The following is a 544,064-nucleotide window of genomic DNA, read 5'->3' as shown; positions in this document are numbered from 1 at the left end:
TTACTAATTAGTGCAACCAAACAAGATGAAGAGTAATATGATGGAAACATAATGTCCCAGTAAGTAGTTTAGCATTTTTTAGTCAGTTGGTCAGTATGTTTCTCAAACATTAGGTGTCGATCTAGAGTAACTCCCAAGATTTTGATGTGACTTGCTATCTCAAAATTTTGACCATTGAGTTGAATGGAGGTTTCCCTGAGTTTGTCGTTGGGGCTAGCAAGAAAGATCTTAGTTTTCTCAGGGTTGAGTTTCAATTTGGATGTTGCAGTCAAAATTGAAACTCAACCCTGAGAAAACTAAGATCTTTCTTGCTAGCCCCAATGACAAACTCAGGGAAACCTCCATTCAACTCAATGGTCAAAATTTCGAGAGAGAAAGTCACATCAAAATCTTGGGAATTACTCTAGACCAGACATGTCAAACTCTGGCCCGCGGGCCAAATCTGGCCTATGGTATATTAAAAATTGGCCCGCCAGACATTGTAAATTTTATAGTAAATCTGGCCCGCCGGCACAAACCGCTGCCGTCGCTGCTGCTCTTCACTCGCATCTGCCTTTACCTTGTCTCCTCTTCAAAGCAGCCTGCTGTGGATCGCCGGCCGACTGTAGCGAACCTCACAGGCCGCTGTCTACCTCGGTAGCACGTTCCCTCTGACGCGATCCCACCCCTCATCTGACGTACGGGATCACGTCAGAGGGAACGTGCTACCGAGGTGGACAGCGGCCTGCAAGGTTCGCTTCAGCTGGCCAGCGATCCTCAGCAGGCTGCTTTGAAGATGAGACCAAGTGAAGGCAGATGCGAGTTAAGAGCAGCAACGGGTCATGCCGGTGGGGCACAGGAGATCAGGAAGCTGGGATGGAGGGAGGGTAGGAACGGCGGGCCAAATCTGAAGGTGAGACCAAGAAGAAGAAGGGGGGAAAGCATACAGGCCTTCGGGACAGGGATGGGCCCTGGTGTAGAAGTACCCAGAGGAAGAAAAGAAGGAGTCCAGATGTGCATATGCCGGAGTGAGTGGAGGGTGAGGTGGGGAAGAAATAAAACAGGAGAGGGAGAGAGGGAAGGAACAGAAAGAGAGAGAAGTTAGACACAAGGGATGGTGGGTAGGGGGGGATAGAGATATTGGATAGGAGGGTAGTTGGGAAGAGAAACGGAGAGATGGTGGACCCTGGGGTAGTGGGAAGGAGGGAGAGATGCTGGATGAAAGGGTAGTTGAGAAAAGGACAGATGGTGGATTTGGGGATGGTGGGGTCCATTGCTGCAGCTGTGGATATGAACATGAAAAAAAGGAAAGATGCCAGACCTCCGGGGGAGGGAAGGTAAACACCAACAAAAGGTAGAAAAAATAATTTTATTTTCTGATTTGTGATTATAATATTTATTTTGTTTACACCATAGAGCTGGTGTGGGATTGGAGACATTGTAACCCTATACTTCTACTAAGACTAAGCCTTAGTCACTTAGGGGTCCTTTTATTAAGGTACGCATTTAGCGCATGCTAAATCGGTTAGTGTACCTTAATTAAAGGATCCCCTAATTATCTTAATTAAAAATTCAGCCCATGGCTTAGCCTTTTTTTTTTAGATTTCAACCCCTTATGTGATTGAGTTTGACACCCCTGTTCTAGACTGACACCTAATGTTTGAGAAACACACTGACCAACTGACTAAAAAATACCTTGCTATTTTATGGAAACTAAGAACCATAAAAAAATATTTTGACATGGAGTCCTTTAGGATACTAGTTCAATCCACCATCCTATCTACCTTAGACTATTGTAGTATCACATACCTAGGGTCAACCAAGAAAATATTGTTAAGACTTAGCCTAGTTCAAAATGCGGCTGTTTGTCTGATCTTTGGATTAAAAATGTTTGACCATGTAAGCCCTTTTTACGTGCAACTTCATTGGCTCCCTTTCAAAACTAGAGTTATTTTTAAATTCAGCTGCATTTGTTATAAAGCACTCTTCGGACTACTACCATCATACTTATCCACCCAACTAAAATTATTCTCATCAAATAAGAACACAAGAAACTCAGGTATGTTTATGTACCCTACTCTGAAAGTCTGTCATTTTAAAAGTTTCTTAGACAAAACTCTAGCTTTTCAAGCGGGGAAAATGAACTCTTGGCTGTGTCCTCTAATTGCCAATCTCGATCTTACCTTGAATTCAGAAAATCGATAATAACCTATTTGTTTGGTAAATTTATGCAATGATTTCACATTATATTACATTGTACTGCATCATATTGTATTTCACTGTATTGTATTCCACTGAATTCTACTGTATTTTGTGTCTTCGCTGATATGTCTCAGTTCTCTTGCCCAGAACTTCTGGTTGGGCGATATATAAGAAAATTAATTATTATTATTATTAATGCCTTAATAAAAGATTGTGAAAGGCCCAAATAGAAAGAATTACAGTGATCCAATTTAGTCAAAAATTAAACTTTGAAGCACCGATCTGAAGACAGCTTAGGTGTAGACTTCTTAAAAGATGAACCCTAAAAAAGGCAGAATGAATTACATCATTAGTGTGAAGCTTCCTGGAAAGCATAGAGTCCGCAATAATCTCCAGGCTTCAGACCTGTGAAGAAGAAGAGCAATCTGGACACTATGAAAAGAAATGCTTGGAGGAATGCCAAAGAAAAAGAACAGCTGAGAACTCATAATCTGTCTTTTTGATGTTCAAATGTGAGTCGATTGGATGCCATCCAGGAGGCAGTAGTAGCAGACAAAACTGAAGTTGATCGCCTCTGACATAGAACAATTAAACAACAACAAAAAATTGAATGTTGTCAGCATGTATGCGTTTATTGGACATTCAAATCCTGAAATTTTCTGGCAGATGGGAACAAATACAGATTAAGTAAGAGTGCTGACAATGGTTTGATTGTTGAGCAAGTTTTACCCAATCATATTTGCTGTATGTAGCTGCATAAATTAGAGAGCCATAGTAAAAACACGTTGGTGATATCATATGTTTGCAATCTTTTTTTTAAATCAAAATTTGATGATTGATAATGCGAAAGGCAAAAATAATCTAATAAAACACACAGCAAGGGTTAGAATATTAACATCCATTCTGGAGATCAAAAGAATCTTTGCTTAATAAGGGCAGTTCTGTACCAGTGTACTTTTTATATTTAAGTGGCTACATGATGCCTATTCTGTAAAGGAAAGTAGGAATCTATATTCCTTTATAACAGTGTCTCGCAAACTTTCTGGCCGGTGGCACACTAAATCCAGTGCCCCAGCCAGAATAATAATAATAATAATTTATTTCTTATATACCACCAAAGCCATAGTAGTTCGAGGCGGTTTACAATGAAGGACTGGACAATCAGCGAAATGTTACAATGGTACAATCAGAGAAACTAGGTGCCAGAGAAAATGGTACAATCAGAGAAAATTGGAGCAATCAGTGAAAATGGTACAATCGGCGAAAGATGGAGCAATCAGAGAAATAGGTACAATCAGAGCAAAAAAAGTACAGTAAAAAAGGTCAAGACAATCTGCATAAAGGTTAAATCTAAGAATGTAGGCACCTGGAAGTGCGCAGAGGCCCATCTGGCCGCGACCTGCTTCGGTGGAAGGATCTGGAAGGTGCGAGGAGAGATAACTGGCCAGGAGGAGAGTCATCTGTGCTGGTTGACTTCCTATGGGACGTGCCTTTCACTCTGAAAGGAACGTCCTGTAGGCCGACTTGGACAACTCTCCTCCTTGACAGTGTGTCACAGCACACCTGCAATCTCAGGAGGCACAGTGGTGTCCCACGGCACACAATTTGCGATACACTGCTTTATAGTTTATTATGGAGCAATAACAAGTATATATGCAAGTGTAAATGTTCATGTTGGAATACCAGAGATATGCACATAATTTATAGTATTCTTTTAAGTTACTTGTATAACTGTGAGTCCCATAAAGAAGAAAAGCAAAGAAGGATAAGCTCTGCACAAAGTCAATAGGCCAAAAACGAGCAGAGACGACCAAGATATCCAAGCTGGCAAAAACTTTAATAGGTTGCTCGCAAGGAACACACTTCAGGAGGTCACAATCTACAATACCATACAAACATCAATAAAATATATGAAATAATTTACAGTATAACATGAATTTCAATAAGTATGCAACATAATGCAAAATGAAATGTAAGATAAAAACCAAAAGATGATAATGCATGCACATATTGAACAATTAAATAAATTAAATATTATATAGAAATGACATAGAAAGCATTAAAAAGATATGTGTGTATGTACAGACTAGTCGTTTAGGTGGCTGTTCAGCATTTACACATGTAACTGAGGTACAAATGTTAGTACACACTTCATGTAACTATAGAGAGTTTTGTTGTTCTGCATCAAATTTTACAGAGTTAAACAAAGAGCCAGATAGGCTGCTGGGGGGTGGGGGGGTTATTTTCTGGGAGTGTTTTGGCGTAACTGCCTACATTAGGAGCCTGCAGCAATCTGAGAACTCATGCAAAAATGAATATAAAAATGCATCTCTAGACGTAATATAGAGCTGTGGATAAATTTTATATATAAAAGGCAACTATACACATTGCTATTTTCCAGTTAATTCTTAAGGCTCACCACAGTGTGTAGTTGCCTCTTTGATGTGATTTGTGCACAGCTCTATATTATGATTAGAGACTCTTTTTTAATATTGATTTTCACATGAGTTGTCAATTTGTTGTAGACTCCTGAAGCAGGCAGGCTTGCCAAAACATGGCTTGTGTCAAGTTAACTCCTGGTTTTAGAATTTATGTGAGCTGTCTGATTAATTAAAGAGTTATTTATTAATGCACCTAGTCCATTTATTTTATTTGGTCATGTCTGCTGTTGTTTTTTGTTTGCCTTGTGGCATAGGGTTCCCCCCTTCCCTCTTGTACTTCTGTGTGTTATTCCAGGGGGAAAGTCTGAGGGGTTAATGTAAGGAGACTGGGGGTGGCGGGAGGAAATGTGTGCAATTTCAAAGATGTCCATGGGGTTGGGGTAACTTGATGCACCCCCACTGGCCCCTTTAACAGACAGAAGCAGTCCCATGTAAGGCCTGCTATCTTTTGCTACAGCCAGGAACTCGCAGAGCTGTGGATACTCTTTTTGTGGTTTGTTTTTTAAATTTTAAATTTTCTGCTGTGAACATACCAGCAAATACCAGCTTATTTTCTTGGTGATGTTCTAGGTATTTTATAAAAGGCTCCACATCTGGCGGAGGTTTTTGTAAAATACAAGAGGAATTATGAACATCACAACCTGGATATCTTAAGCCCCTCCTCTATGGCCTGCATAAAGTGGGCCTTTTAGGGTTTGATTCTGGAAATGACGTCCCGATTGTAAGTGGAAGGCGCCCTTCTGCCATCTAACAGACCAATCTGGATGCACATTTATTTTTAAAAATCAGCGCAGTGAATGATGCCTACAATGTAGGCATCTGACTCATGTCTACAAGACATTTAGGCATGCCTATGGATGCCTAAGGCCATAGGTGTGGCTTACACCGGAAGTAGCATTAGGCATGAATAGGTGCAACTCAGATGCCTTAAACGTAGGCCTATAAAATGCTGGCCTACAATTAAGGCATCTGTCCGAAAAATAGATGCAATTCTGGACACAGTGCCTACCGGTGATTGACATGTGGTAGGCACCCGTTTTGCAGGTGCCATTTTCAGAATCAGGCCCTTAATGTCTTAATTAGTACATATTTATTATCCCAGTGAAAGAGAGAGAACCACTCTTGATTTATATTTCTTTTCTAGGCTTCAGAGAAGGAGTTATCCTGCTCAATAACACGGACCCATTTTTGTGCTTCTCTTTACTCGGATCTGTGGATTGTTCTTCTCTTTGGTTTTAAGGTAGAAAACCATTTGTCTTTCCTGTGCCTCTCTTAAATACTTTTTCAAGTTTCAAGTTTTATTAGGATTTGATATACCGCTTATCAAGGTTATCTAAGCGGTTTTTATAATCAGGTACTCAAGCATTTTCCCTATCTGTCCCGGTGGGCTCACAATCTATCTAACGTACCTGGGGCTATAGAGGACTGAGTGACTTGCCCAGAGTCACAAGGAGCAGCGCGGGGTTTGAACCCACAACCCCAGGGTGCTGAGGCTGTAGATCCAACCACCGCGTCTCTCTCAGTTAGAGAGAGACATGCAATAGATTTTCCTATGGAAACCTTATGCATTCTGTGAAGTGAAATAAAAGCAAGATTGAATGAGCGTGCCCCTTATGAAATGGAATTGCTGGCAACTCTAGAAGTGTGGGAAAGTGAGGTCAGAAGGAAGAGAGATGAGTGTGCAGCGATAATTTGAACGGTAAAATGGAAGACCCTGTTGCTCCCTAAATGTTGGATATTGCGTAACTGCGTGTGTGCAGAGTGCCAGATTCAACTCCTGCCACCTTGTTGTGCAGACCGGATGGACCAGGCAGATCTTTATCTGCCAACATTTGTATGTCATTTTTAAGTCCCAGGTTGATATTAGCATTAGGTGTAGGCAGTTCTCTTGCTAGTGAGAAAGCAAGTAAACTCTAAAATAGGACTTTAGGAAAGTAATAACAGTAAACTACGGCAGCAATTCAGCTGTAGAAGCTGAGTTTGGATGTTCTGGGAAAGATGTCCAGAAATCCAGTAGTGAAAATGTCCATTCTCAAAACAGCAAGACGTCTGTCTTTTTTTTTTAATGACCTATATAGGTATTTTGGTCCTTAGTACATCTATCTTTTTTGGCCATTCTCGACTATAAATACATCCACATGAAAGACGCACAAAAGAAAGATTTTCAGACCTCAAAGCAGCCAGCATTCTTACCAAACTGTTCACAGAGAGCTGAGCACAGCAGAGGGGCATTCTAGGGGGTACTGCAGTGACTGTCACATTTCAGGTCCTAGGCACACATGTCACTATGAAGTGCTTACATTGTATGGTGCGCCCTCCAAAACCCATCCAAAACTTTCTTGTACCCACCCATATACCACAATAATAGCCTTTATGCCTGCAAGTATCATCTTAATGTAGGTACGGTAGATTTTGGAGGGCTCACCATACAATATAAGCAAGATATGGTGACATCTGTACTTTTAATGTGAAATTCACTGCAGAGTGCCTATCTGCTTTCTGGGCTCAAATGTCTGTGTTAACATCTGAAGCTGCTTGGGCTGAGTACCCCTCCTAATACAGACTAGAATATACTGTTTTTTTCAACATCTTTGGGTGGTGGGAGGGGGTCAGTGAGTAAGGGGGTCATGCCTTAATCCCCCCCCCCCCAGTGGTCATCTGGTCAGTATTTAGCATTTAGACACTTTTAAAACAAGTCTAGCTCCAAATGTCTAAGAAAAAAAAAAAAGCCCAGGACCTTTTGTTAAAGGTTGATTATTCCTGGCAAGAGTCCAAGTCCTAAGCCTGCCCAAAACACACTTTCTTAAGATTTGGATACACTGGAAACAAAACAACCAAAAAGATGTCTAGAAACTCTGTTTTGAGAATGCCCATTTGGACATTTTGACTAGTAAGAAGTCCAAGTGCTGGTTTATGCAGTCTTTTGGACATCTATTTTTTTTTTTTAAATGAGCCCCTTAGTGTCTTAAGTTGCATGTTCACTATTGGAGCAATTTTCAAAATTGTGCATTTTGGTGCAAAGTTTTGCACCAGTTTGCAAAGAGAAAACAACAACATAAGAGTAATTCATTGGTTTGCAAATCAGAGAAACCAGATTCAGATTCTGCTTCTTCCACTGATGCTTGAGCACAACTTAGATTGTAAGCCAATTTTGACAGGAAAATAACTGGCTAACCTGTTTGTAACTCAGTAATAGATCTGAAACCCAAATTCTTTTCAGAACTGTCCTGGGACAAAGGACCCGCAAGACATTTGCATCTACTTTCTCTGTACACATCTTTTCTGTATTTAAATAATTTGCAGAGCTTTGAAAATTCAGAACTTACATGCATTGTTGACTCCTCCACCAAACACCCTGCCCTGGAACCCCTCTGTACAATGTGGATAAAAAGTGTGTGTCATTCCATCACACGTGTCCTCTTTGCTTCATGCATGGCTGATCATTTTCAAAAACCCTCTTATCCAGAGAAATACTGTAACTTCCAGAAATGTTAAGTTGAAATAATTAGTTTCCCTTAATTTCAAGTCTTAATGTATAAATGGAGCAGGGGTTTCCAAGTGATCTCTTTTCAGAAGGGAAAGACTTGGGCAAAATGGCATAGCATAGCATGTATCTACTTTTTTCTCATTCCATTAAGAAAAGTGAGGCAAGTCTATACGGCTAATGGGAGCAAAACTCAGAAATGGTTCAATCTCTTCCTCCGGACCTCAGTCAGCTAGCAGCTGTAAATGCTGAAACATAGTGTAGTAGTTAGGGAAAGGGGAAAAGGGATTGGGATTTGTATACTACCTTTTTGTAGTTATACAACCACACAGGTACTTCAAGCATTTTCCTTCTCTGTCCCGATGGGCACACAATCTATCTAACGTACCTGGGGCAGTGGAGGATTAAGTGACTTTTCCAGGGTCACAAGGAGCAGCGTGGGGTTTGAACCTACAACCTCTGGGTGCTGAGGCTGTAGCTCTAAGCACTACACCACGCTCCACATGGCAGCAGGATTGTAAGTGGTGCAAAATAATGCTTATTGCGCTATAATACCCATATCCAGGGCAGAATTGGTGTCAACCAATTTATTTTGGACCTCCTAACATACTATAATTATTTAAAACTCCAACAAATTTTATTTATTTATTTTAATTTATTTGGAGATTGCCATAACGCTAAAACTGACAATGCAGAACTAAGTGGTTCACAGACTACACAAAAGAGAGAAAGCAATGCCAATTAATCTGAAAGTTGCACATCCAAATTTAAGCAATCTTCTACAAATGGTTCCCATTTCATTTTTGACTGCAGAGGAAAATCAGCACATGAGCAACAGGCAGGTGAAAAAGTGTGGTGTGCTCACTGCTCACATCTCCTGCCAGCCTGAAGACAATGTACTGGGGTGGGGGGGGGGGAAGAGGGAGAATAGACAGATCTCTGTGGGCAGTGGTGGATTTAATTCCCCCCTCCCTGTATTTCTGTCAGCAGCTGACTTATTAAGGTAAAATTGGGTGCCATTGAAGTTGCGCATCTGAGAGGGCTGCTCCTAAACATTTGGGCCTTAGATAAATGCCTAGTTTGCTTATGCCTTAATCCTGCCCTGCCATATTCATCATAAAAGTTCCTCTAGATGTAATTATTTGGTATGTCCTTTGACTCTCATCAACCCCCCCCCCTCTCCATTTGAGGGCTCCTCCAATTGTCAAAGTGTATAGGGAAAAGGCTGTTGACATAGTCTTATTGATCTGAACCATATCTGCTCTTCTCAGGGTATCCTGTTGATCTATGGCACGTATCTGGCAGGGCTGACTGACAACATGAGTTCCCCACCTGTAAACCAATCTTCGACTATCATGGTTGGCGTTAACTTGGTCATTCTTTCTACTGGTGGTGTCTTTTTGGTGACCCGATTCTTCCACACCTGGCCAAGTGTGGTCTATGGTCTTACTTCAGGAGGCATCTTTATCTGCACCACCACCATCAACTGTTTCATCTTTATTCCACAGGTAAAAATAATAGTACTGTATTTACAGTGAGTGCAGAGATATGACATAACACACATAGGATGAAGGTGAAACAGAGGCTCAGGAGTAACTCAAGGAAATATGTATTTATGGAGAGGGTAGTACATGTGTTGAACGACTTCCCAGTAGAGGTGATATAGACAAAGTATATCTGAATTCAAGAAAGCATGGGACAACCACATAGGATCTCTAAGGGAGAGGAAGGGATAGCAGACAGTATGAATGGGCAGATTTGATCGACCATATGGTCTTTATCTGCTGTCATTTTCTATGTTTCTATTTACATTCACTGCTCAGCTTAGACTATGCACCTGTTTCATTGATATTTCAGTAGAAAATATTGATATTAACTCTACAAAATGCCATGTAAACTATGGGGAGGGAAATCCCCCTTCCCCCATCATTCCATCTTCTGTTGAAGACAGATTGGAATGAAAGTACTTTGGCTTACTTGTTTTTGCTCAGCATTATGTAGGACCATGTTACAAATGTTCCTGCTTTGACAAGCAGCTCCTGATTGGTGAGGCCTGATTTTAGTACAGGAAGAGGCAGTCGGAGCATACCGCGAGTGATTTCCTTCACTCGCTGGCACTCTGGCTGCCCTCTCCTGCCTCTCCGGCTGCCCTCTCCTGTCTCCCCTGCTAAAAAACGTATTCGCAGTTTTTCAACATTCACGGGGGTTCCTAGAACAGAACCCCCGTGAATATTGGGGGAGTACTGTGTGTGTGTATATATATATATATATATATTTCTTTTAAGTTTCTTTTTTTTTGGTTACCGTCTTTTAAATTTTTTTTGTATTCTAAACCGTCTAGGTGCAAGTTGATAGTATATCAAATTTGGAATAAACTTGGAACTTGAATGGGGAAGAGAAAGATGAGAGGGAGAAATGTTAGATATGGTGGTGGAGAGGGAACAATGGGACAGATTGAAAGAGATACAAGAGGGAGGAATGTTGGACATGGTGATGGAGGGAATGGAGGGAGAGATCTGGCATGGTGCTGTAAAGGGGTGACAGAAAGAGAACTATTGGGCATGGGGCTGGTGGACAGAGATGAAAGATGCTGCACATGGTTCAGGGAATGAGAGAGGGAGAAATATTGGATGTGATAGTAAAGGGGATGGGAGAGATGCACCCTGGATTCCTTTCTCTCTTTCCCACTCCCTTTGCAGCATGAGGACTAGTGTTGGACATCCCTGTGCTAAACATTAGCACAATGTGGTACCCTTAACCAAGGTTAATGTACTTACTGTTTGTGCTGAATGATGTCACTTTGTGGTCTGAGAGTCATCTATAACATTTGCCACTTCTCCTTTGACTTTCAAGTTTCAAGTTTTTATTAAAATTTGATTAAATCGCTTATCTGTTTCCTAAGCAATGTACAAAAAATAAAATAGGGTGAAAAATTACAAACTAACTAGCAAACAGCAAAATCACAGAAATTACAAAATAAACAAACGACAAGAACCGTATGGAAATGGGGGAGAAATACATTTCTTAATAGGATAGGAGAGCAATTAAGGTAAAAACAAAATGGTAGAGGTTAAGAGAATAGATGGTAGAGGAATAAAAGAGGAGCATCTCCTTTTAGTTATTCTAGATCAGGGGTGTCAAAGTTGGTCCTCGAGGACCGTAATCCGGTCGGGTTTTCAGGATTTCCGCAATGAATATGCAAGAGATCTATTAGCATACAATGAAAGCAGTGCATGCAAATAGATCTCATGCATATTAATTGGGAAAATCCTGAAAACCCGACTGGATTGCAGCCCTCAAGGACCGACTTTGACACCCCTGTTCTAGATTAAAGGCATCCTTAAATAGATAGCATTTCAATTTGCATTTAAATCGTTCCTGCATTTTTTCTTCTCTTATAAAAATTGGTAGGGCATTCCACAGCTGGGGTTCTGTGACGGAAAATATATCAGGGCGTTTTGTACTGATTATCTTAAGGGAAGGGATTGATAGTAAATGTTGATCATTAGATCTAAGTGGAATTAAGAGTTTGTCAATAAATATCGGTGTTTTTGATGTTAATGTTTTAAAATGTGAAGAAACGGAAGCTCTGTATTAATAATAATAATAATAATAATTTTATTTCTTATATACCGCTGTACCGTGAAGTTCTAAGCGGTTTACAGTAGAAACAGAAGAAATGCAATAAGTAAGATTAATTAAGATGAAGAGAGAGTACTTAGAGTTCCCTGACTGTCCCAAAGGCTCACATTCTTGCTAAAGTACTTGAGAAAAATAAATTAGTTAGGTTATAAACATAGAGTAGAAGAAGGTAGGAAAACAGTTCATAGGAAAATTAATTTTGAATACATTATACATTATATATTGTTCAAGGCGGAATACTAATTATAGGAGATTTGGACATTACCAAAAGAATTGCGTAATAAAGATTATCTAGATAAATTACATAACAGTGATTCATGTACATTACATGGTGTGGTAGAGGATTCAATTATGAAAATTACATATCAGGGAATCAAGTGATAAGAGAATATAGTGGAGAATATCAGTATATACGGTTTACAGATTGGAAGTTACCTAATAATGTCATAAGAAGTTTATTGGATAGTGTGGAAAATGTTTATATAGGAATCAGAGTATGTATGATAGGAAAGGTTTTAAGAATTGATTAATGTGTTATTCTATAGAGGGAGAGCTTGTGCATAAAGGGAGGATATTAGTTGGTAATGACGTGTTTTCTGAATAGAAATGTTTTGATTTCTTTTCGAAATACTTTGATGTCTGTTGTATTGATTATTAGTTTGGTGATTGTGGGGTCAATTTTTGCTGCCTGTGTCGCTAGAAGGCTGTCGTATAGTTTCTTAAGACGGGTTCCATTATTAGGTGGGAAGGTGAATAGGTTTTGAGTTCTTCTTGATCTGGATGAGAGGTAGCGGTTTAGGCGGTTGTTTAGGTAACAGGGGGCAGTTCCATGGGTTATCTTAAACAGCAGACAATAGAACTTTAATTGAGTTCTTGCTTTTATCGGAAGCCAGTGAGAGTCTATATAGGCGGGAGTGATTGTGGTCAAATTTGCTGAGACAGTAGATGAGTCTGATGGCAGTGTTCTGAATTGTCTGTAGTTGTTTTATCATATTGTTAGGACATGTTAGGTAGAGGCTGTTGCAGTAATCCAAATTACTAAGTGTGAGGGATTGAACAATGATCTTGTAGTGTTCTTTGGTAAAGAAATTTCTTATTTTTCTTAGGTTTCGCATGGTGAAGAATGCCTTCTGTATGACTTTGTGTATCTGTGTCTGCATAGTGCAGCGTCTATCTAATTGTATTCCTAGAATTTTTAGAGTGCTCTGTATGGGATATTTGATTGTATTTACTTCCAGTTCTGTTAAAGATTGCTTTTGTTCCTTCTCTAGTAGTAGGAATTTGTTTTTCTCTGCATTCAGTTTCAGTTTATGGTTCTTCATCCATTTTTCTACAGTTTCCAGTGTTGTTATCAGGCGTTCATTGGAGCTGGGGTCTTGTATGTCAAATGGGAGAATGATGGTTATGTCATCTGCGTAACTGAAAGAAGTTATATTTAGGGCGTCTAGGGCAGTGCCTAAGGAAGCTATGAAGAGGTTGAATAGTATGGGCGATAGTGGGGATCCTTGTGGTACTCCGCAGGGGTTTGTCCAGGGGTCAGATAAAATATCTTTTGACTTAACTCTATATGATCTTGTTTGAAGGAAGCCTTGGAACCAGTTGTGAACTTTACCAGTTATTCCTATGGCATCTAGTGTCTGAAGAAGTATTAGATGATCTACTAAGTCAAATGCTGCTGAAAGGTCGAGTTGGATAATTAGTAACTTGTTTCCTTTGCTGAGGTGCTGTTGGGCTATATTAAGTAAAGATACCAGTAATGTTTCTGTGCTGTGATTGGCTCTGAAACCAGATTGAGATGGATGTAGAATGTTGTGGTCTTCAAGGTAATAGGATAGATATTGTGCAACTAGACCCTCGATGATTTTGATGTATAGTGGGATAGAAGCAATTGGTCTATAATTTGTTGGGTTGTCTATTGGGCCTTTGGGATCTTTTAGTATGGGGGTGATTATTATTTCTCCAAGTTCCGGAGGGAATTGGCCTTCCTTGAGAGTGGTTTGCAACCATAGCGTGAGACAAGTAATGAATTTGGTAGATGCTGTTGCTAATAGGTAAGGAGGACAGTTGTTCAAATCACAGGAGGATTTGCTGTATTTTTTGTACAGCAGGTCCAGGTCTGACCATTGTGTCGTTGGGAAGTTGGTCCAGGTCCTATCTGCTGAGATGGCTTCATCATTTGTGGGTTTTATTGGTATCTCTTCAATGATATTTTGGGAATTGTTGAATGTAGATCTGATTGTGGTGATTTTATTTTTGAAGTAGTCTGATAATTGTGAAGCTGTTGGAGTCTGGGTTCCTTGGGTGGCGAGGAAGGGTTTGGTATCTGTGAGGTTTTTTACAATGCTGAAAAGTTTTTTGGTGTCTAGTTTTTCAGTGCCAATGAGTTTGGAGTAATAGTCTTTACGTTTTTCCTTCAGTTTGATTTTATATTGTTTGATTTGGAATCTCCATTCTGTTTTAATGTGGTCTTGTTTCTGTTTTTTCCATGATCTTTCTAGTTGTCTGCATTGCCTCTTTAGTTGTATGAGTTCAGTGTCATACCATTTGTCTGAAGGTCTGCTTATTTTGTTTTTTGTTTTTAGTGGTGCTAGTTTGTTCAAAGTGGTTTCACTAATGTAACGCCATGTGTTTATGAATTCCTTGTGGTTGTTTAAGTCTAGTAATGGGTCTACTGTGTCCCAGAAAGTAATGGGTTCGATTTTCTGTCTGGATTTGAAGCTGGTTGTGATTGGAATAGGTTTGATTTTATTATACATCCAATTGAAGGTGTACTTGTAGTGGTCGGACCATAAGGTTGGATTCCAAGAGCCGTTGGTGATGTGGATGTTTTGTGTGTAAGCGGCAATGTCAAGTTGATGACCCTTTTCATGTGTGGGTTCAGGATTGAGTAATTGGTAAGATAGGGTGTTGAGGAATGAAAGAATGTCTGCTACTTGATTGGAGGTGTGGTCTTCTAAGTGGAGGTTGATGTCTCCTAGGATCAGGTTGTGTGTGGAAGATAAGGAATTCTGGAAGATAAATTCTTCTAGTTCTTGTTTAGAAGTGTTCCATTTTCCTGGAGTGACATAGCATAGAAGGCAGTTCAGAGTTCCTGTGAGAGACTTGTCCGAGAGTTGGCAAGCAAGAAGGTCTAGGTGAGGGGTGGAGTGCTTGGTAAGGACTTTAATATTGAGGTTATTTTTTACAATGATTGCTAGACCTCCACCTCCTCTGTTTACTCTGCAAACTAGCTCTAGTTTGTAACCGTTTGGGCAAAATTCAGTAATGCGAGGATCTGAGTCTGAAGTGAGCCAGGTTTCGGTTAGGAAGAGGCAACCTAAATTATCTTTGATCAGCCAGTCTTTAATTAGTTCTGTCTTTGGGCTGATTGATCGTATATTCAGATATGCGCAAGCAATTGATTTGAATTTAGTGGGAGATTGTGTGGTGTGAGTATTGGTAATAGTTCTGGATGTAGATTGAGGTTTTTGAGAGTTGGCCTTGGTTTTTGATGGTGGTCTTTTTCTCCAGGTTGCGTGAATGTTTTCAAGATTGGATGATGAACATGTTATCAGTGTTCTGGGAGTTTGCAGTTTTCTAGTGGATTGAAGCATTCTGTGTGTTGTTGTGAGGATGGGTATGGAGTGAGTGTGATATCCGACAGTTTTCCATTTGTCTAAGAGAATGGAGAGCAGTAGTAGGACTAAGTAGAGTTTGGTTGTGAGTGTTGCCATTTTTATTTTTTTTTTGTGTGTGGATAGGGGTGTTAGTTCTGGTGTTTTTTGTTCTATTGGTGTTACCTGTCTTTTTGGAGTGCCTATGTCTGTAAGTATTACCCATACCTTTCCAAAATGTATCCTTCAGAGTTATGGTTAAATATATTTTATTGAACTCAACAAAGAGGAACCCCCCCCCCCCCCCAGAATCTCAGCAGAATACAGAAAACAAGCTCACATTTTGGTAATTTTATACACAACACAACCTCACCACTCCCACCTTTGCAACCCCCAATCCTCCCCAGTATTCACTAAAGTTAGATACAATTCAATGAGCAGACCAATAACAAGGAACAAGAAAGTCAGCCAAGCAAACAGGACAAGCTCAAGATAGGCTCAGATAATACCCCCCCCCACAACCACCTCCCACCCCCCAGTCCTCCTTCAAGTCCAACCCAAATGATACCAATAAGAAAAGAGATGCACAAAGACCCAGAAAAAGCAACATGTGAAGCAAGTAGTCCAAAGCAACAAATCGACAATCCTTCAGAGTTATGCACCAGGGGCGGACTGAGAGGGATCTGAGCCTCCAGGTCCCAGCCCTCCCCCCCCTTCCCCATTTGATAGTTTTGCCAGAGATGAAATTATCTCCTGCCCTGTTGTATTCCTGCAATGATTTTAATTCTTTTTCAAACAGAGAACGATCCTTCCACTGTAGCTGTAGTGCTCAGGATTTTAAGAATCAGAATGACAAGCTTATAAATTTCACTGAAACCAACTGAATCTAGTGCAGTATCTCCTGGTACTTTATGGATTTTATGTGGATATTTCCCGTGGAACTCTTTAGATGTATACATCACTATCAGCTCATTTTGAAGCCTGATGGTCAAAATGCTGAGTATATGTATCCTGCAAAGAGGAGAATGCATCCCCTGGGAAAGCTTTAGCATGTGTTATAAACTTTAGATCTAGAAGTGCTACAAATTTCAGCTTAACCATGTCAGAAAATCTCTCTCTGATTTGGAGCAACAAGCAATCAATTATTTCAAAGAACAGCTGTTTGTATTGGGCATTAAGCTTCAAAATTATCTCTAACACGTCATTTCTTTGCAGGGCCCATGTCCTCATCTGAGCTTTCATATATTTCCTGAAACTCTTCTTTCTAACCAATTAAAAATTCTTCTACTTCTTTAATCTTTTATTGGCAGTATGAAATATCAAATCATTTGGCTTGTAAGGTAGAAAAAAAAATATTTGCAAGCAAAAACTGCAGCAAAAATCGTCAACAGGAAGGAAAACTCAAAATCATTGAGTCCGTGATGAAAACCAGAATCAGTAGATACTGTACACCTATCCTACTCTTGAGCATTATTAATTATATCTGTAAATAGTTCATGTAATCCTATTTTATTCTCTTTCATAATGTTGACAATACGTGAACTATAATTCCATCTTGTAGCAGCCACTGTAGGAATTCATACTTTGACAATGTCATCTAGTAACTAAGTTCTCTTACTTGATTTTGAGTAGAAAAGACAATTTTGCACTAGGTACTAAATTTAAGATATGTGCATTAGAGAATGACAAGGGGAAAAATTTATCACCGTTCTTGCCCCATTCCCGTGAGCTCGTCCCTGCCCCGTCCCCACCCTGCAAACTGTCAAATCCCATTCGCATAAGCCTCAAATAGTTATGGTTTTATACTGAACTTATTTTATTAAAGTATAAAAAGAGACAATATTCTGTACAATTTCATTTTATAAACACAAATAATACAGAGCAAGGATCAACAAACCCATCTCCCCTCCCTTTCACAAATATCTCCTTCACTATTGTGAAAACTGAACAAACCAAATTACTACAGAATGCTACATAGAAAAATCAAGCTAACAGAATACTTTAGCAAGAATAATGTTAGGGGAGTGCAACTAGAGCAACTGCCCCCTGGTCAGAGAGAGAACCCTAAGCCAGCTGGAAGCTAAAGAAGCACAGTCTGGACTTTGCGGTCCCCAGTTATGTCTAATACCAGCTCTATCAGGCCACATATGTTACCATGTTACATATTTCAAATCTGAAATATTCTAATCACAAAATATAAAATAAATTTATTTTTTTTCTTTTTGTTGTCTGGTAATTTTATTCTTCAAATCACATTGGTCTCAGGCTTTGGTTTTAGGTTCCTTCTGTCTTCATCGTGGCATGGCTGGCTCCTGAAGGTAAAATAGGCGTAAGAGGAGCTGGGGAGAAGATGCTGAGTCTGACACGGGCACAATGGTTTTTTTTACCACAGGAGTAAGACTTTTCACCGTTACCACGGGACGATAAAAGGTCTTGTCCCCATTCCCGCGAGGCGGTGAAAGGTCTTGTCTCCATTCCTGTGGTAAACCAGTTGCAAATGTCTCCATTCCTGCAGATTTACTGCGGTGACCCGTTGTTTACCGCGGTAAACAGTCCCCGTATCATTCTCTAATGTGCATAACAGTGAACAAATATTGCATCAGGTGCTTCTTTTTGAATCATAGACTGCGATCCAAGCAAATTTGAAGCCAATACAAGAGTACCATCAAAGGCTTTGCTACAGGCTTTTCCAGGCACTTGAATTCCTTAAATGTTTGGGGGATAAGTGTTGAAATTCTATGTACGCTTCTATCTGTCACTTTGATGAACCCCTATGGTCCGCTGTCAGCTGTGGTATATCTCGCAGATATAGAAAGTTGCAAAAGATTAGCTGCATCAGAAGATTCATCTGCCATGACAGCAACAAATGTTGATTCCTGTCATTCTTTTTTCAACTGAAGAAATTATGTCATTTTGAATATGGTGTGATGTTCCTGAGAAAATTGTAACTGTCTCCAAGTGCTGACACAAAACTGAGTCATAACTTGTCAAAAACTGTAGCAGTTGCACATAATTCCCTCTGTTGAATGACTGTATACTGACTTGTTGACCAAGAAAGCAAACCACATCAATTAATCTCTTCAAAACATTTGGGGAGGTTTTCTGATCATCTCACTGTGTTGCAGAATTCCATGTCTGCACTGTTGAAAAGTGGACAAGGCCAGCAGAAGAGTTTATTCAGAGTAACACTTCCTGTTAACCACTCTGGGCTAGTTGCACAAAACTCTCCGTTCGTGACCAATGGTCACTAAGCCAATTTGACTGGTTTAGCAACTAACCGGAATTTGCTGACCCAATTCTCAAAAAGGCTCACCGTGTTGTTTTCCATACGTTTATACATTCTCCGATTCTGGCATGCAAATAACCTCATTACTGTTAAAATGAGGTCATTAATATTAAAATAAGCCATACGATCGATGGCCTAACATTGCATGCCAGAATTGGATTGGTAATTCCGACCCAAATAAAAAGATGCAACACACACATAATATCTGACCCATAAAAAAAAGTCAAGCCACCCCCCCCCATGATGACAACCCCCCCCCCGACCTCTGGATCCCAAATAGAGGTAGGGGTGACACCCCATTCCCTCCTGCCACTATGAACCCTCCTCCCTGCAATTCAATAAAAATTGGCATGAGGGATGCCCACTCCCTCCTTCCACTGTGAACTCTCCATGCTGAATTGACCTCCCCAGGATAGAGAATGACACGGTGACGGTTTACCCGCGGCCACCGCATTTAAGCCGCGGGTCACCGCCGAAAACGGGGAAGAAAAATAGCAGTCGCTGCGGTGACGGGGACAAGGCCATTCACCGACCGCGGAAACGGTGAACAGGTTTGTCCCCGCGGGCCAATGTACCCCCTTCTAGGAACCGCTATTTCACCGTGCTCCTCATTTGTCATTTCAACCCTTCCTGCCAATCGCAGCAGAAGGGTACCCAACCCCTCCTGCCGGTCCTCCCAATGGCCTCCCCTAAGATCGCCGGCAGGAGGGTACCCAACCCCTCCTGCTGGACCCCCCCCCAACGAACCCTCCCACCCCGGAACCCCCTTAGTCTTACTTTTCAAGTTGGACCGGACAGCTCCTCGCTCGTCTGGCCAGCAGGCCTGCCTCCGTCCAAATGAGGCGGGCCCGCCCCTCCCCTCCCCTCCCCTCCCCTCCCCTGCCTCCCAATGGCCCCCCTGGCAGGAGGGTACCCAACCCCTCCTGCTGGACCCCACCCCCCAACGAACCCTCCCACCCCGGAACCCCCTTAGTCTTACTTTTCAAGTTGGACCGGACAGCTCCTCGCTCGTCTGGCCAGCAGGCCTGCCTCCGTCCAAATGAGGCGGGCCCGCCCCTCCCCTCCCCTCCCCTCCCCTGCCTCCCAATGGCCTCCCCTAAGATCGCCGGCAGGAGGGTACCCAACCCCTCCTGCTGGACCCCCCCCCCAACGAACCCTCCCACCCCGGAACCCCCTTAGTCTTACTTTTCAAGTTGGACCGGACAGCTCCTCGCTCGTCTGGCCAGCAGGCCTGCCTCCGTCCAAATGAGGCGGGCCCGCCCCTCCCCTCCCCTCCCCTGCCTCCCAATGGCCTCCCCTAAGATCGCCGGCAGGAGGGTACCCAACCCCTCCTGCTGGACCCCCCCCCCAACGAACCCTCCCACCCCGGAACCCCCTTAGTCTTACTTTTCAAGTTGGACCGGACAGCTCCTCGCTCGTCTGGCCAGCAGGCCTGCCTCCGTCCAAATGAGGCGGGCCCGCCCCTCCCCTCCCCTGCCTAACCCACAGGATCCTAGGGCCTGATTGGCCCAAGCACCTAAGGCCCCTCCTATAGCGGGAGTGGCTTTAGGTGCCTAGACCAATCAGGCCCTAGGATCCTGTGGGTTGGGCAGGGTAGGGGCGGGCCCGCCTCATTTGGACGGAGGCAGGCCTGCTGGCCAGACGAGCGAGGAGCTTTCCGGTCCAACTTGAAAAGTAAGACTAAGGGGGTTCCGGGGTGGGAGGGTTCGTTGGGGGGGGGGTCCAGCAAGGCGATCTTAGGGGAGGCCATTGGGAGGCAGGGGAGGGGAGGGGCGGGCCCGCCTCATTTGGACGGAGGCAGGCCTGCTGGCCAGACGAGCGAGGAGCTGTCCGGTCCAACTTGAAAAGTAAGACTAAGGGGGTTCCGGGGTGGGAGGGTTCGTTGGGGGGGGGGTCCAGCAGGAGGGGTTGGGTACCCTCCTGCCGGCGATCTTAGGGGAGGCCATTGGGAGGACCGGCAGGAGGGGTTGGGTACCCTTCTGCTGCGATTGTCGGGAGGGCCGTTGGGGGGGTCTACAGGAGGGGTTGGGTGCCCTCCTGCCGTGATCGCTGGGGGGAGGGGAGACTTGCAGCCGTAGCCGCGGTCACTATGCTAATCACGGCAGCATTTAAAGTACATGTCGTGTTTGTTTTTGCATTGCTAGCCCCAGGGGTGGTGGAAGATTAGTGATTGAAAAACTGTATGAAAAATAACTATTTTAAATTTAGTGATCAAAATGTGTCAGTTTTGAGAATTTTTATTAATTAATTTTTTCTCTGCGTGTTTTGTTTTTGTATAGTTATTAACTAATATTTAACTAAGTTTTAAAGTTTTAAAGAATGTTTCCTTTATACGTAAATAAAGAAAAGTGAATGGGATTGCAGTGGCGGTGACGGGGCGGTGAATGGGGTGGCAGTGGCGGTGACGGGGCGGTGAAGAGGATGGTGAGACGGGGACGGGGCGGTGACGGGGTTGGTGAGACGGGGACGGGGCGGTGACGGGGATGGTGAGACGGGGACGGGGCGGTGACGGGGACCAATTTTTTCACCGTGTCATTCTCTACCCCAGGACTCCCCAAACCAACCCCTCCCCTCTCCTTCCCCACTTTATCAAAAATTAGCAGGAGGAATGCCTCCTTTCTGCCACTGGATGCCCCCTCGGACCACCTCCCCCATATCTCTAAATTAGGATGACAACAGGAGGGATGCCCAGTCCCTCCTGCTTGCAAGCCCGCCACTCTAAAATGATGGGCCTTCCTCATTCCAGTGAATCCTAGGATGCACAGGGAGGTGCCTAAGGCTCTGATTAGCTCAAACACCTAAGGCTAGGGGAAGGGTCACTGCCACGTCTCCTACAGACAGAACAGCATGGTGCCCCCTAGTCTTGAGAGCTTTGGTTCCCGCATATTTTGTGTATTTGAAAAAAAATAAACTGGCAGATGGCAGCAGATAAGGAGAGTTACTTGCTGACTCCCCTCCCCAACCCCAGGATTTCAGAGCTAGAGGAGTAAGGGAAGAGATGGCATGGCAAGCTTGGACTGTGTTTGGACCTGAGTAACCTGGTTCCTATAAATATAATTCTACACAAGAGGGTAATTCTGTGCAAATTCTGTATTGCACAATTGTGCAGAATTCCATCAAGTGTAGTAATCTGCAACTATATAAACTGGAAATTGCATTATTTATATATATATCTTCATTTTAAAGCCAAAATAAGTGCAACATATTTTAGACATTTTACACTTTAACAACACTTAACTTCTGTCAAATTATATTTATGACAAATACATATATCATCCCCCCCTTTATACATATCCAACAATTGCACTCTAATTAAAAGTATCTCCCCACCCTGGATGTGTATGATCAAAGGGCAAAATCAACAATCACTCCTTACAGAATTCTGTCAATAGCTCCCAAACATCCATAAATTTCTTATAATGTCCCTGTTGTATATACAGCCATCATACGCTCCATTTTAAAAATGTGGCATAGAGATTGCCACCAGAAAGTATAATTTAACCGAGCCCAGTTTTTCCAATTCCTCAAAATAAGTTGTATGACAACCCCTGTCATAATACAGAGAAGTTTATTATTATGGGAAGATATTTGGCTTTTGGACCTCATTAATGTGCCAAATTGCATTCTTAAAAGTGAGTCAGCTTTGTGTTGACAGTATTGAAAAATGAATGATTTGGCTGAAAGTGAACTTAAATAAATGAAAATGAACTAGAAACTTGCAGGATATTATTAGATTTCTTATTTGTTTATTGTTAGATTAAGGGACTGACTTCCTAATTCATGTACAGTATATGGAAAAAGCTTCTAGTTAATCAGATCCCATATTATTTTCTAGTTGCATTCTATCCTCTTTCCCGTTCAGTGATTCTTTCTAAACTTGTCTCCTCTATCGTTTTCTTACACAGAGAGCTACTACATTAACCAATTTCATGAGGGAGATTTTAAGGCAATCCTGTGTTTCTGGTAACACAGAAACTGATTCATTATGGGAACTGCAGTGGGTAGAATCAAGGGCTATAAATCTCACACTGCTTTGGGATGCAAGTTCAAAACCAGGACTTACCAAAAGGTCTCCACTCTGGAACTGGGTTGAGTAATTTGGCAGCTCTGCCTATATGAGACCCCTTTTTGTTTTTCTTTCCTGCCTGCTCACTGTCAGTAGATTACACCATTTCACTTGGCTGAAGAATTTCAGAACCTGATTTGATAATTTTGCCCAAAAAAGAGGAACTGTGTTAAATAAGAATTTTGAAAAGCATACAGAGATGTTGGCTCTACAACAGCAAGTGTGGCTGCTTAAGGATATTTGAACAGTATGATGGATCAGTGTAAGCAAATCAGTCTTGTACAACACAAGATGCTCCCTTTCAGTGAATACTGTAGGAAAGACAGAGCATTTATCTATACATTCTGTCTCAACCATGATGACTATAGAAATCTTTTAGGCAAATACCACCACACCTCGTGCTATGTTAGCAATATGTCACCACTGCTACAAGGATGCACGGGTTTCCTATTGTATACCAGGTAAGATTTATTTCTTGTACACAAATGCCTAAATTAATTGAAAAACGCCGTTAGAAATGGCAAAAAAACCAAACCCCTGATATTCAAGCGCCTACCAGCACCTAAATAAAAGATGCTGGGATTGGGCCTACATAGTAGCTTTCTAGCTCCTAATGTCACTACAGGCATGGCTAACACTGGTAGAGGTGTTAGGCACCAGAAAGTGCCTAAGTAGGTGCGATTTATGCATAGATAGCGCTGGAAATGTAGGCCCAGAAAACCCTGGCCTACATTTCTGGTGCCTATCTTGCCCAGAGGCACGATTCTGTATATGGTGCCATTGCATGACTGACATGCGATCGGCGGCTGCTTTTTAGACAGCTGCTGATAGTGGTGCCATAAACAGAATCCACAGCGGGCCACCACACACTCAAATCATTTCATTGTGTGGGGCTTTATGCTCCCATTCGTCATTGGACCCGTATATATAACATCAGTTTTTATGGAAAAAATTTTTTGTAGAAATACTAAAAGTACTTAGCTTATGGATTTGACGCTAGCCAGGAGGGTAGAAACATCAGCCACCAACATGTTTCGCCCATACAACTCTAGGGCTTTATCAAGGCACCCTCGTTCATAACCGGTTTACTCCCACCATGGTCTACGACGCGATGGTGGGAGTAAACCGGTTATGAACGAGGGTGCCTTGATAAAGCCCTAGAGTTGTATGGGCGAAACACGTTGGTGGCTGATGTTTCTACCCTCCCGGCTAGCATCAAATCCATAAGCTAAGTACTTTTAGTATTTCTACAAAAAAATTTTTTCCATAAAAACTGATGTTATATATACGGGTCCAATGACGAATGGGAGCATAAAGCCCCACACAATGAAATGATTTGAGTGTGTGGTGGCCCGCTGAGGACCTTAAATAGAACAATGAAGTTATTCTGAAAGAAGTTTTGTAAGCAGTGGGATTACCTCTTACTGTTGTTGGTTGCTATATGTGAATGTTCTTCTTTCAAAAGTAATTATTAGTGTGCCCAGAGTTTCATTCTATAAACAGAATCCAGCCATAAGCGCTCAATGAAGTCCTGATGTTATAGTAATTCTATATAATAAAACTCTAGAGCGCGCATGCGCTCTTGAAAAATCATGATCCCTGGCACCGTGTTTTCTGATCCGTGGCCGCGTTCCATTTTAGAACGCGGCCAGGGATCACTCTGGCCACTCCCCTCCTCACTCACCAATCTGAAGCAAGCTCCTCACCAACCGGAAGCAAGCACCTCACCTCCCGCCCTCGCTCACCGCTGCTGCTGCCACTGCCGCTGATTCTTCTCTTCAGGGCAGCCTGCGATCGTGGCCGGCTTTGGCGGGCCTCACGGGCCGCTTTCCGGCCTCGGTGGCATGTTCCCTCTGACGCACGGGATCGCGTCGGAAGGGAGCGTGCTTCCGGGTTGGGGAGCAGCCTGTAAGGTTCGCTGGGGCCGGCCACCACAATCGCGGCCTGGAGCAGGCCAGAAGATGCCGGGATGCAGGGAGGGTAAGCAGGGGAATCAATACAAGGGGCCAGAGGGAGAGGGAAAGGGGGCTGCTTTGAGGGGAGGGGTGTGCTGGGGGGAGACAGAAGGGGCCATGGAGAGATAGGGAGAGGGAAAAGGGAGCTGCTTTGGGGGAGGGGTGTGCTGGTGGGAGACAGAAGGGGCCATGGAGAGATAGGGAGAGGGAAAAGGGGGCTACTTTGGGGGAGGGGTGTGCTGGGGACAGACAGTTTTGCTCTGGGTGGAACACAGAAGGGACTATGGAGAGACAGGGAGAGGGAAAGGGGGCTACTTTGGGGGAAGGGTGTGCTAGGGACAGACAGTTTTGCACTGGGGGGAAGACAGAAGGGGCCATGGAGAGACAGTTAGGGAGAAGGAAAGGGGACTGCTTTTGGGGGTAGGGGTGTGCTTAGTGCAAACAGCTTTGCTCTGGGGGGGAAGACAGAAGAGGGCCATGGAGAGACAGTTAGGGAGAGGGAAAGGGGGCTGCTTTGGGGGGGAGGGGTGTGCTGGAGGCAGACAGCTTTGCTCGGGGGGGGAGACAGAAGGACACAGACAGCGGCCAAGGAGAGAGAGATAAAGAAACACAGACAGACAGAACACATATATTCTAGCACCCGTTAATGTAACTTAACGATTAGTATCATATAAAAACATATAGGGTTACCATATTTGTAAACTAAAAAAGAGGGCGTGTTACCCTGCTCCCCCCCCCCCCTCATGCGCATGCTCAAGGTCTCAGCATGTGCACATGCTCAAAACCTTCAGCATACACAGATCCTCAAGGCCCTGCACCGGCCCAGCACATAACCTTAAGATCAGATAAGAAACTGGTTATCGGGGGGGGGGAGGGGAGGAATGGAGGGTGGAGGAGAGAAATGCCAAGGGGTGGGTGATTATTGGGTGAATTTTGGTTTGGTTTTAAAACCAAATGTTATGGTGTTTTGGGGTCCTTGAAGCAGGGGGTTGGTGATTATTGGAGGTGGGTGATTATCAGCGAGAACATGGTATTTGGTTAACGATAACCAGATAATTTATCCAGTTATCTTTAATCGGATAGCATTAGACTAAATGTTGGCCCCTGAAATTATAATCCGCTTGCAGGTTTTTTGACGTACTGTATTACTATTCAGTAGTTCATGCTTTTTTTTTTTAACCATATTTGATAGCTCTTCATATCTTCACACAAAAGAACCTTGGAGGGTCAATTTATGAAAGTATGTTAACCAGCAGCACACATGTGCATTGTTTCCACCAATTTCATCTATATATATAAAATCGGAGGTATGTATGTGTGTATGTATGTGTGTGTGTATGTGCCGCGATCACGCAAAAACGGCTTGACCGATTTGAACGAAACTTGGTATGCAGATCCCTCACTACCTGGGATGATATGTTCTGGGGGTCTCGCGGCCCACCTGCACACGTGGGCGGAGCTACAAACAGAAAATCAGATTTCACCCATTCATGTCAATGGAAAAAATGTAAAAAGCTGCCATTCTCACAGTAATTCAAAAACGGCTTGACCGATTTGAACGAAACTTGGTATGCAGATCCCTCACTACCTGGGGTGATATGTTCTGGGGGTCTTGTGGCCCACAACTCTATGTTGCTTGCTCAAGGGTGGGTTCACCCAAGAATTTATATGTTCTTGCTCCAGGAGGTGAAACTAAAAATGTTGTTTATAATCACATTTTGCGTTAGTTGTATTGTATTCATTTTGTCAAATACTTCACATTATAATTTGAATATTGTACTTTTTATTAAGCTGTAAAAAAATAATTTCATTCACCACTATAAAGTATCTTTATTTGAATCCATTTACAGTGTTATTGCTATAATTAAATACCCGTGCAACGCCGGGGCATCAGCTAGTTATCTATAATATAGGCAATTCACTAATAATGGGACCACAGAGGCAGTCTCTCATTAGCAAAACTTTCAGGAGGTAATTTTCAGAAGGGTTTCTATACATAAATGGCTGTTTTACTTTCAATAAAACCCCCTCTGAAAATTGCTTCTGCTTCTTCCTCTGTCACCCTTTCTGTAGAGAAAAGTACACATATGGACCAGACTATGTGCATATGTCCCCACAGGATAAAGGCAATGTTAGGGAAGCCTACCTTTAATATGGAGTACAGTCTCCCAGAAGAGGTGGTGGAGACAGAGACTGTGTCTGAATTCAAGAATGCATGGAATAGGCACGTAGGATCTCTCGGAGAGAGACAGAGATAATGGTTACTGCGGTTGGGCAGACTAGATGGGCCACTTGGCCTTTATCTGCCATCATGTTTCAATGTTAATACAGTGAGCTAAGATCCTGGGGAACTGGGTGCAGTGGGAATTGAACTTCCCTTTGACTCTGAACAACTCACGTAATCCTCCGTGAGCCCATTAGGGACAGAGAACATGTACAGCATTGTGTTCATCTGACAGTGCTACAGAAAAGATACCTAGTAGTAATATATTTTGACCTTTAGTAATTATTTCATTGTGAGAACATATACAACAGGAAACTCAAACCAAATCTTATCCTCTACAGCTGATACAATGGAAACAGTTTAAGGAGGACCAAAACCCTAGCATGAATCAGATGGCAAAATATTTCAATAGCCCCAGCAAAAGTTATCGCTCCATGTACAGTGAAGAGCAGATCTACCATCTGCTGGGGGAGAATAACTCCATGAAACGGCTCCTGACTGAGGTAACTCCAGCACAGTAAACAAATTATCTAATTATGAATCTGTGGGTATCAGTCTGTCTTGGCATCCATTTGTATGTACTCCTTTCTTCCTTCCTCTATTTCTATCATCTTTTTAAAGGATTTGTGGATTCAAATCCATGTTTGGATAGAATAGATTCTAGTGTGAATAAAGAAATCACTCTCCTAAATACGCTGGTGGGAATTTATCCAAAGGTGAAATTTGTTCTTTTTAAAATTTTGTTTGTATTTTTATTAGAAATGCAACAGTTGGAATTGGAGAATGAGATGTACAGCGTCAGCATCTATGAGACAAACCTGTTTTTTCTTGTTACATAGATCTTTTTGGACCCCTAGTTAGATTACAAAAGTTAGACAGTTCTAAATCTAATAGATGCTGGCACTGTCATCTCAATGGAGGGACACTGGATCTTTTGATATACTATTGTCCCTTGATACTTAAATTCTGGAAATCCATTTGGGGGTCAAATTATTATGATATTGGAAGTTCCATGATCATTGTCATATTATGTAATATTGTTCGGAACGATATTATTACCCAAAAGACCAATCAATGCAAACCAGAATAAATTGCTCCTCATCATGACAGGAGTAGCCATGCAGCTTATAATGAAAAATTCTAAATGTTGGGATAGCTTAAATTATAGTTTCTGGTGGGAATCCTTATGCCAGATTTATAAGTTTGAAAATATTAATTCTTTGCAGAGGGGACACCATAGCAAATTCAATGAAATTTGGGGCCCGTTAACAAAGTATTGTAAGATATGAATCTGAATTATTAATATTATTTCCCTTTGATTCATGAAAGATTGTTATACACAACCAGGAGGGGCGGCGGGGAGGGGGGGTTAAACTGCTCTATATTATTTGTTGGAATAGAGTGCATTATGTTATATTACTTGATGGTTCAACTGTTTGCACTATGTATTTGATTTCAAAAACGAATAAAGAATTTATAAAAAAATAAATAAATGCAACAATTACAAAACAGCAGATTGCATTGGTTCTACAAAGTAGAAATGATGCAACAAAGAAAATACAATGAGAATATGCAAGGAAACAATTCGCAATCTTTACTTGAACTAATACAGGCAGCTAGTCTATCCCAGCTCAACAGCAAGAATAAGAATGAGAACAAGAATATGCTCCCTTCCAAAGTTACATAGGGAAAAAATATATAATAATATGGAGGGAAGGGAAAGTAAGTATGGAAAAATGGGAGCATGTCAAGCTGAGAGAGAATTCTGATGTCAATGCTGCATTAATTTTGAATCTAATATATCGCCCCCAAACACTCATTCATACCAAATGGCATTCAGTACCATATATTCCCAGGTAACTTCAGTCAATTATACACCACATATATTCCCCAATTGCTCTCCAGACATACTCAAACGTACCTGCCATGCTGTAGTGCATGACCATAAAATCTGGTAGGTAGAGTATGAGATAGAGTCCTCCTTGGATAGGGTCTGTACTTCTTACCAGAGGGACACATATATCAGTTTCTCCAATCTATTGGCGGGAGCCATATAGGAAGTCGCTTAGCACAGACCAGCAGCGCCAAAGTGCAACCCTGCTCAGTACAACTCAGCGATTGGAGGCCGGAACTCGTGGCAGGCAGCGACTGACCAGATTAGCAGCGGGCAGGAGCGCGGAAAGCTCGCTCCTGCCCACTACATCTCTTGACCACCAGGGATTCCAGCAGCAGAGGAGGTACAATGGGCAGGGAGGGGGGACACAGGGTGCAGAGCCTCTCGGTCCAGTGGAGGCCCACAAAAAGTTTGGGAGAGGCGGGGGGGGGGGGCACGCTGGATGCTGGCCCAAATATAAACCGGGACCTCTATTTTTGGCCCAATTTTTTGGCCCAAGAATCCCAGTTTATATTAGAGTATATACGGTAATCCCCTCTCTCAACTCATTTCAGCTGTTAAAGCATAGATGGGGTTTGGAGGGATGTAGAGCAAGGGTAGACAAATTAGCATTAATGCTCTGGACCTCGATATAGCCCTACCTCCTGCAGCAGCATACTTCCCTACCTCTCCCCCCTGCCACCCCCCACCTCCTAGCTACAGCCACAGAGCAATCTTTCCCCTTCCCTACATCTCACGTAGAGAATGATATGGTGACAAAATTCATCACCGTTCTCATAAGAACATAAGAACTGCCATCTCCGGATCAGACCTTTGGTCCATCAAGTCCGGCGATCCGCACACGCGGAGGCCCCGCCAGGTGTACACCTGGTGTAATTTATAGTCCACCATATCTTTATATGCCTCTCTTAAGGAGATATGCATCTAGTTTGCTCTTGAAGCCTAGGACGGTCGATTCCGCAATAATCTCCTCTGGGAGGGCATTCCAGGTGTCAACCACTCTCTGAGTGAAGCAGAACTTCCTGACATTAGTCCTGAACCTGTCCCCCCTTAGCTTCATTACATGTCCTCTAGTCCGTGTCAAATTGGACAGTGTAAATAATCTTCTCTGCTCTATTTTGTCGATTCCTTTCAGTATTTTGAAGGTCTCGATCATATCCCCACGCATTCTCCTTTTCTCAAGGGAGAACAATCCTAGTGTTATAAGTCTATCCTCATATTCCAGTCTCTCCATACCCTTCACCAGTTTTGTTGCTCGTCTCTGCACCCTCTCCAGCAGTTTTATATCCTTCTTTAGGTAGGGAGACCAATGTTGGACGCAGTATTCCAAGTGTGGTCTGACCATTGCCCTATAAAGCGGCATTATAACTTTCTCCGATCTACTCGAGATTCCTTTCTTTATCATGCCCAACATTCTATTTGCCTTCTTTGCCGCTGCCGCGCATTGTGCCGACGGCTTCAGGGTCCTATCTATCAGTACACCCAGGTCCCTTTCTTGTTCACTCTTCCCCAGAGTTGCACCTGACATTGTATACTCGTATTCCTTATTTTTATTGCCTAAATGCATTACCTTGCATTTCTCCACATTGAACTTCATCTGCCATTTCTCCGCCCATGTTTCTAACCGACACAAGTCGCTCTGGAGTTTCTCTCTATCCTCCTGCGATCTGATTGCCCGGCATAGTTTTGTATCGTCTGCAAACTTGATGATCTCACTGGATGTTCCTTCCTCCAGGTCATTGATATAAATATTAAAAAGGATCGGCCCAAGTACCGAGCCCTGGGGTACACCACTAGTCACTTTCTCCCAGTCGGAGAACTTCCCATTTATGCCCACTCTCTGCTTTCGGTTTTCCAGCCATTTGCCTATCCATCTTTGTATATCTCCCTCTATGCCATGGCTTTGTAGTTTCCTGAGAAGTCTTTCGTGTGGAACTTTGTCGAACGCTTTCTGGAAGTCCAAGTATATTATGTCCACAGGCTTCCCACTATCAATTTGCTCGTTTACGGTCTCAAAAAATTGGAGTAAATTCGTCAAACATGATTTTCCTTTCCTGAATCCATGTTGACTGGGTTTCATCAAGTCGTGTGCGTCCAAGTGCCGGACTATGCTATCCTTGATCAGTGCTTCAACCATCTTGCCGGGGACCGACGTAAGACTCACAGGCCTATAGTTGCCCGGTTCCCCTCTCGATCCTTTTTTGAAAATTGGCGTGACGTTCGCTATCCTCCAGTCGTCCGGTATCTGTCCAGTTCTGATTGTCAGGTTTGCAAGTTTGTGCAATAACTCTCCGATTTCAACCTTCAATTCCTTTAAGACTCTCGGGTGAATTCCATCCGGTCCAGGGGATTTGTCACTTTTAAGTTTGTCGATCTGATAGTATATCTGGTCTAAGTCCACTTCAACTGTGGTGAGGCTGTTCTCTATTTCATCCCCGCGGATAACTTTGGGAAACAATTACATTACATTAGTGATTTCTATTCCGCTGTTACCTTGCAGTTCTAGGCGGATTACAGTTGAATTGTCAGGACATTTAGAAGTACATAAGAAGTGGTCTGGATATTTTCTAATTTGCTAAGGAATGGAGCATATTGCAGGTGATGTTTGAAGTAGATCTAGGTGTGTTAGTTTGGTTTTATGTATTTTTTGAATAGTAGGGTTTTTGTTTCTGTTTTGAAGGTTTTGTAGTCTGAAGTCGAAGTCAGTAAATTGGAGAGTTGGTGGTCCAGCTTTGCTGCTCAAGTGGCTAGGAGGTTTTCGTACAGCTTTTTTCGTTTCACGTATTTGATTGGAGGGTGCGTGAATGGTGCATGGGTTCTCCTGTGTCTGGTTGAGGTGGATTGATTTAGTCTGTTGTTCCAGTAGGCTGTGCTGTCTCTATTTATGGCTTTGAATAGTAGACAGTAGAATTTGTCATTCTTTAGTGCCTATCTCAGCCTCAGTCTTTCTACACCAGCTTTCTTCAATGCAAGGCTTGAGGGTCAGTGGCTGAGCCCATTCATACTCTGATTCTTCTCTCTCGCTTTAAAGAATTATATGGAGATGGTTTCCCTCAGTTATCTACAGGAACGGTGACGGATTTTGTCACCATGTCATTCTCTAATCTCACCTGCTAGAGGTATAGGATCAGCACATTCAGACATCAGATCAGGAGGTTACGTAACAGTAGGGAAAAAGTGCTGGCTGCTCTTCTATCACCCATGAATAGAAAGGGGGAAAGACTATATTTGGAGAAGAAGAGAAAAATAAAAGCACCAGTTGGAGATGAACGATAGAGAAATGCACTAGTGAAAGGCAAGAGATATAAAAGCACTAAAGAAGAGGGTAAAAATTAAGAAAAGGTAGGGTTACCAGATTTTGTAACGCTAAAATCCAGACACATGGCTTTAACCCAACCCCACCCAGTTATGCCCCATTCCGCCCTAACCACAACTCCATGCATATTCATTATGGTTATCCTGAATACTTGATTGGTTGGGTGTATCCTGAGTATTGGGTTGAGAATTCTTGATCTAATATCTTGTTTTAAATGGTTGGGAGATAACTTTTATTGTTTGTTTTTATTCTATTACAGAAAGATGCTGTGATAGAAAGTCTACAAGAGCAGGTGAATAATGCCAAGGATAAACTGATCAGACTGATGTCTTCTGAATGCAACTATGATCCTAGTGGGCTTATTTCTGTTTCCAAGACTGGCTCATCTGTGACTTACAGCATCAACGGTTCTCCCAAGGCTGTGGACAAGGTCATCACAACTGAATTGACACAGACAGGGCAATCTTTTGTAGATCTGGAGGAAAACCAAATGCAAAATCCTAGCAATCAGAATACACAATCCAGTATTGACAGGAAGATTAGGCAAAATATCATTGGAAAAGAACAAAAAATAAAAGAACATAATAACAACCTGCACACTCGTGCAGGTAGCTCAAGTAATAAAGTACAGCTTTATAATCTTCTAGACATGAATGGAAGCTCAGCATTTAAAGACAGTCAAGATCAATGGATTTCAACAAACAACCTGCATGTTGGCTATTTGGACAATATACCAAAAACCGAAATTCAAACTGTAGCAAGTGGTGTGGCTGATTCTTCTGTGGAGCCGAGCCTACTCGAGAGCTCAGGAGAAGACAGGCAGCCATTAGCAAAGCTGAATTATGTGAGTAGTGAAAAGCTGCAGGAAATTTTGCAAGAACTAAGCATAAACACCACTGTTGCTTCAAGTTGCAGATCATCAGGGAAGCCAAGAAAAGTCAGCCACAGTGTCCAGTCTGAAGACAAGTTGAGGTCTCCAGAAGATTTCAAAGCTACCCATATTAACCTTTCCCCTTGTTTAATTAGGACAAGTGGTCTTGCTTATTCCTCAAGAGCCATTTCTCTTTCCTCTCACTTTCCCGGGACTTTGCCTCATCACATTTTGTGCATCATGAACAAGACAGCCAACAGGACATATAATGGACTAAAGACTCAGACTCATGAGAAACTAAGGCAAACACCATATATGAAAGCCAATGATATCAACTTCCATTACCAGTCATCATCTTCAGTCTTCAATAAAGACATCAGTTTGCAGATGTATAAGAAAAAGTCACCTGGAGATCCAGGAGATGGAGAAATAGGGAGAGCTTCAACAAAATATTATAGTAATGATCAGTCACTGAATATCGCAGCTGAGCCACTTTATGTTAATCATGAGACTCAGGCAAAATACAAAATAAGTTCCAGAGAATGTCTGGAAGGGCCCGAGAGACGTATCCCAAGTAGTTGCATGGACTCAGACTCCAGCAGCTCAGAGGAGATAGTATGTTGTTGCCGCAGACCCTACTGTGAAATATGTTTTCAAAATGCTTATGAGTCTAGTGATAGTTGTACGTCTGAAACAGAATCTGAGACCTGTGGACACTCTGTCCGCTGGACAAAGTTTTATGCTAACTCTTCCCCTATTGTTAATTTCAAAGAAGACTTGACACCAACATTTGTTTGAATGTAACACTGCAGGTAAACAGCCTTTAAAATAGAAGTTTATCAAGACACTCTGCACTTTATTAAGGGGAGAAAAGTATGTGCTCATTTGTCCGGTTCTGTTGCCTGTTGCCTGTGAACTAGTAGTGTCTCATTAGTAGTACAGGGGCAAGAATTAGTGTGAAAACATTGGGGTAATATTCAGTGGCAGTGGCTGGTGTTTAACTTAATTCATATATTAAGCACCGCTGTACATATATGTGGTAAACGGTGATCACTGCTGCCATAAAGGCATGCCTGTTTACCCCTATGTACCAAAACTTAGGTGCACCCATGTTGAATTGGTGCACATATGCCATTATAGAATTAATGCCCAGCGATTGGCATTGGCATACCTAAATGGAAGTACCAATTTCTAAAATTGCTTGTGGAGAAGGCAGACTGCATATGTTTTACAGTTCTTATCTGTCAATGTATCCTATGTTTCTGTATAAAGCACTATTGCTAGTTGATATAATAAAATATAGGCATTTATCCAATTAGTTGAGTAAATTGGCTTCAGTAATTGTGATGATCTTGTTAAAAGAGTGAGCTTGTTCTGATTTACTCAAAACAGGATGCAGCGGGAATCTGTAGAGACTTTATTTAGTAAATAGGGCTTTTCAACATTTTACAGCTTAAGATGGGGAATAAAGATCAGAAGATTAGTAACTAAATTGAAAGCAGCTAACTCACAATACAGAAATCAGGCAATAAGAGAAAAACATTTCTCCACTTTACCTCCAAAAAACAGCACAGTGCCATCTGAGGTCATTAGGAAATGGGGACTTGTATACTGCCTTTTTGTGGCTTTGGCATTTCAAAGCTGACATTTGCAGCGGTAGGCACTACAGGATTAACTAATTTGCCCAGGGTCACAAGGTTCAGCACTGGGATTTGATCTTACAACCTCTGGGTGCAGAGGCAGCAACTCTACCAGTGAGCCACACCTTCCCCTTCTAATGGCCTTTAAGTAGTTTATAGTTTATACGAGGGCAAATCAAAAATTAAAGGCAATTGTTAAATTATGCATTAACCTGAACAGAGCTAGCAAAATGCAAAATATGTACTCGTATATTGTCTGTCGGATAGTTCATTCATGCAGAGTGCAGCACTCGACCTTTAGTCATGTGGCAGCCACAAGGTCAGAAACATAGATGCTCCATTGCAAGATTGCACCATTGAAGAACAACATGCAGTAGTGCACTTTCTTTGGGCAGAGTGAGTGAAACCTGTAGAAATTCACTGTCAGATGTTGACTCAGTATGGACATAGCACCATGAATCAACAAAAGGTTTATGAGTGGATAAAAAGGTTTAAAGCAGAAAGAACATGTAAACAGGTAAAAAGGTTTAAAGCAGAAAGTAACCAACTAAGGTTCTGGTCGTCCATCAACATCGTGCTCACAAGAGCACATTAACAGGGCAGATGCCTTGATTAGAGAAGACCGATGGATAATGGTGTCTCAGGCCTAGATACAATAAACAGGGTTAGTAAGACCGCGTGGGTTCGCTGCGGTCCAATTTTTGGCTGATTCCCAAAGAGCGATTAATGCTCAAACAAGTTTACATGCAAATGATTTGAGCTGTGGTTTGTTGTAATCCCCGTCTGATCCTGCCTTTAAATCGCTGGGAGAATGACTCTCACACATGCACAAAACCGGCAGGGGAAGCCCAAACAACTGAAAGGCAGGGGAAGCCCCAAAACAGCCTACTGCCATTCAGCTGTTTGGGGCAGGAAACCTTTTTTTTTTAAACTGACACAGATATTATGTTTATTTAAGATTTGATATACCACTCCTGCATTTTACTGACCTAAACAGTTTACAATGTATCAAACTAAAATTAAATTAGGCTCTTGAGAAAAACTACCCTATCTGTCTCGAAGGTTTACAATCTAGCTAAAGTACCTGATAAACTAATAATATGTAATAACATATAATACATTTCCAAGATCAAAAATCAAATGTTATACATGTTACCCACATAGACTATCTGTCCCCATTTAAAAAAAAAAAAGTCATGCTGGCTCCCCTCCTGACCACAGCCATCGCACCCCTTCCCCCAATACCAATAACAACTGCAGGTCCCCAAACCCCGTGACAGCGACGCACCCAGAGAGACAGGAGGGATGCCCAATTCCTTCTGTCTCAGCAACCTAGTTATGTATCCGGGCCACCTGGACCCCTGACATTCCCTCTAACGCTCCCCTTGATACCCCCCACCCTACCAACAAGACCCCAAAAGACAGCCTTAGTGGGCTGGGAGGTGTCAGCGGAAACCCTCCCAGCTCAAGCAACCCCTTCCCCAGACCATCCCCCGTACTTCATTGTAGAAGCCAGCAAGAGAGATGTCCATTCCTTCTTGCCTGCAGGCTCGTCTCTTCGAAATGGGCCTTCCTCTTTCTGGTGCATCCTGGGATGTACCAGGGAGGGTCTTAAGACCCTGATTGGCCTGGATACCTTAATCCCCTCATATGAGAGGGGCCTTAGGTATCTGGGCCTATCAGGGCCGTAGGCCACCTTCCCGGTGCACTCCAGGATGCCCCAGGAAGGGGAAGGCCCACCATTTCAAAGAGGTGGGCCTGCTGGCAAGAGGGAGTGGGCATCCCTTTTGCCAGCTTCTACGAGGTACAGGTATTGCTTGAGCTGGGGGTTTCTGAGCTGACTCCTCCAGCCCACCACACCTGTCTTTTGGGGTCTTCGTAGTGGGGTGGTGGGAGGGGGGATCTTCATATAGGGTAGAGGATGTCGAGGAGCATGGGGGAGGGCTGGGGGAGTGTTGAGGGGGTCCAGGTGGCCTGGATGCATAACCAGATTGTTGAGGCAGGAGAAAGTGGGCTTCCCTCCAGTCTCTCTGGGTGCTTTGCTGTTGCGGGGGCAGCTTTCATCAGGGGGATTCGAGAACCTGCGGTTGTCATCAGGGGGCTGCAGCAGCTCATCATCGTAGGGGGGGTGGTTTGGCTCACAATTTTTTTTAATGGGGCAGATATGCGTGTGTAACACATGCACAGCATCTGTACTCATGAAAAAAAGAAGGTATGGTATTTTATAAATATATTGATTTCAGGGCTGAACTATGGGTAGGACAGGTAAGCGACTGTTCTTGACCAATCACTTTTTTCGGATTGCTAAAAGCAATCACTTTTTTTTTGGGGGGGGGCACTGGGAATCCATGTTTGAGCATCATCGCTCTACTTGTTCACATGGCATTTCAATATAACATAGTAACATAGTAGATGACGGCAGATAAAGATCCGAATGGTCCATCCAGTCTGCCCAACCTGATTCAATTTAATTTAATTTTTTTTTTTTTTTCTTCTTAGCTATTTCTGGGCAAGAATCCAAAGCTTTACCCAGTACTGTTCTTGGGTTCCAACTGCCGAAATCTCTGTTAAGACTTACTCCAACCCATCTACACCCTCCCAGCCATTGAAGCCCTTCCCAGCCCATCCTCCACCAAATGGCCATACACAGACACAGACCGTGCAAGTCTGCCCAGTACTGGCCTAGTTCAATATTTAATATTATTTTCTGATTCTAAATCTTCTGTGTTCATCCCACGCTTCTTTGAACTCAGTCACAGTTTTACTCTCCACCACCTCTCTCGGGAGCGCATTCCAGACATCCATTACCCTCTCCGTAAAGTAGAATTTCCTAACATTGCCCCTGAATCTACCACCCCTCAACCTCAAATTATGTCCTCTGGTTTTACCATTTTCCTTTCTCTGGAAAAGATTTTGTTCTACGTTAATACCCTTCAAGTATTTGAACGTCTAAAACATATCTCCCCTGTCTCTCCTTTCCGCTAGGGTATACATATTCAGGGCTTCCAGTCTCTCCTCATACGTCTTCTGGCGCAAGCATCCTATCATTCTCGTCGCCCTCCTCTGGACCGCCTCAAGTCTTCTTACGACTTTCACCAGATACGGTCTCCAAAACTGAACACAATACTCCAAGTGGGGCCTTACCAATGACCTGTACAGGGGCATCAACACCTTCTTCCTTCTACTGACTACGCCTCTCTTTATACAGCCCAGCATCCTTCTGGCAGCAGCCACTGCCTTGTCACACTGTTTTTTCGCCTTTAGATCTTCGGACACTATAACCCCAAGGTCCCTCTCCCCGTCCATGCATATCAGCTTCTCTCCTCCCAGCATATACGGTTCCTTCCTATTATTAATCCCCAAATGCATTACTCTGCATTTCTTTGCATTGAATTTTAGTTGCCAGGCATTAGACCATTCCTCTAACTTTTGCTGATCCTTTTTCATATTTTCCACTCCCTCTTTGGTGTCTACTCTGTTACAAATCTTGGTATCATCTGCAAAAAGGCACACTTTTCCTTCTAACCCTTCAGCAATGTCACTCACAAACATATTGAACAGGATTGGCCCCAGCACCGAACCCTGAAGGACTCCACTAGTCACCTTTCCTTCCTTCGAGCGACTTCAATTAACCACCACTCTCTGGCGTCTGTCCGATAGCCAGTTTCTGACCCAGTTCAACGCTTTGGGTCCTAACTTCAGCCCTTTAAGTTTGTTCAGCAGCCTCCTATGAGGAACTGTATCAAAGGCTTTGCTGAAATCCAAGTAAATTACATCTAGCATATGTCCTCGATCCAGCTCTCTGGTCACCCAATCAAAAAATTAAATCAGGTTCGTTTGGCACGATTTACCTTTTGTAAAGCCATGTTGCCTCGGATCCTGTAATCCATTAGATTCAAGGAAGTACACTATCCTTTCTTTCAGCAACACTTCCATTATATTTCCAACAACTGAAGTGAGGCTCACCGGCCTGTAGTTTCCTGCTTCATCCCTGTGACCACTTTTATGAATAGGGACCACATTCGCTCTCCTCCAATCCCCAGGAATCACTCCCGTCTCCAGAGATTTGTTGAACAAGTCTTTAATAGGACTCGCCAGAACCTCTCTGAGCTCCCTTAGTGTCCTGGGATGGATTCCGTCTAGTCCCATCGCTTTGTCCACCTTCAGTTTTTCAAGTTGCTCATAAACACTCTCCTCCGTGAATGGCGCAGAATCTACTCCATTTTCTCGTGTAACTTTGCCAGACAATCTCGGTCCTTCTCCAGGATTTTCTTCTGTGAACACAGAACAGAAGAATTTGTTTAGCACATTTGCTTTCTCCTCATCACTCTCCACATATTGGTTCCCAACATCTTTTAGCCTAGCAATTCCATTTTTTATCTTCCTCCTTTCACTAATATATCTGAAAAAATTTTTATCTCCCTTTTTCACATTTTTAGACATTTGTTCTTCTGCCTTTGCCTTTGCCAAACGTATCTCTCTCTTGGCTTCTTTCAGTTTCACCCTGTAGTACTTTCTGCTCTCCTCTTCTTGGGTTTTTTTATATTTCATGAACACCAACTCTTTTGCCTTTATTTTCTCAGCCACTAGGTTGGAGAACCATATCGGCTTCCTTTTTCTCTTGTTTTTATGACCTTATTTGTCTGGCCGGATTGTGCACAAAACCATGCATCGGGTTGGCAAATCTGAGTGTCGCTAAACCAATCAAAACTGGTTTAGTGACAATCGTTAGACTATCACTGACTTTAGTGTATCTGGGCCTCAGTTGGCTGCAAATTTGGATATCGGCTATGGATCTGCATTTGTCATAATGCATGAGAACTTGGGATAGAGGAAAGTCTGCACACGATGGATTCCCAAATAGATTACTGATCTACATAAGCAACAGTGTGTGGAGGTTGTGATCCAGGTCCTGAGATAGTATGAAGAAGATCCGAGTATTCTGAAAAGAACTGTTACTTGCAGCCCAGAGAGCAAAAGACAGCAGGATGAAGTAAAAGAAGTGATGCTCACCTGGCTTCTGGAGCAGCCGTAAAAACTTCTCTGCAGAAATGTAGAAGCTAGTTGAACGAGACAACAAATGCATCATCTTGCATGGGGATTGTGTGAAAAAGTGATATGTTCAATTGCTCCCAGTTACTTCTATTTACTTTTTGATTTACCCTTGTAGTAGGGTTGTACTGAATATTCGTATTTAAATCAACCTTGAATACAGGTTTTGTATTCGGCGAAATAGTGTTTTAAATTAAAATATGAATAATCCGGGATTCTACTGTGCTAAATCCTACTGAAATATAAACTTGATCGATTTCACATTGCTTTTTTATTAATTGTTATGTTAAACCTCAATGTCCATTATTTGTATTTTGCATTCATATTCGGTTGAATAGTAAAATATGCTATTTGGTACAGCTTTAGTCTGTAGTGGAGGAAAAATATTCTAATGGTTGGAATGCCAAGCTTAAAACCAAGAAAGCCAAAGTTCAAATCCTGCTTCTCCTACCCACTCCTTATGATGGTGGGCATGTCATTTCACCTGCCATTGTCTCAGGTGCAATACAATTCAGATTTTAGGTCCATTTGGACAAGGAAATATCTTGTTTACCTGATTATAACTTACCTTGAATTTGCCCCCCTCCAACCTGGAATACTGCGTCCAACACTGGTCGCCGTACATGAAAAAGGACATAGTACTACTCGAAAGGGTCCAGAGAAGAGCGACAAAAATGGTTAAGGGACTGGAGGAGTTGCCATTCAGTGAGAGGCTAGAGAAACTGGGCCTCTTCTCCCTTGAAAAGAGGAGACTGAGAAGGGGACATGATCGAAACATTCAAGATAATGAAGGGAATAGACTTAGTAGAGAAAGAGAGATTGTTCACCCTCTTCAAGGTGGAGAGAACGAGAGGGCACTCTCTAAAGTTGAAAGGGGATAGATTCTGTACAAATGTAAGGAAGTTTTTCTTCACCCGAAGAGTGGTAGAAATCTGGAATGCTCTTCCAGAGGCTGTTATAGGGGAAAACACCCTCCAGGGATTCAAAACAAAGTTAGACAAGTTCCTGCTGAACCAGAACGTACGCAGGGCACTGGTCTTTGACCTAAGGGCCGCCATGTGAGTGGACTGCTGGGCATGATGGACCACTGGTCTGACCCAGCATTGGCAGTTTTATGTTCTTGACAGATCTATGGGTTAGATTCACGAAGGACACCGATCGTGTCCCGACCAATTTTGCGACCCGATTTTCCTCCGACCCTATTCACTAACCTCTGTGTCGATCCTGTCCTCACCTGATCCGATCCACGCATTCAAATGAGGGAAATGGCATGCAAATGTAGGAAGGACGTGATTCACTAAACTAAAGAAGGCACACCGACTGGGCTGTCCGATTCAAAAACAAGCGACTGGTGAGGACCAGTCGCTTGAGCAAAAACCCTGCTCTCTGCCCCGATTAATATTGGAAACCAGAGGATAGATTGCTTAAAATTGGTAGTATAACCCTATCGTGCTACTATTCAAAAAGTTATGAGTTTCAAAGTAGTGAGGAGTTTCTTCTACCTTCCCCCATCCATCAGATTTTATTTTATTTATTTTCTCCTGCCTGCCGCCCCGCTCTGCTCTCTTCTCTGCCCCCAAAAATAATGCTGGCCACCACACTCGACTCTCCTGCTTGCCGTCCCGCTCCACTCAGTTCTCTGCCCTGAAAAATAATGTTGGCCGCCCCACAGCACGAGCCCATGGTTTAAACCCGCTTTAAAATCATGGGCTCGCGAGTAAAAAATGTAAAAAAAATTAATCAGTTCATGGACAAAAAAACCCACATGTGCAGACCATCTACAGCAGCGGTCTCAAACACGCGGCCCGCGGGCCACATGTGGCTCTCCAAGTTTTATTTGCGGCCCGCGGTCTGGACTGGATAATTCCTTCCTTTTGGAGCAGCAGCGGATCTGGCCGGTTCGTTCCGTTCAAAGCCGCGGGTTGGCGGCTCCTTGCGCTATTCGCTCCTGCATCAGAAGCCTCTCTGACATCACAACATCAGAGAGGCTTCAGACGCAGGCGCGGATCTCGCAAGAAGCCGCCACCCGCGGCTTTGAATGGAATGAGCCGGCCAGACACGCTGCTGCTCCAGTGGCGTACCAAGGGGAGGGCGGTCCGCACAACTGGTCACTCTCCACTGTTCTTCATAGAGTGCGGCTCGCAGCTCGTCTAGAGCAGGGGTGCCCAACTGCTTCCCTTCCCTTCTCACCGCTGCCATCGGGGAACAGGCGGCACCATGCTCTTTGATCTTCCTGCTTCTCTCGCCGCCCAACCTCAATTCTGATGCCGAGAGGACGTTCTGGCTAGCCAATCGCTGCCTGGCTGCCTGGAACGTCCTTTCCGACGTTAAAATTGACGTCGGGCGGTGAGAGTTGGTCGGCCCCGTGGAGATCTCGGCCTGTTCCCGATGGCGCCAGCAGCAGCAGCAGCCTATTCCCCGGCGGCGGTGGCATGGGGGAGGGCAGGAAGGAAGAAAGAAAGAAGGGGGGGGGCAGGGAGCCAGAAGGAAAAAAGAAAGAAGGGGGGGACAGGGAGCCAGAAGGAAAAAAGAAAGAAGGGGGGGACAAGGAGCCAGAAACAAAGCAAAAAATGGGACAAGGAATCAGAGAAAGACACATAGAAAAAGAAAGAAAAAGTTGGGGGAGGGAATGAGGTCTGGAGGAGAGGAAGTATACAGGAGGCTGAAAGAAGAGAAGAAATATTGGATGCACAGTCAGAAGAATAAAGTGCAACCAGAGACTGATGAAATTACCAAACAAAGGTAGGAAAATGATTTTATTTTCAATTTAGTAATAGAAATGTGCCAGTTTTGAGAAAGAAAAGATATTAAACTTTAAATGTGAGTGCTGCAGAAAAAATAGAGGACTTGGAGGGCCGCAGAAAAAATAGTTAATGTCTTATTAAAGAAATGACAATTTTGCATAAGGTAAAACTGTTAAAGGAAAGTTTTATAAACTATAAAGAGTTTAACCTCATGCAAAATTGTCATTTCTTTAATAAGACATTAACTATTTTTTTCTGCGGCCCTCCAAGTACCTACAAATCCAAAATGTGGCCCCGCAAAGGGTTTGAGTTTGAGACCACTGATCTACAGACATCTGGATCGCTCACTAGCAATCCGTGTGGTCAGTGGGGGGCATTCCTCTGATCGCCCCCATTAGCATGCTGACCCGTTGTGGATCAGTCGGCCTGCCGCGAATCAGCCCCAGATTGGGCACGATCGGGCAGGTTAGTGAATCGGCCCCAAAGTTCTTAGATGTAATTGTTCATGCTGGCTGTGAAACATAAAGGCATGTAGGCATGACAGACTAATTGGTCCTTTTAATGGCCTTGCTGTCTGCAGGTGTGGTGGGGGAATTCATCAAGATTCACCTATAATAAACAGATTTATTCTAATTGTCAGCACTAGGATAATTCAGCAATGAAAGTGCAAAAGAGTTTTTAAAATGGGGTTAAACTGAAATTCTCTTATTTCTGGGGGGAGGTTTGAGGAGGGCTCTATCTTATCAATTAATGGAGTTCTTTTCTTGATATACCGACCATCACATGTATCTAGGCGGTTTACAATATTACGAATTAAAAAGATCTAATATAAGTAGGTAAAATAAAATAGGGTAAACCTAAAGCTATGACAATTAAGACTGATTAGAAACGAGAGGGTTTTTAGGGGATAAGGAAGTTTTAATTACAATGATAAATAAAAATAAAAGGGAGGGTAGAGGGTAGGGGAATAACGAGAGGGAGATGGGGGATATCGCTTCTTGAAAGGGTTTTTTTTTTTCTCACTTGTTTCCTACTTATTGGTAGGCATATTTAAAAAGAAAGCTTTTGAGATTTGTTTTAAATTTAGTTAGGGAATTTTCATTGCGAAGGTGAAATGGCATTGCGTTCCAGAGCAAAGGTGCGACTACTGAAAAAATTGAATTTCTAGGGCTCCTTTTATGAAGCCGCGTTAGCGGTTTTATCGCATGCACATTTTTAGCGCGCGCTAACCCCCGCGCTAGCCAAAAAACTACCGCCTGCTTAAGAGGAGGCGGTAGCGGCTAGCAAAGCCGGCAAATTAGCATGCAGTATTACACGTGTTAAACTGCTAACGCGGCTTCGTAAAAGGAGCCTCTAGTGTAGTATAGATCCTTTATTGATGGTAAATTCTGAACTGCTGTCCTAAAGTTAGTTGAATTAGATAAACTCTCAAAGATCATAGAAACATAGAAATAGATGGCAGATAAGGGCCACGGCCCATCAAGTCTGCCCACCCTATTGTCCCTCCCCTACCTTTGCCCTGTGAATAGATCCCATGTGTCGATCCCATTTGGCTTTAAAATCAGGCATGCTACTGGCCTCAATCACCTGCAGTGGAAGACTATTCCAGCGATCAACCACTCTTTCAGTGAAAAAGAATTTCCTGGTGTCACCTCGTAGTTTCCCGCCTCTGATTTTCCACAGATGCCCTCTTGTTGTTGCGGGACCCCTGAAAAAGAAGATATCTTCCTCAGCCTCGATGCGGCCCGTGAGATACTTGAACGTCTCGATCATGTCCCCCCTCTCTCTGCACTCCTCGAGTGAGTACAGCCGCAATTTGTCTAGCCGTTCCTCATACGGGAGATTCTTGAGTCCCGAGACCATCCGGGTGGCCATTCTCTGAACCGACTCCAGTCTCAGCACATCCTTGCGATAATGTGGCCTCCAAAATTGCACACAGTATTGCAGGTGGGATCTCACCATGGATCTATACAATGGCATAATGACTTCCGGCTTATGGCTGCCGAAACCCCTGCATATGCAACCTATGATTTGTCTTGCCTTGGATGAAGCTTGCTCCACTTGATTGGCAGCCTTCATGTCCTCACCGACGATCACCCCCAAGTCTCGTTCTGCTACCGTTCTTGCTAGGATCTCGCCATTAAGGGTATAGATCTTGCATGGATTTTGGCTGCCCGGGTGCATAACTTTGCATTTTTTGGCATTGAAGCTGAGTTGCCAGGTCCTAGACCAGCGCTCCAGTAGGAGTAGGTCGTGTATCATGTTGTCGGGCGTTGAATCTTCGTCCGTTGTGTATTTGCCCACTACATTACTTAGTTTGGCGTCATCGGCGAATAAAGTTATTTTCCCTCGAAGCCCTTCTGCCAAGTCCCTTATAAAGATGTTGAATAGGATCGGGCCCAAGACCGAGCCCTGTGGCACTCCACTGATCACCTCCGTCATTTCAGAGAGGGTGTCATTCACCACCACCCTTTGAAGCCTACCTCCAAGCCAGTTCCCAACCCATTTCGTCAATGTGTCTCCTAATCCTATAGAACTCATCTTGCTCAGCAACCTGCGATGTGGTACGCTATTGAATGCTTTGCTAAAGTCCAGGTACACTATGTCCAGGGACTCCCCAATATCTTCCCCGTCACCCAGTCAAAGAAGCTGATAAGGTTGGATTGGCATGATCTTCCCCTAGTAAATCCATGTTGACGGGGATCCCGTAGATTCTCCTAATCCAGGATCTTATCCAACTGGTGTTTGATTAGAGTTTCCATTAGTTTACTCACTATCGATGTTAGACTCACTGGTCTGTAGTTTGCTGTCTCCATCTTTGAGCCTTTTTTGTGGAGTGGAATGATGTTGGCTGTCCTCCAGTCCAACGGGACGCTGCCTGTACTAAGGGAGAGGTTGAAGAGCGCTGACAGTGGCTCTGCCAAGACATCACTCAACTCCCTAAGCACCCTGGGGTATAGGTTGTCAGGCCCCATTGCCTTGTTAACCTTGAGCTTTGACAGCTCACCGTAGACACTGCTGGGCATAAAGTCGAAGTTACTAAACGGGTCAACTGAGTCAGCCCTTGTCTGTAGCTGAGGGCCAAGCCCCGGCGCTTCTCGGGTGAAGACTGAGCAGAAGTATTCATTTAATAGTTGGGCTTTTTCCGAATCCTTTTCCACATAGTATCCGTCTGGTTTCCTAAGACGTACAATCCCGCCTGAGTTCCTACTTCTGTCACTGATATACCTGAAGAAGAATTTATCTCCCTTCCGGATGTTCTTTGCCAGAGACTCCTCCATGTGGAATTTAGCCTCCCTAACTGCTGTTTTGACGGCTTTTGATTTGGTCAAGTAGTCTGCTCTAGAGTCCTGTTTGCCTGATTGTTTGTAAGAGATGAATGCTTTTTTCTTCTCCTTGATGAGGTCTGAGATCTCCGCAGTAAACCACTGCAGCTTGTTGTTCCTTCGCCGTTTGCTTACTAATTTAACATAGCGGTTTGTCGCTTCCTGTATGATGGCTTTCAAAGTCGACCACATTTCTTCCACGCTATCGGTTTCTGTTTGCCTTTGTAGCGCCTGGTGAACAAAGGAGCCCATGTCTAGGAAGTTAGTGTCTTTGAATTTGAGGACCTTGGTTAGTGTGGTAGATTTAGTGAAACCTTTCCTAAGATTGAACCATACCATCATCAGTTTCTGAAATTCCACATTAATCATTTTCTGTACTTGAGATTTCATAGCCAAAGAATCGAGTAACACAAGTTACTTGTAGGGATACCACAAGAATGTGAAAAAGAAGGATAAACTGACCTCACATAGAGAAACAGTGGAAACACAAAACAAGGCAGTGTGGCCATGGAATTATTGCAAGAGAATTTATTGAATCCAGCAACAGGTGGCATATGCAATGAGACCTGACACCGATGTGTTATGGCATACAAATGCCTGCATCAGGGATCACAACACAACTGATAAGTACAGTAGTCTATGCACATATGTAGATGGAATGCACCTGAGGGTCAACAAAGAGTTTCTCTTTGTGGAATGCAAAAACACTATTAATGACAGACTACTGTACTTATCAGTTGTGTAACCCCTGATGCAGTTCAGTTTGAAATAGTTCATCTTTATCCATTAAGTTACAGACTTTAAGCATAATCTTAAGCAATCAGGACCCAATTCAAATAGGTTGCCTAAAAACTCTGTGCTAATTAGCACGGTGTTGAGCGAGATTATACAGAAGTTAAGCGCACTTAGCATTCTATAGAAGTTAATGTGACTTAGCATCCAAACCCCGCCGACCGCGAGCCATACATACCTCACTCCAGAGAAGCGTCAGGCCAGCATCACTCTAACCAGGCTTTGCGGCCTTCTCTCGTCGGGGCCTTCCATGTGTCGCGTTACTGATGACATCAGTGATGTGGCAGAGGGAATTCCCAGACGGAGGAGGCCGCAAAGCCTGGTTGGAGTGATGCCTGCCCAATTCTGCTCTGGAGGGAGGTATGGCTCGCGGTTGGCGGGGTTCAGAGGGAGGGTCAGTGGGGGTTTGGCTGCGCAGCGCGGGGGGGGCGGTGGTGCTCAAGAGTTCTGCTGCACAGGGGGATGGGAGAGAGGGATAGAAAGATGCTGCAGAAGGAAGGCACAAGGGGATGAGTGAGAGGGGAGGAATGATACTGCATATGTCGGGGAGAGAAAGGAAAGAGGAAGGGAGAGATGATCATGTACATGAAAAAACTAAGCCCTACCTCGAAAATAAGACCTAGTGCATTTTTGGGGCCCCAAATTAATATAAGACACTGTCTTATTTTCGGGAAAACATGGTATTCACACTTTTCTTGACACTTTTTGTTTCAATATTATAAAATGAAACAAAAAGTGTCAAGAAATGTGTGGAATATTTTGTAAATTTCAAGGCTTCACATCATTTTCTTCTTGGTTGGGCTGAGAACTTTTCAATGGCCCCTCGTTCATGCAACTAGTAGTGCAGGTTTATTACTTTATATGCCTCCTACTTACAGGTAGCAAATGTAGTGGTTAACAATATTAAAAACATAAAACTGAGGGTGAGAAGAACTCCATTAATTGATAGGATAGAGCCCTCCTCAAACTCCCCCCAGAAATAAGAGAATTTCAGTTTAACCCCATTTCAAAAACTCTTTTGCACTTTCATTGCTGAATTATCCTAGTGCTTACAATTAGAATAAACCTGTTTATTATTGGTCCGAATGCCTAAAGCCCCTCCAATGGGGTGTCCGGGCCAATCAGAGCCTTAGGACTCTTCCTGGTGCATAAGGGAGGGGCCTGAGGCTGTGATTGGCCCAGGTTGTATAAGGACACTGCAGGGAGGGGTGTTTGTGGCAGGAGAGAGTGGGCATCTCTCCCGCTTAAGGGGGGGGTGAAGTTGTTTGTGCTGGGAGAGAATTGGCATCTCTCCCGCTGCAGGGGGGGTTGTGTGGCAGAAGGAGAGAATGGGCATCTCTCCCGCTGCTGGGGGGAGTGTTTGGTTGGCAGTGGGAGAAATTGAATATCTCTCCTGCTATTGTGGGGCGTTTTTTCCATGTTTTTTTCTGTACATGTGCCCATCGCTATCACCAGTGATGGGCACATGCAAATTTAGCAAGTCTTCGCTACTCTCCATCAACCTCATTTACATGAGCATTTTTTGAAGAATGACTCACTTTTTTACATTTGCTATCAGAATGGCTGCGATAGCAGACCATCACCTTGTAAGACAGTTTTTTTAAGAATCTAGGCCTGAGTCAGACCAATGGTCCATCAAGCCCAGTAGCCCATTCTCACAATGGCCAATCCAGATCCCTAGTTTCTGGCCAAAACCCAAGGAGTAGCAACATTCCATGCTATTGATCCAGAGCAATTAGTGAAAGTGCCCAACTAGAGGATTATATATGTGTGTATATATATATATATATATATATATATATACAGTATATATATATATATATAAATTCTACACCGCCTAAATCTAAGCAGTTTCCATATTTATTAGAGGATTTGGGGGAAGGAGCAGTGCTGCTAGTAACTTAGAGCCTGACGTGGAAACCATTATACTTGTGATAGCTCCTATAAGCTGTTTGTGTCTTGGTGCTTATGCACCGGGGAGGGGGGGAACTGTTTGGATAATAGAATATTGAGGCATTATTTAGTCTAGCACTAAATATATTATTTATACATACATACATTTATACATTGCTGTTGGAGGTTAGGCTGAATTGTTACTGTTATTGTAAATAATTTAGATTTAATGATACCTTTTTCCCTGGAAGGAACTCTCAATTTTGGGGGGGTTTATTGATAGTCACTGAAATCTTAGCTTGATATGGCATTCCATCTTCAAAGTGTGTGTGGGGGCAGGGGGAGTGGTGGGCAGGACAGGGTGAAGGGCAATACTATCCTCCTGTTCAAGTAGCTCAAAAAATTTTCACTTGAAATTATTTGGGAATCTCCCTTCCTGCACACAGTTATCACAGCAACAACCCTAAGCTGGAGTCCATCCACTAGGGTTCTTTCAAAGGCCTGCAATCATGGGCCCTAAATCTAAGGGCCTCTTCTATCAAACTGCACTAGCAGTTTTTAGCGCAGAGAGCTGCGCTGAATGGCCCACATTGCTCCCAACGCTCATAGGAACTCTATGAGTGTCGGGAGCAGCGTGGGCCATTCAGTGCGGCTCTATGCGCTAAAAACTGCTAGCGCAGTTTGATAGAAGAGGCCCTAAGTGTCATAATTAAAAACAGTGACCCCCATATATAGGGTTACCATATGGCTCAAGAAAAAGGAGGATGGATTGAGACAGCCAGGTTTTACTTCCATGCTTTCAAAGGAAGTAAAACCTAGATGTCTCAATCCGTCCTCCTTTTTCTGGAGCCATATGATAACTCTACCCCTATACCCTCTATTTTCCACCTCCAGGGGTTGTGAGAGACGGGGGAGATATGATTCAGACGTTCAAATACTTGAAGGGTATTAACGTAGAACAAAATCTTTTTCAGAGAAAGGAAAATGGTAAAACCAGAGGACATAATTTGAGGTTGAGGGGTGGTAGATTCAAGAACAATGTTAGGAAATTCTACTTTACGGAGAGGGTGGTGGATGCCTGGAATGCGCTCCCGAGAGAGGTGGTGGAGAGTAAAACTGTGACTGAGTTCAAAGAAGCGTGGGATGAACACAAAGAGTCTAGAATCAAAAAATAAGATTAAATATTGAACTAAGGCCAGTACTGGGCAGACTTGAACGGTTTGTGTCTGTATATGGCCGTTTGGTGGAGGATGGGCTGGGGAGGACTTCAATGGCTGGGAGGGTATAGATGGGCTGGAGTAAGTCTTAACAGAGATTTCGGCAGTTGGAACCCAAGCACAGTACCGGGTAAAGCTTTGGATTCTTGCCCAGAAATAGCTAAGAAGAAAAAATTAAAAAAATTTAAATTGAATCAGGTTGGGCAGACTGGATGGACCATTCAGGTCTTTATCTGCCATCATCTACTATGTTACTATGTTACTGCATTCCCAGACGACTAGTCCAGGTGATTGAAATCTGATCTGAGAATAAAATGTAGATCCTTTTGTTTAGTAGTGCACGGTACTACAACTGAGCCACCAGAATGGCTTCAGGGCTTCCCCTGCCAGCTCGCCCGGCCCGCCACTCCAAAACGGCAGGCCTTCCCCGTCAGGGACTTAGGCCCCTCCCAGTGCATCCTTGTAATAATACTATGCTTGCCATGCTGTGTCTCACCATACCATATTTGTCAAATTATGTTTTAACTTGCTTTGTTAACTATGTTTTGCCACTTTTGTCAGACAATGTTCTGCCATGCCATGTTTGCCATCACTGTGTATAAATACACTTTATTATGTATGTAAACTTGTAATCTGTTCTGAGCTCTTTTGGGAGGACAGGATATAAAACCAAATAAATAAATAAAATAAATTTATAAATGTTGTCAGGGTTTTTAATGTGCCAGTACATGCTGATACAGAGTACCAGCCCTTTTTTTTACGTGCTTCCTGTCAGTCTCTGACCTGTCAATTACCAAGGAGCTGGTTAGGCATTCAGCCACATGCAAACATCCAGCAGCAGCTGCTCTCTCTACCCCCTACCCCCACCCCCACCCCCACCCCCATCCTATCTACCTTTCAATGCAATTTTCCCCTTTGGAGTACTAACAGCAGCAGCGTTTCACATTAAGCTGCCTGTGTCAGTCCATCTTTCTGCTGTACCCTTGCGGAAACAAAAAGTTACATCAAAGGGGGCAGGGCGCGGCCGAGAGAAGGACTCCAGGGCTGATGCAGGCAGCCTAATGTGCTGCTGTTTGAACTCTTATAGGGAAAATCAAGGTATAAGGGGGAAGTGCCAGATCATGGGAGGGTGGCAGCAGAGGGACAGGCTGGTCAATCAAGGAAGGGGAAGCAAAGAATTGGGAGAGATATTGAACCCAGAGCACAGGTGGAGGGGAAAGATGAGATATTGGAAAATGGGAGGGTAGGATGGTGAAATGTTGGAGCATAGGGTGAAAGGGAAGGAGGAAGGAGAGAGGAAAACATGCTGGATCATGGGGTGAAGGGGAGGGAAGACACAAACCAGACTAGCAAAATTCAGACACTGAACCTGAACCAACTCATGGTATTACTCAGATTTGGAGCTTCTTGTGAAACATGGACAGAGGTACATATATTCAAAATTACTCTGGATTTATAGTTATATATTTATTTAATTTTATTTTTACATCCCATTCTCTGCAATGAGCTCAGAATGGGTTACAGGTGAACATACATAATGTGCAGTCAAGACAGGTTACAATTTCACATACTTACGTACCATTTGACGTCCTTACAATACAAAGTGTGAACCATAACCCAACATATACAGTATATATGTACAGAGTATCTAGTTCCGATATCCATATCTCATTTTCTTTAAGATGGTTTACAGTTTGACAGATAAGTAGACCTTTCAGTTCCAAGCCTTCCCTTTCATTTCTACAGTATGTATCCATAATGGCAACAGCAGCATAAAGTAATTTGTGGTCACTTATTTTGTATATGGTGAGGCTCTATCCATGTTCTGTGTATTTATGACAGAGATGCAGTATTCTGCTGATATGTAGTTTCTGTGTAGAAAATCCTATTTGTTATCTTTTCTCAGTAAGAGTTGTGTTGGTATTCTAGGGACTGGTGTCATATTTTCAGTAATGTCTTTTTAATGCTCCGTGGCTGGTAAAGGGTGTGGCTACTGTAAGGGTGGAGTCATAGAGAATGACTCTGCTCCTAATGTTGGCCTGTTTGAGTACCGATAGCTTTATTCCTACTGAAAAAAGCACTGAGTGTTGTGCTTACAGTATTTTTAAATGTAAAATATTTTAGAGGAAAATAAACATCTCCTGTAGTGCTAAGGAACAAGAACACACCATAAACAGAATAAACCGCTATATTTAATATAATTTAGAATGTAAACCACTGAGGTCTGTATTTGATTTAATTTAGAATATAAACTGCTGAGGTCTGTAATATGGTGATGCGGTATAACAAATTATAATAAACATAACATAATAAAAATGCATGGAATGTTCTGCCACTCCATTGATCTCATTGGGTGAATTTACTGGAGGTGCTTTATAAATGATTTCTAAAATAATTACTCTCTGGTACAGTGGTTTTCATTGCAAGGCCAGCGAGCCAATGGCGTCCCTCCGAAACCTCTGTGGCTGCTCGTGGAGCTTCTGAAGAATATCATCCCCCTGTTGGGATCTGGCACTTTTTGTTTCCAGCGCTGCAGTCCTGCACTCTTCAGGCCACGGGCAGCGTGAATAAAGTAAACATGCTACCTTCGGTGGCCCCCATCAGTTTTCCCTCTGCTACAGCTTCCTGTCCCCGCAGTAAGAAGATGCCAGACTTCTGTGGGAAGAAAACTGGGGAGAAAAAGGAAAGGGAAGATAGAGGGAGGATATGATGCCCATGGATGGAGAGGAGGGGAAAACATAGAAAATGGACAGATTGAGAAGAAAGTAGAAAAAAGGCAGAAAGTTGCATGTTAAATGTTAATGCCAAAGATGGATGCAGGGCAAAAAGTGAAGAAGAGAAAAACAGCAAATGGATAAGAAGGTCCTGGAAACAGTAAGAGCACAGACAGAAGAAAGTGCAGCCACAGCCTGGGAAAATATGATTAGAAAAATAAAATCATCAGACAACAAAGGTAGAAAAAATGATTTATTTTCAATTCGATGATTGAAATACAGTATGTCAGTTTTGAGAATTTACATCTACTGTCTATATTTTGAACTGTTCAGGAAGAAATTCATTTCTCTATATCTCTGGTGGTATACTGGCATCATGGGTTTCAGCTGTGCATATTAGGACTTTTAGTTTGTGGTCCTGTATTTGCATAGGGTTCATTGTGTGACCAAGGCCAAGTGTTCTGGTAGGAATGAATGTCGAGAAGCATTATAGGCATCATGGCCCCAAGTAGGAAAATATTTATTGGCTCTCCTTCAGCCCTTTTGGACCTAAAATGACCTTTGCTTAAAAATTAGCAAAGACCATTGCTCTAGTGTAAACTGGAATCTTAGGAAAGGGACAGTAAGGTTCATAGACAACCCCGTGAAAGACAAAGGCGCGCGCCGACAACTGAGCGCAAGACATAGGCGTGCACCGAAGAAAATTACAGTTTTTAGGGGCTCTGACGGGGGGTTTTGTTGGGGAGCCCCCCCAGTTTACTTAATAGAGATCGCGCCGGCGTTGTGGGGGGTTTGGGGGGGTTGTAACCATCCACATTTTACTGTAAACTTAACTTTTTCCCTAAAAACAGGGAAAAAGTGAAGTTTTCAGTAAAATGTGGGGGGTTACAACCCCCCACAACGCCCCCACAACGCGGCGCGATCTCTATTAAGTAAAGTGGGGGGGTTCCCCCCCACGCCCCCCCTATCGGAGCCCTAAAAACAGTAATTTTCTGCGGCACGCACCTCCACGCTGCGCTCAATTGTCTGCGTGCGCCTTTGTCCCGGCACGCTTTTGACCTGACACCGACAGTAAGGTGAGGGGGGGGGGAGACAGTAAACATCATACCTCCACATGTTCCAGTCTCCCATATCAATTTTGGGATGAAGGGGTAGACAGAGAAAGGCAAACTTGATAAAAGAATTGAAAGGAGGAGAAAAGATAAGTAACATAATGGAAAGTGAAGGATTAGCCTAGTGCTTAAAGCAGTGGTTTGTGAAGCAGGAAAGCCAGTGCACAAATCCCTTTGAAGCTCCTTGTGACCTTGGACAAATCACTTAATCCTCTATTGCCTCAGGCAAAAACTTGGATTGTAAACTCTCCAAGGACAAGGAAAAAGCTACTGTACTTGAAAGTAAGTTGCTTGAACTGTTGCTGAAAAGTCATAAAGTTAACTCCAGATCTAAAAAATAAACATAAGAGGAACTCTGTCTTGCCCATCCTTTCCCTCCCCCTTGTCCTTATCTTCTTTCTCTGTTCTTTTTCTGGACTCCTTTTCTCCTCCCACTCTTCTGGCTTTTTCTTGCCAAAAAAAAAAAGTTTTACGAAGCTTAGCTCATTGCACACAGCTTGTGACTGACCCTGCGCTTGAGCTTGGTTCTTGCAGAAAAGGCAATTGTGCAAATCCAGCTAAAAGCAGAGTCTGAAACTGCAAGCAACATCTGATTACATTAGTGTGTCTGGAGTCCATATAATGCTTTGAAGTTCTTTAAAATTAAATTAAGTGCTCCAAAACATTGTACATACTTCCGGGAACAGACACAGGAACTAAGCAATTCATTGTTTTTCTTTCAAACATAACACTGCCACAGATTTTACTATTGGTGGCTGAATCAAAGCCCAGATAATTTTGTATTTTCCATTTGTGTTAAAGAATATTTTTCCAATGGGTCTGATATGCTGCAGCCATGAAAAGACTGTGCTGTGGATGGGCAGACTGGATGAGCCATTTGACCTTTATCTGCCATCATATTTCTATGTTTCTGCATACAATTGGATAGCCAGAACTACATTTGTAACAGCACTCACATATGTTTTAGTACCAGAGTGCATTACAATGGCATAGTCAAATGGCCAGAGTCCAAAGTGGATGGGCATGAAATTTTCTCTCCGTCTGCAGCCTGGCATATAATTTATTATTTGTAGTCTGCCTTTATACAAGGCAGATCACAACATCGCATACATAATTTAAAACAAAAGTAAAAAACACTCATTCATACAAACTGTCAGTGTAACATACATCAATGAGAACTTCATCACATTAGTCTTTCAAAAGGGAATCAATTCAACAAAAGTTTGCATCATTAAAAGGCATATTTCATCTGGCAGAAAAGATGTCGCTCCAAGTGGGGTCTCACCAATGACCTGTACAGGGGCATCAACACCTTCTTCCTACTACTGGCTACGCCTCTCTTTATACATCCCAGCATCTTTCTGGCAGCAGCCACTGCCTTGTCACACTGTTTTTTCGCCTTTAGATCTTCGGACAATATCACCCCAAGGTCCCTCTCCCCATCCGTGCATATCAGCTTCTCACCTCCCAGCATATACGGTTCCTTCCAATTATTAATCCCCAAATGCATTACTCTGCATTTCTTTGCATTGAATTTTAGTTGCCAGGCATTAGACCATTCCTCTAACTTTTGCAGATCCTTTTTCATATTTTCCACTCCCTCTTTGGTGTCTACTCTGTTACAAATCTTGGCATCATTTGCAAAAAGGAACACTTTTCCTTCTAACCCTTCAGCAATATCACTCACAAACATATTGAACAGGATCGGCCCCAGCACCAAACCCTGAGGGACTCCACTACTCACCTTTCCTTCCTCCGAGCGACTTCCATTAACCACCACCCTCTGGTGTCTGTCCGACAGCCAGTTTCTAACCCAGTTCACCACTTTGGGTCCTAACTTCAGCCCTTCAAGTTTGTTCAACAGTCTCCTATGAGGAACTGTATCAAAGGCTTTGCTGAAATCTAAGTAAATTACATCTAGCATATGACCTTGATCCAGCTCTCTGATCACCCAATCAAAAAATTCAATCAGGTTCATTTGGCACAATTTACCTTTTGTAAAGCCATGTTGCCTCGGATCCTGTAACCCATTAGATTCAAGGAAGTACACTATCCTTTCTTTCAGCAACACTTCCATTATTTTTCCAACAACTGATGTGAGGCTCACCGGCTTGTAGTTTCCTGCTTCGTCCCTGTGACCACTTTTGTGAATAGGGACCACATCCGCTCTCCTCCAGTCCCCAGGAACCACTCCCGTCTCCAGAGATTTGTTGAACAAGTCTTTTTAATAGGACTCGCCAGAACCTCTCTGAGCTCCCTTAGTATCCTGGGATGGATCCCGTCTGGTCCCATTGCTTTGTCCACCTTCAGTTTTTCAAGTTGCTCATAAACACTCTCCTCCGTGAACGGTGCAGAATCCACTCTATTTTCTTGTGTAACTTTGCTAGACAATCTCGGTCTTTCTCCAGGATTTTCTTCTGTGAACACAGAACAGAAGTATTTATTTAGCACATTTGCTTTTTCCTCATCACTCTCCACATATCAGTTCCCAGCATCTTTTAGTTTAGCAATTCCATTTTTCATCTTCCTCCTTTCACTAATATATCTGAAAAAATTTTTGTCTCCCTTGTTTACATTTTTAGCCATTTGTTTTTCTGCCTGTGCTTTCGCCAGACGTATCTCGCTCTTGGCTTCTTTCAGTTTCACTTCTTTCAGTCCTTTATGCACTCTTCTTTTTGGGTTTTTTTATATTTCACGAACGCCAACTCTTTTGCCTTTATTTTCTCCGCCACTAGTTTGGAGAACCATATCGGCTTCCTTTTTCTCTTGTTTTTATTGATTTTCTTCACATAAAGGTTCGTAGCCATTTTTATCGCTCCTTTCAGCTTAGACCACTGTCTTTCCACTTCTCTTATGTCCTTCCATCCTAACAGCTCTTTCTTCAGGTATTCTCCCATTGCATTAAAATCTGTATGTTTGAAATCCAGGACTTTAAGTATCTTGTGGCCGCGCTCCACCTTAGCCGTTATATCAAACCAAACCGTTTGATCGCTACTTCCCAGGTGAGCACCCACTCGAACATTAGAGATACTCTCTCCATTTGTGAGGACCAGATCCAATATCAGTTTTTCCCTCGTGGGTTCCGTCACCATTTGTCTGAGCAGAGCCTCTTGAAAGGCATCCACAATCTCCCTACTTCTTTCCCATTCCGCAGACGGAACATTCTAGCCCGCATCCAGCAGGTTGAAATCTCCCAACAGCAGAACCTCTTCTTTCCTTCCAAACTTTTGGATATCCACAATCAGATCCTTATCAATTTTCTGTGATTGAGTCGGAGGTCTGTAGACTACACCAGTGGTTCCCAAACCTGTCCTGGGAGACCCCCAGCCAGTCAGGTTTTCAAGTTATCCCTAATGAATATGCATATGAGAGATTTGCATATAATGGAAGTGACAGGTATGCAAATCTCTCTCATGCATATTGTGATAAGCGGACTATGCCTGCTAGGAGTGTCCCTAGCTCAGATTCCAGTGCAAATCCAGACACTGTCCATAATCTGCCTTATTCCCCATTTTCTGCCTCTCAGACTGAATTTCCTTCTAGGGTCTGTAGAGGGAGTAAGAGAGCGGCAGTGCTGGGTTCCCATCCCCCTCTGGATCACAAGGAATCCTTTTCACCTGAGGGTTGGGGGCGGGGCTGCAAGCTGTTTTCTCTGAAGGCTAGGCTCCTAGAGAAACAGAACAGAGAGGAACAGCAGCAGGGAAGGTCGCAAGGCTCAGGACTGAGAGCTCCTGATGGCAGTCCAGCTCCAGAGGACATGGAGTTTACTGAGGCTAGAGGAGAATCACCTGCCAGTCTGACTGAGGAACCATTGGCCATGGAGTTAGAAACAAGCCCTAAGCCAGTGTTGAGCTGACTCCTGATTATGCTCCTATGGAAGTTTGCATCACAAAAGCAAGTATTATCTGAATATTGCTGGAGTTTATTGCGAGTTTATTTTGGACTCTTTTGGTTTTGCAGACTGAATTAATCTAACTCAAGTTAAAGAGTGGATTTGTAATATGCTAAATTAAGCAAGGACTTTTTTATTTTGAAATTTTGGTTTTTTCCATTCTTGAAAGCTAAATGGTGTTTTTCTTTTTGAAATGAAGCATGCTTGATGTGCTAAGACAGCGGGGTTAGCCCCGTGTTACGTGGTGGGATAGTGGGCCTAATTTCAGGCAAAATAAGACCACACGGAGCACACTGTCTTTCCAGCCTTGAGGTGCTGAAGAAGCCAGTACTTTTATACTGTCTTGTAACTTTGATTTTGGTGGAAAAGTTTTTCCTTTCCTTTTGGTTATGAACTCCACCTGGGACTATGCTTTACATGAGTTTTGTTTAAGTTGGACTCTTTTTGGGTTTCTCAACCAGAGACTGTTTTGAACTTTGTGCTTGACTGGTATGAGAGTTTTTGTAATCCTGACAAGCAAGTTATTGTGTTTTTTTTTGTTTTGAACAATTAAAAACAACTCTTTATTCAACATTGAACTATTGTTTGGATGTTGTCCCTTTTTCTGAACGTGGAAATAAGTTATCCTTGTGAGACATGCAGCAACTCACAAGAGTTTGATTGTGGCCAGTATTCCCAGGCCCTCTGCCTGGAGCGTGCCGGCTACATACGTGGTATCAGTTTTGGGATTTATTTTTACTGCCTTCATGAGAGACTGTGATAAGGGACAGTATTTGTTGTTTCCATTTTGGAGCCCTTTGATGGACTGTGCTGTGAAGAGTGAAGCAGCAAGTTAAAGACCTCTGAGGAGATCGTGACAGCTGAAATCGGTGGAAGTGGAACCGGGACCGGAACCGAGAGAGCCCAGCTGTGTATCTGAGGCTGTGCCTGTTATCAACCCAAATGCTCAGACTCGTCAGTCTGTCCGGTAAGGGTACCTTGGGGACAGCTGATTGAGGATTCTGGGTTGGTAGCATGGGCGGGAGCTGGGACTAGCTCTCTCTTGAGTGTGGGGAAAAAAAAAAAAAATCCGCACTTGGGTTTCCTTGTCTGTGTTTGCTTCACAGGTTGCACCATGGATTTACAGCAGCTGTTTACCTTGTTGGCGTCGGAGCATCAGAAACAGACTGAGGACTTGAAGGTCGTGCTCCAGGCGAACCAGGATCTCTGGCGGGCGAGCCAAGCAGAGTCTGGTCGAAGACACGAGGAACTGGTGAACGCCATGGGCGAGCAAACCAGGACATTCGCTCAAGTCCTGCAAGGAACTATGACTGGTGGTGCAGGTACAGACGGATTGCCAACAACCGGGGCTATGGTAGGACCAAACTTTCTAAACTCCATGCAGCTGTGTAAGATGGGACCTACCATTGCACCCGATGATTTCCTAATGGCCTTTGAAAGGATGGCAGTCGCGACCAGCTGGCCGGAACAACAATGGGCCATGAGGCTGATTCCATGTCTTGCTGGAGCAGCACTGGCAGTGTATCAGTCTCTCAGCCCTGAGCTTGCTAACAATTATAGGGCCATTAAAAACTACATCCTGGACTATCTGGGTTACACGAGGGAACATTATAGACAGGAGTTCAGGAGTGCCCAGTTAGGGGATAAAGAAAGGCCCAAAGCTTTGTTACACAGACTGAGGAAGTTAGTGGAGCGATGGCTACAACCCTGTCTTTCAGATCCTCAAGCCATACTTACCGAAATTTTGTTGGAGCAATTTTTAGAGGCTCTGCCAAAAAGCCTCAAGGCATGGATCCAGAGCAGGGAAGTCGCCCATTAGGGCAAGTGATTGAGTTGGCTGAGGCATACATTGACTCTGACACTTCCTCAGGGTCTGATGGGGGCCCATCACTCGGGCGGGAGAAGGATATCCTAAGCCCCAGGGAAATAGTCAGGGAACCTCAAAGAAAGCCCAGGAGGTAGGAGGCCCCAGTAAAAACCCTATGACCTGTTTCAGGTGTGGCAAGACCGGACATCTTCAAAAACAGTGTAGGGTGAAACTGGTACTGACTACTTCTCGGGGGGGAGACAAGACTTTTCCTAAGCCTTATCAGGTATTTGTTCATATAAAGGGCTATAAAGTAAAGGCCTTGTTAGATACGGGAGCAGAACAGTCAGTGATGTCCCGACTGTGTTGGGATAGAATTAAGCAAGCTGGCTCCTTTATTAGACACCCCACGAAGGTCTCTATTGTTTGTGTCCATGGAGGCAAGAACTCTTATCCCCAATATAAGATTCCAGTGAGGTTCAAGGGAGATGTAAGGTCCCTGAATGTGGCAGTGATTCCCAATGCCCCGGCTTTCCTGGTCTTGGGATGGGATTGGGCAGGCCTCAAGGAGGGCATTCAGGGGGAAGAATCCCTTAGACCTCAGGTTAAGGAAGGAAGAGTAGGGCGGGTGCTTATGGCAAAGGAAGGACCGCAGCGGCAGCCCTGGAGAAATAGGCCTATCAGTTACTTTCCTCAGCGAGGAGGAAGGACCTATTCTCGTTGGAGGCCTACGATCCGGTGGGCTCCTCTGTCTGAACATGCTTGTGTACCTACTCAGGCTTATGATAAGGCAGCAGGTTGCGACATCTATGCGGCTAAGGAGGTAGTGGTGCCGGGTGGGGGAAGAATCTTAGTTCCCACCGACATACAGGTATCTCCTCCTCCAGGGTCTTACCTTAGGGTGGCTCCGCGCTCAGGTCTAGCTTCAAAGCATTCGCTAGACGTAGGTGCTGGGGTGATTGACCCGGATTACAGGGGCAATATTTCTGTTCTACTAATAAATGGTGCCGATACAGAATTCCACGTTAAAGAAGGGGATTGCATAGCACAGTTGATCTGTGAACGTATTTGGCATCCTAAATTGGAAAAATGGAAACATTTGCAACCGACACGTAGAGGAGGAAAAGGTTTTGGTTCCTCTGATGAGCCTGGTGTCAGAGACATGGGTTTGGTAGATCCTGAGAGCTCTCAATCTAATCTAGATTCCTGAATGAGTATGGAAAGAGCAGTCTAACAACAATTTGGGAAACTGCAGCGGGAATTAGATCAGGGTCAGGAGGAGCAGAAGCGGCTCTGGCAGCAAGTGTTTCAGGAGGTTGAAGGGAGTCTGAGTGACAAGTTACGAAAGTCTCTTTTATACCAAGACCGGTTATTAAGGTCTACCCTGGAAGAGAACTTCCAGCGTTGCCAAGAGGATCTGCAATCTCTAAAAGAAAACACTCAGGGATTGAAAGAGCAGATTTGGCATATGGAAGGCCAGGTAGCAGGACATCAGGATTCTACACCAGTTGTACATGACATTGCCTGTGCTGTAGGCCAGGTATGTGAGGAGGTTAGAAAGGTACAATTACAGGTTAAGCAGATAGGCAATGAAGAGATTAAAAAAATGTGTGATCTTATTTCAGGCTTTGGATCTAGGATGGATTCCTTAGAAGAAGGTTTCCTACTTCTTATGGATCCAGAAGCGGTGGCTCAGGCCCACGAGTTACAACAGCGGGGTTTCGATCCCTCAGTGCCCAGTTCTTACTCAGGAAAGAAGGGCAACAGTAATAGAAATTAGTAAAACAATGCAGATGCTTTATCTGGGGTTGGGGAAAAAGATTTGGGCAGAACCAGGTCCACCCCTAGCAGACAGTTAAGGGGGGAGGTATGTGATAAGCGGACTATGCCTGCTAGGAGTGTCCCTAGCTCAGATTCCAGTGCAAATCCAGACACTGTCCATAATCTGCCTTATTCCCCATTTTCTGCCTCTCAGACTGAATTTCCTTCTAGGGCCTGTAGAGGGAGTAAGAGAGCGGCAGTGCTGGGTTCCCATCCCCCTCTGGATCACAAGGTGAATCACAAGAAATCCTTTTCACCTGAGGGTTGGGGGCGGGTCTGCAAGCTGTTTTCTCTGAAGGCTAGGCTCCTAGAGAAACAGAACAGAGAGGAACAGCAGCAGGGAAGGTCGCAAGGCTCAGGGCTGAGAGCTCCTGATGGCAGTCCAGCTCCAGAGGACATGGAGTTTACTGAGGCTGGAGGAGAATCACCTGCCAGTCTGACTGAGGAACCGTTGGCCATGGAGTTAGAAACAAGCCCTGAAGCCAGTGTTGAGCTGACTCCTGATTATGCTCCTATGGAAGTTTTCATCACAAAAGCAAGTATTATCTGAATATTGCTGGAGTTTATTGCGAGTTTATTTTGGACTCTTTTGGTTTTGCAGACTGAATTAATCTAACTCAAGTTAAAGAGTGGATTTGTAATATGCTAAATTAAGCAAGGACTTTTATTTTGAAATTTTGGTTTTTTCCATTCTTGAAAGCTAAATGGTGTTTTTCTTTTTGAAATGAAGCATGCTTGATGTGCTAAGACAGTGGGGTTAGCCCCGTGTTACGTGGTGGGATAGTGGGCCTAATTTCGGGCAAAATAAGACTACACGGAGCACACTGTCTTTCCAGCCTTGAGGTGCTGAAGAAGCCAGTACTTTTATACTGTCTTGTAACTTTGATTTTGGTGGAAAAGTTTTTCCTTTCCTTTTGGTTATGAACTCCACCTGGGACTATGCTTTACATGAGTTTTGTTTAAGTTGGACTCTTTTTGGGTTTCTCAACCAGAGACTGTTTTGAACTTTGTGCTTGACTGGTATGAGAGTTTTTGTAATCCTGACAAGCAAGTTATTGTGTTTTTTTTTGTTTTGAACAATTAAAAACAACTCTTTATTCAACATTGAACTATTGTTTGGATGTTGTCCCTTTTTCTGAACGTGGAAATAAGTTATCCTTGTGAGACATGCAGCAACTCACAAGAGTTTGATTGTGGCCAGTATTCCCAGGCCCTCTGCCTGGAGCGTGCCGGCTACAATATTCATTAGAGATATCTTGAAAACCTGACTGGCTGGGGGTTCCCCAGGACAAGTTTGGGAACCACTGGACTACACCCACGTAGATAGAAGTTCCATCTTCTCTTTTCAGAGCGATCAATATCGCTTCTTCTTCTCCCCAGGTCCCTTGCATTTCGGTCGCTTGGATATTGATCTTTACATAGAGAGCTACTCCTCTACCTTTTTGACCATGTCTGTCCTTCCTAAAAAGATTATATCCCGGTATGTTTGCATCCCATCCATGTGATTCACTGAACCATGTCTCTGTGATAGCGACAATATCTAGATCTGCCTCTAACATCAGGGCTTGCAGATCATGAACTTTGTTACTTAGACTGTGAGCATTTGTGGTCATAGCTTTCCAGCTATTTTTCAGCGGTAATCTCCTTTTTCTTATAGATTTTTGTTTCGTTTCACTTTCCGTTGCAATACTAAGAAATGACTTGCTGATATTGTTTATGTTGCAATCTTTACTACTATCACATCTTTTCTTTTGCCGGGGGTGGTCACTATAATTGTCCTTCATATATACACCACCCCCACCTTCTAGTTTAAATACCTTGAAACATATTGTCTAAATTTCTCTGCAAGGTTTCTTTTTTCTGCTTTAGTAATATGTAGCCCATCAGTGCAATATAGCTTCTTGTCCTTCCATGTATTTCCCCATCCTCCTATGTACTTGAAGCCTTCTTGATAACACCATCTATTAAAGTCCTCTGTGTTTTTCACTCTTTGCTCTCCCTTTCCATATGCAGGCAGTATTTCAGAAATCTTAATTCATTCATTAGTAATCTCCAAAATTTATTATTGTAACGCATTGTTTAAAGGTCTACCACAAAAAGAAATCAGACGTCTTCAAATTATCCAGAACGCCTCTATTAAAATTATCTATAAAGCCAAAAAATTTGATCACGTCTCCCCATTACTTAAAAAGGCACATTGGCTCCCAGTTGCTGAGCAAGGGACATCGACGCCTTTGTGAAAGCTTCAGGTTTTAAAATAATAACACAAGCAAAATGACACCAGCGCAAGGTTTTTAAAATTATAACCAAGATTTATTGAATTATTGTTTCTATTTTTCCATTATGAGATCAAAAGCATCAGCATAATTGCTTACCAGTTGCGCTAATGGGAGATCTTCATAGTGGCCAAATGCTGGCATTCTCATAACGGTCTCGATCTCGATCTTACTAGCTCCGGATTTTCTATTATATACTGTTGGCTTTTCATGACATCATCATCATAACAACCAATAACAATTCTATGGATGGTCTTAAAAGTTGGACAAAGAAACATTCCTCCATGTTTCCAAGTTAGGTAGTTTTAGAAACTTATTTTTGATTTCTAAAGTAACATTATGCAAGAGAATCTACGATTATTAACATGGTGCTGAAAAGTCCTCAACCTCTCCCTAAATTGACAGGAGGAAAGCTGACAGCTTCATGTTACACCGACACAGTGCTAAGCATGGGCTTCCAATGCCCCCCTTCCTATGCTTGAGACTGACTCTAATTACTTCCAGATGCTGCCTCAGGATTTCTCTAGGCAAATATATTTTGTTTTTCAAACCCTATGCTTTTGTTCAACACAATCATACATAAATCACTCCAGTCATATTCATTTATACTTTGCTTGGCCAAGCCTCCCATATATCCATTCATTCAAAACTATATTTAATTCAGTTTATCTTTCTTTACCAGTCTAAAGCAAGCACATGTGGTATTAATTAACACCACGAGGCTGGGAGCGGGAAAACTCAGAGAGGACAAAGAAGACATAACAATATGGTGTCCAAAGACAGAGCAGCTATAGTAAACACAGAGAACCCAAAATGTAATCATGATTTCCACCATGATTTGGCTCAACAGCAAAGTACATAAACAGATATTATTATGCTTTCCCTTATATTAATCCTTAGTGTATTTTTCTCTCTTGCCTTAGCTACATATTATTTAGATTTTTATTATTCACCCGTTTTTCCGTACGCTTCTATTTGGGCATGGTCCTTAACTGACACAGATGTATCTAACTAGAATTACCCAGAATCATACGAAAAAAAGGCACTTTTGTAGAAAAAACTCCACAAAAAATATTGCACTCATGTCCTGACATCCATTCCCATTACCATCCCATAAACAGCACCCCCTGCTGGCCACGAGCCACTACTCCTCATTGCACACCGTATTTTATTCAAACTATGCTTGCTTACTTTCAAATCATTATTAGTTAAAATCCCTGCTTTTATTTTTAGAGTCCTAATTCCTTATTTTACCTCAAGACAGTTGAGATCACAAGACCAACACTTGTTGGCCATTCCTTCGTTAAAAGTTATCAATACGAGGCGTCACACTATTTTCTCAATAACCGCTCCCCAGTCTTGGAATGACCTCCCATTATTTATTAGAGAGGAAAAGAATTTGGATAAATTCAAGACCAAACTTAAGAGTTTTCTTTTTATAGATGCTTTTAGTGAATAAACTTAAAGATCCTGTCTCTTTTTATCTTATATTTTATTACAAACTATATTTGTTTCCCCTCCTACTGTTTTTTCCCTAAACATATTTAAACTAAATATTGATTGTAATCCATTAATAATTTTCCCTTTGTTTTATATTATATGTATAGGTTAAACTATGTATAGGAATGTTTATATTAGTGATTTTAATTTGACATGACTTTTGTTTGTTTGATTTGTTACCTGTACTTGATTATTTAAAAACTGTACATCGCCTAGAAATTGTAATAGGTGATTAATCAAATTATATAATAAACTTGGAAAAAGCTAAAGTCTTTACAAAAGGTTTTACGCCCTCACCAAGCTTCCGAAAAGCTTTCTGTGCTGCAAGTGTGGAGTTCTTGGCCAGCTCATTTGTTCCCAGAGGCATAACAACATCAGTGTTAAAATCCTTAGTTTCTTCCTTAATTATAGTCTGTATTTGCCTGGAACTCCTGGTAGCTGAGGATCCTGGAAGACATTTCACTATTTTGGTCTCCTCGCCTTGTGTTCCAAGGTTAATGCCTCTTATGATGGAATCCCCCAACAGTAATAGCTTTCTGCTTTTGGCTTTTTTATTTGTGCTTAGGGTGCGCTTGTTCTCTTGAGTTACCTTAATTGTTCCAGTCCCACCTCCCTTCTTTTTCTTGAGTATCGCAGTGCACTAGTGGAGCGAAGGAATTCTGTTGAGGTAATATTAGTGAAGGTGGATGTTTCTGTGTTACATGTCAGTCTTCTTGAGCCTACTGTGACCCATTTATTTCTGGGCTGTTTAATTCTTTGAGGTAGAGGTGGTAAGTTGGTATGATTTTGTGGAGCAATGGAAGCTGTTTTAATTGTATTCAATTCCTGTTTAAGTTTGCAGAGCTCTTCCTTAAAACTAGCAAGTTGGAGACAGATGAGGCAAGCCTTAAGCCTCCAAATAGTGTGTCTTGGAATTAAACCACCACAGTGATTGCATAGAATAAAGGTCATCTTGATTGGTTGTGAAGTGACCTGATTTGAGTAGTCCTGATTATTTGGGTTTCTATATATGAAAAGTGGTCCCTGGGGTGGGTGGGACTATAAGTCTTACCCTTATTCCTATGAAGGGAAAGAGGAAATAAGATTTAACAAAAGAAAGAGAAGGGTTTATTTTTTTGTGGTTTTTTTAAGTAAGAAACAGGGAGGAGGAGAAGAGAAATTTAAAAGATATAACACTGAAAAACAGTGAAAAGAGCAGAATATGAAATGCTGAGCAACGTAGCTTTTTAGTTAAGGATAACTTAGCTGTAGTTAAGGATATTGCTTGTGTGGTTAGCCAAGTTCAAGAAGAAGTAAATAAAGTGCAGTTACAAGTAGAACAAATAGGGAAAAAGGATCTTAAAGAAATGTGTGAGTTAATCTCAGGTTTTGAATCTAGGGTGAGTTCCTTTAGAGGAAGAGTACCTCCTGGGTATAGCAACACAAACCGAGGTATCAGAACCTCAGGACTTGCATTGGTCGGGGGACTTTTATACCCCTGATCCAGGTCCTCCCGTAGGGAAAATGGCTATAAGAACCGAAAACACTAATCTTTGCGGATGCCTTATCCTAGGTTGGAGAAAAAGATCTGAAGAGAGACATAGGTCCACCCATAGCAATCATTTAAGGAGGGGGGTATGTTGTATTCAGCCTATGCCTGCTAGGTCTGTCCCCAGAGCAGTGCACAGTTCAAGAGCAGACATTCCACAAACAGTTCAATTTAAACCCCAAACTGAGCATTTTGATGACTTTCCTTCTTTGACCCTAGAGGGAGCGGGAGAGCAGAATTGCAGGTTTCCCAACCCCCACACAGCTCTAGGTTAGTTCCCAGCAGTCACCTACAGGCTGGAAGTAGAAATAGCAGGAAAACCTTTCCACCTGAGGGTTTGGGGCTTGGCTGCAGGCTATTACACCAGAGAACTGAACAGTTAGAGGGACAGAAGGAGAAGCAGCAGCAAGAGGAAAGGCAGAGAGACTCAGGGTTGAGAGCTCTGAATGGCAGTGAGCAGCTGGAAAGTATGGAGCTGACTGAGGCTGGTTTGGAGCCACCTCACTTCATGCCTGAAGATTTCCAGGACATGGAGCTGGAGCCATATGCTGAGCCACGGAATGGAGTCCTGCCAATGGAGGTTTGCTGGACTGGAGGCAAATAGTTTAAACTGCCTAAATGTTAAACTGAAACACTGCTTAACTAAGTTGACTGAAGGTTGTTTTTTTTGTGGTAACCCTGAAGAAGGTGTGGTGCTTGGAGACACCTCTAAGAACTGAAAAAGAACTGTTTTGAATTTTTTTTTTGGGGGGGAGGGGGTTTTCTCCTGGGTGAGAGAAGGGCTGTTACTAGTCCCAAGCAGTGGGGAATGCTCTGCGTTTTCTGTGGTGGGATTGAGGGCCTATGATTGGTGAATTGCAACCACACAGAGCACACTCCCTGGCCAGCAAGTCAACTGCTGGGGCCTAGTGCCGTAGCACTAGCACAGGCTGAGGATATAGGCCCAAAAGACTGTTTTTTGTGTTTTGGTTTTTTTTTTTTAAGCCTTTGAAAGTTTGGACTACTAATCAGCTGGAGAGCCAGCAGCAGCTTTGGGAAAGCTTGAATTATGTGTTTTTGAACTTTATTTGACCGACATTAACCCAGAGACTGTTTAGTAGTGTATTGTTTGTTTTGGACTATATTTTATATTTGGAACATCCTGACAAGATTGTGTTTTTATTCAATATGAAACTGATTGAACTTGAAACAAGCAAGCTGTTTTGAATATTTTGTTTTGAAGAATAAACCCAGTTATTGCTTGATACAATAACTACCTGGTGTGGTGGTGTTCACTTCTGCTAACCCTTTTTTTCTTCCTTGTGCTGCCTGCAGCGGCTCACAAGAGTTTTCTCTTGCCATTGGTGCCCTAGGACCCATTACCCTGAAGCTGCCGGTGACAACCAATACATTGAAATAAAATATGCAGCTACATGTTCAATTCAGAGAATCTCATACAGTAAATGAATTATTGAGTTCTGGGACTCCTGCAAAGCTTGCATGTTGGATGATGAAATACCCCCCAAAATTGATGTTTCAATAATTCAAGCCTGCAAGACCAATAGATTGAACAACCTGTTTGAATTCATACTTTGATAAATACAATGTAAGTTATTTAGCATTCGCAGTTTAAAATAAACCTTTCTGATAACGTTTTGCACACGACACCAAAAGGACAATTATCACCCCAATATCACCCCAAAATATTGAACTTCAGTGGAAAAATACATCAATGTATTTTAAACGGTCATGCTATCAGGACTTTCAAACTCTGTATTAAAGGATGTATCATGAGTTTAATTTTGGCAACATTTAACATCAACTTATTTGCTGTGAACCAATTCCTAATTACCTCCATAACATTCAAAGGAAACTTCAATCGGAAAGAAAAATTGTAAAGCCAATATGGAATGCCTTGCTGTTTCTTCACTTTGCAGAAAGGAAGTAGATATACTGTAGATTAAATAATACTGCAGAAAGTGCAGCACCTTGTGGGACACCAGTATTCATCTTTCTACATCTAGAGAGGCACCCCCCGACCACACACTTACTTCCTGCATCCTATCTTTCAAGAACGATTCAAACCACTACAACATTATTCCTTGAAGCCTACAGTCAAAAAGCCTACTTAACAAAATATCATGGTTTAATGTATCAAACGTTACAGTGATATCAGAGGGGAGATATGATAGAGATATTTAAATATCTATGTAATATAAATGTGCATGAGTCAAGTCTCTTTCATTTGAAAGGAAACTCTGCAATGAGAGGGCATTGGATGAAGTTAAGAGGTGATAGGCTCTGGAGTAATCTGAGGAAATACTTTTTTATGGAAAGGGTGGTAGATGCGTGGAACAATCTCCCGGAAGCGGTGGTGGAAACAGAAATTATGTCTGAATTCAAGAGGGCCTGGGATAGGTATATGAGATCTCTCGGAGAGAGAAAGAGATAATGGTTACTGTGGATGGGCAGACTAGAAGGGCCATTTGGCCTTTATCTGCCATCATATTTCTCTGTTTCTATCAAGAAAAACCATTAAATATTTACAGCCTTGATCAAATTCAATATGGATTTCATCTAAAGTGGTTGCCAATAATGTCTCTGTATTATGAGTCGTACGAAAAGCATATTGATGTGTATCCAATACAAAACATTGCAGTAAGCGTTCATCTAATTGATAGTGCACAACTTTTTCAACTACTATGGCTAAGGTAGGCAACACTGAAATCGACCTAAAATTATCTGTTTGATCATAACCCAGCTTCGAATCTTTAATAACTGGCAAAACAGTGGCAACTTTCAACAGTTTTGGGAAAAACCCCTGTTTTAACATTAGATTAATTATGTTTGACAATACTGATAAAAATTTTGGCCCCATATCCTTCAAAATCATTGGAAAATATGTGTCCTGAGGATATGGATGGATGACAAGATTGTAATATCTGACTAATTTGCATCTGATCCACAACTGCAAATTCATCCCATATTTGTATATTTTCTAGTTGGAAATCCCCATGAAAACCCACAGACGGAATAGCAACAAGGACATTCCTCACCTTCACCTCAAAAAATGCACTAAACTCTTCTGTTGAATACAGAAAGGGACATCATTTTACTTGTTTCCTCTGTTAATTTTTTTACAATAGAAAACAATTCTCTTGGCTTATTCATAGATTTATTCAATTTTCTCTAATTTCTCTCTCTTACAACCATTAGCTTATACTCATTGGGCCTGATTCTTGAAATGCGCATCCCGATTGCAGGTGGTGATAGGCGTCCTAACCATTGTCTGGCAGCCAATCGGGATGCATGTTTTTAAAAAAAATTGAGCAAGGATGGATGCCTACATTGTAGGTGTCTGTAGAGATGTATAAGAATGCTTATGCAAAATGCTGGCCTACATTTAAGGCATTTGTACTGCTATGTTGATGCAATTCTCTTCTCTTTAGGATGCCAATGTGCGATTGACACATGATCAGCGTTTGTCTCTTGGGCATCTGCCAAGATTGGCGTCCTATAGAGAATTGGGCTCATTATGTTTTATCAAAAAAGATTCCTTACATTCAACATCTCTTAACTTTCACCATAATCACTCAGATATTCTAAATTCACGCCATAGTGAATTAAAACAGTATCAAACCATGGCCTATTTCCACTATCAGTATGCACATACACTCGCATCTCTTTTTTGGGGGCTACTCTATCCATTGCCTGTGTTAATGATGTTAACCAATGCGTAACTGCTTTCTCAGCACGAGTCATCCATTCCCCTAAATAAAGGTTCCCAAACTTGCCACAAATCATCGGCTCAAACAAATGGTTTTATTTTTCTATAAGCTTTCTTATGTTCTCAATGTAATCTAGGGGAACTTACAGCAATATCAAGAAATAACAGGGAATGATCCATCCAAACTAGTGGAAGAGCCTGAATCATTCACTCCTCAGCCCATCCGTGGTATCTCTCCCTCCTCTCCCCCATAGGCAATCCAGGATCTCTCTCCATCTCTCAAACTCTCCCCCTCAAGCACCGTACTAATGCCCAGAAAATATTATCTGGTACTGGATCGCCTTCAGCTGTTTAGAATGCACCTTAATGTGCTGTGCACGATCTACCTTGCAGCATGCAGCACCTCACTGTGCCCTGAAGCTTAGTGCAAAGGTCAAATGCAGTACTTGCTGCAAGGCCAAAAGTGATGGAAATGCCATAATAAATCAAGCTGGTTGGCACAGATAAAAAATCCCAGCCCAATCGTACCAGAACCAGCAACCCTTCTAGAAGAAACCAAATGGAATTTCAACAGAAAGATAACAGAATACATATACTAATGGGCCAATATTTAGTCCATGGCAGCCATTGTTTTAAATGCCAGTCACCATAGACTTTTTATATCTGGATATTGAGTGCCAGACCTTACCCAGATTCCAGTGCTGAATAGCTAGGTACGACTGGCCCCCCTAAGACTTTGTCGACTGCTGGACAATATTATTTAATTATTAATTTCTAACTGAAATTTCTAGACCGCCTAAAACATTCACAGTGGTTCAGAGACAATACAATTACAACATACTTTCAATTACAGTACAATCATTAATAGCATAAACGATAACGTCAAAAACTGGAGGGAATTATATGTTGTCAATCTTCACTAAGGGCTCCTTTTATCAAGCCGCACTAGCGGTTTAATGCGCGTAATAGCGTGCGCTAACCCCATTAGCGCGTCTTGATAAAAGGAGCCCTAAGTGTAATACAATGATCACAATTCAGATTTCTTATTAAATATATCCACTAACAAAGTTTCAAAGAAATGCCTCCACATACAGTTGTGTCTTTAACAGTTTTCTAAACTGTAAACGGTCAGAACAGGTCCTCAGAATGCCAGGGAGAGAATTCCATAATTTTACTCCTGCCACGAACACCATTGCCGTTCTAGATTTACCATACCAAACAGTTTTCTTCTTCGTACCTGGGTAATATGCAGACTGGTACCTGTGTAAGTGCCTGCATATATATAATATTTATATTGTAAACCACTGTGATCTTTTGTAAGCTTCAGTAATATATCAAATTTTAATAAACATTTATCTATTTAGCACTGAAAAAATGAATTTATTCTAAAACTAAGCAAAGTAAAATCTAACGTATACTAAACATATTAAATTTTTAAGAGTTTAAATCATTCTCTTGTGTATATCATGCTGTTTGCATGATGTAGATAGCCATTGATATTCCTAGAACATTCTTGGACTAATATTTAGCCAGTGGCGATCAGCAAGTCTGTGAGGCTTCTACGAGAGCACATGGCAGCCATTTTGGAAAGGCATCCACTAGCGGTAAGAATGAGTGGGCTCCACTTCTGTTCCTCCATCAGGGATTGCAAATAGGCTTAGTGGGGGAGGCCTATCTTGCATGTCAGAGAGGTGGGGGAAATCAGAAACCCAGAACCGGTTGGGAGGGGGGGGGAATTAGAAGGCCTCTGGCAGATGAATTTTAACATAAACAAATGCAAGGTGATGCATCTAGGGAAAAAAAACAAAGAACACGAGTATAAGATGTTGGGGGAGACATTAGCAAATTGCGAACAAGAAAGGGATTTGGGGGTACTGATTGACAGAACCCTAAAGCCTTCGGCTCAATGCGCGGCAGCGGCGAAGAAAGCTAATAGGATGTTGGGTATGATTAAGAAGGGGATCACGAGTAGATCGGAAGAAGTAATAATGCCACTTTATAGAGCAATGGTCAGGCCGCAATTGGAATACCTGTGTACAACACTGGTCTCCATACCTCAAGAAAGACATAATTCTGCTGGAGAGGGTACAGAGGCGAGCCACAAAACTTGTCAAGGGAGTGGAGAATTTGAGCTACAAAGAACGCCTTAGGAAATTGGGACTATTTACCCTCGAGCAGAGAAGACTGAGAGGGGATTTAATAGAGACTTTTAAAATAATAAAAGGATTTGATATAATAGACCAAGAAGCAGCATTACTAACTTTTTCAGATGTGACACGGACAAGAGGTCATAGACTGAAACTGAGTGGCAGCAGGTTCAGGACGGATATCAGGAAGTACTTTTTTACACAGCGCGTGGTGGGAATTTGGAATGCTCTCCTGGAGGATGTTGTGACAGAGATTACTGTTCTGGGATTCAAGCGCAAGTTGGATGCACACCTTCTTGCAAATCATATTGAGGGCTATGGTATATCTGGGTCTCCATTCGGCAGTACCTAAAGGGGCCGCCGCGTGTGCGGGTCACTGGACTGGATGGACCTCGGTCTGATCCGGTGAAGGCTTTTCTTATGTTCTTATTTATTTTAATATGCAGGTCATGGTAAATATTCAGCTGGGGCCTGCATAGCTAAGTGTCTGGATTTAGGACTGCTTTTGAGCTGCCCTAAATTCACCAGCTTAGCTATATGGCTGCTGGCATTGAATATTGCTGGCACCTGCATAACTGCTGGTAACTCACCAATGTACTGCCCCCCTGTACTGTCCCTGACCCACCCACTTTTTTGTTGGCTGGTCAGAGCCAATATTCAGCTGCACGACCCTGTTAAATGCCACTGAATATCGGCAACTGGGCAGTCTTGAGCGACATTGGGCCATCTAGTGTTAATTAATCTATTTATTTATACATGAATCTTACAATCATTGTAGATCCATTTCATCAGTTTCTGAATGGGAACAAGTTAGGAATTTAATCTGAAAGCATAGCTATACACCACTTATCTTTTTGATAATTTGCTGTGTATCATAATTCTTGTATTTCTTATGTTAAATCAGTTCCAGCTTAATAAAGGTGTTTTTGTTTGTTTGAAAGGAGAGGAAGTTCCTGGGGGTTTACATCTTGGTCTCCCAGGAGATGGGTGCTCAGATCAGTTTTGTGAATTATCACTTGACACTCCTGACTAAGTTTTGCATAAGGTCCTTACTTATACGATGACCTATACAAACAGCAGAATCCCTGGTGAATTGCACTGTGCATGATAAACCCCATCACAAGCACTTTGCCTAAATTAATAATTCATGTTTCATGGAGGTGAAGCGCTCAGCACAGAAGCATGCTCTCTTCTTTTGAGGTTAGAGGTCCTTTCTAGTAAATTAAGCTGTTGGCATGTTTTCTCTGCCCTGTCTGCTGAAGTCAACCTATATTTTTGCAAAGATAAAGCTGTAGAATCTGTATAATGTGAAGGGAGGAAGCTCCGGTCTTTCTCTTCTTCATTCCTTCAGGCAGAAAGGGAAACATTTCATATTGTGAAATGTAATGAAAGAGCTACACTGTGAGTTACTTAGCTCCATAATAATCTTGACTAACAAAAGCACACACATAATACTTGTTGGCACAATAGAGAGAAAAACTGCTTTCAGCCAGCTGGACAGTTAAAAAATGAACTTTATTCTTCACTGTTAAACTTACAGTTGGAACAAATGTTATGCATCATGGAGATGACAGTCCTGGGTTTATAGTTAGAATGAGAAAAATATTCATTGTTGTGCAAGATTAATTTCAAAGCACTAACAAACCAACCTTTTGTATTTTGGCTACTGGACTGTATTCCCAAGTTTCTTTTATGCTCCTGTCATCCTGCTCTAAAACATTGCTAATACGTCTACAACTACAGTAAAACCTTGGATTGCAAGTAACTTGGTTTGCAAGCATTTTGCAAGACAAACAAAACCATTTGATTAAATTTTTTAATTTGATATACAAGCAATGTCTTGCAATACAAGTACATACAGTATACACACATCACAACATCACAACTGAACCGATGGATCTTCTCTCTCATGCTGCGGGAGTGTAGTGACTGTTCTAAATGAGCGAGGTCTTGCAATACGAGTACGTATAGTACGTATTTTGTGTTAAAGCTTTTGGGTTGTGGAACGAATCATCTGAGTTTCCATTACCGTATTTTTCGCTCCATAAGATGCACCTCACCATAAGACGCATCCAAGATTTAGAGAAGGAAAACAAGAAAAACCATTCTGAACCAAATTGTATACTAATATATACCCGACATCTTTAAATTCCATCCCAGCCCCTCCTCCCCCAATCAGTCAATCATCACTTTTACATAGCCCCAGCACCTTTACATAAGAACATAATTGCCGCTGCTGGGTCAGACCAGTGGTCTATCATGCCCAGCAATCCGCTCACGCGGCGGCCCTCTGGTCACAGAACAGTGCCCTAACTGAGACTAGCCCTACCTGTGTACGTTCTGGTTCAGCAGGAACTTGTCTACCTTTTGTCTTGAATCCCTGGATAGACTCCAGAAGAGAATTCCAGTTTTCTACCACTCTCTGGGTAAAGAGGAACTTCCTTACGTTCATACGGAATCTATCCCCTTTTCAACTTTAGAGAGTGCCCTCTCATTCTCCCTACCTTAGAGAGGGTGAACAACCTTCCCTTATCTACTAAGTCTATTCCCTTCAGTACCTTGAATATTTTTATCATGTCCCTTCTCAATCTCCTCTGTTCGAGGGAGAAGAGGCCCAGTTTCTCTAATCTTTCGCTGTATGGCAGCTCCTTCAACCTCTTAACCATCTTAGTTGCTCTTCTCTGGACCCTTCTTCATGTATGGCAACCAGTGCTGGATGCAGTATTCCAGGTGGGGGGTGCACCATGGCCTGGTACAGTGATCTCCTTTATCATTCCTAGCATTCTGTTTGCCCTTTTCGCCACTGCCGCACATTGCATGAACGGCTTCATCAACTTGTCGATCAGAACTCCCAAGTTCCTTTCCTGGGAGGTCTCTCCAAGTACCGCCCCGGATATCCTGTATTCGTGCAAGAGATTTTTGCTATCGACATGCATCAATTTATACTTATCCACGTTGAACCTCATCTGCCATGTCGATGCCCATTCCTCAAGCCTGATTATGTCATGTTGCAGATCTTCGCAATCCCCCTGCTTCTTCACTAATCTGAATAACTTTGTATCGTCCGCAAATTTAATCACCTCGCCCGTCATACCTATGTCCAGATCATTTATAAAGATGTTGAAGAGCATGGGTTCAAGCACCGAGCCCGGCGCCACCCCACCGAGAACTGAGGCAGCCATTCAGAAGTGGTGCAAACCCACGCAACAGCGCGCTTGTACGCTGCAGGCCTCGACATGCCAGTAATCAGCAGGCAGCCACCCTGCGAAGCACCAGCGACCGGCACAATTAGAAGTATTGTGGGCCCAGGCATTAGCACGCTTGTGCACCGCGGGCCCCAACAAGCAGCAGGCAGCTGTCCACCGACCTCCAAAATTGAAAGGTACCGCCGGAGGTGGGGGGGGGGGGGGGGTATATTCGCTTCATAAGACGCACCCTTATTTCCACCCACTTTTTTTGGGGAAAAAAGTGCATCTTATGAAGTGAAAAATACGGTATTTCTTATGGGGAAATTTGCTTTGATATACGAGTGCTTTGGATTACAAGCATGCTTCTGGAATGAATTATGCTCGCTAACCAAGGTTTTACTGTAGTTCAAAATGCAGCAGCAAGACTCGTATATGGACTATGGAAATTGGAACATCTACAGTCCTGCTATATGAAACTACAGTTGATGGCCATAACCGCAAGGATCAAGTATAAATTAAGCATCGCTGCCTTTAAGATCCTGAGAGGGATTGCCCCCGACTACCTAAGAGTTGACCGTCCTACTCCAGGGTGCCTCCAACAGATATTCCACCAGAAGTTACATCAGTGAGGGACTAGGAAAGGAAAGGCCTTGGTGCCGGCCTTTGAAGATTGTTCTCCATGGCAGCTGAGGCTAAAGATAAAATAGATGGGGGCTGAGAGGGGGGTTGAAGATGAATGTTTAGGTGTGCCAACTCGCATGGGGGGCTGCTGGCTTGTGGAGATGCCAACCTGGGTGAAAAGACGTCTATGTGGGCTCTCTTTGCCTTTATTCAATTTTTCACAATCATTAATGCAATATCACATTGTGTATCCAGACTTCGAGATAATAGAGACCTATCTAATAAGATCTAGACTTTTGTTAAGACTCCTGATGCAGGCCGTTCAGGCTGAAACTTCTTGCACTATACATAATTATGGGATCCAATGTTGAGAGATGGCGAAGGAGAGAAATTTTTGGAGGAGCAGCCTATCACTCCCACAACATCTGATGCCATTAGAGGTGCCACTCCAATCCCCATAAACTATTGCTGCTGCTGTTGAGAGATAGCGGAGGAGAGGAACTGTGAGAGACCTGTACAGAGTGGAAAATACTAGGAAGTGTTGTCTACCAAGCACCTGTATGGAGGAGCAGATGATTGCTCCTGCAACATCTGGTGTCATCAGAGGGCACCACCCCAATCCCCATAAAGTTCTGCCACTGCTGAGAGATAATGGAGAGGAACTGTGAGAGACCTGTACAGAGTGGAAACTAATGGGAAGTGCTTTGTCCACATAGCACCTGTTGGAGAAGTAGCTGATCATTGCATTTGACTCAAAGGATGCTGCCCTGATTCTTATAAGTTACTGCTGTGGCCACAGGGTGTGGCCAAAGGGGCATGGTAGGCTGTTGGAGCACCGAGAAGGACCCAGTAATTTTGACCTCTCCTGTTTGGTGAGCTAATATTTACTTTGTTCTGTTAGTGTATTTATTGTTAATAATGGAGGAAAACAGGAAAATAGTGGGGTACTTCTACTCCAGTAGTGAAAGGTCCAATGGACAAACATATGACTTTGATTGAGAAGCTAGATTCTGACCTGGAAGATTCCTCTCTTGAGGGAGCTTCTTTGAGTACACTGGAAAGAACACCATTACAACAACCATCAGCAGTAATATCCCCATCTATGCTAGTCAGACCAAAGGTGTTATAGGACCCACAATACATGGGTGGATTGTTGATATTGGCCAAAGGATGGTTTTGGGAACTCTGGGTGTCAGTGGGATCCTTGGGTACTTTCTTGCCCCTTAGTTGAGGTAATCCTGGTGGTGGCAGGTACTAAACCTGGAAGAGGATATGTGAGGGAGGGAGTGGTTAAAGTTAGTTTCCTTAAGGACACTCCCTCACTGAAGTTGGAACTGAGCTACCTTAAAGCATGGAATAAGCTGTTAACATGTCTGGCCAGGAGGGTGGTGCTCAGAGAGCAGGGACTTAAACCTTCTGGCAAAACAGATCAGGGAGGTCCTAAGCAAGGATACTCCAGGGTATTCTGCAGTGGCGTACTAAGGGGGATGGGGGGGCAGTCCGTCCCAGGTGCACACCCCAAGGGGGTGCACAGCCGGCCACCCTCCCTATTCTGCTGCTTTCATTAACCAGCAGCAGCAGTAAATGGGGGTGTCCGCGGGTGCTTACTCCGGCAGCTCTTCAGCTTCTGGCCGGTTCCCCTGCTCTAAGCTGTGGGTGTCGGCTCGTTGCGTGATCCGCGGCTGCGTCAGAAGCATTCCCTCTGACGTCACGACATTACTTAGAGTCAAGTAGCATTGTAACTGTATTGATAAGTTTATAAATAGGAAATGGAAATAAGGCAATATTTTAGACTAAACCCATTTCCTCAGGTCAGGATAGGATTCCATAACAGCAGTACTGTACTGTTCTGAAGAAAGATTTGGCCTCTGAAAGCTAATTGAAAAATGGATTAGTCCAATAAAATGGTATTTTCTTATTTCTCATTATTTGTTTTATTTTTATTTGTTAATTTGTAAAGTGGTGATTGTTATGTATCAAGTTTTTTCAAATTTACATCTACTGTCTTTATATTTTGCATAGTATTAGGGGACATGTGTCACTGTTTTTGTGGTGTTGCATTGTATGCAGAGTCTGGTTTCTTGGCGGTTCAGTTTTAACTTTTGTCTACATATTTCTATTTTTAGTTAGTTATTATTCCATATTGGGCAAAGGTGTATCTCTGTTCTGTGTGTATGAAATGGACAGTTTTCAGTTGGCATTGACTGCAGGATCAATTGACTGTGCGGGATCTGGCTTGTTCAGTTTTACAATGTATGTGTTGGTGTTCTAGTGCTCACTGCAGTGTTTAAGATGCTGCCTTTTCCTAGGTACACTCTTGTGCGATATGTGGATTATTACTAAAAATAATATTTTTCATATAGTTGGGGGGGGGTGTCACATATGCTAGGTACGCCACTGGTATTCTGGCTATGCTGCAGTGTCTGAGGGGAATTCCATGAAAAGGAGTGGCCCTAACTCAGATACTTGCACCCTGTGTTGCACGAAGCCTCAGGTCTATACCTTCAGGGATTGTGCAAGAAAACTGTCCAAGTAGGCCAAAAATGACCCCTTGGCTCTTGGAACTGTGATTACAATATGTTAGAAAAGATTATTGCTTATTGAAATATGTAGCCATGTCAGGGACAGGTCAAACCAATGGTTTATCTAGCCCAGCATCCTGTTTCCAACAGTGGCCAATCCAGGTCACAAGTACCTGATAGAATCCTAAATAATAGCAAGCTTCCATGCTACCAATCTTAGGGCAAGCAGTGACTTCTCCCATGTCTGTCTCAATAGTAGACTATGGACTTTTCCTCCAGGAACTTGTCCAAATCTTTTTAAACCCACCTATGCTAACCAGTTATCACATCCTTTGGCAACAAGTTCCCTTCTGTGTTCCGACGCGAACTTGCCTCTCCCTTCCTGTGACAACGCGCCCCTTCTTCCTCCCTTCAGTATCCCAACATGCACCTCGTCATCTTTCCCTCCGTTCAGCTTACCAAATTTGTGCCTCTCACAGGTGTTTACCTCCTCTGGCCAGCTCTCTCCTCCCAGTCGCACCTTGCAATGCCGCAGCCGCTAGTTTCTGCACGCAGCTTGTGGCTGACCCAGAAGCGTACCCTCACTTCCTCTGAGAAGCTGTATATGTCTTTATTGGCCTATATCTGAGCCATGTTGTTGCCTTCAAATATCTGAGCAATTCAATTTGAAGATCCAGAAAGGCACAGCAGTTTGTGATATTAAATATCAGAGGCCCATATATATGATTATTATTTCACGTGATTATATAGGCATTTAGTTAGTATTAAATTGGTTAAGCCTTTGTGAATAGTGATTGAATTGTTCAGATATTTAAAGGCAACAAGTACACCTCCTCCATCATGGGAGCTTCAGGGGTAGTCTGTAGAACTCTGTAAAATTCATTTTTTTTGAGTTTCTGAGGGTAGGGTTCAGGTCTCCCACCTCCCCAAATTGCTATTTTTTATTTTCAGATTTTCTTTTTTTGCCACTTTTGGTGCGAATTCGCTGGCGGTGGCCATCTTGGATTTTAATCAATCTTTTTTTTTCCAAAGCTTGATTTTTGCCTCAAAACCTCTTGATTTTGTTGCAAATCGATTGAGATGGACTCCTCAGCCCCTAATATGTCAACTACATGTATGGATTGCGTTGAATTGGCACTGGAACAGTGTTCATATAATGCGTGCCGCAGGACACTGAGGGGAGAGGTGGGAGCTTCAGGCTTTGCCTCCTCTGGGTCCTCCTGGGCTGAGGAGCCAGCTTGGGTCCGTGTTTTGGGCAGTTTCACCCACAGACTGTTCTGGACACTGCTGCCAAACACCTGTATTCCAAGTCTGGGGACTCTTTTGGCATGGCACAGGTGCCTCAGCTGGGCTCAGCAGTGACCACAACAGTTTTCCTTCACCTCCTTTGGAGAGAGTGTTCTTCAGAACTGGTTCATTTGACGCAGCCAGCAGGTACATTGTATTTTTCCAGGCTGGTCACTCTTGTGCCAGAGTTCCCTGTGCGGGAGCCCTCTCATCCGGCTGTGACAGATCTTGATTGCATTTGTTTTCACATGGATATTATGCCTATCCTGTCTCCTGACACTGTGTCTCTTTTGGATGCTGCTGATACCCTTGCCAGGACTAGTCAGTGCGATTCCTCAGTGTCCAGATTTGGGTGATGACACCTCCATCTGCAGACTTTTTCAGTCTGTCTGTGTCCACCATTTCCTTGCTGATGCCCTGAAATAGCTTAACTTGGATTTTCAGCTTTCTATGTCTCAGTGTTCAGTTATGGAACATTCTAATGTGCTGTCCTCCTTTTTTTCCATCCCACCAGCAGCTTATCAGTCTGGTGATGAAGCAGTGGGATAGCTCTTTCTGACTCTTTAAAGCTACGGCTAAGCTTTAGCCTCTGGCTCCTGATGTTCAGCAGTTTTTAGCAGCCCAAAGTAGATTCTGCATGGTGCAGTTTACTCACTGTACGGCCTTCCCAAACGATGGGGGTGTAATGCTTAAAGACTCACCGGATCACAGTGGGCACATTATTGTGAAAAAGCTTTTTGAGGTGGCTTCTTCAGGTATCAAGGTCGGCAGCCTCCTTTGCGGCGCATGCTTGCCACTCGAGATTGCACTGTGTACCCTCTGTGGAGGATGCTTGTCCCCACCTGGTGATGAAAGGTGTGGATTCTGTGACGGACGCCCTTTATTATCTCATTAGAGTTCTCTGTAAGGTCTCGGACTAATTGGATCTGTCACTGAGCTTGGGACTCTGCCTCCTGGCCAATGTTGTTGATTACCATTCTAGGTCTCTCCCTGTGAACAAGTTTTGCTGGACTTTGGGAGGGGACCATAGTACTCTTTGTCCCTCTTGCAGGTTTCACTCCCAATTCAAGATGTCCTTAGGAATCCAGATCCTGTGCAGCTGCTGCCTTTAAAAAGCTCCAATGATGCCAGAGGTCAGGCGGAGCCTTCCTCATATCGGGGGATGGCTTTCTCAGTTTTACCAGGACTGGACTTGCATATCTTCAGATCAATGGGTGCTGGACATCATTCGGGAAGGGCACAAAATACACTTCATTTGCCTGCCTCCAGAATTGTTTCTGGACTCTGGCAGATCAACCAGAAAATGGATCAAAGGTCCGCACTACCCTGCAACATCTCTTGGACATCCGAGTGGTAGAACCCATTCCAGAAAATGAATCAGGCTTAAGCAGATGCTCCTTATACTTCATTGTACTCATGGATGGCTCAGGAGAATGAAGACCTATTCTGGACCTCAAGTCAGTCAATCACTTGTTGTGGATTCCTCATTTCTGAATAGAAACCATGCGCATGGTCTTAGAAACATAGAAACATAGAAATTGACGGCAGAAAAGGGCCACAGCCCATCGAGTCTGCCCATACCAATGACCCACTCCCTGACTTCTACTCCCCTATAGATCCCACGTGAATATCCCATTTTCTCTTAAAATCTAACACGCTGCTGGCCTCAATCACCTGCTGAGGCAGCTCGTTCCAATGATCGACCACCCTTTCGGTGAAGAAATACTTCCTAGCATCACCTTGAAACTTCCCTCCCCTGATTTTCAGCGAGTGTCCTCTGGTTACCGAGGGCCCTGTAAGACTGAAGATATCATCTTTCACCTCTATATGCCCTGTGATATACTTAAAGGTCTCAATCATGTCCCCCTCTCTCTTCGCTCCTCCAGTGAGTACATCCGCAATTTTTTTAGCCTTTCCTCATACGTGAGATCCCTGAGCCCCAAGACCATCCTGGTAGCCATACGCTGAACCGACTCAACTCTCAACACATCTTTCCGGTAGTGTGGTCTCCAGAATTGAACACAATACTCGAGATGGGGTCTCACCATGGATCTGTACAGTGGCATTATGACTTCAGGTTTTCTGCTGACAAAACCCGTCCAGATGCAGCCCATCATTTGTCTTGCCCTGGACGACGCTTTCTCCACCTGATTGGCAGCCTTCATATCATCGCTAATGATCACTCCTAAATCACGTTCCACCGTGGTCCTGGACAAGGTTTCACCATTTAGTGAGTAAGTTCTGTGTGGATTTTTTTTGCCTAGGTGCATTACTTTACATTTTTTAGCATTGAAGCCTAGCTGCCAAGTTGATGACCACTGTTCCAGTTTCCGTAGGTCTTGCATCATAAAGTCAGGAACACTGCTTTTGCCTACTATGTTGCATAGTTTGGCGTCGTCGGCAAACAGTGATACTTTTCCTCTAAGCCCTTGGGTCAAATCTCCTATGAATAAATTGAATAGAATCGGCCCTAAGACGGAGCCCTGAAGTACTCCACTCGTTACTGCTGACGTTTTGGAGGAGGTACCATTTACCATCACCCTTTGAAGCCTACCATCTAGCCAATCCTTTACCCATGTAGTGAATGTATCCCTAATCCCATCGATTTTAGTTTGTTCAACAGCCTGCGGTGTGGGACGCTATCAAAAGCTTTGCTGAAGTCCAAATATATCACATCCAGGGACTCCCCGGCATCCAGATGACTGGTCACCCAGTCAAAGAAGTCAATCAGATTAGATTGGCAGGACCTTCCCCTGGTAAATCCGTGTTGGTGTGGATCTCGTAAATTTTCTTCGTCTAGAATTTCGTCGAGTTTCTGCTTGATCAGTGTTTCCATGAGTTTGCACACTATGGATGTAAGACTCACCGGTCTGTAATTTTCCACCTCTGTTCTGCAGCCCTTTTTGTGGAGTGGAATTACGTTAGCTGTTTTCCAGTCTAGGGGTACTTTTCCCGTGCGCATGGAAAGATTGAAGAGCACGGATAGTGGTTCAGCCAGAACTTTACTCAGCTCTCTGAGTACCCTGGGGTGTAGATTGTCAGGTCCCATGGCTTTGTTTACTTTGAGTCTTGAAAGTTTGTGGTAGACGCTACTGGGTGTAAACTCGTAATCATGAAACAGGTCATTTTGGCTGTCTCTTATCTGTAGTTGCGGACCAGCTCCCGGCGCTTCACAGGTGAATACTGAGCAGAAGTATTCGTTTAGCAGTTCTGCCTTGGTATAATCAGATTCTGCGTAGTTTCCGTCTGATTGCCTAAGGCATACTATCCCATCTTTGTTTCTCTTCCTGTCGCTAATGTACCTGAAAAAGGATTTGTCCCCTTTTTTAATATTCCGTGCTAGATCTTCCTCTGTTTGAAGTTTGGCTTCCCTGACTGCCTTTTTGACAGCCTTAGATCTGGCCAGATAGTCTTCTTTTGCCTCTCTTTTCTCAAGATGTTTGTAGGTGATAAATGCTTCTTTTTTCTTTTTAATGAGGTCCGAAATTTCCTTGCTGAACCATTGTGGTTTTTTGTTTCTCTGGTGTTTGCTTACTGTATTTATGTAGCGGCTAGATGCTTCGTTCAGGATGGATATTAGATTTGACCACATAGTTTCCGGATTGTCAGTTTCTGCATGGTTTTGCAGCTCCTGATGGACAAAGTCTCTCATGTGGTCGAAATCTGCACCCCTAAAGTTGAGGACCCTCGTTGCTGTGTTTGATTTAGAGAAGCCTTTCCTGAGGTTAAGCCCATACCATGTTGTGGTCACTGGAGGCCAGCGTGTCTCCCACTGATACTTCCGAGACACTGTCTCCATTTGTGAGTACCAGGTCTAGTATTGCTTTTTCCCTGGTGGGCTCTAATACCATTTGTTTGAGTTGTGCACCCTTTATGGAGGTTAATATTCTTCTGCTGCCACTCGTAGTCGCGGAGAGGGTGTTCCAGTCTGCGTCTGGCATGTTGAAGTCCCCTAACAGTACTGTGTCACCACGCAGAGTGATGTTCTCAATGTCCTCAATCAATTCCTTGTCTTTGTCTTCCTGTTGTCTCGGAGGCCTGTATACCACACCGAGGTAAAGGCATTTTTCTTTCCCTCTGGCCAGGTTTACCCAAAGTGATTCCCCTGTGTATCTAACCTCTGTGATCCTGGTAGTTTTGATATTATCCTTAGTGTATAGTGCTACCCCCCCCTCCTAATTTGCCCTCTCTGTCCCGACGAAGTAGATTGTAGCCTGGTATAACCATACCCACCCATGCGAGTCTGTGAACCAGGTCTCGGATATTGCTACTATGTCAAGGTCAGCATTCCTTATCTCTGTTTCTAGTTCCAGGATTTTGTTGCCCAAGCTGTGTGCATTAACATACATTGCTCTCCAAATTTGTGATGAGATGCCTATCCCCATTCGTGTGTCTTCTGTTTTTATGTGTATACTATGGGCACTTACCTTAGGCTCAAAAGTGTGTGTTTTACTTGCTTCCCCAGGGTGGATCCTTGCTGCCCTTGTATGTATGTATGAACCCTCCCCCAACTTACCTAGTTTAAAGCCTTCCGAAGTAGGCGTGCTAGTCGATGTCCAAAAACTTTCTTGTCTCTCTTTGTTAGGTGTAGTCCGTCTTGTCCCTGTAGTCCTTGTAGCGCCTCTCGGTGGTCTAGGAATCCAAAGTTCATCTCTAAACACCATTCGCGAAGCCACTCGTTGGTCCGATGGATACGCTCTTCCCTTTCTCTGCCTTTGTCTCTTACCGGGAGAATTGATGAGAAGACCACCTGTGCTCCTGTCTGCTTCAGCTTTCTTCCCAGGGCCTCGAAGTCTTCAGGGATGCTGTCTGACGTGCTTCTGGCAGTATCGTTGGTACCTACATGAATGAGAAACATAGGGAAATGGTCAGTAGGTTTCAGAAGTTTGTCTATACTGGTGGTGATGTCCCGGATCCTGGCTCCAGGGAGATAGCAGACCTCCCTCGACTGCAAATCTGGTCTGCAAATTGGTCCTTCGGTGCCTCTTAGCATGGAGTCTCTGATGACCACCACTTTACGCTCCTTCCGAGGGGAGGGGGGTCGAGCAGCGAGAACTGTAGCCGATGTTCTTTGATCGGAATCCTCCTGAGCCCCCTCTGTTTCATCCTCGACGGTTCCTTCTTGAAGGACGTGAAATCTGTTCTTCAGGGAAAGTTGTGGGGTTGGTGTAGAACTGCCCTGTTTGAGAGAAAAAGAAGAAGACAGTGAGAATGGGGGGGGGGTTTCTTTGCTTGCCAGTAGAAGAGGTTACCAGCTGCCAGGGACCGGCATCTCCAATCATTTCCTGTATTCCGATCGTTGAATTTAGAGCTGTAGGTTTGGGAGTGCCAAGGATGGTCTTGTCGAGGCTTCGTTCTGTGATATGAGACAGTTCTTGGATGGCATCGTCGATGAAGGCCTCATCCTCCCTGATGCACCTCAGGCATTCTTAGTTACTGTCTCTCCTGGGGTGTTTATGGCATCCTTAGATCTCACAGAGGCTTGCCTCCATATTATTCCAATCTACCTGGCGCATCACAGGTTTCTGTGTTTCCATGTTCTGCAACAGCATTTCCAGTTTGCAGCTCTGCCCTTTGGGCCTTCAACAGCACCCTACACTTTCACCAAGGTAATGGTTGTTGTAGCGACAGTTCTCTGCAGACAGGGTGTTCAGGTTCATCCTTACTTGGACGGCGGGTTGATTCAGGCTCTGTCTCAGCAAAAGTGTGAGCAAACAGTGGAGATGGTGGTGTCTTGACTACAACACTTTGGGTTGGATTGTCAACCCCAAGAGGAGCCAGTTGACACCATCACAGACCGTGGAGTATCTGGGTCTTCCCGAGATACACAGACAGAAACCCCAGATCTCCTGGATCTTCCGGTTCTTTCTGCCTGGCATTATTTACAGGTGCTGAGGTCCATGACAACCTCCCTGGAGGTGGTCCCCTGGGCCAGAGCACACATGCATCCTCTACAGGAGTCTTTCCACTTTTGGTGGTCTCTGCAGTGTCATCCTCTTCAAATGCTGCCCCCTGGTTGGAACCAGTTTGCTGGTGTCTGTGCTAGTGGCTTCAGGGGGAGGTTCTCCACCAAGGCACACCTCTTAAGATCACAGAGTGATTCACTCTCATGATGGATGCCATCTTATCGGACTGGGGTGCTCATTGTGGGGACTGCTCCATTCAGGGGCAGTGGACTCCATGTCTGAAGCATTGGTTGATTGATCATCTGGAGCTTCAGGTTATTTGAATGGTATTTCTTGCTCTCCTGCCCAATGGCAAGGACAGCGGTGTGAGCGTTCAACAACAACAGCGGTGGTGTATATAAATCGTCAAGGGGGCACTAGCAGCACTCCCTTGAGTCAGGAAGCTTGTATACTATTTCGCTGGGTGGAATTACATTTTCTGTCTCTCACTGCAGTGCATGTGGCCAAAGTCAACACTGTATAGCCGGGCTTACTCAGTCAACAAATCCTGGACCCGGGAGAATTGTTCCTTTCATGAACGTTCCATATTATTGTGCAGCACTGGGGCTCACCACAGATATACTTGATGGCTTCAGCCAAAACACTGAAAGTCCTTTGTGTTACCTCTGGTTGGTCGGGTCATCCACCGGATAGCATCTCATCCCGGCACAGTGATCCTAGTGGCTCCAGATTGGCCTCATCTTCCATGGTATGTGGATCTCATATGTCTTCAGTGGGACCGGAAGCTCAAGCTCCCTCTTCATCATGACATTCTCATTCAGGGTCCGGTGCCCATAGAGAACCCATGGAACGTTGGTCTTCCAGCATTGCTCTTTGAGCAGTCAGTCTTGATGGAGCGCGGTTCTTCTGATGTGGTCGTTTCAACTCTTTTGAAGTCTAAGAAACCCTCTACTTTGGCTTCTTATGCCAAAGCCTGAAAGGGTTTCCAACAATGGACCAGGTAGAGCCTCAGTGGGCTTCCATTCCGGTGGTTCTGTTTTTTCTTCTGGCAGGCTGGATATGGGTTTACCTGTGGCCTCCCTTAAGATTCAGGTAGCCGGCTTTTTGTGCTTCCGAGCACATAGGGGTTCCAGTTCACTTATTGCTCATCCCGCTGTGACCAGGTTTCTGAGAGGGACACTTCACTTGTGACCTCCCTTGCATCTTTCTTTCCCTATGTGGAATCTTAACCTTGTTCTGCGGGGCTATGTGGAAGCCCTATTCAAGCCACTGAAGGGTTGCTTCTCTTCTGGATCTGACAATAGTCTGTCTTTCTGGTCACCTTTCTCTTGGCACGGCGTATTTTGGAGCTTGAGGCTCTTGTGAGTGCCTTTCTACGGCACACAGAAGCAGGGGAGGTTCTCCGTACAGTATCTTCTTTTCTATTAAAGGTGGTTTCCAATTTCCATGTCAATCAAGAAGGTTCGTTTGCCTGTGTTTCACTCCATGGGATCGGAGCAAAAGGATCAGATCTTAAGCTATTAGAACACCAGGAGAGTCTTGCTGCACTATTTGGAGAAGACAAATGACTTTCAACTGTCTGATCTTCTCTTTGACCTGACTAATCCATCTCGGCAAGGTAGGCCAGCTTCTAAGTCCTCAATCACCTGTTGGATTTGTATCACCATTTCAGTGACTACATTGCCCATGATAAAGCAGCCGCCGGTTTCTCTTACGGCTCACTCGGCTAGATGTATTGCTGCCTCATAGGCAGAGTCTTGAGTGATTCCTCCAGATGACATTTGTAGAGTGGCTACTTGATCCTCTTATTATACCTTTCCCTGGTTTTCTGAGTGGATGTGGTGGTTCGCTCTGATGCTGCTTTTGGGACCTTGGTGTTATGGGCAGACTCTTCTGTCCCTCTCTAGATGCTGCTATTGCTTTGGCACATCAAGTAGAGTATGGAATCCAGAAGGGACATAACAGAATGGAAGATTAGGTTTTTTTCCTTTGATAATATTCTTTCCGTTAGTCCCTGTAGGATTCCATACGACCCACCCTTTATGTAAGTTCAGTTGTTTTGGGATTGCCTGCTTTCTTTCTGCCTCAGTTATTCTCCTTCCAGGTTTCGGAATCTGTCAGCCAGTCAACAGTTCCTGTAGCAGTTTGCTTTTTTATGAGTATGCATCTTACTGATGGCTGTTTCTTGTGGATGCTCATTGCACACAGCAGGTTAGTTCTACATTGTTCCTCAATGACTTTCCTGTATTGCCTTTTGCCTGTTTATTACTTGGTTTTATATTTTGCAGAGCTGATTCTAACAGAAATTGTTTATGTTGCTCGGGAGGTTCCCCCATACCCCCTGATTTGTCATGGATTTGTTCAGGGATGGTTGCTTGGCTTTGGGACTGAACTGCAGGAGGTTCTAACTCTCTCTCTAAGGTTGGAGGAGTACATGCTCAGAAAAGTGTTTGGATTTCTGCAACTCCCAGATTGCAGGAAGGGATTGAACACCTAGAGTATGGAATCTTACAGGGACTAATGGAAAGAAGATTATCGAAGGTAAAAACCTAATCTTCCAAAAGAGGTAAGTAGATACATAAAACAAACCCAGAATATCTTATTTCCACTTAGTTATTAATACCACTTGAGATCGTGAGGTCAAGAAAAGCTCTTAATTGAGTTGTACAAAAAAGGTGTATTTTTATGTGTTTTATTTTAGGGGTTGGTTAACGTTGTAGGTTTGTGATATGTTTTAATGACGTGTTTTAGATTTGCTGTATTTTTTTTGTATGTATTAGTTGCTATTTTGTATGTTACTTTTGTTCCTCACCCAGATTTGTGGAGGGGCGGGTTAAAAATACTTTTAAATAAATAAAAGGAAAGATGCTTACAAACCCCCTGTTTTACTAAGGTGCGCTATGCGTTTTAGTGCGTTAATCGCTAATGCATCCATAGACTAACATGCATGCATTAGCGTTTAGCACACGCTAATATTTAGCACACGCTAAAGCATAGCGCACCATAGTTAAGGGAGCCCAAAGTCTTTACTTCATTACACATAGTCAAAAACTCTTTTCTACAGTCTTAGGTAGTACAGTATTTGTAACATCTGGATAAATCAGATATGTTGGCCACAAAAAAAGTTGACTTTGAATATTTGATGTACATTTTCATTACTGTGTTTTAAGTCTTGTTCAAAAACAAATGATACCAATACTGTTGCTCTTTCCTTTATATCAGAAAAGGATTCTTCCAAAACAGCTGATAAGTCTTTTAAATCGGGCTCCTCTTTTTAGTGTGTGAAATTCTCTTCCATTAGCCCTGTTGCTTTCTTAGAGGCAATATGAATGTAGTAAATTTTATTAAATAGTGGAATAGATTGTGAGGGATATTATAGAATCTCAATCAAATCTTTCTTAAAGAAATCAACAGGATTTAAACTAATGGACTTGGGAAAATTCAATACATGTAAATTGAATCTCCTATGAAAATTTTCAAATTGCTCCAATTTACAATTATCCCAATATTATCTTTAACTAACATCGTATCTTGAATCTCAATTTGTGCTTCTTCTGAGCAGTCTTATTTGGTCTTCTCTGTTATTTGAAAGCAAATCCACTTTACTGGCAAGATTACATAAGTACCTCTTGTGTCCAGCTTTTGCAAGGTCTGCCAAATAATCTCTAGGGTCACCACCTTGGGAGCTGTTTTAAACGACAACTTCCTTACTGATCCTGAACTCATTTCATCAACACCAAAAATATCAGGAGCAACTCCCTCCAAGCAGGAAACCGGAGTGGCGACTTCCGCCCCTGAGTCTTCTGCAAGTTTACCCTGTGCTAGTGCCGGATAAGGTGTAATATGAAATATCAGAGGGGACAATGATACATCATGCCCCAGAAGGCCAGGTGCTCCACCATCTGTACTTTCAGCAGGGCTCACTTCTCTTGGTTGCTAGGTAGGTTTGATAGAATAGTGTTCCAGTATCTGCTGAATTGGGGAGGATGTTCTGGCTTGAGAGAGAATAGCTTTCAGAACACCCTTTTCTCTTGGTATGAGACATTATTTAATTAGAAAAATCCAAAAATCTTCACCAGCAAAAGCAAAGGTAAGACCTTCCAAACTATCATGCTGAGATTAGTGTTTGTTTTTTTTAACATATCATAAAAAAAGAGTGAGTGAGGTAATTAAATTTGTAGATGACACAAATTTTTTTTTTTTTTTAAATTCTAAATCATAAGCAGATTGTGAAGTATTGAGTAAGACTTTGCAAGACTGTGGGCCTATTTTATTAAACTGCGCTAGCTGCGTTGAATGGCCTGTGTTGCTCCTGACGCTCATAGAGTTCCTATGAGCGTCAGGAGCAGCGCGGGCCATTCAGCGCGGCTCTCTGCGCTAAAAACTGCTAGTGCGGTTTAATAGAAGAGGGTGAATGTGTGTGTGTGTGTGGGGGGGGGGGACACCAGACATCAAAATAGCTGATAAAATTGAATATGGCTAAGTGCAAGGTAATGCATGCACAAAGGTAAAAATAATCTTAACTATATTATACTGTGGGTATAGCAGTCACTGTAAACCAGTGTTTCTCAGCTTCAAATCAAGTACCGCCTAAGCCTGACAAATACCAACCGAGTACCCCCGCTCAAGCTCCAACCCTGACCCCACCCCCATAATAATAGTACTAGTTGTAACACAATTTCTTCCATCTATTTTTCATATACACACAATATAATCTTATTAATACATAATGGTAACCACAAAATTAAAAAAAACACAAAGCACACTGTATGCAGAGAAAATGTTAATTATAATTTTGTTTGTTTTTCAAAGAGGTCAAGACAGATGACTTTAAAATATACAATCAGTAACGACTAGAGAAAAATAGACAAATATAGAACAAAATATAGACAGCAGTTATAAATTCACAAAACTGACACATTTTGATCACTAAATGGAAAATAAAATATTTTTCCTACCTTTGTTGTCTGATTTCATGAGTCTTTGGTTGCATTTCCTTCTGATTGTGCATCCAATATTTATTTCTTTCTGCTTTTTGTACGCTTCATCTCCTCCGGACCCCATTCCCTTTCCCAACCAACATCTCTCTCTCTCTCTCTCTGCCCTCCATGAGTCCAACTTTTCTTCCTCTCTCCTCCACCCATATTGGCAATATGTTTCCCTCTCTCTGTTTCACTGTCCATCTGTCTTGCGGGATCCAGGCATCTCTCCCACCCCCTCTACTGCCACATCTAACATTTCCCCCTCTCATCCCCCAGATCATGTGCAGCATTTTTCACAACTGCCCAGTGGTGGTGGCGGATAGGCTGTGTACCTCCAAAAAGCAGCTTGCGTACCCCCAAGGGTACGCCTACCGCATATTGAGAAACACTGCTGTAAACAATACATTGAAATCCTCAGTTCACTGTGTTGTGGTGGTCAAAAAAGCAGATAGTTGAATTAGAAAAGATACAAAGATCAACCAAAATGATAAAAGGGATGGAATGCTCCCCCTGGGATGGAATGCTCCCCCTAAAGAAAGGCTAAACATATTGGGATATTTTTTGGCTTGGGAAAGTGATGAGGAGAGATAGCAGAGAGGTATTCTGTATAAAACCTGAATGGGGTACAATGGATAGAATTGAAATAAAGTAGACTCTCTGTTAACCAGAACTCAATTAAGCAGAACTCTCGAGCAACCAGAAAAAAAATCTAAGAAATATTGAGGTCCCTTTATTAAGGTGCGCTAACCGATTTAGCACACACTAAAGATTAGTGCACGCTATATGCTAAGGCGCCAATAAAATATAATGAATGTCTTTGCATTTAGTGTGCCTTAAATGTAATGCTTTAAATAAAAATGAATAAAAAAATCAATCTCTGGTGGAAATTTAAGGGGTCCTTTTATCAACCTGCGTAATACCGCGCATTAAACCGCCTGCCGCACTAGCCGCTAATGCTTGCATTGAGCAGGCATTAGTTTTTTAGCTGGCCTTGGGGTTAGTGTGTGATGAAATGTCCAACGCGCTAACCCTATTACGCGGCTTGATAAAAGGACCCTTAAGTGTAGACTTGGCAAGCCACACCTGAGTAGGCCCACGCTTTGCCTACCACATGTCTGGTAGTTTGTCTGAAACAGTTTATGGTTTGGCATTATATGGGGTATAGTATTAGTTAGGCCTATTTTTAATAGTAACTCTCAAGCAACCAGAAACTACATTTATCTGGCATCTATGAATCCCCATGGGTGCCAGTTAACTGAGAGTCTACTGTAGTTGTTTACCTTTTCAAACCATGAAACTAATAGAGAATCAGATTTATTTATTTAAAAATGTATACTGTCTAAAAATTAAATAGTTTACGGCAATAAAATATACATAAAATAAGTTACAAAATAAAATCTTCAAATCTTCAAAGTTGAATAATTTCTTCTTTTCAAATATCAGCTAATATGTCACAGTAATGTAATAACAAACAACTGAGTTTTCAACAGTTTCTTAAATTGGATCCGATTTACGCAGTCTTAATTGTCTCACCAAATCATTCCACATCTTAATACCAGCAATACCAAAAGGTCATAGCCCTAGTCTCTGCATAATTTCCCTGCACTAAAGGGTTTAATAACTTTTGATTTTCAACTCAAGCCTTTATCAGTTGTAGCTGAAAGCGAGTTACATTGAGATTCAGTAGATATTCTTGCGGAGGGTTAAGGAGCCAGAGTGAGATTTGAACCAGGCTTCCCTGTGTCTCAGCTCACTGCTCTTAACTCCTCCATTCCAGTATGCATTACTGTTCTAGGAACTAGTGTAATATTTGCCATGTTAACTTTTCACAGTGGGGCTATGTGGGGGCAGTTTTGCAGTGAGGACTGTGTTCCCCAGGCCCTACACCCTGCATGTTAAAAAAAAATCTCCTTTTTCCCTATAAATAAAGCATTTGGAGTACCTACTTGAACCTGCAGACATATCTCCTTCAGATAGGCACATCAGTTAGAGTACATGAAATACTAGACAGAATATTTAGGCACATTCAGAGTACATTTTTCACTCAAAGTACAGTTAAGTTGTGGAGAATTGGTTAAAGTGGTAGCATAGCAAGGTTTAAAAGAAGATTTAGATAAGACCCCTGGACTAAAAATCCATAAGCCATTATTAGCCACCAGTTATCTCTCGGTATTAGCACAAACAATAGATTTGTTCCTTAGGGTCCAGCAGATACTTGTATACTGGATTTGCCCTTTCAGGAATCATGTGACATCTGGTTGTACAGCCAGGGAAAGACTGCCAGTCTTCCCTCTGAAACAAGTGAGTACAGCCACCTGGACCTTCAGAGAGCTGAGAGCAAATCCCTGCTAAAACCCCTCCTGCTGGAAGTCTAGCAAGGCCAGAATCTCTACCTGCTATGGTGAAAGGGAACACTCAGCATTCCAGCAATTGAAAGCCTTCCAGATAATTCTAAAAGCCAACAAGAGATGGGTAAAAATCACTGAGGTCAAAAGCCCTCACTTTGTGAGGTGCCATCTCTCAAGGGCCAACCTGTAAGCCAAAATGGATCTGAATCCTCCATCTCCACCAGATCCTGGTGAAGTAGGCTCTGCCCCTGGAAAGGACTAGATGGGGGCTTACTAGTAGGCACACCAAGGCCAGTCTTGAGTGACCAGTAGGACCAGAGAGGGATTCTGAGCAACTCTGCATAGCATTCTGTTGATCAAGGGCCCTGGAGGAAATTAGCTCCAAAGGAGAATATTCAAGAGCCAGAATGTTGATGCCTTCAGAACTGGTCTATCTTTTGTGACTGAAGTACCGAGCCGCATCAGGTCAAACACCAGCTGGCCCTATCAATCTACTATCATATGAAAGACTTCCACACTCATCTGGATCCAAAAGGAAATTCACTTGAACACTATCCTGACTCACAATATGGACTTCCAGTACGTCTCCCTGTTCAGCAGTACAGAGCTGCTGCCTCTTGGGCTACAGTCTGTGTTTTGTTGACATATGTCTTCTCTTGTCAGCTTCTCCAGATTTTCCCCAAAGAGCAAGTGCCTTCTCAAGGATAGCATGTTCAGGTATACTTTGGAGGAGGCATTTGCCAACCAGTGGTACAACCATGACCCCTGAGATGACTGAATAAGAAGAAACATGAACCAAGTTGTATAAAACATCTGCCAGGAAGGCTACCTAGACTCCAAATGTGCCACTTCTGGGGAATCTGGGAGTTGATGCAGCAGAGCTTGGTCTATGCAGCCACCACATAGGGCTGCCTGAACCCTCAAGGTCTTCAAAGAGAAAGCTGCTTGAAGAAGTGCTATACTTTCCTTTTGTGTGGGCATTTTGTCCAGGTTTTGAAAAGCTTCTGACAGCATCAGCAGATGCAATGCAGTGATGTCACTTGCACACACGCGACATCGTTGTGTCGCATCTGCACATGCTGTCCCAACACACGAACAGGTTAAGGGGTGGGGCTGGGGGTGGTGGTATGCAGACAACATGGGGCAGGCCTGGGGGTGTGACCATGGGTCTGGATTAGAGAATGACACGGTGGCTGTTACCCACTGAAACGGTGGCAAAAAAATGGTCACTGAAGGTACATGAAGGCCATTCACCGCCCCATGGATCAGTGAATGACCTTGTCTCCACAGTTAAGGGAGGGAGCGCGAGTGGTCACTGATCATGCAGTCCAGCAGCCTCTCCCTCCTTACTATCAATTGCCGCCACCTATCCGATCACTGCCATCTGGCTGGCTGTCCAGGTATCTCCCTCCCTCCCTTCCCCTTACCTTCGTGGCAATTTCAAATTTGTTTCTACAATCAGATGGAGCCTTGAAGTTGCATGTGGCTGCCAGAAAGGTCTCCTCTGATGCAAATTCCTCTTTCCGGTTGCGTTAGAGGATACTCTTCTGGCAGCCACACGCGACTTCAAGGCTCTGTCTGCTTGTAGAAACAAAATTGAAATCACCACGAAGATAAGGGGAAGGCAGGGAGATGCGTGGCTGGACCGTGCAAAGTGTGCTGAAAGGGAGTGGAGAGAAGATGCTGAAGGGAAATGGGGAAGAGAGAGGGGGGAAAAGATGCTGAAGGGAAATGGGGAAGAGAGAGATGCCAGACTATTGGGGGAGCAGAGGGAAGAAGATGGATGCCAGACCAATGGGGAGGGAGAGAGAAGGCAGACAGTGGATGGAAGGAATTGAATGAGATGAGGAAAGCAGAAACCATACAACAAAGGTAGAAAAAAAATTATATTTATTTTATTTTTTTGCTTTAGGATAAAGTAGTATATTAGTTGTGTTGCTAAACATTTATAAACAAAGTCCTGCCAGCTGAACATCTCTTTCTCTAGTTCAGCAACCAGAACTTTAATTTATAAAATGACAATTGTACATAATATTGTTTCTTTTTATACTTTAATAAAATAAGTTCAGTATGAAACTATTCGAGGCTTGTATGGATGGGATCAGATGGTTTGCAGGGATGGAAGGGTGACGGGGACGAGCTCACGGGGATACATTTTTTCCCTGTGTCATTCTCTAGTCTGGATTTTCCTTTGGGAAAATCTGGTAACCCTAACTTGGTGGGAGATAAACCAAAAGCCAAGCATCTGCTCTCTTATTCCCTTTTATAACCTCCTCCTACTTGGGAAGAGGGTCCTCCTACTCCTCTCACTAGTTTTAACCACATACCATACTCTCAGTGACCTCCTGAAAAATACCATACCACTAGCTCTATGGCAGGGATCTCAAAGTCCCTCCTTGAGGGCCGCAATCCAGTCGGGTTTTCAGGATTTCCCCAATGAATATGCATGAGATCTATGTGCATGTACTGCTTTCAATGCATATTCATTGGGGAAATCCTGAAAACCTGACTGGATTGCGGCCCTCAAGGAGGGACTTTGAGATCCCTGCTCAATGGCATAGGAAATTTTTCGGGGGGGGGGGGAGGGGAGGCCCACATACACAGTATTACCTTACATCAGGGGTAGGGAACTCCGGTCTTTGAGAGCTGTACTCCAGTCTGGTTTTCAGGATTTCCCTAATGAATATGCATTGAAAGCAGTGCATGCAAATAAATCTCATGCATATTCATTGGGGAAATCCTGAAAACCCGACTGGAATACGGCTCTCGAGGACCAGAGTTCTCTACCCCTGCCTTACCTAAACAATTATTAAGTTTGTTGTTACCTAACCGTAAGGAGTTAGGCACACATTTCTACATCGTTGAGTACTATAGTCCTCCTAGCACCAGAGGTCTCACTCTCTGTGTCTGTATTATAAGAAAAGCATTCCAGTTACCATCCCACTTTGGGATCTCTGCATTTAGCCAATCACAGTGTACGTTCTGCTTTGGTACGTGCTGTACAGCTACCTAACTTATTTGCTCGTTAGCCGGCAGAAGATTGTCCTATTGTATGAATCTAAACCTGTTGGTTTATTTGCACCCTTTGCCGCACCAACGTAGCAAATTGATCCGTACATTATACGCCCAAAATCGCGAGACTGAAATCACTAAACTAGTAGCTGGTTAGCCGGCCGAGAACCAATAGAAGACGGACACTGCTCCAACCAACGCGTCTCGCGCATGCTTCCCGTTTGATAGGAAATAGCTCGGCAACGTCCGTAGAAACCCGTGTTGATTCGTGGGAGGACCTGGTGCTGCTGCCCTATTGGCTTGCTCGCCTTCGGTTATTTCCGTTAGTTCTCGGCGGCTGGGGTTGACGACGCGCTCTCATTGGCAGCCGAAGTTGGGATGTGCCAGAGATGTAAAGAGACGACGTAGGATGAGGGAGCGTTTCGGATGAATCTGCCCCCGTCGGCATTCTGGAACGTCTTCTGCTCCGGTTGCGCAACGTGGGGTCACGTTGAGGAATAGGGCGCTGCGTCACTGTAGGGTTGTGCAAGCCGACGAGCCGAATGCGGTCAGTCGGACGGAGTGACAAAGAGAGAGGGAGGAAGAGAGCGAGCTGAGGAGGGGAGACGGAATTAAAAAAAAAGAATTAGAAGGCTGATAAACAAATCTGTATTTTAGTCTGAGGGGTGAGCGGAAAAGAAAGGATTCCAGCCCAGACACACTCTCCGCTGAAGAAAGACTAATAGAAACCAGCAGATTTACGGGTTTCGCCTGGAGACCGGCTCATAGACCCTCAACCCACGGAAACTGAAAATTTTGGGCGCTGCTTCCACGTCACCGATTTACTGGAGTAAAAGAGCGAGAGGGAGGCTGGTTTTCATTGAAATACATAGCTCTGTTTTTTTTTTTCGCTGCTTTCTGCTTTTTTGAGGTCTTGGATACCGGGGTTGAGGGGTGTTGGAAAGGAGCCGCCATGGCCGCCACTACTGCTTCTCCCGCCGCCGCGTCTCCTCCCGTCTGCTGCCTCTGCTTCGCCAAACGGGCTTGCTAGACCGCTGCTTATTTTGCTTCTTTCCCTTCGTTCCTCATTCACTCCCATGTTCATTCGACGAAGTGCTGAAAAGAGGAGAAAAAGAAACTTAATTCAGAGCCCTTGGTTATATATGCATTGAAAATCATTTTTCCTCTGTATTCGCTAGGGATGATCTTTAACAATTGAACCAAGGAAAGAGAAAATCTTTTTCTTAAAGAAACACTTGCTCAATTTTGCTTCTTTATGGGATATTTATGGTTTTTAAGGGATATTTTTGCCCCTTTTTTCCGATCATTTTTTTTAAACGAGAGAGATCTTGAATAGGGATGGTTTTTAAGGAGTGACCCGAAGTAAAGAAAGAGGTTTTATTTTTCTTTAAGACCTTGATGTTCCTCAATTATTTTTTAGTACATATATTAATTAAAAGAAGGCGCTACGGGGGAAGAAAGGATCATGTCGGGGCGGCCCAGAACCACCTCCTTTGCAGAGAGCTGTAAACCAGTGCAGCAGCCTTCAGCTTTTGGCAGTATGAAAGTTAGCAGTGAGTATTGATCTTCTTTAACATTAAAAGCTGTGCAAACATCCATTTTGTAAATATGCTTTGTGTTTTATATTTAATTTGTTCTAGTTTATAAAGCGTGAAAGATTCCTTGATAGGGGGGTGGGGGCTCTTGCTTTTTTGATTGAAGCCATCTCCTTCCTCCAGCCTGCTCTTTAACCTTGAGTAGGGTTTTCTTTAGTTTTAAAAAGATTTGCCTTTCTGATTAAATAGCTATATTCTGGGAAATCCAATGGATTTGAAACGAACAAGGCTGTTTGCTTTCTGATTATAAAGGTGGAATGCATAATTTTTTTGAGCTGTCTATAACTGGCTGTGTCTGTGCAGTTCTTTAAATATATTTTTTACATATTTGGACATAGTGTTATTAATGTAGGCACTAGTTTTTTCCATAGTAAATATCTGTTTTTGGTGTGTGCATTGGAGAATTGTATGAGAGGTCTGATTTTATTTTCATTAAACTATGTGTATGCATATATAATACATCGATCGGATTCAGTATACAGTATATAACTGGAAATCATTTGTAAAGCCAGCAGCTTCCTAGCAAACAGCTGTATGGATTGTTGACTAGAGGGACCATTCAGGTCTTTATCTGCCATCATTTACTATGTTGCTATGTTGCCTAGAGGTTGAAGGTATAAGTTAGATGTAAATTTTTTGTTTTGTAGTATTACTTATCAGTATGTTTAGACTGGCATCTTAAAAGGCAGTTATCCTTTTGAATTTTTGAGTTATATAGGGAGTTTTGACAGTATTTAAAGTTTATTTTGTAGTTAAATCTGTAGTGAGCCCAAGCAGCAAGTGTTGACTTGGTAATGGTATTTTAATGATCTATTGAGATTGTTGAGTAAATCGGTGTGTTTTTCAGAATAGCACATTGGTTCTCAACTTTTTTTTTCCTGTTGTGACTTACTGACAGACAAGGCTCATGTATGTGACACACTGCAGGAGGACCATCATAGGGTAGGAAGGGGTTTTCCTCTGATGTGCACACACTCAGGTTTATCCCTCCTCTCAACACCAGCCAGTCACTGTGGTCTTTTTTCTCCCATCTTTTCCTCCTTTTTTAAAATGCACCATCTCCCTAGAGAATGATATGGACAGAATTTGTCCCTGTCCCTGTCCTTAGGAAACCATCCCCTGTCATTCTTTAGTGTGTATCTCAACCTCAGTCCTTCTATTCCAGCATTCTTCAATGCAAGGCTTGAGGGTCAGTGACTGTGCCCATTCATACGCTTTTTCTCCCCTCTCTCCTTAAAGAATGACAAAGGGATGGTTTCCTCAGTGTTGACCACAACTGGCAGGAGGGGGAGGAGATTAAGCAGAATAACACATTTTAGGCAAGGGTTGGAGGGAAGCAGTGACAGGAAGAGGTGACAGGTATTTCATATACTATTTGTTGCAATTTTTAAGCAATAGGCACTTATAGCCATTATGGAAAGTGTAGGCTTATCTGTGTCAAATTTCTGGTAACACACAAACAAGCCTAAGCTTGTCCAACCTATGTCCTGTGGGCCGTAACCCTCCAAGAGCTTTTACCTGGTCCTCTGAATCTCAGCAGAATTCCTGCTTTCTTCTCCCCAACTCAGTTATCTGCAAGCTTGAGATGCTTGATTCAGAAATTTGGGTTGGTCTTGTGGTTTCAACTCCAAATTGTAAGACCAACCCAAATTTCCAGCACTATACTGCTGGAAGAGTCAAAGGAAGAAGCGGGAATCCCACTGGGCTTTTGCTGCTGGAGCAGATGAGGGGAAAGAGATTGAGTAAAGGGTTGGGGGGGGCGTCATGAGAGAGACAAGACTGGATGTTCTCAGTATGTGTAATTCTCAAAAGGAGAGAATGAGTTTGTGCATGCATTTGTGTTTTTGGTTCTCTGAATGTTACAAAATATAAAATGTAGCCATTGATAGAAGAAGATTGGACAAGCTTGCCCTAGCTCTTCATGACATTAGCCGACAACTATCAGAATAGTTGTACAAAATTTGGAGTAGAATTGAATTTGAAATGAGCAACCTGTATGTTGGCTTTTACATATCTATAGAAAAATCTTTCACAACTTCAATGTATTGAGATGCCTCTGCACAACTCACTAACCTTAGCTGGATAGTTTATATGGGTAACTTAAAACCAGGGCTGTGGAGTCGGATTCGGAGGAAATTTCGGGTACCTGGAGTCAGAGTCAGAAGTACAAAAAACTGAGGAGTCGGAGTCGGAACATTTATCTACCGACTCTATTTTTGAACTTGGCATACCAATCACGAGCGATTCTTTCAGCTATAGCACCCACTATATACACAGCACAAATGTTGCGAGCAGCTTCTGCGGCCTTAGAACCTCGATTAAAAGCAAAAAGAAGGTGGTGTCGAAAATACTCATTTCTCTCAACTTGACATTCCATTTTAATGATCTAAAAATTAACCAGTGCTGTGGAGTTGGAGTCGGAGGAAATTTTGGGTACTGGAGTTGGAGTCGGAGTCTGAAGTACAAAAAACTGAGGAGTCTGAGTCGGAACATTTATCTACCGACTCCACAGCCCTGCTTAAAATTAATCTTAAAAAGGTTTGATTGTGGGACCAGTCATAAAACTAAATAAAATTCCAATAAAATAACTGCCTTCATGAAGAAATTCACTCTAGACAATGTATAGCGGACACAGTTTTTAACATAAAACTTAAAATTTGTTAGCATAATAATAAAACATAAGCTAATTACAATCAATGAGGGTAAACTTGGATTCTAGAGCTGAAATTACTGATACAAACATAGGGCTCCTTTTACAAAGGTGCGCTAGTGGTTTTAGCGCTTGCACCGGATTAGCGCGCACTATAGCGTGTGCTAGCCGAAAATCTGCTACCACCTGCTCAAAAGGAGGTGGTAGTGGCTAGCGCTCAGCAATTTAGCACACGCTATTCCGCGCATTAAGGCCCTAGAGCGGCTTTGTTAAAGGAGCCCATAATTTATTCACCTAAGGGTTTTCTTTTGGGTTAAGTAAGGATTTTTGAAAGCTTGACTATTTTCACCATTTCTGAGATGGAAATTATTAATGTACTAGTGTTTAAGCCCGTTAGATTAACGGGTGCTAGATGTCTCCTGCTTTTGAACCTGGGCAGGGGCAGAGGCAGAGCCGGGGCGGGAGGGAGTGACGGTGGGAGAGCAATTTCAAAGCTTCAGCAGCGGCGGCTCCTTGACCAATCCGCGCTTACAACGTCCCCACACTTGTGGTCTGGCTGGCTCCCCCACCAAAGCCCTTCGCAGCGGCAGCCCCTCCCGCATCCGTCCCCGCGTCCCAAGCCTCTCCGAAGGCCGGCTCCCACGAAAATGGTACCCCTCTGTCCAAAGCCGCGGCGGAAGCCTCCCTCAAGACACATTTCAAATCTGACATATTGTAATCACAAAACAGAAAATAAAATTATTTTTCTTACCTTTTGTTGTCTGGTCATTATTCATATCATGTAGGGGTCCCAGGCTATGGTTGGCTTTTGATAACTCGCTTGCCAGGGCCCCTTCTTTCTTCTTCCCTCCCTCCATCCCTGCAGCTGAAGACAGGCACCTCCCCCCAGTGGTCTGAGACAGGAGGGAGCAGTTAGGAGAGGGTCTAAGGCTAAAGAGGGGCTCAACAGCGCCCAACCACCTTTCCTTCCCTCCCTCCATCAGGTGCAGTGAATCCACCAATGTTAAAAGGAGCCGCGTCAAAATCGGAGGCCTGCCACTGCTGTAGCACGTTCCCCTCTGCCTTGGTCCCGCCCCTTCTCTTGACATATGGGACCGCGGCAGAGGGAATGTGTTACGGTGGCGGCAGGGCTCCAATTTCAAAGCAGCTCCTTTTAACATAGGCGGAGGTGAACTGTACCTGATGGAGGAAGGGAAGGAACGGTGGGCCAAATTTCGGCAACGGCAGGAATTGTTTTGTGGGCCAAGCACCGTGAAACTTTGTTTCTTTAGGCAGCCCCGGTTGTTTACTTGGATTCAATGTGAGCCGGGTGAGGAAGGCCGCCGCAGCCTCACGGCTAGGTAGGGGGACAACAATGGCACTTATGCTCAAGCCCCCGCCGCAGCTCCTCTCTCGATCCTGGTGCGGTTCGAGAGGGGAGTCGTGGCGGTGGCTTGAACATAAGCGCGATTGTTGTCCCCCTACCTAGCTGCGAGGCTGCGGCGGGGTTTCCATGGCAACCCGATCGCGGATCTCAGTGTAGGGCCGGGTCTGGCGGCGCCATGTAGTGCGGAAGCGGGAGGCGGGACCTCAGCACAGCGCCGCCGGCCCCCAGGAGCTCGAGGCCGGCTGCGGACATGACTGGCGTGGCATGGTGCAGGAGGAACAGTGATCGATGGAGAGCAGGTGATGACAGTGATAGGTGGCGCGAGGTGGAGAGTAGGTGATGACGTAAAACGTGCGCATGCACACTCGTGTTTTCGCGACGGATCAGGGAACACGTTTTTTTTAGTGCGCATGCGCGGCCTAGCATTTTATTATATTAGATAATCTTGAGTGATTATAGTTGACTGACTTTTTTCTTTGTATGCTACAGTAGATTCTGTTAACCGTAACTCAAGCAACCAGCAAAAAAAGTATAAATCTAATAAATAGTGTAATTCTTTAAACAAAAATGAAAATAAAATCAATCTCTGGTGGAAATTTAAGTGTAAACTTGGCATGCTACACCTGAGTACGCCCATGCTTTGCCTACCACATGTCCGGAAGTTTATCTGGAACAGTTTATGGTATGACATATATGGAGTATGGTATTAGTTAGGCCTATTTTAATAGTATTTTATTTATTTTAAAAATTTCTTATTCGCTACATCCTGCAATTCTGAGCAAGTTACAAAATACACTCATAATTTAAAACATACAAGGACAATAAACGTGGTTTAAAACAGTGGTCTCAAACTTGCAGCCCGCCAGGTACTATTTTGAGGCCCTCGGTATGTTTATCATCACAAAAGTAAACTAAAACAGTTTCTTGATCATATGTCTCTTTAGCTATAAATGACAATATTATTAGTAAGACTTAGCCAAAAGGAAAGATTTATAAACTATAAAGAGTTTTACCTCATGCAAAATTGTCATTTCTTTAATAAGATAACTATTTATTTTTTTCTGAGACCCTCCAAGTACTGTACCTACAAATCCAAAATGTGGCCCTGCAGAGTTTGAGATCACTGGTTTAAAACATGCTGTGGCAATAAACATACTAAGAACAAGCCACTACCAAAATAACTGCATTACTTAGAATCAAGTGTAAATGACACAACAATCTTTTTCAACAGTATATCAGCTAGCCTTTCCTAATTGCATGTATAATAGCGCTCAACTCTCAAGCAACCAGAAACTACATTTATCCGGTGTCTAGCAATCCCCATGGGTGCCGGTTAACTGAAAGTCTACTGTATATAGATTTCAATTGGTCATATTGAAAACTGAAGTACAATAACATTTTTGGGCTTCTAGGTAAGCTGAATATTTCTAGGCTTATCTATGTATAGTTAAGCACTTGTTCGGTGCAGGAAAAATATTTTATAGGTTTTATGGAGGGGGATGTCGAGCCTTAGCGAAGGATGTAAATAACTATAGACATACTTGCTCATTTCTCTAAAATATATCAATCTTCAGAATGGATTCATGACTTGTGAAGAAACTAAAACTTTCATTCCTGCGAGAAATTGGTTGAGTTTTATTGTGATATCTTGCCTCTTGCTGCCTTGCTTTGCCTGAGTGAAGGGAAAAAAGGCAACTTGAGGACTAAAATGTTCAACAGATTTACATAACAAATCAAAATAAAACTTAGTAAATTAACTACTAACACAAGACTGGCTTTCTATTTTCTTCCAGCTGCTAAAGGACCTTCTCTCTCTTGACATCCCATACTACCTATCCTTCCTTGACTAGTAGCGGGGTATTAGTTGGTCTCTGGTTAGTCCGAAAGGTAAACTTGGCAACATTTTTATGAGATGAGAATTACAAATCGTACTACAAAGTTCTTTCATCCATGAACATGTTTAAAACCTCTTTTAGACCTAACTATGCTAGATGTCTTGACTACATTCTATCTACGAATTTCACAGCTTTATTTTAGATCAGGGGTCTCAAAGTCCCTCCTTGAGGGCCGCAATCCAGTCGAGTTTTCAGGATTTCTATGTGCATGCACTGCTTTCAATGCATATTCGTTGGGGAAATCCTGAAAACCTGACTGGATTGCGGCCCTCAAGGAGGGACTTTGAGATCCCTGTTGTAGGTGGAGCAACCCCCCCCACTTTAAATATTCTACATGGTAGTTTCATATCAATACATGTCGTTTTTCACAGAGCAGGAGATGAGATGAAAAAAAGGTTTAAAGGATTCCGCTATTGGTTGCATTATATAAAGGCAGAACCTGGTTGATGAATACAAGTTGGGGGAGGCCTCTTCAATGGGCAGTCCTTGTTTGTTTGGCAAACATGGAACTTTATTTGTCCCCATACAACAGCTCAATTTTTCTATCTCTTTTTGTGATATATTGCTGCAAATAATATGGCTGGTAAAACAAAATTTTGCTCACATGGCATTACCACCAAGCAGAGGAATAGTGGTTTCTAGAGTGGAAGGAGCATTTATGGCCCTAGGTAGGAAGTAAGAAGATGGGTCTGGAAAGAGTTGCAGCTAGTAGTGGAACAAAAAAAGCATTGACGCCTGAGTCTAGAAAGCAGCATCTGCAGAGGTATGGATATGCCTTGTCATTGGCAGCAGATAAATCCAGAGATGAGTGGGTTAAGTCCTTCCAGGCAGAGAGAGCACCAAGTTGAGCTCTGTCATATATACAGTAATATGGTATGCTCATTGGTAATCCAGTATTCTCTATCTCCACAGGCAGATGAATGGGCTCTCTCCTGCTCCTGGTTTCATCTGTTGCTCAGCATAGTCTGCAAGTGGTGGTTCGTCTGGCTCCATGCCCAGCTAAGATCCTGTTTTGGCTATGCTAACTCAGTCGAGCAAGGGGATTAGGTTTCCTGGGTGCCTATTTTAGGGTATAGTTGGTGGTGTTAGTTCCCTACCCATCCCCTGTACCCCCATATGGTATTTACTCTGCACTTCTACCTCCTCATGTAAAAAAAAAAAAAAAAAAAAAGAGAAACCTGGAAGGATTGCAGAGGTCTGGGGGCATCTTCTAGGAAAAAAGCTGTCTTTCTAATAGCAGTGAGTATGTTGCTTTCCTGTACTCTTCTATACACTTCCTACCTGCACTATCTCCCGTGTTTTAGCCTTGGTATGTGTTTATGTGTGTGTAATTGTCCACTATCCTCTTGGCCTTAGGGGAACCTCAGTCCTTCTCAGATCTGTTTCTGGGCCTTACCTGTTGTCTTTAAAAAAAAAAACAAAAAAAGGTGGGCTTTAGTGATTCTCGGTTCTTGGGGAGTGCCTCAGCTCCCCCCTCCCCCCGTAATGAATCCAGCGGTTACCGTTTGAATTACAGTGGTGGCTCAGGTTTTGGTGGGAAGAGTGGCCTTCTTGCTGTTGCGAGAAAGTCCCACTAAGGTCTCACCACAGAGAATTGGTACTATCTTTATCTTAGATGCCTTATTTGCCTGCCTCTAACAGTCGGACCTAGGGGTGGAAGAGTTGATCGTTAACATTTCTAGCCATCCGACTTGCATTATGATGGGGCTAATTTGATCTAATCTAAATATTAGTTCCCTAGCAACAGCAGCAGATGAATGCAGAGACCAATGGGATAGCCCATATCTACCAGCAGGCGGAGATAGAGAAACTGATTAACATGTGGTCCTATTGGCTGGCACTCCTCCTGTTTATCCTGTATGCTCTATCTCCCAGCAAGGACGGTCGCTATTCAACTAGCTCCTGGATTCTAGCTGTGACTGGCATTTTATTTTCTCCTGTTGAGGTTTTCTCTTCAGTGAGATTTTGGTTCTGTTTCTCCTATTGAGATGTTCTCTTCAGTGAGACAGGGGTGTCCGGCTGAACGGTGCCGGCTTTAGGGGTTACACCTAGGCCCTCCCAGGTCCCTGCCTCACCCTCCCTCCATTGATAGAGGGTCTGCCTTAGTTCCCCTTTTTTTCTTCTTTCCCTTGTTAAAAAAAAAAAAAAAGGGGACACTGCAGTTACTTTTCTGCCCTGCACATGCTCGGCAACGGCATTTGGGCTTCTGCTGACACTGATCACGAGGTTGTGAGTATGAGTTTACTTCTTCTGGTGTTTGAACTGCGGGACGCTTATTTTGTTAAGCGCTGAGTTTTTTATTTTTGGTGCAGTGGAATTTGATTTCTCTGGGTTGCTTCAGTGAAGGGCTACTCTCGATTGTGGGAGCCTGTGCTTTCCCGCGCATTTGGGGTGCGAGCTTCCTTTCCTGGCGATGGTGCTGCTGCGTTTGTCGGTTTCTGGGGCTCACTCTGCTCAGCAGTATAGCGGCCGGGGGGGGGGGGGGGGGGGGCTCGTACTTGGATGGCTCCCAGTGTTGCCTTGGGGCGCTGCATGTTTGCGCTGCTCTCGGGGTGGTGAGGAAGGCTCCCGATGTGTTCTGAGACTGTCCGGAAGCCGGGGCTTTGCGGAGCACATGTGGCCCGCGGGGGTTCTCCAACGCTGTTGAGACCCAACCGTCTTTCATACGTCTCCTCCCCCGGAGTGTATTTTATTCACGGTGAGCCTTGGCTGTGTGTTGCTATGTCAGCGCGGGCCTCTGGGACTGTTTTCTGCAGTGCTGTTTTCGGTGCCGGCCTATTTTGGCGCGAAACTGTCACGCGCTTGAGTCTCCTGCACCGCAGCGTTCAGAGGGTTGTGTTGTGTAGCTGGCTGTCTCGGAGCGTGCCGCGGCTTATCCCTTTACGGGGTCATCTGAGTCAGTGCAGTTGCCACAGCTTTGTTCGTTGTTGCAGTGGTCAAGTTTGGTGTGTATGTGTGTTCCCCCAGCTTCTCTTGCAGAGTGGCGGCCTTTTGTTCTTGGGCCTGCTTTCTTCTATCTCCAGGCACTTTCACATGTGATTCTGCCCTGGGTTGGCCGCCTGTACTCAGTTCTTCTCCGGAATGGGTTGGCAGGCGGCACAGCGAAGTGGGGGGGGGGGGGCAGGGAGTGCCCGCGTTTCATTCGGGTGGTTTTTTCTCTCTCTAGGGGTCCCTGACTAGTGGGACTGTGTGTGTGTGGCGGTTTCCCTGATCTTTTTGCCTATGGGCAGTGCTGCATGTGTCTGGTAGTGCTGCGGAACTGCTTTATGTCCCTATGGTGCGGTTCTAGGGGCATGAGCCGCCTTGGTTACTGTGAAAAAACCCCCAAAAAAACACCCAAACAAGGTTGCCCTTTGGGGGCGGTTGTTTTTTGGAGCACCTTGCATACAGTTTAAGTTACTGCAGGCTGCCGCAGTTTCCTATTGTTTTTCAGTCTTCCGTCTTGGTCATTGCTACATTGCGAGTATAGTTGGTTTTCAGGAGTGTTCCTTTCTTCTTTCCTGAAATTGTGATTGTCCTCCAGCACGTTTTATGACCGCTGCTGCACTTTGTGGGGGTCATTTCTGCTGACAACCTGGGAGTATATTTACATTTTCTCTATGGACTCCGAATCGGCACTAGGTTTGCATGCCTCTCTTGGAGCAGCGCTTTCGGTTTTGGCACATGCCATTTCGCCTACCCAAGGATTCACGAATGTTTTAGATGATGTGGGCGGTGGTACCGTTTTGGTACTACCAGGCGATTCATCTAATTTCTTCTTGACTGCCTGCTTGATTCGGACGACTTCCATTCGGGCCATTTGACTGATACGAAAAGGGTAGTTTCCTTTCTTTCCTCAGTTCTTTACACGTGAATCTTCGAATTTGCAGCGCTCTTTTCTCCTATACTATTTATAGGTATATCGGGATGATGTTTTTATTCATATAGGAGAGACATGTGCTTCTTTCCGGAGACTTGGGCGTGGGGTCTCGGTCTCAGATTGGCATTCTTCTTTGCTTCCCATGACCAAGAGTATGGGATTCTGTACAGGTTCTAGGATCCATATTGCTGACTCCACTGGGAACTTCGGCTTGCTTTCCCCTTCTAACGCTACTGCAGTCGCTTTGGTTCCGGTGGTTCCCGGTATCTCAGGGCTCCAATTATTTGGTATGCTCCTCCTGCATCGCTCTGTATGTTTGGTGGCTCAGCGAGATTTCTCTTTTCAAGGCATGCCTCGGTCTTTGCTGGACTAGCTCATGACCACCGACCATTCCGAGCTGTCAGGTTGGGGGGATTGATGGCTTCCATCCTCAGCTCCAGGAGTCTGGTCTTCAGAGGCGACTCAGTACTTGTTCATTCTTCTACTCTTGAGCAGGGTCAGGCTACCTTTCTGGAGCTTCATAGAAACATAGAAAAATGACGGCAGAAAAGGGCCAAAGCTCATCAAGTCTGCCCACTCTAGTGACCCTTCTCCTTGATTTTGCTCACCACCCCCTGCCTTTACATCATTAGAGATCCCACATGAATATCCCATTTATTTTTGAAATCTGCCACGCTGTTGGCCTCAATCACCTGCCATGGGAGTTCATTCCAATGATCGACCACCCTCTCGGTGAAGAAATACTTTCTGGAGTCACCATGAAATTTCCTTCCCCTGATTTTCAGCGGATGCTGTCTGGTGGACGAAGGTCCCATAAGACGGAAGATATCCTCTTCCACCTCGATACGGCCCGTGATATATTTAAATGTCTCAATCATGTCCCCTCTCTCTCTTCGTTCTTCAAGTGACCCGGGAAACTACAGGCCTGTGAGCTTGACCTCGGTTCCGGGAAAGATGATGGAAGCAATGGTAAAGGACACAATCTGCGAACACATAGAAAACAATGGACAACTGAAGGCGAGCCAGCATGGCTTCTGCCAGGGAAGGTCATGCCTCATGAACTTGCTGTACTTCTTTGAGGGAATAAACAGCCAGATGGATAAGGGGGAATCCGTAGACATCATTTACCTTGACTTCCAAAAAGCCTTCGACAAGGTACCTCACGAACGGCTACTTAAAAAGCTGTGGAACCACGTGGTGCAAGGAGATATCTACCGATGGATCAAACACTGGTTGGCAGACAGGAAACAGAGGGTTGGAGTAAAGGGCCAATACTCAGACTGGCAACGGGTCACGAGTGGAGTTTCGCAGGGGTCGGTGCTGGGACCTCTACTGTTCAATATATTTATTAACGATCTGGAGACGGGGACAAAATGTGAGGTTATCGAATTTGCTGATGACACCAAACTCTGCAGCAGGGTTAGAAACACGGAAGACTGTGAAGACCTGCAAAGGGACCTAACGAGACTGGAAGACTGGGCAAAAAAGTGGCAAATGAGTTTTAACGTAGAGAAATGCAAGGTCATGCATGTAGGGACAATGAACCCGATGTTCAGCTACAAAATGGGGGGAACACTGCTAGGGGTGAGTAACCTTGAAAGGGACCTGGGGGTGATGGTCGACACATCATTGAAACCATCGGCGCAGTGTGCAACAACCTCAAAGAAAGCAAACAGAATGCTGGGCATCATCAAAAAAGGTATCACAACCAGGATGAAGGAAGTCATCATGCCGCTGTATCGCGCAATGGTGCGTCCGCACCTGGAGTACTGTGTTCAATACTGGTCGCCGTACCTCAAGAAGGACATGGCGGTACTAGAGGGAGTGCAGAGGAGGGCGACTAAACTGATAAAAGGTATGGAAAATTTTTCATACACGGACAGGTTAAAAATGCTGGGGCTGTTCTCCCTGGAGAAAAGGAGACTTAGAGGGGACATGATAGAAACCTTCAAAATCCTAAAGGGCATAGAGAAAGTGAATAAGGACAGATTCTTCAAACTGAGGGGAGCCACAAACACTAGGGGTCACTCGGAGAAATTGAAGGGGGACAGGTTTAGAACAAATGCTAGGAAGTTCTTTTTTACCCAGAGGGTGGTGGACACATGGAACGCGCTTCCGGAGAATGTGATAGGCCAGAAATCTGTACAGGGGTTCAAGGAGGGTTTGGATAGGTTCCTGGAGGAAAAGGGGCTAGAGGGGTACAGATAGAACTTGAGGTAGGTTTTAGAAGTGGTCAGAAACCACTTCACAGGTCGCGGACCGCTGGGCGAGATGGACTTCTGGTCTGACACAGTGGAGGCAACTTCTTATGTTCTTATGTACAGCTGCAATTTATTCAGCCTTACTTCATACGAAGATCCTTGAGCCCCGAGACCATCCTGGTGGCCATCCGCTGAACTGACTCAATTCTCAGCACATCTTTCTGGTAATGTGGTCTCCAGAATTGAACACAATATTCCAAATGAGGTCTCACCATGGACCTGTACAGTGGCATTATGACCTCTGGCATCCTGCTGATAAAACTCTGCAGATACAACCCATCATTTGCCTTGCCTTGGAGGAAGCCTTTTCCACTTGATTGGCAGTTTTCATGTCATCACTAATGATTACTCCTAAATCCTGTTCTTCCGTGGTCCTAGCTAAGGTCTCACCATTTAACATGTAAGTCCTGCACAGATTTCTTTTACCCAGGTGCATCACTTTACATTTTTTAGCATTGAAGTTGAGCTGCTAAGTCTATGACCATTGTTCCAATAGTAGTAGGTCCTGCGTCATACTGTCAGGCTTTTACCTACTATGTTGCACAGTTTGGTGTCGTCGGCAAACAATGATATTTTTCCTCTGAGCCCTTAGGTCATATCACTTATGAATATGTTGAATAGGTTTGGACCCAAGATCAAGCCTTGTGGCACTCCACTGGTCACATCAGATCATTCTTCCGGAATGCCGCTGAGGGTCCTTTTGGTCAGTATTAGGATGGGGGTATTTCTCTACAGCTTGGGCAGTAGGTGTTTACTCAGTTGGCAGGTGAAGTTGTTCTGCTTCAAAGGGTGTACTCTCATCTTCATCTTCTGTTGGCAGATCCTTTTATGGATCAGGATGTGAGTTTGGCTAGACTTTCTCTCCGGAATCTGAGCATGGTCCATTTCTTGTATGTTACAGTGTACAGCGCTGTGTGCATTCAGGAAAGTGTGCATGTTAGTAATAGTGTAATCTTCTGCATCCTGGATGTTGAGATTTGTGGCTCAGGCGTTCTAGCTCTTTTTATGGACGTGAGATCTCCTGGAACTAGACCTCATGGCCTCGTGTCTCAATTCTAAGCTTCCTAGCTTCTTCGGCGGGCCCAGGGAGTGGGAGTTAGAGGGGGTTGCTGCGTGGCTCCTTTTTCGCCTCTGCCTTCTCTTTTTCAGTGTTTTTCGCTGGCTGATGATGGCTTGGATTTGCCATCTCGAGTTCGCTTTCCGGGCACAGTATTTGTAGAATCTCTGGATTGGCGGTGCCATCCTTACTATGCGGATTTGATGAGTCTTTCAACAGCCGGACTAAGAAGTTTCCTGGTATCTCCGGCTTTGCTCGCCTAGGGTCCGATCTACATGGATATTTGTGCTACTTTAGTATTACGACCTAGCTTTTTGGAAAGGTCTTGGCTGACGTGTAAGGGTTATGCGAAGCAGGTTGTTTCTTCTTTTATCCAGGTGCTACGGACGTCTTCTTCTGTGGCTTCTGCTTCCTTTTGGAGGTTTTTCCTTTCTTGGGTGCTTCTTAGCGTTTGAACCACTACAGAGTTCCTTTTTGGGCACGAGTGTATTGCCGAGGGCTTAGCGTTCAATTTCCTTCAGCTTCTAGTGCCATTCTTGGCTTGTTACGAGGGCTAGGTATATTACTCTTCGCTTACTTCTCAGCTTCATGTGGTTCAGTTCCTACACAGAGTGCGGTATATTCATGCACCTCTTAGAATGCACGGTTTGGAGTACAATCTTCCCGTACTTCTTCTCAGTTTACCGAAGGCTTCATTTCTAAGCCAGCGGAGGCTAATTCTTATGTTCTTATGTCTGGGTTGGTATGGGAATAGGTAAGGTCTGAAACAAAAATAATAACCAGGGTAAAATATTAATTGGAAGTATAGCGATACGTCCCCCCCCAAGAGAGCCAGAGCCCCTGCCATCGTTGAAGATCCGACCGGATCTTTCAAATAATCGGTCTGTTATTAACCTCATACAGACGAGTCAAGTCGCTAGGCAGATAAATCCCCAGATATTTAAGGCTCTTAATTACCCACTTAAAGGGGAATTTGCATTGGAGTGCCAGAGCTCGGTCCTCCCCCAGAGTAAGATCCATCAGCTCAGTCTTATCTAAGTTGATCTTAAAGTCGGATGCTGTCCCATAATCCTCAAAAATATGTAGCAACTGAGGTATAGTGCGTTCCGGATCTATCAAATATAGGAGGATATCGTCAGCAAATAATGCTATTCGATGTTCCATGCCCCCTACCCAAATCCCACTCAAAAGGGGATGGTTCCGAATCAAAATCGCCAAGGGTTCTATAGAGTGTAAAAAGCAGGGGGACAACAGACATCCCTGTCGAGTGTCCCACGCGATGGAGAAAAATTCTGTGTAAGATTGATTAATTCTGAGACAAGCTCTAGGTGCATAGTACAAGGCTCTAACCCACTCACAAAACGGCCCCCCTATTCCCATTTTCCTCATCACTGCCCATAGAAAATCCCAGGAGACCCGATCAAAAGCTTTCTCAGCATCTACCGCCATTAACGCCGCTGGGTCCTGTTCCTGCTTCACCTTCCACAACAAATGCAGGATACGCCTAATATTATCCCCCACCTGCCGTCGTTGAATAAACCCAGATTGATCCATATGAATCAATTTAGGAAGCAACTTGCCCAGTAGTAGATCCAGGCCCTTTGTGATGATTTTTGCATCTACATTCAACAGGGAAATAGGTCTATAAGACCCGCAAATTGCCGGGTCTCTACCAGGTTTCAATAAAATCGTAACACCCGCCTCACCCATAGTGCCAGGCAAAAGACCCCCCCCCTTTCAGAACCCCATTTACTAGTGGTACCAACAAAGGTCCCACCTGATCCCCAAACTTCTTATAGAAATGACTCGTATAACCATCCAATCCAGATGATTTCCCCGGCTTGGCTCCCCGAATGACCTCCACAACCTCCCTCAATGTCACCGGTTCATTGAGCTGTGCTTGGTCTTCAGAAGGCAGAACGACATCATTACTCTATCCAAAAAGCCCTCCACCTCCCCCTCCCCTCCGTGACTATGTAAACGTCGATAGTAATTCAAAAAGGATTTACCAATATCCTTATCTGTGACATGTAGATTACCACTTCTGTCTCTAATATTAGCAATAGTAGCTCAAGCTTGTTTTATTTTAATATAACGAGCTAGTTGGGCACTGCATTTATTACTATGCTCGTAAAGACAGGACTGGAACCGCTCCCGTAAATGATTATAATCTTCCATCTGGAGCTGCGTCAGCTCACCCCATACCTGGCGTAATTGTGCCAATGTCTGAGGGTCTGGAGAGTTCTTATGAGCTAATTCTAAAGAAATCAATCGTTCACGTAAACCCAGCTATGCTCGAGCTCTACGCTATTAAAATCTGGCTTCCCATTTAATAAAGACTCCCCGCAACACTGTTTTCAGCGCATCCCATAAAATTCCATCAGACACCTCCCCCGTATCATTAAACTCCAAGTAGGTAGCTAAGGTTTGAAGAACCTCTGTCTCTACCTCAGAAGTATGAAGCAGCTCCCATTCAATCCACCGATACCGGGGCATTATCCGAGACTTGGATCCCTTCTATCTCAGACTCCTGTATCTTACTCCATTGATTCCTATGAACCCAGATCCCATCTATTCGGGTGTAAGTATTTTGAGCATGATTAGAATGGGTATAATTACGCTGAGTCCCATGGAGAGGGCACCAGCAGTCCACTAACCCCAAGGTGTGCATAAACGCCCGAAATGCCTATGAATTCCCCCTGTGAGAACCCCTCCCTCCCTTGGAATGATCCACCCTCCCATCTGTGTCACAATTGAAATCCCCCCCAAAAAACACCATACCCTGAATAAACAACAGCAAGTCATCCTTCAGTCTTCTATAAAACTCCACCTGATCTACATTGGGGCCATATATGTTCACTATGGTTACCCATTGCCCCTGTAATGACCCTTTCAAAGCTGGGAGTCCCTATAAACCTGATCAATGACCAATCCCAATCCCCTTCTCACTAAAATTGCAATTCCTCCCTTTTTTTGTTAGCATGTGGTCCTTGATGTGTCCAAACATGTTCATAGGCTGCATTCTGCAATAAAGCTTCGTCCCTGGGCCTCAAATGTATCTCTTGTAACATGCATATGTCCCAACCCATTCTCTTCATTTCCCTATAAACAATACTCCTCTTCCCTGGACTGTTCAACCCATTGATGTTCCATGACCCGATCCTGAGTAAGTCCCCATCCTTTCCGGTCCCCCTCCCCCCTCCCCCCACACATGCCAATCTAGTAGGTTCCAGACCAGCCAATGAGAAAAGATGAAGTCTCCCCCAAAAGGCATCTGACTCCTCATCCTTCCCAACATATCACATTCCACAATAACAAATCAATAACTCCCAAACCATAAATCACAACCATAAATCATCAGCCTCCCTGACAGCACTCAAACAGCCCATTGCACACATTCAGTCCCTTGAGAAAACCCTTTTTCAATATTCCTTCTCACACCATACATCCCCCCTAACCACTCATGCCCCCTGGCCACAGACATCATCCCACCGACCTCCCCCCCCTAATTACCATAAATCCATCTCTCACAATCCCTCTGTTCAGTCTACTCCCCACAGCAAAGTCCCCAAAATTAATAGTTCACAATTTGGGACTGAAACTTCTCATCAAGACACCAGGGGCAGCAACTGTAGGCCCCCCATGATATTGTCCATCTCTCAGGTCTCCATTAGGGTCAACATTTTAGTGGCGCGGGTGACCGTGCACTAGGCCTCCACTAATCTGCCTCCTTTCGTAGGGGTCACCGCTGCTGGTAAGACAAGTTGTTACAACCTAAGTCCTTCAAGGCCAGCCAAACATCTCGCATGGTATCCACCCTCTGTGACTTGTCATTCACTGTCATCCATACTCCAAATGGGAACAACCAGCGATATCAATGGCCCTCTGCTCTCAGCACTTGAGTCACTTCCTTGAAGATCCGACGTTCTTGCAAGGTGGATAAAGCCAAATCCTGAAAGACTCTAACCGTAATTCTGTGCCATTGAAATTGTGGTCGTCTCCTGGCGGCTTGTACTATTTTTTCTTTTACCAAATAATCTCAAAAGCAAGCAATGATATCTTTGGGCGCACCCGGTCGGCCCGCTCCCAGTCTTCGATGAGCCCTCGAGAACTATAGCTCCAGTATCCATCTCCTCAGGCCCCAATAGTTGACTACAAAAATCCTGCACCACCGTTTTACAGTCCTTATGCCGCTCATCTTCCAGTATGCCTTTGAAGCGTAAATTGCTCTACCGGGACTTATTTTCCAGATCTTCAATTTGAGCCTGTAGGTCAGCCAACTCTTTCACCTGCTGCGTCATCGCAGTCTTAGTTTCCTCCACCGTTGCCTCCAATCGGGAAACATGCTGTTCTGAGGTCTCAACCCGACCACCCAAGTACCCAACCTCAGCCCAAAGTTCCACCATTGCCGTTTTAACATCCTCTCTGACCCCTTTCATTTCAGCTTTGAGGTCTTAAAACCAGGTCTCCAGCGTCTGTTTCAATGCCGATGCACTATCAGCAAGCAAGGCCAAGGTCGGGGACTGCTGAGTCTGTCCCGGTGACTGTGCCTTCTTTGTTTTCCCTGCTGGCGATGCCGGATTTTTTAAAGCCCGTTCACCACTCGCAGGCTCGCTGAATCGAAACTTCTCCAGCCGCCTGCGACTCACCATGCACTCCCACCACCAAAGCTCCTTCAATCAGGAGTTAAACCGCTCTCAGGAAGCTGTATAATTGCTTTTGATTGCAAGCCTCAACGGAGCTCAAATTTTACCCTGCCATTCAGTAGAATGACGTCACTTCATCTCTCCTTTTCTCAACTACCCTTTCATCCAGCATCCCTCCCTCCTTCCCCACCACCCCAGGGTCCACCATCTCTCCTTTTCTCAACTACCCTTTCATCCAGCATATCTCCCTCCTTCCCCACAACCCCAGGGTCCACCATCTATCCCTTTTTCTTTCCAACTACCCTCCTATCCAGTATCTCTATCCCCCCTCCACACCATCCCTTGTGTCCAATTTCTCTCCCTTTCTGAAAACCACAAGAACGAGAGGTCACTCGGAAAAATTAAAAGGGGACAGATTCAGAACCAACACTAGGAAGTTCTTCTTCACCCAAAGGGTGGTGGACACTTGGAATGAGCTTCCAGAAGGTGTGATAGGGCAGAGCACGATATCGGGGAAAAAGGTTTGGAAGGGTATAGATAGAATACTATACAGGTCCTGGACCTGATGGGCTGCCGCGTGAGCGGACTGATGGGCATGATGGACCTCTGGTCTGACCCAGCAGAGGCAATGCTTATGTTCTTATGTTCCCTTCCTCCACCATCTCTCTCCCTCTCTTCTGTTTTTAGACCCATTATTTCTTCCCTCCATCCTCCCCTTCCTCTGTGTACTTCTATACCAGGGCCCACCACCACCTCCTTCCCTCTCTGTACTTCTACACCAGGACCCGCCTTGAAGGCCTGCATCTTCTTTCTAGCGCAGTCTAACCTTCAAACAGCCTGCAGAGGATTGCTGGTGCTGTAGTGATCCTAAGCAGGCTGCCATCGACCTTCCTAGCATGTTCCCTCTGCTGTGGTCCTGCCCCTCTTCTTACGTATGGGATCATGGCAGAGTGAACGTACATGACCTCGAAGTAGGAGGTCGACGGCAGCCTACTTAAGTTAGCTACAGTACCGGCGATCCTCTGCAGACTATTTGAAGGTGAGACCGGGAGGGAGGGAAGGACAGAGGGCCACATCGCGGACCAAATCTAATTACTCTGCGGGTCAAATTTGGGCTGCGGGCCTCAGTTTGACACCCTTGATCTAGGGCATGTATATTCGGCCGTGCCCATACTGCGTTTATGGTTGCTTCTGTCTCCTGAAGGGAATTGCTAGGCAGACTTGATTATTTGGCTTTTTTTATGCCGATGGCGGTTGGTGAGTCAGGCATGCAGAGCTTCTTGCACTTTTCCCCCTTATGTTATAGGAGCAATTTGCTGCATGAGCGGCAGTCAAAAAAAAAAAAAGAAGAAACACAAGAGAGAACCTTGGTGTTGGTGGGTCCTGCAGCTGCAGTTCTGTAGAGCGGTGGTCGGCATTTGAACGCAAGTTATTCACTTTTCTGGAGATCTTCTGTGACATCTTAGCTTTCTGTACCAATCAATGCTTCAGTGGTAAACTTTCTGGCTACCTGGCGCGTAGTAAGCTGAAGCTCATCCTCCTGTGGAAAGGTCCCAAGCCCTTTTCCTCCAATTCTCTTGTTAGCACAATGATGGAAGCAAAGGTTTCTCATTTAAACTCTCCAAGCTCTTGCTGCTCCGCAGCCCACATGCCTAATGCTCAAAACCAAAACAAACACATGACCAGTCACAGCATCTGTGGGGTGTCTTATGGCTGACATTCTTTCTGGGGGTCTGCCACTTCCTTTTGACGGGGGAGCCAACATAGGTGCAAGTCTCTGCCGCCATATTTGTTGGTGCTCCTTCCCCTTATAGGAGGGGGGGGGGGAGAGTCTCTGCTGTTTGGCCAGTGGTGCCTTGCCTTTGGCATCTCTACAGGTATTTAGGAAACACGTTTGGCTAGTAGGGTGGTCTGAATGGTCCCTGCTCTGTATGGCACTATCCTGCTTACTTGTTTGAGCTTAGTCTGGGCAGAGGGTCGTTTCTCCTGAAGACCCCTTTTCTGGGCCAGGTGGTTGTTCTCTGGGTTTCCTGTCTCAGTTCTCTGAAGCCTTTCATAGGGGCATTCTGGGCCCCTTCCTGATAGTCTGTCTGCTAGTTCTGTCCTGTGGGGTACTTTTGAGTCTTTGGTTTTCACAGGAGGCTGGTGGTCTATGATCTGGGGGGACACCTTTGTGGGCCCACTTGAACTGTTCTGTTTTGGAAGGGCTGTTCCTCCCTGCTCCATTGAGCTACATGGCCTTGGGATATGGTATAGCAGCACTGCTGTCGGGGAGTTATGCTGCCTGGAACCTTTAGACTGGCCAGTGGAATTTCAGTGAGCTTTCTGTTTGTATGATCTCTTCAGTCATCCCTTGATTTTATGGCTAGGGAGTAGGCAGTCAGCAGGTAGTTCTGTCGACTGGGCAAGGTCAGGCCTACCTATCCTTTTGTATTAAAAAAACAAAACAACCCCCCCCCCCCCCCCAAGAGGCTTGTCTGCATCCTTTGCTGCTTTTGTCAGTAGATGCTCGGGCACTTTTTGTGTGGACATCAGATACAGACTTCTGGTCCAATTATCACCTGAGTTATACCTCATGAGCATGAAGCTAGAAATGATTGAAAATGGCCAGCGAGCCAATAATTTAAGATTTCTAAATTTTCCCAGGGTTTTATCTATTACACCCAGGCAAATGTTAAAGAAATACTTTTTGGAAGTCTTCTTAGTCTCTGAGGAACTTATTCTACCTTTCTCCCAAGTATATTACCTGCCTGTTAGAAAAACAGAACAGCAATTGGGTAATCAAAAACAGCAGGAACCACAATTGGATATTTCCATTTTATTGGAATCTTCTACAAAGGATTTGGTCACACCAGCAACATTGATAGCTACTGTTGCTCTAGCACCAGATAAGAACAACATATTCTCTTACACTTAAGCAATCTATAGTCCCCAATTATTTGATCCAAGACTTTCAAAGAGTGACATTACCAATTAAAAGGAAAGAACAAAAAATAACCATTAATAAACAAGGCAAAGTGGCTGAAATCGGAGGGAGTATTCTAATCATGAGACAGTTACTATTCCAGTTGTTCCTTCTTTCTCAAGACGTTTCAAAGCCACAAAATTTGTTAGGTGCATTGGTTCAAAGAAAACATACTTATCTAAGCCATGAAGAACAATACATTTACAGGGAAATCTAAGAAAGAACTTTCCCCCCACTGAAATTACTCCTGGTTTTAATAACAAGAACTGCTTTCTCCATTTTTGAGTCTCTTTGGTGACATCTGGAAAGATCTGTACTTTTTGTCCCAGGAACTCTTTAGTTCTATTTTTAAAGAACATCTTCATAATCCAGTTATGTTTTCTTCTTATTATTTATGTTATGGATCACAATATTACTGTACAAGATATGTTTGATATTTTTTTTTTGTAAAATGATAAATTAAAAAAAACCAACAACAAAACATAAATTATAGCACTTTCGGAGTCGGTAGCCATCCAGTTTGGGATGACAGGTCCTTCTTTCCAGTGTCCTATTTCCATAGTGACTTTTTATAATCATAAATCTCTGACAAAACTCGAATGAAGGCAGTGTGTAACATGTCCTCATAGTGGGACTGCTTTCATTTGGGTCTGGTACTGTTCTGGGGATCAGTGGGCTGCTCTTTTGAGTGTTGTTCGACACACTTTTGTTTCTGGATAGCTTTAGCTAAGGCCCAACTTACCTTCTTGTGGCAGAGCATTTCATGTCTCTCTTGTCTGGAGTTCAACTCCCTCTTCGGGATGTTGCACAGGCTCCTCATGCCTGTTTGACATAGCTCTTATGGGATCCAGTTTCCCTTGTTCAGGTAATGCCTCCTACTGGTTTGGTATGATTCCGTGTTTTGGACCGAGTCACTGCAGTTCCATCTGTGGTTCAGCACAGCTGCTTCTACAGCTCTGCTCCGCATAGGGGGCATTCAACCTGTCTGACAAGGCCCCTTTGTTGTATGGGTAATATAGCTGCAGTCCCCTCACTCAAGATGCTATGGCCCCATCAGTGCAGCTCTGGTGGCAGATTTTCCTCGACTCTATTGCTGGATGGGTGCTGTGGCCCCTTCAATTTATCTGGAGGTCCCACAGTTCCATCTCTGGATCTGGAGCACGATTCCAATGGCATTTCTGGATGGACAGTTCAGCTCCAGCTGCATTTGAGCTACAGTTCAATCTCTGGATTGGGAGCACAGCGGTTCTGGTGGCCTTCGCGCCACATTCCATCTCCGGATGGAGAGCTCTGGTCATGTTGCATTTGAGCCCGTGCTTCATCTCCAGGTGTACAGCTTCGTCTGCCAGGATGCATAGACTCCCAGTCTTAGCACAGTTTCATTTTTGGCACAGCTTCATCGCTGGATGTACAGGACTGATTCACCTGCCTGTTGGGTGCTGCTCCATCTTTGGCACTGCTTTCATCTCTAGATGTATAGAGCGGCTCTGGCTGCTTGTCTGGCACTGCTCCACCTCTGGATGTTCAGCGTGGCTTTGGCTGCCTGTCTGGCACGGCTCCACCTCTGACCATACAGCGCAGCTTTGTTTCTACATAACAGCTTTGGCTGCTGGTTTGTCCTTGCTCTATATACAGAGGGCCTTCGGCACCTGGTCTGGCTCTGCCCCAGCTCTTTGTGTACAGGGGTTTGGGGACTTTGGCTCCCCATCTAGTAAGGATACATCTAGGGAGACTGGCTAACAGATTGCCATGGCTGTTTTGCTGGACAGAGAGCGCTAATTTGGTCTTACTCCCTCTTGGGTTGTACAGCTCCTTTTCCTTTAGCTTCAGTTCCTCTGCAGGGCTCCTTTGCTGAATGGCTTCCTGTTCACATCTGGTGAGAGGTTCAGCTGGATTAATCGGTATACCTCCCTCTCGGGATGCTGAATGCAACTTGTTGCGGAGCATGGAACCTATATCCATTTCACAGTGGCTCCCTGGCTGCTTATCCTGTGTTTCTTTGCCCTATGTAACACGCACCTGCAGGGCTTCTGGCTGAGTGCGTACAACTCAGCTGACTTTGTCCCTTCCTGTTACGTGCATTCTGAAGTTGGTTGCTTCGCTTACATTCTAGCTTTCTTTCTGGACAATTCAGTACCTAGCCTGGGCGCAGCTCCTTGGGTCCTGTGCTGTTTCAGCTTTCTATGGCTGATCTTGATGCTTATTGGAGGTCCAGTTGGTCCTGGTATATCTCGTTCTGTTCCAGGTCCCACTCAACTGAGGACTACTTTGATACATCCCACTTCTTCTCTCTGGATTCATCTGCTGCTGATGACAAGGAAGGAAAAATTGTTATTACCTGATAATTTTCGTTCCTTTAGTCACAGCAGATGAATTCAGAGTCCCGCCCTTTCTACTACTTTTCCTTTTGTTTATGTTCCATAGGGATTGACCAGCTCAACAACCTCGATTCAAATTTCACTGCTGTGAGGAGGGAGTTCTGTGCCGTTAGGCCTGCTCATGGCTCCTGCTGCTGTGAGGAGGGAGTTCTGTGCTGTTGGGACCGTTTGTTGATCCTATTGCTTTGTTATGAGAAATACTAAGTACAGTGAGCATACCATCCTATATATGACAAAGCTCAACTTGGTGTTCTCTATTTCCACCTTCTGGAGGATGGACTTAACCCACTCATAAGAACATAAAAATAGCCTTACTGGGTCAGACCTGTGGTCCATCAAGCCCAGTAGCCTGTTCTCACGGTAGCCAATCCAGGTCACTAGTACCTGGCCAAATCCAAGGAGTGGCAATATTTCATGGTACCAATCTAGTGCAAGCAGTGGCTTCCTCCATGTCTTTCTCAATAACAGACTATTGTCTTTTCCTCCAGGAACTTGTCCAAATCTTTCTTAAAACCAGCTATGCTATTCGCTCTTACCACAATCTCTGGCAATGCGTTTCATAGCTGAATTACTCTCTGAATGAAAAAAAATTTCCTCCTACTGGTTTTAAAAGTATTTCCCTGTAACTTCATCAAGTGTCCCCTAGTCTTTGTAATTTTTGAAAAATCTGTCCACTTGTACCCACTCAGGATTTTGTAGACTTAAATCATATCTCCCCTCAGCCGTCTCTTTTTTCCAAGCTGAAGAGCCGTAACTGTTTTATCCTTTCCTCATACAAGAGGAGTTCCATCCCCTTTTATCATCTTGGTTGCTCTTCTTTGAACCTTTTCTAGCACCACTATATCCTTCTTGAGATAAGGAGACCAGAATTGAACACAATACTCCAGATGAGGTTGCACCATGGAGCGATACAGGTGCATTATTACATTCTTAGTCTTGTTAACCATTCTTTTTTAAATAATTCTTAGCAACCGGTTTGCTTTTTTTGCTGCCGCCGCACATTGGGTGGAAGGTTTCATTGTATCTGGATTCATCTGCTGTGACTAAAGGAACAAAAAATTATCAGGTAAGAACTTAATTTTTCCTTCTTACTTGGTAATTTTTGTTTAGTCACAGCAGATGAATCCAGAGTCCTGTCATTTTCTGGTCATTTCTGGTTTTCCTTTTTGCTGAGCTGCTTGGATGTGGATTTGACAACTGTGAGGAGGGAGTTACGGCCAATTGGCTTTTCATTTGTTTCTTCTGCTTTATGAGGAATACTTGATTACCAGTGAGCATACTATCCTATATATGACAGAGCTTAACTCGGTGTTCTCTATTTCCATCTGCTTATGGATGGACTTAACCCACTCATCTCTGGATTCACCTGCTGTGACTAAAGCAGGGATCTCAAAGTCCCTCCTTGAGGGCTGCAATCCAGTCGGGTTTTCAGGATTTCCCCAATGAATATACATTGAAAGCAGTGCATGCACATAGATCTCATGCTTATTCATTGAGGAAATCCTGAAAACCCAACTGGATTGTGGCCTTCAAGGAGGGAGGGACTAAAGGAAAGAAAATTATTAAGTAAGAACATAATTTTTCTTTGAATGCCCTAGTCTGAAAATCCTCTAGACATTTAATTTTTAGAATTTTTCCACCTTTGTATAATGTTAGGGGGCAGTTTCTCCAAATGGGTTATTTTTGTGCATACTAAGAAAGGAGTGAACCTCACTTCCTAAGCCAGGACACATGAAGTTTAATATCAGTCTCGATTTCACTGCTAATACACGGAGTGGCATTTTTGATATCTATTAGTCCAAATTGGGACGTTGTACCAAGAACATCTTAAAAAAAAAAAAAAAAGTCTAGCTCATAGCAATAATGAAACCAGAAAAGTCTAATTTTCTGGTTTGATTATGGTTTTGAGCTAAATGTGTTTATGCTAAAAATATCTATCTGTAAGTACCATTTTTGAAAATAAAACATCCTAGGGATAAACTTATAATAATGCATCATAAGGATGTCTGTCTGGCAGCATTTCTAGTAAATTGGCCACATTTCATAAGTGCAGAGGGGCATCCTAGTGGTCAATGCAGTTGACTTCACATAAAGGGACCCAGTTACAAATCCCACTTAAACCCACTGTATCTAAAGGTCCATCACTACAATAACCTTCAGGCTTGCAGATAACACATATTTTGGTACATGAAGTACTTCTGTGTTCCAGGAAATCGCATATATTTGTACTGAAATTAAAGTGGAAAGAGTTCAATCTACTTGCTTGCTGCTTTCTTAAGAATGGCCATAATATCTGGAGCTTTTCATAGAGCGTGGTATCTACTGTCACTGTTGCATCTTTTTAAATTTTTTTTTTTTTGGGGGGGTCAGTGACAATTGAGGGGAGAGGGAACATGTCTTAATCCCTCAAATGATCAGCTAGTCAGATAAGTCACACTCTTGTGACTGTCATGACTGAAACAAATCTAGATAGGCACATACCGTATATAATCGAATATAAACTGACCCGAATATATACTGAGGTAACCTTTTTTCCCCCCAGAAAAGGAGGAAAAAAAGGTTGACTCAAGTATAAACCCAAGGAGTTTTAATATTCAAGTGCATTTTCCCTAGCAACAGCAGCAGATGAATCCAGAGACCAATGGGATAGCCCACATCTACCAGCAGGCGGAGATAGAGAAACTGATTAACAGGTGGTCCTATTGGCTGGCACTCCTCCTGTTTCATCAGTATGCTCTATCTCCCAGCAGGGGAAAGTCGCTGTTCCACTAGCTCCTGAATTCTGGCTATGGCTGGATAAATATTTTCTCCTGTTGAGGTTTGCTCTTCAGTGAGGCAGCAATTATATTTCTCCTGTTGAGGTTTGCTTTTCAGTGAGGCAGCATTTATATTTCTCCTGTTGAGGTTTGCTCTTCAGTGAGGCAGCATTTATATTTCTCCTGTTGAGGTTTGCTCTTCAGTGAGGCAGCATTTATATTTCTCCTGTTGAGGTTTCCCTCTTCAGTGAGACAGGGGTGTCCGGCTGGACGGTGCCGGCTTTAGAGGTTACACTTGGGCCCCCTCTTGTCCCTGCCTCACCCTCCCTCCAGTGATAGAGGGGTTAGCTGGGTCTCTAATTTTTCTTCTTTCCCTTGGAAAAAAAAAAAAGAAAGAGACCATTTGCTATTTGCAGTTATGCTCAACCGGTGTCTGCCGGTGTCTGTCAGTCCTGTAAACTAAACAAGCCAGACCAGCACAGATCAATCCTACACCGTCAATCCTAACAGAAAACCATGTCTTTCGAACACACAGAACACAGAAAACACCTTCGCCTAGTATGGAATATGTCATCACAAACTAACCCCTCACCCTTTTACAAAAATGTAGTGTGGATTTTAGCCACGGTGGTAACAGCCCTGACACTCATAGAATTCTGAGCATCAGAGCTGCTATCACCACGGCTGGCGCTAAAAAACGCTCCACAGTTTTGTAACCATCGTGGAAAACAGACCCCAAAGCCACCGCCGCGGCTGCCCGAAGCTCTCTCTGCTTCCCCCGATGTCAATTCTGCCGTCGGAGAGAAGTTCCGCCCAGCCAGGCAGCGATTGGCTGGCCCGAATTTCCTCTTCGACTGCAGCCTTAGGGGATGTGCACAGCCGGGGCGGACCGCCCCCCCCCTCCTTGGTAACCACTGAAGACGTGGCAGCAGCTCCTCTCACGAATCCCCACCTGCGTCGGGAGTCCGATGCAGTCGGGGATCTTGAGAGGAGCCGCCGCTGCATCTTTCAACTTTGAAAATACAGGCTGCTGCCGCCGCTTCCTCTCACCTCCCTCGAGTGAGCGACAGGGGAAAGCGTATGAGCGATGCCACTGAAAATAGTGAGCGATCGCTCATGCGCTCACCTTAGAGGGAACACTGGCCCGGCCTTCCCTTTGGTGTTTGTTGCTTGTGGCACTGTTAGGGGAATCCTATGTTTTTCCTCTTTTCTTTCAGTTGTGTAGTCCTTGGGGACTTTGGTGGAAGCCTTTGTCCACATTTATTTGGGGCACGCTGAGGTCCTGTTTCTGCAGTTGTGCCCGCTTAGATTCTGTTTTACGTTGTGTGAGTTCGCATTTCATATCTATGGCTCTTGGCGCCTTGCCATATACTCTCCCCTTTAGTCTTTTTCACATGATTGACAGTGTCTCTCATTTGCCTATGGGCTTCTTTTTTATGTTTCCAACCTATTTTCCTATGTCCCTGTGTGCTGGTTTCATGTTCTTTATTTTCAGCATTTCACCCTTTCTCTGGAGGCTCCTATATGGACTTTTGGGTTCTAGAGCCTTTTCAGGCTAGCCTATCAGCTTGGCAAAGCTATATCACGGCCTCCAGCTGTAGACATGCCAATATACCGAAGTCGCCTAACTGAATGGGCAGTTGATCTGGCCGCCTGGCACAGGAGGGGTGACTCCGTGACGAGACCAGACCCTGTCATCATGGGAGAGGGGACATTGAAGGTACCTGTTTCAGTGTAGCCTCGTACGACTCGTTTTCATGTTGCCCCAACGATTTCAACTTCCTTTGCTGTTCGCCGCTAGGCTTTGGGGTGTTCTGTCTCCCTCCTCTTCCTTACGATACAAAAAAAATATAAATAGATATAGATATAGATAAATATAAAAATAAATAAAATAAGATTTTCCCTCTTGTTCTTTGGCAGTTTTCTAGAGGTCATTGTTCCCCTATAGAGGACACCGAGATTGTTTCTCTTCTCTCGCATTGTCACAGGCCTCTGTCTTTATTTGATTCTGGCTAATGGCATGTTCATGCATGATAGTCCGGCATTTTTTCATCTCTTGGGGTTTGGTTTAGGTTTGGTTATTATCTCGGTATCTCTTTTCTCTCCTTCCCTTGGGGTTTGGTGCTTTGGTTGTGCCTAGCCTTCCCTTTTTCCTGCGCTTGCGGTTGTTTCTTTCTGGCTGACTTATTTCTTTGTTTGTGTGCCTGGGGCTCGAACGGCTGCAGTATATGGCTGGTTTGTCTCCTAGCCAGTTCTTCAGCAGCCATTGGTGTTTATCTACCCTGGTGCACGTGTGGTGCAACAGGGACTTAGTGGCGAGCAGTGCACTTTTTAGTCCACTGTCTGGAAACCACTTTCCCGTTCCTCCTTTTCCTATGGGTAGAGTCTCCTGTGCCACACTAGGTATGGTACCTCCTTTCTCCCTTTTCTGATGCGAAGGGGTTTCTCTTGCGGATAAGTCTCATGTGCCGCTCTTTTGGGGTAAGAAGGGGATTCTCTTTTTGTCTCCTGTATTCCGTTTTAAGGATTCCTGCTGTGCCGGCTGGAGCTGGGATGCCTGTTATGAGGGGTAAGAGTTGGCTTCTCCTGTCTTGGGATGCCTGATATGAGGGGTGCATGTAAGATTTGGCTTCTCCTGTCTTGTGGCTGGCTTACACGCCATAGACATGGTTGGTCGGGGAGGCGGTCACTCTGGATGTTGCTCCATTCAGTGGCTGTAGCTATTTGTTTCGATCTATCTTGGGGATCTTGTTACTGTCTTACCCTACTGGTCTGGTTTGCCATTATACTCTGTTTTTCAAATTTATTCCTCACATTAAATATGGGTTCATGCATTTTGCTCGAAGTTTCTTCATTATTACTTGAGGCTTGCCCTTGGTGGCCTGCCCTGGGGTGGACAGCATGCTCCTCTGAGTTTTGTGATGGCTCTTTGGTGTGGGCAATCTCAGGTGGTCTGGCGTATTGCTTGGGTCCAACTATGTTCTCTGTCTCTCTCCAGGGGCAATTGCTGCCATCACTGCCGCTTTGGGCATCATCTGTGGGGCTGTTGCACTCAACATGGGAATGGCCTGCATGGGTGCTGACAGCCACTGCAGGGGACAAGGTTGATCTTGTTCACTCTTCTACAGCGGGTGGCCTCCGTTTATTCTTTCCATGCCTTCCTGGTGGACTTATCTTTCTTTCTTCATTTTATGGATTTTTGGTCCGTGAGGCTAGCTAGATCTAGCTGACTCTCCCTTTTCTCTGGGATTTGGGTCAGTTGACCTTGGTACCGCTTACCTGTTTCTCTTACTTTGTTTTCTGTAGCCCATTCTGTGGTGAGGGCGATTCTTCTGGACTTTCTCTTTACCTCTAGTTTGTCTCACTTGTTGGTTACCTCTAATGAGCGAGGTTTCTCTGTCTGCATGTGATCCCTTCCTTGCTGGGCTGTTTTTTTGCAGCATAGCCCAGGTAGGTGGACTTTATTCTATACTCTCACGACGCATATGATCTAGTTAGTCTGTATGGCTCTCCTTGGATCTATGTTTGTTTTTCTCCAGTGGTTTCGACTATTCATGTTTCCGTTGATTTAGTTTCTTTGTGATTTCTGGAGTCTGACTTGGCACCCTTTGGTGGGCCTCAGCTGCTAGAGGGGGGAGCCTGGCTTCATCCATGCCTCTTCTGTAGCTTTCTCTGTGTGGATGTGTGAGTCCTTTCCTCTCTTTGGTGAGGATTTCTTCTTTCATGGTTCCGCAGTTTGACTCTTTTCATAGGACTTTTGGTTTACTACTTTGAGATGGCTCTACTTTGGGTTGTGACCCTTCTCTCTTTGTGTTTCCACACTCCATGCCCTACACCCTTGCAAGGGGACCGGGGGTCTGTTATAGTGAGCTTTTTCATGAATGTCATGGCTTTCCGGCTGACTCGGGGCCTTGCGGGCATAGCGGATTCATTCATCCGTAGTTGTTTGGGAGTCCTTAAGTGTCACCTCAGTTTGGTACTCTACACTCCTTCTGTTCATAGTGGGTCTCGGCAACTGTGGTTTCCTCAGCATTGCGCTATTAGCTACTGTTTGCGCCTGCTCACATGTATTCTGAGCTTAACCCCTGACTGCTTGTGGGATTTCTTCACTCTTTCCTTTCCTTGATCTTCTGCTGCAGATTGGGCATTGGAGGGGCGGTTTTCTCCATTTCTTGGTTGTTCTCTGTATATATACAGTGATGGTCTGGGTGTGGAGCTTCTTTTGCCATGAAGATTGGCAGTGTTAAAGTGATGTTTGTTTCCCTCCCTATGTTAGGACTGCTTTGCTACATCCACTAGTCTCTGAATTCATCTGCTGTTGATGACAAGGAAGGAAAAATTATGTTCTTACCTGTTAATTTTCTTTCCTTTAGTCACAGCAGATGAATCCAGAGCCCCACCCTGTTTTGGTATTCGTGGCTCTGCGCATGGTTTGGCACTGCTTTTTGTGCTGGAGTTGCCTTTTGGGTTCTTTGAGGATTGGATTTTTGTGTTTCATGTGTGTGGGAAAGGAGTTTCTTATGGTTGAGTTTTGTTTTTGGATGCTCTGAGATGATCTATACTGGTTGGCCAGGAGGCTGTGCATCCAAGGAGGCTGAGGAGAACTCAGTTCTCTCTTTCTCCACCTGCTGGTTGATGGACGTAATCCCACTAGTCTCTGGATTCATCTGCTGTGACTAAAGGAAAGAAAATTAACAGGTAAGAACATAATTTTTCCTTTTTGGGCCATTTTTTGGACCAAAAATCTGTTTATATTTGAGTATATACAGTACTTTTTCCTTGCATGTTTTATTCTGTTCCGTTCCATTTTTTGCTGAAAAAGTCCAGATTTTAAGCCCTCCCAAAACATGCTTTTGACAGATCCCATTGTGATTTAGACAAACGAGAGAAACGTCCCAATTCTGAGTTTTGAAACTTGCAACTTAGATGCTTTTACGAGACAAACATCCATCTGCTGCTTTGTGCGTGTCACTTTTGTGATGCTTTTCTCTGGTGAAAATGCTTAGGGCTCCTTTTATGAAGGTGCGCTAGCGTTTTTAGCGCAGGCACTGGATTAGCGCGTGCTAGCTGAAAAACTACCACCTGCTCAAGAGGAGGCGGTAGCGGCTAGCGCGCACTATTCCGCGTGTTAAGGCCCTAACACACCTTCGTAAAAGGAGCCCCTAGTGTATTAGCTCCAGGGCTATGGAGTTGGAGTCAGAGACAATTTTGGGTACCTGGAGTTGGAGTCGAAGGATTTATCTTTAGCACTACATTTATCTTGTTTTTCCTCTTCAAGAGCCCACCTAATTTTCATTAGTCTCTGTGCTTTAAGATGATGAAAACCTGTTATCTGCTGCTGCAGTGGGTCCATGAATAAGTTTTTAATATGGCTGCATCAAAAATGTTTCCTTCTGAAGGCTTTTCACTCACTACCACCATCATTAACCTTAGTGCATAAGCCTAGGTGACGTGTGGCCAGTATGTATTCTTTCCTTCCTTCCTACCATACTTATTTATCCCAAATCTCAATAAATCAACACTATTATATGTTAGCAGCGGGGCAGGAACGCAGAAAGCTCGCTCCTGCCCGCTGCACTTCTGGACCACCAGGGATTGGCAGAGGTGGTACCAGGACAGGGTGCAGAGCCTGGTGGCGGCCTGAAAGAATTCTGGGAGGGAGGTGCTGACCCGAATATAAACCAGGACCCCCATTTTGGGACCAATTTTTTGACCCAAAAATCCCAGTTTATATTCGAGTATATACGGTACAAATTAATTGTTTTGTTTTTGGGAAGGGGGCAGTTATTTGCATGTTCTGTTCAGTCTACACCATTCCCTAGCAACAGCAGCAGACGAATCCAGAGACCAATGGGATAGCACACATCTACCATTGGTCTCTGGATTCATCTGCTGCGTCTAAGAGAAAGAAAATTAACAGGTAAGAACATAATTTTTCCTTTCCTAGCAACAGCAGCAGATGAATCTAGAGACCAATGGTAGATGTGTGCTATCCCATTGGTCTCTGGATTCATCTGCTGCGTCTAAGGGAAAGAAAATTAACAGATAAGAACATAATTTTTACTTGGGTCTTTTGCTTGATGCTCGACATGGATGAGATTCAGAGGATGGAGGCTGTTTCTTATATGCAAAACTGGTATTGTGAAGAAGAAATTGATCCTATAATCCTGGATTTGGAAAGATATGTTCTCATACTAGTGTGACTAGGATATATTTCATGCCTTGTTGATAATGGAAATAAGAGGAGAGCAATATACCTAGCTGCAAGAAAATTTTCCTTATGATATTGGAGTTCTATCGTCTACAATCCATCCTGTGAAGATTAAGTAGTATGGTGGTCAGTACTTCCTAAAAGGAGGAATTGGAGTAAGAGTATAATTTCCTTCTCAGGTTAGGTTGGCAGCATCTAGCTGGAAAGGTGGGCCAACAGTAAGGGGTAGATGGGACCTATATCTTTGGTGGAAGCATGTGAAGTTAAGGTAAGACTTTATACTCAAATGATAAAATGCTCATATCATGTAGAGCAGAGGTTCTCAACCCTGTCCTAGGGGACCCCCAGCCAGTTGGGTTTGTAGGATATCCCTAATGAATATGTATACCAATCACAATAGTGGGAAAACCAAAATAAGATAAGCTTCAAGTATACAGTATATTACTATATCACAAAACAAATGAAGCCTTTTGTTCTTTTTTAAATATATTAAATATATCTTCTGATAATTTAATAAATAGTATATTATAAATTAATTTATTGTGAATAAAGTGCATTTCATAGACATCTGTTTGCATGAATAACTTTAGAAACCCCCTTCTAGCAAAAAATGTTACCTAAAATCATTGTATAAATGCCCGTTTACTTAGATGTTCCAATGTCACTCCACAGTTCTGCTTTTCTAACGTGATTAAATACTGTTTTCACTTAAATAATTTCATTAACGATATTTTCAGTGGCTTGCGTTCCTTTATCCACTTTCATATAGTTCCAAATTTACTTTTACAAATCACTTATACCAGTCTAGCTCAACACAAGACTGTGTGTAGCTGTTGTGCGTCATCAGGAGCTAAGCCTGAAGGAGGCTCTTAAAAAAGCAACAACTGTCTGTCAAATACCATTAAGTCACATACAGTAATACTAATCACAGTTGTCAGGAGTGGGTGTGAAACAGTTTTCATTCATTCCATTATCCATCCTGCTCCTTAGTTGGGAAATGAATCTGTTTCTTAAATATGGAGCAGGATGGATAATTCCGCAAACCTCATTTGCATGTGTATTTTTAAAAGAATGACTCGCCTTTTTGAAATCGTTAAGTAGTGTCGCGACAAAAAAAAAAAAGATGCATCTGGTTTCTCCATAACATCAGCGTTGGAAGGTTAGGATGTATCAGAGTAAAATACATTGTTAGCAATTAAACAAGACTTTCAAATCTTTTTTCATGGAGGATAGAGGTAGGGGATGTTTGGGGTGGAGGGGCGCCAGGCTCAGGAGTGGGCCTTCAGTGGGAGGAGTGAGTGGTTGTGTGGGGGTAGTCGCCATGTCAGGAGGAAATGGGCATCATTCCTGCCAATTTTCTTTTGTGGGGGAGGGAGGGGGTGTTCAGCATGGCAGGAGGAAGTAGGCATTCCTCTTGCTATTTTTGCTGACCTGGTGTGTGTTCGTGGTGCAACAGGTTTTTCAGGGAGGGCTGTTGGGAGGGGGTGCTTTTTTTTTTTTTCTAATGGGGCAAATAATTGTGCATGTGTAACATGCACAGCATCTGTGTCCATTAAAAAAAAAAAGGTCAGGCAAGGGATCACCACTTTTTTGTGTGTGTATCGGGAAGCCATGTTAGAGCCTCAGTTGCTCTACTAGTTTACATGCCCCGTTCCATCCCCATGAGTTTTGTCGCTCTCCCTGTCCCTGCTCATTTCCTGTAAGCTCTGGCTTAACCGCACAAGCCTCAAACACTTATGATTTTAAACTGTTTCAGACTTGTGCAGATGAAGACAGAGCTTGTAGGAATGGGGCAGAGACAGGAAAAGAACTTGCGGGGATGGGAAAATGAGTTCCTGCGGGGACGGGGAAAAATCTGTCCCCATGTCATTCTCAATTTTTAATATTTATTAGTTTATTTGCATGGTCTGATCGGGGAATGAGCAATCTTACGGAAAACCAGGTGGTGAGCCCGTTTTCTGCATCAGGTCGGCAAATGCGATTGCTGAAGCTATTAAAACAGCTTTAGTGACGATCGCTGACTCTAGTGTATCTGGGCCTTAGTCTCTTTCCTTTCAGTGAGCAATTTCCCTCCCACATTTAGCTCAAATACATACATTCCTCTTGCAGTTTTCCTGTCCAGGCAAATTAGTAGTTAGAATTAGAGAATGACACGGTGGCTGTTACCCGTGGCTAGCCCGCTAAAACGGTGAGGAAAAACCTGTGTCCACCGTGGCTATGGGGACAAGGCCATTTACCGCCCCGTGGAGCGGTGGATGGCCTTGTCCCCACAGTTAAGCGAGGGAACGCATGCGGTCACCTATTGCGCTCCCTCCCTCACTGCCGCCGCCGAGTTGAAACAGCTCTCTTTCTCCCTCCCTTCCCCTTACCTTCGTGGCCGTGAGTCTAAATTGCCTTCTTATAGCAGCCAGAGCGTTGAAGTTGCGTGTGGCTGCCGTAAAGGTCATCTTTGACGCAACCGGAAGTTGCATCAGAGACGACCTTTACGGCAGCCATATGCAACTACAACACTCCGGCTGCTGTAAGAAGGCAGTTTAGACATCACCGGCCACAGGTAAAGGGCAGGGAGGTTTGTTGCACCGGGCTTGTTGTCTGGGGGTGGGGGTGGGGGTGTGTGAAAGTGCCACGAAGGTAAGGGGCAGGGAGGAGGAAATGTGAGGTGGAGAGGAAAAGACGCTGAAGGGAAATGGGTAAGACAGAGTGGGGAGAAGGACGCTGAAAGGACATGGGGAAGACAGAATGGGGAGAAGGATGCTGAAGAGAAATGGGGAAGAGAGTGGGGAGAAGGACGCTGAAAGGACATGGGGAAGACAGTGAGGGAAGAAGGACGCTGAAGGGAGATGGGGAAGAGAGAGTGGGGAGAAGATGCTGGCAGGGAAGATGACAGAGATGCCAGACTATGGGGAGAGTGGAGGGAAGAAGGGTGCCAGACCAATCTGGAAGGGGAGAGAAAGGGAGAGGCACAGTAACGGAGCAAATGGAAGACACAGAGAGAAGAGAGACAGTGGATGGAAGGAATTGAATGAGAAGATGAGGAAAGCAGAAACCAGAAAACAAAGGTAGAAAAAAAAATTCTATTTCTTTTTTTGCTTCAGGATAAAGTAGTATATTAGTTGTGTTGATAAAAATTTATAAACAAAGCCCTGCTAGCTGAACATCTTTCTCCAGTTCAGCAGCCAAAACTGATTTATAAGGAAGGAATAAGCTAAATATTGCAGTACTGAGGCTTGTATGGATGCTGCAGGGACGGTGACAGGGCGGTGAATGGGATGGCGGTGATGGTGACGGGGCGGTGAATGGGATGGCGGTGATGGTGATAGGGCGGTGAAGGGGACGGTGGGCTGGGGACGGTGCGGTGACAGGGACAGATTTTTTTCCCCCGTGTCATTCTCTAGTTAGAATCCTCCTTTCTCTCTCAATTCACTCAGACAAGGAGAATAAATCTCTGGTCATGTGACAGGCTTTTTCATTCTTCCTACTTCAGGTCTTTCTGCAGGGGGGGTTCTGGTGGGTTCCCCAGATGATTAAGCAGGCCCTGTACAGGTTCTCTCTTGGGACCTTATCCTAACCCTCACCCTCTTTAGGGTGTGGGGGTAACATTTTGGGGTCTAAGCACTGTTGAACAAATCTGGTTGCTCTAGAGCAGTGGTCTCAAACTCGCGGCCAAAAGACTTAGCCAAAAGGAAAGATAAACTCTAAAGAGCTTTACCTCATGCAAAATTGTATTTTCTTTAATAAGAATTGCTGCTGCTGGGTCAGACCAGTGGTCCATCGTGCCCAGCAGTCCGCTCACACAGCGGCCCTTAGGTCAAAGACCATGCCCTAACTTAGACCAGCCTTACCTGCGGACGTTCTGGTTCAGCAGGAACTTGTCTAACTTTGTCTTGAATTCCTGGATGGTGTTTTCCCCTATAACAGCCTCCGGAACAGCGTTCCAGTTTTCTACCACTCTCTGGATGAAGAAGAACTTCCTTACGTTTGTACAGAATCTATCACCTTTTAATTTTAGAGAGTGCCCTCTCGTTCTCTCTACCTTGGAGAGAGTGAACAACCTGTCTTTATCTACTAAGTCTATTCCCTTCATTATCTTGAATATTTCGTGAGAACTGAGGGCAACCATTCACACAGCGACACAGGACAAGGCAGCAGCGCGAAAAGCTCGTGGCTGCCTTTTACCCGCTCTGACGCTGCTGAAGCTAGTTCGGGAGTCAGCCAGAGGGAAGGGTGGGACTGCCGAAGGAACTAAATAAGGTAAAGGGGTGGGTATTCGCTCCATAAGAAGCATCCTTATTTCCACCCCCTTTTTGGGGGTGGAAAAAGTGCATCTTATGGAGCGAAATATACAGTAGATTTTACATACTTATTTTCTTTCCTTTGGTCCCAGTACTAAATTAGTCTAGGTTCTGGCTACATTCGGAGTCTTTGTTTTATTGTGGTTCATAGTTCATCTTGTTTCCACACAGTGCAAGTTCTCAATGTGTGCGTTATAATCACCTGTGTGCACATTAGTTCATATCTGTTTACAAAATAAACCCGCCAGGACGTTTGATTTTTTTTTTTTTAAACCTGATTGGGTGGGAAAAGCAAATCTAACTAATTAATTAATACATAGATAAATAAATAATCAATTCAATAGGCCAAATCAAATCAAAATCACTAGTGCAGCTTCACCACTTCAGTACAGTGGTGCCTCACACAACGAACTTAATTCGTTCCAGGAGCAAGTTTGTTATGCGAAAAGTTCGTTATGTGAAACGCGTTAAGCGCAGTGACTAACGACTGCCTGCAGTGCCTGCGCGGAAGGATGCAATACATCGGCAGCGATCGTGGAAGCTCGGGCGACTTCGTTGTGTGAAACGAAGTTCGTTGTATGAATCATGACATGAAGTTCGTTATGTGCAGCGTTTGCTGTGCGAGGCATTCTTTATGCGAGGCACCACTGTATTTGCCTTACATAAGAACATAAGAAGTTGCCTCCACCGGGATCAGACCAGAGGCCCATCGCGCCCAGCGGTCCGCACCCGCGGCGGCCCATCAGGTCCATGACCTGTCAAGTGTTCCCTGCCTCATCTAAAAAAACCTATCATTACTTCTATCCGTATTCCTCAATCCCCTTATCCTTCAGGAATTTATCCAAACCTTCTTTGAATCCCTGTAGTGTCTTCTGCCCTATCACAACCTCCGGGAGTGCGTTCCATGTGTCCAGCACTCTGGGTGAAGAAGAACTTCCTGGCATTGGTTCTAAACCTATCCCCTTTCAGTTTCTCCGAGTGCCCCCTTGTACTTGTTGTTCCCCACAGTCTGAAGAATCTGTCCCTGTCTACCTTATCTATGCCTTTCAGGATCTTGAAAGTTTGTATCATGTCTCCTCTTTTCCAGGGAGAACAGCCCCAGCTGTTCTAGCCTGTCGGCATACGAAAGGTTTTCCATACCTCTTATCATTTTTGTCGCTCTTCTCTGGATCCCCTCAAGCATTGCCATGTCCTTCTTGAGGTACGGCGACCAATACTGGACACAGTACTCCAGATGCACCATTGCACGATACAGTGGCATGATGACTTCCTTTGTCCTGGTCGTGATACCCTTCTTGATGATACCCAGCATTCTGTTTGCTTTCTTTGAGGCTGTCGCGCATTGTGCCGATGCTTTCATTGTTGTATCCACCAGCACACCCAGGTCTCTTTCAAGGGTACTTACCCCTAGCAATGTTCCCCCCATTGTATAGCTGAACATCGGGTTCTTTTTCCAACATGCATGACCTTGCATTTCTCTATATTAAAACGCATCTGCCACTTTTTGGCCCACTCTTCCAGTTTCGTTAGGTCCCTTTGCAGGTCTTCACAGTCTTCCGTGGTTCTAACCCTGCTGCAGAGTTTGGTGTCATCTGCAAATTTGATAACCTCACATTTCGTCCCTGTCTCCAGATCGTTTATAAATATATTGAACAGGAGCGGTCCCAACACCGACCCCTGCGAAACTCCGCTCGTGACCCGTTGCCAGTCTGAGTATTTGCCCTTCACTCCAGCCCTCTGTTTTTTGCCCGCCAACCAGTGTTTAATCCATTAGTATACATCCCCCTCCACTCCGGTATACAATGGAAATCCTGTTAAGCTACATAAATATAACTTTCTAACACTTCTCAGTGCTCAGAGTCCGCTGGGTAAGTAAAACTTTTTTACCCCACTACTGATACGGCTCAATTCTCAATCATTGCACTGGTCCCTGTAGTATCTAAGTATAATACTCTCTCACTTTTTTGATCTTTTAAAAATACTTTTCTTTTTTTTAAATATAGTTTAATTCTTTATTTAATTTTCAATTACATTTCTAAGCATACACATCTTGAACAGAAAGAATGGCAGAAATAAAAACATACAAATAGTATGAGTTAAAGAGGAAACCTAAATAAAATAAGAAATAACAACAATTCCTATCATTCTCAAGTCCTCTGTTATAGAGATCCAAGATTCAATCGAGTGAAAATTACAATTAAGAAGTACTTAAATTTAAAAAAAATAAATAAATATATATATATATATATATTTATTTTTTATTTAAGTACTACTTAATTGTAATTTTCACTCGATTGAATCTTGGATCTCTATAATAGAGGACTTGAGAATGATAGGAATTGTTGTTATTTCTTATTTTATTTAGGTTTCCTCTTTAACTCATACTATTTGTATGTTTTTATTTCTGCCATTCTTTCTGTTCAAGATGTGTATGCTTGGAAATGTAATTGAAAAAAAAAATATATATATATAAAACAATAAAACAATAGCCTGTGATGGTGGGAGGTTATCTTCATTAGAATTGCTGTCACCTATTCTTTATCGAGGCATTTAAGAGACAGAAATCCAATCAGCTGGGATGAATCATAAAAAACATACTTGAAGGATTTATATCTGATTATGCACTTGCAGGGGTATCGTAAGAAGAAAACTCCTTCTATAGCTGTCACTGCAGGTCTCGTCAGCAGGAATCTCGCCTTCTTCTCTGGGTGTCTTTAGAGACATCAGGAAACATTAATATTTTGTGTCCCAAAAATTTTTTTTATTTATTTTTGAAAAAAACCCTCAATATCCATTCTTTATCAGGAGCTAAGGCAACTGTTACCAGAAGTGTTGATGATTTCACAATTTTCTCCTCAGAGGTTTCCAATAATTCGTAAACATTAAGGGGTTTGTCTTGACAATTTTGTTCTGGATCCGATTGTTCCTGACTTTTTTTTTTTTTCTGGAAGATAATATACCCTAACAAAGAGAGGTAATGATAGTTCTGGAACATTCAGAACATCCAGAAAATATCTCTTTAACATATCTCGAGGATTTATCAAAGGATCTTTAGGAAAATTTAATATCCTCAAACTGTTAAGACAATTATAGTTTTCAGGAGTTTCTAATTTTCTTCATATATAATTACTATCTTTAACTTGTGAATCTTGAAAGTTTTTTTTATTGTTTTCAATTCTATAGTCATTTTTTGAGTCTCACTTTTACTTTGATTAATTTCTTGTTTCATCTGTAGGATTTCTTCTTGCTGTACTTTTAATTTTCCTTCTATCTCTTCAAGCTTTGGGGAAAAAATTTTCCACAGGTTTACAACTAAGTCCCAAATATTCTCCAAGGTAACTTCTTGAGGTTTTACTAATAAAGAAAAGTCTTGTGGTGCTAATTCAGTCTTATCCATTGCCAGATTCATGTCTGTTATTCCTTGTACTGGCCCCTCGATTGATCTATCAGCCATAGGTAGCTCCAGGGACACAAGTTCCCCCGCTGACTGCAAGGAAAAGCTCTCTGGTAAACCCGCCTCTTTGGACGTGCTCACTTCCTGTGGAGAGCTTGCTTGCTGTGGCCGTGGAGGAGGAACTCTATGGTCTGGGCTCAGAGTAGCATCTAGCCCCAAGTCATCCGCAGCGGCATCACACATCGCTGGCGTCGACAGTGGGCGATTCCCAGCCAAATCCATACCTCCAGTGAGGCGCTGCAAAATCTCATCGATAGTGCTGCTTGAAGGGATCTCCGGTCTTCGGGAGGATCCACAGACTCTTTTACCCCTTCTTTTCGGCATTATTAAATGCTGAAGTTAATGGAGAAACAGGAACAGTTCACGGCGTCTCTCTCATACACAGGCTACCGCGGCCATCTTGGATCCTCCATACTATAAATTAAAATGCCACTTTTTGTCTTTTTAAATGCTCAACTTTAAAACAGACTTAGCTTTTAATGCAGGGAAGAAGAAAGCAACAGTGGATTTACAGATGGGAGACTGCTATCCCGTTGGGGTTGAATTAGAAACATAGAAACATAGAATATGACGGCAGAAAAGGGCCTTCGGCCCAACAAGTCTGCCCACTCAAATAACCCTCCCCCCTAAGTTCTTCTTTGAAGTGAACCCACATGTTGATCCCATTTGTTCTTAAAGTCAGTCACGTTATTGGCCTCAACTACCTGAAGTGGAAGATCATTCCAACGGTCAACTACCCTTTCGATGAAGAAGTACTTCCTAGCGTCACCATGAAATCTCCCGCCCCTGATTTTTAGCGGATGCCCTCTTGTCGCCGTAGGTCCTGTAAGGAAAAAGATGTCTTCTTCCACCTCAATACGGCCAGTAACGTATTTGAACGTCTCTATCATGTCACCCCTCTCTCTGCGTTCCTCGAGAGAGTATAGCTACAACTTACCTAGACATTCTTCTTATGGGACATCCTTGAGTCTGAGACCATTCTGGTGGCCAACCGTTGAACCGATTCTATTCTCAGCACATCCTTCTGAAAATGTGGCCTCCAAAATTGCACACAGTATTCCAGATGTGGTCTCACCATCGATCTGTACAGCGGCATTACCACTTCGGGCTTACGGCTGACAAAACTTCTCTGGATGCAACTCAGCATTTGTCTAGCCTTGGATGAGGCTTTCTCCACTTGATTGGCTGTCTTCATATCTTCACTATTGATTACTCCCAGGTCCCGTTCTGCAACAGTTCTAGTTAAGGTCTCACCATTCAAAGTTTAGGTCCTGCATGGGTTTCTGCTACCAAGGTGCCTAACTTTACATTTTTTGGCATTAAAATTCAGCTGCCAAATAGTAGACCAGTGCTCCAGTAAAAGTATGTCTTGTGTCATAGTGTCGGGCACGGTACCTCCACCCACTATGTTGCATAATTTAGCATCATCGGCAAATAATGCAATTTTACCCCGAAGTCCCTGAGACAGATCTCGTATGAAGATATTAAATAGGATTGGACCCAGGACCGAGCCCTGCGGTACTCCACTGTGTACTTCCGACTTTTCAGAGGGAGTACCGTTTACCACCACTCTTTTTGATGTCTGCCACTGAGCCAGTCTTTAACCCATGCAGTTAATATTTCTCCTAGCCCCAACAAACTCATCTTGTTCAAAAGTCTATGGTGTGGGACACTTATCAAAAGCCTTACTGAAGTCTAGATACACTACATCTAGGGACTCTCCCTTGTCTAGTTGTTTTGTTACCCAATTCAAAGAAGCTGATCACGTTGGATTGGCAGGATCTCCCCCTTGTAAATCCATGCTGGTGGGGATCCCTCAGTCTCTCATCATCCAGAATCGTATCTAATTTGTGTTTAATCAATGTTTTCATAAGTTTACATACTATTGACGTGAGACTTACTGGTCTGTAATTTGCAGTCTCTAACCTGCATCTCTTTTTGTGGAGTGGAATGACTTTAGCTGTTTTCCAATCTAATGGAACTTTTCCCGTCCTCAGAGAAAGATTGAAGTGTGCAGCTAATGGCTCTGCCAGGATATCTCTCAATTCCCTAAGCACTCGGGGGTGCAATTTATCCGGTCACATGGCTTTATTCACTTTGAGCCTTGACAATTCTTGGTAGATGCTGCTGGTGGAAAATTCAAAATTCCTGAACGGGTCCTTTGAGCTCTCCCTTGTTTGCAGCTGCGGACCGGATCCCGGTGCCTCACAGGTAAAGACTGAGCAGAAGTATTTGTTTAGTAGTTCAGCTTTATCGGAGTCTGATTCTGCAAAGTTGCCATCAGGTTTCCTCAGGCGCACTATCCCGTCTGTATTCCTCTTTCTATCACTAACATACCTGAATAAGGATTTATCCCCTTTTTTAATATTCCTAGCTAAATTTTCTTCCATCCGGAGTTTGGCGTTTCTGCTTCTTTGGCTTCTGGTCGTTGTGATTGTTTGTAGGATACAAATGCTCTTTTTTTCTGTTTTACGAGTTCTGAGATCTTCGCAGAGAACCATTGGGGTTTGTTATTTTTCTGCCGTTTACTCACGGTTCTTATAAAGAGGTTGGTTGCTTCCTGTAGGGTAGATGTCAGAGCTTACCACATTACCTCCACATCATCTGTTGTGTCTTGGTTTTGCAGCGCCTCGGAGACAAAATCTCCCATGCTCTCTAAGTCAGTGCCCTTAAAGTTAAGGACCTTCATTGATGTGTTCGACCTCGTGGATCCCTTCCTGAGGTGAAACAACACCATGTTGTGGTCGCTGGAGGCCAATGCCTCACCTACCGAAACCTCTGTGACGCTATCTCCATTGGTGAGTATCAGGTCCAGAATCGCCTGATCCCTGGTGGGCTCCAGTACCATTTGTTTGAGTCGTGCTCTCCTTATAGAGGTTAGTAGCCTTTTGCTGCATGTTCCGGTTTATATCTGGCATGTTGAAGTCCCCTAACAGTACAGTGTCTCCACGCAGAGTGATGGTTTCGATGTCTTCGATGTCTTCAATTAATTCTTTGTCTATGTCGTCTTGTTGTTTTGGAGGTCTGTATACAATGCCTAGATACAGGCATTTGCCACTTCCCCCGGCAAGGTTCACCCAGAGGGACTCCCTTGTATACTTGATACCAGTGATTCTGGTAACTTTGATTTCTTTCTTGATATATAGTGCTACTCCTCCTCCGTTTTTGCCTTCTCTGTCTCGGCGGAGTAAGTTATAACCTGGTATAGCCATATCCCATCCAAGGGAATCTGTGAACCAAGTTTCAGATATTGCCACCACATCTAGGTTGGCACTCCTCATTTCCATCTCTAATTCCAGTATTTTATTGCCTAAACTGCAGGCATTAATGTACATAGCCTTCCATACTTCGTGTTTGCCCAGTCTGCGTGGAGATTTTCCCACTTGACAGTTTGCCCTTTATTTCCCCGTTTGAGTTAGTTTGTCCCTCTTGAGTTGATCTGTTCCCTGCAGTACTGACTGCAGTGTAAGTACTTACCTCAGACTTGGTAATGGAGTAGTTACTTACCATACCGGGATGGATACTTACCACACCAGGATGAGAATGGGTTCCCTCCCCCAACTCATCTAGTTTAAAGCCCTTTGGAGCAGGTGAGCCAGTCATCTACCGAATTAGGAAGTGGAATGGTGGGCGTTCCTATCTTGCTCGTGAAAAGTGATTCTGCTCTTGTGTTCTGGTGATTGACAGCATTGAAACTCCCGTGCTGCAGAAAGTAATGTTACTTCAGTTTTGGGTCTTTAAAACCAGTTATTGAATGTTACATGTTGTCTGCAAATTTGGAAAAGGAGAGTATGATGGACAGGTACCTCTTACAGCGTTCATAATTACTTATTAGAATGTTTTTGTCTTTGTCTGAGCAGTACTTTTTTTTTTTTTAACTGCTTATAGCTTCATTCTATGTTCTTTACAGACCATGCTCCTTTTAAAAGCAAGTGGAATTTTATTCATTTACTAGTCTTTAAGCCCGCTACATTAACGGGTGCTAGAATAGATGTGTGTGTGTGTCTGTCTTTCTCGCTCTTTCCTTGGCCGCTTTGTCTCTGTTTCTCTGTCTCTGTCTGCCTCTGTCTCTCTCTGCCTCTGTCTCTGTCTCTCTCTGTCTCTCTCTGCCTCTGTCTCTCTCTCTCTCTTTGTCTCTGCCTCTCTCTCTCTCTCTTTGTCTCTGCCTCTCTCTCTCTCTCTTTGTCTCTGCCTCTCTCTCTCTCTCTTTGTCTCTGCCTCTCTCTCTCTCTCTCTCTTTGTCTCTGCCTCTCTCTCTCTCTCTCTCTCTTTGTCTCTGCCTCTCTCTCTCTCTTTGTCTCTGCCTCTCTCTCTCTCTCTCTCTCTTTCTCTGCCTCTCTCTCTCTCTCTCTCTCTTTGTCTCTGCCTCTCTCTCTCTCTCTCTCTTTGTCTCTGCCTCTCTCTCTCTCTCTCTCTCTCTTTGTCTCTGCCTCTCTCTCTCTCTCTCTCTCTCTTTGTCTCTGCCTCTCTCTCTCTCTCTCTCTCTCTTTGTCTCTGCCTCTCTCTCTCTCTCTCTCTTTGTCTCTGCCTCTCTCTCTTTCTCTCTCTCTTTGTCTCTGCCTCTCTCTCTTTCTCTCTCTCTTTGTCTCTGCCTCTCTCTCTTTCTCTCTCTCTTTGTCTCTGCCTCTCTCTCTCTCTCTCTCTCTCTTTGTCTCTGCCTCTCTCTCTCTCTCTCTTTGTCTCTGCCTCTCTCTCTCTCTCTCTCTCTTTGTCTCTGCCTCTCAATGATTGAGAGTATTGCCAGCAGCCTTTTGAACCTTCTGTGCATTCCAGTGTTCTGGTCTGACAAACTATGAACTTACTCTGAGCACTGTTCTGATTTACTCTGACAAACTATGAACTTACTCTGAGCACTGTTCTGATTTACTCTGAAATTGTTACCAGTTACAGTGAGTTTTTTGTGAGTATATTTGAGTGCCACTTCATTATGATTACAATATGTCAGATTTGAAATGTGTATCCTGCCAGATCTGGTGTTAGACAGAAAGCGTGAACTAGGATCTAAAAGAAAGAAGAAAAGTCTTTTTTATTTATTTTGTTTACATTGGTCTACTTAAAAGATTTTTATGTAGAGAATGCATGCCTTAGGGAGCATGTATTTCCTGTTTGAAAGTCATTGAACAATTAGTTGACATCACCAGATGAGGATCTGCTGTCTCATGAGGTCAGGATGTCAGCTCTGGAAATGATACATTCTGTATTAAGTGAGCAAATTTTCTATTTTTACATTTATATCCAATTTTAACACTATGGACACTACTTGGCCTGTGACTGCACCTCCCTCTCCCTTCTTTTTAATTTTTATTCCATAGCAAATGAAGAAAGATAATGGGTACACAGCATTGGAATCTATTTCTCACCTGTCTGTGACTGCCTTAGAGATAGTATTGCATGAAATTCATGCAGGGGATCCTGGTAAGACCACAGGCTACCACTGGACAGAAATTCCCTTAAAAAGTGGGCAATAACAAGTGCAGCTTCAAAGTACAATTTAAAGGAAAATTTAATTGCATTAGTCTTAACAAGACAGGAGATTCAGTACAAAACTGACCTTTAGTGCAATGGGTGCTTTAATTGCACGTGCTCTTGTAGTAGCCCATTAATTTTTTTAAGGTTCAAAAGTGAAGCATTGAAAATGAGACAAGAATGAACTGATGCACAAAACAAGGCATCTGGGAATGTAATGAAATATGGCCTGTTGGAATCTGAGACACAGATGAGGCATCAAAGATAGAAAATATGGATAAAACACAGATAGTAAAGTTAATGACCCAGCACTAGACCAAGTGGACCCACCAAGAAACAGGACAGAGAAACTCCCCATCTCTTTGGACTTGGCTCATTCAGCAAAGGCAAGGGAGACAGGAAGAGTGTTCCCATACAACTCATAAGATAAACAGGAACACAGCTGCTCCTAGAGAGACTGAAACAAATATATAGCTGCAACCAGCCAAATTTAGACTAACTGCTCGTCCTGGTATACACTACCACTCTGCTGGACCTGATATGTATGTTTAAATGTATTTATTACGTCAAAGTTCACAATTATAAACAATTTGCAAAATACAACATTTTTCTTAGTACAATGGCACAACTTGAAAAACCCCAACCCAGCCCCCCTCCCCCCAACCCTCTCCTACCAACACAATCCAACGTGGGCACATAATACAAATAAACAGAAAAAGGATTATGCATTTAAAAGATGACTTCTTGCAAGTGAGGGAAGGTCCCTCCAAAAGGGCTCCCAGATCAGACGAAAGTGCTCACCCACACAAGAATCAAGGTCCAAAGAGGCTTGAACAATCATTGTTGATCTCCATTGACTGTAGGTTGGGGGCTCACTTGACAGCCAACTGGACAGGATAGTCTTTTTGCTCAGCAACATGACTCGAGCAGCGAACGCTGACATGCCTTTAGGTTGGGCGAAACTATCATAGAAAAGCCAAACAACACTCTTGAGGTAAGAGTCCACCGCCTGCCCCATATTACAGATGTAAATTGTTCTAGGCGAGTCCAAAATGACATTATCGCAGGCCAAGACCAAAACATATGGCCTAAGGTGGCATGAGCCTGACCACATTTGGAACAGCCATGGGATTGCGTAATTCCCATGCGGAATGCCCACATGGGTGAAATGTACAGTCTCAAAAGAAACTTGTTGTAATTCCCATGCGGAATGCCCATATGGGTGAAATGTACAGTCTCAAAAGAAACTTGTTGTAATTCCCAGTGCAAAACATTTCCTGATAATTTTCATGAATTTTTCAGGCATTGTTGTAACTGATGTGCAATAAGTATACAGTGTAAATTCTCTTCCCATGCTGCAACCAGAATCTCAAAATTAGTACCAGGTTGACTGTCTATGATGCCCACATGATGAAATCATAAGGGAGTATGTTGCTGAGCCGAGAGGCTAAACATCTCCGATATAGTTTCCCTACACTCCTCAATTAAGTTACATGCTGGCAAGGCCTGTATATAGTGGCGTAATTGATAATAGGAAAAAATATCCTGCCTAGGCAACTTATATTTACAGCATATAGTGTCAAAGGGGGCCAAAAGACCTCCTTCTGTAAACAATTGAAACAATAAATTCCTCCAGTTGCCCACCTCTGAAATGACTGACTCTGGATCCCTGGCGAAAAGTATTCATTATCCTGAATAAGGAGATAGGGAGAAACAGAAGAGGAGACAGACAGAACCGTGCAAACCCAGCGCCACGTTCGTCATGCTGGAGCGAAGATTGGTTAGCTCTTTACCATGGCATGAAGGGCAGGGCTGGTTACATGAAGCATAAAACTAAAATGATAAGCTCCTTTGGTTTGGTACAAGGTGATAACATTAACCGCATTCATGATTTTGTTTTAATAAATTTAGCCTGCATCCATGTACATCTGTTTGAAGTTCTCTTTGTTTTGGCTTGTGCTCTTCTCACTGCAGATTGTGTTGGATTTCTTCCCCTTTTGTTGGTTAAGGTGCAAGCAAGGACAGCTCAAGAACTGGGTCAGAAAAATAACAGTGCCCCAAACCATTCATTAATGTGTGTCTTCCTTAGTAACAGCAGCAGATGAATCCAGAGACCAATGGGATAGCACACATCTACCTGCAGGTGGAGATAGAGAAACTGATTAACAGGTGATCCTATTGGCTGGCATACCTCCTGTATCTTCAGCATGCTCTATCTCCCTGCAGGTGCTGGTTGCTATTCACCTAGCTCCTGGATTCTGGCTGTGAATGGGCTACTATTTTCTCCTGTTGAGGTTTCTCTTCAGTGAGATGGCAATTCTATTTCTTCTGTTGAGGTTTCTCTTCAGTGAGACAGGGGTGTCCGGCTGAACGGTGCTGGCTTTAAGGGTTACAACTAGTTACCCCCAGGTCCCTGCCTCACCTTCCCTCCAATGATAGAGGGTCTGAAAAAAAAAAAAAAAAAAAAGGCATCTGCCGGCACTATCAACAAAGTTGTGAGTATATGTTTTATTTGAACTTCTTTTCTGGTTTCTGGTTGTGGTGGAGCTGCGGGTTCGGTGTGAGTCTACAGAAGGAATATGTTTTAATCAAACGCTAGCTATCTTTTGTAGAGTTGTTGAAATGGTTTAGTGACTGACAAGTAAATTTACATTTGTATGAAGTTTATTAGTAAAGGGCTTCGGGTGTGTGGATAGAGCTCCGTTGACGGAACTGGTGCCTTCCCACATGTTGTAGGCGCGCACCTGTTTTCATACTCTGGCAGCAGCGCCACAGCGGTAGTGGGATTTCTCCCCGAGGCGGACTCTACTTGGCAGTTCCTGCGGCCAGGTGGAGGTGAATATTTGGACAGCTCCGGGTGTGTTCTTCACAAAGCCAGTTTCTGACTGAGCGCAAGAGGTGCACTCTTATTTTCCTAAGTTGAGGAGAATGAAGCAGCATTCATTTATTTCTCTCCAATGTTCATTTTAAGCATTTTATGCCATGACAATGGGAAAAATATTTTAATGGTTGGCTCCGGATAGGTTTTTAATGCAGTTTTGATAGAGCCGGCTCATTTCGGCATGAAACAGGCATGCGCTTGGGTCGCCGGCGCTAGCGGGAGCACTGCAGCATTCATGGGGTTTATTTTGCAGCTGACTTAGGTCACTGTAATCCACAGCTTCCCTATTTTCAGGGTTCTACGTGTTGGGAGTGTTTCAACAGCTTTTTGCCACTGTTGTGGTGATATACCTTGTGTGTGTGTGTTTCCCCACTATCTCTACTTGAAAAGACTTAACTACTTTAATCGTGACTGTACTGTTACGCCTCACGGTGTTAAAGAAAGAGATTCTGCCCTGTGCTCAGACGTCCAATCTTGGTTTTTTGCCGTTATGGGTTGTCAGAAGGCAAATTGCTGCACAGTGATGTCAACAGCATGAGAGTACCCTGTGTTTCATACGGGTATCTTCTTGTCTCTCTCGGGGTCCCTCAAGGGTGAGTCTATGGAGGTTTAGCGGTTTTCTTATTCTTTGTGCTTCTGCAGCACTGTGTGTGTCTGGTAGCACTAAAGTGCTGTGTGTGTCTGAGAGCACTATAGAATTGATTCCTGAATGTGGTACGAATAGATTACGAATTGGGGGGAGTCTCTAGGGTCATAACGGCACTTCACATCTTTCTATGGGCAGAACTGTCTTATCTATTTCTAGGGTGCCAGGAACTGCAAGTTTCAAAGCTTCTCGCACAGATTTCTCAGGTCGTCATCTTCTCATAGCACCTGCTAGACTGGCAGGAAGAGCTGTGTGGCTCTATCTAACCAAGGACAAGTTTTACCTATTCTCCCAAACCCACAGAGTAGCAAATGCTATGTGGCTGTTAGAATCATCCCTGAAGTTCTCTTTAGGGATGTGAGCTTTGTCTGATAACAATTAGGGTGCAGATTGTTTCCCATGGGGCAGTCAATGCAGCTTCTAGATTACATCTAGTACGTCTTCACTTTAAAGGCAGTAAGTTTTTGCCTAACATTGCATGGAGCTAGTACTGTTTTCAGAATTCCAACATACTCCATCTTACATTGCAAAGCTGGATTTTTTTTGTGGGAAAGTTCCTTTCTTCTTCCAGAATTTACAGCTCTCGTCCAGCCATTTCCCATCTGTCTACTCGTCATTCTGAAGGGGTCTTCACTTCCTCTGGTAACTCTATGCTTTCTCATGAGGGGGGAGACACTATGATGTCGGGTCAGGGGGCTTTGGGAATTTTTCAGGATGCTTGCAACTTTGAACCCTCCTCCCATTTCAGATTCTTTCTTGGAGTCACCATATATTGAGCTTCCAAAGGTTATGTTCTTGCGAGACCCCTTTTAAGTATTACTGGTACTTGGGGCAGTAGTTTAGTTCTTCTGGAACTAAAGGAAGTTATTCCATTTACTTCATAGTTCCTGAGACGGGGGAATTGGTCAGATGGGGGTTGGATCTATTCTGGTTAATTAGTTTCTCAGAGTTAGACATTTCCGGAGGAAAACTGAGAGAATATTTACAATTTCCCTATGGACACCGAATTAGCACTATCTTCGCTTGGCTCTCATCGAGCAGTGCTATCAGTTTTGGTAGATGCCATTTGGCCTAGCCACGACTCCACAAACATTTTAGAAAATGAGGGCAGTTTTGGCGCAAACAGGAGATTCAGGTACTTTCTAAGGTGACTGCTTGATTCGGATGTTTTCCAGCCAGGTCAATATGTCAGACACAAATGGTGATTTCTTTTATTTGAACTTCTTTTCTTCAATTCTTTGGATGTCAATTTTCAAATTGCCAGAGAGCTCTTTTCTCCTGTACTAGTACGTAAAAATGGTTCTAAGAAAAGGGGGGGGGGACAAAGGATAACCCTGTCTAGTGCCACGTTTAATTGGAAAAGGATCAGTAATACAGTCATTAATAAGCACGCTGCTGGGTCAGAATATAATGACTTAAGGGCCTGCTAATGCCAGCCATCAATTCCCGTATAAGTTAACACAGTAAATAAATATTGCCAATCCACCTGGTCAAAAGCGCGGGCAGCATCTAAGCTCACTAACACCATAGGAATTTCCCTAGCAACAGCAGCAGATGAATCCAGAGACCAATGGGATAGCTCACATCTACCAACAGGCGGAGATGGAGAAACTGATTAACAGGTGGTCCTATTGGCTGGCACTCCTCCTGTTTATCTAGTATTCTCTATCTCCCAGCAGGAAAATGTCGCTATTCAACTAGCTCCTGAATTCTGGCTGTGGCTGGAACTTTATTTTCTCCTGTTGAGGTTTCTCTTCAGTGAGACTGCCATTCTGTTTCTCCTGTTGAGGTTTCTCTTCAGTGAGCTGGCAATGCTATTTCTCCTGTTGAGATTTTCTCTTCAGTGAGACAGGGGTGTCCGGCTGAACGGTGCCGGCTTTAGAGGTTACACTTGGGCCCCCCCCTTGTCCCTGCCTCACCCTCCCTCCATTGCTAGAGGGTCTGACTGGGTCTCAATTTTTTTCTTCTTTCCCTTCTCTGTAAAAAAAAAAAAAAAAAGACCAAAGTTGTTACATTCTGCCATGCTTTTGCTGCAAACTGGCTTCAACTGGCCCTAACAACTAGCTTGTGAGTATGTCTGGCTTTTACGGTTGTTTGAACTTCAGGTTCTGTTTGGGAGTCTTAGTACTGTGGGTTCGGTCATCATACATTTAAGGTATGGATATTTTATTGAGGCTAAGTTTTATGACTAGAAATCCGTGGAGGGAGCCGGGACTTCCCACCCTTTGCATGCACGCGCTTTGTTTCCTTGTTGGTTACAGCGCAGCAGTAGCGATGCGATTTCATGCTCGTACTTGTTCTCATTGTTGGGTTTCAGTGCAGCAGTAGTCCTGTTTATTCTGAGGCTCTCTTTCATCAGTGTTTGTCACGGCCATGTGCAGCTGATTGTGCAGGTGCCGATTTATAGCAGCGCGCATGAGATGAGATATGTTTTTTCCGGCACTGTGGGCCGTTCTTCTGGTTATTCCCCGAGTCTGATTTTCTTTCTATGCAAGCCGCGGCAGGGTAAATTTTGCGGGGCTCGAATCAGACTATGTTTCTAGGAGCGTTGATGCAGCGGCCACGTGTCAGCGAGAATCAGGCGTGCGCATGGGTCTCCGGCGATGGCGGGAGAGCTGCAGCGTTCCGGTAGTTTGTTTCCAGCTGACTTTGGTCAGGGTATGCCAGGGCTTCTCTCCTTTCCGGTTCAGACAAGTTGTATGTGTTTCACCAGCTTTGGAACAAGCTTGGGCAGCTTTATATGTCTATGTCTGTGTTCCTGCTGTACTCCCTTGAAGGAAGCTGCTTGTTTAATCGGACTCTGGGGTTAGCACTCAAGGGGTTTACCAGAGAGACTCTGACCTGTGCTAGGTCACCCAGTCTCGGTTTGTCTCCAGACTGGGGCGACATACGGCAACTCACGGCACAGTGAGATCAGCAGTAAGATAGTGCCCTGTATTTCACACAGGTATCTCATTGTCTCTCTTGGGGTCCCTGCAGATTGAGCCTTTGTCTTTTGGTAACTGTCCTTATTTGGGCCTCTGTGCTGAGCTGCATGTGTCTAGTAGTGGCACAGGATATTTATGCCTAAAGGTAGTACGAGCAGTTTCCAAGTTCGGGCTGTCTCTATGGGCATAATGACACTGTGCATATTCCTGCGGCCAGGACTCTCTTTCTCTATTTCTGAGGGGGCCTGGACTTCAGATTTCCATGCTTATCACACTGGTTTCTCCTGTCACCATTTTCTCATGGCACATGCTAGACGGGCCCCCCGACCAGACAGAAAGGGCTGTACAGCTCCTTTTAACCAGGAGCCAGTTACCTATTCTATCAAACCCGCGGAAGATCACGCACTATGTGGCTGTTAGCCTCATCCCTGAAGCTCTCATTAACGATGTGAGCTTTGTCTGATACCTGTAAGGATGCTGTTGTTTTCCACGGGGCGGTAGATGCAGCATCTTGATTGAGTCTAGTACGTATTCACTTTAAAGGACATTTAAAGGACTTCGCTCATGTTGCATGGGGTTAGTACTGTTTTCATGGTTCCAGTATATTCCTCTTTACATTGTGAACCTTGATTTTTCATAGGAGAATCTTCTTGCAGATCCTACAGTCTCATTCTGCCATTCCCTGACCTTCTGCACTTCATTCTGAGGGGATCTTGACTTCTTCCAATGACTCTTCAAGCTTTCTCATGAGGGAGAAGACACTATAATGTCAGGTCAGAGGGCTGTGAAGATTTTTCAGGATGCTTGCATTTTTGCATTCTCCTCAGGTTTTCCAGTTCGCTCTTGGAGTCTCTATGTTTTGTGTTTCCCTTTTTAGTGTTACTGGTCCTCAGGACAGTTCTTGTAGTTCTTCGGGAACTAAGGGACGTTGTTCCACTTACTGCATGGTGCCCGAGACGGGGGCATTGGGCAGGCTGGATCCCATTCTGCTGAATTAGTTTCTCGGGGTTACACATTTCTGCAGACAACCTGGGAGTATATTTACATTTTCTCTATGGACTCCGAATCGGCACTTGGTTTGCCTGCCTCTCTTGGAGCAGCGCTTTCGGTTTTGGCACATGCCATTTCGTCTACCCAAGGCTTCACGGACGTTTTAGGTGATGTGGGCGGTGGTACCGTTTTGGCGCTACCAGGCAATTCATCTAATTTCTTCTTGACTGCCTGCTTGATTCGGATGACTTCCAGTCGGGCCATTTGACTGACACGAAAAGGGTGGTATCTTTTCCTTAGTTCTTTACATGTGCATCTTCGAATTTGCACAGCGCTCTTTTCTCCTGTACTATTTATAGGTATATCGGGGTAATGTTTTTATTCATATAGGAGAGACATGTGTTTCTTTCTGGAGACTTGGGCGTCGGGTCTCGGTTTCAGATTGGTATTCTTCTTCGCTTACCATGACCAAGAGTATGGGATTCTGTACAGTTTCTGGGATCCATATTGCTGACTCCACTGGGAACTTCGGCTTGCTTTCCCCTTCTTACTCTACAGCAGTCGCTTTTGTTCCGGTGGTTCCTGGTATCTCAGGGCTCCAATTATTTGGTATGCTCCTCCTGCATCGCTCTGTACGATTTGGTGGCTCAGCGCGATTTATCTTTTCAAGGCATGCTTCGGTCTTTGCTGGACTAGCTCATGACCACCGACCATCCCTGGCTGTCGGGTTGGGGGGCTCGGTGGCTTCCATCCTCAGCTCCAGGATTCTGGTCTTCAGAGGCGACTCAGTACTTGTTCATTCTTCTACTCTTGAGCAGGGTCAGGCTACCTTTCTGGAGCTTCAGATCATTCTTCCGGATTGCCGCTGAGGGTCCTTTTGGTCAGTATTAGGATGGGGGTATTTCTCTACAGCTTGGGCAGTAGGTGTTGTACTCAGTTGGCAGGTGAAGTTGGTCTGCTTCAATGGGTGGACTCTCATCTTCGTCTTCTGTTGGCAGATCCTTTTATGGATCAGGATAAGAGTTTGGATAGACTTTCTCTCGGCGGAATCTGAGCATGGCCCATTTCTTGTATGTTACAGTGTACAGCGCTGTGTACGCTCTGGAAAGTGTGCATGTTAGTAATAGTGTAATCTTCTGCATCCTGGATATTGAGATTTGTGGCTCAGGCGTTCTAGCTCCTTTTATGAATGTGAGATCTCCTTGACCTAGACCTCATGGTCTCGTCTCTCAATTCTAAGCTTCCTAGCTTCTTCGGCGGGCCCAGGGAGTGGGAGTTAGAGGGGGTAGCTGCATGGCTCCTTTCTCGCCTCTGCCTTCTCTTTTTCAGTGTTTTCCGCTGGCTGATGATGGCTTGGATTTGCCATCTCCAGCTCGCTTTCCGGGCACAGTATTTGTAGAATCTCTGGATTGGCGGCGCCATCCTTACTATGCGGATTTGATGAGTCTTTCGACAGCCGGACTAAGAAGTTTCCAGGTATCTCTGGCTTTGCTCGCCTAGGGTCCGATCAACATGGATATTTGTACTACTTTAGTATTATGACCTAGTTTTTTGAAAAATCTTGGCTGACGTGTAAGGGTTATGCGAAGCAGGTTGTTTCTTCTCTTATCCAGGTGCTAAGGACGTCTTCTCCTGTGGCTTCTGCTTCCTTTTGGAGGTTTTTCCTTTCTCGGGTGCTTCTTAACGTTTGAACCACTCCAGAGTTCCTTTTTGGCACAAGTGTATTGCCGAGGGCTTAGCGTTCAATTCCCTTCAGCTTCTTGTGCCATTCTTGGCTTGTTACAAGGGCTAGGTATATTGCTCTTAGCTTACTTCTCAGCTTCATGTAGTTCAGTTCCTAAACAGAGTGCGGTATATTCATGCGCCTCTTAGAAAGCCCGGTTTGGAGTACAATCTTCACGTACTTCTTCTAAGTTTACCGAAGGCTTCATTTCATCCTTGTCTTTTGGGACTCTAAAGGGCTGTGCCGTTAAACATGGGGTTTCTTGTGGCCATGGCTTCAGCTCTGCAGTTTTCTATGTTGCAGGCCTTGTGCAACGGGGATTCCTATTTCTGATTTCCGAAATATGGGATATCAGTTCGGATGGTACCACTATTTCTTTCTATGGGGGTGTCATCCTTTCTTTTATGTCATGCTCGCTTTTCCTTCCTTCTTCCTGGGAGGAGAAATTGGGAGCAGTGCTTTTATTCACTGCATTTTTTGATACGTACGTAGCGTTCTCCGCGAGCTCGGTTTCTAACGACTTTTAGTTGTTTATATCTCCTTTTTGTATTCTTCAAGGGACGCCTCAAACTTATGGCGGCGTCCGAAGCCTCCATCGCTCAATGGGTGCAGGAGGACATTCTTTATGCTTGCTTGCTGGCAGGGAAGCAAGTGACGAAAAAACTTCATGACCATTCCGCCGGAGCGATGGCTACTTCTTGGGCTCGGCCCAGGGGTTTTTTCCTTGGAGGAGATTTGTCTCGCGGCTAATTGGTCTTCTGAGAGTGCTTTCTCTCCGCATTTCTGCTTGGATGTGGGGGCGCATGCGGTAGGGGCATTTTGTGCTTCGGTTGTTGCGGAGGTGGCGTTTGCTTCCCACCCAGATTGAGGATTGCTTTGCTACATCCCATTGGTCTCTGGATTCATCTGCTGCTGTTGCTAGGGAAGGAAAAATTATGTTCTTACCTGTTAATTTTCTTTCCCTTAGACGCAGCAGATGAATCCAGAACCTCACCCTTTCTGGATATTGTCTCTCGGTTTTTTCTTTTGCAACTTTCACAGTTTGTTATTATGGCAGGTTGTCTTCTGTATTATTGCATTTTGAGATTTGTTATGGGAAAGAAGTTTTTTACATGCTATGCCTATTGATGGTTACGGATGCTTGGGCAAGGAGCTATACTAGATAAACAGGAGGAGTGCCAGCCAATAGGACCACCTGTTAATCAGTTTCTCTATCTCCGCCTGCTGGTAGATGTGAGCTATCCCATTGGTCTCTGGATTCATCTGCTGCATCTAAGGGAAAGAAAATTAACAGGTAAGAACATAATTTTTCCATCTTGGTGTTGGGTGTTGGCTATGGCTAACAGTACCTTATGCACGTTGTGGACAGGCTGTCTGCCCCGCACAAAACCCACCTGTTCTGGGCCAATAAGGTCTGGAAGGAGGAGAGACAACCTGTCCGCCAACAACTTAGCTAAGATTTTAATGTCTACATTGAGTAGAGATATTGGGCGGTAGGACTCTGAAAGGGACGCCTCCTTCCCAGGCTCCAACAATAAGGTAATGAAAGCCTCATTAGCACCCTTAGGAAAGGCACCCCCATCATTAACCTGAGTGTAGTAGTCCCGCAGCGGCATACAAATAGTGGGGGACAGCAATTTATAAAATTCTGCGGTAAATTCATCTAGACCCGGGTCAGAGTAATTACGCTGAGACTGTATCACCTGCTGAAGTTTCCTAATTGTAATTGGTGCATTCAAGGAAAGCTTAGCAGTGTCTGTTAATTGGGGCATGCCTGAGTCATCCAAATAATCCTCCAGATAGGGACCAGACCCCAACTCTGGGGCTTCATAAAATGCACGAATAGTCATAAAAAAAAGCTGTTCAATTTTCTCAGTTTTGTGGTGAACCACCCCCAACCCATCCGAAAGACCTGTAATAAATCTGATCCTATGCTCATTTAGTCAACTGGGCTAAAAGTTTTCCCGAGCAATTGCCAAAGCGATAATATTAAAATTTTTGGTAAAAAAGCATCTTAGTGGTACGCTCATGAATCATAGAATTAAGCGCTGTTTCATCCAAAATCAAGGATTCCTTAGTTTGAATTGAGGGATGGTCAACATAATGACGTTTAGCTTCTGCCACCTCATGTTCCAACATGAGAATACCCCTAGATAGAAACATAGAAACATAGAAAATGGTGGCAGAAAAGGGCCATAGCCCATCGAGTCTGCCCATTCCAAGTACCCGCCCCCCTGAATTTACTCCCTTAAAGATCTCACGTGAGCATCCCATTTTCTCTTAAAATCCGTCACGTTGCTTGCCTCAATCACCTGCAGTGGGAGTCTGTTCCAATGATCTACCACTCTTTCAGTGAAGAAGTACTTTCTGGAGTCGCTGTGAAACTTCCCTCCCCTGATTTTCAGCGGGTGCCCTCTGGTGGTCGAGGGTCCCATGAGACAGAAGATATCTTAGCTATGATGTAGGCAATTCAGTCCCCCCCCATAGTACCGCTTTTGCTGTATTCCAAAATAGATCTGAATCTGGTTGCCCATTAAATTCCAAATAATCTTCCCATTTCTTTCGTAAATAATTGCAAAAATGTTCGTTCGAAGCCAAATAACTGGGAAAGCACCAACGACCTGGACCACGGAATCCAAAACCCACATTTACCTTCACCCAAACCTTGGAATGATATGATATCGCAGAGGGACCAATGGTCACCCTCTCTATGTGCGGAAATGAATCATGGGCGAAAATATATAATCAATTCGTGAGAATGTACCATGCGCATGAGAGTGATGGGTATAATCCTGTTCAGTAGTATTAGTATCCGTCATGGATCAACCAGATCCAAGGCCGAGCAAAGATAAGGCAAACTTCAAGTTCCCTGCCCCACCTGTGTGTTACCTGGATGGAAGCAATCCTGCTGTGGATCAAGGACTTGATTAAAGACATCTGCTAAATACAAAGGTTCATTAGTTCGTTTCAACACTAAACAGATCAAGTGTTCAAAAAAAGAATTATCATATATATTTGGTGCGTAAACATTCAGTAAGTAGAAAGAATAAGTACCAACTATAATATGTAATAGCAAATAATGACCCTGGGGATCCTGTTACACTATTTGTGTCTTATGAGGGAGTAATTTTAAGATCCACAACCCCCGCTCGTTTATGGGGAGAGGAGGCTGCATAGACCGACCCTACCCAGGTTCTACCAAGCTTTTCATGTTCAATGGCTGAAATGCGCATCTCCTGAATACAGGCTATGTCAGTTTTGTGACGCTTTAATTGATTCAAAATTTTTGTCCGCTTAATGGGAGATGTAATGCCCAAAACATTCCAAGTCACTAAACGCAAATTATAAGTGAACATTAAGCAAAGCGGACAGACCTATATAAGTGTACTCCCCTGCACCCAAAAACCATCCGGGGTGCCTAGCCTCACCTCGGATAGAGAAAAAAGACTTGAAAGTAGTCTCTGAAAGCCCCCGGAGGAACCACAACCCTGTAAAAGGGAAAATTGCAACTGAAAAGATGTGCCCTGAAAACCCCAAATTAAGCCGTGATCCCCAACCATACCCACCACTAGCACGCTATACCCCCCTGCCCCCCTCCCGCTGCCAGTCCCTCCTCACACTCAGCCCCTGCACTATACCAAATGGTACAGAGGATGAGTAGTCACATATAAGATGCCTCCACGAGTCAACTAAACCTCGCCAGTAAAAATAAGCAAGAAAAGAAAATGCCTTATCAGTACTACCCCAGGTATACATTCAAACAACAGAGCAGCAATGAAACAGGAGCTACTCTTGCTATTGTATTCTATTCTATCATAAATATTCTATAAAAACAGAACAACCAACAAAATAAAAACTCCGGGCCACATGATCCTCAAAGGCAGCTCCAAAGGTGAGTCCACAGCCATCTGCTCCGCCAGTCAAAAAATCCAGGAGGCCATCCCTAGCCTCAAGATGGCACCTCTGATGATAGGATATGAATGTTGAGATAGGTTGCAGCCTCCATTGAGGAGTTAAATGTACGCTGCAGATCCTGATTCTGGATACGCAAAACAGCTGGATAAATGAACATAAAATGGAGCAGCTTCTCAGCCTAGGATGAACACAAGGGGTAAAATAATTTTTCTTTTCTCAGTTAATGTTGCGGAGTAATCCTGGAAGAGTCGGACCTCTGAATCCCCAAACTTCAGCGTAACTCGGAGTTGTTTATATTTGCGCAAGATGAACATCTTGTAATTGAAATTAAGAATCTTAACAATCACCATGTGGGGCCGGGCCTCCCTTAGTTAATCTCTCCCCAGGCGATGAGCTCGTTCCAAACGAATCGGGTCCATAGCCTCCAGCATGGGAAAATGGTCCCACAGCCAGGTCTCCATTATGGCCACCAAATCAGACCCCGCAACCATTTCTGGAATGCCCAAGAATTGCAGGTTTGACTATCAGGACCTATTCTCCAGGTTCTCTAAACCAGTGTTTTTCAACCACTGGTCCATGGACCGGTGCCGGTCCACAGAAATTTCCTGCCGGTCCACAGGACCGGCATGTGCATCAGGCCCAAAACTGTGTTCTTTAACTGCCGGTCCGCGGTGCGATCGATGCATTGTTAATAAGATTATATTGTGTGTATATATGAATGGAAAAAATGTGTGTATATATGAATGGAAAAAATAATGTTACAATCAGGAGTATGGGGGCAGGGACTGGGGTGGAGATTGGGTAGAGATGGGCAGGGTCTAGCCCAGTGTTCTTCAACCGCTGGTCTGCGGACCGATGCCAGTCCATAAAATAATTCTTTTATTTCTGCCGGTCCATAAGTGTAAAAAGGTTGAAGAACACTGCTCTAAACGGACTGCCTGTGCACGGGCCAAATTTTGCAGGGCTTGAATTCCTTTAGCCTGCTCCCCCTGGTCCCCATCCAGAGCTATATCATGAGTTTCAAGCTTCCTTTTGGTCTTGGTAGTGTCAGTCAGCAAAGACTACTGAAAGCCGATCTATTCCAGGCTGCATAGCTTGAATCACCGCCAAATCAGGTCCCGCAGCGCCTCAGGGGAAAATTAGCTGACCTCTGGCGATCCCGGTGCCATTTTTTTTTCTCTTTGGGCCTCGTGCGATCACGGTCCTTTTTTGTCAAATCTGGACGCCATTGAGCTTGCTGGCGGAGTTAAATACTTTTCCATGCTCTGACTCACAGATAAAGAAAGAATCCTGGCTCATTGTGCTCACTACCAAACTGTGCTATCAGGGCACAGTTGAAGTCGAGGCCCAGGAGCTCGGGCAGTGTGCATCTGCCCCTGCTTACAGCATCATGTGACTCTCAGCCCTGATATTTATGTTTGAGCTCAGCTGACCTGGAGAATTTTGGTTTGCCTTTTGTGATGAGAATAAATTGAGCTTTGTTTTCTAGTGCAGTATGTTTAGTTGTCCTGAACGCTAGGTCTTGTATCCCAACCAACAAGTTGCTTGCAGAAAAACAGTCAATCATGTTTTCCAACCCCTACTCCTTCCCAGCAGGCTGCTTCTGTCTTTTCAGTTTTTCTGCAAGTAAGTTGCTCAGAAGTGTGTTTAATCTGCTCCGCAGTTTTTATTTTCGGGTATTTTTGCTCAGTGTTCTTTGGAGACTCAGTGGAGGTTCCCACTTGGTGGGACCTCTGCCTGGGAGAAGACATAGACTCACATGGTGGAAGTCTGCTTCTAGCAGGATCAGACCTTCAGGGACACCTAGCTTAGTCAGCCTACTGGAATTTTTTTAGAGCTCAGGGGCTGTCCCCTGATAGCTGCTCGCATCTTTGATTTGGTCAGGAGCTTGAGCACAGGCTGTGTGGGCTCCTTCCCTGCTGAGCCAGGACTAATAATGGGCTGGCTGCATGGTCCTCCCCCACTTTCGCAGTGCGGTTTTCTAAGGGTTGAGATTCGGTCTGACTTCTGTCCGGCTGGTAGCCAGAATTTCTTCTCTCTTTGATTCAAGCTTAAAACCTATGCTGAAGCAAGTAGGTACTGCATGGCACAGTGAGTAAGGCTATTGAAGCCTATGGGGAAAATTGGAAGGGGGGACCCTTAAAAGTTGAATTTGAGGGTTTCTGACCTCAGAGTCCAGGTCCCCCCAACTCCAAAACCTCTTTTTCCTGTGATTGTTTTCTTTTAGGGAGGTCTCCATAGACTGTTTTTTTTTGTGCGTGTGTGTGGGAGGGGGAGTGTTTCTGGCAACAACCATCTTGGATTTTGAATGATTTCCACCCCCCCTTTTGCTTTCACCTGCCTCAAAACCCCTCTATTTTGCTTAAAATCAACTGGGATGGACTCATGAGGCTCTTTTACACCTTTATTGTGCCAGGTTTGCGCTGGATCATCTGAGGATCTTCCATATTCGATGGAGTGTGTGGTGGAAGGGTGGCAGCCTCGGGCTAAGCCTCTTCGGTCCTCAAGGGCTGGAGGATCTGCAGGAGGCACATTCCCTATCTGTATTGGCCAAGCCCAGCTACATGGAGTCCATGGAATCCAGGAGGACTGGCAAGAGGGTCCCTGAGACACCGTACAAGGCTTCACGCTGGATTTTGTGAGCATTATGTGGAATGCTTATTTAAACAGTGAAATGTCCTCAGCAGCTGTTGGCGCACAAGTGGTGGCGAAGCAGAGGTTTTCCTCGTGAAAGCACCCCAACCAGATGAGGACTCAGACTTGGACTAGGAAGTTCAGTCTACTATGGACTAGGAGAGTAGCAAGCTGGATTCCATGCCATTTTTATCCCAGGATGAAGTTTCCCTGGCAGTCTGTTTCCATGCAGGAGGATAACGGTTATGAGGTGGTGGAGATACTGGGTCAGGGGGAAGATCCAACAGTGCGCCGGTTGTTTAAGGCTTTCAAGCATTATTTCCACCTTGCTGCAAGAGTAAAAACTGATAGTCTTGTCAGCTACTTAGTACTCTAGTTATGAGCAATTTTGTGGCTCCGACCACATTTTTTCCCCCTCACATGTGAACATCACTGAGCTAGTCACTGACCATTGGGAGTTGCTAGAGGGATCCCTTCGAGTGGCTGAAACTGCCCAAGCTATATCTGATGATGCCAGATTTCCAGCAGCTGTTTGTTCATTTAAAAGTGGATTCATTGATGGTGCAGGTCACCAAATGAACCTCCCTCCCTAACGAAGGAGGGGTGAAGATAAGATTCTCAGGACTTGCTTCTCAAATGTCAATGTGAAGCTTTGGCCCTAGGGATTAAAGCAGCAGCTGCATCTTCCTTTGTAGATCAGGATTATCACACTCGCATGTCTTGGGCCTCTGACTGGATAGATGAGGAAGATTCCCGGAAGCTCCTAGATTCCCGGAAGCTCCTTTCTGGGGTGAATTATATATATTGCTGATGCTCTGTATGATCAGAGTTATGAGCAAGGTCTTGGTCTATGCTATCTCCGACGTCAGATGCTCTGAATCAGACAGTGGGCAGCAGGAGATGCTACCTTTTAAAGCTACACTAATGGCCAATGTGACGGACCATTGCCCCAAGTTCTAACCAGATAGCAGACCCTGACCTGCCCGGAGTTTGGGTCGAAGCAGTTTTTGAGTATCTTGAAGATTTCATACATATTCAGAAGACTAATCAATGCAAAGACCCTTTCAGGGATCGCTTCAGAGATTCATTGGGGGCAGGAGCAGCAAGCCTCAGGTTCTCACTTCTTACCAGCCACTAAGTAAGCACAATGATGCAAGGCTAGAGACCAAGCTCCCAGCCCAGATAGGGGGCAGGCTGTCTGTCTTTTGGTCGGTCTGGTCTCAGATTGGTGCAGACCGCTGGATTCTAGATGTAATCTGGGAGGGGTACAAAATTGAGATCTGTTCACCTCTACCAGGCCACTTTGACGTCCCTGGCCAGCTGGAGAGAGTCCTCAAAGTTTATGGTAAGGTGAAAAGGCTTCTGGCTCTTTGGGCCATAGAACTGGTCCCATATACAGACTTGGGCTTGAGCAGATACTCTATATGCTTTGTTGTGCCAAGGAAAGGCTCACACTACAAACCAATTCTGGACCTCAAGTAGGTCAGCGTGTCTCTGAAGAAAACACACTTCCACATGGAGACTAGTCGGTCATAGTGGCTAAGGCTCCCAGGGAATTTCTTGCCTCCCTAGAGCCGATGGAAACCTATCTTCACATTCCTATTTTCCCGACCCACAGGAGGTATTTGTGATTTCATGTGCTGCAGCAGCATTTCCAGTTCTCTGTGCTCCTCTTTGACCTGGCTACGGCACCTTACACCTTTATCAAGGTGCAGGTAGTGGTAGCAGTGCACCTCCACAAAGCTGGGATATAGGTGCATCCATATTTGGATGGTTGGCTCATCAGAGCTCCATCCAAGGAGGAAGGCAAACTGGTTTTTTTGAGAGTGGGATAACTCCTCCAGGACTTGGGCTGGATAGTCAGCTTCATGAAGTCAGCTGGAACCGATTCAGTGCCTGGAGTACTTTGGAGTCTTGTCCAACACGGCCTTGAGCTGTGTTTCTTCCAGAGTCATGCAGACTGATGTTCCAGAAGCAGATTTCAGAGCTGCTCAAGAGACTAGCTCCTATGGTGTGACATCTGCAGGTCCTGGGGGTCAATGGTGGTGACCATAGATGTGGTTCCTTGGGCCAGAGCACACTTAAGACCTCTCCAAATCTGTGTCTCTTGCTGGTCCCCCTAAGTCAGACTGGCTACAGTGGCCGTTCCCCCTGGATGCCTAAAGCGAAGTGAGAGGAGGAGGGAGATGGAAAGAAGAAAAAGCATGGAAGTTCTGAAGGATCCCTGTAAGTCCTGACATTGGACCAGGTGAAGTGGGATAAGGAAAAACCCAGAAGCTCGCAAGAAACCTTTCTCTCTACAGAAACTTCCCTCCCCCCCTGCAACTGACATTTACCTTATCTATCTCTGTAGCTGATGGAAACAGTAGATTAACTGTAAAAGATATTGCACACAATTTACCAGAAGGCATGCAAGGATGAAAAAATACCCAGTTTTTAAGCAAAAGTTAACTACTGTGTCAGTGAAACTTGAGAGAAAATAACAGGTCCTGATGCTGCGGTCTGGCATCAGGGCCCACCCAGCCAGATACCATGAAGAGATAAACACAGACCACGGTCCAAAGATAGAATTCTCAGAAGATAAAGTTCTCAAGAAATATCATCTAATAGCAAGTGTCAGAGATATTTGCAGTTGGGAGGGGGTCTTGTGCTCGGAAATGCTTATATGGTATGGAAACAGACATTTCGGGGAAAAGGTTAGGTCTTACGGAAAACAGGGCGAACATATAACATGACGCAGATGAAACCAGCCAATAAATGAATGTAGTTATGCAGTAGTGCATAGGAAAATAGCCAATAAGGATGTATCATGTGATTTAGGCCAACGTGGTGTTAGCCACCAAGAAATGTATAAAATCAGGCCTCTGGGAGGGAAATAACAGAACAGAACATCCGAGGATCTTCAGGCCTGGAGATCACCTTCTGTTACGCTATATGCTGAATGATTTATTCCTGTAAGCTGTTACTGATTGACTAAATAAATATGTACTTATTGAAACCAGTATATAGCGTGCGAGGTCTCATTACCGAGGTAGGCCTGGACAGCTGCTTACATCAGAAGTGCAGCAAGAGGTGGTAGCTAAGGATAGCTCCCCTTTCCGGGGCATGCCTCTTCGCATCTCCTGGTAGATACTAACGACCGATGCCAGCAATCAGTAGCATATGTCAACAGGCAAGGTGCACCAGAAATGCTCCATTGCATCTGGAAGCCCAACTTCTCTTCCAGTGGGCAGAGGCGCACTTTCAGGTGCACTCAGCCACGCATGCAGCAGGAGTGGAAATGTGCAAGCCGACTTCCCCATTTGGCAGTCTCTCTACCCAGAGGAATGGTCTCTGGACTCCACAAGCGTTCAATGCCAAGTTCGGGGATGGGGCTGCCTCAAATGGATCTGTTGGCCTCAGCAGTGAACACCAAGATACCTCGTTTTTACAGCTGCAGATCTGAGATCAGAAGGGAGGTGTTGGACATGTTGGTCCAACCGTGGCTGAAGAACGATCTCTTGTACAAGCGCCGTTCACAGAGGAGAGTGTTTGTTTATGAGCAACTTGAAAAACTGAAGGTGGACTAAGCGATGGGACCAGACGGGATCCATACCAGGATACTATGGGAGCTCAGAGAGGTTCTGGCGAATCCTATTAAAGACTTGTTCAACAAATCTCTGGAGACGGGAGTGGTTCCTGGGGATTGGAGGAGAGCGAATGTGGTCCTTATTCACAAAAGTGGTCACAGGGATGAAGCAGTAAACTACAGGCTGGTGAGCCTCACTTCAGTTGTTGGAAAAATAATGGAAGTGTTGCTGAAAGAAAGGTTAGTGTACTTCCTTGAATCTAATGGGTTACAGGATCCGAGGCAACATGGCTTTACAAAAGGTAAATCGTGCCAAACGAACCTGATTGAATTTTTTGATTGGGTGACCAGAGAGCTGGATCAAGGACATATGCTAGATGTAATTTACTTAGATTTCAGCAAAGCCTTTGATACAGTTCCTCATAGGATACTGTTGAACAAACTTGAAGGGCTGAAGTTAGGACCCAAAGTGGTGAACTGGGTTAGAAACTGGCTGTCGGACAGACGCCAGAAGGTGGTGGTTAATGGAAGTCGCTCGGAGGAAGGAAAGGTGAGTAGTGGAGTCCTTCAGGGTTCGGTGCTAGGGCCGATCCTGTTCAATATGTTTGTGAGTGACATTGCTGAAGGGTTAGAAGGAAAAGTGTGCCTTTTTGCAGATGATGCCAAGATTTGTAACAGAGTAGACACCGAAGAGGGAGTGGAAAATATGAAAAAAGGATCTGCAAAAGTTAGAGGAATGGTCTAATGCCTGGCAACTAAATTCAATGCAAAGAAATGCAGAGTAATGCATTTGGGGATTAATAATCGGAAGGAACCATATATGCTGGGAGGTGAGAAGCTGATATGCACGGATGGGGAGAGGGACCTTGGGGTGATAGTGTCCGAAGATCTAAAGGCGAAAAAACAGTGTGCTGGGCTGTATAAAGAGAGGAGTAGCCAGTAGAAGGAAGAAGGTGTTGATGCCCCTGTACAGGTCATTGGTAAGGCCCCACTTGGAGTATTGTGTTCAGTTTTGGAGACCGTATCTGGCGAAGGACATAAGAAGACTTGAAGCGGTCCAGAGGAGGGCGACGAAAATGATAGGAGGCTTGCGCCAGAAGACGTATGAGGAGAGACTGGAAGCCTAGAAGAAAGGAGGGACAGGGAAGATATGATTCAGACATTCAAATACTTGAAGGGTATTAACGTAGAACAAAATCTTTTCCAGAGAAAGGAAAATGGTAAAACCAGAGGACATAATTTGAGGTTGAGGGATGGTAGATTCAAAGGCAATGTTAGGAAGTTCTACTTTTCGGAGAGAGTGGTGGATGCCTGGAATGCGCTCCCGAGAGAGGTGGTGGAGAGTAAAACTGTGACTGAGTTCAAAGAAGCGTGGGATAAACACAGGATCTAGAATCAGAAAATAATATTAAATATTGAACTAAGGCCAGTACTGGGCAGACTTGCACAGTCTGTGTCTGGCCATTTGGTGGGGGATGAGCTGAGGAGGGCTTCAGTGGCTTGGAGGGTGTAGATGGGCTGGAGTAGGTTTTAACAGATATTTCGGTAGTTGGAACCCAAGCACAGTACCGGGTAGAGCTTTGGATTCTTGCCCAGAAATAGCTAAGAAAAAAAATTTAAAAAATTTAAATTGAATCAGGTTGGGCAGACTGGATGGACCATTCAGGTCTTTATCTGCTGTCATCTACTATGTTACTATGTTTTCCCTGTGGCCCATTCAGGATTGCAATTCATTCCGGCTTGGAAGTCCTAGTGGTGCCCAGTTGGCTTCACTGATCATGGTATGTGGACCTAGTCAGTCTCCAGAGGGGCAAAGGCCTCAGACTGCTGTTCCAAATGGATCTTCACTAAGGGACTGGTTCCTATCGAGAAACTGCAACACTTTGGGTTTACAGCACGGCTCTTGAGTGGGTGACTCTGACAAGCAAGGGTTATTCTGATGTGGTGGTTACCATGTTGTTCGGTGCTAAGAAGCTGTCCACAGTGGCTGCCTATGCTAAGGCCTGGAAGTCCTTTCAGTGCTGGTGTGCGACGAAGGATGTAGAATCCTGACAAACTCCAATTTTGGTACTTTTTGCAGGAGGTACATCAGAAGGGGCTCTTGGTAGGTTCTTTGAAAGTGCAGGTAGCAGGTCTTTCCTCTTTTTAAGCTTGGGGGGAATGAGGCTCCTAGGTCTCTCACCCAGATGTCATCTGTTTTATTAAAGGTACTCTGCGATTGCACCCTCCAATGTATTCCCCTTTTCCGGAACCTTAACATTGTGTTGCAAGGTGTTGGTATTGTGTTAGCTCTGTATGAACTATAGGTCTGAACGGGGATTGCGGGAATCCCCCCTAACCCACGGGACTCCCACGGGGACCCCCCTCTAGCCAACGGGACTCCCACGGGGATGGAAGGCTTTGGAAGCAGGGTTCGTCCATAGAATATAATGGACAGGTCAGCCTTAGTAAAAGAGGGGGTTTATAAGTTAATTACCTGAACAGAAAAAAAAAAAAAAAAAGGGTTCCACCAAAGAGATTCCACAAGGAAAACAGCAGCGCAAACACAAAAGAAACTGTGGAATTGATGATCCTGTCAGAAGTAATTGCTGCTTTTTATGGGGACGGACGGGGATGGAGGTAATTCCTTGCGGGGTGGGGACGGAGAGGATCCTGACGGGGACGGGTGGGGACGAAGAGGATCCTGGCGGGGACGGGTGGGGACGGAGAGGATCCTGGCGGGGATGGGTGGGATTTCTGTCCCCGTGCAACTCTCTAGTATGATCCTTTATGGGAGGCTTCCCTCATGGATCTTACAGTCAAGACAGCGTTCCTGGTGACAATTATGTTAGTGAGACAGGTTTCCGAGTTACAAGTTCTTTCCTGCAGGGAGCTGTACTAGAGAATGACACGGGGAAAAAAATCTGTCCCCGTCACCGCCCCGTCCCCGGCCCACCATCCTCTGCACCGCCCCGTCACCGCCATTCCATTCACCGCCCCGTCACCGTCACTGCCATCCCTTTCACCGCCCCATCACCGCCACTGCCATCCCATTCACCGCCCCGTCACCGTCCCCGCAGCATCCATATAAGCCTTAGTACTCTAATATTTAGCGTATTCTATTCTTATAAATCAAAGTTCCTGCTGCTGAACTAGAGAAAGAGATGTTCAGCTGGCAGGGCTTTGTTTATAAATTTTTATTAACACAACTAATATACCACCATAATGTTTCCGACAGAGGACAAGTATGCAATAAATGCATTTTGCTGTTTCAATGCCAGTGCTCAGCAGAACAACAGACAGCAATATGGACATTCACCTTATGTAGTACTTTTTTAATATATAAAAATAGGCAAAATTAGTTGCTGTTTTATCATTATATTTTCTTGCCATTATAGTATTCTTCATTGATCATTTTTCTTTGTAAATTCAAAACAAATTCAACCTATCTTGTGTCCCAGCATGAATTCATGTTTCACTCAATTGGCTGTTTCAAGGGAATTAACCCTCCAACTTCCATTTGCAAAAATACCCAATGTTGTTCCTTCTATGAGCAATATTTAAATTATGAGGAACAACATTGGGTATTTTTGCTGAATTGTGTGACACCATTTGGGCTGAACATGAAGATTGAAAATGCCTGGTTAGCCCTGGACAGATGATTTGAACAGCCAGGAGCCTGTCCTGGCCATTTAAATCATTTTGAATATCTAGTCCAATGATAACAGAATTAGGGTGATTATAGAAACATAGAACTTTGTTGATCACTATAAACAGAGGAGACTAAGGGTCTATCAAGCTCAGCATCCTGTCTTTGACACTGGCCAGTCTTGGTCTTTGGAACTGCCCATTGTGTCAGAAGCAATAGGGATTAAGTGACTTGCCCAGGGTCACAAGGAGTGTAGTGTAGCTCTAACCACTGGATTTAGAAGTTGGCTTCTTTTGGGATCTTTAACTCATCATCGCTAGGACTCGAATTTGAGTCCGTGGCACCTAACATAGAATGGAATTAGTATGGCAAAGTAATGAAGAATGGTCCAGCAGCCCCCACCCTCCCTCCACCTCACCTTATATTCGTTCCGAGTTTGCCGGCTTCCTTTTTCCCTAGCCGCACGCGTTCAAAAAGCCGTGCATTTAGCCAGCTCCCTCTCTCCACCTCACCTTAAATTTCGAGTTTTCCGGCTTCCTTTTTTCCGAGCCGCACGTGTTCAAAAATCCGTGCACGCGCGGCTGCGTGAGTCAATCAAACTTCTCCTCTCCTGCAACTTCCTGTTTCCGGTTGCGTCAGAGGAGAAGATTGATTGACTCGCGCAGCCGCGCGTGCACGGATTTTTGAACACGTGCGGCTCGGAAAAAAGGAAGCCGGAAAACTCGAAATTTAAGGTGAGGTGGAGGGAGGGAGCTGGCTAAATGCTACGGGCGGGTGGGCGGTGGCTGCGGGGACCGCGCGATCCTTGATACCTCACTGCGGAGACAAGACCATTCACCGCCCCGCGGGCGGTGAATGGCCTTGTCCCCGTCGCCGCAGCGACTGCTAGTTTTCTTCCCCGTTTTCGGCGGGTGACCCGCGGCTAAAATGCGGTGGCCGCGGGTAAACCGCCACCGTGTCATTCTCTAAGCTGTACCTTAGGTTCACAGAAGCAGGGCTCTTAGCATGGCTCCTTTTTTCTTACCAAAGGTAATCTCAGCCTTCCATGTCAATCGATGTCGTTTTGCCCACTTTTCGCCCTACAGAATCTAAGAAAAAGGATAAAGCAGTGTATTTGCTGGATGTCAAGTGAGTGCTTTTTTGGTACTTTGAAGTTTCCAACGAGTTTTGCCTTTTGGATCACCTTTTTGTTCTCACAAATCATGCTAAGAAAGGGAGGCTGGCATCTAAAGCCGCAATTTCCAGGTGGATTAAAATGCCTATTTCCTCTGCTGTGGTAAACGACCACTGCAGCACATTGAAAGCACACTCCTTTAGTGGAGTTGCTTCCTCGTGGGCAGAGACTAGGGCTGTCTCGCCCAAGGAGATTTGTAGAGCGACTACATGGTCTGTCCTTCATAGCTTCACTAGTTCTATAGGGTGGATGTAGCAGCTGGGAAGGACACCACTTTCAGGGCCTCTGTCTTGCAGGGCAGCGGGACCACTCTAAACTCTGGTGACTGCTTTGGTACATCCTTAGCATTTAAGACCACTAGACACACTGCATTAGAAAGAAAGATTAGTTTTTTACTTCATTAATAATCTTCCTTGTAGATATATCTACTGGTCCTGAAGCCTCTCCTTGTGTATGGGCTTTGCCTATCTTCTGCCTTAGGATCAATCTGAATTTGAAGAATTTCTGTCCCTCAGATGATCTGAGGGGGAAAAAAAGATGATGTATAAGTATTTCCTCATGACCATAAACTTTGGTATAAGGCTTTGCTTGTCAACAGGTCATGCGAGTGGCTACAAGCTCTGTACATAGTTGGTGCTAGTTGCGCAAGTTTGGATGTTATGTTTTTTCCTATGATTGTTACAGAGCAAAACAAAATTGTGGTGTCCGGGATCTTTCCCTGGTTTCCTCCTTCCTGTTATGTCTTTTAGTACAGTGCTTCTTGATTGCTTTTGTACAAACTAGGGGGGGGGGGAGTGCTGGAGGGGGACGGCTGGGGGGGGGAGGGGCGGCGGTAGGATCAGCTTACTGGAAAGGAGGCAGGGTTGGAAAACATGATTGATAGTTTGCTGGTTGGGATACAAGACCTAGCATTAGGACCACTAGCCACATCTGCAAGTGATTACTGAGGTAAGAACCTTACCTTTCTATATCTAAGATATACCTCTTCAAATAATAGCACAACAGACATTCAATATTGTGAACCTTCAGAGATCAGATTTCTAGAGGCAAAATACTTAATTGAAAATGCCTCCAGAAAGTATTTCACCCATAATTGTCATTGGGTTATAAAAAATATATTTTTTCTAGATATTGTTTCATAAGCAAGACTTTCCATTACTTATCCTGTAAACTTACTTTTTAAGAGGATCTTTCAAATTGCAGATTCAGGGAGACACCCAGGGTGGTGCCTTTCTTCTAATCTTAGTCTTGAACTATCTCTTCAGAAATTCAGAGCTGCACTAAAGACACACTTATTTCAGAGGCTTTTGGCAATAAAGTGGAGAGCAGCTCATCCCGTTGCCTGGGGTGAAACTAACCTCTGAGGGGGTGCTGAAAGGTTCTTAGCTCAATCAAGAAGGGAATGATGTGGAGCCATGAAACTTACAAGTTTGTCTACATATTTACCTCTAAATTTAATACACTTGGCACATTGTGTCTGAAGTTTCTGTAAGCCTTCCAAAAAAATACTCTGGTCACTGAAATACTGCTTCACTGCTGCGATCGCCTCCGAATCACTCAAATTACTCTCTTATACTCTCTTTAAGGTTTGAGAACAGAAAATAGTCAGATGGAGCAGGTTCTGGTGAGTAGAGTGGATGGTAGTGCTGCCGTAATCAAGAAAAAAAAAATTCTGATTCGATTTAGCCTATTGAATTGATTTTTTGATTTGATTTTCCTGCCCAATTGAGTTTTTTTGTTAGTTTGTGTTTTCACAAACATCCTGGTGGGTTTATTTTATAGCCTCCTCACCCCCTTTGCCCTCTCCTACCCACACTGGCCCTGTGGTATAAACAAAATAAACAAAAAAGACTTTTCCTCTCTCTGTTAAATCCTAGCTCACGTTCGCAGTCTAACACCAGCTCTGGCAAGATACACATTTCAAATCTGACATATTGTAATCACAAAATAGAAAATAAAATTACCGTAATTTTCGCTCCATAAGACGCACCTGACTATAAGAAGCACCCTAGATTTAAAGGAGGAAAACAAGGAAAAAAACATTCTTTTTTTTTTTTTTTTTTCCTGGAAAAAAACATTCTTAAACAAATTCTCCCTGCCATGCTCTGGACCCAAACCCCTTGCCAGGCTCTGTACCATGTTCTCCTTCTGGTGGTCTAGTGGTAGGTCAGACAGGGTACAGGGCTGTCAGGCCTAGTGGCTGGGAGGCAGACAGGGCAGGCAGGCAAGGACAGGGCAGATAGTCCTAGTGGCAGGCAGGGGTATTCCCCCCCCATCAATACCTTATTTTTTTTTTTTTACTTTTTAAAATCCCGGCAGATGTGTCAAGATTGAGGACTGCGAGGCATTCACAGTGCCCGCAGGAGGCCTCCCTTACGGTTACCTTGCATAAGCAGGAGTCTCGGGCCGTTGTTTGTTGTCCATACACTGGCTTCAAACAAACCGGTAAGGGTGGTGTCTTATTATCCCATGGAACCATTTGTTCCCTTTTTAACATTGGTTGCAGTTGCTGACATCCTTCTCTGTCAGCTGCGGCATTAAAGGGCTGCCCACCCCCGATGGCACCCAGCATAGGCCCTGAGGAGAAGAGTGTTGAGTCGGGGATTTGTTAGCCACCGGAGCCACTTGTTTTCACAGTACTTTGGCTGTGTTTGCTGACTTATTTTCCTGTCAGTCAGCTGCGATGGCGGCGAAGGGTTACCTTCCCCCAGTGGTACCTAGCATGGGCCCTGAGGGGGAGGGCCCGTTGGTTCAAGTAGCAATGGCGACAAAGGTCTTCCCTCCCCCGGCAGTACCTAGAATGGGCCCTGAGGGGGAGGAGGTATAGAGGACTTGAGCGGTCTCGGTGCACTTGTAGCACTTATAGTGCGAAGCAAAGCCGGAATCAAGCTGCCGTCCATGGAGTCTTTGCAGTGTTGGCCGTTAGGAGCAAGCTCTCTGTGTTCTTGCCTAGGCCGCGCTGCTTTCTGAAAGGCTGCATCAGTTTTCACGGGACTCGTGAGAACTGGGCAGCCATTCAGAAAGCAACGTGGCCCAGGCAGGAGCTCAGAGAGCTCGCTCCTGACGGCTGACACACCGCTGGACCACCAGGCTATTAGCTGCATTTTAGAAGGTAACATAGAAACATAGAAGATGACGGCAGAAAAGGGCTACAGCCCATCCAGTCTGCCCACTCTGCTTACCCACCCCCCTGTCTATGCCCTAATGACCCAATTTCCTTATCTTGACCCTCGTAGGGATCCCACATGGGTATCCCATTTATTCTTAAAGTCTGGCACGCTGTCTGCCTCGATCACCTGCACTGGAAGCTTGTTCCAATGATCAACCACTCTCTCTGTGAAGAAATACTTTCTGGTGTGGCCATGAAATTTTCTGCCCCTGAGTTTGAGCGGGTGCCCTCTTGTGGCCGAGGGTTCCTTGAGAAAGAAAATATCATCTTCCACTTCGACACGTCCCGTGAAGTACTTAAATGTTTCAATCATGTCTCCCCTCTCCCTACGTTCCTCGAGAGTGTAGAGCTGCAGTTTGTTCAGTCTCTCTTCGTACGAGAGACCCTTGAGCCCCGAGATCATCCTGGTGGCCGTCCGCTGAACCGATTCAATTCTGCACACAGTACTCCAGATGAGGTCTCACCATGGCCCTGTACAACGGCATTATGACTTCAGGCTTTCGGCTGATGAAACTTCTATTGATACAACCCAATATCTGCCTTGCCTTAGATGAAGCCTTCTCCACTTGATTGGCAGTTTTCATGTCTGCACTGATGATTACTCCTAAATCTCGTTCTGCTGAAGTCCTAGTTAAAGTTTCTCTGTTCAAGAAGTACGACCTGCATGGATTTCCGCTTCCGAGGTGCATGACCTTACATTTCTTAGCATTGAAGCCTAGCTGCCAGGTTGAGGACCAATTTTCCAATGTAAGCAGGTCCTGCGCCATATAATTCTGTAAACTGCATTCACTTACTATATTACATAGTTTGGCGTCATCGGCGAATAGTGTTATTTTACCTTGAAGCCCTTGAGTCAGATCCCCTATGAATATGTTGAAAAGGAGCGGACCCAGGACCGAGCCCTGTGGCACTCCACTGGTCACCTACGATGTTTTAGAGAGGGTACCATTAACCACCACCCTCTGAAGTCTGCCACTCAGCCAATCATTGACCCATGCAGTTAGTGTCTCTCCTAACCCCATCGATTCCATCTTGCTTAGCAGCCTGTGGTTTGGGGCACTGTCAAAAGCTTTACTGAAGTCCAGGTCCACGATGTCCAAAGACTCTCCCAAGTCCAACTTTCTTGTTACCCAGTCAAAGAAGCTGATGAGATTGGATTGGCAGGGCCTACCCTTGGTGAATCCATGCTGACTGGGATCCCGAAGATTCCCTTCATTCAAGATCGTGTCCAATTTGCTTTTAATTAGTGTTTCCATGAGTTTGCACACTATTGATGTGAGACTCACTGGTCTATAATTCGCATCCTCTGCCCTGCAACCCTTTTTATGCAGAGGAACGACATTAGCTAATTTCCAGTCCAGGGGAACTTTCCCCTTACTTAGGGAGAGATTGAATAGCTCAGCCAACGGTTTCACCAGGACATCGCTCAATTCTCTGAGCACTCTTGGGTGCAAATTGTCTGGTCCCATGGCTTTATTCACCTTGAGTCTTGCCAGTTCACTGTAAACTTCACCTGGTGTGAACTCAAAATTCTGAAATGGGTCTTCTGTGCTTTGTGTTGCCTTCAACTGCGGACTGTGTCCCGGTGCCTCACAGGTGACGACTGAGAAGAAGTATTCATTCAGTAGTTCGGCTTTATCGGAATTTGCTTCCACGTAACTTCCGTCCGGTCTTCTAATGCGTACTATCCCGCCTGTGTTCCTTTTTCTGTCACTAATATATCTGAAGAAGGATTTGTCCCCCTTTTTAATGTTTTTTGCCAGAATTTCTTCCACTCGAAGTTTTGCTTCCCTAACTGCCACTTTGACCGCTGTAGACCTGGTCCTATATTCTACCTTTGCCTCTCTTTTCTCCGTGCACTTGTAGGAGAGAAATGCTTTTTCTTCTCCTTAATGAGGTGCGAGATCTCCGCGGTGAACCATTGGGGTTTATTGTTTCTTTGTCGTTTATTTACTGATTTTATGAAGTGGCTAGTTGCTTCAGGTATGGTTGATTTCAGTGTTAACCACTTAGCTTCTATATCATCGGTCTCCGCTTGGTCCTGCAGCGTCCAATGGACGAAATCTCCCATGCGTGCGAAGTCTGTGTCCCGGAAATTGAGTACCTTTGTTTTCGTGTTTGATCTAGGGAAGCCTTTTCTAAGGTTGAACCATACTATGTTGTGGTCGCTGGAGGCTAGCGTATCTCCTACTGAGACCTCTGAGACGCTTTCCCCATTGGTGAGTACCAGGTCGAGGATCGCCTGGGCCCTAGTGGGCTCCGTTACCATTTGTTTGAGATGTGCTCCCTTTATGGAGGTTAAGAGCCTCCTGCTACCGTTGGTTGTCGTTGAAAATGAGTTCCAGTCTGCATCAGGCATATTGAAGTCCCCTAGCAGTACAGCTTCTCCTCGTAGAGTGATATTCTCTATGTCTTCAATTAATTCTGCGTCCATGTCTTCCAGTTGTCTTGGGGGTCTGTATACCACACCTAGATACAGAAATTTTTCTCTGCCTCTTGCCAGGTTTACCTAGAGGGACTCCCCGGTGTACTTGACATCTGTGATCCTGGTGGTTTTGATGTCCTCTTTAATGTATAGAGCTACCCCCCTCCTAACCTGCTCTCTCTGTCTTGACGAAGTAGATTGTAGCCCGGTATAGCCATATCCCACCCATGTGAGTCCGTGAACCAAGTTTCAGATATTGCCACCACGTCTAGGTCGGCATTCCTTATTTCAGCCTCTAATATTAGCATTTTGTTACCTAAACTGTGTGCATTGACATACATGGCCCTCCATATCCATAAGTCCCTGTGAGGCATATCCTACCCGAGTCGGTGTGACTCCTAAAGAACTGTTTGCAATGTGGGTACTTACCTTGGACATAGAAGTGGAGTTTCGACTCACCCCTTCAGGATAATTCCTTTCTGCACTAATATGTGAATGGGTACTCTCCCCTGACTTACCTAGTTTAAAGCCCTGTGAAGCAGGCGGGCTAGTCGGTGTCCGAAGACGTTCTTACCCCTACTGGTCAGATGGAGTCCGTCTGGTCCCTGAAGTCCTTGTAGCGATTCCCCATGGTTTAGGAATCCGAAGTTCATATCCCGGCACCATTCCTGTAGCCACCAGAGAGACCACACGACAGGCGGAGGGGTTCATTTTAAAAAACGGTTTATAAAGGTATTGGGGAGGAATCCATGGATCTGTTTTAAAAAGCTACAATGGGGAGAAAATTTAAAAAGGTACGTTAAGGTGTGTGTGTGTGTCAAAATTTGTATCTTGGTCCGTAAGATGCACCGACATTTCTACTCACTTTTGGGTGGGAAAAAAGTACATCTTATGGAATGAAAAAATACATTTTTTTGGTGTGTGTTTGTTTTTTTACCTTTTATTGTTTGGTCATTATTCGAATCATGTTGGTTCCAGGCTCTGGTTTCTGTTTGTCTTCTGATAACTCGCTTGCCAGGGTCTCTTGCCCTTTTGTCGTTTTCTTCTTTTTCCGTGCTAACCATCCATCTTCCATCTCTGTCCTCCCCTTCCGTTTCCCTTCCCTCCCCTGGAGGTCTGGCATCTTTCCTTTTTTTGTCTCTATCCCCGCAGCTTCAGCAATGGACCCCGCCATCATCAGATACACTATCTCTCCCTTTCTCATCCCAACTACTCTCCAATCCAGTATCTCTATCCCCCTCCACACCATCCCTTGTGTCCATCTTCTCTCCCTTTCTGTTCCTTCCCTCCCTCCATTCCATTGTCCACCATCTCACTCCCTCTCCTCTGTTTTTAGACCCATTATTTCTTCCCTCCCCCCCCAGTCCGGTATATGCACAGACTCTTCAATGTACTTATACACCAGGGCTCCCTTGAAGGCTTGGTCCCCCCCTGCATGTCCTCCCCCCCCCCGAAAGCCTGCATGTTCCCCTCCTGAAGGCCTGGTGTGTGTGTGTCCTCATTCCTCCCCCGCTCTTAGCTTCTCAGATACCGGTAATTATGGCAGCCTGTAGAAAGTATCGCTGGTGCTGTAGTGATCCTTACAGGCTGCCGTTGTCCTCAGGAGCATGTTTAATCTGCCGCGATCCTGCCCATGACGTTAGAGGAAGGACGGGACTGTGGCAGATTGAACATGCTCCTGAGGATGATGGCAGCCTGCAAGGATTGCTACAGTGCCGGCGATCCTCTCTACAGGCTGCCGTAATTACCGGTATCTGAGCGGCTAAGAGTTGGAGGCCGGGGTGGGGGCTGCAGCACTTTCAGACTGATCCTCCCCCTCTCGCGTTCTAAAGCAGGAGCGGCAGCGGCAGTGAACAGCCAGCAAGAAGCAGTGCTGCCACTCCTGCTTTAAGGGGGGGAGGGTTGGTAACCGAATCGGCGAGGCAGATTAAAAAAACCCAAAAACCCCAAATCTTTTCAAATCGATTCACCCAATTCGAATTGATGAATCAAATTGGAAATCGGGCTGCACTAATGGATGGTCTATACACTGAAACCCCAACTGTGTCAAAACATCCTTCATTTTGCCAGCTTTGCAAAAAGAGAATTCCTTTCTGCAGCTTCCCTCTCCTCCTTTTTTCTTTCAGTCTCCTTTAATCGGCACAGCAAGTTACAGTAGTATTCTGCATTAACTATTTGGCCCCTTGAAAGATAATCATTACAACACCTTCCTAATCCCAAGCCAGTGGCCAGGACCTTTCCTGCTGACTTTTAGGCATTGAATTTCTTAGGCCTTGGAAAACCTGAGTGCCACCATTGCATGGACTGCTGTTTCATCAACAGTAACTAGTCGTTCCAAAAAGTTGACAACAGCTTGCTGAAAATGCAAAATCAACTTGGAAGTGTCCACTCGACTTTGTTTCTCATCAGCATTCTAACATTTGGGCACCCAGTTGGCTGACAATATCTGCATACCCAGCTGCTTGTGAATTATATACCCAACATGTTTCCTGGATATCTGTAGTGTTTCAGCAATTATTTAAGTTGATATTTGCCAATCTGCCCAAATCGGGTCATGGACATGATCAACAATTTCAGAGTTGACACCATTTGAGGTCTCCCAGTCATTGCTGCATCTTCGGTCTCAATCCGCACTCTGAAAGTTTGCACACCACTTTTTTAATGTGGAGTATGATGGGCATTTGTCACTCAGGGGCTGATTCTACAAACTAGCATCCCAATTGTAGGTGGCAGTAGGTATCCTGCTGCCTTCTGGCAGTCAATTGGGATGCATGTTTTTAGAAAAAATTATCCTAGGGAAAGACACCTACACTAGGGAGACGCTTAGGGACACTTCAGCTCACCCAAGGCTGGGTGTGGTTTTGCCTGGAAGAGGCCTTGGGCGAGTAAGTCCCTACGTGTCTCCCTAGAGCTGTGACATGCGCCTGAAATGTTGGCCTGCAAAATGCCATGGTTTCGGGGAGTCCTGCTGGCTCAGCTGATCGGGGATACCTGTGCCATGATCAGCTGATGACAAGGAATCCCTTGGCAAAGATAGGTAGCTGAGACGCCTATATTTGCGATCAAGCAGGTGCGATTTTCTAACCAGCACTGTTGACATGGTTGCAGTTAGAGAATTGGGGTGTGGGTGGGTGGGTAAGGCATCTATTCTTTAAGATAGATGCGATTCTGCATAGGATGCTGGTGCACGATTATTAGCTGCTTCTTAGGCTGCCGCTGAGACCGGTGTCCTATACAGAATTAGGCCCTCAGTGTTTGCATTATACATTCATGGATTTCCTTTGGTGTTTTTTTCTACAGGAATAGGATCTTCATAACTTGGGAGTTCCACACTTGAAAATTCCACACTTTTCATTGATATGATTCAATCAATGTTATGAAACAATGTCAAAACATAGCATTACAATTCTGCAAATTGGCACTTGGCAAATAAAGTAACATTCCTTTTCAGTTAACAATGACAAAATAACGCTCAGAATCTAGGAAGTTGGCCGGGCTGAGAACTTTTCAGCACCCCCTCATAGTCCCATTATGAATACCCATGTTTTTAACCTTCCATTTTTTTCTTTTCTATTTTGAATGGTGGTCTTTCCTACTTTGATTTTAATTGTAAACTGCCTTGACTGCATGTCAATTTTTGGTATTAAGCATACTAAACTATAAACCATAGTACATTCATTAATTCTGAAACTGTTTGAAAGTCATAAAGGGTGAGTAGTATATGTACAATACTTTTATTCAACTTTGAATTATATTTGTGTATGCATATTCTTATTTACCCCTAAATAAGACCTCATTTGTATTATTAAGAGAAGAAAATTAATTTGTTATACTGTATATAGCTTAGCACGAAAACAACATATAAATGGAAATATTAACAAATATCAAGAAAATAAATTTTGAATTCTTAACATGGACAGCCTGCAACTAATTGATATTAATGAGAAGGCTTTTAGCAACTTTTATTAAATTAGATGAATGTTGGAGAAGATCAAAGAATACCAAAAGCCCCTCTATATTTTTGTTTCATCAACTACAGAAAAGCTTTTGACTGCGTGGATCATGAATAAACTATGGCGAACTCTAGCACAAATGGGAATACCCAAACGCACAACTCAGCTGATTAAGAGCCTCTACAAAAATCAAGAAGCTATAGTGAGAACAGAATATGGCAACACTGGTTTCTAGTAAAACGTGGCATCCAGCAAGGATGCATCTTGTCACCTTACCTGTTCAACCTTTATGGTGAAGCCGTCTTCAGAAAAGCAAATTTGGAAGAAGAGAGCATTGTTTTCAAAGTTGGTGGCTATTGTATCAGTTGCACTATGCAGCTGATACAATGCTCGTCACCGACAGCAAAGAAGACATGAGGTATCTACTGAGAAGTCAAAGCTGAAAGTCATATCATGGGATTAGAACTGAACATAGAGAAGACAAAGATCATGAACTCGGAAAATGATGAAGATTACTATAATAGCTTACTCACAGGAATGACTCGGAAAGAATTGACGCCTTCAAATAATTAAAAACGCTGCCATTAAACTAATAACAAAAGCTAGGAAATATGACCATGTAACCCCCCTGCTTCGTAATGCCCATTGGTTGCCAATTAAACAGAGAATCTCCTATAAAATCTCACTAATAACTTTTAAAACTATTCAATTCAAATCGCCCCAATTCATTGACAAATATCTGATTCCATATGAGCCATCCTGCCTTCTTAGATCGTCCTATCGCAGATTGCTCACAGTTCCATCTCTACGAATAATAGGTACAAAGACACATTTTTTTAGTGGTGGCCCCTCAACTTTGGAATATTCTTCCAGCTCCTGTAAAAGAGGCAAATAACCTAAACCGCTTCAAAGGCCTACTTAAAAGCCATTTATTAAAAGATGCATTTAATATTTAATGCTCTCTTCTACTTCCCTCCAGCCATTTTCTCTAAAGAAGCAAGTTGCAGTGTTCCCCCTCCTCTCATTTGTCCCTTATTCGTTTCTCTCCTATATAAATTATATTTCTGCCCCACCTTCCTTCCGTTTCAAGTAAGTCTGGTACCATGATGTTTTTATTAGTCACACCATTTGCTTAATGTTGTTTTCTACTACTTTTAATTGTCCTGTTATTGGTGTGTTTTATTTCTTCTTTGTTTTCCCCATTATATTTTATCTGTATCTCACTTAGAAGTTAGGTAAGTGACAGAATCAAATTTTAATAAAAACTTGGAAGATGATAGAATAGAAGTTGTAAGGGATTTCATCTCCTAGGCTCTTTTGTAAATAAAGAAGCAACTAGCAGAGAAGAAATACTCTGCAGAATAGCACTGAGTCGCTCCAACAAAGGCTCTTGACAAGTGTTCAAAGGCAAGGAAATAACACTCCAAGCAAAGATCAGATTTGTCCACGCAATTTTCTTAGTGGTCAAATACGGATGCGAAAGCTTGACACTACAGAAACAAGACAGAAAGAAGATTGACTCATTTTGAGCTTTAGTGCTGGAGAAGGATTTTATGCGTGCTGTGGACTGCCAGAAGAACTAACAAATTGATTCTGGAAGAGATCAAACAGGCTATGTCACTTGAAGCCCAAGCGATGACGTTACGACTATCTTATTTTGGCCACACTGTCAGAAGAGAAATATCATTGGAGAAGGACATTATGTTTGAGAAGATTGAAGGAACCAGGTGAAGAGATGACCTGCAATCAGATGGCTAGACATGTTGAATAACCATGGGGATGACACTGGAGGATCTTATTGGACTAGCACAAAACTGATCTCTTTTTTTAGATCTGTAATTCATTAAGTCACTAGGACTTGAACACTAGATAATGGCACCTCACTAATTTTAATGTAAAAAAAAAATATTCATAATGATCGATGACGACAAATGAGTAAAAGAGGAATAAATGCATTGCTATGTTTGCAATTCTGTAATTAAGAAGCATACAGAAAGCATGATTAATATCTATTGGTGTTTGAGGGAATGAAAAATGTTGCAGGAACTTTTCCTGATGAGTATGAAGCTATTGTAAGAAGCAGCAGTAGGCAGCTGTCCTCTAGCTGTACCTTCTTACTTTTCAGATGGCTTTCAGTAAAAGTGTTTTTCAAATGTATATAATGATCATTTGATTGTGTAGTGCTTTTTAAAGAACATGTTTTGAGTTATATTTGTTAACCATATTGATATTGTTTTATAATGCTTAACATTTTCAGTGATGCTATTGAGTTATGTTTTAGAAAAGAAATCTTCTAGGATTTTTTTTTTATTATTGGTGCTTAATGAATCAGAATTTTGAAATTTTGGCAAGATGCCGTACTCATTAGTGAAGAATGATTGATTGTTACTAGGATGTCAAGAGTGCTAAACAATCATAAATATCAATGTATTTTAGACAAGGGAAATACAGTAAGGAGTATGCATGAAGTTTATAACATGGATGCGGTATGTTATATGTTAAAATTAAGGTTGTTGCAGGTAATTTCTTTACTACAGTTTTCTTAATTTGTAGTCCATTATGAAGTTTTGTAGGAAGATTGGCTCTTTCCTTGTCATCATCAGTAGATGAATCTCCAGAGACGAGCGGGGTCAAGTCCATTCACCATCAGGTAGAGATAGAGAACACCAAAATTGAGCTCTATCATAGGGTGGTAAGCTCACTGGTTTTCCAGTATTCTCTATTTCCAGCAGGCGGTTGGATGGTCTCTCAGAGTTCCTGGTTTTATCTTCAGTGTGCTCCTGTTTTAGTCTTTAGTTTAGTAGAGCAGGGGGTTTAGGTTCCTGGGTATATAGCTCAGGGTACACCTGGAGGCACCAAGTCCCTACCCACCCCCAGGGCGCCCCCTCGTTTGGACTGGCTTCCTTTTTCTTTCTCACTTTTTTTTTTTTGGCAAGAACATAGCCACAGCTTTAATAACATTTTAACATAGCAATATAACATATCAACGCATCAAAAATCACATTAATTAACATATCATAACAATGTCACATTCCATTACCATTCCCCAGCTAGATGGTGTTGTACTAGCTGTTATGTGATCATCTATTCCCCATAGGCCCGCAGAGTCCAAAAATCCAAATTATTCGAGGCAGTGACGCACTCAAGCAAACCATATCCTTTTTTTTTAAATCATCTTTATTCAGTTTCAAGGGAACATACAACACCGTAAACGGAAAATACAACAAAAGGACCATCAGTTCAACAAGCAGAATACAAACCGGAACAGCTTAACGAAAAAGAATTGGTCCAATCACATAGTATGTTCACCTATACCAAGAAAACCTCCTCCCTACCCTGAAACTAATTCTCCTATCACCCCCTTCCATGCCAGTTCTTTCTCACTGTTTAAAAATAAACAAAGTTTTGCTAAACTCAAGGGAGTCCACGTCCAACGACAGGTAGAAGTGTGTGTATGTGCTCCTGAACTGACCGTAAGAACATAAGAATTGCCGCTGCTGGGTCAGACCAGAGGTCCATCGTGCCCAGCAGTCCGCTCCCGCAGTGGCCCTTAGATCAAAGACCAGTGCCCTAACTGAGTCTAGTCTTACCTGCGTACGTTCTGGTTTAGCAGAACTTGTCTAACTTAGTCTTGAAACCCTGGAGAGTGTTTTCCCCTATAATAGCCTCCGGAAGAGCGTTCTAGTTTTCCACCACTCTCTGAGTGAAGAAGAACTTCCTTACGTTTGTATGGAATCTATCCCCTTTTAATTTTAGAGAATGCCTTCTTGTTCTCCCTACCTCGGAGAGGGTGAACAACCTGCCTTTATCTACTAAGTCTATTCCCTTCATTATCTTGAATATTTTGATCATGACCCCTCTGTCTCCTCTTTTCAAGGGAGAAGAGACCCAGTTTCTCTAATTTCTCACTGTACAGCAAGTCCTTCAGCCCTTTAACCATTTTAGTCGCTCTTCATTGGACCCTTTTGAGTAGTACTATGTCCTTCTTCAAGTATGGCCACCAGTGCTGGATGCAGGATTCTAGTTGGGGCTGTACCATGGCCCAGTACAGAGGCATGATAACTTTCTCTGATCTGTTCGTGATCCCCTTCTTAATCATTCCTAGCATACTGTTCGCCCTTTTTGCTGCTGCTGAGCATTGCACGGACGGCTTCATCGACTTGTTGACCAGTACTCCCAAGTCTCTTTCATGGGGGGTCTCTCGGAGTATTGCACCGGACATCCTGTATTTGTGTATAAGATTTTTGCTACCGACATGCATCACCTTACACTTATCCACGTTGAACCTCATTTGCCATGTCGCAGCCCATTTCTTGAGTGTGTTTATATCACGTTGCAGGTCTTCTCAATCCTTCTGCAACCACTTCTCTTCTCTGCTGCAGCCGCTCACTACTATGGGACTTTGCTGCATGGAAATCTTGGTGGGAATTGATGTACTACCCCATCCATGGCTATGGCCTGAAAGAGCATTGTCATACGGGAAGGTGAGTATTCAAATCCTGTTTCCTCCTCCTGATGCTTGCCACAAGAGTTTGCTTCCTTCTCCTTACCGCATTCATGGTGTGCTTTATATTATTTTCCGTATTTTGGTTCAGAGGGGCATTCCGCACTGCCCCTTTTAGGATAGGAGCATAGTTTTGCAGAAGCATAGCATCTTTAGCATGGCCCCTGATAATGTGGGGAGTGGGCTTGGGCTGACAGTGGTTATTTTTGGGAGGAGTCAGCCCTCATCCCATGAAGCCCCGCTGCATTATGGCATGGTGCAGAACCTTCTTTGCAGAGCAGAATTTGGGCTGGTGGTCGACAGGACAACCTGGACTTTTCCCTGGAGTCGGGAAGGCAGGCTTCCCATCCTGTTTTTCTTGTTTTCCTTCCTTAAGAGGGCTCTCTTTGTTGGCTGTAGATTCCTTTGCCGGATTTCTCTCTTCCCCACTTTGGAGGGCTAATTGAGGATGAAGCTTTTGTTTGGCACCTCCCTTCTAGCTTTTTCTGGAGAACTGGCCTTCAGAGGGATCGGAATTGGGTTTGGTGGGCCTCTGAGTATGGATCCTGTTGGCTCCTTAGTTGTTTTTTTCACTCTGGAATTTAGGCATGGCCTGCCATTGTCGTGTGGTCTCTCCCCTCCTTGAAGGGATCCCTTAGTGAATCAGGGCAGGTGTCTTTAAGGATCCTGGGCCTTTCCTTTATGGCCACGTTTTGTTTGTATATAAAAAAAGGGTTACAGGGTGAGAATGCTTACGAGACAGAGGAGTTTCTCTGCATGTACAATTTAAAGTTTTCTATAGAAAAAACTCCAAGTATAAATAACCTGTTTGCAAAGATGTTTATATATCTAGTATAGCTTTTAGAGCCTCAGTCCCACCACTTCACCGCCTCAAAAAACTTTCATCGCAGTGAGCTTTATGTGGTAAACTCCTCATCGGCTCAACTATTCAAAATATTTTTTCCAAAAGAGTTTAAAGTGCACAGTGCTTTTGTGCAAAACTTTTTTATATATCTCTAAAGTGCTAGTGCTTTAACATTCACTTCATGTTCATTCTTGACAATTTATAAACAGTTTTTTTAAAATATGAAAATAAATATTAAAATATTTAGAAACTTAGCTTAGCAGCTGTTTTCAAAGTTTACTCGGCTTGGGAGGGTTGGACTCTTTACAAACAGTTTATACTTGGAGATTTTTCTATTGAAATCGTTCTTTATGGTATACTCAAGTATACCACTGATTTGATTGAAATACACTGATACATACACTGATTTGATTGAAATAGAGACTAGTATAACTCAATTTAAAGTTTTGGCATTTAGCTTTGGCATTGATGGATTGGACCTAAAACCTAGACTGTTTGTTTTAGGAGAGCACCATATCATATTGTTGAGTGCATATCGTGTTATTGCCAGAGAGCATGTCACATATGTGTCGGAGATTTTTTCTTGATGGGACATAAGTTGGATTCCTGCACATTGCACAGTTTTTATATGGCTTTCCTCTGTGTGTATTTATGTAAGCCCAAGAGTCCTTATGGTCAAGTCACCTGTTTATTCCAATGGTGACCTAGGCAGCTCACAGGGGCTATCAGGACACTATTTATTTAGCAGACACATTCCATGCTACCGCTCCAGGGCAGGCTGTGACTTTTTCCAGGGCTACTTGGGATCTAGCTAGGTACTTGGAACCTGGGTTGGCCACTGTTGGAAACAGGGTACTGAACTTGATAGACCTTCAGTCTGTCCCAGTAGGCAATGCTTATGTTCTATCTTGGTGGCAGTCTTTTGCCTTCCTTCCTTGCTGTGGGCTAACCTTTTATAGATCCAGCCATGTTTCCTATTGTTGTCACTTCCTCTGGTGATAAATTCCAGAGAATAGTTTGCTTGGAATGTTATCCCTTCGGCTGTGGGAGTTCAGCTGTAGTGCTGTTAGGAGAAAGGGCTCCATTTACCCATCTTGGGCCACAGGTGTGGGATGCTGTTCCCCGACTTGGTGTGGAGAGCTTGCTTGTCTGCAAGTTGTGATCACAGCAATTTTCCCTCTACTTTTCTCTGGGTACTCTGTCTTTAGATATAGAGGGTTCTGTCATTGGGGGGGGGGGGGATACTTGTTCTTGGCTCTGGAGGTTAGGCTCTCCTGTTTCTCCGAGCCCAAGCTATTGGGTCATTCCATGTCAAATGGTCCAATACTAAAAATCATCCTTACTCAACCTCCTCTAAATTGAATAAAATATTGTGTGGATGCTCCCTATAGCCTCAAATAAAACAATATAAAATTTTTCAGCTGGATCCCTATTGGTTTCGGACTTAGAGGCTGTCGAATGAGGCAGACTACCCCAGCAGCTAACTCACCAGTCCTGCAAAGAGCCCCCAAGGGAGCATAGCTGCTGTCCCAGCCCAGCAGGGCTGAGAAGGGAGCCACCATCCTCCCACCCCACTCCAGACTCTGCCACCAGAAGCCATATCAGGCCCCCAACTCTGCCGACCCAACCTGATACAATAGCCCAACAACCTCTCAACAGCTAACCCTCTCTTCTCAGGCCAAGGCTCCTCCACCCCACTCCAATCACCCCCCTAATATCGCTCTTGCCCTTCATCCAACTCACCAAACTATTCCCTCAAACAACAACACAATGACATCCCGTACAACAAAACTCGTGTTCGTCCTCTTGCTGCTCTCCCTGCTCTTAACTAACTAAAGCAGCAGGATATTACATATCTTCAATCCCAGTTGTGATAGAAACCTACAGACCTCACCAACTATCCAGGAAACTCCACTCACCCAGAAATCTGATAGACTGCTCAACTTACACCCATAAAAGCATCCCCCCCCCATGTGGGGAAAAAGATCACCGACCAGGCCAAGTACAACAGCTCAAAGCCCCTATCCTCAACCAAGAAACATCCTCCCCCCAATATGCTCCACCAACCCCCACACAAAGTACATCTCATTAACCTGTGCTTACATGAACATAAGATCGATTAGCCCAAAGGCAGACCTAATAAAGGACTGGATAGTTAAAGAACAGCTAGGCTGCCAGTTCCTAACCTCCGACTCAGACCCCTGCATAACAGAATTCTGTCCTAGGGGATACAAACTAGAGGTGGTCTGCCGAGAAAAAAAGCGTGGGGAGACTGGAGAAAAAAGAACCAAGAACACACAAAAGTAAAATGGAGAAACCAAATAAAACAATATAAGATCAAACTCAAGGAAAAATGAAAAGCATATTATACCAAACTGATAGGCTTGGAAGTCCAAGACACAAAAAAAACTATTTAAACTAGTAAAAAACCTCACTGATACAAACCATTCCTAGCTGCACAAGGAAACCATCCACCACCAGCTACCACTAGCAGACCACTTCAAAAACAAGATCACTTCAATCAGGACCACCTTCAACAACACTCCAAGTCACCTCGACAAGATAATAATATATCCTGCAACAGGAGAAGCCATTGCAGCAGACAGGACTTGGACCGACTTCCCATCAGTACAATGGCCTGATATGAATCGACTTTATAAAAAAATACAGCCAAGCATCATGCGACCTAAACAACTGACCCACTTATCTGATAGCAAATGCCTCCCCCAAATTTAGAGCTCACCTCATGCAATGGGTACAAACCACGCTCACGGAAAGTCAATTCCCACTGGATCTAGGCGAGATCATAATCGCCCCTATTCTGAAAGACCATAAAGGCCCAATAGATATCCCCTCCAAATACAGACCCATCGCCTCAATACCAATATACGTTAAACTAATAGAAGGACTAGTTGCACAATACCTCACAAACTACCTGGATGACCACAACCTACTTCTCTCTTCACAGTCAGGGTTCAGAACCAACCATAGCACGGAGACACTACTAGTAACTCTCCTAGATACAGCCCAATAGCTCCTTAGCAAAGGCAGAAGGATGTTGATAATTCAACTTGATCTCTCTGCTGCATTTGACTTGGTAGACCACTCTATTCTACTACAGATACTAGAAGCCATAGGGATCTCAGACAGAGTATACACCTGGTTCCAAGGATTCCTTAAATCAAGAACATACAGAGTAAAGACAAACGATATTAAATCAGACCCCTGGTCAAACCCCTGTGAAGTACCACAAGGGTCATCACCAATGTTCCCTCTAATTTTTCATAGGCTGTGAGCGCAAAAAATTCATCTGTGCGCATTTTAAAGAAAAATTAAATTTATGTGTGCTATAAAAATGATTGCCAGATGGGCAGATCTTTGAGTTTAGTCTGAATTAACGAAAACACAATGTAATTTTAGTTACACTTATGTTAGTTACACTTTATGTAACATAAAGTCTCATTTCAATAAACATAAATTGTTTCATTGAGCGCTACCTATAAATAAGGTATCATTGTACTTTATACCTAAAATTTAGAAAATAACAGCAATTTAGTTTTCAAAGTTTTTCCCTGCAATCTTTCATATTTATCCAGTCTGAATAAATTCTGTCAAGATCTGTTGAGCCTCCATCTTGAAGGTAACTCTTAACACGCATCAGCATTTCCAAATGCTCTAAATGTAAACGATTCCTTTGTTTAGTCTTCAAATTGTTCATTAGACTAAAACCACGCTCACAATCTGAACTAAATGCTAAGAATGTGGCACCAGTGTCCATCAATTTTGCTAAATCTGCAAATTGATCATTCTGAAATGCAAATTTCGTCATATCTGGAAAGCTGTTTATCAGATTGCTTTTGATTTTTTTCTGCAACAAAGAATTTAAAGTCATTGTATTGCTGAATAATAATACTTTCCTCTTGAAGACATTGTTTATACTTTAAACAAAGAGATCTGATATGTCCATTTCTGAAGTCAAAGTCGCTTTGTGACATTGCTGTACAGTCAAAAGCAGACCATTCCTCAACTTCATTTTCAGGAAATCTTTCACCCAGATGCAAACATAGGATGTTGATGAAGGTTAATATGGAATTAGTATCCACTGAAACTTTTTCTCGAGACCTCATCCTGTTGTCAAGAAGACTGTTGACTTTATCACTCCACTTAACCTTAGCCTAAGTATTGCATTCGAAGTTTGTTCAGTTTACCCTGTACAAGATGATAAGCTTCCAATAGTGTCAAACCATGTTTTTGAAATGCCATGGTTAAGGAAGCCAGTTCTGATAAGACATCATTCAAAACTTCAAGTGTAATATGAAATTGTTCACTGTTCAGCTTCTTATAGCAGTACTTTGCAATAGGATCATTATCTTTGTCTTCTTCAAAATATTTTAACAGGGGATCATAATTTCGAATAATTGCTTTAAGTGCAAAGTGTCTAGATCAGTGTTTTTCAACCTTTTTTGGGCAAAGGCACACTTGTTTCATGAAAAAAATCACGAGGCACACCACCATTAGAAAATGTTAAAAAATTTAACTCTGTGCCTATATTGACTATATATAAAGTAATTCTCTTGAATAGGAATCAAATAAACACAAAGAAAGTATTTTATAATTACTTTATTATGAAATATTAAGTAAACAGAATAGTGAAAAATTATAAAATACTTTATTCAGTGCGAAACCTGGGCCTCTTTGGCTGAACACAAAGCTGATATTCTGGCTGGAATCGAAGAAAGACACACACGTAGCTCTTCGTCAACAGCTCTCAGTCTCTCTCTGTATTTGGTTTTTATAGCAATCATGCTTGAAAAGCTAATCTCACACAGATATGTAGTGGAAAATGGGAGCAATGTCAAAATAGCTTTGTTTGCCAGAAGGGGGAACTCCTTGGCGGTATCCAACCAAAAACTGTCCAAAGGTAGATCAGCAAATCTTAGCTTGAAACCACGATTTTGTCTCAGTTCAGTTAGTTCCTCCTGCTCCTGTAAAGTCATGTCCTTTCCACCAACTGATGCTGAGCTATAAGGGTCTCTAACCCAGTCAAGGCATTCAGTGGAGACTGAAGAGAAATAAAATGACAACTTCTCCTCAAGAGTTTTTAAATGTTTAACTATTATCTCACACAGTGCAGCAGTGTGAACATCTTGCCATTGCTTGGTGAGTGTGAACATTTCAAGATTGCCACTTTCCACGTGTTGATGCCAGAGTTGCACCTTTGAACGGAATCCATTTATTTTATCTGTACTTGTAAGCAGGTTTTCACTTCGGCCTTGCATTCGTGTGTTCAGTTCATTCAGATGATAAAATATATCTGCCAGGTATGCCAGCCTTGCACACCACTCATCACTTGCAAGCTGCTTTGCGTAATCTGACCTCTCATTTGTCAGAAACACTTTAAGTTCCTCCCGCAGCTCATACACACGAACCAAGACCTTGCCACGCGACAACCACCGGACCTCCGTATGAAACAGCAAGGTTTTATGCTTCGCTCCCATCTCCTCACACAAAGCTGCAAATATGCGACTTTTCACGGGTCGTGACTTTACAAAGTTTACCATGCACACAACATCATCCAACACATGAACTAGGACTGCTGGTAAAGTCTTGGCTACGAGGGCCTCGTGGTGTAAAAAACAATGCGTAACAATCACATCTGGATTTCTTTCCTTCACTCTGCTTACAAAGCCTTTGGTGCGCCCGACCATGGCTGCAGCTCCATCGGTGCAGACACTTGTGCAGTTTTCCCACTTAAGTCCTCCTTTTTCAAGGTATTCTGATGTGACCCGAAAAATTTCTTCTCCTGTTGTTTTTTCTGGCAATGCCTTGCAAAAAAAGAAGTTTTCTCTAATTACATCACCATCAACAAAACGCACATTGGCCAAGAGTTGAGCATGTCCACTGATATCAGTAGACTCGTCAAGTTGCAATGCAAATTTCTCATTGATACGGATTTTTTCCAAAACCACACTTTCGATGTCTGCAGATATGTCATTAATACGTCTGGAAATTGTGTTGTCTGAGAGAGGAACTTTGGCTATTTCCTTAGCTGCTTCAGGTCCGAGCATCTCCTCTACAATAGCTTTGCAGGCAGGAAGTATTAATGTCTCTGCCACAGTGTGCGACTTTTTTGACTTGGCTATAAGTTCAGCAACTTGATAGCTAGCTTTAAGAACTCTTTCATTTACCTTTGTGGTTTTTCTCATGAAAGTTGCCTGTTTCTCCGTGTTGTCACGCAGGCGAACAAAATAGTCCGCATTCTTGTTTTGAAGCGAAGGGTGTTTCGTTTGGAGATGGCGTTTAAGTTTGCTTGGGACCATAGCACTGTTAGCTAGCTTTTCACCACACACCACGCACAGTGGAGTTGGTTTGTTTGCATCTCCAGTGAAAGTAAATCCAACTGAAATATAGCTTTCGCTATATTGCCTTGCGCCAGAGAATTTGCTTATGCTAACCATCTTTGCTTTCTTTTGACCCCCACTCATACTTGGGCTCTCATCTGGCTTCAAATTTTGTTCAGAGTCTAGTTCTTTCCTTTTCAAAAACTTGTCCATCACTGCAGTATCTCACTGTCACTCAGGACTTACTGCGCTTGTCTCCTCCAGATAGCCGCTGTCCGTCACACTCAGCACTCTTCTGATCGATCCCCGATGAGCCGGCGGATGACAGCTCCAGATGACAGCTCTGTAAAACTAAACAAGCCAGACCAGCACAGATCAATCCTACACCGTCAATCCTAACAGAAAACCATGTCTTTCAAACACACAGAACACAGAAAACACCTTCGCCTAGTATGGAATATGTCATCACAAACTAACCTCTCACCCTTTTACAAAACTGTAGTGTGGATTTTAGCCACAGTGGTAACAGCCCTGACACTCATAGAATTCTGAGCATCAGAGGTGCTACCACCACGGCTGGCGCTAAAAAATGCTCCACAGTTTTGTAAAAGGGGGGATAAAATAGAAATACACAGTTTCAACGCTCTAGCTCAGAGGTGCCCAAACTTTTTGAGCTTGTGAGCTACTTTAAAATGACCAAGTCAAAATGATCTACCAATAATAAAATTAAAAAACACAAAGCACACTATACGCTGAGAAAATGTTAATTATCATTCCTATTCTGGTTTTTTTTCAAAGAGGTCAAGGCAGATGACTCTATGCATTGTCACCTCAGTAACAACCATACAAAAATAGACAAATATACCCTCCATCCTTTTTATTAAACCACAATAGCAGTTTTTAGCGCAGGGAGCTGCGCTGAATACTCAGCGCTGCTCTTGACGCTCATAGGCTCCCTGCGCTAAAAACCACTATTGCGGTTTAGTAAAAGGTGACCATATTGTAAAATATAGACAGCAGATATAAATTCAGAACTGTGCATAGTAAGTGAAGGGAAGTTTTCATCTCTGGGAATTTACCCAGTTAACTATTAAGTTATTTGGGCAAATTCCTTTGAAAACTGTGGTAATACTGCCTCCACTTTGCTAAATTTAAAATAAAATCATTTTTCCTACCTTGTCTGGTGATTTCTGGTTGCACTTTCTTCTTCTGACTGTGCATCCAATCTTTCTTCCCTTCTATCAGCCTGTAGCTTTCTCTCCTCCACACCTCATTCCCTCCCCCAACTTTTTCTTCCTCTCTCCCTGACCTTTCTTTCTTTTTTTCTGTTTCTCTTCTTTCCTTCTGTTTCCCTGCCTGCCCCCTTTCTTTCTTTCTCCCTGCCGTTCCCCAAGCCACTGCCACTGCTATCGGGGAACAGGACCCACCAATGGATAACAGGCCCCAAAGCCGACGCCGACACATGCTCTCCCTGACGTCAATTCTGCAATCGGAGAGGAAGTTCCGCCCAGCTAGGCAGCGATTGGATGGCCCAAACTTCCTCTCCGACTGCAGAATTGACGTCGGGGAGAAGAAGACTTATCGGCTCGATAGATTAGTTCGCCAAGACAAAGTGAGTCCTGGGTGATCGACTCACTTTGCCTTGGCGAGCTACTGGCGCCCCTGCCTCGGGCCCCCTATCAGCTCCGGGCCCGGCGGCCCTGCGGCACACCAGGCAACATCTCGCGGCACACTAGTGTGCCGCGGAACAGCGGTTGAAAAACACTGGTCTAGATAACCATTGCACTTCATTCAGAGGTCTGAAAGCAATTGATTCACATTCAGATGCATCTGCTATTTCTTGAAATTTGCATCGTTTAGTAGAAGACCGACAGAACACCGTGTACACAATTCTCATTACAGTTTCTACTTCTTTCATCAATTTTACTTCTTCCCATGAATCAGAAAGTCCCAAATCTTCCCGATGTGCAATACAATGTTGCTGCATTAAATGTGGAATGTCTTTTCTCAGCTGTGCTGCAACGCCATCTATTTTGCCCAACATAACAGAGGCACCATTACCATTTTATTCAGGTCAAGTTCATATTTCCTTAGAATTCCCTAATTGCTGTTACTATTGATGTAGGTAGCATCACATGCTTCCAACTGTAGCATCCTACCAAATGATGTCCTATACTCATTTGAATTGACTGACTGATACTTAAAGTAGAGTATTAAGTACTTGTTGACAGAAATGTCTGTGCTTTCATCAACAGTTAATGTATGATACGTTGCTAATTTAATGTCTGCCATATGATCATCTTGCATGATGCCATTGATAATTCCAAGAAATTCAAACGCATAGTTTTTGCTTCTCCAGCTATCAGGTATACTAACATACTTCGCCATGTGCTCATTGATATCTTGAACAGAGAGCATTGAGATATTCATCTTAATACCAGCACAATACTGTCGACAAGAAACTTAATTTCATCAGGACTGGAATGCTTCCGTTCATTACTAATTTGCCTGTTTTCTTTTTTTGGTTGGGCTTTCAAGCAACATGTTAACCAGTCCCCCTCTTAAATTCGGATTTTTACTTGAGTTTCCTAATACTGTCCGGATTAGATTTACTTGATAGATGGCGTTTCAGAAAGTCCAGTTTCCAAGCATCATCCCATATTTTTCCAGTAGAGAATTTTCCAGTTGCTTTGGCATCTTGACACTAACAACGCACAACTCCATCGTCTTCGTCTTAGGTAAATATTTCACACAGTCGAACACACATTGTATTTCGAGATTCCGGTGTCTCCGTTTCAACAATTTCTTCAAGCCATTCAGACCTAAAAGCTGTTGCAGCTCTCTTGCGTTTTACACTTTTCACCATTCGCGGTTTAGACATTTTAAGAGTTATATCCGGTTGCAATTTAATAAACGAATACAGTTATACAACCGCAGTACCATGCTGCACACTACGATTCCACGAAATAAACAATATGGCGGAACTTCAGGAAGTCAAAGAATCGGAAGTGTTTCATATTTTATATGCCATAGGCTATGGTCCTATGGGGCATGTGACATGTCAAGTTCAACTGCCAAAGATAACGGAATCTCTTGAATGACTTAAAATTTATATTATAGCACTTCAATAAATGTGATAAATGGGAAATCGGAACAGCTGGTCTTCTGCAACATTTCATTTTAGCAGTGAAAATCATTTTAGGCAAAAATTTATTTTTTTGTGCGCGCTATTTTAATTTGTGTGCGCGGGTTCAGCAAGTTGTGTGCGTGCGCACAAGCGCACAGCTTAGAGGGAACAGTGGTCACCCTGTCACCAATGCTCTTCAACCTCTTTATAGCCTCCCTTGGATCCACTCTAGATAACCTAGACGTAACATCATTCAGCTACGCAGACGACATCACTATTCTCATCCCCTTTGACTCACCAACCCCCACTTCAATAGAAAAACTGAAAAAAAAAACTAGAAGCAGTGGAAAAATGGATGACTGACCACAAATTGAAGCTGAACTCGGACAAAACAAAGTTTCTACTGCTTGAAAAGGACAAAACCCCATCCATTACAGAATTAGAAATAAACGTCACCAAATACCCTATACATAAGAACATAAGAACATAAGAAGCGCCATCTCCGGATCAGACCTTCGGTCCATCAAGTCCGGCGATCCGCACACGCGGAGGCCCTGCTAGGTATACACCTGGCTTATTTTATAGCCAACCATATCTTTATATGCCTCTCTCAAGGAGATATGCATCTAGTTTGCTTTTGAAGCCTAGGACTGTCGATTCCGCAATAATCTCCCCTGGGAGAGTATTCCAGATGTCAACCACTCTCTGTGTGAAGCAGAACTTCCTGATATTAGTCCTGAACTTGCCCCCCTTTAGCTTCATTTCATGTCCTCTTGTCCGTGTCAAATTGGACAATGTAAATAATCTTCTCTGCTCTATTTTGTCGATTCCTTTCAGTATTTTGAAGGTCTCGATCATATCCCCACGCAGTCTCCTTTTCTCAAGGGAGAACAATCCCAGTGTTTTAAGTCGATCCTCGTATTCCAGTTTCTCCATACCCTTCACTAGTTTAGTTGCTCGTCTCTGCACCCTCTCCAGCAGTTTTATATCCTTCTTTAGGTAGGGAGACCAATGTTGGACGCAGTATTCCAAGTGGGGTCTGATCATTGCCCTATAAAGCGGCATTATAACTTTCTCCGATCTACTCGAGATTCCTTTCTTTATCATGCCCAACATTCTATTTGCCTTATTTGCCGCTGCCGCGCATTGTGCCGACGGCTTCAGGGTCCTATCTATCAGTACACCCAGATCCTTTTCTTGTTCACTTTTTCCCAGAGTTGCACCTGACATTCTGTACTCGTATTCCTTATTTTTACTGCCTAAATGCATTACCTTGCATTTCTCCACGTTGAACTTCATCTGCCATTTTTCCGCCCATTTTTCTAACAGACACAAATCGCTCTGGAGTTCCTCACTGTCCTCCTGCGATCTGATTGCCCGGCAGAGTTTTGTGTCGTCTGCAAACTTGATGATCTCACTGGATGTTCCGTTTTCCAGGTCATTGATATAAATATTAAAAAGGATCGGCCCAAGTACCGAGCCCTGGGGTACACCACTAGTCACTTTCTCCCAGTCGGAGAACTTCCCATTTATGCCCACTCTCTGCTTCCTGTTATCCAGCCATTTGCCTATCCATCTTTGTATATCTCCCTCTATGCCATGGCTTTGTAGTTTCCTGAGAAGTCTTTCGTGTGGAACTTTGTCAAATGCTTTCTGGAAGTCCAAGTATATTATGTCCACCGGCTTTCCACTATCAATTTGCTTGTTCACGGTCTCAAAGAATTGGAGTAAATTCGTCAAACACGATTTCCCTTTCCTGAATCCATGTTGACTGGGTTTCATCAAGTCGTGTGTGTCCAAGTGCTGAACTATGCTGTCCTTGATCAGTGATTCAATCATCTTGCCGGGGACAGACGTAAGACTCACAGGTCTATAGTTGCCCGGTTCTCCTCTCGATCCTTTTTTGAAAATTGGCGTGACGTTCGCTTTCCTCCAGTCGTCTGGTATCTGACCAGTTCTGATTGACAGGTTTGCAAGTTTTTGCAATAACTCTCCGATTTCAACCTTCAATTCCTTCAAGACTCTCGGGTGAATTCCATCCGGTCCAGGGGATTTGTCACTTAAGTTTGTCGATCTGGTAGTATATCTGATCTAAGTTCACTTCAACTGTGGTGAGGCTGTCCTCTATTTCTCCTGTAAACAGTTTCTCCGCTTCAGGTATTGTTGAGGTGTCCTCCTTCGTAAAGACGGACGCAAAGAAGGAATTTAGTTTGTCTGCGATTTGTTTATCTTCCTTGATGTACCCTTTTCTTCCCTTGTCGTCCAGGGGTCCCACTGCCTCTTTTGCAGGTTTTTTCCCTTTCACGTATCTAAAGAAGGGCTTGAAGTTTTTGGCCTCCCGGGCTATTTTTTCCTCATAGTCCTGTTTGGCATCCCTCACCGCCTTGTGACATTTCTTCTGTTCATCTTTATGTTTGTTCCAGGCTTCGGTTGTCTTCGTGCATTTCCATTTTTTGAAAGAGTCCTTCTTTTCTTTTATGGCTTCCTTCACCTGTATGGTAAGCCATGCCGGTTCTCCTTTGCCTTTAGTTCTCCGATCTTTGGAAATCCTCGGAATGTAGAGATCTTGTGCTTCTGCAATAGTATTTTTCAATAGGCACCATGCCTGATCTACTGTTTCAAGTTTGTCCACCATCTTCTCGAGTTGTTTTGTTACCATGGCTCTCATGCAATCGTATTTACCCTTTTTAAAGTTTAAGGTGGTGGTTAAGGTTTTGGCATGTTTCCCTTTCCCGATGTCAAGTTTAAAGTTGATTACATTGTGATCACTCGTTCCCAGTGGAACCATGACTTCTACTTCTGTTATCGGTCCGGTGAGACCATTTAGGACCAAGTCCAAGGTGGCGTCGCCTCTTGTCGGCTCTTTTACCATTTGCTCCAGGAAGCAATCCCCTAGCACCTCCAGGAACTTGGCCTCCTTGCCGCAGTTGGAGGCTCCTAGTTTCCAGTCTATTCCTGGGAAATTGAAGTCTCCCAATATAACTACATTGCCTGTCTTGCATACTTGTTTGATTTCCTCCATCATTTCTGAGTCAGTGACCTCCGCCTGTCCTGGGGGACGATAGTAAAGGCCAATTTTTGTATCTGCGCCATTGTGACCAGGAATTTTGATCCAGAGGGACTCCAGTTTCTCTTTCCTGTCTGCTGTAATCATTCCAACAGAATCTATTCCTTCCTTAACATATAGGGCAATACCTCCACCTTTCTGCCCTTCTCGATCCCTTCTATATAGTTTGTATCCCTGTAGTACTGTGTCCCATTTGTTTTCTTCATTCCACCATGTTTCTGTTATGCCAATGATATCCATGTTCTCATGTCTTGCTATCGTCTCTAGTTCTCCCATTTTGTTTCCTAGACTTCTAGCATTTGTATACATACATCTAAGTTCCCTTCGTGTTACCTTTTTGGACCTTCTACTCTTGGCTGTCCTTACAGTTTCATTTACGGTATCCTTTACTGCTCCTGTGTTATCTCCCATGTTTGCTGTGTGGTCAACCCTCCTGTGTCTGAGTTGTCCCTTCCTGCTTGTTCTCCTTTGTTGGCTGTGAGGTCGACCTCTCTTGTGTATGAGTAGTAGTCCTTTGTTCCTACGTCGGGGCATCCTGTTGTCCGTGACCCTGTCCTTCAGTTTAAAGCCTTCTCTATTGCTTTCTTCATGTTGCCTGCCAAAACTCTTGCTCCTTCCTTGTTGAGGTGTAGTCCATCCCTTCTGTAGTACTTGCTTTTTCCCCAGAATGCCGTCCAGTTGCGCACGAAGCCTTCGTCTTCGCACCATCGTCTCATCCAGGCGTTATACAGTTCACTCTTAAAAGGAGTGATGATAGACAGATGCACCATGCAGGTCCAAATCAACAAGAGCACCCAGAAAGCCCTTTTAATCATGCGCAATCTGAGAAAAATAAGAACATTCTTTGACAAAGAGCAATATAAGCTCATAGTTCAATCCCTAGTCCTAGGTCTAGTGGACTATTGCAACATCCTCTACCTATCATGTCCCGCAAACAAGATAAAACAATTACAGACTGTACAAAACACAGCCCTCAGACTGATCTATTCACTAAGCAAATATGACCACATCACCACTGCATACCTTGACTCTCACTGGCTACCTATACAAGCGAGAATTCAATTCAAACCGTATCTCTATTCAAAGCAGTAAATGGCACTGCCCCCACATATCTAAACAATCGTCTAAACTGGAACAATATAACTAGACAAAGGAGAACACAGACCCCCCATTTACCTACCCCCCACTTGAAGGTACTCAGTGCAAGAAGATATGACAACCTACTAGCGACGCAAGCAGCGAAACTTGACCACCACAACTCCAATTTGTGACTACAACGATTGACTTCAAATCATTTCGAAAAGAAATCAAAATCCTGCTATTCAAAAAATTTATCTAGATACCAAATCATCCCCTTCCCCTTATTCTTCCCCCCCTCGTAAATTCCCCTTCAAAGCCTCCTCCACTCTTGTAATTTTCCTTTCATAAACTCAATTATGTAAACAGCGCCGTAAACTGTAATTTTCCTGGAAATGTCCAGTTACCTTCTTTTATAATCCACCTTGAACTGCAAGGTACTGGTGGAATAGAAGTCACTAATGTAATGAATGCAAGTTACTCTTGGAGTACTGTGCTCTGCGTAATCCAAAATGGTAACTTTGTCTAGCCACTACAGCCCAACAAATCCTCCAAGAGAATTGAAATTTGGGGGGATTAATACAACCACTGCTACTAACTTAATGTGCAAAGTTTGGAATGTAACATTAGTTTACCTCCCCTGTTATGAGCCAGCAAATTAGGCAAAAAATGTTAGAAAAGGAAATGAAATGCCTACTGTCATCATGTGACTGGGCCGAGCAGTATACCTGCCACATAGCCACACCCCCAGGTACCATAGTTCTCTGTAAAAACATAAATGCAGAGTTACATATTGTAACCGGCACTAGAGCCTAGCAGCGGGACTCATCAGTGCCCCTAGTGGTTACAGCTAAAAACTGCACCGGCGTGTGACCCAGTATGGAGTCACCCTGCAGATACTGTATTAATGTGAGTAAAACACACAGCTCCAGGTCCAGTTTCAAAAGAAAATTTAATTGTCAGAATGGCATAACCAAAAAAAATCAGTGTAACTTTCAAAACATAAAAGGAAAACTCTGGGAGAGTTCAGGATTTTTCCTCCCAAATGCCAATAATCCTCTGTGGCTTTATTCCCCACAGAGCTTCTTGCAACAAGGCTTCCAAAGCCTGCTTCTTAGCAGGTTTTAAGAGTTCAGTTCCCTGCCATCATACACTAATTTACAAACAGTCTTAACTAGCAAAGCCTCCAGCTTATTTTATAGCACTGCTGGGTCTAGGGGAGTGCCTCAAGTTTGCCTGGAAAAAAACCTCAAAAACAGCTTACAAAATACCTCCCAGGTTTTGGCACAAAAAACACTCCCAGCTTCTTAACAAAAGATGCAGAGAATCAAAAACAGTCCAGAAACAAAACCTCGCAGTTCCAACAGTCAATGTCCCAGGCTGACAAAAACACAACCTCAGCCCAAAAGAGCAAACAAAAAAACAAAACTCAGTTTTTTGTTCAGGCTTTGAAAATGGTTGCCAATCCTCTTGGCTTTCCTTGCAGCTCTACCACACACAAACTGGCTTGTGCTGCAAATGGTGATATGGATCCAGTCTCTTCCACACCCAGGTCTACAGCATTACCCTAGCTTGCCAACAATGCTTATTAGGGAAGAGACCCGTGATTTCCCTCTCACCTCCCCTCCCAAGAGCAAACTACTGGCCTTTCATGGGGAGGAGCCATACCCTGCTCTAACTGAGCCTGCTCTCACCTGGGCTTCTCTCTGGCTCCCCCTAGACCAGGGGTGCCCAATACGTCAATCGCGATCGACCAGTAGCTCAGGAAGGCAACGTGAGTCGATCGCGAAGCCCATCCCGGGCTCCGTGATAGACTCATGTTGCCGTCCTGATCTACCGGGCCGATCAGCCTTCCTCTCCAATGTTCTCCCTAGGGCCTATTAGCTGGGCAGTCCGCCCAGCTGTCATCTGCTGCTGCTGCTGCCGCTGAACATTAAAAAAAAACACCCCGGCTTGGAGATTTCAGCCCGCAGCGAACTTATGCTCCGGGCTCTAACGTGTGCGTGCCGGCTTCCCTTCTCGTCCCTCCGAAACCGGAAGTTATGTCCGGAGGGGTGAGGAGGGGGAAAGGGAAGCCGGCGCGCACATGTTGAGAGCCTTGAAGCAAGCATTCGCTACGGGCTAAGGCGGGAGACAGGTTAGTGAGGCATTTGCTCTTCTTACTGCCGGGTCCTGCCTACTTTCTGTTTCCGCGAAGGTAGGACCCGGCAGCATTTCCCCCAATAGGTTGATCGCGATCTTGGGCCGATCAGCCTTCCTCTCCCCGACGGCAGAATTGACATTAGGGAGAGGAGTGCTGGTCGGCCGAAGCAGGGAGAGCTTGGGGTGGCGTCGGCTTTCGAGCCTGTTATTGGTGGTGGTTTGGGGCCTGTTATTGGTGGCGGTTTGGGTCCTGGTCCCCAATGGCAGTGGCAGTGGCTTGGGGGAGGGCAGGGAGAAAGAAAGAAAAAGGGCAGGAAGAGAAACAGAAAAAAAAGAAAGGGAGGCAGAGAGAAAGAAAGGGCAGGGAGAGAGGAAGGAAAAGTTGGGGGAGGGAATGAGGTCTGGAGGAGAGGAAGCATACAGGCTAAAAGAAGGGAAGAAAGATTGGATGCACAGTCAGAAGAAGAAAGTGCAACCAGAGACTCATGAAATCACCAGACAAGGTAGGAAAAATGATTTTATTTTAAATTTAGTGATCAAAATGTGTCTGAATTTATATCTGCTGCCTATATTTTACACTAAGGTCCCCTTTTACTAAACCGCAATAGAGGTTTTTAGCGCAGAGAGCCTATGAGCGTCGAGAGCAGCACCGGGCATTCAGCGCAGCTCCCTGCGATAAAAACTGCTATTGTGGTTTAGTAAAAAGGGAGGGGGGTGGGTATTTGTCTATTTTTGTACGGTTGTTACTGAGGTGACAGTGCATAGAGTCATCTGCTTTGACCTCTTTGAAAAAACCCCGGAATAGGAATGATAATTAACAATTCTATGCATACAGTGTGCTTTGTGTTTTTTTAAAATTTTATTGTTGGTAGATCATTTTGACTTGGTCATTTTAAAAGTAGCTAGCAAGCCCAAAAAGTGTGGGCACCCCTGCCCTAGACACTAATGAAACCGCAGGGACCAAGGCAGGCTCAGAGCCTGACTGGTCACATACCCCCACATTAAAAGAATGCTTACTCTGAAAGCAAGAATATGAAGAGCCTATGTGCTAATGGCGCCACCTGTTCCTATATTTCCTTTCTTCAAGAACTGGGTCAGGACAGAAGTTTTCAAAATCCTCAGGCCAATGTAGAACTGGTGGATCATGGGTTCTTGCCTTTTCAGTAGCAGTTTTGGGTTCTAAGTCCTCTAAGCCCTCTACTTTTTGGGCTAGCGCAATGAGGACCTGAGCTATGTTCTCCAGCTGCCCCTCCTGCAGTTCCTGCATTTGGCTTTTCAATCGGGATACATCACCCCAACCCCCCTTCAAGGAATCCTTGACTGTCTCTATCTGAAGGGCCTGTTGCTCCAGCAGAGCACTATTCGTTTGGCTCTGTTTAGCCAGGCTGTCAGGATCTGCTCCTCTGGTAGCCCACTCCTCCTGGGCTTCCTGTATCTTTTTTAGCTTTTGCATCATTTCCTGCTGTTGGTTTTGACTACCAGCTACTTTGGTTTCTACTTCTTGCACCTGCTTTTTAATTTTGGTCATTAGTTTTTTAAGAGTTGCTGACCCTGAACTATTATTTCCTGCTTCAGAGCCTCTCTCAATTCAGGCAGGGGATCCCTTGGAGGGTGTTCCTCCTTTGGTGTTTGCTTAAGGCTTAATTCTAAGCACTTCTGATGAACTGCTTCCAGTTCCCCTTTCCACTGGGCAACCTGCCTATTCGCCATATCTTGCAGTTCACTTTTAAAGGACGCTACCTCTTTCTGAAGGTGCTCAATACTCTCTTTCTCCTGAGTCTTACTGTTATCACTCAGAATCTGGAATTGCCTCCTGTCCAGACTACCCCCTTCGGAGCCCTGGGATGGATTCAAATTGGCCCCTTGAGTATTGTTCGGGTGGCCTATCCCTGTAGAACAAACCCCTTTGTCCCTCTGTTCGTGCCAGTAAGATGCACCCATTGTTCTAACTTGGCATGCTAAATTCGTTCACATATCATCTGTGCAATTTTATCCCCAGGTTGAACCTGATAGTCCGTATCACCCTGATTCACTAACAGCACAGTGATATTGCCCCTATAGTCAGGATCATAGAAATAGACGGCAGATAAGGGCCATGGCCCATCCAGTCTGCCCACCCCAATGACCCTCCCCTACCTTTCTCTGTGAATAGATCCCACGTGTCTATCCCATTTGGCCTTAAAATCAGGCACGCTGCTGGCCTCAATAACCTGAAGTGGAAGACTATTCCAGCGATCAACCACCCTTTCAGTGAAAAAGAATTTCCTGGTGTCCCCGTGCAGTTTCCTGCCCCTGATTTTCCATGGATGCCCCCTTGTTGCCGCGGGACCCTTGAAAAAGAAGATATCTTCTTCCACCTCGATGCGGCCCGTGAGATATTTGAATGTCTCGATCATGTCGCCCCTCTCTCTGCGTTCCTTGAGTGAGTACAGCTGCAACTTATCCAGCCGTTCCTCGTACGGGAGATCCTTGAGTCCCGAGACCATCCGGGTGGCCATTCTCTGGACCGACTCCAGTCTCAGCACATCCTTACGGTAATGTGGCCTCCAGAATTGCACACAGTATTCCAGGTGGGGCCTCACCATGGATCTATACAATGGCATAATGACTTCAGGCTTACGGCTGACGAAACTCCTGCGTATGCAACCTATAATTTGCCTTGCCTTGGATGAAGCTTGCTCCACTTGATTGGCAGTCTTCATGTTCTCACTGACGATCACCCCTGATCAATCACGCCTGCAGACACATCAAGAGAGTGTTGCGATGCTAACCCTGACCTAGCCCCTATCCTTATATATGACCTCCACTTACTGGATGGCAGGGAAACAGTTGCCAGCAGATCTCCATGCCCATTCAACCAGAGCGATGGCTACTTCATGGACTGAATCCAGGGGCTTTCCCTTGGAGATTTGTTGTGCAGCTGCTTGGTCTTCCAAGAATACCTTTTCTAAGCATTACCGGTTGGATGTAGTGGCATGTGCAGAGGCTGCCTTTGGCGCTTCAGTCATTGCGGAGGCGGCGTTCGCTTCCCACCCAGATTGAGGATTGCTTTGCTACATCCCACTAGTCTCTGGATTCATCTGCTGCTGTTGCTAAGGAAGGAAATCCATGTTCTTACCTGTTAATTTTCTTTCCTTTAGACGCAGGAAATGAATCCAGAGCCCCACCTTTTTCTGGATATTTGCTGTTATGTACTGCTTCGGTAGTCTCAGCTGTTATGTTATGGTTGGTAGTTGTATTCTATGTTGTTACATTTGAAATTTGTTATTGGAAAGAAGTTTTTTTTCATTCTGAGGATATTCCTGGTTCCGGATGCTTGGGCAAGGAGCGATACTAAGTATACAGGAGACGTTCCATCCAAGAGGAACACCTGTAAATCAGTTCTCTATCTCCACCTGCTGATAGATGTGGGCTATCCCACTAGTCTCTGGATTCATCTGCTGCATCTAAAGGAAAGAAAATGAACAGGTAAGAACATAATTTTTCCATATACTCGAATATAAACTGAGATTTTTGGGCCAAAAAATGGCCCCAAAATGGGTGTGTCTGTTTATATTCAGGTCAGTGCTGACCTGTCCACCTCCCAATCCTGTTGCAAGACCTGTTGGGCCAGTAGTGGGTTGGAACAGGAACGATCCCTCCTGTCTCCTGCCCCAGCTAACTTTAACAATTTTTATCTCCTTTCTGCCCCCTCCGCATACCTGTAAAGACCCTGGTGGTCCAGCAGTGAACCGTGGCAGGAGCGACCTTCCTTCGCTCCTGCTTGTGCAGAGCTGCTCGCAGATTGGCTGCTGTGAGTTCACCGCTGGACCACCAAGGATTTAACAGGTACGCAAGGGGGGGGGGGATGGAAGGGAGACAAAAGTTGTTTAAAGTTGGCTGGGGCAGGAGACAGAAGGAATCCCTCCTGTCCCAGCCCATTGCTGGACCACCAGAGATTTAGAAGGTGCAGGGGGGGAAGAGGTGAGAGAATTTTTAAAGTTGGCTGGAGAAGGGAGGGTTCGCTCCTGTCTCAGCCCACTGCTGAACCACCAGAGATTTAGAAGGTGCAGGGGGGAAGGGGGGGGGAAGATAGAATTTTTAAAGTTGACTGGAGAAGGGAGGGTTCGCTCCTGTCTCAGCCCACTGCTGAACCACCAGGTCTTAACGCAGGCCCTGCAAAGGCCTGCAAAAGGTTAGGGAGGGGGGTGGGTGAGCGCTGACCCGAATATAAACTGAGACGCCCATTTTTGGGCCCAAAAATCTTGGTTTATATTCAAGCATATACAGTAATAACCAGTGAACAGTTGTGATATTCTCAAGTCCAACATTGTTATTCCTTATTGGAAGTTATGGCTATGAAGTAGATAGTATCATTTGACAGTTGTTTGAGTCAAGTGGGTACAAATTGATGATGATTTCTAGTTCCATTTATTGTGCTGCTTTCTTGCCATCTTTCTTCTTGAAATTTCTTGTTTTCATTTATTTCATCTTTGCAAACAAATATGTATTTGTTGTCAACCACCTCTAAAGATCAACAATAAAGAAATAGAAGTGGTCAACAGCTTCATTTTCCTTGGGTCCCTCATTGATCACAGTGGCAGTTCGACAGCAAAGATAAAGCGTTGATTAGCACTGGGGAATGCAGCCATGGTGAGCATGGACCAAATATGGAAGTGCAAAGACGTCTCAGTCACCATCAAACAAAGACTGATCACTGCTATTGTGTTTCCAGTCGTGACTTCCTTAGCACAGCAGCAGATGAATCCAGAGACCAGTGGGATAGCATACATCGATCAGCAGGAGAAGATAGAGAAACTGATTAACAGGCGGTCCTATAGGTTGGCATTCATCCTGTATATCCAGTATGCTCTATCTCCCAGCAGGGGTTGGTAGCTATCCATCTAGCTCCTGGATTCTGGCTATGCCTGGTGACATTATGTGCAGTTTGTATTTCTTCTGTTGAGAATATTTCTCTTCAGATAGAAAGGGGTGTCTGGCTGAGCGGTGCCAGCTTTGGGAGTTACACCTGGGCCCCCCCAGGTCCCTACTCCACCCTCCCCTCCAGTGCATTGAGGGGTCTTCCAAGGGCTTTGAATTTTCTTATTTCCTAAAAAAAAAAGAGCCTCACAGTGAGGAGCTGAGCTGTACTTCTGGTCAGCTTACAGCTTGCAACTGCCAGCCATAACTTCTCTGCTATTGTGTTGGGTGAAGTGTTTTGGTGAGTAGGAATTTCTTGCTCTCAGGTGTCTGGTGCTGCTTGAGGAATTTGCTGGTGTTTTTGGTGTGCAGCGTTGTGTATTTTGGCGGGCTTTCTCCGGTGTGGGATTGTTGCCTTTAAAAAAACCCAAAACAAAAAATACTATGGTGGCAGAGGCGGTTAAGCGGTATTTGCGCTGTGGGAAGCGCAGAACACCATCGGGGCTGTGCTTCGCCGGGTGTGCGGATGCTATAGCCGAGGAGTCCATGCTGCCGGCTAGTGAGTTGCAGTTTTCCCGTGCTGGGGATGCGCGGTTGAGCTCCTCTTCCCTCGCGGTTGGGCCCGCCGCGTTTCAGGGCGCGTCAGCGTCTGGGGAGAGTTTGTCGACTGTTGGTGCTTCGGGAGAGCTGGTGGAAGATGCGGTTTCGTTCAAGTCCATGGTGCAGGCCGGGCTGGCAGGGTTTTTGCAGGGCACTTTTTCGCCGGAGTTTGTGATGTTGATGCACCGTGCCTTTTTATTGCAGAGCTCTCAGCCTGAACAATCCCTGAATTTGAATGTTTCTTTGCTCCCTACTACTACTACTACTTTTTCACCTCAGGTGCAGTCTCAGGCGGCGACGCGTCGCAGACTTGCTGCCACAGATGAGGGGACCCTGCCTCAGTCTCCCCCTTGTCTCTGACTCTTCTAGAGTCATTGGAAGAGGGAGAGGTGATGGACTTGGACGCGGAGGAGACGCTGGATAGGGGCGTGGATGATCCTACAGCGCTCCGTCTTTTTCACAGGGAAGAACTTTCCTCGTTAATTTCTAAAGCTTTGCAAGGATTAAACATCTCGCAGGAGGATCCGCTGGTATCTGGGTCCTCAAACCTGCTTATGGCAGGTACGCAAAAGCCGCCTAGATCCTTTCCGGTTCATGAGGCCATGCAAGAGCTTATTACGACGTAATGGGACAGACCGGAGGCGAGTCTCCGGGTGACGAAAGCCATGAGGCAGTTGTACCCTATTGCCCTGAATGAACTGGAGAAGTTTAAGCTGCCTAGGGTAGATGCGTTGTTGGCCGCGGTCACCAAGAAGACTACTTTGCCAGTTGAGGGGGGTATTGCGCTGAAGGATGTCCAGGATAGGAAGATTGAATCTTCGCTTAAGATGTCCTTTGAGGATGCAGCGGTTACCTTGCAGGCCGCAGTTTGCAGTTCATATGCTGCGTGTGCATGTCTGCAATGGTCTCAACTGGATAACCTAATGGAGTCTGGGAATTCGGTTCCCTCCGAATTGGCAGATGTGGAATCGGGTTTGGCGTATTTGGCGGATGCCTTATTCGTGCTTCTGTGAAACAAATGTCTCTTTCCGTGGTTTCTTGCAGATCTTTGTGGCTCCGTAATTGGGTTGTGGATGCGGTGTGCAAGCTTAGGCTTGTGAAACTCCCTTTTAAAGGTTGTCTGTTATTTGGTGAGGATTTGGATAAGCTGGTGAAGGATTTTGGTAATACCAAAACACAGAGGTTGCCGGAGGATAGACCTAGACCGCCTTTGAAAACCTCATCTGCCAGACCTCGCTTCCGGGATGTTAAGAGATATAGACCAGGAAAGCTGTCTTTTCAGCCCTCTAATTCTAGACCTAGATTTTCACAGAAGAATTCCTTTCGTGCGGCGAAACCCCCGACAGTTCAGCCAGCCTGTGCTCCAGCAAATCGCAGTCAACAGTGACGGAGTCTCGGCCCCTTCCGCCATTTCCTTAGGAGGGCGGCTGTCTTCCTTTCTGGCGGAGTGGGCCAAGATAACGTCCGATCAGTGGCTATTGGACATTATTCGAGAAGATTACAAATTAGTTTTCCTCTCCCGTCGCCGATTCTTTCTTGGTATCCCCTTGCAATGGGGCCGCCAAGCGAGACTCGGTACAGCTCACCCTTCAAGTCCTTCTGGATCTGGGGGCTGTGGTTCCTGTTCCCCCAGCAGATATTCTATTTACTTCGTGGTGCCCAAGAAGGGGGGGGGGTGTCGGTCAATTACTCAAGGTCTGTCATTTCCATATGGAGACGGTGCGCTCAGTCATTGTAGCGGTCCTACCAGGGGGGTTCGTTACGTCTCTCGATCTCAAGGAGGCTTTCTTGCATATTCCAATCTGGCCTCCGCATCAGAGATTTCTTCGGTTTGCAATCCTAGGCCAGCATTATCAGTTTCGGGCGATGCCTTTTGGTCTCGCCATGGCACCATGCACCTTTTCAAAGGTGATGGTAGTGGTGGTGACGTTTCTTCGCAAAGAGGGGATTCGGGTGCATCCTTATTTGGACGATTGGTTGATCCGTGCATCTTCCAGGCAAGAGAGTGTGTCAGTGACCCAGAGGGTGATTTCTCTTCTTCAGTCTTTGGGGTGTATCATCAACTTTCCAAAGAGCTCTCTTACCCCGTCCCAATCATTGGAGCATCTTGGAGTGCGGTTTGACACATGTCGGGGGAAGGTGTTTCTACCCAGGGACCGGGGAGAGAAGTTGCAGTCTCGGATTCGCCTACTTCTAGTCGCCCAGACCGAGTGTTTGGGATTATGTGCAAGTTCTGGGATCGATGGTGGCGGCTCTGGAGGTGGTGCCATGGGCTCGTTTCCACATGAGACCGTTGCAGAAGTCTCTTCTATCACGGTAGTCCCCGGTGTCTCAGGACTACGAACGGCGTCTTCGATTGAATTCTCAAGCTTCCCTCAGGATGCATTGGTGGCTTGACGAGGCCAATCTGTTCAAGGGCATGCCGTTTGCGACACCGGACTGGATCGTAGTTACGACGGATGCCAGACTTTTGGGATGGGGGGCTAAGTGCCTTCAATCCTGCGCAGGGAGTTTGGTCTCAGGAGGAGGCCCAGTGGTCGATCAGTATGCTAGAGTTGAAGTCGATCGGGCTTGCGCTTCTGGCGTTTCAGTCCATGGTTCAGGACCGACCGACGACAGTGTCATGGCAGTGGCGTACATAAACCGGCAGGGAGGTACCCGAAGTCCTCAATTAGCCGGCGAGGTACTGGTCCTGTTTCAATGGGCGGAAGTTCATGTTCCTTTTCTCTCAGCGGCGCACATTGCGGGTCAGGCAAATGTTCAGGCAGACTTCCTCAGCAGAAATATTCTAGATCCCGGAGAATGGAAACTCTCCGTTCAGGCGTTCGATCTACTGGTTCGGAAGTGGGGTCTTCCGGAGATGGATCTCATGGCCTTGTCTCGCAATGCGAAGCTTCCTCGGTTCTTGGGGAAGAAAGTAATACCCACACTTCTGAACCTAAGGTAAGTACCCATAGTATATACAAAAAAACAAGAGCTACACTAACGGGGATAGGCATATCATCACAAATTTGGAGAGCAATGTATGTTAATGCACACAGCTTGGGCAACAAAATCCTGGAACTAGAAACAGAAATAAGGAATGCTGACCTTGACATAGTAGCGATATCCGAGACCTGGTTCACAGACTCACATGGGTGGGATATGGTTATACCAGGCTACAATCTACTTCGTCGGGACAGAGAGGGCAAGTTAGGAGGGGGGGTAGCACTATACACTAAGGATAATATCAAAACTACCAGGATCACAGATGTTAGATACACAGGGGAATCACTTTGGGTAAACCTGGCCAGAGGGAACGAAAAATGCCTTTACCTCGGTGTGGTATACAGGCCTCCGAGACAACAGGAAGACAAAGACAAAGAATTGATTGAGGATATAGAGAACATTCACTTTGCGTGGTGACACAGTACTGTTAGGCGACTTCAACATGCCAGATGCAGACTGGAATACCCTCTCAGCAACTACGAGCGGTAGCAAAAGAATAATAACCTCCATTAAGGGTGCACAACTCAAACAAATGGTATTAGAGCCCACCAGAGAAAAAGCAATACTGGACCTGGTACTCACAAATGGAGACAGTGTCTCGGAAGTATCAGTGGGAGACACGCTGGCCTCCAGTGACCACAACATGGTATGGCTTAACCTCAGGAAAGGCTTCTCTAAATCAAACACAGCAACGAGGGTCCTCAACTTTAGGGAGGCAGATTTCGACCACATGAGAGACTTTGTCCATCAAGAGCTGCAAAACCATGCAGAAACTGACAATCCGGAAACTATGTGGTCAAATCTAAAATCCATCCTGGATGAAGCATCTAGCCGCTACGTAAAAAACAGTAAGCAAACGCCGGAGAAACAAAAAACCACAATGGTTTAACAAGGAACTTTCGGACCTCATTAAAATGAAAAAAGAAACATTTATCACCTATAAACATCTTGGGAAAAGGGAGGCAAAAGAAGACTATCTGGCCAGATCTAAGGCTGTCAAAAAGGCAGTCAGGGAAGCCAAACTTCAAACAGAGGAAGATCTAGCACGGAACATTAAAAAAGGGGACAAATCCTTCTTTAGGTACATTAGCGACAGGAAGAGAAACAAAAATGGAATAGAACGCCTTAGGCAATCAGATGGAAACTACGCAGAATCTGATACTGCCAAGGCAGAACTGCTAAACGAATACTTTTGCTCAGTATTCACCTGTGAAGCACCGGGAAATGGTCCACAACTGCAAATAAGAGATAGCCAAAATGACCTGTTTCGTGATTACGAGTTTACACCTAGTAGCGTCTACCACGAACTTTCAAGACTCAAAGTAGACAAAGCCATGGGGCCAGACAATCTACACCCCAGGGTACTCAGAGAGCTGAGTGAAGTTCTGGCTGAACCACTATCCGTACTCTTCAATCTTTCCATGCGCACGGGAAAAGTACCCCTAGACTGGAAAACAGCTAACGTAATTCCACTCCACAAAAAGGGCTGCAGAACAGAGACAGGAAATTATAGACCGGTGAGTCTCACATCCATAGTGTGCAAACTCATGGAAACACTGATCAAACAGGAACTTGACAAAATTCTAGACGAAGAAAATTTACGTGATCCACATCAACACGGATTTACCAGGGGAAGGTCCTGCCAATCTAATCTGATTGACTTCTTTGATTGGGTGACCAATCATCTGGATGCCGGTGAGTCCCTTGACGTGATATATTTAGACTTCAGCAAAGCTTTTGATAGCGTCCCACACCGCAGGCTGTTGAACAAACTAAAATCGATGGGATTAGGAGATACATTCACTACATGGGTAAGGGATTGGCTAGATGGTAGGCTTCAAAGGGTGATGGTAAACGGTACCCCCTCCAAAATATCAGCAGTGATGAGTGGAGTACCTCAGGGCTCCGTCTTGGGGCCGATTCTATTCAATTTATTCATAGGAGATTTGACCCTAGGACTTAGAGGAAAAGTATCACTGTTTGTCGACGATGCCAAACTATGCAACATAGTTAACAAAAGCAGTGTGCCTGACTTTATGACGCAGGACCTAAAAAAGCTTGAACAGTGGTCATCAACTTGGCAGCTAGGCTTTAATGCTAAAAAATGTAAAGTAATGCACCTAGGCAAAAAAAATCCACACAGAACTTACACACTAAATGGTGAAACCTTGTCCAGGACCACGGTGGAACGTGATTTAGGAGTGATCATTAGCGACGACATGAAGGCTGCCAATCAAGTGGAGAAGGCTTTGTCCAAGGCAAGACAAATGATAGGCTGTATCCGTAGGGGTTTTGTCAGCAGAAAACCTGAAGTCATAATGCCACTGTACAGATCCATGGTGAGACCTCATCTCGAATATTGTGTTAAATTCTGGAGACCACACTACCGAAAAGATGTGTTGAGAATTGAGTCGGTTCAGCGAATGGCTACCAAGATGGTCTTGGGGCTCAAGGATCTCACGTATGCAGAAAGGTTAAAAAAACTGCGGATGTACTCACTGGAGGAGCGAAGAGAGAGAGGGGACATGATTGAGACCTTTAAGTATATTACTGGGCGTATAGAGGTGAAAGATGATATCTTCAGTCTTACAGGGCCCTCGGTAACCAGAGGACACTCGCTGAAAATCAGGGGAGGGAAATTTCGGGGTGATGCTAGGAAGTACTTCTTCACCGAAAGGGTGGTCGATCATTGGAACGAGCTGCCTCAGCGGGTGATTGAGGCCAGCAGCGTGTTAGATTTCAAGAGAAAATGGGATATTCATGTGGGATCTCTAGGAGAGTAAGAATCAGGGAGTGAATCATTGGTATGGGCAGACTCGATGGGCTATGGCCCTTTTCTGCCGTCAATTTCTATGTTTCTATGTTCTTCAGCAGACGCAGAGAGAGGGAGTCAGAGGGGGTAGACGCGTTGGCTCTGCCATGGCCTCCGGATTGTCTTTTTTATGTGTTTCCTCCTTGGCTGATGATAGGTCGGGTGTTGCATCGCATCTCTCTCTTTCCGGGTAGGGTGATCCTGGTAGCTCCGGATTGGCCACGTCGTCCTTGGTATGCAGACCTGATCCGGCTGTTGATGGGCGATCGGTTGACGTTTCCGGTGACTCCGGACTTACTCACTCAGGCTCTGGAGGTGGTGCCATGGACAACATGGAAAATCCGTCCCACTTTGGTCTTACGGCCTGGCTCTTGAACGGTCGCGGCTGAGGCGTAAGGGTTTTTCAGAACAAGTCATTTCCACTCTTCTTCAAGCCAAAAAGAGATCTACCTCTGCCTCATATGCTAGAGTCTGGCGGGTTTTCGAGTCTTGGTGTGCTTCTCTGGGTCTTTCGCCCTTTTAAGGCTTCTCTGTCTGATATTCTTTCGTTTTTGCAGGACGCATCACCAAAGGGTTAGCCTATAATTCTCTTAAGGTCCAGGTGGCAGCCATTGCTTGTTACAGAGGCCGGGTATCTTATTTGCCGCTGGCGTCTCAACCTGATGTTGTTCGTTTCCTGAAAGGGGTGCAACATATTCGGCCACCTGTTCAGAGGATCTGTCCAGAGTGGAGCCTTAAGATTGTCCTTGGGGGGCTGCAGAAGGCCCCGTTCAAACCGTTATCGCAAGCAACTCTGAAGGATGTCACATTGAAAGCGGTGTTTTTGGTTGTGATGGCGTCGGCCCGAAGGGTTTCGGAGTTGCAGGCCTTGTCGTGCAGGGATCCTTTTTTGCGCATTTCGGATGCCGAAGTGTCTGTTCGGCTGGTTTCCTCGTTTCTTCCTAAGGTGGTGTCTTCCTTTCATGTGAACCAAAATCTCTTCCTTCCTGCATTTCGGCGGGAGGATTGGGGGGAGCCCTTCTCTTCCTTGCGTTTCCTTGACGTGCGCAGAATTCTTCTTCATTATTTGCGGGTTACTAATGACTTTCGTCGTTCCGACCACCTCTTTGTGTTGTTCGCAGGCCGCAACAGAGGTATAGCTGCGTCCAAGGCTTCCATCGCTCGTTGGGTCAAGGAGGCCATTGCTTCGGCTTACTTGATGAACGGAAAGCGGTTGCCGGACCAGCTTCGTGCACATTCCACCCGAGCGATGGCTACGTCTTGGGCAGAGTCCAGGGGTCTTTCCTTGGACGAGATTTGTCATGCGGCTACTTGGTCTTCTAAGAATACTTTTTCTAAGCATTACTGGCTGGATGTGGCTGCCCGTGCGGAGGCTGACTTTGGCGCTTCGTTATTGCGGAGTCGGCGTTTGCTTCCCACCCAGTTTTAGGTGTGCTTTGCTACATCCCACTGGTCTCTGGATTAATCTGCTGCTGTGCTAAGGAAGGAAAAATTATGTTTTTACCTGTTAATTTTCCTTTAGTAGCAGCAGATGAATCCAGAGCCCCACCCTTTCTGCAGATGATCTGTCCATTTGTTGGTTGCAAGTTTCAGTTTTGTTATTGTTGGTAGTTGTATTCTGTATTTTACCCATTGCTATTGGTTGATGGAAAGAAGTTTTTTACATGCTCAATATTTCCTAGTTCCGGATGCTTGGGCAAGGAGCGATACTGGATATACAGGAGGAATGCCAACCTAAAGGACCACCTGTTAATCAGTTTCTCTGTCTCCACCTGCTGGTCGATGTGTGCTATCCCACTGGTCTCTGGATTCATCTGCTGCTACTAAAGGAAAGAAAATTAACAGGTAAGAACATAATTTTTCCATATGGCTGTGAGACATGGATATCCACCATGCAAGCAGATTAGAAGAAAAATTGACGCCTGTGAGCTTTGGTACTAGAGAAGACTTCCACGAATCCCATGGACAGCTAGGATCACCAACCAAGAAGTTCTTGATCATATAAACCAGAGTTGTCCCTGGAAGGCAAGGTTACCAGACAGAAACTGACCTATTTTGGACATGTGATGAGGCCAAATTTACTAAAAGGAGGTGCTACTTAGAATGGTCAATGATAAAAGGAATGTTGTTTAACACAGAGCGACTCGCTTTTAAAGGCATTTACAAATGTCTGGGCTTTGACGCTGGTGCAGATGTGGATGAAAAACTGCATTAGTGTGTTTGGTTTGTTCTGAAGTATTAATGGGATTTATGTTTTGGGTTGACAATTTTATGTCAGTTAAAATGCTTTGTGAATCTGTCCCAGAGTGCATTCAAACATGTTTTGTTTTAATATGACAATGTAGAAAAAGTTGTTAATATTTTTAAAAATGTGGAAGTCTTATAATTGACGAGTTTCTACTGGTTGGTGGTAGGGATCTTTCAATTCCTTTAAGTGCTAGGAAAAGTAGAATGTTTAACTGATCGCAGGAGGCCAGTACACCATTCAGGCAGTCTGTTATTTAACTGTTACTTTTTAAAAATCTTATAACGGTGGCTTTTTTACAGTATTGGGGCCAATGCAATAAACTTGCATTAAAGTAGTGCACATTCATTAATTTATTGGGTTTAATTGCCTTTATGAAGGGATTCACACAAGGCAGTGTACAGCATGTACAGTTTGACATAGTTTACAATTTTGTTAGGCTTGCATTAGGAAACTATACTAACACCAATCACATGCTCTCCTTTTCCCATTAGTGGGGCCTAAGAGAGAGAGAAACTGCTGCCAAACAGACTTTCTGAGCAGCTTTCTACCATTGTACGCTGCTTGGACACGACAGCCTGAAACCCTGCTGCATGCAGCTCCGGGGGCACTCCAGCACTTTCCTATTACTTGTCAAATCTTGCTAATAATGTATAAATAGAATACAGGATAATAAGGAAGTTGATTTATTATCACTATGATAGTAAGTTATTTACCTTGTTGGGTTTTGGTGTCAAATTAGTTGGGTTGTTTTTGGGCTGATTTTTGGCATCAATTGGGCTAGATAATTTTTCACCATCTGGCAACCCTGTGTGAAAATACATTTCCCAGGCATCTGGGGACCAACTGTTGATAGAGGGAGGATGCTCTGTGTGTGTACTTGGTTTTGCAACAAAGTTGGACACCAGATGCTTAGTGAGAATTTGAGGGGAAAAGCTCTGTTAAATTAGTGAGTTTCTAGCAAGTCATAGAGCAGGGGTGCCTAATACGTTGATCGCGATGGACTGGTAGATTGGGAAGGCAACGCAAGTCGATCGCCTTGGCTCGTCTGGGCTCCGTGATAGACTTGTGTTGCCGTCCCAATCTACTGGGCCGATCAGCCTTCCTCTCCCCGACATCAATTCTGACGTCCAAGAGGAAGTTTTGGGCCAGCCAGTCGCTACCTGGGGGGGGGGGGGAAACACCATATCTTCGGACATTCCCACCTCCCTCCAGCCTTCCTCCTGGCATCCCGGCCTTACCTGGTGGTCTAGCGAGCTTTCAGGGCAGAAGCGATCTTCCTATGCTCCTGCCCCGTGTAGATCACCAATAGGAAATGGCTGCAGTGAGCTTCCGTCATAGTCTCGAGAGACTACGGGAACTCACGGCAGTCATTTCCTATTGGCGATCTGCACGGCACAGGAGCGTAGGAAGATCACTCCTGTCCCAAAAGCCTGCTAGACCACCAGGTAAGGCCGGGATGCCGGGGTGAAGGCAGAAGGGAGGCGGGGGTGAGTCAGAGCTGGACCAGAAGTTATTCACGGTTTTTCTCTAGTCGCAGTCCGGCTCTGACTCTATCCCCTGCGAATACCGAGGGAGAAGTGTATTCTGAAAACCTGACCGGTGAGAGACCCCAGGAAAGGTTTGGAAACTACTGGGCTAGCTTAGGTGATCGCTGGTTAATTGTTCTGTGTTTGAGCCTTGAGTTTAGGGAGTCATTGGATTTCTGTTCATATGTAGTTGACCAAGGATGAAAGTAGTAAAGATGCAATAATCTCTTATCTTTGGGGAATAGGGTCAAATTTAAATAGCAAGAGAGAAAACAGTAGTATTTATGAACCTGATTAAGATTTTATTCCATAGGCTGAGATTGTTTTACCTGGTATCACCGAGTCAGAAGGCCTGCAAATGTTCTAAAGTTTTAATTTGTCACACTTCTGGCAAACTGAGAGATTCCAATATTTACACATACTTACTATGGCAACCATTTTGGTTTACAGTACATTTATATTAAATTTTGAAAAAAAAAAAAACCCTTTAAGAAACTTGAGAGAAATCAGGGAAAGAGGAACAGGAGAGGTTGTATGTAGTGGTGTGGTAAGGAGGGGAAGGGCAGACTACCTCGGATGTTGTCTTGATGGGGCGTCGGCACCTCTCCTCCTCTCCATCCCCATACTCCTCCCCACCTATGCCTCTAGCTCCAACCTGCTGTTCCCACCGACCTCATGTATCCCTCTGAAGTTATTTCCTGGTTGCGAGGCTGGCGTCAGCAGGTTAGAGATACTGCTTGCACCAGCAAATTAGAAGTAAGGGAAAGGGCACGTGCGCATGTAGACGGGTGGAGAAGAGGGTGGGGGTACACCACCGACTCGGGCGCCTTCCACCTTCGCTACACCACTGAGAGTGTGACGCAGTGGTTAAAGCTACAGCCTCAGTACTCTCAGGGGTTCATAGACAAAACCGCGGAAGACAAAGGCGCGTGCCGACAACTGAGCGCAAGATGGAGGCGCATGCTGAAGAAAATGACAGTTTTTAGGGGCTCCGACGGGGGTTTTTGTTGGGAAGCCCCCCCCCACTTTACTTAATACCGATCGCGGTGGCGTTGTGGGTGGTTTGGGGGATTGTAACCCCCCTCATTATACTGTAAACTTAACTTTTTCCCTGTTTTTAGGGAAAAAGTGAAGTTTTCAGTAAAATGTTGGGGGTTACAACCCCCCAAACCCCCCACAACGCCGCGCGATCTGTATAAAGTAAAGTGGGGGGGTTCCCCCACACCCCCCCCCCGTCAGAGCCCCTAAAAACAGTTATTTTCTTCGGCGCTGCGCTCAGTTGTCAGTGCGTGCCTTTGTCTTCCGTGGTTTTTACCTGACACCCCTTCAGGTTGTGGGTTTAAACCCACACTGCACCTTGTGATCCTGGACAAGTCACTTAATCCCACATTGCCCCAGATACATTAGATAGATGTGAGCCTACTGGGACAGACGGAAAAAAATGCTTGAATATTTGAATAAATTCATGTAAACCGTTCTGAGCTCCCTTGGGAGAACGGTATAGAAAATTGAATGAATAAATAAATTTTATTGTATTGCCTTGACTGACAGGACCATGGCCCTTTTGAAATGTCTTAGTCTATTCTGCAGCCAGAATATATACCTGTTTCAAGAATGACACATTTCCAAATATCTGCTTAGGTATGGTAGTAATGTGCAGAGATGGGCAGCTGATTGTCCACATTTCTGAGGGCCAACCATTAGAGAATGACATGAGAACAAAGTTAGTCCCCTTTCCCACTCTATCCCTGCAAACTCAAATTCTACTGCACTAGTTCCATCATTTTTTATAAAACAATCATTTGCTTTTTGCATGAATGAGATTTTGTGCAGGTGCAAAGACGGATGGGAATGGGTGCCCACTTTGTCCCTGTGTCATTCTGCCACTGCACGTGCCCTGGATACTTTGCATTGCTGCAACTTGTAAAACCTTGAGAAATATGTTGAAACTGTCAAGACTTTAAATATATGTCCATTTGCTTTTTCAGGGGACAAAGATGGCAGCAAAGTGACAACTGTGGTGGCAACTCCTGGCCAGGGTCCCGACAGGCCGCAGGAAGTTAGCTACACAGATACCAAGGTGATTGGAAATGGGTCTTTTGGAGTTGTTTACCAAGCCAAACTTTGTGATTCAGGAGAACTGGTGGCTATTAAGAAAGTTCTTCAGGATAAAAGATTTAAGGTGAGATTTCTTTGCTTTCAAAACACTAATTTTATCCTTGACTTTCACTTCGCTGTTAATATAAATAACTCTTAGTGGTTTCTGTAACATTTTGCAATAAGGGTATCATTTGCCTCTTTCCCTTAATCCAAAAATAGAAAATGAAAACACATAGCTAAAATATTGTTGAATTTTTGGGTTATTAAACATAAGATATACTTATCATTCTTATTTTGCAAATCAAAATCTATTGTACTGGGCATCTAATATTTGCCACCAATTGCTTCTATTTTAGTCTGTTGCTGTGAGGGAATCCTCCTAATGTTTTGAACTATTTTTTAAATACATTGAGCTAAGTAAATTCAGTTTTTATGATCTTAATTTTCTGTGAAATATGGTAGAGATTTGCAAAATGCTTGCATATATTGATTGCGATGATAAAGGATTCTTACTATTTTTAAAAATATTAAATTGGTATGACCATTTGTGATAACTGAAATATTGTAGATGCCATATTGGTTTGAGGGCAATTAATTTAGTCTACATGGATGAGTATTCCTTGCTATCATGCCTGATACTTTGAGTTCCTGAGCCTGGGTTCTGCTCCTTAGGTCGGCGTGAGCTGGAGGTGCTGGAGAGATTATGCTGACTAGCCACTACTCTTATAGAATGGAATTCCTAAGTCCAGGAGGCATGCATACAGAGTGGATTTAGCAATTTGCAAAGTAGGCAAGGGCTTAGGGCAGCTACCCTGCTAAATGAGTCACTTATTTTATATCAGCTGTGGCACTGTGCCACGTTAGGAGAGGAGAGCTGCTGATTGTCCATATTCCTATATTTGTTTGTTTGTATTTAGAAACATAGAAACATGATAGCAGATAAAGGCCAAATGGCCCATCCAATCTGCCCATCCACACCATTATCTCTTCCTCTCTCTAAGAGATCCCACTTGACTATCCCAGGCTTTCTTGAAATCAGACAGTCTCTGTCTCCACCACCTTTACTGGGAGACTGTTCCATGCATCTATCACCCTTTCTATAAACAAGTATTTCCTTAGATTACTCCTGAACCTATCACCTCTTAACTTCATCCTATGCCCTCTCATTCCAGAGCTTCTTTGCCAATGAAAGAGACTCCACTCATGTGCAGTTACATCACGTAGGTATTTAAATGTCTCTTATCATATCTCCCCTCTCCCGCCTTTCCTCTAAAGTATACAGATTGAGATCTTTAAGTCTGTCCCCTTACTCCTTATGACGAAGACCACGCACCATTTTAGTAGCTTTCCTCTGGACCGACTCCATCCTTTTTATATCATTTTGAAGGTGCGGCCTCCAGAATTGTACACAATATTCTAAATGAGGTCTCACCAGATTCTTACACAGGGGCATCAATACCTCATTTTTCCTACTGACTATACCTCTCCCTATGCACTCTAGCATCCTTCTTTCGCCGTCAACCTGTTTGGCCACCTTAAGATCATCACATCCAAGTCCCGCTCTTCTGTCGTGCACTTAAGTTCTTCACCCCCTAAACTGTACTGTTCCCTCGGGTTTTTGCAGCCCAAATGCAAGACCTTGCATTTCTTAGCATTAAATTTTAGCTGCCCAAATTTCAGCCCATTCTTCAAGCTTCACCAGGTCTGTCTTCATGTTGTTCACACCATCCTAGGTGTCTATTCTATTGCAGATTTTGGTATCATCCGCAAAGAGGCAAATCTTACCCGACAGCCCTTCAGCAAAATCGTTTATAAAAATGTTAAAAAGAATAGGCTCAAGAATAGGGATTGGACGGATTCCTGAGGGATAAAGGGATCGTGGGATACTGAGAGAGGTATTCAGGTAAAAAGTATAGAAACCCAACCAGGTCGTGCATGTGCAAGACCGGAGGGTTAGGACTTCGAAGGTAAGATAGGACTTAAATGGGAAACCAAGGTGGCAAGGGGGCCCCTTCTGGTGATTCAGACAATTCATGACCTGTTTGGGCCTCCGCGGGAGCGGACTGCTGGGCAGGATGGACCTATGGTCTGACCCGGCGGAGGCACTGCTTATGTTCTTATGTTCTTAACAGAACCTTGAGGCAAACCACTGGTAACATCCCCTTTCCTCAGAGCGATCTCCATTGATCACTACCTTCTTTCGCCTTCCACTCAACCAGTTCTTGGAAACATAGAATATGACGGCAGAAAAGGGCCCCAGTTTGGGACCCATCTTGAGGGCACTCATTTTATTTATTAGATTTATGTGTGGAACACTGTCAAAGGCTTTGCTAAAATATAAATACACCACATCTAGCGTACTCCCTCTATCCAATTATCTGGTCACCCAGTCAAAGAAATTGATTAGATTTGTCTGACAAGACCTACCTCTAGTAAATCCATGCTGCCTCAGGTCCTGAAATTTTTAAAAGCGTTTCCATTAATTTGCTTACCACAGAAGTCAGACTTATTGGCCTGTAATTCCCTACTTCTTCCTTACTTCCACTTTTGTGGAGAGGGACCACTTCTGTCCTTCTCCAGTCCTCCGGTACCACTCCCAATTCTAGAGACTCATTGAAAAGGTCAGTCAGCGGAGCCACCAGAACTTCCCTAAGTTCCTTCAGAACCCTCGGATGTACACCATCCAGCCCCATCGCTTTGTCTACTTTTATTTTAGCTAGTTCCTCATGAACACAACCCTCTGAAAATCGATCAGGGTCTACCACTCCTCCAGCCCTTTATCAGCCGTAAACACAGAATAGAAATATTTGTTAATCAATTCAGCCTTTTCTTTGCTTCTACATATTTCTTCTCTTCACCTTTGAGGCTCACAGTGCCACTTTTGCACTTCTTCCTATCACTAATATATCAAAGAAATGTTTTGTCTCCCCATTTTACCGTGTCAGCCATTTTTTCTTCCATTTGCATTTTTGCTTTTTTGACTACACAACCAACCTATCTTAACTTTTCCAGATATTTTTGCCTGTCTTTCTCTTTCTGCGATATTTTGTAGTTTATGAAAGCTAACCTCATTCCTTCTCAGCTACTACTTTTGAGAACCAAAGCGGCCTTATTTTCTTCTTACTTTTACTTACTAGCCTCACAAAAAGGTTTGTCGCTCTTACAATTACAGTGGAACCTTGGCTTGCGAACATAATTCGTTCCAGAAGCATGCTCTTAAACCAAAGTGCTCGTATATCAAAGCAACTTTCCCCATAGGAGTGAATGGAAATGTGGGCGATTCGTTCCACATCCCAACCCCCCCCCTCCCCGAGGCCATTGATGTGCTTCCACCCCACCCCACCACATCACATCCCAAAAAGATCCCCCCAACCCCGAAGCCACTGAAGCACTTCCACCCCACTCCTGAGAACCAGCTTCGCCCACCTTAACCCCGAGAACTGGCATCGTGCCCCCTGCCCGCCCAAATCCTTACCGCAATCGGGCACCGGCACGCAGCACCAACCCACAGGATGTTTAGCACTGAAAGAGACTGCCGATGATCTCTGCTGGGCCTTGAGCATCTGCGCATGCTCAAGGCCTTCTGGCTCCCGCTCTCTCCAAGATTCTAATGAGATTCTCCAAAAAAGGGGAAATACAAGAGGAAGGTGAATCTCATCTGAAAGCTGGAGGAAGGAGGATTCATGATAAGACGCAAAAGATTTAAAGGTTAAAGGCATCTTTAAAGAGGAAGGTTTTTAAAGTTTTTCTTTAAATTTTCTAGAGTTTTTGTCTCGTAGTTTGGTGGGTAATGAATTTCAAAGGGTCGAGGCAGTAACTGCAAAATTCGATGTACGTATGGTGCTCAAGATGCGGAATGAGGGAACAGTAAGTAGATTTTGTGACTTGAATCTGAGTATTCTGGACGAAGTAAATGGAATTTAAAATATTATTTAGGAAATCTGGTTGATTGTTATGAATCACTTTGAAAGTTTTAAGAGTGTGATTTTATAGCAGGAGTAGGGAACTCCGGTCCTCGAGAGCCATAATCCAGTTGGGTTTTTAGGATTTCCTCAATGAATATGCATTGAAAGCAGTGTATGCAAATAGATCTCATGCATATTCATTGGGGAAATCCTGAAAACCCGACTGGATTATGGCTCTTGAGGACTGGAGTTCCTACCTCTGTTTTATAGGTTATTCTGTGTGATATAGGGAGCCAGTTTCCTTTTATTAGGAGTGGCGTGACATGATCATATTTTTTTTAGCATTTTTGATAATTTTTATTGCAGTGTTTTGAATGATTTGTAGACATCTGATTTCCTTATGTGTTATTTGTATAATGAGTTGCATTATGAGTATAATTAATTTGTCTAATGAGTTGCAGTAGTCCAGACAAGAAATTACTAGGAAATGTATCAATATGCTCAAATCAGAGGAATCAAGAACCTTAGAGAGAGAGCGAATTACCTGCAATCGAAGGAAGTACTTTTGGATAACACTGATTTTTTTTTTCCCCTCAATAAATGTTTATTAGAAATTTTTGTATATAATAACAAGCATAGTCGCACTACAAATCAAATGGAACTCCCCACAAGAAAAATAACAGGGGCAGTCTCTTCCCACAAACACCTCATATTACACATAGCAGCATATAATACAAAGGAAAAACTGAATAACCCCTCCAGACATTGCAACGGAAAACCAAAACAAAACCTCTATGGAAATCACCAACCCCCACCCACAAAATGTTTAAAGGCACTGAAATATTTTATGCTAGGTATTCTATTGTTGCTCAAAAAAATCCCAAATGTTTAGCCGCCAGACATTCCATCTGGGCCAACTTGCTACACTTAAGTAACCATTCCTCCTTAGTAGGAGCAACGGAATGTTTTCAATACTGGGCAATAAGACATTTAGCACCCGTTTAGTCTGCCAGGGCCAGGTCTTCTGTTTATGGGTATCTAAACAGAGCAAGATCTGAACTGGGTCCTGTACTCACTGAGTCAGAACTGATGTCACCATAAGCCAAAAGACCTTGATTATCGGGCAATTCCACCAAATATGATAAAACGATTCTGGACTCACCCCACACCTCCAGCAGACATTAAGAACCTGAGGGTGCATAAGGTGCACCCTCTCTGGCATCAAATACCATCTTGTTAAAACTTTATAAGCATTTTCTTGAACTAAAACACAGTGAGATGCCTTTTGTACCTCCTCACAAATCCGGAACCAATCGTCAGTCGTAAACCTCACCTATAAATCAGACTTCCAATGTTGCCTAAATGGAAATTGTACTACATTCTACTCTCTCAAATACCAATAGATTACCGAAATAGGACAAGTCACCCTACCTAACAAACCCCAGAAATTTTCCAAATGTTCCACTTCCAAAAATTGCCCCCTCCCTCACCCTACTGAAATCATAAAATGATGTAACGACATATAACCAAAAAAAAAAAAAATCATCTTTGAACCCCTCCTCTCTTGTAACTAACTCATCAAAAGTAGGAATTTTCCCTCTTCTAAGCACATCCCGAAAATATCCTCCGTGGCGACCCGTAGGTCAGAGACCAGTGTCCTAAATGAGACCAACCTGACCTGCTTAAGTTCTGGTTCAGCAGGAACTTGTCTAACATTGTCTTGAATCCCTGGAGGGTGTTTTCCCCTACAACAACCTCCGGAAGTGCGTTCCAATTTTCCACCACCCTCTGGGTGAAGAAGAACTTCCTTACGTTTGTACGGAATCTATCCCCTTTTAACTTTAGAAAGTGTCCTCTCGTTCTCCCTACCTTGGAGATGGTGAACAGCCTTTCTTTATCTACCAAGTCTATTCCCTTCAATATCTTGAATGTTTCTTTCATGTCCCCTCTGTCTCCTCTTTTCAAGGGAGCAGAGGTCCAGTTTCTCTAATCTCTCGCTGTATGGTAACTCCTCCAGCCCCTTTACCATTTTAGTTGCTCTTCTCTGGACCCTTTCGAGTAGCACTGTGTCCTTCTTCATGTACCGCGACCAGTGCTGGATGCATTATTCCAGGTGAGGGCATACCATGGGCCGGTACAGTGGCATGATAACTTTCTCTGATCTGTTTGTGATCCCCTTCTTAATCATTCCTAGCATTCTGTTCGCCCTTTTCGCCGCCGTTGCACATTGCACGGATGGCTTAATTGACTTGTCGACCAGTACTCCCAAGTCTCTTTCCTGGGGGGGGGGGGTCTCTCCAAGTACAGCCCCGGACATCCTGTATTCGTGTATAAGATTTTTGTTACCGATATGCATCACCTTACGTTGACAAAGAGTTAGAAAAGGAACCAAGAAAATCTTGAAAAGAGAGAAGTGGGGACAGAATAGAACCTTGAGGGATACCATAGTTTGTGCTGTAGGTTCCTGATTTAATATTGTCACAACTTACCTTGAAAGATCTATCGCTGAAATAAGATCTGAACCACTTTAATAACTGATCTGAGATTCTGATAGATTCTAAACGATTCAGTAGTAAAGTATGATTAATTGTGTCAAAAGCAGCCAGAAGGTCTAGAGAAATAAGTAAAGTGGATTTGTGATGATCTATGTAATATAATATTATCCCAGGACAAGCAGGCAGCATATTCTTAACGCATGGGTGATGTCACCGACGGAGCCCCGGTACAGACATTTTTCACTAGAAAGTTCTAGTTGGCTGCACCACGCATGCGCGAGTGCCTTCCCGCCCGACGGAGGAGTGCGTGGTCCCCAGTTTCTTCGTTTCTGCGGAGCGAAGAAGACGCATGTGGTTTCAACGGCCGTTGAAAACTTCCTTTTTGCCTTCCCGCTCGCGTTATTTTCTTGTTTTTTCTCTTTTTCCCTTCGGGTTTCTTTTTCCGTTCTAAAAAAAACAAACCAAAAAACTTTGTTTTTTCTTTATTTTTCAGGCCGGCCCCGGCAGGGCCTGTTGCCATCATACAAGCCTCCAGCTTTGATTTTGCGGAGGCCGTGTTTCCCTTCATGCCCCCTCAACCGGGCTTTAAGAAGTGCCAGCGGTGTGCTCGCCCGATCTCTCTCACTGACCCACACAATTGGTGCCTACAGTGTTTGAGTCCAGAGCATCGGGCTGACACCTGCACCCGCTGTGCCACTCTTAAGAAACGCACCTTAAAAAATCGGCAGATCCAGCAGAACATCCTTTTCGGTACCGGATCTGCTATGGAAACTGCCGCGACGTCAACGGTACCGCAAAAGACAGCACCGACCACTTCGACGCCGCACGATCCTTCCTCGGGGTCGCTGGCACCAGGTAAGCCGGCTAAGAAGCCTTCCACCTCCCTTGAGCGTCCACCTGCCACAGTGGCGACGCCGGTCCTCCCGGCCTCACGCCGACCCCGCAAACGCTCCGCCCCGATCTCGGTGAGTGCCTCGTCATCGGCCTCCTCATTGCCGGGGCGTGGAGCAGCACCTATGGAACCGAAAAAGAAAAAAGCGGTACCGGTGCCACCCCTGGATGACCGCATCGCGGCCATACTCCAAGACAAATTGCAGGAACAGCTGCAGCAACAACTCCAGCACCTGCTACCGACCCTATTGGCACCACTTCTTTCGGTACCAGACCGACTCGAGCCTTGCACCATCCCACCGGTGTCCACCCCCTCGGTGCCACTCAACACTTCCATGCCAATCCTCTCGGCTGAACCACTCCGTTCTCGTCCTGTGGTACAGACCCGCTCTGAGGTCGATCCTCCTCGGGACCAGGAAGGGCACCGGTCTCCCCGGGACCCAGAATGGCACCGCTCTTCCCGGGACCGGGGTCAACACCGGTCTTCCTCTCCCGGTACCGTCTCCATGCGTTCTGGCAAGTCTCTTTCTAAGACCCGCCACACCGAGCCTTCCACCCTGACATCTCGGCATGCGCTCACTGATATCAGGGACCCGGACTTATGGGAAGAATCCCCACCCGGTACCGAGGAGGACGCATCATCCACAGACGAGGAACCCTCAGTGCCCGATACCACTTCCAAGCCTGAGCAATCCTCTTTCACCAAATTCCTCAGGGAGATGTCGGCGGCTCTTTCTATTCCTTTAGAGTCCGACTCCAAAAAGTCCCAGGCCTTTCTGGATGCCTTAGACTTTGAACAACCTCCCAAAGAGTTCCTCAAGTTACCCGTCCATGACATACTGCGGGAAACTTTTTATAAAAATTGGGAAAATCCACTCACTGTCCCCGGAGCTCCTCGTAAGCTTGACAGCCTATACAGGGTCATCCCAATTCCGGGTTTTGACAAACCTCAATTGCCCCATGAGTCTCTCCTAGTTGAGTCTACATTAAAGAAAACTCAGGGCTCCAGTGTTTATGCCTCCACCCCTCCTGGCAGAGAAGGCAAAACGATGGATAAGTTTGGCAAACGCCTTTATCAAAATGCCATGCTAGCCAACAGGGCGAATAATTACACATTTCACTTCTCATTTTATATGAAGTATCTCGTACAACAACTATCCGCCCTACAAAAATACATCCCTGAACGCAAAGTTCCACTCTTTCAACAACAAATTTCCAGCCTCCTTCAACTGCGGAAATTCATGGTGCGCTCTATTTATGATTCATTTGAGCTGACCTCCCGAGCGTCTGCCATAGCTGTTGCCATGCGACGTCTGGCCTGGTTGAGGGTTTCTGATCTTGACATCAACCACCAAGACCGCCTAGCTAACGCACCCTGTCTTGGGGATGACCTTTTTGGGGAGTCCCTGGATTCGACCACCCAGAAGCTCTCAGCACATGAGACCAGATGGGACACTCTGGTAAAACCTAAAAAGAAGGCTCCACCTGCTCGTCCTTATAGACCACAGTCCTCTTAGCAGCGCAGGTTCTCGGCCAGGCCTTTCAACCCGCCCCAACAGCAGCCTAGCAGACCTCGTCAACAACAACACATTCAGGCTCGCTCTCAATCTCACCAACCTGCCAAGCCTCTTCCTCCGTCAAAACCATCTCAGCCCTTTTGACTCCTTTCTCCAGGGCATAGCCAGTCTTCCACCATCATTACCTCTTCCTCAGCCAATCGGAGGACGTCTCCAACTCTTCCTCAACCGTTGGGAGGTCATCACATCAGACCTGTGGGTCCTCAACATCATCCGCCACGGCTACTCTCTCAACTTCCAGACTCTTCCACCAGACAACCCTCCTATAGAGTCTGCGTCCCACTCCTCTCAGTCCCTTCTCCTCCTAAGGGAGGTCCAATCCCTCCTTCTCCTCAATGCCATCGAAGAGGTTCCCACAGACCAAAGGGGTCAGGGATTCTACTCCCGCTACTTCCTGGTTCCCAAGAAGACAGGAGACCTTCGTCCCATCCTCGATCTCCGGGACCTCAACAAGTGTCTGGTCAAGGAAAAGTTCAGAATGCTCTCCCTGGCCACGCTTTATCCTCTTCTCTCTCAACACGACTGGCTATGTTCCCTGGACCTCAAAGAGGCCTACACTCACATTCCAATCCATCTGAATTCACGTCGCTACCTCCGATTTCAGATACAGCACCGCCACTATCAGTACAAGGTGCTACCCTTTGGCCTCGCATCATCGCCCAGGGTGTTCACCAAGTGCCTTATTGTGGTGGCGGCCTTTCTCAGGTCTCACAACCTCCAGGTGTTCCCCTACTTGGACGATTGGTTGGTAAAAGCACCTACGTCTCCACTTGTGCTACAAGCCACTCAGTACACCATCTCCTTCCTCCATCTCCTGGGGTTCGAGATCAACTACCCCAAGTCGCATCTGCTTCCCACACAGCAACTTCAGTTCATTGGAGCTGTTCTCGACACCACTCTCATGAGGGCGTTTCTCCCCTCCTACCGCCAACGGACCCTGCTCCACCTCTGCCGCCAGGTGCTCCTTCATCACTCCATTCCAGCTCGGCAGATGATGGTCCTCCTGGGCCACATGGCCTCGACGGTCCATGTGCTTCCTCTGGCGCGACTTCACCTCAGGACACCTCAATGGACTCTAGCCCAACCAATGGTCACAGTCCACCGACCCTCTTTCTCATCCCATCTCTGTGACATCGTCTCTTCAGCAATCTCTTCAATGGTGGTTGAATTCATCCAATCTTTCCAGGGGTCTACTCTTTCATCTACCCCCTCACTCCATGATCATAACCACAGATGCCTCCCCCTATGCATGGGGAACTCACCTGGGAGAACTTCGCACTCAGGGACTCTGGACCCCTCAGGAGCGTCAACATCACATCAATTTCCTGGAACTCAGGGCCATGTTCTATGCCCTCAAGGCCTTCCAGCACCTTCTCTACCCTCAGGTTCTTCTCCTGTGCACAGACAACCAAGTCGCCATGTACTACATAAACAAGCAAGGCGGCACCGGATCTCCCTCCTCTGTCAGGAGGCCATCCGCATCTGGACCTGGGCCACGGCCCGCAGTCTCTTCCTCAAGGCTGTCTATATCCAGGGTGAACTGAACTCCCTGGCTGACAATCTCAGCCGCATCCTTCAACCTCACGAGTGGACTCTGGATCCCCCCACACTCCGCTCCATCTTTGCTCAGTGGGGCACCCCTCAGGTGGACCTCTTTGCAGCTCCTCACAACCATCAGCTGCCTCAGTTCTGTTCCAGACTCTTCTCTCCTCATCGTCTAGCCCCGGATGCATTACTGCTCGACTGGACGGATCGGTTCCTCTATGCCTTTCCTCCACTACCTCTGATGTTGCGGACGTTATTCAAACTCCGCAGGGACAAAGCCACCATGATTCTCATCGCCCCTCGGTGGCCTCACCAACACTGGTTCTCCCTCCTACTCCAGCTCAGCTCCAGGGAGCCCATTCCTCTTCCTGTGTTTCCTACTCTACTTACACAGCAGCATCAGTCTCTACTGCATCCCAATCTGTCCTCGCTCCACCTGACAGCTTGGTTTCTCTCGGGCTGACCTCTCCAGAGAATCTATCTCAGCCTGTCCGTCGTATTCTGGATGTCTCAAGGAAACCGGCCACCCTCCAATGTTACCATCAGAAGTGGACCCGGTTCTCCTCTTGGTGTCTGCTTCATCATCACGATCCCACCTCATTGGCGGTGGAAACCTTACTGGACTATTTGCTCTCTCTCTCCGACGCTGGCCTCAAGTCGACCTCATTCAGAGTCCACCTCAGTGCCATCACTGCGTTCCATGAGCCTATCCTCGGAAAACCTCTTACGGCTCATCCCCTGGTTTCCCGGTTCATGAGAGGCCTCTTCAATGTCAAACCACCTCTGAAGCCTCCTCCAGTCGTCTGGGACCTGAATGTGGTTTTATCAGCACTCATGAAACCTCCATTTGAGCCTCTTGCCACAACTTCACTCAAATTTCTTACATGGAAGGTGCTTTTCCTCATTGCCATCACCTCTGCCAGGAGGGTTAGTGAGCTGCATGCACTGGTTGCCGACCCACCTTTCACTGTTTTTCACCATGACAAGGTGGTTCTGTGTACCCATCCTAAATTCCTTCCCAAGGTGGTCTCGGACTTTCATCTCAACCAGTCCATTGTGTTGCCTGTCTCTTTCCCTAAGCCCCATTCTCATCCTGGGGAACAGGCGTTGCACACGCTGGACTGTAAGCGTGCCCTTGCTTACTACCTTGACCGTACCAGGGCTCACCGCTCATCTCTTCAGCTCCTTTTGTCCTTCGACCCTAACCGTCTAGGTCGTCCTGTCTCCAAACGGACGCTTTCCAACTGGCTTGCTGCCTGCATTGCGTTCTGTTATGCTCGGGCCGGTCTCTCACTGGAAGGTGCTGTCACGGCCCACAGGGTCAGAGCTATGGCTGCTTCTGTGGCTTTCCTCCATTCCACGCCCATCGAGGAAATCTGCAAGGCTGCCACTTGGTCCTCAGTTCACACATTCACTACTCACTACTGTCTGGATACCTTCTCCAGACGGGATGAGCACTTCGGCCAATCTGTATTACACAATTTATTTTCCTAATGGCCAACCATCCCTCCTCCCTCTCTGTTAGCTTGGAGGTCACCCATGCGTTAAGAATATGCTGCCTGCTTGTCCTGGGATAAAGCACAGTTACTTACCGTAACAGGTGTTATCCAGGGACAGCAGGCAGATATTCTTACGACCCACCCACCTCTCCGGGTTGGCTTCTTAGCTGGCTTATCTTAACTGGGGACCATGCACTCCTCCGTCGGGCGGGAAGGCACTCGCGCATGCGCGGTGCGGCCAACTAGAACTTTCTAGTGAAAAATGTCCGTACCGGGGCTCCGTCGGTGACGTCACCCATGCGTTAAGAATATCTGCCTGCTGTCCCTGGATAACACCTGTTACGGTAAGTAACTGTGCTTTTTTGTTGAGACCTAGTAATGAATGTTCAGTGAAATGATGCTGCCTAAAACCTGTCTGGTTGGGGTGTAAGACCTTTATGTTTTCTGTAAATTTAAAGAATTGAAGAAATATTATTTTCTCTTTTTTCGCGAAGAAGGGAATGTTAGCAATCGGCCAGTAGTTTTGAGGGGTTTGACAAATTCTCCTTGTGGTCTTTGATTATCGGGTGTATTAGATTCCTTCCAAACTTTTGGTAGCTGCCCTGATGATAAGCTGTTAGAAATGAGTTTATGAATATGGTCGCCGAAAAACGAAAAGTATCTTTTTAATAGAAGGGGGAAATATCTCCGAGCTTGTGCCCTTGATGATCAGCGACCGGATGACGTGATAAGTCAATTATTTTTTGGATAGAGAAGTAAGAGCATTTTGAAGTGGGTAATTCACATTTAGTTACTCTGATTGACTTATTGGTTGCCCCTGTAATGGGTAGGGAATCCCTAATTTTTCTGGTTTTGTTTATGAAGTGATCAGCTAAAGCTTGAGCGGCAGGTTTAATATTATTGGCTTCCTTTTGTTTGTTATAGTTAGTGATAGATTTAACAATGGAAAAAAGTTTTGAAGAATTCTTAGTTTTTAGTTTATGCCCTGAAATGCAGCCTAAAACACTAATCTAGGCTAAAGCACTTTTGTATTAAACCTTAACATAGACTCTAAAGGCTTCATTATTGCCTAACTGATTTTGCTGGGCTAAAAAAGAGAACTAGAATGATATAACCTACTGAAACCAAAGTTTTCCCTTCCCAGACAGTAGTTAACAGGTTGCTGTGAAAAACTATCTTTAATGCTGAGCCTATTATACAACCTCTCTCTTAGAACCAGACTTACTGAGATTTAGGCACTAGGCCAGCATTCCTCCCCTCAAGGGTCATCGGTGGAGTCTGATCTTTTAAGTAAGTCCTCAGAGTTCAGTCTATACTGTCTCCATCTGGCTACAGACGGGGCAGGATTAACTCTTTGTTGGGCCCTAGGCAAATAGGTTTGTTGGGGGCCCCTCATTGTAATTTAAATATATGTAATTTAAATGGAGCCTTAAATGATTCGGACTACAGAGAAAAACTGACAGAGGAGGAAACAGCAGATAAGAGGCTCCTCCTGCTGACTAGAAGGCAGTACACAGGGAGTGAGGAAGAATAGACAGACCTCTGTGATGAACAATGGCTCTGTGCCCTCCTGATTCTCTTCTCTGTGGCAGCAGCTAATGTACTTGGCAAAACTCTGCCTCGACTTACACATTTGAGAAGGCCCTCTCCTAAATATTTGGAACCTAGGCCCATGCCTAGTTTGCCTGTGCTTTAATCCTGCCCTGGCTACAGATCCAGGTGGTTTACAGACTAAAAAATTATGAAAGGAGCTAGAAAACATGATAGAAAATAAGATAGCAGTAAATTGCATTAATTCAATGGCTAACCAGGAGTATAAATTTGCTACTGCATGTGTCCTGGATGCTTTGGCAGCCCTCATGCGTACAGCACTTGTAGCCTTCTTAACTGTACTCGCCTTTGCTCATTGATTTGTTTCTAGTGTTTGAATGCATGAAATGCACTAGGTGGTTCAACATTTTTCTTGACAAGTGGTTTACTTTCACCCTGTTTGTTGTGATCTCATGTCTGACTGTATTATTAGTGATTTCAGAAGCTCCTTTTGTCTCTTTTTCTCTGTTACAACTCTCAGCAAATTTTTTTCTTATATTGCCACTTATGCTTGCCTCTTTAACCATCATAATTTGGGATTCTTCCAAGCTTATTGACCTCATGAGGCAGTCAAAAGCTCTTGCAACATTCTAAGCTAGTGTTTACCTCTGTGATTTGAAGTGGTGCCAAGGCTGAAGGTCAAACCACATGGCCAGAAGCTTTGCAAGAACTTTTTTAAACATTCAGTTACTCATACATTTCTTTCCACCTGTGATAAACTAAGATACTGTAAAATGATGATACTTAGTGCTTTCAAACAAGAATAAACATTTCAGAGTCCTGGTGTGTTTAAAAATATGAATCATTGAAACTCTGCACAGTACTCACCCTCTAGAAAGGCTAAACAGATCAATGAGTGGGCAGGGATCCTTCTGGAGAAGGGAAATGTAGTGCACAGCATCTTTGACATGACCCTTAGCCTAGAATGCTCTGAGATGCCTCTCTGATCCAGAAATGGGATCTCAGTGTCAGAGCAGGAGCAGTTACTGGTTACTAGAGGAGTTGACTGACATTCGGGATGGGGCTTTGGCATTACTTCAGCCCCTGCTCCCATGGGTGGAGAGAGTGGGGAGTGAAGTTTGGTGCTACCTTGGGAATCTCTGATTTCAGGAAGCAACTCCACCAGTTCTAAAAGGAGGAAAAGGCTGGATAAAGTCAACTTGGAGGACTTGTAATATATTAGAGGCGCTTGATCTTCATCAAAGACCTCGATGTTGGTGAAAGATATTGGGGAGGTGTGTCCTCTCCAGCTCTATACTCAGAAGAGGGTGCAGTGCTCCAAAGTTTGTAAGGGCTGTTACAAAGGTGTGTGGATCATCTTCGATCTGTGCTGCATTCCCCAATCCAGGGGCAGGGCTCCTTTCATGGGTCTTGCAATGCCAGCGCTGCTGGCTCTTCTAGAAGAACAGTGGTTATCTGTTCCATTCAATAAGGGTATGTTGGGCCCCTTGGTGGTGCAGGGGGGGGGGGAGGGGGAGAAACACCTTTCCTCTTTTGAAAAGAATGGGCCTATATCACCTCGGTGGTAGAGAGGGGAATACTCTTTGGAGTTAGCCAGTTTAGTTCCTGAAGCTTTGTGTTTCCCCCTGTTGACCCTAAAGCGCTCGGGGCAATGGAGCTAGTGCCACCAATGGTGTGCAGAAAGGGCAGATATAAATAAACTGAGTGCCCTTGGGATGAGTCCCAAAGTGACAGGTTGAGTCAAGAACTGGTTTGAGTGGAAGGCAACAGAGGGTAATGATCAATGGAGATAGCTCTGAGGAAAGGGATGTTACCAGTGGTGTGCTTCAAGGTTCTGTTCTTGGGCCTGTTATTTTTAACATTGCTGAAGGGTTGTCTGGTAAGTTGGGCCAAAAAAGGGGGGGGGTGTCTTTGTTTATATTCGAGTCTACCACATAGCAGGTGCTTTTCTCTTCCCTTTCCACTGACAGGTGATGCTTTCTTGCATTCCCACCACCCCCAATGACTCACACTGCTCTCCTGCACACCTTCCCCCCCCAATGACTGGCACTGCTGTCCTGCACACACTCCTCCCCAATAACTGCTACTGTCCCTCTCCCAGAGGGGGCGAGAGCCAGCAGGCCTTGAGAATGCGCAGGACAGAACGATGTGAGCTTTCTTGAGTGCCGTAGCAACAGTGGAAGGAAAGGAGTGCTAGAGATGTGAGGTAATACTTTATCTACATCTAGCGGAGGCAAGGAGGTTAGGAGATTAACACATGTGGATTACATTTTCAACTCTATGCAGGCTATTTTTCAAAGAAAAAAATGGGGAAATAATCTCGTATAATTGGGTTGGAGGGAGAAGGGAATCAAGGGGTAGCCACGAGGTCATAAACTATTGCAAGATTGCACCATTGAAGAACAATGTGCAGTAGTGTGCTTTCTTTGAGCAGAGGGCATGAAACCTATGGAAATTCACTGTTGGGTATTGACTCAGTATGGACATAGCACCATGAATCAATTAAAAGTTTGAGTAGGTAAAAAGGTTTAAAGCAGGAAGAGCAGGCATAACCGAAGAAAGTAGTTCTGGTTGCCCATCAACATTGAGCACATTGACAGGGCAGATGCCTTGATCAGAGGAGACTGGATAATGGTGTTTTGATTGGCTGCAAATTTGGATATCAGCTATGGGTCTGCATTTGCCATAATGCATGATGACTTGGGATACAGGTAAGTCTGTGTACAATGGTTTCCAAAACAGCTTACTGATCTGCACAAGCAACAGCATGTGGCGGTTGCGACCCTGTTCCTGAGATGGTATGAAGATCCGAGTATTTTGGAGAGAATTGTTACCAGTGATGAGACACAGGTGCATCACTGCGACCCAGAGAGCAAAATGTAAAGCATGATGAAGGAAGCGGTGCTCACCTGGCTTGAGGAGCGGTCGTAAAACTTCTTTTCTGCAGGAATACAGAAGCTAATTGAACAATACAACAAATGCATCATCTTGCATGGGGACTGTGTGGAAAAGTGACGTGTTCAATTACTCAGTTTCTTCTATTAATGACGTAAAAAAAAATAAAAATATATATATATATATACTTTTTGATATACCTTGTATTAAGTTGATGCTTATATATCCTTATTATCTTAAGACAAGCAGGCAGGGTGGGTGATGTCATCCATGGAGCCTGGTTCGGACAGTATGAAAAGTGAACTGTCACTGTAAGTTTTAAGAAACTTTGTGACGGCCTACACTGCGCATGCGCGAGTGCCTTCCCGCCAAATGTAGGCCCATGGTACCTCAGTTCTTCATTCTCCATGAGGTGAAGAAGTGCATTTTTCTTGACTTTACCCAATCAGTGTTGCCGTTGGCCTGTATCGTGTATTTTGCTGATCTTTGACCATAGTTTTTTTTTAACCTCTTGTTCTTGTTAAAATAAAACCCAAAACAAAAACTTTATTTTATTCACTTTCCCTCACCCAGGCTTCTTCCCTTGGGTGAGGCACTGTCTTCACATGGGGGTCTTGGCCTTCAGGTGGTCCTTCCTTTAGTTGTTTTTTTTCCCCCCAGAAGTTTTCCCCTAAGCGGTTTCATCATTGAGTTTAATCGTACTGATAAAATCTTTCCATCCATGTGAAAGTCATTGACTTGATTTAAAAAGTGCTGTCGGTGCCAGCAGCTTATTTCCATAATTGACCCACATAGCTGGTGTTTGAAGTGTTTAGGCCCTGAACATTGTGTGAATTCCTGCCTCCGTTGCATCTTGCAGAAGCGCTTGCTTAAAGTATGTTGTATTCAGCAGGAGAAGCACTTCGGTTCCACAATAGACACTGGCAAGTATTCCGAACCACCGGTACTACCGGTACTACCGGTGATACCGGCATTGACTTCTGCATTGGAGGACATTCCAGCTTTAGGCAAGCCAACTAAGAAGCCATCCTCTTCTCAACCAGTGTCGTAAGCCTCAACAGCATAGAGTCCCTTGATGTAGGCTAAGAAGCGATGCTACCGCTCGCAATCATTGCAGGTGCTGTCTCCTTCAGGGCATGCATCCTCCTTGAGATCATCCACCCCTAGAAACCCTGCCACACCAATGGGTACCGGCTGTTGAGCTGAGGGTACCAGTGCAACTATTTAAAGAGCAGCTGAATGAATTCTTCAGGAAGGAGATCGGTGACGTTCAAATTAGAGAGTTGCGCGGGGACAGAAATCCCACCCATCCCCGCCAAAGTCTCACCCAATCCCACCCGTCCCCGTGAGGAATCCCACCCGTCCCCGTGAGGAATCCCACCCGTCCCCGTGAGGAATCCCTCCCGTCCCCGTGAGGAATCCCTCCCGTCCCCGCGAGGAATCCCCTCCGTCCCCGCCCGTCCCCATAAACTTCAGAAATAGTTATTTCATTTAATTATGCTACTGAATTAAAGGCTCTAGTAGAAACCATTTACAAATAAGCAAAAAGACTTTATTAATTTGGAAATATTAATTGGGAAGAATACATACTTTGTAAACGGGTTTCTACCAGAGCCTCTTTTGTTTATAAATTTTTATCAACACAACTAATATACTACTTTATCCTGAAGCAAAAAAAAAAAAAAAAAAATAGAATTCTTTTCCTACCTTTGTTGCCTGGTTTCTGCTTTCCTCATGCTCTCATTCAGTTCCTTCCATCCACTGTCTCTCTTCCTTCTGCGTCTTCCATTTGCTCTGTTACTGTGCCTCTCCCTTTCTCCCCCCTTCCAAATTGGTCTGGCACCCATCTTCTTCCCTCCGCTCCCCCCATAGTCTGGCATCTCTGTCTTCTTCCCACTCTCTCTTCCCCATTTCCTTTCAGCGTCCTTCTCCCCCCCCCCATCTTCCCCATGTCCTGTCAGCGTCCTTCTCCCCCCTCTGTCTTCCCCATGTCCTTTCATTCAGTGTCCTTCTCCCCCCTCTGTCTTCCCCATGGCCTTTCATTCAGTGTCCTTCTCCCCCCTCTGTCTTCCCCATGGCCTTTCATTCAGTGTCCTTCTCCCCCCTCTGTCTTCCCCATGGCCTTTCATTCAGTGTCCTTCTCCCCCCTCTTTCTTCCCCATGGCCTTTCATTCAGTGTCCTTCTCCACCCCCCCCCTGTCTTCCCCATGGCCTTTCATTCAGTGTCCTTCTCCACCCCCCCCCTGTCTTCCCCATGGCCTTTCATTCAGTGTCCTTCTCCACCCCCCCTGTCTTCCCCATGGCCTTTCATTCAGTGTCCTTCTCCACCCCCCCCTCTGTCTTCCCCATGGCCTTTCATTCAGTGTCCTTCTCCACCCCCCCCTCTGTCTTCCCCATGGCCTTTCATTCAGCGTCCTTCTCCACCCCCCCCGTCTTCCCCATGGCCTTTCAGCGTCCTTCTCCACCCCACCCCCCGTCTTCCCCATGGCCTTTCAGCGTCCTTCTCCACCCCCCCATCTTCCCCATGTCCTTTCAGCGTCCTTCTCCACCCCTTTGTCTTCCCCAAGTGCTTTCAGCGTCCTTCTCCCCCTTCTGTCTTCCACAAATGCTTTCAGTGTCCTTCCCCCCCCCCCGTCTTCCCCATGGCCTTTCAGCGTCCTTCTCCACCCCTTTGTCTTCCCCAGTGCTTTCAGTGTCCTTCTCCCCCCTCCTTCTCTCTCGCCCCAGGTGCAGCACAGCTGGCCAGGTCCCCTTACTTTTATGGCGCTTCCCCGACCGACCGACCGACAACAGCCCCGGTCTGACAAACCTCCCTATCCTTAACCGCAAATCTAAATTTCCTTCTTACAGCTGCTGTAAGAAGGTAATTTAGATTCGCGGTTAAGGGCAGGGAGGCTTGTCGGACCGGGGCTGTTGTCGGTCGGTCGGGGAAGCGCCATAAAAGTAAGGGGACCTGGCCGGCTGTGCTGCACCCGGGGCGGGGCGGACCGCCCCCCTCCCTTGGTAGCCACTCGAGCCGCGAAGCTACTCCTCCTTACCTATCCTGCCTGCAGCACAGAGCCGAACGGAAGTCTTCCCGACGTCAGCGCTGACGTCGGAGGGAGGGTGGGCTTTGTTTAAGCCCTCCCTCCCCTCCGACGTCAGCGCTGATGTCGGGAAGACTTCCGTTCGGCTCTGTGCTGCAAGCAGAGCAGGTAGGGAGAAAAGCCGCGTGACTTAGTACATCCAGCCCCACAGGAACCTCGGAGGCATCCCCACGGGATCCCCGCGACCCTAGGGGGCGTCCCCATGGGATTCCCGCGACCCTAGGGGGTGTCCCTACGAGATCCCCGTTACCCGAAGGGGGAACCCGCGGGATGCACGCGGGTCCCGCGGGATTCCCGTCGTCCCCGTGCAGCTCTCTAGTTCAAATTACATGCAACACCGCTGTTGACATCAACTTCCTTGGTACTGGCCCAGCCTAAGCATAGCACCTCAAGGCCGAATTGTACTGAATCCAGATACCTATCGAGGCATCGGTCTATATAACATTGATCTGCTAGACGACACTCATCATCGAGACATCAATCCTCAGCCTTTCAGCGACATTCTGCATCAAAACACCGTCGCTCTTCATCAAGGCATCAACATTCTTCTTTGATGCATCAATGCTTATCTTCAGCCAGATGCTCTGCATCGAGATCTCGTCCATCAACTTCGCATCTATCTCATGTTTCAAGGGATAAGAGACCACTTCATCGTTCATCTTCTTTGAATTGGTACCGAAGTCATCGAGGAATGTCGTCTCAGCAGTCTCGTCATTCTCTTCCACACTCCTCGTCCTACAAAAAAATCTCCTAGGGTACCAACGGTTGATTCTGACCTCTCTCGACACCATACTGACTCTTGAGTGTGAAGCCACTCTGCTCTGGAATTGTATGGTATACCCTCGGATCCATTTCCTCCCCCAAGAAGGAGGGCTTCACCTGAAGGACTTTCATTAAATATATTAGACAGTTGAGAAAGGACCTCCCAGTCAAATTAGAGGCGGATAGTGAGCCCAAAGCAGAGCTTCCGCCTTGGACTATGATGAACCACCTAAGGAGCTTCTCAAATTGCCATGACGTAATCTCTCAAGGAAGATCTTTTTTGTAATTGGGAGACTCCTTTATTTATTTAAAAAATTTATATAACGTTTAAACACTAAATGGTTCACAGAATTTACATGCACAATATTTAAAATACTTAATAAACAAATACATAATAAAATAGACATATGATAAAATGGACATGCAAATAATCCTCAGGGTCGCACAATGGACAAATTTGGACCAAAATTCAATCTTGGCCAAATTTAAGAGCAAACTTAAGGGCTTCCTTTTTAAAGACGCTTTCAGTGATTAACTGAATTCTTTATGTTTCTAATCTCTCCTTAGATTACAATAAATTTTGTCCCCTTTTCCCAATGTATTATTAACCTTAATTGCTTCTTTTATATTTAATTGTATTTCTTCCTGTAACTTTCCCATTATTTGATCCTGTATGTAAAAATAGTCTTGTTATGTTTAGTCATGTTATTTCATGTTATGTATTTTATGATATTTTAATATGTTTAGTAATAATTTTGTTAGTCGTGTATGTTTCCCCTAACTTTGTAATTTTTAGCTGTACATCGCTTAGAATTTGGAATAGGCGATTAATCAAATCTTATAATAAACTTGGAAACTTGGATTGTTGAATTACAACTTCTGTATGTCCTACTTTAAACATACGGTAAAAATGTTGGCAGAGTTTGAACAATATATTCCTCCAGAATATCTCGAGGGCTATCGGCAGACTACTCACAGCCTTCTCCAGGTTAGAAAGTATATGGCTAGGAACGGTGTTTGATGCCTTTGAGATGTCATCTAGGGCATCTGCCATGTCTGTGGCTGAGTCACCTAGCTTGGTTATGTGTTTCAGACATGGATATTAATCTCCAGGACCGTCTAGCCAATATTCCATGTCTAGGGGAAGAGTTGTTTGGGGATAAGGAAGAGGCAGCTAATCAGAAGCTCACTGAACATGAACAAAATTGGAGTTCTCTGAACAGGTTGAAGACTAAACTGCAGCCATATAAAGCAGCTCCAAAATCAGTGGCTTGCTCATACAAGAGCCAATACCCTGCAACATCCTTTTCTGCTAAACCACCACTGCAGAAGAGGCAAAAGCAACAATGATCTAAAAAAATCATTTGTCAGCCCCTCAAAAACCAGCACAGTCTCTTTGACGTGCTTGTAGAGAGCATGGCCAACATTCTACCTGCCCAGCCTCTTTCCCAGCCTATCGGAGGTTGACTACAATTAAACCATCAACGTTGGGCTCTCATAACAACAGACACTTGGGTCATCAAGGAGGGTTACTCACTTCATTTTGAAACAATACCTCCAAATCACCCTCCAAGAGTCTTTATTCACATCACAACGGACGTCCCTTCTTTAGGAAATCGAAGCTTTGCTTCAGCTAAATGTCAGACATAGTTCCTCCTTCTCAGAACAATCAGGAGTTCTACTCCAGGTATTTCTTAATTCTAAAGAAGATGGCAGGTCTTAATCCAATACTCGACCTACGAAACTTGAACAAATATCTAGTTAAAGAAATGTTTTGCATGCTATCCCTGGGAACCCTATATCCCCTTCTAGAATGAAACGAATGGCTATGCTCTCTAGACCTCAAAGAGGCTTACACACATATATCCATACATCATGCTCATAGAAAGTTCCTACGCTTTCGCGTAGCTCATCAACACTTTCAGTACAAGGTTCTAATATTTGGCCTGGCATCTTCTCCAAGAGTGTTTACCAAATGTCTGGTGGTAGTAGCAGCAACTCTATGTACTCATGGATTGCAAGTATTTCCATATCTGGATGATTAGCTAATAAAAGCCATTCCACCTCAAGAAGTACTTTTCTTCAACACAATTGATGATAAAGTCTCTTCAGCAACTAGGGTTCAAAGTCAACTTTCCAAAGTCTCAACTCTAACCCTCCCAAGCACTGCAATTTATAGGAGCCCTTCTTGACATTGTTCAACCATGCGTTTTCCTTCCACAACAAAGACAAGACATCTTGATTTATCTTTGCAAACAGGTTTCAATACAATACAATAAATCAATTTCTAGATCGCATCTATATAATAAAACCGTAGGCGGCGCATGCGCAGTCTAATCCGCGTGCTTCCGTGATCCGTATGTCCGTGGCCGGCAAGAGTGCACATGCAAACTTACAACAGCTCGCACTCACGGTCTGGCTGGCTCTTTAAAGTTTTTTTCGGTGCCGGCTCATCTGCTCCGCCTTCCTCTTCCTGCCAGTCTCAGCCGGACTCAATCCTCCCCCCCTGGCAGCCCTGAACCTGTTCCTCCGTTCCCCGCCCGACGGGCCGGTGAGTGCTGCGCCAGGGGCAATGCAGGTGGAGACTATCGGCGGCGGAGCCGGAGGGAAGGGGGGGGTGGGAGGCACGCGAAGCTGCAAGTCGCCGACTCCACCCCCCCCTCTCTCGAACCGCACAAGGACTGCCGTTGACGAAATTTGCCCCACCGTTCCTTCCCTTCCTCCATCAGGTACAGTTCAGCCACGCCTATGTTAAAAGCAGCTGCTTTGAAATTGGCACGGTGGTTTGCCCAGATAGGGTAAGCCGAAAAACTCAATCCCGCCTCATGGTCCTGCCGCCGCTCACGAATTCCCCCCCCCCCCATGCAACAGCCGCTACCGCTCCTGTTCAAAGCGGCCTGCTGAGGTTCGCGGCCGCTGTAACGAACCTCGCAGGCCGCTCTCCACATGGTAGCATGTTCCCTCTGACGCAATCGCGTCAGAGGGAACGTGCTACCGAGTTGGAGAGCGGCCTGCGAGGTTCGTTACAGCGGCCGCGAACCTCAGCAGGCCGCTTTGAACAGGAGCGGTTGCGGGAGGAGGGGGGGGGGAGTTTTAACAGGAGGAGTCGCCGAAAAAAACCTTCAGCCGCAGCAGGCCAGCACACGGGAAGGGAAGGGGGAGGGGCAGAACGGAGCAGGGCAGCTCAAGGTAAGAAGGGAATGGGGGGTGGGGGAAAATGTTTCTACTACTCAGCAGGGACCTGGAGGGGAAGGGAAAACCGCTGCTGCTTCTGCAAAGGAAAGTGGTGGTAGGGGAGAGAAGGGAATGGGGGGTGGGTGGGGGAAAATGCTGCTACTACTTCTCAGAGATCTGGAGGGGAAGGGAAATATCACAGCTGCTTCTGCAAAATAAAGTGGGGGGGAGAGAAGGGAATGGGGGGTGGGGGAAAATGCTGCTACTGCTTCAGCAAGGACCTGGAGGGAAAGAGAAATACCGCTGCTGCTTCTGCAAAGGAAAGTGGGGGGGGGGGGGGGGAGAGAAGGGAATGGGGGGTGGGTGGGGGGAAATGCTGCTGCTACTACTTCACAGGGATCTGGAGGGGAAGGGAAATAGCACTGCTGCTTCTGCAAAGGAAAGTGGGGGGGGGGGGGGAGACACAGAAAGAAATACAGACAGACAAAGGAGGCTAGGGAGAGAGACAGACAGAAATAAAGACAGACAGGGGACCAGAGAGACACAGAAATAAAGACAGACAGGCAAAGGGTGCCAGGGAGAGAGAGAAAAAAATTGCAGGAGGGAGAAAGACAGAAAGAAAGGAAGAAAGAAACAGGAGCAGGGAGAGAGAGAAAGAAAGAAAGACAGACAGCCATATATTCTAGCACCCGTTAATGTAACGGGCTTAAACACTAGTAACCAAATAATTCTATGCGGTTCACAAAAGCGTAATAAGGATACAGAAATAATATGAAGAGATCTAATTGCCTATGAATTTGTTAAAGAGATGGGTCTTCAATTGCCTTCTAAACTGAAGGTAAGAGAGAGACAAGGAGCACAAATGCTTGAAATCACTATCATGTAGTCTACAAACCATTTCAGCCAGGCAGTTGAAGTGGCTCTTGGACCGCATGGCATCTATAGTCCATGTTACCCCTCTAGCAAGACTTCACTTCAGACCAGTTCAATGGATCTTAGCCTCTCAATGGTCTCAGGCTCTTGACTCCTTCTCTCAAAAGATTACAGTCGCCTTATCTCGTTGGTAGTGGATGGAACCGACCAATCTTTCCAGAGGTCTACTATTTCACACCCTTCCACATCAGAAGATACTCAACACAAGATGCATCCATGTATGCTTAGGAAGCTCACCTGGATGGTCTTCAAATGCAAGATCGTTGGTCTGTTCAAGAGAACTTTCCACATCAACCTATTGGAACTCGGAGGAATTCAGTATGCTCTACAAACCTTTCAGAGCAGTCTATCCAATCGAGTCCTCCTGGCTCGCATGGACAATCAAGTAGCGATGTATTACATCAACAAACAAGGAGGAACAGCTTCTCTCCCCCTCTGTCAAGAAGCCAAGTACATTTGGATCTGGGCGGTTACTCGCAACATATTTCTCAAAGCTGTGTATGTAAGGATCTTGGAACACCCTGGCTGACAAACTCAGCAGATTTCTTCACCCACACGAATGGACTCTCAACTCCAAGGTGTTATGCCATGTTTTTTCACTGTGGGGAACTTCTCAGATCTGTTTGCCTCTCCCCACAATCACAAGTTGCCTCAATACTGCTCCAGGCAGTATTCTCAATGTCTGGAAGGTGGATGCTTTTCTTCTGGATTGGACAGGCAAGTTCTATACGCATTCCCTCCAATCCCGCTCAATCTCAAGACATTAGTCAAACTCAAGACAGCCACCATGATCCTGATAGCTCCTCGGTGGCCCAGACAACCTTTGGTACTCCCTTCTACTTCAGCTGAGTTCCAAGGATTCAGTTCCCTTACAAATACTTCCATCTCTGCTCACTCGGAGTCAAGGGCCTCTTTTACATCCTAACCTGAAATCGCTACACCTCACAGCTTGGTTCCTTTCAGCCTAACTTCAGCAGATTGGGAGAATGTGGCGCAGTAGTTAAAGCTACAGCCTCAGCACCCTGAGGTTGTGGGTTCAAACCCACGCTGCTCCTTGTGACCCTGGGCAAGTCACTTAATCCCCCCCATTGTCCCAGGTACATTAATAGATTGTGAGCCCACTGGGACAGACAGGGAAAAATGCTTCAGTACCTGAATAAGTTCATGTAAACCGTTCTGAGCTCCCTTGGGAGCACGGTATAGAAAATTTAATAAATAAATAAAAATAAATAAATAAATAAATAAAAATCCTAATTATCCGATGCAGTACAAGCCATTATTGCTGTTTCCAGAAAACCTACTTAGCAATGTTATCAGCAGAAGTGGTCACGCTTCACTACGTGGTGTACTCTCCAACAACAAGATGCTACATCTTCCTCTCTTTCGTCAGTATTGGATTATTGTCTCCATCTTTCTAATTCTGGACTACTACTCAGTGCTATTAGTGTTTTTCAAGTTCCTATCAACAATAAATCTCTTACCTCGCATCCTCTTGTTTCCAGGTTCATGAATGGACTTTTCAATTCCAAGCCTCCGCTCAAGCCACCTCCAGTTGTCTGGGATCTTAATGTAGTCCTAGCCAATCTGATTTTTGAGCCAATGGCTTCTACTCATCTCATGTTTCTCACTTGGAAAGAGGTCTTCTTGATTTCTCTCATTTCTGCTTATCGAATGAGTGAGCTCCAAGCCTTGGTGGCAGACCCACTGTTCACAGTATTCCATCATGACAAGGTGGTTCTCCGCACCCACCCTAAATTCCTCCCAGTTAATCCTTTGTGCTACCAGTTTTCTTTCCAAAGCCTCATGCTCATCCTTGAGAAACAGCTCTTCATACTTTGGACTGTAAACGTGCCTTGGCTTACTATATACAAAGAACTAAACCATACAGGACATCATCTCAACGGTTCATCTCCTTTGATCCTAACAGATTGGGCAAGCCTGCATCCAAAAGAACTATTTCCACATGGCTAGCGGCTTGTATTTCTTTCTGCTATGTTCAGGCTGGGCTGCAGCTCAAAGGTCATGTTACAGCACACAAAGTCCTAGGTTTGGCAGCTTCAGTGGCTTTCTTACATTCCACTCTTATTGATGAAATTTGCAAAGCAGCTACTTGGTCCTCAATTCACACATTCACATCTTGCTACTGTCTAGAATCCTATTCAAGATGAGATGGTCATTTCAGCCAAGCAGTATTACAGAATCTATTTTCTTCTTAATAGCCAACTCTCCATCCCATTAAGTTCAGTTAGGGAGTTAGCTTTTGCTTTTCAGCAGCTGTGTTATCACTAGATTTGACTTGTCTGCTTGCTCCGGTTCATTTAATCTCCTCCTGAGGAAGCCACTTTTGGGTGAAACTTGGGTCTAAGTAGAGGAGTATTCAAGCTATGCACACATGAGCATACACGAACCACTTTGAAGCACAAAAGAAAAGATAAGAAAGAAACTTCTTGCCGGGCCGCTATGTAGTTACATTGTATCAACAAGACCAGTTACTTCAAACACAAGATAAGTGCTACTATTTTTCAATTTCATCAATTAAGGTAGTAGAGATATAATATCAACATTGAAGTAACTGTTGTAGTAATATACCTGTATTGGGACTGAGGAGTGTAATGATGGTCCCAAACTTGCTCTCTTAGTGGCACTTGTAAGTGCAGGAGATAAAGGGCACTGAGCACTTCTCACATTATATATTTAAAATATATTTTTTTATTAATATTTTGTATACTTTAAAAGACATATTCTGGCATATTGATCATTTTACCTTGAAGAGCATATTAATTAATCCTATATCTCCTATTGGTCTTCAGCTAGGGAGTCCCACATGTGAGAATATACTACCTGCTTGTCCTAGGATAAAGCCCAGTTACTTACCATAACAGGTGTTATCCAGGGACAGCAGGCAGATATTCTCACATCCGTCCCACCTCTCTGGGTTGGCTTCTTAGCTTTCTTATGGAACTGAGGTACCGCGAGCCTACATCGGGCGGGAAGGCATTCGTGCATGCATAGTGCGGGCAGTTGTGAAGTTCCTTAAAACTTAGTGACAGTTCACTTTTCATACTGTCCGTACCAGGCTCCGTGGATGACGTCACCCACATGTGAGAATATCTGCCTGCTGTCCCCGGATAATACTTGTTACGGTAAGCAACTGTGCTTTTTGGTTAAAAGCTTTTTAAAATCTGGTCTATTTTTTCTCTGTTATAGAACCGAGAGCTCCAGATCATGAGAAAATTGGATCACTGTAACATTGTACGATTACGTTACTTTTTCTACTCCAGTGGAGACAAGGTAAGTAGCAACTTGTGAGCACTTAAAAGCAGCATGGAAAATATATGCCACTCAGCACTTTCATGAATGTATTGATATTAGTTTTAATTTCATATGACATAAATAGCAGATAAAATTTAATATGGGCAAGTGCCCATAGGAAAAAAAAATTTGTAGCTATAGGAGCTCAGTTTTGGGTTCCATATTAAGTCTCCTCTCAGGAAAAGGATTGGTGTCATGGTGAAAAAGAACTTTTTTCTTTGTGAAATGGAAGTTTCAGCTACTTTTTTTTAAAGTTAAGAATTATTTGGGAGGAAGTGAAAAATAAAATGGAGAATATCATAATGCCTTTGTATCCATCCATGATGGGACTGCACCTTGAGTATTCTGTGCAGTTCTGGTCACCCTAACTTAAAGTATGCAATGTGAAATTAGTAAAAAGATATAAAGAGCAATCAAATTATAAAGAGCATGGCATGGTTTATGTAAAGTTTAAACAGGTTTAAGAAGGCACTGAGAGGGCATTTGATAAAAGTTTTAATAAAATGTTGAGTAGGGTGAAACAAGAAATGGTTATTTACCTTTTCAAATAGAATTAAAATTGGAGGACACTGAGACTAATGGGTAACAGATTAGTCTTAGTGTCCTCCAATTTTAATTCTATTTGAAAAGGTAAGTAACCATTTCTTGTTTCACCCTACTCAACATTTTATAAAAACTTTTATCAAATGCCCTCTCAGTGCCTTCTTAAACCTGTTTAAACTTTACATAAACCATGCCATGCTCTTTATAATTTGATTGCTCTTTATATCTTTTTACTAATTTCACATTGCATACTTTAAGTTAGGATGACCAGAACTGCACAGAATACTCAAGGTGCAGTCCCATCATGGATTGAACAGAAGTATTTTTTCCAGTTAGCATATACTCTGAGATGCAAACAAGGTATCTAGTATAGCTGGATTTAAAAGGTGTTTGGGGAAGTTCCTGGAGGAAAAATTCATAAATCATTATCTTTCCAAGAGTACTTGGTTGTCACTTATCTCTAGAAATGAGCAGCAAGGAATGAATCTGCTCTTTCAGTCCTGCTCGCTGTTTGTGATATTGACTGCATGATAGTGGGTTTGGTGTATCTCACATTCTTATATATTTTACTCTTAATTAAAACCAGGCAAGACTTGGAATTTTCTTTGCAGTGGTTTGAAGTTATTTATTTTATAAATGTTCTAGAAAACTTCAATGTGGGTCATAAATTCATTGTATGCCTGCAAATTCCAAGATGTGGGAAAATCTGAATCTTTCAGAGCTCCAAGTGTACCTCTAAAGCTGTTTGAGAGATCGAAGCATGGATAGCTGAAGGCAATTTGGTGCCTAAGGCAACCATCTCTTTTCTCCCACTATGAATCTCTTAATTCCCAGTTTACATTATTTTTTGAATGGGTGCTTATCCAGTGTTGAAGATGGTGGCACAAAGAATGAGTTAGCTGAAAGTGGCTTCTGCATTTTGCTTCAGTGTTGGTCATATGTGCAGGAAGGGATTGAGATGAAGATGTTTGGCTGAGGGCAGCAGGCAAGATGTGCTGGACTTGCACCCAAATAAAAACTTCATTTCAGGAGAGAAGATGCAGAGGGACCCAGCTACTGATTAGAGGTTGGGGAAAACTGCAGTAGAGTGTGAGGTGTCTACAGATTCTGCTTAACTTCAGTTTATCCAGGCCAGAAACTCCTCTTTTACATACCTGCCTAGTGTCTCTTACTTGCTTTCACATTCCCAACTCTGTAGTCAGTGTCCCTTTCTCATTCTTTTCCTCACCTTCCTGCCCTTTATCTTCCCTTATTTCCCCAATCCCTCATCTGTCACATCATTCCCTCCAACTGGCCAATATCCCTTTTCTGCCTTCCCTTGCTCCCACCTACTAGCATCACCCTTCCTTTCTCTTTCCCTCTGTCCAGGATCCTCTTGACTCTCAATTCCTGCCACTATACCATATCTTCATCCCCTCCTTCCTCTCCCTCAATCCCAACATGAATCTGATTCTGTGGTTGATTCAGATCACTCGTCCTCCTCCTTCCCCCTTCCCATCAGTGTCATGTCTTCCTACCTTTGTTGCATCAGCTTGAGTAACTTATCCGTGGACCAGTACAGTAGCTGCAGGATCACTGGAGCTCTGTGAGCAACAGCTCTTGCCTTACCATGCTGTTGGAATATCATGCTTGTGATCACATTGTCTGCAGCTGTGTAAGGATGCTGATGCAGGCACCCTTACTCCCACAATGGAGCTGGATCTGTTAGCTTGGCAGCATCACAGCAATTCATCTTTGTCTCTGTGGGCTTCTGAACCTAATAATGCTCCTAGAGCAAAATTAGATCGACTGCCTCATTCAGTCCTTCCTAGCCCCAGCACTGGTGGTACTTGCTGCCAATCTCCAAAATGTTGTTTCTTGAAATAACTGTGTAACATTTTCTTCCCTGTCATCACCAGCAGATGAATCCAGATGAATGGGTTGTGTCCATCCAGCAGCAGATGGAGATAGAGAGCACAGAGCTGTCTTATGCAATATAGGATGGAACGCTGTTTGGCTGCCCAGTATTCTCTATCTCCAGTAGGTGGATGGATGGGTATCTCCCTTGCTCCAGGCTTTGTTCTGGTGACGACCTTGCTTCTGTTTTAGATTACTAATTCAGTGAGCTGGGGGTCCAGCCTCTGGCGTCCCTGGCATTGGGGTACACCTGGTGGTGCCAGATCAATTCCTGCCCCCCTCCCTGGAACCCTTAGGAGCAGCTGGCTCCCTTACTCCCTCCTCCCCCCCAAAAAAAAATTTCCATCCCCTTCTGTAGAGCGGTGACTGAATATGATTGGAAGATCATTTGGCAGCAAACACCCTAGGGAGCCAACGTTTGCTTCAGCTAGCAGCCTTGATGTAGACAGCAGTCTGGGCGGTTCACTTTGGGGGACGGTGCCTGAAGCAGCCAGTGAGATAAGTACCCTCAGCCTTGCTACTCTCTTCTTGCCTTCTAGCAGTCTCTCCTGCGTCGGCACCACAGTTTTTTGTTTTGTTTTGTTTTGTTTTTTTGCTGCTGATTTTGTCTTATGGTCTCCTCTTTCTCAGCTTGCTTCTTCCCGCCTCTCCACGGCTGCTGGTTTTAGGCCTCCGCCGTGGTTTCTCATGGGAGGATCTCAAACGTAGGTGGATGTTTTGCAAGTCAGCTTTTAAAAAAGAAGAAACCATGTGGCATAATTGTGGCTCACTCAAAAAAAGAAAAAAATGGAAAAGGGGAGGTACAAATAGCGCAAACAAGCAAATGAACCATGGTTTTCTTTTTGGTGAGAACTCTCTTGAATGGGTTTGTTTGTGAAACACTGCTCCCTCTGTGGGAAGTGGAGAGCAGAATTGAGCCTGTGCACTAAATGCTTTATGACGTTGGGGGACCTGGCATATTCCTGGTCCGAAGGGACTTCAGTCAGTGGAAGGGACATGTTGGCTGCCTCAATAGGGGAGGGGGTCCATGGGGCCTTCTTCTGACAACTGTCAGATGCGGGCCAATGGGGAGGGGGGGAGGCAGTCCTATCCTTTCCTCTCCTCTCTTGCAGTCCAAAGTTCTGGAGGTGCAGGGGCTTCTGTAGCCTCCAGTGATGTAGCTCAGATGTTTTCTGAGGGCTCTCTCCCCCTTTCCCTGAAATTTGTTCTTTTACTACATCAAATCTTCATTATCCCAGAACAAGCAGGCAGCATATTCTCACATCTGGGTAACTTCATCCACGGAGCCCCAGTACAGACAGGTTTAAAAGTGTATCACCACTTTAAGAACTTTAGAAAGTTCACGACTGACTGTACCGCACATGTGCGAGTGCCTTCTCACCTGACGTAGGCATGCGGTTCCAAAGTTCTTAGTTTTCCGTGGAGCTAAGAAATCATATTTTTGAACGTTGTTCAATTTAGCCTTGTTGCCTTCCCACTCCCGCATTTTTCCTTAGCTTTTTTCCATTCATTTTCACCCTATCTTTGTTGTTTCCCTCCCTCAATGCTGTGCCTCCCTCCAGCGGGTGTCTTACCTTCTGGCTGGCTCCCGTCTGGCCGTTTTATGCGGCCTGCGGTACAAGGCGGCGTTTTAATTGCCATCCTGGTGTTATCTTCTGGCCTGCTCCATCCTCCTCACTGCCGCAGTGTACACAAAGCCATGGGTGGCGGCTCCTTACGCGTCCCACGCCTCATCCGGAAGCATTCTTTCTTTAAGATTAAAATGTCTGATTATCAACCAACAAGATCATTGCGTTCTGAAAATTCTGCGTTGCTGAAGACAAATGTGTGGAAACTAATGCAATGATCTTTTCATGTGCAGGAGTGAAATTGTGGAATTCCCTTGTTGGGCAAATTCAGAAGTGCAGTGATAGGAGTGCATTTAGAAAGCTACTTAAAACACAATTAATTGTAAATGCATTCCTTTGAATATTGATTTTACTTGTTTGATGATTTGCTGCAAGAATTGAATCCTTCTGTTTTTATTTGTCTTAATTTAAGTTTTATGTATGTAATAGTTTTGTAATCTGTTTTGGTTTAAAACGGTATAGAAATTTTTAAAATAAATAAAATTCCCTCTGACGCAACGTCAGAGAGAAGGCTTCCGGTTCAGGCGCAGAACATGTGTAGGAGCCGCCCATGGCTTTGTGCACACTGTGGCAGTGAGGAGGAGGGAGACAGCCAGAAGATAATATTGGGGGCAGCAATTAAAATGCCGCATTGCACCGCAAGCCGTATAAAATGACCAGGCATGCCTACGGACCTTGAGTTTGACACCTGTACTCTAGATTATGATCAGCCTCCTAAAGAGCTCTTAAAACTCCCATTACATGGTATCCTTAGACGCTTCATAAAAATTGGGAGACCCCCTCTCACTATACCTGTGGCTCCCAGAAAGTTGGACTCTATAAAATAATCTCTATTCCAGGTTTTGGACAAACAGCTTCAGCACCAATCTTTAGTGGTGGAATTAGAGAATGACACGGGGAGCGATCCCCGCAGGGAGCTGCGGCGTGGCTGCGGTTTGGCTGCGGGTTATGGAGACTCCAAAGCCAAATCGCCGCAGACACGGGGACAAAAGTTTTCACCGCCCGCAAAAACGGTGAAAAGATTTGTCCCCGCAGGCCAATGTACCCCCTTCTAGGAACCGCTATTTACCTGTGTTTCACCGTGCTCCTCATTTGTCAGATCAACCCTTCCTGCCAATAGAACCCGCCCCCCCCCCCCCCCCCCCGACGATCGCCGGCAGGAAGGTGCTCAGCCCTTCATGCCGACAGAACCAGCCCTCCCCAACGATCGCGGCAGGAGGGTACCCATCCCCTCCTGCCTACCCCAACAGCCCCCCCGACGATCGCAGCAGGAGGATATCCAACCCCTCCTGCCAGCTCCCCAACAGCCCCCCTATGATCACTGGTAGGAGGGTGCCCAACCCCTCCTGCCGGCACCCTCAACGGCCCCCTATATCGCCAATAGGAGGGTGCCCAACCCCTCCTGCCGGACCCTCCCCCAACAAACCCCGCCATCCCGAAACACCACCCTTACTCTTACTTTCCAAGTTGGACCGGACAGCGCCTCCGTCCAAATGAGGCAGGCCCTGCCTAACCCACAGGATCCTAGGGCCTGATTGGCCCAAGCACCTAAGGCCCCTCCTATAGCGGGAGTGGCTTTAGGTGCCTAGACCAATCAGGCCCTAGGATCCTGTGGGTTGGGCAGGGTAGGGGCGGGCCCGCCTCATTTGTACGGAGGCAAGCCTGCTGGCCATACGTGTGAGGCGCCGTCCGGTCCAACTTGGAAAGTAAGACTAAGGGGGTTCCGGGGTGGGAGGGTTCGTTGGGGGGGGGGTCCAGCAGGAGGGGTTGGGTACCCTCCTGCCGGCGATCTTAGGGGAGGCCATTGGGAGGACCGGCAGGAGGGGTTGGGTACCCTTCTGCTGCGATTGTCGGGAGGGCCGTTGGGGGGGGTCTACAGGAGGGGTTGGGTGCCCTCCTGCCGTGATCGCTGGGGGGAGGGGAGACTTGCAGCCGTAGCCGCGGTCACTATGCTAATCACGGCAGGGAGATCTTTGCCGCGATTAGGTACAGCGGCCGCGTCTACTTACCATGTAGGCTAACATTGTAAGCATTTAAAGTACATGTCGTGTTTGTTTTTGCATTGCTAGCCCCAGGGGTGGTGGAAGATTAGTGATTGAAAAACTGTATGAAAAATAACTATTTTAAATTTAGTGATCAAAATGTGTCAGTTTTGAGAATTTATATTAATTAATTTTTTCTCTGCGTGTTTTGTTTTTGTATAGTTATTAACTAATATTTAACTAAGTTTTAAAGTTTTAAAGTTTTAAAGAATGTTTCCTTTATACGTAAATAAAGTAAAGTATATAAAATCGTACCCGTTTGAGGCTTTTATGTATGCAGCGGTGACGGGGCGGTGAATGGGGTTGCAGTGGCGGTGACGGGGCGGTGAATGGGGTGGCAGTGGCGGTGACGGGGCGGTGAAGGGAATGGCGGTGACGGGGCGGTGCAGAGGATGGTGAGACGGGGACGGGGCGGTGACGGGGACCAATTTTTTCACCGTGTCATTCTCTAGGTGGAATCTACCTTAAAGAAGTCTAATCCACTATGTAGCAGTGCCGAGAGTGGCGCACTCTTGACAGATTTGGCCGTCGCCTTTATCAGAATTCCATGTTGGCGAACAGGGTCATAAATTACAATTTCTATTTTTCCTGTGACATGAAACATCTTAAGAAATTTCCTGGGTTTGAAAGATGCTTGCATCTCGTTCTGTTATGCTCAGGTCGGGTTTCATCTGGACATATGGATCCTATTCAACATCTTCGTAAGTGACTTGGCTAAGGGTCTTCGAGGTAAAATTACTTTATTCGCCGATGACGCCAAACTATGCAACATAGTGGGCGAGAGCACAACAGACAAAAACACAGTGCCTGACAAAGGCTCAATATCCGACAGTATGACACATGACCTGCTCCTCCTGGAGCATTGGTCAAAGACCTGGCAACTAAGTTTCAATGCCAAAAAATGCAAGGTCATGCACCTTGACAGCAAAAATCCATGCACGCCTTACACCCTGAATGGTGAGACCCTAGCAAGGACTGTAGCAGAACGAGACTTGGGGGTGATCATTAGTGAAGACATTAAGTCTGCCAATCAAGTGGAGAAAGCTTCATCCAAAGCTAGACAAATCATGGGTTGTATCCGTAGGAGCTTCGTCAGCCGTAAACCCGAGGTTATAATGCCTTTGTACAGATCCATGGTGAGACCCCATCTGGAATACTGTGTACAATTCTGGAGGCCACATTATTACAAAGATGTGCGGAGAGTTGAGTCGGTTCAGAGAATGGCCACCCGGATGGTCTCGGGACTCAAGGATCTCCCGTATGGGGAACAGCTGGATAAGTTGCATCTATATTCACTCGAGGAACGCAGAGAGAGGGGGGACATGATCGAGACGTTCAAATATGTCACGGGCCGTATCCAGGTGGAGGAAGAAATCTTTTTTCTAAAAGGTCCCATGGCAACAAGAGGGCATCCGTTGAAACTCAGGGGTGGGAAATTTCATGGTGACACCAGAAAGATCAATATCCAAGCGACCGAAATGCAAGGGACCTGTGGAGAGGAAGAAGCGATATGGATTGCTCTGAAAAGAGAAGATGGAACTTCTATCTACGTGGGTGTAGTCTACAGACCTCCGACTCAATCGCAGCAAATTGATAAGGATCTGATTGTGGATATCCAAAAGTTTGGAAGGAAAGAGGAGGTTCTGCTGTTGGGAGATTTCAACCTGCCGGATGCGGACTGGAATGTTCCGTCTGCGGAATCGGAAAGAAGTAGGGAGATTGTGGATGCCTTTCAAGAGGCTCTGCTCAGACAAATGGTGACGGAACACACAAGGGAAAAAGCGATATTGGATCTGGTCCTCACAAATGGAGAGAGTATCTCTAATGTTCGAGTGGGTGCTCACTTGGGTAGTAGCGATCATCAAACGGTTTGGTTTGATATAACGGCTAAAGTGGAGAGCGGCCGCACGATACTTAAAGTCCTAGATTTCAAACGTACGGACTTTAATGCAATGGGAAAGTACCTGATGAAAGAGCTTTTAGGATGGGAGGACATAAGAGAAGTGGAAAGACAGTGGTCTAAGCTGAAAGGAGCGATAAAAATGGCTACGGACCTTTATGTGAAGAAAATCAATAAAAACAAGAGAAAAAGGAAGCCGATATGGTTCTCCAACCTAGTGGCTGAGAAAATAAAGGCGAAAGAGTTGGCGTTCATGAAATATAAAAAAACCCAAGAAGAGGAGAGCAGAAAGGACTACAGGGTGAAACTGAAAGAAGCCAAGAGAGAGATACGTTTGGCGAAGGCACAGGCGGAAGAACAAATGGCTAAAAATGTAAAAAAGGGAGATAAAAATTTTTTCAGATATATTAGTGAAAGGAGGAAGATAAAAAATGGAATTGCTAGGCTAAAAGATGCTGGGAACAAATATGTGGAGAGTGATGAGGAGAAAGCAAATGTGCTAAACAAATACTTCTGTTCTGTGTTCACAGAAGAAAATCCTGGAGAAGGACCGAGATTGTCTGGCAAAGTTACACGAGAAAATGGAGTAGATTCTGCGCCGTTCACGGAGGAGGGTGTTTATGAGCAACTTGAAAAACTGAAGGTGGACAAAGCGATGGGACCAGACGGGATCTATCCCAGGATACTAAGGGAGCTCAGAGAGGTTCTGGCGAGTCCTATTAAAGACTTGTTCAACAAATCTCTGGAGACGGGAGTGATTCCTGGGGATTGGAGGAGAGCGGATGTGGTCCCTATTCATAAAAGTGGTCACAGGGATGAAGCAGGAAACTACAGGCCGGTGAGCCTCACTTCAGTTGTTGGAAAAATAATGGAAGTGTTGCTGAAAGAAAGGATAGTGTATTTCCTTGAATCTAATGGGTTACAGGATCCGAGGCAACATGGCTTTACAAAAGGTAAATCGTGCCAAACGAACCTGATTGAATTTTTTGATTGGGTGACCAGAGAGCTGGATCGAGGACATATGCTAGATGTAATTTACTTGGATTTCAGCAAAGCCTTTGATACAGTTCCTCATAGGAGGCTGTTGAACAAACTTGAAGGGCTGAAGTTAGGACCCAAAGTGGTGAACTGGGTCAGAAACTGGCTGTCGGACAGACGCCAGAGGGTGGTGGTTAATGGAAGTCGCTCGAAGGAAGGAAAGGTGACTAGTGGAGTCCCTCAGGGTTCGGTGCTGGGGCCAATCCTGTTCAATATGTATGTAAGTGACATTGCTGAAGGGTTAGAAGGAAAAGTGTGCCTTTTTGCAGATGATACCAAGATTTGTAACAGAGTAGACACCGAAGAGGGAGTGGAAAATATGAAAAAGGATCTGCAAAAGTTAGAGGAATGGTCTAATGCCTGGCAACTAAAATTCAATGCAAAGAAATGCAGAGTAATGTATTTGGGGATTAATAATAGGAAGGAACCGTATATGCTGGGAGGAGAGAAGCTGATATGCACGTACGGGGAGAGGGACCTTGGGGTGATAGTGTCCGAAGATCTAAAGGCGAAAAAACAGTGTGACAAGGCAGTGGCTGCTGCCAGAAGGATTTTGGGCTGTATAAAGAGAGGCGTAGTCAGTAGAAGGAAGAAGGTGTTGATGCCCCTGTACAGGTCATTGGTGAGGCCCAACTTGGAGTATTGTGTTCAGTTTTGGAGACCGTATCTGGCGAAAGACGTAAGAAGACTTGAGGCGGTCCAGAGGAGGGCGACGAAAATGATAGGAGGCTTGCGCCAGAAGACGTTTGAGGAGAGACTGGAAGCCCTGAATATGTATACCCTAGAGGAAAGGAGAGACAGGGGAGATATGATTCAGACGTTCAAATACTTAAAGGGTATTAACGTAGAACAAAATCTTTTCCAGAGAAAGGAAAATGGTAAAACCAGAGTACATAATTTGAGGTTGAGGGGTGGTAGATTCAGGGGCAATGTTAGGAAATTCTACTTTACGGAGAGGGTGGTGGATGCCTGGAATGCGCTCCCGAGAGAGGTGGTGGAGAGTAAAACTGTGACTGAGTTCAAAGAAGCGTGGGATGAACACATAAGATTTAGAATCAGAAAATAATATTAAAGATTGAACTAGGCCAGTTACTGGGCAGACTTGTACGGTCTGTGTCTGTGTATGGCCGTTTGGAGGAGGATGGGCAGGGGAGGGCTTCAGTGGCTGGGAGGGTGTAGATGGGCTGGAGTAAGTCTTAACAGAGATTTCGGTAGTTGGTACCCAAGCACAGTACCGGGTAAAGCTTTGGATTCTCACCCAGAAATAGCCAAGAAGAAAAAAAAAAAAAAAAATTTAAATTGAATCAGGTTGGGCAGACTGGATGGACCATTCGGGTCTTTATCTACCGTCATCGTCATCTACTATATGTAAAGCTACTTGTTCCTCAGTTCATACCTTCACATCACACTACTGTCTGGAATTTTCAGCTTTCAATTTACCATCTGCTTGCCTGGTAAAGAGGGTGGTTGTTTCTTCAATCTCTACATCTTCTCCTAGCTATTCATTTCCATCTTTCCTTGTTAAAAGATTTTTGGATCGTCTACTGCAGGGGTGTCAAACTCAAACACAATAAGGGGCTGAAATCCAAAATACAGGCTAAGTCGCGGGCCAGACTCCACCCAATTTCCGCTCCAGACCCCGCCCCCATAATAGTACTAATTATAATACCATATTTCCATTCATTTTTCATATATACACGCACAATATAATCTTATTAACACATAATGGTTAACCACAAAATTAAACTACACAAAGCACATTGCATGCTTCTCAACATTCATTCCTGCCAGAACACAGATAACCCCTATGTAAATATGGGACCAAAATCCAAAAGTATTAATATATAAAAAAAGAAACCCTAAGATTCAAGACTACATGCAGTACAAACTCCAGAGAAACAGAAACAAAATATAGACAGCGGATTAAAATTCTCTCAATTGACACAATTCAAACACTAAATTGAAAATACAGTAGTACTTTAGTTTACGAGCATAATCCGTTCCACATCCCCAAAACAGGCCTATGTTGCAAATAAAATCTCACCCTCCCCTGCAAACTTTCAGTATCTATTGCAGTACTCCCCACCCCAATACCTCGGATTTCTGCATCTAATCTAACCGTACCGGAGAACACAGCATCAGCCGCTGGCCCCTAAACACTTTCCCTCCTCCCCCTGTGCATTATTGCTCAAGAAAGCCTTCCTCTACCTTCAGCCCGCCTCTTTCTTTCCTATCTCTAAGCAGAAACCGCCCCTCGCTGCCAAACCCACCTCCCTGGCTCTGGTGCCAAGCTGTCCCACAACTCTGGAAAGAATGGATGGAGGTAAGGGTTTGGAGGTGGGCCGCGAGGGAAGAGAAGCCGGTTCTTGGGGTGGACACGCTTGCTAATCGAGTCAATGCTCGTTTTGCGAGTTAAAGTTTTCTCAAGTGTTTTGCTAGTCTTACAAAACACTCGCAAACCGAGGTTTGACTGTGAAACACAAGGGTACCTTTAACTGACTTTTAATTCACAAGTTTCTTATATGCTGTGATAGTTCACCGTGGCTAAAAGTGTTTTCCTGCTGATTTTTGTTTGTACTCGGTGTCCAGTGCACCTCGGCGCAGTGTACAACAGTAGCCAGCCAGCATTGATGGATTCCAGTTGCCCTGATATATTTTTTCCATAGTGGCAATAACCTGGTGAAACCTTTCACCATGTTTGTCGCTGAATGAGCCAAGATTTGCAGGGAAGAAGTCCAAGTGAATGTAGAAAGTGCGTCTTCAGTGACATGTTGCACTTCATGGTTTTGTATGCTCTAAGAAGTTTGTCAACCAGTTGGATATAGTTTGGTGCTCTGTAACTGCCAAGAAAATTCTCAATGACATCCTTGAATACTTTCCAGGTGATTTTTTTCTGGCCTAACAGTTCTTCAAATCTCTTCATTGATGACGTGTCTGATCTGTGCACTGATAAAAATGCCTTCCTTAATCTTGGTGTTAGTTATACTTGGAAACATCTGTCTTAGATAAAGAAAACTTTGCCTTCCTTGTTCATCGCTTTTATTAAATTTTTCATCAGTCCAAGTTATATGTGAAGAGGAAGCAAAGATTTCTTTGTTGGGTCAACAATTGGTTCATGTACCACATTTTTCTTTCCTGGAACCAAATTCTTTGAGTGGCTGTAGCATTCAGAAATAAATCAACAGTACTTGGTATATCCAAACTGCATTCCAAGTAGCAGAGATATTACTTTGAGATGACCACAGATGTTCCAGTTGTACTTTGTGTGATTTAACAGCATTTCCATGTTTTCATGTGTGCAGCATAGCCAATAGGTATCGATGGTTAGACATTGCCATTGTGTAACAAAACAGCCTTGACGCTCAACAATGATGAATCAATAGAAGACACCACTCCTGAGGGTTGTGTGTACAACCCAAAGCTGTGAACAACCCTTCAATGTCAGTGTAGAGACGGGTTTTCAACCTGTGCAAAGAAATTTGTTAAATCATCTTGGCGGTTTCGAAAGTCAGAAATTTTCGTACTTTGCGAGAGCAAACACCATTCCTGCAGTCTTGAACCCAATAATTCATTTGCTATTGACAAACTGAAGTCCCTGACTAGCTCGTTTAATTTTGACTGTTATAAGATGAGGCTCACCAGACTACATGGTTCACAATCAGGATCAAAGTTAGTGCTTGACTGGTGCATTGCAGATTCTTCATTGGTTTCATTTAAGCACCATTTCTCTGGTGGCTTTGGTATTGGAAGACTGTCATCATGAGACACTGGTCTCATGGCTGAAGGAAGATTGAGGTATTCAGTTGACTTCTTATTTTTATCAGAGAAACCAGATACATTTGTCAGACAGAAGTAACGATCTTTAAGTGATCCTTCTGTTTTCACCATATCATTGGGATAGCAAATGGCACATCTTGCACAACAAATGTAAGGAGCCCATGGTTTGTCTTGATCATATGCTTTCTTAACAAGTTGAGTCATGGTGTGTTTTTGAGGCTTAAGCCACAAATGTAGCAGAATGTATCACAGCTGTTGCTACACCAGTGAGACATTTCTGCTGTTACAAATCATCCTATAGCAATTAATAATTAATTGGCTTACTAATTTAAGTTACTTACATAGACAATACTATGCCTTGAAGCATTAAAATACACCCAGACAGACATATAATGAAGATTATCCCTGCTTTTATATAGTCTTTTCAGGCATCCATCAAGCCCTTGTACAAGAATGCCCAGGCATTCCCATACTGTATCATTTACATACACCTGGTCATGCCCATGCTATATCCAGCAAGGTATAATGTGAGCAATAGGCCTATATTATGTATTAGGCTAAGAATTAATTGCATTAGCCTGGAAGTATAACAAGAAATTGTAAAAATGTACTTTTTTGTTAAAACGGTGTGTGATAAGTAATTTTATGTGTAAATATTTTTATTAAAGATTTCAATAAAGTGCCAGCAAGCAATACAGAGACGAACAGAGTTCTCAGTAATGTGCACAAAATAAACCATTATGCTCACCTCCCCCCAGTCCCACTAACCCACACACCATCAGCAAATTGAGAGTGTCGGGAAGAGAGAGAAAAGAAAATCATAAGTTCAAAAGTCTACTGCGGGCACAAGGAGTAAGGTCCATCCAAAAGTGTTCCCAGATAGAGCAAAATCGCTGTCTAGGCTTAGAGTTCAAGTCACCAATTTGTCTACGCTCCAGGGAGGCATGTATAATCAGCAGCGATCTCCATTGGGCATATGACGGTGGTTCAGGGGACAACCAGTTAGTCAAGATAGCTTTCTTACCAAGGAGCATCACCCTTGCAATAAAAGCAATCAGTCCTTTAGGTTTCGGTGATGCAAGTTTCAAGTTTATTAAAAAAAATTTTATACTGCTTATTCAAATTTCTAGGCAGTGTACAGTAATAATAATAAAAAAAAATATCTTAAAAGGAACAAAACAGTTGGCGTTAAAATATTATACAAAACCGTGTTAGGTTAGTAGACATATACAAAAACATATATACTAACTCAGTGTTCTCCCCAGAAATTTTTTCCAGCCGGGTGGCATGAAAAAGTAGCCGGGTGGGGCGGGATGGGGAAATTTGGTGGTGGGGAAAATTAACCCGCTCTTTTACTAAGGTGCACTAGCATTTTTAGTGTGCGCAAACCCCTGTGCTACGTGGGAAAACTAATGCCAACTCAATGCTGGTGTTAGCATCTAGCGCGCATGGCAATTCCTCCGCGCGCTAAGCGCACACTAAAACCACTATCGTAACTTAGTAAATGGAGCCCTAAATGTGTACTATTTTTATTAGTTAATTATTATTATTATTTTCCAATGCACAATATGACTTCCTTTTTTAAGGTTTAACACTTGTGCCAGAATATTTTTACTAAATTTAATAAGTATTTGCCCTCTTTCAAATGGTATAGAGGTTTAAAAAAGGGAAAGGCATTAATTGAAGTCATTAGGTTCAATCTAGCCATTTATTTCTGCATGAATTTAAACAACTAAAAAAAAAAAGATAAATATAGTTCATCCAGTCATACAAGAAATGGCTCTACAGCAGGGGTGCCCACACTTTTTGGGTTTGCGAGCTACTTTTAAAATGACCAAGTCAAAATGATCTACCATCAATAAAAATTTTTAAAAAACACAAAGCACACTGTACGCAGAGAAAATGTTCATTATCATTTATATTCTGCGGGTTTTCAAAGAGGTCAAGGCAGACGATTCTATGCAATGTCACCTCAGGAACAACTATACAAAAATAGACAAATATACCCCCTCCCTTTTTACTAAATCATAATACTGATTTTTAGAGCAGGGAGATGCACTGAATGCCCTGCGCTGCTCTTGATGCTCATAGGCTCCCTGCGCTAAAAACCGCTATTGCGGTTTAGTAAAAGGGGGCCATAGTGCAAAATATAGACAGCAAATATAAATTCTTAAAACAGACACATTTTGATCACTAAACTGAAAATAAAATCATTTTTCCTACCTTTTTGTCTAGTGATTTCATGAGTCTCTGTTTGCACTTCCTTCTTCTGACTATAAATCCAATATTTTTTCCTTTCTGCCCCTCCCCTTTTCTTTCTGTCTCTCTTTCTTTCTCTCTCCCCCTGCCTCCCCAAGCCATCGCGCCAATTTCTCCACTTCCCCGATTCTTTCCCTACCCTCTAAGCCACCATGCCAATTTCTCCCTGCTTCCACGAGCCAGGCCAGGAATGTACAAGTGCCGGACTCACAAAACTTCACCTCTGATGTCAATTCTTACGTCGGAGAGGAAGTTCTAGGCCAGCCAGGCAGCGATTGGCTGGCCAAAAACTTCCTCTCTGACGTCAGAATTGACGTCGGAGGTGAAGTCTTGTGAGTCCGGCGCTTGTACGCGCCTGGCCTGGCTCCGGGAGGCAGGAAGAAAAAGATTGCCAAGGCAACGCGATCGACTCACATTGCCTTTGCGATCAACTGGTCGATCGCGCTCGACCATTTGGGCACTCCTGCTGTTATGGTATCCTGTCCTGTCCTGAGGAAAGGGGTTTAGTCCCCAAAAAACTGCCTTATTTCCATTTCCTATTTATAAACTTTAATCAATAGATAGAATACTACTTGATTGTACATAAAGCAACAAAAATTTTTTTTTCTACCTTTTGTCTTTTCTGCTTTAATCATCTTGTCTTCTCTCTTCTTTCTAGCCAGCATCTGTCCGCTCTGTCTTCCATGCAGCATCAGCCCCTTCCATCCACTGTCCACCCTCTCCCCGTTCCATATGGCATCTTCCCTCTTTTTATGCTCCTTCAATAAACTGTCTATCCTGTGCCCCTTCTCTTCTCCTTTGTACATGTTTGATTTCAGCTCTGCCACCTCTCCATTTTTCTCTCTCTGTCAACACCCCGTTCCCTATGCTCTGGCAACTCTCTCTTCTCCTTTCTTTCCTTCGCACCCCACAGTCTGGTGTCTTCCCTTCCCTGATTCTCTGGCATCTCACTCCTTTCCTTTTCTTCCATCTCTCACTCCCCCTCCATGCTCTGACATCTTCTCCTTCCTTTCCCCCTTCCTTTTCCCTTGGTCTGGCATACTTCCCTCCAATCCCTGGCATCTCGTTTCATTCCCTCCCTCATCTTCTTTCTCCCTCCAGTTGGGTGCAGCAAGTCTCTCCCCCCTCTGCTCCCTTTCCTCCTTCTGTCACCCAAGGTCTGGCGTCATGAACTTCTTCAGGCAGCAGCATTCACAATTCGCTGCTGTTGCCAGCTTCGGGCCTTCTTCTCTGTTGGGTCCTGCCTTCATGGAAACAGAAGTAGGCAGGACCCGGCAGAGAGGAAGGCCTGAAGCTGGTAACAGCAGTGAATTGTAAATGCTGTTGCTAGCCAAAGAAGTTCATGACGCCAGTCCGAGCACCCAGGGCAGACTGCTACTCTCCCCCCCCCGACCCTCCTATCTCTCCCACCCTCCCATCACGAGACTCTAAACAGCACTGCTCTACTCTAAGCAGGCTGCTTCAGGACTTTCTCCTGCCGTGATTCCCTTTGGCACGTCACTGATGAGGGAAGGAGGGAGAGATAGGAGGGTCGGATTGGGTTGGGGGGGGCGCCTGGGATGATGATGAGGCTGCTGCTGCTGCCAGCGAATCCAGCAAGGGTGAGGCCCCAAAGCACAGCACTGGCGGGCCCCCCCCTGACCATTTCAGGCCTAGGCCTGTGCCTACTGGGTCTATCCTTTAATCGGGCCCTGCTTCCCCCCCCCATATGCCCTGACATCTCTCTCTTCCACTCCATGGTATGGTATCTCCTTTCCCTCCCTCCCATGGTCTTTGCATCTCTTTCCTCCTTTTCCTGATCTTCCTTCTCCTTCCTTCCCTCTCTCTCTCTCCCCAGTTGGGTGCAGCAGCATTTCTCTTCCCCCTTCCCCATCCCCTCTCACTCTCCTCCTCCACTACTCTTCCCCCTTCCCCTATCCACTCTCCTCCTCCACTGCTCTCCCCTCAGTCCTGCTGCAGCTTTCCCTCTTCCATTTTAAATCCAGCAGCACTCTCTTCTGTTCCCAATCCAGCAGCACTTCTCCCTCTCACCTCCCTCCACCACTCAGCTCCAACAGCACCTCTCCCTCCCCTCTACTTCCGTTTCCCCCACTGACTAGCTGCAGCACCTCTCCTTTCCACCCCCAGGGCCAGCAGCACCTCTCCTCTCTGACTAGCAGGGCTACTCTCCCTTCCCTTACCCACTCACCTCCCAGGTCTAGCAGCACCACTCCCTCCTCTCCTCTTTTCCTCTCCTTCTATCAGTATCCCTCCCTCTTATCTCCCAGGTCCATTGGCACCACTCCCCCCTCCCGATTAACAGGCTCTCTATTGTAGCTTTAGCGAGTAAATTTCCTCCAGCAGCCTCGGGGCCTCCGAGGAAGAGTTACATCATTGGAGGTGGAGCGGCCTAGCAAAATCCCCGAGGCTGCAGAAGGGAATCGATTCGATAATACTACTACAGCTGTCGGGCAAATTACAATAAGGAGAAAGCGGTGCTGCTGCTAGTCAGTACTGCTATAGAGAATAGAAAATGACAGCAGCAGCAGGAAGGCAGGAAGCATGCCGGCGCTGCGTTTCCCCAAAGCAATTTTTTACCTCCCCAGGCCCGTCTTCCTGATCGGAAAGCCGCCCATCGCATACACACACCAAATACAAATTGCAGGCTAGTGCCGCAGTAGCCCATAGCGAACGCATACTCCGGGGCTCTAACATGTGCGTGCCGGCTTCCCTTCTCTCCCCCCCCCCCGGGACATAACTTCCGGTTTTGGAGGGAAGAGAAAGGAAGCTGGCATGCACACATTTGAGCCCCAGAGCATAAGTTCGCTATGGGCTAAGGCGTCAAATCTCCAAGCCCGTTTTTTTTGTTTTTGTGGGGTTTTTTAATGTTGAGCAGCAGGCAGCAGCAGAATTCACCAGCGGATGATAGCTGGGCGGTCATCTAAATTAGCTGGGCGGACCGCCCAGCTAAAAGGCCCTAGGGAGAACACTGCTAACTGCACACGATTAGGAAGGAAGGGTAGAACTACAATCTTTGAGAAAGCACATTTAGGGATAAAAACAGTAGGTAAGGTTAGGAGCTGTAATTGTTTTAGTCCTGAAAAGGACAGTTTTATCCAAAGCATCTTCAAATAACAATGTTTTTAGTTTTGCTTTAAATTGCTTTATCATGGATTTGATTCGTAAATGATTAGGCAGCGAATTCCAAAGAGAGGGTGCAGTGACAGCGAAATTGTTGGATCTCAATGTGTTAATTAGTTTTAATGATGGTACAACGAGGAGATTTTGTGATGTAGAACGAAGAGATTTAGTGGGATAATAGGGAATTAGGAGTCTATCAATAAACTCTGGTTGATTATTTGAGCGAGTTGTAAAAGTTAATAGTAACTAATTCTATGTTCGACGGGTAGCCAATGTGCGTTGAATAGAAGAGGAGAAACATGCAATGATGTAATGTCCAAAAAGGGCTCCCGGGGCCGGTGTCCATCGCCTGCCCCACAAGGTTGTAGTATATTGTCCCAAACGTTGCCAAAACTGGAAATTACACGGGCATGACCGGAACATGTGTCCCAAGGAGGCATGGAGAAAAGAACATTTGGGACAAGTATGTACTGGAGTGATGCCCATCCGATAAGCTCGCATGGGAGATATAAAAAGACGTAGCACAAACTTTAATTGAAGTTCCCAATGGGTAACATTAGCAGATACCCGTTTCATGGTTTTTAACACTCGCTGTATCTGCAATGCAGACAGGGAACACTGCAAGTCCTCTGCTCACGAAGCCGCCACAACGTCCAAGTTGGGTCCTGGTTTAGCATCCCTTAAGCCCATATGATGAAATCGAAGTGGTATCGATTGTTGAGCGGAGAGACTAAAAAGTTCTGAGATAGCCTCTCTGCAGTCTTCCACCAAGTGGTCAGCTGGCAAGGAGTGAACATAATGGTGAACTTGGTAGTATGCAAAAAAGTCCAAAGCTGGCAAATCAAACGTGTTTCGTAAGGAGGTAAACAAAGCCAGGTGACCCGCTTCATTGAACAGTTGGAATAAGAACTGTAGTCCCTGAGTTGACCAGCGTCTAAAAGTCTAATTTTGGAGGCCTGGTAAAAAGTCACAATTGCCTTGAATCAGTAAGTATAGAGAAAATACAGATGAGAGCCTAACACATTTACACACCCAGCGCCACATCCTCCTTGCCGGGGCAAAAACAGGATAATGTGCCACCAGGGGATGAAAAACTGCAGCAGTGGAGTGCAAAAAACAACTAATATGATAAGGAGATAACAAGAACAATTCTAATCTAGTAGCTGTAAAGTAGGAGGTACCTCTAAACCAGTCATTAATATGGCGCATCTGGCAGGCCAGGGCGTACCATCGTACGTTAGTAGAAACATAGAAACATAGAAAAAAGCAGCAGAAAAGGGCTATAGCCCACCAAGTCTGCCCATTCCAAGTATCCCCTCCCCTGAATTTACTCCCTTAAAGATCCCACGTGAGTATCTCATTTTCTCTTAAAATCCATCACGCTGCTGGCCTTTATCACCTGGAGTGGGAGTCTGTTCCAATGATCCACTACTCTTTCGGTGAAGAAGTACTTCCTGGAGTCGCCATGAAACTTCCCTCCCCTGATCTTCAGCGGATGCCCTCTGGTGGTCGAGGGTCCCATGAGCCAGAAGATATCATCTTCTGACTCGATGCGTCCCGTGATGTACTTATATGTTTCAATCATATCTCCCCGTTCTCTTCTTTCCTCAAGTGAGTACAGCCGCAATTTTTTAAATCTTTCTTCATACGTGAGATCCTTGAGCCCCAAGACCATCCTGGTGGCCGTTCGCTGAACCGACTCGATCCTCAGCACGTCCTTTCGGTAGTGTGGTCTCCAAAACTGAACACATACTCCAAGTGAGGCCTCACCATGGCTCTGTACAACGGCATCATAACTTCGGGTCTCCTGCTGACGAAACCTCTGCGGATACACCCCATCATTTGTCAACATTCAACAACCCCTAACCCCCCCTGTCCCGGGGAAGGCACATCCTAGAGTACGTCATTCGTGGGGGTTTTCCCACCCCAAAGATAGCGTTGTAGCCCTCTAGTAAGCTGGTGGTTATGAGTATGGGATAGTAAAAGTGGAATTACCTGGAACCTATATAACCATTTGGGGAACAATACCATGTTAAACAAGGCCACATGTCCCGCTACGGACAAGGGGAATGTGGTCCAAAGTTGCAAATGCCTCAATGTGTCGTCCAGTAACGGGGCTATATTGCAAATATGTAAAGTAGGGAGATCGCAAGGTATCCACACCCCCAAATATTTTATTGAGATATGAGCCCAACTTTCTAGAGTTCTTCAAGCAAGATTGCTTGAGTAGCTGTCGGGGCTCTGTGGATGATGTCACCCACATGTGAAAATATCTGTCTGCTGCCCCTGGATAACACCTGTTATGGTAAGTAACTGTGCTTGGTGGAAATAGAAAAGGTACAGAGAAAAGCAACAAAAATGCTAAGGGATGGGACGACTTCCCTTTGAGGAAAGTTAAAGCGGCTAGGTGTCTTCCGCTTGGAGAAGAGGGGGCTCGGGGTGATATGATAGAGATCAATAAAATACTGAGTGGAGTGGAAAGGGTAGATGTGAATCACTTGGTTACTCTTTCCAAAAATATTAGGTCTAGAGGGTATGCAATGAAGCTACTAAGAAGTAGATTTAAAACTAATTAGTGAAAATAAATCTTCACACAACATGTAATTTAAAGTCTGGAATTTTTTGCTTGAGAATGTGGTGAAATTAGCTTAGCTGAGTTTAAAAAAGGTTTGGATAAATTCCTAAAAAGGGAAGTCCATAGGCCACTATTGAGATGCTTGGGGACATCCACCGCTTATTCGTTTTATTACTCTAGGTACTTGGGACCTGGTTTGGCCTCCTTTGGATACTGGGTCCCAGTATGGCAATTCTTAAGGAGAGGAGCAATGCTGCGACATTTTTTGGCCCCTTAAATTAGTTTAACTGCAGTATTCTAGTTGTAGGTGACAAAGCTGATAATATGGCAAATTTGAAGGATAGAAATACAATAGTCCAATTGTAAAATGTCTAAAGAATGAACTAGTAAGTGGAGAGAATTGATATTGAAAAATGAGTGGAGCTGCTCAAATCTCAGCAAGATGCTGTGCATTATCCCAGGACAAGCCTGCAGCAAATTCTTGACTGATGAGTGACGGCACCGACGGAGCCCCGGTACGGACAATTTTTGAGTGATTGCACTCTAAGAACTTAGAAAGTTCTAGCTAGGCCACACCGCGCGTGCGCGAGTGCCTTCCCGCACGACGGAGGCGCGCGGTCCCCAGTTTCTTAGTTTCTGTGGAGCTAAGAAGATGCGTGTTTTCCAACGGCTGTTGGAAAATCCTTTTTTTTCGCCTTCCTGCTCGCGTATTTTTTTTTCCTCGTGAAACTCTTCACGTTCTTTTTTTATTCTTTTCTTTTCTTGTTAAAAAAAAAAAGTCAATTTTTTTCGACTTTTTTCGGTTGGCCCCGGCGGGGCCTGTTGGCACCATCGAAGCCTCGGGCTTCGATTTTGCTACTGCCGTTTTTCCCTTCATGCCCCCTTCACCGGGTTTTAAAAAGTGTCAGCGGTGTGCACGCCCTATTTCTTTATCCGACCCACACAAGTGGTGCCTTCAGTGCTTGGGTCCGGACCATAGGGCTGCGACGTGCACCCGCTGTGCTTCTCTTCAAAAGAGAACTTTGAAGAATCGCCAGATTCAGCAGCAGCTTCTTTTTGGTGTCGCTATGGAAGTTCCACCGGCATTGACAACTTCCTCCAAGTCGGCATCGGCGCTTTCGACACCGCAAGATACATCTTCGGTGTCGCACTCACAGGTAAGCCGGCTAAGAAGCCATGCCCTACAGTTCTCGGCCCACCAGTCGAACATGCAGTGAGCCAAGTCCTGCAGACTGCGCGCCGGCCTCGTAAACGCTCCGCTCCGATAGAAGTTTCTGCCTCTTCATCGGCATCGACTTCGCCTGAGCGTCTAGCTGCACCGCAAGTACCAAGCAAGAAAAAAGCGGTACCGGTGCCATCGGGACCATCTCTGGATGAGCGCATAGCATCCATTCTCCAGGTCCAACTTAAGGAGCAGTTACAGCACCTTCTCCCGGCTCTTCTAACTCCGACCCTTCCAGTGTCGGTACCCACTGAGCCTGCGGTACCGATCGTAGAATAGCCTATTTTGTCGACATCGACGTTATCAGCACCGCTTAAATCTGCCTCCATGTCTATGCCTGTTTTGTCGGCAGAACCAAAGTCTCTACGTCGAGCTGTTCATTCAGTCTCCGAGCCGGTACCGCCTTCTGACACCCGTACCGCTTTACATTCACCAGGTACGGTGTCGATGCGTTCTGGCAAATCGGTACATAAAACATACCGAATCCTCTACTCCTCTATCTCAGGACCGCCTTCCATTGGTACGTGACCCTGATTTATGGGATGATTCAGACGACCCCCTCGGTACCGATGATGACTTTTCATCGGATGAGGCTGACCCATCAGTGCAGGATCCTGCTAGTAAGCCAGAGCACACTTCCTTCACTAAGTTTCTTAAGGAGATGTCAGACACCCTTTCAATCCCATTAGAGTCTGATTCTAAAAAGTCCAAAGCATTCCTTGATGCTTTGGATTTTGACCAACCTCCTAAAGAATTTTTGAAATTACCCCTTCATGATATATTAAGGGAAACTTTTTATAAAAATCTGGAGATTCCTCTCACCATCCCAGGAGCTCCAAGAAAACTGGAATCGCTTTATAAAGTTATTCCCATTCCAGGGTTTGACAAACCTCAGCTGCCTCATGAGTCTTTGCTGGTGGAGTCAACCCTGAAGAAATCTGCAGGCTTCAGTGTGTATGCTTCTGTCCCTCCTGGCAGAGAGGGCAAGGCTATGGACAAATTTGGTAAACGACTTTACCAGAATGCTATGTTGGCCAACCGTTCAGGTAACTATGCATTCCACTTCTCGTTTTACCTGAAACATCTTATCCAGCAGATGGCCACTTTTCAAAAATATATTCCAGACCGCAAACTTTCTGCTTTTCAGCAATGTACTGCCAGTCTCTTGCAGCTCAAGAAATTCATGGTCCGTTCCATCTATGACACATTTGAACTGACATCCCGAGCTACTGCAATGTCTGTAGCTATGAGAAGATTAGCATGGCTTCGCGTCTCGGAACTTGATGTTAACCACCAGGACCGCCTTGCCAATGCTCCCTGCCTGGGTGATGAGCTGTTTGGAGAATCTCTGGATACCACCACCCAGAAACTTTCGGCTCATGAGACGAGGTGGGATACCTTATTGAAAACCAAAAAGAAACCCCCTCCTGCTCGTCCTTTTAGGCAGCAGACGTCGTATCAGCGCCGTTTCTCCGCTCGACCAATTCAGCCTCATCCTCCTCAGCCTCGGAGACAGCGACAGCAACAGCACCAACAGGCTCGCCAACAACAGCCGCCTGCAATAAAACCTGTTGTTCAGCCTAAACCAACTCAGCCCTTTTGACTCTCTTCTCCAAGGCATAGCCAGTCTTCCTCCCTCATGTCCTCTTCCACAACCTATCGGAGGTCGCCTCCAATTTTTTCTGGCCCGATGGGAGGTAATTACCACTGATCAATGGGTGCTCTCTATCATCGCCCACGGCTACTCCCTCAATTTTTAGACTCCTCCTCCGTTAGGCCTGCCAAAAGAGTCTGCCTCCAACAAGTCTCAATCCCTCCTTCTCACTCAAGAGGTTCAATCCCTCCTTCTTCTCAATGCCATCGAAGAAGTTCCTCCAGATCAGCGAGGTCAGGGATTTTACTCCCGGTACCTTCTAGTTCCCAAAAAAACCGGAGACCTCAGACCTATCTTAGATCTCAGAGATCTCAACAAATGCTTGGTCAAGGAGAAGTTCAAAATGCTCTCTCTTGCCACACTCTACCCTCTTCTCACTCAGGGCGACTGGCTATGCTCCCTCGATCTCAAAGAGGCCTACACACATATTCCTATCCATCTAGCATCCAGACAATATCTACGCTTTCTCATCAATCACACTCATTACCAGTACAAGGTGCTACCCTTCAGTCTAGCCTACTCTCCCAGGGTATTCACCAAGTGTCTGATTGTAGTAGCAGCCTATCTCCGCTCTCACAATTTTCAAGTCTTCCCTTATCTGGACGACTGGTTGATCAAGGCTCATTCCCCTCAGGCGGTGTTTCTTGCCACCAACCAGACCATTCGATTTCTTCAACTGCTGGGGTTCGAAATCAATCTTCCCAAGTTGCACCTCATTCCAACCCAGCGACTTCAATTCATTGGCGCCATTCTGGACACTGTTCTCATGAGGGCGTTTCTTCCATCCAACCGCCTTCAGACCATCCTTCATCTCTGTCTGCAGGTGTCTCAACAGATTACCATCTCAGCAAATCACATGATGGTACTCTTGGGGCATATGGCATCGACGGTACATGTCACCCCCTTCACACGTCTTCACCTGCGCACTCCTCAATGGACCCTTGCAACCCAGTGGTCACAAGCGACAGATCCTTGCTCACAACACATATCTGTGACATTGTCTCTTCGACAGTCGCTACGCTGGTGGTTGACATCTTCAAATCTATCCAGAGGTCTACTGTTCCATCTACCTCCTCATCATCTAGTCATCACCACAGATGCATCCCCCTACGCCTGGGGAGCTCACTTGAACGAATTCCAAACTCAGGGTCTTTGGACTGCCCAGGAAAAGAAACATCACATCAATTTCCTGGAGCTCCGAGCGATGTTTTACGCCCTCAAGGCATTTCAACATCTCCTCTTTCCTCAAGTACTACTCCTTTGCACAGACAATCAAGTTGCCATGTACTACATCAACAAACAGGGTGGGACGGGCTCTCGCCTGTTGTGTCAGGAAGCCCAACGGATTTGGTCTTGGGCGACAGCTCGTCATTTATTCCTGAAAGCTGTCTACATTCAAGGGGAGCAGAATTCCTTAGTAGACAATCTCAGCAGAATTCTCCAACCCCACGAATGGACTCTCAATCCCATGACTCTCCATTCCATTTTCGCTCAATGGGGCACTCCTCAGGTGGACCTTTTTGCAGTTCCTCACAATCATCAACTGCCCCTGTTTTGCTCCAGACTCTACTCCTCTCACCGTCTGGCACCCGATGCATTTCTCCTGGATTGGACCAATCTCTTCCTCTATGCATTTCTTCCTCTACCTCTCATGCTGAGAACATTGTTCAAGCTCAGGAGGGAACAAGCCACCATGATTCTCATCGCTCCACGGTGGCCCAGGCAACATTGGTTTTCCCTTCTTCTTCAACTCAGTACCAGGGAGCCCGTACTTCTTCCACTGTTTCCTTCTCTGCTTACTCAGCATCAGCAGTCCCTACTACATCCCAACTTACAGTCTCTGCACCTGACAGCTTGGTATCTCTCGGGCTAACTTCGGCTCACTCTCTTCTTTCTCAGCCTGTCTGTCCGTTCTATCATTGATGCTTCCAGGAAACCGACCACCCTTCAATGTTATCAACAGAAGTGGTCTCGGTTTTCTTCCTGGTGCCTCTTGCATCACCATAATCCCACGTCTCTAGCAGTGGGGCTGGTGTTGGACTATCTTCTTTCCTTGTCTGACTCTGGTCTCAAATCTACCTCTATCAGAGTTCATCTCAGTGCCATTGCTGCTTTTCATGAGCCAATTCATGGAAAACCCCTCTCTGCTCATCCTTTGGTTTCCAGATTCATGCGGGGCCTTTTCAACGTTAAACCACCTCTCAAGCCCCCTCCTGTGGTCTGGGATCTCAATGTAGTTCTTTCCGCCTTAATGAAGCCTCCTTTTGAACCTTTGGCCATAGCACATTTCAAATTTCTCACTTGGAAAGTGATCTTCCTTATTGCTCTCACCTCTGCCAGGAGGGTCAGTGAGTTACATGCACTAGTGGCCGATCCACCTTTCACTGTTTTTCACCATGATAAGGTGGTTCTGTGCACCCATCCAAAGTTTCTCCCTAAGGTTGTGTCTGACTTTCACCTTAACCAGTCCATTGTCTTACCTGTTTTTTTCCCCGAAGCCTCATTCTCATCCAGGTGAACAGGCTTTGCATACCTTGGACTGTAAATGTGCTTTGGCTTACTATCTCGAACGCACAAAGCCTCACAGATCATCTCCTCAGCTTTTTTTTGTCTTTTTTTTGACCCTAACAAGATGGGTCATCCTGTTTCTAAACGCACTTTATCCAATTGGCTTGCCGCTTGCGTTTCATTCTGTTATGCTCAGTCGGGTCTGACACTGGAAGGTTCTGTCACGGGCCACAAAGTTAGAGCTATGGCAGCGTCTGTAGCTTTCCTCCGCTCCACTTCCATTGAGGAAATCTGCAAGGCTGCTACTTGGTCCTCAGTTCATACTTTTACATCTCACTATTGTCTGGATTCATTCTCCAGACGGGATGGACACTTCGGCCAATCTGTTTTACAAAATCTATTTTCCTAATGGCCAACCTTCCCTCCATCCCTCTTTTTATTAGCTTGGAGGTCACCCATCAGTCAAGAATATGCTGCCTGCTTGTCCTGGGATAAAGCACAGTTACTTACTGTAACAGGTGTTATCCAGGGACAGCAGGCAGATATTCTTGCGTCCCTCCCACCTCCCCAGGTTGGCTTCTTACCTGGCTTATCCTAACTGGGGACCGCGCGCCTCCGTCGGGCGGGAAGGCACTCGCGCACGCGCGGTGCGGCCTAGCTAGAACTTTCTAAGTTCTTAGAGTGCAATCACTCTAAAATTGTCTGTACCGGGGCTCCGTCGGTGCCGTCACCCATCAGTCAAGAATATCTGCCTGCTGTCCCTGGATAACACCTGTTACGGTAAGTAACTGTGCTTTACATCAACAGGCAGGGAAGAACAGGATCCTACCTTCTGTGATAGAAACTGTCAGGATGTGCAGCTGGATAATTTCTCAAGGGATGATTCTTTAGAATGCATACCTGGAAGGGAAAAACATTCTTCTGGAAGATGAACTTAGCTGGATGCTACAACCATATAATAATATAATAATAATAACTTTATTTTTATATATCGCCAGACCATAACGGTTTTAGGCAGTTCACAACAAAGTAAGGCTGGACATTCAGTGAGTATGTACAAGTCATAAAAGATACATTAATTTTTTAGAAGTCATAAGAGATACATAATTATAATTGATAAGACAGTAGAAAACTTAAATTACGAATTTGTCAAATAGCTGCGTCTTTACTGATTTTCTAAAAGAATAATATGAGACACCTGGCATATCATTCTTTTTGACTGCCTGAAAAGAGAGAGTTCTCTCAAGAAATCTTTTAAAACGACAAGATTTAATAGTAGGATATGTAAATAGCTGGACTCTGTTTGTAGGCTTATTGGAGTAGTTCAAGGAGAAATGGGAAACAAGGTATCCTGGAGACATTCTGAAGATTGATTTAAAACAGATACATGCAAATTTGAATAAAACTCTGGCCTCCATTGGCAATCAGTTTTTGGTAATAGGGACTGATATGCTCCTATTTTTTCAGGCCGAAAATCAACCAAACTGCAGTGTTTTGTACCACTCTTAATTTTTTTAAGATTTTCTTATGAGCGCCCAAGTAAATTATGTTACAGTAGTCAAGAATACTTAATATAGATGACTGAACTAACAAGCGTAATAATACTTTGTCAAAATATTTCTTAATGGTTCGGAGTTCCTGGTATCTGAGGATCCTGGAAGGCATTTCACTATTTTGAGTTCCTTGTCCTGTGTTCCAAGGTTACCGTATTTTCGCGGATATAACGCGCACCATTGTAAAACGCGCACAGGGGTATAGCGCGCAGAAATCACGATGATATGTACAAAAACTTTTCTATACCGCGCTCAGGCATATAACGCGCATGCTGCCCGACTCTCCTTTCGCCTGCCCTGACTTTCCGTGCGCTGTCCCGACTCTCCGTTCACCCCCCCTGACTTCCGTGCACTGTCCTCCCTTGAAGTCCTGTCCCCCCTTGAAGGTCTGTCCCCAACCTGAAAGCCTGATGCCCCCCCCGACGTCCGATACATCCCCCCCCCCGGCAGGACCACTCGCACCCTCACCCCGAAGGACCGCCGACTCCCCAACAATATCGGGCCAGGAGGGAGCCCAAACCCTCCTGGCCACGGCGACCCCCTAACCCCACCCCGCACTACATTACGGGCAGGAGGGATCCCAGGCCCTCCTGCCCTCGACGCAAACCCCCCCCCCCCAACGACCGCCCCCCCCAAGAACCTCCGCCCGTCCCCCAGCCGACCCGCGCCCCCCCTGGCCGACCCCCACGACACCCCCACCCGCCTTCCCCGTACCTTTGTGTAGTTGGGCCAGAAGGGAGCCCAAACCCTCCTGGCCACGGCGACCCCCTAACCCCACCCCGCACTACATTACGGGCAGGAGGGATCCCAGGCCCTCCTGCCCTCGACGCAAACCCCCCTCCCCCCCAGCCGACCCGCGACCCCCCTGGCCGACCCCCACGACCCCCCCACCCCCCTTCCCCGTACCTTTGGAAGTTGGCCGGACAGACAGGAGCCAAACCCGCCTGTCCGGCAGGCAGCCAACGAAGGAATGAGGCCGGATTGGCCCATCCGTCCTAAAGCTCCGCCTACTGGTGGGGCCTAAGGCGCGTGGGCCAATCAGAATAGGCCCTGGAGCCTTAGGTCCCACCTGGGGGCGCGGCCTGAGACACATGGTCGGGTTTGGCCCATGTGCCTCAGGCCGCGCCCCCAGGTGGGACCTAAGGCTCCAGGGCCTATTCTGATTGGCCCACGCGCCTTAGGCCCCACCAGTAGGCGGAGCTTTAGGACGGATGGGCCAATCCGGCCTCATTCCTTCGTTGGCTGCCTGCCGGACAGGCGGGTTTGGCTCCCGTCTGTCCGGCCAACTTCCAAAGGTACGGGGAAGGGGGGTGGGGGGGTCGTGGGGGTCGGCCAGGGGGGTCGCGGGTCGGCTGGGGGGGAGGGCGGAGGTTCTTGGGGGGGGGGCGGTCGTTGGAGGGGGGGGGGTTTGCGTCGAGGGCAGGAGGGCCTGGGATCCCTCCTGCCCGTAATGTAGTGCGGGGTGGGGTTAGGGAGTCGCCGTGGCCAGGAGGGTTTGGGCTCCCTTCTGGCCCAACTACACAAAGGTACGGGGAAGGCGGGTGGGGGTGTCGTGGGGGTCGGCCAGGGGGGTCGCGGGTCGGCTGGGGGACGGGCGGAGGTTCTTGGGGGGGGGCGGTCGTTGGAGGGAGGGGGGTTTGCGTCGAGGGCAGGAGGGCCTGGGATCCCTCCTGCCCGTAATGTAGTGCGGGGTGGGGTTAGGGGGTCGCCGTGTCCAGGAGGGTTTGGGCTCCCTCCTGGCCCGATATTGTTGGGGAGTCGGCGGTCCTTCGGGGTGAGGGTGCGAGTGGTCCTGCCGGGGGGGGGGATGTATCGGACGTCGGGGAGTCGGCCGGGCAAGAGGGCTTGGGCTCCCTCTTGCTCCGATCGTGGATGCGGGTGGGAGCGCGTGCGAGCGGTCGTTCGGGGTGGGGATGCGAGCGGTCCTGCTGGGGGGGTGAATCGGGCGTCGGGCGGGGTGGGAACTATGTTTAAAAACTTTTGTATACCGCGCTCAGGCATATAACGCGCGAGGGGTATGCGCGGTACGTAAAATCACGTATAACGCGCGCGTTATATCCGCGAAAATACGGTAATTCCTTTGATGATGGAATCCCCTAGCAGCAATACTTTCCTGGTTTGAGCTTTTTTATATGTGCTTTGGGGGTGCTTTAGTTCACAAATTATCTTAATTGGTTCTACTTAAAAAGCTAATTGTTGTGTGTTTCCATTTTTTTATTTTTATGTTGAAAGCAGCCTGTATCTAGGGCAATGGTTCTCAAGCCCACCAACAGCTGGGAAGTGTGTCACCCAAAATTTGACAGACAGCATGCTTTTGTTAACAATTGTGTGCTGCAGGTTGGAGAGAGTTGAGAACCAGGACCTCAGGTACTTGATATCTCCAAAACTGGTCCCTACATCTGTCACTACCCAGATTAAAATGTTGCTGCTCCTGTATCCTGTATTCCACCCTGACAGACATTCCAGAGGATTTAGTAACCGTTAAACATTGCAGGGCTCATTTTGTACTAGGCCAAGTTAAATTTATTACTCACTTTTTTTTTTTTTTTTTGCTATCTCTGTGTAAAATCCGGTCTTCTGATTTTTGTTAACAGAGTTGAGCTCCATTTGGAGATGAACTGGGGCTAGATTCACTAAGCCCACCTTACCTTGACGGTCCGTTTCTGATCCATGTCCAGGCTCTCTATTCACAACGCGTCCTTATGCTAATTAGGCCGATCGGAGGCACCCCCCCAATCAACCTAGAAGATCACAGAAGAGCGATCCTGATGCATGCGCAGACCATCTTCTTTGCTTGTAGATGGTCTGCGCATGCGTCTAAGACAGGGGTAGGGAACTCCGGTCCTCGAGAGCTGTATTCCAGTTGGGGTTTCAGGATTTCCCCAATGAATATGCATGCAAATAGATTGGGGAACTCCTGAAAACCCAACTGGAATACGGCTCTCGAGGACCGGAGTTCCCTACCCTGGTCTAAGACTTCTTTGAGCCACGACTTTTTAAAAACTTTTACTTTTTTGTAGCCCGCTTTAAACCCATGGGTTAAAACTATGGGCTTACAGTGTGGGGAAGGGCAGGAGAGATTCAGGGATGAGCAGGGTGGCGATTCAGGAGAGAACAGGGTGGTATTTCGAGGCAGAAGAGTTCGGGGTAGAGCAGGCAGGAGAAATCTGGGGAAGAGCATCGGGGCGGCAGGCAGGAGAGGATTTAGTAACCAGGAAGGGCTATCAACTTTAGCCGGTCTCTTAACTTCTACAACTAGCTAATTAACCAATTGACTTCAGTCTTTCTTCAACTTTCTTCCAAGTCCTTCAACTTTCTACCTAACCAACAAGCAACTAAACCTTTCACACTTAACAGGCGGACCACACCAATCACTCTATCCCCAAACCATTTTAACAGGCAGACCACACTATCCTCTAACATTTAATCAGACTGACCTCACTAGCACACTAACAAGCAGGCAACCTTAACTGACAATTAACTAACTACTCTATCTCCCAGACCAAGAACTAACTAGCTACCTCTATCCTTCCAACCTCAACACTTTCTGACATCACCTAACAACCCCCATCCTAACAAATATAAAAAACAAACAAACCAACTTTTGTAAATGGCAGGTAGAACTAGAAGCAGCAAGACTTCTATCAAGACAGGCAGTCCACTCACCGAAAGTACCCAGGGGATGGCTACGGTCTTCGTACAGATGGAAGGGAAGCCAGGATGGAGGGCAGAGGTCTCTGTACAGACCGAAGCCATCCCCTCAAAGATGTCTACAGTCTCCACACAGACGGAAGGAATGGATCAGCTAGATGAAAGCCTTTTGCTAGAGCTGAGGAGCCTGAGAGAGGAGGTTCAGCGCTTAAGATGTATCCGAGACGACGAGACCTTCATCGACGGAGTCATCCAGGAGCTGTCTCAGATCGCCGAACAGGAACCTGACAAGACCATCCTAGAGACACCCAAAGCATCCAAATCTGCAAACTTGAGACCAACCGTCGGAATACAGGAAGTGGCTGGGGACGCTGATTCCTGGCAGCTGGTGACTTCCTCCACAGGAAAACGCAGAAGACCTTATTCTGTCTCTTTCTCTCACATACAGGGCGGCTCTACATCAACACCACAAATCACCCTGAGGAACAGATACCAGCTGCTACAGGAAGGTCCTGACAACGAGGAACAGGAAGTTGTTCAGCAGACGGTTCCAGTTCCGGAGTCAACAGATCGGCCCACCCCTAAGAAGCGCAGAGTGGTGGTCATCGGGGATTCGCTGCTGAGAGGCACCGAGGGTCCAATTTGTAGATCAGACCTGCAATCAAGAGAGGTCTGCTGTTTGCCAGGGGCCAGGATCCAGGATGTAACCGCTTGCCTGGACAGACTCATCAAGCCCCGTGACCACTTCCCCATGATTCTCATCCACGTCGGAACCAACGACACCGCCAGGAGCACCCTGGAGAGCATACCTGAAGACTTCAGAGCCCTGAGTGAGAAACTGAGGAGGATGGATGCGCAGGTGGTCTTCTCCTTGATCCTCCCAGTAAGGGGCAAGGGCAGTGCCATGGAGGATCGCATCCAGAGGGCAAACGACTGGCTGCAGGGATGGTGCAAGGAGGTGAACTTTGGGTTCTTGCACCATGGAGAGACATTGCAAGGACTACAGGGACCAGACGGGTTACACCTGACCAGAAGAGGGAAGAACGTCTTTGGACACCGTCTAGCCCGCCTACTACACAGGGCTTTAAACTAGGTAAGTTGGGGGAGGGTACGGGCACAAACAACGTACCTGGCGAGCTAAGCTGCCAATACTTTTTTGAGACTAAGGTAAATAAACACTGATCTGGGTCAGGGGAGAGTATACACGCTTTCGAGTCTGGGGTTGGCTCACATTATAATTCTGGGTCACATTGTAATTCTGGGTCTAAGGGGAGTACACATTGTAATTCTGGTTCTAGAGGGAGTACACATTGTAATTCTGGGTCCAGCGAGAGAACACACATTGCAAATTGTACTAAAGGAGTTCAAATAGCCCAAGCGGGAATACCCCCACAGGGTACACACATTTCCGAGTCTGGGATAGGAACACACTGTAGTTCTGGGTCTGGGGAGTCCGGGATAGGTGCACGTTGTAACTCTGGGTCTAGGGAAAGTACAAAACATGTGAATAATGCAAAAGGTGTCCAAGTAGCTCAAGCGGGAACTTCCCTACTGAGACATAACAAACATACAACATGGAGGGCTATGTATGTAAACGCCCACAGTCTGGGAAACAAGATCCTGGAATTAGAAACAGAAATGAGGAATGTCGACCTGGATGTGGTGGCGATAACTGAGACCTGGCTCACGGATTCCCACGGGTGGGACATGGTCATAACGGGTTACAACTTGCTTCGCCGGGACAGGGAGGGCAAAATGGGAGGAGGTGTAGCATTATATACTAAAGATGACATTAAGGTCACCAGAATCACAGATGTCCACTACACTGGGGAATCCTTTTGGGTAAATTTGGCCAGAGGGAAAGACAAATGCCTGTATCTTGGCGTAATATACAGACCCCCAAGACAACAGGATGACCTAGATATGGAATTAATCGGAGATATAGAGAATATCACCTTGCGTGGGGACACAGTATTGTTAGGTGATTTCAACATGCCTGATGTGGATTGGGACACGCTCTCCTCTGCTTCCGGCAGCAGCCGGAGGCTATTAAACTCTATGAAGGGAGCAAGACTCAGGCAACTGGTGTTGGAACCAACAAGGGATCAGGCAATACTGGACCTGATACTTACCAATGGAGAAAGTGTCACAGAGGTCTCGGTGGGCGACACATTGGCCTCCAGTGACCACAACATGATATGGTTCAATCTCAGGAAAGGTTTCACTAAATCTACCACACTAACCAAGGTCTTCAAATTCAAGGACACAAACTTCAAAGAAATGGGAGACTTCGTTCACCAGGCACTACAAAGCCAAGCAGAAACCGATAACGTGGAAGAAATGTGGTCGACTTTGAAAGCCACCATACAAGAAGCAACAAACCGCTATGTTAAATCAGTAAGTAAACGGCAAAGGAACAATAAGCCACAGTGGTTCTCTGCGGAGATTTCAGACCTCATCAAGGAGAAGAAAAAAGCATTCATCTCTTACAAACAATCAGGGAAACAGGACTCTAGGGAAGTCTATCTGGCCAAGTCAAAAGCCATCAAAACAGCAGTTAGGGAGGCCAAATTCCGCATGGAGGAGTCTCTAGCGAAGAACATCCAGAAAGGAGATAAATCCTTCTTCAGGTATATCAGTGACAGAAATAAGAACTCAGGCGGGATAGTACGTCTTAGGAAACCAGACGGAGACTATGTAGAAGCGGACTCGGAAAAAGCCCAACTGTTAAATGAATACTTCTGCTCAGTCTTCACCCGCGAGGCGCCAGGACTCGGCCCTCAGCTACAGACAAGGGTTGACGCAGATGACCCGTTTAGTAATTACGAGTTTACACCCAGCGGTGTCTACTGCGAGCTGTCAAAGCTTAAGGTTAACAAGGCAATGGGGCCTGACAACCTACACCCCTGGGTGCTCAGGGAGTTGTGTGATGTCTTGGCGGAACCGCTATCCGCGCTCGTCACTCTCCCTTAGTACGGGTAACGTCCCGTTGGACTGGAAGACGGCTAACGTCATTCCACTCCACAAGAAAGGCTCCAAGATGGAGACAGCAAACTACAGACCGGTGAGTCTCACATCAATAGTGTGCAAACTAATGGAAACTCTAATCAAACGCCAATTGGATACGATCTTGATCGAGGAGAATCTACGGGATCCCCGTCAACATGGATTTACTAAGGGGAGATCCTGCCAATCCAACCTGATTAGCTTCTTTGACTGGGTGACGAGGAAGCTGGATGTTGGGGAGTCCCTGGACATCAGTAAAGCATTCGATAGCGTACCACACCGCAGGTTGCTGAGCAAGATGAGTTCTATAGGATTGGGCGACACATTGAGGAAATGGGTTGGGAACTAGCTTAGAGGTAGGCTTCAGAGGGTAGTGGTGAACGGCACCCCCTCCGAAATGACGGAGGTAATCAGTGGAGTGCCACAGGGCTCAGTCCTGGGCCCGATCCTATTCAACATCTTTATAAGAGACTTGGCAGAAGGGCTGCGAGGTAAAATAACATTATTCGCCGATGACGCCAAACTAAGCAATGTAGTGGGCAAAAGCACAACAGACATAAATTCAATGTCCGACAACATGATGCACGACCTACTCCTACTGGAGCGCTGGTCTAGGTCCTGGCAACTCAGCTTCAATGCCAAAAAATGCAAAGTCATGCACATGGGCAGCCAAAATCCATGCAAGACTTACACCCTTAATGGCGAGATCCTAACAAGAACTGAAGCAAAACAAGACTTAGGGGTGATCGTCAATGAGAACATGAAGACTGCCAATCAAGTGGAGCAAACTTCATCCAAGGCAAGGCAAATCATAGGTTGCATACGCAGGAGTTTCGTCAGCCGTAAGCCTGAAGTCATTATGCCATTATATAGATCCATGGTGAGGCCCCACCTGGAATACTGTGTGCAATTCTGGAGGCCGCATTACCGTAAGGATGTGCTGAGACTGGAGTCAGTCCAGAGAATGGCCACCCAGATGGTCTCGGGACTCAAGGATCTCCCGTACGAGGAACGGCTGGATAAGTTGCAGCTGTACTCACTCGAGCAAAGAGAGGGGTGACATGATCGAGACATTCAAGTATCTCACGGGCCGCATCGAGGTGGAAGAAGATATCTTCTTTTTCAAGGGTCCCGTGGCAACAAGGGGGCATCCATGGAAATTCAGGGGCGGGAAACTGCACGGGGACACCAGGAAATTCTTTTTCACTGAAAGGGTGGTTAATCGCTGGAATAATCTTCCACTTCAGGTTATTGAGGCCAGCAGCGTGCCTGATTTTAAGGCCAAATGGGATAGACACGTGGGATCTATTCACAGAGAAAGGTAGGGGAGGGTTATTGGGGTGGGCAGACTAGATGGGCCGTGGCCCTTATCTGCCGTCTATTTCTATGTTTCTATGAGAGATTCAGGGCAGCAGAGAGCAGGGCGTGATTGGAGCTGGAGAGTCAGAAAGACATTTGCGACTGGTCCCCAACAATCGCGTCTTCGGTTGATCGGCCAGCCCAGTCGGTTTCAAAAATTTCTTTGGTGAATTGCATCCTTGTCTACTTTGCATGCACGTATTGGAAGCGGATCACAGGAGAGGTTAATGAATCGGGCTGGAGGGAAATCTGGTCGCAAAGGGGTCGCAAACCGATCAGTACACGATCGGTTTGCTTAATGAATCTAACCCCTGGTATATAAACTGAAGGTTAGATTAGATCATCCTTAATGTCTGTATTTCCCTTTCTTTATTGTTTGGAGACAACTCTATACACCGTTTAATTGTTGTTTTCTTCAGCTGCAAATTGTAGTGTTAGTGAATCACAAATGTGAATATTTTCTGTCAGGTATGTCACAATAGAAGAAAGGTTGAGAACCATTGATCTAGGGCAGGGTAGGCAATTCCGATTTTCGAGAGCCACGGGCAGGTCCAGGTTTATTGTGGATATCCTGAAAACCTGACCTGCCTGTGGCTCTCGAGGACTGGAATTGCCTACCCTTGATCTAGGGAGTTAGTTCCTTTTGCAAGGTCTTTCTATCCTTGTCCTCCATGGACAGCAGAATGAAATTCCTCTCATACCTGCTTACCTTCCCATAAGTTTATTTTCCCTGTTCTATATAGCAGCTGAGAGTGGGACATTGTACATATGTGGGGTGGGGTTTCTTAAAAGCTTCTAGATTTATCTGAGCTGCTGAAACTTTTGCTATGTTGAATGACATCACCTGTTTGTAAGAACTTGATTTTTGTGGTCCTTGAGAATACCTACTACAGGTAAGTAATTTTATTTTGAACACTTATGTATTTAATATATTCTCCTAAACCAATGTCCTGGGAGACCTCCAGCTAGTTGGGTTTTCAAGATATCCCTAATGAATATGCATGAGAGAAATCTACATGCATACTACCTACTTTATAGGCAAATTTTGCTCGTGCATATTCATTAGGGATATCTTGAAAACCCAACTGGTTAGGGGTCCCCCAGGACTTGTTTAAGAAGCACTGTCCTTTAGTTTTGTCACATATGCTTTTCTTGTCTACATAGCTCTGTGGATTAGGAGCTGTCTGTTTGTTTATACAGTGCTATGCATGCTGATATCTCTTTAGAAATGAGAAAGAGTAAGAATGTGAAAAAATACTGTACATTCAAACCTTGGATAGCGAGTAACATAGTTTGCGAGTGTTTTGCAAGACGAGCAAAACATTTTATTAAATTTTAACTCTACAAATGAGTGTTGTCTTGCAGTACGAGCACATATCACGCGTCACGTCATCAGAACCCACAGTTGAAGCATGCACATTTTACGCCGAGCACGGTTAATAAGTGTCACACCCAATTTACTCACAGTTCAAGCACGCATGACATATGCGCATCTTATGCCAAGCGCGGCTGAACATAATAGAAGTGTCGCAACCAATTTACCCATAGCTCAAGCGCTTACAGCATACAATTTTTTGTATTAAAGTTTTTGGATTGTGGAACGAATCGTCTGAGTTTCCATTATTTCCTATGGGGAAATTTGCTTTGATATTCGAGTGCTTTGGCTTACGAGCATGCTTCCGGAATAAATTATGCTCGCAAACCAGGTTTTACTGTACTTTGTTCAATGAGAGACAGACAAATTGGTAAACTGGGTGGATGGAGTAATCTTTCTGCTGCCTTCTGTTTCTGTGTAGAGGGTCTGTTAATTGAGGTGGTCACTTAGTATATTTGTGCATTTGTATTCTTTATAATAAAACACTACTTATATTAATTGAGTAGCAGACTACTTTTACAAACAGAATAAAATACTAAGAAAGAAACTAGAAATTAATTCATTTCCCATGATTAGTTTTAAGGGAGTTTATTTATTTAAAAAATTTCTTTTCCATTTATCAACTAAGCAGCTAACAGTCGATACATACACAAAAGTAACAAACATTGCATATCTATTAATACATTATCAAATAAAGCACTTATTAAAACCACCATCACATAGGAGTGCTCTCTTATCTACTAGTATCCAGACCATCATGTAAGGAAGAATCTTTAACATCTGGTTGGAGATAGAGAATTAACTGAGCTCCCACAAAATGGCAAACAGCAGAATTGGTCAGATCCTCTTTAATCACTTAACAGAGGCTGAACTGCCAAAAGTGCTTAGTTGAAAATGACTCGGCCTTTTAACAAGTTCTTAGTTGATGAAAATGAGTAGGAGGTGATGCAGCATGCCACCCGTTTTATGAGTCCAGTGTGTTGTGCAACTAACGAGCAAACTCAATGAGCTGCACAAATGGATGAAGTCATTTAACATGCCAATATACTCGTAGCTGTATTGGAGCTCAGAAAAGCTACATAACCACATCTCACAATTAATTCTTCCTTAGTCTAAATTCTTCCATGCTTTTTATTCAGACAGTTTTTTGCTTTTTTTTTTTTCTCACAGAAATGAGATCTTTTCTACCTCTTGCTTACCCTGTGCTTTTTTTTTTTCTTAGTGTTCTCTCCCCTACACCTGCCATGAAAAAAAAAGGAAAACAAAATGAGACATTTTAAAATTTGAATTTAACCTTGCAAAAATGGATTGTATCCATTAAATTTTAAGAGGTACTAATTCATTACATTAGTTTCTTTTATTTCACCAATACCTTCTGGTTCTAGACGGATTACATATAGTAGCATAGTAAATGATGGTAGATAAAGACCTGAATGGTCCATCCAATCTGCCCAAACATACACTCTCTATAATTTAATGATTTAATTTAAATTGTTCTTTTTCTTAGATATTTCTGGGCCAAAAACCCAGAGCTCTACCCAGTATTGTGCATCTGCTGGAGTCTCCGTCGAAACTCACTCTAGCTCAGGGGTGCCCAATACATCGATTGTGATCGACCGGTAGCTCAGGAAGGCAACGTGAGTCGATCGCAAAGCCTATCCCAGGCTCCGTGATAGACTCGCGTTGCCTTCAAAATCTACCGGCCGATCAGCCTTCCTCTCCCCGATTGCCTGGCGAAGACAGCTTCCCTCCCTTCTACTCACTCACTGCCCTCTTCCCACAAGCGAATTGAACTCAGGCTGCAGGGCTTTAACACTGCATGTGCTGGCTTCCCTTCTTCGAAACAGGAAGTTATGTCATTCCTGTTTCAGAAGGGAAGCTGGCGCGCGCAGTGTTAGAGCCCGCCCCCCCTGCCTAGGTTCAGTTCCTCTAACAACACGTGCTCCAAAACAGGAATGACGCACCCTGCAAACTCCGGCCTTGGGGCGCGACACTTTTGGTAGCTGGCTGCAGCCGCAGACGCGTCCCGCACGGCCACAGCAGCAAGTATTTGGACTGCTGAAGGGGCAGGACGCGGCAGCCATGATCTGAGCGTTGCCTCCCTCCTCCGTTTGTGTCCGCCCCCGAGGAGAGCATCGCCGAACATAAATGGGTGAGTGCTGTTCTCCCCACATATTTTTCTGTCACCCTCTCCTGCTCCAGCATCCCCAGAGCCAGAGAAGGCAAGTGGCTGCGTCCGTTCCTTCACTGGGACTTCTCCAGAAGGCAGGGCAAGTAGGGATTAAAAATAAAACAAAAAATATTATAATGCATCTATATTGCTTGACCACTAGCCGGCAAGTCTGAGAGGCCCAAACCGGACATTATAACATGTGGGGTGATGCCGCCCTTTACCTCCAGCCTGTCTACCAAACACGGAGGCTGCAGCAGACGCACAGTAAATGCCAAGGGCTTCCAAGAGAAGGGAAGGAAAAGAGAAACCAGACCATGGAAGGAGAGAGAAGGGAAGGAGACAGATGCCAGACCAGGGGCAAGGAAGGAGAGAAAATGCTAGATAATGGAGGGAGGAGGGAGAGATAGAAGAGAAGGAGAGGAGAAAGATGCCAGGGCATGGGGGGGAGGGAAGAGAAATTAAGAAGACAGATGCCAGACCAGAGAGAAAGGAAGGAGAGGAGATGCCAGAGCATGGCAGGGGAGGAAGAGATAGAAGGAAAGGAGAGATGCCAGGCCATGGGGTTGAGTAGGAAGGAAAGGAGGCATGAAGAGAGGGAGAAAGAAAGGGCAGGGAGAGAGCAAGAAAAAGTATAGGGAGGGAATGAGGGCTGGAGGAGAGGAAGCATACAGGTTGAAAGAAGGGAAGAAATATTGGATGCACAGTCAGAAGAAGAAAGTGCAACCAGAGACTCGTGAAATCACCAGACAACAAGGTAGGAAAAATGATTTTATTTTAAATTTAGTGATCAAAATGTGTCTGAATTTATATCTGCTGTCTATATTTTGCACTATGGCCCCCCTTTACTAAACCACAATAGCGGATTTTAGCGCAGGGAGCCAATGAGCGTCGAGAGCAGCGCTGGGCATTCAGCGCAGCTCCCTGCGCTAAAAACTGCTATTGTGGTTTAGTAAAAAGGGAAGGGGGTATATTTGTCTATTTTTGTATGGTTGTTACTGAGGTGACAGTGCATAAAGTCATCTGCATTGACCTCTTTGAAAAAACCCGGAATAGGAATGATAATTAACATTTTCTCAGCGTACAGTGAGCTTTGTTTTGGTTTTTTTTTTTATTTTATTGTTGGTAGATCATTTTGATTTGGTCATTTTAAAAGTAGCTCGCAAGCCCAAAAAGTGTGTGCACCCCTGCTCTAGCTCATCTAAACCATCCCAGCCCATCCTCAACTGAATGGCCATATACGTGACACAGAACATGCAAGTCTGCCCAGTACTGGTCTTAGTTCTTAAATATATACCATTATTTTCTAATTAGAGATCCTTTGTGTTCATCTCATGCTTTTTTTTAACTCTGTCATCGTTTTCCTCTCTTCCACCTTCCTCGGGAGTGCATTCCAGGCATCTACCACCCTCCCCGTAAAGAAGAATTTCCTAACATTACTCTTGAGTCTACCACCCCTCAACCTCAGATTATGCCCTCTGGTTTTACCATTTTCCTTTCTCTGGAAAATATTTTCTTCTATGTCAATACCTTTCGAGTATTTGAAAGTCTGAATCATATCTCCCCTGTCCCATCTTTTCTCTAGGGCAGTGGTAGGCAAACTCATTAGTCAAAAGAGCCAAAGATCAGCAGTACAACAATTAAGATTTATTTTGAGAGCCAAATTTCTTTTCAAGAACCATGTTTGCAGGAGTCGTTTTAAACTAGCTACTAACATTCAATAAAACCAGATATCATAATAATAATCTTATTTATTGACAATTTTTTTTACATTAAAATATAAATATGACAAAACATGTATTTAATGACACCCCGCTTGCCCGCACGTAGTTGAAATCGATTTGTGGCAGAGCCTAGAGAATGACACGGGGAAAAAATTTGTTGGTCCCCTGTCCCCGCAAACCATCTAATCCCATCCACAAAATCCTCAAATAGTTTTATACTGAACTTATTAAAGTATAAAAAGAAACAATATTCTGTACAATTGTCAATTTATAAATCAGCGTTTTCTCCCCATTCCCTTCCCCATTTCCCTTCAGCATCTTCTCCCCACTCTCCACTTCTCTTGCCCATTTCCCTTCAGCGCCTTCTCCCCATTCTCCACTTCTCTTCCCCATTTCTCTTCAACGTCCTCAGTCCACTCTCTCCCCACTTCCCTTCAGCGCACGCACATAAAATCAAGCAAGCAATTTTATATAATTTTCATTCTATTCATTCATAGAAATTAAATTCTAAATAATGCAAGTCACATAACAAAACATGATTTTACAAAAATAATTCCCTGCACAGTCAAGCCTGCAAGGATTACTAGATGTCTTTCATCAGCTCCCCTCCCTTCCCCTTACCTTCATGGCGATTTTCTTTTGAAGGTGAGGGGGTGGGATGGAGATGCCGGATCGGTGAGGTGACATGCTATTCTCTAGCTCAGGGTACCTACACTTTTTGGGCTTGTGAGCTACTTTTAAAATGACCAAGTCAAAATGATCTACCAACAATAAAATTTTAAAAAACACAAAGCACTCTGTACGCAGAGAAAACGTTAATTATTGTTTATATTCCGCGAGTTTTCAAAGAGGTCAAGGCAGATGACTTTATGCATTGTCACCTCAGTAACAACTATACAAAAATAGACAAATATACATCCTTCCTTTTTACTAAACCGCGATAGCGGTTTTTAGCACAGGGAGCTACGCAGAATGCCCAGCGCTGCTCTCGATGCTCATAGGCTCCCTGTGCTAAAATCCGCTTTTGCGGTTTAGTAAAAGGGGGCCTTAGTGCAAAATATAGACAGCAGGTATAAATTCTCAAAACGGACACATTTTGATCACTAAATTGAAAATAAAATCATTTTTCCTACCTTTGTTATCTGCTGATTTCATTTCTTTCTGTATTTCTCTCTCCATTCCCCCTTTCTGTCTGTCTCCCTGTCTTTCTGTCTCCCATATACCTTCTTTTATCCCAGGACAAGCAGGCAGCTATTCTCACATGTGGGTGTCATCCACAGAGCCTGGATGCAGACAGCCTCGCAAGCAGACTTGCTTGAAGAAACTCATGCGCGAGTGCTTTCCTGCCCAGCACAGGGCGCGTCTCCTCAGTTCAGTTTTCCACGGAGCCAAGAAGTCCGTGTTTGACGCTCTGCGCTGAACTTAGTTCGCTTCGAACCTTCTCTCACCGTGGCTCATGTTTTATTTTACTTATTACAGGGTTGCTGTGTTTTTCTTTTAGTTATTGTGTTAAAAAAAGTTCTATTTCGTCGTCTGACTGGAGGGGCTGCCGCACTCCCTCAGCCTGCGGGCTTCGACTTTGCAGCAACTATCTTTCCTTCTATGTCCTGACCGGTCACAGGGTTCAAGAAGTGTAGCCAGTGTTATCCCTGCAACATCGTCGAGTTCAAGTGGACTGACTTGGTCAAGCCTGCTGCGGGGTGTCTTCCTGCCTCCACAACTCTGACCTCGAGTCTCATCAGACCTTCCTCGTTTGGAAAGTCCTCGACCTTGAGTAACTCTGCCAAGTCTTCTGAGCTTCCCTCAGGTCAGATACCTCAGCAGACGGTTCCAGCGGTGATCCTCAAGGTTGAAGCATGCTTCTTCTGCCACCTCGAAGCCTTTAGCCTCAGCAAGTGGTCTAGTTCAGACTCGGATCCACAATTGCAGGCTACCATCCAGACCATTCTAGAGTGGAAATTTGTTCAGTTACTGAGCAAATACTGTCCTACCTCGACTCTGCTTCCTGCAGTCTAGCCTAGGCACTCAGCAGGCTCCCAACAGGTCGAGTCCTTGCCTGTGCCTCGAGCTGAATCTACACACTCTATGCAAGGAGTCTTTGCGAGTGTTTGGTCTGCAATCTGCACACTCTATGCAAGGAGACTTTGCGAGTGTCTCGACTGGAATCTTCACACTCTATGCAAGGAGTCGAGTCTTTGCGAATGTCTCGACTGGAATCCTCACACTCCGTACAAGGAGCCGAGTCTATGGGAGTGCTTCGAGATTCCTCGATCCAAACCACTGAGAGTATGGGGTTTCGATCTACAGCTTCCAACCCTTTATCCTCTCCAAAGGCATTGCCCGTTTCGAGGCACAGGGCAAAGATCTCGCATGAGATCTGTTCCAGGCAGCACTCTCGTCATTGGTCGAGGCCCTCATCGAGGCATTCATTGAGGCGCAGAGAGAAGGCTACCTCGTCCAGGCCTTCCAGCTATTCGAGGCCTCCAACTGCTTGATTGAGGACACTGATTGCAGAACTGATTGCAGAGGACTCAGCTGATTCCAGTGCCTCGTCCCAGTCTGTCTATTTGCTGGGATACCAATACTCCGATGTTTTCCACTCGAGACACCTCGAGGTCATCAAATCCCTCTCGAGGCCATGCTCTGGCGGATTAAATTGGATGCTGAATCGCAGTATTCTAAGAAGTATTTAGAGGAAATGAGTATGCCTCGACCTCCTCCAGAGTATTTCAAGCTTCCTCTTAACAGGCTTCTGTCTCAGACTTTCATACGAAACCTGGAGACTCCTTATGCTATTCCTGCTGTTCCAGGCAAGTTGGAATCGAGGTATAGAACTCTACATTGCAAGGGCTTTAAGAACTCCCAACTATCTCATCAATCCCTTCTTGTGGAATCTTCATTGAAGGAGTCATCCTTCCAGGGTCTATGCTACCGTACCTCCTGGAAAAGAGGGCAGGACTATGGACAAGTTTGGCCGTCTTTATCAAAATTCAATGATGGCCTCCAGGGTTTTAAATTATAATTTCATCTTTACTACTTATTTCAAGTATTCTATTGATATACTCCCTGGCTTCTCTAAAGACCTTGGTCAACACAGGCTTTTAGAGTTTCAGCAAGTCATTGCCACTTTGGCACAATTCAGGTTGCATCTTCTTCAGTCATCTTATGATGCCTTTGAACTTACCTTGAGGGTCACTGAATTCTCTGTAGCGATGCACCATCTGGCCTGGCTTCGCACCATTGCTATGGGTCCCTACCTTCAGGATCGTTTGGCTAATATTCCTTGTGCGGACAATGACCTCTTTGATGAATCCATAGAAGCCGCCACCAAGAAATTTTCTGAGCATGAGAAATCTTTTGCTTCCTTCGTCAGACCAAAGCCTAAGCCAGCTCCTGGAAAGCCTTCTCGACCTCCATCCTATCAGAGGCGTTATCTTCCAAGGGCAGCTCCTTACACTCGAGCACCCTTCAAGAAACCACAACAACAGAAGCAACAGAAACCTCAGCCTTCTGCTACACCCAAGACTTCTCAGCCTTTTTGACTCACACAGAGCATAACCTCAATCGTTTGGTCTCTGTCCTCTCCTCTCCCCATAGGAGGTCGTCTCCATCTTTTTTACCATTGATGAGAGATCATTACATCCGACCTCTGGGTGCTGTCAATAATCAGAGAAGGATACTCTCTTCATTTTGCTCAGATTCCACCAGAGCTTCCTTCAAGAGAGTATCCTTCCAATCCATTCCAGACTGCCCTTCTTTTTCAGGAAGCTCAAACTCTGCTTCGTGTCCGTGCCATCGAGGAAGTTCCCTTGGAACAGCAGAGCAGGGGGTTTTACTCCCGTTACTTCTTAGTTCCGAAGAAGACTGGCGATCTGCGGCCCATACTGGATCTCAGGGCTCTCAATAAATTTTTGGTCAAAGAAAAATTTTGCATGTTTTCCCTGGCATCTCTTTATCCCCTTCTTGGTCAGAACGATTGATTATGTTCTCTAGATCTCAAGGAGGCTTACACTCACATCCAGCCTCCCATCAGTACCTCAGATTCCGGGTGGGAAATCTGCATTTTCAATACAGAATGCTATCCTTCAACCTGGTTTCATCTCCCAGAGTGTTCACCAAGTGCCTAGTAGTGGTAGCAGCAGCTCTAAGGAACCATGGTCTTCAGGTATTCCTCTACCTGGACGACTGGCTCATCAAAGATTCAACATCTTAGGGGATTATTGTAGCGACCCAACGGATTACGTGGTTCCTACAAAGCTTGGGATACGAAATCAACTTTTCCAAATCCCATCTTCAGCCCTCTCAGAATCTACAGTTCATCGGAGTGATTCTGGACATTATACAACTCAGAGCATTCCTTCCTCAGCAGCGTCTGGATGCTCTTCTTCAGCTCTGCCACAAAGTGTCTTCCCTTTCTTCACTCTCAGCGAGACACATGGTATTGCTCGGTCACATGGCCTCGACCGTTCACGTGATTCCTTTTGCCAAATTTTACCTCAGAATTCCTCAATGGACCCTGGCATCTCAGTGAACGCAGGCTTGCGATCCACTCTTTCGACACATTCAAGTCACTCCTTCGTTGAGACAGTCTCTCCACTGGTAGATGCTCTCTTCCAATCTCTCCAGAGGTTTGCTGTTTCAGATGCCCTCTCATCAGAAGGTCCTCATGACGGATTCTTCAACCTACGCTTGGGAGGCTCACCTCGATGGTCTCCGTACTCAAGGCCATTGGTCCAGCACGGATCGTCAGTGTCATATCAATCTGTTGGAACTCAGAGCGATTTTCAATGCTCTCAAAGCTTTCAACAACTTCATGACCAAGTAGTCCTTATTCAGACGGACAACCAAGTCACAATTTACTATATCAACATATAGGGATGAACAGGATCTCTCCCTCTTTGCCAAGAAGCTCTGAAGGTATGGGATTGAGCAATCCTTCACAACACCTTCCTGAAAGCTGTTTACATTCAAGGAGAGGAAAACTGTCTGGCGAACAAATTGAGTCATCTTCTGCAACCTCACAAATGGACGCTCAATTCCTTGCCTCTTCATCACATTTTTTTCTCAGTGGGGAAGTCCTCAGATTTCTTTGCATCTCCCCACAACCACAAACTGCTTCAATTCTGCTCCAGGATATATTCTCATCGCCTCGAGGCAGATGCTTCTCTACTGGAATGCATGAATCTCTTCCTGTATGCATCCCTTCTCATTCTCAGACTCTTGTCAAGCTCAAGAACGATCATGCCACCATGATTCTGATAGCTCCTTGGTGGCCCAGGCAACCTTGGTACTCCCTTCTACTTCAACTCAGCAGCAGGGAGCCATACCTTCTACCAGTTTTTCTGTCTCTGCTCACACAGATTCAAGGATCTCTACTTCATCCCAACCTGCAGTCTCTACACTTGACAGCTTGGTACCTCGCAACATAACTCCTATTCAGTTTTCTCAACCTGTTCAAGACATTCTAGAGGCTTCCAGAAAGCCTGCCACTAGGCAATGCTACCACCAAAAATAGACTAGGTTTTCTATGTGGTGCATCTCTCATAACATGGAGCCTCGAGATACCAACTTGGCTTCTGTTTTGGATTATCTTTTGCACTTGTCTACCTCTGGCCTCAAGTCTACATTCATTCGAGTCCATCTCAGTGCTATTGCTGCTTTTCATCAGCCTATTGAAAGAAAACCCTTCTCTGCTAATTTGGTGGTTTCCAAATTTATGAAAGGACTTTTCAATGTTAAACCTCCTCTCAAATCACCTCCAGTGGTTTGGGATCTCAATGTTGTTTTTGCTCAATTGATGAAGCCTCCATTTGAACCAATGTCTACAGCTCATCTAAAATACCTCACTTGGAAAGTGGTTTTTCTCATTGCCATCACGTCTGTTCGAAGAGTCAGTGAGCTGCAAGCTTTAGTTGCTAATCCACCTTTCACAGTTTTCTATCATGACAAGGTGGTCCTCCGTACTCATCCTAAATTCTTACCTAAAATGGTTTCAGAATTTCATCTCATTCCATTGTTCTACCAGTGTTTTTTCCAAAGCCTCATTCTCATCCTGGAGAATGGACTGTAAACGTGCTTTGACCTTCTACCTGAAACGCACCAAACCACACAGATCTGCTCCTCAACTTTTTGTCTCCGATACAAACAAGTTGGGACATCCAATTTCTAAGCGTACCATCTTCAACTGGATGACTGCTTGCATCTCTTTCTGCTATGCCCAGGCTGGACTGCATCTACAGAGTCGAGTCAGAGCCATGGTAGCTTCAGTAGCTTTCCTCAGAGCCACTCCTATTGAGGAACTTTGCAAAGCTGCTACCTGGTCCTCGGTTCATACTTTTACCTCTCATTATTGTCTGAATGTTTTCTCCAGATGGGATGGCCATTTTGGCCAGAGAGTATTACAAAATGTATTTTCTTAAGTTGCTAACACTCTTTCCATCCAATTCTGGTTAGCTTGGAGGTCACCCAAATGTGAGAATAGGCTGCTTGCTTGTCCTGGGATAATAATATACTTCTAGTGAGTGTGAAAGTCCCGATGTGGGGTGTCAGATATGACCACTAAAAGCAAAAACGCTCCAACGGTCTGTCAATTCTTCATACATCCCCAATCGTTATAACATTGTGATATTTTTATGTATTTTTTCTTTTCTCTGTACTTTTTATGCTCGTTATACTTTATACTTTTAGTAGAAAAAATTTTCTTCTTTTACGTTTATCAGTGCATCTATCCTAAAATTTAAAGAACTTATCTTCGTTCCATTATAGGTGATAGTAATAAATATCTTATGTTCCTGCGTTCAAGTCAACGCTCCCCTCTGCCAACGCGTTTCGCTGATCTTTATCAAGGCTAGGGGCACTAGGGAAACACATAAAAAGTCAGTCCATTAGAAAACAAGTAAAACTCTAAATCAAGCACTGTCAAAGATATAAAATAGGCACAAACCTGCATAATTGTAATTTCCTAGTTGTGCTATCAAGCGGCATCTGAAAAATGGCCGCGGCGTCTTTTTTCACTCACAGATATAGGAACCTCCCCTTACGTCATGATTGCTAATTAATAGCTAAGATCGACCTGAGCTAACCAATCCGATGTTTCATTTAATCCTTCCGGAGCCATGGAGTTCAACATGAACATCCACCGGAGTTCTTTCAAGTTCAGATTTTTTTCAAAATTTCCTCCCTCCCACCCTACTGTAATCATGTCAAGCACTCTCCATTTAAGGTCTTGTAGAGTATGACCACATAATTTCCAGTGACGTACTAGTGGAGAAGTTTCATTCCGAGTGTGGACACGAGATTTGTGTTCTGTCAATCTCAGTTTAATCGATCTTAGTGTGCGACCTACATATAATATGGGGCATGGGCATTGAATACAATAAATGACCCGACTGGAGTTACAGTTGGTGATAAATCTAGATCGATAAGTAACTCCAGTGGTCGGAATGGTTCCATATCTCCCCAGAAATCGTAAAAGGGCACCATTGACATTGACCACACGGGAGATGACAACCTACTGTCTTAGGTGTCGGATTTCTGATAATGCTGTGGCAAACGTATTCACCTATATTTTTTTGCTTTCTGTAAGAACAAATGGGACGATTTTCCAATGAGGGAACAGCTAATTTAGCAACATGCCAATGTTTGATGATAATATGTGATATCTTCTGAGCTAAAGTAGAATATTGCTGAATAAACGTAATGTTATCATCAGAATCGGGGAGGTTGTTTATCTCCTGTAGCAACCACTCGCGATGGGCATATTTAGCCCGGGTATATGCACGTTTCACAACATCGTGAGGATAGCCACGCTGATGAAAACTCTTCTTCATAATTCTAGCTTGTATGCGGAATTCTTCTAAAGAGTAGCAAATCCTCCGCAAACGTAGGAATTGGCTTATGGGCAAACTCCGCCTCAGTCCAATGGGGTGAAAGCTATGGAAACGGAGCAAACTATTCCGGTCTGTGCTTTTCCGATAAAGAGTAGTATGCAATTTCCCATGGTCTTTGATGATTCTAATATCTAAAAAGGCCAATTCATGAAGATCCTTCGTAGTGGTGAATTGAATATTAACAACCAGTAGGTTCAGCTCCCTCACAAATTTCTGAAAATTAGCTTCAGTTGATGACCATATGCAGAAGATGTCATCGAGGTATCGCTTCCAGATGACTATATGGTCAAACAATGGCATGTGGTATATCTTCTCCTCCTCCAAATTGGACATGAACAACGTAGCCAAAGATGGGGCAAGAGATGCCCCCATGGCAATGCCATGACTCTGTAGGTAAAATTTCTCATGGAACCAAAAATAGCTCTTTGTCAGGACTAAAGTTGCCATTTCCATCAGTATGTCCACAGATAAATGGGGACGGATCGTCTGTCTGCTAAATATCTCTTTCAGCAAGGTGAGAGCTTGATCCACAGGGATCATGGTGTATAAGGCTGTCACGTCAAAAGACGCCAACAGCCATTGTTCCTGTACATCCTGAACTTCAGTGAGCAATCTCAACATATGAGTGGTGTCTTTAATATATGATTTCACCCTCTGAAGTTCAGGTTGAAGAAAAAGATCCAAAAATTTGGATTACGGCTCCAACAGAGAGTTCTTCATCGAAACAATCGGCCGACCAGGGGGGTTCACTTGATTTTTATGTATTTTCGGAAGAAAGTGAATCTTCGGTGTAATATATCATTTAGGATTCAAAAATGTTGCTTCTCGTAACGTAATCATCTTCGCCTTATAAGCTCTAGATATTAGAATGGATATAGTTTGTTTCAACTCAACCACTGGATCACTCTCTAGTTGTAAATAAAACTGAGGGTTACTCAATTGATGTTGGGCTTCGCTTAGATATTGTTCTCTGGAAAGAATAACAACAGCTCCCCCCTTATCAGCTCTAGTAATAACGAGGGAAGTGTCATTATGAAGTTCCTGAAGCGCCGTCCATTCAGTGTATGAGAGATTATGATCCATAGGATATTGTGTGAACTGTTTTTCTATCTCCTCCACATCCATCAAGATCAGATCTCTAAAGGTCATTAGATGTGGATGGAGAGGCAAAGCAGGGCACCAACCCGATTTTCTTGCAATCAAGGTACCATCATTGCTGGGTGGATGGTCTGCAAAAAACATTTTTAAATGAAGTTTTCGCAGGAGACTATAGATAGACAAACGGGTTTCAAAAGCATCATAGCGGGCACTAGGGACAAAACCTAATCCTAATTCCAATACTGTTACTTGGTTCGGAGACAACGACTTAGATGTTAAATTTACTATGGAAGATTGGTGCGATATTGTGATCGAGTTTGAGGACCCGTCCCGTACCCTTGTTGCTGCTGTTGTTGTTGGAATCCTACACTTCTTGTGCCACGGGTTTTCTGTCTGCTCCGTTGGCCTCGTTGGTGAAAACCCCCCTGGCCCTGTAGACCCACATTCGTATTAGGGCAGAGTTTGCCCATAAGCCAATTCCTACGTTTGCGGAAGATTTGCTACTCTTTAGAAGAATTCCGCATACAAGCTAGAATTATGAAGAAGAGTTTTCATCAGCGTGGCTATCCTCACGATGTTGTGAAACGTGCATATACCCGGGCTAAATATGCCCATCGCGAGTGGTTGCTACAGGAGATAAACAACCTCCCCGATTCTGATGATAACATTACGTTTATTCAGCAATATTCTACTTTAGCTCAGAAGATATCACATATTATCATCAAACATTGGCATGTTGCTAAATTAGCTGTTCCCTCATTGGAAAATCGTCCCATTTGTTCTTACAGAAAGCAAAAAAATATAGGTGAATACGTTTGCCACAGCATTATCAGAAATCCGACACCTAAGACAGTAGGTTGTCATCTCCCGTGTGGTCAATGTCAATGGTGCCCTTTTACGATTTCTGGGGAGATATGGAACCATCCGACCACTAGAGTTACTTATCGATCTAGATTTATCACCAACTGTAACTCCAGTCGGGTCATTTATTGTATTCAATGCCCATGCCCCAAATTATATGTAGATCGCACACTAAGATCGATTAAACTGAGATTGACAGAACACAAATCTCGTGTCCACACTCGGAATGAAACTTCTCCACTAGTACGTCACTGGAAATTATGTGGTCATACTCTACAAGACCTTAACCCTTTCAGGACCATAAGGATCGTAGGCCAATTTTTGTGGTTTTGACGACATTTTTATGGTAAAAAGGGCTTGCAGATGCCAAAATATTGATTTTTTTTGTGAAATATCATTATTATTTTTTTTAAAAATCACACTTCTGGCTTATGGACAGTGTGGCAAGTGAATCTTCTCGTCAATCTGGCAACGACGCTAATGAATGAATGTCGGAACCAGTTTGTTTACATAAAGGCAGTATCATATGGAATCCGTACATATCAAATTTAGAACTGTAGACTATCCCAATCAAAATTTATAGGATTTTAAAGTTATGGGACAAATATGTCCCTTGGTCCTGAAAGGGTTAAATGGAGAGTGCTTGACATGATTACAGTAGGGTGGGAGGGAGGAAATTTTGAAAAAAATCTGAACTTGAAAGAACTCCGGTGGATGTTCATGTTGAACTCCATGGCTCCGGAAGGATTAAATGAAACATCGGATTGGTTAGCTCAGGTCGATCTTAGCTATTAATTAGCAATCATGACGTAAGGGGAGGTTCCTATATCTGTGAGTGAAAAAAGACGCCGCGGCCATTTTTCAGATGCCGCTTGATAGCACAACTAGGAAATTACAATTATGCAGGTTTGTGCCTATTTTATATCTTTGACAGTGCTTGATTTAGAGTTTTACTTGTTTTCTAATGGACTGACTTTTTATGTGTTTCCCTAGTGCCCCTAGCCTTGATAAAGATCAGCGAAACGCGTTGGCAGAGGGGAGCGTTGACTTGAACGCAGGAACATAAGATATTTATTACTATCACCTATAATGGAACGAAGATAAGTTCTTTAAATTTTAGGATAGATGCACTGATAAACGTAAAAGAAGAAAATTTTTTCTACTAAAAGTATAAAGTATAACGAGCATAAAAAGTACAGAGAAAAGAAAAAATACATAAAAATATCACGATGTTATAACGATTGGGGATGTATGAAGAATTGACAGACCGTTGGAGCGTTTTTGCTTTTAGTGGTCATATCTGACACCCCACATCGGGACTTTCACACTCACTAGAAGTATATTATTTTGCAATTTCGATATTGATTCAAATTTAACGTTTGAGAGGATGTCCTGGGATAAAGCACAGTTACTTACCGTAACAGGTGTTATCCATGGATAGCAGGCAGCTATTCTCACGACCCACCCACCTCCCCTGGTTGGGTTCTCTGCTAACTATCTGAACTGAGGAGACGCGCCCTGTGCTGGGCGGGAAGGCACTCGCGCATGCGCGGTGCGGCAGACTCAAAACTTCTGAATTTCTTCAAGCAAGTCTGCTTGTGAAGCTGTCCGCATTCGGGCTCCGTGGATGACATCACCCACATGTGAGAATAGCTGCCTGCTGTCCCTGGATAACACCTGTTACGGTAAGTAACTGTGCTTTTCTGTCTCCTGCCCCCCCCTTTCTTTCTTTCGTTCTCCCTGCCCTCCCCCAAGCCACCGCCATCGGGGAAAAGGCTGCTGCCGCTATTGGGGAAGCATGTCCCAGTATTGATGGAATGCTGTCTGCTTAATATGCATTTCCTGGGGTCTTCCCCCCCAGGAACATTGTTTGGCCATCTTTGTGGTGACCCTAGCGAGCGTGGCTTTAGCTAGCTCTTGGCGCTCTGCTAAATCACTGGAGCGGGAACAATTGCTTAATCATTTGGATACTATCCAATTAATGTGTAAATTGACTGCTATGCGCCAGATGCGCATGGAGCCCTACCGGAAAGTATGGTCTGGTTATGTCGCTTGGCGGACTTCCTCACTCCACACTGGACTAGAATTGGGTTAGGAGGGAGGGGGGTTGGGGTGATTAGGGGGGCTTTGATTGGGGGGTGGTTAGGGTGGTGGGTTGTACCGATCTGGGGGGGTGGGGTATTGGTATTGTTCATGGTTCCTTATTTGGCGAGATGATTTATGTTCATAGCTGGATTGTACATGTCTCTGAGAGGTGTCATGACTTATGGTTGTATTTGATTTTTGCATTTTCCATTGTGTTTTCAGTTGTCATTTTGCTTAAAAATTTAATAAACAATTATGGTAAAAGAAAAAAGTGGGCCTCTAATGTCTGAGTGGGTGCCCACATGGGAAATAGCGATGATCAAATGGTTTGGTTTAATATAACAGCCATACACAATTCAAAGTCCTAAATTTCAAACGTATGGACTTTAATAAAACAGGAGAGTAACTGAAGGAAGTGCTGATAGGACAGAAGGACATAAGAAAAGTGGAAAAACAGTTGTCTAATCTGAAAGGAGCAATAAAAATGGCTACCGACTTTTATGTGAGAGGAAAAAGAAACTGATTTGGTTCTTCAAACTAGTGGTAGAGAAAATAAAGGCAAAAGAGTTTGTATTCTTGAAATATAAAAAAACTCAAGAAGAGAAGTACAGAAAGGAATACTGGATGAAACTAAAAGAAGCCATGGGAAACAAAATTTTGGATCTAGAAGTTGTGATGGAAGAAGATGAGTTGAATTTAATGGTGATCACAGAGACATAGTTCACGGAGAACCATGACTGGGATGTAGTTATACCAGGCTTTAATCTGTTCATGAAAGACAGGGTAGGAAGAAAAGGAGGGGGAGTAGCGTTGTATGTTAAAGATCATATTAAAGTCACACAATTGCAGGATCTGCAGGGCAAGGAAGAGACACTGTGGATCAATTTGGAAAGAGGGAATGGTATTTATATTTACATTGGTGTGATATATAAGCCTCCTTCATGGACAGAAGAAGTGGGCAGAGATTTAATAGTAGATGTTCAGAATATATCTAAAAAAGAAGAAGTCTTACGATTAGGTGATTTTAATATGCCGGATGTTGATTGGGCGATTTGCTACTATTCAATTTGTCAAATGGACCTATTTCATCATCCAGTGTTATAGAGATGTGTATGAGTTTCTCTGATTTATCAGAATTGAATACAATTTCTGGCACTGGTAGCTCTTCCACATTATCTTTGGTGATGACCTAGGCAAAGAATTCATTTAAAATCTCTGCTATGGCTTTGTCTTCCCTGAGAGCCCCTTTTATCCCTCGTTCCTCTAGGCCAGTGGTTCCCAAACCTGTCCTGGAGGACCCCCAGGCCAGTCGGGTTTTCAGGATAGCCCTAATGAATATGCATGAAGCAGATTTGCATGCCTGGCACCTCCATTATATGCAGATCGCTCTCATGCATATTCATTAGGGTTATCCTGAAAACCCGACTGGCCTGGGGGTCCTCCAGGACAGGTTTGAGAACCACTGATCTAGACAATTGACTAGCTTTTGGCCGATTTCTGTGCTGCCTTGGTTGGGAAAACTTATTGAGAAGATAGTATTGCTGCAACTGGAAGAACATGTAGATCGTGTGCATGGGTTAATACCATTTCAGTTTGGTTTTAGGAAAGGACATAGGGTTGAGTCCTTGCTATTCTCTCTTACCGTATATACTCTAATGAAACCGAGGCAATTTCCCCCCCCAAAGAAAGGCGGAATAAAGGTTGGCTTGAATATAAATTAGGGGGATTAATAGTCAAGTGTCTTGCCGTGCCCTGTCAGGCTCTGCACCCTGTTCCCCCTTCCTCGCTACCCTGCCAGGCTCTGCATCTAGTCCTCTCACTCACTCTCTCCCTCCCCTGCCAGTCTCTGCACCCACATTTTGATCACTAAATTGAAAATAAAATCATTTTATCCCAGGACAAGCAAGCAGCATATTCTCACACATAGGTGATGTCACTGACAGAGCCCCAGTACACTTGTAAAATGAATCACAACTGTAAGTTTTAGAAAGTTCGCGATCAGCCCGCACCGCGAGTGTTTATTGTCCCAGAGAGAGATCGACAGCATAGTGCATAAGAGGGGATGTTTAACATTCAATTTAATGGTGACAGCAACTAACAAGAAGGCAGTGAAGTTCTTCAGATGAAGATTCTAACTCGGAAGTACAGGCATGGACGCTTTTGTACAGCAGTGGCCCAAGATAGGTCTGCTATATGTTTTTTCCCCATGGCCCATGATAGGCAGGGTCATTCAAAGAATAGCAACTCTCAGAATTCATTAAATTTGTTGCCCCAGATTGGCTGAGACTGTCCTAGTATGCAGATCTATTGCATCTGCAAAGGGACAGGAGCATCAGGCTACCTCTTCGTCCGCCGCTGCTCTCTCAGAGCCTAATTGCCCTGGAGGATTCAGAACACTTGACATATGGCATGGCTCTTGAGCACATGACTCTAGCATGTAAAGGCTACTTGAAGGTGGTTATTACAACTTTCTTCAGATGAAACCAGCGATAGTCGTAACCTATACAAAAACTTGGAAAATGTTTTGAGGCTGGTTTCAAAAGTAAAAATATAGAGTCTCTTCAGGACGGCCTGGAGAAAGGCCTAGTAGTCAGGTCCCTGAAGGATCAGATAGTGGGCCTGTTGTGCTTTAGAGTGTGGGTGGATACGGCGCCTTTAGCTTATTGCCCAGATATCTCCAAATTTTGGAAGAGAGTGTTGCAACTGCGTTCACCGGTGAGACAAACTTTTCCGTTGTGGAATCTTAACCTGATGCTAAAACCCTTTGTTGGGCTCCATATGAGCCGTTGTAGAGAGTGGTGCTCATGGACATAACGGTGTTTTTAGTGGCGATCGTATTAGCGAGTAAAGTCTCAAAGCAACAGGCTTTGACCTGTAGAGAGTAGTTCCTCCAGTTTTCAGAAGGTGGGGTATTGATACGTACCGTTCCTTCTGTTGTGCTTAAAGTAGTTTTAGCTTTCCACATTAATCAGGAGGTCCGTCTGCCTGCATTCAGTCCAGTGGGCTCCAAGAAAGTTGAAAAGATCTTGCAGTTGCTGGATGTCAGGAGAGTAGTACTTAGGAATCTAAAAGTGACCAATGAGTTTCGACTATCTGATCATCTTTTTGTCTTGATGAATCTGAGAGGATTACATTACATTACATTACATTACATTAGTGATTTCTATTCCGCTTGTGCCTTGCGGTTCTAAGCGGATTACATTAGAAGATGGCTGGTCATTTCCAGGCGATGACAATACAATTCTTTACATTACTTTACAAACTTTGCATACCTAACTTTACATAACGTTTCGTACATAACTTTACAAAACTTTATGTGGAATTACTTTGCATTACTTTACATTATCTTTACAGTACTTGCATAACTTACATTACATTATTTTACATAGCATAACTTTATATTACAGAAAAGCTAGAATCTGTTTTTAAGTTGTTATATCTGACGTTTTGAGATATTTGGAGGAAACAGTGTTTCCAGATATGAATTGACTTATCGTCCATTGCGACTAGATTAGATGTTGCCTGTGGAGAGGAATTGCAGGAGGTTGCGAAGGGTGAGAGGATGATGGTAGATTATATTGTTGGGATGTGTTTTTTGAATAGAATGGTTTTGATATCTTTTCGAAACGCTTTATAGTCAGTAGTTGTGATCAGCAACTTGGATATGGTGGGGTCAATTTTCGCGGCCTGTGTAGCAAGTAGGTTGTCATATAGTTTTTTGCATCTTGTGCCTTTGAGTGGGGGGTAGGTGAATGGGATCTGGGTTCTCCTTACTCTGGGTGAGAGGTTTCGGTTTAGGCGACTGTTTAGGTAGAGAGGTGCTGTTCCGTTTAGTGCTTTGAATAATAGACAGTATAGTTTGAATTGGGTTCTTGCTCGTATCGGTAGCCAGTGAGAGTCGAGATAGGCATTAGTGATGTGATCATATTTTCCTAGTGAATAGATGAGTCTGAGAGCTGTGTTCTGTACTGTCTGTAATTGTTTGATCATGTAAGTGGGGCATGGTAGATAAAGGCTGTTGCAGTAGTCTACAAGTCCTAGCACAAGTGATTGGACTATGATCCTGTAATGTACTTTGTCAAATAATTTTCTTATTTTCCGCAGGTTGCGCATGGTGTAGAAAGCTTTTTGGATAGTTTTGTTGGTATGAATCTGCATTGTGCAGCACCTGTCTATCGTTACTCCCAGAATTTTGAGCGCGGGCTGTATTGGGTATTTGATTGCATTTGCCACCAATTCAGTTAAGGTTGGTTCTTTGTCTTTTTCTAGCAGAAGGAATTTGGTTTTATCCGTGTTCAATTTCAGTTTGTGGTTCGTCATCCATGTTTCTACAGTTTCCAATGTTGTTTTCAGTCATCCTGATGAATTGAATATTGAAGAGGAGAAGGATTGTTATGTCGTCTGCGTAGCTGAATGATACTATATTTAGGGTGTCTAGGGTAGTGCCCAGTGAGGATACGAAGAGGTTGAAAAGTATGGGCGATAATGGAGATCCTTACGGTACTCCGCAGGGGTTTGACCAAGGGTCCGATATGAGATCTTTTGACTTTACTTTATATGTTCTAGTTTTAAGGAAGCCTTGGAACCAGTTGAGTACCATACCTGAGATCCCTATGGCGTCTAGTATCTGGAGTAGTATGGAGTGATCAACTAGGTTGAAAGCTGCTGAGAGATCTAGTTGTATGATTAGTATCTTGTTTCCTTTACTAAGGTGTTGTCGGGCTATATCCATTAGAGATACAAGCAGTGTCTCTGTGCTGTGGTTTTTTCTGAATCCTGATTGTGATGTATGTAGTATTTTGTGGTCTTCTAGGTAGTTGGAGAGGTATTGTGCTACAAGACCTTCTAGTAGTTTGACATATAATGGGATTGAAGCGATGGGTCTGTAGTTGGCTGGGTTATTGTTTGAGGCTTTGAGGTCTTTCGGTATAATCTCGCCTAGTTCTGATGGGAACTGACCATCTGTGAGCGTGGATTGTAACCAGTTCATGAGGTTGGCTTTGAACTTGATGGATGCGGTTGTTAGCAGGTACGATGGGCAGTTGTTCAGGTCACATGATGTTTTACTGTATTTGTTGTAGAGTCGGATCATGTCGTTCCATTGTACTTTAGGGAAGTTAGTCCATGTTCTGTCTGCTACTAAGGCTTCATCTGTTGTTGGCGTTATTATAATCTCATCGAGGATGGTTAATGAATTGTTGAAGGTGGTTCTTATATTGGTGATTTTATGCTTCAAGTAGTCTGCTAATTGGTGGGCTGAAGGAAATTGGTTTCCTTGAGTAGCTAGGAAAGGTTTAGTGTCAGTGAGTTTTCTTACAAGATTGAAGAGTATTTTTGAGTCTGGAGTTTCAGTGCCAATTAGTTTGGAGTAGTATGCTTTCCTTTTTTCCTTTAGTTTGATATTACAGTGGTGCCTCACACAACGAACTTAATTCGTTCCAGGAGCAAGTTTGTTATGCGAAAAGTTCGTTATGTGAAACGCGTTTTCCCATAACAATACATGTTAAAAAAAATAATTCGTTCTGCAGCATAAAATATGCTAAGATGACATAAAAAAAGATAAATTTGTCAAAATGGTGAAAATGGTGGTCTTGCTGAGGCCAAACTCTTTGACGAGGTCACACTGTTTTACCCCACATTCACTCCTTCTAATTATTTCCCGTTTCATTTCAACAGAAATCACCTTCCTGCTTTTTTTAGAAGCCATGATATATTAAAAATATTGAGTTTTATCTTAAAAGGACGACTGTATACAGTGAGAGAGGGCAGTTAAGCGCAGTGACTAACGACTGCCTGCAGTGCCTGCGCGGAAGGATGCAATACATCGGCAGCTCGGGCGACTTCGTTGTGTGAAACGAAGTTCGTTGTGTGAAACGAAGTTCGTTGTGTGAAACGAAGTTCGTTGTGTGAAGTTCGTTGTGTGAAACGAAGTTCGTTGTGTGAATCAAGACATGAAGTTCGTTGTGTGCAGCGTTCGTTGTGCGAGGCGTTCGTTATGCGAGGCACCACTGTATATTGTTTGATTTGGTTTCTCCATGCTACTTTAGTTTGGTCTTGTTTCTGTTTTTTCCATATTCTTTCGAGGTGTCTACATTGCCTTTTTAGATGGAGTAGTTCGGAGTCGAACCATTTGTCTGAGGGTCTACAGATTTTGTTTTTAGTTTTTATTGGTGCTAGCTCGTTCATAGTAGCTTCGCTTAGGGTACGCCAGTGGGTTACAAATTCTTTGGGGTTGATGTGGTCGATTGCTGGGTCTACCTTGTCCCAAAAGGTATTAGGTATTAGGATGAGAGAGGCCGGCTTTCATCTCAAGATGGAATTGCATGGCCATATCTTCAGCATATGTCGGGAATCGTAATCAATACCCGATTTCGTTAAGAGCGCACTATTACGGGTGTGGCATCTTCCTGGGCAGTGTCCTGGATGGTTCTGCCCAAAGAGATTTAGTATACCTTCCATACTTTAACAAAAGTTTTACAGGGTTGATGTAGTGGCTTGCCTGGACACAGCTTTTGGCAGCTGTTTCACCCTTGACTCTATGGACTGCTTAGATATTTCCCATACATTCAGGTCTTCTGCTCCTGTAGCACTGGGAAGAAAGATTACATTCTTACCTCAATAATCTTCTTTCCTGTGGACAGGAGCAGTGGTCGTAAAGCCCGCCCGTCAGTTGTTATTTCGCCTGCTTGCGGTTCAGAAGAGTTCTGCATTGTAGTGGACTGTCTACCTTAGGTATGTCTAACAAATGTTTGCAATTCCCTATCAAGCAGGGTCACAGAATAATGAGGCTTCTGAAGTTCAAGACTAACAAGAATTGTTAAATCCTTAACTGTTAGTGCAGGTTGCACTCAGGTGGCTGGTTTGATTCCACCCTGCATTTTGTTCAAATGTTTAATTCATATGGTTTACGCATGTTTCTTACAGAGCAGTATTTATTACTCAGGGAGTTTCCCCGTGTCCCTCCTTTGTGCATTCTTAGATTTTAGATTGCTTTGATACAAACTGAAGGGCTACAGCATACCCCACTGGGGAAGGAGGCGGAACCGAAGAAAGTGATCAACATCATCTACTAATAAATTCATGGTTTGAGGGTGATTATCCATTTGTTCAGGACCTCTGCTCCTGTCTACACAGAAGATTATCGAGGTAAGAACGTAATCTTTCTTTAGTTTTGTATGTATATGAAATATAATATTTATTTAATTCATTTTCTATCCTGTTTTCCTCAAGGAGCTCAGAACAGGTTATCGATATATCTAATGTAATTGCAGGTAAACAACAAAAATCTGCATTAATTTACTCATGAAATAAGATATCCATAAAAATGTGTATTCTAACTGAGGAATAAATTAGGACACCCCCACATATCCTCCCACTTAAAGTGACTCAAATCACACACAGGTGTATCACATCAGGTGCACATGATTAGAACATCACTACTCAAAATTTTGAAGGTTTACTCTACTTAATCCTCAGACATTTAGTTTGTGTGCTCATGACTACTGCGATGAGAGTGAACACCATAGTGAGATCAAAAGAGCTGTCTGAGGTCTTCAGAAAGAAGATTGTAGCAGCTTGTAAGTCTAGTAAGAAATTTAAAAAGATCTCGAAAGAACTTGACATTAGCCATTCCACGGTCTGGAAAATAGTGTACAAGTGGAGGACTTTACAAACAACTGCCAACATGCCCAGGTTAGGCCATCCAAGCAAGTTGACAGCAGACAGCAAGATGCTAAAAGAAGTCTCCAAAAATCCTAAAATGCCATCACGGGACCTACAGCAGGCTCTTGCCACTGTTGATGTGAAAGTTCATTCCTCTACAATCAGAGATTGCACAAATTTAACTTGCATAGGAGACGTGCAAGGAGCAAGCCTTTGCTCTCTAAGAGAAACATCAAGGCCAGACTGAAGTTTGCCAGAAAGAAAGTAGACTTCTGGAATAATGTTCTTTGGACAGATGAGTCTAAAATTGAATTATTTGGACACCAGAAAAGAGGACACGTTTGGTGTACACCAAATACATCATTTCAGGAAAAGAACCTCATATCAACTGTGAAGCATGTCATGGTTTGGGGATTCATTGCCAGCTCACCATCATAGAATTCACCATGAATTCTACCGTATAGCAGAGGGTGCTTGAGGAACATGCAAGACCATCTGTAAGAAAATTAAAGCTGAAGCGGAACTGGACCCTGAAACACGACAATGTTTGAAAACATACCAGTAAATCCACAAAGGACTGGCTGAAAACTAAGAAATGGAGAGTCCTGGAGTGGCCGAGTCAAAGCCCTGATCGTAATCCTATTGAGATGCTGTCGGGTGATTTGAAACGGGCTGTACAAGCAAGAAACCTCTCAAACATCTCACAGCTGAAAGAATTCTGCAATGAGGAGTGGGCCAAACTTTCCTCAGACCGATGTCAGAGACTGGTAGTTGGCTACAAGAAGTGTCTCATTGCAGTTATTTCAGCCAAAGGGGGTAACACTAGCTATTAGGATGTAGGGTGTTCTCTTTTATTCCTCAGTTAGAATACACACTTTTGTGGATATCTTTTGTTTAATGAGTAAATGAAGGAAAATTTTTGTTGTTTAACTGCAATTACATCACTTTCTTTTCCAGAGATAAATTAATAATAAAAAAAAAAAAGATTTGACATCGATGTGTGAACATTTCTTAAGAAAGAACTGAATATTTCATGGTATCCTAATTAATTCACATGATTCTATATGTATGTGTATGTGTATATGTATATGTATGTATATGTATATGTATATATATGTATATGTATATATATGTATATGTATATGTGTGTATATATATATATATATGTATGTATATATAAGAACATAAGAAGTTGCCTCCGCTGAGGCAGACCATAGGTCCATCCTGCTCAGCGGTCCGCTCCCGCGGCGGCCCATCAGGCCCATTGCCTGAGCAATGGTCTATACCTATCTATACCCCCCAATCCCTTTTTCTTCTAGGAATCTATCCAAACCTTCTTTGAAACCATTTAGTGTTTTCTTGTCTACAACAGCCTCTGGATATATGTATACATGTATATATGTATACATACATATATATATATATATATATATATATATATATATGTATGTATATATATATATATATATATATGTATGTATGTGTGTATATATATATATATATATGTATGTGTGTGTGATTTTTAAACACTGAATGTCTTGGTTGAAACACAGATATTCTATACTAACATCTGGACATTGGTCAGCACTGAATATGCAGTTTTGGTGGTGACAGTACTGCTTTCTGAATACTGGTGATATTCAGTCCACCATCCAGATAGCTAACTGGATAAAGTAAGGGCAATCTTTTTCCTAACTTACAGATTAATTATTGCTATTATCAGGATACCATTCCTGTATTACTCCAGTACTATCTGAATAGGTCTGAGATGGTTTGTCCTCATAATTCTACTGAATATCAGCAGATAGCCATGGCTAAGGGAAATATCCAGTTAAGTGGTATCTCCCTTTGAACATTAATCCTGTATGTTTGGGTTTTTTTTTCCCTTTGAGCTTCTTTAAGGTAAGGAAGGTAAGGCTCAGAATGGCCTCTGGAGTAAAAAGAAAGAATCCCCACCTCTTTACTACATCAGGAATAGTATGATATAGTAAACTTTGTTGGGAGCTTGACGTCCTTATTTATATTTTGTTCCTTTCAGTCTTAAATATAGTACTTATTCAGGCCCTGCTTGAATTTTTTTTTCCAGAAAGATGAAGTGTACCTCAATCTGGTGCTGGACTACGTTCCTGAAACAGTATATAGAGTTGCCAGACATTATAGTCGAGCCAAACAGACACTCCCTATGATCTACGTGAAGGTAAATAGAAGGGCTGCTTGTGGTATTGGTATATGTTTGAAGGGGATCAATATGCTTGTTGATGATCTAAAGGTTAACAGCATCTAGTAGAGTATTTGAAGGGTGGAGGTCCGCTAACAGTAGTAAACTGAAAGAATGGAACCTAATTTGTAGGTGATACTTTTTTATTGGACTAACTTAGCTCTGTCAAGCTTTTAAAAATTGTTTTTCCATCCTGCTAAACCATTCCAGACTGATAAGTTATGTCACCCTGCCAGCAGATGGAGGCAGAGATTCACCAGGGAGTAGTACAGCCTGTAAATTGTTCAGTATTCCTCTTCCTCCAGCAAATAGCTCAGGTTGGACTGGTACAGCAGGTTCCATTTACAGTATTTGGAATAGACTTGCATCCCAGTTTACTTTCGAGCCTCTGTTGTGCTGGTGGCCTGTTTGCGTGCCTGTATTACGGTCATTCCCCTCTCTTTGTTGTCTGTCTACTTTTTAGAATTGACATCCCAAATATTTTCTATATAGTTTATGATTTTTTTTGTATTCTGCCTTGATGCTTGTGGGAAGGCAGTATATTAAGCCCAATAAACCATAAACTTGTCTGCTCCTAGAATGCAGGCCATGGCTTGCAGCTCTTGAGGTCAAACCTTGGCCTAGTTCTTGCTTCCAGGAATCAATCCACAGATCTTCCCCTGATGAATTTTGTTGGGTTCAACCATCTATAATCACAAGTTCCAGCCCAGTGTTCAATTTGTGAGACTAGCTGGCAGGGGTGAGTTGCTTCCTCACCCTGCAGACACTAAGAGGGAAATTCTGCAAATGATGTTAAATTCTAGGTGCTTATTGCATGTCAATCATGCTTAGGTGCTTTTTAAAGAATTGTGCCTACTGGCACCTAACTTACCATATTTTTCGCTCCATAAGACGCACTTTTCCCCAAAAAAAGTGGGTGGAAAAAAGGGTGCGTCCTATGGAGCAAATACCCCAATCCCCCCCCCCCCTATACCTTATTTAGATTGCCGCCACTACTGGTCGCTCGCTGCTGCCGAAATTATAGAAAGGGAAAGGCCAGGCGGGTGCAGTGATTGTGATTGCAGGCTGCTGACCCGGAAGTCTTACCCCCAACGTCAATTCTGATGGGGTAAGGTTTCTGGGCAGGTGGCCTGCAATCGCTACACCCGCAATTTCTTACATTCCGGTGCCACACTACTGAGCCAGGAGTTCCGTCGTCCAACCCCCCTGCTGCTGCTATGTCGACATGTTCTCACAGCGGCAGCAGTGGGAGATAATTAAATGGGTTGGGCAGGCTTGGGGGGGCAGAAGAGGACAGAGGCTGGAAGGCAATAAGGGGAACATAGGAGGAAGGGACAATTGTTGGGCCTGAGTTGGGGTGGGGGAAGAGAACAATGACTGGAAAGCTGTGAGGGGAACATAGGAGAGAGGGAGGAAGGGTCAATTGTTGGGCCTGGGGAAGAAAGGAAAGAAAGAACCAGACAATAAAGGTGGGAAAAATGATTTTATTTTCAATTTAGTGATCAAAATGTGTCAGTTTTTTTTTGGTTTTTTTTTTTTTTCAGTTTAAAGATTTTATTGATTTTAATATACAGTAAGAACAGGAAATGTTAACAAAGCATGATACAAATAAGTTTTGAGAATTTATATCTGCTGTCTATATTTTGCACTATATTTGTATATTTTTCTATAGTTGTTACTGAGGTGACATGCATATTTTAAAAAGTCATCTGCCTTGACATCTGTGCCCTGTCCCTGCCTGCCCTATGCCCTGTCCCGGCTTACCGCTAGATCACCAGAGGGGGGACGGTACAGAGCCTGGCAAGGAGTGTGGGGTTGGGTGCAGAGCCTGGCAGGGAGAATTTGGTTCAGAATGGTTTTTTTTTTTCTTATTTTCCTCCTCTAAATCTAGGGTGTATCTTATGGTTAGGTGCGTCTTATGGAGTGAAAAATACAGTATAACTTAGGTGCCTGAGATGTAGGTCAGGGTTTTAAAGAGCTACATTATAGGTACTTATTCCATTAGAGAATCGTGCCTAGTGGTGCCTAAATCTTTCTCTGCCCCTAAACACGCCTACTTTGACGTTAGGTGCTGTTAGGTACCATGCAATAGGTGCCTATCTTTTGTAGAATCATGCCTAAAAGATAGGTGTCTATCACCTAATTTTTAATTTTTTTAATTATGAACTTATTAAAGCTCATAATTGAAGCCAATTTACTAATTAAGATAGGCGCCTAACTTTATGCACCTCCTATAGAACTTGCCTCTAAAAGTATAAGAGAAAATTTTTCAATTAAAAAAAAAAGGAAGGGAAGGCCTGTCTAAGAGATGAGGAGTTGCCTATTGGTAGAGCTGCTGCCTCAGCTCCCTGAGGTAGTTGGATTGAATTTCAGTGTTTCTTCTTGTTACCCTGGGTAAGTAATCCTCCATTGCCCTGTGTACAAAATAAGTATCTGTATATATGTAAACTGCTTTGAATGTGTAACCACAAAAGACTGTATACAAGTTCCTTTCCCTTTTCCCCCATTTCCCTTTCCCATTATTAGATCTTAACTGACCCTTGTTAATAGGTGGACAGCTACAGCAAACAGGCAGGCCTAGACAGAGGATAAGGGAGCAAGTCATGAGGGCTGATTAAATCTAACATGGTTCCCATAATGGCTAGAGGATGTAATCTTGTTGGATGGAAGGCACCGTGGGGCTTATGGGAACTTCCATATTGGCTCCTACTACTACAATTTCAGCATCAGATAACCCTAAGGTGTGGTGCCAGAGATATGGATTTGCAAATTTGCCAGTTTTCTGCAGTTTTCTGTGCCTTTTCCATTGGCCTCAGGAAAGCTGATTTTGGCAGGAATGGCAATTGTATTGCCGCCAGACTTCCAAAATCCTTCATTGCCCAGGGATGTTTAGAGGTCTGGGGAGTACTGCAGTCCTTTCCCGGAAAGAGAGACTCCAGGAGGAGCTGGAGTGGATCTCTCTTGGGGACCTAGGTTCCCGGGTGCAGGCCCTCCACTGACTCTTTCAGGAAAGTGCTGTAGGAGTTTTGAGTGCCTTCATAGCTGTAAAGGTCTTAAAGCCAATGTACAGTAAGTAAATGAACCAGAGTTCTCAGTTGAAAGAGTCAGATCCCAAGTTAATTACAGTTTAATAATATATTGATTATGGTTTAATAATGTCTATATTGAAACCATCCCAGGAAACGCGAACTCTGTATTGTAACATCTTTACAAAACTCCCCTAGTCATTAGCAGCGGTATAGAAACTTTCAATAATAAACAATAATTCTGTCCTTGATGGAAGATGTGTAGGTTGAGGAGGATGTAGAGAAAGGGAGCTTCCTTCTAGTAGTGCATCCGTCAGGGGACATCTCTGACCTTTGGAAGATTCTTCTATGGTCAGGTTGTTTTGTAAGAAGGAACTCATCTCCTTGATTGACCAGGTAGACCCTCCAAGACTTTCTGTTACATTGTGCCCTCTTTCAGAAGGTAATTAGAGTCCAATGTGCCAGGCTCATGGGCAGGCTCTAATCTCTCCCTTAAGAGGCACCAGATAGGTTTCTTAACATGCTCATGGTTAGATGACTGAAGAATACCATTTTAGTAGAGGGCAGTTCGGTCCTTAATGATTCACATGATCTAAAAGGTAGAGGAGTTCCTCAAACAAGCATTCAGTGTTTCTGTTCTAGGGATTCAGCAGTGGTTTGTAATGGACACAGCAGATGCTTGTCTCTCTGGAAGTGGTACGGTTGGATTCTGGAGCGGCTTTTTTGGCTGACTTTGTGGTCTTGTGAATATCTGATATCCCAGGACAAGCAGGCAGCATATTCTCACATGTGGGTGATGTTATCCATGGAGCCCTGGTATGGACACTTCGCTACTTTAAGAAATTTAGAAAGTTTGCGATAGCCCACACCACACATGCGCGAGTGCCTTCCCGCCCGACGTAGGCGCACGCGGTTCCTCAGATCTTTGTTTTCCACAGAGCTAAGAAGTTGTGTTTTCACAACATTCATCACGTTTTTTCATACTTGCCTTTTTTATTCTTTTATTTTATTTATTTCAATATAGCTCCTGTAGAAAAAAAAAAATCCAGGAGTTTTCTTTTTTTTTCTTTAGCTGTCTGACAGGTTGACCGGTGGGGCCTTTTGTCAAGCTTCAGCCATTGAGTTCGATTTGGCCAAGGTGATGTTCCTGTCAATGTCCCGCCTGGTAATGGGCTTTAAGAAGTGCAGCCGGTGTTCTCAAACTATTTCCTTAGTAACAGCAGCAGATGAATCCAGAGACCAATGGGATAGCCCACATCTACCAGCAGGCGGAGATAGAGAAACTGATTAACAGGTGGTCCTATTGGCTGGGACTCCTCCTGCATCTCCAGTATTCTCTATCTCCCAGCAGGTTATGATCGCTATTCATCTAGCTCCTGGATTCTGGTTGTGACTGGAACTTTATTTTCTCCTCTTGAGGTTTCTCTTCAGTGAGCTGCCAATTCTAATTCTCCTGTTGAGATTTTCTCTTCAGTGAGACAGGAGTGTCCGGCTGAACAGTGCCGGCTTTAGGGGTTACACCGGGGCCCCCCCCCAGATCTCTGCCTCACCATCCCTCCAGTGATAGAGGGGTTAACTGGGTCTCTATTTTATTTTTCTTCTTTCCCTTAAAAAAAAAAAAAAAAAGAGACCATTTACTATTTGTGCTTATTCCTTATCAGAGGTGCTCAACCGGTGTCTACCGGCGTCTGCCAGCCCTGTCAGCCAGGTTGTGAGTATTCCTTTTTCGCATTGCATCTACGGGTTACATTTCTAGTGGTGTTGGAACTGTGAGCTTTAGACTACAAGATAATGGCAAAATTACTTGCATTAAGACTTACCAAAATAATCCCACTGCTTATACATAAAGATCAAACAGGGTTCATTAAACAAAGATATATAGGAGACAACCTGCGCCTATTTCACTATATTAACGCTCATGCTAAAACAATGTCAGACCCTGTAATAGGCCTAGCTATTGATGCTGAAAAAGCCTTTGACCGAGTGGAGTGGCCTTTCCTTTTCCGTGTCCTGAAGTGGTATAATTTTGGCCCATTTTTTACAAACTGGATAAAAACGCTATATCATCAACCCACAGCTCGTATTAGGATTAACAACTCTTTATCCAATAAATTTCCCCTCCATAGAGGTACTCGACAAGGCTGTCCTCTCTCACCATTGCTATTTAATTTAGTGTTAGAGCCACTCCTTTCAGCTATACGACAAAGTCCCTCAATTAAAGGTATTCCCTCCTCTGATCGAGATTTCAAATTAGCAGCTTATGCTGATGATGTTTTACTTTTTCTGAGAGACCCTTTACTCTCCCTTCCCAATCTTATTCATATTATCACTCAATACTCCCTCCTTTCCGGATACTCTGTTAATTGGGAGAAATCAGAGATCTTCCCTCTAAATGATAATATACTTCCATCAGATTTGGCTCATTTTCCTTTCTCATGGTCACATGAAGCTGTGAAATACTTGGGGATTTTAATACATAAAGATTCGGTTCATGCTCAAGATCTTAATATATCTAAAGTCAAAAATCTAGTTCTAAACACTACATCTAGATGGAACCCACTCTTTCTATCCTGGTGGGGTAGAATTGCATCTATCAAAATGACTCTGGCCCCTCAAATTAATTATATTCTTTCTATGCTCCCTCTGTTATGCCGGAAATCATTATTTCATTGGTTAAATATGAAAATATCTGAATTCATTTGGAACAAGAAAAAACCTCGAATCGCTCTCGCCAAACTGAAAGCCTCTAAGATCAACGGTGGTCTCAACTTTCCTGATTTCTATCACTATTATATTGCTTCATTAGCCAAATATGGAGCTTACTGGCTCACTAATTCCTCCACTCAAAATCTTCCCACTCAAGATCTTCCTGCCTGGTTTGAAATGGAATGTTTTTTATGTACGCCTTTACACATCTCATGCTTACTAACGGTGTCAATACCAAGGCACTTAAAGAGATACTCTTTATTGGGTGCAACGCAGCATGCTCTTTATCTTATAGATACATTGACTGAAATCTCAGTTAAGGTTAGTCCACTCATGTCCCTTTGGAACAATCCCAAAATTCAAAATCACGACAAATCTCTATCATGGAAAAGGTGGCAACGGGCAGGTATATGGTTTGTCCATCAATTGTCTACCCTCAACTCGTTAATTCCATTCGATATACTGTGCTCTACATACTCGCTACCTCCCTCTACTTATTCACAATGGCGTTCTCTCACTGGAGTGTTGCCGTCTTTACATATACGATTTGACTATATGACTTCCAAAAATACTATTTACAACTGGTCTTCTCTGTCTCTACTAAAAGGTAAGGCGATATCATCCTTCTACAGTATTTTAAGAGATCACTCCTTCACTTTTTCACCTCAATCTATGAAGCACTGGGACGCTATACTTACCACTCCGCTTTCTGACATTGATTGGGAGCTTTTCTGGTCATCAACAAATCGCCCGCTTTTATCTTCTAGAGTATCACAATCAATGTACTTCCTTATGTGGCAGGCAATATGGACCCCACTTCGCATGTGGAAAGCTAACTTAAAACAAGACTCTGTTTGTTGGAACTGTTTGAAAGAGGAAGGAACTCTTGATCATATGTTATTTCATTGTACTCTAGTCCGCTCTTTTTGGACCTACGTCTGGAACACCATACAATCTATTACTAACTGCTCAGAAGAAATCTCTATAGACATTATAATCCTTCGCTCTCAACACCCATGTTTCACACAATCAAATTGTCCACCTAAACTCATTGATACCATGTTGGTGACTGCCCTCATGCACATTCTAAAAAATTGGAAATCACCCTCGCTATTAGATTATACCTTTTGGTGGAACTCTCTGAGTATGTATCATAGATTTGAATCCTACGCATATGAGAAGAGAGTTACATTCCGAACCTGCATGAACTTGAAATACAACAAATCTCCATGGTCATTCTTAGATTCCTATGTACGCTCATCTTCTTAGACACTCCTGTTATCCTTTTCTTCTCCTCTCTTCTCTCTTTCATTTTTCTTTCCTTTTTTCTTTACTGCTCTCTCTTATCTTTATCTTATATATCCCTTACATACATTTTTAATAATTGGAGCCTTTGCTCCTATACAGTTAAACATAAATTTATATATTTTATATACAGAAAGCTTTATTTTGTTTCTATGTACTTTAAATGATTCTTGTATCCTTTAAAATACTTAATAAAAACTATTGAACTTAAAAAAAAAAAAAAAAAAAAAAAAAAAAAAAAAAGGAACTGTGAGCTTTATTTTGCGGTTAGAACTACGGGTTTTGTTATTGGTCTTATGCTTGTTCTGAAATACCTGCAGCTGTGTGGTCGCGTGCCTTTCCAAATAGATAATTTATTTCTCAACAGCTAAGCTTTGTTGGGCAGTGAAAAATGTGCAGTATGGGAAGTTTATAATTTGAAATGTGTGGATGTTTAAGTACAGGGCTCCTGTTTTGTGTGTTTGGCACGGTTGTTCAAAACGGTGCCTTCCCGCACGCGAGCGGGAGAGTCCTAGCTTTTGCGGCCTGTTCACTGGGGCTGTCCTGTGCACAGCGGGTGCCGCGGCTGTGTTCAAGCCGCCAAGATGGACGCGGTTGTGGAGCCAGTGCCTTTCTGTGAGCGCTAGTGCTCCGACGCTGGTGGCGGCGCCACGGCGTTCTTAGAGCCTGTTTCAGCTGCGGCCTTATCTCTGCACCTCTCCCGGTCTCCCAGTTCTTGTCCTAGCTGCGTCGGTGGGTTGCAACTGCAGTTGCTGTTCACGCAGCGGTTGGATTCACTCCCGAGGTGATTATTTGGGGCATGGGAGTCATCCTGCCTTGCCGGAGGACGCTGGAGAGGGAGAGCATTATACGCTTGGCTCCTCGGTTGCGGCTTGTCCCGACACTGGGTCAGCAGAAGGCGCATTGCCGCTGGGGATGGTCAGCGGCAGGGGAGGGATACCCGGGTCTTGGTTCGGATCTCTCCTCCTACCTCCCGGGGTCCTGGTAAGGTGAGAATTATGACTTTTGTCTATTTCCTTTTATTTGCGCCTTGGGGCCACGCTGCTGGTATCGGGTGGCGCTATTGACATGTTTCCTTGTCCTTGAGTGCTAGGTTGTCTGTTGGGGCTGCACTCTACTGGTAGTGTGGGGTTGCCTGGTGGCCCTTTGACTTTTCCCGCGGGCAGAACTTGGTTTTGTTTGTGTCTGGGGCAATGCAGGGTCCTCTGTTTTTTCAGGATACTCAGCAGCCTCGTGCGGCTATCTCCTGACGTATGTTAAGCAGCTCCCCTATTTTTCCCTCTTCGCATTGTTATGCACGGGTTCCTTCCCTTGTAGCCATGTAATGGGCGGCTCTCTGAGGAGGGAGACAGGGCTGTTTGTCAGTTTGCATCATCTCTGCAATTTCTCTTTGGACAGGGTGTTTTCTCTTTCTGGCTGCCAGGTACATGTACTTTGCTAAGGGGCACTATTCTCAGTTTCTGCTTTTCCCTTAGGATGTCTTTCTTGTTGGAGCAGTTGATGTTGGAGAGAAGCTTATGTGGTGTTGGGTCCACTCCTAGCCATCACTACGCTGTTTTTGGAATTCCATTTGATGGGGTCTAGGTTAGCCGTTTGCTTCTTCTCCTCTTCTTTCTTGCACTGCTATGCTGGAGTTTTCTCAGGACAGTTACTTTCTTTCCTCCAGGATTTGCAACTCTCATCCAGCCTGTTCCCCAGCCTACCGTGTGTAGTTCGCGAGGGGTCTGATACCTCCTTAGGTTTTCTGGCGGAGGGGGGGTGGACGAGAGAATGTCTGTTCAACTTTGATTCCTCTTCTCCCTTTCCTGATTCTTTCTCAGACTCGCTGTATTTTGAGCTCGCTGTATATTGAGCTGCCGACAGTGATGTGGGTGCAAGGTCCCATTCAGGGCTTCCTGGTACCAAGAGACAGTAGTTCCAGTTCCTCCGGAACATGGGTGCAAAGGAAATTATTCGGTTTTCTTCATAGTGACCGTTAACGGGGGGATCGGTCAGTCAAAGACTGAATCTCCTATGGGTCAATTAGTTTCTCAAAGTTAAACTTTTCCTCAATGGGAGTTTTTGTCAGCACTCGGTCTCATACATGTCTACTTACCTTTCCCATATGTCCATCCCGTCACCGAGTATTTGCTTTGCCACCCTTGGCACAGCCGGATCAACGGGTCGGTCACAAACAGGTGATTTCTGTTATTTGAACTTCTTTTCGTCTATTCTTTGGATGTGATTCTTCAGATTTCTATTGAGCTCTCTTCTCATATGCTATATTTTGGGATATCAGGGGCTGTTGCTCCCGTAGGAGGGGACTGTGTTTCTTCCCAGAGTCCGGGGCGACAGGTTGCGGTCTCAGTTTTGCCTTCTTCGGTCTCCTGGAACTGGAGTATGGGATTCTGTGCAGATTCTGACATCTATGCTGGTGACTCAACTGGGCACTTCGGCTCGCTTTCCCTTGAGAACGCTAATGTAGTTGTTTTTTGTTCCGTTGTTCCCTGTATCTCGAGGCTCCACTTGTAGTATCTAGTCGGCTCCTCATGCATCGCTCCCTCTCCTTTGGTGACTCAGCTAGGTTGCTCTCTCAAAGGCCTGTCTCGGTCTTTGCTGGACTGGCTCGCAGTCGCCTAATGTCACAGGCTGTCGGGATGGGGGGCTCAGTGCCTTCAGTCCTCAGCGCAAGGAGTCGGTACTCGTTCTTTCTTCTGTACTGCAGCACAATCTGGCTGCCGTTACTGGGGTTTCAAACCGTTCTTCTGGAATAACGTTTCAGGTCTTTTAGGACAGTGTTATATCGGTGGTATTTCTCTACCCCTGGGATAGTACGTGATGTAATCAGTTGGCGAGTGCCATCATGTTCTACTTTGGTGGGGGGAATCTCCTCTTACTCTTCTGTCCAGCATATTTTTGCAGGACAGGAAGTGGGTTTCGATAGACTTTCTCACCTCCATATCTGAGCATGGACCTTCTCTAGTTGGTTGGCCAATGCAGCGCTGGGTACGCCTTTCAGCGTTTTCGCAAGCTTACATAGTGGTCGTAGTAGCATCTTCTCCATCCTGGACATTGGGAGCGATTTGCTAAGATGTTCAAACTCTTTATATACAGGGGCGATCTCCTGGAACTAGACCTCCTGGCCTCGTCTCAGAATGCAGGGCTTCCTAGCTTCTTCGACAGACGCGGGACTGGCAGTCAGAGAGGGTAGCAGCGTTGCTTCTTTCTCGTCTTTGGTTTCTCTTTTCTGATGTTTTCCCCTGGCTAATAATTGGATGGATTTGCCATCTGAAGCTCGCTTTCAGGGCTCAGTACTTGGAGGGGTTCTAGCTTGGCTGTGCCTTCCTTGCTATGCGGATCTGATGGGTCTTTTGACGGCCGACCTGTTGCGATTCCTGGTATCTCCGGATTTACTCTCCTAGAGTTCGACCACATAGATATTCGTCCTACCTTGATGTTACGGCCTGGCTTTTGCACAGAAGAGTAAGCGAACTTTAAGCACTAGTGGCGGACCCACCATTTACAGTGTTCCACCATTACAAGGTGGTGCTTTGCACCCATCCAAAGTTCTTACCAAAGGTCATCACTGAATTTCATCTTAATCAGTTGATTGTGCTTCCAGTATTTTTTCCCCAAGCCTCATTCTCATCCAGGCTCTTCACACTCTGGATTGCAAGCAGGCTTTGGCCTATTATCTCAGTAGAACAAGGCCGCACAGAACATCTCCTTAACTGTCTCTTTTGATCCTACTAAGTTGGGGCATCCTGTTTCTAAGAAAATGATTTCCAACTGGTTGGCTTCCTGCATATTCTGTTATGCTCAGGTTGGGCTGCAACTGGAGAGTCATGTCACAACCCATAAAGTTCGAGCTATGGCAGGTTCAGTAGCTTTTCTTCACCCTACTCTATTGATGAAATCTGCAAAGCTGCTACTTGGTCCTTGCTTCATGCATTCACCTCGTATTATTGTCTGGAATCTTTTTCCAGGCAGGATGGGCACTTTGGCCAGACAGTATTGCAAAATTTATTTTCCTAAAAGACCAACACTCTGGTTAGCTTGGAGGACATCCACATGTAAGAATATGCTGCCTGCTTGTCCTGGGATAAAGCACAGTTACTTACCATAACAGGTGTTATCCATTGACAGCAGGCAAATATTCTCACAACCCATCCACCTCCCCTGGTTGGCTTCTTAGCTGGCTTACTGAACTGAAGAACCACGCGCCTACATCGGGCAGGAAGACACTTGTGCATGCGTGGTGCAGGCTATCGCAAACTTTCTAAATTTCTTAGTGTCATTGCACTTTTAAAGTGTCCTTACTGGTCCTCCATGGATGACGTCACCCACACGAGAGAATATCTGCCTGCTGTCTCTGGATAACACCTGTTACGGTAAGTAACTGTGCTTCCCTGCTTAGTGGCTGCTCTAGTGGTGACTTGTTGATGGCTATGACTTTAGCACTGTTTGTTAGACTTGCCTCTAAGTCAGAGTAGGTTGTTAAGCATTTAGAGCAGTAGAGTAGGTTGTTAAGCTGCAACAGCTCCTCAAGAATAAAGGTAGATCTGTGCCTTGAGGGTCAGGTGTCAAATTATGGACCACAGATTGGACTCAGTGCTAACAAAATAGGAGAGTTTCAGCTAGTTTGTCACTAACTCATGATTGCCCTTGCTTGGAGATTGAGGGATGCTCCTGTTGCCTCCACTGCCAAAGGTCCCCAGTGAAGATATGCAGGTCACTTTGGGGAGCTTTGAGTCAGCAGTCATCATTCCTTGTTCCTAAAAGAGTGGGTTCTTATCACCTTAGACCATTGGGTTCTAAATATGTTCCCTCTTAAGTTGCGTAGCCAAGAGGGCAGATGCTGGATGTATGGGGAAGAGGGGGAGCGGGCAGAGTTTGTGAGAGACTGAGGCATAAGAGGAAGTAGAATAGAAGAACTGGGATGAGGAATTGAAATTAAAAGATGTAGCTACCTGGAACTTAAAAGCTGTAGCTAACCAATAAAAAGAAGGAAATTGAAGACTGGATTTAAGAATTAAATCTGAACAGAGGAAGGAAAATACATTGAAGGCTGAAAGGAAAAGGAGAGATAGACAGGAAATCCTGGTGAGAGAGTTAAGAGAAGACAGGAAAAGCAAAAACCAGAGACTAAGACCACTATGTTTAGAAAAGGTAAATGGCCAGACAACAAAGGTAGAAAAAATAATTTTATGTTTAGGTAAGGATAAAGTAGTGCGTTAGCTATGATAATATAAATGGAGCATGGTAATAAGGCAATATCTTTTTATTATACTAATTTTAATGTATTTTTGATTAACTTTCAGAGACAAGAAACACCTTCCTTGAGTCAAGACAAGTTCTCCAAGGACAAGCAGGCATAATATACTCACATGTGGGGGGTGATATACACGGAACCTGGTACAGACACTACCAAGTGCACTATCACTTTAACTTTTAGGCAGTGGCCATACCACATGCGTGCCAGTGCCTTCCTGCCTGACCGCTCACAGGACCGTCGGTTCTTTGTTTTCTGTGGAAATGAGAAGCTGTCTCTTCAGCATGTCGAATTTTTACCCTTATTTTGTGCCTTCCTGTACATTTTTCATTATTTTCCTCATAGTTAGTTTTTATTGTGTTTTTATTGGTTCATTTTCGTCAATTTTAACCTTCAGGCACTCCGGGTCCTTTACTTTTCTCCCAGGAGTTTTATTGTTTTCGGCATCTTAGTTATTCAAGCTCCCTAGGCAATTGAGCCTTTTGACTTCACATCAGCTGTTTTTCTCTCCATGTTTGAAAGGAAGGATTATATGGGTAGGGTTATACTGCTGCTACTCAGAACAGAATGAGCAGACAGATGAAGAAATGTTTTCAGAAATTAGGAAAGCTGGCAAATTGGGCAACGGTATAATAACGGGCCTCTGTATCGCTCAATGTGCGATCTCACCTTAAGTATTGTGTTCAGTTCTGGTTTCCTTATCTCAAAAAAGATATAGTAGCACTACAAAAGGTTCAAAGAAGAGTGACCAAGATGATAAAGGGGATGGAACTCCTCTTGTATGAGGAAATAGGTTATGGCTCTTCAGCTTAGAAAAGAGACTGCTGAGGGGAGATATAATTTAAATCTAGAAAATCCTGAGTGATGTAGAACGGGTACAAGTGGATTGATTTTTTACTGCATCAAGATTTACAAAGACTAAGGGGACACTCGAAGTTACAGAGTAATACTTTTAAAACCAATAGGAGGAAATATTTTTTCACTCAGAGAATAGTTAAGCTCTGGAATGCGTTGCCAGAGGATGTGGTAAGAGTGATTAATGTAGCTCATTTAAGAGAGGTTTGGACAAGTTCCTGGAGGAAAAATCCATAGTCTGCTGTTGCGACATATATGGGGGAAACCATTGCTTGCCCTGGATCAGTGGCATGGAATGCTGCTACTATTTGGGTTTTTGCCAGGTACTTGTGATTTGGATTGGCCTCCAACCATTCAGATGCGGATTTGCCAGAATAGCAGAAGAATCCTATGGTATACCTTCTAATCCTTCCCCTCCTCTTCCTCAGTGATGCATGTCTCCACTAGAAAGTATATCTTTTACTAACTTTGTCTAGCAAAAAGGATAGGCTTAGCCCATTAGAGTGGAAACAAAGAAGGACCTCACTCTGAACTATTTGAAATTCTTGACTTTTAAAGCACCATCAAATGAATGTATTAAGTTTCCTTTGCATAGAGTCAGATACCTTATTTAAGAACTGGGAGAATCCCCTATCAGATCTAGCTCCTAAAAATATACATGTATAGAATTAAAAAATGTCCAGGGTTTGACAACTCAATTTCAACCTCATTCATCAGTTGTGGCATGTGTCCTCAAACGTTCATGCAGCTCATGATCTTATGCATCCGCTCCTCCAGGAAGAGAAGCCAGGATTTTGGACTCCCTTTGTCAAAAGCTCATCAATGGAATTATGGGCTACCAATTATTCATGTCCAGCTTAACCACACTAAAAGCTGTTCCTCTGCTGGAACAGCTTAACCACAATAAAAGCTGTTCCTCTGCTGGAGAGAGGCCAGGGGTTCTACGCAAAAGTATTTTTTAATACCAAAAAGATCAGAGGCCTTCGGTCTATTCTAGAACTCTAGGGCTTAAACAAATACTAGTTGAAAAAGAAGTTTTGCATGGTCTCAGGGAGTCCTTCTACCTCTACTGGCAAAAGGCAATTGGCTATGCTCTCTAGATCTAAAGGAGGCCTACACTCACAAAACTATCTTACCTGCACAAAACTATCTTATCTTTGCTTCCACATTGGTTTTTGCCATTTCCATGACAAAGCCTTGCCCTTTGAACTGGCTTCGGCACCACATGTCTTCATGAAATACCTGGTGGTAGTGACAGAAGTCCTTCTTCATACATGGGGTTTCATGTGTTTCCTTACTTAGACTATTGGTTGATGAAGGCTTCATCACAAACAACTTGGCATTCCATCAACTCAATTCATCTTCGGAAGCTCCTCATGTTTGCCATCAACTACCTAAAGCCACATCTGCACGGTTCTCAGACACTCGAGTTCATCGGGACTCTCCTGCATACTACTCAGGGTCAAGCTTTTCTACCAAAACGGAGTAGACAATCTTATTCACCTATACCAAACAATCTCCACCCTGCAAAGCACTTCTGCTAGTCAATTGTTATACCTTAAGTGTCATATGATGTTGAAAGTGCATGTCACTCCATTTGCACATCTTTACCTCCAGAGTCCTAAAATGGACTCTATTGACCCAGTGGTCTCCTGCTACAGTAAATCTGTCTGCTCCAGTTCAAGTTATTTTGGACATCCATCATTCTCTCCAATGGTGGATGGCTCCTCACAGTCTCACTCGGTCTCCCCTTCCAGTCCCCCCCCCCTCGCCTGTCATCAAAAACTTCTAACCACAGGTGCTGGAATGGGATGCTTATCTAGACGGCCTACACAAGGAATATGGTCTCACCAAGAATAAACCATATCAGTCTTCTCAAACTGAGCAATTCTCTAAAAGCAATCCAGAACCGTATCTTTCATCAAGTAGTTCTTGTCCATACAATCAAGTTGCCATGTTTTATCTGAAAATACAAAGAGGCAAGGGTTCTCACTCCATTTGCATGGAAGTGATCCAGATTTGTAATTGGGCAGATCCTCACAACCTACTTCTCAAAGCAGTTTACTTAATGGGGAAGCAAAACATCTCGGCAGTCAAATTGAGCAGACTTCTTCAGCCGCAGGAATGGTCTCTCAGCACACACATCTTATGTCAAATTTTCTCTACATGGGGAACACAAGACATAGATCTCTTTGCTTTCTCCCTCAACAACAAACGTCCCCATTTCTTCTCCAGACTCTATACTCCCCATTGCATTGCATTAGATGTTTAGAAGGTTATGTATGATGTGTCATAAGTGGACATCCTCTGGACAAGAGACTTCATGAAGAACATTTAGAAGGTGTAATTCAGGATTTTGTTCATAAGCATGTAGCTCTGGAACACCCCACGACCAAACTTATCTAGCATACTGTCCTCTCTGCCAGAGGGAACACTAGCATAGGTTCTAGAACTATGTGCTTTCTTTAAGAAAGATTCTACTACCGACGACTGGTGTGGCAGTTGTAGTTTATCAAATCCAGAGGCAGGCTGGAGTTTATACTGGTATATGAAGGGGGGGATTCCCAGTTTTTGAGTAAAGTCTCTTTCATAAGGTTGTTACCTTCAGGCAGTGTTTGGGCAACTCCTTATAATTCCTCTCTGTATTCTGCAGAGGGTTGTTCTTCAGACTCCATTCTAATTGGAAGATCCTGACCCATTTGTCTAATAAATTTGGTAAAAGATAGGCTGATCAGGCAGTGAAGTTGAATCTGAAAAACTTCCATCTGAAAATTCATCATTATAGTCAAGACCTGCTAGAAACAGGAAGAGAAGTTAGAATTATAGTCCTCATCATAATATCCCATAGACCTGGAATGGTGGTGGGAGCAGCGAGGGGAGGGGAGCATCTGGCAGGATATCTGGTCACACACTATGATGATTAGGAGTAGAACTATGAATGCAGTGAAGGCTGTCAGGAAGAGTGTTGAGAATCTGAAGATGCGCTCTGGCCCCCCAATGATGCGGCTATAGACACAGGTGATAGGCATGTGTTATCGACACTGTCATTAAGCGCAAACAAAACACATGCAGGAGTCTGGGAGCGGTGGGAGTTGTGGTCTGCGGTATCTCGCTTAACTTTCTCAGCTAGGGGCATTAGCACAGTGTGCAACTCCATTAGCCTGGCTAGCCTATTCCACAGCAGCATGTTTAGATGATCTTGAAGAGCAGGGACCTGTTGGGTCTTATGGGTCAGGATATTCCAATTAGAATGCAGTAGGCATTACAGAATGCACTGGCTGCTGTGAAGATGACGCTTGTGTGGTAGACAATACAAATTGCACTCACTGCTGTGAAGATAGTGCTTGTGCGGTGGTTGGCACAGAATGCAACTGTGCGGAGTCCAGTTGTTGCTTCTTCGCTGGAGGAGATGCTTGCGTTGCAGCAGCATTGGAGGGGGGAGCAGTGCTTGAGCAGCTTAGCTTTCTTATCTGGTTCCCCCGATAGCAGCAGCACCAAAGAAGCTGAGGTAGAACTGGACGTTGAGGTCAACAGCCCTGGAGTAGGGCTATGAAGATAAGCCTCCGTGCTGCAGTTGCTATCCCTGATATCACTTCAAAACTGACCCATAAGTCTAAAAATTATTGGGAGGAAAAAGACCCTGAGAGAAACGCTGCCGACATGAGTTTCCTCAGAGAGGAGAAGGAGGCTAGTAGACTGAGGTCTTAAAACTCCTTTTAATTATATTGGCAAATAGAAAATAAATTTAATATAGAAGGCACAAAACATACGCAGTTAATGCATGCAGAAAATAAATGGGTATAATATACATATGTCAAAAATGCATATGATACATGCCCAACAGGTGTGAAGAGAAAACCAAAAGATGGCTTCTCTGCTTTGCAGAAAACAACTGATGGTCCCTCAAGCTGGCAGTGGGCAGGTGAGACCCCAGCATATGCACAGTATGGACAGTTCACTCTGGATGGTACATTCCAAGTTCCGTGGATGATGTAACCCACTTTTGAGAATAAGCTGTCTGCTTCTGCTGGGATAAATTTTATGGTTGCCAATAATCTCAGGATTTGTTAGTGTTGCTGAGCATTACTATTCACATGGCCAACAGGAAGATGCTAGGACTAAGACCCAAGTACTAAAGTACCTGCAAATACTATTCTATTTAATATGGTGTATTTTGCAGTGCATTATTTTGATATTTTAGGTACATAATTCCCTGGAGTGTATACAGTGTGTATAATACCATCAGTACCAGAGGTACAATTTAGTTTTATTCTTCTTACTACACCACCTAATTGCTGAGGCAAACTCAGCGGTTTACAATTAAAAAAATATTCAGTCATGAAAAATTAGGACACCCCATGAAATATTCAGTTCTTTCTTAAGAAATTTTCACAAATCGATGAAAAATCTTTTTTTTTTTTTTAAATCTCTGGAAAAGAAAGTGATGTAATTGCAGTTAAACAACAAAAATTTTCCTTGATTTACTCATGAAACAAAAGATATCCACAAAAATGTGTATTCTAACTGAGGAATAAATTAGGACACCCTAATAGTTAATGTTACCCCCTTTGACTGAAATAACCGCAGTGAGACTTCTTTTGTAGCTATCTACCAGTCTCTAACATCAGTCAGAGGAATGTTTAGCCCACTCCTCAATGCAGAATTCTTTCAGCTGTGAGATGTTTGAGGGGTTTCTTGCATGTACAGCCCATTATCTTCGGGCTGAAGAAATTCGACCACGTGACACCCTACTATCGGCAGCTGCACTGGCTACCAACGGAAGCCCGAGTAAGGTTTAAATTTGCCTGCCTCTGCTTCAAAGTACTATAAGGCCTGACCCCCAAGTACATAACGGACTTTTTCGCATTTTCTAATAACAAACTCAAGAGAAACACACACCCAAAACTCATTTCCCCTCCAGTTAGAGGCTGCAAAATGAAAAAACACCACAAACACCTTCTCTCTCACCAAGCAGTCCTATGGGGCAAAGACCTAGACCAACTGCTTTTGCCCACTACATATGGGGAATTCAGGAATCCCTGGCCTAAAAACATACCTGTTCCAGAAATACCTAAATAATTGACCCGCTCTCCCTCTCCCTCCCCCCTCCCTATTCCACCTGAACTTACAGCACTGTTATAAATATAATCTTGTTATCTTCATCTTATCGTAACTTTACGTTGCTATTCATCCCCAACAGGTCCTGTCGGACATTACCTACTAAAATGTACATATTACATTTTCGCTCAGCAAATTGTATTTCTATACTATTGCCTCCTGAGGTCTCTGATCTCTGTATTTCCTCTGAATATCTACTTATTGTATTTCGCTGAATGTCCAGCACTCTTGATTGTAAACCGCCTAGAAGTCACAAGATTGTGGCGGTATAGAAGAATAAAGTTATTATTATTATTTCAAATCACCTGACAGCATCTCAATGGGATTAAGATCAGAGCTTTGACTCGACCACTCCAGGACTCTGCATTTCTTAGTTTTCAGCCAGTCCTTTGTGGATTTACTGGTATGTTTTGTATCATTGTCGTGTTGCAGGATCCAGTTCTGCTTCATCTTTAATTTTCTTACAGATGGTCTCACATGTTCCTCAAGGACCCTCTGATACACGGTAGAATTCATGGTGGATTCTATGATGGTGGGCTGGCCAGGTCCTGCTGCAGCAAAGCATCCCCAAACCATAATACTTCCACCTCCATGTTTCACAATTGGTATGAGGTTCTTTTCCTGCAATACTGTATTTGGTGTATGCCAAACATGTCCTCTTTTCTGGTATCCAAATAATTCAGTTTTAGACTCATCTGTTCATAGAACACTATTCCAGAAGTCCTGGTGTTTGTCTACGTTCTCTCTGGCAAACTTCAATCTGGCCTTGATGTTTCTCTTAGAGAGCAAAGGTTTCCTCCCTGCATGCCTCCCATGCATATCCCAAACTGCTTTCTGATTGTAGAGGCATGAACTTTCACATCAACAGTATCAAAAGCCTGCTATAGGTCCCGTGATGACATTTTAGAGTTTTTGGAGACTTATTTTAGCATCTTGCTGTCTGCTGTGGGGGTCAACTTGTTTGGTTGGCCTGATCTGGGCATGTTGGCAGTTGTTTGGAAAGTCCTCCACTTGCAGTGGCGTACCTAGGGTATGTGGCATCATTTTTTTGACACCCCCCATGTAAAAAAATATTTTTTGTAATAACCATGAAACGGAATAAATGGTCAGAATAGAAACAGGCAGTGAAAATTTTCTTTTATTTAACCTCATATATGTAACCATTATTCCAAACATAACAAATTATGTCTGAATTGTCATGACATTAGAAGTACATATGGAGTAGTTGCAGGTGATGCTTAGGACAGTTCTGATTGTGTTAGTTCAGTTTTATGTGTTTTTTTGATAGAAGGGGTTTTATTTCTTTTTTGAAGGTTTTGTAGTCTTTGGTCAAGGTCAATAGGTTGTAGAGATGGGGGTCAAGTGTTACAGCTCGAATGGCTAGGAGGCTGTCAAACAGTTTTTTTCTTTTGACGTTTTTGGTTGGAGGGTGTGTGAATGGTGCGCGAGTTCTCCTATGTCTGGTTGAGGTGGATTGAATTATTTAGCTGAAGAAATTAGTTACCTCCCCCCATTCCACACACATTAATTCTCTTCCATTTTTGTTCCCTTTATAAAAAAACACTGATAAGTTCCCAGAAAAAAATACATTAAAATAAGAAGTGAAAACAAAGGCCCCTACAGATGAGAACATAACATAAGAATAGCCTAACTGGGTCAGACCAATGGTCCATCATGCCCAGTAGTCCATTCTCATGGTAGCCAATCCAGGTCACTAGTACCTGGTCAAAACCCAAAGAGTAGCAATATTCCATGCTACCGATCCAGGGCAAGCAGACTATGGACTTTTCCTCCAGGAATTTGTCTAAACCTTTCTTAAAACCAGCTACGCTATCTGCTTTTACCGTAACTTCTGGCCACTTCATTTTTAAGCTTTGATCTTTCCTTCCAAACAAAGACCTTGCTAGATGTCAAATACAGCACAAGATAACTTCACACAGACTTAGCTGTGCAGGAAATGTGAATCTCCTCTTACACCCACCATATAGGTAAAAAATGTGCAAAGGTCTGTTTTTTTTCTTTTGATCACTACATAGCCTAATGCCACACAAGCAGCGCTGTTACAAACATATTCTGAAGGTCAATGCTAAGGTTAACAAAGTTTCCTTCCTTGGACCACAAGGAGATACTGACAAACCACTGGAAGAGATCCCAAAACAACTACCCAGGCACAAAACCCAAAGACCCACTCAGTGTGTGAACCAGTTGAGTGGAGTGGACTAACTAGGGGGTGGAAATGGGCCCGGAGTTTGCCCAGCAGAATTTCCCAGACCACCTCTTCCTCTCAACACATTGACATGCTGCCACCACCACCACTAGGAACACCTCACCGGGTAGGTCAGCAATGCTTATAAACTTTATAAAACACATTATTATATTTTCTTATAAAGCACATATTTTAACTGAACTCTCTGACATCCTCAGACTTGCATTCACAAAAATAGAAGGAAGAAAAGTTCCCATTTCCTGCTGTCTCATGTCCCCGGCCTATACAGTATTTTTCTTCTGCAGACCCTTCAAAAGTCTGACCAGTTCCTCATTTCACTTGCATTATAAAGTAGTGAGGATGCCATCTCTCCCCAAACCCAGGTCCTAAAGTCTAAGACAGTAGCGCAAACTACTAGTGCTGCACAATTCAGGAAAAAAAAATTTGACTCGATTCAGCCTATTGAATTGGTTTTTCAATTTGATTTTCCTGCCCAATTGGGTGTTTTTTTTCAAACATCCTGGTGGGTTTATTTTATAGCTTTTTCACCCCCCTTTGGCTTCTCCTAACCACGCTTGTGCTGTGGTATAAATAAAATAAAGAAACAAAAAGGACTTTTCCTCTCTCTGTTAAATCCTAGCTCACGTTTGCGGTCTAACACCAGCTCTGGCAGGATACACGTTTCAAATCTGACATATTGTAATCACAAAACAGAAAATAAAATTAGTTTTTCTACCTTTTGTTGTCTGGTTATTTTTCAAATTTTGTTGGTCCAAGGCTCTGGTTGTCTTCTGGTAACTTGCTTGCCAGGGTCCCTTTCTTCTTTCTGCATGCTAATCATCCATCTGCCATCTCTGTCCTCCCCCTTCCTTTTCCCTTCCCTCCCCAGGAGGTCTGGCATCTTTCCTTTTTTTCATCTCCATCCACACATCCACCTTTTCTTAACTACCCTTTCATACAGCATCTCTCCCTCCTTCACCACCACCACAGGGTCCACCATCTCTCCCTTTCTTTTCCCAACTACCTCCTATCCAGTATCTCTATCCCCCCCTCCACACAATCCCTTGTGTCCATCATCTCTCTCCCTCTCCTCTATTTTCAGACCCATTATTTCTTCCCCCCAAAGTCCAGCATATGCATGTTTCTTTGAACCCCCCCTTCCCTCCGTGTACTTCTACACCAGGGTCCCCCTCCCCTGAAGGCCTGCCCCCCCTTAAAGGTCTGTATACCACCCCTGACGTCAGAGGAGGGGCAGGATTGCGGCAGAGGAAACAGCACCAAAGCAGCGCAAAGATCGCTGGCATCACGATCTTGCTGCAGGCTGCTTCTATATGGTAAATGGTGCTGGGAGGCCAGGGGGAAGCAGGAGTCCAGGGGGGGGAGGAAGCCGGACACCGGACGCCATGGGGGGAACCGGACGCCAATGACTCCAAGGCTGGGAGTACCCCCCCTCATGGCTTGCACCCGGGGTGGACTGCCCCCCCGCCCCTTCCTTTGTACGTCACTGTCCACTTGTATACTATTTTCCAGACCGTGGAATGGCTAATGTCAAATTCTTTTGAGATCTTTTTAAATCCTTTACCAGATTTATAAGCTGCTACAATCTTCTTTCTGAAGGCGTCAGTCAACTCTTTTGATCTCACCATGGTGTTCACTCTCACCGCAGTAATCATGAGCACACCAAACTATATGTCTGAGGTTTTAAGTAGGGCAAACCTTCAAAATGCTGAGTAACATTATTCTAATCATGTGCACCTGATGGGCTACTTTAAGTGGGAGGATATGTGTGTGTATGTGGGGGGGGGGGGGGGGTCCTAATTTATTCCTCAGTTGGAATACACATTTTGTGGATATCTTGTTTCATGAGTAAATCAAGGAACATTTTTGTTGTTTACCTGCAATTACATCACTTTCTTTTCCAGAGATAAATAAAAATAAGATTTGACATCGATATGTGAACATTTCTTAAGAAAACGTGACTGTATAAAATAACTAAAATCAGAAAATAACTCCATTCTGCAGTAGAACAGCCCAGTAAAAGAACCCCCCCTTAATCTTAACAAAAACTAAATTAAAAGCAATCAAATCTGTTCTCCACATCTTCCCCTTTCTCCATGTGCTAACTCTCTGACAGAGAGACCTCAAAAGCCCGATTGAAAAAATTAGCCTTCAACTGTTTCCTTAAACAGGACAGAAATTGCTCTTCACACAAGTCCTTGTCAAAGCATTCCACAACTAGTATTTTAGCCCGTTACATTAACGGGTGCTAGAATATATGTCTGTCTGTCTTTATTTCGGTGTCTCTCTCCCTGGCCCCCTTTGTCTTGTCTGTCTTTCTGTGTCTCTCCCTGTCCCTGTGTCTTTCTTCTTTTCTTTCTGTCTCCCTTCCTCCCGCTGGTGCTAGAATATGTCTGTCTTTCTTTGTGTTTCTCTCCCTACCCCTGTCTTTTTCTTTCTGTCTCTCTTCCTCCCGCTGTCTTTTTCTTTCTGTCTCTCTCCCTCCCTGGCCCCCTTTGTCTGTCTGTCTTTCTGTCTCTTTCCCTGCCCCTGTCCCTGTGTCTTTCTTCCTATTTCCTTCCTACTTTTACTGACTGGCTATCCACTAAAACTCCACATAGGCGTCTTTTTTGCCCCGGCCTGTAGGTCAGGGGTTTCTCGGGCTGACCGCCACCCGCCGCAGCCTGCAGTCGCCGGCAGCCGGCAGCTGCCACGGTCGACAGCCACCGCGGTCTGCAGCCGCCGACAGCCGCCGCGGTCTGCAGCTGCCGACAGCCGTGGCGGCCGACATCCGCCTCGGGGGAAGAGAGAAAGAGAGAGAGAGATTCGCGCGCATGCGCACTCCTACCTGCGGTGCCCTACAGCGCACGGAAAACGGGAGCTTGCAGGTGGGAGTGCGCATGCGCGGCTTAGTGTTTTATTATATTAGATAGTGTAGCTACTTTGCTCTTCTGTTTTTTGGTTGTTTTTTTTTTTTTTTTTGCAGTTGTAACATAAATTTATGATATTACGGGTCTAACACTAAGTTAAGTGATGTTTCCCTTACTCTACAGTGTTGCTTAGGGTAGGTGGCTTTTTTACTGCACAGCATGCACTCTTCTAGTACTTCATTTTCACAGTAGATGTCGCTATGATTACTGGTTCAAGCCAAAAAAAAAAAAAGCCAAATGAGCAGGCAAAACAATAAAAAGAAAATGCAGCAAGAAAAAAGACGGAAGCCAATTCTAGCAATGTGTGGTTCCTTTTCATTGTTCTGGTACAGTGTGATCAGACTCTCTATGGGTGTTTTTCCCCTCCCCCTTTCTGCCGACGCTGGTTTGCTGCTATTAGAGGCTGAGAATGCCTCGGCTGCTGTGCGCAGGACAGTCAGCGTAGCTCATGCTTTGACGCCTGTAGGTCAGAGGTTTCTCAGGCTCACCGCCACCCGCTGCTGGTGGCTCCGTGCTTTCCCACCGCAGCCTGCAGCTGCCGACAGCCAACAGCCGCCACGGCCTGCAGCCGCCGCAACCTACAGCCGCCGACAGCCGCTGCGGCCGACATCCGCCTCGGGGGAAGAGAGAAAGAGAGAGATTCGCGCGCATGCGCACTCCTACCTGCGGTGCCCTACAGCTCACGGAAAACGGGAGCATGCAGGTGGGAGTGCACATGTGCGACTTAAGGTTTTATTATATTAGATGCAGGAGCTAAATAAATAAACACTTGCTTTCACATTGCTTCCAATTGCATATCCCAAACTGCTTGGACCTGGTGCAACAGAGCTGAACTTGACAGTATAACTCATGCTGGCACATACGACAACATGAGGAGGCTGGTAGACAATGAAGGGGTTCTTCTTTGTTGTGAGCAAAAGTGCTGCCACATCCAGCAGCTAAGTAAAATTCAGAGTAACTGTAAACATATTTAAACTGCAGTGGAACAAATAGGTAAAGATGCAGAGCATAGCTAATGGAATTCTTTAACCTTTCTGCAAATGTTTTCCATGTACATGTATTTATATCTATATGGAGTGCTCACAGTGTAATAGTTTTTGTTCACATGAACTCCATCCATGCCTCACAAAGAATTTTTTGCTCACAGCAACTCAGTTCTTAGAGGGACTATTGGTTCTAGAGGTGGTTCAGCCAGCATATACCATAGAGTTTGCAGCAGATCAAATTTCTGATACCTTTGTTATTCCCCTGCAGTCCTGCCCTCCTCTACCTTCAAAGTGAGGGCTTTGGAGTCCACTTTACAGTGTCCACTCATGTTGGAAGCAGCAGAACCCATCCTGCACAGGAGCTTGGAAGGGGCTGCTATTCAGTTTTTCAGTTGTGCCAGCCTCTTCAGCCTATCCTGGTCTTAAAATGGGGCTAACACTTCCCTTCAGGTTCTGAAGGTTTGAATGCAGACCTTGAGGCTTGTGATATTTATTTATTTTTCTATACTATTCTCCCCAGGGAGCTCAGAATGGTTTATATGAATTTATTCAAGTACTCAAACATGAATTTATTTAGGTACTCAAGCATTTTTTTCCTGTCTGTTCTGGCAGGCTCACTCAATCAATCTAATATACCTGGGGCAATGGGTGGATTAAGTGACTTGCCCATGGTCACAAGGAGCAGTGTAGGTTTGAACCCACAACCTCTGAGTGCTGAGGCTGTAGCTTCAACCACTTCGCCACACACACACACTATCCTTCAGGCCAGGGGAGTTCCTTATGCCTCTAGATCCGAGTCCTACTCCTATAATGCAATTAGAATAGAATACAAATGGTCCGGAGTCAAACTGTTGATACAAAGTGACCCAGGTCAATGTCCTAGGACTTCTTGCACCCCAAATGTCATTGGAATAGATGCAGCTTAGAAGAGTCAGAATGGTTTCAGCAAAGGCAAATCTTGCCTTTTACCAGTTTAAGAGATTTTTCTTTAGAAGATATGGATAAACAAGTTGATGACAGAGAACAGGTTGTGAAGCCCCATTTCACACACAAAGTAGAGATGGGGATTGAGGCATCCAGGTTGGGTTCTATTCAGTTCCAATGCTAGTCTGGAAAAGGATCTGTTGATGAGCCCTTTCTACAATACATACAGGTGTTAGTGTGTGTGGTTGCACAAGTAGCAGGAGCAGTCATTTTACAAAGATGCATGTTGAAAAAATGAATGGCACATGACCCGGCAGCTTCCACATGGAGGTGGCAGAACTTTCATGTGGAAGTGGCAAATTCACAACTTCATTGTGTAGCTCTCCATGTTACAAACCCTACATGTATAAGTGCTGCCAGTTCAGCAGTAAGGCCACATTTTTAGCTTAGTTTCAGTTAGCAGTTAGAGAAGGTAGTAATAACTACATGGGGTTAAGGAGAATGGCTCCCTAACCTAGCCAAAATAAGTGCTTTTTGAGCAGGTGTAAATCCCAACATGGTGGTAATCACATGTATTACCTTATTAAAATGGGGTATGCATAGGCAAATGTTAGTCCTGCCTAAGCTACACCCTCTTGATATCTCCATGTGTAGAGAATAGTTTTCCTGAAATCTATATTTTCATTATAGTCATTATTTTAGAAATATATCTATTTGTCAACAGGAGTGATGACTAAGGTGATCAGATTGTGATGTTTTTGCAGAAAGATCTTGTGAAAATAGGAGATGGGGCTTCTAAATGGCAAATGAAATTGATGTGGACAAATGCAAAGTAATGCATACATTATTCCAACTACAGGCACAAAATACCAAGTTCTGGGTGAGGAGCTATCATCCAAGAAAGTTAAGGCTCCTCAGCTTGGAGAACTAATAGCTGAGAGTACATAAAGATAGTATATAAAGCAGGGCTACTCAAATAATATGAGCCATGGTCTAGAAACTTTGGCCGTGTGAAACCCAAGGTCCACAAAGTACTGTGTGCACAACTGTTATAGAACACTATCGCTACCAAGGTAGTGGGGACTGGAACGGTGGGGTGGGTGGGTGGGGGAAGGAAGGAAAGGATGCACATTTCCCCAAGTTGACACATTAAAAAATAATAAATTAGTAAAATATTTTTCCTACCTTTGTAGTCTGAGCCTTGCTTTGGTCTTAAGTGTGTTTCTCCTGCTTTTTTCTATTTTTTTCCCCTAACTCTTCAGGACTCCTGTCCTTTCTTCTTTCTCTGTGCCAGCATTCATCTTTTGTGTGTGTCCCTATCCACCTTGTCCAGTGTCTCCCATCTGTCTCATCCCTCTTCTTGTGTCCTGTTTGCTTCCTCCAGGGCCAGCAACTCATCTGTGTCTCTGACCTTCCCCATGTCCTTGCTTCACTTTTCACCCATCCCTTCCAGGCCCAACACCTTACTCTTGCTGCTGCTTTCCCGGTCCATCAGATGCAGTAGGGCAATTTGACTAATTGAAGAGTAGCAAATTGCCTAGACAGGATCGTATACATCCCAGAGTACTAATAGAATTGAAAAATAAACTTGAAGAGCTATTGTTAGTAATTTGTAATTTATCTTTAAAATCCAGCATGGTACCGGAAGACTGGAGGGTGTTCAACATAACGCCAATTTTTAAAAAGGGTTCCAGTGGTGATCCGGGAAATTACAGATTGGTGAGTCTGATGTCTGTTCTGGGAAAAAAGGTAGAGACTGTTAAAAAAGAACAAAATTAGAGAGCATATACATAAGCATGGATTAATAAGACAAGGCCAACATGGATTTAGTCAAGGGAAATCTTGCCTCACCAACCTACTATATTGCTTTAAAGGGGTGAATAAGTGTGAGTAAAGGTGAGCCAGTTAATAATTGTGTATCTGGATTTTCAGAAGGCATTTGACAAAGTACCTCATGAAAGCCTTCTGAGGAAATTAGAAAGTCATGGAATAAGAGATAATGTCCTAGTGTGGATTAAGAACTGGTTGAAAGACAGAAACAGAGAGTAGGTTTGAATAGTCAATATTCTCAATGGAGAAGGGTGTTCAATCGTCCAATAAAATATACAGGCAAAGAGAAAAAATATATAACTATCAGTACTCCTCTGTAATCAATTTATTTATTTTTATATTTTTGAATTGTGAAGAATCTTCTATACTATAATCTGCTTCAAAATTAATTCACTTCGGAGGAAAAGAGCCTCAGAGAACCCTGTATGCCGTAAATAGTGGGGTTCCCCAGGGTTCTGTGCTGGGACCGCTGTTTTTTTAACATTATTACATAGATCCAATGATCTATGGACTTACTCACTGCTTGCCATTGATTGGTAGCATGAAATGCTGCTACTAATTGGGTTTTTGCCAGGTACTTGTGACTTGGACGGGATACTAGGCTGGATGGACCATTGGTCTGACCCATTAAGGCTATTCTTACGCTCTTATGTTAATAACTAGTGAGATAATTAAATTTCTAGTGCCATAGGCACATATCTTGAACCTGTGGGTTGTGAACCTTTGATTGTGAGATCCTGTATAGAGAGCCTCATTTACATTTTCTACTATAACTACTATTATTTATTATTTCTTTAGTGCTACCAGACGCACACAGAGCTGTACATAAAACACACAAGAGCTGGTCCCTGCTCGAAAGAGCTTACAATCAAATTATGAAAGACACACTGGACAAAAATGGTGAATCAATATATGCTGCTCATATAAGGAAATGCAAAGGAAGAAAAGGTAGAGAGGATAGGTGACTACAAGGGCATGACAGATGTGGTGCTTTACAAATTGGTAGGGTTAAGACTTAAACACAGTTTCAAAAGTGGACCTTCAGGCTGGATTTGAATACTACCAGAGATGGAGCCCAACGTACCGAGTCAGGCAGGTTGTTCCAGGCATACAGCGCAGCAAGGCAGTAGGAATGGAGTCAGGAGTTGGCTATAGATAAGAAGGGTACAGGCAAGAGAAACTTACCTGATGAATGGAGGTCCTGGGGCAGAGTATAAGGAGAGATAAGAGAGGAGAGAGATTGAGGAGCCGCAGAATAAATACACTTATAGGTCAGTAAGAGGTGTTTGAACTATATGCGCAGATGCTCAAGGCCCAGCAGAAGAGGAGGACGATCTTCGGGCACCGGCACCAAGCACAGGACATGCCGGTGCCCAGATGACTGTAAGAAGCGGCAGGGAGGTGCCCAATCACGTCGGGGGAGTGCCGGATCGCGGGGGGAGGGTGCCGGATCGCGGAAGGGGGTGCCATATCGCAAGGGGGGCCTTCGGGGGGAGCAATGCCGGTTCTCGTGGGGGGGGGGGGAACGTATCAAAGCGAGTTTCCATTATTTCCTATGGGGAAACTTGCTTTGATAAACGAGCATTTTGGATTACGAGCATGCTCCTGGAACGGATTATGCTCGTAATCAAAGGTACCACTGTATATCCATGTTATGCAGAGTCCATTGGCACACAGATTGCAGATTTTACTCATATCTGTTATGTTCCATTAAACCTCTGAAAATTTATGTGTTTTTATGTACTTATGGTTTTTATATCCATATTGTTGTGCTTACATACTTTATTATTAATCTGTATACTTAGTCTTTATTTATAATTCCAATGGTTTGTAATTTTCAATTTCTTAAGTATTTTCATGAACAGTTTTGTTAACTTTATGATTTAGTATAGCAGTGTTTCTCAACTTCTTCAAGCCAAGTACCCCCTAAGCCTAACAAATAACAATCGAGTACCCCATCCCAAGCTCCACCCCTGACACATCCCCATAATACTACTAATTGTAACGCAATTTCTTCCATCCATTTTTCATATACACTTGTTTTTATCCCAGGACAAGCAGGCAGCATATTCTCTACATGTGGGTGACGTCACCAACGGAGCCCCCTAGCGGACGTTTTCGCAAGCAGACTTGCTTGAAGACCTTCAAGCTTGTGATTGGCTCACGGATGCGCGCACGTCTCTCCCGCTCAATCTAGGGCATGCGTCTCCTCAGTGTGGCCTCAGTTCTATGTTTTCCGCGGAGCCAGAAGCATTGCTCCCTTGCTGCGTGCAATCTCGTTGTCCCTCTTTCACCACGGCTTTCTTTGTTATTTTCATTTGAGTCGCTGTGCTCGCGTCTTTATTCTTTTTTTCTTTCATGTTTTTTTGACCGGGTCTACGGTCTTGCTCTGCCCGCTTGGCCTTGCGGGGCTGCGGCCGCATTTTTTCTTATGTCCCGGCCTCTCACCGGGTTCAAGAATTGCACTAGGTACAACCGGGCTATCTCCATCACCGATTCTCATCGTTGGTGTGTGGAGTGCCTGGGTGCGGAGCACCGCGCTGAGTCGTGTCTGTGTTGTGCGACTTTGCAGCCATGGGCTCTCCGTCGGAGGGTGGCCAAGATTCTTCAGCTTTTTGGCCTGATGGATCCTGAGGGACAAGGCTCGAGCTCAGCCTCGGCACCGGTGTTAACTGCCTCGGCCTCAAAGTCCTCGGCCTCGATGTCCCCCTCAACCACCAAGGCTCCGACCTCGGCTCCTCCTGCTACTCCGGCCTCGGGTAAGTCTCCTCTTTCCTCCTCAGGTGTGCCAGCAAAGAAGCCTACCTCTGAGTCTCATGTGAGTGCTGCCTCATCGGCCTCTTTGAGACCTCATTCTAAGTGTGCCTCCTCACGTCGGGAATACTCTTCCTCGAGGTTGTCCTCGAAGGAGCGCACTGCTGCACCTATGACCCAACATCCTTTGGTCTCGATGCCTATATTCGAGGATTTGCTTAAGGCTATCCTTACAACGCAACTTTCCTCGGTGGTGAGCCAGCTGGTCCAGACCTCGGCATCTCTGACCTCGGTCTCATCCCAGCCCCGGTCTGACCAGCCTGAGTGTCCTTCTCTAGTATCTCAGGGCCATACCCGCAAGACTCGCAGGGTTCCCTCTAGTGATTCTTCGTCCTCGGAATCGGGGCCTGTGACTTTCAGGGGACCCGTGCAAGGGACCCGTTTTTCGTCTGCTACTTTGCTGAGGTTTGCCCGTTCTAAACGGCTGCGGTCTTCGCCCCTTCGGGGCAGGTCTCTGACCGCAAAACCTTCCAGGTACACTCTTGTCCTCGAGTTGGACTCTATTGTGCATTCCCCCTCGAGGCGGATGACTGCCTCTCAGGGGCCTTCTTCGAAGACGGTGGAGGAATTTTCCTTTGCCCCATCTTCTTCGTGGCTCCGCCAGGTGGCCCCTCGGACTCCGGAGTCCTCCCCGACCCACCTAATGCGGGGTCGTTCCTCGACACCTCCGAGGCACTTTAGTTGAGCCTCCTCGATTTCCCATTCGTGGGATTCCGAGGCTCCAGTATGCTATTCGAGGGAAATTTCTCCTTCTTTCTCTGCTGCCCCCAGATCTCGATCGGGGTCTCCTCAGGAGGATGAGTCTTGTAACTCCTCCTTCACTTGTTTCATTTCTGACATGGGCAGGGCCCTCAACCTGGATCTCCAGTCTGAGTCCCATTATACCCAGGAATTTCTGGCAGAAATGGGTGCTGCTCATCCGCCCCTTGAGGCGCTGGGCTTGCCGTTGCACCAGGTCCTCCGGCAAACATTTCTCCAGAACCTGGACACCCCTTATGCGGTCCCGGCTATTCCCTCCAAATTGGAGTCCCGTTACCGGACGATCCCTGTCAAAGGGTTCGAGAGTTCTCAACTTTCTCACCAATCCTTGGTGGTTGAATCTTTCTTGAAGAAATCTGACCCCTCGAAGGTATACGCAGCCGTCCCTCCGGGCCAGGAGGGCCATACGATGGACAAGTTTGGTCGCCGTCTTTATAAAAATTCAATGATGGCGAACCGTGTCCTCAATTATAACTTTATCTTCACGTCCTTTCTCTGGTTCTGTGTGGAAGCCCTCTACTCGTTCCGGGCGGATGTGCCGGATTCTTGTCGTCAGGAGTTTCGACTCCTCGAGGAGACCCTCTCCCAGCTCTGCCTCTATATGTTTCAGGCGGCCTATGATGCCTTCGAGTTGTCCTCGAGGGTCACGGCTTTTGCGATTGCCATGCATCGCATCGCTTGACTCCGGATTGTGGACATGGATCCGAATCTCCAGGATCGTCTAGCCAATCTCCCTTGCGTGGGTAATAAGCTGTTTGATGTTTCAATAGAGGCGGCCACCAAGCGCCTCTCGGAACACGAATGGTCCATCACCTCTCTGGTGAGGCTTAAGCCGAAGACCCCTCCGGCTCGGCAATACAAAATCCCTCTCCAGAGGTATCCGCAGAAATCTACTCTTGCGTTCTCTCGGCCTCCTTCAAAGCGGCTGCAGCAACAACAGCAGCGTCAAGCTAAGGCCCAACCGCCAGCTCCGGCGAATCCTGGGCCGTCTTTTTGACAATTCCGGTCTGAGCCTTCAGGTTCCCTTCCTCCTGGAGCCTTCTCTTATCGGGGGTCATCTCCAACATTTCTATACCCAGTGGGAAAGTCTTACCACTGACAGTTGGGTGCTTTCCATCATCCGGGAGGGGTATTCCCTTTACTTCAGTCATGTATCCTCGAACCTTCCTCCAAGAGAGTTTCCTTCTGCCCAGTCTTAGCTGCTTCTCCTTCTGCGGGAAGCTCGGGCCCTTCTTCGCCTTCGGGCGGTCGAGGAGGTTCCTCCGAACCAGTGGAATACGGGATTTTATTCCTGGTACTTTCTGGTATCCAAGAAGACAGGGGATCTGCATCCGATTCTGGACCTCCACGCTCTGAACAAGTTTCTGGTCAGGGAACGGTTCAGAATGCTCACCCTTCCAACGTTGTACCCCCTCTTGGACGAAGGGGACTGGCTGGGCTCACTTGACCTCAAAGAGACGTACACGCACATTCCAATACACCCGGCCTCTCGCCGGTATCTGAGATTCCGGGTGGGGGATTTCCACCTACAATTTCGTGTTCTTCCCTTCGGCCTGGCGGCCTCTCCGAGGGTTTTCACAAAATGTCTAGTGGTGGTTGCTGCGGCCCTGCGTCTCCGCGGCCTGCAGGCCTTCCCCTACCTCGACGACTGGTTGATCAAGGCGTCCTCTCGCCACGAAGTTCTGCAAGTGACGAATCATACCATCTTGCTCCTCCAGAGTCTCGGCTTCAAGGTGAACTTCCCCAAGTCTCACCTGTGTCCGTCTCAGTCTCTAGAGTTCATCGGAGCAGTCCTGGATATGGTTCGTCTCCGCTCCTTCTTGCCTCGGCCTCATCAGGAGGCCCTTGTTCGTTTATGTCAGCGGGTGGCCCATCTGTCCTTGGCCCAGGCTCAGCTCCTGAGGTTCCTCCTAGGTCACATGGCCTCCACAGTTCACGTGACTCCTTCTGCCAGACTTCACCTCCATATTCCTCAATGGACTCTGGCATCCCAATGGAACCAGGATCCAGGATCCTGTCTCTCGACTCATTGTCATGACTCCTTTGTTGAAGAAGTCTCTCCGTTGGTGGATGCTCTCTTCCAATCTTTTCAGAGGTTTTCTGTTTCATGTTCCTCCTCCGTGGAAGGTCCTCACGACGGACTTGTCGGCCTTTGCTTGGGGGGCTCATCTGGATGGTCTTCGCACTCGGGGTCTTTGGTCCAGTGCCGACTGCCTTTGTCACATTAATCTGCTGGAGCTTCGAGCGATTTTCCTTGCCCTGAAAGCTTTTTGTCATCTACTTCGCGACTGAGGTGTGCTGGTCCACATGGACAACCAGGTCGCCATGTATTATATCAACAAACAAGGGGGCACGGGGTCCCTGTCCCTGTGCCAGGAGGCGATGCGGCTCTGGGATTGGGCCATTTGCTGAACATATTCCTTCGAGCGATCTACATTCAGGGCCAGCAGAATTGTCTGGTGGACAAGTTGAGTCATCTTCTGCAGCCTCACGAGTGGTCCCTCCACTCCGTGATCCTGCATCAAGTGTTTGCTCATTGGGAGACTCTGGACGTCGATCTGTTCGCATCCCCCCTGAATCACAAGTTGCCCCACTTCTGCTCCAGGGTTTACACTCCTCTCAGGCTCGAGGCAGATGCTTTTCTGCTGGATTGGACGAACCTTTTTCTGTATGCGTTCCCTCCATTCCCGCTGATCCTGAAGACTCTCGTCAGGCTCAAGTCCACGAGTGCCACCATGATTCTGATAGCTCCTCGGTGGCCCCGACAGCCGTGGTTCTCCCTTCTGTTGCAACTCAGTTCCAGGGAGCCTCTTCTTCTGCCTGTTTTTCCTTCTCTGCTTACGCAGAGTCGGGGTTCTCTACTTCATCCCAATCTGCAGTCTCTGCACTTAACGGCTTGGTTCCTCAAGACTTAATGCCCTCGTTCAGGTTCTCCCAGCCTGTGCTGGACGTCCTGGAAGCGTCTCGGAAAGAGTCCATTCGCCAATGTTACCATCAGAAGTGGACCCGCTTTTCTTCCTGGTGTGCTACTCGGCAGCAGGAGCCACTATCTGCCTCCTTATCTGCTGTCCTGGATTATCTGTTACACTTGTCTGGCGCTGGACTCAAGTCCACCTTAGTGCCATTGCTGCTTTTCATCAGCTGATTGACGGGAAACCTATCTCTGTTCATCCTGTGGTTTCCCGCTTCATGAAAGGCCTTTTCCACGTTCATCCGCCCTTTAAACCTCCTCCTGTGGTTTGGGATCTTAACGTGGTCCTTGCTCGCTTGATGAAACCCCCGTTCAAGCTGCTAGCGCAGGCTCACTTGAAGTATCTTACTTGGAAGGTTGTGTTTCTTATTGCTCTCACTTCTGCCCGTCGGGTCAGTGAGCTTCAAGCCTTGGTAGCGGACCCACCTTTCACTGTCTTCCATCATGATAAGGTGGTTCTCCGTGCCCATCCTAAGTTCTTGCCTAAGGTTGTTTCTGAGTTTCACATCAACTAATCCATTGTTCTTCCTGTGTTTTTTTCCGTAGCCCCATTCTCACCCAGGAGAAGTGGCTCTGCATTCTCTTGATTATAAGCATGCGCTGGCCTTCTACTTGAAGCGCACTGCTCTTCATCGTTCTGCTCCCCAGCTATTCCTCTCTTTCGATCCTAATTGCTTTCCTCCGCTCAACTCCGATTGAGGAAATCTGTAAGGCTGCCACTTGGTCCTCGGTTCATATGTTTACCTCGCACTACTGTCTGGATGCTTTCTCCAGGCGTGATGGCCATTTTGGCCAGTCCGTTTTGCAAATTCTGTTCTCCTAAATTGCTAACTCTCCCTCCATCCCATTCTGGTTAGCTTGGAGGTCTCCCACATGTAGAGAATATGCTGCCTGCTTGTCCTGGGATAAAGCAGAGTTACTTACCTTAACAGGTGTTATCCAGGGACAGCAGGCAGATATTCTCGCAACCCACCCACCTCTCTGTCGTTGGCTTCTTTGCTAGCTATCTGAACTAAGTCCATGCTGAGGAGGCGCATGCCCTAGGTCAAGCGGGAGGGGCACGCGGGCCAATCGCAAGCTTGAAGGTCTTCAAGCAAGTCTGCTTGCAAAAACGTCCGCTAGGGGGCTCCGTCGGTGACATCACCCACATGTAGAGAATCCTGCTGTCCCTGGATAACACCTGTTACGGTAAGTAACTACGCTTTATGTACTTATGATTTTTATATCTAAATTGATGTGCTTACATATTTGATTATTAATCTGTATATTTAGGGCTCCTTTTACTAAGCTGCGATAGCGTTTTTAGCGTATGCAGAATTTTAGCGTACGCTAAACCCGCGCTACCTGGCTAGAACTAACGCCAGCACAATGATGGCGTTAGCGTCTAGCGCGCGTGCTAAAACCACTGTCACAGCTTAGTAAAAGGAGCCCTTAGTCTTTTATTTATAATTCCTATGGTTTGTAATTTTAAATTTCTTAAGTATTTTCATAAACAGTTTTGTTAACTTTGATCTATTATAGCAGTGTTTCTCAACTTCTTCAAGCCAAGTACCCCCTAAGCCTAACAAATAACAATTGAGTACCTCCGCCCAAGCTCCACCCCCAACACATCCCATAATAATACTACTAATTGTAATGCAATTTCTTCCATCCATTTTTCATATACACACAATATAATCTTATTAATATATAATGGTAGCCACAGAATTAAAAAAAAAAACACCCCTCAGAAAGCACACTATATGCAGAGAAAACATTAATTATCATTTATATTTGGGTGGTTTTTTTGTTTTTTTTTTCAAAAGATGTCAAGGCAGATGACTTTAAAATATGCAATCAGTAACAAGTATAGAAAAATAGACAAATATATAGCAAAATATAGACAGCAGATGTAAATTCACAAAACTGATGCATTTTGATCACTAAATTGAAAATAAAATTATTTTTCCTACCTTTGTTGTTTGGTGATTTCATGAATCTTTGGTTGCGGAGGGGGGCCTGGTGTGAGGGTGGGGGACTGCTGGACTTGCAAGCAATAGGGAAGGAGGATACCTGCTGGACTCGCAAGCAGCTGCAAGCACGAGGGGAGCTGCCAGTGCTGATTCGGCTTCAGCAGAGGGGGGCATGCCCAGCTGGACAGCCCTGAACAAGTAAGGGAGAGAAGGGATAACATGGGACAAAGGGAAAAAGGGAAGTGAGGGGAGAAGCACATTGGGACATGGGAGGGGCATGAACTTTGGACACAAGGGAGGTAATAGAAAGAGAATTGCTGGGGATGAGTATATAAGGGAGAGGGAAAGATGGTGTACATGGGGAAAGGAAAATTGTTGGGTATAGAGAGAGAGGAGTATGGTAGAGATACTTGGGGAAGAGAAGGATTAGCGGGAGAAATTTCAGTCTTAGTAGTTTGCCGGTTCACAAAATAATTCTTTTATTTCCGCCGGTCCTTAGGTGTAAAAAGGCTGAAGACCACTGTTATAGTATACATATAAGTTCCTTACTCTACAATTTTATTATTTTTTTTTTTTTTACACATTTCAAGGTTCACAGTTTTGTTCCTTATGAGTCTTAACCACATGTTTTAGTTGTTTTATTTGATGTCTTCAGGTTTTAAACCCCAGTCCTTAAGGTGTTTTTATATCTTGTTTTATTGATGTTTTTATTTTGTGTTTTTAAAAGATACAGTATATGCGATCACTATGTACGTATATGCGTTGTTCACATATGCTTGTCATTCAGTTGATGTTTCCTACATTTAATCATTTTTATTGTTTATCTCTCTTATATGTTTAGCTTAATGTCCCCTGAGGAAGACATTTTTTAAACATCAAAACTAGGATCCTTGTTGGGACTATATGTTTGAATAAAGACTGAATTCTTTGGCTGACAGGATGCTTCCCTTGCCTCGTTTGCTGTACTTTTTCTCTATCACCAGAAAGTTTTGCTTGTGGTCTTTGTTCTTCTACTTTTCTGGTTTCTTCTGAGATTTATGGCAATTTCTTGGCTTTCTTTCTCTTCTGGAGTTTTTTTAAGCTTCATCACTAATTACGTTTTTGATGTCATTCCATATCTCTTCAGGCTCTGTCTCCTCTTATCAAGACAAGCAAATCTGTTGTCTAGTTTTATCCAATAGACTGATGGAATATTTCAATGTCATATTTTGGGAGGTCTCTAATGATCATCTTGAGAAGCTTTACTTTGATTTTGCAGCTCCTAGTTTAGTCCATGCAGTCAAAACTTCAGATTTCCATCTCATCCTCTGTATTCGCTGACAAAGTAGACAAAATATAGTCTCACCTCGACTCCACCATGCAACAGATGTCCCCCTACAACTCAGACAAGATAATTAAAACTACAACTGGGAACCTAACTCACTTCAAAACTGTCTCCCACAAAGACATAGCCGAGACACTAGACACTATTCATCCTTCCGGCTCAAACCTAGACCCCTGTCCGCCATCCTCCTTGTGGCTGTGATGCCTTTGTAGATTCCATCCTTCCTCTTATCAACACCTCTCTACAAACATAGAAACGTAGAAACATAGAAATAGACGGCAGATAAGGGCCCACGGCCCATCTAGTCTGCCCACCTTAATGTCCCTCCCCTACCTTTGCCCTGTGAATAGATCCCATGTGCCGATCCCATTTGGCCTTAAAATCAGGCACGCTGCTGGCCTCAATCACCTGTAGTGGAAGACTATTCCAACGATCAACCACTCTTTCAGTGAAAAAGAACTTCCTGGTGTCACCTCGTAGTTTCCCACCCCTGATTTTCAACGGATGCCCTCTTGTTGTCGTGGGACCCTTGAAAAAGAAGATATCTTCCTCCGCCTCGATGCGGCCCGTAAGATACTTGAACGTCTCGATCATTTCTCCCCTCTCTCTGCGCTCCTCGAGCGAGTATAGCTGTAATTTGTCAAGCCGTTTTTCGTATGGTTGATCCTTGAGTCCCGAGACCATCCGGGTGGCCATTCTTTGCACCGACTCCAGTCTCAGCACATCCTTGCGATAATGCGGCCTCCAGAATTGCACACAGTATTCCAGGTGGGGCCTCACCATGGATCTATACAATGGCATAATGACTTCCGCCTTACGACTGACGAAACCCCTTCGTATGCAGCCCATGATTTGTCTTGCCTTGGACGAAGCCTGCTCCACTTGATTGGCAGACTTCATGTCCTCACTGACGATTACCCCCAAGTCTCGTTCTGCTACCGTTTTTGCTAGGATCTCGCCATTAAGGGTATAAGACTTGCATGGATTCTGGCTGCCCAGGTGCATAACTTTGCATTTTTTGGCATTGAAGTTGAGTTGCCATGTCCTAGACCATCGCTCCAGTAGGAGTAGGTCGTGCATCATGTTGTCGGGCATTGAATCTTCGTCTGTTGTGCATTTGCCCACTACATTACTTAGTTTGGCGTCATCGGCGAATAATGTTATTTTACCTCGAAGCCCTTCTGCCAAGTCTCTTATAAAGATGTTGAATAGGATTGGGCCCAAGACTGAGCCCTGTGGTACTCCACTAATCACCTCCGTCATTTCGGAGGGGGTGCCGTTCACCACCACCCTTTGGAGCCTACATCCAAGCCAGCTCCCAACCCATTTGGTCAATGTGTTACCTAATCCTATAGAACTCATCTTGCTCAGTAACCTGCGGTGTGGTACGCTATCGAATGCTTTGCTAAAGTCCAGGTACACGATGTCCAGGGACTCCCCAATATCCAGCTTCCCTGTCACCCAATCAAAGAAGCTGATCAGGTTGGATTGGCAGGATCTCCCCTTAGTAAATCCATGTTGTCGGGGATCCCGTAGATTCTCCTCATCCAGGATCTTATCTAATTGGTGTTTGATTAGAGTTTCCATTAGTTTGCTCACTATCGATGTTAGACTCACTGGTCTGTAGTTTGCTGTGTCCATCTTTGAGCCTTTCTTGTGGAGTGGAATGACGTTAGCCGTTCTCCAGTCCAACGGGACGCTGCCTATACTAAGGGAGAGGTTGAAGAGCGCGGACAGTGGCTCCGCCAAGACATCACTCAGCTCCCTAAGCACCCTGGGGTGCAGGTTGTCCGGCCCCATTGCTTTGTTAACCTTGAGCTTTGACAGCTCACCGTAGACACTGCTGGGCGTAAACTCAAAGTTACTAAATGGGTCAACTGAGCCAACCCTTGTCTGTAGCTGAGGGCCGAGCCCTGGCGCTTCTCGGGTGAAGACTGAGCAGAAGTATTCATTTAATAGTTGGGCTTTTTCCGAATCCTTTTCCACATAGTCTCCGTCTGGATTCCTAAGACGTACAATCCCGCCTGAGTTTTTTCTTCTATCACTGATATACCTGAAGAAGGATTTATCTCCCTATACAAACAGTCATAGTGCCTGCAAACTGGAAGTCAGCAGTTATCAGACTTCTCTTTAAAAAACCCACACTTGACCCTATTGTGCCAGGCAACTTTAGACCTGTCTCCAACCTACCCTTCATGTCCAAGAACCAATTACACTCTTTCATCAACAAACAAGTAGCTTTATCCACCTTCCAATTGGGATTCTTCTACTGGGTGTGCATTCTCTCCTACTGGGTGTGCATTCTCTTCGAAGTCTCCCACCCCTAGACACCCTGTTGTACCATTGATACTTGCTCAGTCTTTGGTATCGATAAAGGAAATTTGATTCAAGGTTGATTTTCTGCGTAGAGAGATTGGTGACATATTCAAACTAATCTCCATTCCAGTGTCCACACCGTCCTCATCAGTACTGGCCCAGCCCAAGTGTAGCTCTCACAGGGCACAACAAAGCTGACCATAGAATTTCTTCAACAGCTTGGATTCAAAGTCAATTTTCCAAAGTCTCAGCTACAACCCTCACAATGTCTCCAATTTATAGGATCTATACAAGACATCAATAAATTGCGAGATTATCTTCCTCAACAGAGACAAGACAATATAATTCTTCTTTGCAATCAAGTCTCCACTCTGCAAACACTACTAGCCAGAAAGTGGCGTCCACAATACACGTTACCCTGTTTGCTCGCCTACATCTCAGGGTGCCTCAGTGGTCTCTGGCCTCTCAGTGGTCTCAAGCCTTCAACCCCTCATCCAAGAAGATTAAGGTTACTTCACCATTTCAGAAATTTCTTTAATGGTGGATGAACCGTGTCAATCTTTCCAAGGGTCTCCTCTTTCAGATTCCTCTGCATCAAACCGTCCTTCTCGACATCGACGACTACTGGAAACTCATGGATAAGGGTAACGATATTCTTATCCCAGGACAAGCAGGCAGGTATTCTCACCAGTGGGTGACGTGATCCAACGGAGCCCCAATGCGGACGTCTCACAAACAGTCTTGCTTGAAGAAACTCGAAGTTTTGAGTCGCCCGCACCGCGCATGCGCAAGTGCCTTCCCGCCCAGCACAGGGCGCGTCTTTTCTAGGTTCTTACTTTTCCGCGGAGCCGAGAAGTCTGTCTTCGACTCTCTGTGTGAAGTATTTTTACTTGCGCCTTCTTAAGTCCGTGGTTTTGGGTGATTTTTTTTCTCAGAATCGTTGATTTTCATCGTGCTTTCTTGTTTTTTTCAAAAAAAAAAAAAAAAATTCTTCCATTCGTTCGACCGGGCAGGCCACGTGGCCGCAGCCCCGCGGCTTCGATCTTGCGACGGAGCTTTTTCAGCCTATGTCCCGGCCTGCGACCGGTTTTAAAATGTGTTCCAAGTGCCAGCGCGCAATTTCACTGACGGTCCCTCATCGACGGTGTCTTCGGTGTTTTGGGCCTCAACACTTCCCGATATTGTGCCGGCCTTGCTCAACACTTACAGCCCGGGCTTTCAAGCGTCGTTGCATCTTGTGGGAGCAGCTTTACAGCATGGAGTCTTCGATGGAGCTTTCGTCATCAAAGGGTGCTTCACCTTCGACCTCATCCGAAGCTCTCCAGCCTTCCACGTCTGCTGCTCCGAGCCTCATCAAACCTGCTTCGTTTGTACCGGCTCAGCCTTCGACGCCAGCTGTGGTGCCTTCCTCTATCTCTTCAGGTCAGATAGCGCAGCAGCTCATTCCCCCGGTAGTGCTTAAAGTGCCCAAGGCTTCCAAGCACTCTCACACTGCCTCGAGGGAGCACGAAGCCCGTGCAGGTGGTCCCGTTGCTGACGCGGATCCATCCTTGCCGGCTTCGTTCCAGACATTACTGGAGAAGCAATTCATTCAGCTCTTTACCACAATGGGGCCGAAGCTTCTCTCTCAACTCCAGCCTGGGCATGCGGAGGTCTCCGCGAGGTCGAGCCGCCTCCGATGCCTCAGCCGTACGTACACTCTCTACAGGGAGAAGAGTCTCTGCGAGTGTCTGGTCTGGCATCGATGCATGCATCGCAAGGAGCAGAGTCTTTGCCCATGCCTCCATTGGAACTGATTCACTCGATGCAAGGAGTAGAGTCTTTGCGAGTGCCTCCTTTGGAACCTATCCACTCGATGCAAGGGCTCGAGTCTTTGCAAGTGCCTCATGGTTCTTTCAGCCAACCACCTCTGCTTCGATCCACCGCTTCCAGCCCCATCCACTCTCTGGGGGCCTCAGCGAAGACACATTTGCCTCGTTTGTCGGTCTGCTTCGAGGCACAGCTCGCATCATCGATCGAGACATTCTTCGAAGCACTCATCCAGGCATGCCTCGCCTCATCAGAAGCAGCCTTTTCTTCAGTATTCCTCACCGGCTACTTTGCCTCCTCCACTACCGGATCTCGAGGACATGGTGGGGTCTTTCTCCATCCCGATCCCCGTCCTCATTGGATCCAGAAGCCTCGACGTCCTCGAGTCCCTCTCGAGGCCCGGCTTTGGCTGACCAGCAGTCTTTTTCTTCCTTTTTGCGTCAGATGGCAGCTGATTTGGACATTCAACTGGACACTGGGTCCTAATTTTCAAAGGAGTACCTCGAGACCATGCATCTCCCTCAACCTCCTGTTGAATCTCTCAAGCTTCCTCTTCATAAGCTACTGGATCAGACCTTTGTCCGATGTCTGGAAACCCCCTATTCCATCCCAGCTGTCCCGGGGAAGTTGGACTCCAGATACTGGATGGTTCATCATAAGGGGTTTGATTGTGCTCAGCTATCCCATCAATCCCTTCTCGTGGAATCTTCGTTGAAGAGGTCTCACCCTTTTCAAGTCTATGCCACTGTTCCACTGGGCAGAGAGGGCAAGACGATGGACAAATTTGGTCGTCGGATTTACCAGAACTCCATGATGACCTCCAGAGTCCTCAACTATAATTTTCATTTCATTACGTATTTTGAGGTTTTTCTGTCCATCCTCCCCAAGTTCATGGCCTACTTGGATCCTCGGGCACATTTTGAATTCCAGGAAGTTCTGGCCTCATTGTCTCAACTTCGGCTACAATTGCTTCAGTCCTCATATGATGCCTTTGAGCTATCTGCTCAGGCTACTGCTTGCTTGGTGGCCATGCGATGCCTGGCGTGGCTCAGAACCATCGACATGGACCCCAATCTACAAGACCGGCTGGCTAATGTCCTGTGTGCTGGCACTGACCTCTTTGATGAGTCCATAGAGGCAGCAACCAAGAAGCTTTCGGACCACGAGAAGTCTTTCCAGTCTATTCTCCGTCCTAAGCCTAAGCCTGTTCCTCCTCATCCTTCACGCCCGCCTTTGATTTACCAATGGTATTTTCCACCAAAACAGGCTCCTGCCACTCGTCAGCTTGTCAAGAGGCAACATCCCCAGAAGTAGCAGAAGCCTCAATCACCTGCTGTGCCCAAGGCTCCTCAGCCTTTTTGACTGTCTTCTGGAGAGCATAACGTCAGTCGTTCTGCCCTTCCCCGTTTTCCCCCTATCAGAAGTCGTCTCCATCATTTTTACCTTCAATGGACGACTATTACCACCGACCTCTGGGTCCTCTCCATCGTAAGGGAGGGATACTCTCTTCAATTTCACCAAGTTCCTCCAAAACATCCTCCAAGAGAGTATCCTTCCACCTCTGCCCAGACTGCCCTTCTTCAGGAAGCTCAGCCAGTTCCTTTGGCTCAGCACAACAAGGGGTTTTACTCCCGGTACTTCCTTGTTCCGAAGAAGACGGGCGATCTGTGTTCTATTTTGGATCTCAGGGTGCTCAACAAGTTTCTGGTCAGAAAAGTTTTGCATGCTCACCCTGGCATCTCTGTATCCCCTCCTTGAGCAGAAGGACTGGTTATGCTCTCTGGATCTCAAGGAGGCCTGCACTCACATTCCCATCCATCCGGCCTCCCATCAGTACCTCAGATTTTGGGTGGGAAATCTGCACTTTCAATACAGGGTTCTCCCTTTTGACCTGGCCTCGTCACTCAGAGTCTTCACCAAGTGCCTGGTTGTGGTGGCCGCAGCACTCGGGAATCATGGTCTTCAGGTGTTTCCCTACCTGGATGACTGGCTCATCAAGGATTCCACATCTCAGGGAGTCGTCCTGGCGACCCAGCGGACTATCTGGTTCCTGCAGAGTCTGGGATTCGAGATCAATTTTCCAAAATCCCATCTTCACCCTTCTCAGACTCTTACATTCATCGGAGCTGTTCTGGATACTATCCAACTTGGAGCGTTCCTCCCTCAGCAGTGTCTGGAAGCTCTTCTCCACCTTTGTCATTCGGTGTCATCTCGTCCGTCCATCTCGGTGAGACACATGATGGTTCTTCTGGGCCACATGGCCTCTACAGTACACGTGACTCCTTTTGCCAGACTTCACCTCCGAATTCCTGTGGTTCCTGGCATCTTGATGGACGCAGGTTTCCGACCCTCTGTCTCAACACATCCAGGTCACTCCTGCTCTGACTCAGTCACTTCGCTGTTGGATGCTCTCTTCCAATCCAGAGGCTTACTGTTTCACACGCCCCCCCATCAGAAGGTTCTCATGACCGACTCTTCGACTTACGCTTGGAGGGCTCATCTGGATGGTCTCTGCACTCAAGGCTATTGGACCAGTACAGACCGCCAGTGCCACATCAATCTCCTGGAACTCAGGGCGATTTTCAATGCTCTCAATGCTTTTCAACATCTGCTTCACGACCGTGTAGTCCTCATTCACACTGACAACCAAGTCACCATGTATTATGTCAACAAACAGGGAGGCACGGAATCGGCCTCCCTCTGTCAGGAAGCTCTGAAAGTTTGGGATTGGGCAAATCGTCACAACACCTTCCTCAACGCTGTCTACATTCAGGGGACGGACAATGCCTTAGCGGACATCTTCTTCTGCAGCCTCACGAATGGCCTCTCCATTCCACGCCCCTTCATCACATTTTCTCTCTGTGGGGAATGCCTCAGATAGATCTCTTTGCAGCCCCCCACAACTTCAAACTGCCTCAGTTCTGCTCCAGGATCTACACTCCTCATTGCCTCGAGGCAGATGCTTTTCTTCTGGACTGGACGAATCTCTTTCTATATGCGTTTCCTCCATTTCCTCTCATTCAAAAGACTGGTCAAGCTGAAGTCCGACCATGCCACCATGATTCTGATTGCTCCCCGGTGGCCCAGACAACCTTGGTACTCCATTCTACTTCAACTCAGCAGCAGGGAGCCTTACCTTCTACCAGTTTTTCCTCGCTGCTTACGCAGCATCAGGGATCTCTGCTTCATCCCAACCTGCAGTCTCTACACCTGCTTGGTTCCTCTCAACATAGCTCCTCTCCAGTTTTCTCAAGCTGTTAGCGATGTTTTGGAAGCTTCACGGAAGCCTGCTACTAGACAATGCTATCACCACAAATGGATTAGATTTTCTACGTGGTGTTTTTCTCATCATCAGGAGCCTCAACACTCCTCCTTATCTTCTGTTTTGGACTATCTTTTGCACCTTTCTCATTCTGGCCTCAAGTCTACTTCAATATGAGTCCACCTTAGTGCAATTGCTGCTTTCCATCAGCCTCTTCAAGGGAAACCTCTCTCTGCTCATACGGTGGTTTCCAGATTTATGAAAGGACTTTTCCACGTCAATCCTCCTCTCAAACCGCCTCCAGTGGTTTGGGACCTCAATATTATTCTTTCTCAGCTTATGAAACCTCCATTTGAACCCATTGACAAGGCTCATCTGAAGTATCTCACTTGGAAAGTGGTGTTTCTCATTGGCCTCATTTCTGCTCGTCGAGTCAGTGAGCTCCAAGCATTGGTTGCGGATCCACCTTTTACAGTGTTCCATCATGACAATGTGGTTCTTCGCACTCATCCGAAGTTCCTTCCTAAGGTTGTCTCGGAATTTCATCTCAACCAATTCATTGTTCTTCCAGTGTTCTTCCCAAAGCCTCATTCTCATCCTGGAGAATCAGCTCTTCATACTCTGGACTGTAAACGTGCTTTGGCTTTCTATTTGGAACGCACCAAACCGCACAGAACTGCTCCTCAACTTTTTGTCTCCTTTGATCCGAACAGGTTAGGACATCCTATTTCTAAGCGTACCATCTCCAACTGGATGGCTGCTTGCATCTCTTTCTGCTATGCTCAGGCTGGATTGCCCCTTCACAGTAAAGTCACAGCCCATAAGGTCAGAGCGATGGCAGCCTCTGTAGCTTTCCTCAGATCGACACCGATTGAGGAGATTTGTAAAGCTGCCACTTGGTCCTCGGTTCATACCTTCACTTCTCATTATTGTCTGGATACTTTCTCCAGACAGGATGGTCAGTTTGGCCAAACAGTATTGCAAAATTTATTCTCCTAAGTTGCCAACTCTCCCACCATCCCACTTGGGTTAGCTTGGAGGTCACCCACTTGTGAGAATACCTGCCTGCTTGTCCTGGGATAAAGCACAGTTACTTACCGTAACAGTTGTTATCCAGGGACAGCAGGCAGCTATTCTCACATCCCAGCCACCTCCCCTGGGTTGGCTTCTCTGCTAGCTATCTGAACTGAGGAGACGAGCCCTATGCTGGGCGAGCAGGCAGTCGCGCATGCGCGGTGCGGGTGACTCGAAACTTCGAGTTTCTTCAAGCAAGACTGCTTGTGAGACATCCGCATCGGGGCTCCATTGGATCACGTCACTCACTTATAAGAATAGCTGCCTGCTGTCCCTGGATAACAACTGTTATGGTAAGTAACTGTGCTTTCTGGTGCTACTGGATCTCAGCAAGGCATTCAACACTATTGACCATTCTCTCCTCATGGCAAGGCTGTCTGAAATTGGTATCCGAAACACTTCATTATGATGATTCACCTCCTCCTTCAATAATAGATTCCAAAGCAATACTGCTCAACGATGCGCTATCGAAACTGATCAAATACTGTGTTCCGCGGGGGGCTGTAACATCTCCCTTATTATTCAATCTCTACATTAGATCTGTCCTAGACATAGCCCACAAATACCAAATATAGATGACATCCAACTATACCTACCGCTAGGAGAAACCCGTAATGCCCAGTTCACAAAACTCCTAAACTCCCTCTTAGAAATTAAAAACCGGATGTCCGTCAACAAATTACAACTAAACACCTCCAAAATGGAACTCCTTTGGATCTGCAAAGAGCACTGCAACTACATTTGTCCCTTGCTAAACTGGGACTCTATAACTGCAAAAGACCAAGCACGCAGCCTAGGAACACTCCTTGACTCCAACCTGTCACTTTCCAACCGTATCTTTCAGGTGGTATCTTCCTCATTTTACTATCTTTGACAACTCTGAATAAGAAGTAACTATTTTTCTGAATCTGACTTCACCCAGTTACTCTATGCCTTAGTCTGCTTCCGCATGGACTGCTGCAATGTGCTATTTAGCGATGAAGAACATATGACGTCTCCAACGTGTACAAAACGCAACCGATGATCCTGCCTCCCAGGCTCTAACTTCGGCTCACTGGTTACGCATAGCGAAACATTGTGTCTTCAAGGGCCTGATGCTAGCATTCATATCCTTACATGACATGGCGCTGGGCTATATGACAACCAAGATTCCTCCGTAGGTGCCTAACAGGTCCCTCTGCTCCCAGATTGGCATACGCCTCAAAGTGCCCTCTGATTGTGTCCTTCAACTGCAAACTGCCAAACGACATTCCTACTCCCACTTCATCCTCAGTATGTGACGTGTTAGGATAAAAACTTGTATTTAAAAACTTGCACATTAACTATGGCAAATTGCAACCTGTAAAATGTATATTATGTATATGTGTCGAGTTAGGACAAAAACTTGTACTATAACTATGACAAATTGTAACCTTTTAATTGTGTATTATGTATGTTCTGAACTCTTTGGGGAGGACAGGATGGAAAACAAAATAAATAATCATTATACGCTGAGAACTGAAAGTAGCTAAAGCATGCCTAAAAGGAGAAAATAAACCTGCACAATCGGGCACAATTTTTTTCTCTCTCAAGCGCAGTCACTGTTCTGAGGAAAGGGACCCATGTTACAAACTTAAATCATTCGCTTCCTCTGACAATGCTGTCATCTATTCCAAATATAATAATGTTCATCTGATTTCTTCACTGTAACTATAGGAACTTCAGACTATAACCATTGTTATATATATTTTTGTTAGTGACCAAACAAGCTATTTTAACAAATATAATCTACCTCCAGCTCATTTTCTATGTCCAAGTATAGTTCTTGTGTTCTGGGGGATTGGCTATACCAATGGTCGGCAAACTGCGGCTCACAAACCGCATGCGGCTCTTTAGCCACTTGAGTGCGGCTCATCTAGAGCTGGGGTGCCCAAACTGCTTCCCTTCCCTTCTCCCTGCCCTACCCCAAGCCACCGTCATTGGGGAACAGGCTGCCACCACCACCGGGGAATAGGTTGGCACAGAGTTCTGAGCTCTCCCTGCTTCCCTTCCCTGCTGGGCTGACCAACTCTCGCCACCCGACGGCAATTCTGATGTCGGAGAGGACTTTCTGGGCCAGCCAATCATTGCCTGGCTGGCCCGGAACATCCTCTCTGACGTTAGAATTAACGTCGGGTGGCGAGAGTTGGTCGGCCCCGCAGAGAAGGGAAGCAAGGAGAGCTCAGAACTCAGCGGCGGCCTGTTTCCCGATGGAGGCAGCCTATTCCCGGGCGGCGGTGTTCCCCAATGGTGGTGGCTTGGGGGAGGTCAGGGAGAAAAAAGAAAGAAGGGAGACGGGAGACAGAAAGGGGGCATGGAGAGAGAGAGAAATACAGACATACAGAAAGAAGGGGGCAGGGTAAAAGAAAGAAAAAGTTGGGGGAGGGAATGAGGTCTGGAGGAGAGGAAGCTGAAAGAAGGGAAGAAATATTGGATGCACAGTCAGAAGAATAAAGTGCGACCAGAGACTGATGAAATTACCAAACAAAGGTAGGAAAAATGATTTTATTTTCATTTTAGTGATCAAAATGACTTGGCCACGAAGGTAAGGGAGAGGCAGGGAGGGAGGGGAGCTGCTGAAAGACATCTAGTAATCCTTGCAGGCTTGACTGTGCAGGGAATTATTTTTATAAAATCATGTTTTATTATGTGACAGGCATTATTTAGACTTTAATTTCTATGAATGAATAGAATGGAAATAATATAAAATTGCTTGCTTGTTTTTATGTACGCTGAAGGGAAATGGGGAAGAGAGAGTGGGGGGAAGATGCTGATTTATAAATTGACAATTGTACAGAATATTGTTTCTTTTTATACTTTAATAAGTTCAGTATAAAACTATTCGAGGCTTGTGTGGATGGGATCAGGTGGTTTGTGGGGATGGGGACTGAGCTCACGGGGACGGAGACAAATTTTTTCCCCATGTCATATTCTAAGCTTTGCCACGAATCGATTTTGACTATGTGCGGGCGAGCGGGGTGTCAGTCGGGTTGACTTAGCCGTTGTAGCACAAGCGGGCACGGGATATGGCTCTCAAAAAAAAATCTTAATCGTTGTACAGCTGATTTTGGCTCTTTTGACTAATGAGTTTGCCTACCACTGGACTATACCATCATTGCGGTTAGGGGGTGAAGAACTTATGTGCATGACAGAAGAGCGGGACTTGGGTTTGATTGTATGTGATGATCTTTAGGTGGCCAAACAGGTTGAAAAGGTGACAGCGAAAGCTAGAAGGATGCTAGGGTGCATAGAAAGAGGTATGGCCAGTAGGAAAATGGAGGTATTGATGCCTCTGTATAAGACTCTGGTGAGACCTCATTTAGAATATTGTGTACAATTCTGAAGACTGCATCGTCAAAAATATATGAAAAGGATCTAGAGTCTTCCAGAGGACAGCTTCAAAACTGGTGCATGGTCTTTGTCATAAGACTTATGGGGACAGACTTAAAGATTTCAATATGTATACTTTAGAGGAAAGACGGGAGAGGGGAGATATGATAGAGACATTTAAATACTTATATGGTATAAATGCGCTCGAGTTGAGTCTTTCATTTGAAAGGAAACTGTGGAATAAGAGGGCATAGGATGAAGTTGAGATGATAGGCTCAGGAGTAATCGAAGGAAATACTTTTTTACAGAAAGGGTGGTAAATGCGTGGAACAGTCTCCCGGAAGAAATGGTGGAGACAGAATGTCTCTGAATTCAAGAAAGCATGGGGATAGGCATATGGGATCTCTTAGAGGAAGAGATAATGATTGCTGTATTTCCCCATGTTCAGATCACGGCTTATGCATTGATTTTACAAACATGAGTACTGGGTGCGGCTTGCTTAAATGAGGCGGCCTATCTAAAGACATCATCCCTGTAAATCACCCCCCCCCCCCATGTAAATCAACCCCCCCAATATCTTTTTAAATGCCTCCCTCGTTGGATTCCTGCCAGCTGCCTCTTACAATCTCACGGACAGCGGTGCAGGGCAGGAGCTATTTTTTTTTGGCATTCAGCCTGGTCCTGCGCCGCTTCCTGAATGGCGCAGGGCCAGGCTGGATGCCGAAAAGATCGCTGCTGCCTTGCACCGCTGGCTGCAAGATTGGAGGAGGCAGCTGGCAGCTGTCCAGCAAAGGAGGTTTTTAAGGGGGGGAATGATTAAAAAGGTACAGCTACTCCAGTAACTCTTCGGCTTATAGAATGGGGTGGCTTATGTAACAGTTTTTTATAACATAAATCAGCATTTTCTGCAGCTTATAGAATGGGGCTGCCTATCATGTGGGGGTAGCCTATTGTTGGTGAAATACGGTACTGCTGATGGGCAGACTAGATGGGCCATTTGGCCTTTACATTTCTGTAACTTGTGCATTCTTGCCTACTGATTTTCTTCCCAACTCGCTCCAATAAATCCTCCTTTGTGTATTCTTGTTGTAAGTCCTGAGCCTACATTTCTACTATTTACTTGTTGGTATGAAGTATGCAAAATCTTCATGTATGCCTTTTAGTAAGTACCTATGACACCTTTATCCATTCCCTTCTGATGCCACATCCTGTCAATCCCAATTCCTTTCATGGCATCAGCATTGGTTTTTAGTGTATTTGACATATGATATATTTGTGCTTAGTGAAATGTATGCTGTTCATTCAGGCAATACCGAGTCCTATAATAATACCTTGAATGGAATTATCCTGATTTGGTCTGGTTCTACCAAGTATTTCAGCCATTTTATTCCTTTGGTGTTCTCTTGCTCCTATACTTTTCTTTCATGGTTGCTTTATACAGAGAGGCATAGTGACTGAGCTATGTAGTTTGCTACTTTTTTCTATGTGAACTGCCATCTGGTAGTGTAGAAAAATGTCGATACCCATTATATTACTGCATTGGCACCCTGTGTTTTAAATGTACAATGCATTTTTAAAAATCTGTTAATAGTGACATGGAGGATAATTTTATAACTGGGTAATTAGTGTAAAGTGTTAAAACTTTATGAAATAGGCTTGATATATGGATATGATATCTGTTTTTTGTCTCTCTGACCAGAGGGGAGTGAGAAAGGACAGTTTCAATATTAATGCTTCCCAAAATTTCATTGATTTGGAAAGAATAAGTAAAGGAATGCTTAAAAGTATTCAATATATCAAGCCTATTTCATAAAGACAAATAGGCACCTACTTTTCGTCATATAATACTATTAAGTGGCTGAAAACACACCTTCGTTTAAGATATGATCACTTACACCAGCCCTATAGATGGTGTAAATGACTGTCTACAATGCACATAAATTATAGTATTCTATAATTGATGCGCTAATGTGCACTACCCATGCTGCCCAAACTCAACTTATTTCTACATTGAATGGAAATAGGCACTCTACAATCAAAAAGCATACTTTTACGCTGGTCAATATTTTAGAAGAGATCATTTATGCTCATATATTGCCATTTGTATGTGTAAATGACTAAAATATTGATGTGTGGCATTCGTGCCTAAAACTAGGCACTGCCTTATAAAATTACTCCCTTAAGGGTTAGATATATTATCACAATTGGTTTTCCTTTACTTATTCTTTCCAAATCAATGAAATTTTGGGAAGCATTAATATTGAAACTGTCCTTTCTCACTCCCCTCTGGTCAGAGAGACAAAAAACAGATATCATATCCACACACACATTCAGAAACAGAATTTGGAAGATATTCCATAAACTGCTCTGTAGGCTTCCCCACCTTTTTTTTTTATATATATAATTACATTGTGATGTAATAAACTAGAGGCGTGCATAATGATTTATTACAAGGGTCACTTTAAATACAGCTTATTTGCGTTCTTGTTTAGCACTATTGATCTGAGCTACCTAATTCCTTTCTCTTTGATGGGAAACTATATAGCCATTGTTTTTATGTATCTGACAAAGTGGACTCTGCCTTGGAAGCTCATGCCTCAATAAATTAGTTAAAAAGGCATCACCAGCCTCTGCATTTTTAGTGCTCCAGACTAACACACGTACTGCTTTGAAGTTTTCATCATTGTTTTTGTTTGTTTCAGTTGTACATGTATCAGCTGTTTCGAAGTTTAGCCTACATCCATTCCTTTGGAATCTGCCATCGAGATATTAAACCACAGAACCTCTTACTGGACCCTGATACTGCTGTCCTTAAACTTTGTGATTTTGGAAGGTAAAGTGTGTTGCCTTTTTTGTTGTTGTTAAATACTTTTCACCTTGTTTGGTAGCACCATAAAGGTGTTGTAGTCCAGTTTATACCTCTTATTATCAGGTTATATTGTACCATGAAGCAGAGTAACATAGACATATCCCCACTGATATCTAGTTGTCTCTGTGCACTCAGCTGTTTGCTATTTAGCTTCTTTAACAGTTAACAGTAATAGACTATCATTGTTCAGAATCTTATACAGCCTTGGAAATATTACTTTTGCCCACAAAACTTTTATATCCCTTTGCCAATTCATACCAGCCATTGCAGTGACATCCTTGGCCAGGTGACACAGATTGCCGCTCTCTCTCCAGAACCGTGCTAACATGGACCCTTGTCTGTCTGTCTTCTAGGTGGCACTGTTCAGCAATGGTTGAGGCTTTCTTTTCCATAGAAACTGTGAATGTTGCCACTGCAACATCTTTGTTGGTCTGAGGAGCAGAAGGTTAACTTCAAAGTTGAACCAAACTGCTCTGTGTGGCAATGCACAAAAGTCCTGCTGGTCTTGTCACATCCATGAATTGTAGAATCGTTTACGGTCTCAGTTCACCAAAGTAAAAGTTTTTTTTAAAAAAATTTTTTCCTTCATGCTTCATTCCTAGTGACAATTAGACAAGAATATAATAACATAGCATAACCTATGCTGAGTCAGGTGACTATGACCAGTTTGAGTCACAAGTATCTGGCAGATCTCAAAAAGTAGATTTATTTCTTACGGCTCATTTACAAGGATAAGTAATGACTTTGCAAAAGTCCATTTAGCTAGTAATTTCTCTATGGACTTTTCCTTCAGGATTCTCTTTTGAACCTTGCTATATTAGCTTGTCACAAGGAGATGGCGGGAGAATACTTGGTCCATTACCTGACTTGAAGCCAGTAGGTAGAGCTTGTCTTCATATCGATTTACCCAAAACATCCTAGCTGTGATGTATCTTTTGAGATGGGAGACCAGAACTGCATAAAAACATTGAAAGGGAGCTGGCATAAAAACAGTTTCTCTGGGCTCTACCTCCCCCCAATAAATTAATGCATGTAAAATTTGATTAATGAATTAATTCACAGGTTTAATGTACAAAGTTGATTTTGTGCATAATTTTGCATACATAAGTTTTCTGAACTGAAACCATAATGGTGACTTCTTCCAGCTGCCAAATCTTGCAGCCCATTCTTCCCCTCCCCCCCCCTCCATATGCACATCCATCTTGTGTTTGCCTCTCCCAGTTCTTCTTTGCCCTTGCCTTTATTCAGTCTTCCCCAGGACATCTCCCCTCCCACAATGTCCCCTTACTCTTTTGACCCCAGCTCCTTTCCTGCATAAGTTCTTTTCCCTTTGTGTCCCCAGCTACTACTCACTCCCTACCCCAAACACATCCACTATCCTCCAGGTAATGCCATGGCATTTATTTTTTACTCAAGCATTTTTCCCTATCTGTCCCGGGGGGCTCACATTCTATCTAATGTACCTTGGGCACTGGGGGGATTAAGTGACTTGCCCAGTGTCACAAGGAGCAGTGTGGGATTTGAACCCACAACTCCAGCGTGCTGAGGCTGTAGCTCTAACCACTGTACCACACACTATCAATTACTTTGTTCTCTCCACATTCCCATAGCCCATTTTTGTCTCTATAAATGTCCGTTCATTTTTATTCATACCTAATGTGACCATTTATTTTTTTCCTCAAAACAGGACAGGACCCCCAGATCCATCCCCCCTCCCACCCAGATCCCATTAAATATAGTACAAAATATAGACAGCAGATATAAATTCTCAAAAGTGGCACATTTTGATCACTAAATTTAAAATAAAATCATTGTTCCTACCTTTGTTATCTTGTGATTTCATGAGTCTCTGGTTGCACTTCCTTCTGATTGTGCATCATTTCTTTCTCTTTCTTTCTCTCTCCCTGCCCTCCCCATGCCACCCTGCTTCCCCGATGCAGCCTACTTCTCCTGCCTTCCCTGCCCCCAACAATCAAAGCCACCCTGCTTCTCCTGCCCCCGACAAGCCAAGCCACCCTGCTTCCCCTGCCCCCACGCACCCTTCTTCTCTGACCCAGCAACATAAAGGCACATGCAGCGACTGTACTGCACAAGCGCCAGACCTACAAGTCTCCCCCCCCCACCCCCCCATGTCAATTCTGACGTCGGAGAGGAAGTTCCAGGCCAACCAATCGCTGCCTGGCTGGTCCAGAACTTCCTCTACAACGTCAGAATTGATGTCGGAAAGAAGGCTTTTGGGCGGCAAGCAGCGCCGGCGGCAGACTGGAGGGAGGGGGGGGGTTTGAATCTACGCTGGAGGGAGGCTGGTAAGCAGTGGCAGACCCGGGGGGAGGGGATTTGAATCGGGTGCTGGAGGGAGGCTAGCTTTGGCGCAGCAGGGAGGGAAAGGAAGTGATCGCCTGTTCCGTTGTCCCCGCACACAGCTTTGGGATGCTGTCCATGAAAATGGGACATTTTGGCGTCCCAAAGCTGTGTGTGTGTACAACGGGACAGGGGATCTAAAAATGGGACGGTCCCATTCGAAATGGGACGTATTGTCACCTTATTCATACCAGACTAGCCCAGAATATATAGGTTAGGTCCATCCATCAAAAGGAGGAGACGGAGAAACAAAGTAGCTCTAAGTTGCCCCTTAAGGTCATCATGCAGCATGGAATACCCAATAGTTTTCTCTGTCCTAGCAGATGGTGGACAAACATGCAGCTTCTTTTAGTGCTTATTGTTAGCTCGTATACCTGTTTGGGTACCAGTTGAGCAGGGGGTTACTGCTGGTCGCCTTGTGCTTAGTCTCTAGATGTCTGAGTCGAGATGATATCCGGTGGTGCTGGATACCCCAATCCCGTTGGGTGACATCCAATGGTGTCAGGTCCCTTCCCAGTGCCACTCCTGTCCTGTATGGCAGCCATAGTAGTGCAGTGAAGTTATGCTTCCTAGTCTAATTAAACCTCCTGTATGACTGTATGACTTCATGCCAGTAAGTATGTTTTTCTTTATTCCATGTTGAGGTAAATGGTATTTTCATTTCCCATCAAAAGTTCTCCTCATGACCTCTGTGTTTAACCATCACTAGACAGTGAAAAACTTTTCATTCTTGTACAATCCTACTTTATTCCGGGATGGATGGATATTGTCTATCCTGGCCTGCCAGGAGCTGTAGAAAACTTCAATTGATAGAAGTCTTGACTCCTCCCTCTGCTATCATACCCTAGAGCATGCTCCTTGGACCTCAGTTTTGTATTCCTACATGCCAGACTGTAGGAGCTTATCTCCTGCTCATGTTTCATTTCTAAATTTTCAGTACTTTATTTTGGATAATTTCTTGCGGATTTTTCCCTTGTGCAGTGGAGGTTCCCTATGGAGACATTCTTGCGGCGGGAAATCTCAGACTCTTGGAGAAAGTCTGCCTCAGGGAGGTTCCCTGCTCCTGCAGTAAGCCCCCCGGATGGCCTGCATGCCAAATCGGGGCTCTGGGATTGGGAGCTAGCTCACCCCAGGTTTGTCCGCTAGTGGGTGGAGTGTAGGCTATGCAGTTCTGTGGAGGCATGACCCGGATTGGGGCCAGACTCTGTACCTCCGCCAAATGGTCCGAAGGTGGAGGGGAGATCATTGGCCATGGTGGTCGGACCGGTGGGGCAGTTAGAAGACTTGAAATCCAGCTTTCCAGCTTCCTGAGGCTTTAGATCTCCCTACATGCTGTATCAGCATTGCCTGCCATTTCTCCCATGCAGTACCATAGAACAATGAGTAACAGCTTGCTTGCCTGGTTTGGCAGTTTTGGGGGGGTCCTCAAAAGGGGTTTTTGGGAGGTTTCCCTGCATGCCCCACCCCACCTGAAAAATCATAAAAGTTCCATTTTCCAGGGGTTCCTGTTATTTTCCCAGGCTGTTTTAGGGCAAAATTGGCACCCACGGCGGCCATCTTGGATTTAACTAGTTTAATGTATGTAACTAAGCTAATTTCTTTCGTTTTTGCTATTTTTCCTTTGAATTTGATTGTAATAATCTTTATTATTATTATTATCCGTTAATCACATATGCTATCTGTACAAGATATATATACACTTGGAATTATTTGAAATTTAACAAATAAATAGACGAAATAAAAGTATATTTTTTGCACTTAGCTTCATTTTCGCTCCAAATTTCTCAGCTGGCCTCAGGACAGGATGACATGGATTCATGCCTCATTTGCAATGGATGGCTGTCGGATTGGCAGCTGTGTTCCATGTGCACCGCAGCCCGCGAGGGGGCAAGGTGTGCACAGATGCGGTGCCTTCCACCTCAGGAGAAGCCCTTCTTGCGTCTTCTGCCTCAATTGCCACAAAAATTGCATCGGGGGCCCTCAGAATAGCACTGGTGGTGTTTCAGCGAAATGTAATTACGGGCCGGCGCAGTGGCGTACCAAGGGAGGGGCGGGGGGGGCGGTGCGCCCCGGGTGCCAGCCCTAAGGGGGTGCTCCCGGCCTTGCCGTTCAGTCCCCCCCCCCACCACCCCCGAAGGACCGCTCGCCCCACTGACCTTCCTACACCACCTGTGAAGCAGCCCGCAGCAGGATCGCGAAGTCAGCGTCAGCGATCCCTGCGCTGCGATCCCGCCCCTCCTCTGACGTCAGAGGAGCGGCGGGACCGTGGCGCAGGAAGCAGCGCAGGGATCACTGACGCTGACTTCGCGATCCTGCTGCGGCTGCTTCATAGGTGGTGCGGGGAGGCCAGGGGGGCGAGCGGTCCTTCGGGGTGGGTCGGGGCATCAGGCCTTCAGGGTGGGGCGGGCGGGCAGGCAGGCAGGCTTTCAAGGGGGAGGGGGTGACAGGCAAGCAGGCCTTCAAGGCGGGACAGGCCTTCGGGGGGGTGCAGACCTTCAAGGGGTTCAGGCAGGCCTTCAGGGGGGGTGCAGGCCTTTGGGGGGGGTGCAGACCTTCAAGGGGGTGCAGGCCTTCAAGGGGGGGGGACAGGCCTTCAAGGGGGGAAAGGCAGGCAGGCCTTCAAGGGGGGAAAGGCAGGCAGGCCTTCAAGGGGGGGGACAGGCCTACAAGGGTGGGACAGGCCTACAAGGGGGTGGGACAGGCCTTCGGGGGGGGTGCAGACCTTCAAGGGAGTGCAGGCCTTCAAGGGGGGGTGCAGGCCTTCAAGGGGGGGTGCAGGCCTTCAAGGGGGAGAAAGGCAGGCAGGCCTTCAAGGGGGGACAGGCCTACAAGGGGGGGACAGGCCTACAAGGAGGGGACAGGCCTTCGGGGGGGTGCAGACCTTCAAGGGAGTGCAGGCCTTGGGGGGGGTGCAGGCCTTGGGGGGTGCAGGCCTTCAAGGGGGGACAGGCCTTCAAGGGGGGAAAAGGCAGGCAGGCCTTCAAGGGGGGACAGGCCTACAAGGGGGGGGGAGAAGCTACAAGGGGGTGGGACAGGCCTTCAAGTGGGGGACAGGCCTTCGGGGGGGTGCAGGCCTTCGGGGGGTGCAGGCCTTCAAGGGGGGACAGGCAGACCTTTAAGGGGGGACAGGCCTTTGGGGGGGACCATGATTTAGAAGTACACGGAGGGAAGGGGGTGTTCAAAAAGATGTGCATATGCCAAACTTTGGGGGGGGGAAAGAAATAATGGGTCTGAAAATAGAGGAGAGGGAGAGAGATGATGGACCATGGGATTTAGGGAGGGAAGGAACAGAAAGGGAGAGAAATTGGACACAAGGGATGGTGTGGAGGAGGGATAGAGATACTGGATAGGAGGGTAATTAGGAAAAGAAAGGGAGAGGTGGTGGACTCTGGGATGGTGGGGAAGGAGGGAGAGATGCCGGATGAAAGGGTATTTAAGAAAAGGTGGATCTGTGGAGGGAGATGAAAAAAAGGAAAGATACCAGACTTCCTGGGAAGGGAAGGGAAATGGAAAGGGAGGACAGAGTTGGCAGATGGATGGTTAGCATGCAGAAAGAAGGAGACCCTGGCAAGCAAGTTATCAGAAGAAAACCAGAGCATTGGACCAACAAGATTTGAAATATAACCAGACAACAAAAGGTAGAAAAATTAATTTTATTTTCTGTTTTGTGATTATAATATGTCAGATTTGAAATGTGTATCCTGCCAGAGCTGGTGTTGGACTGCAAACGTGAGCTAGGATTTAACAGAGAGAGGAAAAGTCCTTTTTGTTTCTTTATTTTATTTACACCACAGCGCCAGTGTGGTTAGGAGAAGCCAAAGGGGGTGAAAAAGCTATAAAACCCACCAGGAGTTTTGAAAAAAATCACCCAACTGGGCAGGAAAATCGAATTGAAAAACCAATTCAATAGGGCTGAATCGAATCAAAAATTTTTTTCCTGTATCTGGCAGCATTAGTTTGCGCTACTGTCTTAGACTTTAGGACCTGGGATTGGGGAGAGATGGCATCCTCGGTACTTTATAATGCAAGTGAAACGAGGATTTGGTCAGACTTTTGAAGGGTCTGCAGAAAAAAAATATTGTATAGGCCGGGGACATGAGACAGCAAGAAATGGGAACTATTCTTCCTTCTATTTTTGTGAATGGAAAGGCTGAGGATGTCAGAGAGTTCAGTTAAAATATGTGCTTTATAAGAAAATATAATAATGTGTTTTATAAAGTTTATAGCATAGCTGGCCTACCCAGTGAGGTGTTCCTAGTGGTGATGGTGGCAGCGTGTCAATGTGTTGAGAGGAAGAGGTGGTCTGGGAAATTCTGCTGAGCAAACTCCGGGCCCATTTCCACCCCCCAATTAGTCCACTCCACTCAATTGGTTCACACACTGAGTGGGTCTTTGGGTGTTGTTTTGGGATCTCTTCCAGTGGTTTATCTCCTTCTGGTCCAAGGAAGGAAACTTTGTTATCCTTAGCATTGACCTACAGAATATGTTTGTAACAGCGCTGCTTGTGTAATAATAACTTTATAATAATAATAACTTTATTTTTCTATACCGCCATAGTCAGGCGACTTCTAGGCGGTTTACATTGTAAGAAGGCTGGACATTCAGCGAATAACAAGTACAGTACAATACTAATACAATACAATAAATTCACATATAATACAGTAGAGTGAGTCCAAATTCAAAACATACAATAAGTTTAAATACAGTACCGAATAAAGAGACTAGATGTAGTACAATAGTCTAAATGGTAACTTACATATTAATTGGAGATCTAAGGGTAATGAGTGTCTGAAAGATTTAGAACATCCGTGAGAGAGGTCTTAGTGGGGAGGGGACCGTTTTAGCCGATGAATTTAGCGAATAGGGTGGTTTTGATCGATTTGCGGAAAGTATTATAAGTCATGTTTGGTTCGTTTATGTGGTTTTTCAGCCAGGTTTGCTGTCTGTTCGCTTGGAACTGGAAGGTTCTGTCCAAGAAGGATTTGTATCTGCAGCCTGTAATCTTTGGGTATGCAAAGATGTTTTTGTTTCTGGTCGTTCTTGTGGGGTTGTATAGGGTGAAGTGAGTTTGTAGGTATGAAGGTGCTAGTCCCCAGGCTTGTTTGAAACAGGTGCAAGCGAATTTGAATAGAATTCGCGCTTCTATTGGAAGCCAGTGTAGTTTTTTGTAGTAGGGGCTGATGTGATCGTTTTTTCTTAGCCCAAAAATTAGGCGAACGGCGGTGTTTTGTATTAGTCTCAGTTTTATTATTGTTTTTTGTGGGATGCCTAGGTAGATGATGTTGCAGTAGTCAAGGAGGGATAGGATCAGTGCCTGTACCAGCAACCTGAATGAAGAAGGGTCAAAGTATTTTTTTATGGTTCTTAGTTTCCATAGTGTGTAAAAGCATTTTTTCACTAGTGAGTTTGTGTGGTCGGTCATAGTTAGGTGAGTGTCAAGAGTGATGCCTAGTATTTTTATGTTTTTGGAAATTGCGTATTCGTGATTATTTATTTTTATCGATGTTCTCGTAATTTTGTCATTGGGACTAGCCAGAAAGACTTTTGTTTTTTCTGCGTTTAGTTTTAGTTTGAAATTAGTGGTCCATTTATCGATTTCGGTCATTGTGTTTGAGAGATTATCTATAATTTCTTTTGTGATGTCGTTTAAGGGTATGAGGATGGATATGTCATCCGCATAAATGTAGTATATTAAATTTAGTTTTTGTAGTAGGTGACCTAAGGAGGCGATATAGATATTGAAAAGTGTGGGGGATAGGGGGGAACCTTGAGGTACGCCTGAAGGGTTTTTCCATGGTTTAGAGTAGTTTCCATTGCTGATTACTCGGTAGGATCTATTTGTTAGGAACTCTTGGAACCATTTCTTTGCCTTTCCCGAGATTCCCATTGCTTCAAGGCACAGTAGCATGATTTCGTGGTCTACCAAGTCGAACGCGCTGCTGAGATCTAATTGTAGGATCAGTGCGCTTTTGCCCTTGCTAAAGAGATCATAAAGGTGGTTCAGCAAGGAGGCTAGGACAGTTTCTGTGTTGTATCCTTTTCTGAATCCTGATTGATGATCGTTAAGGAGGTTGAATTTGTCTAGGTAATTGACTAGTTGAAGGTTGACCAATCCTTCCTGTATCTTTGTGAAGAGGGGAATGCTTGCTATGGGTCTGAAATTGGATGTCAGTGCTGGGGAGGCTTTCTGATCTTTGGGGATTGGAGTGATTAGTATATGTCCCATTTTTTTGTTTAGTATTCCGTTTGCAAGGGCGAATGTTAGCCATGTGAAAAGTTCCTTTTTAAATTCTAGGGGGGCAGTTGACATGATTTTAGAGGGACATGTATCAAGTAGGCAGTTAGATTTGGTGTACTTGTTAAATAAATTTAGGAATTGCTGCCAGTTTGGGTATTCGAGGTGGTCCCATAACATGTCTACTCTGGTGTCTTGGTCATGGGGATCCAGGAATTGGAGAGCATTTGCTGTGGATGTGGGTAGAGTTGCTCTTAATTCGGTGATTTTGTTTTGAAAGAAATTGGCTAGGGTTTGTGCTGATGGAGTTTGCTCAGTATCCTTTTTCAGTATTTGTGTTGTATCGGTTATAGTTTTTACTAATTTGAATAATTCTTTGCTGTTTATTTTTGATGTACCGATTTTATTTGCATAATGCTTAGTGCGTTTTTCTTTGATCAGATTTTTGTATATTTTCATTTTTTGTTTCCAGTTTGTCTTGTCTGAGTCATTGTTTGTTTTTTGCCAGATTCTCTCCAATTTTCTTAGTTCCTGTTTGGTGGTTAGAAGTTCACAGTCAAACCATTCGTTTGGTGGTCTATTTTTCTTTTTGTATGTTTTATATGGTGCTATTAGGTCTAAGAGTTCTTTGCTGTAGATTTCCCATGATGCGGGGAAGTCTTGAATTTCATTGTTTATGGGTTGTAACTCGTAATGGGTCCAGAATTCGGTTGGGTTAATAATGCCACGGGTGGTTACTGTGTTCAAATTTGCGTTTTTGTGTTTTTGATGTGTATTCTGTTTCTGCCAATGTAGATTGAACTTGCCAATGAAATGGTCTGACCAGATACATTTTTCCCAGGGACCTGAGTGGTATTGTATTTTGGGGGTTAGTATTTCTTTGTGGGAGAAGGTGATTAGATCTAGTTTGTGTCCTTTTTCGTGGGTTATTTCTGTGTCTGGGTTTGGAAAGTCCAGTGACATAAGGAGGTTGGCAATTTCAGTTATTTCTGGTTTTGTCTTTTGTTCTAGGTGAGTGTTTATGTCACCCAGAAGCAGGTTGTATGAGCCTTTTAGGTTAGATAAAGTAAGGAATTCAGCGAATTCCTCTTTTGCGCTTGACCATTTTTTGGGTGGGATGTAAAATAGAGTTGTGGTTAATGATTCTTCTAACTGTGCGTTAGTGATTATGCAAGTTAGTATTTCGAGGTTATCTGAAGATTTGGAGTCGGTCATGGTGTAATTGTAGTGATCTTTTAGGATGATCGCTAGTCCTCCTCCTTTTTTCCAGTTTCTTGATAGTGGGATAATTTTATATCCCTGAGGTAGAAATTCTCTCATGATAGTGTCGGTGTCAGAGATCATCCATGTTTCTGTCAGAAACAGGAGATCGGGTTTTGTTTGTAGTATCCAATCATTTATTATGTGGGCTTTGTTTCTCACAGAACGGGTGTTTAGGTAATATCCCTTAATGTTTTCGTAACTGTTAGCTGTAGGGATTTCCGAAAATGTTATCTTTTTTATGTTTCTGTTGCAGAGCTTGTTCTTGTGTGGTTTGCGGTGTTTGCGGGTGGTGTTTAGTACTGTGATTTGATGAAGGTCTTGTTTTGGTTGGTTTTGTAGGAGTTGGAGAGGGTTGGAGGGCTTAGTTAGTTCGATTGGTCTGAGCCAGGAGATGGGGTAGGTGTGCATAGGTTGGGGGAGGTTGTCTTCATTGCCCCAGCATTTAGAGCTTAATAGGCATAGGTATAGAATCCCTAGGAGTAGTTGTTGTTTGTTGCAGCTTGCCATGTTGTGTGGTAAGGTGAGTGGTTCGGGTTGTGATAAGTGAGGACTATTGCCTGGCTGGGTGTGGCTGGGTCAGCAGATACTAGAGAGGTAGTGGTGGGGTGAAACTGGTTTTGTAGACGAGTAAGTTGGGTGAGGGGACTGAGTTGAATTGTGAGAGCGGGTTGGGTATGGGAGGAACTTACGGTGAGGGGTAGCGAGATCTTAACTATGAATAGTAGGATAATCATACAGTAGAGTCTGTGGGGAAGACAGTTGTGGCTGGTTGTGCCTGTAGTACCGGTCATGTAGTAACATATAGTAATTATTCATGCATTAATTGTACAGGTCATGCACTAACAGGTTGTACATATGGTTGTAGGCTGTTCTTGCATTAGTTGGTTATGCGTGCGGTTAAATAATAATATTATGTTTGTTAAGCAAGCAGTTGTGCATACGATTACATAATGTTATGCCTATTGAACGTGCAGTATCAGTCTGTGCATGTTGACTGCTCGTACTGGTCCAGTAATAAACATGCAGTATACAATTGTAAATGCAGTGTAGACATGCAGATTCTAATTTTAATGTGTACTTATCCTTGTTCTGGAGTGGTGCTTTTCGCTCAGGCGCTTCGCAAAGGTGCGTGCTAAGGTGCACGCGCCTTTGCCGTGCGCCTTAGCCGGCGCGCAGAACGGCTGCGCGCCGTTCTCGCAGGCAAGGAAAAGTATTCGCCGAGGGGGGGCGGAGCTGGTTCACACGCCCGGATGGGAGGGGGGCGGTTTCACTGGAGGCTCCGTGGAGGAGCCGGCCCCGAGATGAAAATGTGCTGCCGATTGCAGCTGAGGGTGTCCGACGAGGGTCTGTGGCAAAAACGGCCCGAAAACAAGCTGAGGCACGCTCTGCCGATTGCAGGCTCAGCTCTGGGCTCACCGTTCTCGCAGGCAAGGAAAAGTATTCGCCGAGGGGGGGCGGAGCTGGTTCACACGCCCGGATGGGAGGGGGGCGGTTTCACTGGAGGCTCCGTGGAGGAGCCGGCCCCGAGATGAAAATGTGCTGCCGATTGCAGCTGAGGGTGTCCGACGAGGGTCTGTGGCAAAAACGGCCCGAAAACAAGCTGAGGCACGCTCTGCCGATTGCAGGCTCAGCTCTGGGCTCACCGTTCTCGCAGGCAAGGAAAAGTATTCGCCGAGGGGGGGCGGAGCTGGTTCACACGCCCGGATGGGAGGGGGGCGGTTTCACTGGAGGCTCCGTGGAGGAGCCGGCCCCGAGATGAAAATGTGCTGCCGATTGCAGCTGAGGGTGTCCGACGAGGGTCTGTGGCAAAAACGGCCCGAAAACAAGCTGAGGCACGCTCTGCCGATTGCAGGCTCAGCTCTGGGCTCACCGTTCTCGCAGGCAAGGAAAAGTATTCGCCGAGGGGGGGCGGAGCTGGTTCACACGCCCGGATGGGAGGGGGGCGGTTTCACTGGAGGCTCCGTGGAGGAGCCGGCCCCGAGATGAAAATGTGCTGCCGATTGCAGCTGAGGGTGTCCGACGAGGGTCTGTGGCAAAAACGGCCCGAAAACAAGCTGAGGCACGCTCTGCCGATTGCAGGCTCAGCTCTGGGCTCACCGTTCTCGCAGGCAAGGAAAAGTATTCGCCGAGGGGGGGCGGAGCTGGTTCACACGCCCGGATGGGAGGGGGGCGGTTTCACTGGAGGCTCCGTGGAGGAGCCGGCCCCGAGATGAAAATGTGCTGCCGATTGCAGCTGAGGGTGTCCGACGAGGGTCTGTGGCAAAAACGGCCCGAAAACAAGCTGAGGCACGCTCTGCCGATTGCAGGCTCAGCTCTGGGCTCACCGTTCTCGCAGGCAAGGAAAAGTATTCGCCGAGGGGGGGCGGAGCTGGTTCACACGCCCGGATGGGAGGGGGGCGGTTTCACTGGAGGCTCCGTGGAGGAGCCGGCCCCGAGATGAAAATGTGCTGCCGATTGCAGCTGAGGGTGTCCGACGAGGGTCTGTGGCAAAAACGGCCCGAAAACAAGCTGAGGCACGCTCTGCCGATTGCAGGCTCAGCTCTGGGCTCACCGTTCTCGCAGGCAAGGAAAAGTATTCGCCGAGGGGGGGCGGAGCTGGTTCACACGCCCGGATGGGAGGGGGGCGGTTTCACTGGAGGCTCCGTGGAGGAGCCGGCCCCGAGATGAAAATGTGCTGCCGATTGCAGCTGAGGGTGTCTGACGAGGGTCTGTGGCAAAAACGGCCCGAAAACAAGCTGAGGCACGCTCTGCCGATTGCAGGCTCAGCTCTGGGCTCACCGTTCTCGCAGGCAAGGAAAAGTATTCGCCGAGGGGGGGCGGAGCTGGTTCACACGCCCGGATGGGAGGGGGGCGGTTTCACTGGAGGCTCCGTGGAGGAGCCGGCCCCGAGATGAAAATGTGCTGCCGATTGCAGCTGAGGGTGTCCGACGAGGGTCTGTGGCAAAAACGGCCCGAAAACAAGCTGAGGCACGCTCTGCCGATTGCAGGCTCAGCTCTGGGCTCACCGTTCTCGCAGGCAAGGAAAAGTATTCGCCGAGGGGGGGCGGAGCTGGTTCACACGCCCGGATGGGAGGGGGGCGGTTTCACTGGAGGCTCCGTGGAGGAGCCGGCCCCGAGATGAAAATGTGCTGCCGATTGCAGCTGAGGGTGTCCGACGAGGGTCTGTGGCAAAAACGGCCCGAAAACAAGCTGAGGCACGCTCTGCCGATTGCAGGCTCAGCTCTGGGCTCACCGTTCTCGCAGGCAAGGAAAAGTATTCGCCGAGGGGGGGCGGAGCTGGTTCACACGCCCGGATGGGAGGGGGGCGGTTTCACTGGAGGCTCCGTGGAGGAGCCGGCCCCGAGATGAAAATGTGCTGCCGATTGCAGCTGAGGGTGTCCGACGAGGGTCTGTGGCAAAAACGGCCCGAAAACAAGCTGAGGCACGCTCTGCCGATTGCAGGCTCAGCTCTGGGCTCACCGTTCTCGCAGGCAAGGAAAAGTATTCGCCGAGGGGGGGCGGAGCTGGTTCACACGCCCGGATGGGGGGGGGGGCGGTTTCACTGGAGGCTCCGTGGAGGAGCCGGCCCCGAGATGAAAATGTGCTGCCGATTGCAGCTGAGGGTGTCCGACGAGGGTCTGTGGCAAAAACGGCCCGAAAACAAGCTGAGGCACGCTCTGCCGATTGCAGGCTCAGCTCTGGGCTCACCGTTCTCGCAGGCAAGGAAAAGTATTCGCCGAGGGGGGGCGGAGCTGGTTCACACGCCCGGATGGGAGGGGGGCGGTTTCACTGGAGGCTCCGTGGAGGAGCCGGCCCCGAGATGAAAATGTGCTGCCGATTGCAGCTGAGGGTGTCCGACGAGGGTCTGTGGCAAAAACGGCCCGAAAACAAGCTGAGGCACGCTCTGCCGATTGCAGGCTCAGCTCTGGGCTCACCGTTCTCGCAGGCAAGGAAAAGTATTCGCCGAGGGGGGGCGGAGCTGGTTCACACGCCCGGATGGGAGGGGGGCGGTTTCACTGGAGGCTCCGTGGAGGAGCCGGCCCCGAGATGAAAATGTGCTGCCGATTGCAGCTGAGGGTGTCCGACGAGGGTCTGTGGCAAAAACGGCCCGAAAACAAGCTGAGGCACGCTCTGCCGATTGCAGGCTCAGCTCTGGGCTCACCGTTCTCGCAGGCAAGGAAAAGTATTCGCCGAGGGGGGGCGGAGCTGGTTCACACGCCCGGATGGGAGGGGGGCGGTTTCACTGGAGGCTCCGTGGAGGAGCCGGCCCCGAGATGAAAATGTGCTGCCGATTGCAGCTGAGGGTGTCCGACGAGGGTCTGTGGCAAAAACGGCCCGAAAACAAGCTGAGGCACGCTCTGCCGATTGCAGGCTCAGCTCTGGGCTCACCGTTCTCGCAGGCAAGGAAAAGTATTCGCCGAGGGGGGGCGGAGCTGGTTCACACGCCCGGATGGGAGGGGGGGCGGTTTCACTGGAGGCTCCGTGGAGGAGCCGGCCCCGAGATGAAAATGTGCTGCCGATTGCAGCTGAGGGTGTCCGACGAGGGTCTGTGGCAAAAACGGCCCGAAAACAAGCTGAGGCACGCTCTGCCGATTGCAGGCTCAGCTCTGGGCTCACCGTTCCCGCAGGCAAGGAAAAGTATTCGCCGAGGGGGGGCGGAGCTGGTTCACACGCCCGGATGGGAGGGGGGCGGTTTCACTGGAGGCTCCGTGGAGGAGCCGGCCCCGAGATGAAAATGTGCTGCCGATTGCAGCTGAGGGTGTCCGACGAGGGTCTGTGGCAAAAACGGCCCGAAAACAAGCTGAGGCACGCTCTGCCGATTGCAGGCTCAGCTCTGTGTGGCATTAGGCTATGTAGTGATCGAAAGAAAAAAACAGACCTTTGCACATTTTTGCACTATATGGTGGGTGTATGAGGAGATTCACATTTCCTGCACAGCTAAGTCCATGTGAAGTTACCTTGTGCTGTATTTGACATCTAGCAAGGTCTCTGTTTGAAAGGAAAGATCTAAACTTAAAAATGAAGTGGCCAGAAGTTATGGTAAAAGCAGATAGTGTAGCTGGTTTTAAGAAAGATTTGGACAAATTCCTGGAGGAAAAGTCCATAATCTGTTATTAAGACATGGGGGAAGTGTCTGCTTGCCCTGGATCGGTAGCATGGAATGTTGCTACTCTTTGGGTTTTGACCAGGTATTAGTGTCCTGGATTGGCTACCATGAGAATGGGCTACTGGGCATGATGGACCATTGGTCTGACCCAGTTAGGCTATTCTTATGTTATGTTCTCATCTGTAGGGGCCTTTGTTTTCACTTCTTATTTTAATGTATTTTTTTTCTGGGAACTTATCAGTGTTTTTTATAATGGGAACAAAAATGGAAGAGAATTAATGTGTGTGGGATGAGGGGGTAACTAATTTCTTCAGCTAAATAATTCAATCCACTTCAAACAGACATAGGAGAACTCACGCACCATTCACACACCCTCCAACCAAAAACGTCAAAAGAAAAAAACTGTTCGACAAACTCCTAGCCATTCGAGCTGCAACACTCGACCCCCAACTCTACAACCAATTGGCATCGACCACAGACTGCAAAACCTTCAAAAAGAAATAAAAACCCTTCTATTCAAAAAACACATAAAACAGAACTAACACAATCAGAACTGTCCCAAGCATCACCTGCAACTACTCCATATGTACTTCTGATGTCATGACAATTCAGACATAATTTATGTTATGTTATGTTATGTTTGGAATATAAGAAAATTTTCACTGCCTGTTTCTATTCTGACCGTTTATTCTGTTTCATGGTCATTACAAAAAATATTTTTTTACATAGGGGGGTGTCAAAAAATGATGGGCCCCGGGTGCCACATACCCTAGGTACGCCACTGGGCCGGCGAAAAGTCTCATAAATCTTCCAAGCACTCTGTCTGAGGTGCATAGGGCGGCTCTTGCTATGGGAGATCTTTTTCCCCCAGAATTTGTGAATATGCTTTATGAGGCATACTTGGTTAAAAAGTCCATGCCTGTGGTACCCCCTCTGAAGCCTAGTCTGCCTGTGGGGTCTTCCCCTCTGCTGGACACGTCTTTCTCTTTGCTCACAGGCGGGAACCCCGGAGTGCAAGCGGCGATGCCTGCAGTTGTGTCAACTTCTCCTTCCATTCCCTTGTTCTCCCAGGGCACCTTGCGGGCGTCCAATGATGTAGCTAATCTAGCAGAGCTCCAAGATCAAGATTCATGTGGGTCCTGGGCTTGGCGGACGATCCTTCAGTCCTTCAAACCTGGTCATCTTGAGAATCTTATTACAGAATCGCTGCAGCCAGTCCAAGCAGAATGTTCTTTGATGAGCAGTCAGAGGCTGCTTACTGCCTCCTTTCTTGATAACTCGGATCTGGTCCGTATACTTTCAGAGATTTGGAATAATCAGGAGGGTCCCTTGAAATGCACTCAGGCCATGGCAAGGCTTTATCCCATGGTGGTAGAGTTTACCAAGCGCTTTGCTTCCCCGAAGGTGGATTCAGCTGTGGCTCAGATCATCAAGTGTACCTCTCTTCCTTCTGATGGAGGGGTGGTTCTGAAAGATGTTCAGGATAGGCGTGCGGATTTTATCCTCAAACGCCTTTTTGATTCTGCAATGGCTGGTGTCAAAGTGGCAGCAGCCACATCATTTGATGCCCGAGCATGTCATTCCAAGCTACACCACAATCCTGATATCGTGGTTCTCTGTGATCTGGATTTTCTCATCTCTGGAGTGGATTATCTGGCGGAAGCATTATACGACATGCTGAAAGTTTTCACCAAGCTGAGTGCTTATTCAGTGTCCGCCCAGAGAATGCTGTGAATATGGCAGTGGCCCGGGGACTACTCCTCTAAAGCCACTCTGAGTAAGTTGACCTTTAAAGGTCAGCTCCTGTTTGGCCAAGATCTGGATGATCTTGTGTCAAGTGTTCAAGACCTAAGCCTAAGGCTTTGCCAGGGAACAGGTCTTGCCCTGCCAGGAGTTTGGGGTGTCCTAATTTTCATCCCTTTTGGCGCCTGCTTCAGTACTCGGGTCCTCTAGCTACGGGTCAGAGGTGTACCCATCCTCCTCCAGGCAGTGTTTCAGAGGATCTGGTTGTCTGCAGTCCTCAAATAGATGGCTGGCGACTCCCCTGAAAAAGCAGTTCTGACACCAGCCTTTTGGCCCCTCGGAGGGCGGTTTTCAGCCTTTCTGGTGGAATGGGAGACAGTAACCTTGGACTGCTGGGTTCTGGAGGTCCTCCACGACAGACTCAAATTGAAGTTTTTCCGACCTGTCAGAATTCTTTCTGGATTCCCCAGCAGGGCACCCCAAAAAGGTGCTCAGGGTGCAGGCCACGATCCGCAGACTTCTGGATCTTGTGGCCATTGCCAGAGGACAACTTGGGCTCGGGGAAATACTCGATATACTTCATTGATCCAAAGAAAGGCTCTGAAGATTGGAGACCAATTCTGGATCTCAAGGTGGTCAATGCGGCACTGAAGGTGCCTCACTTCCACATAGAGAAACTCTTTGGGGTCATGGATCCTTCCACAGAGAAAACCTTGACTACGCCTAAAGCCTCGTCTTCAGTTAAGTCTATGCTAGTGTCTTCAGGTACGCTGGCCAGGTGGAGTCTCAGGCAATCCAAACAACGAATATAGTCGTGCCGGCCTCTTCGAGACTTCCAACGAAGCATGCCTCCAAAGTTAGGGAATACTCATCTTCGAGGTCGCCCTCTCCAGAGCGCACTGCTGCACCTACATTACCAGCTTCATTGGAATCGGTGCCTGCTTTCCAGGACATGCTGGAAGCTATGCTGCATAAAGAGTTCAGCACTATGCTTGCCAAATTCACTCCAGCCTCAACACTGCTTTCTGCAGTTCAGCCTAAGCATACAGTCAATTTGCAAGCAGCTGCATCTGCAAGACCCCGATCTTCGTCCTCGAGTCAGACCTTGTCTCGACACTCCATGTCTAAGACTCCAGCTCACAAGTCTCGACCTTCAGCTTCATCCAAGCCCTGCAGGTCTCTCTCTCCTGCTGCCACTAAAGTCAGAAGGTTTCAATCTCGTTCTCGGTCCTCATCGAGGCATTTCTCGCCATTTAGACGCCTTTTCCACCTGAGGCACGCCATGGATCCCTCTATACCTTGTTCCTCAAGGTGGTTCAAGGATTCTCATACTGCTTCTTCCAGGCAGCATAGTCTGTCCAGGCATTTTTCTCAACAGAGGTCTTCATCTCTAGACCAGCGAGCTCGCACGCCTCGCTTGCCAACAACTCGAGGCTCTTTGAGGCTCCATATGCCTATCTCGAAGCATTATCCAGGGGACCCTCGACAGCTTCAAAAGTCTGGTTCCCATCCATCACAACCTATTTCTCTGAGGCATGAGCCGGAGCATTCGGTATCTCAAACTCCTCATGGATCTCCAGCATGCTCTGCCAAGTGCAAACACTCAATTACCCCGCCTTCTTCATGTAGTGGCAGCTTTTCTGTGTCCCTGACTTTAGATCCTGATCTTCAATACCTGTACTCCAGGAAAGCTTCACCTTCTTTTTTGGTAGCACCTCAGTCTCGCTCTTCTGGGCCAGTGTCTTTTTCCAAATTTATTTATCAGATGAGTAAAGATCTTCATATTGATTTGCAATCTGATTCTAAATATACACCTGAATATTTGGAGGAGTTGGAGATGCCACACCCTCCCAAAGACTCTTTGCAGCTACCCATGAATGGCATCCTTTGTCAGGCTTTTAAGAGAAATCTAGAAACCCTATATTCCATCCCGGCGGTGCCCGCTAAAATTTAATCTCATTACCACATGGTACATTGTAAAGGATTTGAGAAACCACAACTATCTCACCAATCTTTTCTTCCAAACCTGCTGCTACTGCTCGACCACAGCAGAAGAAACAGAAGCAACAACGTCCTCAAAAAGCTCAGGCAGCAGCTCCATAGAAGCCTGCTAAGTATTTATGACTTGCTACTTGAGAGCATAGCCGCTGTTCTTGTATCCCAGACTTTCCCTCAGCCCATCGGAGGATAGCTTCAACTTTATTACCCTCACTGGGAACTGATTACCACAGACCTCTGGGTTCTAAAAGTCATTTGAGAAGGAATTCTTGCTTCACTTTATCGACATCCCTCCAGATCATCCTCCAAGAGAGTCGTCTTCTCACCCTCAGCAGACGTCCCTTCTTCGGGAGATAAAATCTTTTTTCCTTCTCAATGCAATCGAGCAGGTTCCTCCAGGTCAGAGAAACTGGAGGTTTTACTCCTCTTATTTTCTTGTTCCAAAGAAGACGGGAGGTCTTCGTCCAATTTTGAACCGCAGAGGAATCGACAAGTTTCTTGTGAAGGAAAAGTTTCGGATGTTATCCCTGCCAACTTTATATCCCCTCTTAGATCATAACGACTGGCTATGCTCTCTGTATCTGAAAGAGGCATATACTCACATTCCAATGCATCCGGCCTCCAGGAAATTCCTCCATTTTCAAGTAGCTCACTACCATTATCAGTACAAAATACTACCCTTTTGGCCTTGCATCCTCTCTCTGAATATTCACCAAGTTCTTGGTGGTAGTGGCAGCTGCATTACGGTCTCAGGGTTTTCAAATTTTTCCTTAACTGGACGACTGGCTGATCAAGGACCCTACTTCACAAGGGGTGACAGTAGCGACTTGCATGACAATTCTCTTCCTTCAACAGTTGGGTTTTTAAATCAATTTTCCCAAATCCTAACTTCAGCCATTCAGACTCTGCGGTTTATCAGAGCTCTACTTGATACCATTCAACTCAGAGCGTTTCTACCACAGCAGACAAGACAATTTGATTCAGCTTTGCAGTCAAACATCTGTCCTCAATCTCTGCCAGACAAATGATGGTACTACTGGGTCACATGGCTTCCACAGAGCATGTTACTCCGTTTGCGAGACTCCATCTCAGGGTACCTCAATGGTCTCGCATCTCAGTGGTCTCAAGCACCCGACCCACTATTTCATCACATTACAGTCACTCCTTCACTTCAACAGTCGCTGCAGTGGTGGATGAACTCTTCTAATCTGTCCAGAGGGTTGTTGTTCCACACACCACCTCATCAAAAAATTCTGATAACAGACTCATCCACTTATGCTTGGGGAGCTCATCTGGATGGTCTTCACACACAAGGTCACTGGTCTGCCCAGGATCGCCTTTGTCGTATAAATCATTTTGAACTCAAAGCAATCTACAATACTCTCAGAGCTTTTCCACACATTGCAACCAACACCATCCTTAGCGGCAATCAGGTCGCAGTGTATTACAAGAAGGCCCAGAAAATTTGGAACTGGGCCATTGGTTGCAATATTTCCAGAAAGCAATATGCATTCAAGGGGAACATAATTCTCTTGCCGACAGACTCAGCAGGTTTCTGCGACCACACGAATGGGCACTCAACTCTGTAGTTCTGTGTCCTATATTTTCTCAATGGGGTCGCCTCAGATACTCTTGTTTGCGTCTCCCCACAACAACAAACTGCCTCAGTTTTGCTCCCAGCAGTGCTCTCCTCACCGTCTAGAAGCGGATGAGTTTCTACTGGATTGGACTCACAAGTTTCTCTATGCTTTTCCTCCAATCCCTCTCATTCCCAAAACGCTTGTCAAAACTTAAGCAGGAATCAGTCACCATGATTCTTATAGCTCCTTGGTGGCCCAGACAACCCTGGTTTTCCCTTCTACTTCAACTTGGTGTGAAGAAACCAATTCCTCTTCAAATTTTCCCATCTCTTCTTGCACAGAATCACTGGTCTCTTCTGCATCCCAATCTTTCAGCATTGCACCTGATAGCTTAACATCAGCTGATCTTCATCTTTCTTAGCCTGTCAGACTAATTTTGGAAGCATCCAGAAAACAGTCCACGCAACAATGTTACCAGCAGAAATGGGCATGGTTTTCCACCTGATGTATTCTTCTTCATCATGAGGCTCCATCCATCTCTCCGTCTTTTCAGTATTGGACTTTCTTCTATATTTATCCAATTCAGGTCTCAAAATCACTTCAATTAGAGTTCATCTCAGTTCTATTAATGCTTTCCATTAATCAGTCGATGGTAAACCTCTCACTGCTCATCCTCTTGTGTCCAGATTCCTGAAAGAACTTTTCAGTGTCAAACCACTGCTCAAACCACCTCCATTGGTTTGGGATCTTTATGTGGACTTTGCTAAACTGATGAAGCCTCCTTTTGAACCAATGTCTGCGGCTCATCTTAAGTATCTTACTTGGAAAGTGGTCTTTCTCATTTCTCTTACTTCAGCTTGACGAGTCAGTGAACTTCAAGCACTGGTGGCGGATCCTCCTTTCACAGTGTTCCACCATGACAAAGTGGTGCTTCGCACCCATCCCAAGTTTCTTCCAAAGTTGTCACTGAATTCCACCTTAATCAATCCATTGTACTTCCAGTATTTTTTCCTAAGCCTCATTCTTATCCTGGGGGAAACAGCTCTTCACACTCTAGACTGCAAAAGAGCATTAGCCTATTATTTGCAGAGAACTCAGTCTCACAGAACATATCCTCAACTTTTTGTCTCCTGTGATCCTAACAAGTTGTGGGATGTCCAGTATCCAAGAGAACGGTTTCCACATGATTGGCCTCTTGTATTTCCTTCTGTTATGCTCAGGGCTGTGGAGTCGGTAGATAAATGTTCCGACTCAGACTCCTCAGTTTTTTGTACTTCAGACTCCGACTCCAGTACCCGAAATTTCCTCGACTCCGACTCCACAGCACTGGTTAATTTTCAGATCGTTAAAATGGAATGTCAAGTTGAGAGAAATAAGCATTTTCGACACCACCTTCTTTTTGCTTTTAATCAAGGTTCTAAGGCCACAGAAGCTGCTCGCAACATTTGTGCTGTGTATATAGTGGGTGCTATAGCTGAAAGAATCTCTCGTGATTGGTATGCCAAGTTCAAAAATGGAGTCGGTAGATAAATGTTCCGACTCCGACTCCTCAGTTTTTTGTACTTCTGACTCCGACTCCAGGTACCCAAAATTTCCTCCGACTCTGACTCCTCGACTCCGACTCCACAGCCCTGGTTATGCTCATGCTAGGCTACAACTGGAGAGTCATATCACAGCCCACAAAGTCAGAGCTATGGCAGCTTTAGTCACTTTCCTTCACTCAACATCTATTGATGAAATCTGTAAAGCTGCTATTTGGTCCTCAGTTCACACATTCACATCACATTACTCTCTGGAATCTTATTTCAGATGGGATGGTCACTTCGGCCAAGCAGTATTGCAAAATTTATTTTCCTAATGGCCAACTCATGTGAAAATATGCTACCTGCTTGTCCTGGGATAAAGCACAGTTACTTACCGTAATGGGTGTTATCCAGGGACAGCAAGTAGATATTCTCACAACCCACCTGCCTCCACTGGTTGGCTTCTTAACTGGCTTTTTGAATTGAGAAACTGCGCACCTACACCGGGCAGGAAGGCACTCGCACATGCGCGGTCAATCGCAAACTTTCTAAAGTTCTTAAAGTGGCTATACACGTTTAAAGCTGTCCATACTGGGGCTCTGTGGGTGACGTCACCCACATGTGAGAATATCTACCTGCTATCCCTGGATAACACCTATTACAGTAAGTAACTGTGCTATATGTACTCTACAGTTTTAAGTCTTCCATTTCAAGCTGATTGTGATTAAACGTATCATGTAGGTGATATGATCAATCTGTGAGGTTGAGAGAAGGTAAACCTCTATTAATATGATTTTTGTTGGGGTAAAAGAATGCTGTGGGTTAGTCTCAGAGGATATGTCTTTCTAGCCTGTGACCAGTAAGAGATCCTATATTGCAAGTATTACTGCCATCTGAGGGTAAGGGTGGTGTGGCAGGAAGCTTATCAGTTGAGGAAATCTTGGGATTTAATAAATGATTTTGGTGTGTGCTTTGCTACGGGATGTAAAGTTATGTATTCTAATTAAATAGGCTCATCATGTAGTGGCTTGATTTTGTCACAACCCACATCACCTTAACACAGTAATTAAAAAGTGTTACAATCAGTGTTCCCTCTAAGCGGGCGGGTGTTGTGAGCAAACTTTTTTCACCGTGAGCCAAAAATATCGGGCGCCAGCAAGTTATGAGCCAACTCGCCCGATTCTCCTCTCGCCGCCCTGCCATCTGCCGTACGCCTCTTCCGATCGTGCGCTGTGACGAGAAACGTGTGCGCTGCGATGTAATATTTTGTGCGCCAGCGCACGCCAGCGCAGCCTAGCGGGAACACTGGTTCAAATGGTTTTATTTATTTCCCCAAATTTATTTTTGTTATACGCATTGAAAATATTTGATATTGCGTTTAAATCAAAATCTCAATAAACTTGAAACGAGTGCCCGTGAGATTGTGGGAGGGTTAAATACTCAAAACTTAGAAGTTTTTGCTACGCCAGCTTTCTGGTATCTTTACATACAGTGGCGTACCTAGCATATGTAACATCCGGGGCCCATCATTTTTTGGCACCCCCCCCATCTGTAAGAAAAACATGATTTTTAGTAACAAACCACACGTCACACATGAGTACCTAGGAAAAGGCAGCATCTTACATATTGCAGTGAGCAGTACATCAATACACCCATTGTAAAACTAAACAAGCCAGACCAGCACAGATCAATCCTACACCGTCAATCCTAACAGAAAACCATGTCTTTCGAACACACAGAACACAGAAAACACCTTCGCCTAGTAAGGAATATGTAATCACAAACTAACCCCTCCCTCTTTTACAAAACTGTAGTGTGGATTTTAGCTACGGAGGTAACAGCTCTGATGCTCATAAAATTCTGAGCATCAGAGCTGCTACCACCAAGGCTGGTGCTAAAAACGCTTCACAGTTTTGTAAAAGGGGGGATAAAATAAAAATACATAGACAAAGGTTAAATTGAACCAGCAAGAAGCTGGACTCTGCATACAATGCTTCACAGAAACAGTGACACATGTCTCCTAAAGCAATAAATAAATAGAAATTTTTTTCTACCTTTGTCTTCTGTGGTTTCTCCTTTCCTCATCTTCTTGTAACTCTCTTCCTTCCATCCACTGTCTGCCGTCTCTCTTCCCCTATATGGCATCTTCTCTCCTTCTATGCCCCTTCCAGAAACTGTATGCCTCCCCCTTCCATCTCTCCTTTCACCCCATTGGTCTGGCATCTCTCTCCTCGCCTTCCCTCTCCCACACCTCTCCTCATAGTCTGGTATCTCCCCTTCCCTGATTCTCTGGCATCTCTCTCCTTTCCTTTTCTTCCATCTTTCGTTCCCCCTCCATGCTCTCACATCTCCCCCTTCCTTTTCCCTTAGACTGGCATACCTTCCTCCTATGCTCCAAGCCCTGGCATCTCCTTTAATTCCCTCCCTCATCTTCCTTCTCCCTCCAGCTGGGTACCGCAACACTCTTCCCTGCAGCTCTGCACTTCCCCACAATTGCCATGCTTCGGTTCCTCTTCTTCCTTCCTTCCCCCCCCCCCCCCCCCCGCGGGACCCTGCGGCACCATCAACTCTTACTCCCTCTAATGTCGGCCCTGCAGCTCCAGACTTCCTCGCACCTTCTCCCCTCCCCCTTTGGATCGCTATTATTTTAAATGTTATAGCCGCGGAGCTGTATCCATCAGTGGAGATGTCTAACCTCGGCCTGCCCCGGAACTCTTACTGCAGCAGCCGCCCGTCTAGGCAGGAACAGGAAGTCACTGTTGCAGTAAGAGTTCCGGGGCAGGCCGAGGTTAGACATCTCCACTGATGGATACAGCTCCGCGGCTATAACATTTAAAATAATAGCGATCCAAAGGGGGAGGGGAGAAGGTGCGAGGAAGTCTGGAGCTGCAGGGCCGACATTAGAGGGAGTAAGAGTTGATGGTGCCGCAGGGTCCCGCGGGGGGGGGAGAGGAAGGAAGGAAGAAGAGGAACCGAAGCATGGCAATTGTGGGGAAGTGCAATCCCCCCAATGCGTCCCCTTACCTTACCTCCCCTTACCTTTGCGACGCGTGTGTGCGCTGTGAAGAGAAACTTTGCGCTGCGATGTAATATTTTGTGCGCGCGCGCAGGCCAGCGCACCTTAGCGGGAACACTGGTTACAATGTAGGTTTTTTGTTTTTTTTTTAAATCCAGCAAGTTTTTAAAATAGTTTGAGGTAGACCAAAGCATAGAAAGTAGGAGGAGTTTGGCCAAACTTGAGACATAGCTATTGTGTAAGAAATGTAATAAATGTAAATTCTCACATTATGCCGCACACTGAATGTTCTAGTAGTAAATATTCTCATCTCAAGCATTGTACTGACACTAGTAGAGAGGAAGAATATTACAGCCATATCAAGTAACTTGGATTGACTAGCACCTGTTGTAAGATCTTGATCAGAAGTTTGGGGTTTTATTGCAAGATTCCTGGTCTTTGACAGTTGAACCCAATTGACAAGGTCACTTGAAAGGAATTTGCTGCTGCTGTTAATGTGACATTGTATCTTTTTAGTGTGTTACTGTCCCCCACTTGAACAATCTTGAATTGTGTGAGCATAAAAAAGGAGCATCTTAAAAGAAACTTCCTTAATCAATGGGGTATAATTTAAAAACTGTACATATGCTACATAGAAATGCTTTTGAAAATGTTTAGAAGTTCTCGATACTGCTTGCTTCACTTGGAGCACTGCTGATAGGCCCATAACAAAAAAACCATGAGGTTGAACAGCAGCCACCAAACATAACATGGCATGACTTGCACAAATTCAGTAATTATGGGGAAAAGTCCTTTCTTAATATAAAAAATGCATAATGCATAAACTTCCTGGTTGGCTACTTTGAAGTGCTGATTTAATTTTTTGAAGTCTTAAAAGTCTTATGAAAACAATTCCCAGTACTGCATTTTCTAATTCATTTGTCTGTGTTCTAATTTGGGTTTTCATTGGTTCATTTTCTTCTTGTATCCTTTTTTCAGGATAATGCATGCAAAGAAATTGAATCCTAAAGTACAAAAAGGAAGTTCACCTGTCTGTTCATGGAAGGTTGTTATTCCTGTCATAAGTTAGAAAGATGAATAAGCTATTGTTCAGCTGGAACTCAGACAGCTGTTTTGAGGATTAGACACGGTGTAATGTTAGAGGGAGAGAGAAATTTCTAATTTGCTATGTGGAATGTTGTCATGTATAGTTAGAAAATATATTTGGGAGGAGAATGACTTGCTGACTATCCTGCTGATTCAGATTTCTTGCTCTTCTAACTACTGAAATGAGGTTGTTTCCATGAATAAGTGTCTGTGCCTGGAAGGCACTTTGATGTAAAACTACCAGTATCTTTAATCAACAAAAGGAAATGTATTTCAACCTTGGCTTCTTGGAATTTTTCAGTAAACAATGAGGCTCAGATGCTCAAGTTTTCCTTGCAAGTAATCTTACTTGCCAGAAAGCTCCACTTACTTTGTTCAAAAGAGCTCTCCGAGGCCCAGGGCTTTTACCAATAGCAGTAGCAGCCACTGTGAATCCTATGCAAAAGCATTACAAGGAGCTCATTAGTATTTAAATGAGCACTCCTTGTAATGCTTAACAAGGAAAAGGAGGGAATGCCCACCTCTTACCAGTTTATGGCAGGTCTGGAGCTGCCGTAGCTCTTGTGAGTGTTATATGAGTGTACGTAATGCTTCTTGATCATTCCTAGCATTCTGTTCACCCTTTTCGCTGCCGTAGCACATTGTGCAGATGGCTTTATGGACTTGTCGATCAGAACACCCAAGTCCCTTTCCTGGGAGGTCTCTCCAAGTACCTCCCCGGACATCATGTATTCATGCATGAGATTTTTGTTCCTGACATGCATCACTTTGCATTTATCCACATTGAACCTCATCTGCCATGTTGCCCATTTCTTGAGCTTGATTATGTCACGTTGCAGATCTTCGCAATCCCCCTGTGTCTTCACTATTCGGCATAACTTTGTTTCGTCCACAAATTTAATCACCTCGCTCGTCGTTCCAATGTTCAAATCATTTATAAAGATGTTGAAGAGCACGGGTCCAAGCACTGAGCCCTGTGGCACCCCGCTGGTGACGCTCTTCCAGTCTGAGAATTGTCCATTTACCCCCCACTCTCTGTTTCCTATGTTCCAGCCAGTTTTTAATCCACGTGAGTATTTCACCCTCGATTCCATGGCTCTCAATTTTCCGAAGTAATCGTTCATGTGGATCCTTGTTGAACGCCTTCTGAAAATCCAGATAAACAATGTCGACTGGGTTGCCCTTGTCTATCTGCCTGCTTACTCCCTCGAAGAAGTGTAGCAAGTTTGTCAAGTAAGATCTGCCTTTATTGGCTGGTCCTCATCAGATTGTGTCCGTCAAGGTGATCAATGATGCAGTCCTTTATCAGCGCCTCTACCATCTTTCCCGGTACTGAGGTCAGACTCACTGGTCTGTAGTTTCCTGGATCTCCCCTTGAACCTTTCTTGAAGATCAGCGTAACATTTGCCACCTTCCAGTCTTCCGGAATCTTTCCCGATTTGATCGACAGATTGGCTATTAGCTGAAGCAGTTCAGCTATGGTCCCTTTCAGTTGCTTGATGACTCTCAGATGGATGCCAACTGGTCCTGGGGATTTATCGCTCTTAAGCCTGTCGATTTGCCTGCATACCTCTTCTAGACTGACCGTCAACCCTGTCAGTTTCCCGTCTTCATTTCCAGCATATAGCCCGATGGGTTCCGGTATGCTGGGTAGATCTTCTTCGGTAAATCCAGACGCAAAAAATGTGTTCAGTTTGTCGGCGATTTATTTGTCTTCCTTTAGCACTATTCCACGGTCATCCAACGGCCCCACCGCTTCCCTCACGGGTCGTTTCCCCTTATTATATTCCATTATTACCAGAGGATATATGACAGGCAGAGAAAGATCAGCCACTCTTTCAGTCCCTTGCAGCAGCTGATTTGAAACAATAGATTGTGAGCCTTCGGGACAGTAAGGGAATTTTTCAAGTACCTTTCTTATTTCTAATCTTAATGTATATTTTCTGTAAACCGCTTAGAACCTAACGGATGTAGCGGTATATAAGAAATAAATTACATTACATTACATTACATTTATTGAGGTGTAATTCAAGATAAGACATGCATTGGACTTGATTTTTGTACCAGTATTGAGTAAAAGGGTGATGGTATATGGACCAGTAGTAGAGCAAGTGATATGATCTAACCATAGGTTGATCCAATTGGAAATTGGTATTCAATATGGAAGTTATAGAATATTTGGTATGAAATCAAAGGTGAAAGTGAAGCCACACTTTAGTGCCCAGGAGCTGTAGAATAAATGAAAAGAGCAGATAATATTTGATGATCAGAGTTCTTTAACAGAAGATGTTGCTAGATGGTCTTCCTCTTAAGGAGGTGTTAAATATTGAGGTACCAGAGAGAGAAATAGTGAGTAGAGAGGGGTTTGAGATTAATACTTGGCGTACAGCCCCTATTCTGCAAGTGCAATAGGAATTGTGTCAATTAGAGAGGAAATGGGAGAAATACAAAAGGATGTTGAGGATTATGAAAGTTATGAAATACGTTTGTGAGAATATTTGAGACTATGTGAGGATGAGCGATGTAAATATCAAACAAGAATTAAAACTGCATTGAATCATCCATGAGAGTTGTACTTGACTGAAGAATTCGACTGGGAGCGCAAGAATTTTACTGGAATTAAGGTTCAAACACCAGATGCATGTAGGTATACAGAGATTTGAGATGCAAACTTTAGATCAGAGGGTGCCCATACTTTTTTACTTTCGAGCTACTTTTAAAATGACCAAGTCAAAATGATCTGCCAACAAAGGTGTGCTAGGGCCTTAACGCGTGGAATAGCGCGTGCTAAATTGCCACATGCGCTAGCCACTACTGCCTCCTTTTGAGCAGGTCGTAGATTTCCGGCTAGTGCGCGCTAATCCGATGCGTGCGCTAAAAACCGCTAGCGCACCTTCGTAAAAGGAGCCCTAAAATTTTAAAAAACACAAAGCACAGTGTACGCAGAGAAAATGTTAATTATCATTTGTATTCAGGGGTTTTTTTTTTTAGGTTAAGGCAGATGACTTTAAAATTTGCAATGTCGCCTCAGTAACAACTATACAAAAATAGACAAATATATCCCCTCCCCTTTTACTAATCCGCGATAGCATTTTTTAGCACAGGGAGCTGCGCTGAATGCCCCTCACAGTTCCCGACGCTCATAGGCTCCCTGCGCTAAACAATGCTTCGCAGGAGGCCATTGTGCAAAATATAAACAGCAGATATAAATTCTCAAAACGGACACGTTTTGATCACTAAATTGAAAATAAAATCATTTTTCCTACCTTTTTGTCTGGTGATTTCATGAGTCTCCGGTTGCACTTCCTTCTTCTGTAAATCCAATATTTCTTTCTTTCTGCCCCCTCCCCTTTTCTTTCTATCCCTTTCTTTCTCTCTCCCCCTGCCTCCCTGTCTTTATTTCTCTCTCCCCCTGCCCCCTCTTTATTTCTGCCTTTCTTTCTCTCTTCCCCTGCCTGCCTATCTTTCTTTTTTTCTCTCTCCCCCTGCCCACCCTCAAGCCATCACACTGATTTCTCCACTTCCCCAATTCTTTCTCTAACCCCCCCCCCCCAAAGCTACCACACCGATTTCTCCCTGCTTCCCTGAGCCAGGCCTGGCGTTAACAAGTGCCAGTCCCACAAGATTTCACCTCCAACGTCAATTCTTTTTTTTTTTTTATTGTCTTTATTAGCAATTGCAAAGGGAACATACAACCAGGATCAAAACAAGCATAAAAAACAGCCAGCAGAGAAAACAGCACTGCAAAACTATGACAGCAAATGTGGACAGCAAATATTTCACAATACAGGAACCCAATGGCTGAATGCCCAACGCAATTGACATTTTTGAAGTACCAAACCCCCCAATCAAACACACTGACATCAATTCGAACATCGGAGAGTAAGTTCCAAGCCAGCCAGGTAGTGATTGGTTGGCCCAGAACTTCCTCTCCGATGTCAGAATTGACGTCAGTGTGTTGACGACAGAATTGACATCGGAGGTGAAGTCTTGTGGGTCTGGTGCTTGTACATGCCTGGCCTGGCTCAGGGAGGCAGGAAGAAAAAGATCGCAAAGGCAACGTGATCGACTCGCGTTGCCTTTGAGATCTACTGATCGATCGCGATCGACCATTTGGGCACCCCTGCTTTAGATGATACAATAGATAAGGTTGTAATAAGGAGTATAGAGGGAAAATAGGCGGAGGAAGAGGAGAGATGGACTGAATTTGATGCTGTGCAAGAGAAAGGTGACTAAGATTGTGCAGTCTGTCTCCTACCAGGGCACATGCTGTTCAGTGTTCTAGTATTTTGCATCAAATAGTGAATAAAATAGCACCGGTGTGGTAAATAAGTCTTTACAGAGAAGTGATTTTCTTGATGAATGTAAAATATCAATGGTTTGACCTGTTTTGAAAATAGCTGGGCTGGATAGTACACAAATGTGTAATTTTAGACCAATTGCTTGTTCTTCCATTTTTGGCATAAGGTAATAGAGAAAACAATCTTGCCTCGATTGGAGGAGTTTTTGCATGCAAATAGTTGTTTGGATAAAAATCAGTTTGGCTTTAGGGAAGCTCGCAGTGTTGACACTAGTGCTACCCGCGTGATTCGAATCGATTCACCGATTCACTTCAGGTTAATCGATTCGAATCGTTTTTAGAAAAAAAAAATCGAACTTACCGATTCATCGGCCCCCTTGCTAGAGACCCGTTCAGGCTTTCCCTCTGCTACCATAGTCCTTGCTTCTGATGTAACTTCTGGTTTTGCAAAACTGGAAGTTATATCAGAAGCAAGGACTCCGGTGGCAGAGGAAATGCCGAATGGGTCTCTGCGTGCAGATTGGTGGCAGCAAGGCTCTCTCCTTCTCAGCCAGAAGTATTTCTTTTCTCCTCCATGGTCAGGCAAAAGTGGCGGTAGTGAATGGAATTCACTACCCTGCCGCTACTCCGGGCGTCTTCTCTCCATTTGGCCACCCAAGTGGAAACAGGAAGTTTTCACTGAGGGTGGGCTGCAGTGGAGAGAAGACGCAAGGAGTGGTGGCAGGAGTGGATCGCTAAATAACTACCTCCCCCCCAACAACATGTTGTAACATCAAAATAAAGGTAGATGGGAGGATAGGGGAGATGGACTTGGGGGAGTTGGTGGACTGGAGAGGGAGAGACAGGGAGAAAATGGATGGGGCGGTGAACTTGGAGGAGGAGATGGACTTGGGGGAGATCATGGAGAGGGTAGATGAGGGAGGGATAGAAGAAATAATGGATCTAAAAACAGGAGAGGAAGATAGATGGTGGACAATGGGATTTAGGGAGGGAAGGAACAGAAAGGGAGAGAATTTGGACACAAGGGATGGTGGGGGGATAGAGATACTGGATAGGAGGGTAGTTAGAGAAAGGGAGAGCTGGTGGGGAAGGAGGGAGAAATGCTGGATGAAAGGGTAATTAAGAAAAGGAGAGATGGTGGATCTGCAGCTATGGGAATAAAGACGAAAAAAGGAAAGATGCCAGACCTCCATGGGAGGGAAGGGAAATGGAAGGGGAGGACAGAAATGGAAGATGGATGGTTACCACGGAGAAAGAAGAAAACTACAAATGGCCGAGACCCTGGCAAGCAAGTTATCAGAAGACGTTTGTTGCAGAGCCTGTTACCAACATGATTTGAAAAATGACCAGATAACAAAAGGTAGAAAAAATAATTTTAATTTCTGTTTTGTGATTACAATGTGTCAGATTTGAAATTTGTATCCTGCCAGGGCTGATATTAGACTGTGAACGATAGCTAGGATTTAACATAGAGAGGAAAAGTCTTTATCCCAGGACAAGCAGGCAGCCTATTCTCAACATGTGGGTGACGTCATCCACGGAGCCCGGATTTGGACAGCTTCGCAAGCAGACTTGCTTGAAGAACTTTAGAAAGTTTGCAACTGCCGCACCGCACATGCACCTTCCCGCCCGATGCAGGGCGCGTGTCTCCTCAGTTCAGATAGCTAGCAGAGAAGCCAATCAGGTGGGTTGTGAGAATAGCTGCCTGCTGTCCCTGGATAACACCTGTTACGATAAGTAACTGTGCTTTATCCCAGGACAAGCAGGCAGCCTATTCTCAACATGTGAGTGACCTCCAAGCTAACCAGAATGGGATAGTGGGAGTGCTGGCAACTCAGGAGAATAAAGTTTGGGACTGCCGCACCGCGCATGCACGAGTGCCTTCCCGCCCGACACAGGGCGCGTGTATCCTCGGTTCTCAGTTTTCCGTGGAGCCGAGAAGTCCTATTTCGAAGATCTGCGCTAGACTCAGTTCTACTTCGTGCCTTTTCTCACCGCGGTTCATGTTTTATTTTTTATAGGGTCACTGTGTTTGTGCGTTTTCATTTTAAAAAACCCAAAACTTAATTTTATTTTTCTTTTGTGTCACGGCATGGCCTAACTCGCGGCCTCAGCCTGCGGGCTTCGATCTCGGTGAGGCTATTTTTCCATTTATGTCCCGGCTGGTCACAGTCTTCAAGAAGTGTAGCCGTTGCCAGCGTGCAATCTCCCTCACTGACCCACATAGGTGGTGTGTTCAGTGTTTGGGACCTGACCATCGTCTGGAATCGTGTGCCCGCTGTGCTACCCTTCAACCTCAAGCCCTCAAACATCGTCGAGTTCAGATGGAAAAACTTTGGTGGTATGGATCCACTTTCCCCGGTCTCGACCTCAAATCTGGTCAAGCTTCTCTCAGGGGTTCCGCCTTTTGCCTCGACATCGGCCTCGACCTTAATCAAACCCTCCTCGTTTAGCGGGTCCTCGAGCAAATCTGCTACGTCTTCTCCTGACGAGACGCTTGCCTCACTGCCTCTTTCAGGTCAGGTACCAGCAGTGATTATCAAGCTGCCCAAGAAGCATGTCTCAAAGTTGAAGAGTCATTCTTCCTCCTCTTCCTCGAAGACTATAGCCATACCAAATGTACCAGAACCTCAAGTCTGGGTGTCACATTTGGAGGCTAAGATCCAGACCATTTTGGATCGCCAGTTTGTTAATATGCTTGCCAAACATACTCCTACCTCAACCCTGCTTCCTGCAGTTCAGTCTGAGCACTTAGCAGTATCACAAGGAATCGAGTCCTTGGCAGTGCCTCGAGCTGAATCTACTCACTCTATACAAGGAGTCAAGTCCTTGGGAGTGCCTCGAAGATTCTACACACACTATGCAAGGAGTTGAGTCTTTGCAAGTGTCTCATCTGGAGCATAAGCACGCTACTCAAGGAGCCGAGTCCTTGTCAGTGCCTCGAGATACCTCAACACAAGTAGTTGATGCCTGGAATGCGCTCCCGAGAGAGGTGGTGGAGAGTAAAACTGTGACTGAGTTCAAAGAAGCGTGGGATGAACACAGAAGATTTAGAATCAGAAAATAATATTAAAGATTGAACTAGGCCAGTTACTGGGCAGACTTGTACGGTCTGTGTCTGTGTATGGCCGTTTGGAGGAGGATGGGCAGGGGAGGGCTTCAATGGCTGGGAGGGTGTAGATGGGCTGGAGTAAGTCTTAACAGAGATTTCGGCAGTTGGAACCCAAGCACAGTACCGGGTAAAGCTTTGGATTCTCGCCCAGAAATAGCTAAGAAGAAAAAAAAAAAAAAATAATAATTTTTAATTGAATCAGGTTGGGCAGACTGGATGGACCATTCGGGTCTTTATCTGCCGTCATCTACTATGTTACTATGTTAGTTCAATCCCTTTTGTTGTCTCGATCTCCAGCCTCCTTCCTCGCATAAGGCATCGTCCTTTCCAAGGTATAGGATGAAGACTCCTCGACGTTACTCCCAGCGAGACCTGCCTGATTCGAGACATAGTTCTCCACATCATTTGAGGCATCCATCGAGACATAGATCCTCTTCTCGAGACAGGCCTCGTTTCTCCAGGCCTCGAGACTCTTCGAGGCCTCCAACTCCAAAGTTGAGGACACCACCTCCAGAGCCTTACACCCATACTTCTTCTCCTGCGAGAGAGAAGAAGTATGGGCCATGGGTCAGTGAGTCATGCATACCTGCATATTCAGACCTTGGGTATCAGTACTCCATAGAAGCTTCACCTTCGTTCTCTGCCTTGCGAGGCGCCTCGAGGTCAACCTTCCTTCTAGCAGATATCTTTTTCTTCTTTCCTACGTCAAATGAGTAAGGATCTCAATATTAGTTTGGACTCTGTTTCCAAATACTCCACGGAGTATTTAGAAGAAATGGGTATGTCTCGTCCTCCTGCGGAGTCTCTTAAATTGCCCATTAATAGACTTCTTTCTCAAACTTTCAAGCAGAATCTTGAAACACATTCCATTCCTGCTGTACCAGGAAAGCTGGAATCTCGTTACAGGATGGTCCACTGCAAAGGCTTTGAGAAATTTCAGTTATCCCATCAGTCCCTTCTCGAAAAGTCTTCTCTTAAAAGGACCAATCCTGCCAAAGTTTATGCCACTGTCCCTCCTGGAAGAGAGGGCAGGATAATGAACAAGTTTGGTTGATGTTTATATCAAAATTTTCTTATGGCAACTAGAGTTTTGAATTACAATTTTCTTTTCAATTCTTATTTCAAGCATTTGGTTGACATTGTACCTGAATATTTCAAATATATTCCTCAACACCGTCTTCCAGAGTTTCAGCATGCGATTACCACTCTGACTCAACTCCACATGCATCTCCTTCAATCTTCCTATGATGCATTTGAACTTTCCTCGAGGGTCACTGCCTTCTCAGTAACAATGCGCCGGCTTGCCTGGCTCCGCACTGTAGACATGGACCCCAATCTTCAAGATCGTCTGGCCAACATCCCTTGTCAGGGCAATGAATTGTTAGATGACTCCATTGAGGCAGCCACTAATCGATTGTCTGAACATGAGAAACCGTTTGCTTCCATCATTCGTCCTAAGCCTAAGCCTTCTACCTCTAAAGGCTTCAGGCCTCTTCCATCTTACCAGAGGCATTTTCCACAGAGAGCAGCTCCTTATACAAGAGCGCCTCCTAAGAAACAACCACAAGAAGAGCAGCAAAGGCAGCAAAAATCTCAGACCCCTGCTGCGCCTAAGGCCCCTCAACCTTTTTGACCATCTAATACAGAGCATAACCTCCATTGTTTTACCTCTGTCCTCTCCCCTTCCCATTGGAGGTTGTCTCCATCATTTTTACCACCACTGGGAGATGATTACATCAGACCTCTGGGTGCTGTATATCTTCAAGGAAGGATACTCTCTTCATTTCCTCCAGATTCCACCAGATCTTCCTCCAAGACAGTATTACATTACATTAGAGATTTCTATTCCGCCATTATCTTGCAGTTCAAGGCGTATTACAAAAGAGTTATAAAAGGTGGGTTACAATATTGGATCATTGGTAAATTCAAGAGAAGTTGAAAAGGCGGGTTACAAAAAGAGATATAAATGGTGGGATACAGTAGATCAGGGGTGCCCAACGCGTCGATCGCGATCGACCAGTAGCTCAGGAAGGCAACTCGAGTCGATCGCACTCGTGTTGCCGTCCTGATCTACGATTTCAGCCCCTAGCGAACTTATGCTCCGGGCTCTAACGTGTGCGTGCAGGCTTCTCTTCTCTTCCCTCCGAAACCGGAAGTTATGCCCGGGAAGGGGGAGGGGGGGAGAAGGGAAGCCTGCACGCACATGTTGAGAGCCCTGAAGCAAGCGTTCGCTACGGGCTAAGGCGGGAGACAGGTCAGTGAAGCATTTCCTCTTCTTGCTGCCGGGTCCTGCTTACTTTCTGTTTCCGCGAAGGCAGGACCCGGCAGCATTTCCCCCAACAGTTCCTCGCGATGCTGGTCGGCCGAAGCAGGGAGAGGTTGGGGCGGCGTCGGCTTTCGGGCCTGTTATTGGTGGCGGTTTGGGTCCTGGTCCCCGATGGCAGTGGCAGTGTCTTGGGGGAGAGCAGGGAGAAAGAAAGAAAGAAAAAGGGCAGGCAGGGAGACAGAAGGAAAGAAGAGAAACAGAAAAAAAGGAAAGGGAGGCAGAGAGAAAGAAAGGGCAGGGAGAGAGGAAGGAAAAGTTGGGGGAGGGAATGAGGTGTGGAGGAGAGGAAGCATACAGGCTGAAAGAAGGGAAGAAAGACTGGATGCACAGTCAGAAGAAGAAAGTGCAACCAGAGACTCATGAAATCACCAGACAAGGTAGGAAAAATGATTTTATTTTAAATTTAGTGATCGAAATGTGTCTGAATTTATATCTGCTGTCTATATTTTACACTAAGGTCCCCTTTTACTAAACCGCAATAGAGTTTTTTTAGCGCAGGGAGCCTATGAGTGTCGAGAGCAGCGCTGGGCATTCAGCGCAGCTCCCTGCGCTCTAAAAACTGCTATCGTGGTTTAGTAAAAAGGGAGGGGGGTATATTTGTCTATTTTTGTATGGTTGTTACAGAGGTGATAGTGCATAGAGTCATCTGCTTTGACCTCTTTGAAAAACCCTGGAATAGGAATGATAATTAACATTTTCTATGCGTACAGTGTGCGTTGTGTTTTTTTAAAATTTTATTGTTGGTAGATCATTTTGACTTGGTCATTTTAAAAGTAGCTCGCAAGCCCAAAAAGTGTGGGCACCCCTGCAGTAGATCATTGGTGAATTCAAAATAAATTGAAAAGAACTGGTAGTATCTGTGGGGCGGGGTGAAGGCAGGAGGATGGAAGGTAATTGATATGTTAAGAGTGATTCAGTGATTTCTTGAAGAGTATCATTTTTATTTTTTTTCTGAAGGTCTTGTATTCGGGGGTGGTTATCAGTAGGTTGGAGATTTGGTTATCTATTTTTGCTGCTTGTGTTGCCAGTAGTCCGTCATACAGTTTTTTCCATTTGACTTCTTTGATTGGAGGGTGTGTGAAAGGGGTGTGTGTTTTTCTATGTCTGGGTGATGTAGTTTGGTAGAGGCGGTTGTTTAGGTAGATTGGGCTGTCTACGTTTAATGATTTAAATAGCATGCAGTAGAATTTAAATAGTATTCTTTCTTGAATTGGTAGCCAGTGTGAGTTGATGTATGCTTCTGTAATAGGTCGTGTTTCTTCAGTGAGTAGATGAATCTCAGCGCTGCATTTTGGATTGTTTGTAGTTGTTTAGTCATTGTTGCAGGGCAGGGGAGGTAGAGGATGTTGCAGTAGTCCAGTAGGCCTAGTATAAGGGATTGAACTATGAGCTAGAATTGTGGTCTTTCAAAGAATTTTCGTACTTGTCTTAAATTTCTCATAACTGCGAAAGATTTCTGTATTGTTTTGTTTATTTGAGGCTGCATGGTGCAGCATCTGTCTATAGTCATTTCTAATAGTTTTAGGGTGGTTTGAATGGGGTAGTTGATTAAGTTGATTTCTATACTGGTTAAGGTAGGGGCTTTGTTATTTTTGTCTGGTTTGAGTTTCAATTTGTGATCTTTCATCCAGGTCATCCAGGTCGCAGACCATCCTTCTTCAGGAAGCTCAAGCTCTGCTTCGTCTCCGTGCCATCGAGGAAGTTCCCTTGGAACAGCAGAGCAGGGGTTTTTACTCCCGTTATTTCCTAGTTCCGAAAAGACGGGCGATTTGCGCCCTATCTTGGATCTCAGAGCACTCAACAAATTTTTAGTCAAAGAAAAATTCTGCATGTTGTCTCTGGCATCCTTATATCCCCTTCTAGATCAGAACGATTGGTTATGTTCTCTAGATCTTAAAGAGGCTTACACTCACATTCCCATTCATCCAGCCTCTCGACAGTTCCTCAGATTTCGGGTGTGAAATCTGCATTTCCAATACAGAGTGCTACCCTTTGGCCTGGCATCATCTCCAAGAGTTTTTACCAAGTGCCTAGTTGTAGTAGCAGCAGTTCTGCGGAACCATGGTCTACAGGTGTTCCCGTACCTGGATGACTGGCTCATCAAAGATTCAGTGACCCAACGGACTATTTGGTTTCTTCAAAGTTTGGGTTTGAAATCAACTTTTCCAAGTCCCAGCTACACCTACAGTTCATCGGAGCTGTCTTGGATACTGTACAACTCAGAGCATTCCTTCCTCAGCAGTGTCAGGATACTCTCATTCACCTTTGTCACAAAATGTCATCCCTCACTTCACTGTCAGCAAGACATATGATAGTTCTCCTAGGTCACATGGCCTCTACAATTCACTTGACTCCTTATGCCAGACTTCACCTCAGAATCCCTCAGTGGATCCCTGGCATCTCAGTGGGCTCAGGCTTTCAACCCACTCAACACATCAGAGTAACTCCTTCGTTGAGACAGTCTCTCCACTGGTGGATGCTCTCTTCCAATCTCTCCAGATGTTTACTGTTTCAAACACCCCCTCATCAGAAGGTCCTCACGACAGATTCTTCAACCTATGCTTGGGGGGCTCATCTCGATGGTCTCTGTACTCAAGGCCATTGGTCCAGCACAGATCATCAGGTCACATCAATCTGTTGGAACTCAGAGCAATCTTCAATGTTCTCAAAGCTTTTCAGCATCTTCTTCATGACCAGGTAGTCCTCATTCGAACAGACAACCAAGTCGCCATGTACTATGTTTACAAGCAGGGAAGGAACAGGATCTCTCCCTCTTTGCCAGGAAGCTCTGAAGGTTTGGAATTGGGCAATCCTTCACAACACATTCCTGAAAGCTGTCTACATTCAAGGAGAGAAAAACTGTCTGACGGACAAATTGGATCATCTTTTACAACCTCACGAATGGACACTCAATTCCTCGCCTCTTCATCACATTTTTTCTCAGTGGGGAACTGATCAGATAGATCTCTTTGTTTCTCCCTACAACAACAAACTGCCTCAGTTCTGCTCCAGGATATACTTCCCTCACCAACTGGAGGCAGATGCTTTTCTCCTGGAATGGACGAATCGGTTTCTCTATGCGTTCCCTCCATTCCCAAGACACTTGTCAAACTACTCCTACTCAAAAGACAATGCAGACCACTCGAAAGAAAATGGAGGAAAACCAACCCACAAAAATCGCATGGAAAATACTCATCCTACAATACAAGCTACAATTAAAAGACAAAAGAAAGACATACTACACCAACCTAATAGGCAGAGAAGCCCAAGACACTAAAAAACTATTCCAAATACTGAAAGAACTCACAGACACCAAACCTTACCTGACCACTGATAACACCTCTCCCTCCCTCAGCCTCCACACTAGCAGAACACTTCAAAAATAAAATCACAATACCAGGACCAACCTCGCTGGAAACCCAACTCTCCTAGATGAGATCACTATAATCCCCTCAGACAAAGAATCTACAGCAGCAGATAGAACCTGGTCCCTCTTCCCCACTATACAATGATCAGACTTCAACAAACTCTACAAAAAATACAGTCATGCAGCCTGTGACCTAAACCATTGCCCTCCATATCTGCTAAAAAATGCCAGTATCAAATTCCGCTCTCTCCTCCTACAATGGATGCAAACACTGCTCACAGATGGCCTTTTCCCACAAGATCTCAGCGAAATCATTGTCACCCCTATCCTAAAAGACCCTAAAGGAGTAACAGATCAACCTTCCAACTACAGACCCATTTCTGTGGCCTTAGAAAGGCTTCATTGGCTACCAATAAAATTTTGTATAAAATACAAAGTAGTTATGATGCACCATTGGATATATAGAAAATTTCCTTGGTACTATAGTACTGTTTGGCATTTGTATAGGCCAGGACATTTATTGCGGTCTGAAAATGTAATGTTGAATGTGAAAAGGCGGAAGGAATATGGTGCATTATGCTACGTAGTACACAGCTCAATCTACCTTTACAGCGACTAGTCTGGTCATATGGAATACCTTACTAGGTTATATGCGAGTATACAGTAATGTTGTGATTAAGAAATTGTTAAAAACTTACTTGTGCAAGCATTCTGCTAATAGAATTAGACACTGGTTCAGCAATTTACTTTTCAATGACTGGTTTAGTCATGTGGAATGCTATTCCAGGCTATATGTAAGTATGTAGTATTGCTAAACCACTATAACCCTGAAAAAATAATGATCTGCCAGTAAAATAAACTAAATTTCCAATAACAAACTGGACAGAACTCTAGTTCTTGTGGAAAGAATGTTGAATAACGTGTGCAAAAAACTGGAGCAACCAAATAATTAGCTTTAAATAATGAACATCAGTATGAGCCTAGGTAATGCCCCGCAGGAGACGAATTGGCTCAGGCAGCAACTCATAAGTGACTAGCACTAGACCATAGGTCTAAATAAGGACTGCCTCATACATCACATCGTCCATCTGTGTATCTTTTACAACATTTTTTCCAGTAGAACTAGTCCTTAGTGATCTCCCAAGACTCCAAAAAATATTTAAAAAAGTGCTAAAGTGCTAGAAAAAGTGCACAAAGTCCTTAAAAATACTTAGAAAGCTAAAGAACTAATTTGTGATGGATATATAAAGTGCAGATGCAAACACTTGACAGTTTATCCAATAAAGCCCAGTTCATTCATTATATCTTATCTTCATGAAACCAGTGAGTATAAAATTCCTATAAAAAACAGTCATGTATAAAACGTCAAAAATCAATATGTGCAGTTTGCTATATATGTCTTCTTTGGCAATTCAAGTAAACATCCTCAGGATAAATCCGAAGGGTATATGAACATACAAAGTCCTTAGATTTAAGTACTTAGCTTCGTTTGGAGCTTTGTAGTCTATGTAATCTGTAGAAGTCTCCACTCGACAGAGCTCCGTTTCGATACCTTCCTCAGGAGCGGGATTAGTACAGATAGCTGTAAAGGAACGGAGAACCTCAATTGGAGCCATTAGGCGAATGGCCACTATTGCAGGCCGTCAGCACCGCCCACCCAAGGCGTGTGGAAATAAAGTTAGAGTTCTGTCCAGTTTGTTATTGGAAATTTAGTATGTAGTATTGTCATGATTAAGAAATTTTTTAAAAAACTATTTTTGGTGCAAGCATTCTGCTAAAGCAGTGTATCTCAAACTGTGCTGCGGCACACTAGTGTGCCGCAGCAGATTCCAGGTATGCCCCAAGACGCTGGCAAGGAGGAGAGGCGCCGGTGCCAGCTGACTGCTTACAGGATGTGTCTTTCATGGCGAGAGACATAGAAACATAGAAAGATGACGGCAGATAAGGGCCATAGCCCATCAAGTCTGCCCACACCATTTACCCACCCTCTTAAGTCTACTGACCCCTAAAGTACAATAATTATACTGTCACTCTACTGACCCGCTCATTCAAGTCCTAGTGACCCTATCACTTGGCATGACCTCGTAGGGATCCCACATAGGTATCCCATTTGTTCTTGAAGTCTGGGATGCTGCGTGCCTCGACCACCTGTACTGGAAGCTTGTTCCAATGCTCAATCACTCTCTCCGTGAAGAAGTACTTCCTGGCATCTCCACGAAACTTCCCTCCCTTGAGTTTGAGCGGATGTCCTCTTGTGGTCGAGGGTCCCTTGAGAAGAAAGATATCCTCTTCCACCTCGACCCGTCCCGTGATGTACTTAAAAGTCTCAATCATGTCTCCCCTCTCCCTACGCTCTTCGAGAGTGTAGAGCTGCAATTTGCTCAATCTTTCTTCGTACAGGAGACCCTTTAGCCCCGAGATCAACCTGGTGGCCATCCGCTGAACCGATTCAATTCTGAGCACATCCTTACGGTAATGTGGCCTCCAGAATTGCACACAGTATTCCAGATGAGGTCTCACCATGGCTCTGTACAATGGCATCATGACTTCAGGTTTCCTGTTGACGAAGCTTCTCTTGATACAACCTATCATCTGCCGTGCTTTAGATGAAGCCTTCTCCACTTGAGTGGCTGCTTTCATGTCAGCACTGATGATTACTCCCAAGTCTCGTTCTTCCGTAGTCCTTGTTAAAGTTTCTCCATTCAGGGTGTAGGTTCTGCAAGGATTTCCGTTACCGAGATGCATGACCTTACATTTCTTGGCGTTGAAGCCCAGCTGCCAGATCAAGGACCATTTTTCTAAAGTACGCAGGTCTTGCTCCATAGCATCCTGTAGATTATAGCCGTTTACTATATTGCATAGTTTGGCGTCATCAGCGAATAAGGTTACCTTGCCTTGAAGCCCTTGAGTTAGATCCCCAATGAATATGTTGAAGAGGAGTGGGCCCAGGACTGAACCCTGTGGCACTCCGCTAGTCACCTCTGACATTTTAGAGAAGGTACCGTTAACCACCACCCTCTGAAGTCTGCCACTAAGCCAATCTTTAACCCATGCAGTTAGAGTCTCTCCTAATCCCATCGATTTCATCTTGTTCAGCAGCCTGCGGTGTGGGACGCTGTCAAACGCTTTGCTGAAGTCCAGGTACACGACGTCCAAGGACTCTCCTGAGTCCAGTCTTCTTGTTACCCAGTCAAAGAAGCTGATTAGATTGGACTGGCATGACCTACCCTTGGTGAATCCATGTTGGCTGGGATCCCGGAGATTTCCCTCGTTCAGGATCGTATCTAATTTATATTTAACTAGTGTTTCCATGAGTTTACACACTATTGAGGTGAGGCTTACCGGTCTATAGTTCGCAGCCTCAGCCTTGCAACCCTTTTTATGTAGAGGAACGACATTGGCTGTTTTCCAGTCCAACGGAACTATCCCCGTACTTAGTGAGAGATTGAATAGCATTGTCAACGGTTCCGCCAGAACATCTCTCAATTCTCTGAGCACTCTTGGGTGTAAATTGTCCGGACCCATGGCCTTGTTTACCTTTAGCTTTGCCAGTTCGTTGTAGACGTCCCCAGGGGTGAATTCAAAATTCTGAAACGGGTCATCCATGTCTTGTTTTATCATCAACTGTGGTCCGTGTCCCGGTGCTTCGCGGGTGAAGACTGAGCAGAAATATTCATTTAGTAGTTCTTCTTTTTCTGAATCCGCCATTGCGTAGTTTCCGTCCGATTGTCTAAGGCGTACTATACCGTCTGTGTTCCTTTTCCTGTCACTGATATACCTAAAGAAGGATTTGTCCTCTTTTTTAATGTTTTTTGCCAGAGTTTCTTCCACTCGAAGTTTGGCCTCCCTAACTGCTCTTTTGACTGCTGCAGATCTGGTCTTATATTCTACTTTAGTTTCTTTTCTCTGCGTACGTTTGTAGGAAAGAAATGCTTTTTTCTTCTCATTAATGAGGTGCGAGATCTCTTCAGTGAACCATTGGGGTTTGTTGTTTCTTTGTCTTTTATCTACTGATTTTATGTAGCGATTAGTTGCTTCGTATATAGATGATTTCAGGTACGACCACATAGTTTCAACATTGCCGGTCTCTGCTTGGTCCTGTAGGCAGGCAGTCATCTGGCACCGATGTCTCTCCTACTCTCCCTGCACCTCTCTTCCTTCAGGATCCCCCACCGGCAAAGTGACAGGTTCAGGGTTGCAGCCAGAAGGCCTCTGTGCATGCGCAGACGTTGATGTGATGATGTCACACATGCGCGTGATGTCATTGCGTCTATGTCCGGATGTCTTCCGGCCAAGGCACGAGGTTTAGTGTGCCACAGCGCCGAAACGTTTGTGTGACTGTGCTAAAGGGGTTAACTCTGATCCAGACAAAGTTCCTACAGCTTTCATTGAACAAGATAGTCTTTTGAAGATTGTGTTTGTATTGTTTTTTAATGTGATTGTGAATGATCTTATTGTGAACCGACTAGTTATTAGGTGGATAATATTTCAAATATAAATAAATAAAAGGAAATCACTCCCAACCCAGCTTTCGTTGAGCTTTGTGCATCCTGCTCTCAGTCTTTTAATAGCATTGGAGTGTGATCAGAATTTATTCTTAACTCTAAAATCTTTAGCAAACCTATGAAAAGGTGCACTCTTAAAATATAGGGATCGAGGTTTGGGATTAGAGAGACAGAAAGAGGAATAAATCCCTGGAGTACAGTATGTCTCTGACTGGGTACTTGACCAGAGTGGCAAGTTGGTCTATGGGTAGCTCAGGAATATTCATGATCTTAATTTCTTGTTTGTGGTGGTGTTACTTTGTTGAAACTGATCTATAATTAGTGACCCTGTAATATGGATGTTGATGGACTTTAGCAGCCTTCAAATCTGTCTTAATTTTGCTAAATTGGTTTTCAAATAGCTGTTTGAACAGTCTTCTGTCTCCAGTTCTGATTTTCCCTAAGTTGCACAATTTGCTGTTTGTTTCTGTGTTCCTTGTTATACATATAGTAATACAATATTTTTCATCTTCTCCATCAGAAGCTAATACATGATAGATCAGTGGTTCCCAACCCTGTCCTGGAGGACCCCCAGGCCAGTCGGGTTTTCAGGATAGCCCTAATGAATATTCATGAGAGAAATCTGCATATAATGAAGGTGCCAGGCATGCAAATCTGCCCAATTCATATTTATTAAGGCTATCCTGAAAACCTGACTGGCCTGGTGGTTCTCCAGGACAGGGTTGGGAACCATTGTGATAGATGAACACTGGAACTGGTTGCTGCGCCATGCTACCATGATAGGTTTACCAGTTGCATAGCCAGATGGCTGATTTAGAGTGTGCCTGAGCCCCATATGGGTGGGCCCCAAATTTTTTTCTCCGCCCCCAACCCTTCTCCCAACAACCCCACAACTAAAAAAAAAACCCAATCTGAATTAGCAGGGATCCCAACCCCCACCAATTGAAGACTTCCTCCAAGCCACCATCACTGCCAGAAAACTGAATATACATGGAGGAGGGACAGCAGTGACTAGAATACTGCTACCAGCTGCCCAGGTTTGCTGATTGGGTTTGGGGATATCCCATCATCCGTACTAGCCACACTAAAGAAACGCCAATTTTCACTTATGGCTATACCACTGCTTCACTTATGGCTATACCACTGCTCTATTCTTTATCTGTAAACTATGCTTAAAGATAACTGTGATATGCTTGTCTTGGTGACAGTTTTCTGTATTTTCTAATTTCATTGTAGTGCAAAGCAGCTGATTCGAGGAGAGCCCAATGTTTCTTATATCTGCTCTCGATACTACAGGGCACCAGAGTTGATCTTTGGAGCTACAGATTATACCTCCAGTATAGGTATGTACTATTCCAATTTTTTTTATCCAAATGATATTGAGATACTGGTTACATTACAATAAGGAGGTCGTATTGTACATTATTTTTCAGCTGAGTACCCTCTACATCAGGGGTAGAGAACTCCGGTCCTCGAGAGCCATATTCCAGTTGGGTTTTCAGGATTTCCCCAATGAATATGCATTGAAAGCGGTGCATGCAAATAGATCTCATGCATATTCATTGGGGAAATCCTGAAAATCTGACTGGAATATGGCTCTCGAGAACCGGAGTTCCCTACCCCTGCTCTACATGCTATAGTATATTAGTACATATAGGCCCTTCAGAAAAAAAGCAATGGCCATGTCCTCTTTTTGCATTATTTCAACTGTCACTGACTCGTAGCCTTTATGACCTGAACACATAGAAGATAAATCAGGTTGTATCAGAACCCAACCAGTCCTGCCATCTGGTGAGTGACGCTACTTTCTAGTTTTTGGAACAAGGCTGAGCCATGTTGGTGTTCTAAGTATTGATTAAAGATATATGCCCCTCAGACATGCAAACAACATAATACAGATATAAAATCAACATCCCATATGTGCATAAGGTTGTAAAATAGTATTTTCCAAGCCATTCTTCTTAAGATCTTAAGAGATCTGATTTCACAGGTGACTCTTGAGGGGAGGAATGCTGGCCTAGTGCCTAACACTCAGTTCTAAGAGGGAGGTTGTAGTGGATCTGCATTAAAGATAGTTTTCACAGCAACCAGTGAACTACTATCTGCTTCTGCCCACCCACCCCTAGGCTCAAATTACTCTTATACTACTTTTAAATTACCTTTCATATTTCTCCAGCTGATCTTAATTAACAAGGGCAATCTGCACAAACATGAAACACCTAACCCTAAACCCTCTCACCAGATCTGGAAACTCACCCTTTTCCCCCACACCTGAAGACATAGAAACATAGAAAATGATGGCAGAAAAGGGCCACGGCCCATCTAGTCTGCCCACACTAATGACCCACCCCTAACTTCCTCTATGAAGAGAACCCACATGCCAATCCCATCTTTTCTTAAAATCTGGCACGCTGCTGGCACTATGCTGCCTACTATGTTGCATAGTTTTGCGTCATCGGTGAATAATGTAATTTTACCTTGAAGCCCCTCAGCCAAGTCTCTTATGAAGATGTTAAATAGGATCGGGCCCAAGACCGAGCCCTGCGGTACTCCGCTGATCACCTCCATCGTATCAGAGAGGGTACTGTTTACCTCTACCCTCTGAAGTCTGCCTCTAAGCCAGTCCTTATCCCATGCAGTTAATGTTTCACCTAATCCCATTGAACTCATCTTGCTCAATAACCTGCGGTGTGGGACGCTATCAAACGCTTTTGCTGAAGTCTAAGTACACGACATCCAGGGACTCCCCTATATCCAGCTTTCTTGTGACCCAGTCAAAGAAGCTGATCAGATTTGATTGGCAGGACCTTCCCTTCGTAGATTGTCCTGTTCAGGATCATGTCCAATTGGCGTTTGATTAGTGTTTTCATAAGTTTACTCACTATTGATGCGAGACTCACCGGTCTATTATTCGCAGCCTCCGTCTTGCATCCCTTTTTGTGGAGTGGAATGACGTTAGCCGTTTTCCAGTCCAATGGGACTCTTCCTGTACTTAAGGAAAGATTGAAGAGTGTGGATAACGGTTCCGCTAGGACATCACTCAACTCCCTGAGCACGCTGGGGTATAGTTTGTCTGGTTCCATAGCTTTGTTCACCTTGAGTCTTGATAACTCATAGTAGACACTGCTGGGCGTAAACTTGAAATTTCGAAACATGTCTTCCGAGCTTTCCCTTGTCTTCAGATGGGGGCCGGAACCCGGTGCCTCGCAAGTGAAGACTGAGCAGAAGTATTCATTTAAAAGTTTGGCTTTAACGGAGTCCGATTCTACAATAGTTCCCATCGGGTTTTCTAAGGCGTACTATCCCATCTGTGTTTCTTTTTCTGTCACTAATATACCTAAAGAAGGATTTATCGCCCTTCTTGATGTTCTTCGCTAGATTCTCCTCCATTCGGACTTTGGCCTCTCTGATTGCTGTTTTGACTGCTTTTGACTTGGCCTGATAGTCTTCCTTAGATTCTTGCTTCCCTGATTGTTTGTAGATGATGAATGCTCTTTTCTTCTTTTTTATGAGGTCTGAGATCTCAGGAGAGAACCACTGTGGTCTATTGTTTCTTCGCCGTTTACTTACTGATTTTATGTAGCTTTTGGTTGCTTCGTGTATGGTTGATTTCAGAGTTGACCACGTTACTCTACATTATCTGTTTCGGCTTAGTTTTGCAGTGCCCGATGGACGAAATCTCCCATGCTTTCGAAGTTTGTGCCCTTAAAGTTGAGGATCTTGGTTGATGTGCTTGACTTAGTGAAACCTTTCCTGATGTTGAACCATATCATGTTTTGGTCACTGGGGGCCAACGTATCGCCTACCAAGACCTCTGTGGCACTTTCTCCATTGGTGAGTATTAGGTCCAATATTGCCCGAACCCTAGTCGGCTCTAATACCATTTGTCTGAGTTTTGCTCCCTTTATAGAGGTTAGTAGCTTCCTGCTGCTGCTGGTCCTAGTGGAAAGCTGTTCCAATCCACATCAGGCATATTGAAGTCTGCTAACAATACTGTGTCTCCACGCAAAGTGATATTCTCTATGTCTTCGACTAATTCTATATCAATGTCCTCCTGTTGTCTTGGAGGTCTGTAAACTATGCCAAGATATAGGCATTTGTCCTTCCCCCTAGCCAAATTCACCCAGAGGGATTCCCCGATGTACTTGACATCTGCGATTTTGGTAACTTTGATGTCCTCTTTAGTGTATAGTGCTACCCCTCCTCCCATTTTGCCCTCTCTGTCTTGACGAAGTAAATTGTATCCCGGTATAGCCATATTCCACCCTTGGGAGTCCGTGAACCAAGTCTCGGATATCGCCACCACGTCTAGGTCAGCGTTCCTCATTTCCGTCTCTAATTCCAGAATCTTATTGCCCAAACTGTGGGCATTAACGTACATAGCCCTCCATACCTTATGTTTGCTATGTCTCTGTGTAGATATTCCTGCTTGAGCTAATTGAACTCCTATAGTACTGTTTGCAATGTGTGTACTTAACCTCGGACTCGGAAATGCAGTGTGTACTTACCTCTGACTCAGAAATGGATCAGCAACTTACCTCGCCAGGTTGGTTATTTGCGCCAGTATGTGAGTGAGTACCCTCCCCCAACTTACCTAGTTTAAAGCCCTACGAAGTAGGCGGGCTAGTCGATGTCCAAAGACGTTCTTTCCCCTTCTGTTCAGGTGGAGTCCGTCTGGTCCCTGTAGTCCTTGCAGTGCCTCTCCATGGTTCAGGAATTCGAAGTTCATCTCCCAACACCATCCGTGCAGCCAGTCGTTTGTCCTCTGGATACGATCCTCCCTGGCTCTTCCCTTGCCCCCTCACTGGGAGGATCGAAGAGAAGACCACCTGCGCTTCCATCCTCCTCAGCTTCTCACCCAGGGCTCCAAAGTCTTCAGATATGTTCTCCGGGGTGTTCCTGGCAGTGTCGTTCGTTCCGATGTGGATGAGAAGCATGGGAAAGTGGTCATGGGGCTTGATTAGTCTGTCTAGACAGTCGGTTACGTCTCGGATCCTGGCTCCTGGCAGACAGCAAACCTCTCTTGATTGCATATCTGGTCTGCAAATTGGTCCCTCGGTGCCCCTCAGCAGGGAATTCCCAATGACTACCACTCTGTGCTTCTTTGGGGGGAGCTGATCTGTTGCCACTGGAACCGTCTGGTGGATAACCTCCTGTACCTCATTGGCAGGTCCTTCCTTTAAGAGCTGGAATCTGTTCCTCAAGGTGATTAGTGGAGTCGATGTAAAACTGCCCTGTGTATGAGAGAAAGAGACAGAAGAAGGGGAAGAGGAAGGTCTTCTGCGTTTGCCTGTGGAGGAAGTTACCAGCTGCCAGGAGCCAGCGTCTCCAGCCTCTTCTTGTACCCCAATCGTTGGTTTCAAGGTTGCAGGTTCGAACCGTTTGGGCGTCCGGAGGATGGTCTTGTCTGGCTCCTGCTCGGTGATCTGGGACAGCTCCTGGATGATTCCGTCGATGAAGGCCTCGTCCTCTCGGAGAGGATCTGCTCTGCTGAGAAAATAAAAAATGCATCCATTGGAACATTTTGTCTGGTGGTATTGGGAAAGGTAAACTTGGGCTTTAGTGGGTTATATTTTTGTAGTTCTCTTTTTTTTTTTAGCTCAGCAAAACCAGTCAGGCAGTAGTGTAGCCTTTAGAGTCTGTTAGAGAAGGAGGGAAGAGAACATTCTCTTTCTAAGAGGAGAAAAGTAGAAGACACATCTTTAGGTAAGTATACATTATTTTGCTCTGAGCTGTGATAGGTTTGGGGAGAAAAGCTCAATTGTAGGTTCCCTTCTAAAGACAGTTTAGATCTTAAAAAAACAAACTTTTATTAAAATCCTAAGGCTTATACTAGTAGCTTAATAAGTAGCTTAATAAGGTTAATTGATTAGCTCAATAATAAGATGCAGACAGTAGTCCAGCAGCAAGAGGGCTGCTATCCAGTCTTTCGCATTGAGTGTCACATATGACTCCCGCTTGGCGAGAAGTTATGTAAGTTCTCACTGCAAAAAGCTCCTAGCTCTCAGAGAACAAGTACCGTATTTTTTGGTCTATAAAACACACCTGTCCATAAGACGCAACCCCCTGTACAGGAAGAAAAACCAAGGAAAAAAATTTCCTCCTCTACAGGGGGGGGGGGGGTGTCTGGTTCTAAGCAGCCTGAAGCAGGCCGCCTGCAGCCCACAGCCAGCTGCCCGCAGCTCAAAGTCACCCGCCCACAGCCAGAATCTACCTGCACCCAAAGCCGCCCACCCACAGTCACAAGCCGCCCTCAACGCAGGAGCCCGCCCAAAGCCCACAGTCAGAAGCCGCTCCCAGCCGAAGAAGCCAGCCCAAAGCCACCCCGGTACCTTTTTAAAGTTGCAGTGCTCTCCTGCTGGACAGCTGTCTTTGAAGCAGAGCAAAGCGGCACTACGTAGGAGCGCGACCTTTGCACTTCCTGCCTGGTCCCGTGCCGCTCAGTGATTGGCTGAGGTTAGTCTTTATCTACTAAGTCTTTAAAATTTTATTCATTGAATGTAAATGGACTCAATCGCCCCATCAAAAAGAAAAAGATTCTTAACTTTCTGAAAAAGCAACAAGCAGATATTTATTTTATATAAGAGACCCATTTATCAGCAATGGAGGCGGCCAAATTAGAAGGAGGTTGGATAAAACATTGTTTTTTTTTGTTCCAGCAATAGGGAAAAAGGCAGGTGTGGCAATCATGATTAATAAGATCTCTGCTAAATTTGATAACTTTTGGGCTGATCCAATGGGTAGATGGCTTTATGTTAATATGACTTCAGGAAATGATACCCTGACGCTTCTTAATATTTATTCACCTAATACAAATCAGGCAGAATTCTTTAAAATGCTCCAACAAATAATTCTTTCACTTGCTATGTCTAACTTAATCGTAGCTGGAGACTTCAATGCTGTAATAGATCCAATTCTGGATAAACAAGATTAATCCAATTCTGGATTAATAAGATCTCTGCTAAATTTGATAACTTTTGGGCTGATCCAATGGGTAGATGGCTTTATGTTAATATGACTTCAGGAAATGATACCCTGACGCTTCTTAATATTTATTCACCTAATACAAATCAGGCAGAATTCTTTAAAATGCTCCAACAAATAATTCTTTCACTTGCTATGTCTAACTTAATCGTAGCTGGAGACTTCAATGCTGTAATAGATCCAATTCTGGATAAACAACCAAGCAGACAATTAAAATCATTGGGTTTGGATAATCTGATGCATACTTGTGGATTAAAAGGTATATGGTGAATTTTTCATTTTAATGCTCAAGAATTTACATATTTTTCCCAAGTTCACAAATCATTTTCAAGAATTGATTATTGTTTGTTTCAGATCATCTAATTCAACAGGTTACAAAAGCCAACATAGATCCGATCATTTTGTCAGATCGTGCTGGAATTTGGATAGAATTTCAGTTCACTGAAGAAGATCCTAATAGACCTGTTTGGAGGTTTAATAATGCAATGGTTGCAGACTCAAACTTTCTTGAAGAAATTCAAATAAAAATTAATGAGTATTTTCAACTCAATACCTCGGAGGAAATCTCTTTGGAAACTCTATGGGATGCTTTCAAGGCTACTATAAGAGGGCAGATTATTTCATATTCGGTGCATGTAGGAAATTACTTAGATTAGAGTTTTCCAATTTGGAACAAATTATTTCTGCTTTAGAATCACAATTGGCTTTGAAATGGGAACAAGACACTTTGACTGCCCTGTTGAAGGCTAAATATAAATATAATGAGATTTGCTCACAATTAGCTGGGAAATATTTGTTTTGTCAGCAAGCTATGTATTATGGAAATTCAAATAAAGTGGGAAGAGTATTGGCTGATTATCTTAAAGGTAAAAAGAGAAGAGGAATGATTGCGGCTATTAAGCATGAAAAAGGTAAAATTTATACCTATATTGCGGATGTTTTAAATCAATTTCTGGACTATTATAAAGCTTTATATTCTTCTGAGCTATATTCAAATGAAGAGAATTTTTGAATTCAATTAATGGGCCAAAAATTCCAGAGCATATAAAAGAAAAGCTCAAGGCGCTTTTATCATTTACAGAACTCCAATTAGCATTGAAATCTCTCAGAACTGGGTCCACTCCGGGTAGTGATAGATTTACAGTGGAGTTTTTCAAATCTTTTCAGACTATACTGTTAACCTCATCTGTTTAAATTATATCAATCACAATTGACGGTCAAATATCTGGTACTATGGCAGAAGCGCTTACTATTGTTTTGCCAAAGCCAAACAGGGATCCCATGTTGGTTTCAAATTACAGGCCTATTTCTTTAATTAATGTGGATAGGAAAATTCTGGCTAAGCTATTAGCTTTGAGGTTAGCTAAGGCTCTCCTTTATATTATTGGAATGCACCAAACGGGTTTTGTTGCTTAAAGACATTCTGTAAATAATACCAGATTGGCACTTCATATGCTAAATTTAGCAAAAACAATAGACAATCCGGCCTTCTCTGTTTCTTTGGATGCAGAGAAGGCCTTTGATCGTGTTGAATGAATTTTTATGTATCAAGCAATGGATTGGTTTGGGATAGGTTCCAGTTTTATTAAAATGATTCAAACCTTTTATAGTTTCCCCTCAGCCAGATTATACATTAATAATACATTCTCTGAACGTTTTAGTTTAAAAAGGGGAGTTAGACAAGGATGTCCCTTGTCTCCTTTGTTTTTTGATATTGTTTTGGAACCCTTGTTGTTGGCCATTCAGCAGACAAGGGAGATACAGGGAATTCCATATGCAGGTCGCGAATATAAAGTTTCAGCTTATTGCTTTATTTGAAGAATCCTGAATCAAAATGCTGGCCTACATGGTAAGTAGACACGGCCGCTATACTTTATCACGGCAAGGGATCTCCCTGCCACGATTTTTATAGCGGCTGCAGCTACAGCTGCCAGTCTCCCCAACTCCCTCCCCCTCTATAGGAGGGGCCTTAGGCGCTTGGGCCAATCAGGCCCTAGGATCCTGTGGGTTGGGAAGGGCGGGCCCGCCTCATTTGAACAGAGGCGTGCCTGCTGGCCGGACGGTGCGAAGACCCGTCCGGCCAACTTGGCGGTAAGCTAGAGGGGTGTTCCGGGGTGGGAGGTTCGTTGGGGTCCGGAAGGAGGGGTTAGGCACCCTTCTGCCGGTGATCTTCGGGGGGGGGGGTGCATTGAGGGATCCGGCAGGAGGGGGTTGGGCACCCTCCTGTCGGCGATCTTCGAAGAGGCCGTTGGGAGGGTCCGGGGAGGGCGGTTAGGGCATTTTGTTTGGGGGGGGTCATTGGGGGATCCAGCAGTAGGGGTTGGGTACCCTCCTGCCGGCGATCTTTGGGGGGCGGGTTCTTTCAGCAGGAGGGGTTGGGCACCCTCCTGCCGCGAACATCGGGAGGGGGTTGGGGAGACTGGCAGCCGTAGTTGTGGCCGCTATACTAATCGTGGCAGAGAAATCCCTTGCCGCGATAAAGTATAATAACCGCTTCCTATACAGAATTCGGGCCAAAAACCCGATTCTGTAACCAGCGTCTTCAACATGGACGTCGGTTATAGAATCGGGTTTACTTTGGATGGGTTTTGTTCCGAGTCTGTATAGGACGCCCATGACAGGCGTCCTATACAGAATCCGGGCCTTAGTATTTTTGCAAAAATCTCAATCGGTGGGAGGAGTAAATTTTCCAAATTTTTACAGATACCATCAAGCTTTTATTTTACGTCAGGGTATGTATTGGATTCTTCCTGAACTCATGGCTAATCTACCAGATTGGTTGATTCTGGAAAGTCATCTTATGGCCCCACTTCATCTCAACCATATATTGAGTATCAAGCTTCCTAGACTATATAAGGACAATATTATTTTTCATTCAACTAGGGTGACGTTAAAATTTATGGATGCTTTAACTCCTATTCTGATACAGCAAACTAACTGTCAGTCCCTATGGTTGAACTCCAAGATACAAATCGGCGAGTCTAAAATCCTCTGAAAACATTGGTTGCAGGCAGGCACTTTAAATGATGTAATTCTGAATGGGAAAATGGGAAATTTATTACAGTTACAACAATCATTTGGCATATCAAAGTCTCAAAGTTATAAATGGTTGCAGTTGAAACAGGCCGACCAAGAGCCAAAGCTCCTATAGCCGAACCCATCGTCCCATCACTGTGTATGGCTATTAAGTGTTGAAAATAAGGTGTTCTTCTGAAATATCTGACTGAATTTTTCAATGGCAGGAAGGATGAAGAAATCCTACTTAACTTAAATTTGTTAGGAGGTCCCGACATGGGCCATGTTTTGTGGTCTTTTTCAAGGAACCCAGAGGGAAGAAATGGAAAAAATTCCAATGCCAAAGAAAAGCAGGGTGATGTAGACAAGAAGATAATTCATAAATTTAAGAAACAGCTTCGTGGTGTGATGCCGAAGTTTGAAGCCCTGAAAATTTTGTTTGTACAATCATCCTCACCTCTCCTATTTTTGACTTAGTCTGCAGTTGAAACAGGCCATTCAGAAAGGGTTCCCTGACTGGCCTAACTTAAAAATCAGTACAGCTTACAGATTTTCAAGGGCATCAGGCCACTAAATGGTACAAATTAATATCTGAATATTTGGTGAAAAAACCTAAAACAAGTTTAAGAGGCATTTGGAGTATAGAAACAAAGCAGCATATTTCTGCTATGCAATGGCCACGGATTTGGACTTGGAGAATGAGATGTACAGCACCAGCATCTATGAGACAAACTTGTTATATAGAATTTTTTGGACACCTGTTGGTTTACAAAGTTGGATAAATTAAAGTCTAATAGATGCTGGCACTGTCATCTTGATGTGGGGACATTGAATCATCTTTTATTCTATTGTCCGTTGATAGTCAATTTTTGGAAATCAATTTGGGGTAAAATTAATAGGGTATTGGATGTCTCTATTCCATTATCTTATGATGTGATTTTATTTAGAAAACAAGCAAAAACCTCCCAAACCCCAAGAATAAAAAATGGATAGGGGGAAGAGACAAATACAAAAAAAGAACTCAGCTAGCTTTAATACAAATTGTTAGAACAGGAGAGCCTTCAGTCACACAGCCACCACTGGGAATTCCCAGGGGAAAGGCTGTCACGGGCTTGCACCCAGAAGAGTGTTAACTGTGAAACATCCCCGGGCTCTCTCCGCGTGAGTAAGTAAATAAAGTGCATCAAACACGTGCAATGTGTGAAAAAATATGTAATAAATCAAAAAAACACACTCAGGTAACTAAGTTTGAGTTTGTCTCTGTCCCCTAACCAGGGGGCCAAAAGGAAAAACAAGTGTCCAAATCTAGCCAAGCCAAGCCAAACACAATCTGAAAGTACATTTGCTGGCTGTTTTCACACGGAGAAGCTAAGTACTTCCAGATTGTGTTTGGCTAGATTTGGACACTTGTTTTTCCTTTTGGCCCCCTGGTTAGGGGACAGAGACAAACTCAAACTTAGTTACCTGAGTGTGTTTTTTTGATTCATTACATATTTTTTCACACATTGCACGTGTTTGATGCACTTTATTTACTTACGCGGAGAGAGCCCGGGGATGTTTCACAGTTAACACTCTTCTGGGTGTAAGCCCGTGACAGCCTTTCCCCTGGGAATTCCCAGTGGTGGCTGTGTGACTGAGGGCTCTCCCGTTCTAACAATTTGTATTAAAGCTAGCTGAGTTCTTTGTTTGTCTTTGTCTCTTCCCCCTATCCATTTTTTATTCTTGGGGTTTGGGAGGTTTTTGCTTGTTTCGTGATTTTTCTACCTCCCTTACTTTTAAGGTTTCATTTTTGTGATTTTATTTAGGACATTGTTGAAGTCTAAGAGTCCAGTTGACACACATAAAAATAGACTTATTATTATTATGACGGGGTGGCCATGCAGTTAACAACTAGAAATTGGAAGAACTGGGATAGATTGAACTTTGCTTTTTGGTGTGAAACTCTTTGTCAGTACTATAGATATGAAAGGATGATTTCAGAACAATTGGGAAATAGTAAGAGGTTTAAGGAGATATGGAGTCCATTGGAGGCATTTGTCAGACAACAGATTGATTGAATTCTTAATTTCTGGATTTTCTTTGATTTTTGCACACATCCAGGGAGGGAGGGAAAGGGGGGATGGGTAGGGTTAATATGTTTTAGTTGTTTGTAAGAATATAAGTGCTGTGATTCGATATATCTGAATGTATATTTGCACTTTTTATAAGTTTTGAAAATCAATAAAGAATTTTTTTTAAAAAAGTATTTACCTGTAACTTCATCGACTGTCCCCTAGTCTTTGTAATTTTTAACGGAGTGAAAAATCAATCCACTTGTACCCATTCTACTCCACTCAGGATTTTGTAGACTTCAATCATATCTCCCCTCAGCCTTCTCTTTTCCAGCCTGAATAGCCCTAACCTTTTCAGGGCTAGATTCACTAAGGACACAGATCATGTCCTGATCACTTAGCGACCCCAGCCCGATTCACTGACCTTACTCTCGATCCGATCCACACATGCAAATGAGGGGGAACGGCATGCAAATACAGGTAGGCAGCGATGCACTAAAAAAAATGAGGGATACCGACTGGGCTGGCCGATCGAAAAATAAGTGACTGCTGAGGACCAGTCGCTCAGGTCCTTTCCGACTGCCCTGCTCTCTGCTGCCCTGCTTTTGCCAACCTGCTCTCTGCCCCAATTCTTGGCTCTCCGCCTTACTCTCTGCCCCAACTCTCCGCTCTTCTCTGCCCCGACTTTCTTGCCGTTCTCCACAGTGCAAGCCCATGGTTTAAAGCGGGTTAAAACCATGGGCCTGCGAAGTAAAAAAAAAAGTAAAGTAAAAAAATTTTCCAGCTCTGCCGAACACGGAGGGCCTGTGCATGCGCAGACCATCTAAAGGCAAAGAAGATAGTCTGCGCATGTGTCGGGATCATTGGAGAGCGATCCGTGCAGTCGGTTGGGGGCGTGAATCCAATTGCCCTCATTGGCATGAGGACGCTTCGTGAATCAGCTCCCTGGCCATGGATCGGATCCATGGCCTTAGTGAATCTAGCCCTTAGTCTTTTCTCATTCAAGAGGGGTTCCATCCCCTTTATCATCTTGGTCACTCTTCTTTGAACCTTTTCTAGTGCCGCTATATCTTTCTTGAGATAAGGAGATCAGAACTGAATGCAATACTCCAGGTGAGGTCACACCATGGAGCAATACAGAGGCATTATAATATCTTTAGTCTTGTTAACCATCCCTTTTTTAATAATTCCTACCATCTTGTTTGCTTTTTTGGCCACTGCTTCACATTGGGTAGAAGGTTTAATCATATTGTCTATAATGACACCCAGATCCCTTTCTTAGGCACTAACCCCCAAGGTGGATCCTAGCATCCGGTAACTGTGATTTGGGTTATTCTTCATCACTTTGCATTTGTCCACATTAAATTTAATTTGCCACTTGGATGCCCAGTCTACAATTTCCAGATCGTTTATAAATAAGTTAAATAGCACCGGTTCCAGTACAGATCCCTGCGGCACTCAACTGTTTACTCTCCTCCATTGAGAAAAATGACCATTTAATCCTACCCTCTGTTTTCTATGTGATAACCAATTCTTAATCCACAACTGAACTTTACCTCCTATGACTCTTTAATTTTCTCAGGAGCTTCTCATGAGGAACTTTGTCAAAAGCTTTCTGAAAATATAGATTCATTATATCAACCAGCTCACCTTTATTCACATGTGTATTCACACCTTCAAAGAAGTCAAGCAAATTGATTAGGCAAGATCTCCCTTGGCTGAACCCATACTGACTACGTTTCATTAAATCATGTTTGTCAACGTGTTCCACAATTTTATTTTTTATAAATCTAATCTAATTTCCATCTTGTATACCGGATCATTACATCAAAGACTCGAGCCGGTTAACAAAGATTTAAAAGAATATAATAGAAAACAATAATGAAGGTAATAGAAAAATTTTCACTAAATTAGATCAGTCCCCAGTTAAGAATCTCTGAAAGAGATAAGTTTTCAGATTTTTCCTAGAAAGTGATAGAGATAATGACGTTCTGATAATCGAGTGAAGATCAATCCAAACTTTTACCAAAGAATAGGATAAGGAATGTGAGAATTTACCTATGGTTTTAATCTCTTTAACAGAAGGGAAGAGCAATTTAAATGTATGTGTATTCCTAGTAATGTGAAACCGAAGAGAGTTAAATGATTAATAAAGGCGAAAAAATTCCATGTAAAATTTTAAAAATTACATTGGCACACTTAAATCGAATTTGCCAGTAAACAAGAAGCCAATGAAGTAACCTCAACAATGGAGAGGCATGATCATATTTATGTCTTCAAAAAATTAATTTGGCTGCAGTGTTCTGAATAAAATTGTAGCCTTTTCAGATTAAATTAAATTATTTCCACCATTTTGTCCAGCATCGAAGTCAGGCTTACTTGTCTATAATTTCCTGGATCTCCCCTGCACCCCTTTTAAAAAATTGGCGTAACATTAGCAATCTTCAGGTAGTACAGACAATTTTGGTGACAGATTACAGATCACTAACAGCAGGTCAGCAATTTCATGTTTGAGTTCTTTTAGTACCCTAGGATGTCTACCATCCAGTCCTGGTGACTTTTCACTTAGCTTAGTACATCTTCCAGATTCACAAGGATTGCTTTCCGTTCCTCCGCATCATTACCCTTGAAAACCATTTCCATTTCAAGTAGATCTCTTACTACATCTTCCGTAAAGACCAAAGCAAAGCATTCAATCTCTCTGCTATTGCCTTATCTTCCCTGAGTGCCCCTTTTGTAGAGAGTTGCGCGGGGACAGAAATCCCACCCGTCCCCACCAGGATCCTCTCCGTCCCCACCCGTCCCCGCCAGGATCCTCTCCGTCCCCACCCGTCCCCATAAAAACCAGCAATTACTTCTGACAGGATCATCAATTCCACAGTTTCTTTTGTGTTTGTGCTGCTGTTTTCCTTGTGGAATCTCTTTGGTGGAACCCTTTTTTTGTTTTCTGTTCAGGTAATTAACTTATAAACCCCCTCTTTTACTAAGGCTGACGTGTCCATTATATTATATGGATGAACCCTGCTTCCAAAGCCTTCCATCCCCGTGAGAGTCCCGTTGGCTAAAGAGTCCCATGGGTTAGGGGGGATTCCCGCGGGACCCCCACGATCCCCATTCCCGTGCAGACCTCTACCCTTTTGCTCCTAGATCATCCAGTGGTCCCATGGATTCCCTCACAGGTTTTCTGCTTCTGCAGTACCTAAAAAAAATTGAGTTTTTGCCTCTTTGGCAAGTTCCTCTTCATATTCATTATTAGCTTTCTTTATCAATGTTTTGCATCATACTTGCCAGTGCTTGTGTCTTTTCTTATTTTCTTCATTTGGATCTTTTTTCCATTCTTTAAAGGATTTTGTTTTTTTGGGTCTTATAGCCTCTTGCAATTCACCTTTTAACTATGCTGACTCTCATTTCCTCCTCTTTCCACCTTTGTTAATAAGTGGAATACATCTGGTCTGGGCTTTCACGATAGTATTTTTAAATAACATTCACGCCTGGTTTACAGTCTTTGCCTTTGCAACTGTTCCTTTTAGTTTCTTTTTAACTATTTTCCTCATTTTATCATAGTCGCCCTTTTGAAAATTAAATGCCTCTACAGTAGATTTCTTTTGCGATGTCATGCCAGGTATCTACTCAAATTTGATTACGTTATGATCACTGTTTCCCAGAGAACCCAACACAATTAAAACCTGTACTATGCCTTGCATTCCATTAAGGACCAAATCTAAAATAGCTTCCCTTCTTGTCAGTTCCTGGACCAGTTGCTCCATGAAGCAGTTATTTATGACATCTAGGAATTTTACCTCCCTAGCACTCCCTGATGTAACATTTAACCTGTCAATGTTGGGGGAATTGACAATGTTGGTTGTTCATTTACCATCACAGGAGATTGGACTTGCACTGTTTTTGTGTACTTGGTTTGAATAGTGCCCCACCCCCCGGCAATGGAATCGCTTTGCCAATTGATTGAAAATTGCAGTTCATATTGAAGTGTATGACCAACAGATTTGTGTATTCATCAAGTGGGGGTTTTACCCATGAAGCTGAACTGAGTTTTCTTCCCCACTTTTTATCTTTTGTGTGTATGAGTTTGGCTGAATGGTGAGATATAGTTGTGTGATTAGGGGTGGTGACCCTTCTATGTTTTGCTTAGTGGAGTATGTTAAGAATTAGGTGGTAATTGAAATTGCCCATTATTATACTGTTGCCCAATTTGCCAACTTTCCTAATCTCTGAAAACATTTCTTCTATCTGCTCATTCTGGCCAAGGGGATGGTAATATAACCCTATCTTTATATTCTTTCCCTTCACATATGGATTCCACACTATCTCATGCAGAATGTTTATTTTATTTAACATATAGCGCAACCCCCACTCCCCCTCCAATTTGATCAATTCTATCCTTGCGATATAATTTGTACCCAGGTAATAGTGTTCCATTGAATGTCCTCCTTCCACCAGGCCTCTAGAAGCAGGAACCATACTGTTTTCTGTAGCAGCAGCACGACGAAAGCTTTGGGGCAAGAAATTCCAGGTGCTAAGACTGAATTTTTTAGGGATATGTTGAGCCCTGTTCTAAAATCCTTTCAAGTTTCAAGATTATTAATTCTTGATATACTGCGCATCACAAAGCATCTGAGCGGTTTATAATCGAAGCAAATAATAGAGAATTAAAAGTAGACAGTATTGTAGGTAGAAGAAGAAGAGAAGGTAGAAATGCAGTTATTGATAGTAAAGAATAGCAGTGTCATGACTTCAGATGAATCCACAGTCCATCCATTGCTATTACTACATACAAACCTGTGCAAAAAGCCACTCTGAACCTTATTTTACCATAACATAACAGCATGAACTACCAGAACCCAAGAGAACCATCTAATCCATGAAAAGGCAATGGGAGTGGGAGTAAGAAAGTGAAGATATAGAATGTTGGTAGGTAAGTGAAAAGTAAAAAAGAGAGCACTCGGCTGATAAGCAAGGTGAATTTTGTATATAGAAAAATGGAAAAGAATGAAATTAAGAAAAAGGCTGAAGGGAAATAATCAGCAGAGAAAGATGAATAGGAAGAATGGGAGAAGACAAGAGGAAAAATGGTAAATGAACTGCAGTATTCTGTATTCAAGCATGTAGTTTGTGTGAAGATCTGTAGCAGTCTGGTTTCTCATTAGGTGATGAATTGGTATTTTTGGCTTGGTGTAATTTACACCAGGCCCTGAAACCACCAAAATGTGACCTAGTGGGAAACAGGACTACTTTAAATCTCTTAGAAACTATATCAGTGCTTCCCAAACCTGTCCTGGTGAACCCCACCCAGTCAGGTTTTCAGGATATCCTTAATGAATATTCATGAGCTAGATTTACATGCACTGTCTTCATTGCATGCAAATCTAACTCATGAATATTCATTGAAGATATCCTGAAAACATGACTTAGAATCACTGAACTACATGCTTGCAGAATACCATACCGCAAAAGATGCAAAACAGATACACAGAAAAAAAAAGAAACAAGAATGAATAATAAACTGAGCTGGTGACCTCAAGAAGACTCTGCATGTTCAGCAACATTGGAGAAATAGAAACTGAAATGCATGTTGTCTAATATTGAGCAAAATATACAGACAACAGATGCACACTTAAAAAAAACCCCAAATATTCCACTTAAATTATAAATAAAATAGTTTATACCTTTTTTTGTCAACATTTTATTTTTTCATTTGCTTTGATCTGTATCTCTTCTGTTTTCTTCTGTTTTTTCTAACTTTTTCCAGGGTCTGCTTTCCATTTATCGTGCTTGCTTTCTTTTATTCTTCTTCCCCATTACATTTTCTCTGTTGACCCTTCCCTTTAAGTATTTTTCTTAATTTCAGTTTTTCTTCTCTATGTTCTCAAAATTTGCCCTGACTTGTTCTGCCTCCCTTTTTAAAAATTTCACCTATTAACTTTCCATTTCCTTCTCTTCTTTCCCAACCCATCTCTGTCCCTCTCTTTCCCTAGTCCTCCCATTTCACTTCTTCCTCAGCTTCTTATTTTCTTTTCTTTCACAGACTCCCCAGTATACCTCTCTCCTCTTTTCCCCCTTCAAATTCAGCATCTTAAATTCTCTTCCTTCCACCTTCTGGTCCAGCATCTCCACATCCTTGGTGGCTCCTTCATCTAGCCAGATCATAGCAGCAAGGACTCCCACTTCATACTAAGCCAATGGAATTAACTGCCCTTCAGATTAGATCCCTTGAAGGACTCCTCAACTTTAGGAAAGCAATAAAAACATACCTCTTCACTTGACTCCCCTGCCATGACCGATGGATTACAAAGAAATGAATATTGACACTAGATCCTCAGTATGTGTCACGTTAAGATTAAACTTGTATTGAAAAATCTTGAACTGTAACCTGTAAACTGTATATTATGTGTATTGATATTAGATTCCTAGTACAGTAGAACCTCTGGTCATGAACGCTTCCGAACACAAACAAATTGGTTCCCGACCAAAAGATTTGCCAAAATTTTGCACCTATCACAACCACACAATTGGATGCCAAACAAACACAGCCCTGCCCATTTTCTGTTTGCGTATATGTACGTAACAGACACACATGTTCAGTCTCACCTTGTAATTGGTTTCGGTCAGACATGCTTTCATTCACTGTGAACGCTTTGTGCTGTATTTCGTGTGTTTTTACATTAATTTTGCAATTAAACATGGCCTTTAAGCTAGTGAAGAATGGTAATGTTGGTAAGAAGAAGGTTTTGAAAAAATTGAAATAGAAGTGAAGAAGAAAGTTATTGAAAAGTATGAGCGTGGTATTCGTGTTACTTATCTTGTTGCGGAGTACAAGAAGTCCAAATCTGTGATCTCGACTATTCTAAAGCAGAAAGAGGTTATTAAAGCAGCTAATATTGCAAATGGAGTTATGATGTTAACCAAGCAGAGGCCTCAAGGGCTGGAAGAGGTGGAGAAATAGTAACATAACAGTTTGTAGGGTCTGGAACGGACTAATCGTGTTTACATACAATCCAATGGGAAAATTAGGTTTGGGTCAAGACCAAATCGGGTTGCTACCAGAATTTTGGAACGAATTATGGTCGTGACCAGAGGTACCACTGTATGTGTCAAGTTAGGATAAAAACTTGTATCGAAAAAACTTGTACTGTAACTATGACAAATTGTAGCCTGTTAACTGTATATTATGCATGTTAACCTGTAACCCGTTCTGAGCTCTTTGGGGAAAACAGGATAGGAAACGAATTAATTAAATAAATAAATATTAAGGGCTGTTCAGAGTTTCCATCACTCTTCAGGCTTCTATTGGCATCCTGTCCCCTGATGTACAATTCCTGTGGCTGTAGTAGTGGGACACAGGTAGGTGCTTGGAAGCTTCCGTAGAATGTTTTAAAGTTTCTTTTAGTGCTCTTCTTGTTGCTACAGCCTAATTAGAAAGGAGCCACTATGGGGAATGAGACCAAAGCGAAGGGTATCTAGTTGTGGACTGCTGAGAATGTCCATCTGTCCTATTACTTTTTTCACTAATGTAACTACTAGGCCACTCCATTCAAAGCATTTGTTTGCAATTCCCTGTGCTCACTGACAACCTGCTAATACTGCAACAGCCAGGACTAGGTCTTGCAGTTTTTCCCACACTACTTCTGGAGAGGTCAAATGTGGAAGCCTAAGGGGCCGAGGGCATAAACAAAGAACCTGGTTGGGAGGGCAGAAAAAGTGAATTTAACTAAGAAGGAAGGGTTAAAAAAAGAAGTAAATAGGGGTCCATGGTAAGTCCTGCATAAGTATGTTTGATTGGCTATGAGGATCAAAACATATTTCAGATTTGACAGTAGAAGAGTTTGTAGCCTTTGGCATCTTGCTCTGTCACCTTTATAAGCCAGAATCAAGGTGGAAAGGAGAAAAATACAAGGATACTGCCACTACTGTCAGAGGTAACATTCTTGATATCACAAATAAGTTTTTCAGGGAATTGGGGAATTCTACATATTGCGCCAGTTCTGAAGAAGTTCAACTCTAGATGATCGTTTTACACAATTCTTTATACTTGGAGATATTCACAACAGAATCATACACTTATACCTCCAAGTGACTACAAAAACCTCTTATACCAGCAACATTAAATGCCAGTATATGTGTGGTCTTCAGAGCCTAAGTGCCATCACTCCACCGCTCAATAAAACTTTCATAGCAGCAAGCTTTACATGCCAGATCGTCATAGGTTCACTTTCAATTTTTCTTTTCAAACCTTTTATGATAAATCACTTTGTGCTGCTATGCTTATTATACTTTAAATTTTAAATAAGTCGCTTATTTATTTCTCCCTCATTTGGCTCAGCCCGGGAAGTGTTAGACCCAACATGTTTCGCTTATGCTATCTCAAGGGTCCCCCTGCAAACAAAGGTTTTTTTCATCACTTGGAGGTATAAGTGTATGATTCAGTTATGAAGAAATTACATTGGCTTCCTGTACAACAGAATCCAATATAAAGTGCTCTTGATTGTACATCAGGTTTTATATCATACAGCCCCTGGATGCTTTTGAGATTTGTTGGAGTTGTATGGTTCAAGAAGGGAATTAAGATCTGCACAGGATATGAGATTGTCATTGATGAAAGAGAGAAATGTGATGCATACCAGGATCTGGAGTTTTATGTGTTCAATAGTTGGAGTGAAATTTTGAAACTCATTGACAGGTCAGTTACGATTATGTAAAGCTAGGGATTCTTTTAAGAAACTTTTGAAGACAGAACATCCATGAATTTATGTGAACAAAAATACAGTAAGTATTTCTGTGATACTTTTAAAAACTCATGAAGATTTAGTTATAGGACAGTGCATTTGTGTGAACAAAATGCATTCGTAGTGGAGGGTGTAGGAGAGTCTATGAGTATATGTTGGGTTGTATTATTTATTTTATATGCTGTTTTGTAAACTGCCTAGACCTTAGGCGGTATATAAATTTTAAAAATAAATACATGAAAAGACAAATTTTGGTGAAAAGAGTGAAATGCATCTGAATAGTTGCATTCATTGTTCCTGAAGAAGGGAATCTTAGTTAATATTCATCAATGGCACCTTTGGGGTCTGTTTGAGCTGAAGGCATCCAGGATTCATGGCCCCTGTCTAAAGACCATGCTACAAGGTCTGAAGTGGCATAGGAATATAAAAATAAGGTGAAGAGCAGCAGGTATCAGATTTCTAGAAATATGTAGTTAATATAGTTGAGTACTCTTATATTTTGTACAACCTTAGATAGAAAGATTAGTGCTTCAATATGCTAGCCTTAAAAATCTTTAGAGAAGTCTGTGGTAAAATTCATGAATGTTCCACAAATTTTGATGCCAGGTCAATATCGTCCATAATCTATTTAAAAAAAACTGGTTGAAAAGAGAGAAGCTTATGTGTTTAGATGGTGAAAGATTGAGAATCTTTTTCAACTTATTATTTAGAACTGCCCTGCTTTGTGTTCTGCTGTGTGAGATCAGAATGTGAATCCCAAACCTAGTTTCTGCTCCCCAGGCCAGCTGTAGTTGAAGAAAATGTAGTGGGATGGTTTTCATTGCACCCAATCAAGTTTCAAGTTTATTTAAATTTGATAAATCGCTTATTACATACTAAGCGAGTAACAATAAAATATAAGATAGATCTAGAGTACGTTATACAGCTTTAAAAGGGGATAAAAACAGACTGACAAAACAGACAAACTCAGATACATAAGGGAAGGGAAAAGAAAGGGAGGAAGTTACAAAATTATTATTATTCAAATGAGGAGAAAGGAAAAGCCAAATAGGGAGAGAACACGAGGAGTGGGATTAAGGTTATTGAAAATGAACTGTTTAAAGATTAAATGTGTCTTTAAAGAGAAAAGTTTTAAAATTAGTTTTAAATCTGCTGAGATCTTTAATTTCTAGGTTAGAGGGGCCATTATTGAATATATATCATGACGTCTGGTTCCAATAATTTTCAAAGAAGGCCAAGAAAGCCTGGGAAAGGAAGAGATGATAGAATGCATGGATAGGCAAACTTTATAGGCCATATGGTCTTTATCTGCCTTCATTTTTCTATGTTTCTATGTGACATTTATTAACTAACAGTATACTTGTATCATAGTCTTATAGACTGGAATGGGAATATCCTAGGTAGCAGAGCATGACTGTTAAAGAGGGGAGGAACAGGAAGAGATTACTACTAAACAGGATCACTATTTTTTTATCCTGTTTAAGCTGGTGCTCTAAACTCAGTAATTGCACAAATATGGTTATATATTTCCAATCAAATATGTTTATTAGAAGTCATTTAATGACAGAATAATCTTGTATCAAAAGGCGTTTATTTGTGCAATGGAAACGTCTCAACAGAAGTGTAACTTCATCTTTCTGAAGAGAGATCTTGTCTGCTGTACCAATTATTTTACCTATACTGTATACCTAAAATAATTGTGACATCATTTCTCACTACCTTCATATAATTGGTTAAAATATTTTTCCTTCCATATAAGGTACTTTTTCATACATTCCATGCATAGTAAGAAGGTGTGGCTATTACTAACAAAGATATTCCTAAATTTACAATTCATAATAATGAAATTAAAGAGAGAGAGAAAAGGAAAGAACAGAAAAACAGCTCTAAAGTATTACATAAATATTCACGTGAAAAGACTGAAATTGTTCCTCTCCTGATCACAGCACCTTAAAATTCAAACTGCTTATCTTTAGTAGTCTTCAGTGTCTTACCCCCTCATCTACAAAGCCGCGCGGTAACATCCCTGAAGCCCTTTAAATCTCTATGGGCTTCAGGCCATTACCGTGCGGCTTTGTAGAAGAGGGGGTTAGTTTTTGTGTAAGCCACCTAATACAATTTGAGCTATATATGTTTTATTCAAGAGAAAGCCCTTAAGTATTTAAGTATTGACTTATATTTCAACAGCTTACTAATATACTTGTGCATATGTCAGATTACTGCATATGTAACCCTATCCTCAAAAGAAACCTCACACTGCCCAAAGTCAAAAGGTACATCTCTATAGCAACAAGGTCAAAGACCAACCCAAGTCTACCAGATAGTCCCTTGGGCATACCCCTAGACACTGATCAAAGAAACCTAAAAGGTAGGAATCTGGTCTACTCTATCCTAAACAGCAGGCAAGGAAAATAATCTTTTAGTTGTAATACCAAAATGGATTCCTCATATTTTAATTATTTTCCTGTGTTCCCTCTAATTCATCAAGAAACATTGTTCTTACAAATGTTCCACTATTTATTCCAGATTTTTGTTATGGTTTTTTTCTCAGTTGTGTCCCTCATATATTTACTTTTCTACAACACTTACAGAACTTTCTTACATGCTCTTTAATATGGGTGTTTTCCTTATCTATAAATTATATCTCTATCTAGTAAACCCAAGAACAATAAGAAAGTGACTGTTTCTTTTATTGTTTCATGCTTGCATATATCAACCCAATACATTTTACGCTGTCCATCCTAGAAAGGCCTGCCACACCCCTGTTTATTTGAACCAGAGGGCCACATCCTTACTACCTACCTACTTTTGAAGTACCTGTTGGTGATTTGTATTCTCTCTTCAGATGTGTGGTCAGCAGGCTGCGTACTGGCTGAGCTGTTACTAGGACAACCGATCTTTCCAGGTGACAGTGGTGTGGATCAACTGGTGGAAATAATTAAGGTAGTATTTTTATGGGGGGTTGTTTTTTTTTGGGGGGGGGATCGAGAGGGTGGGAAACAGAGAACAACACTGATGATATAAAAAGCTGGTGTACCCGAAATCCTCAGGCCACTTTTATAGTAAGCAATAAAAGCAGTTCATGTTGAAACATTGAATATACACTTACTATCCCAAGACAAGCAGGCAGCATATTCTCACATGTGGGGTACATCATCCACGGAGTCCCGATATGGACAGCTGTTAAAGTCTGCTAAAGTGTTTGTGCACTTTAAGAACTTTAGAAAGTTCACGACTGACCGCACCACACATGTGCGAGTGCCTTCCCGCCCAACATAGGCACATGACTCCTCAGTTCTTAGTTTTCCGTAGAGCTGAGAAGTCGCAGTCAATTCTTTTTCTTTGTCTTTCTTGTTATAATTATTAAAAAACTAGTCTTTAAGCCCGTTACATTAACGGGTGCTAGAATAGATGTGTCTGTCAGTCTGTGTTTCTTTATCTCTCTCTCCTTGGCCACTGTCTGTATCCTTCTGTCTCCCCCCCCCCCCCTGAGCAAAGCTGTCTGCCCCCAGCACACACCTCCCCCCCCCCAAGCAGCCCCCTTTCCCTCTCCCTAACTGTCTCTCCATGGCCCTCTTCTGTCTTCCCCCCCCCAGAGCAAAGCTGTCTGTCCCCAGCATACCTCCCCTCAAAGCAGCCCCCTTTCCCTCTCCCTATCTCTCCATGGCCCCTACTGTCTCCTCCAAGAGCAAAGCTGTCTGTTCCCAGCACACCTCCCCCCCTCCAAAGCAGCCCCCTTTCCCTCTCCCTATCCATGGCCCCTTCTGTCTCCCCCCAGCACACCCCTGCCCCCAAAACAGCCCCCTTTCCCTCTGGCTCCCGGTATTGATCCCCTTCTTACCCTCCCTCCATCCCAGCGTCTTCTGGCCTGCTCCTCTTCAAAGCAGCCTGCGATCGTGGTGACCGGCTTTAGCGAACCTAGAAGGCCGCTCTCCAACTCGGTAGCACGTTCCCTCTGACGCGATCCCGTGCATCAGAGGGAGCGTGCTACTGAGGTTGGAGAGCGGCCTGCGAGGATCTTTAAAGCCGGCCATGATCCCAGGCTGCTCTGAAGAGGAGGATCAGCTGCGGCGGCGAGTGAGGGCGGAAGGTGTGTTCCCTGCCAAGGACACGGGCAGGGAGAGAGAGCACAGTCGCGCGCCTCCATCCCCTGCAAGCGCCGTGAGGTGTCAAATAGAATACTGCCACAGAAGCACACCTCACGGTGCCAGGAATCACGAATTTTCAAGAGCGCATGTGCGCTCTAAGCTTTGATTATTATAGATAATAATAATTAGTAGATTTTTTCTTCTGTGTTATCCTTTGGGCGTTTCATTCGATGGTGAGGCCTTCTTTTTCGCCTCAACCTTCAGCTTTCGATTTGGCTGTGGCAGTTTTTCCTTCCATGTCCCATCCTTTAACAGGTTTTTTTAAAGTGTGGCAGGTGCCAGTGCATGATTTCTCTCACCAGCCCACATTGAGACCTGTGTGCATTTTTTAACTTTTATAAACCCCTCCATTAAAAGCCACATTTTACAACGGCAACGACTCTTTGGTACCATGGAAGCATAGGTACCTTCTGCATCAGCTTCCAAAACATCAATGTCAAAGGCATCGGTATCGCCTGAGGTACCTGCATCAATACCAGTACTGCAGATTATAGCTCCTTCTAGTAAGCCAGCCAAAAAGTCACCAGCTTCCCAGACAGGGTCACAGGCCACTAAAGCATAGAGTTTAGTCATGCCAGCCAAACAAAGACCCTTCATGTGACTCGCTTCAACATCGAGGGTGCATCATCATTATTATCATTCTCTCTGGAGCAAGTCACAGCACCATTGGTACTGGCATCAAAGCCACATGTATCAGTACTTGAGTTCAAAGAGAAGCTCAATACTCTCTTTCATGCGGAGTATGGGGATATGATCAAGCTAGTTACCCCTATGTCAACTCTTCTGGTACTGGCCCAGCCTGAGCATCATGCCACACGAGATGCTGGTACCACCACTGCTCCATCATGTCTCTCGGCACTGGTAATCATCTAGCCATGCATCGAGGCATCGTACTACTAGACATTGCTCCAGTTCATCACAGCGTCACCACAAGTCATCAACCCATCGGACCTCTGGACACCGCTCCAGTTTACAGGATCAATCCTCTTCTTCACCTTGACGCGCTCATTCTGGCAAGTCTAGCAAGTACGCTTACAAATTGAAACATATCTCTCCTAAGCATGCAGAAAAACGTAAACAATCTGCTTCACCTTCCGCATTAGATTGATACCGAGCTAAGCACCAGCACCGCTCTCCCTCAATACCTGTGGACTCCGATCTTCATCTAGAATCCACCCATGGTGCTTCTCCTTCTACCACAGCAGCCTATGACTTTCCTGAGATGCATTCTCCTTGCAAGACTCTCATTACCCTTAGATCTCCAATTAATATGTAAATTTACCATTTAGACTATTGTACTGCATCTAGACTCTTTATTCGGTACTGTATTTAAACTTATTGTATGGTATTGAATTTGGACTCACTCTACTGTATTATATGTGAATTTATTGTATTGTATTAGTATTGTACTGTACTTGTTATTCGCTGAATGTCCAGCCTTCTTACAATGTAAACCGCCTAGAAGTCGCCTGACTATGGCGGTATAGAAAAATAAAGTTATTATTATATTATTATTATTATCTCCTTAGCCTATATGTTTTACTTGCTTCATAAAGCAAATGAGTAAGGACATGGCTGTTAAACTGGAAGCAGACTCTAAATATTCTGCTGAATTTATATAGAGACCATGGACTATAACAGGGATAGGCAATTCCGGTCCTCAAGAGCTGGAGCCAGATCAGGTTTTCAGAATCTCCACCATGAATATGTACAAGATGGATTTGCATGCACTGCCTCCTTGAGATGCAAATCTATCTCATGTATATTTATTGTGGATATCCTGAAAACCTGACCTGGCTCCGGCTCTCAAGGACCGGAATTGCCTACCCCTGGACTATAAACGTCCTCTTAAAGAACTTATTAAACTTCCTTTGCATGGAATCCTAAAGGAAACTCTTTGCAAAAATTGGGAGTCTCCTTATTCGTTTCCTGCAGCCCCTAGAAAGCTGGATTCTCAGTACAGAATCATTCCCAATCCGGGTTTTGATAAGCTTCAGCTTTCCCATCAGTCTTTAGTGGTGGAGTCCACACTAAAAAAAAGTCTGCTTCTTCTGAGTTCTACGCCACAGTTCCTCCAGGGTGAGAAGGCTGTACTATGGGCAGGTTTGGTAGACGTCTGTACCAACATTCCATGCTGGCAAATCGAGTCAACAATTATAACTTCTACTATGTTATCTCAAGCACTTGGTTAAACAAATACCTAAATATTACAAATATCTTCCATCGCATTGGAAGTTGGAATTCCAACACATGTTTAGCACCCTTACTCAATTAAGCCAACATATGATGCAGTCTGCTTATGACACTTTTGAATTATCCTCCAATTATGTATGTGGCCATGAGGACATTGGCATGGCTCAAAATTGCAGATATAGGCGTTAACCTCCAAGATTGGTTGGCCAATATCCCCTGTCTCAGAGATTAACTCTTTGGGGATACTATTGAGAATGCAACTCAAAAGCTGTCTGCACATGAAAAATCTTGGGATTCCTTACTTAAGCCTAAGCCCAAGTAATCCACTACCAGACCTTACAAACCCTCTTAACAGAGGCGTTACCCAGCAAAATCGTCTGCTTCTTCAAGACCACAACATAGACATCAATGTCCTCAAAAACCTCAGATGTCTGCACCTTATAAATCTTTTCGGTCTTTTTGACCAGTTACTAGAGAGCATAGTTTCCATTAATTTATATCTGACTCTTCTTCCCATCAGAGGTCATCTGCAACATTACTTTCACTGTTGGCAGTTAATCACCTCCAATCTCTGGGTTCTAGCATTCGAGAAGGTTACTCTTCATTGTCTCACTATCCCTCCAAATCATCCTCAAAGTTTTCTTCCAACACACTACAGTCCTCTCTTCTCCTTCAGGAAATCGATTCCCTACTCCTTCTCAATGCCATCGAGAAGGTTCCTTTGGACCAGCAGAATAAGGGGTTTTACTCCCATTATTTCCTTGTTCCAAAGATGACGGGAGGTCTTCTGCTGATATTAGACCTCAGAGCTCTCAACAAATTTCTTGTCAAAGAAAAGTTCCAGATGTTATCTCTAGCATCTCTATATCTCTTCTCACAATGATTAGCTATGCTCTCCGGACCTTAAGGAAGCTTACACTCATATTCCAATTCATTCAGCATCCTGGAAGTTCCTCAGATTTCATGTGGTACACCACCATTATCAATATAAAGTTCTACCTTTCGGCCTGGCATCTTTTCCCAGAGAATTCACCAAGTGCTTGGTAATAGTGGCAGCGGCTTTGAGGTCCCAGGGACTTCAAGTTTTCCCTTATCTGGACAACTAGCTCATCAAGAATCCTCTGTCTCAAGGGGTGCTCTATACTGTTTCTTCAGAATTTGGGGTTTGAGATCAGCTTTCCCAAATCGCAGCATCAACCATCTCAGAGACTCCAGTTTATAGGAGCTCTGCTTGACACAGTACAACTCAGGGCGTTCCTGCCTCAGGAGTGTCAGAACACCCTTATTCAACTTTGTCATCGTGTTATTCAGCTTCCATCGCTCTCAGCAAGGCACATGATAGTTCTTCTGGGACACATGGCATCTACGGTCCACATAACTCCTTTTGCCAGGCTTCTCTTACAGATCCCTCAGTGGTCTCTGGCTTCTCAGTGGTTGCAGGCTCTCGACCCACTTTCCCAGCACATTACAGTCACATTTTCTGTACGACAATTTCTTCAGTGGTGGATGCTCTCGTCCAGTCTTTCCAGAGGATTGCTGTTCCATACGAACTCTAATCAGAAGGTTCTCTCAACGGATTCTGGAGGCCGCATTATCGCAAGGATGTGCTGAGACTGGAGTCGGTGCAAAGAATGACCACCCGGATGGTCTCGGGACTCAAGGATCTACCATACGAAAAACGGCTTGACAAATTACAGCTATACTCGCTCGAGGAGCGCAGAGAGAGGGGGGACATGATCGAGACGTTCAAGTATCTTACGGGCCGCATCGAGGCGGAGGAAGATATCTTCTTTTTCAAGGGTCCCACGACAACAAGAGGGCATCCGTTGAAAATCAGGGGCGGGAAACTACGAGGTGACACCAGGAAATTCTTTTTCACTGAAAGAGTGGTTGATCGCTGGAATAGTCTTCCACTACAGGTGATTGAGGCCAGCAGCGTGCCTGATTTTAAGGCCAAATGGGATCGGCACATGGGATCTATTCACAGGGCAAAGGTAGGGGAGGGACATTAAGGTGGGCAGACTAGATGGGCCGTGGGCCCTTATCTGCCGTCTATTTCTATGTTTCTATTCGTCAACCAATGCTTAGGGAGCTCATCTGGATGGTCTACGCACTCAATAATAATAATAATAATAATTTTATTTCTTATATACCGCTATACCATAAGTTCAAAGCGGTTTACAACAAGTTTCATTCAATGAGAGTAAGAGATGTTTACAACAAGAAGTAAGAGGTGTATGAGATGTAAGGGGAACAGAAAAAGTACTTACTGGGATACAAATTGCAAATGGAAAAGAACCAAGATGGTTTGAATCAAAAGGAAGTATCTAGTCAGAGTCCACCAGGGATTGTCGCCATCATATAAATCTGTTGGAACTTCTACAAGATCTCCTTGTCCATACAAACAATCGAGTAGCGATGTACTATGTAAACAAGCAAGGAGGAACAGGGTCTCTCCTCCTTTGTCAAGAAGCTCAAAAGATTTGGAATTGGACAATTCTTCACAACATCTTCCTGAAAGCTGTTTACATTCAGGGGGAACAGAATTCTTTAACGGACAAAATAAGCTGCATACTTCAACCTCCTGAATGGACACTGAACTCAACAGCTCTCCATCCTATCTTCTTTCAATGGAGGATGCCTCAAGTAGACCTATTTGCGTCTCCCCATAACCACAAGCTTACCCTGCTTTTGCTCCAGACTATATTTGCCTCATCGTCTAGAAGCAGATGCTTTTCTCCTGGATTGGATGCACAAGTTCCTTTATGCATTTCCACCCTTTCCTCTTGTTTTTAAGACGCTTGTCTAGCTCAAACAGGAGTCTGCCACCATGATTCTGATAGCTCCTCGGTGGCCCAGACAACCATGGTTCTCCCTTCTACTTCAACTCAGCATCAAGGAGCCAATACCTCTGCCAATTTTTTCATCTCCTCTTACGCACAGTCACGGTTCTCTTCTAAATCCCAACCTGCACTCTTTGAACCTGACAGCTTGATATCTCTCGGGCTGACTTCAACTGACCTACAGTTCTCTGTCTGTCAGAGACATCTTGGATGCTTCCAGAAAACCAGCCACATGACATTTTTATACTAAAAAATGGACCCATTTTTCTGCCTGGTGCATTCTTCACCATCGGGAACCAAAATCCATCTTCAGTTTTGGATTACCTACTGCATTTGTCGCACTCTGGCTTCAAGTCCACTTCCATTAGAGTCCATCTCAGTGCAATCGCTGCTTTTCATCAACCAGTGAATGAAAAACCTCTCACTGCTCATCTGGTGGTTTCCAGATTCATGAAAGGTGTTTTCAATATCAAACCACTTCTCAAACTACTTCCAGTAGTTTGGGATCTTAATGTGGTACTTGCCAGACTGATGAAGCCTCAATTTGAACCAAGGTCTTCAGCTTATCTCAAATATCTTTTTTGGAAAGTGGTTTTCCTCATTTCTGTAACTTCTGCTCGCAAAGTCAGTGAACTTCAAGCATTAGTGGTGGATCCACCATTTACATACAGTATTCCATTATGATAAGATGGTGCTCCGCATTCATCCAAAGTTCTTACCAAAAGTTGCCACTGAGTTTCATCTCAATCAATCCATTGTTCTTCCAGTTTTTTTTCCCAAGCCTCATTCTCATCCTGGAGAAACAGCTCTTCATACTCTGGACTGCAAATGAGCATTAGCCTACTATTTGCAATGGACTAAATCACATAGATCATCTTCCCAGCTTTTTGTCTCCTTTGATCCTAACAAGTTGGGGCATCCTGTTTCCAAAAGGACAATTTCCAATTGATTGGCTGCTTGCATCTCGTTTTGTTATGCTCAGGCTGGGCTGCAACTGAAGAGTCATATCGCAGCCCATAAGGTTCGAGCTATGGCAGCTTTAGTGGCTTTTCTAGGCTCTACCCTATTGATAAAATCTGCAAAGCTGCTACTTGGTCCTCGGTTCATACTTTCACCTCTCATTACTGTCTGGAATCCCATTCCAGACGGGATGGACATTTCGGCCAAGCAGTATTACAAAATTTATTTTCCTAAAAGGCCAACTCTCCCACCATCCCATTCTGGTTTTTTGGAGGTCACCCACATGTGAGAATATGCTGCCTGCTTGTCTTGGGATAAAGAACCGTTGGCTTCTTAGCTGGCTTACTGAACTGAGGAGCCACGCGCCTACGTCGGGTAGGAAGGCACTCATACATGTGCAGTGCGGTCAGTCAGGAACTTTCTAAATTTCTTAAAAGTGCACAAATACTTTAGCAGCTGTCCATACCAGGGCTCTGTAGATGACGTCACCCACTTGTGAGAATATCTGCCTGCTGATCCTGGATAACACCTGTTACGGTAAGTAACTATGCTTTCAGAACTTTTGGGGAGTACAAGCAGACCAACCTTTTTCTTTTGTTTGTTTGGCTTTGTTTTTCATTTTCTGAGGTGAAAATCAGGAGCCTGATCAATACATAAGTTCAGAAAGTTTTCTAAACTGTTAGCAATTCTGTTTATTTACAGACTTCTCTTTTTATATTCAAGATTCACATTTCCTAACAGTTGTGTAACCTTTATGAATGGATAAATGGTATTTTTATAAGGTTTCTTAAGAATTATTCTAGATATCTTCTAGGCAGTTTTTTGTTTTCTTTTTCATTTTTGACTAAAAGACAGGAAGTGATGTTAAAAGAAGCAGCAATTTATTCTTCATCCATCCAATGTGTATAATTGTCTTTTTGTTTTGACAGTCGTGCTGAGCTAAGTGCTAAATTTAGGTTCTAATTAAAATGTCTAGTTCACACCACATCAAACACTGTTTTGGCTTTATGGCACTTTTTGTTGCTGCCATGTATAAGATTTTGCAGTATCTGTAATCTGCATAGAATTTACAGTGTATTAAGTTCTGGCAAAGGGTATTTTATGTGTATTCACTGTAGCCACTGGAATGGCACAGTTCCTGCTAGTGATTTGGCTTTGTAAAAGGGCATCTTACCTTGATATGAGAAATACTGTATGTACTTGAATATAAACCGTTCTGAATATAGACCAAGGTAACCTTTTCCCCCAAAAAAGGATGGAAAAAAAAGGGTGACTCGAATATAAACTGAGATTAGAAATTTGGGTAAATGAGTGTCATAAGTAAAGCCATAAGTAATCACTAATTTTTCAGTTGGGGCTGTTTCGAGTCCAAAAAAGCTGAAGGAGAGCTGCCAAATATCTTCCTGCTTGGGACCACGACACCAACCAAAGTTTCTGAACTTCTATTCCCACCAGAATACCTGGCCTCAGTCACACATGCAGAAAACCCCTTTTCAAACACAAACTCACAAATTAAAAGTACAGTACTATTGTACACAAATGAAATATCACTCTGCACACAGTACACCACAAAATAAATAGAAAAAAAATGCATTTCTTCCTGAACAGTTAAAATTATAAAAACAGAAATTTAAATTTTCAAAATTGACTATTTCAATCACTAAATTGAAAATAAAAACATTTTCCTTACCTTTTGTTATCTGGTGATTTTATTTTTCTGATCATCTTGCTCCCTCTTTGCTCTTAACTGTGTTTCCTGGGCCTCCTTATGCATTGCTATTTTCCCTCTGCTTCACATCTTGCACTACATCTATCTTTGGCACTGTTTTTCATATGCAGTTTTCTTCCATTTTTCTGCCTCCATCGCAAATCTATCTTTTCAGCTCTTCCCCTCCATCCATGTGCACCATCTCTTCCGCTTCCCTCCATCCATATGCACCATCTTTTTCTGCCTCTACCGTGAGCCACCATCTCCCTTCCTCTCCCATTCAGCATTCTCCCTCCCCACCCCCAGTTCCACCAAATTTTCTCTTCACCTGGTTCCAAAGCTCCCCTCACCATGAAAACTATAAAGTCACTATTAGCACAGGGAGTAATTCTCTTGAGCTGCCCAGGCAGCCTCCTCTGCACCATTCCATTGCTGCTGTCCGCCCAAGCAGAAACAGGAAGTTGCTTTGAAAGAGTTCCTATGAGCGTCAGGAGCAGCACAGAGCATTCAGCATGCCAGCCTGCACTAAAAACCGCTTCCACAGTTTTGTAAAAGGGGGGGGGAGTAAATTCATAAGTTCCTGAGCTCCAGTTCTTCCACTACTTTATTTTAAAAAGCCTAGGGAGATCTATTTTCAAAGTGACTTAAATCTGGCAAAAAGCTTGCTTGCTTGTACGTGGTGAGCATGTTGTTGGGGCAGTGGCTGACTTAGGAGAGGAGAGGTGAGGTCATGCGCATGCTTGCCCGGGATGACGGCTGGCTTGGATCGGGAGCCGGGAGGCGCTGACGGACGGCAGAGGCATCGGCCGAAGCAGGAGGGCAGCTGCACGGGGACTCCGAGGGAAGGAAACCACCACTTTGAAAGCGCTGCTGCACCCACAGGCAGGTACTCACCCCTGGGCCACCATTGCAAACTTTGGTTGTGGAACAAATCTTCTGAATTTGCATTAGGGCCTATGGGGAGCTTGGCTTTGATAAACAAGCGTTTTGGATTACGAGCATGCTCCTGGAACGGATTATGCTCGTAAACCAAGGTACCACTGTATATAGAGTCAGTATAAAAACAAGTGCAAAACGTGTGGGCAAAACATCCATCTTTGTCTCAGTGCAAACAGTTTCAAAATTGTCCCCTCCCACCAGCCCCCATATAAACACTGAATGTGCTTAGTAATTGAAGATCTTCATTAATATACAAAAGAGATATATAACTAAGGGAATAACAATTTTTTCTTTATTACCACCACCAGCTTGACATCAGTCACCAGAAATTTAGTGTCTTTGTCCTATACCAGCATTTTAGCATGGGTAACTGAATGAAGAAAAAAACATGCTTTCATTGTTTGCTTTCCCATCTTCAGAAGCCTGTTGGTTAGTAGCAGCAGTGCTTATAAACAATTAAGTTCATTAACTCATCCTAGAAAAAGTGCTACATACCTCATTGCTGAATATCACTAATGTCACCTTCGAAGTGCTCCCCTTGGGGAAACTAGACACCGACACTAGCGCCTAGTCGACCCTTGAAAACAATTTTAGAACCCCTTTCCTGGAATGGCCTCAGAGCTGTTGTCATATTACCTTTGATGTCCTGACAGTCAATAAAATGTCTTCCTTTCAATATTTCCTTTATCTTCGGGTAAAGAAAAGTCATTGGGGGCCAGATCAGGTGAGTAGGGAGGGTGTTTCAATACAGTTATTTGTTTACTGACTAAAAACTCTTTCACAGACAGTGCCATATGAGCTGGTGCATTATTATGATGCAAGAGCCATGAGTTGTTGGCAAAAAGTTCAGGTCGTTTTTGCCTTTTTCATGCAGCCTTTTAGCACTTCCACATAGAAAACTTGGTTAACTGTTTGTCCAGTTGGTACAAATTTATAATGAATAATTCCTCTGATATCAAAAAAGTTGACAACATCGTTTTGACCGGTGGACCTTTTTTGGTCATAGAGAATTGGCTGACTTCCATTGTGCACTTGTGAGGCTTTGTTTCAGGGTCGTATTGGTACATCCATGTTTCATCACGAGAGATAAGGCCCAAAACATCATCTTGCCTCTCCAAAAGGTCTTGGCAAACTTCGACTCTCCTTTACTTTTGTTTCAGTGAGCTCCTTCAGGACCATTTTTGCACATACCTTTCTCATGCCAAGATTTTCAGTTAAGAATTTCCTGTTTCTGTATTGATGTTTACTTGGTCTACTATGCTTCGGTCGATTATTTTGATGCACAATTCGATTAATTTTTGCAATGTTTTCATCTTTCTGCTCGTTAATGGCTGCCTTGAACTTTCTTCATCAGTGACACTTTCTTTTCCCTCAGTGAAACATTTAATCCATTTGTACACTGCTGTTTTCTTCATGGCATTATCCCCATAAACTTGGACTAACATGTCCCTGATTTCACTTCCACTCTTGTCAAGTTTAACAAGAAATTTAATGTTTGTTGTTCTAATTCAAGCTCTGACATTCTTGCGTTGGAACAGAAAAACATGCAACAACAATAATGAACGCCACTCATCAAGACATCGACACACATCGACATGAACACATTTGTAAGACACTGATATACCAAGGTTATGAAACCATACCGAGCTGTTTGTACAGTGCTGCTAATGTAAGTGTACAGTGGCAAGTTCATGATTTTAACTGTCAGTTCTCGTAAATTGTCTTGAAAAGTGCAAAACAAACTCTAAATTGAGTACTTCACCATGAAAATGTAGCAGACTGGAAATGGGCAATATATCAATACTAATATCAGGATCCTGCAAGGAATATTTCAGAGAGACTCCTTGTCACTTAATCCTTTAAGTATACTTTGTGTTAATGGATTTGCCCTTAATCCTAGAACTGGCAAAGGCACAAAAGTAGCATCACACCTGCTGCTGGTACATGATTTGAAGCTTTACAGTACTAGTGATCAAGATTTTCTAAACTGAGCTGTTCCAGTGCAATAGGTGTGTCATTCTGGACATGCGGGTTATCTCCCCACTCTTCACTCTTAATTTTTCTATGATCCTCCTACTTCACTGGGAGCTCTACTTTTACCTGCAGTTTTTCCCTTCTGCACATGAGCCAGAAGGAGTGTTTGTCTGCTCTCCCCTTGTTCTTAATGTATTCAATGTTTTCAACTTTTATTCTGATAGCTCCGTCTGCGCACAGAAGTAGACTGCAGTCTTCAGCTGACAGGCTGGTGGTACCTGTTAGCCTGCGTATGTCTTTTTTGGATCTTGGGGCTGTCCCTGCTTACCATCCCTTATCTACTGCTTAGCAGGGGTTTAAATGCAGACTGCTAGGTATCCGTAGGAGGCTCAGCAGTTTCTCGCAGGGTGCCGGCTGCGTTTTTCATCTCCCCTCCCCCTTCTGTCAGGGGGTGGAGAGTGTGCAGTCAGACACCGTGTCTGGCTGGCAGCTTGATCAATGTGGAAGAACCATTTTCAGCATGAGGCAGTGATTCTTTTCCTTTCTAGCTGCTGTAATGTGCTGAAGCAGGCTGCAGCACATTGTTAGCACAGGTCACAGTGAGTAAGGCTGTTACAGCCGACGAGGTGAATTGGGAGTGGGGAGGTCTGAAAAACAGGGTTTTTGAAGGTTTCTGCATTTTTTCCCTGTTTCCCCGCTTGAAAAATCCTAAATTTGCTTGGGGGGGGTTATTTTTTTTACTTTTAGGCACAAAAATTTTAATGGTTGCCATCTTGAATTTTTTGTGATCTTTTTTTCAAAAGTTCCCTGCACTTCCAAAACTTCATTTTTTGCCTCAAAACTGGTTGGTTAGGAGTTCCTGGGCTCTGCTACCCTAAATTCATGGCAAGATTATACAAATGTGCCTCAGGAGCGTCCTTGTACCACTGTGAAGGTGAAAGAAGGGTGGAAGATGGCTCGACAAGGGAAGAGGTCGAGTGGCACAAAGGGGATGGGAAAGGCTGGACCAGAGAGGCAGGAGCAACCAGCTTAACCTCTCCTCTGCACAATCAGACGATAAAAAGAGCAACTAGGCCGCTGGGGCAGCCTTTTCTGGTTTTGGGGCCTGGAAATAGTGACCATTCTGCGAGTAAGGATGCAGACGCCCTGCAGCCAAAGAAACGGAAAGTAGAGTCATCACAGTATGACTCAGTGCTCCTTGGTTTAAATGCCTTCTTGGACTTTTTGAAGGTTTATGGAAAGCCTTTCAGGAGAGCCGTGCTCCTGCGCAGTCCTGCTGTGCATCAGACTTGTCTTCTCAGGGCATAGCCTCCTAGGGTGCGACTTCTTCACTATCTGCCGCTGTTTAGGACTTGGGAAACCTATCTCCAGGGGATTCAGATGATGATGATTTTGCTGATCCCTTTTCTGTGGATACTTCTCCCATGTCAGGGGACCCGGAAACGTACGCCGCATCTTTAGATCCTAATTTGGCTATAGAATTTGTTATCTGGGATGATCCCATGGTTCTGCGTTTATTTAAGTCTGTCGCCTTACTAGTTTTATTTTGGAGTCTCTACATGAGTTGAATTTAGCTACTCAGCCAGCTCCTTCTACATCCTCCTCCCTTATATGTGGAGTGAGTGTTTAGTCCTTGGCATTTCTCTGGCATCCAGATATTAACATCTTGATCTTGGAACATTGGGATTCTCTGGAGGGGTCTCTCAAAATAGCGAAAGCCATGTCTAGGCCTGGCACAGGAGTTTCAGCAACTTTTTAGTCAGCCTAATGTGGAATCCTTGGTTGCCTAGATTACTAAGCGCACCTTCCTTCTGAGCGAAGGCAGCATTGTTCTCAAGGACATGCAGGACCGCCAAGTTGATGTAGATCTCTGGAGACTTTTCAAGCTTAGCCTCTCCCCTGCTGAAGCAAGTGACTAAACACTCAGCTAGCCTGGTGGGGCAGCCTTCTTTACTTTTGGAGCTTGGCATGGCTGCTAGTTCCATGCATCTGGCTTTGGACCCTCTGCAGCCTAAGAAATGCAAAGTTTCTTGGAATTTTTGAAATATTTCTGGAACAAGCTTCAAAAGCCAGCACCCTGATATGAACCTTCTGGACTCGGAGCAGTATGACTTTCCAGAAGGTGCTCTTAAAATAGCCAGAGCCATGTCAAGCTTGTATCCTCTGGCTTAGGAGTGTCAGCAGCTTTTAGGTCAGCCCAGGGTGAATTATTTGGTTGCACAGGTGACTAAACACACACATCTACCCAGTGAAAGTGATATGATTAGATTACCCACAGCTAGCCAAGAATAGCTGTGAGTAATCCACAGGAACGGGGCGAAAAAAAGATTGGTAGCTGCGGGGATGGGAACAAGGCCATTCACTACCTCTTGGAATGGTGAATGGCCTTGTCCCCACAGTAAAGTATCTGCTGCGCGTAGCCTTCATTGCGATCGTGCAGTCCAGCAGCCCCCTCCTGATCACCGCAGTCCGAGCATCTCTTCCTTTCATTGGGCCATCTCCTTCCATTCCCCCTCACCTTCGCTTGCACTTTTCAGAATCAAGGTTTTCTCCAAGTGGCCCAAATGCCATAGCCTTCTCACAAATCACAAGCATGACTGCCCTGAAACTTCTCTGGTGCGAGCCGCTCAGGCATAAACAGGAAGTTGCGTCAAAGGAGAAGTTTTGGGGCAGTCACTTACAACCTGTGAGTGGTGCCGAAGGCGAGGGGAGAGAGGAACAGACGCTGAAGGGAAATGGGGCAGAGGGAGCAGATGCCGCATGGAAATGGGATGAGAGAGAGAGAGGAACAGATGCTGGAAGGAAGTAGAGGGGAGAAGATGCCGAAGGGAAGTAGAGAGAGAGAGGGAGGAGCAGATGCTGGATGGAAGCCGAGAGGGGAACAGACGCTGAAGGGAACTGGAGAGAAAGGAGGAGGGGAGATAGGAACAGACTCCAAAGGGAAATGGGGAGGAGAGAGGGGGGAGCAGACACTGCATGGATGTGGAGAGGAGAGAGAGGGGAGCACATCACTGGATGGAAGGAGGGGATAAAGAAAAAGAGGCATATGCTGGATTTGGGGGAAAAGGATAAAGGTACTGAGATACTGGAAGGGATGAGGGAAAGAGGTGGCAAGCTGTAGGTAGGACACAATGAAAGGGAAATTGAGGACTGGAAAGTAGAGAAGGGGTAGAAAACAAATTGAGAAGGAAGAGCAGAAAAGGAAGGGAGAGGAGAGGGAGATACCAGAGCATTGGGGGAGGGGGAGGAGACAGATACCAGGTCAGGAAGGAGGAGAGAGATGCTAAAAATCACCTGAGGGAGGGAGTAAGAGATGGAAGGGAAGAAGACAGAGATGCCAGACTATGGGGAGAGCAGAGGGAAGAAGATGGATACCAGGTTATGGGGAGAGTGGAGGAAGGAAGATGGATGCCAGACCAATTGGGGGGGGGGGGGAGAGAGACAGACAGCTTCTGTTAGAGGCATAGAAATAGAGCAGATGCCATATGAAAGAGGCAGAGAGAAGGCAGAAAGTGAATGGAAGGAAGAGAATGACGAGAAGATAAGGAAAGCAGAAACCAGACAAGAAAGGTAGCACAAAATTTTTTATTTTCTATTTTTTTTTTTCTTTTTTAGGATAAAGTAGCATTGTAGCTGTGTTGATAAACATTTATAAACAAAGCCCTGCCAGCTGAAGATTTCTTCATCTAGTTCAGCAGCCAGAACTCTGATTTATAAAATGACAATTATACAGAATATTATTTCATTTTATACTTTAATAAAATAAGTTCAGTATAAAACAATTTGAGGCTTGTGCAGATGGGATCGGATGGTTTCCGGGGACGGGCCAGGGACAGGAACCAAGCTAGCGAGGATGGGGACAAAAGATATGCAGGCCTATTCTAGATCTTCAGCACATGAATACGGCTCTCAAGGATCTACACTTTTGCATGGAGACAGTGCGCTCGGTCATTGCAGCCAGGAAGAGTGTCTTGCCTCTCTGGATCTCCTATTTTTCCAGCCCACTGTAAATTCTTGGCGGTTTCACGTTCTGGAACAGCGTTACTAATTCTCAGCTGTGCCTTTTGGGCTGGCGATAGCGCCCTGGACCTTCACCAAGGTGATGGTGTTCATGGCAGCTTACCTGTGGAAAATGGGTCTCCAGGTTCACCCTTACTTAGACTGGCTGATCAGAGCGCCCTCATCCGAGGGACAGCGTACAGTGGAGCAGATGATCCAGATGCTGGAGGACCTGGGCTGGATTGTGAACTACAGAAAGAGCAATCTGACACCCCTGCAGTTGCTGGAATATCTTGGAGTCCTCTTCGACACGGCTGTGGGTTGCGTTTATGTACCAGAAGCTTTCAGGCAGAAACTGTGTGCCCAAATTTATTCCCTTCTGGAGCAGCTGGTTCCTTCGGCATTGGGCTATCTTCAATTCCTGGGGTCCACGGTTGCTACATTGGATGTAGTTCCTTGGGCGAGAGCGCACATGCACCTTCTTCAGTATGCCTTACTCTCTCGCTGGGCTCTGCATAGAGATGCCTTACAGGGCTATGTTCCTTGGATTCTTGGACTCTGGAAGCTTGGGCCAGCATGGACTGGTAGCTTCTCTCACAGTCGCTCTGCAGGGATGTGCCGTTGCAAATTGCCTCCTGCATCATGGTGATGACAGACGCCAGTCTTTGGGGCCGGGGAGCCCACTGCAATCATCCTGTTCAGGGTGTTGGATGCCCTCTCAGAGGAAATGGTCAACCAGTTGGAGTTGAGAGCCATTTGTCTGGCTATGATGCGATTGCAGAAGACTCAGTTGCCAGGGAAGGACCAAGAGCACCCTCTGGCTCAGAAAGCCCGCCTTTTTTTTTCTCTGGGCAGAATGTCATCTCCTAGCGCTAATGACAGTGCATGTAGCGGAAATCAACAATGTTCAAGCAGACTTCCGCAGCAGACGCTCTGGTTCCAGGTGAGTGGGCCCTGTCCGTAGTGACGTTCCAAGCCATTGTGCAGCACTGATGTCAGCCCCGATTCGACTTCATGGCCAGGGCAAGAAACAAGAAAACGGATTGCTTCAGTCAAAGATCTGAGCATGGAAGTGAGGGGCTTGATACTCTAGCGAAGCATAGGACAGTTTGGACCACTGAAGGAGTGTTTCTCCAAAACACAGACTGTATTGGGTCTGTTCTCCATGTTAATGAGAGCGTTTTTCTGGATTACAATATTTTATTGATATTTAATGACTTTTAATAAAAGTTCCTGCACTTTGTACATTCCTCTCTGCAGTCTCTGTTTTTTGTTTTTGGTGCTCATTATTCAGGAGGGACATAAGATTAAGGGCTCCTTTTATCAAGCCGCGCTAGCGGGGTTAACGCATGTGACTTCATCACGCGCTAACCACCGCGCTGGCCTAAAAACTACTGCCTGCTCAAGAGGAGGCGGTAGTGGCTAGCACGGCCGGTGGTTTAACACGCGCTATTACACGTGTTAAACAGCTAGCGCGGCTTGATAAAAGGAGCCCTAAGTTTCTCACCCCCCTCCAATCTATTCCTTGACTCCAATTCTCAGCTGTGCCTTTTGGGCTGGCGATAGCGTCCCGGACCTTCACCAAGGTGATGGTGTTCGTGGCAGTTTACCTGTGGAAAATGGGTCTCCAGGTTCACCCTTACTTAGATTGGCTGATCAGAGCGCCCTCATCCGAGGGACAGCGGAGATATGGTGGCGACATGAACTTATGAACTGGAAGATTCAGCTAAGTTTATTGATTCCTTAGCATTCCATCATTATTTTTACTATTTATCTTTAATTTATTGATGAACGGAGACATAGTGGTGATATGAATTTACGAACTTATGAATTTAAGAAGATTTAGTCCAATTGATTGATTGGTTTTTTTTATTATTCACTAATTTTTGATGATTTTTTGTGATCGATTTCAAACACACCCTATATCCCCCCTCCCCCCTTTTCTTCGTATGCTGGATGCACATTTGTACTTTATATTTATTTATTTAATGTTATCAGTCAAATGTTTTGAAATAAGGGTAAAAAAGACGTATTGAAAATAGTGTTTTAGCAGTAGGGAATCATTCATACCACATTAACAACAACTCTGGACATCACACCATCAATATCATAAAGTATAAAACAACGGAGAAAAATAAATCTCAATTGCGAGAGGCCGGGACTACACAAGTACCCGAGCTAACTCACATCATCACTGATTTATAAAAAAAACTCCGTGTACATTTAAATAAATAGTTTCATTCATGCACAGTTAATATTTTTCAATGATTTTTTCTTTTCCAAAAGGTTTTTTTTAAAACACTATTTTCAATACGTCTTTTTTACATTTTGATATACACAATTGAATTCCCTTATACATTTAGTTGAAATAAGGGTAATCATGATGTACAGGGCAGGGTTTATTTAGACCTTCGGATCTTGTGCTAGTCACCTATGAACACTTGCTCGGGGCTTTTGATCATTCGTACTGAAATCCCCTTATTCAATTATTGAAAATTGAGAAGTTTCAGTTTTATATTGCAAGTGTCATCCTTGTGCTGGGTACAAAAGGGGTTTCTTACCAATTTTCCAATCAGAATTCTTATAGTATTGGTAATTTATATTTTTTTGGTTTTTTGAAGCCTTGACTCCCCAGCCTGGAGGAGGCCAGGGACCAAGCAACAGTACGATTCTTGGAAATTCATGCTATAGAACCAATTCCCAAAGACAAATTGGGCTGTGGCAGATACTCCTTTTACGAACACAGAAGATTGGAGGGCCTAAAGTCCATAAACGAGGCACTGAGAGTCCCATTCTTCCGCATGGAGACGGTCTGGTCAGTCATTTCAACAATGGCTCCGGGGAAATTCCTAGCCTAGCTGGAATTAATGGAGACATATCTTCAATTCTGCATTTTTCCAGATCACAGAAAATATGTGAGATTCTTCAGTGGTACTTCCAGTATGTGGCGCAGCCTTTTGGATTGGCCACGGCCCCATACATCTTCACTAAGGTGGTAGTGGTGGTAGTAGCTCACCTTCGCAGGATGGTCATACAGGTGCATTGAGACTTGGATGATTAGTTAACCAGAGCCCCTTCAAGACAGGAAGATGAGCATTCCTTCCAGGGACTCGGTTGGATAGTCAACTTCAGGAAGTCAGTTACAGCCGACACAGTGCTTGGAATATCTTGAAGTCCACTTCGACACAGTGAAAAGCTTGTCTTCCTTCTTAAGCCATGGAAACAGAAGTGCAGGAAACATCACAGAGATCTTGGAGTTGCCAAACCCCATGGCCTAGCATTACCGTCAGGTGCCGGGCTTGATGGCAGCCTCTCTGGAAGTTGTTCTCTGGTCACGGGAGGCAAAAACGCAGCTTTCATTGGTGACTCCATGGGGATGCCTTAGCAAAGGGCATGCCCCTCCAAATCATTTCATGGGTGACACGACCAATGCCAGCCTGTGTCTGGTGGGTCCACTGCTGTAGTCATCCTTTCCAGGGCAAGAGGGCCCCGTCGGAAAGTAAGTGGTCCATAAATCATCTGGAACCGAGAGCCTTTCATTTGGCCCTGAAAGCACTGGGACTTTCCTGACAGGAGAAGCAGTCAGAGTATTCTCTCTGAATACCACAGCGATGGCTTTTGTGAATAGACAGGAAGATACTAGAAGCACTCCATTGCGCCTGGAGTCCCAGATGATGATCAAGCAACTCGTGGCAGGAGTAGAGAATGTTCAAGCCAGTTTTTTAAGCAGGCAGACTCTGGGCTTAGGGGAGCGGTTCCTGTCCTAGAGAGCTTTCATCCTTATTCTGTAGTGCTGGGGAAGACCGAAAATGGATCTCATGACCTCAGCCAAGAACACAAAGGCGAAGCACTTCTACAGTCAAAGAGCTAAACCAGGAAGTGCAAGACTGGATGTCCTGGTTCAGCCTTGGCCCTTAGAGAGTTTTCTCTGTGTTCCCATCTTGGGCCATAGTAGGCTGAATTATCCGCTGAATCATGAGCCACCAGGGTTGTGTGATACTGGTGGCCCTGGACTAGACTTGTTGGCTTTGGTATGCGGATCTGGTGTGACTACAAGAGAAGCGAAAATCTGAGGTGGAGAACACTACTCAGTGCATTTTGAAATTCAGCAGTTCATCCAACTTCCTGGCTAAAGTGATACGTAAACATCTTTCCCTTTTTGAAGTTCATCCTGTATTGTCCCAAATCCAATGTCAAGTGGTTTTCTCTAGAAATACAAATATAGCTGACATGGTCAGTAAATCGGATGTTTTGGTCTGATCACCTTCTTGGCTCCGTCTGCCTCCCCATTTTCATGTCCCATCTAGGCACTCCTCCCCGAGTCACAAACTATATCACCTATCGCAAAAAAATCACGAGTGAACAGTTCTGGTCCCAATTTCTCAACCAACTACCTCCTTCTCCTGACCACACCGACCCCGACACCAACTGGCACAACTGGGTAACCCTTTCTGAATCCACTTACCGCACTCTTGCTCCCCTCTGTACTAAACCTATCTCCCACTCCCGCAAAGCTCCCTGGTATCTTCCATATCATAGGGAATTGAAGCAGAAATGTCGAGCACTGGAGCGTAAATGGAAAAAATCAAAATCCTCTTCCAACAGACAAACCTGGAGAGCCAATATCAAGTTCTACACCACGGTATTGTCAAAAGCAAGAAAAAATTTCTATGGTGACAAAATCACCAGATCAAAAAACCAAACTAGTACACTGTTCAACATCTGGCGTAGTTTAACCTCAAAAAATGACTCCACCTCCCCCCACTCTTTACCATCTGCTAACGACCTAGCCAAATTTTTTAACGATAAGATAACTACCATAAGAAGCTCTTTCCCCCCAACTACCTCCTACAATTCTCTACCTCCCAACGACTCCAACCCTATCCCTGCTGATAGATCCTGGACTGCCTTCGAATTAGCCTCCGAATCCCAGATCTCTAAACTCTGTCTCAAACTGAAATCATGCAAATGCATCCTAGATCCTTTCCCATCCTACCTTTACGATAACATTCCTGCGCAGGCCATCTCCTCCCTCACCAATCTTGTAAACACTGCCCTACTATCTGGCCTGTTCTCTACAGAAATGGGACACATTGCCTTATTCCCTCTTTTGAAAAAAGCTGATCTCGACCCCCTTCTCACCATCGAACTACCGCCCCATAGCAAACATCCCCCCTCCTAACCAAACTGCTTGAGTCCATAGTCGCTACCCAGCTATCCTCTTACCTAGAGAGATTCTCCATTCTCTTACCCTATCAACATGGCTTTAGACCCAGCTTCAGCACCGAGTCCCTCCTTGTCTCCCTAATATCAAAGGTGCAGCAATTACATTCTCGAAACAAATTCGCTGTTCTGTTACAATTCGACCTTTCCGCTGCTTTCGATGTCGTCCAACATGACATACTACTTTATCAACTTTCCGAGATAGGAATTGATTCCACCATTCTCAACTGGTTTTCAAACTTCCTCCGCTCTCGCTCCTACATTGTCAACTCTAATGGCACCATATCCACCCCTTGGTCTCCTTCTTGCAGAGTCCCTCAGGGATCACCCCTTTCCCCTATCCTTTTTAATATCTATATGTCCTCATTGAAGCTCTTCCAGCTTTCCCCCTTTGAAACAATATACACATAAGCCGACGATATCCTTGTCCTTCTTGAAATAGACCAGAACCTCACCAACCTCCACGATAACATAACATCCTGCATAAGGAGACTCCACTCCTGGTCCCTCTCGGTACAGATGAAACTAAATGAATCAAAAACAAAATTACTCTGGCTCGGTCCAAAGTTAGAACACCTGCCCACCCTCTTCACACTGCCCTCAGGCTCTGCCTTACACCTTGAGTTCTCAAGCAAGGTCCTCGGCATCATTATCGATTCCTCTCTCTCTCTCAAAGACCACCTCAACTCCTTGACAAAATCATGCTTTTTAAGCCTCCACATGCTAAGGAAAGCTAGACCCTTCTTCCGCCAAAAACATTTCGCCATCCTTGTCCAATCCATCATCCTCTCCAAACTTGACTATTGTAATGCCATTTACCTTTGCTTAACAAAAAAAAGCCTCCATAGACTCCAGCTTATTCAGAACATGGCAGCCAAGCTGATTTTTGCAAAACGTAAATCTGACCACGTCTCCCCACTCCTGGCCAATCTTCACTGGCTCCCAGTGATCTCCAGAGTCCAATTCAAATGCTCTTGCCTGGCTTTTAAGATTATTCACGGTATCCTTCCTTCCCTAATCCCACTTTCTTTTAACTCCTCGTGCCCTCACTCCACCAGGACCGCCCACAAACTAAAACTATCTTTCCCCTCCCTTCATGGTATTCTCCATGCAGGTAAATTAGGAAAATCACTTCTTTTCAAAATCACAGGTCTCTGGAATAACCTTACTATCCCACTGCGGAACCTGAGCTCCATCCATTTATTCCGCAAACAACTAAAAACCTGGCTCTTCTCTAACATGTAATTTCATTTCCCTTACTTCTCCACTCGATTTACAAACTTATGTAAACCTTTTCCTACCCTTTCTCATTTTAAGTTCTTGTAAACCGTGCCGAGCTCTACTTCCGTGGGGATGATGCGGTATATAAACTTAAGGTTTAGTTTAGTTTAGGATGTTCAAGTTCAAGTTCATGTTTATTTGATAAATCGCCTATATAAGACATTCTAAGCGATGTACAATTAAAAACAATTATGGGGAGACTAACAATCTTATTAGTAAAAAAATTTAAAAACTAAAAAACAAAAATTGTTAACAACTTATAAAAAACACAAATTAAAAGCAAAAATAACCAGAAATTTAGAGATTTCTCTGTACATATAGATTATTGACAAACATGACTAAGAGGAAAGGAGGGAAAAAGTTACAAATTATTCTCATAATATGAGTGAAGAACATGTAATAGGGAAAAAACAGAAGGAGGGGGAAACGAAGAGAGAAAAAATATCAAGGGACTAACTGATTAGTCAGTAAAGGCGTCATTAAATAAAAAAGTCTTTAATTGTTTTTTAAAGGAGATAAGATCTTTGTCTTTTCTAATAAAAAGAGGCAGGGTGTTCCAGAGTTGGGGAGCTAAAACAGAGAACATATCATTTCTCCTTGTTCCCACAGTTTTTAGAGAGGGGACCGATGATAAATCTTGATGAGTAGATCGTAGGGGTCGAGTTGAATGATAAGGAGTAATCATTCTAGATATGAATTGAGGCGTTTTGAATAACAATACCTTGAAGACTAAAAAAGCTATTTTGAAAGTTATTCGGTGGTTAATAGGTAGCCAGTGTGATTTGATAAGTAGGGGTGTTACGTGATCGTATTTTTTTGCTTTATGTATAAGTTTTATGGCAGTATTTTGGATTATTTGGAGTCTTTTCTTTTCTTTTTGGGATATATTATATAGTAAAGAATTACAGTAATCTAATTTGGTGATAATCATGGAATGAACAAGGATATTAACAGATTTTGGTTCTAGGTAAGAAGAAATAGATCTTATTAAACGGAGTTTATAGAAGCAGGATTTAACAGTTTGACTTATTTGGTCGTGAAAAGATAAGTTCGTATCTATGATTACGCCTAAAATTTTCACGGTTGATACTGATTCAATTGGGTTATTGTCAAGCACAAATGGAGAAATTAGTGTAATATCTTTTCTTCATGTAAATAGCATGGTTTGTGTTTTCTGTATATTTAATGAGAGTTTATTGTGGCAGAGCCAGTTTTTTATTGTGTCCAATTTAGTGTTAATAGCTTTAATTTCTTCAGTATTTTCGGGATCAAGCGGGTGAAGGAGTTGGATGTCATCAGCATAAGAAAATGAGGTAAAGCCCAGTGATTGACAGATAGTAAGTAAAGGTGAGAGAAAGATATTGAATAAAAGAGGCGACAGAATAGAACCCTGGGGTATACCAAGAGGTAGAATACCGTATTTTCACGCATATAACGCGCGCGTTATACGCGTTTTTACCTACCGCGCATACCCCTCGCGCGTTATATGCGTGAGCGCGGTATACAAAAGTTTTAAAACATAGTTCCCACCCCGCCCGACGCCCGATTCACCCCCCCAGCAGGACCACTCGCACCCCCACCCCGAACGACCACTCGCATGCGCTCCCACCCGCACCCGCATCCACGATCGGAGCAAGAGGGAGCCCAAGCCCTCTTGCCCGGCCGACTCCCCGACGTCCGATACATCACCCCCCCCCGGCAGGACCACTCGCACCCCCACCCCGAACGACCGCTCGCACGCGCTCCCACCCGCACCCGCATCCACGATCGGAGCAAGAGGGACCCCAAGCCCTCTTGCCCGGCCGACTCCCCGACGTCCGATACATCCCCCCCCCCGGCAGGACCACTCGCACCCCCACCCCGAAGGACCGCCGACTTCCCGACAATATCGGGCCAGAAGGGAGCCCAAACCCTCCTGGCCACGGCGACCCCCTAACCCCCCCCCGCACTACATTACGGGCAGGAGGGATCCCAGGCCCTCCTGCCCTCGATGCAAACCCCCCTCCCCCCCAACGACCGTCCCCCCCCAAGAACCTCCGACCGCCCCCCAGCCGACCCGCCATCCCCCTGGCGACCCCCACGACCCCCCCCCCCCCCTTCCCCGTACCTTTGGTAGTTGGCCGGACAGACGGGAGCCAAACCCGCCTGTCCGGCAGGCAGCCAACGAAGGAATGAGGCCGGATTGGCCCATCCATCCTAAAGCTCCGCCTACTGGTGGGGCCTAAGGCGCGTGGGCCAATCAGAATAGGCCCTGGAGCCTTAGGTCCCACCTGGGGGCGCGGCCTGAGGCACATGGGCCCAACCCGACCATGTGCCTCAGGCCGCGCCCCCAGGTGGGACCTAAGGCTCCAGGGCCTATTCTGATTGGCCCACGCGCCTTAGGCCCCACCAGTAGGCGGAGCTTTAGGATGGATGGGCCAATCCGGCCTCATTCCTTCGTTGGCTGCCTGCCGGACAGGCGGGTGGGCTCCCGTCTGTCCGGCCAACTACCAAAGGTACGGGGAAGGGGGGGGGGGGGGTCGTGGGGGTCGCCAAGGGGGTCGCGGGTCGGCTGGGGGGGCGGTCGGAGGTTCTTGGGGGGGGCGGTCGTTGGGGGGGAGGGGGGTTTGCGTCGAGGGCAGGAGGGCCTGGGATCCCTCCTGCCCGTAATGTAGTGCGGGGTGGGGTTAGGGGGTCGCCGTGGCCAGGAGGGTTTGGGCTCCCTTCTGGCCCAACTACCAAAGGTACGGGGAAGGGGGGTGGGGGGGTCGTGGGGGTCGTCAGGGTGGTCGCGGGTCGGCTGGGGGGGCGGTCGTTGGGGGGAGGGGGGTTTGCGTCAAGGGCAGGAGGGCCTGTGATCCCTCCTGCCCGTAATGTAGTGCGGGGTGGGGTTAGGGGGTCGCCGTGGCCAGGAGGATTTGGGCTCCCTCCTGGCCCGATATTGTTGGGGAATCGGCGGTCCTTCGGGGGGAGGGATGTATCGGACGTCGGGGGGGGGGGGGCATCAGGCTTTCAGGATGGGGACAGACCTTCAAGGGGGGACAGTGCACGGAAGTCAGGGGGGGTGAACGGAGAGTCGGGACAGCGCACGGAAAGTCAGGGCGGGCGAAAGGAGCGTCGGGCAGCATGCGCGGTATACCCGTGAGCGCGGTATACCAAAGTTTTTGTACATATCATCGTGATTTCTGCGCGCTATACCCGTGTGCGCGTTTTATACGGGTGCGCGTTATTTGCGTGAAAATACGGTAATCGTCTTTGATTGAAACAGTTGAAGATCGATTGGAGAGAAAAGATGTAAACCATTTTAATACATGTCCACCAATACCGAAAGATTCCAAACGGTTGAGTAGGAGAGCGTGATCTATAGTTTCAAAAGCCGCTGAGAGATCTAAGGAAAAAAGAGCAACCGATTTGTGGTGGTCTAGGTAGTAATGGATATTGGTTACAAGGCCTAACATTGAATATTCTGTGTTATGATGTTTTCGGAAGCCCGTTTGGTTAGGGTGCAGTGCGTTTGATGACTCAATAAAGTCTGACAGTTGTTCAAAGACCAGTTTTTCAGCCACTTTTGCTAGAAAAGGTAAGTTTGAAATTGGGCGATAGTTGGATACATCATTGCGGTTAGCATTAGGATGTTTGGTCTTGCCGTCGGATATGATATGATAATAACAGTTTATATACTGCAGGACCGTGAAGTTCTGTGCGGTTTACAATGATTAAAAAAGTTACAGATTGAGTAGTACTAACAGAGTTAAGATTTAGCGGTCAGTTATTGTGGGGAATGATTGTGCAGTGCAGCTGCCTAAGTACTTTAGGAACAAATATGTTTTTAGGTGTCTCCTAAATTCCCCATAAGTATTCGCAAGCATGAGTAATTGTTTCAGATCTTTACTCCATAATGCTGCCTAATAAGAGAAGAGATGTTGATGATATCTTTTAAATTTACATCCTTTTAACTGGTGGAGAAACAAAATTCAAGTTTGAGCTTCTCTTAAGTCGATTTGTTGAGAAAGAGAAAAGGTCCGTTATATATCTTGGGGCTAGGCCAAAAAGTACCTTAAAGCAGAAACATCCAAACTTAAACTTCACACGTGCCTCCATCGGCAGCCAATGCAGGAGTCAGTAGGAAGGAGTTACATGGTCAAACTTCTTCAGCCCAAAAATCAGCCTGATCACCGCATTTTGCACCAGTTGTAATCATTGCAAGTTCTTCTGGGAAATTGCTAGATAGGCAATATTACAGTAGTCAAGTTGGCTCAGTATAAGGCACAGGTGTCAAAGTCGGTCCTCGAGGGCCGGAATCCAGTCGGGTTTTCAGGATTTCCCCAATGAATATGCATGAGATCTATGTGCATGCACTGCTTTCAATGTATATTCATTGGGGAAATCCTGAAAACCCGACTGGATTACGGCCCTCGAGGAGGGACTTTGACACCCCTGGTATAAGGGATTGTACCAGAATTCTGAATGATGAAGCATCAAAATATGCTCTAATGGACCGAAGCTTCCAGAGAGTAAAAAAACCTTTCTGACCAAAGAGTCCACCTGATCTTTCATGGTTAAGCCCTGGTCTAGCATTACACCCAGTACCTTCATAGTAGATTGGATAGGGTAACTGAGTTTGATGTGCAGCGATGTTTTAGTGTCAAGTGGGTGTGGTGAGGCTACAAGAATTTTTTTTTTTCTGAGTTTAGTTTCAATCTAAATTCAGTCATCCATTGTTCCATCACATTTAGTACTTCTGTTGCCATAGGAGTGAATTCGGAGAGAGAGGTCGTGAATGGGATAATGATCGTGAAGTCATCTGTGTAACTAAATAATTTTATCTCCAGTTGGGACAATTGCGCATCTAGTGATGACATGTAAACATTGAAAAGCAGTGGGGACAGTGGAGACCCCTGCGGAACGCCGGATGGATTACTCCAGGTTTCAGATAGATTGTAGTTAAAGCATACTTGATAAGTGTGGGACATAAGGAAACCTCGAAACCAGTCTAGCACCTCACCTCTGATACCAATTGCATCTAAGTATTGTAACAGTTTCCCATGGTCCACTAGGTCAAAGGCAGAGCTCTTATCAAATTGCATAATCAGTGCGTTAATACCCCTACTGAACAAGGAGCGTAAATTATCCAAGATGGCCACAATTACTGTCTCAGTGCTAAATCGAGGTCTGAAACCAGATTGAGTTTCATGTAAAAGAGAGAACTGATCAAGATATTCCATCAATTGGGTATGTACCAATCCTTCCATGATTTTTACAAAAAGTGGAATGGATGCTACTGGTCTATAGTTGGTTGCTACTGCTAGTGATTCTTTACGATTTTTTGGAATTGGGGTTATTATAATGTGACCCTTATTAGTAAGGAATTTTCCATTTTTTAAATTATCGGTCAAATAATTCAACAAAATTAGTTTAAAGCCTGATGGGGCTGCTTTCATAATTTCGGGGGGACAGAAGTCCAAGACACAGTATGATTTTTAGTGTACTTGTTATATAATTTGATATAATTATTCCATTTTAAATCTTGAAAGGAGTTCCAAATCAAATCCGCTGGTATTTCATTTCTTTGTACGTTAACTATTTGATGTTCATGTATATCATTTGTTGAGCAGTTATTTCTTAAGTGGAAGAGAGGGCACAAAAAATGTACTCACTGTACTGTAGTTATGGAAGAGTGTGAAGAGTTCTACTTGGCCAAGATGGGTTTTTGGATGAAGCTAAGACATAATAATAATAATAACTTTATTCTTCTATACCGCTACAATCTTGCGACTTCTAGGTGGTTTACATTCAAGAGAGCTGGACATTCAGCGAGTTACAATATGCAGATAGTCAGAGGAAATAGGGAGTACAGAAATTTTAAGAAAGCGAAAAGATAAAATATACAGTTAGCTAAGAAATTTCCGCGAGGACCTGTTTGGAAAGGTCATGAATTACAGACATACAGCGAAAATTACAATATACAGTTTGTTAATAATTTTCAGAGGGGACCTGTTAGGAAAAGGTCGCGAATTACAAAAAAAAATACAGCGAGAATTACAATATACAGTTTGATAGGAATTTTCAGAGGAGACATATTAGATGAAAGGTCCTGAATTACAGAATACAGTTTGATTAGGATTTCAGAGGGGGCCTATTGGGAAAACAAAACAAGAAAAAGTGTTCATTGAAGATTTTGTTTAGGTGATATATCTATCGAATAAGGCAGTTTTTATGAGTTTTCTAAAAGCGTTGTAGGTCAGTCTAGCTTTATTAATGTAGTAGGCTAGCCAAAGTTGTTGTTTGTTTGCTTGGTATGCAAAAGTTCTATCCAGAAAGGTTTTGTATTTATAATTGGTAATGCTTGGGTATGCAAAAAGATAGCAGTTTCTGGTTTGTCTTATAGGGCTGTAGAATACGAAGTGAGATAGTAAATACGTAGGAGCTAGTCCCCAAACTAGTTTGAAACATATGCAGGAGAACTTGAAAATTATTTGTGCCTCGACTGACAGCCAGTGTAGTAGTTTGTAGTAGGGGGTGACATGGTCGCTCTTTTTTAATCCAAATATCAAGCAGACCGCTGTGTTCTGAATAATTCTAAGTTTCCTTACTGTTTTTTTGGGTATACCCATATAAACGATGTTGCGGTAGTCCAGAGTAGAAAGCACTAGTGATTGCACTTGTAATCTGAACGATAATGGGTCAAAGTATTTTTTGATGGTCTTTAATTTCCATAATATCAGGAAACATTTTTTTACCACTATGTTCGTGTGTTCAACCATTGTCAGGTATGTGTCCAATGTGACTCCCAATATTTTTATTGTATTAGTAATCGGGTAATCATGGTCTTTTATGTGTAATGTTGTGTTGGTAATTTTATCCGTTGGGCTTGCGAGGAAGATTTTTATTTTTTGTGCGTTAAGTAATAACACTTCCTGTGATTCGATGGGGGTGATTTACATTATTAGATGCCCATGCGATAGGATCTTTGTGAGACAAACATCTAGATCTTTTAAAACTCGTTTGATAGAACGTCGGTCGTGCATCAAACATAAAAAACGTGAAGCCCCGATGGTGCAACATTGTATGACTGTAGAACATACTTTTGAGGTTTTAAAATATCTGATACTGGAACAACTGTTTATGGGTAAGAGAGGGGGGATTTCAGAAGAAAACTAAGACAAAGGGAACAATTTTGGATTTATACTCTGCAATCAGTGGAACCTTATGGATTAAATAGTACCATCGAATGGCAAGCATTTTACTAAGAACGAGGCTGCCCTTTAAATCTTCCTCCTGTAGCATATCACGTGCTGTGGATGATGTGGTTTGCGTGCGGGATGGATGTTTAAATCTGCCTGCCTATCCTGAGTCACTGCTGTGGTGATAGAAGAAACGATGGGCATTATTTTGCTGTGGTTGACCCTTTTTTGCTGAGTCAGCGTGATATAGTGAAACAAGGCTCTTGTCGAGGAAGGGTTTTGGTGTTCCTGCCACTGGCCAGAAGTGCTAATGGACTGCGTAAGAACTTTTGGGACTGTATAACTGTGAAACTGTGTAAAGAGGACGTGAGTAATTATACAAAGTGGAGGTACTCTCTTTGGAACTTTGATAAGTGGTGGAGAGCACTGAAGACTTCAAGTATAGACCCTGGAGGGGAATACAAGTGGATCGTGGTTTATGAATTGTACCACAGATTTTTGCCTCTGAAAGGATGTCCCAACTTTGTGCAGTTAAGTACTTGGCTTGTTTGTGAGTTTGTTGTGTGTTGTTTATGTATTTGCATTACCACACTTCTAGACACTGTGTTGTACAGATCTTTGTGCTAGGTAGTACTCTACAACTGGGTGGTTTTTTTTCTCATGGTTGAGTTTTTTCCGTGGCTGCGGCCGGCTATAAGAGGAGCCGATGATTGAAGCAGGTCAGCTGTGTAGCTGAAAATTACGGGGCTCCGGCGTTAATCGCCGTACCTCTAGCTTTGAGGCTCGTTTTGAATAAATTTGTGGTTTATGTTCTTGGCCTGTACACCACAGTGTCTAGTATAATTTGTCAGAGTGGATTATTTATTTATAATATTAATATTGACAAATTTGACCTTGTGGGTTTTGCAAGTTATTTATTGTTAACCATAACCAAAAATGGCAAAAAAACTTTTTCACTCCTGCTCAAAAAGAACAATGGCAAGCAAAAAAAACAACCGGTTATTTGTAAAAGAGACCTCAGTACAAACAATTTCAGCCCTGGGCAGGGACTCATTAGATACCAATTACTTTTGGATATTGTTCTATTGGCATTTGCTTGGTTTTTTTTTATGGTTATTTATTGTTAGCCATTGTTCTTTTCTCACCAGTTACAGAGTAGAACAGAAATGTAGTTTGTCTCCAGGGATGCTCCCTGTGCCCCTCCTTCTCTTCTGTTTCACTGGAGTTCGATTGTTTTACTACTAACTGAAGAAGGAACTATTCTCAACTGCTGAAGGGGAGGAGTTGAGAATTTTGAGTGACTTCCTTCTGTAAAGTTCATGACTAAAGAAGGACAACAGCTTCTAACAGCTTCTGTACAGAATCCTATGTCTTCTAACAGAAGATTACCGAGGTAAGAACCTAATTTTCCATTAATGAGAGTAAAGGCTGAAATATCATGCTCTATAATCATTTAACGTCAAAAAAAGGTTTTGACCAGCTACCATATACAATTTTATTTTTGAAAATGTTTGTTACTTAATAGATCTGGATCTAAGGTTTTATTGTCAGTTGAGTATCAAAAAGAACAGATCTATGATTTTTAATGATGTCCTGAGCACATCAAGTTGTAAAGTCTCAAAAGTGAAACTAATCTGACTATTAAGAAGTAATGCCCCACAAGTACTTCCTCAAATGCCAACTACATAACACCCACAGACATAACACATGACCTGCACACACACCATATAGATCCCTCAATCCCTCCTTTGAGGAAGCCTATACATGACAGATGAGCATGGGTAGCAATGGCTACTATCTGGTAGAAATGCTTCTTTAGTAGTGGATGTAGCTTCAGAGTGCACATCCTTGCATATAGTGAACCTCAACTTCACAGCTGCTAGCTCACTCAAATGGTGGTTAAGAGAATTGGCAGAGGATTCAAATAGTTACAGAGTATCGACATATGTTAAGAATAAGAGGAAGGCTTTCACCAAGTTTCCAAGTTTATTTGGGATTTGTTATCCCACTTATTGTAAAAACGTTTAAGTAGCTTTGAATCTATGTAGTAAGGAAAAGGAGAGGGTAAGGTGCTACTTCAAAATATGATAGTGGGGGAAGAAGGGAAGACTACAACTTAATTTATAGGAAAGTTGGGTAGGTTTGAATGATAAGTAGAATATCTGCTCTCAGTCTCTCCAGTCTAGATCAGCCATGTCAAGGAGGTATCCTAAGGTTTTAAACCTAGGGAGATATAGAAACCTGGGATAATGAGTTCATATAGTAGCCTAGGCAAGGACTTAAGTAAATGCATCAGAGAATGAAAAGGTTTTTAGATCCACCTTAAAGTTATCCAAGGATGTTTGAAGTCTTAAGTGTGATAGGAGCTGTTTCTAGAGCTCAGGTCCTTTTACTGAGAAAATTGAGCTCGTAGTTGTGTCAGATGATTTCATGGGGGTCAAATATCTGCTTAGGTAGGAAGGTGTTTCAGTAGCACATATTTTGAAAACAAGCAGAACTATCTTGTAGGTTATATGATGTGAAATTGGAAGCCAGTGAGCAGATCTGAGTGATGGGAGTAACATGGTCAAATTTACGGTGGCCAGCGATAAGTTTTATAGCAGTGTTTTGGATGAGCTGGAGACTTTTTCTATCCTTTAATCTGGTACTTCTATAAAGTGAATTACAGTGAATGTACTAGAAAGTTTAGCATGGATTGATCAAGAAAATTACAGATGAACGGATGAATTGGAGTTTGTACATAGGTACAGTTGTTCAACACTCTTATCTGGAAAGAATAACCCGAATCACAGTTACTGGATGCTAGGGTCCACCTGGGTGTCATCGTAAACAATACGATGAAACTTTCCGCCCAATGTGTGGCGGCGGCCAAAAAAACAAACAGAATGCTAGTAATTATTTTTTTTAAAAAGGGGGGATGGTAACAAGACTAAGAATGTAATAATGCCCCTGTTCCATGGTGCAACCTCATCTAGAGTATTGTGTTCAATTCTGGTCTCATCTCGAGAAAGATATAGTTTACTATCTTTTTTGGGACTTTTCAATATATATCATTAGCTTCAATAAATATATAAATATACACACATACAAAAAAGCTAATACCACAATAACTTAATCCATTTATTATCATACATCAAACCTAATTATATATACTATATAAAGTACATCATATCCCACCATACATTAAATACCCAAACGGAGCCCACTAGTTCATTTATCCCAATTAAAATTTCTTATCAAAGTGCAAAGCATTGTTAATAACTTAGTAGCAATTGTCTCTCCTTCTAAATGTATCTTATTGTCAAGCTTTTAAACTTCACTTCAAATTCAGTGTTGTTCCATAATATTGTAAATCGGGGATTCCCACACTTTTTGGGCTTGCGACTATTTTTAAAATGACCAAGTCAAAATGATCTACCAACAATAAAAAATTTTTAAAACACAAAGCACATTGTACACAGAGAAAAGGTTAATTATCATTTATATTCCGGGGGGTTTTCAAAGAGGTCAAAGCAGATGACTCAATGCATTGTCACCTCAGTAACAACTATACAAATATACCCCCTCCTTTTTACTAAACCACGATAGAAGTTTTTAGCACAGGGAGCAGCGCTGAATGCCCTGCGCTGCTCTCGACGCTCAAAGGCTCCCTGTGCTAAAAAATGCTATTGCGGTTTAGTAAAAGTGCAAAATATAGACAGCAGATATAAATTCTCAAAACGGACACATTTTGATCACTAAATTGAAAATAAAATCATTTTTCCTATCTTTATTGTCTGGTGATTTCATGAGTCTCTGGTTGCACTTTCTTCTTCTGACTGTGCATCCAATATTTCTTCCCTTCTTTCACTCTACTGTATGCTTCTTCTCCTCCAGACCTCAATCCCTCCCCTAACTTTTTCTTCCTCTCTCCCTGCCCCCTCACCTTTCTTTCTCTCTCCATGCTCCCTTTCTGTCTCCCTGTCCCCCCTTCTTTCTGTTTCCTTCTTTCTGTCTCCCTTTTCTTTCTTTCTGTTTCCCTTCTTTCTTTCTCCCTGCCCTCCCCCAAGCCACTGCCGCCGCCATTGGGTCACAGGCCTCTAAGCCACCACCGCCCCAAGCTCTCCCTGCTTTCCAAGTGTTGGGCCGACCAGCATTCCGCTCCCCGATGTCAATTCTGACTTCAGAGAGGAAGTTCCAGGCCAACCAGACAGCGATTGGCTGGCCTGAAACTTCTTCTCCAACGTCAGAATTGACATCGGGAAGAGGAAAGCTGATCGGCCTGGTAGATCGCAAAGATAATGCGAGTATCACAGAGCCCGGGATGGGCTCCGTAATTGTGACTCACATTGCCTTCGCAATCAACCTTTTGGGCACCCCTGTTTAAATCCTTGACTGCCATATGTAATAATCATGCTCTCCTTCTAAATGTATCTCGTTGTCAAGCTTTTAAACTTCACTTCAAATTCCGTGGTGTTCCATAATATTGTAAATTCTTGACTGCCATATGCAATAATCACTTTTGACATGTTATTCCGTGTTTCACCACATAGGCGTCTTCAGGAGCTTCTCTGGTTATGGCTCCACTCCTGTTTCTTCATTATAAAAACTTATCACCATGCAACTAAAGCGATTGAGCTTTCCAAGTCACGGTTGCACAGCAGAAATCCTAAAAGGTTATTCTTATGTTCTTATGAACAACTGTGCCTATCTGGGCAGTGAAAAAGAGGCTGGAATCAAGGGTAACCCCAAGTATCTTGATGGTAGTTACAAGTGGGACAGTCGTTAAATCCAAGAAGATGGGTAAAGAAAGAGCAATATCTTACTGTTTGGAGAAAATAAATAATTTTGATTTGCTGAGATTCAAGAGAAGTCGGTTTTTAGTTAGCCATGTTAACAAGTGTTCTAGTTTTGCATTAATGGAGCTGATTTGTACTAAGTCCATAGGGTCAAGGATACCTAGAACTTGTATGTCGCCGGCATACAAATGTGAGGTAAAGTCAAGGAATTGTAAGATTGTTATTAAAGGGGCCAAATAAATATTGAATAGAGTTGGTGCGAGAGTGGATCCCTGTGGGACATCTGAAAGTAAGTAGAAAGGAAGTGATGTGTTTTGAGCAGTTTTAACTATATTTGAATGATAGGAACAGAAGCAGTGCCTTGTAAGCCAAATTCTTGTAGTCTTTGAAGAAGGATGGTATGGTTTATAAGGTCAAAATCAGATGACAAGTTAATAGAAGGATAAAAGATTTAGCCTGATTTAGATGGTAGTGAATGTATATAAGAAACTGCAGTGATGATGTACGGGATGCCAAGGCTTTATTAAACAATTATAAAAAACATAAAACAGTTTGTTTCCAAAAGGACTGAAAAGACCGGACCCAACACGGTCTATGTTTCAAAGAAACACTCCTTCCTCAGTGATCCTAACATATATCAGAACAAAGTAACCTGATGGATAACAACTGTATAAAAACTGGAAACAGTGGTGAATCACCGTAAATGCTCTTGCGCGATACAGGGCCAAAAGGTTAAGGGGGATGTATATAGTAATACCTAGTAGGGTATTTTCTGTGCTGTGGTGATGCAGGAAACATGTTTGGTTGGAATGCAAAGTGTTGTTTTTCCCAAGAAAATTCTGAAGTCGAGCATATGCTAGGTTTTCAACTTTTTTAACTACACAAGGGAGGTTTGCTATGGGACAGTACTTTGCACAATCTGTTGTAGACATAATGTAGTCTTTGATCTTTGAGCATATAAAAGCTGTTTTCCAAGCCTGAGTGGATGTAATCCTCAGTTACACTGAATGAGATCATAGAAAGTAAAGATGGCAGGAAATGCAAGATGCATCATTTGAGTGTACTTGAAGGAATAGGATCATCTAGAGCTGTGCATACTTTCATGGAATGGAAAATTGTTTTAAGCTTGGTGGAAGTAGGAACACTGAAGGTAGTTAAGGCACTACAGTATAAGATATTAGGACTGCTATTGCTCCAATTATGTATTACCAGTAATGTAGGAAGGTTAGTCTGAATGATGATGATTTTATTTTTGAAATCTGCCAATGTCTGGGCTCTGTGGGCAGGGAAGGATCAATTGGTTTTATGAATGGATGGTGTGGTGAGAGATTTAAGTATTTTATATAGTGCAGATGATGATTGTGCCTTATCAATCTTATATGAGTAATATTTTTTTCATTGCAGTTATAATGGCCTATTTGTAAGATGACACTGTCTGTAGGAAAGTCATTTTAGTAGAAAGGTTAGGAGTACATCTTTACTTGCACAGTTTTAAGTTGTTGTTTGTGGTATAATAGATAATAGAACACCAAGATTCTTTCTCTGTGATTATTCTATAGCTAGTGTGGTTAGATTGTATTGGAGTAAGGGTGTTTAAAGCTAATTATAGTAACGTAGTCCAGAAATTAGCTTTGTCGTCCCATGACCAATTTATGAAAGAATTTGGATCAAGATGTGATTCTGTGAGAAAGGAGTCTGGGATGAGTTTACTGAGATCACAGAATGAAGAGTGTTACTGAGATCACGGGAAGAGTGTTGCAGCAAATGAGTATCAGGATTTGAGGTGGTAGAACTGAAGAGAATTAATGAATGGTCACTTCATGGGAGAGAAAGAGTAAAGAGGATACAAAGATGGTGCGGTGAGGCAAACTGGGCAAAGTAAGTTTGAGTATATGGTCCCCAGAGTGTGTAGGATGAATGAGTAAGCAGCCAAGGTCAGTTGCTATTGAGTAAAGTCTTTGGTAAGGTAAGAGGTTGGATCATCAACATGGATGTTGAAATCCGCTAGAATAACTGGGTTTAAAGAGTGAATACAGTAATCGGTTAGGATTGTTTGGAGAACGCTTAGTGAGTTAGAATTGAATGGCGGGGAGTGATGAGTAAAAATTCAGTGGGTGGGGAAGTTGTGAGTCTGAACTGAAGAGATTCAAATAGGGAGTTGGGATAGGATTGAAAATTCACAAGGGAACTTAATTCCTGCTCCAAACGGAATGTTAAGATTTCTTCTTTTCTTGTTAAAAAATGTTCTTAGTCCTCCTAGGTTCTAAAACAGCCTCAGTAATGTGGACTAGCATATGATTTAAGGATGCATTTCTTTTTTTATTTTTATTTGTGACTTTGGTTGTGAGCTTAAAATTATATGTTTGTAATTTGTTATTGTTGTAATAAATGGATAAATAATAAAAATAAAGTTTAAAAAAAAGAAAATTCCCAAGGGAAAGATGAGAGGAGTAAAGAACAGCTAATCTACCTTTCTGGCAGGAAGATCTGTTGACACAATGATTCAAGAAGGTAGGAGGAATGGCTTGATGAAAGTACTGTATGTGGTGTCGGAATCAGTGAGCCATATTTCTGTAAGAAAAAGCATATCAAGATAAGAGATGATGAGATTTATGATCAGGTGGTACTTGCTTTAAGGGAACAGCAGTTAAGTAGACTCACCTTAAGCAAAGACGGTGCGAGAGTGAGGTCTGAGTTCCTTTGTGAGGAGGTGAGAGGAGTGGTAAGAAAGGTTCTAGTAGAGTGCTGAGGGCAATGTAACTGAAGGGGCTGATGCCCTGTGATAACAAGAATAGAATGGAACATCATAGAGAGTGAGTAAAGATAAAGAACCAGATAGGTGAGAAATTGAATATGAGACATGAGGGAAAACAAATATGAGACATGAGGGAGGTGCGCATAAAGGAATGCACACAGCACAACCTGCTCTTTATGCTCACTCCTTTGGCATGTAGATGTCTAGATTTAAAGACCTAACTGGGTGTCGGACTTCGGTGGATGTGGGGCTTGAACACCAGCCACCGCGTTCACAGTGGCCTTGAGAGGAGAGACGGCTGAGTAGCAGTGCAGATTCTGAAAGCACAGAATCCAGCAAGTTAGCAGACAGCACACACAAGTCAAGCAGAAAAATAAATAAAGTGTGCCACTGTAGATATGTTTTTAATGCATTTCCTCAGTTGAACAGTTTCATGAAAGAGCTGCTTGCACTTCATGCAATGTGGCTACTCTTCTAACATGAATTTTTCTAAGTAGCAATTCACCCACCAAGTTCAAGTTCCATATATTTAATATACCACAAATATAAAACCAGAAGGCAAATCTAAGCGGTTTACAATAAAAAATTTAAAATAAAAAACCCCAATAAAAAACAAATTAAATAGGGTAAGAACAGAAAGAAGATAAAACGTAAAGGAAAACAATTGAGAACATGGGGAAAGAGGGATTACAATAAAAATAAAAAGGTTGGGGAAAGGAATGAACAATTTGGTAAGGGAGGGAACAAAGAATTTAAATCTACCCACACAGAAGAAAAGTAGCCATCAGGAGGAAGTAAGTTAAGAGCTAAAGGCCAAAGAGAAGTAGTATGCCTTTAATTATGCATTTGTTTGATATTGGGTTTCTTGTTTTTCTTTTGATTACCCTTGAAATCATAAACTGTTTTTGCCTGACTAGGACTAGCACTGAGAATGCCTATACTTGACTGGGGCATAATTGCTTGTCCATTGATTCTGAAAATGTTAAATGTTTTGAAACTTTCAGTGATATAGATATACACTGAAATGGATATGTCCACTGAAGAATTGGTAAAACTACCAATCAAGCTCATACTAATTTTGACACCACTGATATAGGCCAAAAGCCGACAATCTAATGCTAAACTCCACCACATCATATAGAAATGATTAGTAGTAGTAATCTTAATCCATTGTGTTGTATCTCTGTTCAGGATTCTATGTATTAAGTACTAGAGTATCTCATCTAATAGGGAAAAGACACTTTATAATTATGGATATAATTAGTGCTTTATAAAAATTGTTGTTAGAAATGAAGTGAACATATTGAATTACAACCCACACTTCTCTTTTGCAACACCATAAGCTTTTCACGTGGATGGGTTTTTTTAGTAGAGGGGGATGCTAAGAATAGGATCCTATTTTAGTGTTACCTTCTTCTAAAGTCAACATATTGGGGGGGTCCTATTTAAACCCCTTGCATCTGGAAACTTTTCACATTTCCGCACATATACAACATCAAAATGGTTTTTTGTTGTATCTTCCACAGAATTGAGTCAATTCTTATGAAATTTAGTACGTCGTGTCCTGAATGAAGTTGATGTAAAATGTGGTATGTTTTTTCCCACTGCACCACAACACTAAGGGCTCCTTTTATTAAGCTGCGATAGCAGTTTTAACACATGCAGAATTGCCGCGTGCACTAGATGCTAATGCCAGCATTGAGCTGGCATTAGTTCTTGGCGCTCAGTGCACGCTGAAAACACTAGCGCAGCTTAGTAAAAGGAGCCCTAAGTTATGAAAATGAATTGTGAACTGAATAAAAACACATCAAAAAGTTTTATGGTGTATCTTACAGAAAAATTTAAAGTTAAAAGTAATGTTTGACATATTCTCCCTTTGCACGAAGGCATACCCACAGCTTTGGCTACCACTGATCTATGGACTTGTCAACAATGCTCTTCTTCAGCTCAGCCCAAACAGAGATGAGGCACTGTTTAAATTCTTCAACGTCAAGTATTGCTGTCTGGTAAACACGTACCTGTATCAGCTCCCCAAATCCAGTAGTCAACTGGATTTAGATCTGGTAAATTTGCAGGCAAGAGGTCTGGACTAATGAAGCCTGAGATCTCCCAGTTTAGCAGTTCTACAGTGTCCTTTGTCCGATGTGCTGGGGCATTGTCTCGTTGGAAGAGGACCTCGAGGTAGTATGCGCCATTGATCTTAACCCAAGGATCGATGAACCAATCTGTGACTAAGACCATGACTGATTGACTGAAGGTCGGGCTGGTCCGTAGTAGGTGTTTGATATTATCCTCATGCTTCAGTGTTGTATTTATTGTATAAATTGTTAGTTTTATAATATCTTATATGTTATTTCCTATTTTAGTATTATGTTTAATCATATGTTACTTTTATACATTGTAATTCGCTTAGAAATAATTTTAATTAAGCGATTAATCAAATATAAATAAAACTTGAAACTTGTTGAAGGCACATACAGACGATCATTCTGTGTTAATTGGTAGAGTTACTATAAATATCTTTTTATCTGTAAACCAGATGAAGCTTACGCTGTGCTCCTGGTACTTGGTTAAAAGCTGCTTGTACCTTTTTAGGCATGTGTCTTTGTTGTGTAAAGTTAACTCTTGGGCATGATGGTTTTTAAAACACTTTAATTTCAGATCATCATGAATTATCCTAACCACAGTTGTCTGGCTTATTCCTTTTGCTATTTAGCAAGTTGTTTGGTGTGTTTGCAGCACATCATCCTGTCTCAGTACAAGATCACGTACAACGTCAATGTGCTAATTGAGCATGGTCATCCGCTGCCTGGTTTACAATGCTGTTTCGGTGGCCCCAAAAGCTTTCCCTCTGCTATAGCTTCCTGTCCCTGCATAGGTGGGAAGTGGTTGCAGCGAGAAAGTTTCTGGGGCAACCAAAACAGTATGTTTACTTCACTCATGCTGCCCATAGCCCAAAGAGTGAAAGAGTACAGCACTGCTGGGAGCAAGAAGAGTAAGAAAGTACCAGGTCCTACCAGGGAGGGGTGATAGAATTCCAAACAGGTTGCGTGGGCTGCCCAAGAGGTCTCCAAGGGCTGCCATTGGCTCACAGGCCTTGCATTGAAGACTAGTGGTCTAGAAAATTAAAAACTAAAACATTATTAAAAAAGGAAGTATCCACAAATACATTAGTTTACTATTTTTATACTTTAAAAAATGCCTTTGCAAACTCCATCCTTCCTCTTATCAACACCTCCCTACAATCAGGCTAAGTGTCCACTAACTGGAAATCAGCTTTCATCAGACCAATCTTTAAAATAAATCTGCACTCAACCTTAATGTGCCCTGCAACTTCAGACCTACCTTCCAACCTACCCTTTATATTCAAGATCCTAGAAAAAAATATACTCAACCAACTTCACTCTTTCATCGACAAACAAGGAGCCCTCCACCTTCCAGTCGGGATTTAGGAAATTCCACAGCACAGAGACTGTCCTTCTTGACATCATTGACTGCTGGATACATATGGATGAAGGAAATGATGTCCTTCTGGTGCTACTAGATCTCAGCGCAGCATTCAGTACCATTGACCACTCTCTCCTCATTACCAGACTCTCCAAAATAGGCATCCAATATGTTGCATTACGCTGGTTCACTTCCTTTCTGTGCAGCAGATCACCAAAATGTACTACTCAATACTATCCTATCCAAACCAATCAATAGGGGGTTCCACAAGGGGCTCTACTATCCCCTTTATTATTTAATCTCTACATTAGACCATTCTAGACATAACTCACAAACACCAAATCCAAATTCATTCCTTCGCTGATGACATCCAACTGTACCTCCCACTGGGAAAAAACTTCCAGATCACAAAACTATTTAACTGCCTCTCAGAAATCAAAAGCTGAATGTCCATTAACAAGCTACAACTAAACGCCCCTAAAACGGAACTCCTCTGGATCCTCAAAGAACACTGTACTTCTACCCCTTCCTTCCTTTCTCGGGGAATCAGCTACCATAACTGCAAATGACAAAGCACGCAGTTTAGGAATACTCCTTGACTCTAAGCTATCACTTTCCAACTATATCTCACAAGTGGTCTCTTCCTCATTCTGCTATTTCTGGCAACTCCAAAAAATAAGGAACTACTTCACCAAACATGACTTTACCCAACTTCTCTATGCCTTCGTCCTCTCCCGTATGGACTACTCTAATGCATTATTCATCAGTCTGACAGCAAAAAACATAGGACTTTGAAACATCTTTTACAACTCGGTGCAATGATTGATACCATATAAAGTTTCTCACGGGCTGAATGCCCCTATTGAGTACTTTAAACCTCCATCTTGGAATCTGAGCACCATTGAAAGTTAAAAGACGTTTGAAGTAGTTGTTGTTCCTTTATGTGTTAATAGCAAAAAACATGTGCCAGCTTCAATGTGTATAAAACACAGCATTCAGACTTCTTAAGAACCTCCACACCCATGACCCTGTCTCTCAGACACTATCATTAGCCCACTGATTACCCATTTCCAAATGCTGTCTCTTTAATGACCTGGCATTAGCATATAAGTCCCTGCACAATATGACACCAGGCTACTTATCAGCCAAGCTTCCTCCATATGTACCTAACAGGCCATTCCGCTCCCAGGAGGAAACACATCTGCAGATACCCCTTCAACTACAAAATGCCAGATGACAATCCTACTTCCATTCCATACCACACTACTGGAATCAACTACCCCAGCAGATCAAGTTCCTCAAAGGACTCCTAAACTTTAGGATAGCAATAAAGACTTAACTCATCACCTAATCCCTTGCCTGATGCCATTTAGGCAAAAAATAATGTTTATGTATATTAAACTAAATCCTCTATAAGAGTTAGGTTAATTAAGATGAATACTCTGTAGTAGTAATAATAATAATAATAATTTTTTATTTATAACCTGCTATACCTTGACAGTTCAGAGCAGTTTACATCAAGAAGATCTGCCAGATGCAGATAAAGTACATACAGAAATATAATCATTAAATCAGTGATTCCCAACCCTGTTCTGGAGGATCACCAGGCCAGTCGGGTTTTCAGGCTAGCCCTAATGAATATGCATGGAGCAGATTTGCATGCTTATCACTTCTATTATATGCAAATCTCTCTCATGCATATAATAAGATAAGATAAAGATTTGCCGATAAGATAAAGATTTGCCGATAAGATAAAGATTTGCCCAGAAATCTTTTTGAAATGCTTCCTTTTAATGTTGGAAATGAGAATAAAGAGATTCCCCGCTTAGGACGAGAATATGCAGGAAACACAAAATGATTAGAGAGATAAATAGGAATGCAAATTTAAATATAATTTTGGCCTTGACTGGCAACCAATGTAATTTCCTGTAATATAAAGTAACATGATCTGATTTTTTTTTTTAAACCCAAATATCAAACGTACATCAGTATTTTGAATGATTCTTAATCTCCTAATAGTTTTTTTTTATATGATCCTAAATACCATATTTTTCTCTCCATAAGATGCAGTTTTTCCACAAAAAAGTGGGTGGAAATAAAAATGAATCTTATGAAGCGAATATACACCCCCCCCCCCCCCCCACCTCCCCGGCACCTTTAAATTCTGGTGGTCCAGCGGTGTATCAGCAGGAGCAAGCTTTCTGTGATCCTGCCCCACGCTGAATGGTTACCTCCTCATTATGTCTGGGCCAGCGGCGCACAAGGCAGGAGTGAGCTTTTTGCACTCCATCTTGGCCCCGCGCCACTTCCTGAATGGCTGCTGTCAGTTTTTGCGAGTCCCATCAGAATTTAAAGGTGCCGGGAGGGGAACTGGGCTGCCTAACACTTAGACCTGCCCTGTACCTTGTCCTGGCCTACCACTGGACCTCCAGAGGGGGTGCAGAGCCTGGCAAGGAGAGGGGCTGGCTGCAGAGCCTGGTAGGGCAGGGAGGGAAGGGGGCTGGGTGCAGAGCCTGATTGAGAGTGAGAGGGGGGCTTGGTTCAGAGCCTGGCAAGGAAGGGGGCTGGTTGCAGAGCCTGGCAGCGAGGGGGATCAGGGTGCAGAGCCTGGCAGAGTGTGGGGTTGAGTGCAGGGAGTGAGGGGGGATGGGTGCAGAGCCTGGTATATATTAGTACATAATTTGGTTCAGAATGGGTTTTTTCTTGTTTTCCTCCTCTAAATCTAGGGTGCGTCTTAAGGTGCGAAAAATACGGTAAATGATATTACAGTAATCTAATGTGTTCAAAATGTAGTATGGCAAATTGTTATCCGTTCTGACTGACTGACTAGTCTTTAAGCCCATTACATTAACGGGTGCTAGAATACTGTTCACCCTCTATGTTGCCCCTTCCATTCACTGCCCTCTCTTCTCTTTCCATCTCTCTCTTTCTCTCCCATATGGCCTCTCTCCATCTCCTCCTTCCTTTTGCCTTGGTCTGGCATACCTTCCTCCTTCCCTCCAAGCCATTCCCTCCCCCTCTGCTCCCTTTCCTCATTTAACTACTTCATTGGGCAGCAGCAGCATTCACAATTCATTGCTGTTGCTGGCTTCAGGTCTTTCTCTCTGGCCGGTCCTGTCTCCATGAAAAAGGAATTAGGCAGGACCGGCCAGAGAGGAAGGCCTGAAGCCAGCAACAGCAGCGAATTGTAAACGCTGCTGCTGCCTGAAGCACCCGAGGCAGACGCTTCTCTCCCCTCCCAGCCCAACCCCCGCTGACTCTGTGACCCTCCCAGCAAGATGACTTTAATATCAAACCTCCCTCCAGCGTTGGCAGTCGCTGCACGCTAAACAGGCTGCTTCTGCTTTCTTCTGCTGTTGAGTCTCTTTGTCGCGTCAGTGACGCGGCAAAGGGACTCAACTGCAGGAGAAAGTCCGAAGCAGCCTGTTTAGCATGCAGCGACTGCCAACACTGGAGGGATGTTTGTACCGGTTCAGAAGCGATATGTCTCTCCCCCCTCCAGTACCTGTGCAGCACTTTGCTGCAGCGCATCCTCCCATGTGGGGGGGGGGGGGTTTGCACAGTGGGAGCGGGTGAGAGCGCCGATCTCCAGTTGGGTTTTTTTTGTTTGTTTTAAGTTGAAAGCCGGCGCTGCAGCTCCTCTCTCAATCCTGGTGCAGTTCGAGAGAGGAGCCATTACCATTCACGGTGAGGAAGGCCGCCACAGCTGTGTAATTTTTTATTATTTGAAAGTCGCCGCGAGCAAGTGGTGACGTAAAACCCGCGCATGCACAATCGTGTTTTCGCGACGGATCAAGGAACACGATTTTTTTAGTGCGCATGCGCGTCCTACCATTTTATTATATTAGATGTTGACCTGTAACCAATTCTGAGCTCGTTGGGGAGAACGGGATAGGATACAAAATAAATAAATAAATAATTGAATAAGTGTTCTGCAGGTTGTCTCATAAGAGATGACTATACAGAATTTCTGCATCAAGTTTGACAGTCTTTTAGTGTAATGTACCAAAAGCCAAACTGTGTTGAAATATATACTTTGTGCATAATATTTTATAGCCCTATAAACCCTCTATATTTAACTTGTGAAATTTGTCCTACTTGTTTGTGTATTGCCCCTGTAACTATCATTTGACTCTTAGCTGTAAATAAGCTGTTCATACAGTGACTAGAGCCTTGAAGATGAAATATTAAGGCTACTTTATGTTGAGCTCTTTTTAATATTTAGACCCTTTTGAAAAGCTGTTTTTAGAAAGTTGTTGCTGTCCAGATGTACTATAAGAAGTCCTTCACGTTTAATGGGAATTTAGTTTGATCAAAAGAAATTGGAAGTTTTTTAAAGTTACCTTTTTGAGGCAGTGTGGCTACTGTTCAGATGGATTAATTTAACTGTTAACCTGTGCTATGAGTAACTACGTCTTATTGCATAAAATATGACCTGTGGTAAAATAAATATCTTAATGATAGCCCGTGTTGATAACTCCCCCACCCCAGTTTTTTAAAAAATATCAATCTAACTGCTTCATTGGTTTTGTTATTAAGATTAATTTTGGCAGGATAAATTGGTGCTTCTCTTCTGTTTTCTAATGTACCTAAGAAGCTGGCATGTTAAGGCTAAAAGGCCTGTTCTGCTTAGCTTCTTATCTCCTACAAACAGTAGCAGAATATAGCTACAAATATTCTTTGTTTTCATTTGTCCCATGAAGGCCAAAGGGTTTTATAGTTTATGAATATTCTGATGGATGCATATGATATGCTTCAGTAATATTTATGTCTAACTATTTTTCTCTCCTGTGCCCCAGGTCCTAGGAACACCTACAAGGGAGCAAATTAGAGAAATGAATCCAAACTACACTGAATTCAAATTTCCACAGATTAAGGCACATCCCTGGACGAAGGTGAGCCCTTGCAGTTTGGGTATCAGTGGGTGTCATCCTGCAAAGCACAGTTCATATTCCAATAAAGACCTAGAAGAGCTAAGAGCTTTACATATTATAGCAAATGCATCAAAATCATGTTTATCAAAAATACCCTCCAGTAACAAAATAATTTGCCATCAATCAATACTCAATTTGTATTGAACTAGATGCAAAAACTGAAGAAAAATCCTCAGAAGTTACTAGAAAATTGTTCCACTGTAACTGAAGGTTGATTGACAACTCACCCCCAAATTTCTATCAGCATAAAAAACCTGAAGGAGTTTACTTTAATGGTGCTATTATGTAAGAGCTGAAGATGTTTCAAATTTGCAGCTGATAAGTTTCATTTATCTGGTTAATTACTAGAGCATAAACCAGTTTTTTGGTGAGTTAGAATTCAAGCATGGCTGAAGGTTTTTTATGCCGATGATAGAAGTTTGGGAGTGAGTTGTCAGTGTGAATTCAACCTTCATAGTTACGGTGGAATGATTTCCTAATAACTTCTGAGGCTTTTTCCTTCAGTTTTTGTGACTAGTTCAGTGCAAATTGAATATTGATTGATGGCAATTTATTAAGTTACTGGAGGGTATTTTTGATTGATATGTTGACTACTCCAGTCCTTCCACAGGTATTTTTTTGTTTCAAAATCATGTTTATGCATATACATTACTTTCTAGTTTGTTTTTAATATCATCTCCCTCTACATCACAAATACAATATGAAAATATTTTTTCCCTCTAGGATTTATCATAAATTACATCTTAATCCTTCAAAATCCAAAGCACTCTGGTATTTTCTGAGAAAACCATCTACTTTGGTCCAATTATATATTCTTGGGTCTCTAATACCAACTAAATAGCTTGTTCTCTGGAGGGTGCTCTTTGATAATGATCTTTTGTTCTTTTTACGCATTTCCTCTGTGATTAAGAAATCTCTGTTTTGAAAAGATGGAGTCCTCTGGTTCTTTTACCCCTAGCACATGCCAGGATTGCACAGTTTGTGTGCCAGAGGAGCATCCTTGAGCCTTGTGCCACACCACAGGGGAGAGGGAGGTGGGAGCATCTGGCTCAGCCTTTCCTTTGTGCTCTCGACCCATGGAATGGGCGGCAAGCCCTTTGGTTCACACCATTTTCTGGGTCCCAAAGCAGCAGCCATTCCATGCAGAAAGGTGCGGATGTGCCTGCGCCCAAGAGACACAAGTTGGAGTCCTCTTCTGGACTCTGCTGTGTCTGGTTCAGCATTTCCCCAGAATTTGTCTATTTGATGTGGAAAGCCTTTCAAGAGTGCTTCCCTGTTGCAGCGCAGGCTGAAAGCGTGCCATGTACCGCACATAGAGGCAAGATCTTCCAAAATGCTCCTTCACAGGTTACCACTGACCAGGGCATGGGAGACATTATAGATGTGGATAGAATTGATGATTGCACTCTCACTGTTCACTTATTGTTCTCCACCCTTGGGGGGTGGTTTAGGGCTCTAGTCTGGTGCTTTGGAGCTCATGCTGGCTCATGATCCTTGGGATGATCCCACAGTTCTGCGCTTCTTCAAACCTGCAGCTCTACTGGATCTCATTTCTGAATCTCTTCGAGAGCTGAATTTGAACTCTCAGCTGGTTCCTTCTACCACCATCTCTCAAGTGTTGTGAAAGTTCAGTCTTTTCCCTGGCATCCTCATCTCGGAACAGTGTCTTCATCTCGGAGCAGTGGGATGCTCCAGAAGAGTCTCTCAAGGTAGCAAGAGCTATGACTTGGTTGTGTCCCATGGCACAAGAATGCCATCAGCTGTTTACGTAGCCTAAGGTGGATTCCTTGACTGAACATGTTAAGAAACACACCTCTCTCTCAAGTAAGGGTGGCATGGTGCTCAAGGATATGCAAGATCATCAAGTAGACGTCCTCAAGAGACTTTTTGATGCTTTATATTTGGAAGTCAAGGCGGCCTTTGCAGCATCCTTTGAGACCTGCACTTGTCTTTCCAGGATGCGAACGCTGGATCGCGAGGGCGATGAGCTCCTTTTATCAGGAGTTGATTATGTGGCAAATGCTTTCACTTTCATTCGGAAGGCTAGCTTCGATTAATACTTGTCTCAAAAGTTCATCTGAGGTATTAGGTATCATATAATTTGTGCCATCCACCTTAGGACTCCTGAGGAAGACTTAAGTAATAGCTGAAACACGGATCTTGTAGGGTCCAAGCTTCACTTTTGTGAGCATTTATCATCAGTATAGAAGTAAAAAATGGAACCAGATCCTGAACTTTTCAGGAGTTAAAAATGTCAGTTTATTAATATCCTTGAAAAAAGTCAGTCACAATATAGTAAAAAATTAGACAAATGCCAACAGAGTAAAACCACAATACTGTATAAGAAGTAATCAGACGGGCCATGTTTCGGCAATATGTAGCCTTCCTCAGGGGTCCTAAACAATAATACAAACATACAAAAAGGAAACCCTATAAGAATATAGCTTAAAACAATTTAACATAAGACTGCAACCATAAGAAAAGCAATAAGCAAGCATTCAAAAAAACCAGTGGCTCTGCAAAGGAACTGCCATGCATCAACCAAGGAATTGTGTGAGAAATACATTTTACAAAACAGTCAATTATATAAATTTCTAATCAAAATAGCATAATTATAAAACTATTCAAGCAATACTGTGAGGAATAAAACAGCACTGACCTTAGAACATCTGTCAAACAGGCAGTAACATCACAAAATAACCTACAGGCATCAAACATGAAATTGAGTAAAAATGCACGGCTAAAAGCAAATAGCATTGAAAAACAAGTCAAACGATGCTTTAAAAAAACATTACGAGGTCCGTATCTTTGTGATAATAAAACCCATATTTGAAATGAAAGCATATTTAATAAAAAGGGGGACAATATGAACCCGCCGTCGGAGCTTGTAGGGAACGCAGCACCTGAAGAAGTGTATAAATGGAGATAAAAAAAACCCACGGTCTGCTAAAAATATATAAAATCTGAGTTATTCAGCAAAAGTCTCAAAATGGCAGTATGTGCAGACTGTCATAAAGAATCACTGAAAGTGCAGGAAAAAACGCCATGAAAATGGTACCACTCACCGCTGGGACTGATAACTCGATGAAAAGTGATTGTTGTTTCTTAGGAGGCATTTATCATCAGTGATACATTTTGTATCTAAATAAACTCTGAGGTTGCTTTTATTTGATCTTTTTATCTGATAATTTGAATAAACAATATTTCCTGGACAGCCAGAGACTTGTGTTCCCCTTTGAGCTTTGTATTTCGATTTTGTCTATGGCACATCAGTCCTTTTTCTTGGTTTGTGTTTGCAGATGCTCTCTACAACATAATTTGTGTCATGAGTAAAAGCGTCGGCTTACTCAATTTCTGCCCAATGGATGTTATGGATCCAGCAGTGGGCTGGTGATTCCATCTCTAAAGCAACTCTTAGCAGACTCCCTTTCACAGGGCAGTTGTTCAGGAAAGGACTTGGAAGATCGCATGACCTGTGTAGTAGATCGTGAACCCAAAACCTTGCTTGGCAGCAGGCCCAGAGCATCTAGAAACGCTGGGTTCTCTGATTTTCATGGCTCCAGGAGGTCTAGACAGTAGTTCAGAGACACGTCTCAGAGATTCTCCCAGAGTTACTGGTAGAGATTTTCAGGGTTCAGACACAAACAGTTCTCAGCTCCCTGAGTTGCTCCCTCTTCCAAGAAATCACAATGATACCAGGTCAGGGGTAACCTCTCAAGATTGGGAGCAGCTCTCAGATTTTGCACAGGCATAGGCTCGGATATCGTCCGACTGCTGGGTTCTGATTATCATCCAGAGCAGCTATAAGCTAGAATTCGCTCAATCTCTAACAGATTGGTTTGTGGACTCTCCCATGGGGCGCCCAGAAAAAGTGACCTGGGTACAAGCTACTTTGAGAGGGTCGTTAGACATTCAGGCCATAGAGCCTGTGCCAACCCGAAGGCTCAGGCAGAAACACCATATACTTCATTGTACCAAAGAAAAGCTCCGATTGAAAACCAATTCTGGACTTTTCTCATGTGAATGCAGCGCTCAGGGTCCCACATTTTCACATGGAGACAGTTTGATCTGTTATAGTGGCAGTGACTCGGGGAGAGTTCCTGGTCTGTCTAGATCTGACAGAGACATACTCCCATTTTCCTGGATCACAGAATGTTCCTAAGATTTCATGTCCTAGAAAGCACAGTTACTTACCGTAAAAGTTGTTATCCAGGGACAGCAGGCAGATATTCTTAACAGTGGGTGACATCACCGACGGAGCCCCGCAGCGGACAGCCTCGAAAGCAGACTTGCTTGAAGATCTTTGTAAGAGCTTCCAAGTGCTGCACTGCGCATGCGCGAGTGCCTTCCCACCCGAGTTAGGGCGCAAGTCTCCTGTGAGGAACCTCAGTTCAGATACCTAGCTAAGAAGCCAACCAGGGAAGGAGGGTGGGTTGTGAGAATATCTGCCTGCTGTCCCTGGATAACAACTGTTACGGTAAGTAACTGCTTTATGCCAGGACAAGCAGGCAGCATATTCTCAACAGTGGGTGACCCCCAAGCTAAACATAATGGGATGGAGGGAGAGTTGGCAAGTTAAGAAAAAAGATTTTGCAAAACAGATTGGCCAAAATGGCCATCCCTTCTGGAGAAAGTATCCAGACAGTAATGAGAGGTGAATGTATGAACCGAGGACCAAGTGGCAGCCTTGCAGATTTCCTCAATAGGAGTTGACCTGAGGAAAGCTACAGACGCCGCCATAGCTCTAACTCTGTGGCCCGTGACTCTACCCTGCAGAGGGAGACCAGCCTGAGCATAGCAGAAAGAGATGCAAGCAGCCATCCAGTTGGAGATGGTTTGTTTCGAGACAGGGTGGCCCAACTTATTTGGATTGATGGAGATGAAAAGTTGAGGGGCTTTTCTGTGAGGTTGAGTGCATTGCAAGTAGAACGCCAAGGCACGTTTGCAGTCCAAAGTATGAAGAGCCACTTCTCCAGGGTGAGAATGAGGCTTTGGAAAAAAATACTGGAAGAACAATAGATTGAGTGATGTGAAATTCTGAAACTACTTTAGGTAAGAATTTTGGATGAGTACGGAGGACCACTATGTCATGGTAGAAAACTGTGAAAGGTGGATCCGCAACCAAAGCCTGTAACTCACTGACCCTTCGAGCAGGCGTGAGGGCAATCAGGAAAATGACTTTCCAAGTAAGGTATTTGAGATGAGCCTTATCAATTGGTTCAAATGGAGGCTTCATCAGTTGAGCCAAGACAACATTGAGATCCCAGACCACTAGGGGTGGTTTAAGTGGTGGATGAACATTAAAAAGTCCTTTCATAAAGCGGGAAACCACAGGATGTGCAGACAGAGCGGCTGGGGCACGGGCAGTGTGTCTGGGAGGGAATGCATGGATGGTAGAACATCGCAGGGGAGGAGACATAGGCATCCTGGGACTGTCTGCCAAGTCTCTTCCCTGAAGAAGTCCTTTCTGGAAACGTCAATCGCTCCTCCTAAACTTACTTGCTCCACTTCATCACTGACGCTGAAACCGTGGATTGAAGACAAAGTTTTATTTTATTTTTCTTTCCAGCTTATGATTTATCTTTAATCTTATCTATTGTTTTGCCTTTTGTCTTTGTTTTGTTCTATTTCTATCATTTAAATTTCTCCAGAATTCTACTGTTCAACGGCTCCCCCTTCTGCTTCTATTCCTTTCTCTCCTCTCTTCTACCTTCCAAAGTATTTAGATCAATGCTGTCTTGTTAAAATGTTTATTTTATTTTTATTTTTCTTCTAACTCTACTTTTCACTTCTCTATTACCCTCCAGGTACTTTAGTTAGATTGTGAGCCTTCGGGACAGTAAGGGAATTTTTCAAGTACCTTTCTTATTTCTAATCTTAATGTATATTTTCTGTAAACCGCTTAGAACCTAACGGATGTAGCGGTATATAAGAAATAAATTACATTACATTACATTACAGAGGTTTCCCATCAAGAGGCTGATGAAAAGCAGCAATCGCACTGAGATGACTCTGATAGATGTAGACTGAAGACCAGATTGTGATAAGTGAATTAAATAATCCAAAACAGAAGCCAAGGAGGTAGACATTGGCTCCATATGGCGAGCGGAACACCAAGCAGATAATCTAGTTCATTTTTGGCCATAACACTGCCGAGTGGACGGCTTTCTGGAAGCTACCAAAATATCTTATACAGACTGAGAGAACTGTATAGAGTCTGTTAGATTGAAAGGTACCAAGCTGTTAAGTATAGAGACTGCAGGTTGGGATGTAGTAAGGATCCTTGACTCTGAGTAAGCAGAGAGGGAAAAACTGGTAGAAGCAGAGGCTCCCTGGTGCTGAGTTGAAGTAGATGGGAATACCACGGTTGTCTGGGCCACTGAGGAGCTATCATAATCATGGTGGCATGTTCTGTCTTGAGTTTGACAAGAGTCTTGAGAATGGAGGGAAGGCATAGAGAAAATGACCCATCCAGTCCAGGAAAAAAGCATCTGCCTCGAGACGCTGATGAGAGTATATTCGAGAGCAGAACTGAGGCAGCTTGTTGTTGAGGGGAGACGCAAAGAGGTCTATCTGAGGGGTCCCCTATTGAGAAAACACCTGATGTAGAGGCGAGGAATTAAGTGTCCATTCGTGAGGTTGCAGAAGACAACTCAATTTGTCCACCAGACAGTTGTGCTGACCTTGAATATATGCAGCTCTGAGAAAGATGTTCTGATGGATTGCCCAATCCCACAGCTTCAGAGCTTCTTGACAAAGGGAATGAGATCCCGTACCTCCCTGTTTGTTGACATAATACATGGCAACTTGGTTGTCCATCCGGACAAGTACTACATTGTCGTGAAGAAGGTGTTGAAAAGCTGTGAGAGCATTGAAAATCACTCTGAGTTCCAACAGATTGATGTGACAAAGACGGTCCGCAGGAGTCCAATGACCTTGGGTATGGAGTCCGTCGAGATGGGCTCCCCATGTGTAGGTTGACAAATCTGTTGTGAGAACCTTCTGATGAGGGAGATTGTGGAACAGTAAACCTCTGGAAAGATTGGAAGAGAGCATCCACCAGTGGAGAGACTGCTTCAACGAAGGAGTTACTGTAATTTGTTGAGAAAGCGGGTCGGTAGCTTGTTGCCACTGAGATGCCAGGGTCCACTGAGGTATGCGAAGGTGAAGTCTGGCAAAAGGAGTCATGTGAACTGTAGAAGCCATGTAACCAAGCAGAACCATCATTTGTCTTGCTGAAATTGATGTGAGATGAGACACTTGATGGCAAAGGCGAATGAGGGTATGCCGATGTGGTGGAGGTAGAAATGCTTTGAGCTGAACAGTTTCTAGAGTGGCCCCAATGAATTGGAGAGACTGAGATGGGGTCAGCTGGAATTTTGGAAAGTTGACTTCGAACCCCAGACTTTGGAGGAACATAATAGTCTGTTGGGTCGCTGCAATAACCTCTTGTTGAGAGGGGGCTTTGATAAGCCAGTCGTCCAGGTATGGAAAAACTTGAAGACCCTGGGCACGGAGAGCTGCAGCCACCACCACCAGACATTTCGTGAAGACCCTGGGGGATGAGGCGAGTCCGAAAGGAAGAACTCTGTATTGTAGATGAAGATTCCCCACCCTGAATCGAAGATATTTGCGAGAGGCTGGATGAATCGGGATATGAGTGTAAGCCTCTTTGAGATCCAGAGAGCATAGCCAATCTCCCTGATCCATCAGGGAATGTAAGGCTAATAAAGATAGCATCTGAAACTTCTCTTTGACTAGAAATTTGTTGAAGACTCTGAGGTCCAGAATGGGTTGCAAATCCCCCGTCTTCTTTGGGACTAGAAAATAACGGGAATAAAAGCCCATGTCCCGTTGGTTTAGAGGAACCTCCTCGACAGCTCGAAGGCGAAGAAGAGCTTGAGCTTCCTGAAGAAAAAGGGGAAGTTGCGACGAATCGGAAGGACACTCTCCTGGGGGTGATCTGGAGGCACCTGAAGAAAGTGAAGTGAGTATCCCTCCCGAAGGATGGTGAGAAACCAGAGATCTGAGGTGATCATCTCCCACTGGTGATAAAAATGGTGAAGACAACCTCCTATGGACAGAAGAGAATTTTGATTCAGGGAGGTTGGTATGCTCAGACTGGGAATGTCAAAAAGACTGAGCTGGTTTAGTCGCAGCAGGAGTCTGAGCCTTCTGCTGTCGTTGTTGTGGAGGCCTTCTAGGCGGAGGCCTGGAGAAAGCTGGTGTCGTTTTGGGGGGATAACGGCGCGGTGGTTGCTTGTATGGCCGAGCAGGAGGGGTCTTAGGCTTCAGCCGAATCAAGGAAGTAAAAGAGCGCTCATGTTCAGAGAGGCGCTTTGTAGCAGCTTCAATAGAATCATCAAAGAGTTCATTCCCCTGGCAAGGCAAGTTGGCTAGATGGTCCTGCAGATTGGGATCCATATCAGCAATGTGGAGCCAGGCAAGACGGCGCATGGCTACTGCAAAGGCCGAAACTCTAGAAGAGAGCTCAAAAGCATCGTATGTGGCTTGCAAAATGAAGAGGTGAAATTGAGACAGAGTTCTGATGATCTATTTGAATTCTGGAAGACTTTGTTCCTCAAGAGCCGGGTAGAATTTAGGCAGTAATTTGAGGAAATGGTTGAAATAAGCCGTGAAAATGTAGTTATAATTGAGAATTCTGTTAACCATCATAGAATTCTAGTATAATCTGCGGCCAAACTTGTCCATGGTACGACCCTCCCTGCCTGGAGGGACCACAGCGTAAAGCTTAGATGGATGAGCTTTCTTTAAAGAAGATTCCACCACCAAAGACTGATGGGATAATTGAGATTTCTCGAAGCCTTTGCAGGATACTGTGCGATACCTGGATTCCAGCTTGGATGGAATGGCTATGATGGAATAAGGAGTTTCCATATTCCTTAAGAAAGTTTGCTTCAATACTGGAGTCATAGGAAGCCTCAAGGTCTCCTTGAGTGGATGAGGCAATTCCATGTCGACCAAGTATTCAGGTGTATACTTGGAATCAGAGTGGAGATCCAGTTGAAGAGCTTTTCTCATGTCGAAAACGAACCTGGCAAAAGAGGCAGACTTCGAGGTCGAGGCATCTTCCGGAGAAGGAGTGCGAGACCGAGGAACTACTGAGTAGGAGGGAGCAGCCTCTCTGGAATACTGAGACAGAGGCTCAGAGTTGAAGTGCACAGTGATTGAGAAAGCTGCACTGCCTGCGTGAGGAGGAGTGAGTGAGTGTTTGCGCTTCAAATCCCTCGATGGTGAAGTTCCCGGGGTTCGAGGAACAGAGTAGGTCGAGGCAGGAGGAGAAGGCTCCCTTAGAGGCAGTTTTGATGGAGGAATCCTCGACCTCGATGGACTTTGAGGAGAAGCAGCCGGTGTAATAGCTTTGCGAGACTTATGTTTAGATTTGGAAGAAGTCTCAATAGCTTTGGATAGACAGGCATAGAAGTCTCAGTATCCAAAGAAGGCAAAGGTTTCTGTTGAAAAAATGTCTCCTGAGGAAGTTTGGAAGCGAGATGCCTCGAATGCCTCGAGCGATGCTTCGGTCGAGGTGGAGGAGACTGTGTCCGAGGAGTAGGTGAAGAGTCACTGGACGAGAACCGGCGAGACTTCCGAGGCTTGCCTCTAGGTGCTTTCACCAGGGTCTCAGACTGCCACTGAGGCTGGCTCACAGGAAGCTAGGTCGAGGACAGGAGGAGTTGAGCCATGACCGAGGAAATTTGCGTGGTCAGAATGGCTTTTAACATGTCCTCGAACATGGGCACCGAGACAAAAGGATCAGGTCTCGAAGGTGCAGCAGTGCCCTCCAAGGAGGGCGACCTCGAGGTTGAGTATTCCCGATGCTTGGAGGCACGCTTGGAGGTCTAGTCAAGGCAGGTAGGCCGGTAGATATGGCCTGGGATGCCTGTGACTTTGGAGGCTTCTTAGAAGTAGTACCTGAAGGAGAGACCAGAGACTTGCCCGTCGAGGTCTTCAGAGGAGGTGCCACCGAGGCCTTCGAGGCCAAAGAAGTCGAGGCTTTGGTGGAGGCAGAAGCTGGAGTTGAGGACTTATAGGTCGAGACCGTCCCCGAAGCCGAGGTCGAGATCTTGTCAGACGGCTGGTCCATCGTGCCAAAAAGTTGAAGAAGCATGGCACAGCGTCGACGAAGGGCCCGAGGTTGGAGGGTAGCACAGCGCGAACAAGCGTCGGGACAATGTTCAGGACCCAGACAAACAATACACCGACTATAGGGATCGGTGATTGAAAGGGTCTTGTTGCACTGGCTACACTTTTTGAACCCCGTTAAAGGCCGGGACATAGAAAAAACGAAGCCTGACGTACCGAACGAGGTAAGCGGCCAGGCCTAGGCCGTAAGAAAAAATAAAAGGTTTTTAAAAAAAAAAAAAAAAATACGGTATGAGAAAGAAAATAACGAAATGCGAGCACAACGACTAATAAAATAACAAAAGCCGCGGTGAGAGAAGGCAACGAAGGCTGCAGAGCTAAAGAAGAGAACTTCTCGGCTCCGTGGAAAACGTTGAACTGAGGTTCCTAACAGGAGACGCGCGCCCTAACTCGGGCGGGAAGGCACTCGCGCATGCGCAGTGCAGCATTCGGAAGCTCTTACAAAGATCTTCAAGCAAATCTGCTTTCGAGGCTGTCCGCTGCGAGGCTACGTCGGTGACGTCACTCACTGTTGAGAATATGCTGCCTGCTTGTCCTGGGATAACAGCATTACCAGTTCTCAGCCCTGCCCTTTGGCCTGGCAACATCTCCCTGCACATTCACCAAAGGGATGGTTGTGGTGGCAGCCCACCTGTGAAAGTTAGGGTTCCAAGTGCATTCCTACCTGGACGACTCTGATCTGAGCCCCCTCATTGTTCAGGGTTGGCGCACGGTAGATCAGGTGATCTGAGTCCTGGAAGGTCTGGGTTGGATTGTGAATTACAGAAAGAGCCATTTGTCTCTGACACAATCCCTGGAGTACCCAGGGGTCTTGTTTGATACAGCTGCTGGCCGTGTCTGTCTTCCAGAGGCAAGCAGACAGAAGCTTTGGATGCAGATCACAGCCCTCCTGACCAAAGTCAGCTCTGTTAGCATGGGACTTTCTTCAAGTCCTAGATTCTGTGGCAGCCACGATAGATGTGGTTCCTTGGGTGAGGGCCCACATGTTCTCTCCAGCACATATTGATTTCCACAGATAGACTCTTTACAGAAGTGTCTGCCTTGGACGCTGGAGGCCTAGGCCAGTATGGACTACTGGCTCCACTCTCAGTCCCTTATAAGGGCATGCTCCTCCGCATTGCATCCTGGGTGTTTATTAAAACAAACTTTGTTTATAAATCGCATTCATCAAGAAGAGAACTCCTTAAAAATAGAAAAGGAAAGATTAAGAACAAAAGTTAAAAAATTATTATTATTTTCATAAATATAACAAACTATATCTCCATAAAAACCATTCTAATGACAAAAACAGTAAAACATTCAAATCTCAATAAACCATGATAGATGCCAGTCTATTTGGATGGGGAGCTCAATGCAATCGTCGGACTATTCAGGGGTGTTGATCCTGCACCCAGAGGAAGTGGTCAATCAACTGTCTGGAACTTCAAGCCATTTGGCTGCCTCTGCTGAAACTGTATAAGACTCTAGAGGACCAGGCGGTCCAGGTCTTCTTGGACAATGCTATAGCAGTAGTCTATGTCAGTCGTCAGGGGGGGCACCAAGACACTTTCAGCAGCCAATGTAGCAAGAGTGGAGAATGTCCAAGCAGACTTCCTCAGCAGACAAACCTTGGATGCAGGTGAGTGAACACTTATCTGTGACAGCATTCCAAGTCATTGTTCGTCGCTAGGGTCAGCCACAATTCGACATCATGACTACAGCAAAGAACAAAAAGGCAAAGACAGGTTCTTTGGTCAAAGATACGAGCCTGGAAACATGGGTCTGGATGCTCTGATCCAGCCTTGGCTGCAGAGTGTACTACTATATACGTCTTTACTCCGTGACCCATGATATGCTGAAACCTTCAAAGGATCGCAAGTGGACAGTCTGGCTGCTCCAGACTGTCCACTCAGACCGTGATACGCAGATCTGGTGCATCTTCGGATGAGTCCTGGTCTCAAACTAAAGGTGCATCCGGACCGTCTTTCCCAGGATCCAATACTCATAGAGGATCCAAATCGCTTTGTTCTTATGACTTGGATTTTGAACGCACAGCGTTAGCACATAAGAGATACTCGGAAGTGGTCATTACTACTCTCCTCATGTCTAAGAAGCCTACCGCGGTCTCGCCCTATGTTAAGGTGTGGTAGACTTTCCAGCAGTGGTGTGCCCAGGGAAATGTGCAGCCATTTTCAGCTCTGGTATCTGTGGTGTTGGCTTTCCTCCAAGCCGGCCTTGACAAACAACTTACAGTGGCTTCCCTTCGGGTCCAAGTTGCTGGTCTCTCTTGTTTTAGATCTCAAGACCAAAGAACTATGCTGGCGTCTCATCCAGACATTGCCAGATTTTTGAAGGGTGCACTGCACATCAGACTGCCGGTCAAAGTCCCATTTCCTTTTAGTTTTCTCCCCAGAAAATTTTTCCAGCTGGGTGGCATGAAAAAGTAGCCGGATAGGGTGGGACGGGGAAATTTGATGGTGGGGAAAATTAAAGGTGCACTATTTTTATTAGTTAATTATTATTAATAATTTTCCAATGCTCAGGTTTCAGGTATTGCTGGCTGTTTTCTTTTAGCCTCTTGATCACAATTTAGGGGCAGTGTAAAAAGGTGGTTACAGTGCAAGTAGTGAATTATGTGCTGAACAAAGCAGCATTATCAACATCAGATGTTGATAATGTTGCTTTGTTCAGCATGTTATTCAGTGTGAAGAGGTCTGGGAAACAGGAGGGAGGCGGGGGTGGGTCAGTCGGCCCTAAAATTTGCAATTTTTTCCATATTGGCTGGTGCGCTCTGCCCCTAACTCCTGCAGATATTGAGGGAGAAGTGTACAATGGGATGTATACTTGCTGGTCCAGGTGATTTTGTTGCTCTTTAGCCTGTCAAATTGCCTCATTACATCTTACAGGTTTTCAGAGATTTGTTTCAGTTCCTATGACTCATCACTTAATGCAACAGGCTGAAAAGCTTTAACCTGGTGGATAGGAGATTCTTTTTTCCAACGCTACACTTCACTCCTTACACCTTCTTTGCACATCCACCTCAAATAACTTCTCCTTTCCCACAGTACTCTCCTGAACACCCTACTTAGATGTAACCCATCCACCAACTCACATCCTGCTGCATACCTGTACACACTAGCACCATTTTTGTCCCTAACACATACTTAACCCATCTCAAAAAACTCCACTATACTGCTGCTCCAGAAACCCAATGTATAAATAAGAACAGGCATATTAGGTCAAACCAATGGCCCTTTTAGCCCAGTATACTTTGTCCAACAGTGGCCAATCCAGGTCACAAGTACCTGGCAGAAACCCAAATAGCAACAACATTCTATTGTACCGACCCCAGGGTAAGCAGTGGTTTCCCCCAGGTCTGTCTCTATAGCAGACTTTGGGCCTTTCCTCCAGGAACTTGTCCAAACCTTTTCTAAACCCATCTATGTTAACCACTGTTATCACATCCTCTGGCAATTAATTCCAGAGTGTAACTATTCTTTGAGTAAAAAATATATTTCCTCTTATTTGTTTTAAAAGTATTTCCATCCATGTCCCCTCCTCTCCCTATGGGCCTAACATCCATGTCCCTTCCTCTCCCCCCCCTCTGCAGTCTAGCATCCATGTCCCTACCACTCTTCCATGTAGGTCTGGCCTCTCTCCTATTGAACCCCCCCCCTCAAATGAAAGCTGACATACCTGCGGGCCTCCCAAGGCAGCAGTAATGGTAGTGGCCAGCCAGCAGAGGCAGTGCTGTGAAGTGGCTGCTTGCAGCTGCCCGGGCCTTCCTTCTGCCACTTCACCCATCTACAAGAAGTGACGCAGCAGAGGGAAGGCCCTAGTGGGCAGGATTAATTCTTCGAGGGCCCCTAGGCACACAAGTACACTGGGCCCCCTAGCTCTGCCCCGCCCACACCCGTATCCTGCCCCCATTTATTTACCTGTTTTATTATTTACTTCTTTATTTCCACTCGTATTTCTTTTTTTCTTTTATTATAAAATTAAGAACAAACAAAGATTACCATACCAGTGCTAGTGTACAGTTTTAGTTCTATGCAAGCCCCAAACATCTCTGAACAAATCCCCCCCTTCCTTCCTTCCTTTCCCACCTATTTGCCCAGGACTTTAACTCTGAACCCTATCCATACGTATATAAAAGTGTTCAAATGCATTGTAAAGCAGTAATACTATCCAAAACATAAGTTTATATTAATAACCAAGTTTGCAACTCGTCTCAACTGCCTCATTCTGTCATCCAACTTTAACCCATATGTATAAACAACCAAATCTGTAACTCCTCTGGTACGTTCCACTCCATGTATGCTAATTTGTAACAAAACAACAAGGCAAGCGGTCCACCAAAGAATCCAACGTAGAACAAAAGAAGATCAGCAGAGGCTCCCACTTCCATCCCATAGATGAAAACGCTCGTACAGCTAGCGGGTAGCAAGATCAGCCACAGCACCCTGCAAGCGGTGCTCAGCCCAACGCTTCCCACTGACGCGAACTGCCCAGGCGGAAACAGGAAGCTGCGTCAGAGGGGAACTTTGGGCTGAGCACTGCTTGCAGGTGCTGGAGCTGATCTTGCTGTCAATGCCATGGTGGGGCCCGATCTTGCTGTCATCATAGCGTGGGTGGGGAGGCCCGATCTTGCTGTCACCAGGGGGGGAGGCCCGATCTTGCTGTCATCGGGGGGCCTGATCTTGCTGTCATGGGGGGGGGGGGCGATCTTGCTGTTGGGGGGGAGGGGGGTCCGATCTTACTGTCATCTGAGCGGGGGTGGGGAGGCCCAATTTTGCTGTCATGGCCTTTAAAATAAAAAATTGGAAAGGTGGCGGTGAGTGGGCCCCCTCACAATTTCGGGCCCTAGGCACGTATCTCCTGGGCCTATCCGTTAATACGGCCCTGCTGGTGGGGCTGGTTGCAAACAGCCTGGTCATAGCGCTACCTCTGCCAGCTGACCACCCACACTGCTGCTTCTTTAGGAGGTTCACAGGTATGTCGGCTCTCAAGAGGGGGGAGGGTTCAGTCGGTCAGGGCAGAACAGAAGGTCTAAACTAAACTAAACCTTAAGTTTATATACCGCATCATCTCCACAAAAGTGGAGCTCGACACGGTTTACAGGAATTAATATAGAAAGGAACTCCAATGTAAAGGAGAAGGGCTTAGTAGAAAGAAAGAAAGAGGGGACTTAGTATAATGGAGAGGGAGGGAGTACGTAGTTACATTTTAGCGAAAAGCCAAGTTTTCAAATGTTTTCGGAAGCGTTGAAGGGAGGTTGAACTCCGAAGAGGGGCAGTGAAGCTGTTCCACAGCTCGGTGATCCTGAAGAGGAGGGATGTCCCAAGTTTTCCTGTATGGGATATGCCTTTTAAAGAGGGGAAGGATAACTTGAATTTTTGAGTGGATCTGGTGGAGGTAGGATTCGAGGAGAGCCAAGATAGAGGAAAGAGGGGAGGAAGGATGCCGTGTAGAGATTTGAAGGCTAGACAGGCACATTTGTAGTGAACCCTGAAGATAACTGGGAGCCAGTGAAGCTTAGACAAAAGAGGGGAGACGTGGTCGAATTTGCTCTTAGCGAAGATTAGTTTAGCCGCGGTGTTCTGAATCCGCTGAAGTCTGTGAAGACTTTTCTTTGTTAGGCTTAAGTAGATGGAGTTGCAGTAATCCAGTCTGGATAGAATAATGGATTGAACGAGGACAGCGAAATGTTGTTGGTGGAAGCAGGATCTTACTTTCCTTAACATGTGAAGATTGAAAAAGCATTTTTTTACTAAGGAGTTTAGGTGATCATTGAAGGACAGTGTAGAGTCAATGATGATTCCCAGAACTTTGCTTGAGTGCTCAAGCTGCAGTTTGGTGCCTGAGGATAGTGGGATGAGGGTGGGTAGATGATCTAATTTTGGGCAGAGCCAGAGTAGTTTTGTTTTGGTCTCTTTTAGTTTCATTTGAACGGTGAGCGCCCAGGATTGGAGATTCGTTATACAAGAAGAGATGTTATCAGAGAGGTTGGTGAGGTTAGAATCGGTCTCGAGGAGGACAAGGATGTCATCTGCGTAGATGTAAAGTGTCTCCAAGGGGGATAGTTGGAGGAGTTTCAAGGAGGACATATAAACATTGAAAAGAATCGGGGATAGAGGTGAACCCTGAGGGACTCCACAAATCGGTTTCCAAGGGGAGGATGAGGTGCCATTCATGTTAACGAAGTAGGAGCGGGAACGTAAGAATTTTGAGAACCAATCTAAGACTGTGGAGTTTATGCCAATTTCAGGAAGTTGGAGGATTAGTATGTCATGATGGACGATGTCGAAAGCTGCAGAAAGGTCAAATTGAAGGACAGCGAACTTGTTGCAAGAGTGAAGATGTTGGACTTTTGAAATTAAAGAGGCCAAAAGGGATTCGGTGCTGAAGTTGGGTCTGAAGCCATGTTGGTAGGGAAGGAGAATGGAGAATCTCTCAAGATAGGATGAGAGTTGGGTAGCTATGATGGACTCCAGCATCTTGGTCAGGAGAGGAATGTTAGCTATTGGGCGATAGCTGGATGGTGTGGAGGGGTTTAGATCAGCTTTTTTCAGTAGAGGGGATAAGGCAATGTGTCCCATTTCTGCAGAGAATAGGCCTGAGAGTAGGGCGGAATTTATAAGTTTGGTGAGAGATGAGATGGCTTGTGCGAGAATATTCTCGTATAAGTAGGAGGGGAAAGGATCCAAGGTACAATTGCAGAATTTTAACTTGAGGCAGAGTTTGGAGACCTGGGAATCGGAAACGAGCTTGAAGGCGGTCCAGGATCTATCGGCTGTGCAGAATTCTATGCGAATGGGGAATTCTGTGCAAATTCTGCGCTGTGCAGTTGCACAGAATTCCACTAGGAATATTCTTTGAACTTTTTCTAATTAACGCTATATCTTTATTGAGATAGGACAACCAGAACCAAACGCAATACTCAAGGTGAGGTCACACTTTTCAGCAGTACAGAGACCTTATAAGATTCTCTGTCTTATTTGCCATCCCTTTCCTTATAACTACTAGCATCCTAGCTGCCCCATTTCACAAACTAACCCACATACATTATCCTAAATACCCTCTATATATGCTCCTGCTCAAGATTCCCATATCCAAATTCCATATATACTCTCACACCCTTTCCCTCTCTAAAGCATTGAAAGCAGGACAATCTTCACTCTATAACAAGCAATAGGCCCCATCTTAATTTTATCCCTAGATGCCCATTTAATTATAGCAATATCACCGGCAGTAAAAACTCATTTCCTAGTAACTAGAAAACTCAGCACATGCAAAGAAGTCAACATTGACAGGACTCCACAAACAAAACTTTAAAAACTTAAAAGAAACACCGGCTTCAGTATGGTAAAAAATTAAATCTGCACATTTTTTTTTGCCAATCCAAACCTAAAAAATGGGCTCTTGACAGTTTGTTCAATCCGTGCTAGCATAATGAACACAAACACATTAGTTAGTTAAAAGATTGTGCGATTAACAAGTTGGTTTTAACCATTAAGGCAATAAAGTGACGGGAAGAGGCGATACAGGCGCCTTGAAGAAGTGGCATGACAGTGAACCGAGAAGACTAAGCCTCAATTCAGTAAAGAGAGGAGGGTCAGGATACTCACAAACTTAAGAGACCACCTTCTCAGGTTCATCGCTCCCAGGGCTGCCGAAAAATGCGCCTGCGGACGGTCCACTGACTTGGAAGGCACACTTATGATTTAACTTATTTTCTCTACTAGGAGCCAGGGACGAGTCTCGGGAAAGACTATGTGACTCCATCCTCCCCTGTTGAAGTGGTCTTGCTTGGAGCGCCAACTTAATCCAGCCCGGGACGTGCGAGTCACTAACCAACACCCGTACTCTTCAAGGGCCCCAATAGCTTCAAAAACCAACGATATCCAAATGTTCCCACCACACGGGCCACGCCCAACGTCCCAACCATTGAACAATGGGGAGAAACCAGCCTTCTCCAGAAACCATACATGGAACGCAGATTCCCCCAAACCCCCCCCCCAATCTGCGGTCCAAAACTCTCTCTAAATTTTCCAGCATGACACTCTGCGATTGGTCAATAAATTATATGGTGGCCAGTAGTTCGTGATCAGTCAGGTTGATTCATGACCTTCCGTGATGACAGCTGGGCGCTCACCTAAATTAGTCAGGCGGAGGGCCTGGCTAAAATGTGCTAGGGAGAACACTGCTTTTGTGGGATTTTAATGTGGTTCTGCAGAGCCTCAGCCAAGCCACTGAAAGAAGTGCCACTAATGGATTTGAAACTCAAGACAGTTTTTCTAGTGGCTGTGACATCGGCAAGATGGGTCTCTGAACTCCAGGCTCTTTCTTGTAGGGAGCCTTTCCTTTAGATCTCTGACACTGAAGTCTTTCCATAATGGTCCTTCCTTCCTGCCAAAAGTGGTTTTGACATTTCTTGTTAATCAGGAAGTTCAGTTGCTAGCATTTCAGTCCACAGGTTCCAGGAAACAGGACAAAATTTTAAAAAAGTTGGATGTGAGAAGAGTACCTCCTCAATTTCTGGAGGTCACCAGTGAGTTTAGGCTCGCTGACTAATCCAGCTAAGCAAGGCGCTCCAGCTTCCAAGGCCACGATTTCCAGGTGGATCCAAAGGGCCAGTTCATCAGCATACATTGTAGGAAATAGTCCCCTGTTTCCGTGAAGGCACATTCGACCAGAAGTGTAGCTTCTTCATGGGCTGCAACTAGGGCACTCTCTTCAGTGGAGATTTGTAGGGCGTCAACTTGGTTTTCTCTGTATACATTTACTAAGTTTTACAGAGTGGATATGGCTGCAAGGGAGGACTCTGCCTTCGGATCCTCAGTGCTATATGTTGGCGCAGGCATCCCACCCTAGATTTCTGGAACTGCTTCTGTACATCCCACTTGTCCAGAATGACACACGTATTGCACTAGAAAAAGATTTGGTTCTTACCTTGCTTACATCTTTTCCAGTAGATAGGTGTCATTCTGGACCCCCATCCTCTCATTTCGTTCCTGCACCTGCCTACTGTCTCATTAAGAATGTTCTCCTCCAGTTCTGTTCTTGGAGGCCAGTTAGCCCTTTGGGCCATGAAGAAGAGTCTGTTACTAGTATACTTTGGGTTACTATTTGAGCTCCTTTAATACTTCTACTGGCATGTTTGTTGCTCTGTATGATTGTTTATAATTCTTATGTTACTTTAAGCATAATAGACTTATAGTTGAAGTTTTCCCATATCCCTACTTCACCTTATTTTGGTAGAGCTCTTGCTTGCTTGTGGACTAACTGTAGATGGCAGTAGAGCTCTCACTGAAGTAGGAGGGATACAGAAAAATTCCGGAGTGAATTCCTTCCTCAAAGGCTTGAGGCCAGGGGAGAATGAAACATCTATCTACTGGAAAAGCTAATAGCAAGGTAAGAACATAATCTCTTTTTATGAAACAAAGTAAGGACCTTGAAATGGATGCAGTGGGAGTACAGGATGGTGCATTAATAGAGGTGTGACATGATTGAATGTTTGGCTGATGTTAGATTTTGAACCAGTTATAAGCAATTTAAAAGAAAGGAGGATAGTCTTGTATAGATCGTTAGATTAATCTAGTCAAAAAATGACACATGTATATAAGAGGGTTAACTGAGCTAATTTAATGAACATCATATAGCCCTAAATTAGCACAGTACCCAGAAGGTACATTGGACAGCTTGCAATATCTGAGATTCGAAGGATAAATTATGGTTGATTGAGGCAATGGAAGAAGCAACTAATACTAATGGAAAACCTGACAAAGATGGACCAATGGAAGGATGATATCGATCAGTGATCCAATAGTCAGTGAATTTAACAGAATTTAGGATTAGCCGATTATCAGATAACCAGGAAGCTATAACATTAAGATAGAACTGGAGCTGGAAGAGGTCTAGAGTGGTATAATGCAAAGGGGCAGTAATAATGATATCCACATAGTAGCACGCACAAATTCCATGAGCCTGAGCAGTATTTATTTATATGTTCAATTTTCTATACCATTCTCCATAGGGAGCTCAGAATTTATTCAGGTACAAGCATTTTTCCCTGTCTGTCCCGGCAGCTCACACTCAATCTAATGTACCTGGGACAATGGGGGGACTAAGTGACTTGCCCAGGGTCACAAGGAGCAGCGTGGGTTTGCTGAGGCTGTAACTTTAACCACTGCGCCACACATTCCACACTCCACAGTACTGGTAAGGGGACTGATAAAGATATTGAAAAGAAGTGGGGAAGAATAGAACCAAAATCTGTGGTATACCATAAGGTTTTGGCATAATTTGAGATGTAGAAGATGGCAGTTTCAGAAGGAACAGCCGGTTGGAAAAGAAGGAAACCAGTTTCATCCCAGAGACCATGTCAGCAAGCCTGGTCAATAATAGCTGCTTTTTTGAAACACTCCCTAACAGATACAAACATATTTAGCAAAAGACAACCCAGTCTGGAGAGACCAGGAAGATATGCCACAATACTAAGATGACAGAAGAAATTTATTCCATTAACCAAATCTGATGCAGCCATGTTTTTGGCAGACGCATGCTGAAAATTCTGAACAGCGCCAGCGTATTGCCCAATTCAAGTTTGGATTATATATGGATGTTCCTTTTGGGTCATCGCTATCGGGGGTAATATTTTTTTATAGATTGTAATGCATACCCCTAATGCAAGTATATGCCAAAACACCACCATTAAATTGAACATTGACGTCAAGTTGAAAATCCAGTAGATATGAATGGAGAATATTAGAACTATCTCAACATGCTACAGAGTAGCAGATTTAGAGCTGCCCTCTCCAGAAGTTTAGAGAAAAGAGATTTGAGACAGATCTGTATTTGAAGTGCAAAAAGGGTCAAGACAAGGTTTCTTAGAGATGAGACAGAAAAGTGCATGCCTCCAGGCTGTGAGAACTTCCTTAGAAGATTAAGATTTAGGTTAGAATTGATAAGAGGAGGAAGGCACAAAGAGAGAATAGGAATTTATTTCAAAGAAAATAGAGTTGAGAGAGCAAGCTATAAACTATGCTGAAGAAAATAGCTTCAAGAGCACAAAAATTACAGGCTGTTGAAATTAGTTCAGCACTAGAGAATGACACGGGGGAAAAAATGTCTCTGTCCATTTCCCACAAAGTCTGATCCCATCCACACAAGCCTCAAATAGTTATGATTTTATATTGAACCCCAATACCGTACTCTGTCCTATGACACCCTCTGGAAGCACATTCCAGGTGTCCACCACCCTTTGGGTGAAGAAGAACTTCCTAGCATTGGTTCTGAATCTGTCCCCTCTTAATTTTTCCGAATGCCCTCTCATTCTTGTATTTATTGAAAGTTTGAAGAATCTGTCCCTCTCCACTTTCTCTATGCCCTTCTTGATCTTGTAAGCCTCTATCATATCCCCTCTAAGTCTCCGCTTCTCTAGGGAAAAGAGCCCCAATTTCTCTAATCTTTCAGCATATGAAAGGTTTTCCATACCTTTTATCAATCGTGTCACTCTCTTCTGAACCCTCTCGAGTATCGCCATATCCTTCTTTATGTACGGCGACCAATATTGGATGCAGTACTCCAGATGGGGGCACACCATCGCCCAATACAACGGCAGGATAACTTTTTTCGTTCTGGTTGTAATACCTTTCTTGATAGTACCTAGCATTCTATTCGCCTTTTTAGCAGCTGCTGCGCACTGTGCCGACGGCTTCATTGTCTTGTCCACTATTACCCCCAAGTCCTTTTCTTGGGTACTTTTACCCATTACCAGCCCTCCCATCGTATAGCTGTGCTTTGGATTTCTGTTTCCTACATGCAAGACTTTACATTTCTCTACATTAAACTTCATCTGCCATCTCGTCGCCCACTCTTCCAGCTTGTTCAGGTACTTTTGTAAATCTTCGCAGTCCTCTTTAGTCCTAACTCCACTAAATAGTTTGGTGTCGTCTGCAAATTTTATTACTTCGCACTTCGTCCCTGTTTCTAGATCATTTATAAACATTGAACAGCAGCGGTCCGAGTACTGACCCCTGAGGAACACCACTCGTGACCATCCTCCAGCCTGAGTAGTGGCCCTTCACTCCCACCCTTTGCTTTCTACCCGCCAACCAATTTTTGATCCATTTATGTACGTCTCCTTCCACCCCATGGTTCTTGAGTTTCCGTAGCAGGCGTTCATGGAGTACCTTGTCAAAGGCTTTTTGGAAATCTAAGTATACGATGTCTATGGTGTCCCCTTTGTCCATCCATTTGTTTATTCCTTCGAAGAAGTGCAATAAGTTCGTTAGACACGATCTTCACTTGCAGAAGCTATGTTGACTTGTTTTCATCAGTTTATTCCTTTCTAAATGCTCATCGATATTGTCTTTTATCAGCGCTTCTACCATCTTCCCCAGCACTGAAGTCAAACTCACCGGTCTGTAGTTCCCCGGGTCACCTCTCGATCCTTTTTTAAAGATGGGCGTAACATTAGCTATCTTCCAATCCTCCGGAATCACGCCTGTTTTCAGGGATAGATTACAAATCTGCTGTAGTAGTTCCGCTATTTCCTCCTTTAGTTCTTTCAATACCCTGGGGTGGATTCCATCCGGGCCCGGAGATTTGTCAGTTTTTAATCTATCTGCTTGCTTACGTTCTCAAGGCTTTCTACCTATTGTTGTCTCATAATTTTATTCTTCAAATCATGTTGGTCTCAGTCTCTGGTCTCTGTTTTCTTTTGCCTTCTCTTAACTCACTTGCTAGGGTCTTCTGACTATTTGACATTTCTTTTCTCCCTGCTCACCATCCATCTTCTATCTCTGTGTACGTATGTTCAGCATGTTCAGCATCTCCCTTCTCTGTCTCCTATACATCCCTAGTATTTCCCCTGTGCCCATCTCCCTGCCTTCATCATCTCATCATTCTATGATCCCCTCCCTCTGTGTACAGGGAGTGGGGAAAGAGAGAGGGAGGGGTCCAGGGTGCATTTCTCCCATTCCCTCTACTGCCACATCCAACATTTCTCCCTCTCTCATCCCCAAGATCATGTGCAGCATTTTTCGCCATTGGCCACCAGCCCCATGCCCAACATTTCAACTTCTATCACCCCTCTCCAGTACCATACCACACCTCTCCCTCCATCACTATGTCCAACATTCCTCCCCCTTACATCCCCTTTAATGTGTCCCTCTGTTCCCTCTTCACCACCATATCCAACATTTCTCTTTCTCATCCTTCTCTTCCCCATGTTATCTCTACCTCACTCCACTCTCTCTATGCCCAACAATTTTCCTTTCTTCCTTTCCCCATGTGTACTATCTCTTTCTCTCTCACATATTCATGCCCAACAATTCTCACTTTCTATTCCCTCGCTTTTGTCCCAAGTTCATGCCCCCTTCTGCTTTCCAGACTTTGTCCCAAATTCGTGCCCCTCCCATGTCCCAAAGCTCTCCTTCCCCCACCCCCCAACCCCTTTGTCCCACGTTATCCCCTCTCTCCCTTACTTGTTCCCTTCAGGGCCGTCCAGCTGGGCATGCCCCTCTCCGATGTCAGAGCTGAAGTCTGAGGGAAGCCTTTCTGGTCAGCCGGGGATCCCAGTTACCTTAATCAACCTCCTTCCAACTTGGCTGCTTCTTCTCGTCTTCAGTGCCAGCAGCACTTGTTTGCTGGTACAGCGCACAGCGGCTCTTGTACGTTGCATGTCACCTTTCTCTGGACCGCTTCAAGTCTTCTCATGTCCTTTGCCAGATACAGTCTCCAAAACTGAATACACTACTCTAAGTGAGGCATCACCAGTGACCTGTACATGGGCATCAACACCTTCTTTCTTCTGTTATACCTCTCTCTATGCTGTCTAACATCCTTCTGGCAACAGCCACCACCTTGTCACACTGCTTCTTTGCCTTTAGATATTCGGACACTATCACCCCCAGGTCCCTCTCCTCATCCATGCATATCAGCCTCTCACCTTCCAGCACGGCCTGCGGGTATGCAGCCATCGACTCGGGGAGCATCTCCAGTGTCTGTGTCTTAGTTGAGCAGGCCAGGTCTGAGCTCCAATGACCTTTCAGAGCCAGACTGACCGGATTGGAGGTCAAAATCCATGCTGTTTTTGACTCAGAACTCTGATTCAGTCCTGGATGACTCTGGCTCCCTGTTTGAGTATGGCAGTCAAGAGGCCTCCCTGGTTCCTGACCAGGGGTATGACCTTCAGATCCACCACCTCTTCAAGTCAGCTTCTATCTACCACTTTATTGCCGATGCTATTAAAAAACTAAAGCTGGAAGCTCCAACCTCCACTTCCCAGACAACGGTCATGACTGGCTCTAACTCTTAAACATCCTTTTTTCCTCTGCATCCAGATATTACTGCACTGATTACAGAACAGTGGGAGACCCTGGAGGGGTCCCTGGAGGTTGCCAAGGAAATGTCCAGGCTTTATCCCATGGAACAGGAGTTCAGCAACTATTCGACCAGCTGAAGGTACATTCAGTGGTGGTTCAGGTCATCAAATATACGACTCTCCTGAGTGAGGGTGGTGGTATGCTGAAAGATGCTCAGGACTACAAAGTGGACATGATTTTGAAAAAGTAGTTTGAAGCTCTTGCTCTGGGGATCAAGGCTAAGGCTGCTGCTGCTTTGTTTGCTGCTTGGGCCTGCCACACCAGGCTGCCCTCTGAAGAGGAAGATGCCTCCTCCAGCTTGTGCTGGAAGGGGGTGCATATGTGGCAAATGCCTTATACTAGAGAATGACATGCCGAAACGGTGGGGGGAAAAAGTGCTCACTTGTGGGTACCGGGACAAGGCCATCTACCGCTCTGTGGAGAGGTGAATGGCTTTGTCTCCGCAGTTAAGGGAGAGAATGCGCGCGGCCCCCTCCCTCCCCCTCACCTTTGCGGCGCGTTAGTGTAATTTGTGCAGGCTACTGGAGCCTGCCTGAAGTTGCGTGCATCTGTGGGCGGAAGCTTCTCTGATGCAACCGTAAGTTGCATCAGACGAGAAGCTTCCACCCACAGATGCATGCAACTTCAGGCAGGCTCCGGCGGCCTGCACAAATTACACTAACGCACCGCGAAGGTAAGGGGGAGGGAGGGATATGCTTGAACTGCGCGAGGGGTGGCAAGAGGGAAGGGTGGTGGTGGAAAGGAATGGAACAGACACTGAAGGGGGGTGGGAAAGAACAGATGCTAAAGGAGGGTGGGGAGGAACAGACGCCAAAGGGAAATGTTGAAGACAGAGTGGGGAGAAGATGCTGAAGGGAAATGGAGAAAAGAGTGGGCTGAGGGGAACAGAGTGGGCAGAAGACGCTGAAGGGAAATGGGGAAGACAGAGCGAGCAGAAGATGCTGAAGGGAAATGTGGAAGACAGAGTGGGTAGAAGACGCTGAAGGAAAATGGGGAACAGAATGGGCTGAAGGGAAATGGGGAAGAGAGAGTGGGGAGAAGACGCTGAAGGGAAATGGGGAAGAGAGAGTGGGGAGAAGACGCTGAAGGGAAATGGGGAAGACAGAGTGGGGAGAAGACGCTGAAGGGAAATGGGGAAGACAGAGTGGGGAGAAGACGTTGTAGGGAAATGGGGAAGAGAGTGGGGAGAAGGCGCTGGAAGGGAAGAAGATGGGTGCCAGACCAATTTGGGGGGTGAAGAGCAGAGAAAATGGAAGACGCAGAGAGAAGACAGACAGTGGATAGAAGGAATTGAATGAGAAGATGAGGAAAGCAGAAACCAGACAACAAAGGTAGAAAAAAAAATTCTATTTATTTTTTTTTTGCTTTAGGATAAAGTAGTATATTAGTTGTGTTGATAAAAATTTATAAACAAAGCCCTGCCAGCTGAACATCTCTTTCTCTAGTTCAGCAGCCAGAACTTTGATATATAAGCTAAATATTGCAGTACTGAGGCTTGTATGGATGCTGCGGGGACAGTAGTTGCGGGGATGGGGTGGGGATGGAGCAGGACAGTGGTCGCGGGGACGGGGACAAATTTTTTTTCCCGTGCTATGCTCTACTTTATACAACCTTAGCAGGGTCATGAGCAAGGTGTCTGTTTATGCTGTTTCAGCTAGCAGAATGCTCTAGATCAGACAGTGAGTGGGCAACTCAGCTGCCAAGGTGACCTTGAGTAGGCTGCCCTTTAAGGGACAGATGCTTTTTCATAAAAGCCTTGAGACCTTATGGCTAGTGTAGCAGATCACTGCTCTAAGTCTCTGCCAGATAGTACACCACGCCAACCTCCGGGTGAGAGTAGGAGCAATTTTTGTCCCTCCCATTGTTCTCAGCAGTATACCCAGGGAGCCTATATGTGCAGAGGTCCTTCCAGGGTTATAGACTGTGATTCAGCAGCTCCAGACTCCCAGCAGTTCTCAGGGGCTCGTGGTAGCTCTCCCTCCAAGAAGCCCCAATGATGATAGATTGGTGGCCATGCCCCCATATATTGGTATATCATGACAAAAAAGAAATTATTCCAGTATTGTAATAAACTCCAAATTCATAAGGAGAAGTGAGATACTCGGTCCTCAGAGGGTCAAATTACCCAATGGTTCAAATGAGTAGAAACTCATAGAACCCGATCTTCATGGGATCCAAATGTATCTTTTTTTATCTTTATATACTTTTTTTCAATTTTCTTTCATCCATAAATCATTAGTAAAAATGGTTTTTACTTAGCTTTTATTTAGTTTTTAAAGGGGGGCGCCTCCACCAACATGTCCATGTTTCACACGCTTTCCTCAGGGTCGAGGCTCCCAATTATATTCATGCACACAGTAGAAATCGCTCCATTCGAGATAATTTCATGCCGGTCGGGGCCCGAAATTATCTCGAATGGAGCGATTTCTACTGTGTGCATGAATATAATTGGGAACCTCGACCCTGAGGAAAGCGTGTGAAACATGGACATGTTGGTGGAGGCGCCCCCCTTTAAAAACTAAATAAAAGCTAAGTAAAAACCATTTTTACTAATGATTTATGGATGAAAGAAAATTGAAAAAAAGTATATAAAGATAAAAAAAGATACATTTGGATCCCATGAAGATCGGGTTCTATGAGTTTCTACTCATTTGAACCATTGGGTAATTTGACCCTCTGAGGACCGAGTATCTCACTTCTCCTTATGAATTTGGAGTTTATTACAACACTGGAATAATTTCTTTTTTGTCATGATATAACGCATCAATTCCAGTTTCAGTATAGCCATTTATTGAAGGGCCCATATATTGGTAGGCAGCTGTCAGTATTTTGGGGGAAGTGGGTATTGGATATCATCCAAGTTGGTCACAAGATCAAGTTTTATTGCCCACCTCTGGAGGCCTCCAAAGCCAGGCCCTCACTTCAAAGACCTCTAGACCAGTATTCTTCAACCTTTTTACACTTATGGACCAGCAGAAATAAAATAATTATTTCGTGGACCGGCAAACTACTAAGACTGAAATTTTTTTTTAAAAACCTTCACCGCCCCGTCCCCGCGAGCTCGGTCCCACAAACCATCTGATCCCATCCGCACAAGCCTCAAATAGTTATGATTTTATATTGAATATATTTTATTAAAGTATAAAAAGAAACAATATTCTATACAATTGTCATTTTATAAATACAAATAATACAGGGCAAAGATCAACAAAACCCCTGTCTCCCCTCCCCTTCACATATATCCCCTCTACTATGAAGAAAACTGAATAAGCCAAATTATTACAGAATGCTACACAAATATCATGTAACAGAATACCACAGTCACACATGACAGGAATAGTGTTAGGGGAGTGGAACTAGGGCAACTGCCCCCTGGTCAGAGAGAGCCCTAAGCCAGCTGGAAGCTAAAGAAGCACTGTCTAGGCTTTGCACTCCCCAGTTATGTCTAGCAAGATACATATTTCAAATCTGATATATTTGAATCACAAGATAGAAATAAAATTATTTTTTTCTACCTTTTGTTGTCTCTGGTTTCTGCTTTCATTGCCTTTTCACTCTCTTCCAGCCAGTGTCTGCCCTAAGAACATAAGAATTGCCACTGCTGGGTCAGACCAGAGGTCCATCATGACCAGCAGTCCACTCACGCGTACCATGGCCCAGTACAGTGGCATGATAACCTTCTCTGTCTCTTCAGTCCAGCATCTGCCCCTTCCATTCACTGTCTGTCTTTCCCTGCCATCTCTCCTCCTGCCCCCCCCCCCCCCAATTTGGTCTGGCATCCATCATCTTCCTTCTGTTCCCCTCATGGTCTGGCATCTCTGTCCTTCCCTCCCCCCTGTGGTTTTTAGCATCTCTCTCTTCTCATTTCCTTCACTCAGATCTGATATCATTCTCTGCTCTCTCTTCCTTTTTCTTCTCTGGTCTTCCTTCTCTATTTTCTGCCTCCATCTAAATTAAATTCTTTCTTACTATTTAGTCCCGTTTCCCTCTTTTTACTGTGTCTACTCACAGCTTGTCACCCCTTTCCCTCACCCCTCCATTATCTTACTATTTTCTTCCCCCTTTATTTATCTCCTCCTTCCATCCAGTATGTGTTCTTTCCCCACTTCCATTCAGCATCTGCTCTCCCCTCTCAACTGACATCCATCTGCCTTCTGCTCTCTCTCCCTTCTTCCCACTTCCATCATCTGTCCCCTTCTCTCTCTCATCTCCTCCATTTCATCATCTGCCCCTTTTCTCTCTATCCTCCCCCCCCCAACTTCCATCATCTGCCCCCCCCTTCCCCTCACCTTTGCAGGTCACTTTCTTTCCCCTGAGGGTGGCTCATGTCAGAGGGGAAGCTTTGGCTGAGCAGAACCGCTTGCAAGGAACAGTGGAACTTACTTGATTGATGTCGATGCTGGGGCCCGTTGCCGTTTGAAGGAAAAAAAAAAAAGAGACCTGCAAAGGCGAGAGGAAGGGAGACCTCCAGGAAGCTGCTCTTTGCCTTCCTTCAGCGACCCAAGAGTCCAGACCACCAGCGGCAGCTCTGTGTACTTTTAACTTTGGCACAGAGCTGCCCCTAAGCAATAGTTTAGTGCGGTTTCATGAGGCAGCCTTGGGGCCTTTGCTAGGTCGGCCCGCTTCGATGATGCGATGTGGGCCGTCCTAGCAAAGGCCCCGAGGCTGCCTCATGAAACCGCGCTAAACTACTGCTTAGGGGCAGCTCTGTGCCGAAGTTAAAAGCAAACAGAGCTGCCGCTGGTGGTCTGGAGGTGAGGAGACAAGGCAAGAGGCAAACGCGGTGGAAGGCAGGAGTCCCGGTACAGCGACTGCAACAGGAAGTTGCAAGTCAGCTGACGCCGGCCTTTTGTTGCTGCAGGGACCGAATCCTTTGCGGACCGGCGGTTGAAGAACTGTGCTCTAGACATTCAGGCTATAGAACCTGTCCCTGATGTCTGCTCATGCAGATATTCCATAGTGCCCAAGAAAGGCACTTGGAGGCCCATCTTGGATCTCAAGGCAGTGAATGCTTTTCTGAAGGGTCCCCATTTCCACATCACATCTGTGGCTCCTGGAGAATTTCTGGCCTCCCTGGACCTCACAAATGTTTCTGCATAGTCTCATCTTAATGGGCCACAGAAAATATTTGAGGTTTCACATACTTCAACAGCGTTTCCAGTTTGCAGCCCTTCCATTTGGATTGGCAACAGCCCCCCTGCACTATCACCAAGGTTGTTATGGTGGTGGATTCAGCTCATCTCCAGAAGATGGGGATCCAGGTACATCCCTACCTGGACAATTGGCTGATCGGAGTCCTATCCTGGCAGGAGTTCTAGATGGAGTGCAGTGAGTGTTGGAATTGCTCCAGCGGTTGGGCTGGATTGTCAGCTTAAAAAAAAGCCATCTGGAAGGGAATGGGGACTTGTATGCCTCCTTTTTGTGACTGGCATTTCAAAGCTTACATTTAAAGCGGTAGGGACTGGAGGATTAAGTGAATTGCCTAGAGTCACAAGGAGCAGCACTGGAATTTGATCTCACAACTTCTGAGTGCAGAGGCAGCAGTTCCACCAGTGAGCCACACCTTCCCAGACTAGAAGTTCTTTTTGACATGACTTGGGGCTGCATTTTCTTCCAGAACCAATCAGACAAAAGCTGTGACGACAGATCCTGTCTTTCTTGGCAATGCAGATTTTCACTGCATGGCATCTTCAGGTATTGGGCTCCATGGCAGCATCCCTGGAAGTGGTTGTCTAGGCCAGGGCACACATGCAACCTTTCCATGACTCTCTTCTGTCTCTGTGGTCTCCACAAAAGCATTCACTTCAGATGCAACTCCCATGGACAGGGACAGCAAGGACCAGCTTATGCTGGTGACTTCAGGAATCCACCTTGTCTAAGGGCATACCTCTCTGAATATCGGAGTGGGTGACTCTCACGACTAATGCTAGACTTTTGGCTAGATAGCTCATTGTGGGGACAGCTAGATTCAGGGCCAGTTGACTCACCATCAGAAGAGATGATCCATAAATTGTCTAGAGCTCCAAACCATCTAACTGGCCTTGAAGGCATGGGAAAAGGTCATCAAGGGAAAAGCTGTAAGGGCATTCTCCAACAACATCACAGCTGTGGCATATATGAACTGACAGGTAGGCATCAGAAGCACCCCTTTGTCTAGAAGCTCAGATTCTCTTCCAGTGGGCGGAAGCTCACCTTTAGGCTCTATCTGTGGCCCAAGTGGAAAACATTTAGGCTGACTTCTTAAGTCATCAGTTCCTGGACCTGGAGAAATGGTTGCTCTCCCAAAGAGTGTTCAAGCTCATTGTATGCCGCTGGGCAGGCCAGTGATGAGTTTGATGGCTTCTGCCAAAAACTTGAAAGCACAGTGCTTTTTCAATCAGAGATGAACCAGAAAGCTTGGGGTTGGGCACATAGGTCCAGCTCTGACTGCACGACAATGTTCTTTGTCTTCCCCTCCTTGGCCCATGGTGGGCAGGGTCATTTGCAGGATTGCAACTCATCTGGGTTTTGTGATCCTAGTAGCCCCTAACTGGCCTCACTGACTTTGGTATGCAAACCTGGTACGCTTGCAGCAGAACAGGAGCCTCAAGCTGGTTCTTCATCGTAAGCTTCAGAGTTAGGGGCCAGTCCCCATGAAGAATCCATAGCACTTTGGTCTTACAGCATGGCTCGTGAGTGCGAATCTCTAATCTGCATGGGATATTCAGATGTGGTTATTTCTACTCTTCTTCGGGCTATAAATCAGTCTACTATTGTGCCTATGCTAAAGCTTGGAAGGCTTTTCAATAATAGTGTGAAAAAGACTGGATGGAGCCACTATAGGCTCCCATTCTGGTCATCCTGGTTTTCCTTCAGGCCTGACTGGAGAAAGGCCTTTCGGTAGCCTCCCTGAAAGTGCAGGAAAGTGACTGGGCTTTCCTGTTTCCTGGTGCAAAGTCGCAAGGTTTTGCTGATGGCTCATCTGGATTTGACAAGATTCCTGAGAGAGGCTCTTCGGCTTAGGTCCCCACTGCAACATCCTTTCCCTTCATGGAATTTTAACTTAGTCCTAAAGGGCCTCGCCAAGACCCAATATGAGCAGGTTGGTGATGATTCCCTTTAGGATCCGTCAAGACTATGTTTCTGGTGGCTATTATTTTAGCGTGGCATATCTCGGAGCTGCAAGCAGGTGTCAATCTCCATTCTGTTCCCTCCTTTCTTCCAAAGGTTGTGTCTGATTTCGATGTCAACCAGGAAGTTTGTCTGCTTTTCAGTCTAGAGCAGGGGTGTCCAACCTGCGGCCCCGTAAAGTATTTTGTGCAGCCCCTGTCGAGGGCGATGCAGTGTTTTCCTCTGCTGGCCCTGGGTGTTTACCATCATGCCGGCTCCCTCCTCTGTGCTGCAGCATTTGCGCGGCCCCAGAAAATTTTTATTCGGACAATGCGGTCCAGGGAAGACAAAAGGTTGGACACCCCTGGTCTAGAGGCTCAGATAAGAAGGATAGGATTTTGAGAGGGTTTGATGTGGGAAGAGCTATGCTCTAGTACTTGGAAAGAACCAATGACTTTTGCCTTCAGACCCTCTGTTTGTGTTTATCAGCCAGTTCCGGCATGGCAGGCCGGCATCCAAGGCCTCTATAGCTAGATGGATTTGCATGGCCATATCTTTTATTTATTTATTCATTCATTCAGTTTTCTATACCGTTATCCCAGAGGAGCTCAGAATGGTTTATATGAATTTATTCAGGTACTCAAGCATTTTTCCCTGTGTATTCCGGCGGGCTCACAGAGATTTGTAGAGCAGCTACTGGGGTCGACTCTGCATCCTTTTCAAGATTTTACAGAGCGGCCGTGACGACTTGAGAGAACGCTGCTTTTAGGTCCTTGGTCTTGCAGGCAGGCTCTTCTGTCCCTCCCTAGATGTCAGCTATTGCTTTGGTAAGTCATCGTAAGTACAGACTCCTGAGTGGATGTAACAGAATGAGAGAATAGGTTCTTACCAGGATAATCTTATTTCTGTTAATCCTCTCAGGAGTCTGTACGGCCCACCTTTGTTGTATTCTGTTTCACCTGCTTTTCTTCCTTTTCTAGATTCCAGGCCTAGAGTTCTCCTGTCAGATGGCTGTATGTGAAGAATCTTGTATATTCAAGTGTATTCTTCAACCTCTGACTCCCTTATTGTTGGTGCTAGTTGCACTCAGAAGGTTGGTTCTCCTAAGGTCGTTTTATACAAATTCCTGTTCATTGTTCTAATTCTTGTTTCTAAGGTACAGAACAGAATTATGTAATATATGCAGGGTCATTCCCTGTTCCCCTCCTTCTTTGTATTCTGTTCCAGTAGAGCTCAATTGCTTTGGGACGTAACTGAAAAGAGACACTGGGCTCCACTTCCATATGGGAGATGCTCAAAGCTGTAATTATTCACACTTCTGCAAGTCAGTTCGTGGAAACAGATTGATCACCATACATATAGACTCCTGAGAGAATTAACAGAAAGAAAGATTATCCAGGTAAGAACCTAATATTTCATTATACAGTATGTCTCTTTATAAAATACTGCAGCTCCGAAATAAACTGACTTACACTACCTGCCTGTGACCTGTTGCAAAATTACCCTCTGTGACTTTGATTTAAAAAAAACACTACTTTTGGAAAATAAGGGCAGACATTATTATATATGATCTGACTAAGGTTGCATGGATATTTTAATCTATGTATCTCACAGCTCCACCCCTAAAAACACCTGCTCTCATTTGCTTGAAAGTTTGTTATACATTGTGATTTCTAACATTTTTCATGTAAAGGGCCACAATGTGAATACGAGAAAGCTCTGAGAGCCACCAAAAGATTTGAAGCTTACACATACTACTAATTTTATTTAGTTAGTAAGTTAGTTTCTATCCCGTTATCCCCAAAGAGCTCAGAACAGGTTACAGGTTAACATACATAATATACAGTTTACAGGTTAAATTTGCCATAGTTACAGTTCAAGATTTTTCAATACAAGTTTTGTCCTAATGTGACACATACCGAGGATCTAGTACCAATATACATTTTCTTCATAATCCATCGGTCATGGCGAGAGAGTTAAGTGAAAAGGTATGTTTTTATTGCTTTCCTAAAATTGAGTTCTTCAAGGGATCTGATCTGCAGGGGCAGTTGATTCCAGTGGCTCGGTATGAAGTGGGAGTCCTTTCTGATATGACCTGGCTAGATGAAGGAACCACCAAGAATGAGGAGGTGCTGGACCAGAAGGTGGAAGGAAGAGGAGAGAAGTTAAGATGCTGAATTGAAGGGGAAAAGAGGAGAGAGGTATACTGGGAAGTCTGCGAAAGACAAAAGAAAATAAGAAGCTGAGGAAGAAGTGAAACAAGTGAAATGGGAGGACTAGGGAAAGAGAGGGACAGAGATGGTTTGGGAAAGAAGTAAGAGAAGGAAATGGAAAGTTAATAGGTGAAATTTTTAAAAAAGTAGACAGATCTATAAACCACCTTGACCTGCTTGTTCAGACTGGGCATTAAACATTAAAAATTAGTGCTAATATTGATTCTACACTTCAAGGATATATTTTGAAAACTCATTTTACTTTGGATTGTCAACAGTAGCAAATTCCATAAATGAGATATCTAAATAATGAACTTTGCAGTTACTATTATCAAGTGGGCAAGATTGAAATTAACACATTTACAGGATTTGAAGAGAATGTTAGCAAACTGAAGGCTGGAATGGAGAACTTCAGGGGCTGTGCATTGGAGACCACTATATACTGTACATCAATAATTTCCACTTCTATGTACCTGTACCTATTTATATGGGTAAAACACTTACTCTATGGGTAAAACACTGTTATAATGCTTGGTACTCATTTTCTGATGTAATTCTCAAATGAAATCTTTTAGTTGCATTTGTAAATTCTCTCTGATCTTCAGTTAAGTATGGTTAGTTCAGTGGTTACAAAAATCACATACTTGAATACTGTTAAGTTTTGTGTATGTTCTCTCTTCCTTATAAGCTGCTTTTAAATGTGGAATCCCCTCTCAATTGCCACCTACATGGCTCATGAAGTGAAAGTTGTCAGTTTATTATCAGAAGCCTAGGATTGACTAATATGTGTTGACACTTGATGTATTGACTGTGTACCTTTTTCAATACAACTGTTGCAGTAGCCTATGGCCAGTGGTGTGCAGGGGGCCAAGGGGGCTTATAGAGAAATATCAGATCATTAATGTGAAAAAAGGCCCACCTATTTAAAATCTTACCAGCGCAGACAAGGTTAATTGCTCTCATTTCAGTCAATTTTTTTCCCTTTTTCTTTCCTTTTTTAAAGGGTTATGTCTTTTTGCAGGTCTTCCGACCCCGCACTCCCCCAGAGGCTATTGCACTGTGTAGCCGCCTACTGGAGTACACCCCCACTGCCCGCTTGACGCCCCTTGAAGCTTGTGCACACTCATTCTTTGATGAGCTAAGGGACCCAAATGTCAAATTACCTAGTGGGCGAGAAAAACCTGCCCTCTTTAATTTCACTACACAAGGTATGGTTTGTTTGTTTGTTTTTTATTCACACCAGAAATTTTCCTATTTTGCACTGTATACAATTTTGTTTCTTGTTCTTAATTTGTTAAATTTCATTATGTAAATTCTGATTCTCTGCATAAAATCGTTGCAGGGTATCAAGTGATTTTGTATGCAGGCCAGAGTAGTAATCTCTTCTCCAAACTTTAAGATTAGGTTCTTACCTCAATGATCATCTTTCTAGTAGAAAAGTGCATGAGTCCTGAACCTGTGGGTAGTGCATCTTCACCCAAGAGGTATGCAGAAGGCATTTACACTTTCAACTCTGCCTCCTGGCATCACTGGGCACTGCCATCTCTTCTCAGTTTGTACCAAAGCAGAGATAACCCCTGAAAGAAGAGAAATAACAAGGAGGGTCATGGGGAACAACCCGGATGATGAGCTTTTGATCTGCTCTGCAAGAAAACAATGTAACATAGCAGAGAAATAACAAGGAGGGTCATGGGGAACAACCCGGATGATGAGCTTTTGATCTGTTCTGCAAGAAAACAATGCAACATAGCATCATCAAGTCAGAACAAAAACCTCCTCCTCCTACCTGAGTCCTTTAGCTCCTGAGCAAGTCACTGAGTCCTCTAATACCCCAGGTACGTTGGATAGATTGTGAGCCTACCAGGACAGATAGAGAAAATGCTTGAGTACCTGATTGTAAACCACCTAGATAACCTTGATAGGTGGTATATACTTTGAATACCTAAATAATAATAATAACCAGCACTAATACTGTCTTTCCCTGAAAATAAGACCGGGTCTTGTATTAATTTTTACTCCAAAAAAACACAATAGGGCTTATTTTCGGGGATATCTCGCCCTTCTTCTCCTCCCTTCTTCTCCACCCCAATTCTTCTTCTTTCCTTCCCCCCCCCCATGAGCAGCATCTTTCCTCCCCTCTCATCCATCCTCTTATGCAGCATCTTTCCTCCCCTCTCATCCCCCTGTGCAGCAGAACCCCACCAAACCCCACCGTGAGACTGATATACATCCGAGGCCTCCAAAAACAGCAGCGATGGCGGCAGCACTCTGAAGGGGCTGCTTTGTGGCCTTCTCCTCTAGGGCTTACCTCTGTTGCATCACTGATGCAGTAGAGGAAAGGTCCTGGCAAGAAAGGCCATGAAGCAGCCCATTCAGAGCGCTGCCACCGCTGCTGCTTTAGAAGGCCTCGGAGGTGAGGTATGTCAGGTCTTACTGGGGTGGGTATCGCTGAATCGACGAGTCAGATTTTTTTGGCAAATTGGGCAGCACTAGTGTCAGGATTAAAGTTGGGGAGTGTTTGGTGAGGTTTGGGGGATGGTCTCGGGACTCAAGAACCTCCCATATGAGGAAAGACTGAATAAATTGCAGCTATACTCGCTCAAGGAACGTAGAGAGAGGGGAGACATGATTGAGATGTTTAAATATATCAAGGGCCGCATCGAGGTGGAAGACGATATCTTTTTTCTTAAAGGACCTTCGACCACAAGAGGTCATCTGCTGAAAATCAAAGGCGGGCAATTTCATGGTGACGCCAGGAAGTATTTCTTCACCGAAAGGGTGGTCGATCATTGGAATGGACTTCCACTGCAGGTGATTAACGCCAGCAGCGTGCTAGATTTTAAAAAGAAATGGGATATGCATGTGGGATCTCTAGCGGGATAAAGTCTGAGTGTGGGTCACTAGGTGGGCAGACTTGATGGGCTATAGCCCTTTTCTGCCGTCATATTCTATGTTTCTATGTTACATTCCCAGCATGAGGCAGTGTTTCTCTGATTCCAGCTACTGTAAGAGAGCTGAGACAGGCTGTAGCACAGGTTACAGTGGGTAAAGGCTGTCAGCCAAGTTTTGAACGTTTCTGCATGTCTCCTTGTGTTCCCCACCTGAAAAATTCTAAAATTGCCATTTTTAAAGTTTGTTGACTGTAAAAAATATCATGATTTGTCACAAATTTCTTAGTAGTGGCAATCTTGGATTTTTAGCAATCTTTTTTTCAAAGGCTCCTTGCTTCTCCAAAACTGAAATTTTTGCCTCAAAACTTGTTGGGATGGAGTCCTTGAGCTCTCCTAGTATGAATTATTGCCAATATTGCATACATTTAATGCCTCAGGAGCGTCTTTGTGCCACATTCCTGATTAAGCAGGTGACTAAATGTTTGGCTAGCCTGGTGGGGTGGCCATATTTGTTTTCGGGGCACAGCTGATAGTTTCGTGCACAAGGCTGCGGACCTTCATTAGCCTAAGAAACACAAGGTCAAGTAATCTAAGGGTGACTCTGCGCCCCAGGAGCTGAAAGCCTTCTCAGACTCTGCCTCAGCTACGTTTCTAAGTGGCGTTGCTTCTATGGGCACAACTTCCTCTCAGTCAGCTGATGTTCCAACACTGCCTGATCCTGATGTGAGTGATTCTTATGATGATGACTGCTCACTGACTTCTTATTCTCTGGCGCAGTGCTCCCTGGCACAGGGGACCAGGGACTGGCTCTTCAGAGCCCTCAGGAGCTTTAGAACCTAGGGAAGATCTCACGGTTCTGCATTTAAGTCTGCAGCTTTGTCGGATCTTATTCCTTTTTTATGATTCTTTATTTATTAAATTTTAACATTTTGACAATCTTACAGGTCAAGAAAGGAAAAAAACATCTGGCTGGCAAACATTCAACAATGAAGTAAAACAATTTCACAACAAGAAATAAGGAAATTTTTTAAAACAGCAAGTTGTATTTAGTCCACTATAAATAGAGACGGAGCTGAAATTTAACTGAGATTTAAGTGTACAAAATGTAAAGAGGAAAACTAAAGATGAGGCTAGTTGACTCTCGACATTTTCCTTACTGAGCTAAACGACTGCAACAAAACTCATGTTATGGTAATAGGTTGCCCTTTAGCAGAAATAAATTTTGATAATTGCTGTGGCTCATAGAAAACATATCTGTTTTCTTTAAAAACCAAAACACATTTACAAGGGTATCTCAGAACGAATGTTACACCCAACTGGAGTGCTTGAGGTCTCAAAATAAGAAACATCAGATCTTATTTCCGAGTCTTTGCAGGAGTTGAATTTGATCACTCAGCCAGTTGTGTCCACTTCTTCTTCCTGGCTTTGTGGTGTGCACTCGCAATCTTCCACATTACCCTGGCACCCTGATATGAGCATTTCAATCTCAAAGCAATATGGCTCTCCGGAAGGTGCTCTTTAAGATAGTGAGGGTCATGTCTCGCTTGTACCCTCTGGCACAGGAGTGCCAGCAGCCTCTGGGTCAGCCTCGAGTGGATTTTTTGGTTGCTCAGATGACTAAACACACCTCTCTTTCCAGTGAAGGTAGTGTGGTGCTTAAAGATATGCAGGACTGCCTTGTGGATGTAGTTTGATGCAGCTGTTTTGGGCATTAAAGCTGCTTTGGCAGTATCTTTTGTCACATGCACCTGTCTGTCTTGGCTGCACACCCTGGAGAAAGAGGCTGTTGACCCTCCTCAACTCCTTTTGGCTGTGGGTGATTATGTTGCTGACACTTTATATGATCTTATGCGGGGTTCTGGCTAAAGTGTTGGTGTGCTCCATTTCTGCTCGCAGAATGCTCTATATCAGACAATGGGCTGGTGATTCTACTTCCAAGGCTACTTTGACTAGACTTCCCTTTAAGGGGCAGTTATTGTTTGGCAAAGACCTGGATGACCTCATGAATTCTGTGATGGACTGTTGCCCTAAGACCCCATCTGATAGGAGACCCAAACCCACTAGAGTCATGGATATTCTAATTTTCATGGCTCCAGGCATTCCCACCCGAGCACCACACCTCAGATATTTTCCCAGAGCTCCTGGCAACAGTACTCCAGCTACAGGTGAACCCAGCCATCCACCTCCCATTCTGCGCCCTCCGCCAAAAAGGCATAATGACACCAGGCCGAGGAATGCTCCTCTATGGATCGTGGGCAGACTCTCAGCTTTCTTGGGTTCCCATTTCATCCGACCAGTGGGTCTTGGACATTATTTGGTCTGGCTACAAGTTGGAATTTGCACGGCCTTTGATGGATTGGTTTGAGGACTTTCCCACAGGATGGCTGGGCAAGGCACTCGAAATGTAAGCCACTGTACAACACTTGCTGGATATTCAAGCTATAGAGCTGGTGCTGGCCAACCTCTCAGGCTCAAGCAGATACTCCATATACTTTATCGTGCCAAAGACAGGCTTTGATGATTGGAGGCCTATTCTAGATCTTCAGCATGTAATTACAGCTTTCGGGATTCCATGTTTCCGCATGGAGACAGTACACTCTGTCATTGCAGTGGTGGCCCCAGGAGAGTTGCTCACCTCTCTGGATCTCACGGAAGCTTACTTGCACATTCTGATATTCCCGGCCCACCAGAAATACTTAAATGGTTTCATTTCTACTCTTCTGAAATTTAAGAAGTTGTCTAAGCTAAAGCGTGGAACACTTTCCAACATTGGTGTGACCAAGAAAGTGTGGAACCGTATTGCACTCCTATTTCTGTGATGCTCGCCTTTCTTCAGGCAGGCCTTGATAAAGGGCCCACTGTGACTTCTCTGTGGGTCCAAGTCGCCGGGTTTTCTTGTTTCAGAATCCGGGACCATAGTCCTTCTCTTGTCTCTCCCTGATGTGGCCAGATTTCTAAATGGTGCTCTTTGCATTAAACCACCAATCAAACTGCCATTCCCTTTGTGGGACCTTAACTTGGTTTTCTCTGGCCTCACCAAGCCTCCGTTTGAGCCTCTGAAAGAAGTTTCTCTCTTGAACCTGACACTGAAGGCAGTTTTTCTGGTTGCCATTACCTCAGCAAGACGTGTCTCGGAGCTCCAAGCTCTTACCTTGGGCTTTCTGTAGGGACTCGTAGGATGTCTGTATTGAAGCCATCAACACGAGGTTAAGGTTACATGAAGTTTGATGCACATGCAGACACAACCACATTGCTCTTTTCAGAAACCTAGAAATATCCGAGTGAGAGGCCAAGAAGAAACCTCTCTCAGTATAGACTGGCATCCTGGACCTTTAAGGAACTAACTACCAAGCTTTTTGCTAGACCTTCCTGAAAGAATGAAAGGATCACTGCTTTCAGAGCCCTAACCAGCTCTTATCTGCTGCTCCGAACAACAGTGTTGAAATAATTTCAAGGCTTTTGCATAAGCCACTACTGTAGCTGTTTGTTTGGAGTGAAGGAATGCAGCTGTGACCACCTCTGAGTGTCCTTTTTGTACTCAAAGAGCCATGCCATAAGCCCAAAGTGTTCTGGATTCTCTAAGGCAATTTGGCCCTGTGAGAGCAGCATCAGACGGAGAAGGGAGTCTCAGACTCTGATTTCTTTGCAGCCGGACTAGATCCATGTACCATGGACAACATGGCCAATTTGGAGCCATGTGGATCGCCAGCCCTCAATGTGTCCCTATTCTTCAAATGACTTGATCTATCATTGGCCAAGGTGGGAACACATACAAGAGATCACTGGCGGGTGAAGGTTGTACTAGAGCGTCTACACCGATGCTTCCCCACTCGCTCCTTCAACTGAAGTACATATCACACAATCTTTCTTTGGCTGCAACCCCATTATTGCAGTCTCAGAAAGTGCATGACACCCCCTAAGGCACAAGCCCATGATATCTCTGCGAAGGACCCGCTAGTGTCTTGACTCCAAATGTGCTCCATTTTGACTCTCAGTCCACAGTTTGGGAAGCCCTACCCTAGTTAGTAGATTGCTATTTTGGAACCCTTTTTACTGTAGGCAATTTAATAGCTTATATCCTTGGCAATATTGTGCCCTTGTGTGCATCCACATTGATATGATAATCAGAATTATCATAGAAAGATGAGGTTTTCAATTAATTCTTTCACAAGATAGCTAGGATATTCAAAACCTTATCTCTCCTAATTTTCCAGAAAGAGCTAAGTATAAAAATTTCTGACCTTTTGGAGTTAATATAGTTAAGACTACATCTTCATCATAGGCACAGATATAAACACTAGAAATCAGTATCCATTTTCTGTAGATATTTTATGACTATATCCACGAATATGCATTAATGATTCCTTTAGGCATTGTAAGAGTGCTTGCATTATCTCCATAACTATATTGTCTGTCTTTGAGCAGTGGCACTAATCTAGACACCACAAATATTCATTTCTATAGCAATGTACATGTAGCAGCTTGTAGTCTAACATGATAATTCCTAATAAACTGAAGATATTGATATGTTGCATACTGAATTGACTAAGGGCACTGGTCTTTGACCTAAGGGCCGCCATGGGAGCGAACTGCTGGACACAATGGACTACTTACCCAGCAGCAGCAATTCTTATGCTTTTAATGATACTTTTTTTTAAAAACAATGCACAGATGTATTTTAAGCCATACATCTGCAACCATCTCTTTCTTCCCACCTAGCCATGCTCCCCCCAAGAATCGTGTACCCTATTCTCTCCAATAATCACCCACCTCCAATTGCCCACCCCCTGCTTCAGGACTCAAAACACAATTAACATTTGATTTTAAAACCAAATCAAAATTTCTCCAATAATTCTCTGCACCACCCTTCCCATTTGGCATTGCTCTCCTCCACCTTCCAACTCCCCCTGAGGCAATCAGATCTCTCTCTTTACCTGATCTTGAGATTCTATACTGGGCCAGTACAGGACCTTAAGGATCTGAGCATGCTAAAGGCTGTAATCAAGCGCAGATAAGGTCCCACACCAGCCCAGCACCATAACCTCAAGATGAGGTAAGAAGAGAGATGCAGGGGAGGGGGGGTAGAGGAGTACAAAGCCAATTACTGCAGGAGGCAGGATGGGAGATAGAAATTGTGGTCATCACAGGGGGCAGGGTGGAGGAGAACCAGAGAGAATACTTCCATTAATCACCCCCCTAGACTTCAGAGAACCTGGTGTTTCTAATATTTGCCTTGGTGATTATTAGAGAGAATAGGGTATATAAATACATTAAATAAAGGACCTGATGTAAATGAACATCTTTAAAGGGATGTGAAAATTGGGTTTAGAATCCCAAGTCATTTTCAAATTTAATATCAAAAGCTTGTAAAAAGAACACATTTTTCTAGCTTGTCTAGCTCAGGAAAGAATTTGTATTTATTTAATTTGTTTCCTATCCCATTGTCTCCAAAGATCTCAGAACGGGTTACAGGTTAACATATATACCGTCTATACTCAATATAAGACAATCCGAATATAAGTCGAGACTCAAATTCCCCCCCAAAAGGGAGGAAAAATGGTTGATTCGAATGTAAACCTAGATTAGAAACTTGGGTGATCCTGGTGGGCCAGTCTACAAAGATGACATCCTTGCCATAAGTTTTAACACAAATAATTTTATTAGTGTAAAACCACACAACGTTTACAATAACATCATTTTAAACAAATAAAAATATATTAGCCATTATGACAGATGTTACAAAGGATAAACAATAAAATGTGAGTGGTGGATGACAACCATATAATGTGCATAAAAAACAATAAAAGGACATACAAATAAGTGCGGTGCATGTATATGAATTGTGGTGTTAATAGTGTACTCTTCCCAAACCAAAAGGTAAAGACAGTGAGTTGTGGGCAAGAACAAAGAATTGCAAGTGCATAGGAATGCAAATGGGGAAAATGAATCTAACATACCCTACTTTGTAAAGGTCTCAAAGCAAACCGCAACAGAAATAAACTAAAAATATCAAAAATATAATGAGGAGTGAGAAAAATGTTTGAGCAAATCTAAAAAAATGTGAAAGCAAATATAAAAAGTTATGCATAATAAAATAGACTAACAACAATTATTTATTAAAACAATCATAATCATAATATTTAAAAAGCAACAATCATTATTTATAGAAAGTAAATAATAACCAGAATGATAAAATGGAATAAAAAGTAAACAATAACCAGACTAGATAAACTGGACTTAAAAACCATATGTGCATTGAATAAGGACCATGCACGGAGCCACTGACCGCTGTGCTCGCTCCCCAGAGCCTTTGTCATCTATGCACAGACTGTTGGCGATCCGCTCTGTGCTGGGCTAGTGAGAGCCTTGAGCGTCTGCATGTGCAGGGTCTGCCAGCTCTCACCCCCTCTGAGATTCTCGTAGAGGGCGGGAGCCACCGGTCCTTGGGCATGCATAGATGCTCGGGGCCCCACATTGGCTCAGCTTGGAGTGGATCACCGGTGGTCTGTGTGGGGATGTCGGCAGCTCCAGGAGGGCGAGCACAGTGGTAGGTGGTAGAGAATGACATGGTGGCTGTTACCCATGGTTAGCTGCGACTACCCACAGGTAACCCGCCAAAGCAGTGGAGGGAAAAAATGGTCACTGCAGGTATGGCGAGAAGGCCATTCACCGCTCCATGGAGTGGTGAATGACCTTGTCTCTGTAGTTAAGGGAAGTAACGCGCGCAGCCCCCTCCCTCCTTCCTAAAGATCGCCGCCATCGTCCTTCCAGACATCTTCCTCCCTTCCCCTTCATGCGATTTATAATTTTTTTTTCTACAAGCAGCCAGAGCCGTGTGATGCGTGTGGCTACTGGAAAGTCCTCCTCTGACGCAACTTCTGGTTTTCGTCAGAAGAGGACTTTTCGGCAGCCATACACAGTTCCGGCTGCTTGTAGAAAAAAAAATTCAAAATCGCCTAAGGGGAAGGATTTAGTTCTTTGAAAGAGTTTGCTGATGCACAACCTACTTGAGTAGTTATTTGGGGATTTCAGCTCCTCTCCAGATTATTTGAGTTTTCTTCAGATTGTTCTTCTTGCACCACCTTGTAATGTCTGTCTTGGGCCCTACCCATGTCTAACACCAGCATTGATAGGATAATCATTTCAGTTCTCCTATATTCTAATCACAGAAAGGAAAATAAAATTATTTTTTCTATGTTTTGTTGTCGGGTCATTTTATTTTTCAAGTTAAGTTGGTCCCAGGCCTGGTTTCTGTTTCCCTCTGTCTTCTCTTAACTCACTCACTATGATCTCCTATTCATTTGACATTTCTTCTTCTCTGTACTCACCATCCATCTTCCATCTTTGTGTACCTATCTTTCCCTTCTCTATGTCCTCTATACTTCCCTGTCCAGCATCTCCCGTGTCCATCTCCCTATATTTATCATAACTACTCAACGTCCTGTATTACTCATTTCTCTTCTGTGTTCTTATCTCTCCCACATCTAGCACTTTTCCTCTGTGTCCATATATCCCCTCCCATGTCTGGCATTACCCCTCTCTCTCCATGTACCATTCCTATACAGCATCTCCCTTTCTGTCCCTGTCCCTATTCTCACCATGCCCATTATTTTCCCCTCTATTTCTGATACCTCTGTCTCTCCCTCTCTCTGCTGTGTGTTCAGCATTTAATTCCCTCTTCCTTCATCCACTTAATATGGCATCTCTTTTTCCCTTCTCTTCAGCCTCTCTCCCAACAGGTCCAGCACCTCTCTACCTTCCCTCTAGCAGCTCTCCATTCACACGTGCATCACCTCTCATCTTCCCTCCAGCTCCTCCTGTAGCTCTCTCCCTTCCCTTCAGTTCCAGCTCTCTCTTCCATATGTCAAGCACCTCTCTCTCCCTTCCCTTCAGCCACAGCTCTTCCACCTGTGCCCTTTCCTCCTGCTCCAGCATCTGTTTTGCCTTGCATTCCCTCCTTCTCTTCCTCAGGGCCAATGATTCTAGCTTCCCTCTCTTCCTCCCCCCCTTGTAGGTCCTCTGGGTCCAGCCTTTCTCCCTCCCTGCTGCTGGCACTTTGTAGAAGAGCAAGCCGATCTCAACACAGGTCTGCTCAACAGTGCTCGCAGCCTTCCTGCTGCTGAGAAGCTCCTTATGATTCAACTTCCTTTGTGAAAAGAGGAAGTTGTGTCTTAAGGAGGCACCCAGCAGAGGGGAAGGCAGTGAGCACCATCGAGCAGACCTATGTAGGGATCAGCTACTCTTTTACAAGGTATATGCCAGCAGCAAGAAGGGAGGGAAGCCTGCTGGAGCCGCCAGACCCATGAGGGGAGAGGGTTGGTGGGAAGCTGTAATCATGGCAAAGGGGTGTCACCCACAGGATCAAAGTCTTTTATTACTCCTGCAGAGTGGTAAAAAACTTTATTCCTGTACCTGTGGTAAATGGAGCAAACTTTTACCTGTTCCTGCGGTTGCTGCAGGTTAACCGTAGGAAATGGGTATTGTGTCATTGCCTAGAGGAGAAGCACAGAAAAAAGACTACCCTCTCTTCCCTTCCCTGATGTACCTGCCACCATGCTGTCATCCTACCACTTTCCAGCCCAAAGCTTAAAGAAAACAGAGTGCTGCCTAGGGCTTTCAATCATAGGTCCACATTCAAGTACAGCTATGTCCCACACCACCTTACAGGAATGCTGTATGAGATTGGACAGGTATGACAGTGTTTGAGCACAGGTCCATGCTTAAAAGCCCTTCACAGCATTCAGTTCTCCTCCAGCTTCATACCTGTTTGGGTGTAGTGTGATAGCCGGAGGTCTAAAAGGGGGTGGAAGTCAGAAGGGGAAATCAGATTCTGGCCACCTGGGTGGAGTTTGAATATTAGGGATAGGACATACAGTCAAATGTGAAAAAATTAGGACACCCCATGAAATATTCAGTTCTTTCTTAAGAAATGTTATATCTATGTCAAAATCTTTTTTTATTTACCTCTGGAAAATGAAGTGATGTAATTGTAGGTAAACAACAAAAATTTATATTCTAACTGGAGAATAAATTAGGACACCCTACACCCCAATAGCTAGTGTTACCCCCTTTTGCCTGAAATAACTGTAGTGAGACACTTCTTGTAGCCATCTACCAGTCTCTGACATTGGTCTGAGGAAAGTTTAGCCCACTCCTCAATGCACAATTCTTTCAGCTGTGAGATGTTTGAGGGGTTTCTTGCCGGTTTCAAAACACCCCACAGCATTACATTACATTAGTGACTTCTATTTTGCTTATACCTTACAGTTCTAGGTGGATTACAGAAGAAAATTAGACATTTCCAGGAAAGGTTACAGAAAATGGTGCTAATTGCTTGGAAAATAACAGGATTGGGAACAATAATGACTCTCAATTTCAGTTTTCAGCCAGTTGGATTTATTGGTATGTTTTGGGTCATTGTCCTGATGCAGGGTTCAGTTCTGCTTCAGCCTTAATTTTCTTACAGATGAACTCACATGTTCCTCAAGCACCCTCTGATACACGGTAGAATTCATGGTGGATTTTATGATGGCGAGCTGGCTAGGTCCTGCTGCAGAAGAGCATCCCCAAACCATGACACGTCCACATCCATGCTTCACAGTTGGTATGACGTTCTTTTCCTGGAATGCTATATTTGGTGAACGCCAAACATGTCTTCTTTTTTGGTGTCCAAATAATTCACTTTTAGACTCATCTATCCATAGAACACTTTTCCAGAAGTCCTGGTGTTTGTCTATGTTCTCTTTGGCAAACTTAAGTCTGGCCTTGATGTTTCTCTTAGAGAGCAAAGGTTTCCTCCTTGCACAACTCCCATGCAAGTTAAATTTGTGCAGTCTCTTTCTGATTGTAGAGGCATGCACTTTCACATCAACAGTAGCAAGAGCCTGCTCTAGGTCCTGTGATGACATTTTAGGGTTTTTGGAGACTTCTTTTGGCATGTTGCGGTCTGCTCTGAGGGTCAGCTTGCTTGGACAGCTAGTCCTGGGCATGTTGGCAGTTGTTTGGAAAGTTCTCCACTTGTACACTCTTTTCCAAACTGTGGAATGGCTAATGTCAAATTTTTTCAAGATCTTTTTAAATCCCTTACCAGATGTATAAGCTGCTACAATCTTCTTTCTGAAGGCCTCAGACAGTTCTTTTGATCTCACCATGGTGTTCACTAATCATGTGCACCTGATGTGAAACACCTGTGTGTGATTTGAGCCACTTTAAGTGGGAGGATATGTGGGGGTGTCCTAATTTATTCCTCAGTTAGAATATACATTTTTGTGGATATCTCTTGTTTCATTAGTAAATCAAGGAAAACTTTTGTTGTTTGCCTGCAATTACATCACTTTCTTTTCAAGAGATAAATAAAAAAAAGATTTGACCGATTGTGAACATTTCTTAAGAAAGAACTGAATATTTCATGGGCTGTCCTAATTTTTTCACTTGACTTTATACTGGTCACCTCATGGTGGGGTAGAGAAAGAAAGGGGATAGGAGATGCTGGCTACCTGGGGGAAGGTGGAAAGGGGTTGCTGAAAATATGTAGGAGATACAACCAAAACCTGTACATAAACTACATAAAACATAACTGGTAGAAGTTAAAGCACATTGTCATCATGTGATCGGGCCAAGCGGTCAACATCCATCACACATCTGTCCCCAGGTACCTTTGTTGTTCCGTTACCACCAGCCTCTATTGGAACAAACATGGTTAAACATCACACCATTCATACACTTTTAACACTTCCGACCAGGTTCCTCCTGGTCATCTCCGGGTCCTCTCTGGACTCCATAGTTCTTCCAGCTCGTCCTCTCCCAACTCCCAGTTGGCCCTCTGGGTCTTCCGGCAACTCCCAGTGTTATTATCTCTCCGCCGGTTGCTACCAGCCCTGCCAGACCTCTATCAGCCTTGGACCTCCATTCTGCTGGCTTTCCTTGTGGGTCCACTGCCAGTCCCGGCACTCCCTGACCTCTTGAGTCCCTATAGGTCCTGGACTCTTTTTTACTGGTCCCTCCAACGGTCATCAAGCCTGAGTCCCTCCCTGGGCTCCAGGCTCTACCGGGCCCTCCAGCTACTCCTCCCAGTCGTTTCTTCCCAGGCACATGCCCTGAGGACTGTTTCCCAGCCAATCTCTGTCTGAGGGCTCTTCCAGGGACTTACTTCTTGTCCCCCCATGCACTGTCCATGAGGGGTCTCTTGTCACTCACACCACCACTGGGCCCTCTGCCAGTTGTCAATCCTGGGGTACCTTCCTGATCACCCCCAAGGTCTACCAGGTAGGTCAGTATAACAGGCTTTCCGAGGGTTAGGTCAGTATAACAGGCTTTCCGAGGGTTAGGTCAAAGACCAGCATTCCTCTCAAGGGTTGCTTGCCTTCTGCTCTGGACCTGTCCTTTTCAGCACCACTGTTCCCTCAAAGTTAGTGGACAGCTCCCAGCAGGCTTTGCAGGATGGTATGTAGATTAGCTCCTCCTTTCTGCTGCTCAGGCTCTCTAGCTTACATTTGGAGTTGGATGACAGCAGCCACCTCGGGAGACCCTTGATAAAGCGCAACGGCGCGAAACATGTCATGATAAAATAGCTGAAGAAAAATAGAAAATGAATATTTAAATATATATAAAAAACTAGAGATATTAGTATTGGACTATTGGTAAATGCACAAGAGCCAATGATGAAAGTCACCACGTAATTTCTTCCCGCGGTTCAGAATCCTAACAACGGTGGAGTGGTGGGACTGAGGCTTTTGCATTTAATCAACTATTACTCTATGGAAAAAAGTTTTGGTATCTAGTCCCATTTCTTACCTTTAAACCAATACAGGGCAAGCAGTGGCTTCCCCCATATCTTTCTCAATAACAGACTGTGGACTTTTCCTCCAAGAACTTGTCCAAACCTTTCTTAAAACCAGCTACGCTATCCGCTGTTACCACATCCTCTGGCAATACGTTCCAGAGGTTATTCTCTGAGTGAAAAAAAGTTTCCTCCTATTGGTTTTAAAAGTATTTCTGTGTAACTTCATCGAGTGTCCCCTAGTCTTTGTAATTTTTGAAGAAGTGAAAAATAGATCCACTTGTACCCGTTCTATTCCACTCAGGATTTTGTAGACTTCAGTCATTTCTCCCCTCAGCCATCTCTTTTCCAAGCTGAAGAGCCCTAACCGTTTTAGTTTTTCCTCGTACGAGAGGAGTTCCATCCCCTTTACCATCTTGGTCGCTCTTCTTTGATCCTTTTCTAGCACCACTATATCTTTCTTGAGATAAGGAGACCAGAATTGAACGCAATACTTCAAATGAGGTCACACCATGGAGCAATACAAGGGCATTATGACATTCTTAGTCTTGTTAACCATCCCTTTTTTAATAATTCCCAGCATCCTCTTTGATTTTTGGCCGCTGCCGCATATAGGGCAGAAGGTTTCATCATATTGTCTACTATGATACCAAGATCTTTTCTTGAGCGCTAGCATCCTTTTCTTGGACCCTAGCAGGTTATTCTTCCCAATTTGTATCACTTTGCATTTGTCCACATTAAATTTCATCTGCCACTTGGACGCCCAGTCTTCCAATTTCCTAAGGTCCACCTGCAATTTTTCACAATCTGCATGCATTTTAACAACTTTGAACAGTTTAGTGTCATCTGCAAATTTAATCACCACGCTCGTCATTCCAATTTCCAGATCTTTTATGAATAAGTTAAATAGCACCAGTCCCAGTACAGACCCCTGCGGCACTCTACTGTTTACTCTCCTCCATTGAGAAAAATGACCATTTAACTCTACCCTCTGTTTTCCATGTGATAACCAATTCCTTATACACAACTGAACTTTGCCACCTATCCCATGGCTCTTTAATTTTCTCAGGAGCCTCTCACGAGGAACTTTATCAAAAGCTTTCTGAAAATCTAGATACACAATATCAACTTGCTCACCTTTATCCACATGTTTATTCACACCTTCAAAGAAGTCAAGCATAGCCTTGACAGAAAGGCCCCTTACAAAACAGCCTCTGGCATTTCTTCTCTCTTCATGTCTGCCATCCATCTTATCGCTGCATTCTTATCTGTCCTATCCAGGATGTCCCTTCTGTGTCCCTGTTCAGCATCTGCCTTCATAGTGTCTCAGACCACCCCTTTTACAACAATACCCTGTATTCTTACTCTATGCCCAGAATTTCCTATTTGTGCCTTTTCTCTCCCCTCTCTCTTTTCCTTGCTTCCACACCCAGGGTACAGCATTTCTCCCTCTCTATCCCCTTCCCTCTTCATGGTCTGGCATAACTTTCTCTCTCCATCTGTGGGTCCAGCATATCTCCTTCTCTATTCTACTGCTACTACTACTACTACTATTTATTATTTCTACAGCACAACCAGACAAATGGTAGCTCTGTACATTAAACATGCAAGAGCTCACAATCTAATTATTACAATCTAACTATTTAAAAAATTTTCTATTCCACTAGAGCAAATTGACAATACATCAACACAAATAAACTTAAAATATTTTACAGATTCAATAGAATCAAAGGGTTACCAATCTAAAAAATATGCTTTAACAAATAGATGAGTTTTCAAAGATCTTTTAAAACACTTCAAATCTTGGCATAACCTTAACAAACCATTTAAGTCATTCCATAACCAAGGACTTGCTACTGAAATTGCTTCCATCTAGGGTTTGTTTGGTTTTTTAATGTACCTCAAATACATTCCCAAGAATTAACCCCATTGCAGATTCTGATCGCAAAGAATGAGCTGGTATTTCCTTTTTTTTTTTTTTTTATTGGGTTTAATACATTTACAATATCATAAAGATATCAAGGAAAAAAGGTTTCCATTCAAGTTTTCAGTACAACAAATAATACAAAAAACAATCCTTTACAAGCCCACTAAAAGGGGAAACATATTGCTTATTTACCAACTAAGTATTAAGGAAAAACTAAGAAATGAGTTGAGTTCCAATGAACCCAAATCATTCCCAACTAAATTAGGACATTTTAGACATTCCTACCCTAATTCCTCATCAATAAAAGAAAAAGAAAAGAAATCTCACTTCTGTTCACGAGCTACCAAAAATTGTTGCAGTTGAATGGGATCCCAAAAAACAAATTCAGTATCTTGTATCTTAACCAAACATTTACAAGGAAACTTCAAATAAAATGATGCCTCAAGTGCCAGTACTCTAGTTCTCAATTTCAGAAATTCTTTTCTTCTAAACTGGGTAGCTCTTGAGACATCAGGAAACATACTAACCAAATCCCCACAGAACTTGGTCAGTGAGCTGGTATTTCCTTAAAATTCATATCAAGTACCAAGGTGCCTTTCTGTATATTACCTGATATACAATCGTCAAAATTTTTTTTTTTGTATTCAATATGAAACATAACAGATAGCCAATGCAGCTGTTTTAACACTGGGGATATATGTTGATATCGAGATACCCTAGTGATCATCCTCACTGCTGTGTTATGCACTACCTGTAACACCCATATTTTAGATTTAGCCATACCTAAAAACAAAGCATTACAAAAATCCAATTTTGCTGCAGCAGGACCTTGCCAGCTCACAATCATAGAATCCACCATGAATTCTACCGAGTATTAGAGGGTGCTTGAGGAACATGTGAGACCATCTGTAAGAAAATTAAAGCTGAAGTGGAACTGGACTCTGCAACACGACAATGACCCGAAACGTACCGGTAAATCCACCAAAGACTGGCTAAAAACTAAGAAATTGGAGAGTCCTGGAATGGCCGAGTCAAAGCCCTGTTCACCCCATTGAGATGCCGTGGGGTGATTTGAAATGGGCTATACATGCAAGAAACCAACATCTCACATCTGAAAGAATTCTGCATTGAGGAGTGGGTCAAACTTCCTCAGACCGATGTCAAAGACTGGTAGATGGCTACAAGAAGCATCTCACTGCAGTTAGGTTGTAGGGTGTCCTAATTTATTCTTCAGTTAGAATACACATTTTTGTGGATATCTTTTATTTCATGAGTAAATCAAGGAAAATTTTTGTTGTTTACCTGCAATTACATCACTTTCTTTTTCAGAGATAGATAAAAAAAAGATTTGATGTCGATATGTGAACATTTCTTTTAAAAAAATCTGAATATTTAATGGAGTGTCCTAATTTTTTCACATGACTATAAATTATTTAGCAGAAGAGGAGGGTCACTGTAAGCTAGAGAAGGTAACGTGTGTGTAGAAAATAAAGGAGATAGAGATCTTAACACAGGGATGCATAAGTTCAAGTCTCGAGTGCTGCAAACAGCCCAGACTTTCAGGATATCTCTAATGAATATGCACAAGATTCACATTCAATGAAAGTAATATCCATGCAGATCTCTCATATTCATTAGGGATACCCTGAATGGGCAATTTGCAGCAGTTAGGACAAGGATGCAGGAGTTAAGGCCTCAATAGTACCATATATACTCGAATATAGGATGAGATTTTTGGGCCAAAAAAATGGCCCCAAAATGGGGGTCTCGTCCTATATTTGGGTCATCCCCCAGTGACCACCCGAAACCCTCCTGGATTTCCTGCAGGCCTGCTTTAGGTTGGGACAAGAGGGATCCCTCCATATCCTGCCCCGGCCAACACTAACAATTACCACCCTCCCACATTCTCCCCCTCGGGTACCTTTTCCCTGGTGGTCCAGCAGTGTATCCTGGGCTGAATCCCTCCTGCAGATTGCGAAGCTAGTAGCCAGCGGCGCACCTGGGCCGCATGTAGGAGCAAGCTTTTCGTACGCCCGGCTGGCCATGCACTGCTCCTTGATAGGTTGCAGCCAGTTCTCGTGGGATTTGCGGTTCTCGCAGCAGCTTATCAAGGAGTGGTGCAGGGCCAACCGGGAGCACGAAAAGCTCACTCCTGCATGCCGCTGACTACTAGCTTCATAATCTACAGGAGGGGTTCAGTGTGGGATACACCGCTGGACCACCAGGGAAAAGGTACACGAGGGTGGTAATTGTTGGTGTCGGCCAGGGCTCGAGACGAGAGATCCCTCCTGTCCTGGCCTACCACTAGGTGGTTTCAGTTAAGGGGAATGGTTAATCTGATGGCTGGGTTGGAGGGCAGAGGGGAGTACAGGACAATCAAGCCATTGTAACATCACGGATGAGGTTGGCTCTTTTTAGTGGGAAGAGGGTATAGGGAAGGAAGGTGGGACAGGGTATAGAGCCTGGCAGGGAGGGGGGGGAACAGTGTTCAGAGCCTGGTAGGGAATGGGACTGAGTGCAGGGCAGGGAGGGAAGGGGGCTGGGTGCAGAACCTGGCAGGTGAGGGTGTGAGGGAGGGGACACTGGGTGAATTAAAAACTGAGTCGAAAACTTTTTCCCCACTAGAAGCTCAAAAATGGCCATATCATCTTACATCGTATTATTCATGCCGTTGAAGCATAGTGGTAAAAACTATATGACCACTTTGTAACCTTCACACATGGTATATGAACTGGTCACTAATGGGCTTGGAATGGCTGAGCTGACACTGGCTCTTTCTAGTTTCTGTGACAGACAAGGTGTAAAGATCTTTTGGAAAGTATATAAATTAACCATCATGTACTGTATCTTTCCCAGAGCTGTCAGGTAACCCCTCTCTGGCTGCCGTTCTCATCCCTGTTCATGCTCGGGGTCCAGGAGTTGCTTCAACCCCTACAAATGTTACAGGAGCCTCAGGTGAGCTTTAGCTTATAAGTCTTAAAATTCTCCTTCTTAAGAGTAATGCCACTTCTGTTTTCTACCATTTCTTTTTCTTTTTTCCGTCTATAATCAAGTATTCAGGACTCATTGCTTTGAGTCCAGCACCCCTCTTGCCTTCCCCCCACCCTCCATGGGTCCAGCATCATTCACTTCTGTCCCTCTCTGCGAGTCCAGTACTTCTCTTTCTCTCCCTCCCTGCTACAATTGCACTTCCTCTCCCTTTTATTCACTCCCCCTCCCCTTCAAAGCTGAGCTCTTTACCAGCAGTGGTGTCAGCCCAGACAGCATGTTACTGCTAACTGGAGCTTTCCCTCTGCAACATCCAATCCCCCTCTGGTGTAACTTTTGTTTATATATGGACAGGACACAACAGAGGAAAGGCTTTAGCGTCAGCCAGCCAAGAGCTCAGGTTTGAAGGACCCAACTTGAGGAGACATACTGAGAGGGAAGAAGAGCAAGGTATGAGCATGTAGAAGGGGGACAGAAGGACGAGGCACTGCATCCTTTGAGGGGGTGAAGAAGTCAGGCAGACAAAAGAGATGCTGGATTTGGTTGGGGAAAGAGGGAAAGATGGGTGAGGTGCTGAACCCACACCGGAAGTGGGGTGGGAGGTGAGAAAGAAGGGCTATTGCTGCAAACTTAAAAAAAAAAAAGTCACAGCAGGATAGGGATTCATTGAATCCCTTGAAAGCCTTTATTGACCACCACTGCAAAGCAATCAGGTTTGCAAAGACTGAATCACATGGTGATGTCCAGTTAGTAACCAAGTACATTTTGTAAGTTTATTTCTGAAGATATAAATATATGTGTACATGCAACTATTTTTGAAATTTGTTTCCTTAATTTTGCTTTTATGTTGAAAATTTTAGATATGTTGTGTTCAGTTATACCAGTACCTCTCTATAAGTCATTTCTCTCCCACTTTCTCTCTTTCAACAGATGCAAATGCAGGAGACCGTGGACAGACCAACAATGCAGCTTCCGCATCTGCCTCAAACTCTACCTGAATCAATCAGGGGCCACAGCAGCTTAGGGGAGGGCTGGGAAAACACCAGTTATTGAGTCTCACTCTGCAACACTGGTCAGATTTTGAGAGAAAATATTAAAAAGAAGAAGAGAGATTTTTTTTAAAGAAAAATCTGTTCCTTTTAGTGGTTCAGTTTTTTTTTTTTTTTCTATTATTATTATTTAACCTTTATATCTATAAATACCAGTCTTGCTGTAAGCTTACTATGAGGGAGTCCCAGGAAGTAGGAGAGAATAGGGGATAAATGCTGAGGAAGAAAAAAAATACATATCTCCTGTGGCAGTTTTGTATTCAGCATCTGCTGCTGTGTTTCCAAATATGACTCTTGCCTCATGCTCACCATCCCAATGGCAGTGTTGGGGGGGAAAAAAAAACCCCAGCCTTTTTGCTCAACCTAATTTAACTTGGTTCCTCCTTCCCCTTTTGTCTGTCTCTTTCTCCATATTTTTCCCTTTATAAAGTGAAGTCTTGAGGCTTTAGTGTCATTCAGTCTGAATTTGGTTGGGAGCTTAGCAAATGAAACTGAAAACCAGTCTAATCATTTCTTCTATATTTGAACCTCATGTTTGGATTTTGAAGAATTGTCTTTGGTTACAGGTGGGTGTGTAGAAGAAGGTGAGAGAGAGCACGAAAAGCCAGGGCTAAAAAAAAGTATGATTGGAGTTTGACGTTTCCAGTAAAAGATGTTTTGTTTTAGTTAAATATCAATTAAGAGCTGGTCTCAGTAGATGGTGAAGAAAAGTCCTTCAAGCAGTTTCAGTATAAAAAAAAAAAGTCAAAACTTTGCTAGCTTCAGTGGAGCTCAGTTGTAGCAACAAAGTGTGTGGGCCAGTCAACTCTGCTGTTCAGAGGAGGAGGCACCTGGACCGTGACTGCAGTGGAGGGCTATTTAGATGCCCTTTGACACAGCGACTGTGGAAGGTGCTTTTGAGCTATTGCCTCTGGGCTTGCTGACACAGCGGTTTTATAATGTGAACTGTTAACAATCTACTGGTTTATTTTTAATTAATTTTATTGAGAGAAGGCAGGATTGCAAATATCCACACTATAGTTTTAATTTTAAGCCCAAATCTAGACTTTGTATTTAATTTTTTTTTAACCTCATGCTTTTTTATCTATCCTTATTTATTGCTGCATGTCAGATATGCTATTATGATATTGAAATGGTAGACAAACTGAGCATCAAAATATCCACAGTTACCTGTACCTACTGACGCATAAGAAAGTGGACTACATAAATGTGTGCGTTTATTTGTAAATAAGTGCACATACATCCAGATACTATTGTATATAAAATATGGGTGTGTACATACATGTATACATATATTCAGTACTTTTTTTTAAATATGTTGTCTAGCATATGAAAGTGAAAAAAAATAAGAATGATACATACTTCTATTAAGTATGGGGTAAGGTGTTACATTGAGATTGGTTCAAGCATCTGATTTTTGTTTTGTTTTTTGTTTGCACATTTAAAAGCAATATTCCTTGAAGAGGGTGATCAGTCTTTGAAGTATATAAAAATAACTCATCAGTACTCATGAGGACCACCACCTTGTGGGTTGAATATATATATTCATTCAGAATAAACAAATGGACATAATTCATCCAGTTGCATCTGGACACTTAATCTTTGATTTTTCAAAGGCACAAAATGGTCTTTTGTTTTTCCCACTTTACAGCAGTTTCCTTTCTGCTTTGATGCCCTTATCACAACTAAGGCCAACCACAAAGCAGCAAAAAGGTGCAGAAGTGCGCAAACGCTTTTCAGTCCCAGTATCCGTGGGAGTTGCAGCATTTTTTATGAGAGAGATGCCACTATCAGATATGTCTTTTGGATTATAAAATAAGTTTAAAGGTCTCCCTTTATTTGGCTTAACTCCGAAGCCCATCAGTCCTTGGCAGATTTTTGATGGAGGAAGGATATGTCTGAAGTGCTCAGCATGTAACAAGGACCTAAATAAAGCTTTAAAGTCTTAATTAAAGATAATGTTCAGTAAGCAAATCTGGAAGTATGTATTTGAAGCACATGCACACAAATTTCTCTTTTAGACCATACTTTCAAGACCCAGAAGACAGGGCATCATTGCAGGCGAATGTGTTGTAAAACTAGCTGGCTAGAGCAGATAATTAACACCCTGTATTAGCATGGACTTTTGCTGACAGTTTATTATCGATTTTTGCTACAAAAAATTTTTGCTTGTTTCAGGAACCACTTTGTTTTTTGGTTATGTATTTCTTCATGGGGAAGAAAGGGGTAATACAGAAAATGAAGTTATATTTTTATTACATTTTCTTGCTTAATGGGTGGGGGTGCAGTCAGATCAGATGCTTTCATAAAGGATCTTGGCTGGAATTATTTTGTACACCTGAGATTCCAGATCCTTATTTAAAGAAAAAAAAAAAAAAAAGAAACCTTAAATAAAATAAAAAACAAAACAAATAAAAAAAAAAATTGTAAATATAAAGCTCCCCACCAAATCCAAGCTTGTACATTTTTATTATTTTAATTTTTAATGTTTTTTATTTTTTATGTAAATATGTGGACCCAGGAACTGTTATTAATGAGCAAAATGTTACCATTCAGGGCATTGATTCTGTTTAATAATCAGACAAGTGTAAGTAGACGAGCTTGTTAAAGCCATATAGTTTTAACTCTGTACAGTAGGTGCCAGCCTGTATTATTGTAACAATAACATTAGCAATGTATAGTGTATCTATATAGTTTGGAGTGCCTTTGCTTCCATGGGTTTCAAAATGTTCCTTTTTCCCCTCTACACATTGTGTCCTTATTTCCCATACCCTGACGTATTCTAAGGTTTTTTTAAGGTTAATAATACCATTTTCAGTAGCAGTGGAAAAAAAGTCCTACATTTGTTGAAGCCATGGCTTCGACTTTATGTCTACCATTGGCAGTAACCAACTTTAGTTATCATAATCCTTGTTCTGTGTATGGCACCAATCCTGTAGATGGTGGCTAGTGACTTAAGTCAGTTTTGCTCGTCTCCCTAACCTTCCCCTACTCCTGTGATGTGGAGTGGATGATGCTCAGGTACTTCCTGTTACTTTGTAAGCCCATCTACTCGGCATACTGAGGAAAGGTTGAGAAAAGATTGGGCTTTGTAAATGGAATAGAACCTGGTGATAATAGAAGAAAAGTACTTTTGGTCCTACTGTACCTGTTCAGTAATCAGTTAGCCCAGTTGTAGGGCTTATGATAAAGATCAGGTCATTTGTGTTTTCCACCAAGTAATCCAGCAAGGTGGTCTTGAATTTGAATAAAAAGTTTAAATATAAACCATGGGTTATTGTTCTTCTAACTTTTTTTTTTCTTGATCATATAAGATATGAGGTTTTTGGTTTAAGAAAATATGTAAACATATATCTTTAAAAATTGAATGTCTACTCTGTTTCTTTGGGGTATAGTTTAATAGTATCCCCATCAATGGACTTCATTCTAAATGTTTTAATTTTCAAGTTAGAGATTTAATTCATTGTTTTCTTAATGTTGATAGATCCCATTTGCTTGTTATTCTGTTGCTTTTAAAAAATATATTCCAAATGAGTGTCGTATTTGGGCGTGAGGAATAGATTCATATAGTATGACCAGGGACTTCACTTTCACCAAGAAAACCCTTGTTTCTAAGCCACTAAGTTTAAAAAAAAAAAAAAAAAAAGCACAGAAAAGTAAAATAAATCAGAATCCAATTTTTTTCTTGCAAGTAAAATAGATCCTTTTGGTCCTTACGTTCATAAGGGTGGAGAAGGGAAAGAGGGTTTCATATTAAATGATCATAGTTTGTTTTAGCAAAACTTTAATAAAAAGCAAAACAGGAACTTGGTGAGATTGCAAAATAAGGGCAATAGAGAATGACACAGGGACAAATTTGTCCCAGTCCCTGTGGGGATCTCAATATCCTCATCCCCATGAATTCTGTTTCTTTCCCATTCCTGCAAGCTCTGTCTTAACTACTCAAGCCTCGAACACTTATGATTTTGAAGTGTTCAAGGCTTGTGCAGATGAGGACAGAGCTCGCAGCAATGGGACAGGGACAGAGCTCACAGGGGTGGGACAGGAATAGAGAGATCCCACAGGGATGGGGAAAATTTGTCCCCGTATCATTCTCTACCTATGAGTTTTGTTTTAAAATGTAGCTTCCTTGTGTAATTCTTTCTCGCTATATATTTTTGCTTGCTTATAAAACTTGAGTTCATAAGTGTACTGCTGATGGATTACTTGGCCTACACATACAAATTAGCGTGACCACTTCTATCTGAACAGAATCAAAAGATATATTAAAAAAAAAAGTTAAGGACTGTGGGTTATATATAAACTATTGTATACACTTGAGCAAAATGTCTTGATTAAAGAAAACTGTATACGATTATTACTACTTGAATGCCTCTGTGACTGAAATTTTATTTCATTTAAAAAAATTTTTTTGTTGTTGTGGAAAGTATGCTTAATGTTTTGGTCCTGTTCTCTCTTCCTCCTTCCCCTTCTGTAAATACATTTTGTTCTATGTGACTGTTCAGAAATAGTTACTGGTACTGTAATTTGCATTAAATAAAATGTAGTTTAGCCTGAAAATGATATTAAAAACAAAACAAAACCTCTGTGTGATCTTTGAGTGCTTTCTCTTACTCTTCTCTTTCATTCTTCCCCTACTTCAAAACAGCTTAGTGTGAATTAGTTGTGTTGCAGAGGATTAATCTTGTTAGTTTGAATTTTCTTAGAGAGCTGGAAGGACTGGCTAGGCTTTAATGAAGATTTTGAAACAGGAAACATAAATGCCATTTTTCTTTGTTGCTCTAAATATAGTAACAAAGAAAAATGTATTTTGATTCAGATAGAAAAAAGAGCAACAGCTACCTCCTAGTACGAGCCAACAGTCTTATTTAGAAAAATCCCCAATCCCTCTCCCCAGCGTACATGGTCTATGATGAATTGGTGAGAGAATACAAGGAACCTATTGAAACAACACCTGTTTATTATATATGACATTCTGCCTTTACTTTGCAATATAGCACAGATTACAGAAGAAAGCATAACATGAATTTTTTATACATTTAAATTACAGTACACAAAAGAAAACAAAAACATAGGAACTGCCATACTGGATCAGAGCAAAGGTTCATCAAAAAGTAAGCAAGATACCATGCTGCTTACCTCCTAGGGATAAGTAGTGACTTTCACAAAGTCTGTATTAATAATAGGATAAGGACTTTTGCTCCATGAATTTAAGTTTTAATAAAACATAACTACACTAATAACTTTTTACTACAACCTCTGGCAGTGTCCCCACCCCACCCCAATTTGATAATCTGCTGTATCTCCATAATGGTGTCTCAAAGCAAAGTACAATTAAAACAAATAATAGCATATATCATTACAACGTAAAATAACCCTCTCCACCAATATTATATTAAATAATTTACAACCTGTCATTTACAGAAGAGCCACGTTTTGAAGCTCTTCTAAAAGCCGCATTGGTGCTTGAAATCAAACATGTTGTATATGCAATTTTTGCATAAAATGAGAGAGAGCATCTTGAATGCAAACTGCTATAACTTCTGAAAGACCATGTCTCAACTAAATTAAATTTAAATTGGTAATTAATAACATTAAACTTCACTTCTTGTCTTCTCTGTTTTGCATCAAGCACACATGCAGCACTTTCAGGTGATAATTTATGAAAATTTTCTCCAGAGGATAAAGAGCAGGAATTCCACAGTCTGGGTACCACATAAAAGCTGCCCGACACTCTCCTATTTCTATTACATGTACTATTTAGTAACTTCATGGCACTTTGTTTACCCTTTAAAAAAAACACATACAGTGGAATGTTGATTATCCAAACTCCCAATTTTCTGGATTGCTTCCGGGGTCTGTTTATATTTGCGTTCTCCCCAAAGTACTATTCCTATCACTCTCCCTCCCACTAATGCTCCTTCTTTGCTTCTGCCATCGCTCCTATCAGCCTAGCACACACACACACACGCACTGGGAGACTTGCCCCCACCATCAGCATGCCCCCTGCAATGATTGGACATTTCATTTTTTTCTTTTGTTTTTAGTAATTGTTAATAAAAAATACCTTCAGCCCACCCCCCTTCCAACAAGAAAAGGCAGCATTCCCTCTCCCTTTCTGAACAGGCACCCAGAGGAAAGAACCCATGCCTACCTTGTTTCCCTGGTGGTCTAGCAGCAGCAGCGCTGGGACAGGAGCAATCCTACTTACTCCTGCCCATGCTCTGTCAGTGATGAAAATAGCTGCCAAGACTTCCTGACTACATGTGGAAATGGTTCTACTGATATGTGAAAATTGTGAAATTGTTCCTTCACATGCAAGCCACTAAGCACATAGAAGCCACTGATGATGGCAGAGGGAAGGCCCCACGGGAAGACTGCAAAGCAGCCTGTTCAGTGCTGCTGCCGCCGCCGCTTTTTAGAACAGAGTTATGTCAGCCTCGTGGTGGGAAGGCCATCGGGGTTCTGCTGCATGGGGGGATGGGAGGGAGAGATGGGTTAGCGGGGTTGTCAGTTCTGCTGCATGGGGGAATGGCTTCATATTATCTGGTCCACAAAGAACTTAAGACTTTTTTTTATTTCAGAAACGTTATGACATCTAAAATTCAGTTTGTTTAAGGATGATCTGTGATTTGTTTATTTGTTAACCATTTAAAGCTCTATTTTATAGGGAAGTTGTGGCATACAAGAACAATGCTTAGATTAGATTAGATCTAACGCAACATAATGATTGTTTTCAGGGTTCTGCACAGGGGGTAGGGGGATGGGAGGGAGGGATAGAAAAATACTGCACAAGGGGATGGGTGAGAGATGATTGTTGAACACACACAAAAAAGACATCTGAAAATAATCCCTAGTGCGTTTTTTGGACCCAAAATTATTATATAAGATAGTGTTTTATTTTCGGGGGAACATAGTAGTACATATTTCACGAGAGAAACAACATTAGCAGAATTTAGCACATCCTAACCTAAATGTTCATTTCTGATCGCAATGTTCTTTGTAAAACATGCATTCAAATAACTGGCCCACCTTCATCCACATGTTTATACATTCCTTAAAAAAAAAACCCCAGAATGGTTAGGCAAGGATTCCCTTAGTTAAATTCATGCTGCATTTTGTCCCATTAAATCAGGTTATCACAAGGCTATTCCATTGTAACAGAAATTTTGTTCATACAACCATGTCTTGACTCTTTGCTTACTCTAAAATCAGTGTAATCTCTTTTCTTAGAAGTGACTTTTTACATAAGAATATAAAAGTTGCCATACTCTGGGACAGACTGAAGATCCATCAAGCTCAGTATGCTGTTTCCAAAAGTGGCCAACTTAGGCCAAAAGTACCTGGTAAGATTCCAAGGAGTAAAACAGATTTTATACTGCTTATTCTAGGAATAAACAGTGAATTTCCTTACACTATCTCAATAATAGTTTATGGAACATAAGAATTGCAACTGTTGGGCCAGACCAGTGGTCCATGCCCAGCAGTCTGCTCACGGGGCAGCCCTCTGGTCAAAGACCAGCACCCTAACCAAGACTAGCCCTACCCGCGCATGTTCTTGTTCAGCAGAAACTTGTCTAACTTTGTCTTGAATCCCTGGAGGGTGTTTTCCCCTATAACAGCCTCCGGAAGAGCGTTCCAGCTTTCTACCACTCTCTGGGTGAAGAAGAACTTCCTTACGTTTGTACAGAATCTATCCCCTTTCAACTTTAGAGAGTGCCCTCTCGTTCTCCCTACCTTGGAGAGGGTGAACAACCTGTCCTTATCTACTAAGTCTATCCACTTCAGTACCTTGAATGTTTAGATCATGTCCCCTCTCAATCTCCTCTGTTCGAGGGAGAAGAGGCCCAGTTTCTCTAATCTTTCGCTGTACGGCAGCTCCTCAAACCCCTTAACCATCTTAGTCACTCTTCTCTGGACCCTTTCGAGTAATACCGTGTCCTTCTTCATGTACAGCAACCAGTGCTGGACGCAGTACTCCAGGTGAGGGTGCACCATGGCCAGGTACAGTGGCATGATAACCTTCTCTGATCTGTTTGTGATCCCCTTCTTTATCATTCCTAGCATTCTGTTTGCCCTTTTTGCCGCCGCCGCACATTGCGTGGACGGCTTTAGGAAATTATTCAAACCTTTTTTTAAAACCCTAATGAGCTAACTGCTTTCACCACATTCTCTGGCAACAAATTCCAGAGTTTAATTACATGTTAAGTGAAGAAATATTTTCTCCAGTTTGTTTTAAATCTACTACTTAGTAGTTTCCATTGCATGCCCATTAGTCCTAGTATTTTTGGAAAGAGTAAACAAGTGATTCACATCTATCCTTTCCACTCCACTCAGTATTTTATAGACCTCTATCATATCTCTCCTGAACTTGTGAACGAAACAAATATACAGGTAGGTTTATACTACTATCCCCTGATACAGAATGAGCAGACAAAGAAATGTTTTCAGAAATTAGGAAAGCTGGTAAATTGGGCAATTGTATAATGGTGATTTCGATTACCCCAACATTGGATAAATGTTAGGTTAGATGAATGTTAGGTAAAATTCCTAGGTGTTATAAATGACTGCTTCTTAGAACAACTGGCCCAAGAACGGACAAGACAGGGAGCTATTTTAGATTTGGTCCTTAGTGGAATGCAGGGAAATGGTGATCATAACAAGATAAATTTAAGCTGATATCTGGAGTGGCATCGCTAAAGAAATCTACTATAGCAGCACTTAATTTTCAAAAGGGCAATTATGATAAAATGAGGAAAATGGTTAAAAAGAAGTTTTAAAGGATCAGTGGTAAACCAGGTGTGATGTTTAAAAATTCCAACATGGAAGCCTAAACCAGATGTATTCCACGTATTAACAAAGGTGAAGAGAAAAGGAAACGAGAGTCAGCATGGTGTAAAGGTGAAGCAAAAGAGGCTATTAGAGAGAGAGAGAGAGAAAAAAAAAAAAAAAGCACTGGCATTAAACAGTGTTCCCGCTAAGCTGCGCTGGGGTGCGCTGACGCACAAAATATTACCTCGCAGCGCACATGTTTCTCGTCACAGCGCACACAGTGTAGAGCACAGTTCTTCAACCGCCGGTCCGCAAACAAAATCTTGCCGGTCCGCGAAGGATTCGGTCCCCGCCGCAACGAAAGGCCGGCGTCAGCTGACTTGCAACTTCCTGTTGCAGTCGCTGTGCCGGGACTCCTGCCTTCGCCGGGACTCCTGCCTTCCACCGCGTTTGCCTCCTGCCTTGTCTCCGCACCTCCAGACCAGCAGCGGCAGCTGTGTATGCTTTTAACTTCGGCACAGAGCTGCCCCTAATCAATAGTTTAGCGCGGTTTCATAAGGCAGCCTCGGGGCCTTTGCTAGGCCGGCCCACATCGCATCATCGAAGCGGGTCGGCTATCAAAGGCCCCGAGGCTGCCTCATGAAACCGCGCTAAACTATTGATTAGGGGCAGCTCTGTGCCGAAGTTAAAAGCATACAGAGCTGCCGCTGCTGGTCTGAACTCTTGGGCCGCTGAAGGAGGGCAAAAAGCAGCTGTCCTGGAGGTTTCCCTTCAGGCTATCAAAGGCCCCGAGGCTGCCTCATGAAACCGCGCTAAACTATTGATTAGGGGCAGCTCTGTGCCGAAGTTAAAAGCATACAGAGCTGCCGCTGCTGGTCTGAACTCTTGGGCCGCTGAAGGAGGGCAAAAAGCAGCTGTCCTGGAGGTTTCCCTTCCTCTCGCCTTTACAGGTTCCTTTTTTCCACCTTTTTTTTTTTCCTTCAAACGGCAACGGGCCCCAGCATCGACATCAATCAAGTAAGTTCCACTGTCAATCAAGCGGTTCTGCTCGGCCAAAGCTTCCCCTGTGACATGAGCCACCCTCAGGGGAAAGAAAGTGACCCACAAAGGTGAGGGGAAGGGGGGCAGATGATGGAAGTTGTGGGGGGGGAGAGAGAGAGAGAGAGAGAAGGGGCAGATGATGGAATGGAGGAGATGAGAGAGAGAGAGAAGGGGACAGATGATGGAAGTGAGAAGAAGGGAGAGAGAGCAGAAGGCAGATGGATGTCAGTTGAGAAGGGAGAGCAGATGCTGAATGGAAGTGGGGAAAGAACACATACTGGATGGAAGGAGGAGATAAATAAAGGGGGAAGAAAATAGTAAGATAATGGAGGGGTGAGGGAAAGGGGTGACAAGCTGTGTGTAGACACAGTGAAAAGAGGGAAACGGGACTAAATAGTAAGAAAGAATTTAATTTAGATGGAGGCAGAAAATAGAGAAGGAAGACCAGAGAAGAAAAGGGAAGAGAGAGCAGAGAATGATCAGATCTGAGTGGAGGAAATGAGAAGAGAGATATGCTAAAAACCACAGGGGGGAGGGAAGGATAGAGATGCCAGACCATGAGGGGAACAGAAGGAAGATGATGGATGCTAGACCAAATTGGGGGGTGGGGGGGGGCAGGAGGAGAGATGGCAGGGAAAGACAGACAGTGAATGGAAGGGGCAGATGCTGGACTGAAGAGACAGAGAAGGTTATCATGCTGCTGTACCGGGCCATGGTACGCCCTCACCTGGAGTACTGCGTCCAGCACTGGTACTTTAAGAAGGACACGGTACTACTCGAAAGGATCCAGAGAAGAGCAACTAAAATGGTTAAGGGGCTGGAGGAGTTGCCGTACAGCGAAAGATTAGAGAAACTGGGCCTCTTCTCCCTTGAGCAGAGGAGATTGAGAGGGGACATGATAGAAACATTCAAGGTACTGAAGGGAATAGACTTAGTAGCTAAGGCAGGGAGAACGAGAGGGCACTCTCTAAAGTTGAAAGGGGATAGATTCCATACAAACGTAAGGAAGTTCTGTGGTAGAAAGCAACATATTTATTTGGCTCATAACTTGCTGGCGCCCGATATTTTTAGCTCACAGTGAAAAAAGTTTGCTCACAACACCCGCCCGCTTAGAGGGAACACTGCTGGCAAGTTAGATGCAAAGCATTGATAAAGAAAGCTAACAAAGAAACTTGCTAAAAAGGCAAAAACACATAGTAACAATTTTTTTTAGGTGCATCAGAAGCAGAAAACCTGTGAGGGAATCTGTAGAACTGTTGGATGATCAAGGAGCAAAAGAGGCACTCCGGAAGGATAAAGCTATAGTGGAGAGACTGAATGAATTCTTTGCTTCAGTGTTTTCAGAAGATGTAAGATCTACCTGAACCATTAATGGGTTTCAAAGGTGTTAATACAAAGGAACTGAAAGAAATCTCAGTGAATCTGGAAGATGTACTAAGCAAAACTGACAATCTGCTTTTAGTGATCTGCTTTTAGTGTCACTAAAATAATCTGTAGCACCTGAAGATTGGAGGGTGGCTAATGTTAAGCCAATTTTTATAAAGGATTCCAGGGGAGATCAAGAAATTACAGACTGGGCAAAATAGTGGAAATGATTATAAAAAATAAAATTGTGGAACAGGTAGACAAACATGACTTAATGGGACAGAGTCAGCATGGGTTCAGCCAAGGGAGGTCTTGCCTCACCAATTTGCTTGACTTCTTTGAAGATGTGAATAAACATGTGGATAAAGGTGAGCCAGTTGATGTAGTGAATCTAGATTTTCAGAAAGCTTTTGACAAAGTTCCTCATGAGAGGCTCCTGAGAAAATTAAAGAGTCATGGAATAGGAAATAATGTTCAGTTGTGGATTAGGAATTGGTTATTGGACAAAAAATGGGGTAGTGTTAAATGATCAAAACGAATAGTGAAAGATGTGTATCAACAATCAAAAAACAACTTCTGGTGGTAGTGTTAAATGGCCATTTTTCTCCATGGAAAAGGGTAAATAATGGAGTACCACAGGGCTCTGTTTTGAGACCAGTGCTATTTAACTTATTTATAAATGATCTGTAAACTAGAATGAGTGAGATGATTAAATATGCAGATAACGCTAAACACTTACACAACTCCGGCAGCATCTGGTGCAATTCTGTGATGCTTTTAAGCTATCATCTAGGAGTCTCTGCAATCTCTGTAGCCATGAGAAGACTGGCGTGGCTAAGAGTGGCGGATATGATCCCTAACCTTCAAAACCGGTTGGCCAATATTCCTTGCCTGGGGTAAGAACTTTTTGGAGACTCAATAGAAAATGCAACCAAAAAGTTTTGAGCATGAAAAATCCTTTAACTTATTTCTAAGGCCAAAATCTAAGTCTTCAGCCTGTAAACCTTACAAACTATCTTCATCGTACCAAAGGTGTTATATCCCAAAGTATGCACCTCTGTCTAGCCCACTGCAGAAAAAGCAACGTCGGCAACGTCCTCAGAAGCCTCAGACTCTTGCTGTTTCCCAGTCAAATCAGCCTTTACGACTATCTCATGCAGAGCATAATTTCAATCGATACATCTTTGTCTCTCTCTTCCTATCGGAGGTCATCTGCTCCATTTCTATCATCACTGGATATTAATCACTTCTGATCTCTGGGTTCTCACTATCATGCAAGAAGGTTATTCTCTTCATTTCTTTCACACTCCCCCAGATCACCCGCCAAGAGAGTTTCCTTCCAACCCTCTTCAGTTCTCTCTTCTCCAGGAAGTCCAAGCTCTGCTCATTCTCAATGCCATCGAGAAGGTTTCTTTGGACCAGCAGAACACAAGGTTTTATTCCCGATATTTCCTTGTCCCAAAGAAGGCAGGAGGTCTCTGACTGATATTGGATCTCAGAGGTCTCAACAAATTTCTTGTCAAAGAAAAATTTTGGATGCTGTCTCTAGCGTCCTTGTTATCCCCTTCTGGATCACAACAATTGGTTCTTTTGGCCAATAAAGTCTTCCAGCCTGGCTTGAACAAGTCTCCTGTTTCCATCAAGGCACTTTTGACAAGGAGTGAAGCTGCGATTTGTAGAGCAGTGACTTGGTCCCCTCTACACACATTTGCAAAGTTTTACAGGGTGGGTGTTGTGGCAAGAATGGACTCGGCCTTCAGTTCCTCCCTGTTAAGGGCCAGCGCAGTCAGTCCATCCTAGATTTCTGGAACTGCTTTTGTATGTCCTGCTTGTCCAGAATGACACACCTATTGCACTGGAACAAGAGATTGTCCTTATCTTAATAATATATTTTCCAGTAGATAAGTGTGCCATTCTGGATCCTCGCCCTGTCCTTCCTGCACCTGTCTTCTATCTCATTCTGTTAATTCTTCGCCAAGTATGTATCTTGGATGCCAGTCAGCACTTTGGGCCCTGAAGAATTTTGTATAAAATATTCTTGCTATCTACAGGGGTTCTACCTGAACTCTTTTGATGCTTCTGTTGGCTATTACTTGTTCGTTGAGTGTTCAAGTTTTTTTGTGTTTGAGTAGAACAGTTGATTTGTTGGGAAATTTCCTATTTTTGTCCGTCCGTCACATCATTTTGATGGAGCTTGGGTACTAACTTCAGGTGGCAGTAGAGCTCCCGGTGAAGTAGGAGGATCACAGAAAAAATCCAGAGTGGATTCCTTCTGCATATGGCTCATGGCCATGGGAAGATAACCCGCTTGTCCAAAATGACACACCTATCTACTGGAAAAGTTATTATCAAGGTAAGGACATAATCTCTTTATAAGGTTTTCATCTTTGTTTTCCATTCCTTTTCTGATCTTTCCAAACAGTCTATTTGTTTTTTTAGCTGCCGCCACATATTGAGCTGAGAGTTTTAACGTATCAATAAAGACACCTAGATCCTTTTCCTGGGCAATGACTCCTAACATAGAACCCAGTATCACATAGCTATAGTTTGGGTTACTCTTTCCCACATGCATCACTTTGCATGTGCTCACATTAAATGTCATCTGCCATTTTGATGCCCAGTCTCCCAAGATCCTCTTTCAATTTATCACAATCCTCTTGTGATTTCACAACTTTGAATAACTTTGTGCCATCAGCAAATTTAATTAACTTACTAGTTAGTCCCATCTCTACTAAAACACCTGTAGGAGTGCATTTGTACTTACCAGCACATACAGAGGGTGCAGCCATTTAAAAAAAATAAAAAATGGAATGGCACACGCTTGACCATTTCTATGTGGAAATGGCAGCAATGATTTCACAGCTTCCACAGGTAAGTAGCCCCACCTCCACCTGCTCTATTTTTCAAACGTATATATGTATTTAGGAGGTAAAAATAAATAATATGGGATGAAGGAGAATGCCTCTCTTAAACCTTCTGGTAAAGCTCTGGCTGTTATGAACACTTTGGATAAAAACTGATACATGCTTTTGTTGCATCTATTTAAATTATATCTCTTTTCAAGTTAAGTTAGATTTGGTTCCATATACATCCGGAGAGGGAGGTGGGGTGTATTTCATAGCAATGTATTGGAATATGTCTATATTTCGGGTTTGTAAAAGGTTGGGGGGATGATGATGATCTTTTAAAATTTGTTGTTCAAAGGTGTGTTTTTATGGTTGATATCTTTCAAATGTATAGATTTGTATTGCACTGTTCATATTGAAAATAATAATATTAGAAGTAGTAAATCTCACTGTGGGAATTTTACCACATCCACTAGCTGCCAGCTCTTAGGCGAGCCCCAGCTTATGCTAGCCCCAAATGAATATCCCCCATAATGGGAAGCAGGTACCTGTACCCATTCCCTGACAGACCCTCCCCCTTCCCTGTAGGCTTTTCCAGGTCTATTTTTTATAGCCCTGGTGGTCTAAAGTATCATAAGAGCAGGGGTGATGCCTACTTGCTCCTGTCTGTCGCAGCTTTGACATCAAAATGGGCACGACCTCTCTCAATAGTTGCCAGTAGATGTCATGGTGGCTACTTTGAGGCTAGGGCTGCAATGGCTAGGAACAAGTGGGCATTGTTCCTGCCCTTATGACTCCCTAGCCCACTAGGGCTATTAAAAGTAGGCCTGGGGAGTCCTTCTCAGGGGCTGCTCTTAGCTTCAGGGAGAGAGGGGGCACCAGAACCTCTCAGGCTGTTACCCCTATATTAGCTATCCAGGTGATGCCACTGGATATAGGTTAGTGCCTGGATAACTGGGCCAAGACAGGATTGCATGAAAAGTAGTCTTATATGTCTGGTTAGCTTGCTGGTACCTACATAAAAGCCAGCTGCTCCCCCAACTCTGTTCCTCTAATGCCTCTCTATTGCCTGGTTTCAGTTTGGCCAGTTGGTACTGCTAATTCAGTGATAGTCCAGTTAGGTGGTGATGAATATTGACATCCAGCCCACTGAGCTGTCCATTAAATCATGCTCAATAGGTTGGATGCCAGTATTCAATGCCATTGAATTATCGGCACTAACCAGCTAAAATGAAACTTAAATTGCTTTGACTATTGACCCCAAAATGTCTTGTACCTATCTTGAAATTGATGCTTTTCTGTTAAGAATAATAGAAGTGTGTGCATATTGGGAAGCAGAATCAGTGGCCTTTCCCAGTTTTCAATTTGGGCCTTGCAGAAAATTGAAGTAAAAGTGAGGTGCACCAATAAATGAATGCTAAAAAATATATATCTAACATTAAAAATCTACCATGCCCATATTTCACGCACAGGCAGCATAGAGGTAAAGATCTATCAAAAGTAAAAAAATAAATAAATAACTTTTTCTGTTTATTTAGAACCACAGAAAACTGCTGCTCTGAGATAGTTCTGTTTTATTTTGAGTTTTAATCATACTGCTGATGTCATTACAACTTTCAGCAAGAATTTGGTGATCTCACTTCCTTTTGTCAGGATGGATGTGCAAATTGATTCCATCTTTTTTGGGGGAGGGACCTACCAGGAAATCGAGTCCAGTTGACAATGTGAACTTAATTATAAAATATTATCTTTCCCCTCTACACATCTTCCTTATATTTACAAATGGTTGTAGCAGCGTCAGATTACCACCATCCTGTAAATTGCATTGTGCCTGCAAAGTTCCAGTCCTCCAGCAGAGGATGCCAGTTCCTTTCACATGCTTGTGACCTTTAAATAAGACTGCTGTTCTCCCTTGTATTGCTTGTCTTCCTTTTATTGCTGTGTTGAATATATAAAAGACAGCTGCCTTCTTTTTTTACCATTCCACATCTGTCTGTAATGTCCCTCTGGTAACAAAATGGATATGGTTTCTAGTAATAGACCTGATAATACTTTGTATACAGTTTAAACATCTACTAATTCTTTGCTCTGAAGAAGTTGTGGTAGGTCAGCAAAGCTGAAGGAATAAAGTATTTTTAATGCATACATTATACACCTGTATATTTTCCTACCACATTCCTGTAATAGCAGTTCTTTTTTGTTCTACATTAGTGCATTTAACTGTGACCTAGCAGCAATTAAGTTGAAGTAGAGTCCATTATCAGAAGTATGGAAAGATATTAGATCAAAGACTCCAGACCCATAGCGTTAGATTCACTAAGCAAACTGATCGTGTACCGATTGGTGTGCGAGCCCTTTGCGACCCAATTTCTCCCCAACACTATTCACTAACCTGTGTAGCGACCCTCTTCCGATCCGTGCATGTAAATGAGGGGAACTGCATGCAAAATAGGCAGGGACGCGATTCACTAACCATTTTTTCAAATCCGACTGGGCTCGGAAGAAGCGACTGCTGGGGACCAGTCGCAAACATCTTTCCTACTCTCCTGCTCCATAGGGCACCTCAGCCAATCAGGGCCTTAGGCCCCACCCCGCGCATCAGATGATGCATTGGAGTGTGGCTTAAGGCCGCACTCGTCGGCAGAGGCATGGAGCAGGAGGGACTGAGCAACCCTCCTGCTCCCGACAATATTAAGGTAAGGGGAAAGGGTGGGCCTTGCCCAGTCATCCTGCTGGCCTCGGAGGAGGTGTGGAGTAGGAGGTACTGAGCAACCTTCCTGCTCCCAACAATATTAAGGGAGGGGGTGGGCCTTGCCCGGTCATCCTGCCGGCCTAGGTAGAACTACAAGGACGGAGGTAGGGAGGTGGGCTTCCAGATCAGGATGGGGTTTCACATGGCAGGAAGGAATTGGCATCCCTCCTGCCTATATGGGGCATCAGCGGGGCCGCAATCCAGTCAGGTTTTCAGGATTTTCCCAATGAATATGCATGAGATCTATTACCATACAATGAAAAAACCCGACTGGATTGAGGCCCTCGAGGAGGGACCTTGACACCCCTGTTGTAGGGGTTTGGGGAGGGAGGAAGCAGTTTGGGGGGGCTTTATTTATTTTTTTAACTGAGCAGATATTTTGCATGTGTAAAACACACAAAATATATGCCCGATTAAAAAAAAATTACAAGCCCTGACAGTAGTGACAGGAGGCTGCTTCTCCTGTCACTAATGTCATGGTCTATGCATGAGCAGGGATCGCACATTTGCGATCCCTGCTCGCAAATGGGGGCATTCCTCCAATCGCCCCCATTTGAATATGACTGATTTGTGAATCAGTCGGACCTGCCCGAATCGGAAACTGATTGTTCCGATTCAGGCAGGTTAGTTAATCTAGCCCATAGTGAAAAGCTAGTCTGGGAAAGCTAATTAAGGTACTCCCAACACCCTCCACCTAATCAAGTTAAAGAAATCTAAACAAGTTAATTGAGGTAGGTTGGGAGCAGATGCCCTATGGAGGATTAAAAGCCAATGGCAAAATATCTTCTCATTGGAAGTAATGTGCAGTTGTTGCCCTGGGCCAGCTTAAGCATTAGGCAGTTTCTCAAGGGCAGCCAAAGAACAGCTGCATTCAAAGCAGACCAATAGGTTCGGACAGCCCCACACACTTAAAGAAGCATCTGCATTTATTTTCATCCACTGAAAGGTGGGTAATTTTCAAACAAATGGCTTTCAAAAATACATGCATAATTAGATTATTCCTACTTGAGCAGATTGTGTTGTGAGTAGACTGAACATTTAGACATGTACTATCTTTAAAAGGGGTATATATATATATGTCAAATAAATTTTTCTGCACTAGCTCAAAGGCACCTGCGCCAATCAAGGCCTTACGCCCCTCCCTGTGCATCCCAAGATGCGCCAGGAAAGGGAAGACCTGCCTGTGAGCAGGAGGGATTGAGCATTCCTCCTGTCATCTTTCTGTACGGGGGATGGGAGATGGGGGTGGCATCCAGGGGCAGGAGGGAGTGGGTATCGCTCCTGCCAATTCTTTCTAAAGTAGGGGGAGAGGTCAGTTGACTTAGCAGGCACAGTTCACAGAGGCAGGAGGAGGTGGGCATCCTCTTGCTGATTTTTAGGTCTACAGAGGGGGATCCTGGGGAGGCAATTCGGCTCAGCAGGGGGTTCACAGAGGCAGGAGGAAGTGGGCATCTCTCTTGCCTCGTTCCTTCGGGGGGGGGGGGGCAGCTTGACTTTTTTAAATGAGGCAGATGTTGTGTATGTGTAAGTTACACACACATCTGTGCCCAAAGAAAAAATTTTTACAAACAGGCAGACCTGTCATTTTTTGGAGTGAGGTATTAGCAACCAATTATGGTATGAACTGTTAGGCCATCGATTGGATGGCTTTTTTTAAAATTAACAACCTCATTTTAATAGTAATGAGGTCATTTGCATGTCAGAATTGGATAATGAGCTGTTTTCAACATTGGGTCGGCAAATTCCATCGGTCACTAAACCAGTCGAACTGGTTTAGCGGCAATCATTACATGCCCTCTGTTTCCTGGTTTAACTCTCTGACTTTCTTCTTGCTTTACTGCTGAATCCTTGCTCCCCTCTTTGGTCTTGGTAAAACTCTGCAACCACCTCCCAGGTCTCAGCTCAGCTCCTTAAGCTGAATGCTTGTTGCTTGGCCATTGGAGCAATATCCTGCAGGAAGCACAGAACTTGGGAAGACTCTCAAATGTTGCCAGTAAAATACGATGGGCCGCTGTCACAGCAGCTACTGTAATGATTTAAAAAAGGTGAGTCATTCATTAAAAAAACATGCAAGCAAAAGCGGTTGGTGGAGAGTCACAGGTTGCTAAATTTGCATGTGCTGATCGCTGGTGATAGCAATTGGCACATGCACAGAATAAATGCACAAATTTTTTTAAAATTAAAAAGACCTCAAATTGAAGATCGGCAGGAAGGATGCTCACTTACTCCCACCAACCCCCCCCCCCCTTCCCGGCAACCCCCCAGGCAGTGGGAGGGATACCCACTCCCTCCTGCCACTGCCATCAATTATAAATATAGAAACATAGAAGATGACGGCAGAAAAGGGCTACAGCTCATCAAGTCTGCCCACTCTGCTTACCCACCCCCTGTCTATGCCCTGATGACCCAATTTCCTTATCTTGATCCTCGTAGGGATCCCACATGGGTATCCCATTATTTCTTAAAGTCTGGCACGCTGTCTGCCTCGATCACCTGCACTGGAAGCTTGTTCCAATGATCAACCACTCTCTCTGTGAAGAAATACTTTCTGGTGTCGCCATGAAATTTTCCGCCCCTGAGTTTGAGCGGGTGCTCTCTTGTGGCCAAGGGTCCCTTGAGAAAGAAAATATCATCTTCCACTTCGACACGTCCCGTGAGGTACTTAAATGTTTCGATCATGTCTCCCCTCTCCCTACGTTCCTCGAGAGTGTAGAGCTGCAATTTGTTCAGTCTCTCTTCATACGAGAGACCCTTGAGCCCCGAGATCATCCTGGTGGCCGTCCGCTGAACCGATTCAATTCTGCGCACATTTTTACTGTAATGTGGCCTCCAGAATTGCACACAGTACTCCAGATGAGATCTCACCATGGCCCTGTACAACCACATTATGACTTCAGGCTTTCGGCTGACGAAACTTCTATTGATACAACCCAATATCTGCCTTGCCTTAGATGAAGCCTTCTCCACGTGATTGGCAGTTTTCATGTCTGCACTGATGATTACTCCTAAATCTCATTCTGCTGAAGTCCTAGTTAAAGTTTCTCCGTTCAAGAAGTACGTCCTGCATGGATTTCCACTTCCGAGGTGCATGACCTTACATTTCTTAGCATTGAAGCCTAGCTGCCAGGTTGAGGACCAACTTTCCAATGTAAGCAGGTCCTGCGCCATATAATTCTGTAAACTCCATTCACTTACTATATTACATAGTTTGGCGTCATCGGCGAATAGTGTTATTTTACCTTGAAGCCCTTGAGTCAGATCACCTATTGAGCTCTTTCCAGCGTGACTCGGCAGGGCAGCTCCACCGATACCGGGAGCTGCTCCATCGTGGGACTAACCCTCAGCCGCGGAGAGAGAACCTCGGGCC

The 544,064-nt window shown here is 44.3% G+C and overlaps 2 protein-coding genes across 11 annotated transcripts in view; both read left to right on the top strand.

The window, feature by feature from the left end:
• Positions 1-34,262, top strand: part of GPR156 (G protein-coupled receptor 156) — a 121,228-nt gene extending 86,966 nt beyond the window's left edge. For all 7 annotated transcript variants that reach the window (XM_033940187.1, XM_033940185.1, XM_033940183.1 and 4 more), the window contains 4 exons: positions 5,767-5,862; positions 9,378-9,614; positions 27,214-27,375; positions 32,342-34,262. In XM_033940187.1, coding sequence (XP_033796078.1) covers positions 5,767-5,862; positions 9,378-9,614; positions 27,214-27,375; positions 32,342-33,751 — 1,905 coding nt within the window. In that variant the 3' untranslated portion in view covers positions 33,752-34,262. The remainder of the gene's footprint in view (positions 1-5,766; positions 5,863-9,377; positions 9,615-27,213; positions 27,376-32,341) is intronic.
• A 61,687-nt stretch (positions 34,263-95,949) lies between these two features.
• Positions 95,950-527,587, top strand: GSK3B (glycogen synthase kinase 3 beta). 4 transcript variants are annotated; one of them, XM_033941322.1, is made up of 12 exons: positions 95,950-97,539; positions 214,634-214,827; positions 242,266-242,349; positions 305,052-305,162; positions 356,649-356,779; positions 401,553-401,659; positions 423,953-424,050; positions 469,318-469,413; positions 504,291-504,495; positions 522,741-522,839; positions 523,227-523,322; positions 523,803-527,587. In XM_033941322.1, exons 1-12 carry the CDS (start codon positions 97,452-97,454, stop codon positions 523,868-523,870), a joined length of 1,377 nt encoding a protein of 458 aa, XP_033797213.1. In that variant the 5' UTR covers positions 95,950-97,451; the 3' UTR covers positions 523,871-527,587. The 4 variants fall into 4 exon arrangements, with proteins under 4 accessions (XP_033797213.1, XP_033797214.1, XP_033797215.1 ...); XM_033941323.1 differs by having other exon boundaries at positions 95,953-97,539; positions 504,309-504,495; XM_033941324.1 differs by lacking the exon at positions 523,227-523,322 and having other exon boundaries at positions 95,954-97,539.
• The last annotated feature ends 16,477 nt before the right edge of the window (positions 527,588-544,064 follow it).

This window comes from Geotrypetes seraphini, chromosome 4, assembly GCF_902459505.1.
Source record: "Geotrypetes seraphini chromosome 4, aGeoSer1.1, whole genome shotgun sequence".
Lineage (NCBI taxonomy): Eukaryota > Metazoa > Chordata > Amphibia > Gymnophiona > Dermophiidae > Geotrypetes > Geotrypetes seraphini.
The sequence above is the reverse complement of the archived record's forward strand: the minus strand, read 5'-3'. Positions and strand labels throughout refer to the sequence as shown.

Coding starts and splice junctions, on each gene's coding strand:
- GSK3B (XM_033941322.1), top strand. CDS start 97,452: ATGTCGGGGCGGCCCAGAACCACCTCCTTTGCAGAGAGCTGTAAACCA. Junction 97,540..214,633: donor TGGCAGTATGAAAGTTAGCA/GTGAGTATTGAT, acceptor TTGCTTTTTCAG/GGGACAAAGATGGCAGCAAA. Junction 504,496..522,740: donor CTTTAATTTCACTACACAAG/GTATGGTTTGTT, acceptor TATCTTTCCCAG/AGCTGTCAGGTAACCCCTCT.